The sequence below is a fragment of the Ceratotherium simum genome, chromosome 11, assembly GCF_057802395.1.
Source record: "Ceratotherium simum simum isolate JZ-2026a chromosome 11, ASM5780239v1, whole genome shotgun sequence".
In the NCBI taxonomy this organism is placed as follows: Eukaryota; Metazoa; Chordata; class Mammalia; order Perissodactyla; family Rhinocerotidae; genus Ceratotherium; species Ceratotherium simum.
Window position 1 is genome coordinate 75050017 of NC_141910.1, and position 576716 is coordinate 75626732.

The 576716-nt window shown below is 44.5% G+C and overlaps 2 protein-coding genes across 6 annotated transcripts; both read right to left on the reverse strand.

Moving 5' to 3' along the window:
* Window positions 1–1337: 1337 nt before the first annotated feature.
* Window positions 1338–53858, reverse strand: TPO (thyroid peroxidase). Its single transcript, XM_004436435.3, has 14 exons — window positions 53765–53858; window positions 48248–48332; window positions 40359–40528; window positions 37932–38064; window positions 30907–31036; window positions 27786–27992; window positions 26125–26643; window positions 18413–18671; window positions 16987–17157; window positions 12819–13056; window positions 10866–11074; window positions 8437–8607; window positions 3366–3497; window positions 1338–1441 (listed from the first exon to the last, which is right to left on the reverse strand). The coding sequence occupies exons 1-14, from the start codon at window positions 53856–53858 to the stop codon at window positions 1338–1340; spliced, it is 2622 nt and encodes an 873-aa protein (XP_004436492.2).
* A 43510-nt stretch (window positions 53859–97368) lies between these two features.
* Window positions 97369–425127, reverse strand: SNTG2 (syntrophin gamma 2). 5 transcript variants are annotated; one of them, XM_087437204.1, is made up of 17 exons: window positions 424855–425127; window positions 325985–326122; window positions 312063–312119; window positions 311919–311976; window positions 288174–288217; window positions 288030–288071; window positions 262465–262552; window positions 255948–256039; window positions 222667–222794; window positions 200852–200981; window positions 199091–199129; window positions 185113–185229; window positions 167222–167293; window positions 158102–158308; window positions 130860–130952; window positions 122928–123038; window positions 97369–97633 (listed from the first exon to the last, which is right to left on the reverse strand). In XM_087437204.1, exons 1-17 carry the CDS (start codon window positions 424924–424926, stop codon window positions 97502–97504), a joined length of 1620 nt encoding a protein of 539 aa, XP_087293330.1. In that variant the 5' UTR covers window positions 424927–425127; the 3' UTR covers window positions 97369–97501. The 5 variants fall into 5 exon arrangements, with proteins under 5 accessions (XP_087293330.1, XP_087293327.1, XP_087293326.1 ...); XM_087437201.1 differs by lacking the exon at window positions 424855–425127 and adding an exon at window positions 399748–400054 and having other exon boundaries at window positions 326045–326122; XM_087437200.1 differs by lacking the exon at window positions 424855–425127 and adding an exon at window positions 399748–400053.
* Between the last annotated feature and the right edge of the window lie 151589 nt (window positions 425128–576716).

Below are 576716 nucleotides of genomic sequence, written 5' to 3' on the forward strand. Positions count from 1 at the left end.
GATGGTGAACTCGTGTGTCAAATGAGGTCTGGGCAATGATGGCGGGTGGCAGAGAGGGTCTTGCAGGACTGAGGATGTGGGCCCTGGCTTTCTCCCCGTGTCTCAGCAGGTGGAGAAGTAGAACAGAGCGACACCACAGGCACAGAGACTTTCCCCCCCAGGTTCTCAGAATAAAAAAAGGCCGTGACGGGCAAGTACTGATGAGCCCCGTGGACACAGCAGTGATCTCAGAGTGGTGAGATCCAGTCGCTAAGGCTGAGTTTTGAATATTTAATAAAAACTCATTCCTGTAAGATGTGCAAAAACATGGAGAGAAATTCTTTTTCAGGGCAAGCAGCAGGCATTTCTGCATGTGCCAAGAAGCCCCTAGAAATGACAAAGGTTGCTGAAACGTGGAGTTCGCTGCATGACCAGGAAGATGAGAGGCGCACCTAAAGCAAGCTGGGAGCAGAGGATGCGGTCGCAGTGCTGGGATGAGCGGGCGGGGCTGCACTCGAAGGGCCGGAGAGCCGGGAATTCTGCAGACCAGCAGAAGTGGAAGCTCCGGGGGGTGTCGGCTCGGAAGAGAGATGCGAGGCTCTTCCAGGGGAGCCCAGCGGTCTGCGGAACGGCCAGGGGCAGGCATAAGAGTGGCCCAGACACTGCAGGTGTCGGGGTGGGCGGGGAGCGCTGTGGCCTGGGGTCAGACTGGCAGAGCACGACTGCTTATGGTGCGTGCTGTTACTTTTCTTAACACTTTCTATTTAAAATAAACAACCGTGTATTAGAAAATTAAGCAATAGTCGGAGTTCGAGTCTTAAGAGCCATGAGTTGAGAAGCAGCAGGGAGGGGGCCCCCCAGAGGCAGCCCCCAGCTTCCCCACAGAGAATGCTCTCCCAGCCACAAATGCTCAGATCTGGTCTCTGGAGGCCCCAAGGGCAGTGCCATTTTTAACATAAAAGTTCAACTCTCAATTTCCCAATTTCCTAGGAGTCTGCCCTTGAGGGAGAGGGTGACTGAAGAATAAGATTTCTACCTTTTGTCTCTGAGAAACCTCTGTAAGAATCTTGGCTTCTAACGAGTGTCTCAGTACAATCATTTAACGTTACCCAGAATCCAGCATCACTGAATCTCCTCCATCCACAGGTGTCTGACACCCCCAAAGTGTACAAACGATCACGCCACGTTCATTATTTAAAGCGTAGTGAAAGAACCAGAAAGTCTAAGACTTCGTATAAAACAGCTCTGGAGATAGGTGAGTTTGGGGTATCAGTAATCTACACTGGCTTCAGCGGCATCACCCCCAGCTTCACCCGCCCACAGGAGAGGAAATGGCCATGTCGGCTGGAGAGCGGGACTTACCACCTGCAGATCACCATCCAGGTGAGACCAGCCAGGCCGCCGACAAGCAGGGCGCCCAGCACCAGGGAGACCAAGGACGCCTTCGGGAGCCTCCCGGAGTCTGGGGCGAGAACGGAGCTGGTCAGCAAGCCTGCCAGGCCGAGGTCACTGGCCCGTGTGCATGGCCCGACCCCAAGCCCACCCTGACCCTGGGCCGGGCCACCTCCCGCATACGACAGCACGATGCACCAGGGGCACGGACCTGCCTGGAAGCATCCACGTACACAGACAAGGTCCCCAGGTGTGAGGTGAGGGGAGCCTGCAGAGAACAGGTGAGGTGTTTGCCCTTCTCCGGGTGACAGGCCTCACCGCTCAGCATCTCGGCCCTTTCTGAGGACAGCAAACATCTCTTCCTCTCGACCCCGGAAAGCACGCGTGAGCCCCACTGCAGAGCTCCTGGGGACCCCAAAAGGACTCCAGTGGGGGCAGAAAGTGGGTGCCGAGTGGGCTGTGACTAGTGGGCACGGAAGAAGACCACGCTATGATGTATGAATTTACATCCTCAGTGCCCTGCTTTCTGCAGAAGCAAGCCGGGAGGGAGACACGGGTCAAGGGAAGGAGCCATCTCAACCGTGTGGGGGTTGGAGCCCCGGGGGGAGCCGTGGGAACCAGACAGCAGCAGACTCCCCAGCTGCCCCTCGTCACGCCTTTCTCCAATGCCAGCTTCAAGTTCCAGCCCTTCACTGCCTGACTGCTCTCCACTGTGCTCAAATACACGCTGCGAACCCTCACTGGATGGGGTCCTGTCTGTCTGGTCAACCCATCGACCTGCCCTGGTTCCTGCTCCTCGGAGAACAGGGTCCATGCCTCTCCCTGGGGCCCCCACGGGCGGGCGCTCCACCAAAGGCCAAGGGCGTATGGCAGCACCAGGGCTGTTAGGTGCGGAGGCCTCGCCTTATGCTGTTTACTGCTCTGGTGTGAGCTCCGTACCCCACGTGCAGCCTGGAGCCCCGATGGCCAGGCCAGGGCTCACGGCCTGTAAGGGGCCAACACTTGGCTCATAACTTTCATAAGAGGTGGTTAAGAAATATTAGGTCTCTTTGAAAATGCCCTCTCCCACTCTCGTCCCCTTTAATCAGGCACAAAAGACAGGCCCACACAGTGACCCGGCAGAGGTAGCCCGGTGCAGAAACAGAGGGGGCAGAGGAGAGAAAGAAGCCTCAGTGCACACTGGGCCTTCACCTTGCTTCTAGCTTGTTGGGGAACATCCTTGTCTGCCCGAGACAGGCCCAGTCATCCTAAGTGACAGACGGCACCAGCCGTGTCCTCACCATCTTCCCCAGCCCCATCCCCATCGGGGAGGAGCCATGGAGACGCCAAAGTGGAATCAGGGGCTCCAGGGGGCCTACTGGTGAGCAGCTCTGCTGAGACTGCACAGGAGGCCCTGACGTCCACCCAAGTTCCCGGGGTGCTTTTCCTTCCCCGGACCCTCGCTCTGCCTGTTGGCTATAAACCCTCAGCTGTCTTTGCTGTATTTGGAGTTGAGCTCAGTTCTATACGGAGGTCTCCCTCCCCTACTGCAGTAGCACGAATTAAATCTGTCTTGACATTTCAACAAGTATCTGTGCATAATTTTTCTTTTACAGGATCTAGAAGCCAAATTACAATTCCCAGATCTACAACTGAGCAGCTGTGTGATCCTGAGCAAGTCACTTAACCTCTCTGTTCTGTATGCGGAGATTAAACATGGTGCTTAGCTCCCTGTGGTAATTCACCAGAGATGAAACTAGCTGACGGTTTGGGACAGTGCTGTGCGGTCGAGTATTTCACAGCAGTCTTGTGTCTTTCGGCACAATCTAGGCGTAGGAATGAGCCGGCTGGCTCCCTGCTCCCACGCAGCATCTGAGACCTAGCAGAGTGGACGTGCACAAGGCATCGCCGGCCACAACAAGCTAGAAGATGACCCTCAGTTGTCCCTAAGTGTGCTATCAGACGTGCCGTCCCCTCCCCTTCCCGGTCAGGACGCACGAGGAGTGTGGTCTCACCTACACAGGTTCTTCCGTCTTCTCCCAGCACGTAGGGGTCCGTGCACTCACACCGGAAGCCGCCCTTGGTGTTCTTGCAGCGGGCTGACGGGTGGCAGGGAGGGTGCCTCACATCTTGGCACTCGTTAATGTCTGCACACACAGGGCAGGTCAGGGTCCGCCTGAGGCACGGCCTGCGTCCCCACCTCTACCTCTGGCCCCGCCTTTCATGGAGCCACGTGGAGCCCCCAGCTCAGCGCACCACAGTGAATCGTGGAGCCCCCAGCTCAGCACACAACAGTGAATCGTGGAGCCCCCAGCTCAGCGCACTATAGTGAATCGGAGCTGTCGCTGGTCGTCCTTCTGTTGTAGAAGTCATTAGGAAGCATTCTACCTACAGTTAACCCCATCGGGGCCTCCTGCATGTGACGTCTTTTCTGGACGGCACCGTGCCTCAGGCCAGCCCCATCCGCATCCCGTCACGAGAACCAGGACGAGGGGTGCGGATGAGACGGTACACGCACCTGGGCTCAGCTTTGTCACGGTTGTGTGAGAATTACATCATTACCCCCGAAACATTACACTCATCCCACAGATGTGAGATATGATACATGGGTGGAGAAGGACCAGCACGCCCCTGCGGAGCAGCCCTGCCACGGGCTCTGTTCCCAGCAGCCAGGGCAGCCCCTTCCAGGCACGATTCCCTCTGAGCAGCATCCACTCTCTCCTCCTCCTCCCCACACAGTCCCCTGGCTCAGACTCACCGTGTAGAGCTCCCTGTGGCTGCCATAACAAAGTACACAGACCAGGTGCCCTAAAACAACACGGATTCCCCCTCTCGGGGTTCTGGAGGCCAGAAGTCCAGACAGGGCCGCTCTTGCTCCCTCCGAGGACTCTGTGGGAGGATCCTTCTTGGCCTCCTCCAGCTTCCGATGGCTGCTGGCCATCGCTGGGTCGCTTGGCCTGTAGTTGCATCTCCCCCATCCTCGGTCTTCACGTGGCCGTCTTCCCTCTGTGTCTCTCCTCTTCTTATAGGGACACCAGTCTATTGGATCAGGGCCCACCCTAAGGACCTCATTTTAACTTGACTGCACCCGCAAAGGCCCTATTTCCTAATAAGGCCACATTCTGAGGTGCAGGGGCCAGGACTCCAATATGCCTCACAGGGACACGACTCACCCCATTTCACTCTAGCCGTGGGCAGTTTCTCCAAGCAGAAGCCCACGTCAGGGACTGCACATTCTGGCCTCTTTCCCCGAGGACTACACCCCAGAATATGTGACAGACCTGCCCCGGTGGGGTGACGATGCTCCTCACGAGGAGGAGGAGTAGCCGTCTGAGGCCCGCGTGTCCCAGGTCCCCGTCAACCTGCACAAAGGCCGGGGCTCGCCTCTCTGGCCAGGTGTCTTTGTTTTCCAAGAAAAGCAGCAGACTGCATCCCCAGACCCCACCCCTGCCAGCTCACGGACGTGTGCACAGGTGTCCCTCCCTGAGCACATTTGTGCTGGCCGCGTGTCTCATTCTCCCTGACAGACACAGAAGCAGTTATTTGCAATCACTTATTACACAACCTCCCAGCAACAACTACAGCAAAAGCCACACGGACAGAGCTTTTTATCCATTCTGAATTCACGACTTTAAAGCCCTCAAAAGTGACTCACTACAATCCATTTGCTAGTTTTTTCTTTCCATCAGATTTTTAGGTGGATGGATTTTAGCTGGTAAGGAGGATTTGCATAGAGAAGAGAGGAGAGAATCTCATTTGGTTGTGTGTACTAAATATTCAGCTGAGCCGGTAGCCTTTCTTTCTGCAGCCGTGGACATGCTGATGCGTGACTTCTCTGAAGACCTTTGGCTGGAGCTCTTATGTTCACATTAATTCACCATAGAGGTAAAGAGTTCCCTCTCTGCTATACTTTCCAGTTTATTTTTTCTTTGTAATTCTTGATTTAGAAACTTCCAGTGTAGGGTATAGATCAGGTGAAAAATATTTGTGAACATGAATGAGTACATTTATACTCCGGGTTGTTCCTCAACAATCTTTTGCAGTTTTTAAATTTCGAGATATTATATCTTAATTATAACAAAATACAAAACAAAAACACAGGGTTGAATAAATAAAACCTTAATGCCCTTGCCTTCCTTGCCCCTTCTCACTGTGCTGAGGTATTGGATTAATGAGCTCACGTCTTCATGAAGACATTTATAAATAGGTTACAAATAAATAGGTTCCACTGTTTTAAAAAAAAATCTACATGGGTTCTCCTTATGCACATTACTCTGGAACTTGCATTTTTACTTAGTGGTATATTACGGACAGTATTCCAAGTCAATGGACATACTGCTAATTTATTCAGCGTAAGAGTTCACAGTGTGGACCTTCCAAAATTTAGACCATCTGCTTTTGACTTACTGTGTTAATAACGCTGGGTATTAAATATGGGCCTTGTTCTTCTTACTGTACATTTAATTAATTTAAATAGACAAGCAATGAGGTAGACCTTACCACCATCCTCAGTTCACATTTGAAAACACGGAGGCACACAGAAGCTAAGGAGTTGGGGAGACAGACAAAGGAGCCACTGAAACGGCCCAGGTGAGGAAGCATGGAGATGGGAACCAGTCGGGGCAAGAGAGAAGCTGGTGGATGGATGGCTTGTGAAAGGACTTCAGGGATACAGGAGGATTTTGGTGATATTCTTAGCATCGTCTAGAGGAGGCGGGGAGATATCACGGGCTGGAAGTCGGAGTGCATTCACAGAGTGCAGGTGGGTGAGCACGCTCAGAGGCTGGGACCCGTGGGGCTCTCTGTTACTTGCCTATTTCTAAGCTTTTGCTCCTCTTTTATTTGTACCTCACGGATCCCTGTGAATAAAGCTTTGGGGTCATAAACACCTAAAACAAATAGCCAAAATTAATGCACAAAACGTCCTGGCATTTAGGCAAAAACGATGCAAGGCGCACAAGTCACATCACAAGGCTTCTTAGACCAGAACACACGGCGTGCCACACCCTGAAGCTCACGACAAGGCCTCCTTGACTGAACTGACAACATGAAAACCAGGAGTCTGGGGAAAGTGGGCATTCCAGTTTCGCACAGGCACTAAGCAAAACAACACCAAACACTCCCGGTTTGTTATGCTTTTTGCTACTGAAGGCTGAGCGGCAGAACCTAATTGTGGGGCGTAATCAGAGAGGTAGTTGACGGTAATAATGAATGTGGACAGATGTCGCCACGTTCCAGTACAGCTGGGCTCCTGTGACGTGACATGTCAGGAAGGTGGGTCTCTGATTGGGCTCTCTGGCAGGAACGTCCGTGCCCGCAGTTCTCCTCGGCATCGTCTTGATTCTCTGGGTCACTCTCCTCGTCTGCCATCACTCGTGACAAAAACCTAACAGATGTGGGTGCATGCCCGCCTCGGCTCCCCAGCCCTGACCTGCTGGTGCAAGTCTGGGGGTGTAAGATTGCGTTAGTGTTTTCTGGCAATAAACTCCCTCCCTCCCAGCAGGTTTCTGCTCTGTTTCCCATCAGCTCCACGCGCCGTCAACTATTCGCAAGTCATTTCCTAGACATGGCTCTCGAGCCAGCTTTATTTCTTCGATTCTTTGTCCTTTCTCTCTCAGCAAAGGACCTGGACCTACCTGAGACAGTGACTCTTAATCTGACCGCTGACACGGGACTGAGTCTTAGTGGGTCTTTGGGGCTCAGAAGCCTCTCAGTGTTTTCTTCTGCTATTTGGGGTCTAGGAGCAGTTGGCCATGGCAACCCCTCCAGGACAAAACATTCTGGATCTCCAAAGTTAAAATGGAAATTTCTGTTACTGTCGTAAAAGATGCATAACATAAATTTACCAACTTAACCATTTTTAAGTGTACATTTCAGTGGCATTAAGTGCGTTCCCTATCGCCACCATCGTCTCCAGAATTTTTCCATCTTCACAAATTGAAACTCTGTAAAAACTGCAAAACTTGCACTCTGTTTTTATTTCTGCCCAATCCTTGCACGCTCATCTGTCTCTTCTCTGATGCCTTGCTAAAGGTTGCACGTAATGAGTAGCCATGCTAGGCTCTCTGCCTGCTGCCTGTCTCCTCTCCGAGGAGCCGTCTTGGTGGACAATCTGTCTGTCTTTCAAACGACTGCTGGAGAGAGTTTGAGCACCATCATAGCATGGATGCTCATGTTACCGGCTCCCAAAATCACTGCCACCGGCTGCTCACTGAGCCGCTGGCACACATTCAGGTTTTGTTGTGCAGTATTTCTGAGTGAGTCAGGTACCACAAGCTGCTCTAACAATGAGTCCCCAAGCCGTAGGGGACCGTGCAGAGGAGTTCCTTCTGTTTCCCAGGACATTCCGGGGGAGCATTCCATTTTGCTGGCTTCTCTGCAGGAGTGACTCCGGGACTCAGGCCCTTCACTCGCAGCTCTGCTCAGCATCTTCCACACCCGCCTCCCCACGCCCGCTCCCAGCAGCTGAAAGGGAAAAGCAAGAGGGAGGCGGCTCGGGGAGCTTCTCACGAGGAGGCGGGAAGGAGGCTACAGCTTCTGTTCCCATGCTGCTTGTCAGAAGGAGCGGAAGTCCACACCTGGATGTCGGGAAGGTGGGAATGGGGCCCAGCACAGAGGCGGACGAGCACATGGGCCTGGAAATAAGCTACCGCAGGGGTGGGGGTTCTTACTCTACCGATTCTTCCAGCAGAGACATCTCTGCTTCCTTTCACTGGGGAAATTGGCTCTGCCAGCTCTTTACGACAACCTTCCCGCCAAGTTGCTAACTTCTTTTCTTTCTCTTTCCCTGCCTCGGTCACCCTGGTGGGCATGTCTGATGTGGCTGTCTTGATGCTTCATTATCTGGAAATATGTCCACTTGGGAACATGGCTGACTACGGACAGAATACTTACTTCTATGCCAAAACAGTTCCTGGGAAGGTAGTTACGCTCAGAGGCACCTTTTGGTGAATGAAATTTATTCTTAACTCATATCCGAAAAATGCAGATGGCATGTGTGGGGGGATACACAACAATAATAAATGTAAAAACCTGTAGAAGAAAAAGAAAAACGCAGATTTGGGGGAAAGTCATTAAACGACTGACCTTTACACACAGGGGGCTGGAAATCCCACCCTTGGGGGGTGCAAGTGATGTGCTCTTGGCCTTGAAGCTCAAATCCGTGATGGCAGGAATACACCAGCACACGTTGTCCAGACTCCTCGCAGAGCACGAAGTCCCCGTCATCCACTCTGTCTGGGAAGCTGCACACGTCCTCTGTGCAGGTCGGAAGGCAGATACAGTCAAATGCGTTCATGCCTCACCCCTCCTGTACCCCGCCCTGTCCTGGCCTCAGGAGGATGTCACCTCAGCACACAGACAAAGCACAGCACTCCCTCAGTGCTGCCCTCCACCCACACCGCCTAGCGCTGGCCTCCAGCAGAGTCACTTTTCTCAGATTCTTCTCCTATTCGCTCGCTCTTAAATCAATTCTGATCTGGCAACACTCTCCACTCCAACAAGACTGCTTTTATGAAGGTCACCAATAGCTCCCTCGTTGCTAAAGGCACTGCTCAACCTCCAGCCCCATCCTACTCTGACCACCAGCAGCACTTACACGGCTGGTCACACCCCCGTAAAGCCGGCTCTGCAGCTGGATTCCCAGAAACCCCTCCTGTCTCACCACTAGCTGCTTCTCTGTGTCTTCATTCCCTCCCTCCAGTCTGAGCCAGTCTCTGGACGGTCTGAGGACTGCTGCTTTCCAGATGCACTCACCCTAGCTTGTGTCATCGGGTTTCTGGGCTTTGAGCACAATTTCTACAGATGATGCATACAGAGAAATGCCAGTTCATGCCGTCTTCCTTGACTGCCACTCTTCCATATCCAACTGCCTTCCGCTCACCTCCACTTAAACGTCTAGCGGGCAGCTCAAACTTGAGGTGTCCACAATGGAGCTGCTGACCTCCTGCCCACACTTGCCCCATTCAGTCCACACCCCCGAGTCCACCTTCCCCGGGGCCTGACCCTGGGAGCTTCCCATGATGCCTCTCCTTCGTCATCCTAGGATTAACCTGCCAGGAAATCACGCGGCTCTGTCTTCAGAATACATCTGCCCCCGGGACCCTCTAACAACTTGTACGGAAACCACCTGGGGTCGGGGCCACCTCCCCCCTTCCCGGGAAGACTCCCTCCCCACTGCTCTTCCTTGTTTGCACTGCTCCCCAACCCACCTACATCCCCGACAGGTGGCCGGAGGGATCCCCACACAAGGTGGATCAGACGTGTCCCCGCTTTGTAAAACCCTTGACACCTCGTATCTTGCTCAGAATAACAGATAGAAGTCGTGCAGGGCCCCGGGCCTGGTGCCATCTGACATCTTTATTTCTCTGGTCTCATCTCCTACTTCTCACCTCCTCACTCACCCCTCATACCGGTCTCCTGTGGACCCTTGAACACCCAGGCACAATTCAGCCCCTCGAGCTGGCAGGTGTTCTTTTCCTTTGAATCAAAACTCACTCGCCTCTCCATGGATCCTTCCCCTCGGCCCCATGTGCTTTATGCTGTGGGCTTCCCATTCATATAGGGATGTGCTATTCACATCATTATTTATTTGCTTGCTGTCTGTCTTCCTGTCCAGAACGTGGGTGCTGTGAAGGTGTCTATTCCTAGGCATGTGTCCCAGGCACCGGGAAAGTGCCCATCATGTAGGACGTAGCCATTAACACACCTGAAGCTCCTACCTGGAGCAGGCACTCTATACACAGAGCTGACGTCACATGTGACAACAGGAGAACAGGTGACAATTTATGTCGAGTGTAACTGAGGCTGGGGAGAGGTAACTTGACCTGTGTGAAGGTGTGTGTAGTATGAAAACTGAAGTCAGGAGACCTGCATTAAGTCTCAGCTCTGTCATTGATTAGAAGAGTAATTTGGGGGGTGTGACATTAAAACGGAAATCTGTGCTTTGTTAAACTAAATCCTGAATAACCTCTAGGTTCCTGGTGAATCTTAAGCCTTCCCAGAGCCTTCTTCCTACAGCCAAGTGTGGGCCACTCTGATCTTAAAAATACGTTATGGAATGTACTGCCTCTCCACCAGTGGCGCTTTTGCCCTCCCGCCAGGGGACAGTAGGCAATTCTGCATTAATTTTTCGTTGTCACAAATCGGCGAGTGCTACTGGAATCTAGCGGGTAGAGGTCAGGGGTACTGCTATGTCCTACAAGGGACAGGACAGACCCCACAACAGAGAGTGAGCGCCCGAGATGCCACAGTGCGAGGCTCAGTGCCGTGACGGAATCGTTCATGCAGCACTTAGCCACACGGGATGGTGTCTTTTTACGGGGGGGGCCCAGGCTGATACCTGTTTGTCAGACTTCCAGCTCCTTCCTCCCCAGAGGAAGCAATCCCAAAGACAGAGGGCACAGTCCTGTCGTTTTCTCCGACCGTGCCAATTTAAAACAGCCTCCTAAGAAGTCACACTTCCTGTCATGAAATCTCTGCACTTGAACACAATTTAAAAAGGGGCTTCAAGTTACCTTGAGGAAAGGCCTCCCTCCACACTTCCAGGTTCATGCCTGGGATGTTCTCACACGACTCGAAGTCCTGGGGGAAGCTTCCAACGCGGAAGGCGTCGGCTGGCACGCGGGGGAGGCCGGTGTTGTCGCAGATGACACGGGACAGAGAATGGCGCTCCAGCTCACGCCGCTGAGCTTCGGTGAACACGTGGTGGTTCTCCCACCAAAACCTGCACAGAGGAGAGAGTGATGAGGCCCGGAGGATGTGGCCCCCGGCCTCGCTTCCTGTTCAGCGCATCCTCCAAATCCCTTCCTGTCCATGGCTTTGTGACAATGTGCCGGAGGGCCAGACTTCCAGGGAGGGAGGGAGGGAGGAAGGAGAGACACCGGGATGGGCAGGCAGTGGCCAGCTGCAGGCCCGGCACTGGACCAGAGCCGCTCTCATAGACCATTCTTTCTATTATTGTGTCAATCGACTTCGCTGCATTCATCTCACCTGGGGTGGACTGCTGTTTTTCTGTTTACAACAGAATAATGACAACAAAACCCAGCTTTCAAGAAAGTGCCGCTGTCTGCCCTGAAGGCGACGTGCTGCTGAGGCTCTGTCCCTGGCCTTCCCTCCGGGCCGTGACCACAGGGAAACTGCGATACCGGGAAACACTCACCCCTTCCTCTCAAGATGTTACATCATGACAAAGCCCCAATAGCTCCTGGCCTGAATGCCATGAGGCATTTCTGTCTCTTTATCATAGGAAGCTTTTCTCCCTCCCTAGGCAGGAACACATTCCTCCCCACGTGTGAAACAGAGGCCTCGTCACATACGGATCAGCTCATCGGGTTCTGTATTTGGGAGACATTCAGTTATAAATAATCAGGCTGAGAAATGCACAGCGTCCCTCCGGAGTCTGTCTCCAGAGTCTGCAGGTGTGTTTCCAACTGAACCCACGGGGGTGGTGACACTCACAAAGGAGACGCTGAACAAAATGCCACCCTCTGAGTTAATGGCTTCCCACGTCCCAGAAGATCTCAAACCACACAAGTTTAGTAAAGATGCAGTTCCGAGTGAGACGGCTTCTAATCATTTCTCCTCAGGTACTCTTAGCTATGTGAAATGCCCCATCTCAGAAATTAAGGATAAAATTTGTAGCGGGGGAAGGACAGGAACCTTAGAGTGTGGTTAATGAAAGAATATGAATATTCTTGAAAAAAATCTGACCCAGGCACATGACTACAAAGAAAGAAAGAATTGGATGTGTAGGGATCATTAAAAGAAAAAGAAGACATTTTCCCCTTGCTGTCTGTAGTGTCCCCAGTTCCCACTTCATCCCAGGCTGTAGCACGTGGAGACCAGAGTCACACCCAGGAGCTGCGGCTCCTGGGAGTTCTCACTCCCTCTGCTCAGGGGGTTCACGACTCTGCGTTGACGTTGGGAAGGGAGCAAAATGTGTGCAAGCGAGTGAGCTGGACCCTCAGCTTTCTGCTGCGAACAAACCTTTGCTGGGGCTGGAGGTTGAGGGCTGGAAGGGGGGGCAGCATGTGTCCAAATGAAAGCCCACTCACTGCTCTCGCACAGCCCGGGGTCTTTGGCTCAGCCCCTCAGTCAGGCTCCATCACCCCAACCTCAGCACACGTGGTCAGGAACACCCAGAGACGGACGGACTTTCAGGGTGGTCACACAATTCATTCTTCACACCATGTCTGCTGATTTGCATGATTAGATAATGTGGAAAAATCGACAATAGTGCACAGTGTTGAGTGCTCAGAATGCGCTATGTGCTTTGAATTTATCTTCTTCTGTAACAGCCCAGTTTTATGTTTGAGAAAACTATGACTGAGAGAAATAACCTGCCTAGGACCACAGAGACCTCAGCAATAGAGCCAAGGTTGGAGCCCAGATCTGGCTGACTTCAGATGAACCCTACAGAGCGCCACTTTCTGTGTGGCCCATAGAAGTAACTGGTTACAGACACTTACCGGTCACCATCCCTCAGGGCCTTCATTTGTTTTCCAATGATGCATGCAAACAGGGGACCCGTTCGAGCCCTTGGGAGGAAGTTTTCAGCCAAGCCACCCAGCCAGACGTCAATGTTATCAGGGTGCTTGTACAAGTCCATTAACCTGTCAGCGACGCCCCGGTTGGCGATGGCGGTGCTCAAGTTGGCCCGCGTCTCCAGTCGGGGCAAGCCGCAGAACTCTCTCCATTCGTTGTAACCTGCACAGGGAAGAGAGGCCACATACAGGCTTCCTTTCACAGGGGTCCGGATATTCATTCCATCTCCCTCGTTGTGGAGCATAGTCCATTGAAAGTTGTGGCTGTGGCAACAGAGTCCTGCCCATAAAGTTCAGATACAGAGAAAAGCACTCCATCACCCTGTGCCTGGGAGAGTTCAACGTTTGGGAATACTTCAGCACAGACTTCAGGGGTCTTACTGGAGCGTCTGTTCATAAACAAGCTGGGAAGAGCAATAATGCCGTGTCCAAGACGCCCAGGGGGATTCGGCTCATTACCCAGCATACTCAGTGCTCGTCTTGACAGAGCAGCTGAGACAGGTCCTCACCTGCCGTTTGGAGTTCATCTTCCATAAAAACCGTGAGAGCGCGCAGATCACCAGCAGCACACTCGCTCACTCTCTCGCACACACACAGGGAAAGGGACACACAGGAGCATCTTTGTCTGTCTGACCAGCTGTCTCTTGTATTGAAGCTCTCTCCCCGTCTCCCGTTGCTTCAGGGTGCTCTCAGCCTCTGTCCCTGATGAACTCGGGCTTCTTCTATTCCTCCTCCCTTCCCCTCTGACCCTGAAGTGCCCACCACCCCAAACCCTCCGCTCCTGTCTCTGGCCAGGCTGAGCCGCTGCCTTTGCCCGAGATGCTCTCTCCTCGTCTTGTCTTGTGCCATTTGTGACCCACGCAGCTCCTTACACCTACCCCCTCATCCCACTGATCTTCCTTTAGGGGTCGCCTCCTCCAGAACCTTCCTTTCTCCTCAAGGTGAGGCGACATGAACTTCCTGCCTTAGCACACCGAGTCTGGGCAGAACCCTCATCAAGGTTCTGCATTATTTTCTCTTTGCTCATTCATTCCACTATCTGCGGCCCTGTTGTGAGACCTGTCTTGTTTTATTCCCAGTGCCTCTTGCATAGTATATGCTCAACAAAAGTGCCATATGCTCACATGCACACAAAGAAACGCATCTAGGACTGGGCCGAGTCTCTCAGGGATGCTGAGGCATTCATGGGACAGAGAACTGGGGGGCTCATGGTAAGGCTCCTGTTTAGATGATACAGAACTAGAAGAAATTATCACATATTTTCCAATTAGAGTGGGGGAAGATATGTAAATGATAAAGAGACTTGCTGAACCAAGGGAGGGAAACCCTCCAGGTATAGAGGACAAATTGGAAGAACATAAATTAGAAGAAAGAAGAGATAAATTGAAGAAAGAAAACATTAGTGAGAAATAAAATCTGAGGGCCGGCCCCGTGGCTTAGCGGTTAAGTGCGTGCTCTCCGCTGCCGGCGGCCTGGGTTCGGATCCCGGGTGCGCACCGAGGCACCACTCCTCCAGCCATGCTGAGGCCGCATCCCACATACAGCAACTAGAAGGATGTGCAGCTATGACAGACAACTATGTACTGGGGCTTTGGGGGAAAAATAAATAAATAAAATCTAAAAAAAAAAAAAAAAAAAGAAATAAAATCTGAGCTTTTAGAAAACCACTGTCAAATGTGCTGGGTCCATCTTTTAAAATGGCGGGACCCCCGATTCAAATTCATGAGGAGCAAGCGTGTGCGTGCACTTTGCTCTTGTGTTGGAGCATCGCCAGCCTTGGTCGGGACCTCGGCCCAAGAGCTGCTGCGTCTGGTGTAGGTTCCCCGGAGCTCCCCCGAGCGGCTGCTCTACTGCAGTTCAACACCTGCTGTTTGTAGATGGGCTCTTATGACTTGTGATTCTGTTTCCAGATGGGCCACCCTCAGCCCTCTGTCACAGACACCCGGGAGGACCACCGTCTCTCTCTTAGAGGTGCTCCTGTCTCCCTGCCTTGGCACCACCAATGGCATTTATCCTTCATCACATAGCCTGTGACATGGTCTATTTCAGGCCCAACCATCACAAACATACCCTCCAAATTTCCCATGATCCAGTAACTGATAGCGTAGAAGCGGTAAATTTGATTTACATAGAAAATGTACATTCCCAGTGCTTGCCATAGGGCTTGGGGAACACAGTAGTTATTTCATTGAATATCTGCTGAAAGAAAGCATTTATTTGTAGGATAGTCAAAACCCAAAATATTAAGTCAACCAAAGTTCCAAAGTCAGGAGGGAATGTTTCTGTCGTAACATAGACCATCTTTATTTAAGTGGTAAAAGGTAATAAAAATCTTTCAGTACCTGTGGGAGAATGGCATTTCAAGTTTTACATAGGAAAAAGGAATTAGAAAGATACTTTCCTCCCTACTGCTTTAAGAGAAACATGTTTACATTCTTCTCCAACTCCAGAGGGAAAATTTGTCTGGGAATGTGGCAGAGATAAGGGTCCCGGCGCCAGAGGTCAGAGGACTCCGGAGTGAGGAAGGTAAGAATACATTTCAGATGTCCCTGTCTATACGAGCCAGCGGGGGGGAAGGAATGGAAAAGACATCTTTTGGGGAACGTAAGTTGGATGTTTTTTTTTTTTTTCTTTTTTTTTTGTGAAGAGATCAGCCCTGGGCTAACGTCTGCCAATCCTCCTCTTTTTCTGCTGAGGAAGACTGGCCCTGGGTTAACATCCACGCCCATCCTCCTCCACTCTGTATGGGATGCCGCCACAGCATGGCTTAGCCAAGCAATGTGTTGGTGCACGCCCGGGATCCAAACCAGCGAACCCCGGGCCGCCGCAGCGGAGCACGCACACCCAACCGCTTGTGCCACCAGGCCGGCCCCTAAGTTGGATATTTTATGATCTGTGGAAAGTAAAACAAAAGAAGACTTCATAGTATAATGGAGGTCGTCGTCACATAGTTATAATGAGCATTTCTCAGTAAGCTTATTGTCTAATTTAGCCTCAGATCTAACTAATCAGGTCTAATTAAGTGTTCATTATGTATGCTGCCTTCGTGTTGCATCCAAATTCCTCCATTTGCTAAAACTGAGAATTGGGGCATTGCCTAAACTCTTTATGCTTCAGTCTCCTTAACGATTTTCTTAAGTGATCATAATTCACCCTCCTAGGGTTTTGGGGGGATATAAAGAGCTAATACATGTACAAGGTTTAGAGTGGTCCCTTAGAGCAGGTTCAGGAGGCCCTGAGCAGAGAGGGCTTTGCTCCCAGCGGTGGGTCTATAAAGAGTCACCAACGCACATCAGCAGAGCACCCAAGTCAGCAGGAAGAGACATCTGAGGCATGGTCCCTGTCCTGGAGGGCTCACAGGACACACAGAGAAGCACATCTGCACACGGAAACTGGGTGTCAGGCAACTAAGGCCTCCGGCCGGTAGGTCGACCAGATAGCTGAACCAGGAGCCCAAGGAGGGAAGGCCACAGTGGGCAGGGGGTCAGGGTTGGCCTCAGGGAAAGATGATATGGATTGGGACAGGTGAGGGGGGCTGGGGGGTCCAAGTAGGCATGAACAATGTGGGGATCAGGAGAGCACAGGGGCTGCTGCCTGGCCCGAGAATAGGGTCCCCACTCACGCCAGCGGCCAGGAGATTGGACCAGGTGGTTAGCGACAGCCTGATGTGCGCTGGCCAGAGGACAGTGCGAGAGGGAGAGACAGGGAGGAGAGCGGGCATTCTGACCTCCCCCATGAGCGCCGTGCTGCAAACGCCTTCCCCAGGAAGACAGACGCAGAATCACCCTCATCTGCCCAGGAAACTCTGCCTCCCTCTTCTGGGACGTGCTCTTTCTAAACGCCACAGCTCATTCCCTACCAGGAGGCTCTGGGCCCTCTGTGTGCTTCTATCATCTAAGAAAAGTTGAACGGCCTCCTCAGTCCAATGAATTAGAGCAGTGATTTAAAAGCCTGTTTCTTAGACGTTGGCAATAGATTTGCAGACACACTTTACTTCAAATCAGCCTCTCAAAGAACAGGGTGCTAACTTGGCAGACCATACAGCACACATGGGAGGCGAGCATTGGAAAGGCACCCAGGAGTGGTGGCAGACCTGGCAGGCCGTGGTCCCGGCCCCTCTGCAGGTTGAGTGACGCCAGATCCAGGGTCCCCGAGTTCCCCAGTACGAAGAGCCTCTCCGTCAGCTCCTCGTTCATCAGCTGGTCCTGCACCTGCAGCTTGGCTGGTCTTGCGAGAAGGCCCCTCAAGAGGGGGTCCAAGCCGCCTGGAAAACACCACGGGAAAGGCAATGAGATTTCTCTGATGCGATCCAGAGAAAGAGAATTGAAGCTCAGATCGTAAATCATGCTGGTTCTTAACAAACGCCTTTCTCAAGTGCAGGAATTCACTGTGTGTGATTCCAGCTCTGAGCACGCCCGGGTGCCCCTTATGGGGACTAGCACCCGACGGGACCCCAGAGGACTGACTACGTGGTGTGAGGTCGTGCCTCCAGGTCACAGGGGACCCAGAGATGAGCCCGTCAGTTCCTGAAGTTCCCTGTTCTGTTTTTCAGCAGCAGAAACGCCACAGTCAAGGGAGCATTTGCTGAATTCAGTGTCTACGAGTCACAGGAAGACGTGGCCTGGCTGATGGACCAGTCAGCGTGCCCAGGACCCCTGCTCCCCCCACCCCAGAAGCCCCAGCCTTGCCCACGGGACCCCATATGGAGAAGGATTAGACAACTCCCAGCTCCCTGCCAGCCCAGCCACAGAGAATCAGTCTTTTCTCGGGTCAGCCTGGCCTCATGGTGCCCCGACAGCACAGCCCAGGGAGTGCAACGTGCTGGTCTCTGGGGTGGCCTGGTCACCACCAATGCCGGGTCTCCTGGGGACCCGGATGACCCCCAGCCTCTCTCCCACAAGCTCTGCGTGGAGTGACGTGGGAGCAAACGCAGTACAGCGAGGTCGTCCCCACCGTCCCTCCAGCCCACATCCACCTGTAGCCAACCACATTTTGAGGCAGGTTAGAAGCTTCCAGACAGACACAGAGAGAACACACAGGCGAGCATAGGAATAACCCTTCCGAACACCTCACCCTGGAATTAAAATGGCTTTTCCGAACAACTCACTTCCGCGGGAAACCCAGCCATTACATTCTAGCCCTGTTTGGAGCCGAACACGACAGATGCGGTTAGAACAAACAGAACGTTCTTGATGAAAACGGCATTATTTGCAGCATGCAGGTATAAATGGCAGCTTCCACTTCAGTATTTTGAAATAATGGCTGGAGAGCTAACCCGCAACCAGGTAGTTTATCCTGTGAAATCTGAAGAACTTCAGAAACCTGAGAGAAGGAGTTTTTGATGAACACTTCAGCCTTTTAAAAAGCTTCAAGTACGGTTTATTTTCTCCATAAACCTGGATAGCAGGGCAGCATTCAGCCCACTGCCTCGGGGAAGAAGGGCGGAGCCCCCTGGCCTGCCGGGGTGGGGTCAGTCCCTCTGGGCCCAAGAAGAGGCCGGAGGGGCCTGGGGGACGCACCTTCCCCGAGGAGCCTCCAGGGACTGAAGAAGGCGTCCCGCAGCCACAGCCTGGGCAGCGCCGGGTGCTCCTGGAAACGCGCGTCCAGCCGCCGCACCAGCGGGTGGACCGTGGCGTGGCCGAAGCGGAAGGCGGCCGTGGAGAACACGTTGGACACGGTGGGGTCCACGGTGGGCTCATAGCCTGTGTAGGGGCCCACGTGCTGCCGGAAGGCCTCGGGGCCCAGGATGCGGGGCACGTAGTCCCGCATCGTGATGATCTGTGGAGAGAGGAAGACAGCGAGCTGCCGAGCCCAGGCCGGGTACAGACGGGGGCTACAGTCAGGGCGACGCGAAGGAGGGCTTCCCCCTGCACCCCGGGGTTCAGAGTTCTCCCAAGAGGGGCCCGGCATCCGGGTAAGGGAGCAGGTACAGCAGTACCGACCGTTCGTGATCGAGCCTGCCCAGCTCTCAGCAAGTATGGGGTTGGGCGGGCCACGTCAGAGATGCCCTCAGACACCCTCCAGGGCAGCTCTGGCTGGGCAGGCCACCCAAAACTCAGGGGACCAGAGCACTAACGGGGGGGCTGCCTCCTGCCACGCTCCTTCCAGGAACGCAAAAACATTTCCATCCAAACCGTCTTCTCCCTTCGCCCCTCTTCACCTGAGACCCGCCAGTGACACCTGAACTTGAAGCAAAAGTCAGAAATCTAGTGCCTTCAGGGAATCCTGGCCCCAGACGCTCAGGATTCAGACCCACGGGGGCTCTAATCCTCTAACCCTGCTTCTCGGCTGTGTGACTCCGGGAGGCTTGATCAGCCTCTCTGAGCCTGTTTCCTCATCTGAGAAAGCTCTTTCATAGAGTTCTTGTGAGAATAAAAAGGATGCGTTCTTCTGTACGTTAGGTAGGCTATGCAGTGTTATTTCGGATAGAGTATACAGCCGATGTATGTATTACGTACAGCAGATCCATGACGGTCAGATACGTCCCTCCCCCCAAAGTTTAAAGGAAATGATCCACACGCTAAGGATGACATACGATCTGATGGCTCTCACAGTTACAACTCAAGCAGGGACTAAGATCCCTGTCTCGCTCCTTCTTTTTCCCTTCTGAATTGTCTCCATGAATCACTTGTTGGTTCTTTGTCAGAGCCACAGGCACAGCCGTAAAGGGCCTCAGCAGTCCCAGCAGAGCCTGAATTTGCACCCTGGGTTTTACAGAGGAGACTAAATTCCTATTCCTGTCCCACCCCGCGGAGCTGCGTTGCCTCATCTAACACGAGAGGACAGACACAGTGCAGGAAACAGCGGAAGTGCCTTTTGTGACCAGGTAATGAGAACGGCAGGGACACACCTTGCTGATCTGACCTGGTCTCTGCTAACACAGTTTCTTGCCCCGAAATAAAGGCCTCAAACTGAGCTTCTCACAGAGTGTTGTTTTTTATGGATATTCAGGACGTGCATTAACAGGGCGCCATTCCAGGGCAGTGATGGGGCTGGTGGTGGCCCGGGGTGGCTCCTTGAGGGGAAGACCCGGTCAGTGGGCACCAACGTGGCCTCGGGCGCTGGCCGGCACAGAACGACTCCCTGCAGGCAGTCGACAGTGAGAGCAGCTTCCTCTCGTGTGAAACAACAATAATACCTGATTCCCAGAGCTTTTGCCAGGATTAAATCAAAGGAGAATGTATACAAAGTGCCCTGTCGACGGTAAATGATGGCGCAATCATAGGCCTTGTAATTTCTAGTTCACTCAAGGTCCCAGGAGAATTATGTACAAGGGTCTGCTTTTAGGTTTAACGGTATTTCTTTCAGCTGTGAAAATCAGTCAAATTGTTTTGGTATTTAAAGAGAATATTTTGGTCAATAAATTGCATTTAATGAGGTATAAACCAATAGGAAGGATTCTATCCTAGAATATAAGGGTCTTATATTTTGGCTTATGGGTTTAGGAAGGTAAGCTGTTAACATTCTCAGATTGCTTAAAAAAATAACAGATAGCCTTTCATGCTTGTAATAAGACATTGCTTCCAAACGATAATGCGTTCTCTGAATGCAAGATTTGGACTTCACGGCAGGGGGAGGTGAGCAGTGAGTCCTGGCGTGTGGCTTGCTGTCCCAGCTGAAGGGTGGACGGGGTATCGCCACACGGCCTGCGTGCTTTCACCTCCGAGACCTGGACAGACACAGACTGCAAGGCTCTGTCCAGTGCTTCTGAGCTGACGCGTCAACCCCTGAGGTGATGCACTGGTCAGTGAGACGCACCCACGTGTCCATCAGCATTCAGAGAGCGGTTCTGACTTCATCACGCAGAAACAGCCCCCAACCTCATCAGCAGCGTCTGGCGCCACAAACGTGTTGGGGGCTCCCACGAGTGTGGCCCTTAGCACTCTGAACGTGGGCGGCGGCTTCCCTTCTGCTGACCTTCTCTGGGTTCTTCTCCCCACAGTGAGGGAGAGGGCTACCCTCTTCTCCAGCAGGGCGCGAGACAGCTTCAGCCTCAGGCCAACTGTTTCCACGACGCCTCTTCCCCTCCGCCTTGCCTGGGTCTGGCTGATGATCCCCGAGGACGGCGGCAGGCATCCTGGGGCACCTGCTGACACAGGCTGACTGGCTCCTCTCACTCCCGGAGCAGCGACCCACGCAGAGCAGGAATCCGGCGGTTCAGGGACCCCACACGCCCTCAGCTTTGACCTTGTCCGACACGCCCCTCTTCACCACTTTCTCACCATCTGGTCTGAGACGCCACTCTCCCCAACGGGGGCAGCAGCACCCTTTGTTCTGGCCGACGGGGCCTTAAACATTTGAGTCACAGGTGCGGCTCTTGGACATTTCCATGGCAATTCTTCTGCAGACTCCTCCAGTGTCTTCCTCACTCAGTCACAGGGGGCCGGGACCTGTGTCTCCCACCGCATCTCCCTGGGTGGGCAGGGAGGTTTCTGTCTCCCGAGGGCGACCTCCGTCCAGCTCGTCCATCCTCATCCCGACTTCCCGGTTCCCTGCTGCTTCTCACAGAGGCTGTGGGCTCCGGCGTCTGGACCTCTGCTTGCCGTTGTGGCCCAGCACAGAGGAAGGATGGGAAGCAGTGGGCGTGGAGGGAGCCGGCCAGGAGGAAGGGCACCTGCCCAGGAGGACCAGGAGCAGAGATCTGCACCAAAGTCACCATAAATGAGCATTTGGGAGGCACTCACTCAGCCAAACGTGCGCCTCAGTGAGAACCTCTCAGGGCCAGCCTGCTCCCTGCGGAAGTCTCGCACTTTCTCTCCAGTTAGCCTGACTATAACCCGCGCAGTGTCGGTTCCCCAGAGACGGGATTCCCAAGTGTGTACTGAGGGCTGCTCTGGGGGCTGAGGAGGTGCACCACCAACCCACAACGGGGTCAGCCAGGGTCCAGGTTTGCTCCGTCCTGCAGGCCACTCTGCAGCAGGAACCAGCCGGACATGGTCCACCTTAAGGCAGGGCCTGGCAGCCTGGAAAGGTTGGCCTGGGGGCTGGAGCCGCTGCAGCTCATCTCTGGACAGAAGCACCTAGACCTCGTCCGTGGACATTCAGGTGCCAGGGGACGGGGCAGCAAAAGCTCCCACTGAGGGACAGTCCTTCCTCGAGTCTTTCCAGCCCCGGCCGAGGAGCCCACTGTTCGTCTTTATCCATCTCTCCCTCCGGGAAGAGTGACCGACCCGAAACAAGGCTGGGCAGGTGCAGCTGAGACCTGTTGCCGAGTTTCAGCTGCGAGCCCCTCTTCCTTGAGGACGGCTGCCTCCTGCAGACGGGCGTGCGTAGGGAGTCTGCTCCTCTGGGTCTGGCCTGGCCTAAATGACCTAATGGAAGTCTTTGCTCGTCCCTGTGGATCTGGGAAGGAAGGCTGTCCTGTGGAAACGCCTCTGCTCTCCAATACCCAGGAATATTCACAACCAAACCAAAAGCTTCTGTCCCCTGCAGGCCACCACTCCTCATCTCCCATCCTGTCTCTGCCCCACACCTGCACTGGCAGTCTCTCCTTCCCACCTCCTGCCGGTCTTTAGGACACAGGTCCTGTCGAGTGAGTACCAGATTCTGAGTTCTGTGTGTAACACCCGAGATTAACTCAGGGGTGGTTGTAAGTGTGAGAGCCTGACCTTGGTGGCAGGATGCAGGGCTTATGGAATTGGGGACCTGCAGGACCCGAGGCCACCAAGGGCAAATCTTCCTGAGCACTTCCTCTGTGCAAACCTCCTAAGATGATGCTGGCCTCTACGAGCTCGCACAGAGGAGACCCCGGGCTGGCATCCAAGCAGAAGGGCATCAGTCCAGGGCGCCGAGGGGACACTTCAGTCAGCTGTCCACAAACAAGTCCTGAGCAGAGCTCTTCATGGACAGTAGGGGTGGGGTTGGACCTTGAGAAATTTAGAGTGGGCGTGGGGCCGGACAGATGCAGGAGAGGGAGAAGGTGCTCCTTGCCCTGAAGTTGGGCCTCCTGCTTCGGGCTGGTTGAGCTGACCAGGAGCAGAGAGCCCCAGCCCTGGGTCAGCCCAGCCCTGGCTGGCTCTCAGGAAGAGGCGCTGGGGATGGGCAGACGCTATCTCTCTTTTTAAAATTTGTGCTGATATTTTTACTAATTACCTAATGCTTTTCAGGAGGAGAGAGATTCAGATCCTAGGTCACCAAACTGTGGGTCATAAAACCGGGGAAAGAGTGACAGTCTTCCCAGCCACTGTTGCTCTTTCAAATACAGCTCGAAGTCTCAGCTGTGGTTTTATCTAAACATTAAATACAGCTTCTCATCATTTTAAGGTTTCAAAGGTGTTCTCAAAAAACACTACAGAGAAGCTACTGACTGAAAAAATACAAAAAGAAAATTGAAAGTGAAATGTAAAACTAAGAAGAAAAGAATATCAACACTTTAAAAAAGCAGAAAACTGGGGCCTAGTGGTTCAAGTTCTGCACTCTCTGCTTTGTCGGCCCAGGTTCGCAGGTTTGGATCCAGGGGAGGGACCTACACCACTCGTCAGCCACACTGTGGCGGCGTCCCACATACAAAACAGAGGAAGACTGGCACAGATGTTAGCTCAGGGAAAATCTTCCTCACCAAAAAAAATAAAAAAGCAGAAAACAGAGCAAATGGACCGCAGAGGTGGAAACGCGATGCTGAAATGCACCTTTCTATTGATCGTTGTTCTTTACTTCCTGAGAGGAACAGGCAGACAAACGACAGTGTTTCCAGGCAGCTGGGGCTCTCAGAATTCCAGAATTCAACTCTCTCTAACTTACAAGTCCAGGGCCACGCGGTGCGTAAAGCACACCCTGAATAATACCAGAACTGTCCTGAGAAGAGGGACGGGGCCCCTGACAGTCGTGGCCCTTCCCTCTGTGAACAGCGGGCGCATCGGGAAGCCAGCCGCTCACCTCAGGCCCCGAGCTGCCCCAAGTTCTTCCTCCTGCAAACAGCGTTTGAACCAGATCCCGGCTCTGGGGAGACAGCCGGGCAGGGCGCCGGGATTGTTCTTGGGATCTCGGCTTCATTCATAGAGTCAACGTGTTTCCCGCAGTGCCTGCTTTGTGCCGACCCCTCCTAGGTGCTGGGAAGGAGTCAGACCCACGGAAACCTGCATCTCCCTGGAGCCCACATCCGGGAAGGGCACAGACGTGTCACGACAAAACGGCCAGAACACAATGCGTCCCGTGGTGGCGACCAGGAGAGGGAGAGTGGTCACCTGGGGTTGACCTCAGAGAGACGGCGTGCAGGAGGGACGACACCGAGAACATGGAACCTGTGTCTTCACGCTGCTGTCTCAGGATGGAGCTGGATCCCGCTCTGCTCAGGGAGGACGGCTGGCGGACGACCAGCCGCCTGACTTTGACCTAAAGCCTCGACGAGCTTCCCGGGCCCATGACACTGCCGTCAGTGTCACGTCCTCCACATCTGCCGAGCGCCCCTCACACACCCCTCGTGGGCTTCCCCGCCTCTGCAGTGACTGACACTGGCCATCCACACCCGCCTGGCCGGGCCTCGAGCCAGCGAGCCAGCTCAGACTCGGCGTCGGGGTGACAGCCTCAGTCAGACTGTTTGTGCACCTGGTTCCCTTCACATTTCAACACCTGAGCCACACTCCATTCTCACACTCACACCCCCCATACACACCCGACATACAGCACACACACCTGACATACACCACACACACACCTGACATACACCACACACACTCCACACTCACACACACCCTCCCCACACACACCTGATACACCACACACACCCAACATACACCACACACACCACAGACACACCACATACACACCACAGACACACTCACACACACCACACACACAGCAAACACTCCACACACACTCCATACACACACCACACACCCCCACACACACCCAACATATACCACACAGACACCTGTTATGCGCCACACAGCACACACACAGCACACACACTCCACACTCACACTCATCCCCCACACCCCCCCAACATAGACCAGACAGTGACACCACATACTCCACACAAACACTCCACACACACACCACACACCACATACACCACACAAACACTCCACACACACACCACACACCACATACACCACACAAACACTCCACACACACACCACACACATTCCACACTCACACACACAGCCCACATACCCCACACACCCCCCCCCGCATGCACACACACATCACACACACACTACACACCACACACATGCCTGCTCAGCCTTGGCTGATGCTCACCTAATGCACACAGGTGTTCAAATACGAAATCCTGCTGTGGCTGGTGAAGGATCACAAGCATCAGCCTGGGGACCAGCCTGTCCTGGAGCACGTCCGTGCCCCTTGCCACCCAGCATCTAAGGGGTGACGCTGGCACAGCAGGGCTCTGGGGCCGCTGGTCTGACCTTGGGTGCCCGGGCCACAGAGAAGCAGAGCGGGGAGGAAGCAGGCTGTGCCCAGGAGCGGCCCATTCCGTCAGGAGGTCACTGCGAGGACGTGGACAAGACCCCACTTCCTCCTTTGTAACACGGGACTAACAGGGTCCTTGAGAGGACGAAGGGGTCCCCAGGTGCCCACCGCAGGGCCTGGACACACACACAAGCGGGGACCAGCAACGTAAAACAGTGCCCTCCTTCCTCACGACAATGCTGTGAGACCAGTCACAGCAGTAACTGAATTCCACAGGTGTTTTCTCCAACACCACCCAATTAACAAAAGGCCACCTTGGAACCCCATCCAGGGTCCTCTGACTCAGTGTTAAAAATCATCATAATAGACTCTTAGTGTAACTTGCTAATTCCCAAATCTCACACAGATTATTTTCCTTTTCATTTTCCCCATTGTTTCCAAAATATAAAAATATCAAAATCATCGGTGGACACTCATCTCAAAGGGTTGCTATGATGATTAAACAAACAGCTAAAATCGGTAAAGCCCTTGGAATGGTCTGGGCACCGGCAGCCCTGGACGAACTGAACCTGTGCTCGGTGAGTAGCGGTGGTTGCTGCTGCTCTCCTGGCCGCATCCTCACTGCCAGCCCTGGAGCGGATGAGCAGCTCCCACAAAGGAGCCAGGGACCCAGTCGTCCAGCAGCGGGCTAAGTTAACGTCGGTGCAGGGCGCCCACCAGGGCTCCGAGCACCCAGGCAGGGCACCCGCGACAGCTCTGAGCACCCGCGCAGGGCGCGCAGGATAACCTTGCGCGCACCTGGTGCAGGGCGCCCACGAGGGCTCTGAGCACCCGCGCAGGGCGTCCGGGATAACCTTGCGCGCACCTGGTGCAGGGCGCCCACGACCTTGCGCGCCTCCTGGTAGGCCGTGTCGGCGCTCCAGTGCGCGTTGAGGGCCTTGAGCGCCGCGGCCAGGCGGTTGTGCTCTCGCAGCCACAGCGTGTGCACGGCTGCCAAGGAGGGGACCTCGCTGGCGCGTCCATCCCCCGCCAGGAAACAGGGCGCACGGGCCGCGGGGTCGGCGCCGGGCTCGGGCGCGCAGGCCCAGGGTGCGGGCGGAGACACGAAGGGCAGGTACGCACGGCCCGCGTCCTGGTGGCGCGTGTTGACCCGCAGCAGCCCCTCGGCGCTCGTCCAGTTCCGCAGCTGCTTCTCCGAGGCCGGGGAGCTGCCGTACACGGTGGACGCGTCGAGGAAAGAGGTAAACCCGTTCATCTGCTGTCGCGGGTTGGCCGTGGACAGGTTGCCAAAGAAGGCGCCTTGGGTCCCGGTGCCGCAGGCGGCGGACGAGCGGTAGAAGGGCAGACAGGCGGGGCCAGAGGTCAGCGAGGCGTCGGCGGGGAGCTGCCGGGAGAGGGGAGAGCAGGTCATCTCAGGTTCTTGGGCACCTTCATAAAGACACTAGAAGCTCTAGGCTGGCCACGACCCTCCAACACCGCGTGTCTCTGCTGGTGTCCAGTCCCACATTCTGCCGCCAGTTCAAGCCAGCCCTCTCCCTCCTCCCAGGGTCAGGGGGATGAGAGGAGGGTGGGGTTCCCTTTGCTGTCAGTGACGCAGCTGTGATGGTGCTCATTTCTCCCTTTCCCCAATTTCTTCCTTTTGCTATATTTTGTTTAGGTGCCTTGCCTGGTGGGGCCTCCTCTGCAGATACTCAAAGTACTGTAACCGCCGGTTCTCCTGTCTGGCTCACCCACCGGAAAGCTCTTCCCCGGGGGCTGCCTTCCTAGTCACAGCACAGCGGGGCCGGGAAACCTGCTCAGTGAGGGGTGATGAACGCTAGTGAGGATGAACGCTAGTGAGGACGGAGCCCCGAACAGTCTGCTCTTAGGTAGAAAACATCCTTTGCCAGCTTCAAAGATGTTTTCTAAAGAGAAGTGATTAAAAGTCCTGCCTGGACTGTCTCTTTGCCTGCTGGTAAGAGGGAAAATCAGAACCATATTAATGGAGAACAATTTTGCAATATCTATCAAAATTTCACTGCACCTGTTCCAGATCTGGCAGCTTTATCCCCAGCGACCTGTTAGCTACGCACACGTGCACCGAGATTTAGGTCCGAATGTGTTCTTTGCTCCATTATTCATGGCAGCATAGAATAAGAACAAAGCTGAAAACAACCTAGAAGCTCATTGATGAGTGAATCGGTCCAGTTATACTGCATACACACAGTGGGGTGTTAAGACGCGTAAAACAATCCAGTTTCTGTCCATTGCATGATATGAAGAGAAGTGTAAGAACTGTTGGCAGTGACTCAGGTTCAGAGCAATGCAGGACACAGTAGATGTAAGCAAAGCGCACCACACGTATCACATGCACAGATGTGCACAGGTAACTTCTGGCGGGGTGCCTAGGAAATTCATAAGTTGTTACCTGCCCCCCCATAACACCACGCAGGGGGACTTTGATGTTTCCGTTTATACTTTTCTGTTTGATTTTTTTAAACGGCATCTATTAGTTTCATCATAAAAGTAAAAGCTTGAAGCTCCTACCTGGATGGGAAAACACGGGCTTTGGTTCTGGCAGGTCAGCTGGCAATCGGCTCCTCCTCCGAATGCAGCTCTGCTGGTGCTCTGGGGCGTGAGCACAATGTCGTGGTCGATGTACTGCCCCCACACCACCAGGAGGTCAGAGTACTGGTCATCCTCTGTCACAGCCTCGTTGGAAACTTGAATAACTTGTCTTGTCACCTCCCGGACCTGTGAGAGAGACCAGCGTGTCACGGTGTGGGAAGTCCACACTGCAGAGAAAGGTGAGCTTGGAGAGCCTGCGTGGCATCCTGGGGTGCTGTGCACAGGACAGGGAGCCTGCGGGTCAGGGGGTGGTGTGTGGAAATTAACACAAGAAACCTTAACTGAACTGGATCAGGAGGCCTGCTGGGGAGCACTCAGGCCCCATCACATCCTCAGTGTCACCAAACAGGAAGAGAGGAGCCTGCATCTCCCACCAGAAATACAACTACTTTACTACTGAGGGAAGATTTCTCTGCCCACCCAGCAACAGCCCAGCCAATGAGAAACACCGCAGCTCAGCCAATGAGAAACACCACAGCTCAGCCAATGAGAAACACCACAGCTCAGCCAATGAGAAACACCACAGCTCAGCCAATCAGAAACACCGCAGCTCAGCCAATGAGAAGCCAGTTGCCACCCTAATCTGTTTCTCTCCCCCAGTGGACTTTCCTTTTGAACAGCCGTGCCCTCGCCCCCTTTTTCTCTGTAAAAGCAGCCCCCTCCTGTGTTCTCTGGGTTTGCCTATGGTTCACCACAGCATGCATATCCCAGATTGCAACTCTTTTTGCTATTCCCAAAAAACTCTTCTGGAGATTAAAATAACAGGCAATTTTGCTTTTTAAGTTAACAGGTGCTAGTTCACAGGAAGGCTGGCGCTCAGCGAAGGTTGAGTCACTGGGGTTATGGTGGGAAGACAGACACCCAGGATCTGTTGGTGTGATGCATTGGTTTGTGGTGATTTGGGGCCTGTCAGTTAACTGCTCTGAGCCTTAGTTTCCTCATCTGCAAATGGGGTATAAAAATGTTGATCTGTCGTGGGGATTAAATTCTGAGTCATTGATTAAACCACTAGCCATTAGTGCGATGTAGTCCATGACTCAGAGGGCGGAGCTTGGAGTCACAGAAGGTTGTTCCCAGGTCCTGAAACCTAATGGAGTTTGCTTGGCTTGATTTCAAAGTAGCTTGGGATCAGTGATTTCTTTTTTCTTTCCATTTCCTCCTCTCTGAACCAGGATGTCTGCAGCTATTACATTATGCCTGTCCTATCATTGTATTTTGGGAGCAAACAACTGTTTTCTAGTTTCACAGGTCCAAATGAGAGGAATTTTGCCCGAGGAGGAGTCTTATCAAGAGCCTCACCCATACTTTATGTAGATTATTTAGATGATGAGATTTGGGATTCTTAAAATGGTAAGATTTAGATCAGATTTTGGACTTTGAGTTGATGCTGTAATCGGCTGAGACTTTTGGGGACCTTGGGATGCAGTAAACGCATTTTGCATGCAGAATGGATATGAATCTTTTGGGGCTGGAGGGTGGACCGCAGTAGGCAGGATAATGGCCCTCCAAAGATGTCCATACCCTAATCCCTGGAAACTGAGAACATATTACTTTACATGGCAAAGGGGACTTTGTAGATGTGGTTCCTTTAAGGACCTCGAGATGGGGAGATTATCCTGGATCTCCAAGTGGACCCAATCTAATCACAGGGGTCCTTACAATTTGAGAACTTTCTTGACTGTAGTCACAGGAGATGTGGTTTTGGATGGGAGGCACAGAGAGATGCAATGCTGCTGGCTTTGGAGGAGGAGGTCATGAGCCCAGGAATGCGGGTGCCTCTAGAAGCTGGAAATGGCAAGGAAAGGGACTCTCCCCAGGAGCCTCCAGGCAGAACCGGCCCTGCTGATACCTCGACTTCAGCCCAGTGAGACCCACGTCAGACTCCTGATCTACAGAACTGGAAGATAATAAATTTGTGTAGTTTTAAGCCACTAAAATCATGGTAATTTGTTACAGCAGGAGTAAGAAACTAATATAGTCTACATTTAAAGATACTCGGGCTCTGATTTTTCTAAAAAATTATATAACTGAGCAAATATAGGTTTAAAGAATCATAGTCTCATAATACTTAGAGTTCAAAACACTTCAGGGGTTGAAGTGGTCCAGCATCTAGCACAGGATGGGTAAGATATTATCAGCCCATTTTAGAGATAGTTGAATTGAGGCTGAGAGGTTAAGTGACCTGCAGCAAGTTAGGGTGAAGAGAGAACCAAATATAGGTGGTGCTCTGCAGCTGGGAACACTGAGCCTTGCTCATGCCCCACAGCATCCAGCTCTGCCACTGGTGCTCCCAGCTTTGAGGAACACGTGGTCCTCTTACGACACGGCCATCTGGAAAAATTGCCCTGGCAAAGTTGTTTGTTTCCATGGGAGAACTTAGGGGTGGGGTATTATTGGTCCGCAGCTGATCTGCGTCAGATCCTGACTTCCCATACTGAGATCCTTTGGGCTGAACAGAGCATCACCGTCATAATCCTAAAGAGTTCTGTTGTCGAACGTGGTACAAGAGGAAACAGACCGGTTTATTCAGTGAAGAAAGTAGTCAAATTGGGGGCAAAATATCCCTTTTTTTTTTTACCAAATTGATCAGTAGATTGGGCATAAGTTTGCTTAGCAAATAAACCACCTCTGGGAGTAAAGTGGCAATCATCAGTTTGCATGAATGAGTGAATTAACAGGTGTCTTTGAGCATGCCTAGTCTTCTACCTCCAAGTAAAGGAATGTATTTGAAAACCCTGGAGTGATTGTGAAGAGCAGAGAGAGTCAGAGGAAAATAAATTTCAATCTGCATCGTCCCTGTCGCTGGCTCAGCGACTTGAATCATGCAGAGCCTCAGTTCCTAAGCTGTGAGGTGAGATGGTGATTCCCCAGCTCACAGGAGAGTGAGGGTCAAAAGCATTACATAAGCACCTGGCACAGAGCCCACCAGAGTGCCCAAGAGCTCAGTGAAAGGTGGGTCTCCTCCAAGGGCATGGGAGGTTTGTTAGCATTATGGGAACCTAATTCCAACTCCGTCTAAGCGGCGTTCTGAGGTACTGACCGGGGGCAGTGGAAACCCGTTGTACAGGAAGTGGGGGTTCCAGCCTCTGGGCTCACTGATGCCGTCTTCGTAGGTGGGAGGCAGCCACCTTGCCAGGGCTGTGTTGGAGGCTCCCCACCTGGGATGGTCTCTGGGGAAACAGAAGTGGGGGCGCATGTGAGATGGGGAGGAAGAAGGAAGGAAGCAGCATTCCAAATATAATAAACCATTCTCAAGGAACATAAAGGGAGCTGGCTTCCCAGAGACCCTTGGCTGAAAGAGGGGTCTCTAGGTGGGGTGCACGACCCAGTGGCACTGAGAGGTTTCCTGGGGGTATATGAACAGGGAGAGTCTCAAGGAAATTAACTTCCAAAGCCCCACATTTCAGAGCACTCTTTCCTAGGCCTGGAAATGCACCTGAATTTGAGGCGTCCTGCCCGCCGATGCTCTGTGCCCACCTTCCCTTTCCAATGACTAGTCTCTCAACCTGTGGGATGCCCCGTGGGACACCTCCCTGGAGGACAGAAACTTCTGGGGCCCCCAGCAAAGAGAAAATTTGAAATAGTGCTGTGTTAACATCCTTTATCAGGGTGCCATACAGCCATAGGGGGAGTTGTGCCTTTTCCTGTCATATGTATTTATCTTTAGGACCAACTTTCTGCTAGAAACAGAGCTCTTTGGAACTTTCTGAAATGTTCTAAATTCAGAAGTGAGATGGTTGTCAAGGGAGCATGTATTAACACATTTATTTGAATTAAAAATTAGTCAGGGGGGCTGGCCAGGTGGCATAGTGTTTAAGTCTGTGTGCTTTGCTTCGGCGGCCTGGAGTTCATGGGTTCGGACCCTGGGCGTGGACCTACACACATCCTTCATCAAGCCATGCTGTGGCAGCGTCCCACACACAAAACAGAAGAAGACTGGTGCAGATGTTAGCTCAGAGCTGATCTTCCTCACCAAAAATAATAATAATAATAATAATGTCAGGCTTTTTCTAAGAGAAGGTAAGTCATATTTGGTTGATGGATTTGACAATGAGAATGGACTCAGCAAATCAGGGTAAATGGGAATGTTTTCCATAAATAGACTCGTCTGCAGTTTTATTCTATTGGTTGAAATATATTTTGATAAACATATAAAGTGCATGACGAGGCAAAGCTGTGTTCAATAATATTTTGATTTTACAAACTACTTTTGAGCATATTGTGTTAAGGAAGGTGCCTCTAAGTAAAATGCACAGGTATAATAAAAAGTCATTTGATATGTCCTGGAAAATTTTCCAGAAATTGAGAAAATGAAAGACTTAATGATTGCTAACTAATCCTTGTGCCAATCAGGTGCTTTCCAATTTTTGTTAAAAAAAATTGAAGGGCAACCTGATTGAGTTGTTTGCTGCTGGATCAATGGAAGTAATTTCAATGATAGCTCATTATGTGTTCATTTTCTTATACACCTCAGAAGTGATCTTGAGAGCCAGGTTCCATCACTATAACAAAACTTCTGTTCCTGACTCCCTGTCCACACTGCAGGGTTTCTGACGCTGCACACCTGCAGAGCGGACAGCAGGCATGGGGTTGCTGTCGACCATGTAATTCATAATCCAGAGGGAAAGGGAGCGCTACTGATAATGAACCACGTTGTTGGGGTAACAGGTGTCCACGGAGACTGTCTCAGGCAACCAGGAAGCTTGGTCACTCGGCCCACAGGTAGCATCCACCCAACAGATCCATGAGCTAGCTGACATGTCTATCCATCTCATGAATACGTTAATTCCAATAAAAATGCACTTCTATGTTTAATAATTAATTATCAACATTTGTAATATATTTATGCTGATTTGGTTCGTTGTGTCCTAATAAGAATTGTAAAAAACTCTCAATCTTGAAGAAAACAGTTAACACTTGGACTCTTATGCTCTCTGGAATTTTTCTAAATATGAAATTTCAATTTATAAAATATAATATAAATATGTAAAATATATAAATAAATATGTAAATAATATAAATTAATATGCAACTATATAAATATTTGATAAAACATATAAACATAAAATAAATGAATACATAACATTTATATGATATAAGAATAAATCGTCTATAGAGCATATGTAAAAGTAAAGGAATATGTAAAAGGAGAAAATAAAAGACCTTCTATCATAAAATATCCTACATTTGAACAGATAGACAAATCAGAATGGGAATATCAGTTCAAAGAGCAAAAAAAAAAAGGGAATTTTCTGTTAGAGAAAAATTTGTTTTGTTTTTTTTGAATGGACTATTCTGGGTACAAAGTTGTTATGGTTCCACATTCCGTTGGCATTTGTCAACAAATCCACGTGGGAATAACCGCCACCTGGGCGTCTGTGTGGTGGCTGCATAGTCATCGCGACAGAAAGGACTGAGGCTGCGAGTCTAGCATGTGCGGTGCACACCAGGTGTGGGGTTCTCGAAGTCCCATGGCAAAATCATTTGAGTTGGAAAAGATGGGGACGCAGACTTTTAAAAATTCCTTCATGTATCTGATGTGCAGACTTAGAACAAGCCGGGAGTGAAGTCTGCAGGAATCGTGACAAGCTAAGCAATTTTAAAAACTTTTGGAGTGTTTGGAAATATAGATATTTAAAAATTAGTTGGTTTGTTTTGACACTAAATTATTATCCCCATCGTGGACGTAACGTGTATTGATCATTCTTATAGAAACGTGACTGACTTAGGTGCTCTGCAGAAGGACGAGAGGAGCCATGTGCTCCTGGGAGCTGTCTAATCTGGGCCACGGAGTCCATGCATTTAAAGGCTCAGTCCTGGTCCTGGCGATAGAAGGAATGGGGTGAGCTTCTTTCCATCTGCAAGTCTCCTAATGACACCAGAGGGTTTCTGACACCACAGAAAAGGGACTTTTTGCTGCTGTCACTTGCATCACTGCTACGTTACCCGGGAACCGTTCAAGGATGATTAGTGGCAGTAGGCAGTGATGTCTGTATGTCTGTAGGGACAGTACAGTGGGGAATAATTCTATTATTAATATCCTGCTGATCTCCGGTACATCAAAGTGGCTCAATTTGCAAAACTACGTGGGACAGTAATGCATTTAATTAGCCGCAGTAAGTCAGCGTGGGGAGATTGGAGAGCGCTTTCATAAAGTGTTCAGATGCGTTACAGTTGGTTTGTCTTTACTGAAATTCCATAAGTGCTGCTCGGAGGGGAGGTGCCATTTCATTCAATTAAAAATAATGGAATGCTAATTTCACTGCGTAGGCAATGATTTTTTTTTTTTTTTGCTGATTGACTTTTATGTTTTAGCAGCTCACTAGGATGTCACGCTAGCCCAGGAGCACTCACATGTTTCTGTGCACATCCAGCAACTCCGTGCACTTAACCCTCATAATCAGAGCCTCAGCCTGTTCAGCAGGACCCAGGAGAGAGTGCAGTAAATGTCCACGCTGCGTCTGGTGCCATCTGGGGTACTCGTGGCCACCATACATGGCCCTCCTCAAGGCTCTGAGGCATCGCTCTCGGATGTTGCTCACTTGTGTTAAAAGAATCTCTGCCCCCAGTGGGATCAACTTTTAGCACCCCATTATTCCTTCATTAGATTTGGATTAATGGCAGCATTGGAAAGGTGGCCGTAAAGCTGACAAAAATAAACGAATAGGAACATTTCTGGAGGAGAGTTTTATAAGGGAGACAGATGTCTGTGCTTCCACAGTGGCCCCGAGTTTCTGTGATTTATTTGTGACACTAACTCCTCTCTCCTAGGGACCAGTCACTACAGACTTGGTGATGCTCTGAATTCTAAAGAGAAAGGCAATTCTGCGCTCCAGCTTGAAGAGAGCTCGGAGGTCCAGCTCCAGACTGATGCAGGAGACTCCAGTCCACGTGGCCTTCCAGTTACTGTCGTGGGAACACTCAGAGCCAGGAGTTCACGCCCTCTCCCGAAGAGAAGCACAGTACCACACAGTTTATGTCCTAGAGAAAATTAATTATGTGCCAGGATACAATGGTTAAAGCTAGCTTCCGACTTCTGCCGTAACTGCCTCTTTTTCACGCTTTCTCCGCAGTGAGGGGATGTGAATGAGGACGGTGCTGCTTTGTATGGACGTGTGGCCCTCGAGGAGCGTCAGCCCTGCAGCAGCAGCTAGTCCCTGAGAGAAGCGTCCGCCCTGCGGCAGCAGATAGTCCGTGAGTGGCCTGAGGAATTAGTTTGGTTTCCCAAAGATGCCTAATGCCCTGTCAGGCAGCCTTGAAGTGCAAGAAAGCTCCACGCATTATCTGTCAGGTCTCCAGCTGGAGCCACTTGACTGGGAGCCATTCCAACCAGCCAGTCTGTGGTTCCTGGGCCTGGATCCCCGGCAGGGACCTACACACTCCTCATCAAGCCAGGCTAGTGTGGCAGGCGTCTCGTATACAAAATAGAGGGAGATTGGCACAGATGTTAGGTCAGGGCCAATCTTCTTTACACACACACACAAAAATCCTCTTTTCCACTATTCAATGAATAGTTGTATGTGATATATCCTAGGCAATTAGGAAAATCTCAATAAAGGGAAAACAAACTTCAGAAACCTCATCACACATATGTAACACATCTATCACACCATATGCAATAAAACTAGTAGAAATGAACAAATTTTTACAATACATCATTTAGAAATTTAGAGTTTTAAAAGTTAAATTCCAAATAACATTTGACTTAAAGATGTAATCACAGCCAACACCCACAGGTATTTGGGAACATAACATTGCTGTTGGTTCCAGAGCAGCAGTAACAGGATAACAAACAACTTACTAAGAAAGAAAAAGAAAATAAAAAACCCCACTATGCATCCAAGTTAGATTCTAGAAGAAAGACCATAATAGTGAAGTAAACCCAAAAGAAATAAGAAACATTGGTGAAATTTTAGGAAACATAAAATGGTGGTAATGATCAATAAATCCAAGATTTAATTCTTCAAAACCTTGAAAAGCCTTCTTACCACTGATGAATCTCGAACAAACAAACTCTAGCTTCCTGCTGACGACAAACGTTCCCTTTAAACTGAAATAAAAGGTACATAGTATAACCTGGCAATGACGTAGAAACTAAGCTTAATAACCAGAACTATTCAGAAGGAACATAAACTTTCTCAGTTGAAAAAAGGTGTATCAGAAAGAAATATCTGCCCTAATTCCTTAATCCCCATATATGAATAAAAAAGATGATGTTAAACATGCTGACTGGAGATTGCAACAAAACTTCTGAAACTTACTGGGACTTTTAGGGCCCGTGAAAGAAATCATGTGTTAGTATGTGCTCTATGGATGTGCACCGTGAAGACAGCCACAGAGCAATGTACTGAGAATATCGGCTGAGAACTTACTACACAGGATGTTATGCTGAGGAGCTCATCCCTCAGCAGCCTGTATTCCAGTCAGGAAAAGAAGAAATGTCAACACAACCACAACCAGCCACCTGGGGAGCCGGACACAGACTGCCCCGGAGGGACCTGGATGCAGACCAGCCCCTGAGGGAGCCTGAGGAGGGGGCAGACAGAGCTCCTGGTCGCTGATGCTACAAGAGCATCTCAGGCAGGGAGAGGGCCAGCAAAGCTGTGCAGAGGTACTGGTCACACCGCGGGGGCACCAGGGAGCCCAGGAGATATTGGAGAGCTACCCAAGCAACCTAGCAAGAGTCTGGAGGGAGCGGGGTTTGGGGCTGATGGAGGAAGAAGATTCGACCATGAGAGGAGAGGCAGCGACAACATACTTTGTAGGGTGGCACTCGCACAGGGCCACATGAGAGGGGACGGCCTGTACCACATAGCGTGAGACTGTCCCGAGGCTACGGCCAGGGGCCCACCCAGAGAGGGGAGGCCCGGGGAACTCTCAGGAAGGGGGCCAGAGTGGGGCTCGGTGTCCGGGGGACATTGCTCAGCGGCATGGAGAGGAGCTCTGGCACAGCACAGAAAGGCGTGTTGGCCACGTGGGAGATCCCTGCTTTTCCTGTGATTTGATCACTCACGTGTCAACGTCTCCAGAAAACTTTTCCTGATCCCTAGACTAAACCAAATGGCTCTGACTGTCTTACAGTAACACCCTGCGTGCATTCTTCCACTGCCTGACCGCACCACACAGTCATCACTGTTTTGTTTGTTTCATTTCGATATTTGTTCTGAGTTTTTTGTTAGTCCATGAGTAGAGTCATCACGTAATCTACTCTTTGAATCAGGAAATTTTTTGTAATAAAAAAGAGGCAACTATTAATATTTATGCGGGACCCACAGGTGTGAACCTGCACTCTCTCAGGTGAACTGGGGCCCACAGTCCCCCAATATCAGCTCCTTGACGACAGAGACCGTCGTATCTCCAGCACGTATGACTGTGCTGGCACCTAATGGTGCTCAAAATGTTTTGAATAAATACATAAATGAATAAATGAATGAATGGATGGCTGCCATTTTTTCCGGAGCCTCCCTCCCCCCACCCCAGCCAGAGCACTGACTCAACTTCCCCCGGACGTCTTCTCTGTGCCTCCACTATGTCTGTCCCTTTCAGCACCTGGTTTGGTCGTCATTCAAATTTGAGTCACAGCCTCTCCCACTGGGCCTGTCCTTACTCTATGAAACCCAGTCATGCCATCTTTGGCCTGAAAGAGCTCCCTCTCCTCGACTGTCATCCTTATAATGCTGGTCTCAGTTCCAACCCACAGCTCGGGAGACCTTCCCAGAACACTGAATCTCCAGCCCAATCCCTTTCTATCACATTACTCTGCTACATTTTCTTCACATTACTTGTCATCCTCTTAAATGTCTTATTTTTTGACTATCTCCATCCCACCCCATGGAACGGGCTGTCCCTGGGGCCATGTCATTTCCTCACACTGCATGACGGGCTGGGCGGTGCCAGACCAGGACAGTGTCCAGCAGACACTTGCAGATTGAGTGAGGTAATCCGAGGACGGAGGACTTGGGAGCTCAGAGGTGGGAAGAGATTCACAAATGGTCTGCGGAGTCCCCTCCAATCATGTTCAAATCCAGCTTACACAGGACGATTAAGACAATCTGAGGAGAGTACCTGTTGTTGCAGGCTCCTGTGATGAGCCTGTATTTGTTTGCCAGGCAAGTGTGTGGACATTTGGGGGGCAGCATGTAAGGCAGGCATCCAGACATATTCGCAATTGTGTTCAGGAGATCTTCTGATAAAATATCTGAGGAAAAAGTATCAAAGAATAAACTCTATTTGCAATAACAAATCTAGCTACTGAGATACACTTCCTATTGTGGTCTCAGAAGTGCTCCAGTGTCTGACTCTGGGATTCCTACATAACTGTCATTCTTTGCAGGAAGCTCTTCCTTCTCCTTTAAATCCATTGCACTCTCATTTAATCCCCTTGAGTCCCCTTATTGCAAGAATGTGAGTTTTTTAAATTTATTTTTGCTCTGTGATCTTTCAGAAAAGCAATTCTAAGAGCTCTGAGCCCCTAGAGATGAGCCATTTCTCCGAGTCACCAGCAGTCCCACTTGGCACATCTCCAAGTGTCAGTCTGTCACAACTGCACAGCTGAGGCAGTGTGTCCAGCCACGGGCCCAGTGCTTCAGAAGACAGTGAATATTGTAGTATTTAATTCTCCCCCCAAAACCAAACCTCGGTCAAGTTTGCTAACAGTATTCACATGTCCCTCTACAAAACCCTTCTTTTTCCCTTCATATTGAACTTTGGTTCTCTTGTAAATCTTTCTAGATTAGAGCCCCAGAAAACAGTCTTTTGTGTGTGTGAGCCAATTCTGTTGCTATTTACTCCAGAAATCAAAGCAAGTTCTGCTTTCTTGTCTGTTAGTAGAAGGAATCATTGGTCCTTTCTCCGGGATGGCTTGTATGAATCTTCAAAGATAATGCCATAAAACTGATTAACCAGATACTAATGAAATTGAGATATTCACTTGAAAAACACTGGAAGGAATGCATTCCATTTTCAAATTGGAGAGAAACAAAACTAGCCCCTTAATAATTCCTGTTCACTGAACGATCTCGATGGGATGACTCTATGCGAAAAGGTAAATAAACCTTAGACTACAATTTGCATTCAGTTAAAGGAGACCTGTGCATTCCTTAAACAGATGAGTACAGATACTTCATATCAGGAAATGCTCAAGCAGACTATAAAGTATAACAAAGTCCATTAAAAAGAACCACGCAGTCCTGGCTACATCAATAAACAAAACCAGTGTTGGGAAACAGCCTGGAAGGAAAGACACTGACATTTAACTGTAGATATTGCTTGATGATGAGGTGATTGGGAATCCTTTCACTTTTCTCACATTCTGAATTTTCTGGATTGGCTATGTTGGTAAAGGAAATAATAGAAAACATCCTAAATTATGGGGTTCGTCAATTCTACATCATGGTCTGGACCAAACCCATCAGCCTAATCTCCCTAAATACCCACACCCACAGACCTGAGCAGAGGCTGCTGTGACTCTACAGCATGAACCAGATGACCTGCAACACCTCCTAACAGCAGAGGTCATCTCTACTGGAGCGCTAGCTTGTACCAAGACAGGACAGTGGGACAGCAGTCCTTAGAAACTTTTTCAACTGTATGATTTGGAACAAAAACCATGTCAAATGAATCTTTGGTTTTTATAAAAATCAATTCAACTTAACTGTTAAGTATCAGAGAATTCTAGTTAATTCTGGTTAAGCTGAGTGTCTTATTCTAAAGGCTTAGTAAATCAGCATTAAGTTAATCTATAGCTGGTTAGGAGGAAGAACTCAGAGACCAAGTAGCTCATGGCACCACACTGAGAAAGTCTGAGTAAGTTCATTAAAAAAGAAATCCTGTTTCTAGTCCCCATCATAGGACTTACAAATATACCTTTTAATTGCAATTGTTATCATCTCAATATCTTATATCTATAGAGTGCTTTAGATCTAATGCAACTTGATCCTAGATTTTATTTTTGCCTGTCGATGGCCATCTGAGTGAGTGGCCAGTGTTATCATCCCCATTTTAGAGATGAGCAAACTAGTTCTCAAAGGCCTTGAATAAGTCCACTAACACAATGGCCACTCAGTGAGAAGCTGGGATTGCCGTCCTTCACTTGCTGTAACATGCCGCCTTCCACATGAATGTATTTCCTCAAAGGACCTCTATGAATGAGCCCCTCAAGTTTTAACTTGGTCGGCAGGGAGCCCATGGAAAAACTCCTAGCTTATTTCAAACCACAGAACAAGATGCTTAGATGATGGAGCTGATTCTCCATGTTTGATTTGAATACCAGAGAAACAGCTGTTTCCCAGACTAAGAAAAACAAAATATTGTGACTGTTTGATCCGCATTTTAAAGAACTGTGCATTTGTCCTATGATGAGCAGGGAATCCCACCATGTGTGGTGACAAGAAAGAAACACCCCTGCCCAACGCCCGCCGGCCCTGAACAGTCAACTGGTCTACCCAGTGGGGCTGTGGCTCCCAGGTGGAGAGGGACACCACGTGAGCTGACCTGTTGGAGGCTGTGCTCGTTTAAGTTTCAGGTAACCTCTCCTTTTCATCGCCTGCACTGAGGCTTCCATTATCTCCGCCGCTCGGGAAACAGCTTGGCTTGTTGGCTCAGGGAGCTTGGAAAAAGACAGAAGTTGCGATGGAGAAACGATCTCCCTTTTGTTGAGGTTTCTGCGGCACAAAGAGGAGATATAAAATAAATTATTCTTTTATGGTTATTTTGCAATTAATTGCTAATCAATTAAGCAGGCATCTATTGAGTACCTACCAGATCCCAGGCACTGTGGGGAGTTCAAGGCTGGAGCTTACACAGATCCTGTCCACAGGATGGCAGGATTCAGTAAAGGGACAGGATGTGAATATAGATAATCTATTAGTGTTCAATCATGAGGAGAATGGCCAATATTGGCACTTTAGAACCTTCTATATCTGAACTCATTTGATTCTCATAACAACTGGATAACATAAACCTTTTCATCAAAATCCAGTGGGACATAATTTGCTTGGGTTCCAGACGATGAGAAGGGGCTCTGAAAGCATGTAGCCCTGTTGAGGTCTCAGAGTTAATACATGCAGAGGCTGTGACACAGCTCAAAACCCTGCTCTTTCTCCTCCAATCAGAGAATCAACTTACCTCACAACAGAACACAGCAACAGAGCTGTCTGTAGTAGGAACTGAAAACACCCCGATAGAAAGTGCAATCTGGGAAGGCTGCCACTCGGGTCACCCTCACCGGCTGGCATCCCCTGTCCTCTTGTGTGGGTACCCGGGCCTTTCAGATTCCAGCAGCTCCAACCACAGGAGACCAATCAGGGGTTTTAAAGGCCCACCTGCCCACTGGCATTTCAGGTCCCAGGGGCCCTTGGAGGAGCAGGACTGAGGTGGCCTCTGCAACAAAGCTGGCATCACCTGGGTGGCACCTGCAGAGTGGCGTCACTGAGGCTCCAGGAGCCCCGTCTGAGAACTCAACCCTAATGCGAACCTGAGAACGGTCAGGGGCCAGGTAGAACCCAGGCGCTGGCAGGAAACCCCCTCCTGTTGACGGTTAGATTTGTGGTTCACAACGCTGGGACCGGGGGGGAAAACAACCTCATTGTGCTCTCAGCTGTTCTGCTGGCTGTGACTGAACGGATTATTTATATTTTTCATTTGTTAATAATAACCAAGGATATACAGTGCTTACTGAGGGGCAGTAATGTGCCAGGCGCTGAGCTGAGTGCTTGCCCATATTACTTCACATCTTAGGTGATTACTTAGAAAAACCTTAAGAGATAGATGCTATAATTTTGCCCATTTTACAGTTGAGGAAATTAATTCATTGAAAATTAAGGAGCTTGCATCAGGTTGACAGCCAGTGAGTGATGGAGGCAATATTAAGATATAAAAACTACACACGCTCACAACATGTGCATTAGAAATACACTAATGTTCACATAAATGCATATGGCATACAACTTAACATATAAAATAGCTGTATTTGAGACCACCAACTATTTTTTTAAATTGTATTGAGGTCATATTGGTTTATAACCCTGTGTAAATGTCAGGTGTACATTATTGTATTTCAGCTTCTGTATAGAGACTACATCGTGTTCACCACCAATAGTCTAGTTTCCATCTGTCACCATACATATGTGCCAACACATTTTTAAGGATACTGTGAAGTCATGAACTTTGAGGGGACTGACACTTTACACAACTGACAAGCTAACACGTGAGCCTGCCACAGGTTCATGGATGTGGGCCAAAGACATGAGACTCTTGGCTCAGAGACAAATGAAGTGATCACTCACACAGCAGTGCCAGTGTCGGCATTTGTGTGGTTCCGAGACTCTGTGGTAGACAGAATAATGGCCCCCAAAGATGTCCACATCCTAACTCCCAGAGCCTGTGAATATGTTTGGCTACATAGCAAAGGGAATTAAGGTTGCTAATTGGTTGATTGTCAGATGGGGATATTATCCCGGATTGTCCAAAAGGGCCCAATGCAACCACAGATGTCTTTAAAAGTGGAAGAGTGGGGCCAGCCTGGTGGCACATCGGTTAAGTGTACGCTTCGCTGCGATGGCCCGGGATTTGCAGGTTCGGATCCCAGGTGTGCACCAGCGCACCGCTTGTCAAGCCATGCTATGGTGGCGTCCCATATAAAGTGGAGGAAGATGGGCATGGATGTTGGCCCAGGGCCAGTCTTCCTCAGCAAAAAGAGGAGGATTGGCATCGGATATTAGCTCAGGGCTGATCTTCCTCACACGCAGACACAAAAAAAGTGGAAGAGGGAGACAGAAGAGGGAGATGTGACTGTGGAAGAAGGGTCGGAGAGATGCAAAGTTATGGCTTGAAGATGGAGGAAAGGGCCATGGGCCAAGGAACCCAGGTGGGCCCTGGAACCTGGAAAAGGCAAGGAAACAAATTTTTTCCTAAAACTTCAGAAGGAACGTAGTCCTGCCAACTGCACTGGACTGTCAGACTTCTCCACTTGGAACTGGATAGGGGATAATAATAAGATTTAAACCCTGACCTGTCTGATTCCATAGCCCACTCTGCTAGTCACTGCATTACCCTGACCTCCAGTGAGATGATAGATAGATGATAGATAGATAGATAGATACATAGATAGATAGACAGACAGACAGATAGATATTCTTCAAGACTGTTCTCCAGGCTTTCTTCAAACAAAATGTGACTTGGAAGACAATATATGAATGTGGCTCAGCTCTGACTGAGGCAGGCATGAGAAGCCCAGAGAACACACACACACACATCTGTCCGGCACTGGGCTAAAGGTGGCTGCATCTCAAAACGCCCTTCTCCCTGCCCCTCCACCTGGTTTCTAGGTGGAGGGCCCCTTGTCCTGGGGCCCCACATGCCAGGCTGGCTGTTCTTGTCCCAGGACAGGCTGATGACAACTGAGGGTTTGTGCCTCGGGTACGTGTCCTTCTCTGCACCGGGGCGTCTCTGGCAGCCCCATGGAGCCCCCACAGAGAGACGCCCTCGCTGGTGGTCCCCTTCCCTCCATAGCCACCTTGTGAGGACTCCAGCTCTCGCAGGTCGTGTGAGTTTGGCCAGGTGTCTTCTGTGACTGCTCAGTGGGCTGGAGTGTGCTCTGTTCTGCTGCTTCCCAGGGCGGGTCAGCAGTGGGTCATTCCACATGCACGTCAGCAACACGATCACCATCTACACCCCAGGCCACAGCTGCAGGTGTTTTAAGGCCTCAGCTTTAGAACGTGAGTAAGACATTAAGAAACGACAGATGCACATTCTTATTTTCGGCGAAAATATCTGATTTCGAACTCAAATTTGGAGAACTTCAGCTCTAGCTGTCCCAGCATTCCTACTGTGAAGAGCCAGGAGAAGAGCCATGCATCAAATTTATGTTCCCGTTCATCCTTTGGATCTCTCGGAAACGGAGGACACAGTCCAATGGTGTCGTCTTCATTAAATAGAAATGCTCCCTTAGCTTTCCAATCGGCCACCTGGGCACCGCCAGGAATGTTCTAACGCCAAGAGTAAACGGACTCAAATGCTGTCACCAACCTGAGTGCTGGTGCTCCGGGTGGGACACATTCTGGGACCGCCAGCAAGTTGTGGATATGGGAACTGCCGCTGAATGCTAAAGGAACAGGTTTATGGCTGGAGGGATGTGAGTCCCGGCAGATGGGAACACGGCTCCAGCACTGCGCTACCGAGCCTAATAAGGACATTTGGTTCCTTGTTCTCTGATTTCCCCAGACCCAGAGCCTGCTTGATGCAAGCGCTTCCACTTCCTGCAGAAATGAGGAGAGGAAGGAAGGAAGGGAATTGCTCCAGGTACTCGGGGCCGGATCTGGATATATAAACCGTGTGCACCTTTATCTTGGGAGAGTCAAAGAGTCATTAAGAGATTAGATTTTGCTTTAAAGGCAAGTAGGTGAACGTTTGCGGCATTTAGGATGCTTCCCTCATTAAGAGTGGCCTTGGCAGAAGCCCCTCTGGGAGGCGCTTGTTTCTCACAGGGGTTCTGGGGGGTGAGCCTGGCTCCTCTCTGCCCTGGTTGGGGTGGTTCACACCCCCCTGACACAGGGGCCCAGACTCCTGCCCACACCCGACACCCTAGACAAAGGCTGAGTCTGCTGTCACAGCTGAGCCCTCCCTTGCTCACCTTGTCTTAGAGCCGGTCGTCATGCAGCAATCAGCCTGCTGGCGCTTTCTGTCCTGCCCCACATCTTGAGGTTGGCTCTTGTCTGGGTCCAGAGAGACTCTTGTCCACACGCCCTCCCTGACCTGGCTGAGTCCTTCCTCGATGCAGGCCTCCAGGCGCCTCCCTGATGCTCCTTTGATTCTCCTTCTTTTCTTCCCTCTAATCTTCCTCCTCCTCCTTCTTCCTCTTCTTCCTCTCTGACTCTGTCTGTGTGTGCGCCTCCTCTCTCTCTCTCTCTCATCTCTGTCCCTATCTCTCTGTCTCTCTTTATGTCTCTGTCTCTCTTTCTGTGTGTGTCTCTCTCTATTCGTCTCTCTCTCTGTCTCCGTCTCCTTCTCTGTCTCTGCTTCTCTCTGTCTCTGTCTCTGCCTCTCTCTCTCTGTGTCTGTGTCTGTCTCTGTCTCTGCTTCTCTCTCTCTCTGTCTCTGCCTCTCTTTCTCTGTCTCCCTCTCTGTGTCTCTCCACTTCATGACAAACAAGATCAAGACTGCTGTCTTGTCCACCAGACTCTGGCTCCCCCCATGGCCAGGACTCTATCTTTTCATGCCCAGTATCAGGCTCATACACATGTCTGCAAAATGGAGTAATTTTGGAGAAAATGGAGAAAGGCCATTTGATATTCCTAATGATCACTGCGGATGCTACATGTTGGATTTTTTTCCTTGTTTCAGAATTTATGAAGGAAGCAGAAATCACATGATGTGTGAACCATAGTTTTTAGGATACAAAGTTACTTTAGAATTTTTTTAAGGATAAAATATACTGAGTAATTATCTTATTTAGATAACTCAGGTTTCATGTTTTATTATTTCACAAATAATAAATAAATGAGCATGCAATTATTTGGAGATTTTTGTCAATACTAATTCTTCATTAAAATTTAATGATTCATTCTATGATTAGTAAGCAAATAGCAAATTAAGGGCTTGTTTTAACCCTAAATGAGGAATAGTTACATGTAAGGAAAAAAACTTAGCATTTCTAGTCTAAAACATACCTGCTAATATTAAACAAATGAGTTTTTAAAGAAACTTCTAAAAACAACCTCAGATTGTTGTTGTTGATTATTGATTACACACCTAGAGAAATTTTCCCCCATCTTTACGTTTCCATTTAATTATCAACACAAAAAGATAAAACACACTTGGGGCCACATTTCGGTGTTGGGGGAGACTTTGTGAAATGGGATTTCTGTGCTCTGGGCCTGATAAGGAGTGAGATGTGAGCCTTCCTTCACCTGCCTTTGCTCCCTGCTCCTGGCCTATGGCTGAGTGACACTGAAAAAGTCACTGAAGCCTCATGCGCCTCCATTTCCTTCCTCAGGATGGATAATAAAACCTACCTTGGAGACTTGGATCAGCCTCAATTCACTAGTAGACTTGTCCTGGGTGAGAAATTGCCCAAGACACCCTCCCAAGGCCAGGGAGCAGTCTGAGAAATGGCGAACACTGTCTGGTCGTCCCAGAAGAACGCCTTGGCCAGCGTGAAGGGCATCAGAGACCTGAGGAGAGGGTCCCTTGACCCTCTAAGGTGGACCCTGCTGGGTTTGAGGCTCCTTCAGGTGGTGGAATCCAGGAGTCAACATGGTGAGAAGGTCTGGATAAATACGGCATGTTTGCCTCGTGCCGCAGCCTGGAGTCACGGAGACGGTGGCACCGACTGAATGCTTTGTGGGATAAAGAGATGTGGTCCCAGCGCCTGCCCGTCAGGTGCACCAGAGTGGTCACCGGAAGAACATAGAGGCGAAGATGGTGTACACACGAGGGGTGGAATTATCGGGGACAATTCTCCATGGGTCTTGGTTGTTTCTCCTCGTCTTGTGAAAAAACAGAGACTCATCACCTTTGCTCCAGTCTACCCTTACAGGGCTGTTTAGATAAGGAACAGCTTTGGAAGACAGAGGTAGTGTCCTCCTCCACAAAACACTGTTATTCTATCCAGTGTAACAAAGATGCATCCTCTCCAGGGCGAGAGCCAGGCACGCTTCCTCTCCGTTACAGAAGGTGTGGGCTCCTGAGCTCAGGGCCCCACCGTGTGGGCACTGCTCCAGGGGACCGGTCCTGGGGACCACACACGCTAAAGCTCTGCTGCTGTTCTGCTGCCAGCGAACTCCCTTGTCTCTGAGCCGGGAGCGTCGCATCCTCTGTGGGCACCGTGCAGCCGTGCTGGGCTAGTCGTCAGCTGTGAGAAGGGTGAGATTCCAGACACTTCACTGTTCTGGGTGCCTTTAGGGGCCTTGCTCTGCATCCATATTGCTTTCCAAAAATGTGGCGCCAGGCCACCACCAATGAGTGAGTGAAAGAACTGACCACAGCTTTAACTTTGGATATTATTAATTAGAAAAGTTTTTTTTTTCTTTTTCGTCTACAAAATAACTAGATTTGTTTTGAACTGTAAAAACATTTTATTATTAAAATTTTTACTCACAGCTAATTCTTTACCAGCCAATCAACCAAATATTTTTTGATAATCTGTCACGTACCTATCCCTAAATTAAGTGCACTATGTGTTTGTCTTTACAGCGGAATGTGAACTTCTTGAGAAATGAGGATATTTTAAATTTATCTTTGTATCCCCAGCATCCAGCACAGAGCCTGCTATATAATAGAAACAATATTTATTGAAGAAATAAATATATTTTGAGTAGGTAGATAGAGTATTATTTGAAAGCTATCAAACAGCAAACCTTTCCAATAAAATATCCCCAACCAGCTTACACAAGCTCCTACCAGCAGAAGCCACCTTTAGGATCAAGGCGCTGGCTTCAAAGGATTCTATTAACATAAAGCTCTTACCAAGAGAGGAACATAAGTTATGACTGCACCAGACGCCCACTCCCATTTCTTCACGGATAGGTGATGTCATAGTTTTAGACATGCTGAAACATGTATGAGGTCGTGAGAAATAGTTTTTCGCTTTCTTTCCCCCTTTGATGCAGGTTTTTAGAAAATAGGTAAAAATTAGTTTGCAGCCAATATGGACAATGGGGTATTTTCTAGCTGGAATGATAGAAATTTGGAATAAATCAACCACTGCCTTATGAGAGTTTGTATTTTGAGAGCTTATATAATTATTAGTCAACTTCTGACAAAATAATATGCTTGTGAGGAGAAAACCTGCTTCTTAGTTTCTTGTTTGTTTGTTTTACAAATATTTGATGTGAAAACATAATATCTTTAAGATTGGAATCAGTTATATATTTAAAATTCAGGTGTTTCTTAATTATTTAAAAGAGATGAAGGGCAAATTTAATCCCTCATCACATGTTCTAGGTAACGCTGCAGCCACATGATGATGACCTAACACCGAGGACGTGGCGTCTGGGTCACTCCCATCATCCCTCATCTGTGCCTAATTCTTGAGGACAGAGGCCCCCTTATCTGTCAGGACTTCAGTCTCTACTGTCTTTTAAACCGGGATATAGTGAATCCTGTCTGGCCCACTGTGCTTTGCTCTGTGTTTTGCTAGAGAAAGAATTTGAGACTGAATACTGGTTCTTTCAGTTGCTTGCACGTGATCCTGGAAAAGTGAATTAACCCATGGGAGCTCCAGCGCCTAATTTGTAAAATGAAGACACTGGGACCAATTGTGGAGGTAATCATGAAAATTAAAACAGGCAAATACGTGAAGACTCTCATACAGGATTTGGCACAATCTGGACAACGTGTGCTGTTTCCCTCCCTCCTCTCCTGGACCCTTTGGAATGTCATACCTTTTCATTGTATTGTAGATGGCATTGTCCACCATGAGCTTGCTCTCCTCCAAAATGCTGATAACATGAGATTTTTCAGTCTTCCCTATGGAGTAAGATACCACACAATCCAAATACGATTAAATCCAGCAATTCTCCATCGTTTCTAGCTCTCTCCACCCAGTCTAGCTTGATGTACTGATAACCACATGGCTTCTGGTGCCCTTAGCTCTGTGGGATCCTGGGTAGGTTTACCCTGAGCCTCAGTTCCCCACCTTAAATGGGTATTAGCTCCTCCCTCCCAGAGCGGCCTGTGGGATGGGAGGAGGAAAGGACCCAGCCCTTTCCCGACCTCACACAGGTTTAGTTTGGTGGCACTTATTTCCCACTTGTCCCAACCACCTCTCATGATTCTGAATAGCTTTTTTAATGAATATTTTTGTTACCTAAACCAGTAATATAGAAAGTTCATAGTAATATTTGCCCATTTTAATTTGTGCATTTACAAAAAATAAATTACTCAAATGTACCAGCACTTTCCAATGAAAAGACTCCCTTTTTATTTTATTTTTTTATTTTTTAGTGGTTGGAATGTTTAGTAAGTGCTGTAGTCTGAATGTCTGTGTCTCTCAAAGTTCATGTGTTGAAATCTAATGCCCTACGTGATGGTGTTAGGAGGGGAGGCCTTTGGGAGGCGATTAGGTCATGAGCGTGGGGCCCCCATGAAGGATTTGTACCCTACAATAGAGGTCCCAGACAAGGCCCTCACCCCCTCCACCGTCTATGAACCAGGAAGGGGCCCTCATCAGACACCTAATCTGCCAGTGCCTTGATCTTGGGCTTCCAGTCTCCAGAACCATGAGAAATAAATGTCTGTTGCTTGTAATTCTGCCAGTCTATGATATTCTGTTACAGCAGCCCAAACAGACTAAGACAGTAGGTTAAGAGTGCACTTCTGGGTTAAAATGTGAGGTTCCAAATGAATGACATGAAGTAGTCAAGTTCTTTCGGTAATGCACCCAAAAAAGTCTGTTACTAAATTATCTTTTGCATAAGCAATATTTTATCAAAGGAAATACATTTATTTCTAAAAATAAATAGACTATCAGAATGTTTTTGAACATTATACATCTATACAGAAGTAAAACTATTTTTTAAAAGGTAAATTTCAATATCTTTAGAATTAAGTAGGCATAGCATATTCCAGAAAATATATTAAATTCATGAGTAAGCTTAGCAGTATTAAGTTATCTGATAGCCTCTGTCCTAAAATTTAAGTAATTTTGTTGCACGAAGAAATAAAGCGACTGGAAACTATTAGAAATGTTTGAGGGACTTCAGACTGCAGGTTCCTGGAAGGCAGAGATCATACGGGATTCCCATCATCCGCCCTGGCGCCCAGCGTGGGGTCCCGCACATGGTGGCCCCATCAAACACGTTGAGGGACTGTCAGGGCTCTAGCCTTGAGTGCCTTCAACATCTTCCCCAACTGAACAACCAACATGCCACCATCACTTCTTCTGCTCCTGCTTATTTCCGCCCGACCCAGCCTGTCCTTCTGACCATCAAATTTCTTAGTGTGGTGTAACCAAGTGAAGAAAACTTCCACTGTGGATCATCCCCTGGGGCTCTGGGAGAAGTGCTCAGTCACCCAGGGCTGGACGGAGGGTGGCCCTCCCTGCATGGGGTCCCGTGAGAGCCCTGCGAGGCAGACGTGGTGAGCAGCGGGAGGCACCTGAGAGGAAGCGGAGGCAGGGACCTCCAGGGACCAAGGCCCCTGAGGGGATTTCACTCAGGTCTCAGGGGGCAGGGATCCCACAGAAGCTTGGGGTAAAGACACTTGTGCTTCTCATCCATTTTCCTCTCATTCCTCCTAAAGCGACTGCAGCCCTCACACCCTCACATTTTCCCCTCTGAAGTCAGCCACGGCCCCTCATTGGCCAAATGCAATAATCACCCACTCACTTGACTCTGGTGCCAGATTTTCTCCAATAAGATCAATGACTGGTTCTTCACAGGCACTTGGCAATTATTTAAGAATGAACTGATTAAGTATAAAGAAAAATGTATATTTGTTTCCACTATCCTTGGAATTAGCAGCTGCTAGAGAGGCCATTTCTTATTATCGAGTGATATTAATAAAATTTAAGCTTAATTAATCACATGTGGCTTACTCTCTAGTCTCTTTTCTTATTACAAAATAGTTTACTGAATTTCTAAAAATAGTCTTAGAGTCTTTCGGATTATTATTCTCTTCAAAATTTTAAGAAACGTATTTTTGTGTTGAAAATTTTCCCCCGTAAAAATGTAATTCTCATCTATGATGATCTCTGCTGGAACTGGATAGATGTGACTTGCTTAGTTTCTTCTTCGCTGCATGGGAGTGATGTGCTTATTCTTCACTGCTCCTTCATCACTGTCTTCACTCAGCGGTTCGGTCTGGTCCAGAGCCGGCAGCAGGGTAAGGCATGGTGTCCGGAGCAGTGGCGTCCAACCACAGGATCGCAGACTCAGAGACTGAACCCAACCTCCTCTTTTCAGATCTGAAAACTAAATTCTAGAGAGTTGCATGACTTGTCTGATCTGGAGACATCAGCCTTCTAAAGACGGTTACCACCCCGAGAGGGCGTGCTGCTCCCCAAAAGCTCCCCTCCATGCGTACTCATCTCATATGTAGAAGAGTTGGAGTTCAGGAGGCCTTTGTACAAGAAAATACTTTCTTTCAGAAAGAAGAGGGAAGTTACCTATTTCCAAAGAGTATTTACCTTTTAAAAAAAGGAGAAGAAAGCTGAAATCGTCCTTCTCTGCAGCCATAAACTGAGCGGGGCTCCTGAGTGTACCCTTGACTGGCTCTGAGGACTTGATTTTGCTCAGAGTTGTGTTTTGATTCTACGTTAATAATCCTTGCTTGCTGAAATCCAATGAACTGGAACAAAGTCTGCCAACTTTCCTTTTTAAACAAATTCACTCATTAGGCTGGCTTCCCAAATTTCCCAATCTGCTTTCTCTTATTCATTTGCATCTTATTTTCTTTTAGCTTTAACTTGTTGGAACATTTGCCGTAAAGATAATTGCACATAAATCTTGGCTTTGCACAAACACTAGAAACTCGTCCTGATCTGTGTGGTGATGAATACATACGGTTTCCACGATAACTCTCGTCAGGGTTTTTGAGAAGGGACTCATAGAGAACTTTTTCTTAGACTCACAATGGTTATGTACGTATTTTCTAGCAAAAATGAAATCTTTTCCTCTGTTGAATTATTTTTATTACAGAATTTTCAGGTGCTGAAGTTTATTTCTCTCTGATCTGACGGTCCTGGGATCCTACTCCAGAACGTTCACTGAGCCAGAATCTCTCTTGTGCTGCTCAGAAGTAGGAGGGCGTGCGAGGCCTCACTTTTGGTATTCAAACATTCTTACAATTCACAAACTAACTAAAATGTATGCCCAGGACTGACATTTGTTCTTGGGTGTTTATAAGCCAGATTCGGATACGTGGGTGTGTTGTTTCTATGTAAAGATCTGGAAAGTGAGAGTGAGTTTGACCACAGCTCTGCCACCTCCCGGGCCTCTGTTCTCTGATCTGTGAAATGGGTGACTGGACCACACTGGGATGAGCAACCCATACAGTAGAGAGCCCCGAGGAGCATCTCCACCTACAGACCGCCATCTGTGGTCCAGCAAAGACCCTGGTCCTCGTGCCCAGTGCCCTTAGCTGGTTCTCGACAGTGGAAAGGGAGCAATCCATCTGTTTGCATCACCAAGCCTGTAAGCACAAGTGATATCAGCCCAACTCACACGAAAAATCAAGTGGTACTGTCATTTAAATCTTGGCTATGGTGAAATGTGACTGATGAAATTATGTTTCAAAGGGAGTTTACCAGTGAGTAATTATTTTGTTTCAAAGCTACTGTTGTCTTGTTATCAATTGGGGAAAAAAAGATCTCCTATTAAAGAATGTAAAATTGAAACACTGTGACATAAATAATATTTTCTGAATAAGTAATTTACAAAGTAAACAAGTAATATGCCAGCTTCAAAAAATCCTGATGAACAATAAAATAGGCTGTGTTATCTGATGCTGCATTGCACATTATTTATATATTTACTGAAAGTTTAAGCCAAAAAAAAAAAATCAAACCTCTCAGAGATGGAGAAGTAATAAAAAATTGCTCTAGCGAAGTTATAGATACCACATTTCCCAATTTTTTAAAAACGTGATTTCTAAAACTAAAAACTGTGGTGCAGATATTTTTATATTCTGTTGACTAGCTCTCATACATTACAATTTTATCATAACTAGCCACACGACTACTAACTTTCGTTACTATGGTTTTATAGAATTAGGACTTTAATAAATATGAAATAAAATGATGAATTAATCAATTCACAAAACATTTGCTGAACACCTATCATACCAGGATGATTGAACCATAGTGGTGGAGGTGAAAACACTTTTTCCTCTAATGTGTGAATTGGGTTTTATTTTTTCTACTATTGGCCTGGCCCACTGCCCTCAATAGTTTAAATGGAGCGTCTCATTGATACCCACAAATAGTAACTAGGATGGGTAATTTTCCAGGTTCCTCCACTTTACAGAGAAGAAAGAGAAGTAACACACCCAGAGGGCCCCAGTTAGCAACCAGCAGGAAGAGGGGTGGACCTGCTTTCTCTGACCTCAGAGCTTGCCTCTGCCTTCCTGACGGCTTTGGATGGCCTGGGTGCTTTCTTAAAAAGCATATGAGTTGGTGAAGGACTTTGGTGCAACTTTCAATAAGATCACGTAGCTCCAATATTTAGTAACATTGGAAAAACTGTGGCTCCCAGCAGGAAGCACAGCATGGCGTGGACCTGGGCTGCAAGGCCCCAGCGTGCCCGCCCGTCCTGGAGACATCAAAGAGGCCCGTGATTCCCAGGGAGAGGCCGGTGAGAGCAAAGAGACCAGTGGGGCTTCGGGGACGGCCTGATGACTTCCAAAGAGCCACGAGCCTGCCCAGTGAGGGGAAGACGTTCCAGCGGCTGGCAGCTGGAGAGCATCCAAAAAATACCTTCCCATGTTCTGATGGAGTACAATCCCTTCCGCATGCTTGGGAAGTTTTCTTTCTTTTTTTTTTAGCAAAACAAAAGCAGAGTTTGAGCTGTGATTATTTTAGCCACTGTGTATCCGTAGCTTTCTTAACTGAATTTGACAATGCAAGCACTCAGATTCCAGAGAATACGTCACACAAGTTATTTAATGAAAAATGATTTTGTAGCAAAGGGACTAACAACTACTCCTAAAGAATTTTTTTTTTTTTCCAAATACATGCGCAGGTAAAAATGGAAAACTTCTATTGTGTAATCATAGGAAAACCAGTTACTTTTCAGAAAGAATTGTATTTTAATTCTTCTAAACTCAAGAATTATTATTCTTTTCTTGGAAAAGCTTAACAAAACTCCAAAGGGGTCCTAGCTGACTAGAAATATCACGATGCTTTCTGCTTTGTGAGCAATAACTTTGTAAGGTCAGAAGACCATATCTGAGTCGTTACTTACCCCAAAGGAGGTCCTTTCCTCTCAAGACGGAAGGGAAGAAAACCGCAGTGCAGACCACAGCCAGGGTGGCCCCCAGGACCACGAGTGCTCTCATCTTGGGGTGGGAAGGACACGTAGCATGCAGACATTGAAGGGCAAGGGCGAGGAGAACCACTGTTAGGGGTTTGTTAGTCAGAATCTCTGCCAACTGACCCTTTACTTACCAGTCTCTACACAGTGATGTATTCCCATGAGCCTGGGCCTTGAGCTCTAGAAGGTTCCGAATTGCTTCCCAAACCAGGAAGATTGTTCACTCAGGCTGTGGTGTTGAGCAGGCCATACCTGCCCTAATTATTTGAAAACGGATCCTGCCTATTTGGCAGCCATAGTCACCAAAATAGCTCGGTAACACAGTGATGTCAAACAGCATAAAATTTCTAGGAAAAAATAAATCTATTTCACAGAATACAACTGTGTAGAGGAACTGAGTAATACTAGAAATTTAGCCTTTATAAAAGTGGTAAATAAAATTCCTAAGTGCTTATGGAATTTCTTACAGCATTCTCTGCCTTGCTCATAAAGTGATTTCAGATTACAGAGTTGTTAGGACAAAGCAGAAAATTCAAAATCAATCATTCCTGCTTTCCAAATCTTTGTTTTCCTACTCTCAGGCTTTCTGTCCCTATTTTTGAACCACTAATTTTGTTAAACTGGACAGTGCTGACTAGGACTTTCTGACAGGAATGCGTCTGGACAGCTGATGATCCATGAACTGACCTGACTTCTGAGCCGGGGTCACTGAGAACGTAACAGTCATCGATCAGTCAGCTTTGCTCGGAGCCGCCACCCCCCTCTGCCATACAGCCCAGACAATGGCCTCTCTTGGACCACTTCACAAGTTTCAATGATGAACTTCTCTCAGAAAATGGAAAAATAAGAAGTTTTACACCCTGACCTTTTTCCTCTTCTCAGCCACGGAGGCGAGCAAGTGCGATGGGGACTTCCCGGCGGCTGTAACTCTTCCGAAACTGCTTCCAGGGCTTGGCCGCCCAGCACATAAACCTACGCCACGCTCCGGTACCCACTCAAGCGGTCAGGAGCTGCGTGGCCTCCGTTCTGGCTGTGTTTGCCCTGTACGGTGCCTTGTGGGGTCGGAAGCAAAGCGCTGCCTCATTTGCATCAAAACGAGGCGAGCCTCTGACCTGAGTTGGAAAGAAAGGGGAAGAAAATACATGTGCTGAGAAAGAGGGAACCAACTAAAATCAACCCTCATAACACTTGCATTTTCCTCTCTTTCTTTTCTGAGTTAAGTACCTGATGAAAAAGAGGATGTCAATCTTCAGAGGCCAGCTGAGTCGGGGGCTGCTCCAGGGACCCTGGCTGATGGCCCCGCAGCTCTGGGGCAGTTATGTCCCGCCCCTGAGCCTCAGTTTCCCTATCTCTGAAGGGAGAAATGAGCCCATTTCCCCAGTTGTGGGGTGAGTAACGGGTGCTGTCAGTGTACCAGACACGGCTCCTACTTCATCCTCATCATGTCCACGCAAGGAGGCACCACCACACCCGAGACACGGCAACAATGACTGTTCTCAAAGTTGAGAGAGGAAACGTTTTCAAGGTTAATCTCCTTTCAGACTATATTCCTCAGCATGAAAATGATAAAACTAACATGTGTTTTCAGTGATCCTTTCAGGCTAATGACGACATCATTATAACAACTTGCATTCCAGTTGTGTATTAATCTGGGACTTGGAACCTCTGCATTTCCCCTCTAAACCTTTGGGTTTAACTTTATGGCAATCCTCTTCCTCATTCTCCTTCTCTTTTTTCCTCTCTTCTTTAGGACATATTCAGACGTGGCTGATGCCTCCTCCTGGAAAGTTGAGATTAAATTCTAAAACATGGTGCAAAGAAAGGTGTCTGACTGTCAGCCTGCAGGTCAAGAGATATTCTGAAGCATGACGATGTCACGATGGGCATTGGAAAGATCCTTCTCCCTGCGGGGAGGGAGAACCAGGGCCCGGGAGGAGGAGCTTTCTCCTCAGTTAGGTTAGAAGGCTGGAAATGTTCCCCAAAGACTCTCCTACCAAAAATAAATATAGATTTCTCTCTAGCTCTGAAGCTACAACTGCATAAGGAAGAGGCTGGAGGTGGAGAGAAGACATGTGCATAAATCACCGTAATACAGAGCAGGAGGGGATGGACACCTCGAAGACAGAGAGCGGTGGAGCTCAGATGGGGGAGAGGAGCCCCCGCGCCTCTGCACTGAGGGTGCCACGGGATTTTCGTGAGAGCCAGGCAGGCTGCGAGGGACAGCTGAGTTTCAACCACAGAGGAAAGACTCTCGTGCAGGCCATTACAGGTACGGAGCCAAGAAGCCACAGCCTCCGCGGACGTGGATCTAGGAAGCGGGAAGGGTTCTGTGAAGAGGTGCTATTGTTTATTAATATTATTACCATTGCCAGTTAAAGAGGCTGGAACTGAGGTGGAGAGAGGCTCAGACACAAGGATCTGCACAGCCCGTCTGAACTCAGGGCCTGTACGTCTCAGCCCCCAGGAAGGACAGCCTGGTGGTGGTCCAGAGGGAGGCTGTTGGTGTTCAAACGGGGTCTGCTTTTGTCTCAGGGGAAATGAGAGAGAGCTCTGGAGAGGGAAGTGACACTGTGCTCCAGGACATCAGGTGACAGCTGGAGGGCGACCAGCCCACAGGAGGACCGTGCAGGAGGATTAAGAGGGGTCCAATGGGGCTGGAACACAGACCTGGGGACAGACAGGACATGAAATGGGGCCTAGTGGGGGGAATAGACCACGTCGAGAGGAAATCTCCCAGTTCAGAATTTATGGCTGTTTTTCCTCATCCCTTCTGCTGCTGGCGCACTGGCTGGCGCCGACTTCAACTCTGCCGCTGCCCGGGAAGCCTGGCTCCCCTCATCTCCTCCTGACAGAAGCTCCCAATGGCCTGCGTCCACCCCTGCTCCGCAGCCTGCACTTCTCATGGGGCTGGAGAGTCAGAGTGCGACCGAGGTGGTCTCCAGTCCTAGAGGCATGTCCTGCTAAGGGGGATCTCCGAGGTCGTTGCTGAAACTCAGCTTCCTCATTTCTAAATGCGTGACTGCCATGCGCGTTTGGTGCGATTGCCACACACGGACACACACATGCACGCACGCGCATGCACACAAAGGCGGCATGAAGCAGGCAGCCTTGTACCTGACACAGCACACACACTAAGTGAGGAAAACCGTGTCCGACTCCCTCTCTCACTATCTCCCGTGCTCCTCCGTCCTTCGTGAAGCCCCTGACCTTCCGGATTCAGCACGGCCTCCTGCCCAAGGCCTGTGTCCACGCCTGTCCCTCAAGCTGTCGTCACTGTGCCCAAAGCAAGGCGGTCTTCGCAGAGGCGTGTACACTTACGAAGTACACCTCAGTGGCTGTGGTCCTCTGAGAAGAAAGAGCCGTGGACTTGGTCTTCAAGGGACTCACGACGTAAGGAAAATCTTCACTTGTACTGGGACAACTGTTTGCTAAGCTGGGTGCCAACAGGCGACTCAGAGCGGGGAGTTCTGACTGACTGAGCGCTTTGATGAGCGAGGGTCCCCAGTCTTCACTGAATCAGGGCGCCGAGGGGCCTTGGTCACCACCCCAGAACCACAGAGCTCCCCACGCAGGCCCCTCGGACCGAACACAGACGAGAGGCCGGGGCCGAGGACCCCCGCGACCAGCGCAGACAGAGCCCCAGCTTGACTCTAATTCCGAGTGTGAGCAGACTCTATCGCCTGAGCCTAGAACCTCACCTAGTGGTGCGCCGCAATTCCTCGCGCTGACGTCACACGGCAGGCACCCGCGCTCTGACGTCATGTGGCAGGCCCTGCACTCTGACGTCACGCAGCAGAGCCCACCCTCTGACGTCATGCACAGCATATCCGTGCGAGGACGGCACGCGGCAGGCCCCCGAGCTGTGACGTCAGGCAGTGCAATTCCACGGGCTGACGTCATGTGGCAGGCCCCCTGACCGCACACTCAGCGTCTTCCTGGGGGTGTTTTATGTCCACCAAAGAGCCACGTTCTCTGTAAGGGGTCCACTCTCTTGCCCTTTAGACGTTTCAACCACGTTTTTCTAACAGTGGGCACATAGATCTAGTTTAGATGACACAAAGTCTGCACAACAAAGAAAAGGAGACAAACAAGGAATTTAATTGGAAATTTATGTATCATTGAAGAGTTTCTTTTCGCCAGATTCACATTTTCTCATGTCCCCCCCTCTAATAGATCATAAAGACTGTATGAATATAGTGATTGAACACTGGCAGCTTTTATGTTCTAAACGACTGTTCTGCCTGTGAATTGCTGTGGCTTCAAGCACCTCCCCCCGACACCAACCCACCGGTCCTGTTCCTGAGCTCAGCCATTGAGAGGAGGGGCGTCTGTGGCTCTTTGGCCCCCGGGATCAACAGCAGGGTGAGGGGGACACATCCCTGCCCACTGCCGGGATCATCCAACTTTAACCACATGGGCCTGTGGAGTTTCTTCATGAAACCCCTGCTGTGCTCTCCTCCGCGTTTCTGAGCCACTGGTCACTAACCCCTCTAACCGGCTCAGTTTTCTGACCAAGGGTTGGTCAAGAGCCCGCAGATAAGTCCTTTCAGATCAGTTCTGACACCACTTGCAGCTTCCTCCTCAGATGACCAAGCAGCAGATGAATTCAGTGGCCAGCACAGCGGGTGTCAGGCCGTCAACAGCTGGCTGCTTCACTGGAAGGGAAGACGGTCAAGGAGAGACTTGAGGCTCCTTGAAGTGATTCGTTAATTTAGTGAAAATGCCCAACAGATTATGTGCATCACACAGCCTCAGGCTCTGAAATATGGTGTGTTTCCACGGAGCATCTTGTGTCAGCGCTCTGCACACTGGAACAACCGGTTCTTGTGGTCAAGTGACACTCCACGATTCGGCAAAAGGACATTCTGTGCCTCTGGCGTCAGATGACTGGAGGGGTTTGCGTGGATGCCCTGTGGAGTGTGGAGAATTCTTGTTCCATTGAATCTTCTAGTGGTTTCCTTGAGTCACTCCACATCACCTTCATATAAAGGGATTCAGATTATCACCAGATTAAATAAAAAACATCAGGATAAAATGAAATCCTGGACCTTAACTCTTCCCGTTTGTGCAATTCATCTTCACAGCCCATCCTGGAAGTGAGGGTTTCAAACATCTTCCTTGACATAGAGGCATAAGAAGCTTGCATAATTATTCTTATTTTTAATGTATTTAAATTGCTACAAAGGATAATAGGAATATTAGTGGACTTGAAGAGGATATTGTGCTCTTCTGGTTTATTAAATGTTCTCATGACTCAGTTTTATATGGTGCATCAAGGACACTGATATTTGATGAGTAATGAACAAAAACCTAATGTCTTTCCTGAAATGCCTATATCATTTAGCTAACTGCTTAAAGACAATGTAGGAAAGGAAATAGTTTGGGAGGTTTTGTAAAAATAAATGTGCCATTTTAAAAAGAAGTAAAATACATTTTGTCTTCTGTTAAAGTAGCAAATACACAAAGGAACCCATCTGCCTGGTCAGTCTGTAGGAACAAGTCAGGAATGGCACTTCTGAAAGGCATTCGGCTCATTTTCAGCCATTTATGAAAGCCCCGGAGCAGGTGCCTGTCTCAATGTTCAGATAAAACATTCTATAACTTCGAATCATGAGACCTGACATCCCCACGTTCCTCAGATACAGATCCCAGTCAGTTTTGGGACTACGAGAGGACTATTGGAATTTCTAAAGGTATTTTGAAAGTTATGGTACACCTACATTCTGTCGATGTTAACATAAACAGAAATTAAAGCCCCAGAATGATACTTCCAGTAAAGATATGTGCGCTGAAGTTTCTGAAGGTCGCAGTATGTGTCGCGGCATCAGTAATTGCATTGTTCATCCTCTGTCTCTCCAGAACCCATTTCCCCTCAGTGCCGATGTGTATCTCTCAATCTCTGCTCCTGTAGCAGAGCCTATTTTTCTTTGTCATACACTCAGTGCATTTATGAAATGGGAGGTGATGACAATGAAATACATCCCAATGTTCCTTCCAGGTCCATGATCTCCCAGATGATGATCTGGTAAAAATGATTTACTTCCTTTGAAATGTCCTGTCCAGACATGAGATGCAGCCTCATCTCACTCCAGGGCTCTAGGGCTCTCGATGGCTTCACCTTCCCTCACTAATAGCAGGAAGGCGGCGTGTGGTTCTATTCTTGAAAGAAAAATGACTCTGGTCCTTGCCAGAGGATGCTGAGAGGGTGATGTACAAATGACATGGGAATTTGTTTCACAGTGGCATCTTGGCCCTCTATGACATCATAGGTAGAAGACATCATCGCATTGATAACTCTGTGAAACACATGGCAGTGCTATGATGAGTGGGAGCAGACCAGAGGTCCCTGTCATTGTCATTCTCGGGGGATGACGAGGGCTGCAGAGAAGATGTGGCGGATTCAAGCCGAATCATGTCTGAAGGCAGAGAAGGACACCAGTAGGAGACGTTATCAGGCGTGAATCGTTCCCTTGTTGAGCTAAGTCTTCACACGTCTTAAAACACGCGATCACAAAAAGACAATAAAATGTAACACACTTTCCCTGGAGAAAGAAAAGAAAAATATTGGAATCTTTTAAAGAGATATTATGTTGGTAAATTCAACACTTCAGCCAGGTTCAGAATTATTATTTTGTCTACAGGGCCCTGGAATCCATGCACGTTAAAATGGGTAGCTTCTCTCATCCAGCGTATTTCTCTAATCTGAGTGGTGAAGGTCAATAAATGCACTTGAATAACTTCTAGAGTAGGGTGTGAACATCACCAAATCACTGCTGATTTGCAAGTATGTACAGTTTTCTCAGGAGAAGTGATGAGGTGTTTGTTCCTATTGAATTAGAGGCATAGCCGACATGAGGGCAAAATAGTCAATTCAATCAATTTAGGGAAATAACAAAACAAAACAAAAATTGTATGTTCAATGCTGTCTTGACCAAATTTCCTATGTTCTGAGAGAATAAATGTTCTCTTTCTAGCTAGTTATGGGGTTGTTTTGTGATGACAGTAGAAAAAAATACAAAGTTCTAGAAAAACAAAGGCCTAATTTAGAATAAATCCAGTTGAACTTTTTTATAGTGACTAAGTAAAATAAATGACATGTGCTTATTCTTAGATTCAACAAATAGCTGTTGACTGCCTCTTTGTGACTAAGTCCTGCGCTTGACAGATATGAACTGGAGTAAGACGTACTCCCTGCACTCAGGGAAGGCGCAGTCTAGTTAGGAAGACAAATCAGTAAATCATTTCTGTGGAGTGTGATCCGCTCCCTGTTAGAATCCTGGACGTGGACCCTGGGGACACAGAAGAGGGTGCCTGACCACCTGCAGGATGAGGAAAACTTTCCAGGGGTGATTAAGTGTGAGTAGGAAGCAATCTGGGAGAGAGGAGAGACCTCTGGTTAAAGGGACAGCAGGCGGAAGGCTCCGAGGTAAGTGGATTGTGTTTCTTGTTCTGTCCATGGCGCTGAGACAGCAGGCGCATGTCAGCATCAATAAATGTCTGTGAGGGTGGATGGTTGGATGGTGGATGAGTGACTGAATGGAGGAAGAGAGGGATGGAGAGATGGATGAGTGGAATGAATGAATGAATGTGTGGATGAACAAATGAATGAAAGAAGGACACATTTGAAGAACTGATTGGATCATTGTGAGAATGGATTGTAGGGAATGAACAGGAGACTAATGGTGTAAAATTAATCTTGGAAAGTAAATAAGAACCAGATTACAAAGGACCTCGATGGCCAGCCTTACAGGAGGTTCCTGCGTCTTTGCTCTGGGTGAGGCTGGGTCGTCCACACAGGGCACTTGTGAGGCGAAGGCACTCAGTGTCCACTTAGCTGATGCAGGAATCCACAGATGCAGATTTGGCCTGAGGCGACTGTGGGCCCCACTTACGCTCAAGTCTATGTGGCGCTCTGTGACTCGGGCCAGGAGTCGAGGACGCCTGCATTTGGGGCCCTCCCCACCTGCCTGTTAACACAACCTGTGTGTGGCACTGCTCTCTCAGCAGGGTCTCTAGATAAACGATTGGCTTTGGGCTCCCAACTCCCTCTAACCCCTAACCCCAACCCTTGTACCCACAATTCCAAATCTCGAATTTATCCTAAAAGGCAAATGCTCAAAGGTATGTGTTTAAGACACCTATTGCAGAGTGGCTTTGTGGAGCTAGAAACTGTAATTACCTGAGTGTTGGTTGGTGGGACCCAGGTTAAAGGCAGGTGTCACAGCCCTGCCCTCTGGCAGCAGACTCCGAGGCAGGGTTTGGGCTGCAGGGTGTTCTTAGGGTCAACACTGGTGCCAGCAGGAAGAGAAGGAGGCGTTGGGCAGAGGGAGAGTGAACGGCCACGCCGGTCAACTCTTCTGGAGAGAGCAGTGCCATCTATGTCGCCATGATGTGGCAATGCTGGGCTGCCATGGGCTTCGACTCAGGTGGGCACACTGTCTGCAGCTGAGGCCCCCCAGGAGGTGCAGACACTGGCAGCCGCTGCTGACCATACACCTCAGCTTCTTGTAAGGGCACCTGGACGATGCCTCAGCCTTTCAAACAAGGCTGACGACAATCTTTCCCGATGGACAGGAGACGCTCCTACACACCGCCAGGAAGGACAGCTGGCACAGGAGTGTGCTACAGTGATTTCGAGACATGAGGAGGGGTAGGAAAAGGAATGCTTTTTAAAAGGTATCTTCTTTTTACTTCTATTGCTTGAAATTTTTGCCACAAGCATACACGATTAGAAAGCAATCTATTTACTTTTTGTAAAAGATAAAAGGCATTTTTTTAAAAAGTTCTCCTTTAGGCTTAGTCATTAATGATTGACTTGCCAAGACATGAAGAGGACTTGACATGGAATTATTATTCAATTCTTGCTGATAAAATCCTGAATAAACTCACACCTACAATAAAAGCATGCATCAGTTTCACTGAGATGTGAAGGAAATTTACATTTTCACTTACTCTGCTTGGGTGGTTTCACACATCATAATAGAGGTTCTTTTTCTAAGACATGTCCAAAGTAAATTTTCAAATATTTTTGGTTTTTAAGTAACAGCTTGCTACAACACTATGTGTTTTCTGTAACCCAGAAGTACCCCCGCCAATTTTTAATTACATTTCAAAAATCAGTTTTCTAAATGTGAGAAGTTTACTACACAAAGCAGACAACGTCAAGTGCCCCAAGAAGGACGAACATAAAAGTCAGCGAGTGTCTTGGCTGGAAAACGCCCTCCAGCCAGAAGCCCTGCATTTAGGTTTGTGTTTTCCTGTGGCAAAATGGGATAGTTTGATACAAATCGACAATAAAAAAGCAAACAACCCAATTAAAAAATAGGCAGAGGATCTGAACAGACATTTTTCCAAAGAAGATATATGGATGTCCAACGGGCACATGAAAAGATGTTCAACATCGCTAATCATTAGGGAAACGCAAATCAAAACCACAATGAGATCTCACCTCACACTGGTCAGAATGGCTATAATTAACCAGACAAAAATAACAAGTGTTAGAGAGGATGTGGAGAAAAGAGAACCCTCATACACTGCTGGTGAGAGTGCAAACTGGTGTAGCCACTATGGAAATCAGTATGGAGATTTCTCAAAAAACTAAAACTAAAATGAGAACTACCACATGATCTATCTATTCCACTTCTGGGTATTTATCCAAAGAACATGATAACACTAATTCAAAAAGATATATGCACCCCTATGTTCATTGCAGCATTATTCATAAGACCTGGAAGCAACCCAAGTGCCCATCAATGGATGAATGGATAAAGAAGATGTGGTATATATACACAATGGAATACTACTCAGCCATAAAAAAGACAAAACTGTGCCATTTGAGACAACATAGATGGAACTTGAGGGTATTATGCTAAGTGAAAAAAGTCAGACGGAGCGAGACAAGTACTGTATGATTTCACTCATAAGTGGAAGATAAACAAATAAAAACATAGATGAGGAGAACATATTGGTGGTTACCAGAGGGGAAAGGGTGGGGGGGCAAAAGGAGTAAAGGGGCTCATATGTATGGTGACGAATGGAAACTAGGCTTCTGGTGGTGAACACGATGCAGTCTATATAGAAGTCAAAATATAATGATGTACACCTGAAATTTATATAATGTTATAAACAAATGTGACCTCGACAAAAAAATGGGGTAACTTGCCTGGGAAGCAATAATGATCCCTTAATTGAGAGAATTTACAGAGACAATATCCTGCAGCAAATACGGGCAAAATGTTTTTCTTCCAGATGAGGCACCATCTATGTAAATGACAATTATCAACAGACATTGAAAACACATGATACTGGCACATATATGATCATATGCAGTCCTTATAACATCTTTATGAAGCACCTACCGTTATCCCTATTTTTCAGATGAGGAAAATGAGGCTCAGGAATGCTGAATTTCTGCCAATGGTCAGATGCCTAGTGAGTGTCGGGTCTTGAATGCACAAGCAAGTTTCAACTGGAAAGTATGCTTTATTTGAGTATACCATAAACAAATGTGCTAACATTTTATGTGCCATAGAAACACTTAGTTCAAGTTCTATGGCTAACTCCTGAATCATGTTTTAATTATTAATTTGTCTGTTTAACTTTTATGGCTTCATTTATTTTTAAATTACGTCGTGTTAGCCCAATCACAGTCAGGAAGTGTATGGATTTGTTTGCTTATACGTAACTTTCTAGAAGATGGTCTTGGGTCTTAGGTTAGCTGGCGGGACACACATAGCCTCAGGCTCCCTGTTTGATTGCAAAGATGGCATTTGGGATGACACTGCATCTGTCCACTTACTCAATGCCTGTGCTTGTGTATCTGCAGAAAACAATGGGTCTTACTGCAATTTCTCCCTATTTATGAGATGCTAGCAGTAATTACCCCCTCCGCACTAACGTACAAAATCAATGGCTCCCTCAGAGTGGAAGCCACTCTATTGCTGGACAAAAGCATATCTTAGTGCTGCAGAATCCATAGATGGCACATGTGTGCAGGCTCCCGTGGACCCCCTTTTAGCAGTGACAGAGATTGCTGGTAAACTGTGGGTCATTACCTATTGGAGCCCACTCCATCGCCCAGGCTGCCATCCTCAGACACGGGCACGGTCCTGAGACCCAAAGGTTTCCCGTCCCCGTGCAAATCCTTCCTGGGAGAGAGTGTTTGCTCTAGGCCTGGTGCCCATGCACTTCTCACTCCCAGAATTCTTGGGATCCCTTTGAGTTTTCCAGAATGTTAATTTTCAGCTCCTCATTCCTGGTGAATCCCCCACCAGCTGCTATCACTGCTTGGTTTTGGAGGATTCCATCCCAACCCTCCTTCCAGCTCTACAGCTCCAAGTCGGCCCGTTTCGGATTCACGGGCCGCTGGCTTTCCTCGCTCTCCCTCCTCCCTCACGCCTGCGTCTACTCTCTTCGCAGTGAGAGGTCTGGTCTGGTGAAGACTGACCATGCACACTCCTTGCAGGCTGGTTTTTTAGTGAAGACTCTGTTGTTTTTCTAATTAGTTAAAATATTTTCTATCAGGGAAGAATTTGAAGCAATTAACATAAAGCATTTGGATTATACATGGATTCCATCTCTTCTTACCTCTAATGATGCATGATTAATCCTGCTCAAAATCGTACTTCCCTCTTATCTTTTGTACTTCATTATAATGAAAATAGTCAAATTTATTTCTTGTCTATGAAAATACATATAGCATTATTTATTTAAAAATTTGTCATGCTAGACATGTTATAAGAAACTGTTTCCCAACGCCCTGCTTCTTTTCATTTTTGCCACTTGAGTTTTTCTCATAGTCTTTAAGTGCAGAACTTTTCTATAATCCCAAATAAACTTTATTCTTTTAAGAAAGAAAGAACATTACCTTCTAGAATGTTCCACATTGTCATATAGAAGATGTTTACGTCAAAGCATCCCTAAAGCTGTAGTGTTTGGATCGAAATTCTGTCCGGTGTTTGTGGAATTTAGTGACCAGTTCCTTTGTCTTCGCTTGGTCTTGCTCATTTGATCCTCTCCAACACCATGTGCCACCAGGTGAGGCAAACACTATACTTTTCTCCATTTTGTAGATGATAAAGCAACGCTCGGGGCCTCAGGAGCATCCCTCTAGAAACGTGTAACAAGCCTCTGGATGGGATGTTTGCTGCTTGGTGATCAAACAAAAAGCCCAGTGCAACCATCTGGCAGGGTGTTCAGAGATCACTCTTCACCATCCCTAATACGTGAGCATGATCATGCCGACCCAGGTTCTGAGGCCTCGACAGACGTGGGTGCTTCTGTTTGTGAAGGGAACATGAGAGCCCTGTTATTTATGCTCCATGCTAGTCAACAATTAAATCATTTGAAAGTTGATTTCCCATATCATGTTTTCCATTACACGGTATTACAGAAAAAACAGTTTTGATGCATGAGATCTTAAAGTTCTGTGTTTTTATGGAGGCGCTGTCCTGTCAGCTTCAGCTTTGCTATTCCTCCAGCATTCGCAGATTCTGACCAACGACCACAGCTGCCCAGCGGTGATTAACGTTTCAGGGTGAAAGGCGAGGCTCCTGGATACGAGAAAGGACTTGGGGGTGGATTAGGCGTATTTTGGCAATGTTTTCTAGGTAAAACCACAACTTTGGAAGTTTTGAAAACTGATAAAAGAGGTAAGCAAGCTTAAACTGAAAGCAATACCTGAAGGTTTTCTAAAGCAACTGTGACGCATAAAACAGACTAGCTGCTTCACAGCACGTGTACCCCTCCTGTGACCTAAGATTTCCACAGCAGATACTGAAGCACGGAGTGGCTGCACTTGTGAGATGCTCTCTTAACCCCTGCCAATGAGTGAGGAAAGTGAGTGTAGTATTTACAAACAGCACGGCAATTTAGCTAATTTTCCCTTAATTTACTCTAACATTTAATTTGAAACATTATTTATTTGGATTCTGTCATACATGGACAGGCATTTTTCTCTGTATGAAGTGTTGATGTTTCAAATTTGGGACTCTGTTCTCATCCCCTATGAATCTATATTGTTGAATTTCTATAGTTTCTGCTCGGTTTCTTCATCAGGATTTTCACACAATTTATACAGAAGAAGATTGAACAGACTTCAAGGTAGGGATGGTACTGGCTGGTACCCGGGGTGTTGCCGAGCAAACGAGTGTCCCAGCAGCCTCTCCCTGCCCCCACCTCCCCTCCTGTGGTCCAGGTCTGCAGGACCCTGACCCAGAGCTGCACCCCACCTCCCCTCCTGTGGTCCAGGTCTGTGGGCCCCTGACCAGAGCTGCATCCCACCTCCTCTCCTGTGGTCCAGGTCTGCAGGCCCCTGACCAGAGCTGCACCCCACCTCCCATCCTGTGGTCCAGGTCTGCGGGCCCCTGACAAGAGCTGCACCCCACCTCCCCTCCTGTGGTCCAGGTCTGCGGGCCCCTGACTAGAGCTGTGCCCCACTCCCCCTCCTGTGGTCCAGGTCTGCAGGACCCTGACCAGAGCTGCACCCCACCTCCCCTCCTGTGGTCCAGGTCTGCAGGCCCCTGACCCAGAGCTGCAGCTGGAGGTTGTTCTCAATGGGGCAGGGGGTATCCCTGAGTCACACTGCTTTTAAATATGCTGATGTCATCCCTGCTTTAAAGTAAAACCAGTGGCAATGAGGGCATTCAGTGTTGTCTTTACACACTCTAATAAATGTTAAACATTACACATAGTTTGTTTTTATCTTCAGGATTTGTGTAAGAAAAAATAGTTTAAACTACCATACACCAGAGGACACTGTGGTGAAAAAGCAGACACAGTCCTGGTTTTACCGGAAGAGGTGGATATGAAACAAAAGACACACAAATAGCAAACTGATCAAAGCACACTAATTAGTTAGACTAATTAGAAAGTTTTAAAAATAGAACATGAGAGCTGACCCAGTCTGCAGTCAGGTAGGTCTGAGAAGGTTTTATTGTGGAAACGGCACTTAATCTGCTGTAAAAAGATGAGCAGAAATGAGCAGTGGAGAAGGAGCGGCAGCCGTGAGGGCCCTGAGGTGGGAGGGAGGATTGGCCCAGGAGGGAGGCGAGGGTGGGTGGGACAGAGCGACGTTAGTGGAGAGCACCGTCTCAGTGGCACGTGCTCACATTTTCAAACATTTTCCATGTGCTAAGTACAGTTTAAGTGTATTGATTTATTTAGATAACAATTCTATGAGGAAAATACTGTTTTTTTCCCCGTGCTACAAAGAAGGAAATGGAAGCACAGAAATGTGGATTTGTAATGAAATCAAGAGACAACCAGGAAGTAGAACACACTGAACCCGGCGATTATTGGACGTGGGGTGAAAATTCAGGGAGTTTATCAGAGAGGTCTCCACCTGTTCAGGTCAAGGTGTTGTACACCTGGTTGCGCCGTTCACCAGCAGAGGAGCCCTGGAGAACGGGCTTCTGGGGGAGCAGTGACTCCCGACTTCTCAAATGCCAGGAGCCGTTCTGGTTTGCAATGTTTGCATAACCTGTGATGGAGGTGCATCCTTCACGTGAATGCTATATGTGTGTACACGATGTAAAGACCATAAACAGGCAGAGAAAAACAACTTCCCGGGAAGACACTCAGCATATTGATCACAGACAAAGGCCTACTACCTTGTTAGAACCTCCTTCCAATTTGTTCTCCTGTTAACCATCCTCTCCTGTCTTCTGCTCACCAGTCTATTATCCTAAAAGTTCTTCAGGACCGTGAGGAGTGCCCGCACATTAATCCACGTCTATTCTCTCCCATGCCCTCGTGAGCACATTTCCTCCACTCTCAGCTTAAATTCCGTGTTCCATCACTGTAACCACTCCTTTATGCCCACTCTCCATTCCCGTTCTCCTCTCTCTGTTGTTCCTGTCTAGCAAAACCTCGACCTTTGTTAAGCCCATGTGCTAAGTATTGTTTAAATGTTAGCACATCGCACACTCTGCACCCAGGCAAGTGGACGAGACTGCAGAGGAGCACACCGCCACGCCAAGCGCCCTTCACTCAGACATTTGTTCAAGGAGGCCCGTCGATGCCCAGCAACCACCCACGTTTCCTTGTGGGCTAATTCTCCCACTCTACCCACTCATATTTCATATTTTCCACTCTCTTCACAAACTTCTAACACTCCTCCCCCATCCTCCTCACAGTCAAGTCTCTTCTCCTATTTCACTTGGAAGTAAAACCAGTGAGGAGAGACTGTCATGTGTACCATGACTTGCATCTCTTCCTTTCGTCTCACTGTTGTGGTGGAGGGTCTGGGCTCCTATGGGAAGACCCGCCTGGCTGCTTGTGCATCGGATCTCATGTAAGGATAGGGTTGTTGTAGCTGGTCTATGATCCTTCTACACTTCTCTTCAGGGATGCCTGAACCCTTGTACTGACCCTGGCCAACATACGCAAGAAATGCACTAGCCAGTCATTTGAACTGTGTTCTGTAAGGTGCAAAACTCCCCTGGAGGCACCTGGTATCAGCCTGTCTACATTGTTTAGTGGAAATGCACATGCGCATAGTTTAGTCCTGGTTTAACCAGTTGCATTGCCTGGTTTAGCAATGTGACCACAGGGGCATAAAAGATCCCTCAGTAGACTGGTGCCTTGGCCCCCTAAGACTGAGGTATCTCCCCTGTTTCTTGCTGATTCAAATCCAAAGAAAAAACGTGTCCTCTGCAACTGGGAGACACACCTGAGGCTACACCTGGATGTCTGGGAAGTTTCTGATGTGTGTTCTTCCTCCTTCTGACCTGTCTCCTCTGCCTCTATTAAAGCTTTGCCTTGCCTTAAAGTCTGAGTTCATTCCAATGCCTGACCTGAGCTGCCCCAGATCCCTTCTGCTCTTGCCTACTCAAAGCAATTGTTCCTCTGTCTTTTGCATCAAAAATTCCCCTCTCTATACTGGATTACTTAAAACCATCTCTTTTCTGCATATCTCTCTCAATTTACTCACTTTTTCTGATCCCCTTTACAATCAAACTGTTTAAAACAATCAAAATTTGTTGAGAGCCATTGGAACCCTTGTGCACTGTTTGTGGCAATGTAAAATGGTGCAGCCACTATGGAAAACAGTGTGGTGATTTCTCAAAAATTTAAAAATAGAATGAATTACTATATGGTTCAGCAATTCCACTTCTGGGTATACACCGAAAAGAACTGAAATACTTACACACCCATGTCCATAATAGCATCATTCACAATAGCCAAATGGTGGAAGCAACCCAAGTGTCCATCAACAGACGAATGGCTAAAATAATCTGTATCCATACAACGGACTATTACTCAGCCTTAGAAAGAAAGGGAATTCTGACATATGTTCCAACATGGGTGAACCTCGAAGACATTATGTAACTGAAATAAGCCAGTCACACAAAGATAAATCCTGTGTGATTCCACTTATATGAGGTCCTGTGAAATAACAATAAATATACACACTGGTCTCTGCCCCTGCTCCTGCTAACATTCAGTCGTGGACCCTGGTTCCTGACACAGAGCTCTGATATCCCCTGGAATTCATGTGCCACAGAAGCTCCTGCACTCAGGGCCCTTGCAGATCTCATCCCATGTACCTCTTCATCTTGCTGTTCATCTGTATCCTTTAAAATATCCTTTGTAATAAGTCAGCAATCCTAAGGATACTGTATTCCTGGTCCTGTGAGCCACTTCAGGAAACCGTCAAACCTGAGGAGGGCTCATGGGAACCTCCGATCTGTAGTTAGACAGAAGTGTGGGTGACCTAGGGACCCTATACTTGTGAATGGCCTGTAACGAGGGGCAGTCCCGTGGACTTAACCTGTGGGGTCTGCACTAACTCCAGGCAGTTAGCGTCAGAATTGCCCGGTGTGGAAACCCACACGCCCGGTGTCAGAAGTGTTGTGAGCGGGAGAGTTTTTCCTAGACAGGTCCCTAGAGTCATCAAACTCATAGAGACAGAAAGTAGAATGTGGTGCCAGGGGCTGCGGGGGGATGGAGGTGGTTGTTTAGTGGGGACAGAGTTTCGGTTGAGATGATGAAAACAGTTCTGGAGCTGGATGGTGGTGATGGGTGCCCAGCAGTGTGAATACACCTGACATCACTGAATTGGACACTTAGAAAGGGTTAGGATGGTAAATTTTACGTCGTGTATATTTTACTACAATTTAAAGAAATCAATAGTCGTGGCTTCTGTTTCCTCCCTTGCCACTTGCCCTCATCCTGCTCCAGTCTGATTTCTTCCCCACCTCCCAGCGCACGTTTCTCAGTGGATATCACATCAGTTCTTGGTCAAGCTCACTCTGAGGCTTCACTTGTTCTGTCGGCAGCCTGGACAACCTTCCCGGAGCACTTTTCCACCTGCCTCTCTCATTTTCACGCTCTCTTGAGTCTCCTCCCACTCACGGGTCTCCTTTGTAGTCTCTCTTGCTGGTTTTTCTAACTTATAAACACCAGGGAGCCCCAGGGCATGGAGGCGTCATCACTTCTGTCCACAGTCACCCTCTGTGACAGCAATCCTATCCAGTCTTCTTGTTTTAGATGCCATCTGGAAGCCCACAGCTCCCGAGTCTATGTCCCCCCCGCACGCCGAACTTCTCCCTGGATCCTCAGACTTGTTCACTGACTGTTTTCTTTACATCTCCACTTGAGTGCTTAATGGGCAACTCAGAGTCACGGTCAAAATTACATCCTGATCTGCTTTCTGGGACCTGCTTCTCCCGCACTCTCTCCATGTCTGTGACAGCAACTTGGTACGTCCAGTAGCTCAGGCCAAATTCTGGGAGCCACCAGGACCCCTGTTTCTCTCACGTCCCACATCAAACCCGTTGGCAGAGGCTTTCTCAACACCTCCACAGCTTCGTTGGTCCACACGAGCTTCTCCTCCCATCTGCACCTTTGGAATAGCCCCCCGTGGGCCTCTCTTCTGTCTGCCTCACAGGTCACTCTCAGAAGAGCAGCCAGACTGAACGTTTTAAATCTCTCCCTGACTCAAAGCCCTCTAAGCAGCTCCCATTCCATGCGGAGTAACAGCAGATGTCCTGACAGCGTCTGCGAGACCTGGCCACTCAGACCTGCGCCTTGTGCCTGAGCTCGCCCCCGCTCGCATTTCCAAGGCGTCTTCATCTTCGTGACCATGTGGCTCTTCCCGGCCCCTGACACCTCATCATGGTCTGTCCTGACCACATGGCATAACGTGGCACCTGCCACCTCATCAAGATGTGCTATGTTACTGTTTTTCTTCAAGCGATTATCACCATCTGCCATATTGAGTGTTTCATTCTCTTCTGATAGTCTCTCTTAGTGGGTTAAAATGGCCACAGCGTCTTCATAGCTCCCCTCATCAAAGGGTTGGAGGTGGGGTAGAGTATTATCTTTATTTACCTCTTATTACTTAGCCCATTATAACGTACTTGAATTATTTAAAATGAACAATAAAATAATGAGTCAAATGTGCATTCCCTTTTATTCTATTTAATGAAAATGTACCCAGTACTTTCTGTGTGCTAAAAATATTTGAGTATAAAATAAACTCTCAGTTTTCAACATATCAAGGAAAAGAGTATTTTACCAGCATTCTCTCCTCACGTTGGTGAATGTGGTTGAGATGATACAGCTGGTAAGAGTACCATAGTGAACTAAGTAAACAGAGTTATCTTATTGGTCCTAATTTTAAATAGATTTATGCTGACACACTTAAGAGTCTTGTTTGCTGGGGTTCCTGGCTCCCATGAATCAAACAAATTTTCCAGGTGGAAGATGTGAATATTCTATTTTCTGCCAGTGGAGGTTGCACTCCAAAGTTTTATAGTTGAAGTGAAGCACACAGAAAATTTCTTTAAAGCGTCACTTGCCACATATTGGTTTAAAGTATGTCCTTCTAGAATATCCACCCAGTGGATGCTGGGGCATCAAAGGCTTCCCAGGGTGGGGGACCGTCTGTTGGCAGGGTGACAACACTCCCATGAAGGTGAGACTTGCCATAGCACAGCTATGAGCCACCTAGGAGCCAGCACCTCCTAAATCCATACAATCTATCAGATGTGCTGGAAGCTTCTGGAAGCAGCGAGAGCCACTCACAGGCTCACTGAGGCCAAGTGCCCCATGACCCCTAGAGTGTGGGTTTGATCTACTTGCAAAGTGACACACCCACAAAAAACACTTCTTTTCATACCATCACTGTGTTCCAGAACATTCTGTTTTTCCTAAGAAGACTTCTCAGACATAGGTCATTGACCTTTCCTTTGGCGTATTGCTTACGTCTGAGAGAGAAAAAATAACAGGTGAGGGTTTATGCGGACATTCCTTGTCACAGTGTTTTTCCCATTTCTCCCACAGCCCCTCACGACAGATGCTGCTGGTTCATTCTACAGGGGAGGCTACTGAGGCCCAAGGTGACGGGTGCGATTTCTCCAGATTCAGGCTGCCTCCTTCCCAGAGCACCATCTGTGTTCTCACTTTGTCAACAGGTCACATTCGGTGCAACGCTGTGGTTCACTCTGAGTGCACCGAGCAGTCTTCTATTTGCGTGTGAATTATGCTGCTTTATCTGCCTTTGTGATCTTCCCGAGGACAGAGACTGTCCCACGTCCATGCCCCAGGCATGCATAATTCACACTTAATAAGTTCCTATTTGAATTTATGATCTTTGATACTTTTCTTCAAGGTTTTGGCAAGCATTTAGAAAAATTGTCATCCTTTCTTTGAATTTCATAAGGAGATTTTTATTTTTACACCTTATGCATCACAGAGACACTTGTGATATTAGAATGAGCAAGGCTCTGGTTCTAGACAGTGCTAGGTTTCGATTCTGCCCTGCCTCTTATCGGCTGAATACACTTGGCCAAGTTATCAGCTGCTGCCCCTCCCTTTTCCCTCCAACCAGACGCACAGTTTCTCCTCCTGCGTGCTCCCAGTGGAAGGCACGATCAGGCCTGCAGCCCCGACCACAATTGCTGCATGCTTCCTGCAGGAAGGATTGTGGTCGGATTTTCTCCAGTTTCAAATCACCTCTTTTGTCCTATTATGCTGCCATGGCAACCTGTGAGTGACATGCAGCTGGCGTCAATCTGAAGACATTTAACGAAGTGTTTAGATTCTGATGACACAGAAGTAAGACCTAGGCCACCCAGGAAAGTCTTGCTTGGGATGATGAAGTTGCAAACACATTTGTTTGTTTCACGAATGTCGTAAAATCCACGTACCTGAACGATAGACCTCTTCAGCCCTTCTTCAGATTGCCCAACGGGCTCCTCAAACACTCTTCACTCTCCAAGACTCCCCTCCAAGTCCTCACCCACTGTGTCCACCAAACAGCAGCCAATCCCAGTGAGGCTTCCACACGAAGACCCACCCTGCACTGGACAGTCGCAGCACTCGTCCTGCCTGTGCCCACTTCCCGCCACGGCACCTCTAAGATGGAGACTCCACAGGCTCTGCCTTCCCTTCTGCAGAAGCCATCCCTCCCCTTTGCTTTATCAACAGGTTATTCTGGTGGTTTTTTCCTAGGCAATTTGCTGTCTGCAGAAAGAAGAGATAAATAAACTTCTGATTTATTCATTTATTTAGGGCAAGAATACATCCCAAATTGATTTTGTTCACTTACTTGGGGCAAGAATTTACACTAAAAATTTACCCTAAAATTTTATTTAGAGAATGTTGGGGCCTGTCAATGAAGGCACATGTTGAAACATTTCACTTGGATTAAAAAAAATTGCAAGCCTCCACTGGCAAATGGACACAGTGATGTCAGTCTCTGTGTGGTGAGCTTTCTGTAGGGAAAGTTGGCATTTATACAGCGAGATGGTTATGGGGGAAAAAGCACGGGTCCACAGAATAAAACTTCAACCACTATGTCATTACAAGTCCAGGTAATTATAGAATGACCCAATGTTCTCACTTTGTCAACTGTGAAGCACATAGAAAAATGAATAAAAAACAGGCATAAGGAACACCAGTGAATGAGAAAGATGCTAAAATGGCTGTATTTTGAGATCCTTGCCTCAGACTCCACAGAAGACGGGAAGAAGAGGAAGTCACTTGTAACGCAGACCTCAGCTTCTCTCTTATTTCCACATATTTGGTTCATAATTATGGGGAGTTTGTCTCCCATATGCTCCAGCTTCGGTCCATCTCTTGTACCCTGGGGGACCCAACCCTGCTGGCTGGTCCTCACGTCAGGGGCAGGAGGAGGGGGCTGTCACTTCTCCTCACCCCCTCCCCTAATTCTCAACCTCTCCCGTAACCATAGGACAATGAACATGAGAAACTGCTAGGAAATATAGTTGAAAACAACATCTTCTGCTGGTCGGAAAACCTCTCCATAAAGGTAGGAGAGAAAGAAAACAATTTTTTGTTGAATCAGCATTAAACCAGGATGTGATGTGCAGCACAGGAGATCAGCAAGACAGAGAGAATCTCTGCCGTAGACGGCCAGGCAGACAGCCCACTCCATGCGTGCTCTGAGATAAACATGACTGGTCCTCAGGGAAGCGGCCTGGATGGCAGCATGTTCACATGGCTCAGCCTGACTCCACATGGTGACTGGGGTGACCGTCTGCATTAGCTAGTGGCCTCTCTGCAGAGGAAAAATAAAATTCTATCTTGACGACAGGAGGGCGTTTTGCAACTTGGAGCCTAGTCCTCTGAAGTCAGGCTCCTGCCCTCCCAGGAGACTGGGAGATGGGCATCTCTCTTCCCTGATGGTTACATTTCAGAGCGACGTCCAGGCCCTCGAGAAAGACACTCCTGGCTGTAAAACTGGCAGGAAGCGTATTTATCTCTAAACAACAATGACGTACATTTCACAACGCAGAGTACTAACCAATATACCATCACTGCCTACATACATTTCAAAGAGGAGAAACACCTTTCAGTTACAAATTTTCTAAAATCCATACTCTAAGAAAAAGGATGGGGGAGAACTCTCTCCTCTTATTTTAACAGGGAGAACCAAGCCTCTTATTTTTATTTTTATTATTATTATTTTTATTCATGTATTTATTTTTATTGATTTCTTTATAGTTTATAACATTGTGAAATTTTGGTTGTACATTTTTGCTTGTCAATCACCATATACATGTCTCCTTTCACCCCTTGTGCCCACCCCCAACCCCCTTTGCCCCTGGTAACCACAATACAGTTTTCTCTGTCCATGTGTTGGTTTATATTCCATATATGAGTGAGATCATACGGTGTTTGTCTTTCCGTTTCTGGCTTATTTCACTTAACATAATACCCTCCAGGTCCATCCATATTGCTGCAAATGGGACGATTTTGTCTTTTCTTATGGCTGAGTAGTATTCCATTATGTATATATACACCACATTTTCTTGATCTAATCATCAGTCGAGGGACACTTGGGTTGCTTCCACTTGTTGCTATAGTGAATAATGCTGCAGTGAACATAGGGGTGCATAAGCCTCTTTGGATTGTTGATTTCAGGTTCGTTGCATAGATTCCCAGTAGTGGGATAGCTGGATCACAGGGTATTTCTATTTTTAATGTTTTGAGGAATCTCCATACTGTTTTCCATAGAGGCTGCACCAGTTTGCATCCCCACCAGCAGTGAATGAGGGTTCCCGTTTCTCCACATCTTCTCTAACATTTGTTGTTTTTTGTCTTGATGATTATAGCCATTCTAATGGGCGTGAGGCGATATCTTATTGTTGTTTTGATTTGCATTTCCCTGATGATTAGTCATATTGAACATCTTTTCATGTGCCTATTGGCAATCTGTATATCTTCTTTGGAGAAGTGTCTGTTCATTTCCTCTGCCCATTTTTTGATTGGGTTGTTTGTTTTTTTGTTGTTCAGTTGTGTGAGTTCTTTATGTATTATGGAGATTAACCCCTTGTCAGATATATGTTTTGCAAATATTTTCTTCCAGCTGGTGGGTTGTCTGTTCATCCTGATTCTGGTTTCATTTGTCTTGTAGAAGCCCTTTAATCTGATGAAGTCCCACTTGCTTATTTTTTCTTTAGTTTCCCTAGTCTGAGTAGGCATGGCATCCAAAAAGATTCCTTTATGACCAATGTCAAATAGTGTATTGCCTATATTTTCTTCTATGAGTTTTATAGTTTCAGGTCTCACCTTCAGGTCTTTGATCCATTTTGAGTTAATTTTTGTGAATGGCGATACCAGATGGTCCACTTTTCATTCTTTTGCATGTGGCTGTCCAGTTTTCCCAGCCACATTTATTGAAGAAACTTGCCTTTCTCCATTGTATGTTCTTAGCCCCTTTGTCGAAAATTAGCTGTCCGTATATGTGTGGTTTTATTTCTGGGCTTTCAATTCTGTTCCATTGATCTGTGTGTCTGTTTTTGTACCAGTACCATGCTGTTTTGATTACTATTGCTTTGTAGTATGTTTTGAAGTAAGAGAATGTGATGCCTCCTGCTTTATTCTTTTTCCTTAGGATTGCTTTAGCTATTCGGAGTCTTTTGCTGCCCCATATGAATTTTAGTATTCTTTTTTCTATTTCCATGAAGAATGTCATTGGGATTCTGATGGTGATTGCGTTGAATCTGTAGATTGCTTTAGGTAATATAGATATTTTAACTATGTTTATTCTTCCCATCCATGTGCATGGGATAACTTTCCATTTCTTTATGTCATTATCAATTTCTTTCAATAACGTCTTGTAGTTTTCATTGTATAGGTCTTTCACCTCCTTGGTAAGATTTATTCCTAGATATTTTATGCTTTTTGATGCAATTGTAAATGGTATTACCATTTTGAGCTCTCTATCTGTTAGTTCATTATTAGCATACAGAAATGCAACTGATTTTTGTAGGTTGATTTTGTACCCTGTGACTTTGCTGTAGTTGTTGATTATTTCTAATAGTTTTCCGATGGATTCTTTAGGGTTTTCTATATATAAAATCATGTCATCTGAAAATAGTGAGACTTTCACTTCTTTATTGTCGATTTGGATTCCTTTTATTCCTTTTTCTTGCCTAATTGCTCTGGCCAAAACCTCCAGTACTATGTTGAATAAGAGTGGCGAGAGTGGGCAACCTTGTCTCGTTCCTGTTCTCAGAGGAATGGCTTTCAGACTTTCTCCTTTGAGTATGATGTTGGCTGTGGGTGTGTCATAAATAGCCTTTATTATGTTGAGGAACTTTCCTTCTACCAATCCTCTTAATTTGTGTTTGCTTTCACCAAACATGCATGTTAAGCAGTACACTAACTAAATTTTGCAAAAAGGGAAGAGATTAAAAGATGCTGCTCTGTTGCAGGGCATGGCTTGGTTCCTGCCTTACTCCCAGTATCTGGCCCACCCTCCAGAATTTCAGTGACCCTAGTAGCCACTTACATCCCCCACAATGGAGTCCAGGGGCCCAATAACCCACCCGCCACCCATTTCTCCAAATCTGAGTGATCCCAAGGGGGCCTCAGGCCAAGAGTGTGGTTTGGGACCAGCCTCTTTGAGTCTGTCAGTGGCCCAGTCTGCTCAGAGCTCTTCCCCAGCCTCAGTTCCCACATTTAACCCTCTGGCTCCGGGTCCTCTGAACCGGAGGAAAGAGAAACGCTCCGTTCCTCATCACACCTCTTCGCATCTGCTCCTGTCTGCTGTGGTCTCATGAGGCCCCTCAGACCCTCTGGATCCCTGTCCTGCCTTCATTCAAATGGTGCCTGATGGGCAGGGTCTCCCTCAAAGGCGGATCTGGTCCTGGTCAGGAGAGACTGTTGAACGGTCCTCAGGGGCTGGGACACGCATGTGCTCACCACACATGGGGGCAACTCTTCTTCCACTGGGGACAGCCCAAGGAGTGCAGGAGAGGGGCTTGTCCTCGCAGTCCTGCCCTGGAGAACTGCTGGAGTTAATCTTTAAGTTTATTTTGTCCAGCACTGTGTTCTCCATAGAAGAACCTAATTCCCTATGGGACCTCATCCTTGTAGTTCAACCAATGCAGGTGTCCTATCAGCGCCCATCCTGTGACGACCCTAGACATCTAGAACATTCCATCCTCTAGGACACAACCAAGGGTTGGACAGGGACATGCGACACGCTCTCCGCGGAGTTTTCAGGAAGCGTGCCTTATACTCTTCATGTGGCCGAGCATCAGGCTATGGGGCGGATGCCTCCAGTGGGCACCTGCCTTCCATGTGGAGAGAGGAGAGCACGTCTGGAGACACAAGGCCCCCAGCAAGGACGAGATGAGACAAGAGGCAGGAAGGAGTACACCGTCCACACCATGCCAAGCTGGGCCTTCAGTCCTGGGAGCACCGACCTCTGGCACTGTCCCTGTCGACCCTCCTCCCTGTCCCACTGACCCTCCTATCTCTCCCCGCCGACCCCCCTCGCTGTCCCTGCCCACCCTCCTCCCTGTCCCCGCCGACCCTCCTCACTCTCCCCACTGACCCTCCTCGCTCTCCACGCCGACCCTCCCCGCTGTCCCCGATGACCCTCCTCCATGTCCCCGCCGACCCCCCTCACTGTCCTCGCCCACCCTCCTCCCTGTCCCCGCCGACGCTCCCCGCTCTCCACGCCGACCCTCCCCGCTGTCCCCGACAACCCTCCTCGCTCTCCCCACTGACCCTACTCGCTCTCCCCACTGACCCTCCCCGCTCTCCCCGCTGACACTCCTCACTGTCCCTGCTGACCCCCCTTACTGTCCCGCTGACCGTCATCATTGTCAGTGGTGACCAGTATCTGCTGACCCGGGAGGGGCTGGGGCCTGCACAGAGTTGCCGGAATAAAAGCCTAGGAAGGAAACGTTGAGCTTACTGCCCCAGAAGGGGTGAAGATCCACTCTCCTGGCTCCAGAGGTAGAATTTTAGGGCTGAGAGGGCCTTGGGGGCTTCGAAGCCCTGCCCTGCTCTCAGAGACTGGGAAGCTCAGAGGGAGAAGCACAGACTCATGGACCTGGCTCATCGGAACTGTGGCTGGGTGGGGACCGCCCTCCCCTCACACCAGCACCCTGCCCAGTGACCCCCACGGTTACCACGCCTGTGCCTGGCATGCATCTCACTGTGTCTCTGAATCAAGGGAGGACTTGGTGACTGTAAATCCCTCTGCGTCTGAGCTCCTCCATGTCCTTTGAACTGAGACTGAACAATAAACGTGATGGAGCGATTTGTTTTCATTTTTCAGTTTAGAATGAGATGCTCAGTCAAATGGAGAGAAAGTCTTTTCAGTGGGAGTCTAGCAGATATCTGCTGACTTTTCTCTAAAGCATTGTTTTTCTCTAAGTTCTGGAAACAGAATCCATATTTATTTCAGAAATTGCCTTCCTCCTCCTCCATACACACACGTGTATGCACACACACACACACACACACAGGCCTGCACATATGCATATGGCACACACATGCAGGGACACACATGCACATGTGCACACACACGAACACACATGCATTGGCACACATATGTAAGGATATTCATGCACACATGTGCACACGCAGGCAGACACATGCACACGTGCACACACAGGCAGATGCACACACATGGATGCACACACATGCACACACAGGCAGACACAAATGCACACGTGCACACACAGGCACACATACATGGATGCACACGTGCACACACAGGCAGACACACATGCACACATGGATGTACACGTGCACACAAAGGCAGACACACATACACACATGGATGCACACACATACACTCATGAGCATATAGGCATACACACTTCACGGAGTTTCTCCTGCGCACAGACCTAGGCTTGTCCCTGCACACTACCGCTCAGAACTCTGCGGGCATTCAATAAATATTTCTCAAGTTGCATTACTCTCTTAGCTGGGTGTGCAGATTGAATTCCTAAAGAGGAATGCATCTCCTCAGGGCCTCACAAAGCCAGCTTCCTGCGTGTTCTGCAGATTATCCTGCATGTGGTAACTGAGATCAGCCTCTTTTCATAAAACAAAGAGCAATTACCATCGTAATTGTCCTCTATTAAACTCAGAAGCAGAGAAGAAGCACTGGAAAACCCTTCCGAGGGAGAAATTGTTACATGACAGGTGCATAGGTTCCAGGTCCCTGGGAAGGTTCCGGGTCCTGCAGCCCCCACCGGTCAACACCACGTCCTGTTTGCTGTAACGAGCTGGCCATCGTACCTGCCTTTTCTCCATTCGTTTTTGTTCTGTCAAGACTGTCAATCTGCTGCCCTGACACGTGGAGTCAGATGGCTGGATTTCCACCAGGAGAGGCCACAGGTCCTGATCCCATTCCTCAAATGTACCACCTTCTGAAATTATTGGTTCATTCAGGAAATCAAACCAAGCCGGGGAAAGAGAAAGCTGTTTTCAGAGCCAGCTTGGAGATGCCCGTGGTAACCTCGCTCCCCTTTCTCAGGGCGTACAGCGTCCGGCCAGACTTACAGTGATGAGTCGGGAACCATTGGCTCAACTGCTTCAGATCACCTCTCTCTCACTCTCTCCACCAACCCAGGTTTCCTTGGCATGCCCTTCCTCAGTGATACGTTATAGTTTCCAAGTGATTTGGTCTTTCTGTCCATACATTTTTAAATCTTCATGGTTCTACAAAGCCACTAGGGTATTCAAAGAGTGGCTACTCTGAACAAGGACGTACAGGAAGGGCTGGTCTCAGGAAACGCACAGGTAAGAGGAACAGAGACTGATTCACCATCGTCTGAGAGAGAAGGGCCAGGAGAGGACATGACAAGGGGAGACTGACTGTGAATAGGGGAGAAGACGTGTAGACCGCATCCCACCGTCCCAACTTCATTCCGTGTTTTACGGATCCAGTGACGGTATATCCGTGTGTTTGGATGGATGGATACATCATGGGGAACTGCTGTCTTCTCCTCACAGGGCCCTGAAGGGGCCCCTAACAAATACTTTTTGATGTTGAAGATGACCACAGAACTGGAGACATTGTCAGAAAAATCGGTCAGGCAATCAGAGTTCTGGAACTAAAGACATCATTTCTGATAAGCTTATCTCATTCAGAAAGTCCAGCCAACGTTGAACTAGATTCTGAGTTAACTTGTCCACTCTCTCGTCTGTGTCCATTTCTCTTTCCATCCAGCACATGAGTCATTCCCTGTAATCAAGATGCATCCCAAGTTCTGCTCTGGCCCTGGCCCTGACCTGCTTCAACTTCCTCCAGGGAAATGCCTTCCCAACCGCCACCAATGCCCTTGACTTGCCCAAACCAAGAGTTCGCTCTCTCCGTTCTTTTTGGCTGTGATGCTTCATTTTGTGATGATGACCACCTCGTCTTTCTCCAGGCGTCTTCTCTCGGGCATGGAGCCTGAGTTGATGCACTGCCTGCCTTGATGCCCCTTCTTCCTCCTTCACTGCCTTCTCTTCTTCTTCCGATCTGTGAGTGGTCCCTGATGCCACCTGGATTTTGTAAACTTGCTCACTCAGTGGACATCCCTATTCTGGATTGTTCTGCTCTCACATTCTGCAAATGCAGTTTGGTAAAACCCCACGTTTACTCTCCAGCTCTGACCACCAGCTGTACTTGAAGATGTTTCAGTGTGATAGTCTTATGGCCCACACAGTATGTCCTAAGCTGAAGGAACCTCCTTCCCTCTCAGGCTCTTTCCCTACACCATTACCTCACTGCTCCTCAGGAATCCATTGCTTTCCCAATATCTCAGGCTGGAAAACTTACAGGAATTTAGTTTTTAATGTGGTTCTTGGGAAACACTCATCAGAACCCACAGAACGTTTCTTAATGGGCAGATTCCCCTGGAATCTGAAGGTGGGGCCTGGGAGTCTGCAATTTAATGGGCTCCCCATCTTTCTCACACTCAGCAAAGTTTAAGAAACTCTGCTGTAGGGTCATCATCGACTTGCTATCTAATCTGTCACAAAGACCTTTCTTCCTTTAAAATGCTTCTCACATCTCAGAATCTTGCTGAGATGGGTGCAATTTTCCTAGGACAGGGCCCTGCAGCACTGGTATTCCCCATCAATCATCACCTGAGGGGAAAGGGTTACGGGGAAACAGGGAGTGTTCACAGATGTCACAGCTCAAGAGAGGATGAGCAGCAGTCTGTTTTCTCAGTGCCTTGAAGAATGTGCTTCTATCCATTCACAATGGAGTGTGTCTACAAAACATTTAAATCAGTTCTTAGGGAACTTGGCAGTTACAAGATTATGGTTTGTTTGGAAATTGTAAAAACTCAAAGGAGAAGGGAGCTAGCCTTGTTGGTCCACCGATGGCGGCAGGCACTGACCAGACGTCTGGCTGGTCACCGGATCTCGGGGGGGAAGGACAGTGATGGGCATGACTTTGTGAATGTTACCTACTTCTTGTCTTGTTGACTTCACTTGTAATGGGCAGGCATGTCTGCTTGACATGAGCTCTGAGCCCCTCGGAGAAAGCACCTTATAAATGTTAGCTACTATGATTTGAGAGGATTCTACTCTCCGGTTCTTTAATAGCTGTCCTCACCACTAAAGGAAGAAGAGTGGGTTGAATCTGAGAACACATTTTCTGTTATTTGTAAGAGCAAACATATCACAGGGGGCATGGGAGTTATTTAGTTTTCAGGAAGGTTCATTCAAGTCTGATTTGGGAGAAGACCTATTTGCTCAAGTTGACAGACTGATGTGGGGCTGGTATTGCAAAATTATCCGTGGATCGCTGCACACTTCAGATAGTCAGACTGACTCCCCTCCATCTGGTGTTGGCTTCTGGCTCTGGGAAAGAGCAGACTGAAACACGGGGAGAACATATGCTGGTGGTTTGTGTGAAGGAGCGCCAGCGGGTTTGGATTCGAGGTGTCTTGTCGTGGCTGTACCTCCTGCAGGTCTGGCATCTTCAGCTTTCTGCTGCTAACATCACAGTTTCTCTGGAACTCCTCTTGGTTGGAAATAACTGAGCCACTGCTGTTCTTTTTGATGCTTTTAAGCCAATACACAGACTGCTGCATGTTTTCAGAGTCTCTCTTGGTTTGCAATTGCAGTTTTGAATGATCTTCCTACCTTGCCAGAATGGAAGCTGGCAAATTGCTGGGAATCAGGTCCTTCCACAGGCAAAGAATCGCCTTCTTTCTTTTAGGCTCCCTGCCATTTGTTAGGCTGTCAGCCCTTCCGGCTAAACGACACTCAGGAGATGAATGAGCCTCTTTTTCTTTATAGGTCTATATTTCTGGCTTCTTGAATTTCTATTCATACCAACCCTAGTAAGGTTCATTTATACATTTCAGAGCATTTTTTGCCGCCTACATCCCTGCAACTGATCAACTTCCACACTTTCGGTAACTGTGGCAGAGACAATGCTCTGATCTTCCAGAGTACTCTGTTTCTCTGATAGCACACAGAGAGGTGATATCTCCCCATCTTATGTTTAGATAGAGACAAGTGGGTGTTTCTGGCCAACAGGAGGTGAGAACGAGGAATGCATGCTCCCCTCTTCTCTCTCCTTCCATAATGACATCGCAGGTCCCGTGTTGAGATGCTGACACCTCAAGATGGAAGGAGCCCACATTTCCGAATCACCACCAGGAATATCCGTGTTGAGTCACTTACATTTGGGGGCTGTTTCTCCCAGAAGCCAGCTTACAATTTTTCTGAAAGATGGTACCATTTCTAGCTCAGTGGGACTGGAGAGATCCTGCTTCTGTGTGTACAACATTGGTGAGCCTCTCCTTAATAGGTTGTATAACTGATGTTGAAAATCTTTTCCAGAGGTTGACTGTGACACATGTGGGAGACTCAGGTCTTCTGGTCAGTGGTGGTTGGAGAACAACTCTTCTCTGCTAGGATCTCCTTCAAATTGAGGCAGGAAATCATTTTGCCTTGAATGACGTTGAGGTTTCCAATCTCTACTAAAGTGCACCAAATTTTTAGCTATATTTATTGTGCTCTCATGCTGAGCCAGGGGCAATTCCTCTAATCCTCTCAGTGATCCTGTGGGTAGAAACTATTGCTATTCCCATTTTGCAAATGAAGAAATTGAGGCTTAGACAACTCATCTACTCAAGGCTGTGCAACGAGTTAGTCATGGAAGTAGGACTCAGATTTTGTATGATTTTCCTACATAGTCAGTCAGCTCATCAAAGAATGTGGTTTTCCACATTAGACCCTTGGTTTATCCCATAGTGTGTCATCATATTGACATCAATGGGTTGAAACATTATTTGTCTAAAGAAATTAGTATACTGTGAAATTTTATTAGTGTACATAAAACTCTGATTTTAGTTTTCTATACCAAATAATTAACTTCTCAAAGAAGGTATCTTTTCTAGTATGTTTATCTTTTACCAGATGAGACCTACTCTTATAGAACCATGTACTCTACTGATTGAGTGTACTGATTGAGTGTGGACAGTCTATTATAACCCAGTTGGAGCCTGGTGGTTGTAATACTTGAAGTCTTAGGTAAATTGCTGAAAATTGGATGGTGTAAAACTGGAACAATCAGCCTTCTATTTTCCTTTAATGAGGAGCTCCGGCGTGTGGAGAGGCATCCTGATAATGACAACAGCTACAAATACAGGATGGTGGTTGGAGTATAGTGATGAACATGACCACTGGTTTTAGTCTAATGTCAGGCAGATGCCTTAAGGAAATCCTGGAACAAATTAGGCTTTATTGGAAAAGTTACTTTTCAGTGTTCTCAAATAAAACAAAGAACAAACAGATTTTCTACTTGACCTTTTGTAAAGTCACGTTTGACATCTCTTCAGAGTCAATGCCGTACTGAGACATTTTGTTGACATTTGTCAACAAACTGTGAACTATGCTGTTTATGCAACTCTTGACTCTGACCGCTCTGTCCTTGGAAAATGTGGTATCTTCAGCGTTACTGAATGTATGACTGCCCCAGAATTGAAGACTTTTGTCATATCTGGTGTTTCCACTTTTGAAGTTATTCTTGGGCCGGCCCCATGGCTTAGTGGTTAAGCGCGCGAGCTCCGCTACTGGCGGCCCGGGTTTGGATCCCGGGCGCGCACCGCCGCACCGCTTCTCTGGCCATGCTGAGGCCACATCCCATGTACAGCAACTAGAAGGATGTGCAACCATGACACACAACCATCTACTGGGGCTTTGGGGAAAAAAAAGGAGGAAGATTGGCAATAGATGTTAGCTCAGAGCCGGTCTTCCTCAGCAAAAAGAGGAGGATTAGCATGGATGTTAGCTCAGGGCTGATCTTCCTCACACACACACAAAAGTTATTCTTTTAGGTGGATTTAAGAGACTGTGGTCTGAGGATTCTTCATCAAATTCAAGTTTCTTCACAAGAAATTATAATATTAAGGCATTACCAGGATAAGATGTTTGGGGATAGGTGTGGGCAGGCATGTCCTGCCAGGAGGAGGAAGCCTGGTGATTACTGAGCTTTAGACAAAACACAGGAAAAGCACCACAGGGAAGATGGAGCAGAAGTGCAGCTCCCCCCATGCCCTCGACTTTACAATAAGGTCTGAGGCATAGAAGACATCACCCACAGCATCTGAGAAAGGCATTCGGAGTGTCCAGAGGTTGGGGGTAGACAGTAAATGCCTCCAAATCTCTCTTTTCTGGTTTGGATTTGTCTCACAATCAATCTGTTGATTGAGCACCTGTATCAGAACCACTCTGGTACTGGCCAAGCCCTCAGGTGAACTTCACGTGTACAAAGGAGCTGGGCTCATACCTACCAAGCTCAAAGCTCACTAGAGCTTGTGTTTAATCGCCTTGCCTTCACTCTTTGAATGAAATCAAATAAATCTAAGTTTATTTAGCTTGTTGCAGACATTTCAGATTTCCAAAGTCAATGCCAAGTGGCTGAATTGATTCACGCCAAGCGTGTTCAGCTTGTTGAATTTCAGTGTGCCACCCTCAGCAAGAGAAGACCCATTCCCACTTAAATTCCCAGAACAGGTAGGGGCAACATCATCAGTCTTGATCTGCCAAATGGGTTAAGATTCTCAGATCTTCCAGAAACTTCTGCTTTGCACAAAGATGCTCTTCACTCCATCAACAGATATGGGTTTACTACCCTCCCTTTGGGCACCCAGAATTCCAATGCATCTTCTTACTCTAATGTTGTTACCTCAGCATGGACTTTTGCACAATCCCATCTACTTGTCACCAATGTGCAAATCGCATTTTGGAAGAGGAGTTATATTCCTCCTTGGGCTTATGATGGTCAGTATGATTTATAAAGTCATGGAGGACTCCTTAGGAAGATCTCTGCTTTGTGCTTTTGGGCACCATGACTGCCCATGGTAGGGTTCTGCTCCTTCCTGCAGGATCACCCACTCTCCTCACTGTCTGTCTTTGTGGCTGAATGCTGAGCTCCCAGTGGGCAAGGACTTGTAATGGCGATTCTTGTAGTTCAGTATCTTGTAACTAGAATGGGGCCAAAATATGTGTTGAATGAAGAGGTGGATGAATGAGGGGAGCTTATGAGAACATGACACCCACATGCTCAGCTCCCAGAGCCTCCCATCTGACCCCTGGGAGCCCTTGCATTGCTCCCACTGCCAGTCTGGGATGCGTAGCCCAAGGACACTCCGCTGCCTGGAGCCTCCTACATGCGTCCTGCCCTTTCTCATCTCTTGACCTTTGCTCTCCTGGTGAGCTCTGCTCCGGGTGCTCTCTCCCATCCTCCTCATGCGCTGGCCACCCCTGTCCTTCAGGGTGCAGAACAGAGGGACCTCTGGCACCCTCATTGGGCTACAGGCCCCTCTGTGCTCCATGATGTCGTCTGCTGAGGTGTGTGGGGCACGAGCACATTTCTTCTAATGATCTATGTGCCCATTCTCTTCACAACTCTGGGACTTCCCTGAGGGTAGGAGCTGGGTTTTAGGTACCTCTGAATCCCCAGCCCCTAGCACCGTGTCTGCACACAGCAAATGCCCAGGAAATGTGTAATTAATGGAATATGAATGCTACATCTGGAAGGCAAATGACAGAATGTTTAAGACCTCAGTCAATGGTGCCAGGTTACCAAGGTCCCAATTCCTGGCTCCACTCTACGGTGGTTTATAACACCGTCCAAGTCACAGTATCTTCCTAAGCCTGGTGTTCTCATCTCTGAAACCTGGATAAGGGAAACTCATATCCATCTTACAGAGTTAGAGTGAAGACTGAATGTGGTAATCCACATAATGGACATAACACAGCACTTAAAAACCAAACAAATGAAATTTGGAAGCAGCAGAAACAAATTAATTGAAACAAATACTTAAATTTGCATTGAAGCACATATATATTTGTAAAAGTGAAATATACAAGCAGTAAATATATGGAAGCCAGTCTTCAAGATGGCTCCCAAGGATCCTTGCTGCCTCCTGTGTTCTCACCCATGTTGTCTCCACCCACACTAACCCAGGTTTGGTGAGTGGAACCAAAAGAACACGGCAAAAGTGGACGTCTGCCACTGCCAAGGCCAAGTCATAAAAGGCACTAAGACTCTGCCTCTCTTGGATGCTTCACTGGGGGCACGGAGAAGTGAGGGTCCACCAATCAAGAGCCAATCCGGGATTGAGCCATTGGAAGTGGGTCCTGCCCCAGTCAAGCTTCTGATGGTGCAGCCTGGACATGACTTGACCACAACCTCATAGAGACCCAAGTTCAGAAATGCTCTGGAATAGCGGGCCCACAACTGTGACAGACTAGATGACTCTGGTGTGGAAAGCCAGTAACCACAGGGCCATGCACGACGCAGCAATGGATGACCAGCACAGGGCTCTGGAAGGAGAGTCAGCAAACCTTCCCGGGCACACAGTCTGTGGGCTGCCCAGCTCTGCTGTTGCAGTGGGACAGCAGATACAGATGTGACGCAAACCAGTGACACAGCTGTGTTCCAGCGAAGCAATGTTTACAAAAACAGGCTGTGGAACGTGATTTGGTCTATGGGCTGTCGTGTCCTGACTTCTGCTCTCAAATAACTTAAAGGCACTTACCAACTTAAGAAAAATGCAGACAACCACTCAAATTCTTTACATCCTGAGTTTGAAATTAGACGGTAGAGGTCAAGAGTGACAATTATTTTCTGAATAAAATATACGTAAGTGGACACTGGCGCTCAACTTGAAATGCCGAACTGTGGGTCCAGCTCCACCTTCTGGGCACTTCCATAATTGTACTGACTTTCTAAACTTTTCCTCTGGGCAGGAGAAAGACTTTGGAGGCTAAGTTAACATTAATTTCATCAGTTCTGAGGACAAAGGATCTGAAACCAACACAGCAGTGCCGTGCCCAGCCCTGTGGCCTGTCCATTTTTAGCTCTTGTGAAGACACAGAAAATCCCTATTCATAAAGAAGAAGGCCACGTGACATTCCTACCATGCCATTCGCCAACCTCTCATCTCTGCTTCCAAGCTTCACTAAGAGAAGGGTTTTGCTTAGAAGCACAGAAACCCCCGGCATCCCCTTGAAGCTGACTTCTGGGAATGCCTTTCATAAACCGTGACAGGTCATCACAAAAAGCACGGTGGCTCCCACATACTAAACTTGTAGGGCTCACAAAATGTACCCTCAAGTCTATGAGATAAAGACTGCATTCCAGGTGTAAGTCCAGGTAAAGAATCACCAGACACGTCGGCCTAAAGGACAGCAAGGACGCTGGTTCCTCTGAAGGAAACGTTGTGGAGATTCTTTCCGTTCTATATGTGCTTTGAATTCCAGTCTTGAAGGAACAGTTTATTACAGGAGAAAAATTGTTCTCAGGAAAAATCTATATTATTTAGTATTCTTCTCTCTTATTGTGGTGTGAATTTACTGTTAGGTACCAATAAAATATATATCCCTTTTCCCAACCAAATTCTGTGTTATCTATCTATTTTGCCACTGCCAGAATAGAAAATGCATATTTTAGGAAAGCAGTCTTCAGTGTTTTTATGCTGCTGTGATGCTCAAAGCCCACGGAATTTTTTTTTAGAAATGTGAATTTGGTTTTCCTTTCATTGCTAGAAGCATTTAAGTTTGTTCAGCTTTTAAAATAATATCGTTAAGTTGACATGGGAATGTTATTTTTTGTTAAATGCCTTTACTCTTACTTCACGGGAGGCAGGCAGTGTGAGGAAAGGCTCAGCTGTGGGTTTGAGGGTCGGATGATGAAGCATCAGTCCATCATGGTCCCTTTTGCCTTGCCCATGCAGCTCAGTCTGAGCTCCTGAACCCTGAGCTGCACATGGAGATAAGGAGGGCTCAGGGCTGGGCACAGGCAGCTCCTGGAGACCTTACATCAGTCCCAACATCAGTCCCCATGGGGTGCATCTGTGGGTCTTCAGGGCTCTGAATGCCCAGGGAACAGCTGCGGGCTCTATGAAGACCATGTCTAGCTTCGTAAGGATTACTGTTCCATGATAAGTGAAAAGGTAGTCTGGGGTCAATTTCTAAGCAGTAATGGAATCTCTAAGGATACAACCGAATAGCTCCTTAACAACGTTTTGATCAAATCAACTAAACCTGTTAAGAGCCTCCCTGGTGGATTGTTTAAAAGAGCAAAATGACTGGCCAATCCAGTTTGCATTGATTTGTGTAGTAGCTTTCACTTAAAAGGAATAAAACGGAGGGGACATTTTTTTCTTAAAGTACTTAGCACTTGACCACTGGTTTGAAAATTAGAAACTGAGCTTTTCTCCATCTCGGTTTCAAAGGGAGGCCCCTCAGGTAGGACTGGCTCACAGGGCAGGCAGAGCAGGGAGGTGGAGCCTCCATCCACGACCTCTCCAGAGGAGCGTTAGTGTCGTGAAGCAGTTAAGTGGACTGTTAGCCCTTGAGGGAAGAGACGGTGCCTTGCTCATCTTCCCATTTCCAGGGGTTAGGACAACGTGTGAGCCGATCAACATCCCACACCCAACAAATGAAGGATGTATCCAGTGAGAACCATTCAACATCTAACTCAAGGGAGACACCCTCAGGCACACAAAGGTGTCCTGAATGAAAGGCTGTCCCAGCCTTACTTTCCCGAGTGAGGGAGACATTCACTATGCGTGACTGAAAAATCCTCCTGTTTTCTCATCTCTTTCTCAAAATGGCTACTTTTCCTTATCTTCTATTGCACAAAAAGTACAACAATTGGTCAAATCTTTTATATAATTTTAACTCATACTGCATTTTGGAGCTGTTAGGTGTATTTATTAAAATAAAGGCATCAGATAGAGTCGTGGTTAGCATGTAGCTTGAAAAACCAGAAATAGAATTTGGAGTCAGAGGCCTGAGGAATCTGCATGGGGTTGGAAATACTAATTCCCACTCTGAGTATGTTTTCATATGAATGACGCAGATGCTGCAAACCACGACAGATTATCGCTTTCATCATCAAGATACATTTCTTAATTCATCAATTTCCTATGCTAAAGTAGATCTAAGCTGAGAGTCTGATTTCTGTCTTCTATGGGTTTTATCGGCCTTAGGCAATGTGTGATCAAAGTAATTTAATGCAATTTTCTACATGATAATTTTTTCTTTTTAAAATTTTGAAAATTGGGGGGAAAAAGAATGAAAAAACTCACTAACCGACCTTTTTGTTAGAGTTTTTAAAATTCATAAACATCCATTTAAAAGGTACATGTACAAATTAAAGGGCCCACCTTTTTAAGGGTGATTCTTTCCAAAGAATTCCTTTGTTAACGTTTTTGCATAAATGTTTTCAAATTTTCTGGGTTAAAACTTAGAACCCTCAAAGGGCCAACACATGGTTTTACTAGATAGGAGAAACTAAACACAGCGGAAATTGTTTCCTTGATATATTGTGGGTTAATAAGTCTGTAACACAGTTGGAAAACTCATATCTACGTCTATGAAAACAAAAGAGTAACTCAGCCAAAAATTCAGCCAGCTTATTAAAAACAAAAAGCAAAAAAAACAACAACAAAAACATGGAGTGGGCAGGGAGCGTCACGTAACGGGAGTGACAGAGATGTCTGATTGGGGTGACCAGTTGTCTCACTGCCAGGTAGGAGCCAGGGACAGGACTTGAGCAAAGGGATCTGACCTGAGCTGGATGCACATTTTCCAGTTCATTACCTTAAATTTCACTGCATTTCCAACAGTTTGGGTGTAAAGAAGATTTCTGTGCAAACTTGTTCCTCCTAAGCTTGTGAGGATGAAACTGTTCCTGAAGGGAAGTTTGCCAAAAGAGGCGGCCTGCTGCTTTATCCGCCCCTAAGTCCTCCCTCGTCCGGTTCTGAGTGTCCAAAATACGTCCTCAGGATTCCCCATCCCAGTTGTTGCTCCAACTTGGGAAACACGGCGAAGATTTTTGTCTGTTTTGCTCCTGCTGCATTCCCAGTTCTAGAATGCTTGCTAATGGGGGAAAAATATTCCTCTCATGGTCCAGAGAGAAATCCATTTGGTCCCCCGCCCCACCGCCACCATGAACTGATCTGAAACGTTGGTCAGGGAGAAAAATGTTGATTCTGTTTCTGTTTTTTCTCAGTGTTGTTATACCTATGTGTCCTAAATACAAACAACGGGCAGATACAAGGGAAAGGGGGAGAAAAAAGTGCAAAGGGCAGACCACAAATGGATTTGTTTTTTCCATTAGCCTTACGAGTCTCCAAATGTTATTTTTCTTTCCAAGGAGAGAAGAGAGTTCTACAACTGACACAGGCATTTTTATATCTGTCAGCATAAAAACTATGCTAACTTAGAACACTCAGCATATAGTTATGAATTTGAAATGGATGGTGGAGACATATTGCAGGTAACAGCTTATCTTTTAGAACACCATTTATATTTTGCTTGAATATTTTGAGGCCATATACATTCATCTCACAATTGTTATGGATTTTTTTCAGCATCAAAAGTCATACATCCGTGCACATATGGGAATACATTTGGACCTGTGAACCTAAACTATCAGTTGACCTTTGAAATTAATGATAGAGAAAAGACAGTGAGGCTGGATGCTGTTATGATGAGAGGTTCGGGGATTCGATCGGAGACTCGAATTTACAGTGTGGATTCTTCTTTTTTAACTTAAGTGTAGTACTGTCTTCTAAAACATACATTGTGTTAGTTTTGTGGCAGGGTCGTAAACTGCTAAGAGCTGCACACAGCCTTACTGTGCATTTCACTCGATGACTTCTCTCTTCTTGACTTGGCTACGTCCCCATGTGTGGCTCGTGTACCCCCATCCCTGGCGATAAACCTGCAGTGTTGTCCAGCGCACGCTTGTCCAGCGTGGTCACAGGTGGTGCCGGAACCGCCTCTGGGAGTGAAGACTTTCTGTCTGGAGCACTCGCCATGTGTCTCGGGGCCTCTCCCTGAGCGGAGAAACGCTCCTCCCAGGCGAACCCATGGCAACCACCCTGCTCTTTGTCTGATGGCGTTTGTGGATCCCGCTCACGGACGAGCACGGCCCTGGAGCCCGTGGCTGGTCACTGAGGGCTGCCCCCAGAGGTCTCACGCGTGCTCGGAAGGAGGCTGCAAGGGGGCGAGGCCAGAGGTATCACTGCCCCGTTCCACACACGAGACAAAAACAAAGGCAAATTCTTCACACGGGTTTCAACCTCGCTCGAGTCAGAGCTGGGACGAGCTCTCCCTCCTCGACCAGTGTCCCACAGTGTCTGCTCTGCATTGACATCCCGGATGCACAAGCAACATTTAAAGGGCGTGCTGGGAACCAGGATGGATGCAATAAGAACTACTCACTGTCGGTTCTCCTGTCTCAAACTCTGAAAAAAGCAAAACACCACTACTACTAATCATAATAATAATAATAAAGACTGGCATAATCTTCCAGTCTTATGCCGGTTTCTAAAGAGCCTACTCTACTTTTTATGTGTCCGGGTAGACAATCAAATGGCCTTGCCGTCGCAGAGTACAGACAAGGAATTGACGGATGTATAGTCGCTAGAGATGGTCAGTAAATCCGAGGATTTAAGAGTCACTTCCCATAAATTGTCCACAGGGACGGAAGAATAAACACAGCACTTTTACCGAGTGTTTAGGATTTTATAGAGACTTCTGTGACAGGCTGAGCTTCCTAAAGGAAGAAGATAGCCATAAAGACACAATGTAGGCTGAGAATACAGATATTAGGTCTTGGGCAGTATCAGTAACTCGATGACTATAAAAGGCATGAGCTGCTAGAATCATATGTACACACAGAGACCTCAACACGGAGATTCTGAGAGTCTGGTTTGTGTTCTGAGGGTAATTTTTTTTTAACTCCTAAAATTAAATGCAGTTATATTTTTTTCCTTTGATAATGTAAATGTACTCTGATGTCACTAAAAGTCAGACTGTAAGAGGAGAAAAATGAAGTTTATGTGAATCATTTAAAATCATTCCTGATGTTCAAACAACCTGCCGTAGGTCTCATTCTCCTTAGAACTGGAGGCGCTCTGCTGTCTCGGCTCCGCCCACTGCCACGGCCCCCTCTCTCCTCTTCTAGTCAAGTTCTGCTCTCTGGCCGATGTTTGCACCCCTCTGGCCTAAGACCACGATTCTGGGCTGTGTTGAGTCTCACCTGATCTTTACTAAAGAGGTGTTTTTGCTTTTCCTCTTTTGTCCGAGTTTAACAATTTAAAGCCCACTGTGCTCTGTAAGCAGTCTGTGTCCGAGGCACAAACTCCAATAACAGACAGACTTGGCGTGCCATCCTCCACAACAAAGGTGAGGAAATATTGCAATTACATTTCCTCGCCTTTCAGGATCACCGACATTTCCCAGGCCTCCTCCTACAAGACTTAATAAAACTTCAAGATGACTATTCATCCACCAGTGTCATGAAGGAGTATGAGTACTCAAAACAATATTCTGCCAAATGCCCTTGTATAGAATCTAAATTAAATCAGGATCAATAATACGGATTAAGATACCTTCCAAAATAATATATTTTTCACTTTTACTAATACTTTGTCAGTGAGAAAGTCTTCTGTTATTATTGTTCAAATGGGATATAAAATGCATAAAAATGAGACAAAGGGAAAACGGGCCCATGTTTATGACATGAGGGTTACTATTTTCCAGGCAGGGGACAAAGACGAAGCCATCCTCGAAGTGTGGTTCCACGGACCCCGGGGCAGACGCGTGAGTTCTGAGTCAGTTTACTCTGACAGTTGTGGAACCCGTGCTGGGCGATGTGATGTTAGGACTCTCTGTTGGGGGGGGGGCGGGGGTGCTCAGCTGGTGTGTGTGTGGGTGTCTCTCTCTCCCCCCGGGGCCTTGGCTCATTGTCAGCTCCACAAACTGCCAGCCTCAGACCGTGCGAGGGCCCTTGTCAGCCTGCTTCCTCACCTGGAGCGGGAAAACCCCAGGAAGGTGCCTGCGCCCGGGTAGGGTGTGGGTGACAGGATGCTATGTGTACGTACCCCTGGCACAGCCTCCAGCACCGGTGAGTTTTCAGGACATGCCTGGGGATCTGCAGGTGATTCCAACTGCTGTCTAATTAGAAAACAGACAGAAGATCTGAGGACTAACTGCACATCCCAAATGAAAATAAAATAACTTCTGACGCAGGAAGCACCCATCCCTGTCAGAGAGCCTGGCGGGAGAAGAAGCCAATGCTCTTAACAAGTTTTGTTTTCAAAATGGGGCACTAATTGTTCTTTTTTTTCTTTTTTTTAAAGATTTTATTTATTTATTTTTCCCCCAAAGCCCCGGTAGATAGTTGTATGTTGTAGTTGCACATCCATTCTAGTTGCTGTATGTGGGACGCGGCCTCAGCATGGCCGGAGAAGCGGTGTGTCGGTGCTCGCCTGGGATCCGAACCCGGGCCGCCAGCAGCGGAGCACGCGCACTTAACCGCTAAGCCACGGGGCCGGCCCGCTCTAATTGTTCTTTTACCTCTCCCACCTCTGGGTCTACACTGGAGGAGCAAGGCTGGTGCCCTGAGAAATGTGGCTTCATGTGCACCGTCCGCAGCACGTTGGGAGCACTGCTTGGCGACTGTGGCAGGTAGGGTACTAACATGATGGGAGAGACCGGGGCACTGGGCTGCCTGACTCATTTCCATGAGAAAAGACTTTGCTGTTTTATAATAAAAGTGTGCATCTTTTCAAAAAATTGTATATTTATACAAATATGAAAATAAATTTTATTATCAAATTTTCCTGGGAAAATATTATTCTTTTCATTATTATCCAGTAAGAGTACATTTTTAAAACTCTGCATTTTTTCATGAAAACAACAGAAAGAATCTTCACAATTTCTTCACTTTTTAGTGCAGAACACCTATTTTTGAGTGAGTTTAGGCTCTTTGGCATAAGGGAAGAAAATGAGGATGCACTAAATGTGTAGACCAAAATATCCATACAGGAGAGAAACTGGAGAGAGGGAGATTTCTAGCTTTATCTTTTTCAGTTGGTGAATATTTTATAAAATTCTAACTCCTTTTGCTATTAATATTAATATTAATATTAATATTAATAGGAAGCTTGAGTTAAAACAAAAATGTACAGGAAAATCTTATTTGATGCTCTGTGTACCCCATTCTCTTAGAATATTATTTAAAATTCACTTTAAACACTCTGTTTGTGTTAGAGTCTTCCATGGAAGCCATTAAAATGTAGAAGGCAATTTTATATATAATAATACATATATATAGAGATTTTCTAAAAAGGATATATTTTCAAACACATAAAAGGCATTGATTATAAATATTTGACAAGTCACATAAATCAAAATAGTTCCTTCTTCCTAAATATCAGAGCGACAAGGGGCGGGTGGGCTGCAGGGAACTAGGAGTAGTTCCTGAGATCTTCACCACCTCGTGGGGCATTGGGCTGCTAGCATGGCACCTTGCTTCCCAATAGGGGCTGCAGGAAGCATCTACCTCTCTTCTTAGAATTGTTTTCTTGTACTTTATAGTCTGATGGTTTTATGTTCTTCCTGTACTTGCAACCTTGCGAAGTGAGTACCTGTTCTTGACTTTTTCTTTTTTTTTTTTTTTTTTTTTTTTGGTGAGGAGATCAGCCGTGTGCTAACATCCGCCAATCCTCCTCTTTTTTTTGCCGAGGAAGACGGCCCTGGGCTAACATCCGTGCCCATCCTCCTCCACTTTATATGGGTTGCCGCCACAGCATGGCTGGCCAAAGCAGTGCGTCGGTGCGCGCCCGGGATCCGAACCAGCGAACCGCGGGCCGCCACAGCGGAGCGCGCGCACCCAACTGCTTGCGCCACCAGGCCGGCCCCGACTTTTTCTGACTACAGTCTGTATCCCTAAAAGAAAATTCAAGAGTCCATTAAATTGCTTTTAATAACAAAAATAGAAAGTGGATCTTCTTAGAAGTGATAAACAAGGAAACTAAAATAGAGCTATATTTCATGAATTAGGCAAATAATTAAAATTAGCATTTAAATGACATATTATTTAATCATATAACAACTAATTTATAAACATTTAATATTAGAATTCTCTTTTCCCGTATACTTCTACTGCTCATTCCTCCAATAATCCCTTTACTCAGCCTCCTCCTTGAGAAAAAGGGAAAGTTAACAAACCAGATCCAAAGGAAACCCTTTCCTTCCAGAGGAAAATAAAAGTGGTGAGCTCTCAGTATTTTCCACGATATATTTTATGAAAATAAAATCTGGGTTTTACTGCTGTGGGAAGCGGAGTGTGTGGTGACAGTAACGCCACTTGCACGTGATTTGGAGAAATGCCGGTGGTGTGATTATTTCACATGGAAATTGAGTGTGTTAACTGTAGCTCTGCCAGACCAGAGCGCACTGACTCGTCAAACCGAAGGAGTACGACCAGGCTCTGGAAACTATGACCTATTTTATTGGTATCACAACTATAGGCTCATTATAAAACCAAACAAAGTTGCAATTTGTGCAGGAAATATTCATTTCTTAAGAAAATAATTTAATTTTCAGCACTCAGCAGAAGCACTTTTAGTTGCTATACATGTATTTTCTTGCGATACTCTGACTGTCTATAAAGACGGGGTCCACGGAGGCCACCTTCGCTGCTATGAAGGAGTGCACGCAGTGCAAAACGGCTGTCAGGTCCTGAAATTCGAGTTCCTGTAAGAAAAATAAAATAAAATGTGTGCACTATGAATATTAGTAAAATGCGTTACAAAAACATTTAACCAATTCTTTACTTTGTAAACTCCAAGCAAGTTAAACCGAGATTGAATTTCTTATTTTCTTGTAACTCACATAGGTTAATATGCATTTCCTCTATCCGGTGTCTTACTCTGACCCGTGCAGAGTCTTAAGTCTCCTGATCAACAGTGTCATGATTTCAGTCTTCACTAAAGCATGGCCTGCTCAGCGCCCACGGTGATGCTGTGACATGGATCTCAGTACAGCAGACCTCACAGTATTCGCAGTTCAGTGGAACTAATCAGTGTGCTTCAGCCCTGTGTGTGTGTGCATGTGTGCACGTGCATGTGTGTGCCTGTGTACATGTGTGGTTGTGCATGTGTGTGCCTGCATGTTTATGTGCATGCATGTGTGTGGGGGTGGGTGTGCATGCATGCATCCTTGCAAGTGCATTGTGTGTGTGCATGTATGTGCATGCGTGTGTACCTCATAACAAAGACCCTCCTTGGCGGGAACAGCCAACAGCTGTGTGGTGCTGATGAGCAGGGTGCACGGGGTGCGAGGACATGGGAGTGACTTTGGTGCCTCCTCAGCCTGTTGCCATGCCAACAGGAGAAATAAGAAGTGATGCTCAAGGAGGCAAGTGGTTTCCCCATCAGGAAAGAAGAGAATAAAAAATAATCAAAATAAACTCCTAGACCCCTCCTTCCCCATTTTAAAGACCCCAAACACTATTTAGAAGCAAAAATGAGCCACAAACTGATATCATTCCTGTTCCTGCAATGCCCCCTGACAAGTCCCCAGGCCAACAAGCAAGTCAGGAACGGACCCAGAGCTGAATGAGAAGCGAAACAAACTGCTTCAAAGTTAAGCTGTTATTGGGAAAAACAATCTTAACATCTTAAGGTTTTCGAGGGTGAAACAGGAATCCTCATCATTCTGCCACCCCATTTTAACTGTGGGGGAAGAGCTTTAAATGCCTTATTCTGATTTTTTCCCCTTCTATTTGGTGTAATAAAATTCCAAAATAATTAAGAACAGCAAAATTCCTTTTGAGGTGACTGCTAATTGATTGACATCCTAATAACTAAATTTTGTCGAAATTCTAGCATATTATAAACCATTGAGATGGCATCAGAAAGAAAGCTGTATCATTTTCAAGGAAAACAACAACCAACTCGGCTTGTCTATTCTATAAGCATGCTCCTTCAAGCACGTCTAAAGGCAGGACCTCTGATATTTTAATTTTGGGTCAAGAGGGAGGGACAGGAGGACAGACCCCGAGCACGAGAGAGGGCAGCACACACTGGGCAGGCGTCCCTCCCACCACCCATCTCGGCTTCTCTGAGCTGCTTCTCTTTGTAACCCAAGATCCGACACCTCAAAAATGACTTCACAGTTCCTTTAAATGTGAAGCCCACTTCGGTCCCTTTCTTGGTCTGCCGTGCAGGCCTTCCTTCTAGAAGCTGCTCCTTTCCTGGGATGGTTATAGGATGCAGGTGGGCGGCCAGAGTCCTGTGGGAGGTCGACATGGACAATGGGAGAGGAAGGCCAGGATTTCTAGTTTGGTGTGGCCGGGTGGGAAGCACATACCTGAAGCTTGCTGTGTTACCTCTGCTGCCAGTGGAGAGAGAGAGCCTGCAGTAGAGTGAATTCAGCACAGGGGGACCCCCTCTCAGAGAGGGACAGAGAAATGGGTGACACTGGGTGGCTGAGCTTGGAGGAGCCCGGACTGCCCAGTTACAGGAACCAAAGGAGTCCCCTTTTCTTCATTCTACTTTGAATTAAATCCCTCCTTTGCATGTGAACGATCTTAACTTTGATAGCTACACGATTGATTCCTGTTGATTGATTATTGTTTTTTTGACTTTTTCTGAGTGATACTGAAATGCTCAACCTCCTGCAAAAGCTTCATAATATTTAAGTAGTTTCATGAAGAATCACCACCTCACTTCTTACTCAGCACCCCTTGCCCCGGTCATTTGCAGAATCCAGAAGCTGCCCAGTGCCTGTGCCAAACTTGAATTCCAGCTGGAGCCACTAGCTATACCCACACCCTGAGATTTTACTCAGAATCTTTCATTCATTGTGATTCATCCCTGGAAAAGGGGAGAATCAAGTAATTTTCTAGAAGAAACACAATGTTCTTACAAACTTAACACACACTTAATTCAGTTTATGTATGTGTTTCCACGTACACAGTAATTACTGAGCTTTTGAAAAAAAGAGCCATAATGTGCACATCATTTATGCTTCAGGGTCTTAGTTTAATACATGCAAATTGGAAATTGCTTTTCAAGTTCCAAAAACACTTATCCAATGGTAGCACAACACTGAAACAAGGAGCCAACCACCACCAGCATTAATGCACAGATCCAAACGCTACATCAGTGACTTTTGGTCTCGTATGTTGAAGCCACACGGCAAGATCTCTGACAGCGCCAGCAGAACACAGTGAAATCACACCATGAATCTCCACGTCAGATCTCGGTCAACAGTGCTGAAATCCAGGAATCAATTAAAGCTCCAATTCTATCTTTTTTAGGACAGTGAATAAGCAGGCACCCTGTGAACATTTCACAGAACAGCTTTGATTCAGCCAGAGATCAAGGCATGGTATCTCTGGTCTGGCTGATTTCCTAACCAAATACTACCAGCAAGGCTGACCTGAATTACAGCTCTGCAACCAGAGCTGAGCAGAAACAGATTCTGACAAAATTCTGTTGGAAGTGAAAGCTCATGTTGAATTCTAAGTCTGCGTATCCATCACTCCCTCCTGTGCTCCTCAAGCACCTGTGCACGTCTGTCACAGGCTGTCACACCTGGACCCCGCAGAAGGACAGACAGTAAATGTATGTTTGTGAGACACTAAATGTGTAGTAACTTGTTATAGCACCAATAGAAAATAACACAGGTGACTTTAGATAATTTAATGTACATTTTTCTGTGGAGACGAGTGTGATAGTACATTTTCTGTGCTCACAAATGTGAAGGAGTGAAGATAAATGACCAATTTTGGTTGAAAGAATTGAGGTTTTCTTTTTTTATAGTATTGCTAAACAGAAAAAAGATATGGAAAAACTAAAATTCAATACCCATTCATGATTAAAAAAAAACCACTCAATCAACTAGAACTAGAAGGGAGATAATCTTAATATACTAAAGGCTATTTATGAAAAGCCCACAGATAACATCATACTCAAGGATGAGAGACTGAAAGTTTCTCCTCTAAGATCAGGAACAAGACAAGGATGCCCACTCTCGCCATTTCTATTCAACACAGTACGGGAAACTCTAGCCAGAGCAATTAGGCAAGAAAAAGAAACAAAAGGCATCCAAATCAGAAAGGAAGAAGTAAAATTGTCTTTATTTCCAGATGACATGATATTATATGTAGAAAATCAAATATTCCACAAAAAAACTGTTAGAACCAATAAATGAATTTAGTGAAATTGCACGATAAAAAATCAACAGCTGAAAATCAGTTGCATTTCTATACACTAACAATGAACAATCCAAAAAGGAAATTTAAAAAACTATCCCATTTGCAATAGCATCAAAAAGAATAAAATACTTAGGAATAAATTTAACCAAAGATGTGGAAGATCTGTACACTAAGAACTAAAACACATTGCTGAAAGAAATTAAAGAAGACAAATAAATGGAAAAACATTTCAAGTTCATGAATTAGAAGACTAAATATTGTTAAAATGTCCATACTACCCAAAGCAATCTACAGATTCAATGCAATCATTATCAAAATCCCAATGGCATTTTTTGTAGAAATAATAAAATCCATCCTAAAATTCATATGGAACCACAAAGGACTCTGTATAGCCAAAACAATTTTGACACAGAGGAACAAAGCTAGAGGCCTCATACTTCCTGACTCCAAAACATTACAAAGCTATAGTAATCAGAACAATGTGGTACTGGCATAAAAACAGAGATAGAGATCAATGGAACAGAATGGAGAGCCCAGAAATAAACTCACTCATATGTGGTCAACTTATCTTTGACAAGGGCACCAAAAATACACAATGGGGGAAGCAGCTAGTTTCTTCAATAAATGGTGCTGGGAAAACCGGACAGCCTCATGCAAAAGAATGAAATTGGACCCTTGTCTTACACCACTCACAAAAATCAACTCAAAATGGATTAAAGACTTAAAGGTAAAACCTAAAACTATAAAACTCCTAGAAGAAAACATAGGGGGCAAGCTTCATGACGATGGTCTTGGCAATGATTTCAATGATTTCATGGATATGACACCAAATACACAGGAAACAAAAGTAAAAATACACAATTGGGACCACATCAAACTAAAAACCTTCTGTGCAGCAAAGGAAACCATCAACAGCATGAAGAGGTAATCTATAGAAGAGGAGGAAATATCTGCAACTATATACCAAATTAAGGGTTAATATCCAAAATATATCAAGAACTCCTGTAGCCAAATAGCAAAAAACCCCAAATAACCTGATTTAAAATGGGCAAAGGGCTTGAATAAACATTTCTCCAAAGAGGACATACGAATGGTCAACAGGTATACGAAAAGATGCTCAACATCACTAATTATCAGGGAAATGAGTCATCGACTCACATCTGAGGTGTGGGACATCACCACAATGAGATATCATCTCATACCTGTTAGGATTGCCTTATCCAAAAAGAAACATAACAACATAAAACAAAACCGTAGAAAGTTACAAGTATTGTTGAGGATGTGGAGAAAAGGGAACCCTTCACAGTCTTGGTAAGAATTGAAATGGTGCACTATAAAAAATAAAAAACTGCTATAGAAAACAGAATAGATGTTCCTCAAAAAATTAAAAATAGAACTGCTATATGATCCAACAATCTCACTTTTGGATAAACATCCAAAATAATTGAAAGCAGAGACTCAAAGAGATATTTACACTCCCATGTTCATTGCAACATTATTCACAATAGCCAAGAGGTGGAAATAACCTAAGTGTCCATTTACTGAGGACTGGATAAAGAAAATGTGGTATATATACACATTGGAATATTATTCAGCCTTAAAAAAGATGGAAATTCTGACATGTGCTACAACACGGATGAACCTTGAGAACCCTATGCCAGTGAAATAAGCCAGTCACAAAAGGACAAATACTGTGTGATCCCCTTTATAGGAGGCCCCTAGAGGAGTCAAAATCAGAAGCAGAAAGCAGAGTGTGGTTGCCAGGGCCGGGGTGGACAGAAGTGGGGAGCCGAGGACAGAGCTTCAGTTATGCAGGACGCAAAAGTTCTAGAGATTGGCTGCACAACAGTGTGAATGTACCTGACACTACTGAACTGTACGCTCAAAAATTTAAGAGAGTAGATCTCATGTTACACGTTTTTTACCACAACAAAAAAAGACAGGATTCTGAGTCCTGGAAAGATTAAATGAGTTCCCAGGCACGTAAGATCGTTGAAACGCCAATAACTTGAGAAAGAAGGAAGAAAAACTAACTGGCGTGAGTGTTCTGTGTGGGCACTGGCCGGGCTGCTGCACGCGTGTCTTAACCTCAAACGACACTGCAGGAGGCACGCCTTTCCCCAGTCCACAGGTGAGAAACTGAGGCTTCCATACACCGTGGATGAAGGGAGAATCTACCAGGGTCTCTCTCATCCTGACACCCATGAGATTTCCACCTGGCCATGTTTGCCAACCATCAAAAATATGGTTTTAAACTGCTTCAAAGTTACAAAGTGTTTTCTTTTCATGCATCACCCAGGCCATCACATTTCCAACAGGCAACACCCTTTGGGTGGAAACTGTACCCATTTCATAGCCAAGAGCTGAGGGTCGGGGAACCCAGGCAGCATGGACCTGGAGGCTGCACACCGCCTTTCAGTTCCCCCACTGAACTCCTATCGTCCTCTGCAATGTACTCGTCCAAATGACCTAGATTGCTATCAAGTCTTCTAGCATTTCATGGTGGCTGAAATCCTGATTTTAAGTATGACCCACAACTTGGCACAATTATCAAATTGTGACTGTTTTAATATCTTGAACTTTTTAATATCTTGAACTTTTCCCTAATCAGGTAAAAGTTTTAGGAAGCCATAAGGATCTATACTGGGCTCATCAAAATATGAATAATGAGGTCACCCAACCTTGAGAAAACATTTCTCTTCTCACAATGCTTATGCCCAGGTCTGCTCCATCTATCAAAAGAGTGACACCTTCAATCAACATATCAATGTTAATACCACCTGCATGTCCTCAATACATCACCTCCACTAGAAATCACATTTCTTTGTCGCACTCTCCATATTTCCATCTCAGTGCACAAACTGCCAGACATTTGTCAAAAAATGTCTGTGAGATGACTGACACCCTTCTAAGGAACAGTAGCCATCCCAGGTTTTTAGTTTTCCCTACTTCTCACCTAATGACCCTATGCAAGAGGGGAACATTTAGTCTATAACAATTTAAGAGAGCAGTTTCCACTCAGCCGCAGCAATTCAAATATAGACTGCTTTTCAAAGTGAGCCTTAGCCGCCGTCCCTTCCCAATGAATCCACAGAGAGGCTTCCGGAACTTGGTGATCAGAGCTACACTTGAAGAAGATGATTATTAAATAGATCAATGATTTCTAGAATAAATGAATGTGCTTTGTAACTTCCCTTAGAAAAAGCCCCTCAAAAAATGTAGGATGTGATATGATAATCATGAGGAATAACCAAGCCCAGAACTCAATTTACCACAAATTGTTCTGCAAGGACTCCGGTTGGGACCTCAACACTTCCTGATTTTTGTGATATGATGGTCAATACTCCAGGAATGGAGGCTGACACACTGGGATTCAGATCTTGGTCTTTCACTTCATGACTCTGCAGCCCAGGCAGTGGTGTGATGGAGGGAGCTCTGATCCGTAGCATCTGTTGATTGCCGTGGTGTAAATACTTCCACCAAGGACGGTTTCAAGCTACCAAAGGCTTAATAACCGGCAGGTAAAATTCCTGAAAATACTCTTTGTGGCTCTCCCAGGAGGGTATGCCTAGACGCAGCACAGGACTGAGCCGGAGTAGCCGGAGTCTGGGGTGGCTCCCTCTCCCACACGCAGCGTGGCCGTGGTGAGTAAATGAGGCAGGCGGAGAAAAGTGTGGAGTTTCTGGTTCAACATCAGTGCCAACCAGCATTGGTCTTCTTCCCCAAGCTATCTGCATCAAATTTGTAATGTGTCCTCGTCTCCAAGGTGGAAGGTAAAGCAGGATGCCCAGAGTAAAGCACCAGCCCCATTGGCCAGATGAGGAAACGGAGGTTTCAGGGTTTGCAAATAAGTTTTGCAAGGTGACAAGGCTGATTAGTTACAGAACTGGCACCTGAAACTCAAACCTGACCCTGGGACCAGTGGGTCCTCGCTGTCTCCTTTACTGAAGATTGCAGAACTTTGACAGCACAAGGTCACCGAGTTACCAAATGTCCCAGAGGAAACTCTTACTGCACCAAGTTTTACACAGAGCAGTCCCGAAGTGTCAGCATTTCCTGGAAGCTTCTTGGAAATGCAGAATCTCACGTTCCACCTGACCTACCGAGTGGAAGTCTGCCTTCGTGCCTGGTGGTCTGTGTGCACGTTAAAGATTGAGAGGCACCACTGAGGGGACCCTGGAGAAATGGACGTCGTCCTTCCCGAGGAGCTCAGGGAGCAGAGGGCCTGCACCTAACACACAATCAGAAATGTACAGGTGCCAGGAGAACTGAGTGGAACACGGTTTTGATTGTAACTTGGGATTTGCATCAACTTTTGGACAAGTAATTGGATTTTTATAGGTAGGTAAGCGGTGGGGCTAGAGGGCTGGCACCAGGCCACAGAAACAAGAGTGAGCAACGAGCTCAGAGAGATGAGGAGTTGTTGGGGAGGGGTCTTGCTGGGGGCTAATGCTGCCCTGGACCTCACTCGGCAGGTACAGGGAGCCATGGACCGAGGGTGAGCAGGGGAGAGCATAATCACATCCTCGTGACAAAGAACGACCTGCCTTTAGATGGAAGGAAAATATAAGACGGAGCAGAAGCTCCATTTGCAGGGGAGGGAGAGGAAAGCCTGAACCTGCCTGGCAGAGCTAAGGAAAAGGTGATGGGCAGGAGGGGCCTTGAGAGGCCTACGTCAGTTCTTGGTGAGTCACTGGTCAGACCATGGAACAGTCAAGATGTGAAACACCCAAGGGGAGCGGGTTGTGGCTAGAAAGATGAAGAGTTTCACCGAGGCCGTGCTTTCCTGGGGATGGCGGACCACAGAGTGGGAGGCGATGCCGTCTGTGGAGAGCTGGGCTGGACGGAGACAGATTCAGCACGGCCTGCTGATACAGGTGGCTTGCCTGCCTATCCCCTTTGGAATTCCCCTGGGTCAACTGTTCCCTTTCTTCTGTCCAGTTCAGATTCATGTGGCTGGATTCAGACCTGCCTTCCTTCACGAAGTGTTCATCTGTAACCTTTAAAGTTTGCTCTATAATCCTCCTCTTCCGACACCATCTGCTCTGGGCCATAAAATCTCCTTGGTTGTTTCTCTGGCTCACATTTTAAACCACCTTTTCTCCTTTAGCAAATAATGGAATTATAACTTCATAAATCTTATTTATACTAAAGCGCAGCATTATTACCTTGCCAGGATGTTCAAAAAACCTGACTTCTCCAAACAGCTCTGAATCCATCACTTTGCCTGCTTCCGATTCCCCCAGAGACATACGTGGTAAAGATGAACGCCTGCTCTTTAAAGAGCTGTTTTTCACGAAATATAGTCCTTGCAATCTGTGGCAGCTCCAGACTAACTCAGAAATGTACTAAGGGGAGGCGGCAAGGACACGAAGAACCCCAGGGGCTTGTTTTTTTCTGCTCATGTAAATATTTTATTTGCAAATTTCCAAGTTCTGACAAAGACAAATAACTCCTACACTTATTGCCTAAACAAAGTCAATTTCTTAAAGAGATAACAAAGAATTTCACTATGCTGAAATTCATGCTAAAAAGTAAAAATGGAAATAAACATATTAGGATACTAGGGAAGACATTTTCAGATTACTGTGGGCTACCAATAATTAGGAAAATCCTGTAAGCCAGGAGTCAATGCATGTCAGTCGAGTGCCCAGCCACGTAAATGTCGCCTGCCTTAGTAAGGTGCTCCCTGCAGCCCATGAGGAACCCCGTGGGCATCTGAACTTCCATTTTCTGATTTAGGAAAATACATTACTTAGAATCACTTCTCCCTTTCTCTTGTCAATGTTAGTCATGTTTCTTTGAAATGAAGTTTTCAGTCTTCACTCAATCCATGAGAGCCGGAACGACAACTTCAGAAGCACGCACGCGGAGACAGCATCCTGCCTGCCCTGGCCGGTGAAATCCAGTCTGTCACAATGCTGTGTGTTTTGTTATTTATAGACTGCCAGACCTCGGCAGGAAGGACCATGGAGATGAGTAGAACGGCTGATAAAAAGAAGAGCAGTCTGTCTAGATAGCTTTGTTTAGGATGCAGGGGTGACCGTCTTCCCTGAACGTTTGCACACATGGCTGGGCCTACCCCGCTGCAAGGTGACCCGTATTGGCCTCCTTCCACCCACTGACACTGTCACTCATTATTCCAGAGGCTTCTGAAATTAACTCTTTGCCAAAGCTCCACAGTAACTAATGTGTCCACATGCAGATTCCCATTGTCTCCTTCCAGGCAGAACCACCGTCTCTTCCTGTAACATCTGCGCTGTGTTCTGTTCCGCGTGGAATCACCAGGTATTACAAAACTTTAATGTACACAAAGGGTCAAAGAGAACGCACCTCCAGCACTCCGCACGTCGCCTGGAGCATTAGCGGGTAATCCAGAAATGCAGACTTCTCGAAGCCTTATGATCATTTAAAAGGGCCACGCCTTTTTTCTTTATAAAATTTAAAAAATTTTCTTAACAAAATTTTTAGACAGATGCATGACTTATTATCCAAAAAATGCTCCTAACTCATTATTTTAGAAATAATCATTCCACATGCTGTGTCTGACATGTTTTAGGCTTCACAGACAGTGGACAATTAAAGATGCGAACGCCGGGCCCAGAGTTGTGTAAGCTCCTGTCACCCACCCTCACACAGAGTCCAGTGTCCAGCTGGACTCTCCGCCTTTCTTGGTCAGACTTCACTCATTCCCAGCACCAGACCAGGTTCTCAGCAGGATGGTGACTGATTTCAAGTTGGTGGCTCCCCTGCACCGCTGCAACCACGGAGGCCTCTCCAGGGCCTGCCAGTGCCCAGGTTTACAGCCCCTCAGCCTGGTTGTTTCTCAGCCAGCCCACCCTTGTTTTCAGGGCAGCTTGCTCCAAGTGTGGATGATGGTGGGCGGTCCCTGCTCCTGTCACCAGGCCTACTCAGGAGCTTTGGGGAACCCACGCTCACTCCCTTCTACCCAAGAAAATGCCTCCTGCTTCTGAGGCTTCCCAGTCCTAAATCAGGGTCATCAGCTGCCAGATGGTTTTGTTATTTTCCTTAAATTAGGAAGTGTAGGCCGTGTTATTCACAAACTTCACTGATCAGAGAATGTGGGGGAGCCCTTCTTCTTTTCTTTTCTTTTTTTTTGAGGGAAATTGGCCCTGAGTTAACATCTGTTGCCAATCCTCCCCTTTTTGCTTGAGGAAGATTTGCCCTGAGATAACATCTGTGTCTTTCTTCTATTTTGTATGTGGGACACCACCAGAGCATGGATGATAAGTGGTGTAGGTCTGCGCCTGGCATCTGAACTCACGAACCTGGGCCATGGAAGTGGAGCGCATGAACTTAACCACTAAGCCACTGGGCCAGCCCCATAGAGCCCTTTTACTTTCCAACACATCTGACTGAGTTCTTCACACAATGATGAACGTGGAAGAAGGCACAGTGTGCAGAAGAGGTTAGTCTCTGAAGTGGGACAGTCTGGGTTCTAATTCTGATTCCATATTTACTCATTCTGAGACCGTAAGCAAGTTACCCGCACTGATTTGCAGTCACACGATCAATAAACTGAGGGTGATTACAGCATTTATGTCCCGGGGTTGTTGTGATGATGAAGCGGTCCTGCACCTGAAGACGGCACAGCAACAGCAAGTGACGGCACGGAAGGCACATCAGTGTTATTTCTAAAGAATTAAGGTCCACCCAGAAAGTACCGAGTGAGACAGCTTGACGCACAAACACTGGGTAAGTTGGTTTCTGTTCACAACTTGACATTTATCCACTCAAGTCACCGCTTAGATAAAACCCGTCAGGAGAACACGGCTCACAGGCACTGTCCGGTGGCTGAGGTCACAGGGAACCCCAGGAGGCCACTGAACTTAGTAAAAGTCCACACGGACGGATGGATGGATGGATGTCGGTGGAAGCCAGACAGACCCTGAAGGCTCAGAGGGGGTACAGGGAGGCCCAGGCATGGTGACGTGACAAATGACATTGCACTGTCTGTGTATTTCAGGAAGAACCGATGGATGTGAATCTTGTTTTCAAAACCAGATTTATCCCAGTTGAATTATATTCCTGATACCTGAGCAGAAGCTGGTGACCTCAGGCTTTACCAAGACCCCTCACCTTTCCACACTTGACCTTTGCCCTCTAGGCCCGTCCCCAACCAGGGTGGGTTCCTGTTGCCCGCCCCTGCTCATTCATAGTTCTCTCTCATTCCCCCATTTCCTGGACTCACCAAGTGTCTGCTACGTGTGGGCCCAGGCTTGTGCTCGGGGACAGCAGCTGAAGAAACCCCGTCCTCACTGTCACCTCGTAAGGCGCTGACCCAGAGCAGGGGCCTGAAGGGGATGGGAGGCGAGGGCCACCCACCCCTCTATCTCATTTCCCTTTTCAGGCCAGGTGCACCGCTTCCCGGGGTGTCCTCCTGGGAACAGCCCTCCACCCCACCTCCTCCTCTAAGGCTCCTCTGCGATAACTGAGGCGGGGCTGGGCTGGCAGGAGAGCCGCCTCCAGCTCAGGCTGGGATGGTGGCGAGCACCGGCTGGAGTACACGACCCATTCTTTGTGGGTGGGAGTGTGTGACTGCTGGGAAGAGGGAGAGGCTTCCAGAAGCGATGGAGGCAATGTGCCCAGTGCAGGCACAGCTCACAGTGCTGGGTGTCTGCTTTCAGTGTCCGAATCCTCTACGAAGTTGTCCCAGTCGATCTGCTCCATCTCAGGCATTTACATCCCAGGTGTCACGTCTGCTCCTGCTCAGGCATTTACATCCCAGGTGTCACGTCTGCTCCATCCCAAGCATTCACATCCCAGGTGTCACGTGTGCTCTATCCCGGGCATTTACATTCCAGGTGTCAAGACCCCGGAGGAGATCCTCCCAGACTCTGCCCTCTAACATAAGTAGCTCTGTGGACGAGTTTTTGTTTGTTTGGGGGCAGTGGGGTTCCAGAAGGTCCCATGAGGGAATGAAGATGAGGCGGATGGTTCTCCTAGTGGGTTCTGGGGAGAAATGTCTTAAGAACATGTGTTCTGTGCTCCCCAGTGTTCCTGGTCATTTCAGAACAACTGTAGCTGTTCCTTCACACGTCATGATCTCTATCAGAGGAAGATCTGTGCGGACACAGGTATCTAGGTCTTGCAAGCTCTTTTATTAGTATTATGTTCTTAGTGTAATTTCCCCCAAATACACAATACTCTCTTGAGAATTTTCTTTTCTTTTTTGGTTCAACTACAAAAGGATCCATTTATAAGATTAAAATCTTAGCTGTCAAATTACCAAGTGTTACATAAAATTGAGAAAGGGAAAATCTTTTCAACAGCATCCTATTTTCCTGTCCGCGTGAAGTACTATGTCATCGACTCCTCACACTGAGCCAACGTGTCCGGTCCCACGGGCGACGCCCAGGGGCCTCACAAGGCCTGGCTGCCCCACTTCCTGTCGGCCTCTCTGTCCTGGATTTCTGGCCAACTCTCGGGCCCGGGCCTCTCTTCCCTGAGCCTGGAACATCCGGCTCCCTTCCTCTGAGTCTCCCTGGCTCCTGTCCCTAGAGACCAACGTGCTTCCTAGGGGACCATCCCTGAGCCCCAAGTCCCAGAGCCTCACTGCCGGGTCAGTCCAGGTGGCGCCCGGGCAGGGTTAGTGCTGGCATCGGGGAGAGAGCCTGTACCTCCTCGCTCCTCTCCACTCCTCCTCCAGCCTGGGAATGCTGCAGCCCGCCTCGGAGGGGTCTTTCTTTCATCCACGCATCCTTAGTGTGTCCGGAAGCTGCCATTGCAGAGCTGGGTCGGGCACGGAGCAAATGTTCCTCCTGCTGATGCACCGATGGGCGCTGGAGCCGATGACGGGGCCCCACATGGGGCAGCTCTCCCAGGGTCAGCAGGAGCCTGCCCTCCCCAGGCCAGGGAACTCCTCAGGCCAGGGGGCTCGTGGCCCTGGGGGTTCTCAGAGGGAGGGCCCGGCAGGGCAGGGGTGGGAGGAGGTAGTCGTGCGTGCGCCCGGAGAAGGAGGGACCCCAGTGACAGAGCCCACTCTTCTTACTCTCCTCCTGCTGCCCGTATTCTGTCCCCAGACAGAGACAGCTGCGACTGTCCCGAGAGCTGAGAGCTGCTGCACGTGAGAGACACTCCAGAGATGAATGTCACTCACAACAAGCTGGGAGCAAGACCCTGACCTCCTCTTGGCAAGTGTTTTCTCCTTCCCTGAGGAGCCCTTAAAAAAGACGCAGTATTAAATGCTTTGATTTGCATTGATTGGATCCTCAAGAAGGTTTCAGTCTTGAAGAGAATCTCTTTTCTAGAGTCTGAATTACTTAATCCAAGGCCTGTTGGTTGGTCAGAAGAACAGAACACGTGAGAAACCTGAATGAACTTAATCACCACCTGAGCCCACCGCAGGGCTTGTGTGTCCACCTAACCCGGCCTCTTACTCCCCAGAGGAGGAATCAGGAGACTCCTCAGCCCCTGGAGGACACTGGTGCTCAGGGAAGCACAGAACTCTGGGACAGAGCTGAAGGACCAGGGCCCAGTGGACAGAATGCAGGACGCGGACTCAGGACTCAAGACGCCTCGTGGGATTCTCTCCTTGGTTTAACTCCTTTGAGCCGTTGCAAACAGGGGGACTTTAGAGAGATGTTGTTATAAAATCTGGTATAATATAAACATTAAAAATGGCGGCTATTATTTAGGCAAATCATTTAGCCTCTTTGCACCAGGTACCTCACCTGTAAAATGGGGACATTTTGTTAGGGAAACATTGGGAAGAAAATTGGTTCAGTGCAAAAATTTCCATGTTAGTTCAATATATTATTAATAATAATAGATGAAAAAATTGTTTGCCCATTTAGGAAAGAATGTGAAATAATAGCAAAACGAGAGTGTTCTTATAATTAATGCAGGTGATACTGAAATATAGTCATGTTCAACGTTACGTAGACGTCATTTTACGGCAAACTTTTTATGTACTGCTTTCTCATGAACTGGATCATTTCCTGTGAGCATGTGCAATTACATGAGACACATTTCCTGTTGGACTCTTCTCGGCTGGAAGCACAGAGGTGATCACATCTCCTTGAAGAGGTGCCATGTACAACAGCATGTCATTTAATATTTATTAAATCCGAGCAGGAGAACAGCTGTACAGAACAGAGAGAACTAGGACCCGCTAGTCGGAGAATTTCTCCACCTCGATTAGGATGAAAAGTTTGCTCTTCACGTCCTGGAAAGGATTAATAATGGCATTTAGTAAACAGGCTGCTTGGGGAACACTCTCATTTACTCAAATGCCAGGCCAGTCACCTGTCTGCATAAACTACCCCCACATCCCCATTTCCAGGGTAAAATAAAAGCATCCACGGGCCTTTGAATTACGTCTCTGAGTTAACTGGGGTCAGCGGTGTAATTCCCTACATCAGTAAATTCGGATAGATGCGAGGTTTTGGTTTTAACTGTTACCTCCAGTTTCTTGGGAGTGGGAGAGAAGAGAACCAGGAACACCAGCAAATTGTCAGAGGCGACTGAGGGAGACGCGTGCCCTCTGCCCTGCGTGGGCTCACCTGCCAGAGAGCCTGGGAGCAGCCCAGGGAAATCGTAACACCATCCAGATCTGACATAGCGGGTCAGAGGATGGCGCGTGGCTTTAAGCAGTTTCCAATCTGTAAATTAGGGAGAAATACAGCGAATTCTCTGACTTATTCTCATGGTGTGTCTGCCCTTTGTCCCACCTCGCTGTCCTGTCCCCACCTGTGTAGGGGTCTGTCCTGGGTCTGCCCCACCAGTCCAGTCCCAGCTGAGCTCCTGTAGAGTTCTTTTTGCACTCCCTTAGCCTGCACACAGTAGGCCCCGATGGAAGGAATAGATGAGCAGAGAAGTCCATGTACAGGGCACTGGTGTCTGCTCTCTGTAACTCCTGCCCTCTCCCTTTTGTCTAGGAGCCGATGTGCAGTCGCCAGAAGAGAATGCTGTCTTTTTAAAGCTGGGAGCCATGGGCCACACCCCGGGAGAGGGAGAGGAGGGTCCCCACTCTTGCGGGCTGCAGCGCACGTGGGGCTGTGTGTTGCAGGGTGTCACCTGGTTTTCTTTATTTCTGTTAACCGTGCACGTGGGGACGACATACACAGCTGCACTGGTCACACGGAAATGTTCACCTTTCTGTAGATCGAGTGCTGGTGGCCCCAATCATCAGGAAAACAGCTCAGACCTCGGAGTCACCAAGTGACCCTGAAGAAGCACAAAAGGGCACCGCCCCCAAACTCATGTCACCTGCAGGCAGGCGGGCCCGTTCCCAGCACCTCCCATGATGAGGGGTGTGCGGGAGGGGCCCCGAGTGGAGCCTCACAGAGAACTCGGCACACATCTGCAGAACAGCGACAGTCTAAGTCCAGCCAGTGTTTCAAACGTGACTTGTAGGGGATAAAAGCCGGGCCTTAGCTCCTCCTCTGTCACTTACAACAGGCTCTCTTGTTCCTCTGAGTGACAGTGTGTATTTCAGGGTCAACCTGGGGATTAAATGAGATCCCACCCCTACGGCGGCGCTCACAGTGCCTGGAAAGCGATGCTCACGCAGGCACGCACTGCTTAAAGACGAGGTGGGTCCTGAGCAATGCGTCATTAGGCTAGGGTGTCGTGCCAACATCACAGAGTGTACTTCACAGACTTCGATGGTGCACTGGGCTCTTCTAGACACCTAGGCTCCACGGTACTAGTCTCACGGGACCCGCCCTAACTGTGGTCCATCGTTGACCGAAATGTTGTTACATGGCACATGACAATAGCTATAATCTTGAATCACAAGTGTGTCAGGCACAGTTTGCTTAGGGAAGTGGGGAAGGAAATCCTTCATTTCAGAAAACATCCAAGCAAAGGGCTCAGATGGAAAGCCTTTGCTCTCAGGACCACTCACCGTGGGGTCTATGCTGCCTCTGGACAACGGGAGACAAAGGAGGTGTTTACAATAACCGAACCACCTTTGTTTGACACTTTGTATCGTGTTCTACAGCATAGCTTTCCAAGTACAAAGCACTCGTTTTGGTTTTGCCAGTGTTCGTTTATGTAAGAAATGCTGGTGGGGAAGCAGAAATCTGTAAATCCTTCTTCTAGTCCCATAAACTCAGAAAAGCTCGGCTAGGTGAAATTCATTTTCCTCAAGTAATGGCTCCTTTGCATTTAGGATGGATACGGAAAACCTGAGCTTAAGGCAGATTTATTCCTTTCATTTTATTTATTTTTTACACCAAGCTCTTGCAAAGAAAGTGCTTTTGGAAATCTCGAAGGTGGCTGTTCGCTCCTGGCCATGATAACCTGGCAGCCTGTGCAGCTGTGGAGACCATGTGAGCCGTTGCCCACAGTCACAATTGGTCAACAATCTCACAGCACTTCAGATGCCATAGCTGTTTAGAAACTCACTTGGAATCTTAAAAAAAAGAAAAACAACCCAGCACTCACCGAGTTCTTCCTACAATGGCCTTTGGGTGGTGTTTGTCACTGTGGATTTAAGCCGCTCTCGCTAAGTGCAGCTGAGGTGTCACTGTGTGTGTGTACCTCGATATTCATCAGCTTAAAAATCAGAAATAAAAAAGAATAACCTACCCCTCACAAGGTGCACATCTTTTTACATGAGACATGCCAAATCCTCCACTCAGTTTGAAGGCAAGCTGGCAAGAAGCCCTTATGCTGCCATCTGGAATACACAAGACCAGCTAAAACCACTCCTCCCTCCACGCAGTGCTCAGGTGGTGCAGGTTGGGGGTGGGCCCAGGGAGGCTGCCACAGTGAGCTGTCGGCATATCATGAACTAGGGAGCTGAAAACTTGGTTGTCGGGCATCAGAAAAAAAAAGATAAATTGGATTTCATCAAAATTAAACACTTTTGTGCATTAAAGTACATTTTCAAGAGAATGAAAAGACAACCTTCAGAATGGAAGAAAATATTTGCAAATTGTATATCTGATAAGGGTTTAATATTCAGAATTTACAGAGAACTCCTAAAAGTCAATAACAGAAAGACAAACAATCCACTTAAAAAAACGGGCAAAAGACTTGAATTGACATTTCTGCAAAGAACATCAACTCAACATCACTGATCATTGGGGAAATGCAAATAAAAACCACAACGAGATACTACCTCACAACTACAAGGATGGCTATAATTTAAAAAAAAAGGAAAACAACAAATGTTGGTGAGGAGGTGTGTATGAGGCTGGAAACTCTTACATCACTGGTGGGAACGTAAACAGTGCAGCTGCAGTGGAAACCACTCTAACAGCTCCTCAGAAAGTTAAACATAGAGTTGCTTTATGACCCAGCAATTCCACTCCTAGGTATATACCCAAAATAACTGAGAAAAGGACTCCAACAGATACTTGTATGCCAATGTTCATTGCAGCATTATTCACGATAGCCCAAAGGTGAAACAACCCAAGTGCCCATCAACAGACGAATGGATAAATAAAACATGGGACATCCACACCATGGAACATTATTCAGCCAAAAAAAGAATGAAGTTCTGTTAAATGTTCCAACTTGGAACCTTAGAAACATGCTAAAGGAAAGAAGCCAGACACAAAAGGCCATATATTGCATGAATCCACTTATATGTGGTACCTGGAATAGGCAAATTCACAGAGATGGAAAGTAGATGGTGGGTGCCAGGGGCTGCGAGAGGGGAAACGGGGAGTTAGTGTTTAACGGGGATAGAGTTTCAGTTTGGGAAGATGAAAAGGTTATGGAAATAAATGGTAGTGATGGTTGCACAACAATGTGAATGCACCTAATACTACTGAACTGTACACTTAAAAATAGTTAAAATGGAAAATTTTATGCTATATATATTTACTACAATTTGAAAAAATGAAAAAGAAACACATGGCTGTCATCTTTGAGGCCAGCCAGGCTGTGCACATCCTTTCTTCCATCACATAGAAGCTGAGCGACAGCGGGCATTGCATTTAGCTCCCTGGGCCTCCGTTTCCCCATCTGTACGGGTTCTTCCTCAGAGAAAGTGCAGGGGAGAAATGGAATCTGCCTGACGCCAGCTGGCACAACAAAATGCCTTACGTTTTCGTTAAAAATAAACTTGATTGGTATTATCACGACTAGCATTTTTCTCTTGTTAAATCTACGTTGAAATAGGCATATTTTGTGTCTATTTCTTTACCAACATCTTGGAGTTGAAATATTATATTTTAATTACAAAACCAACATTACTCTGATGTCCAAAATATAGGGCCTCACAGAGATGGTCCCTTCAAAATAAAAAAAAATTAGGAAAAGTTACGAGAATATGATTTGGTTTATCGGGTGATATAAACTCTGACTATAATGTAACTGAAGAAAAAATAAAATGAACACACCTCTCTCTAGGGTCTCGAGCAGCCGGCTCACCAGTGGCATTTCTGTCTTACATGATAAATCATTCACCAAGAGGCAGGTCTCCCAGGGCAGCTCTCACTGCACAGACTTGAACTTTTCCCCTCAGAAAACTTTGCAAAATAAAATCACAAGATCCCCAAAGTCAGGACAGTGGGTTACTTAACTGCTCAGACAGAAACTGAGCACATCTGTTATGGTCCCTAAGTGTTCAGTAAATACCAAGTTTGTCTTAAAGGTGTGTCTGGGTTTTCTGCAACTCCTCCGGGAAAATGAAATTTACCTGTAGAACTCGAGGCTAGTTTTCAGTTTATCTTAAAAGTGCTGAGTGGTTGAAACTAAGGTGACTAGAGTTTTTCCTTGATTGACTGGCACACAATGACTTTTACTCACCCAACAGGCCGTTATTTGAAAGCATTAACTTTCCTTCCCACCTGTGAATAACCAAGACTGGTGGCCAGAGAGGAAGATGAACCACGCCTTCCGAAGAGGCCCATCTTGGTGCCTCTCTCCTGGGCCAACAACATTAAGGGGTTCCGAAGCCCCATGACACCTGAGAGCTTAGGCCCACGTGTCTGTCTTAAGCAGCTCCGGGGCAGCTCTGATGCTCAGGGAACCAGTAGGCGCATTCAGGAAGCCCACTCTATCAAGTCTCCTTGAAAAGAATGTACACATTAATAGTTTCAAGGCACCGTTAACGCAGGAGACAGTCATTGAATCTACCACATGGAAAGCCCTAGGCTGGTGCAGGGGAGAATGCACAATGGAAAGTCAGGATTCTCTACGCTAGGAACTCACGTCTGGTATTGTTATTGTGATACAGAAGTGGGAGACACACAATTACACAACATCTCTAAGAAAAGGGAGGTCACCATGACAGAACTACCACCGAGAAGACTCTAATCTGACTGAAGGCATTTAAGAAATAGTCGCTTAGCTTCTCTGTGGTCTGGGACCCTCTGTCCGTGGCTTTTGTTGCACGTGCTGTGCAGTATTACGGAAGGCTGTGTGTTTTTATCTCTTTCTCTAATCCCTAATTCATCCCACATCCCAATGTAACAGAGAGACCTGTGCTCTAGCAGAGAGACCCATGGACACGGCAAATTTCGATGAATGTTTTCCAAACGAAGGTCAAAACGAAGGCTATAGCTTCCAGGAAGAAAAGAGGAGGAAATTAAAGGCAGCGTCGGGGTGGCTGGGTGGGGACCAGGCTGGGTTACGTTGGTCTTACATGTGGTGCCAGGCAGGACAGGACCCGTGCACCTTCCTGGTAGCGGTGCCGAGGAGTGAGCATTTTACTGACGGCACAAGGCAGACGTGGAAGTCGCTGAGCCAGCTGGCTATGTTCTATTTGCTAGACTCGTCATGTTCTTTCTCCTCAAAATGAGAAACTGACGACTTCACAGCCAGAGAGATTCTAGGCCGAGCGAGAGCACCAAATGCTATTAATTGAGCTGCTGCCAGCCGCACAGTGGAATGCTGAGAGCGTTTCAGGCTGAGTCACCCAAAACCTGCGCCCCAGCGAGTGTCTAGACCTGGAATTCCAATGTGTGCACTGCCCAAACTTGCTAACCCCACAGGGCTTCTGTTCAAGCCACTGTTCGAGGTCACCAGGCAAGGAACAAAGAAGTCCATGGGTGAGTGGTCACTGCTGCAAGTTGTTCCCAGAAATCGCTTCTTATACTCTCCACCCCCCAAATGGTTGCAAAGTCATTAAGACCAAGCCAACTGATTCAGTTCAAGAACAACAATTCTCTATTTCTCCAGATCCCCTCCCGCCCCCACACAGCTGGAGCCTGGTTTCTGCATTTGGGGTTTGAGTCTCTAACACGGGCTAAACTGCGGACTGGGCCGCTTTGTGCCGGTGCGCGTGGATCTGGCTCGAGAGAGTGAAGGTCAAGTTTTCAGAAATCTCGCCAGCCAGTTGATGTTGTATCGGCAGCTGAGAATAAGCCATGGTGGGAATATTTTTACCACGTTAATAGACAAATGCTACGAGTCAGGGCTGCACCCCCAGCCCCCAGGCTGTTAACCATTCATCAGCCTCCACTGCGTTCAGAGTCTGTTGACAGTTTCACCTGTCTCCACCAGGGAGAGAAACTGTCGTTGTGCCTTTACTTCTGCTGCTTTCTGTTTTGACCAAATCCACTGAACTCAGAGCAAAGCAGATGCTGCTCTTGGCCGTGCAAGCATCCTCTCCACCTGTTGCAGAAGGGTTCTCTCCTGGGCCCCAACGCTTTGCTTTTCCCTGGCCTAAGGCGAGTCCACCACTGAGAACTTCTAGGAGGATTTCCAAGAGTGACCTCTACATCGCTTGCCCCCTACTGCACGGGGAGTTTATTTACAAAGCAGAGAGAAGAAGGGGCCCATTGAGGCACCAGTGACCTCGCAGACCTGCCAACGCCTCAGTGCTTCTCTGAGAGCTGGGCCACCACGCCAGAGGCCTGCCACCACGAGCTGTGTGACGGTAGGTACATTACGTATCATCTCTATCCTCAATTCTTCATCTTTGAAATGTCAGTGATTGAACGGTAAGGCGCCTGTTACTTGCCACTGCTCAGAGATTCAGTTCAACTATATCTTCCGTTAGTGTGAATATTGTAGATCTGTAGACAGGGTCACGATGGACTTAAAACCAAACCAAAGATGTCACTGAGACACCAGCAGCAAAAGCAGCTACCTAATTTCTGGAATGGACCCACTTACCAGCTGCGGCATAAGCTCATAAAACAAAAATGAAAGAAAGAGGAGAAGAGAAAAGAAAAAAGCAAAGAAATGAAAGCTTTGTTTTTGTTCTAGCCTCCTAGAGAACAGACCAAAAATAACTGCAGAGACACATTTGGGACGGCGCTGCACTTCACGTGTCCCTTACCGCTTCCTTGTTTAGCTCTTCCCCTTCACATCCACCTGCAGGAGGACATTTCACTGTCCCCAGCTCGTGTACACGGAGACGCAATGTCCTGTCTCTGACGACACTGCCCTGGTTGTGCCTCCCTCTCTCCACCGTCTGGCTTCCTGAAATAGCTTTTTCAGCTCCACCAACTCAGTCACATCAATAATGAACGCCGTGGGTGTCGGTGTCAATATTCTTTGCTGAGAAAGCGCAGCAGGCAAGCTTCTGTTTCAGAAACAGCAAACTCCTTTACCCGCTCAAGCCCCCAGACAGTCGTAAATATAAACGGGTGTCGGTGCTCAGTCTTCATCCGTCCATACCCAACATATCTGGCTGACCCACTGATGGCTCACGAATAATTTTCAGTGGAGTTGATCCTCACAGACCATTAGAGAGTGAAAAATACGTGCCACTGCTTCTCCAGAGTCATAATTATTCTTCATTACACCGCACTGCCATCAACGGCCAATGCCTGTTGCATGGATACATACATGGGAACATCAGAAACTTATGTTTGCAACTACATATAGTCATTAAAGTGTTTTATTTTAACGATAATAGGAACAATTTTCTCCTTAGAAACTGATAACGTTTTTGTGAGTGTATCTGGCAGTTCTTTTAATACTAATTTGCTCTTTCTTCATTAATTTATTCATTTAAAACATATTTATTAAGTGCTGAAGATAAAAAGCTAAAATAAAGCTGCCCTTTGGTGACCTGGCCTAGAGGCGGAAATGAAATCATGAGGAACCACGTAAAACACAAACAGCGCACGTAAGAGCGAGCTGGGGGAAAATGCAGGCGGAATAGGGAAGGGCACCATCTGCCCCTTGGCACGCTCCAAGTGTAGTCCTTGTAGTCTCACTGGAGTTCACCTAAGTAACACCTAGCCAACTAAGCAGGAGAGTAGGGGAGTAAATCCTTCACTTAGTAAAGCTAGTTTATGCTACTCTTTTTATTTTTTAGGAGAAACAGGTAAAAAGAGGAAAAACAAATGCTTTCTTTAAAAAATACCAACCCCCAAATCTTCAGCCATTGGAACTATTTTGGAGTCGGCCTAAATTCCTGAACCGTCTGCCACATTTATGAACAGTGGGTGGCAAGAATGCATGTTCCACTCTCTGCTCCCAAAACCCCAGAAGCCTCCCTCAGATCCCAGGAGAAACTCAGGAATTGTCATCATGTACTAATTACAGGGCAGGGCTCTGGTTAAATACCCCAGAAAGATTTTCAATAAATATTAAAAGAAAAGTCGTTCCCTGGTTATCACTCATTTAACTAGAAAATTCAACTAATGTAGTTTTCTCTGAAACTCTTGGATAATTGACGTATTGAGACAATAAAATGTTCTTGATTACTAAAAGAACATATTGCTCACTCCTAATATTTGTGATAGCTTTGATTCCCAGTTAGGAATTCACTCTGGAGGGCTCTTTGATTAAGTGGAGCATCAACCCCAAGGATTCTCAGGGATCTGGATTCCCCACTCACCATTTCCCAACTTTTTCTCTGTCTCATAAGCTGTAATAAATGCAGAACTTTAGCTTAGAGGTAGTTTCTTAAAACACTCGCTGCGATTCATGGACTGTTTATTGAGGCTCTCTGAAGCGTGTTTTCTAATCTGTGGGGTAACTGGCAAATTACTTTTATCTTCATTTGCCTTCTCACAGGCACAGACCCCCGCAAAGCCCTGGGAGGTGCCCGGGCGTTGGCCCACCTGGTCCTTATTTTACCTGCACTTAGCTAAGACCTCCGTCTCTCTGCCCGACATCCCTCCATCCCATGCCCCCTAGGGGAGCACAAGGAGGCTGTCGGCAGTTCTGGAACCTGGTGAAGGCGAGGAGAGGTGGAGGTGTACTTAGTTTGGGTTTGCTGGGATGTATTTATGTGTCTCACACTCATTTCTGAGGGTACTTAGGTTACTGTATTTGCAATTTTGTATTTTTTTTCATAAAATAGATCCCTGCAAACTGGTTAAGCTTCGAGCCCTGCAAATGCTGTGCCCATCCCCGTGGCTCTACAGCTTTCCAGGGCTCTCTCTCTTTTCCATCACCTGAAAGGGGAAACACGAACTCTGAACAAAGTGCCATGAAGAAACTGAGTCTGTTTCAAAACACATGCCTCCAACTTAACACAATGTACTCAAAACTGTCTGGTTTAGGGTATCAGTGTTTCTACTCCTTTCATTAACACAGATTACCAAAAGTTGACTGAACGATAAAAAATAAAAATAAAAATCTTCAAATCCAATGAAACAGGTATCGCCTGTCAAAAGGATATTCAGATATCACGTAAGCAGTGGGACATGACCCGGGACAGGAGGCGCTCTGGTGGGAGTCACTGGAAGACTGCAGGCATAAAGGTCTCAGGACGCCCTGGAGAACTCATTTTCCAAAGGCCTCCCAAGCTCTCCCGCAGTGGGTTCAGAAGTTTACAGGACTTAAGCACGAAAGAGGAGACGGCACACCTCCCACGCAGGAGCCCTCCTAGGTAAGTAGATAAACAAATAAACCAGAAGAAGAGGAAGGACAGGCCAATGTTACCCACGGCGGCCATACCAACGCAAATAAAATACCAAATACACAGTTAAAATTGTTTCAAGTCTCTCTCTCCCTCCCTGTCTCAGGATTCCTACTTTGCTGACGCTAACGTCCCCCGGACTCCGTCCAGGGAACGTGGTTGGTGGCTGGCTCTCCATCACAGCCCAGTGTCCCGAGTCTGTGCTACAACTGCTGTCTCATCGGCTGCCCCGTCCTATACCTCATGACCCAACAGCCTTGATAGCGTTAACATTCAGATCGTGATTTTATCCATTCTCAAAATATAAGAATGTCAAGCAATTCTGACAATTTCACTTGTACTTAAAAGGTAGTTATGGAACATTATTTCATTAAACTAAAAGAAGAGATATTAAAAATTCATGCAAAACATTCAGATGTAACAATCTCACATGTGATGTGTCCCTCTGATTAATTTTATCAGAAGACAATGTATGCAAAGTGTTGACAATCTGTTTCCAAACAATGTGTTCATGGGTCTCCCATTTCTGTATTTTCTTTCTTTTTCTTTGGTGTACTGAAATTATCCTTTAGTTTGTCTTTAGTTTACATTAAAATTGGGATGTTGACAATATACCTATACATAAAATATGGGAAAGAGCAGTACTTGTTGACAGCAGAATGACAGCTCAGTGCAAGGAATCTGTATGTTGTGTCTAAGATCCTTTCAATTAACAGAGTAGTTTTTTCTTGCTCTCGTAGGCAATTTATCACACACTTAATGCAGTTTGTAAAACTCTTCCTTTAGATTTTGGCTTCTTGTACATTTGTAAATATTGATTTCCTGCTAATATTTACTAAGAAACTTGTGATTTTTAGTAGAATCAAATAACGTGTTTCAATGGCTACAATTTCGGGATATAAAAGTCTCTAAGAGGAGGCATCATACAGGCTCTCTGCCGTGCTGGCTGTGCAATTTTGAGAAGAGTCCACACTTGAGGATTGACTTGTTTGTTTCCCTCGTGTAGTGTGAAATGGAATTTTCATTTAGGTTTTATATTATGTGTGGTTGGGTGGCAGGGTAAACTACATTCCTACCTTCATCTCGATTTGTTTGGTGTCTAGATTCTGAAAGAGCAGTTTTACTCGAGTTTTTCCATCATCTGAAGATCCTTTAAGCTGAGAGAATTTAAATCTCCAGAGCACATTCTGTAAAGGAATGAAATTAATTAGTGATTTAGAAGCAAGAGTTCACTTATTTAATTAACATATATTAATATATTAAATAACCTATTTAAATGCAGACATTTGCTTAATTATCTACACTGAGCATGTGATGATTTGTCAGAATCTCTACCTTCTTCTCATTGTTCATTCCACGGGAACTCAACTCCTCACACCACCCAGCTTTCTCTCTCCCACTCCAGTCAGCCTGGAGTTCCACCTGCCAGGAGAGCTCACCAGCATCCAGTCTTCTCTCCCCATTCCCACTCTACCCTTATCCACCCTCCTGGTTTTCTCATGGGTTTTCCTGTACACAGTCTAAAAGCATCACAAGATCATTACTCCTTTTTCTGCTTGTAAAACTTTAAAAAATCCACTACAAGGTCCACTTCTTGCTACAGTATATGAGACACAGTCTAGAGTCCAGATAAAATGAAAACCTTTAATCCCGTTTGACACGCCCCATCTGAGGCTATGTTCAAATCACTTAACATTAGTTTCTCCTGAAACAAGTTGAAAAATGTAGATAATATTACCTCTTCATACTAGTGCAAAAATTACTTAATGTTTGCTAAGGTACTTGAAAGATGAAATGTACTCTATGAATAAAGACTCTTACTCTTTAATAAAACAGAAGGCTGCAGCAAATAAAAATGTAATGGCTATCTTTTATAAAAGATAGTCTTTAATTATAGGCACTTCATTTTTTAGCAAGCTATAGATTTAGTTTCTATTAAAAGCATTTATTTTGAAATAACGAACATATTTTTCTCTAGGTATCAAACAAGCAAAGAGTTGGGGAGAAAGGGAGAGTTTCAAAGGCACTTTTACCCCATCTGCCCCTTGATCTGTTTATTCACCACCCACACTGACTTCCAGTTCTTGGCCACGGCTTTCTTTTATATAGAATCTTGCAGCTGAACACAGTCTCTGCATTTCATGGCAAAGTGTCAATGTTCCTTCTGGATTTTGAGAGACGTGGAGTGATGTAGGGTCTTAGGGAACAATTACCCCAGCTCTCTCGTTCTCACGATGAGGAAGCTGAGTCTATGCCTCCCACTAGGACAGGGCCAGGAGCCCTGACTCCAGGCATTAGGGACCTTTCAGACTAGAATTAGTAGAGTCTGTCCAGAATGAGAATATTCAGAATGGTGTAGGTTCCAGAAGTGTCACTGGGCAACTGGAATAAGCCAAAGAAACCACCACCAACAGCACAATTGGAAGATCTGTGAAGGGTGATGGGAACTGGCGCTGGGGCAGCCCCTCTCGCTCTGTAGGCCCCTGCACAGGGCCCTTCCCGGAGCTCCTCCTGTCTCCACGCAGCCCCGGACGCCCAGGGCATCACTCAGCCCCTCTGGGGGCTGGGGAAGACGGCTGTGATTTTAGCCTCCAAAATTTAGTTAAAACAGCCCCCATCTCACCTGCCTTTAAAGGTGCCCACTCCTAGCTTCCATGTGAGGAACCTGCAGTCACCTGAACGTGTCATCAGCAGAAACCGAGAAATCTTGGATATCATGGTTTTGCCTAATTCCTCATAAAATGATCAAGACTCAAACGGCTCTGTGAACAGCAATCACCCAGTCTTTGGTTCAAATTTGATTATGAAAAAGAGCTCAATAGTGGTAAAAGTCTAGGAATTACCTAAATAATTAACATTTACATAGCACTATAAACAGCTGTTAAAGTATTATATACAAAAAAACGTGTAAAAATACCTGTGCGAAAACTCCCTTATTGCTTAAAGAATTCAAAATGGTCCTCACAACTAAGTGCTTCAGGTATATCATTATTCTCTTTTGGGTACATTATTTTTATACTGAAACCATCCTAAGTGAGGGCTGGTTTGAGGAAAATGCTGCCTCAAGACACACAGACACAGTTCGCTGGCTTGAAGCCATGTGCTAATTTTATAACACAGCCCTTGCTCTAGGCGAAGTAAGTCAAGTCCTTTCACCAGCTTCTCAAGAGCACACGTTGCCATGAAGCACCGGGATTCAGTGCAAACGGTCCGGCACGTGCTGGGCAGGGACGGGCAGCAGGCGTGGTCCCCGCGCTTGTGCGTGGCCGTGGCCGTGGCCAACAGACTGCAGTGCAGCAGCGTGTCCTCCGCAGCCCGAACTTCCCAGATCATCAGTGGCGGCCTCTGGGAACTCCTTCTGAACTCTTCTTTCATGTACCTAAAACGGTCATTTTTCTAAAAAGAAAGAGTTTGCTACTTCCATCACGTATGACATTTCTGCACGTTTTATCTAGAAGTGGTTCTGGGTGATAGTTTAGTTTCAGGACGCCGGGCTCTTCTGCAAGACGTGACTGGACTTGCGAGGTCAGAATTCCGCCTTCTTCCACTCACGCGGCTCCAGAGACGCGTCTCTGCCGACCCTGATCCTAATAGCAGCCGTACCACCAACAACCTGGGACGCACGTAGGGGCCGAACCCCCACCCGCCGTCCAAAGGCTGGAGGGAATCCTGATTGTCGGGTCTCAATCTCCGAGGACAGAAACATTCTCCCACGGTTTTACTAATTAAAAACAGTTTTATAGTTAAGTGTATGTTATAGGAAACGTTAATGTTTATTTTTATGATTTCGGGTTGTTAATGATGATGAATCACTGTTCACTTCCTTTGTAGCAAATCTGAATTATTAAAATATTGACACTGGAAAGTATATTTTACTCCCTCATTGTAATAGCTCAACTAGCATTACCAGAAGACGTGAGGATAAAAGGATGAAGTGCCTTGTGGTGTCAGAGCGAAATTCATTTTTGGTATTTTCTTGAACAGCGATGAAGAAACTTTCTTCTCCTTCCCAGTCAGGCCAAAGCCAGATTTTCATTTCTTCTCCCACAAGAAAGTCAATTCCTTTTCAGTTTTTCTTCTTCTTCTTCTTTTTTTTTGTGAGGAAGATCAGCCCTGAGCTAACATCTGCCACTCCTTCTCTTTTTGCTGAGGAAGACTGGCCCTGAGCTAACATCTGTGCCCATCTTCCTCCACTTTATATGGGACCCCGCCACAGCATGCCTTGATAAGCAGTGCGTCGGTGCGCGCCCGGGATCCAAACCTATGAACCCCTGGCTGCCAAAGCCGAAAGGCAGCACTTAACCACTACGTCACCGGGCCGGCCCCACTTTTTCTTCTTTTTCAAAAACTGATCTCTCTGTTCTTCCACATTAGTCACACCTCGGCCCCACAAGATAGTCGGGCTTCAGCCTGAAGAACAGGCTCCTTGGGGCTCAGGCCCAGAACACTTTTATGAGCATCTCCACCGATCACCCCGAACAGAGAAGCATCGTTTTTTTGCTATGTGTGGGGAACATCCAGATGGTAGAACGGAAATTTGAAATGTAAGTTAACAGACAGAGACAAGGCCAGCTTTTCAATACGCCCCCAAGTAATGAGTAAATGTGGAGAAAGTTCACTTTGGTTCTAGATCTCAAACAACTCTGGATTGCACGAATGTGGGCTGCGTGCAGGCTCTGTGACTTGGGGAGGAGGGCTGCGGGGGCGGGGTCCCGCGGGGGCGGGGGTGGGGCGCTGTGGGGAGCTCTGCAGGGGCCTGGGCGCAGACTGGGGTCTCCTTCGAGGCTCTCGCGGCTTCCCCACTTGCGTTGCTCCTCTGTCGTCTACACTGTTTTCTCATTCTTGTTGCTGTTGTCCCCTGCTTCTGCTTCCTTACAACAGAAATAGGGCATCAGTTAGTGCTAAACCAGAGAGAGCAAGAAAAAAGAGGCGAACATAATCATCTTGACGCCCAGCTTGCCTTAATGCAAGTTTGGGAATGGGCAGTGACATGCTTCTGTCCGGGCAGAGGCCCCTCTCATTTCCGGAGTGAAGGTGGAGGGTGGGGGCAGCCAGGCCGGAGTTCTAGTTTATTCTAGTTTAAATATTTTTTTAAAAGTGTCTAGAAATTTAAAAATATCAGATAATGGTCTTCCCATTTATTTTGTAAGTGCAGAAAAATTTCCGTGGCCAAACATATTTCTTTACCCATGTCATTTCGGATCTTTTCAGCTTAACTGCTCTTTATCAGTGTTGAAAAAGGAGAGCTGAGGGCGAATGGATTCGTGCTGGGAAATAACTGCTCTCCCCCTCCCTGGCAAGTATAGAGTTGAGGAATTAGGAGATTTGACCACACCTGTGCTTCTGAGGTGGATGTCTGTGCACACGTCCAGCATTAAAATTTGGGCTGCTTTCAAAATTTAGAGTCCCTTTTCTCACAAGCATTTGGTTACTAAGTATTGCTGCCATGTTGTGGGTCTAGTTTTGACCCAGAAATAATACACAAATAGTCTGACCTAACAGGCTAATACAGTAGAGAAGTGCTAACTATCTTGTGAATAATAAGTGTGGTAAATTGCAATCTAAATATTTCTGGGCCAAAAAATCTACTTAGTTTTTCATAATGACTTATGTAAAGGGCATATGAAGAAAACATCATTTTCATAATTATTCATAATTATTTCATAATTAATTATTTTCAAAATTATTTCATATCCATCTAGAAATAATCAAAAACCTGTTTACACTGAACTTACAAGTGTCATCTTGAAATTATAAATAGTTTATAGATTTGCAACCTATTGGTATATTCTTCACAGTTAATCTGGAAAAGCTTTGCTTTTGAAAATTAATTCGAATATTGTAAATTCTAAAATAAAGTTTTAAGGAATACAAGAAACAAGCCCCTGGAACAGTTTTCTTTTTATACTGTCATATTTTGTTTTCATTTTCAGCTACTGTCTGAATACAAAATAAACACATAAGTATCAGGCCAGAACTTTCTGAAATAAAGAAGTAACCACATAAAAAATGTGAAGTCAGGCGTTCAACTCCAACGGGAAACAGGCGAGGAGAAGGTCCCGGTGTCTGAACCTGAGGTTCAGAGGAGCAAAAAGACGGCTTAACTGAGACTTTATGAAAACTTGACTTAAAGAGAGCAGACTGACACTGAGTGGGTGAAAGACTCAGCGGAGGAAGGTAAGAAGGTCTCCCTGAAAGGCGGAGGTGCTAAGAGGCTGAAAGCTCGGCCGGAGCAGGTTCCAGGGGAGGCTCAGCCCGTCTCCAGCCAGGAGCTCCTCTGTGCCAGGCCCTCCTCTCCCACCACACAGGACCCCAGGTCCCGCCGGAGGAGCCTGCAGGCTTGTTCTAACACAGTCGGGGGCGTGCTGGCTGAGCAACAGCCCCTTCGTTCAGCAGAGCGAGGTGGGTAAGGGCCACAGATAAATACATTTTAATTACAAGGGCTTAGTTTAGTTGTACAGTTCCGTTACAAGGGCATTTAAAACATTACAGCTTCACCCTGAAGGGTTCACAGCCCAGCTTTGCACAGCATTAAGAACGTATCATAGCCATTTAAAATTTCACTTGATCAGTTTTAGGGCTAACCAGGGAAGTGTGCTGAACACAATGGTGGGAAGCCCCTCTTCAGGCCCTGAGCACAAACCGGCCTGACCGTGTGGAAAAAGTACAGCAGGGAGACGGAGAGGGTGTGTCAACAAGGAAGCAGTGTCCTAAAGAGAGAAAGGCCTGGAGCAGCCCAGGAAGAAAGGAGATTCCCTGGATGGATTAAAGTAAGAAGATGTTGTTGGGGTGAGTATGTGGGCATCCTAAATCACCAACTTCTGCTCCCATCTCTGCTCCCCAGAGAGCCCCGGTCGCTCTGGGGGAACCAGGCCCCTCAGTCCAGATCAAACCACACGTGTGAAGGCTCGAGTCTGGGCAGGATGTTAGAGAGGTTGTGTCTTGTCGTTTGCTCCGTCTGAGTTGGCTCTTCCGATAGCACCCTCAGGAACACCAGCCTGGGGAACCAACTTCCTTTCACTCTGATGTCCATAGCTGGGGGGACTGCGGGGGTCCCCTGAAGGGATAGTGCCAGGCACTCCCTCTTACAATGCCTCGCAATCACTAACGCTCCCCCTGGCCTGGCTTGGCCAGTGAAAGAGGTGGGTGGGTACAGTATGGCCCCAAGAGAGCAAGAACATGCTGTGGGACCCACAGGAAGATAGTGAGACGCCAGCTTGCCCGGTGCTTGGCCTGTGTACACTAGGAACCAGACCTGCCGGTTGGGAATGAACCACCCACAGGGCGCTGACACAGGGTAAGTGTCCTGGTGAGCACCTTGCTCTTCAGATAGAGAGCCCGTGGGCTCCCTCTAGGGCGGCCTTGTCTCCAGCCCTTCAGACAAGGCTGGCACGTGCAGCCAGAGAAGTGAACACCGGACCCCCGGGCGGGAGTTAGGAGGGTGGTGAAAAACTGCTTTTCAGGTGAAATTTGGAGAGTCTCCGTTTAGATTTCCTGAAGCACAGGATTACTTGAAACATACGGCAAAAAACAGAAGTGACAAATCAGGCCTGATAGCTAACAAATTGTGCAGGTTTCTTCCTTACTCGAGGACAGCTGCTTTGTTATTTCACTTGTCTCAGAGGTTGCATCTGATAAGATTGTGCAGATCTAGCTTAAGACCAAATAGTACGAACAGCAGGTCAGGGAGCCTGTAGTGGGGGAGCAGAGTGGTGGACCAGGTACAGTGGGCAGGCCCCTGCATGGGGACGGGGAGCCGTTTGCCCTCTCTGTGACCTTGATGTTGGACGGAGACTCGAAATCCTTCTTAATATTAAGTATTTATGCAAATAGATCTTATTATCATTCTGAACACTATGTAGACCCCTACTAGAAAAATATCCTAACCATTTTCCTGGGAGGAAGAAAAATGACAAGGACCACGATGAGTTTCTGGGTCAGAATTCTGTCGAGGATGCTGACTCCTACTTAGACCAGGGTCCCAGCTCCACACTGTTGGCTGTCGAGCTGACAACACTCTTGGTGTGGGGCCATCCTGTGCACTGTAGGATGTTTAACATCATCTCTAATCTCTATCCACTAGATGCCAGTAGAAACTCCCCTCCAAGCCGAGACAATGTCTCCAGGCATTTCCAAATGTTCCTAGGGTGCAAATTCTGCCCCGATGGGAACCACTGCTCTAGAATAACGGAAAAGAAGTGAGGGCAAACTTCTAAAGAAGAGGCGCACAATTTCACACAGGCTCATGAGCTGACTGCCATGATTAAATCATTGGCGAGAGTATCCAAAGGCTTTAAAACACAGATGTTTGGAAATAAACAGCTGTGAGGAAATGAGCGACAACTTGTAGGAGCTGACATAGGGCTTCATGTGTTCTGTGCTGACCCGCTGCACAGGCTGGCTGAGCCATGGTGCGCAGAGCTGCGGGAGGGCAGGTACGGGGGGTCTGAAGCCCCCGTGCGTGCTGCAGTGACCATAGTAAAGGCAGCATCTATCACACTGATGCTTTCCCATCCGTTCATTCTGAATCAGCAGAGAGTGGATTTTTAAGAATATTATACGACAAAACATTGGCTTGATGTTTGCAAAACATTTTCTCAACGCTTAGCGAACACCCAGGTCTCTTAGAGAGGCTAACGGATGCGGGTCTAGTTCCCCATGGCTCACACATGGCGGGTCTAGTTTAATGCCCAGTAGAACCAAAACCACTGGCAGCTTTGCATTCGTGGGATCAGCACTCGACTTCACCCCCCAGGGACGGTGTTGTTTTACTTGTAACAAAAATGCCCAGGTTTTACCGCAGGCAGGAGTTCACGTTTTTTCTCAGTGTTTACCTTCCCTTGAGCAGGACCTAGGAAGCGCACACTGTGCTCCCTCTCCCTCCTCACCCCACGCCCACACAGACGGTGTTCACAGGCACCAGGAGGTCTGGTCAACAGTGCCTGGCTCTGGGGCTGGTGGAGATCGTGGGGCCTGAGCTACCTTACAGTGACTGCTCGGCATCTTACCTTCGTCTTGCTGTCGAAACAGGTGAATCCCACGGCAAAGTCCACTGTGAAGCAGCGCGCTTCTCCCTGCCAGCTGCACGTGTAAGTTTTGGACTAGAAAAAAGTGTTAATTTTGAGAAAACATTCTTTCATAACGCTGTTTAACATCAATCAGGTAGTGATAGTATTTTCCCCCACGGTCAGAAACTACTTTTTAAAAAGTCATAACATGCAAACCACGTGGAGCGACACTGGAGGCCCCGTCACAGGAAACCCGCAGAAACAGTCCGCACACAGCCACTACTGCCTCGCTTTTGGTCTGTGTGTAGAAGTTGGACAGTCTGTACAGGCATCGCTCTAACTGAAAATAAACACAACAGAGCCCAGCAAATCTCTACTTGGCAAAGTGTTTTTGAAAACAACCAGATTACTAAGTTTTTTGTTTGCTAACTCATTCAAAAAGACCTCCTCTGTCATACGCTCATTTTTTTTCTCTCGTTTAAGTTGCCTGGCGCGATGGAAGGTTAGGGCCGAAAGTGAGTTCCCGGAGCATCTAGACCCTGCTTTTCCTTGGGAAGCATTCTGAAGAGCAGTTCACCTTAAAACAACCAACGGCAGAAAAGCGGAAGCAGCGACAACACCCAACACCAAGGACGGAGGCCTGGGGCCCCTCCCAGGTGAGAGGCTGCAGTGGCTCCTGCGTCCACCGTCCACCCACCAGGGCCGGTGTGGGGGCTCTGCTGACACAAGACCTTTTATGGGGAGAAACCAAAGCTGTGAAGCACCTGGGCTCACGGTACCAATGCTGTTAGGCCTTGGGCACACACACTCACACACACACAGGGGCCAGCTCCCACACAGACACACACACACACACAGGGGCCATTTCTCTCTCTCATACACACACACACACAGGGGCCAGCTCTCACACAGACACACACACACAGCGGCCATTTCTCTCTCTCATACACACACTCATACACACACAGGGGCCAGCTCTCACACAGACACACACAGACACACAGGGGCCAGCTCTCACACAGACACACACACACACAGCAGCCATTTCTCTCTCTCATACACACACTCATACACACACAGGGGCGAGCTCTCACACAGACACACACACACACAGCGGCCATTTCTCTCTCTCATACACACACACACACAGGGGCCAGCTCTCACACAGACACACACACACACAGCAGCCATTTCTCTCTCTCATACACACACACACACACACACACACAGGGGCCAGCTCTCACACAGACACACACACACACAGCGCGGCCATTTCTCTCTCTCATACACACACACACACACACAGGGGCCAGCTCCCACACAGACACACACAGACACACAGGGGCCAGCTCTCACACAGACACACACACACACACAGCAGCCATTTCTCTCTCTCATACACACACACACACACACACACACAGGGGCCAGCTCTCACACAGACACACACACACACAGCGCGGCCATTTCTCTCTCTCATACACACACACACACACACACAGCAGCCAGCTCTCTACACACAGACACACACACACACAGGGGCCAGCTCCCACACAGACACACACACACACAGCGGCCATTTCTCTCTCTCATACACACACACACACACACACACACACAGGGGCCAGCTCTCACACAGACACACACACACACAGCGGCCATTTCTCTCTCTCATACACACACACACACACACACACACACACAGGAGCCAGCTCTCACACAAACACACACAGACACAGCAGCCATTTCTCTCTCTCATACACACACACACACACACACGCACAGGGGCCAGCTCTAACACAGACACACACACCCACAGCAGCCATTTCTCTCTCTCATACACACACACACACACACACACACACAGGGGCCAGCTCTCACACAGACACACACACAGCAGCCATTTCTCTCTCTCATACACACACACACACTCACACACACACACACACAGGGGCCAGCTCTCACACAGACACACACACACACACACACACGCACGCACGTAGGCAAAAGCACAGATGTGCAGAGATTCGAGTCATCTTCCTGTCGGCATTTATTCACTTCTCATTCAGCCCGGGTTCTTCCTGGTTCTTGGAACGAGGACTGACTCTGCACTGAAACCTGGACGTCGCGTATTATGAGGTCCATGATCTTACTTAAACCCTCTGTTTTAACTGACTTTCTCTGACGCATCTTCCGCAGGGGAAGGGGGCTGCCACGTCACCGACAGGTGAGGTGGAAGCCCAGGTTGCTCGCCTGGCCTCTGTGGGTACGGGGTCCCCGTTGCTACTGGGCCCCACACATCTCCACTGACAGCACGGGCGACGGTGCAATTCTAACCGTCCACTCCGCTCCTGACACCACCCACGGGGGCGGGGGGGTTCTCATTCCTGCTGGGCGGGGACCAAAGTCCTGGCCCCCCTCGGCTCTCTGACAGCACTGGTGGGTTTGGGCAGCCACGTCCCAGCCTGGGGGCGCTGCAGGTCTAGGCTCCTGCCTGGCTGTGGCTGAGGGGCTCGGGGGCCGTGGTGTTTTCTGTGGTGTTTGGTGGAGCAGAGCAGTCATTGTCTGGAAGCTTTCTGTCTTGCTGGGCTGCCCTTCCCAGTCCTCGGGCTGGAGGGAGCAGCGTTCGTGGGGCTTTTCGGGTCTGCACCCGCCCCTGTTTCCGGGTTGCAGCTTCTTCAGCCCAAGTCTGGGACATGCGGGAAAGAAGGCACAGGCCCTCCACCCTCAGCCCCGAGGGGCCTCGGGCCCCAGGGCCCCTCGCTGGTCGGCCTTCTCTCCACCTTCCAGAGACACCTCAGTCGTGCTTAGTGGGAGGGACAGAGAAAGCGCCTTTACTCCACCTTCCAATTAATTAATTTGTTAAAAAAGCTTATTTGCTGAGTTAGTGGCCACTACATGAGACACTAATTTAATAAAACCAACATTTAAAAATTAACTCGGGGCTGGCCCCGTGGCTTAGCGGTTAAGTGTGTGCACTCCGCTGCTGGCAGCCCGGGTTCAGATCCCGGGTGCGCACCGATGCACCGCTTCTCCGGCCATGCTGAGACCATGTGCAACTATGACATACAACTATCTACTGGGGCTTTGGGGGAAAAAAAGGAGGAGGATTGGCAATAGAGGTTAGCTCAGAGCCGGTCTTCCTCAGCAAAAGAGGAGGATTAGCATGGATGTTAGCTCAGGGCTGATCTTCCTCACAAAAAATAAAAATAAATAAATAAACAAAAATTAACTCGATTGCTATTGTGGGAGATCAAGATTTGGCCACCCTGAAATCTATCTCTTTACCTTGATTTTTTTCTCTGAGGGACATTTGACCTCCCCCACTAACTGCCTAAAGAATTTGACATGGTGGCTCCTTCCTGGAACAGATCTATCATGATGGCTGTAAAGATAATGTAGGATAGAGATTATAATAGGAAAGGCACCAACAAGCCCATCTTATCGGAAGTTCCGTCTCTCTGGCCACATTCTCTGGATGGCCCTGTGAGGAGTTGCCAGATAATCATTTACATTTATAAGGGAAATCTCCATTTGTAAAGGTATCTCCCTCTCTGTATTGGGAAGAGGGGGGATGATCTCCTTTCTAGAAACTTATCAATGTGGAAGGTGAGGCCTTAAATCTGCATAATAACCTTACTCTTGTTTACTGTGCTTTAGTGGTAATCTCCTGTAACTGACTCCCCCCACCCCCAACATCCTCCTTTGTTGTTGGCTGAACATGGTATTTAAGATGAGAATTTCTGCTCTTGTGTTGAGAAACGCAGTGTCCCTGCTTTCTCCCATGTATACATGTTATTAAACTTGGTATTATTTTCTCATGCTAACCTGTCTTGTTAATTATTTGGCCAGACATAAGAACCTTAAGAAAAAGGGCAGAAGGAGATTCTCCCTCTTCCCCTGACACTATTGAGAGTCCAGCTGGGCATCTCCTGTGGCGCCCGGCGCTGGTCTTGTGATTTAGTTCTTCACTCAGGGCAAACGTGAGCTGGCACCAGCAGAGTGTGACAGAGGCGAGGCTTTCTGTCACCACCCTGGCCCGCAGGCGCAGCGGGGCAGGTGGCACAGTGGGCACAGCCTGTGCCCCGGCGTGGGGTCCCGGCGTGGACAGCTGCTGCTCGGCACTGTGGCGGGCCTGCCTTGTGCCATCATCGCAGTCCCGGGGAGTGCGCAGGGTCCCCGCTGCAGGGAGTTCGTGGGGGGAAAGAGCCCAGAGGCGCCTCGAGCTGCCCGCAGCCCCTACGAGCCTCGCTCGCACGGGCCAGGCTGGTTGGGTTTGGTTGTGGTGTTTGAAGAAATCGAGGCTGGACTGAGCGTGGAGGGCCGGCTGTGGGTCTAACCTGCCCGGATGGCAGCGTTCCCGGCCCATTTGCTGACGCCCCTGTGCACGGTCAGCTGAATCACGGCCGGGGTCCCAGGCTGCAGCACAGCACCACCCTCCCCTTGGTCTTCCGACACTGTAGAAAGCTAAATGTGCTACGGTGGCGGAAAATCAGGACAATCAAGACTACAACAGCTTCTGATAGACAGTAGACTGTGAACTGAATCGGGCTGAGATAACAAACGGTGTTAAATAGCACATTCAAGTTTACTTTCGACGACGTTAAAAAATTCAGTCTGGTGCCGTTAATATATAAGGCATGGAGATTAGCCTTTTGAGTGTTGTGGGAACATGCACAACGTGTTTAAAAGAAGGGCTAGAATTAACAAAAGCGCTAAAGAAGGGATGTATTGATAAACCCAAACAAGGAGTGCAGAGCTGTTTGGAGAAGCCAGGCGCACAGGACAGGAGCCCACGGAGAGAGCCGTCCTGTGGGAACAAGCAGCTCCGGCTCTGCCTGGGCACTGCGGTGACGGTGAGAACCCGCAGTCCCATCCAGGTGAGATCCGGTGACTCGAGTCCTGGGTGCACACCTGCCGAAGTCCAGGGGCGGGGAGGGCGGGGGGGGTGAGTGACATGGGGGGGTGCTGAGTGACGTCCAGGCTGTGCTGAGGGGTTGACTTTCCATTTCTGTCTGGAGGTCGACGAGCCCCGGAGGCCAATGCTTTCTTCCGTCTACGCAGTCCGGGTTGTGGAGTGAACGCCGAACAAGAAGTGTCCAAGTGGACTCAAGGGCTTCTCCACAGCACTCAGAGCAGCTGTAACTCAAGGCACACGTCCGGGTCCTGAGGACTTTACACTGCAGTCTCCTGGGACCTCAGGAGGCAGGCGCTTTTCTCCTGTTTCACAGTGGGAGGCCAAGTTCTCCGAAGCACAGTGTGCCCCATGGCCCAGGGTCCCAGCTCCTGACTGCTGCACTCGCCACTGCAATGCCACACGAGCTTGTGCAGCCATGTGCCTCCACATTCCTCCTGGGTTGGTCCTGTGGGTTAAGTGTCTCCCCTCTAAAGACATGCTGAAGTCCTAACCCTGGTTCCTGTGAACGTGGCCCTATTGGAAACAGGGTTTCTGCAAGCGTGCCCATTCTAAGATGAGGTGAAACGGGACAAGGGTGGGCCCCAATCCAACAAGACTCGTGTCCTCGTGAGAAGACAGAGCCACAGGGAGGAGAACACCGTGTGACGAGGAGGCAGAGACCAGATGATGCAGCTGCAGCCCAGGAGACACCCAGATGGCCAGGAGCCACCAGGAGCTGGAAGACGAGAAGCATCCTCCTCCAGGGCCTTCAGAGGGAGCATGGCCCTGCCCACTCCTCATGTCGAACTTCTGGCCTCCAGAAATGAGAGAATCCATTTCTGCTGATTTAAGCCCCCCAGTTTGTGGTGTTTGTTAGGGAGCTCCAGGAAACTAATACAGTACTAGTTTAGCAAGGCCACGAACAGTCCCACAAGCAAGTACTTCAGAGGGATCCGGGAAAGCATCCATGTCGGACTTTTCCATCTATCTGACCCCCGTTCCCTGGCGCGTGCCTCATTAGACAGAAGTGTGTGGAGTGGGGTAGAGAGATGAAAAGGGATTGTGGGGGGGAGAGAGGGAGAGAGCCCAGAGGTAAGGGGTGGACAACCAGCACTGCCTGGTGGCCCAGAGGCACCGGTTGGTGATTAGGCTACACGGCTCCACAATGACTTCCCGTAGTGACTTTTGATTCTGCTTCTCTGCTTTAGAGTGGGTGCTGCTTCAGCCTGTCTTCTATTTACATTTTTATTATTTTAATGAAAGTTTGTTATAAAGTACATCACACATACTGACGTCTTCACATTGCTGCCCGTTCCCTTTCAGGCCGCATCCTGCACACGGTGCCCTACACAAATATGCCTTAGTGTTACATGTTTCTGAAATTCACATAAATGGAATGAAGACTGTGGTCCTAATCCATACCCTCTTCTGGCAGGGTCTACGAGTTCTGGTGGCCATTCCTTGTCAACACTTGGTGTTTTCACACGTGTAATCTTGCCCGTCTAGGAAGTGTAATGGTAGCTCACCGTGACACTAACTTACACTTTCTGCCACCTAACAAAGTGAAGCTCCCCTCTCTCCTTCTTCCCTTCTCTGCTCCGATCCTGAGAGCTCTTGGCCACGTCCCTGTGCCCTAGCGTCTCCAGGTAAAGGCTGGATTGTCTCCTGCTGGAGCTCGGAAGGACAGCTCTCAGAGAAGACGAGGCCCCAGGCGTCTTCCGTCTCTGAGATTTTGTTAGTCACATGTGGGTGATGTTTAAATATAGCGCACACAACAGCTGCATGGCCGCAGCAGGCATTTATCATCGCAGAGATGACCCAGTGCCAGATATCACGAGGCAGAGTAACCGATGCACGTTTTCCCTGGAACATAAATATTTACGTGACTTTATATTTTGCATCGCTCTTCCGGAACAAGCAGCAGCCTGTTCCCTCCACTTGCGTGCAGATGTGTTAGGAAGAGGGGCACCGGGTTGGGTGGACATTGGCTCACGGATCCTTGAGTGGTGGAATCATTTTCTGTTCTTTAAAGTAGAACAGAGCAAGCCAGAGCTCACTGTGCCACTTCCCCTCAGGGAAATATGGAGGAAAACAGGAGAAGCTGCCTTGGATTCCTCCAGAGCTGCTGCTGCTCCAGATCGCCGATCCCCGGGACGTGGCGCTGGCGTGACGGGCAGCGAGGACGTCACCCAGGAACCCCGTGAGGCCACACGCTCTGTCCTGCTACTTGGGGAGCGTCAAATCGTTTCTGTGTCCTGTGACTAGGATGGACACAGAAAGGGCAAAAATGGGCATCTCTCCTTACTCCAGGAACACAGTTTACTGTGAGTACAGCAGACTCTTCTAGAAGCCAGGCTTTGTGTTAATAGTGGAACTCCATGAAGACCACGATTTTCTTAGAAATGTGATGCCTCCAAATCTTGTGCTCAGAAGCACGCACTGTGCTGTCTTTCCGCGGAAGAGGGGCTCCCACAAACAGCAATGCGCAGGGAAGGTCATTTGGGGTAGAAAATCGAGAAACTGCAAAATGCAGGTGATTCAGAAACCTCTCGACTTTCCGTGAGACAGGAAAGGCGGGTCCAGTGTGGGTGGGGCTGCGGTCGCCTCCTTGTGCTGCTGTGGACAGTGAGCTCCTTTCTCCAGCTTTGCCAGTACAGGGAGGGAAGGTTCCTCCGATTTGTGAAACACTTGTGAGAGGGGGCCTAGCAGAGAGGTCACTGCCCAGGAGCTGCTGCCGGGGTCTTCCCTGCACACCTATGAGCAGGGTAACCCAGGGATGTTACCTAACCCTCCACCCCTCACTTTGTCACCTGAAGAATGGGGTGACAATGGTTCTGACGTGCATGGCGGCGATCAATACACAAGCTCTTACAACAGTGCCTGGCAGGCAATGAGAACCAGTGGGTTAGCGATTTTATGGTTATTCTGTCAAATTCTGTGATAAGTAAATCAAATATCAGCACAGTAGTGGGCAACGTTAAGAAGCACACAGTTCACTGAATAGAAGCTGAAAGTGAAGACATCTGTCTACCTGCCGTGGTCCTGACGGGTGACTCTGCCTTCTGTAATTGCCGTTTCTATTTCAGCTGAAAGTTCCTCAAGTCACGACATTTCTGGGCTTCGCTTTCCCACGTGGTTACCTAACGCCTTTGGGGACCAGGGTTAAAACGGAGGATACGTAAGGCAGGGGGTGGGTGACTTACTGGAGAGGATGCTGTCTATTCAGTCTCTCTCCCTGTAAGTGCTTCTGCACCTCTGGGAAAAGCTTTTCTGGGAAGGTGATGTTATTGAAGTAAATGAGGAGGAGACGGCCGCCTACCGTGTGCAGGCTCCATGCTGGCCCGTGTCACACCGACGTAAATACACCACCCATCTGATGTGTGGGCCATTTTAATCTTCATTTGAGAGTGGAAAACAGCAAGACTCAGCATCGTGGTCGCAGCTTATGAGCACACAGGAGGTGCAGGAACCGGGACCCGCAGGAGAGAGAGGGGCCTCCAGTTCACCCCACGTGGCCTCCATCCTTAGACACCCACTGAGATCGCGATCCTCCCAGCACTCCAGGTAGTGTGGGGGACGGACGCGGGGTTTGATCCTCCAAGCTCCAGTGAAACAGAGGGAACTAAAGAGACCCCAGGTCAAATCCACTCCTCCTTGAGAGCACCTAGAAAACAGGCTCATCTCATACCTGTTTGCTTCTTCAGGGCCTGGGACAGAAACCTACGAAGAGTGTCATCCTAGCGAGTGTTTTCATGGTATTCCAGCCTTGATTTCTACCTCCAGACGGTATGCAGTTTATAAAACAAGTGAGGGAATTCACTTCCCTCTCATACCCAAGGAATTAGACTTGTATTTCTTAAGATAATAAGATATTTTGTTCAATGATCCCTATTGGAACTTCTCACCTTATTTTAATATCCAATTCCTCAAATGACTGTTTATTGTTGATAGAAAGTGCTTATGTCCATACAGGCTTGAGGACCACTGCCTTGCTTAAAAGACTAATGACTAATCCATTTACACTTGGAATTAGCAGACTTTGGGGTTCCTTATTGCATTTCTGATTGGAGATGTCTTCAATCTGAAATTCTTTTCTAAACATAGGTCGGATCATCTGTTATTCTAGAAACTCTCATGATTTCTCCTAAGGGAGCTTAAGGTATTTCTACTTTGTACCTGAGGAAACTAAGCTTCTCTTACAAATTCACTCATCTGTCAACTATTTAGGTGCATAAAATATGCCACGTTTAGAGAAATTGGGTGAAATGCTCAAAGCCTCCTCCGCAGGGAGGGGCAGGACCAGGATCTGCATGGGGTCTGGCCCCAACATCTGGACACTCCTAGCTGTTCAGCGTATCACCCAGCTGTCTCCCCCAGGCAGAAGGACCACTGAAGACCACAGACAAGGTGACACGGGCCAGCGGTGTTTGAAGAGGACGAGACTGGCAGTGGTGTGTAGAATGGATAGTCAAGAATATAACGGTCAGCTACGAGGCTGTGACAGTGACTCAGTCTCAACACACTGAGGTCACCTGGACCTGGACCCCTGGATTTTGCTGCTCAGGGACATCTAGAATGTTCTTAGCTCACAAGTCTAGCTGGGTGTGGCTGAGCTCCAGTTTGGGATCGTCCAAGAAACAGAACAGTCCACCAGGCCGTCCTTTCTAACTCCCTGGTGAGTGACGAGAAGGAAGCCACCCTGTGGTGGCCTTGATGCCACACAAAGCCTTTCCCTAGAGACAAACTCCGTCAAGAGGCCTGCTCCACACGTCCGGACACAAATCAAGTCTGAATATATTTAAGAAGACGGAAATCACACAAATTATCCTTTCTGATCACATTGGACTGAAACTAGAAATCAATAGGAGAAGGAAAACTGGAAAATCCACAAATATGTGGAAATGAAATAACACAATCTTACACAACAAATGGGTAAAGAAGAAACCGCAGGGAAATGAGAGATATCTGAGACAAATGAAATGAAAACATAGCACAGCAAACCACGGGGCCCAGTGAGAGCAGCGCCAAAGGGAAGCTTTCTGCTGTAAGTGCTTTGAACTGCTTAAACTGCGTTAAGTCCAAAAGGAGAAAGACCTCAAATCAGGAACCTAACTCTACACCCTAGGGAACTAGAAAAAGAACAAACTAAACCCAGAGCCAGCAGAGGCAATGGCATACCAACAATAAAGCGGAGATAAAATAAAGGATAGAAAGACAAAGAGAAAATGGACTGAATGCACTGAATTGTACACTTCAAAGTGGTTAAAATGGTAAATTTCATGTTACATATATTATTATAGAGAAGGAAAAAATAGTGCAGAAAGGAGGATGAGCAGTGCCAGCTGCGTGCACGTGTGCCCAGACGCCCAGGAAGAACGCCCAGGCGCGAGCAGGAAGGAAGAGGGGAGAGCAGGACTCCGGGGGGGAGGGCGTGCCCCAGGCACCTGGAGACGCGGAACTCAGGTTCTGGCTTGATATGACATAAGATCCACGAACAGACTTGCCTGTTTTGTTCAAAGGGGATCCCCAAGCCCTAAACACAGGTGTTACCGGATAAGTATCTGTCGAGTGAGGAATGACAGCAAACACTTGTATGGCCCTTACCACGTGCCAGGTGACATCATAAGCTTCACAAGTTCCAAAACTACCCTAGGAAATTAATTCCCATTTTACAGATGAGGAAACTGAGGCAAATACACGTTTAATAACTTGCTCAGGGTCCTAGAGCTGTCAGGTGGGGAAGCTAGGACTCAACCTGGGCATCTGTTCTGGAGCCCACGCTCCTAGTCACTGTGCCACAAGGAATAACGCAGGGGAGGGTTATGGGTCATTGTTTTCAAAGTTACAACTATGAAGAACCCTCTTTTCTTCTAGTAAAGTAACCACAAAACCACGGACAGGAGACAACAGCTCTTGCCAGCTTTTATGTGGAAATGCTATGTGGGCCTGTTTTTGCTCTGTGGGACATCTGAGCCATGGCCCGCAGGGTCGGAACACCAGGCTGTGGGTGGCTTTGCTCCCAAGACCTTGATCTTCAAATAAGAATTTAAGCGCTCTCGGTAAGGATGGTGCTATTTATAGTTTCCTCATTCAGCTTTACAATCAAGAGTATTTCTCTGCTTAAATTTGCCACCTGTGCTGACTGCGTCGGCCAGCACCAAGGGAGCGGCTGCTCTCCACGCCGCCCACACCCAGCGAGACACCGTAAGGGACGCCCAGGACGGGGTCTGGATGTTGTGACTGCAGGTCAGTGTTCACAGTTTCCAGTTTCCCCATAAACAAGAGATGCGGCAGATGTATTTATAACCTCTGTCCAGGGAGAGCAACGCAGAAACGTGAGGAGCTGGGAAAGGCGTGTGTTACCAACACTGCCCACAACCTCTGCTGTCGTTGGCTCAGAACCAACGTCCCCTCCACAAGCAGAGTTCCTCACGCCCCGTGGACATGCTGTTTCTCTTCCCACCCCGTAGCTTTACTCTCAAGAAGTTAAATTGCTAAAGTTTTCCCAATTTTTAAATCTGTACAGTGTTCCATAAATGTGGAGAATAACAACTCCTCGTTTAGACGGGAGAACAGAGGGGGCAAGATTGACATGCTGTCACTCAGCGCAGAAGGCACATCGTAAGCTCAGATTCTCTCCTCTCCCAAGGGCAGGTTCCTTTCAGTCACATGAGCTTCCACGGCTGCATCACAAGCCCCTCTGTTGACCAGACTCACTTGTCCAGAGACCCTGGGCAGATCCACGGCAGAGCCCAGTGAGCAACCATATTTGCTGGGAGAATGACCAAATTCTGTGAGAACTGCTTACTTCTCTGCAATGTACGTTCTGAGCAATGACTGGATATGCAGCACATGTGACATGCCAGGCCTGGAAGGAGGAAGCTCTGCAATGCGAACAATCAATAAAAGCCAATCTGGCTGTGCTCTTCCCTGACAGGAATGCTAACTGAAGGATTGGATTAAGCCCTGAAATAAATTAAGGAGCAGAAATAGAAACATTACAAGCACTGCTCTTAGTTCCCATTTAATTAAATTAAGCAACAGTGGTTTTTAGAGGAATGAGTACCAAGCTGCAGCCCAGTCGGTACTCCAGTATCTCCCTGGGAAATATTCAGAAGGGCTCCTTTGTACCAAAAACAGCACTAAATAGCATTCCTCACAATTACGCTTACGTCAATGATTCACTCTGGAGACTTCCAAATATTCACCATGGAGATTGCTCAATTTAGTTTTAAAACAAAATTTCCACCAAGAGCAGAGCTCCAACGGTCCAGCCACGTTTTCTCATCAGCAGCTCTGTGTGTATTCAAACAGCTGGAGAAGACACCCTGGCTATTTAACTGTGTAATCCGCAAACAGGTATGCATGCCTAAGGTCACCTGAATGCACCAAACATTTCTCAGCAGTCATCTGCTCAGCACTGTCGGGATACAAAAACGACCAGCGTCCCTGCCGCCTGGGGGTTACACTACGTCCCTGAGGAAAGTCGATAAATAGGTCGTGGACAGACACAGACAAGGGCCACCTGCAGGCTGTATCGGGGGTGGGCTGGAGCTCAGGGTGCACGACGAGCCCCAGTGATGAAGGCCAGACAACGTGTTGGGGACAGTCTGTTGTGTCCCCAGGCCCTGGTGGGGACTGGACTCCAGCACCGTCCACAGCCGTGTCGATGCACTGCAGGAACACAAGGACGCGTGGTCTCTGCCATTGACAAGTTAGTGTATGGTCTGGGAGTTGACAGGAGACGAACAGGAGCCAAGGACAGCGCCCCACGTTGCACCCTCGGCCTAAGTGGACGCAGTCGCCCAGATGTGAGGATCTGCAGACGGGAGCCCAGGATGACTCAGAGGCCGGAGCCTGCCTAATCGAGGAACGCGCTGGAAGACCCTGGATTCAGGGCAGCAGTGCGGGGCGGGGTGTGGGGGGCAAGGAGGGGCACCGACACCCCCTCCTCCGGCACGGAGGCGTGTAGCAGCTTGGGCTGGCCGGGGCTCAGGAAGCGTTCTTGCACGGCCTAGAGGGTCTGCTTTCCTCCCATGCAGCCGCCTCCCTGGGCTGAGCTCAGAGGATCTGAGATGCAGGACCTGGTGCTCCGGAATGTTAGCTTAGCTGCCACCCTCCTGTGGCCACTCCCGTCTTAATCTCTGTATTGTATGCCTCTTGATTATATTTTAAACTTAATTTAGAAAGTAGCCGTGCAAGTTCTGGTGTCCTGGGAAAGCTTCCTGCAGGGCGCACTGCACTGAGCCTTACACACACACACACACACGGGCACAGACACACACACAGACACACACGCACACGGGCACAGACACACACACACACGGGCACACACACACAGACACACACGCGCACGGGCACAGACACACACACACACGGGCACAGACACACACACACATGCACACGGACACACACACACACACACACACTCCAGAGCTCTCCAGATCTGAGCTTCAGGTTCCGGAGTCTGACACTGGGCGGAAACCCTGGCTCTGACATTCTCTGACTGTGTGGCCTGGGCACACAGGGCACACAGGTACCTTCTTGCGTCACCTGTAATGGGAGTCCATGAACCTCCCAGGAAAGCCAGCTCGACTTACAAGAGAGGGTGCCCAGAAGGGCTGGAGCAGCTCCTGCACACAGCCTGTGCCCTGTCACTTCAGCCACTGTGACGATCGTGTGTGGACTGCTCCTGTGTGTTGTTAACCCACATGGTGTGTGTGCTCGTGTGTGTGTGTGCACACACCTGCGTGTAGAGGACAGATAAAGGGGTAGGCCTAATCTTCAGTCTGCATTGCAAGTTCAAGTCTGCGAATAATGAAAACCTGAGTAAAATATTGGCAAATCAGTTCATGAGAACAACATTTAGAATATTTAAAATTGGAATGTATGCTATTACATATTTTGGCCTTCGAGTCCGGTCTACATTCCTGATTAGGGCCCAGCCTCAATCAATACTTTAACACAGTAATTCTCCCCAAGGTCCAAAGTCTTCCTGAAACTACTCACTGCTCTTCTCTGCAAAGCTAGGAAGGCAGCCCTACTGAGCCAACAGTGGCTTCCTGTTTGTGAAATCTGACCTGGCCCTCCACATACTCTTCTACGCTGATATTCACCTCGTCTGCTTGTACAGATAAAGACTGGCTGTAGTCAAACTTAAAACCACACGACTATGCATTGTCTTACTCCTTAGAAAATACAACAAACACGGGATAGACACCCTGGTTAGCAGACCGATGGCCCCCAAGATGTCCACATCCTAATCCCAGAATGTATGAATATGTTTCTTTATTTGGCAAAAGGGATTTTGCAGAGTGATTAAGTTAAGCACCTAGAGGTGGGGAGATGATCCTGGATCACCCTAATGAAATTACGTGAGTCCTTAAAAGTAGAGAACTCTGTCCCCCTTGGTCAGGGAGATGTGATGATGGGAGAAGGGTGACAGAAATGAGGCTGCTGGCTCTGAGGATGGAGGAAGGTCCAGAGCCGAGGCATGTGGGGCTCCTTATGAGTTGGAAACGCATTCCACTAGGGCCTCCAGCAGGCAGTGGCTCTGCCAACAACCCCACTTTAGCCCCAAGGGACCCATGTTGGACTTCCAACCTGCAGGACTGTGAGATAAAACACATGTGTCGCTGTAATGCACTAAGACTGTGGTTCTTTGCTACGGCAGGACGTAGAGACTAATGCAGACACTACAGATGTTTGCCTCTATTTGACTTTATGCCTCTGGCACTAAATTTTTCTGTGACTTTTAGCAAATTCACTGCCTTCTTCCACTCTCAAGGTTAGCTGAAAACAAACTGTTTTCCTAGCCTAGTCCTTGAACAAACAACCTTTTCCTTTGCATTTCATTCCTGTCTTTTCCAAACAGTTTCAGAGCAGCTATTTACATGGGTAGCTATAACCACAACTCAAGTCATGAACTCACTTGTGCAAACTTCAGAGTGGCAGCCGTTGATAAGACAGCACTTCCATAGATGGGTATTCACATCACCCACATTACTCTGCCTCCCAGACAGGGGGAGCCCGTGTTGGCTTTACCCTCTCGTGCTCTCGCTGTTCCAGGACCCATCGGTGTTCATCCTGCTCAGCAATATGACACTGGGCTAGGAGGCAATTGAACTGAACAAAAGCCACTCACAAATGTCAAAGGTCAACACACCGTTCCCATCAAGGTCAGTGGTGTTGAGGCGTCTGAGCACACGTCAGGAGAGTGTAACTGTTACTAGGGAGCATCCATGCATGTGTCATGAGAGTGTAACTGTTACTAAGGAGCATCCATGTGTGTGTCAGGAGTGTGTAACTATTACCAGGGAGCATCCATGCGTGTGTCAGGAGAGTGTAACTGTTACTAAGGAGCATCCATGTGTGTGTCAGGAGAGTGTAACTGTTACTAAGGAGCATCCATGTGTGTGACAGGAGGGTGTAACTGTTACTAGGGAGCATCCATGCATGTGTCAGGAGAGTGTAACTGTTACTAAGGAGCATCCATGTGTGTGACAGGAGGGTGTAACTGTTACTAGGGAGCATCCACGCGTGTGTCAGGAGTGTGTAACTGTTACTAAGGAGCATCCATGCGTGTGTCAGGAGAGTGTAACTGTTACTAAGGAGCATCCATGCGTGTGTCAGGAGAGTGTAACTGTTACTAAGGAGCATCCATGTGTGTGACAGGAGGGTGTAACTGTTACTAGGGAGCATCCATGTGTGTGTCAGGAGTGTGTAACTGTTACCAGGGAGCATCCATGCGTGTGTCAGGAGAGTGTAACTGTTACTAAGGAGCATCCATGCGTGTGTCAGGAGAGTGTAACTGTTACTAAGGAGCATCCATGTGTGTGACAGGAGGGTGTAACTGTTACTAGGGAGCATCCATGCATGTGTCAGGAGAGTGTAACTGTTACTAAGGAGCATCCATGCGTGTGTCAGGAGGGTGTAACTGTTACTAGGGAGCATCCATGCGTGTGTCAGGAGAGTGTAACTGTTACTAAGGAGCATCCATGTGTGTGTCAGGAGGGTGTAACTGTTACTAGGGAGCATCCATGCGTGTGTCAGGAGGGTGTAACTGTTACTAAGGAGCATCCATGTGTGTGTCAGGAGAGTGTAACTGTTACTAAGGAGCATCCATGTGTGTGACAGGAGGGTGTAACTGTTACTAGGGAGCATCCATGCATGTGTCAGGAGAGTGTAACTGTTACTAGGGAGCATCCATGTGTGTGACAGGAGGGTGTAACTGTCACTAGGGAGCATCCATGCGTGTGTCAGGAGTGTGTAACTGTTACTAAGGAGCATCCATGCGTGTGTCAGGAGAGTGTAACTGTTACTAAGGAGCATCCATGCGTGTGTCAGGAGGGTGTAACTGTTACCAGGGAGCATCCATGTGTGTGTCAGGAGAGTGTAACTGTTACTAGGGAGCATCCATGCGTGTGTCAGGAGAGTGTAACTGTTACTAAGGAGCATCCGTGTGTGTCAGGAGTGTGTAACTGTTACTAGGGAGCATCCGTGTGTGTCAGGAGAGTGTAACTGTTACTAAGGAGCATCCATGTGTGTGACAGGAGGGTGTAACTGTTACTAAGGAGCATCCATGTGTGTGACAGGAGGGTGTAACTGTTACCAGGGAACATCCATGCGTGTGTCAGGAGGGTGTAACTGTTACTAAGGAGCATCCATGTGTGTGACAGGAGGGTGTAACTGTTACTAGGGAGCATCCATGCGTGTGTCAGGAGTGTGTAACTGTTACTAGGGAGCATCCATGCGCATGTCAGGAGGGTGTAACTGTTACTAAGGAGCATCCATGCGTGTGTCAGGAGTGTGTAACTGTTACTAGGGAGCATCCATGCATGTGTCAGGAGAGTGTAACTGTTACTAAGGAGCATCCATGTGTGTGTCAGGAGTGTGTAACTGTTACCAGGGAGCATCCATGCGTGTGTCAGGAGAGTGTAACTGTTACTAAGGAGCATCCATGCGTGTGTCAGGAGAGTGTAACTGTTACTAAGGAGCATCCATGTGTGTGACAGGAGGGTGTAACTGTTACTAGGGAGCATCCATGCATGTGTCAGGAGAGTGTAACTGTTACTAGGGAGCATCCATGCGTGTGTCAGGAGTGTGTAACTGTTACTAGGGAGCATCCATGCGTGTGTCAGGAGAGTGTAACTGTTACTAAGGAGCATCCATGTGTGTGACAGGAGGGTGTAACTGTTACTAAGGAGCATCCATGTGTGTGTCAGGAGTGTGTAACTGTTACTAGGGAGCATCCATGCGTGTGTCAGGAGGGTGTAACTGTTACTAAGGAGCATCCATGTGTGTGTCAGGAGAGTGTAACTATTACTAAGGAGCATCCATGTTAGTGACAGGAGGGTGTAACTGTTACTAGGGAGCATCCATGTGTGTGTCAGGAGAGTGTAACTGTTACTAAGGAGCATCCATGTGTGTGACAGGAGGGTGTAACTGTTACTAGGGAGCATCCATGCGTGTGTCAGGAGAGTGTAACTGTTACTAAGGAGCATCCATGTGTGTGTCAGGAGTGTGTAACTGTTACCAGGGAGCATCCATGCGTGTGTCAGGAGAGTGTAACTGTTACTAAGGAGCATCCATGTGTGTGACAGGAGGGTGTAACTGTTACTAAGGAGCATCCATGTGTGTGTCAGGAGTGTGTAACTGTTACCAGGGAGCATCCATGCGTGTGTCAGGAGGGTGTAACTGTTACTAGGGAGCATCCATGCATGTGTCAGGAGGGTGTAACTGTTACTAGGGAGCATTCATGCATGTGTCAGGAGGGTGTAACTGTTACTAGGGAGCACCCATATGTGTCAGGAGGGTATAACTGTTATTAGGGAGCATCCATGCATGTGTCAGGGGGGCGTAACTTACTAGGGAGCATCCATGTGCATGTCAGGAGGGTGTAACTAACACTTGGGAGCCCCTGAATTTGAATATACAAAGTGATAATCATCAGACTGGACAGAGTTTACATAAATGCCCCAATAAATTGAATGGGAACAAAATGCTAACATTAGAATAATAAGCATCAGTTAGATCTTTTTCAAAAGTGTGTAAATGAATGTATCGAATAACACTAATTATGAAGCCATCTGTGTATTTACTGAAATTTGTAATTTCCTTTGTTGGCTAAGAATGTACTACAGAGAGTGTTCAAGCAAATGGGAACAACGTAAAGGAAAAGTTCAATTTTAACATGAATTCAGATGAGGCTCCAAAACGGTGGTGAGGCCCACGTGACCACCCCTGGAGCTTCCTCTAAAGAGGGGCACAAAGATGCTCCTCAAGAGGAATAAAGGGGTCCCACCACAGGCCAATCACCCCGCAGGCCATTAGTGGAAGTGTGTGTATTTCAGGAAAATAACACATTTAAAGGGACTCAACATGAGCCACCAATTATATTGACGGTTTTAACTTAAAATAAACATGGCTGCAAAACCACCCCTGAAAATGACCAGGTAAATTAGAATGGCAACAAGCTTCCTGTATATAATGAAAACAATCTAAAACTTATTATGTAATTAAGCTGGTGCTTCTGGTAACAAACCAATAATTATCTTTTAATGATCTCATAAATCTACTCTAATCTAAGTGATATTTAATATTTCACTTGAATTTCTGTTAGGTCCTCTTGGTTTATTTTGTTCCAGGAGAAACAATAAAACATATTTGTAGTATTCCATGTGGTACTGCAAAACCTCTCACTAACATTAGTAGGTTTTTTTTAATAACTCAAGCCTGAGACTTCTAAAAGATTTATCTGGAAAATTAATTTAAGCATAAAGGAAATTATGTTTTGCATATTTCAATGTCAAGTGCTTTATAAACATCAATTAATTAAATTTTATAACACCTTTCAAAGAGATAAAATAATGATCATGTTAGAGATAAGTGAACCAATAATTAGGAAGGTTGAGTGACTTAGTCAAGGTTACTTCTCAGTCTCTCACAAACTCAAAAAAATTAAAAAGTCAGCAAATGTCTCTCTCTCTCTGTCTCTCTCTCACACACACACACACACACACACACACACACACACAAACACTTTTATGTGGTTATGGTTTAGTGACAATTTTTGCCTCCATAATTTTACATCATGTGGTGCCCAGAAAACAGCAGCTCTGAAAACCTGCATTGCTGCTGCCAGGACAGTGAGCAGGGAAGTCCTGGATGAGCCAGGGGTGCTGACTGACTGACTGCTGCAGGAAGCACCTTCCTGGACCACAGTTCCTCATCTGAAAACATCTAAAAAGGTGTGTAGCTAATCAGAGACGCTGCACAGGTGGAGAGGATGAAAGAACACTTCTCTGGTCACATGAAACATCGCAAACCACACCTGGAGACTCAATACAACCACCAAGCAGCCCAGACATTAAACCTGAAGTCTTATGCATCATGTTGATGTAAAGATCCTTACGTGGGTTTTGTTTGCTCTTGTTTTTGACAAAATCCTAACAAGCACTGGTTTTTGTTTTCTTGGCTACGGTATTCTAGAAACGGCATCTGATCAGGAAAAAGGGATCTACTAGAGGCTGAAGAATTGATTCTCTTAGAGGGTGTGAGGAGCTAGAAAACCTGAAAAAAGCAGATCAAACAGGGGGACCGTTTTGGGTTGGGGCCGACCTGCCTCCCCAGCACCTGCTGGTGCCGAGCAGGGCAGCATGGAAGGGACGTGGTAGAGGCCTGACTACGGCGCTGAGAGGCCAAAAAATGAGGCTATTTGAACACTCTGATTACGCAGGTGAAGTGCGTATGACATTCTGAAATTTATCCCCCAAAAGTAGCTCAGACTCAGTTGGAATGAGAAAACGTGTCTCCTAGTTTTCTCAAAAATCTGCTGACTGCTGCCATTTGATAAGTGAAATCACCCTAGTTTTAACAACATCATTTGTGAATTAAATCCGTGTCACTGAGAATGTTACTAATTGGAAAACCACAGTAGCAGCATTTTCACCCCCTTTCCAATCGAGCTGTCCTACACCGGGGACTCCCAGGCCTGGTCAGGCACTGTCCAACCAGGTCTCCTCTGAGTCTGCCTTGGGCTGCGCTCCCGCCTTCCCTGAGAACAGCTCCGGCCCCTTCCCCACTGCACTGCCCTGCCTGGCCCGCACAGACGCGCCTGCTGGAGCTGAACTTCAGCATCACCAGCTGTCCGTTTCCTGCATCACCTGTTAAGGCTTGGCCCACCTGCTGAGCCCAGTGAGCTGGGGTCCAACAGACTGGGTGGACCCACCCGCCAGGCACGTGGGCACTCCTGCACAGGTGACGAGTGTAGAAGTGAAACTAGAAAGCTTTTAGAAGAAAACTCAGGACAGAATCTTCCTGATCTAGAGTGACACGGTGCGTTCTTAGATGCAACTCCAAGAACACAATCCAAAAAGAAGAAGACAGTAAACTGGACCTCAGTGAAGTTAAAACTTTTGCTCTGTGAATCATACAGAATGTAGTCTTTCTTCCTTATTTTCAGTCTTCCACGTTGTTGTGTGTGCCTATAGTTCATCCTTATGGATGAAGAGCACTCCATTGTACAGGTATACAACAATTTGTTAATTGATCACAAGTTGATGGGCATTTGGTTTTTAGGTTCGGGATGCTACAGATAAAGCTGCTAGGAGTGTCCTGTGCACAACTGGGCAAGGAGTGGACGGTCTGGCCCTCACGGTGGGGGTGTATGTTTAAGAATCTGCCAACCTGGCTGTGCCATTCTGCATCCCCCCACAGTGTGTGCGAGCTCCAGTTCCTCCACATCCTCACCTACACGGTCACGGTCGGTCTTTTCAATTTTGGTCGTTCCAACAGGTGTGCTGCGGGATTTCACTGTTTCATCTGCTCTTCCCTAATGTCTGATGACTTGGAGCACATTTTCACACACTCACTTCTCATCTATGTATCTTCTTTCATGAAGTGTTTATTCAGATCTTTAGCCCAATTTTTTTGTTCTTTTTTTCCTTATTATTGAGCTTTCATATATCTTTCTATATTATAGATACGAATCTTTTATTAGATCTATGCCTTGAAAATACTTTCTCCCCGTCTTTGCCATCTTTTTTCATGTTTCTTAACAACTGTCTTTCAAATAACAGAAGTTACTTATTTGGATGAAGTCCAAGTTATCATTTTTTCTTTTATATGGATTGTGCCTTTGGTTTTGTATCTGGGAAATCTTTGCACAACTAAAGGTCACAAAGATTTTACCGTCTATTTTCTTCTAGAAGTTTTGTAGTTCTGCGTTTATACTTACACCTATGACCCATATTGAGTTAATATTTATATATGGTGTGAGGTATGGGTTGAAGTTCATTTTTTGGCATAAATATCCAATTATTCCAGCATGATTTGTTCCAGAGACTATCCATTCTCCATTGACTTGCTTTTGCATGTTTGTCAAACACCAGTTGTCTCTACACATGTAGACCTATTTCTGGATTCTTTATTCTGTTCCTTATTCTGTCTGTCCATCTTCATGCCAACAGCACACTGCCATGATTTACAATTATGTTTGAAATCAGGTAGCGTTAGTCATTCAATTTTGTTCTTCCTTCTCAAAGTTATTTAGGATATGTTAGGTCCATACGAATTTTAGAATCATCTTGTCAATTTCCACATATAAGCCTGCTGGGATTTTGGTTGGGATTGTGTTGAATCCATAGATTAATTGGAGGATCACCAACATTTTAACATTAATGTGTCTTCTGACCCATAAACATGGTCTACTTCACCATTTATTTATGTTTTCTTTAATTTCTCTCAATGTTTTGTAGTTTTCTGTTACAAGTATTTCACATTTCTTTTCAGATTTATCCAAATTATTTCATATTTTTGATGCTGTTATACTTATTATTTCTTTAAGTTTCAATTGTTTGTTCCATGGATCAAGAAATAAAATTGATTTTTTTATATTGACCTTGTATCTTGAACCTGATAAACTAATTTTTCTTGTAGATTCCATTTGATTTTCTGTTAGAGCATCATGAAATCTGTAGGTAAAGAGAGTTTTACTTTTTTTCTTTCCAATCTTGATGTCTTTTATTACTTTTTCTTGACTGATTGCACTGGCCAGAATCTTCAGTGCAACATTAACACAAGTGATGAGAATGGACATCTTTGCCTTATTCCTAGTCTTAGGGGAAAAGCACTCAGTCTTCACCATTAAGTACAATGTTAGCTGTAGGCACTTTTGAAAATGCCTTTTCATCAGGTTAAGGACGTTTTCTTCATTCCTACATTGCTGAGAGGTTTAAAAAAAATTTTTTTTAGATATAATGTTGGATTTTGTCAAATATTCTTGTGGGTATATTGAAATGAGCATATGGTTTTTCCCTTTTAATTTGTTAGCCTGAGAGATTAAACTGATCGATTTCAAATGGAGAACCAACCATATGTTCCTAGGATAACTTCATTTGGCATGATACATTACTCTTATAGAAAAATTTATCAGATTTTATGTAATAAAATTTTGTTTAGAATATTTATCTATGTTCATAAAAGATAATGATCTGTGGTTTCATTTTTTTTTTGTTTGTATATCTTTGTCCAATTTTGGTATCAGGGTAATACAGGCCTCACAGGAGTTTGAAAGCAACTGTCCTCTACCTTCAAGTTTCTGGATTAGTTAACAGAATTAGTTTGTTTTTTCTTTAAATATTCGGTACTGTTCACCAATGACTCTATCTGGGACTGGAGTTTCCTTTGTGGGAAGGTATTTTTAAGTATAAATTCATTTTTTAAATTAGATTTAGTGCTATTCAGGTTATTTATTTCTTCTTCAGTGAGCTTTGGCAGTTTGTATCTTACGAGGAATTTGTCCCTTTCATTTAAGTTGTCAAATTTAGTGTCAGCTTTAAAAAGTTTTTTATAACATTCCCTTATTGTCCTGTTAGCATCTATAGAATTGGTACAGACATTACTTCTCTTGTTCCTACTATTGGAAACTCGTATCCTCTCTCTTTTTTCTTGATCAGTCTAACAAGACTTTATTAATTTTTTTGATCTTATAGAATCAATTTTTAGTTTCATTGATTTTCTCACTACTCCCCAGACCAGTACATCCTACTTTTAAATAGCTCTGGTAGTCAGAACATTCTGGCCTTTTCCCCCTCATATTCTGTTTCCAGACTTAGCTTCACTCTCTAGAGCAACACAGAGGTGCCTCTTAGAATGATGGAAGAGGAGAAGGAGTCCTGAATCCACATCCTCTCACTCACTGTGACTTGGTCTTCTCTGCTTTGAGGGCTAAAAGAACCTGAGGTTTGCAGACATCTTGGCTTGAAGAGCAACCTTAAGTCTTTTCTCCTGGTTGTACCGTTTCCATCCAAGAGGAGCTCTGGCACCACGCAGCGAGTCAGGAGTGTTCTGAGAGAAGCTGAGACCTCGGTCGACCATCTCAGCTGGCTCCTCAGGCACGTCACCCACTCCGTGTGAAGGACAAATGTCTCAACACATCTCCCTGACGCAGTGCGGAGTCTGATGTTTTCACACTTCCCCATCTCCAGGTGATGGCCTGGGAGGATCATTCATAAGCACAGCTGACGTCGGAGAGATCGCTCCTCAGGACGATGATGATGTCTGGGAACAAGCGAGTACTGACCGTAGTGAATCTTCACAGATGATGGTGACACTCAGAAGTTTCTACACAATGGCCAGCTACATAGATTTTATTTCATTTCTATTTTCTGTGGGACCAGTGCAAACAGCCATCAATTTAAAATAAATGACCCAATAATCACATTGTCAGTGGTATGGAAATTCCTCTGAACATACTTTATAAATCAACCATCATATTCGGTAATAATTAGATAAAATGCTTGAGGTTTGGTAGATGGGGGCACATCATTGTTTTCTCTCCAGTTGACTCCCTTTTATTCCTAGTGTGTTATGAAATCAGGTTTTAAACGCATTGGGCTCCTTTCTTGATCAGACACAAGGATGAGGATTTCAATATATTTAAAAACAGTTGACTTTCCTGAGCCACATGCTCACTGCTTCGGGCTGTAAGTCTCAGCAGTACGGGGGCTGAGATTCCTCTCTAGACACTGAATAACTAAAAATAAATATTCACGAGACCTGAGTTCTTGTGAGTAATTTACTCTATTTTCCCCCCAGAGAAGAGGGGTCGGAGGAAAACACACCCGGTCTTGAGAAGGTTCTGATGGTTTTGTGTCCAGCAGGGACTCACCGAGGACGCCCCCCCACTGTCTCACACCAGGGGCCCTCAGCTGAACTACTGAAACAAGAAAGCCAGAGCTGGAGGGTGGAGTGAAGACAGGCAGGGCTGATCCGTGGAGAAGAGCGCTGGTTACAGAGAGTCTGGAGTTTGCCTGGGTGGTTCCAGGTCCTCTCGAGCTGTTTCATGTTTTGTCTCAGGTTTCAGTAGAAAGAACATGCCTTTCAGGGTAGACATTCTCGAGTAGGATTACACCAGGTGGTTAACCCCCAGGGGACCTTGGAGAGGTCACTTAGCCCTTTTGAACTCGAGTTTTCTCATTAGTGAAATGAAAGGAAAAAGAAAACAAATGCATCTTAGATGTATTTAAAAAGTTAGATAATGTGTGCAAAATGCATAAAGCTTGGCATAGAGTATGCATTTAAAGTAATATAATTTTTATAATGACTGTGATGTGTACATAATATAATCCTTAATTTACAGATTAAGTAATGGTGTTCTGGAGAAACATTTTATCAAAGTTCATGGAGAGAGAACCTGGTCAGGCCAGAAATTGAATCTGTCTGACTCATTCCAAAGTATATCCTCCTTCCTCTCCACCTCATGAGTCTAGAAAACCAAGAAATCAGGGACAGATTCTCGGTCACTACCTGGGGCGGGAGAGAGGAAAAGCCAGTGAGGTCATTTCTCAGAAACGGCGTCCTGAGTGAGAAGCACAGAGACGCAGATTCGGGAATCCAATACACTGAGAGATGTGGATGACCTTCTCATCTGCACAGAGGAGACCCCCAGGCTTCTCGGGGATACCCGCTTCAGGGAGCCGCTGCGAGGGTCCATCTGCCGACCCACATACAGTGCTGCAGGACACCTAGAAATCACTCAGTGAGCAGGAGCCCTCACTGTCCCCGCTCTATCCAGTCCCGGGAGAGAGGGGACGATGTCCGTCCACTGTCCTGACTCGTTACTGGTTTGTAATGCACACGCGTTTTTGCCTCCATCACCCATGAAAGAGCCTCATTATCTTAATCCTGGATTACTGAAAATACTTTCTCTAAAACTCACCTGGGCACACTTCTGCCTCCTGGTCCTAATTCAGATTTTAGACCTTTTGTTCTATCAAACTGCCTCATCAGCCTCATTTTCAATTCTCCTACTGGGGGTGCCTCCTCCCCCATTTCTGCTTGCCCAAATAGCAACGATTTTTCACAGGGGTAACCACTTCCTCCAGGAATGTTTCCTGACTCAGAGCTCCAGCTCCTTTCCCTAACCCGCCCTGTTTTGGACGCCAGAAACTCTGAGCACAGGGAAGGACTGTGTGCCTGTCGTCCTTTTGAGGGAGAAATTCTATTCTTTTTTGTGTGTGTGAGGAAGATCAGCCCTGAGCTAACATCCGTTGTCAATCCTCCTCTTTTTGCTGAGGAAGACTGGCCCTGAGCTGACATCCGTGCCCATCTTCCTCCACTTTATATGGGACCCTACCACAACATGGCCTGACAAGCGATGCATTGGTGCGCGCCTGGGATCCGAACCGGCGAACGGCTGCCCGGGCCGCCACAGCAGAACATGAGCACTTAACCGCTGTGCCACCGGGCGGCCCCGAGAAGTTCTATTCTTTGAGAATGCAAGGTGAAGTTGTATCCATCTAGGATGAGCAGACACTCATTTTGTTCTGTCTGGGGACCAGATGACACGACCTATCAGCTTCCTTTTGACATCAGGATTTTATGATTTATCTTAGTGAGGACATCTTCTCCTGCTTGTCTGTCACTGTCCTTTAAACAAGACGTAAATGTCACCCTGATTGCTCCCTTCGGGCAGCACAGTCGGGGACCCTATAGACATCAGCACAGCCCTGTACCCTCAAATCTATGAAGAATTCTCCCTTCTTCCCTTTTTCTAACGTTGAAAATATAATGATTACTGTTGGGATAAAAATAATTACACAAAAAGTTCACCTCCCCCAACAAGTGTCCTTCACTTCACCTTCTAACACCTTGAACTTTCTGTGTTGATAATTTCTAAGTGGCTAAAAGCCACTCAATGTTTGAGTAAGTCCCTGAGATGAGGGATTCTGTATCTAGGACTTCAGGACCCTGCCAACACCCACGTGGTTAAATGAATTGGAAGCCTCCAAGTTAAAGGTTATTATAAGCATCAGGAATCGATCATAATTCCTGTTGATGGTGTCCAACTAAAGGGGGAGGTCACTGTGGCCTGGAAGACACCTGACATTTGGCTTCCATGAACGTCTGACATAGCGTGACGTCACTATGAGGACCAGTACCTCTCATCGAGCAGTAAACAGTTGAACGACACTCCCAGCCCTGTAACAGCACATTGCATCAGGGGGATCTCACCCATCTGACATCCCGAGTGAGAGACAAATGATAACGCGACATCTTCCCACATTCAAAGCACACTTCTTAAATGAAGTAGCTATCTTTAGTCACGCAGTTCACACCCTTAGAACTGCTGACGCTAAGCCAGGAAGGAGCCCAGAACTCCGTGCGGAGTTAAATCTCCTCCTCCTCCATGCGTGGCTCCATTTATCTTCCGTCACTCCTATTTCTAGCCACGCACATCCCCGGCGAACGGGATCCCACTATTTATGATAACGAGGATTATAACACATTCTTTTTCACCCATTCAATTGATATATATTCAAATTTGTGAGTAATTTATGTGCTGTTGTGAGGAGGGAAAAGCAATTCAGGCACAGGAGCTGTTTTATATTCTCTTTTGGATCATTAAGTTTGAGAGGAAGGGCCATTAAGTGCCTTAAAATATTACAAACGTCCAGGTAATGTCATGACAAATTATTTTCACTTGTTCTGTCCCCTGTAAACAAGTCTACGAGAAGCCGTCATGTACCAGGAATATGGGTGTCTGCTGGCTGAGTCCCTCAGCTGGAAAGCGTCCTAGCCCCTTTCCCCACATTAAATATAAAACAGATGTAAGCGGACGTGCACAATACTCTGCCTCACCTTCCCCCTCACTGCAGAAGTATAATAACTCACGTTATTACAGCGCACTGAGCAGAAAGACCCCACTTGACATGGTGACTCAGACAAGCAATGTTCAACTTTAAAGACTGATTTTTTTCTGAAATAAATTGTGATACACGCTTTAATTACTATGCTTCAGGTATCCAGGTAAGTTTTCGCTGAGTAAAGTGTAGTCACTCACCCCAGTTCTCTGAACTTCCATGAAGGTAGCTCTTTGGAACGACTTCTCCCACACAGCTAGCTCACTCCCAAGTTCCACGTTGAAAAAGTGGCTCTTGCTGTGGCCGACCATGACGCTGAAGCAGTATGGCCTCTGGTCCTCAAAGTCCAAGTCGTGAAGGCCCAGGTAGAAGCTTGCCTGTAGCCAGCAGTCATCTGTAAGCCAGAACTGGGAAGCAAGCACGGAGTGGAAAGGGGTCAGAGCGGGAAGGTGGTTCCCAGAATGAGGGCCCCCAGGGGATGGGGGGACACAGGAGACGTCTGCTTAGCCTGGGGGACAGGGCCACGTTGGTTACCTCCCAGTCATACACCTGGAGGCAAATTCAGGACCAGAGTGTCCTTCTCCTGCAGAGCTGGTCTGGAAATGGGCCCCTAAATAAATATTTTTAGTAAATTATGTCCAACTCCTAATTTTATGTAAGCACCTTTCACTTAAAATACTGGTAATCGCAAGTTCTTTTTCTATGTTTAACTTTAAAGGTAAAAGCCATGAGACTTTCATGCTTCCATGAAGCACAAAACCAGCAAAGGCAGTACACAGGCACCCCCTCTGCCCCTCCGGAGCCATCGGCTCCTCCTCACGTTTGCCGTCCTGAGTAAAAGGACGTAATGCTCAGAATGTCTCGGAAGCACTGCAGGGCACTCAGCCATCTGGGATTTAATGAGGTGAACCCAAAGGTCCTGACCTACTAGAATAAGTATTTTAGAAATATTTTCAAAAGCAAAGGTTAAAACAACAAAAAAATGAACTGTTGTTCGGTTTCTGGTTAATGATTTAACCAGAAAATATAAATCAGCTCTAGCGTGTCTACTGACCACAGATTTACTTGGTGGATATCCAAGCCGCTCTGACCTCTGTGAGCCTGTGGTGCCAAAGCATCCAGGGGTCTCTGCCACTTCTCCACACTCATCGAAGGAGCAGCCCAACTTTACGGCTCATCTCAAAGATCAGCACAGCCGAAGTCTGGGTGCCTCAGAGGAGTCAGTGAGAGCAGGCCAGGGTCAGTGCCCAGCTGATACACTCTCGCTCTCTCCCTCTCTCCCCCTTTCTCTCCCTCTCCGTCTGTCCCCCGTCTAGATTCACATCAGCCTTCAGCTCACCCGTTCATTCACTCGTTCCACACACACAGAAGAGCCCCCACCAGGCACTGCACTGGGGCACTGTTCCTGGACGTGCATTTGCTTGCACAGCCGCCCCCAGTGAAGGGGAATGAGGTTAGGCCTCGTGCAGAGGTTGCCGAGTGGCCTGATGAGGCGTGACGTTTACCTCAGCTCAGCGTGTGGCAGCCAAAAGGAATGGAGGTGCCCACATGCTGGGTTTTCACATTGTGATTTTGAGATATTTCAATCCACTTGGGCCATCTAGCCAACCCAGACACACCTCATCCATACTTATGTTCAGAGGTTAATTTCCCAAATCCACATGAACTTGGTAGCTGGCCAAAAGGTTTTATTTGAAACATGCTTCTTAGGCTCTCTGGGCACAGGTTTGTAGGTAAAAGTGGCCACTAATGTGTGTAGGGTGGGCTCCTGAGCTCTCCATGGGCTCCACTGTCTCCTCTGCAGGCCTCGGGGACAGCTCTGCAGGATTCCACTCGGTGCTGCCTCCCTGCTCCTGGTCACCCAGTGAGATTTACCCTTGAGCATCCTGTAGACACCTAGTGCCTCGTGTTGGGTGTGTGTGTTTGTGCATGTGGGTGTGTGCGTGTGTTGTGGTGCAGTGTGTGCGTGTGTTCCTACGTTCCTAATCCTAAATGAATCCCGGGTACAGAGACTGCACCTTCATTTGGAGCCCCCAGATCCTCCACCTCAGACGGGGATACACGGAAACTATTCAGTCAATAGGATTTCATGTCACAAACCAAGAATAACAAGCTATTAGTCACTAACTTGACCTTTCAGAAATTATGTCTGTAACTACTGAACTTAAATGTCAAGACTGACAACCAAATAAGAACTCTTGGAAAGTGTTTCTATGGATGATGCCATTGACTGAACGGCTAACTATTCTCTTTCCTGTCACTGGATATAGTCGGGGAGCTGTGTATTGTAATAGAAGGAAGCAAGCTTCTGAGTCATGCAGACAAGACCTGAGACCTTCCTTTGCCAATTATTAGCTGTTGACCATGAGCTGTTTACTTCTCTCTGAGCCTCCATTTTTGAACTTGAAAACGGAGTCACAAGGAAAAGGCTGTCATTGGCTTTCCATGACAGCCCACATAAAGTGTATGGCACATGCACCCTCAGTTCATATTAGTTCATATTCTATGTACATGGAAACACAGTCTTTAAGGCCATACTGAGTCATGGTACAGATTTAAGATTGACTGTCTTCTGGACAAAGTCAGCTATCACACCGTCTAGCAACAACGTTTCCGGCTGACCCCACTGCTCCAGGGCCCTCTCCTGCCCAGGACTGTAAGAATATAGAAACCATCTGAGGTTCACTTTGAAAAAGACTATTTTTAAAAATTGCCTGGATTTTTTCCTGCTTCTATTTATTTATTTGGAAACAATTATAGCAATAATAAAGGAAATTTAAGAAAGAAATAATTCTATTATGACTACCTTCTGTCTTTTGATTTGTCTTTTTATATTCCCTTCCATGCATGTCTATTTGTAATTCTATAAATCTTAATATGATTTTAATAGAGTAAATGATCATATTAGATTTTTAACTATTTTTCAATGATCTTTTGATAATTCTTCCGATGTTCACTAACTTAAGAATATCATTAAATATTTTAAGGCACACAGCTGTTTGACTCTTGTGAATCACTTGTTAGACTCAGGTCTGAGGATTGGGGTCGATTGATCCAGCACTAACGTGTTTATGACTCTTCATTTGAATTGACAAACCAGTGAGTTGAGCTCCATATTCAAGAACAAAGAGGAAGAAATAAAAATAGCTTTTGAACAACCTGAGAAATCCAACAAAAGAGCTCTGAAGGATTTCACAGATGTTATTATTTTCCAGAGCACACACTGTTTAGCCTCACAAAAAATATGTGTAATAAATGCAGTATAAGTGAAATTAATGATCCATATGTAGCTCACTTCCTCAGTTATTTCCTGTAGCTCTTTTTGAAACAATAACTCAGTCCTTGTGGATTGCAATGTGTCAATATGACTCAAAAATCGGGAGTGATTACAGTTAAAGGTGGGTGACTTGCTGTAAAGAGACAGAGTGATGAGCAAACCTCATGGTCCCCTCAGCTCGCTAAACTTCACACAGGCCTCTTCCTGACACTAGGCCCCTGGCCTCCTATCCTTAGAGCATTCACCTTAGAAAGCTCATCACGGTAAAGCCTTTCTCTGCCCCTTTGAGACGTAAATCTTCTAAAAAGCCTCTTGCCAGTTCTACAACGCACGGCTATCTTCCTCAAGGACCTGGGAGCCATTCCCTTGCAATGAAAGCATCAAGGAATATGGCGCGCCGTCTCCCAGGCTCTGTGCCAGGGCAGGAGCCAAACTTCATGGGGCAACTCCAAGTTGTAAAACTGTATCTACAGTGAGGATACGAGAATACTGTTCCTTTGGGTGGGGCCACTTAGCACACGCAGACGGCCACGATCTGCCCCCACCCCAGCTCTTAGAGAGCCATGCCCTTCGCCTCAACGGAGCTGAGGTCCATCTCTCTCCTCTGTTGCAGCAGCCTAGGACAAAGTCTTCTTTGCTGGTCAACTCTGATTGGGGCGACTTTTGCTCTGACAGGACTTTGGGGGAAACAGGAACACTTTCCCTCAATATCCTAATTAAACAAACAGCACTGCTTGAAAGGCATCTGGAGAACATTAGAGACTTTCACTGTACGCTCCAGAGAGATTCCGGAACGCTTGTTTCTAACAAGTGAGACAGAATAGGATTTAAGATGAGCCAGAAGCCAGGCAAACCTGGGTCCCACCTGCCTCCCTCCAGTGAGGCTTCTGGAAGCTACTCTCCCACTTTGTGCTTGAGTCTTAGCTTAAGACGAGATAATACGCATCAGCTCCTCAGGTGGAGCGAGGATTCATCCATGGTGTAAATGAGTGCTTGGCAAAGATCCAGAGGAAGCACTCAACAAGCAGAGCTTTGATTACCCAGATCCTCTGCCAAACGTGTGAGTACATTTAATTTTACTGAAAAATTTAAATTGAATATTCCTACGCTGAGAGGGAATGTCCGTGTGCTTTCATGAAGGATGCTACTCACTGTTGAAGGGTGCTTCTAGTACACACTGTGTGGAGGCTGTTGCAATTTAAGTCATGATTGCAATCAAGGCCGATTGATGCGATTTTCTCATCTATTTCATGGTGAGTGTTGAAATATAGAACATATAATTTTAAAAATTGGAAAAATAAATTTTGGAAAGGAGAAAGTGTCATAGAAAAACAAAATCACACTACAAAATTTGATTTCTGGACTCAAAACATTAACGACTAGTTTGAAATGGTGATAATGAGAACAAATCATTAAAAAAAGTCTACACTAAAAGTGCTAGTTCTTATGATAATCATACATTCATTTCAATTTCTGAATAATGAATTAAATGTTTATAGATAATTCTAAACTCATGTACAAAATGATCAACATCAACACTTAAAGGTATGTTCAAAAGGGAGATATCACTTTATAAGGGCACTATTTCAAGTCTTCCGAATAGGATATTCAAATCACAGAATTCAATCTCCTTTTCAAAATGCTGAATGGTACAAATTTATTATTATTGTTATTAACCCCATATAGAGTTTAATACTTTTGCTGTAGCCATTCTCCTGGCTAATTTCATAATCACTTCATAGCACGTTTATTGATTAAAAATTTTTTTTCGATCTTCGTGGGAAAATAAGCTGGATAAAAAAGTAGCTCTATAGTTTATTAATGAAGCATATATATAAAATACGATGATCCTTCAAAGACATCCCAATACCAGAAGAACATCTCAGCTGTATGAAGAGCAGACACATAAACCAGGTGGAAAAGAAGCCAGGTGAGGATAAGGAGGAACTTACGTAAAATAAAGAAAAAAGATTTAAGAGTTTTCCTATGAAACTCATTCGTGAAATGTTGATGGATGAAATTCTATACATATTATATACTACTGTGAGACTAATTTTTTTTTTTTTTTTTTGTGAGGAAGGTTAGCCCTGAGCTAACATCTGTTGCCAATCCTCCTCTTTTTGCTGAGGAAGACTGGCCCTGGGCTAACATCCGTGCCCACATTCCTCCACTTTATATGGGATGCCGCCACAGCGTGGCTTGACAAACAGTGTGTTGGTCCAAGGCTGGGATCCGAACCTGCGAACCTCTGGCCACCGCAGTAGAGCTCGAGAACTTAACAGCTAGGCCACCAGGCTAGCCCCGAGACTAATTTTAACATAATAGTTTTTTTTTTTTATCATTTTGAAAATAATGCATTCATGCTATAGACAATTGAAAAAATATAGAAAAGTTAAAAAACAGAAAGCAAAAATAACCTGTAAAGCCATCACTGAGAGATAACCATAGTTAATATTTTATTCTATTTCTTTCTGATGTTTTCTCAAGGAATGTGCCTAGCACAGTGCAACTCACTTTATGATCATCCAGTGAGTTTGTTTTCACTATTGCTCATTACAACCTGTAATGCAGAGCTTCAATTTAAATTCATCAGGCCTTTTTCTTCACGTCTTTCATCATTGTATTCAATAAAACTAGCAAAATGTAGAAATTTATGGCCAAATGAATTTGTTTATAAAACTGGAAATAATTTATTTACCATTAATAATAATATTATTATGGGAATGTATTTCCCTTGTATGTACTTTCATTAAATGCAGCCTAAAATTCCACATCTCAATTTAAAATAAAGCAGCTACAAATTCGGTGAGATTTGAGGATATTTTCAACTCAAGGAAGCAAACCAAACTTTAAAACATAAGTCTTCATTTAAAACTTCTAACTTTTGATTAATGACTCTTTAGGGTCAAATTCTCAGACAAAACATACTGAAAACTTCGTATATTTTTAGCTTTCTATCTCTATACAGATTTCCTGCTTTGATTTGCATACTCCCACATGAAAAAGACAAAGGAGATTTATATGGTGCATGGCTCTCCTACACCAGGCCACAGAGTCTAACGATTGTGAACCAATGCCTCCTCCCTTCAAGGCTGTGCCTATCACCCCTTATATGTCTCCTTTACCCCACCCAGTCAATACTTTCCATCTAGGCTGTTTCGCTGTTGGAAGAAGTCATTTTTTGATGGGTATTTTCCCAGAATGAAGGAAAGCTCCTGGTTGGTAGGACACAGCCCCCAAACTCATCCCCCTGATGATATGGTCAGGGCTTGCTGTTTGTCTTGTTAGGGGAAGTCTGGAGAAGGCATTACTCCAGAGCATATAACTTACTTCTGATACACCACTGAAGGGTGCAGGTTGACCAGATGTCTGCACTTACCCCACCCAACCTGGGCTCCCAGTACCTCTGCTCCCCTTTCCTGCTGTAGCCAACACTGTCTGGTGAGCTTCCTTTGGCCTCATCCTGAATGGATATGGATATAGATAAATATAGATATAGATATAGCTATAGATAAATATATAGATAGATATAGATATATAGATAGAGATATAGATAGGTAGATAGAGGTATATAGATCTGTCTACCTATGTATCTATCATCTATCTATCTACCTACCTACCTACCTACCTATCTAAATGTTTAGTGACTTGTGTTTAACCAATGGAATATGGCAAAAGTGATGGGTTGTCTCTGATGGAGCGGGTGGCCTGGCCAGGATACGAGGGCAGCCTCTGGCTAACTCAGCAAGGAGCCAAGCATCTCAGTCCAACATCCTCCAGCAACTGAATTCTACTGACACTATGTGAGTGAGCTTGGAAGCGGACCCTTCCCCGGTGCAGTGCTGGTTGGGACCACGGACTCTGGGCTGAAACCTTGATTCAGTGTGAGCGACTGTGGGATAGATAACTCCTGACCCACAGGAACTGTGAGACAATGTGTGTTGTTTTAAGCCCCTAAGTTTTGGAGTATTTGCTTCTCAGCAATAGATCACGAACATAGAGACAAAAGCTCTCTCTCTCTTTCTCTCCCAGGCTTTAGGTTTTAGTGCCCGAGTTAATAATTGAACGAATGAGTTTCCATCACTGTGGGAAGGGAGATGAAAAGGCAGCATTTAAAGAAGAAACAAATAAGGGAGGTATAATTAAAGACAATTGTTACCATCTCTACTGGCATTGTCACAGCAAATGAATATCCTCACGTTTTTGTTAATAGTGCTGATATAACAACACTTCTGATCACTAAGGCTCTATCTCACTTAACATCTAATGATTCCAAGGAATTTATCAGTGCAATAAAATGTTATTTATTCACAAGGAATTGCTTCACAACAGATATGACATGGTGCATAGTAGTAGTTTTCAGATTCAGCTACATATTAACATTACCAGGAAGCTTAAAAAAAATACAGCTATCTGGGCTGCATCTCTAACAAAATGACATCTTTAGTTTTTTCTTTTTAAAGCTCCCTCCAGATGAGGCACAGACAAGGTTGAGAACCACCCGCACATGTGTCACCCGGACTTGAGGTGCTAGAGAGAGAACAGCGAGGTCAGGAACCTCAAAAATGACCTCAAGAGGCTGCATTCAGTAAGCACTTGACTATGGCGAGGGTGTGTAGTCATTATCCCGCCTAAGTAACACAACACCTGCAAAGAGTATCCTAAAATACAGAATATAAACGGGTTATTACTGCCCCCATTTTACAGATGAGGAAACTGAGGCTTAAAGAAACAAAGTAAATTGTCAAGTGATGGAGTCAGGGCTTACACTCAAGTCTCATTCAGAGCCTGTGTGGTCAGCCAGTGCATCAGTGTTTCCTGCTTCCCAGACAACCACAAAACCTCCGTGGCCTTCAGCAGTGGCATTTGTTTCCTGCCGCTGCACTTGTGGTCAGCTAGACCTCAGCTGACCCAGGCTGGATGGTCTGGGTCCTGAGGTGGTGCAGCTCTACCCATGTGTCTCCCATCCTCCATGGTCGGGTGGTACAACCTGTCATCTTTCACAGCAGCAGCGGGAGAACAAGAGACGAAACCTCATCACAAGCCTAGGCTCAAGTCACAGCTGGGAACACCCAGGGGAGGAGAGAAATCCCGAGGTCAGGCCTGACCTCCATGGGGTGGGAAGTGAACCCCTTCAGGGTGGTGATGGCAGGCTGAATACTTGGCAAATAATAATCTACTCCTCCCGTAAGTTCCCTTAGTGACAATTTCTTTCCCACATTTTTCCACCTCAGATTCAACATCTTTGTATAATTTAGTGTTATTATGAGTTCTCTCCAAGCCTGAGGTTTGCTAAGAGTCTTTATCAGTGAAATAACTGAGTTGCCATGTTTGCTCAAATTGGTGGATCTGCACTTAAATATCCAGTTATCTTTATCTCTAAGATGTTGACACACGGCAATAGCCAGCAAGCATGAGTGACAGGGACGCTCCCCAGGAAACCCTGACCTCCTCCCACACCGAGAGTCCTTGTTAGAACAGAGCGGTCAATACATGATGAGGGGTCATCCCAGCAGAAACAGGAAAATTGACTTGTGGCCATGGATTAACTACTTTGGAAATGTCCAACTAAATTGGATTATTCTGAAAGCACGATACTAACACTAAGGATAAAACTTTGCCCTTTCTTAGCCAATGAGCACTTTCCCTCTGACAGGAGTAGAATTATTTGATTAATTATTCTGGTCAGCTCAGGCCAGGGTTAAATAAAAAAGCTTTCAGCACACAGATTTGTATCTGATTTGTTAAAATCAACAGCAGCAACAATAGCAAACTGAAGTTCCTGGAATACATTATTGTAATTGGAAGTGTCTAAAACACAGTCTCCCCAGTGTGCACACACACCATCCATCCATCCATCCATCCATCCATCCACCCAATGAGCAATAGGATATCAACTTCTAGGATAGGATGGTGGGATGAATCTAGATTTTCACATTATTTTACTTCAATGGGTGGTGGTAAACAAATCTTTTTCTCACTCGTTAAACCTAAAGGGACATCTCATTTATATGAAATTGTCTAAAGTGCAAAGGATACCTACCTTGTGAACTTTAAATCGTACCTCACAGAGGTTATAGATTTTTTCTGCTCGTACCCAGTCTAATGTGCTCACCTGCAAGAAATATAAAACATATACATAAAACAATCATTCTCATACACACACACACACAAGGTAACTATGTGAGATGACGGATGTGGTAGTTAACTTGATAGTGGGAGTCATTTTACAATGTGTAAGTACATCAAATCATCACGTTGTACACTTTACATATGTTACAATTTTATTTGTCAATTATACCTCAATAAAGCTGGAATTTTTAAAAAATATACACGAAAAGAAACATATTACTTTTAGTTGGAGAATTTAAAAATTTACAAAAATGGAGTGATTCAATGTGAGCTGTGAGGACAGCTGGAACGCCAAACCACATGCTGCTGAGGACGCTGATGAGCAATCCATGCTCACCTCTGTTGGTGTGTGGGATGAATATATTTAGATACATTATTGTTACAAGAACTTGGGATGTAGGAACTCATCTATTATACACAATTGGGCATGATTTTAGGAATTCATTTTGGATTCCTGTTACATTAAATTAAGGACTAATTTTAGGTTAAATTTAGAGAATTTAAGAGGGTAATGAGTTTGCATGTGAAACTGATATATTTGCTGGAGTGTGACCCTGGGACAAAAACCTTGTGTTTATAGTCCTGCTCTTTAGGAATAAACCCACTAGTCAACTCTATTTCAGAAATGAACAGAAAATTTATTAGCTTATCAATTCAATTGAACATGTTTTTGATTGGTCTGATATTATAGTTCACCACTATTTTAACAACAATAATGATCAAAATCATCCAACTTTTTTTTTTTTTTTGGTGAGGAAGACTGGCCCTGAGCTAACATCTGTTGCCAATCTTCCTCCTTTTGCTTGAGGAAGATTGTCTCTGGGCTAACATCCATGCCCATCTTCCTCTATTTTGTATATGGGATGCTGCCACAGCATGGCTTGAATGAGCAGTGTATAGGTCCGAGCCTGGGATCTGAACCAGTGAACCCCGGCTGCCAAAGCAGAGTGCAGAAACATAACCACTACGCCATGGGGCCGGCCCCCAAAATTATCCAACTTTTGAACGATGTTTTAAGGTTTACAATTCATGTTCACATATATGATCTCTAAATCAAAATATTTCATGTAGAAAAATCTGAAATAGCAGTGTAACAAATTCGGACTTTTTGTTGTTTGCCTTGCACTTACTTTTCAACTATTAAAAATAAAAATAAAAAATAAATAAGAAAATCCAATGTTCACTGTACTGTGTCTTTGAAATACTGAAATGACCACGTATTTAGTCAATTGGTGACCTTCTGGTAACCACGCCACCAAATAAAATACCCAAGACACAGTCACTTTAAAGCCACCACAATCAGAATGCTTCACCAAATAGTCAGCTAATGATGTGAAAATTACACTAATAACTTGCCATTTAATGTTTAATGCTCCAGAGTTAACTCACTGCTACTGTGATTTATAAGATAAAAAATAGGGGCCAGGTGGTGGCATAGCACTTAAGTTCATGCATTCCGCTTCGGCAGCCTGAGTTCCCCAGTTCGGATCCTGGGCGCAGAGCTACTCTATGTGCCGCGTCCCACATAGAAGAGCTACAGCTCTACAACTATGACACACAACTACGTGCTGGGGCTTTGGGGAGAAAAAAGAAACTGGAAGATTGGCAACAGATGTCAGCGCAGGGCCAGTCTTCCTCAAAATAAATAAATAAACAAGTAAAATAAAAAGAGGAGAAGAAGATTAAAAATAGGAAAAAGGTAAGACATAAAAGCGAGAAGGGTCAATTAGAGGGATAACTTGAAGGTTATTTTTGGATCTAGAGTTAGCCGAGGCTTCCCAGGTACTAATTTCGGAGTAGAAGTGAAGGGGTCGAGCCTCTTCCTTGAGGGCAGTGGGAACCGGGCAGCAGTGCTGTGTGACGCCTGAAATAAGAGTGTCGCTCCTGGACTTTCATGACCCCATGACTCCCTACAGCTGACCCCTCTCTCTCTTCAAGGTCCCCCCGCCGGCTGAGTTTCACAGCACACGGGCTGTCAGAGCTAAGGTACCTTTGTAGGATTAGAAAGTGAACACGTAGACACAATTTTTAACTTTCCCAGTTATGAAAATGCTGCTTATTTGGGGGGAATCTGGAAAACACAAAGAAAAAGAATCACTAAGCACACTATTCAGACACATCCTCCCCAACAGTTGACTGGTTGCTGTAAATATACGTTATGCATATTCATGATGTGATGCTTTCCAGATACAGTTTGTAATACCAGTGTTTTCCACTTCTTTAGATACCTTTCAGAAATGTGACTGTCATGACTGTTTAGAATTTCAGTGTGTGGATTCACCTGTCTGTAAGCCTTACCTCTGTGATGGGCATTGCGGACTGCTCTAGGGTTTTCCACTATAACAGTGCAGTGATGCATGCACTTTGTGTACACTGTATTTTAGTGCTGTATTACACTGAACGCGTCTCTCCTTATCAGTATCTGGCGGAACAGCCTCCAGAGTCAGATCCTATGAAAGAGGCTGTGCTTTTCACTGTTTGCAGACTTCAGCCCTATCTCCTCCTCAGTCTACGTTTATACCATTCTTATTAAGCACCTGCCTTCTATAAGTCTGTGGTGGCCACCTGTGGTTTGCGCCACCCCCTTCCATTTCATCTTTCTTGCCAATGGCCACTTCTCTTTCCCCCCGGGGGACTGCCCTTCTCTACCCCCAGCTCACGAGCTCCGGAGGAGTCTGACTGTTCTAGCTGGGGGGGGGATCCGTGCATCTCATCCTCTGAGCCCGAGGACTGACTCAGGAGGAGAACGTGCCCCATCAGAGACACAGGTGAGACTGAGGAGATGCTCGGCTCCTAGGATGGGACCGTCTGTTCTGCAGACTGAGGAAAATGCTTCCACCCTGAGGGCTGCTGGGAGCCGCGCTGGGACCACGTGGACTTTAGTTACTAACCATGTGTGGATACTGGTTATCGATTGTGACACATGCTCTCCCCTACTGAGGATGATAATAATGGGAGGGTGAGGGGGTATAGAGAACTCCCTACTTTCCACTCATTTTTCTGTAAACCTAAAGCTGATCTAAAAGACAAAGTCTATTAATTAAAAAGAAAGTGGATCTTTCTCTTCCTTGCCCTCTGTCTAGTTTACCTGAAGTCCACATCTTCTCAAAGACTCGGCTCAACCAACCATCCTCAGATGCCTTTTCCGATGGCCGGGGCAGGTGTGCCTCCCTCTGCCGAGTCCCAGCAGCTCCACCATCTATTCTCCCTCATGTGACACTTGGGCAAGGCTGTTTTCCTGTTAGTTATCACTTGTGGAGCAGACCCTCCGAGTATGGAGCGGAGCCCTGTGCACAGCAGGCACGTGGGGGGTGAGCGCAGACGGGCGCGCCCCAGGGGGAAGAACGCTTAGTTAACGCAACCAGATAACGCAGAAGTGGAGGGTGCAAAATCAGATTGGCAGGGCACAGCTCCACCTCTTCACAAATATGAAACCCTTCCCTTTCCCTATGTGGATGCAATGTGCACACTTCTTTAATTTAGCAAAAGCACACCATGAAGTACTTCTGAGTTTCTTCTTGAAGCAAATTATCTCAAAAATATTAACTATGTCCTTCAGAGCTCTTTTCACTTTTTATTTTTATTAGTTATAGCTCTAGAAACCTTCTAGGATATAACAACCCAACGCTAAATACAACAATCTCACAGATAGGGATGATTTAGGATAAGACCATTTCCAAGATAACTAAGATAAGAATCTAACGAGCTGGTTAAGGAACTAGTCCAAATGGGAGACCAGCTGCTACAATAAAGTGAAGAAATGTGTGTATATGTTTATCTCTATCTGCGTATGTGCACATATAATATACACAGTTAATGCATATATACATTATACACATAATGTATATTATAATACATTGTATACATAATATATAATGTGTATATATAGAATTAGAAGGTAAAGTTCAAAATTATAAGTAATGTATATATAATAATGTACACTATATATAGTTTATTTTATGTATAATTTATATTATAATGTGTATATATTGTATATAATGTGTATGTATATATACAATTAGAAGGTAAATGAAAAGTTCAGAATTGGAGGTTTGATAGACAGTGGTGTAGTGACAAAACTAAAGTTGTGAAGTCCGACATTCCTAGAGTTTTGTACTAAACCTGAGCACAGCCAGGTGTCACCTGGAAGCTCATTATGATGCAGAGTCCTGGCCCCAATCATTTGAATTGTTCAGATTTAACAAGTTTGGTGTGGGGCTCAGAGATCTTGATTTTTGCTTTTAAGTAAATTTACCATTGATGTAATAAAAGGGAATCTCAAACTGTGAAATCATGTGAGCCAGCAGCCTCAGCATCTCCTGGGAGCTTGTCAGAAATGTAGAATCTCAGGTCCACCCCAGACCAACCAGATTAGAATCTGTGTTTTAAAACATTCCTGGGTGATTCCTATGTGCATTAGTGTTCTTGGTAACTCTGTTGTGCTGGTCTTTTAAGAAAACGATCTGAGGGTAAAAAGCCTGACTCATACCTTTTAACAAGAAAAGAAGAAAAACTGATGGTGAAAGAGAGGAAGGATGGATTGTGAATTAAGAAAACTATATTTACAAAGCAGATGCATAGTCATTATTCACGCTACAAAAGAATTCCTTGGGGCTGGCCCAGTGGCGCAAGTGGTTAAGTGCGCGCGCTCCACTGCGGCGGCCCGGGGTTCGCCGGTTTGGATCCCGGGCGCGCACAGACGCACCGCTTGTCAAGCCATGCTGTGGAGGTGTCCCATATAAAGTAGAGGAAGATAGGGACGGATGTTAGCCCAGGGCCAGTCTTCCTCAGCAAAAAAACCAGGAGGATTGGCAGATGTTAGCTCAGGGCCGATCTTCCTCTCACACACACACACAAAGAATTTCCTTATTTTGCTAACTAGATGCTCCATGAGGTGAGATTTCTTTAAATCAAGGGATCTCTAATGCAGCAAACGTGATTTGTTTTACTCTCTAGTTTTCAGGACCGCATTTCTTTTGTGGAAAGGAGTAAAAACTCCTAGTAGTAAGAGAGAAATGTGGAGAGAAGCACTCTGTGCCATTACAGTACCTTCCTGTCCTCAGAGAAACGATTTTATGTGACTGGAATGGGATGCAACCCACTGTATCCGTACATCCTTACTGGTGACTCAGAAACCAGGATAAGGAAAATGATCCGAGCTGACACCTCGATCTCCAACTAGGACATGACAAAAAGGAAATTACCAGACTCCGTGATGTAAAAGCTAAGACCAATGGTTTTGTAACCACATACCATTGATATTTTTTCCAAATAATGACAGTTGATAATTTTCTATTTTATCTGACCACATTTGACTTGAAATGTAGCAGAAATTTTTGACTATAAGATGCAATATCTTGGCATCTTTTAATATTATTGTGGAACCCTTAATATGTAGTCCCAGGGGTGATCTAGAGTAATGCCGTATTAGAAAAACAATTGTCTAATATTTCTTCAGTCTACAAATCTTCACTTAAATTATTTCTTTCCAGGTAAAAATTTTTTAAATGATAGAAGATACTTGCCTAATTGACACTCTTAAAATTGCTTCTAATATTTCTTGCATATTCATAGGCAACTGCTATATAATTTATATGTTAATGCTATAAAATGCTGTAAAATTGATTTTATAACTGTTTTTTAACACATTTGAATGATGTTTGAAAACATGGAGAGCTGAAACATTATTCTTCTGACTCCAATCTGCAAATCAGAAATAACTCTTCTGGGTAACAGAGGAGAGTGAGAGGGCCCGGGGAGTCCTGGCTGAAACCCCCCTTTCCAGCATCTGTTAGTGGACTGGAAAGAGCCAGGGTGAGCGCCCACCTCACCTGTCTCCCCTTCACAGGATAACTCAGCTGGAAAACACAGGCTTCCTGCTCCTCCCATGGCTCCTTTGCTTTCTTCCATCCCTTTCCCTCGTCTTGAAGGAGCTCAGAAGCCATCCTTGAATACAGCACTTTATCTTGTAGGTTTTCCTAAATTATGTGCCACAGAATATTTGAGCCTTTTAAGAATTCATTTAAATATTCTGACACAAAGTGTTGAGAAACAAGGCTCTGTGAATGCAGTCAAGCTTTCTGAGTGAAATCCCTGCTCCTGGGGGAGGATGACTGAGTGGTGACCAAGCAGATAAAGACTCCGAGGACAGAGACAGTGAGCCATCAGGCCGTCTGCAGAGGTACATCTTTTGGAGCCACTGGTTCACGTTCCAAAGGGAAACGGACCAGAGACCCTCCTCTCCCAGGAGAGCTCGTTTCCATTAGTAAGACAAAGTGTCCCTCCTTCTGAGCCAGGCACCTGTCTAAGCTCCGGGGGGCAAGACTCCGGAGTTCCTCCTCTGGCTCAACCCTCTGTCTGTGCATCTGTGGGGCATCAGAATTTGCCATCCCAAAACGTGTGTCTTGGCTTGATTATTTTTAAGAACAAAAGACTCAGAAAGAAACTTTGACCTTTCACCTAACTGCCTTAAAAGAATTTAAGATAGAAGGCCGGTCCCAGGAAGGAGCTATCACTATAGATAACTATAGTATAATATGAACTAGGTGTGGTGGACAGGAAGTCACCTAGCAAGGCCCATTTTTATCAAAGTTCTCTCCGGTCCCATTGTCTATAGATGGCCCAGCAAACATTTGTTTACCAAACATTTGCTTTTCTATCTCCATGTGATTTGCTTTCTTCCCCTTTGAAGTCCCAAACCACTACCCCCAACATCCTCCTCTGTCTTTAATTAAGGTGGTATTTAAGGTGGTGGCTTTGGCCATTTTGGTGAGTTACTCAGTTTTCCTGGGTTTCTCCCATATATATGTTATTAAATTTCATTTTCTCCTGTTAATCTGTCTCATGTCAATTTAATTCTTGGACCAGCCAGAAGAACCTAGAGGGTAAAGGAATATTCCTCCTCCTCTATGTTGGCAAATTGCCACCAGCTTCAGGATACAAAATCCAAGACCAGACAAAAATATATATAAATATATAGGTATAAATTCACTCACTATATTTTAACCACGGGCACTCTAGGACCAGTTCAACTGACCCCATCTTATCAACAGAGTGATTAAGAGTTGTTTTTCACAAACTAAGAGTTGACCCCTTGTCCAGTTCAGGCTGGTTGAGACCACCAACCCATCAACTGGGCCTGTACAAAAGCCTGATAAGTGATCCTTTTGATGTCAAAGAGCTGAAAACTCCACCCTCAGGTCATACTAAGGCCACCATTTTGTAAACATGGGTCCTATGAAGAGCCATGAAGCTTGACTACGGTTGTGCAGATCATCAATTACTTCACTTCTCCCTACCTCCTATCATCTATCTCCACACTTCAGACGGCCCTGCCCTTCATCTCATAAATTTTGCCCCAAGCCCTGGATCGGGGAGACAGACCTGAGAGCATTGCCTCCTGTCTCCTTGCTGGTTGACCTCACAATAAAGCTTTTTCTTTTCTCAAAAGCTGATGCCGTAATAATTTCTTTTATGCACATCAGGCAGAGAACCCCCACTTTGTGCAGTATAATATTTGGTGTATTGCTTTTACAATGAGAAGTTGCTGAATATTAATAGTAAAATTTCATCTGTTAGATTCAAATGCATTAGAATTTTCAAACACATTAATAAATATATAAATTAAGTCAGTGTTCACCATGGCCTGTGGGGCATTCCAGCTGGCATTTATTATCCCTGACAAAGAATGGAAGAAACTGTTGAAGAGGGTAAATAATGTGCCTATAGTCCCAGCTGGTAAACAGAAAGATGTGTTTAGAACCCATAGTTTGTATTATTAATTTACAACCTATTCTACTAAGCCACTATTTCCCTAATGTTTTGTGGAGTAAGTCTTTTCCTTTGTCTTACAAAATCTTCCCAGCTCCCCTTTCAAAATATGCTTTTTTGTGTGTGTGAGGAAGACCAGCCCTGAGCTAACATCCGATGCCAATCCTCCTCTTTTCTGCTGAGGAAGACTGGCCCTGGGCTAACATCTGTGCCCATCTTCCTCCACTTTATATGGGATGCTGTCACAGCATGGCTTGACAAGCGGTGTGTCGGTGCACGCCCGGGATCCAAACCGGCGAACCTTGGGCTGTTGCAGCAGAGCACGTGCACTTAACTGCTTGCACCACCAGGCTGGCCCCTAAAATATGCTTTTGTTATTTTGGATAATATATGAAAAATTATTTAAAACATTTTATTTTAAACTAGCATGATACCATTATGCAATGGTAAAATTCAATTTTTTTCTATTTAAAAAGTTATCATGTTTCCAGTTCTGCATGTAAGGAGCTTGGAAGTCACCACTCCTACCTAACAACGAGTAAAAAGCTGAACAGACTGAAAACTCAACAACTCTTCTTGGGTCCACAAGAGAGGGGAGGACACAGGGCAAACTGCTGCCCCCAAGACTGGGGAGACAACAGATCAACACAGGTCAGCACGTCCTCCCAGAGCAGAGGCCCAGAGTGGACTGCTGCGGAACGGTAGTCAGTGAATTGTGGGAGGCTCAGGACAGACAAGTCTGAGAGATAAAAACTCCAGGGGACCCAGTCACAGGGTGACAATACGGTGAGGTTTACCTCCAGGAGCTCGACCAGGTTTCCATAGTAAATATGGAAGAAAAACCTCCACCATGCTTCCAGCTGGGAAATGAGGAAAGGAACCCTTCTGAAACAGCTCACAGCACTCTGTTCTTAACAAGGTTGCCCTCAGGGGAAACTAGTTAAAGGAGTGTAAGCTGCTGGGGTATTATCAGAGCCTAACTGACCTGGGGGAGGGAAATACCCAATGCCAGCCCCTCTAGTCATCCTTGCCCACCGAAGAGGGAAGAAAAAAACTAAGACACACTTGTGAAACTCACAGTCCAGAGGCACAGGCTCACGAAAGCCTGAGGCGTAATCACGGGACCGTGGAAGGCGTCCCCCCTGCTCACCACACCTTTAAGGACGAGATACAGCTGCTGTTGCTTTTACCCAGTACGTCGTGTCCCGCTGTTAAGAAAATTAAATTCCAAAAGAAGCATCCCTTGGCATAGCAAATTCTCAGGAAGTTATTTTGTGGATACTGACAAGCTGATTCTAAAGTTTAGGAGTAGAAGCAAAAGACCGAGAATAAGCAACACAATATTGAAGGAGAAGACAAAGTCAGAACACTAATGCTACCCGACTCGAAGACTTACTATACACTATAGTAATCAACACGGTGTGGTATTGGTGAAAGAAACAACAAATAGATTAAGGGAACAATCGATAGAGAGCCCAGATACAGACCCCATAAATATAGTCAACTGCTGCTTGACAAAGGAGCAAAGGCGATACAACGGAGCAAAGACGTTCTCTTCAACAAACGGTGCTGGAACTACTGGACATCCACATGCAAAACCAGGAGTCTAGACACAGACCTTACACCCTTCACAAAAATGAACTCAAAATGGGTCACAGACCTAAATGTAAAATGCAAAACTATAAAACTTCTAGAAGAGAACATAACAAGAAAGCCTAGATGACCTCGGTTATGGCAATGACTTCTCAAACACAACACCAAAGGCATGATCCCTGAAAGAATAATTGATAAGCTGGACTTCACTAAAATTAAACACTTCTGCTCTGTGAAAGACGCTGTAAAGAGAATGAGAAGACAGACTGGAGAAAAATATGTGCAAGACACATCTGATAAAGGACTGTTAATCAAAATACACAAAGAACTCTTAAAACTCAACCATTAGAAAACAAACAAGCTGAGTAAAAAATGGGTGAAAGACCTTCCCAGACACCTCCCCCAAAAGGATATGCAGATGGAAAATAAGCATATGAACAGATGCTCCACATTGAGTCTTCAGGGAAATGCAAATTAAAACAACAATGTGATAGGACTACACACCCATTAGAATGGCCAAAATCAAAAACTCTGACAACACCAAACGCTATGAGGATGTGGAACAACAGGAACTCTCATACCTTGCTGGTGGGAATGCAAAATGGTGCAGCCACTTTGGAAGACAGTTTGGCGGTTTCTTAGAAAATTAACCGTAGGCTTGCCACATGATCCAACGATTATGCTCGTTGGTATTTACTCAAAGGGACTGAAAACTTACGTCCACACAAAAACCTGCACATGGATGTTTACAGCAATTTTATTTATAATCGCCAAAACTTGGAAGCAACCAAGATGTCCTTCAGTAGATGAATGGATAAATAAACTGGGACTTCCAGACAGTGGAATATTATTCACCAATAAAAAGAAATGAGCTATCAAGCCATGAAAAGACTTGGAGGACCCTGAAATGCATACCACTAAGTGAAAGAAGCCAATCTGAAAAGGCTCCATACTATATGATTCCAACTATACGACACTCTGGAAAAGGCAAAACTATGGAGCCAGGAAAAAGATCAGAGGTTGCCAGGGGATGGGGGAAGGAGGGATGGATAGGCAGAGCACAGAGGATTTTTAGGGCAGTGAAACTATTCTGTATGATACTATAGTGATAGATACATGTCATTACACATTTGTCCAAACCCATAGAATGTACAACAGCAAGAGTGAACCCAAATGTAAACTACGGACGCTGGGTAATTATGATGTGTCAATGTGGGTTCATCCTTGGTAAAAAATGTACCATCTTGTGGGGGACGTTGATAGTGGGAGAGGCTGCAGATGTGTAGGGACTGGGAGTAGATGGGAAATCTCTGTGCCCCTCTAATTTACTGTAATCCTAAAACTGCTCTGTTTTCCTTATTTAATTAAAATAGAAATGGAACAGCTGCCATTTCTACCTTTAAAGATGTGAATGAACTCTTGGAAATCTTTCCAGAAGTCTGGGAGATGGAGTGTCAACATCACACTGAAAATGATTTCCTAGACTCATCCAAGGTCTTGCTGTTCCTTTACCAGAAACAGCACAGACCAAAGCACATCAAAATGGCCTCACTCTTTTCTTTTCTTTATGTCCATAAAGAAACAGAAGTTGCTGCTGACGACTCTGAGAAGAGAATGGGGATGGTGGGAAGTCGTCTTCCGCAGAAATTGTTAGGAGTGAGAACTGAACAAAGGAACCACCTGCTGGGAAGCACCTTAATCTGGAAGGAGAACGAGACACCAGATAGCTTACAGAAAAGACGAGGAGGCCGGTGTTTCATTATGAGGAGGTAAGGCACAGGTCTGTCTCCATATCAAAGATGCAACTCTGTCTCTGAGGAACTGGAAATTAGGTAAAGGAGGAGGTGAAGAGCTAGAGACAGAGCAAGACAGACAGACAGACAGACAGAAAGAAAGAGATATAGAGAGTATGACAAGAGAGGCTGCCCTGTCTGGAACGGGTAGTGCCAAGCTGCCAGAGGGAACACACAGGGTTGTTTATTTGTTCGTTTGTTTTCATACAGTTCAAATGACGAAGAAACCACAACACACCAGGGCAAAATCCTCTAGTGACTGCAGAAGCGGAGGGTGTGTGGGCAGCAGTTGGCCAGGTGGGCGTGGGGACGCATCGTGAACCGAGCAGGCCACCGTGTGGACAGTTCCTATACTCTTGTGATAGTTTGTGAGTCCTAAAACAAAGAGAAATGTGACTTGCCTCACAATATAGTAGCTGCTTCTGTGGCTTTCAACACGTTCCAGCCCCCCACCCAGTTCTCGCTGCCTCCTGCCCTGTTTTCAACCCCAGGAACAGGATGCTCGCCTTGGGGCTGACGCACCAGCATCTGGATCTGAGCACCAGCGATCCCAGCATGCTGTGGCTAAGTTCATCTACATTTTCACAAAGGAGAAGTACGTTTAAATTAAGAAGCCAATTCTATAGCCACAACCGAGCGCTGTAAACCAACGTATGAAGAGGAAGCAGTTTTAAATTTAGATTCAGATGCATCAGGATTTCTTTAAATGAATGATTTCAAAATCAAATGTAAAGAGGGACTCAGTTTACAACCAAGAAGCCCCAAATGAACACCGAGGACAGTTGTTCAGTTGTTTCACTTTTTTCCAGATAAGCAGGCAAATTCACCACAAATTATGGGAGCAAGTTCCCGGAGGAACCACAGGAGGCAGCAGATGCCAGCACATTCTTCACGCTGAGTTCCCTGAGATGTGACGACAGGTGGGGTCTACTTGGAATTTCGGGTCCGCCTGGGGCTGGCTCTGTGAATGGCTCAAGCTTTCCTGGGCTGAAAGAGGACGTACAGTTCCCTGCAAGCATCAGTGACCTGGCACCTCCTCCAGATTCCTCCAGAAATAACTTGCAGACTTGAAAGCGCCGTGCGGGAACAGAATGACTAGGAGACTGAATTTTAGTTCAATTCAGCTTGGTTAATTCGAGATCCCCCCTTGAGGCTTTCTCCCTGCAGAGGAGCACGTGCACGCACGGGGGGCACTCACCCAGCCTTGTGTCCGTGGGGGAGCCGTGTCTGAGGACGGGACATGAGGTTGCGCTCACGGAGGGCTCACCCTGACAGGCGGGGTGTGCAGAGCGCCCTGCGTGCTGGCTCTCCTTCTCTCTCCACACACCCTCCGGCAGGGGCTGCTTTATAAACACCACTCTGCAAGTGGGGCACCTGAGGCTCAGGGAGGCCAACAACCCCCCAGACGACTGGGCGTGACACCCGCCTGCCGTGACTCCAGACTCGCCTCTGGGTCTTGGAACAACTGTCACTCCATTATCTGTGCGTGGGGGGTCAGGTCATGGCGCCCACACACAAATCTCATGAACGAGGGGTGGCCTGGGGGCAACGAGCAAAAGCAGGAAACACAAGGGGAGCCTTGTTTGCCGCAGTGACCTTGAACTCTCCCACAAACCCTCAGACCCACATTTCCAGGGCGTTGCCCAGCCGTGGGTGACGAGGAACCGGAGTGGCAGACCTCTGATCCGACGCCACTCAGGCATTTTAGAGAAAGAAGCAATTACATGTGGCTGGAAAGGATCCGATCTTTTAATTAGAAGAACTGAGGGAGCGGCAGGGTGCCTCCTCCCCGTGCGGGGAACTTCTGCAGCTCAAACGCTGGAGAGCCGAGGCCTCGGCCCCACTGCTCAGGAAGGGAACCATCTCTGATTCATGCATGATTCCCGTCTCAAATAATTCCTACAGTTCCTGCAAATTATGTGACTTGTTACTAGTGAAATAAAGTTTGAACGCGCCTTTTGGTGAATGTGTTCATAAGCTCTTCCTGTCCTTCCATTTTCCAGGCCCAGCAGCTGGCTGACAGGGCGCCACAGACTATCAGAGCCACTGTGGGCAGGGTGGCCTCGCTAACGTGCCCTTCATGGGTCCTCGAACCTCAGAGAGAGCAGTGTGCTTTGCATTTAGTGGAAAAAGAGGTGAGTCCATATTAATCTTTTACAGCCATATCTGCATGTGCGAATCACTGCTGGCAAATGAACACGAGGATACACCCATGGTCGGCCCCCTTTGGGAGGACACGACATTCAAGGTCTGAACTGGGACCCTTTTGAAACTGAAGTGACTTCTAATAATAATTATTTTGAGACAACAGTGAAATCCTGTGCCCACGGGACAGCGATGGCCTAGGGTCCCTCCATCCCGCAGGACCCACAGTTAGATCACAACAACCCTTTGTTGGTAACTCTGCTTTAATTTATCAAAATCAAATGACAGCTGTTAAATTGCACATTTTCCAAACACATATTAGCTGCCCAGGTGAAAATTAGCTCTTCTTTTTACTTTCATACTTGATTTTTTCCTATTCCTATGAAGTGACATTGGGAAAATAAGTGTCCCATTTTAGAAAAGTGTATTTCTCACCACCTTCCCTTTTGATCCACGAAGTGCCCATGCATCTGTCCTCAGTCAAAACTTTTAAAACAACAAAGCAGAGCAGGTCTAAGTTTATGAACTTTAATATAATTTAAATGCTGAGACATGACACCTAATATTTTAGAGGATTTAAATATTCTGCAGATGAAAATAAAAATAAAGCCAAAGTCATACCATATCAGGGCAACAGGCTGTGGTAAACTGAAGTCACTATTACTTTTCTTTGAAAAATGAAAATCCACCTACGCCAGAAATCATTTGTATAAAAACCTGATAAAGGGGCCGGCCCTGTGGCGTAGCGGTTAAGTGCGCGCGCTCCGCTGCTGGCGGCCGGGGTTTGGATCCCGGGGGCGCACTGACGCACCGCTTGTCCGGCCATGCTGTGGCTCCCACAAAAAGCGGAGGAAGATGGGCACGGATGTTAGCTCAGGGCCAATCTTCCTCAGCAAAAAGAGGAGGACTGACATGGATGTTAGCTCAGGGCTGATCTTCCTCACACACACACACAAAAACCTGATAAAGCAGGTTTCTTCCAACTGTGCCTGGAGCCAACGCTCGGGATTCGTCACACCTGAAGGGAAAGCTGCTTCTGAGCACTCAGGAGCTTCCTGCAAAGCGCCTGGCTTTCCGAAAACAATCCGAGTAGGCCCCGGCGGGAGAGCGACTGTGCTGCCCGTCCCAAGTCACTAAGAAGATGCAATTCCTGGAGTTTCTGGAGCACTAGCCACACGGGGCTCCAACCCTCAGATGGAATTATCAGCTCATACGGGACTTTAATGGCCCCTTGTAAGGAAGCTAAATCGCTTTACTGGGGTTATGTACAGAGTAAGCGAAAGCTCTCAAGGTGCAGATGGCTCCTGGGCACAAAGTCACAGATTCGCTGCAGCAGCAAGGAGCAGCTTCCAGTCCCGAAAAAGAATCACCAAAACCTTCATTTATTGGCAACAGAACTGGGAAAGCTCACCTGGTTCCACTGAGGAAATCAAGGCTTGGAGAGCGAATGAGGGGTGAGCAGGGGCCAGACCCGAGTCAGCAGACCCCTCATGTGCCCCTTCTGCTCCCCCAGGTCAGCTGAGCACTCAGGCCTGCAGACGCCATCAGCGTCACTCAGCACCAGGCAGGCGTGAGGTATCCGTGAAAAGATGTGGAGTGTTCTAGCGATCCCTAAAACATCCGTAATTTAGAAGATGTAGCTAAATATGAGAAAAGAAAGGAGCAGAATATAGAGGCTGGCTTGTCAGTGCTAACGAAGACGGGGCGGGACAGCAAAGCCACGTGTGTCCCAGGGACCTGGGCACTTGCCGAGGGTGTGCACCGCGAGGGCGCAGCGTCCACTCCACCTCCATTTACCACTCAGTCCTTTTCCTCAGAGCAGAGACCTGAACAGATTTCAGATTTCTAAGCACAATATTTATGGTAGTAAAAGGCGAGGTTTGCTTCAGGCAAATCTGAGCAGCTGAGGTCAGGGAACATACTCCATGATGTGGTGTGTGTGTCGTGCGTCAATGCCGAGAAAATCGGCCGTGGGGCTTCAAAATAAACAAGCAAAATCTGGTAGTAATAAAAATCACATCATCCATCTCGTGATTGTGGAGATCTCCTGCACCCCCACCCCCCAAAAAATTAGAATTTCTGTCCATGAAGTTTAAACTGCCATGGGAGGTGAATTAAATTGCCGTTTGCTCCAACAGCTATAGAAATTTGATTAAATACTTAAAGCATTTCTCACAATTTAGAATTTTGTACGTGGGGAAAAATTACACCTTGAGACTCTTTAACAGTTAACAAGAAAAGAAAAATGCAAAGGACTTTGGGTGTGTGGTGTGGGACGTGCAGTCACATCCCCTCCCTGTTCAGAGGGGGCGGGGCCTCCCGCGTCAGGTGCTGAGCGGGAGGTAGGAACCACATGGCGGGGAGCTGAGACACTCTCCCTCCTCATGAGGTCAGGCGAGGGCAGAGCCGCCCGGTGGCGATTTTCCTTCTGTGACCGGACGTGGGAGACACCTCTGCTGGGAGCCTAACAAGTACTGACTGTTGATGGCCCCGTCTGGGATTCACCAATCATACTCAGAGTCGGCTGCTGCCTCACTGCACAGCCCGAACTGAGGCCGTTATCTGTGTTTATTTTTGTTTTACTTTGTTAGATGAAACCATATAAAATTATATTTAGCAACAAATGTTAAAGTACATTATTACATTTGTTTTGAGGAGAAGTCAGTGATTACTTATGCAAATATTTAGAGACCTTTTCAGCATCAGTAAATTCACAGCACTGGCTTATCAAAGACCCATGCCCCTACATGCAACGTGGTCTCCTGGATTGGGTCCTGGGACAGAAGAGGTACCTTAGTGGAAAACCTGGTTTGACAGAGTCTGTGGTTTAGTTACAGTGCTGCACCACTGGTAATTTTCCAGTTTTAACAAACATCCCACAGACATGTAAGGGGTTGACATCTGGGGAGACCAGGAGGAGGGCTTCTCCATACCGGTATGTGCAACTTTTCTATAAGTCCAAAATTACTCCAAAATGAAAAGCTTATTTAAAAAAACTAAACTTATCAATGAGAAGAAAACGTGCATTATTGTCCTGATGTCTGAAGGTGAAGACTGATTTGTCCTTTTATTGTCTTTTATTTTTTTAAACCACTCTATTGAGGTATGATTGACATGCAAAAAGCTGTACAAATTTAAAATATACAACTTGATGAGTTTGAAGATGAGGATACACCCATGAAACCATCACCTCAATCTATGCCATAAACATATCCATCGCCTCCAAAAGTGAAAGATAAGTATTGGCGAGAGCATGGAGAAAAGAGAACCCTTGTGCCCTCCTGGTGGGAATGTAAAATGGTGCAGCCACTATGGCAAACAGTATAGAAGTTCCTAAAAAAGAGTTAAAAAGAGAACTATCATATGGTTCAGCAATTCCACTTCTGGGCATTTATCCAAAGAAAATCAATCTGGATCTCAAGATATCTGCACTCCCACCTTCACTGATCGCAGTATTATTCACAATAGCCAGGATGTGAACACACCTAAATGTCCACTGATGGGTGAATGGACAAAGAAAATGTAGTTTATGCATACATGGAATATTATTCAGCCTTAAAAAGAAGGAAATCCTTTTATTTATTTATTTATTTGGTGAGGCAGGTTAGCCCTGAGCTATCATCTATTGCCAATCCTCCTCTTTTTGCTGAGGAAGATTGGCCCTGGGCTAACATCTGTGCCCAACTTCCTCTACTTTTTATGTGGGACACTGCCACAGCATGGCCTGATAAGTGGTATGTATGTCCGCACCGGGGATCCACACCTGTGAACCCAGGGCCGCCGAACCCAGAGCCTGCGAACTTAACCACTACGCCACTGGGCCGGCCCTCCTTTTATTTATTTTTAATGGCAGAAAGTTCCATCAACAGTATACGTAACTTGCATCCAACTTTTTAGACACCTGAAGCTCTCAGGTTTTCTTGTTTGTTTGTAGTTCTCACGGAGAGTGAAATTGCTTTAATTGATAAACTAGGCAGGGCACTCACAGTAGATTTGGTCAGTTTTGGGAGAACGGTGTTGGTGAGAACTGGAAAATAGAATTCTAAATGATAGCATTCAGGACCCTACTATCTCAGGCTGTTTGTTGATTCAATAAAACTTGGAAGCTATGAAGGAAAGAAGAGCTTTTTAAATTTCATTATTTGGCCATTAGATTAGAAATGTCTGAAGAGAAGGCTTTTGCCTGTTTTTTGGATTTTTCTATCATATAACTGATGCTCTAAGACATACAGCCTTCTGCATCCCCACCTCCGTATCAGCTGATGTTCTAAGCAGGAAAACTCTATACCATTTTAACGGCTGTTTGACTTGAAAGAAAGAAATGGCTTAGTTAACTTATGAATGCATTAGCCAGCAGATCCACAGGCAGGACCGCTTCCAGCCATGCAGGGCCAGCAGAGAACGGCAGGGCCTCCTCCCAACACCAGATGTGACCACTGCTCTCCTACACGAATGACCGGTCAGCAACCCCCTCCCCAGGGAACCTCAAAGGCGCCCTTACCGGAGGCGAGCTGAAAACGTAGAAGGACGAGCCCTTCAGGGCCAGGAACTTGGGTCTGAAGGTTTGAGAGGAGTCGGTGCCTTCCAGTCGCTCGTTGACCCACCCCATATGCACAACCTGCAGAGGGAAACCTTTACAATTAAAAACCAAGCCTTACTAAGAGCACACTGTTGCAGGGGTAGACAGAACAAGCAAGCAAGTTGTCCCCCACTAAATCAGCACCCTCAAAATCAGGAGACTGGGGGACCTGGGAAAGTTGAGATCAATTTCCAAATCTCCAATCAAGTAGACACGATACGAAACTGACGTATCTTGAATTAAACGTCCACAGTTCTGTATTGGGCCAGGTTCCAGATGTGAGTTTCTACATGCTTTTAGTTTTGACTTCTCAATTGCATTAGAATTATTCATTCCATATAGATTTAAACACAGTATTTAATTACATTCTATTGTTGTTAGTGCAATCGAGTGGATTCAGACTCCTAGAGACCCTGTGCATAGCAGCAGAGCAGAATCCTGCCCAGTCTTTCTGTGCCATCCTCTCACCTTCCAGTGCTATATCAGATGATGCTCCACCACCATTCACAGGGTGTTTCTGGCCAATTTTTTTGGAAGTGGGTGGCCAGTCCTTCTTCCTGGTCTGTCTAGTCTGGAAGCTCTACTGAAACCTGCCCACCATGGGTGACCCTGCCGGTACTGGAAATCCCAGTGGCAGAGCTTTCAACATCACAGCAACACGCAGCCACCACAGTATGACAACCTACAGATGGTGGTGGGGTTCCCTGACCAGGAAAGGAACCCGGGCCGCGGCGGTGAGAGCATTGAATCTTAACCACTAGATCACCAGGCTGGCTACATTCTATTAGAGTTACTATTTCAGATTTGTCTATGATGTTGCAAAAATAGCTAATATATTTTCCATGTCTATAGTAAACATAGAGTTGACATGTGGAAAAAATGATTGTTTCTTTATAGTTCAACATCCTAATAACAGTGAGTATAAATACAAAAATATTAGATACTTATAACTGGCATCAAATACTTTCGATTTTGTGACAAAATATAAACTATAACTAATCAGAATATGAATCAAAAAGTTAATGGAAACAGTATTACAATTTAACAATTCAGTGCATGCATTCAAACTAATATTAAGCTAAAATCCCTGTGTCTTACCTAAAATTTTAATGTAACATATATTTTGTAGTAAGTGGTAAGAGTAATTTCATATTAATTTTCTCATTTCCTTATTTTGCCACTTTAAGAAAAACCAAATAATTAACATTTTTTTTAAATAATTTTATTTATTTATTTATTTTTTCCCCCAAAGCCCCAGTAGATAGTTGTATGTCATAGTTGCACATCCTTCTAGTTGCTGTATGTGGGACGCAGCCTCAGCATGGCCAGAGAAGCGGTACATTGGTGTGTGCCCGGGATCTGAACCCGGGCCACCAGCAGCAGAGCGCAAGCACTTAACCGCTAAGCCACCGGGCCGGCCCAATAATTAACATTTTTATGGAGTAAATATTTAAAACAACTTGCACATTTAAACAAAATTAAATATAAATTATCATAAACATGCCAACCACTTTATGAAATCAAACTATCCCATGAGCTGTTTCAAGGTGGGGCATCCTTCAGGTATGAGCCACCCTGGTGCTCCCTGAAGCGCCCTTGATGGAAACTGAGTGAGTGCCAGGATAGCTAGCTCGGGCTCAAGGCAGATCATTCCCGTCTCCAGTTGTTACTTCAGAAATCACTGACAGCTTTCACTCTTAGGTCTAGCGAGAGACTTCCTAGGTCAAGGACCCAGATGAAATTGTACAAAAATCAGACTTCCACAAGCAGGGTTCCTAGTGATGGAAAAACATGCAGGAGTGTGGTTCTATGGAGAGTGGAGGCATAGCTACACAGTCAACATTATCCTGGTCTGATGTTGAATACAAATAATCTAATGCTTTCAAAGTTGTAATTCGTCTTATCAGGCCGTCCTAGATATACAGAGCTTTTTAAAGTAACCCAAGTATTTCACTGGTTCATGGACTCGTAAGTTCCTTACAGTCGAGCAGGAAGACTTAGGAACCACATCAATGTGATAAGATGTTAACATTATAATAGACAGTTTTTTTAATTGAGGTCATAATAGCTTATAATATTATGAAATCTTAGTTGTACATTATTATTTGTCAGTCACCACATAAACTCACCCCTCCACCCTTTGTGCCCACCCCCAACTCCCTTCCCCCTGGTAACCACTAAACTGTTCTCTCTGTCTGTGCGTTAGTTTATCTTCCACGTATGAGTGAAATCATACAGTGTTTGTCTTTGTCTTTGGCTTATTTCACTTAAAATAATACCCTCAAGGTCCATCCATGTTGTTGTGAATGGGACAAATTTGTCTTTTTTTATGGCTGAGTAATATTCCATTGTGTATATATATATACACCACATCTTCTTTATCTAATCTTCAGTCGATGGGCACTTGGGTTGCTTCCACTTCTTGGCTATCGCGAATAATGCTGCAATGAACACAGGGATGCCTTAAGTCTCTTAGAATTATTGATTTCAAGTTCTTTGCAAAAATACCCAGTAGTGGGATAGCTGGGTCATAGGGTATTTCTATTTTTAACTTCTTGAGAAATCTCCATACTGTTTTCCATAGAGGCTGCACCAGTTTGCACTCCCACCAGCAGAGTATGTTGGTTCCCTTTTCTCCACATCCTCTCCAACATCCAGGGTCTTTTGTTGCCCATATGAATTTTAGGATTCGTTGTTCTATTTCTATGAAGAATGTCATTGGGATTCTGATTGGGATTACATTGAATCTGTAGATTGCTTTAGGTAGCATGGACATTTTAATTATGTTTATTCTTCCAATCCATGTGCATGGAATATCTTTACATTTCTTTATGTCATCATTGATTTCATTCAATAATGTCATAATTTTAATTGTATAGGTCTTTCACTTCCTTGGTTAAAATTTATTCCTAGATATTTTATTCTTTTCCTCGCGATTGTAAATGGGATTGTATTCTTGAGTTCTCTTTCTGTCAGTTCATTATTAGTGTATAGAAATGCAATTGATTTTTGTAAGTTCATTTTGTACCCTGCAACTTTGCTGTAGTTGTTGATTATTTCTAATAATTTTCTGATGGATTCTTTAGGGTTTTCTATATACAAAATCATGTCATCTGAAAACAGCGAGAGTTTCACTTCTTCACTGCGTATTTGGATTCCTTTTATTTCTTTTTCTTGCCTAATCACTCTGTCCAAAACCTCCAGTACTATGTTGAATAAGAGTGGCAAGAGTGGGCACCCTTGTCTTCTTCCTGTTCTCAGAGGGATGGCTTTCAGTTTTTCCCTGTTGAGTATGATGTTGGCTGTGGGTTTGTCATATATGGCTTTTACTATTTTGAGGTACTTTCCTTCTATACCCATTTTATTGGGAGTTTTTTTTTTTTATCATAAATGGATGTTGTATCTTGTCAAATGCTTTCTCTGCATCTATTTTTGAGATGATTATGTGGTTTTTATTCCTAGTTTTGTTAATGTGCTGTATCACAGTAATTGATTTGTGGATGTTGAACCATCCCTATGTCCTCGGTATAAATCCCACTTGATCATTGTATATGACCTTTTTAATGTATTGCTGTATTTGGTTTGCCAATATTTTCTTGAGGATTTTTGCATCTATGTTCATCAGCGATATTGGCCTGTAATTTTCCTTCTTTGTGTTGTCCTTGTCTGGCTTTGGTATCAGGGTGATGTTGGGCCTTGTAGAATGTGTTAGGAAGTGTTCCATCTTTCTCAACTTTTTGGAATAGTCTTCTTTGAATGTTTGGTAGAATTCTCCAGAGAAGCCATCTGGTCCTGGATTTTTATTTTTTGGGAGGTTTTTGATTATTGTTTCAATCTCTTTACTTGTGATTGGTATATTCAGATCCTCTATTTCTTCTTGATTCAGTTTTGGGAGGATTTGAGTCTAAGAATTTATCCATTTCTTCTAGATTGTCCAATTTGTTGGCATATAGTTTCTCATTGTATTCTCTTATAATCCTTTGTATTTCTGTGGTATCCGTTGTAATTTCTACTCTTTCATTTCTAATTTTATTTAATTGAGCCTTCTCTCTTTTTTTCTTAGTGAGTCTTGCTAAGGGTTTGACAATTTTGTTTATCTTCTCAAAGAACTAGCTCTTAGTTTCATTGATCCTTTCTACTGTTTTTCTGGTTTCAATTCATTTACTTCTGCTCTAATTTTTATCATTTCTCTCCTTCTGCTGATTTTGGGCTTATTTTTTCTTTTTCTAATTCTGTTAGGTGTAGTGTAGTTTGAAATTGCTTATTTGAGATTTTTCTTGTTTGTTAAGGTGGGCCTATATTGCTATGACTTTCCCTCTTAGGACTACTTTTGCTGCATCCCATATGAATTGGTATGGTATATCTTCATTTGTCTCTAGATATTTTTTTATTTCTCCTTTAATTTCTTCAATGATCCATTGGTTGTTCAGTAGCAAGTTGTTTAGTCACCACATCTCTGTCACTTTCCCAGCTTTTTTCTAGTAGTTGATTTCTAGTTTCATAGCATTATGGTTGGAAATGATGCTTGATATGATTTCAATCTTCTTAAATTTATTGAGCCTTGCCTTGTTTCCCAACATATGGTCTATCTTGATAAGGTTCCATGTGCACTTGAGAAGAATGTGTATTCTGCTGTTTTTGGATGTAGTATTCTATATATATCTATTAAGTCCATCTGGTCTAGTTTTTCATTTAAATCTACTATTTTCTTGTTGACTTTCTGTCTGGATGATCTATCCATTGATGTAAGTGGGGTGCTAAGGTCTCCTACTATTATTGTGTTGTTTAGTTAATATCTCCTTTTAGGTTTGTTAATAGTTGCTTTATGTACTTTGGTGCTCCTGTGTTGGGTGCATATATATTCATAAGTATTATGTCCTCTTGATGGAAAATCCCTTTTATCATTATATACTGCCCCTTTTTGTCTCTCATTACCTGTTTTATCTTGAAGTCTACTTTGTCTGATATAAATATGGCAACACATGCTTTCTTTTGTTTGCCATTAGCTTAGAGTATCATCTTCCATCCCTTCACTCTGAGCCTGTGTTTGTATTTAGAGCTGAGATTTGTTTCCTAGAAGCAGCATATTGTTGGGTCTTGTTTTGTTTTTTTTGGAGGGGAGGAAGATCGGCCCTGAGCTAACATCTGCCAATCCTCCTGTTTTTGCTGAGGAAGACTGGCCCGGGTCTAGCATCCATGCCCATCTTCCTCTACTTTATATGGGACCCGCCACAGCATGGCTTGACAAGCGGTGCGTCGGTGTGTGCCCAGGATCCTAACCAGTGAACCCTGGACCACCGCAGCAGAGTGCAAGCACTTAACCGCTTACACCACCGGGCGGGCCTCTGGGTCTTGTTTTTTAATCCATCCCACCGCTCTGTGTCTTTTGATTGGAGAATTCAATCCATTTACATTTAAAGTGATTATTGATGTATGAGGGCTTACTGCTGCTATTTTATCGCTCATTTTCTGGTTCTTCTGCATTTCTTTTGTTTCTCGCCCCATGTATTTCAGACTACCAATTCAGTTTGGTAGTTCTCTATGACAATTTTCTTAGTTTTCTCTTTATTTATCATGTGTGTCTCTGTTCTGATTAGTTTTTTAGTGGTTACCATGAGGTTTGTATAAAAAATGTCATAGATGAGATATTCCATTTTCTGATAGCTTCTTATTTCCTTAGACTAAGCTGATTCCATCCCTCTCCCTATCCCCTTCTAAGTTATTACTGTCACAACTTATTCCATCTTGTGTTGTGAGTTTTTGGTTAAAATGACAAGATTATATTTACTTTTGGTGTTTTCATTCCCTTTATCTTTAATGTTATAATTGTTTGCTAACCTGTTCTGATAGAGGGCTGCAATTTTCTGATTTTGTCTACCTACTTATCTCCTTGCTCAAGGCTTTGTAACACCTTTGTTTTTTTTTTTTAGGTATGAGGGCCTTCTTGAGCATTCCTGGGGGGGGTCTTATGGTGATGAACTCTCTTAGCTTTTGTTTATCTGGGCAAGTTTTTATTTCTCCATCATATCTGAAGGATACTTTTGCTGGACAGAGTATTCTTGGCTGTAAGTTTTTGTCTTTCAGAATTTTGTGTATATCATTCCACTCTCTCCTCGCCTGTAAGGGTTCTACTGAGAAATCTCCTGAAAGCCTGATAGAGGTTACTTTGTAAGTTTTTTTCTTCTGCCTTGCTGCCCTTAATATTTTTTGTCATTGACTTTTGCCAGCTTTACTACTATATGCCTTGGAGAAGGACTTTTTATATTGATATAGTTAAGAGATCTATTGGCTTCTTTCACTTGTATTTCCAGCTCCCTCCCCAGATCTGGGAAGTTCTCAGCTATTATTTCTTTGAACAAGCTTTCTGCCCCCTTCTCCTTCTCTCCTCCCTCTGGAATACCTATAATCCTTATGTTGCATTTCCTAATTGAGTTGGATATTTCTCAGAGAATTTCTTCATTTACTTTTAGTCTTAGTTCTCTCTCCTCCTCCATCTGAAGCATATCTATATTTCTGTTCTCCAGACTGCTGACCCTCTACTCCATAATACCAGCTCTGTTATTCAGGGAGTCCAGATTTTTCTTTATCTCATCCATTGTGTTTTCATTTCCAACATTTCTGATTTGTTTTGCTTTACAGTTTCAATCTCTTTCATGAAGAAGTTCCTTATTTCATTGAACTGTCTATTTTCTTGTAACTTGTTGAGTTTTTTTTATGATAGCTATTTTGAATTCTCTGTCACTTAGATTATACATTTCTGTGCCTTCAGGATAGATTTCTGGGTGCTTGTCACTTTCCTTCCGGTCTGGAGATTCAGTATATTTTTTCATACTGTTTGACACATGGATTTGTGCTCCCACACAGTGATAGCACCTGGCCGCAGCTTCCACCTGCCGCCACTGGGTGGGGGTCAGGAGTCGCGTATTCTGAGCCTGCCGCTACCCTGCGTGCTCACTCTCAGCTGCTTTGCTACCATATGCGCGGGCTCTCTGGCCAACCGGCCGAGCTGGAGTGCTGAGCAGGGGAGGGCGCTTTCTTTTGCCTGCACAATCCCGGGACCTTCTTGCTCTGCCCTTGCTGTCTGCTCTCCTGGGGTGCTAGCTTGATGAAGACACTCCCATAATAGCTTAGTCGCCCCTGTGTGGGGCTTTCCCATGGGCCGTGAGGGAACGCGGAGAGCCAAGGTGTTCCTGCAGAGGGCTGCCCTTGCCCCCTCTCCTCTCAGAGCATGTGCGGTCTGGAGCTCAGGGCTGCTGTCGGGGAAGGAGAGGAGATCCCCTCACCTCCTTCCACTCCCTCCGGGGGGTCCAGCTCCTCCACCTTCAGAGGCATGGCTGTGTGGGTCTCTCAGACGTCTTTTGTGTGGTGTGAATGTCCTCTGTTGGTACAAGAAGGTCCTTTTCATTGTATCTTGGGGCAGAGTCTACAGGGAGAGCTCACTCCACCATGATGCTAATGTCACCCATCGACTGTTATTATTAGTAGACAAGACAGTTTTATTTCATACATGTCCTTTGACACACATTACATTTCTATGTTTCTGTTTTACCTCATAAAATGGGACTAGAATTACCTCACATGATGCTTGTGAGGATTTGATGCTGCACCATAGGAAGCCCCCTCACGGAGTGCTAGGAGGCAAGTAACAGGCTGTTCAGATGGCATCACGACTCTGTGCAAACCACTCAATATAATCCACTCCTTGAATGTCTTGTGGACTTGAAACCAAATACACAGATTACTTAAAAATTTCTCATTGACTTTTTCCATTTTTGTCCAGTTGGATCATACATATACACTTTTTTTTTTTTTTTTTTTTTTTTTTTGTGAGGAGGACCAGCCCTGAGCTAACATCCAATGCCAATCCTCCTCTTTTTTGCTGAGGAAGACTGGCCCTGGGCTAACATCCATGCCCATCTTCCTCTACTTTATATGGGACGCCACCACAGCATGGCTTAACAAGCGGTGCGTTGGTGCGCACCCGGGATCCGAACCGGCGAACCCCAGGCCGCCGCAGCGGAATGTGCGCACTTAACCGCTTGCGCCACCGGGCTGGCCCCCATATACACTTTTATTGGTATAACACTAGCATTAATACTGCTTTAAATCATAAGATGTGCTCAATTTCTATTGTTAAAAAATGTTTTATTTAATTGGCTCGTTTGTTTTCTTACCATTGAGTTTTAAGAGTTCTTCGTATATTTTGGATAAGAAACATTTCATTTTCTCTTGCAAATTTAGCAGATCCTTGATGTTTCTAAAATTGACATGAATTCAATGGGTAGTTACTGAATTCACGCTCAATACTGCATGAGTGTAATGATCTGTATAGTTTATTTATGGTAGGATTAATTGTAAACATCAGTTCTAACGCAGGTGTTCACGTCCTTCTCTTCTGAATGGCAGTGATACAGCGCCCCGCGCAGGTCTCCCGGAGGAGCACATGAAGCAGGGGGGGACATTACTCTGCCCCACACAGGCCGCCACGTGAACAGCAGGTCCTCTCATGTGAAGCAGGACTTCTGGAGTCTATTCTCGGTGCCCCTACAGCGCTTCCCTCTGGGTCCACATGAGCCCACACGCTCTTTATCTGTAACCTACCCTCCATCCTCAGGATGGGCAGAGAATGCCTGTTCTCTATTTCTGGAAAGGAGTGTGTGACTCTTCATCTGTTCACTAGCCGTATCTTTATGAGCAGTTACAGAATTACAGCAGGGAAGCTATACTTATTGTATTTATCAGCATGGCTGAGCAGAAGACCTTTTTTTTAATGATTAGCATCAAAGCGTGGAACTGGAATTTCTAGATAACACAGGAAATTGTTTAAATTTTAAATTATTGCAAGCCTTAAGTCAGCAGCAAGCATAAAAATCTGCTTTGATACCATAATTGTTACCAAGGATCTAACTGTCTTAACATGAGTACAGCCATGTTTGGCCGCTCTATTAACCTACAGCCACCAGCACACACAGAAATATAAAGCTGCTTTCTGTGTGGTGGGAACTGGCCTTTTTCCTGGGAACTGGCCTCTATCCCACGGAGATAGCTGCAATTTGTAAGAATTTCAAGGTCCTTTGGGCATCATGGCCTGCGGCAGACTGGCCTTCTGTGGTGGGCTGGGACAATAACCAGGGAAAACAGTGCACGTACACAACTGCCGGGCTGGGACAATAGCCAGGAGGCTCAGTGCACGTATGCCACTGATAACCACTTGTGCATGGGAACACTGAATGCTTGCTCTGTAAACTCTGTAACTGCTTATATAAACTACTGGAAACTGAGGCCTGGTGACAGTCTCACCTGTGGAAGGGACACCTTGGCCAGGACGTGTGATTCCTGCCCAGCCGTGTCAATTGAAGGGACTATCCCAGCAGTGGGGCATGGATGTTGTGAGTAACCGATCTGATGTGTTCTCTTTTTGGTCAACTTGGTGTTTCTCTTTCTGGTTGATTTGTGTCATTTCCCTTCAGTCGATCTGGTGTTTCCCTTTCCAATCGATCTGATGTTTTTCCCTCTTATTATATGACCTATTCGAATCTGCCACTATCTCAGTTGATCTGGTGTTTCCCTTTCCAATCGAGCTGGTGTTTTTCCCTCTTAATATTTGACCTATTTGGATCTGTTTGCAGACTATCTCCTTTACTATCCTCTATACAATAAAATATACCTTCAGTCCATTTGTTTGGAGTGGAAAGTTTCTTTTACATCTCTGATCAAATCCCCGAACCTCTCATAACACTAACCAAGATCTTTTTCATACTGCTGAGTTAGAGAGGGCTGGTGGGGATAGGAAATAATGACAATCCAAAAGAAAACACTAAGGAATGGAGACAAGACACCCTTGGCAGGTCTCTAGCCATGTGAGGAGGTCCCTCAAACCTGTAAAACCAGTATTTCCTCTGGTGGGAACTCCTAACAATGCAGCCTTCAGCTTTATGTCTGATTAGACTCATATGTGGTGTGGGGGGTGGTTACAGCTATGCTTTTGCTGTGGGGGAGGACACACCTTGCTGGGTTTTTCCTTTATTTTTTAAATCATATATTCAAAAGCTGCCAAGTCTCCCCCATCCTCCTCGTTCTTTTCATGAACTACTTACTCATATCCTGCAATTTAGATTTCACAGGGGATGAATGATGAAATGGAACTCGATATGTAGGAACTTAAGACAGGGTTGTAATATCCACAGACATATAAATATAGATAGATAGATGATAGATGATAGATAGATAGATAGATAGATCGATCAAGGGTAAGTACAAAGTAGAAAGAGTCAATTCCAGCTGACATGGAGACCTGGGATTCTTTCTCCAGCAGAGTAGTACCAAGCATCCTTTCAGTGAGGAGAACTCGCCGAGAGATGGATTTACGTCTAATTCCCACTCAGCATGAGAGTGACTCAATTTCTCTGGAGCCCCAGGTACTGGCTGTGGAATTTGAGAACAAGCTTCGGGAAGCCGTGGACCGAGCACTCTGTTTTCTCCATCCTCTCCTCTAACTCTGCTGCCTTCCTCCTCCAGGGCTGGGGCAATTTTTTGTTGTTGTTGTTTTTTCTTCTCGTATCTGGTTAATACAGTGCTGGGCAAAGCATTCAACAGGAATTATATATTGAGAAGTGGATGAGGATCTCCTTTTCTGACAAAGATGGTGATGTACCAACTGTTAATAATCTGAAATGTCTATAAACTGGATGTGAATTTAATTAAATTCCATATGTAATTTAATTCTGCTCAGATTAATTAGCAAAGAAATAAGTTATAGCTTAGCTATTATTGGAAACATTGGCTGCATTATGAATCTTTTTTAGGTATACGCAGTTCATAAATAATTTTAAGGGAAGCTAATTTTATCTTTTACATTATGAATTTTGTAATGACTTACTACATGTTCCAAGAAACCTATATTATAATTTTATGAACAGCTACCTGATTGTATCACCGTAATTAAATTAAGAGGACATAACCATTTTAATAAAGGAGCATATTTTCATTTATCTTTTCTGATGCCATTTCTATAGGAAAGCCCTTTTTCTTTTTTTTTTTCACTTGGATGAGTCAAGATAATTAGTTAAGCATCTTTCAGATGATAACTGTTTAGCCGGTCTTTTCCTTTACATAGAAAAAGCCAGAATTACCTGAGCTATTTAGGTTTCTTTCCGATTTAGTGATTAAGGCATCCATATTTGCCTTTAATTCAGGTTTTCCAGATGAAATTTATTTTGGAAATGTACAGAATTACTTCTATTTTGGCAGGGTGAGCATATGTTCTGGTTTGCCTGAGACAATTCTAAATTTATGCCTGTTGTCTTAGTGTTGCTTTTAGGTTGGTCTTTATCCCAGAAAGAAGTGCCCCAGTTTGGATGACAAATTACATAGTCATGCTATTTACCAGATATGAGTCTACAAGTCTATAATCCATGCCTTTTGTATTACCCTTCTAATTCTTCTTTTTGTTGTTGCTGGCCAATTTCAGTGGTTGTCAAATATTTTTATTTTTTTCATATTTATTCGAATAATATTTCTTTGCTACATACCAAAATCAAGAATTAATTGTTCAGAATGAGAAAAAAAATTCCTTCCTGTTTTTAAAGGGCCCAACATCATAAAACTAAACTCCTATAATACATACAAAATGTTTAGATTTGGAGAAAATGTAAAATAATCCTCTACCAAAAGCACATCAAGACATGTCAGGGGTGCGTTCTTTAATAATCCTACATAGGGAGGCTCATCTCATATTTCTTTCTAAATAAACTAATTCAAGCTCCCAAGAAAATTCAAAGTAATACTAGAAATTTTAAGGTTAAAAAAAAGACTTGAAATGACCCATTACAGCTTTCTTATTTTATAGATGAAGAAACTGGGGCTCAGATGTTAATTTGTCCAAATTATACCATCAGAGAAGGGGTTAGTTGGGATTAGAATCCAGGTTTTAGTCAAGTAAGGCTACCAAGATAGACTCCACACAAACAAGTTGACTACATGACAAAATTTAACTAAGACAGAACAAAAGCAAGATGACCCCACTGCCTCGGAGGTCTTTGAACCATGATTCATTTAATGTTCCCTGAAGTGAGAGATCTGCCCCTCAATTTTAAGTTTCTCTGACCCTTATTTCATGATTCTCTCTTGTGACATGAGAATAAAGAAGAGTTAAATTTAAAAGTGAAACAAAGCAAGTTTGATTTCCCAACACGCCAGGTGATTCAAGTTCCGCCACACAAACCCAAGGTCCTCCTCCAAATCCATTAGGGTCAAGTCCTGTGAAGGCTCCACGTCATGAGGCATGCTCTCCACAGGGCGGGCACTCACATTTGCACTGTATGGAACTGACCACGAGTGACCTGTCTGCCTAGTCACAGGTCACAGGGGAGAACCATTTCCCCACTATGGACGAGCAGAAGCTGACATGAGGAGCACCACCCGGAGCCACTTCCCCCTGTGGTCTCGATGAAGCTCCATGTACCACAAAAAGACTCTCATGGGCCACTTTGCCAATTTGATTGTACCAGTAGAAGCCCAATTTCAAAATGGTAAATTCCTGTGGAGACAGATTTTGTCTACTCTCCCACCAGCCTTGGTCAATAAATCCAGGGAAGACACGCTTTTTGTGTGGATATGGAGAGGTATGTCCTCAGGGAAAAAGTCTATGAGAAACCTCTGCTTTAGAAATACAAAGTACAGCAGGAAACTAGTATTTTATGTATAAGGATATGAAATTAATCCTATATTAATTTGAAGACATTTACGGAATTATTACTCATTAAATAGCTAACTGCCCTCATTTAACTATGTGAAACAAAAATAGTTGATCATAAATTTAGAAAAATATTACACGAAATAAAAGTTACATTTACAGTAACTTTTCTTAGAGTTTCTTTTCTAATTTAAAAATGTTGACTAGAGGGGTTTAATTTAAAACATGGCCCTAATTTCTTATCTTTTTCAATAAAATTTGATTGGCAGAGACTTATTCTCCTGAATATCCTCACTTTGAATTCATAATCAGTGAGCACTATTTAAAGAGTGTTTATAAGCACTATTTAAAGCAAACTGAACACACTCTTTTTGGTTTTTTTAACTTGAGGCTACAATGCATACTTCCTCAAACCTATGAAAGATATAATCAGAAAGCCAATGAGCTATAAGTAAAAAAAGTTTGTACTTGCATTATAGGTTAAATTACGACTTTATGGGAAAGGAAAGAGAAGAACAACACAGTGGCTTCAAAGTTTACTTACCTGATACTCAAACTACTTGATTATTAACAGGTCATGATTCCTAATTACTTACAGACCCAGGAAATGAGCAGTCCCTGAATTAAGAAGTCGGGCGTAATGAAAGTTGGCCTTTGCTCTGAGAAGGAGCGAGCTGAGGGTTCCTGAAGAGGTAGCTATTCTGGTGAATCTGAGTCAATGTAAGAACGCAGCCTCGAGGGGAACACACTGCCTGTGTTGGGGTGATGGGGCCCTGCCCACCTGCAATAATAGCTGCTGGGTCAAAGCCCTCCCAAGAGCGAAGCTTTCCAAGTGAGGAATTTATCTAAGAAAATTACAGGATGCTTAAGATTCTAATTACACAGCGCGTCTCCTTTATAAAACCCCTTTCAGCTTAAACAATCATGTCTACATTATTGTTTAATCCTGTTTCCTTGTAAAACATAACTGCTGATAGATAACTCGTTTATAATGTGGCACACCCAGGAGACCAGAACAACCCCTCTTATACTATTTCCATGACAAATGAGTAGTTTTATGGAGTTAACACTGAGGGCCAGGACCCCCAACTTCAGTCTGGTGTGCTAATATCTTCCTATCAAAATTTCCAAATCAAATTTCAAAAACAGAAAGAGGCTACTTTTGGAGATTTGTTACATGGTGGACACGAAAAGCACAAATCCTACCTGGTCACAAGGAGAACAGCATTTGTTTGCCATTTTCATCTGCAGAGAGAGGGAAACAGGAGTGATCACGACAAGCATATTAAAGCCATAATTTTTCAACCTGTCTAACTGAAAACTGAAATTAATTAGCCACAGGAAGCGTCCTTGGGAATAAATTTATTTTATGATTCATTTCTTACCTGAAAATGAAACCAGAGTAAATACAAATGTAATAGAAAAAACAATATTAGCATACTTAAATTATTATTTTTCAAATATCAGCACTTTATGAAGTGAAGCTATGGGACGAGTAGATGCTTAAATTTCAACATCTGAGAAAAGTGAGGAAAAAGATTTCTGCTCTTCACAATCTTGGGTAATTATAGCTTTCACAACTGTTTCTTCGCTTAATTCTCCCAGCAATCCTGCAAGGTAGATATTATTTTCCAAAATTTTACGAGTGAGGAAATGGTGGTCCAGAAAGGTAACATGCCCAAGACTACACAGTTGGAAAGTCGATTCAAATCCACAGTTCTGGTTCTAAAGTGTTTGAGCATCCTTCTCTCTGCTCTGCCTGCTAGCCAGCATGTGTGAGGATAGTCTAGAACGGAAGGGCTCTCATTGTCACAGGCATTTCTGCAAATATCAATCTACCATCACTTGTTTGTTTGTTTTCTTTTCATTTTGTCCATCCAGATACTTTTGGAATTCAAAATGTCAAGTTTGAAAACTAAGATCTTAGAGAGGGTCTGGTATCTCCTTATGTAATTGCAGAAAGCAAGCAAACCTTCGAGGTTTGTAGAATAGAAATCTAACACACTGCTGCTTCCCTGAATATTTTAACGTGCTCAGTCACCCTCCGTTTAGCAGCCTCCAGGACAAGGACCACGGTAGGCACATGGAAGAAGAGGGCCAGCGGGGTGGGGAATGGTGGCTGGCTGCACAGTGTGAGCCAAAGACCCCAGGGCTCTTCCTGTCACCAGCTGGTAAGCAGGGATGAGATGCAAACACGGTCAAGGGGCAAGTCAACTGGAGGGAATAAGAACAAGAAAACTGGTCAAAGGCCACCTGTGGCCAAGGGTGAATCCTTCCTTGCCTTCCCACAGCTGTGGCTCTTAAGTTAGTGCCACAGACAGCGGTTGCTTTAGGGAACTTATTACTTTATTGATTTTTTACTCCCACCCCATCTCTTTTTATTCTTTTTTTTTTTTTCTTTTTAATTTCCTATTGACTTTGAACATGAAACAGATCGCTCAAGGAGAAAGAGCACTTTTTCTTTCCTGGAGGCCTGCAGTGAAAATCTGAGATGTAATATTTTTGATTGGATGTGCCTCTTTATAAGTTTTCATAATGTTTCGGGGAATTACATCTTTAACCCCATTAGGTTCCCCAAATGAAAATGCCACATTACATCGATGCATTTGGATGAAGTACATATAAGATAATATGCACACAAATATTTCTGTGTTTATGCCTGGAAAGGAAGAGAGAGAGGAAAGGACAGGGAGGGAGGGAGAGAGGGAGGGAGAGAGGGGAGAGAACTAGCTGTAAGCTTTCCAAATGTTTGATTTATCCCACAGTCTTATATTAGGAAACATCTAGATGACTTAATGTTTAACTTTTCTCAGTCAGAGATTTGGTATGTTGAAAATAAAGGTACAATACTCTTCTGTTTAACATTAAAACCAATCATTTTAGTGTTAATCATAAATAACAAAATATCTCAGTTATTTTCGCAGACTACAGAGCAAGAGCAGTAAGCCGCGATGTCTCTGTGCTCACGTTTTGTAGCGTCAGATCTCTGATGTTTGCTGACACTGCTCTTAGCCAGTCGACGCTCTCCTGGGCGGTGTAAAACTGAAGGATTCCCGTGCTGACCCCGTCCAGGGCCAGCACCTCGAATGTACTGGACCTGCAGGAAGAGGAGACAGCGACACTGTGCAAGGAGGCCCCTCAGATCCGTTTCCTCACCACAGGGAGCGGGGCACAGGACCAACGTTGTCCTCAAACCTCACGCCCACATGCCCCCAGTAAGGGCCTCTCTCCAGCTTTGCCCAGGATCGATCTGTTGGTTACCACAGGGAAACACAACAGACAACCGTCATATAACTAACCCGTTTCCATAGGTTTACTGAAATTAAGTTCAAAACTTTGAAATCTCTCATTAAATAGCTATTTCTAATTCAATAAAAATACGAAAGGCAATTCATATAGGAAATAACTCACTTTTATAGAAATTTAGGAGTTATTTTTTTATGGGGTCCTTAGTAATAATACTTTCAAGACCATTTATTTTGTATTTAAAGCTCTTGACACAACGACGAGGGGGCAAGTCAAGCATCATCATTGCTCAGCATTGATGGTATTTTACGACCACACACTTATTTTTGAAGTTGGTTCTCCTTCCTTTTTTCCAAGAAAACCACCTTGCCACAAACGCTACCATGACAAACGATTCATAAAAGCAAAATAATTGTTTCTAATTTAGTAGTTCTTCTCTATCTTGCAAAGTCTTTTTTTCAAAGATAATTTACACATAACTATTGTTATGGACTGAATTTTGTCCCCCAAATTCATATGTTGAAGCCCTAATCCCCAGTGTGGATGTGTTTGGAGATGCAGCCTCTAAGAAAAGAATTAAGGTTAAGTGAGGTCAGAGGGTCGGGCCCTGATCCAGCAGGACTAGCGCCTTATAAGAGACACCAGAGAGCTCTCTCCACCATGTGAGGACGCAGTGAGAGGGCGGCTGTCGGCTCTGACCAGAAACTGAACCTTGGTCTTGGACTTCTGGCCTCCAGAACCGTGAGAAAATAAATTTCTGTTGTTTAAGCCCCCCAGTCTGTGGTATTTTGCTATGGCAGCCCAAGAGGACTAATACAACCATTACACAAAAGGAATATCATTTACACTTCTGTTCATTCTTTCTTAAGAAAACAATGCATATCAATCCATGTAGCCTATACCTTCACGTCCTTAAGCACATAAATGAAAGGATAAAAAAATGACAAAACAAATCAAACATACTTTTTTAAAAACAAGGTCCACACTAAATTATGTTTTAATAATCTTTCAGAGGTGAGTTTAATCATGCTTTTGTTAAGCAGGGAGAAGGATACAATCGAAGGAGAAGGAACCAGAGACATTATAAAGCAGTTCTGCATGTTCTTGAGCTGAATCTACTAGACCAGAGTTCCTTCGATTAAACAATCCTTCTCTCTTTTCATAAGCAGATTCCCCTGACTAGACATCATTCCCACCTTGATTACCATTGCTTCCATCAGAACATGAGGTTCATTTACAGACAAGGGTGTCCCCATCCCTGCTCCAGAGTCCTGGCTCAGAGACTTTACCTGGGAGAAAATAGGCCATAAAACCTATAATTCCTGATCTATTTCCAAAGTGCAATAGAGCACGGAGAAGTTCAGGGTTACTGGCACACTCAAAAACAGTGGGAGTCGTGACGAAAGGCAAGTGGAAGGAGATCCACAGATTGAATGAATACGGGCTAAACTGTTAGCCGGCTAGTTTTCAGGAGAAAATCTGGGAATCAGGCAGTTGGAAGGAGTTCTCCTGGTGTCAGAACAAATCTCAAACACTGACCCCAGGAGCTATTTCTTCAAGGGAACCCAGATTTGACTGGATTACTCTGTAGAGCCATTTACGCCACAAAGCATTGTTGAAAACAACAGACTGATCAGCTGGAAATTAGTGATGTTTAGCAGCTGGCTGGTCAGGGAAGGAGACAAAGGGATCCTGTCAAACACCACCATCATCCCAGGGTGGCTGCGGGCACACCCCAACTGCACCTCCATGAGCCCACCATCAGAGGCTCAACACTCCTGAGGGGGAGGGCAGGGGAGAGACCTCACTAAAACAATCCACCCAGTCACTAAATGACAAGCGAACAAATAACAATAAAGCCCAGGTGGGGGTGGGGGTTGGGACCAGTACCCAGAGTTGCTGGAAACATGAGAGCATGATGTGTACACTGGGTCTGAGGTGACCAGATGTCACATTAAACAGAAAGAGTTACACATGTGTTCAAGGAACTAAAGGAAACAGTGTTTAAAGAAATAAAGGTATGTGACTGTGTCACAACAAATAGAGAATACAACAGAGATAGAAACTGCAAGAAAGATCCAAATGGATATACTGGAGTTAAAAAGTACAATAACTAAAATGAAAAATTTGCTAGGGAGGTTCAATAGTAGATTCCAACCGACGTAAGAATCAGCAAACTTGAAGATAGATTGATAGAGTACATGCAGCCCAAAGAATAGAAAAAGAGTGAGGAAAAATCATCAGAGCCTCTGAGGACCATGAGGTACTGTCAAGTGCAACAACACAGGCAAAATGGCAGAACCAGAGGAGAGGAGAGGGAAAGGAGCAGAAAAAATATTCCAAGTAACAATGGCTGAAAACTCTCCAAATTTATTGAAAAACACTAACCTACACATCCAGGAAGCTCCAATAACTCCAAACAGGAAAAACACAAGTAGATCCACAAATAACTTACAATGTTAATAAAGCTGAAAATGAAAGATAAGGGAGAAATCTCACAGCAGCAGGAGAAAAACAACTCCTCAGTTACAAGGGATCCCCCAAAGTTAGCAGTTGACTTCTCAGCAGAAACAGAGGAGGCCAGAAGACAGCAGGACAATATATTCAAAGTAAAAATCTGTCAACCAGGTAAAAATAAAGAAACCAGCACAGCTCTGTCCACCAAAGCTATCTTTCAAAAATGAAGGTGAGATAAAGACATTCCCAGGTAAACAAAACCGAGAGAATTTGTTTCTAGTAAAACCTCCTTACAAAAAATGCTGATGGAAACTCTTTAGGCTGAAAGCATATGACTCCTGACCGCAATCTGAATCCACACGAAAAAGCAAAGACCGCCAGTGAAGGTAATAATGTAATTACAAAAGATGGGGTACACAGTTTTCTCCCTTCTTATTGTAAACGGTGTAAAGATCACCGTATAAAATAATACACCTATGATGTATCGCCGGGCCTATAAAATGCAGAAATGTAGAAATGTAATATGTGTGCATATATGTAATATACATAATTCGTGTGTGATATATTTCTTAATAACAGCACAAGGAGGTGGGTGGGAGCAAGGCTGTAACGGGCTAAGGAATTGAAAACAAATGGTAAATTAATAACTAATTAGATTGACTGTGGTAATCATTTCACAATGTATATGTACATCAAAACATCGTGTTGTACATGTTATATACAATTTTTATTTGCCAATCACACCTCAATAAAGCTGCAAAAAAGACAATTTAAAGCCAAAAAATTATATCTTTGTTGGATCTGTAATATCAATAGATGTAATATGTACAACAATAACACTGCAAAAAGAGGAAAGCAGGTAGAGCTGTATAGGAGTAACAGTTCTACGTGTTACTGGAATTAAACTAGTGTAAATCTGAAGCTGATTCTGATAAGTTAAGATGTCTGTATATGCTAAGTCCTAGAGCAACCACTAAAATGTAAATACATAAATATTTAGAAAAAATCATTAAAGAAATTTAAATGTCTAATTAGAAAATATTCACATAATATAAGAGAAAGCAGGAAAAGAGGAACAGAGGAACAAAAAAGACATGGAACCCACAGAAAATAAAAAGCAAAATGGCAGACATCAATCCAACTATTACAAGAATAATATATACTTGAATGGTTAAATAATCCAATCAAAAAGTAGAGATTTTCAAGGGCTGGACTAGTCGTGTAGTGGTTAAGTTCATGTGCTCTGCTTCGGCAGCCCTGAGGTTTGCAGGTCCAGATCCCAGGCACGGAACCTATGCACCGCTTATCAAGCCATGCTGTGGTGGCTTCCCACATATAAAGTAGAGGAAGATGGGCAGGGATGTTAGCCCAGGGCCAATCTTCCTCAGCAAAAAGAGGAGGATTGGCAACAGACATTAGCTCAGGGCTAATCTTCCTCAGCAAAAAATAAAGGAAAAAAAAAAGTAGAGCTTTTCAGACTGAAAAGAAAAAATAAGATCCAAGTATATTCTGTCTTCAAGAGACACACTTTAGATTCAAAGATACAAACAAATGGAAACAAAAGATGGAAAAAAGATGTATCATACAAACAGCAAACACAAGAAAGCTGGAGTTCCTGTGCTAGTATCACAGAAAATAGAATTTAAAACTAAAATGTTACTAGAAATAAAAAGGGACAGTTTAAAAATATAAATGGTCGATCCATTGGGAAGCTATAACAATGATAATCATATATGCACCTAAAAATAGAACATCAAAATACAAGAAGCAAAAACTAACAGTAAGGAAAGGAGAAATAGACGATTCAACAACAATAGTTGGAGGCTTCAATACCCCACTTTTAATAATGAATAGAAAAACTAGGCAGAAGATCAACAAGAAAATAGAAGATCTGAACAACACCAAAATCCAACCACATCTAGCGACATTTGTAGAACCCTCCATGCAATAACAACACACTATACGTTCTTTTCAAGTACACACAGAACATTCTCCAGGACAGACCATATGCTAGGCCACAACAAAAATCTCAATATATTTAAAAGGACACAAATAATGCAAAATATGTTTTCTGATCACAATGGAATAAAATTTGAAATCAATAGCAGAAAAAAAATTGGAAACTCATAAATGTATGGAAATTAAACAATATAATCTAAATAACCAATGGCTCAAAGTAGAAATAAAAAGGGAAATGAGAAAATAATTTGAGATGAATGAAGATGAACACATGACATTCCAAAACTTATGGAATGCAGCTAAGGCAGTGCTTAGAGGGACCCTTGTAAATGCCTGTATAATGAAAGCAAAAGATCTCACATCAATTACCTTCCATCTTGAGAAACTAGAAAATGAGCAAACTAAACATAAAGCAAGCAGAAAAAGGAAATAATAAGATTAGACCTGGGATTAATCAAACAGAGAATAGGAAAAATAGAGAAAACCAATGTAACCCAAGTCTGGTTCTTTGAAAAGAACAGCAAAATTGACAAACTTTTAGCTACATTTACCAAGAAAATAAGAAAAAAGTCTCAAAATACCAGAATAAGAAACGAAAGAGGAACTATTACTATCAATAATAGAGAAACAAAAAGGATTATAAAGGAATTCTATGAACAACTGTATGCCAATAAACGAGATAACGTAGATGAAATGGAAAAATGCTAGAAAGAGTCAAACTACCAAAAATAACTCAAGAAGAAACCTGAATAGACAATATTTCAAGCGAAGAGATTGAATTATTAAAAAACTAACTACAAAGAAACAAAAAACTAACCACAAAGAAAAGCTGAGGCCCAGATGGCTTCACTGCTGAACTCTATCAAACATTCAAAGGAGAATTAATAGCAATTATTCACACACTCTGCCCAAAATAGAAGAAAACATTTCCCAACTTATGTTATAAGGCCAATACTACCCTGATACCAAAACCACAAGACATCACAAGAAAACTACAGACCAGTAACTGTTTTAAATATGGATGCAAAAATCCTCCATGAAATACTAGCAAACTGAATCCAGCAACATGTATTAAGAATTATATACCATATGTATACACAATGGAATACTACTCAGCCACAACAAATGATGAAATCCAGCCATTTGTGACAACATGGATGGACACTGAGGGTATTATGCTAAGTGAAATAAGTCAGAGGGAGAAGTTCAAATACCATATGATCTCACTCATAAGTAGAAGATAAAAACAACAACAAACAAACACATAGAGACAGAGATTGGATTGGTGGTTACCAGAGGGGAAGGGGGGAGGGAGGAGGGTGAAAGGGATGATCAGGCACATGTGTGTGGTGATGGATTGTAATTAGTATTTGGGCAGTGAACATGATGTAATCTACACAGAAATAGAAGTATAATGATGTAAACCTGAAATTTATACAATGTTATAAATCAGTGTGACCACAATAACAAAAAAATAATTATATACCATAATCAATTAGATTTATCCCAGGAATTCAAGGTTGGTTTGATATCTGAAAATAAATTAATATTATACATTATAGCAACAGAATAAAAAAACACAAATCATATGATCATCTAAATAGTCACAGAAAATACACTTGACAAAATACAACACCCTTTCATGATAGAAAACACTCAACAAACTAAGACCAGAAGAGAGTGTCCTCAGCCTGATGAAGGGCTTCTATGCAAGTCCAGGCAGATGGTACAGACTGTTGGTTCTACAAGGAATAGGGATGAGTTTCGAGTCCCAGTACATTCATACTTTTGCTGTATGAGACAAGCCAGACACCTAACTTCTGAGATTCATTTTCCTTGTCTACATGATGGGCTTCAGAAAGCCAGTTGTACCATAGAATGGAAATATTGTGAGAAACAAATGGGATAACATAGATTAGGTTTCTGTAAACCCACAGGTACTATAAAAACACTGTTACTCAGGAATTTGTCAAAGAAAGAAATACAAATTAAATATTATAAAAATAGAAATGGTGAAAGTTGTTCACATTAATGCTGATGATAGATACCAACATATTAATAAAGTATGAAAAAAATTTATATTTTTCTTATTGTTATAAAAGTCATATTAATTAGAGTCAATTATACAAACTATTTCATGTATGCCTGAATGATAGATTACCATTCTTATCCTCCAGATAGACTCTGAGGATTTATTTTCTCAGCATGTCACGTGCACAGAGTTTAGGCTCACCTGTGACATCGCTTCCCACTGCTAACAGGTGGAACCCGGCCTCATGGCTCTGTAGTCACAGCATCTGCTCAGGCTTTTCACGATTTTATCCATATGGTCAAAGTCATTGTCAGAGCTAAAAATCACAGTGTACCTACTGCTCAGGATTCAGCATGCTCTGTGATGGTCACACGTCAGATTTTAGGAATCAGCAGTAAAAGCTACATCAAGAGAAGCCACGGTGCTTGGTGCCTCTGAGCTCCCCAGGGAGACACCAAGCCAAGTCCCAGACACCGTGATCAATGGGGCAGTCAGGAACTGACAATGCCAAGGCTTTTGGAAAGCCTACCTCCTTCCCAGGATTCCTGTAAGCCCTTCGAGAATTTTTGAATTTCAAAAAGGAAATTGGGAACCTAGTTTCATACTATAGGAAGTGAATCAATTCACAGTTTTGGACTAAGGGAAAGAAATCTATTCCAGTAAGTTCAAAGCACACATTTCTTCATTTATTAGAACATTAAGGAACTGAAAGCTACATGTTTAGGCCTGAACTGTGTTTGGAGGAGAAGTCTGGGTCTTTCCCCTCGAGCTTCTTCAGATCCACGCTTTGCACTTCTACGAGAACTCAAAATTTACAAATCGTCTTTTTAATAAGTTCTATCATTTTTAAAGAACTAATACATTCAACCTTCCAAAATTATCCAAAGAACCTCTTCTCCACGGATTATGGTTCATGACCATCCATCACTCTCTGGGTCGCTGCCAACACCTCTCCCTCTACACCTGGACAGTAACTGGGAGGAAAGGGAGACTGCACACTTGCGTCTGTTTTCTTTATTTAACTTGGAGGCTCTGTGCTTTGGACACTGAGGGATAGTGTGTTTATTTTAGCTCACGATTGAGAGTTATGAGCATTCACCACACAAAATGAGAGAAAAAATGTGTATTTTTCTCAGAATTTGAAAACTCTTCAAATTTTCTTTCAAATATTACATTTCAAGACTGTGTCTGTAGCATGGGTATTATTTTTTAGTGTAAGTCAGAGAAATATCTTCTTTCTCCTTTCGCCACCACACAGCAGCATTTCTAAGTACTCCATATCAAATATTAACAAAGACAGCCAATTTAAATTCAGGCACCATTCTCCCTGTATCTTTGTTTATTAAAAAGTCATTATTACTGGAAAATTAAGGGCACAAATAAAGTGTTCACTCAAGACAGACAGAAGTATAGGTCCAGAAAAAAAAGATAATTTTTCCTCTGTGGTGCCTAAAAGAACAACTTGTCATCCTCCTCTGTCACCTCCTGTCCCCTTCAGGAGACCAGCTCTGTGTCCTCCTGGCCCCTCGCCCTTCCCGGAGCAGGGATGTCAGAGCTGTGAGAGGCGGAGGCCCCACATGGGCAGAGCCAGCGCCAGATGGTTGAGCACCTGGAAGGGATCCCGCTGAAAGGAACGGAGATAAAGCGGAACCTCATTCATGACTCTGCTCCTTTGGCTTTTACGTGGTGTGTTTGCTGCATTTGCTATGGAGGGGGACTTCCCAAGGGCGTGGACGTCCAGGGCTCATTCACTTCACCTCCTCCAGCCTCCACAACAGCACCTGCACGTATCGCCTGCAAGGATGCTTGCTGCACAAACACACGCCTGAGAACACCCAGCATGAGGTGAAATGCGCTGCCAGTGACGCAGAATCCCTCTCCCCAGGCCCAGCCTCGCTGTGCGGGTTCCTCTTCCAACGCAGGCACATGGGGCCACCCGCCTGGGTGGTGAGGATGACCTCAAGGAGGTGGATGAGTGACTGCACTTGCCCGGCGTATGTTAAGCGTGTATTATTGTAATTATCCTCCCTCGTAGGGAAAGTCTGTGAGCGAGGGCACCGACACCGCACTGAATGGGGTGTGCTCCTTTCAACACATCTGCTACCTGGCAAGTCACCTTGTGTGCAAGAGGGAAGGCATCTGTGTTACGAGAACTGCTCACACCCAGAAATAACAACTAACTAGAATAGCAGCAACGATAATAAGACCTAAAGGTTATCATTTATTCAGAGGTTGCTTGGCACCAGGCGCTATTCTAAGTAATTTACATTTTAAATTATTTCACCTCAGGCCCGGCCCGGCCCCTCAGCTGAGTGGTTCAAGTTCCCCACGCTCCGCTTTGGGGGCCTGGGTTTGTGGGTTTGTATCCCAGGTGTGGACCTACTCCACTCACCAGCCATGCTGTGGCAGTGACCCACATACAAAAATATAGAGGAACCCTGGCACAGATGTTAGCTCAGGGCTAATCTTCCTCAAGCAAAAAAAAAAAAAAAAAAGAGGAGGATTAACAGCAGATGTTAGCTTAAGGGAAATCTTCCTCAGCAAAAAAAAAAAATAAAAATTATTCCACCTCACAGCAATCTGATGAAGCAGGTGTCATTATTTCAGTTTCTCAGAGTGAAGGCAGTGGCAGTGAGGGACAGTGTCACCTGCCCAGGTGGGCAGCCGACAGGGTGGAGGCTGGACTGTGCACAGGTAAGCTCTCTCCAGCTCTCAGACTCTGAGCAGTTACCTATCTACCTACAAGAATGAAATTATTACCCAGATTTTAGTGCATAAACACAAGCAGCTGCATCACGGGTTTCTGTCCTGCTTCTCAATTTTCCCGCCAACCGGTGCCCCACCGCTTGACCCTGACCACCTGAGGAGGCACTGCCAGTCACCAGGCAGGACGTGTGACCGTCACCATACAGAGCCTCGCACCCCACCCACACGGTCCCTCTCGCACACAGTCGCCCGAGTCTGCTCAGCGTCAGCACGAGCCTTTTCTCTGTGAAGCTCCCGTGCATCCTCCCGCTCTGCAAGGCCGGGGGCGGCCATCACTCCCCTACGAATTGCTGTGCTTGTGCCGGACATGGTAGATGCCCAATTCCTGCTCTGCAAATAAATGCAGTCGTTTTTTTTAAGAGCTATTTCATCATTGCTAATAGATATTTTGTGCGTTTTTGTTGTTGTTGTTTTTAAGGGCAAACGTAGAGAGTTGAGTGTATTAACTTGAAAAACACACACAAGACCTCTTCTATTGATGACTAACCAGCTCCTTATAAAAACATCCATATTTATTAAACGCACCCTTAAGGACGGTGTTTGAGGCATAAGGACAGCGACAAGGGACGGCAGCCCACCTCCTGTGTTTCGGGCAGCAGGCAGGCCTGGGATCAAGCTTCTGTAGTTGCTAAAGGTGTTTGCACAGTATGTCTAACGATCTTGACTGTTCTCAAATTCTTCATGTTTGAACAAATAAACATTTTAAAAGTTCACTTTACCTAATGATTAAAGTTACTTTGAACAAACTCAAAATACTACAAATTGAGAGCAGATAAATATTTATCATCTATAAAAATAAAACAAAACACATTTTTTTTTTATAGTGTTTATTTATTTTTTGTGAGGAAGACTGGCCCTGAGCTAACATCTATTGCCAACCCTCCTCCCTTTTTTTTTTTCCCCCCTTTTTCTCCCCAAAGCCCCAGTAGATAGTTGTATGTCATAGATGCACATCCTTCTAGTTGCTGTATGTGGGACGCGGCCTCAGCATGGCCGGACAAGCGGTGCGTCGGTGCACGCCCGGGATCCGAACCTGGGCTGCCAGTAGCGGAGCGCACGCACTTAACCGCTAAGCCACGGGGCCGGCCCCCAAAACACATTCTAAAAGATTCGTAGATGGCTAAATCCCCTGGCACTTCTAAGTCTCGAAGTTTTGTTGTTATAACCATTTTGAATAAGGGAACCCTCGACTTCATCCTGTAGCCAAGGAAATTAAGAATAAGAAACATCACGTCTCTCCACATTTTCTTTCAGCCTTTGGTTAGAAGCGTCCTCAGGATTTCCCTCGGTGTACATGTGTCGGCGTGTGACGCCAGGAGGGCATGACTCTGTCCTGGAGGCTTTCGCTTCCATGAAGCAGATCTTGTGAGTCCCAGACATCTCTTCAACATTAATGACGGGTCATCTCTAATGGGAGCAACTGCTGAACCAGCATAAAATTTTACTGGTGCCACGAGGAAGGAAACATTCCATCCAGTTCCACTTCTGTGTCTTCTTCTGATTTAACTACTGTGAAAATCTGAACTACTGGCTGAATATACAGATTTGCTGAAATGGTGCCATCTGCCCTGGGGATGCTGAGTAATGATTCCTTCCTTGGAAAATACACATTTTACCCACACAGCCCTCTTTTCTGTTATGCTGATTACCCTTTATTTCTAAATTCAAATCCATATATTTTAACTACTTAATTCATGTGGATTTCATCTAACTGAATAACCTCTTAGACTCTCTTAAAGCCAACTGAATCAAAGGAATTGCGGTAAAACAGAGTTTGGTATTGGGTGATGGCTTTATTGGTCAGTAGAATTTTTCACTTTTCAACTTGCACTTTTTGTGCATAACAAATTGGTTTTTAGAAATATTTTTTCATTTATTCCATAGGAAGCTAATTTAAGAAATTATTCAAGAGAAACAGACACGTGCACACTTCCGAGGGGACAAACTTTCTGGTGGAGAATGGGATGCCTGACAAACCATTCCAAAGGCCTTAAAATGTTTTAACCCTTTCGTCCCATAATCCAAGTATGTTATTTATTCTAATGAAATGATCACTAATGTGGACAGAAATTTATATATAAAAACATTATAACATTCCATAAAATATTTTTAAAAAGAAAAATAACTTACTGCTCCTGAAACCGAGCATGAAGAGGTTAAAAAAATCTTCCCTGGGCTAGAAGAAGTTAGCAAAAACTTTGAGATAAGCTTTGAGAACTACAGCTGTGCATATTCAGCATAATCAACCGTTGTTTAAAACTAACCAGGTCTTTCTGTCCCTCCTAAGTATACAGTGAGCTGTCTTCCCAGGAAGTCAAGGTCCAGACGTCAAGATTCAGCCTCACAAGGCCAAATGCAGGCTGAAGCTGAAAACTAACTGGAAAAGTCCAGACAGTCAAGGGAAAGAAATTCAGTCTTCAAGGCGAAAGGCAAGCTGATGGGAAGGTGCCAACCAGCACGTCCACATGCTCCCCTCCCCCACCTAAAACCCCAGCATGTGCTCCCCTCCCCTATCTAAATCCCAGAACCTGCTCCCCCTCCCCCACCTAAACCCCAGAACCTGCTCCCCCTCCCCCACCTAAACCCCCAGCACACACTCACCCTCCCCTACCTAAACCCCAGCACCTGCTCCACCTCCCCACCTAAAACCCCAGCACCTGCTCCCCTCCCCCACCTAAAACCCCAGCACCTGCTCCCCCTCCCCTACCTCAACCCCAGCCCATGCTGGGGTAACAAGACTACACTAAACACACAGCTGACACTAACGGGCCTCAGCGTGCCCGTGGAGGTGGACGGTCCAGGGGCATCCATACCCGGCTCGCATCCTCGGCTGTAGTCCTGAGTTGTACAGTCCAAAGATTACCAAGACCAGCACAATTCTTAAGATCAGAAAAATATCATCCTCTGATCAACTGTGCTTTTCCACTTCACTGGGGCATTTGGCAGTGAACAGTCTTTGCAATAATTTCTTAGTCGATATGGTGCTTAAATTCTACCCTCAAAGAGCCTTTTGCCAATGTTCTCTGGCCAATAGTATGCTATCGAGTCTATGGAAGCAGAAAAATGAGTAAAAGAAGAATCTCAAGAGAGAATAACACATAAGGATACAAAATTCCATATCTGTCTCCTACTAGTTCTGTTTTGTTGACTGCTGATTTTAAAACAGGCCAATGATGTGCAATGAATTTTCATCCTTTTAACAAAAGTATACTGATTCCTTTTATGCTCTTACGTAAATTTTTAAAGTTAAATCATTAATAAATTTTGGAGAGGCAAAAAAGGATAACACATATCCTTACTAGCAATGACATTTATAATAAATGATAGCAATAGCCAGCTGGCATTTATTGATACTTTGTAATAAGCACTGTGTGAAATACTTCACAAATTGTGCTGGTTTTAGTCTTCACAATAATCCTGTGCAGAAGGTCCTGTTATTATTCCCCTTTCAGAGATGAGGACACTGAGGCTTATGTAGATGAATCAATTTACCCGAGGTCACAAGGCCAGAAATTGGGAAGGCACAAGAACACATACACACACACACAGACACACACACACACGCGCACAGACACATGAAAACCAGAAGAACTCAGTGTCTGATTCCCCACCCTCAGTTCTCAACTGCAACAGCACACTGCCTCGTGAAAATTGTAAAACCACAGGGACTGCTCCCTTTGTGACTGTGCAGCTCACTCTTCCCACACCTGACAATCTATTTGAAACACGTATTTGTTTTGGTATTTAATATAATTAAATCTGCTGCAACGGTTCCATGGCTCCAGTAACATAACCATTCTTTTGCATGTTGAGTTAGCGCTTACATTCTTCTCCTGGGAAAGAAACACTGCATCTGAAAGCCAGCTGTTGAAAAAGGCAAACAGCTCACCTGGAATATCCAACAAAAGCTTTGGAACCAGGTTGAGTCCTGGTAAAGGTAAAATCTACGCCAGTAAATTACTCAGCCAGCAGAGTATGTTACCTTCTTAGACAGGCCTCAATATAAAACGAGGAGAAAGTTGAATGCATTCTGCAAGGCTCCCCTTGAGGATTCTGTTACCAACTTCTCCACAAACTGGCAGACACTTCGCATCAGGCAGCACTTAGGACAGCTTCGATCATGGGTCTGGGAGAGAAGACATGCTTTGGAGAGACGTGGTCTCTGGGGTAAGAACAGAGTGCGCAGTGAGGAGGAGAAGGGGACAGGTGTGTAGCAGAGATCAGAGCACGTGGACTGATGGACCCAGGAAGGCATGGGGTCAAGGGTCAAGGGTCACGGTGTATGCCCAGAACTGCCCGCCAGGCAGAAGCAGAAATGAAAACGCAAATAAACTACATAATTAGAAAGTTGGCCAAATTCACCAAAAGTGGAGTTCCCCTGCAACCCCTGTCCCCAATCTTAGGGTCCGTATCTAAGCAGCGAGATGAAGGTCTGAGGTCTCCCCACTGTAGAGATTCAGGGGCCTCCTGGGAGCTTTCTCCATCCGCCTGCTCAGCCAAGATGTTCACGTCTGCTCCTCCCTGTGCTGGGAGTAATTTGGTCAGATAAGAATTATGTTACTGAGGGCTCTCTCCTGTTAGCAGTTATGAAAATTCTGTCACTTTAGTTCATTTGTTGTGTTGTAATGATGAGGATGCTGGTAAGACGAGGACAGAGGTGCGAGAGAAAATGACTCCTAACCACAGCTGCGAGCGGTGGAGAGGGGAGCATGAAGAGGCACAGCGTCGCGAGCTGAGGGATCAGATGTGTTGGCAGAAGGATCTGTAAGAGGGCAACAGCCAACCCAGCCAGACGCTCTTAGGAAATAGGGCGTGCACACGACGACGGTTCTTTCATCTATAACGATTCCACACTTCCCACTGTCAAATCTCTTCCTATTTATTTTCATTTCAAACTTTGAGAGCCTATTAAATTTCCACACACAAAGGGAAGGAAAATCAACTTAATGCTCAAAAGGGAAGACCTGTGATGAATTTATCTTGCTTGGATAAGAAGAAAAGACATTAATGTTTGAAAGCTGAGACTTTGCCATATCCAACAACAGACAGGGCACTAAACCCTTATAGTCACAATGAATAATCCTCAGAAGTAGAAATGAAAGATACTACATTGAGAAATTGCCATCCGATGCACTGAGAGAGAGAGAGGAGAGGAAAAGACAAACAAATGTTTTCGGAGGCAGCATATACAGGAGAGATAAGGAGCGTGCCCCCAGAACACTGCATTGGCATGTATGAAAGGGAGCCGGCTGATGAGTGAAATGTTGCCACTGACACTGTTTACATCAATTACTGCTCAAGAGCTGTTCTGAATTCCCAGAAGAGAGAAAAAAAAGAGCCCTACAATTTCCACCGAAGACAGCTCCTGAGTTGCTTTCTACCTTTGTTGAATGGGGAAGGGACTAATTAACGTGTATTCGTAAATCAGCAACATTTGTTCTACAGCAGCACCGGCGTGGGAGAGAGAGACAGAAGCAGTCATTCGTCAAGCTGGCGGTGGATACCAGGAAACCATGGCGGCAACTCTGCTTGGTTCTCACACGGTATGTGGGCACCAGACAGACGTTGGCACCTGCTTCACCCAAGTGCCTGCGGAGAGGAAAGCCCTGTGGGAGGCCTCGCCAGGACCCAGACTGAGAGCTGAGCAGCAACGTGAGACAGTCACTGCTCCCCTGAGGAACGCTCGAGACCCCATCGCACCTTCCGGCCGTGACACTGTCCCAGGGCCACTGGGGAGGGGACAGCACGTCTATGCAGGGGTGAGTTTCCTGGTCCAAGGTTTGGAAAAGCATACAGAGAAAGCATGACAGAGTTAGAGTTAAAGCCAGTAATTACAGACCAAGAAGACATGATGAAGATTTAAAAAGTCAACTATCTACACAGGGTAACTGTGGGTCGACGTCCTCATTTCCGTACTAAGAGTGGGGACAGTCACTCAGAGACAAGCTCTTCTCACCCAAGACTATGCTCGTGGCATCTGGAATTCGGGCGGAGTCCTGACCTGTGGTCCATCAGGACCTCTGCTTTCTGATGACTCTACCTACGTGGCCATCTCGGCAGTTCTCAGCATCTAAGAAGCGTGGATTCTAGGAGTGGGCTCACACACTCTGTGCTCCTAGACACATCCATGATCCTTTATGGGAGCATCACATGGCAGAGTAGAGCCAAGTGCTTGATGCTTTTAGGAACACTTGTAGAATGTCATTATCCTCCTTCAGTAAACATGAACATCTTAAACTTCTATCCCCACAATGTAATTTTCAGGAAAATGTGAAGACACAGAGCGTTGAGAAAGACAACAGCAGCCTGACATACGCCAGCTGGCAGCCAGGCTGTGGGATTCTTTCGATGAACATAAACAGGTCCACAGATCATGGACATCAGACAAGGGCTCTCTGTGATCCTGCCCGAGTAGACAGACACAAAGACACCATCCAACCGCAAAGACCCCACACGGATCCCACCCCAGCTAACCCACTGACGATGATGCTGCAACATCACAAGCCTGGCCCGGCTCTGTCCCACTTTCTGTTTTTACCCTTCCAGATAAAAATTAAGGTGAATGATGACCACATGGCCCGAATCTCTGAGCACCCAGTGCAGATCAGACCCTGAGTTCCTGACGGTCCCTAATGCCACCCAACAGAATCCCTAGTCCTATGTATGCCATTCCTCTTACTGAGATGGTCATGGCCCCTCAGGACGCTGTCTCCCCAACTCTGCTGGACCACACCAGGCCAACAGGCATCAACACGGCTGCACTTCTGGGATTTCTCAACTACAGAAAATTTACTACACAAGAGTCTTTTTTTGGGCATGGATATTGAAACATGAAACCATCCTTTGCAAAACAAATCACAGTATTTAACAGGATAATTTTGACTTGTAGTATCACTTTTCAAAATGTGCTTATCTGCAATCTGCCTGTCTCTAGGATGACTACCGTTAAGGCCATCTGGCCCGTACACTCTCTTTCCTCTAAAATAAGGTGAGCTCCTGCAAAGCAAAGGGATCTTACTGAAAGTAAAGAGACATGATTTCACTGTTATCATCAAAAACAAGACAGACATGGAACAAAAGGACCCAAAATTGTAGTTTAGTTCCCTCCCTCCCTCCCTCCTCCCCACTTCCCGCCTTCCCTCCCTCCTCTCCCTCTTCTTTCCTTACTCCATTCCCTCCTTCCTTCCTTCCGTCCCTCCCTCCCCTCCCTCTTTCTTCCACCCTTCCCCCTCTCGCCCTCCTCCGCCCTTCCCTCCTTCCTTACCCCTCCTTCCCCACTTGCTTCCTTCCTTCCTCCCCCCCTTCCACCCTTGCTTCCTTCCTTAATGCCCCTTACCACCTTTCTTCCTTCCTTCCTTCGCCCCTTCCTTCCTTCCTTCCTTCCTTCCTTCCTTCCTTCCATGCCGTAGGAAAAGAAACAAGGTAAAAAACTCTTTACTCATTTTGAGGCCAGCATAAAACAAAAGACATAGAAAGGGCTCATTTGAACAGGAAAAGAAGCAGTGCCCTGTGGAAGAGTCCACGATGCAGAGAGAGTGTGTGGACACAGGCTCTGGAAACATCTGATGCTCGTCATGCCCCGTGGAAGAGTCCACGATGCACAGAGAGTGTGTGGGACAGACTCTGGAAATGTCTGATGCTCGTCATGCCCCGTGGAAGAGTCCACGATGCAGAGTGAGTATGTGGACACAGACTCTGGAAACGTCTGATGCTCTTCATGCCCCGTGGAAGAGTCCAGGACGCAGAGTGAGTGTGCGGACACAGGCTCTGGAAACGTCTGATGCTCTTCATGCCCCGTGGAAGACTCCACGATGCAGAGTGAGTGTGTGGACACAGGCTCTGGAAACGTCTGATGCTCATCATGCCCCGTGGAAGACTCCACGAGGCAGAGTGAGTGCGTGGACACAGGCTCTGGAAATGTCTGAGGCTCGTCATGCCCCGTGGAAGACTCCACGAGGCAGAGTGAGTGTGTGGACACAGACTCTGGAAATGTCTGATACTTTTCTTTGGTGAGAATAACTCATATCTGCATTTCCCTCTTTCTGGGTAGGCATTCCTAATGCCACAAACAATTAAAACTTGCTGCAATCCTGCACCTGTTCATTATACTTCAAAGGTCCTTAAACCTACAGTTTTATTTTATGTTATCTTCATAAAGGTATCTTAGGAAGCAGTAAATTTCTAATATCATCTCCTACCCTACTTGTTTAAACAGACGAGGAAGCAATCAAAAGAGCCTGGATGAGTTATGCAAGTCACAAGGCCTTGAAAAGGCAAAGTGGGATTAGAAACCTTTTAGTTCCAAATCGGTGCTCTTTCTCTTATACCACCCGCCACACCAGAGGTAAAGTGGTTTGTCTACGCCCCAGAGAGTTCCACACTTCATAACGTCTTGTTTGAAGCTATTTCATAAAGCTTCCTTGTTGTTGAAACGATTATGGATGTTTTGCAAGCACACAAAATTTCTTTTGTTCTTAAGGATGCTTCCTCTTCCTTTGCTTCTAAAACACACACATACACACACCGGCAGGCACTTTGGCTCCAATCCAGGTCCTGGAATCCCAAACCAGCATGCTTTCAATGGTACCATGTGGAAGCACAAGCAACCACAGACCATCTTCAAAGGATAAATTTCTAAGACGCGTCTGAACGTGTTATGCGCTTGCCAGAGGGAGACGCTGGTTGGGTAACTGCAGTAGGCAGAATTCTAAGAGCCCCCAAACTTCCCACCCCTTGGTGTACACACAGTTTCTCCCAGTTATTCCATCAGATACAAATCTAGGTGTTACTGGAAGGGATTGTGCAAATGTAATTAAGATCTGAAATCAGCTGGCCCTAAATTACAGAGATTACCAAGTGGCCCGACCTGGCCTCATGAGCTCTTTATATCTGGTTCTGGAGGTCAGAGACAAGGAAGTCAGGATTCAATGCACAGAAGCCACCTGTTGCTGCCTTACAGATGGGGGGACCTGTGGCATGGAAGGTGGACAGGATCCAGCAGTGGAGAGTGGGACCCGGTTGACAGCCAGCAAGAAGACAGGGAACCCAGTCCTATAAACTCGAGGACCTGAATTCTGCCAAGAACCTGAGTGAGCCTTGAAGACGACTCCAGCCTCGGATGGGAATGCAGCAGGGTGACATCTTGATTTCAACCCGGTGAGACCCCGAGCACATGACCAGCCTGCCAGACTCCTGACACACTGAAACTGTGAGATAATAGACCTGTGTTGTTAAGCTGCTAAGTCTGCACTGATTGTCTGCACAGCAATGGAAACTGCTAAGTCACACTACACAAAACGCTCGCCCCTTCTAGCCATCGATCCCACAATAACCGTGCTGTCCTCCACCTAAGGCCAGAGACGTGTGCTGATGACAAGCACCGTGGCCAGAACTGCACGGCTATGTGAGGAACCCGTGATGTGCAGAGACCACTGTCCAAGTGTCTGCAGACCTGGTCTATTTTCCTACACACGCACTGCAGGAAAGCCTGGCTTCCTTTAGAGTCTGCTGCTCTGCTAACTGAACGGACATGCTGTTTTTATGTCTGTTTAGTTTCATCTCAAGACGTTCTCCCCCACATTCTTACTGAACCATCTTTTTCTGTACTGTGTAGCCAATGACTTAGTCTTTATTAACAGCTATGTATAATTTACCTAAAAGCACAGTTCCCATTTTCCCCAAGAACCACGTGAGACTAAACTCCACCTGAGAGTGAACAGAGAGCTTCTGGCAGGAGACGGTCGTGGAGCATCCGGGGCAAATGGACATGCAGACAGCTGTCCTCAGTACAACTGACTATAGTTTTGATGCGTATGTCAAATGAGTTACGTTCAAATGTGCATCTAGTCTGTGTAGAGTTTTTTTTTTTTTTTAATTTCAGAAAACTAAGGAACCTCAACCATCATTGGTCCAATTACTTTCAAGAAAAGGAAGACCCAGAAGAGGTGGCTATCAATGTGAGGTCCTACGACAGACAGTGACAGTCCAGGCCCCGAGGAGGCTGACTTCTGAACTGCCCACCCGATTTGCTTTTATCTACTCTAAGACATCTCCTATGAGCTCTTCCCAGGCTATAGTTCACAGCTTTTGTTGTAAAATTTTAAAAACTTTGATTTAAAATTGGCAATTTCTAAACGTGTTTCTTGCGCTCCCCAGACCACAGGTCCCTCGGGAGAAAACCCACAGGAGCCACAGAATTCCGTCTGTTTGCGTGGAAACGCTCACACCTCCTCCGCTTCTCCTCCACTTCAGCATGGACCAGAGGGGCTTCAGGGAAGATGGAGCTGAGAGCATCCTCAGCCTCCAACCCTGGACTTGAACACCAATATGTGTCAGAAAAGCACATTTTATAAAATGCAGAGTGTGAGTCCTTATTCATTTTGCTTTCTGCATCTTCCTGCCCATATTAAAAGCTTGCTTAAAATCATGAAAACAACTCAGCAAAACTAATAGGATATTTTTGGCTTCACAAAACAGCATACCCTTGTCTCATAAAAAAATAGAAGTCTTTGAGTTTGCTGTTAGTACCTGATACACTTATAAGGGAAGAAGAATGAGAGGAGCCGTGAGTGGTGCACGCCTGCTTGGGTTCCCTCTCACCCTGTGGACTCGCTATACTCATCCTAGTGAGAGCTCGATGGGGGCTCGATGGGCGGGACTCCTGTTGCCAAGAATAACACACGTCTCTAAATATTCTCAGGCAGCCAGAAAGGTGGCAAAATCCAGTTTGTTAATGATCACTGGAGATTCCATCCTGCGCTCAGCGCAGGAGGCATTTCCTCACGTGCCCTGCAGGTGTGGTGTCAGTGGAGGACAAGCCACAGCCTATGACAATTGAGCGCATTGACCCTCCACCCACAGGCTGGACATCACGTCTTCTCTTCATCTGTTAGGTGGCAGACGGCCTAGGAGGTGCTCGATGAAGTTCAGAGGCTCTAGTTTTCCAAGAACCGTTGAATTCAAACACACTGACAGACAGAGATCAGACAGCACAGTATTTCCTCCTCTGTCAAGACAGGCATGTGCCCCAACCCCTGCTCGGTTCCTGAATAAATCAACCCCAAACCAAGAAACAACCTGCAACAAAACCACACGCACGGGTGCACACACACACACAACACTTTAACAGGGATTTGTGGCAGTGAGAACATCGACTGCTTATACATTTTTCTATCTTATTAAATTTACAAATGGCTATCTATCAATCTATCTCTATCTACCTATCTGTCTATCTATCTATCTATCTATCCATCCATCCATCCATCCATCTATCTTTCCACCTCTCTAGCTTACCAGGTCTATCTACACATATCCTATCGGGCCTATCTACCTTTTCCAAAGAAGACCACACCTTTAAAAATGAAACTTAGAGTTCCTGTTAGTGCTATGGTATCATAAGTACTCTTTCACAGATATGCACATTCATTGTAAGAGGTGGTGCAACTAATATCAGTTGATACTGAGAATCAGGTTATAACCACTCATCAGAAGCATGATTGGCTAGACTTTCCTCTGCACTGAAGGACGAGTGGAGAGAACCTCAGGGTCCAGTCCCCGCCCCACACACACGCGCACACAAGCAAGCGTGCACACGTTCATCAAGGACAACGCTCCACTTCAGAACAACACACGCTCTTCCTTTGCTGACCTAAGCAGACGCAGGGCTCCCACAGTTTTCTCCACACTTGTCTTAAGACTGAAAGGAAATTCACCAACTAATTCCTTCTTGGCCTTTCCACAGCGATCCACTAGCATAGTTAGCCACAGATGACTGTACTAATTAGCAGTGAAAAATGCTATCTTACTTCACAAAACTGTTATGAACACACAACCTTCACAGACAAATGTTTGAAATTATTTAACCAACCAAGCTTAAAAAGGAGCGAGCATTCATTTAACACCGGTGCTGGCCCCGTGTTTTTATTTTGTTTTCTCCATTTTATTAACGAAGAGTTTAAACGACTTTTCTGTAATCGTTTGCAAACTGGACAAGAGTGCAGTCCCATTTCCAATCTAATTCTGATAACATTTAACACTGAAAATACGATTTCTTCTTCTAATGACTAAGTTTCAAAAGAACTAACAAACTTACCACTACTTTGAGCTATTCCTAATAACACATCAGCTGCTGTTCTCATTGTTGTTTTCTTTCGGTGTTTAACTTTTTTTTCTCTTTTTGCAAACGCTATGTCTATGAGAAGACAGTGACACGCACTTGCCCGAGGACTCCGCGGAACACCCTGGAGCAGTCGACGGACTGTTAGGAACTGGGGAAAGTACGTGGAGTTTATGAGCTTTTCCACTTCAGACAAGGGTCACACACCTTAGTTTTTCCGTTCCAGCTTTGTACCTTGAGATTCGAGCCAGAGACAGAGGAACTGACAGGGTGTCTAGCCAGCGCTTCTCATACTTGGGTTCATTAGCTATGGGCGAGGAAGGTGATGACGGAGCCTGCGCAAAATAAACGAGAGTCAGTAGTCACAGAATCAGCCAGAAAGCACCGAACGCAGGAGAGGCACCCGCAGACACCCAAAACATCGCGTCACATAAAATTCAAGTTAAACACATTTTAACTGTTAAAAAAGTACGTGATGATTTTCTCAAATATCTAGAAAGAAATAAGTGCTCTCCTATTTGAATTTACACTATTTTCTCTGTCTTTATCTTTTTAACAAAATATTGCACAAAACAGAAACGTCAAAGGGAAGGAGATGGAGAGAGACTTAAATTGGAAGGAAAGTTGGAGACATGATGGAGGCGCTGAGTCCAGGAGGGACCCCGTGTGAGAGGACCACACCAGGTCCAAATGTGAATTCAGAGCCAGTTTAGGTCCCAGACACAATATATAACAACACTCACATCATTCTAGTGGGTGCCCAGGTCACAAGGTCATACTTATTAATGAGTGGCAAAGACCCCACTGTCTATCCGATGGATGTGAGCAGAGTGTGAAGCCAGCAGGGATGGAGGAGCGGGCTCACCCTCAGCGGGGCCTGCAGGCGAGAGGATGATGCCCGAAAGGCTGAATGAAGCCATGCAAACCGTTACGTTACACACACAACCTACCACAGGTGTCCAACAAACACCCGGGTCAGAAACGGGCTCTGGGCAAGAGATCATCCCCGTGTCCTCTTCCAGGGTTCTAAAGGACAGGCCATCAGCTGCCTGACCCACCTTTACTGTAGCGCCCCCGGCCCCCCACGAAGGCAACAGGCATGGATGGAGCCCGAGTTCACATTCACACGGAAGCATCCTGACTCTCAGCAGTAGTGGCTTCAAAGGCCAATGACAAATTTTCCAGAACATTCCAGTTTCACATATGAAATTTCAGTCGAAGAATAGACGTCAGGTGCCTGCGGCACTCACGTTATAGATCGGGGGGTTTCTGTGAGGTTCAGGGGCCCTGCTAGACCGGGCTGGGGGATAGCGGGAAGGAGAGGAGGGAGCGTGGCTGGGACCGTCCTCTGGAGCCCACGCCCCGCCTGCCCTCTGCTCCGGACGCACAGCTACCTGCCCTCCATGGTCTCAAGGCCTGAGGTCGCAGAGGAACGTCTCAGGGACGCGGAGGCCCCAGCGCTGCAGGACACCTGAGCTTCCTCTCCTTTTGAGAACAACGCCCACAGTGTGCCCAACAGACCTTCCCCAGCCTCTGATCACCTCTCGGCGGCTCAAGGGCTCACTGTAGGGTGCACGCTTCTGAGCAAGCCCCAGTCTGAGGGAAATTCACAGAACTCCTGCAGAAAGCAGGACTTCTCGATTCTAACTTCAGCCCCCAATTTTGTATCTGCTTAATAGCTTGCAGAAGTAAGGAGGCGCGCTCCTACCAGCTGGACCGTGGCGCTGCAGGTGTACCTGCCAGCTCTTCGCGATCGTGCGACACAGTGAGTGCAGCGCTCAGGTAAGTCAGGTGGCACAACAGCATCTACTGCTGTCCCTGCAGGAGACACCGATTTCAGGGGAGGGAAGGAACAAAACGTGTTGTCCTCCATCTGATGTATGACGCGGTCAAAAGATCCCAAAGCAGTAAAGAGGAAAAGGCCTTTCTGAAACTCTCCCACGTGACTGGCCAACTCCCAGGACCTTGACTGCGAAACGCCTTAGTTACTGCGAGATAAAAGTTCTGAACTGAGATGGAACAGCGGAGGTTCCGGACTTGGCCCGAGACGCAGAGACTGAGGGAAGACGCAGCCATGTGGCACAGCGCTGGGGGTGGGGGGCGAGGGAGGCTGCATCTGCCTCCAGAAGTGAGTCCCCACACTCGAGGCTACACAGATCCTCCTTACAGCAATTGCTTCCCTGTCTCCACAAACGCTGTGTGATGGGGACATTGTTGAAACTCAAGGAAAATTAAGTACTGGTAATATACTCTTTATAAAATTTTTGGAAACGAATAAAAATAGATGAATGGAAATATCTCCAAAGATCTCCACCACTCACAGGCACCGAGGTTAACGTACATGCCCTCCATTTCCGTGATTTTGCTTTCTTAAGGCATGCATGTGCTCGTGCACCCAGTAGCATGATGAATACAACCTTAAGTCTACATTCTCTGATTGTAATAGAAATATGACCACACTCTGGAAAGTTTGGAAAGTATAAAAAAGTAAAAAGAGAAAAAAATTGGTCCAAAACTCGCCACCATTTTGTATATTTCTTGATCTTTTTTCTATTGACTTTTTAAAACTTGGTTAAGATCATACTGCATATAATAATTATTACAGATATATAAGAAAATAATATTTATAGGTCATAGATGATAAAAAGTGGGACTTGAAGACAGATATCTGCTTTCAGAGACTCACAGGACTTCCTGCTTTAATAATAACCCTGTTTCTTGAATCTGAGAGTGATTATGATTTTGCTCTATTTAGCTATTCTTTGTGTGGGGACAATTTTTTCTTGCTCAGTAATTCTCTTGGAATGATGTCTAGATTTAAATATTACTCAGCGATTGCTAGTGTTTGCTGGAAGAGAACACACGGTTCGTTGTTTATAGGATTACCTAACACCACTGGAAGCTTCCTCTGAAACAGAATAAGGGGTGGCCCTGGAAACGGACTGCTTACTGAGAACTAAGCGACAACAGCAGAGGAAACAAGAAGGAAAGTTCCATAGGAGTGAGCGTTAGCAGAGGTTGCTGCATAAAAGCGAGAATCCACAATTGGCCTGGACTCATGGCTATGAGCTACAGAAAAGGGAAGGTGGACTTCCGGCTGGTCTCTGCTCCAGCTTCTCTGTCCTCCCCTTCCTTGTCCAGGTTTATTTCTTGTGGGCTAGATGGGCTGGAATATGTCCTTAGAATACTTCATGTTTAAATAAGAGACTTGGCGCCAGCCCCAGTGGCTCAGTGGTTAAGTTTGGTGCGCTCCGCTTTGGCAGCCTGGGTCGGGTTCCCGGACGTGGACCTACACCACCCATCTGTCAGTGGCCACGCTGTGGTGGCGGCTCACACACAAAAAGAGGAAGATTGGCAACAGATGTTAGCTCAGGGCGAATCTTCCTCAGCAAATTAAATAAATAAATTGAAGCCAACTTCTTAGGTTTGCCGTGTTACTACTACTTTGGATGATTGTGGGTTTTCTGCTTCATTTTTTATGTTTAACTGAACTTTACTGAGGCATAAATTACACACAATGCCATGTACTGATTTAAGTGCACAGCATGATGAGTTTTGACAAATGTATACACCCTGTGCAACAAAAACCCAAATTATGTTACAGTGTAATTCCACCCCATCCACACACCCTTCCCCCCAAGAAAAGTCCCCTCTGTCTGTAGGCATTTCCCCCTCCAGCCCCAGGCAGTCACTGGTCTGATTCCTGTCACTACAGATTAGTTTGACTCCTTTATCATGCAGGATGTACTTCTGTGTGAAGTACCTCACCCTCTCAGCAAGGAGTCTGTGAGACAGATCCATGTTAATGCATGTGTCAGCAGATTATCATCCATGAGTGGTATTCCATTGTTTGCATTTACCAACATTTCTTTATCCATTCACCTGTTGAAGGGGATCTGGGCTGGCTCCAGTGTGAGGATATTATAAATAAAGTTGTCATGTTGTCAGTTAAATTTGGGTTTTGAATATTGGCCAAGTTTGCACTCCTGGGATAAAAATCCGTTGCACATGATGAATTAATCTTCTTTTGATTTTTTTATAAGTTAATGAAGATTTTTTTCATCTATGTTCACAATGGCTGTTGGTCTGTAATGTTCTTTACTTGTAACACCATTGAAAGGTTCCGGTGTCAGTATTATTCTGCCCTCACAGAATTAGCTGGAGTGCATTTCACCTTCCTCTATTTTCTGAAAGACTTTGTGAAGTTTACATATTATTTCTTTGATAGAATTCACCAATTACAGAATAGCTGAGTTTTCTACAAACCCTTACATCCTAAACAGTCTCTCATAGGCCCCCACGTGATCTATTTTGGTGAACGTTCCAGGTTCACTTGAAAGGAAAGTTTATTCTACAGACTTTGGATGCAGTACTCTGTAAAAGTCAATTCGTTGACTCATAAGGTTGGTTATGTCCTCTATATCCTTACTGATGTTTGTCTACTTGTTCTACTGTCACCAGCCATGGACTCTGACCTATTTCTCATCTTGTTGAAGAGTGCAGCTGTTCTGTTCACTAACGTCCTTTGGTTTCATCCATGTTCCAGGAAGGAGATCTAAACACCAACCACCCTGAACCAGTCTAGACCACCACCACAGGAGGGACGCCTATGCAAATGGGTGGAGACTTGTACAAAAGTAAACTTTGCCTCATTATAATGCTAAGATCACCACCCCAGGAGGAGCTTACGCCTTATAAGCATAACATGCAACGCACCTGAAGGCACGTTGTCAAACTACACATAAACAAGCTCATACCCACCTCTATATGTGATGATGAAACTTCCCTTTTTGATATTCATTCCCTACCCCAAATGAAAGGCACGCACCTCCTCTTGCTCAGGGGGCCACAGCTTTGTGAAAGTGTTCCCTGTGGTCTCCTTCTGTTTGCTACATGCAGCAAATAAAATTTTGCTTTGTGTGACATCTACATCTGGTGAAGGATTTCGACTCACTAAGGAGTGGACCCACTTTGGTCCAGTAACACCATGAACTTCTGAGCAGAGAGTATTAAAATCTCTATGATTGTGAGTTTGTCTATTTCTGCCATTTCTGCCAGATTTTGGTCCATGTGTTGGAAGCTCTGTTACAAAGTGCATACCATATTTAGGATTGTTATGTTTTCCTGATGAATTGATCCTTTAATCATAATTCAATGGCTCTCTTTGTCTTTTGTACACTCCTTGCCTTGAAGACTACTTTGTCAGATATTAATATAGCCACTTTTAATGGTTATGTTTTATAAATTACATTCTCCACTCTTTTAACCCTACCTATCTGTATCTGTATACTTCAGTTATATTTTCAGCAGGAAGCATACAGTTGTATCTTTTTTTTTTTAAGTCCAGTCTGAAAATGTCTACCTTTTAATTGGAATGTTTAGTTCCTCTACATTTAATATAATTCTTATGTCCCCGATTTTAATTACATATTGCTAATTTGTTTGTTATTTGTTCCTCTTGATTTTTTCCTGCTCTTTCCTGGGTGGTGCCAGGGAGTGTTAATGATTTTTTTTTTTCCATTATTCTCTCTTACCTCCTCATTGGCTGTAGGGATCATAATATACATTCTTAATTTATCAATGTTTGTTTTGAGTCAATATTGTATCACTTCAAACTTCGTATCTGACACGTCACTCTTGCTACATCTCACTTCAGAAATATAAGAACTTTACAACAGAACAATGCAATTTATCCGAACTCTATCCTTTGTGCTGTTCTTGCTGCCTCTTTTACTACTACATACATTATCAGCTCTACTTCAGTGTGTTATTATTTTGTCCTCTAAACTATCATTTACCTTCAGAGAAGGAAAATAGATATTTTGTACACATACCCACATATTTACCATTTACCATGCCCATCACTCCTTCCTGTATAGCCAGGTCTCCATCTAGCATCTTGTCCTTTCAGCTTGAAGAGCATCTTTTAGTATTACCTTTAGTGCAGGTCTCCTTGTGACATTTCCTTTCAGCTTAAATTTACTGTAACATATCTAAATCCCCTTATTTTTGAAGAATATTTTTCTCTGGATATAGAATTGTGAATAAACATTCATTCATATTATTGTTCTTATGTAGGAATATGTCTCTTTTTAATCTGGCTGCCGCCTAAATTTTCTCTTCCTCTTTGCTTTTCGAGAGTTTGCAATATGCCTATGAGTAGTTTTCTTTGTATTCATCCGGCTTTGAGTTCATTCCCCTTCTTCTTCTGGGACTCCAAATACATGTAGCTTAGTCCACTTGACATGTCCCACAAGTCACTGATGTTCATTTGTTTTTTTCTCAGTTTTTTTCCTCTCTGTTCTTCAGATCGGCAGATTTCTATCCGTGTGTCTTCAAGTTACTGGCCAGTTCTTCTGGCCATCTTTAATCTGTATGAAGCCTATCTTGTGGATCTTTTGTTTTATTTTGTTTTAGTTATTGCAGTTTCAGGTCTACAACTACATTTTGTTTCTTTTTTGAAGTTTCATTTTCTTTACTGAGAGTCCCAATCTGTTTAATCATTAAGACGATTTTCCTTTTAGGTCTTGAACATATCTGTAATCGCTGCATTAAGATCTTTGTTAAATCCAACATTTTCATATGGAGTCTATTTCTACTGATTGCATTTTTTCTTAGCTTTAGATCACGTTTCCTTGTTTCTTTGCATCACTAGTAATTTTTGATTGCATACTGGACACTGTTGGTGACACAAGGTAGGGACTATGGATTATACTATCTTCTTCTAAAGAGCTGATTTTTGTTCAGCAGGCAGTTCAGTTACTATAATTACCTTAAATTTAGGGAATTTTAAACCTTGTTGAGGCCATTCTTTGGAAAACTATGGTGTTTACTGAGCCCCAGTAAGTTAGAGTGATTTGGCTTCAGACTCTGCATCCTCTGCGGAGGCTTTCAGAGCTGGATTTAGACTTTGTTGGGGCAGGTCTAGAGTCGCCCCAGTGCCTTGGGAGTAGCCTTACTGGAGCCCCAGCCGCATGTCAGGGAGTTGACGGTTTCTCCACTCCAGGTGGGTGGAGTGCAGTGTCCTCAGCACCGCCTGACTGCTGGCATCTTCATTTGCTCCTCCCCTCAGCAGCCTTTCCTGGGTGGGCACTGAGTAGTCTTTCCCTGTGCATTGGTGCCTTAGCATTCAGCCAAGGACCTGTGGGGGACCCCCCAGACTTCTGACTGTCCCTCTGCCACCTCCTCAGGTTACGACTCTCTGGTGCCTCGCCCCGATTCCCGCTGAACTAGAAGTCCTGCATCCCTATCTTTGCCTTCTCAGTGCAGCAGGACCACACACTGTGCTTGAGTTCTGATGTCCCCAGGTGGTGCTTACCTGCAACATCCCCTCTGTCAGGGCTCACAGTCCTGACCTGCCCACTGCCCAGCACCTGAGAACAAGTGCCTTGTGCTTTTGAATGTAGTAGTTCTTTCCTGCAAGAGACGCACTGTGTTGGTTTTTCTTGGTGCACCTTATCCTTGGGTGCTCACTAATCTCAGGACCCAGGAGACAGGAGATTTGTGCAAACAGCCACTTAGTCTTATTTCCTATGTTCAGCAGCATCTAGTGTAATGACTTGAAAATTTTACTGTGCATATAAATTATAAGGAGAATTTATACAATATAAATTTATAAATATTTTATAAATAAATATTTATAAATATAAATATAAATTTATATTTATAAAATATAAATTCTCAGTCCTCTTTCTTTGAGATTCATATTTTATACTATATGGATATGATTTTGGAATCTCCATTATTAAGTATCTCAGATAACTTTCATACTGAACATTTTTTGATCAGCATCATGAAACACTGCTCTCATGCATTTGGGACATTCTATATGGGATTTTCTATTACCCCTATGGACTTGGTCTGTTACTAGAAAGAAGTGTGTTCCAAATTTCCACATCTGTAGATTGTTTAGTATCATTCTGTGAATAATCTGAGTACAATCTTTTAAACAAAAATATTAATTATAGTTTTTAAATCCTTAGAATGAAATACAATGCTTAAAAATGATTATCAATAATAGTTTCATATCAGAGAGCAATATTATATAAGCTGTGTCTGTTCATGCACTATCCACCTCCAGCTTGATAATACCCACCTTGAGCTCATAGGTTAGGCTCCACAGCCAGTCAGTTTCTTTCCATAATGTTTATTTCTGTGAAGTTACCTAATAAGTCATGAGAATGGGCAGCTGGTATTGGGTGGCATTACTGAAGCTCTGGGTGTTGGATATTCTGACCTAATGTGGAGCCAAAATTATGAAGCAGCTCCTCACTGGGGAATGATTACCTTGAAGGTGATATGCAAAGTTTCAATTACGCCAACCACAGAGGACAATTCCAAACCCAAACCATTACTTGACATGGATCTTTAGAACACGCTTCTTCGTGGTAAGCTGTAATATCTCAATATTGTTTTTAGAGGAGCTCAATAACATAACTTTAATTTGTTTTTATTTTGATCAATAAAGTTAATTACTAAACCTAGGAAAAGACTCAAACACTAGCAAGCAGCCTCGTATTCACCGCTTTAAGTTCAATCAAAAGGAAGCGTGCCTGCCCAGCAGTCAATCTCCCCTATGGGTGACACCTTTGTTATTTCTACCTTTATAAATCCCTCTGGAGATATGGGCCAGTTTTACGTAATTTGAGACTACAGTACCACACAACCATAATGGCACGTAACTGCAAACAGAAACACCAAACACTGTGCGGAGGCCTCAGCTGAAAGTGGCCCAAACTGTAAAACACTGGCCAAGATGTGTGGACCAAGGCCATCTCTACAGGGCCTTCAGAACTTAGAGGGAATCTGAAATTTCTAGCGGCTAGTAAGTCTTAAGAAAGAAGGATTTCTGTGAAAAGTCCCAGCTGTCCCTTTGCTTTAAACTTGTGAAATTTATGTGACTTTCATGGCCTCATGTGTCACAGGGTGAAACCGCCTGAGAGTGTTGCCGGGGTCTGTGTGCAACACCTGGAAGCCCACAGCGGGCGGGACACAGCGAGGGACGGCCCTGGATGGCGTCCCCATGGCTCTGCTCCATTTACTGGGCGCTGCGAGGTCAACTCCCTGGGTCCCGGGAAGAGCCCAGGTTTCTCCCACTGTGGAGTTTCTGGGCGTTCAGCTTCCAAGAAAGGGAGGATAACAGGTGATGTAAAGTGAAAGGCGGAAACACCACCTTCTGCTGCTTCACAAAACGGTCGTTGACCAGGTGAGAGACAGTGCTGGGTCTTCCAGCCTGCGCACACCCGGCCGGCCACATGAACCATGCAGACCAGCAGGAGGGGGGTCCAGGGCCCTGCAGAGCTCAGATCCCCAGGCTGTGGTCGGCCCGAGCTCCCTGAACACAGAGCAGCCAACTGCATGTTCCAGCTTCCATGACGGTGTGGGGTCGTTGTTTTTCTCTTTTGCTTTCACGTCCAGTTATTTTCGTGGACTTTACAGAAAGTCTGGTCAGGAGTTTACACTGTACACCATGCTTAACTGGAAACATGCTGTGGACAGTGGATTCTTTACAGGCTTTGTAAAAATAAATTTTTACCACCCTCTGCTGTCAAATGCGAGTCTAACACACTTGCTGGGGATATTCTTCCTAATATCTGGAAAGAATCTGGAAACCTCTGTCTACAATGTAATAAATAAGCACCACTTTCCTTTTTACTTTCACCCAGGAGATGATAATCTGTAATTCTGAGGCAAATCCACCGCAGCTCCGCAGGGGCAATTAGTGACGAGCGTTTTAATCGATGTACTTTCGTTACTGAGACCTGACTTCTAAAGAACCGGACATCTGCATCCACGGTGTGCTGTCATTCCATCTCAGAAAAATGAGCAGCAGGCAGGTCCTTCCTGAGGAGAAGCAATGACGCCCCAGGGTGTCACCTGATCCTTTCCACAGACGGTGACAGGGTGCCTGCTGCGCTTCTAGCAGGGTCTCCTCCGGGTTTTCCCAACGGTCCAGGTGCCTCCTGAGAAAACTCAGAGGAGCTGGAAGGCTACAGCAGCCTTATGATGGAACTGGGAACTGCTCCAAAATAATTTCGTCCCATGTGTTCATTTGAGAAACGAGAAAACGGGGAACTCCGAGAACTGAAGTGCGTTCTCGCAGAGTAAACCCTGGACTTGGATGGCGTGGTCTCCGTGCATGCAGCGCGCTCGCACCTCTCACTGTGTGCAGATGGGAATCCGAGCTCGGCTGCTTGAAATAGTCCCTTCTGTCCGTCTTCCCCTTGGAGTAACGCTGCTGATGTTTCTGCAGGCCGAGGCTTCCAGCACTAAAGAAGCCAGCTTTATGTGTTCAGACCAGGCTTATTGTAGCAGGGTACCCGCTCTCCCCATACTACCCTTTAGTATCTGGGAGAAATGATCCAGGCCAACACAAGGTGATAATATTGACAAAGACCATCATAAGCACCATCATAAGTGCATTTCCATAGTGCTTTTAAAAGTGAAATTGATTAGAACAAAATTATTTATATAAGACTTTTATAATATTTCTTTTTTTGTGGAAAACGAGATGCACTCACCTATACTTCTAAAATTTTTGGAAAAAAAAGCAATCTAACATAGTCCGAAAAAACAGATATTTCTTACAGAAAGACCTAAAATTGGATATGAAGCGAACAGTCACACTACATTTTGGATCTTGGCCGCTAAGTACAAGATGGAATTTTAAACCCATTTCTTATTTCTTAAAAATAAGAAACACGAAAAACCACTTTTTCAGGATTCAAAGATTCGGAATGAAAGACAGGCTGAGCTGAAAAGTTAACTTAGTTTTCCAGCACTATTCTTCAGAGAAAAGTTTTTCTTTAAGGGAAGGATTTTTTATAATTATATAATTAACTTTACTGTCAGTGTCTAATTTAAGACAAGTACATAATGTCTCTGATGATGGATTATTTTGACTGCAATATTACAGCCCCTTTTAAGCACTATTCATATTCAATGCTTTCCTCTTTCTTGTTTTAAAAAACTGTAATCACCTTGACATATGGCGGGCTTCATGCTCATTTCGGGGAGATAGTTGGTGATTATGCTGTGTCTATATCGTAATTTTTCCTTCGGCTTTCTTTAGCGACTTTGATGTGGTAATTTTCACTTCAGAAGTTATTCTCCTATAGTTTTGTCTCCGTTGTGTGTGGCAGCCCAGGCTCCTCATGGCTCACCCTCCCCACTTTCTAAACTCCTGCTTCTGCCCCTCTGTCACCGTCCCCACAGGCACATGTGTGACAGTTCAGCGTTGAGTGCCACCCTCGAGGGGCTGTACTCCATCCTCATGGGAACCCCCTGAGGAAGAATGCTGGCTGTCCGACTCTGCAGGTTCCGAGAGCGAGAGCAGAGGGGTCACCTGGTGAGATGGGGCTCACGCCAGGCTCTCGGGGCACAGCTCCAGAGCACACAAGCACTAGACAGCAGTCCCCCCTTGTCCTTGGTTTCACCTTCTGTGGTTTCAGTTATGTGCGGTGAACTGTGGGCAGAAAATATTAAATGGAAAATTCCAGAAATAAACAATTCATAAGTTTTAAATTGCCGATGTTCTGAGTAGTGTGATGAAGTCTTGAGCCTTCTAGCTCTGCCCCACCTGGGATATGACCCATTTCTTTGTCCAGCGGACCCACACTGTATAGACTACCTGCCCATTAGTCACTTAGTATCCGTCTCAGTTATCAGATTGACTGTCTGGGTATCGCAGTGCTTGTGTTCAAGGAACTCTTATTTTACTCAATAATGGCCCCAATGCACGTGAGTAGTGATGCTGGCGATTCGGATATGCCAAAGAGAAGTCGTAAAGTGCTTCCTTTCAGTGAAAAGGTGCAAGTTCTCAACTTAATAAGGATAGAAAAAAGAATCATATGCTGAGTTTGCTAAGATCTATGGCACCTTTTACTACAGTATATTGTTAGAATTGTTCTATTTTATTATCAGTTATTATTGTTAATCTCTTACTGTGCCTAATGTATAAATTAAACTTTATCATAGGTATGTATGTGTAGGGAAAAATATTGTGTATATATAGGGTCCGGTACTATCTACGGTTTCAAGCATCCACTGGGGGTCTTGGAACGTGTCCCCCGGGACAAAGGAGGTTGACTATGCCACGTGACACACACATATTGGAATTTCTAACAGGCCTCACACTTCTCAGAAAAAACTGACTGTTCTACAGCCAGGGTGAAAGCAAGAGCCAGAACGGACTTTACGGACGTGTATCGGTGAGCCCCATACCCAGGGTAACACCACGACAACACCCCCACGGTGGAGAGGGACCCCCTGCGTCCCCCACCTACAGCTCCCCTCAGTGAACACACGTCTAGAGGAGCAGAGCTTCCCAGGAGCTCCCACCGAGGAGCACATGGCCCCAGCAGCCTTGCCTTGGGACCGCTGCCTAACGAGACATCACTGCCCCACCTCCAAAGGTTCCCCAGTCACTGAGCCGCACCGCTCCAAAGACCCTCTGAGAGATCAACTCCCCACTGTGCTCAAGGAGACTGTGCCTGATTAGCACGTGGTCGCTCTCTGAGGTAAGGAGTGAGCTCTGCTTTTAGCTCTGGTCTCAGGTATGAGTTCAGACTCCTCCGTTGAAACACCAAATAAACAAAATAAATGTTCATTTAATATAACAACATTTTAAGACAGCGGCCAAAGTGTTTTTAGCCACTTTATACATGAAAAGAACCTAGGATTAAAACAGACTAAGGGAATGGAACGAGGACCCATGTATGATTGACTTTTAGTCCAGAACTCTTATAACTTCCTAAATTAAATAAACTATTGGTCAATATTTTTATAGGATTTTTTTTAAAAAATTCTAAAATCTACATACTTTATAATTTTAAATCTGTATGTCACTTAATTTCCTTTAATGGTCTTACTTATCAGTCAACATTTGCTGTTGAACAAACGCATCTGAAGATCTTTGAAATGAAGCAAATGGTGTTTTGTGCATGGAGGGCTTTCTTCTACAGAGTCCTCTGAGATCGTCACTGGAACGGAAACCAGACTCTCACAGATATAGTTATCACACTGCTTAAAACACTGTCACAGAACCAAAATTACATAAAGAACGCAGCACCTGTAAGACACATGACCATCTTCCTTGTCATTCACGCTTAATGACATGCCAAAAATATTTTAAAAGAAATCATGGATCCTATCTTTACACATGACATACCTTGCTGAGTCATTTTGTGCTTTTGATATCAAAACAAACCTATTGTATGAGATACAAAAAGCAGAAATATTGAATATAAATTATGTTTAATGTAAGGATAGTAAGTAATTTATCAGTTCCACATTTTCAATACAAAAGGATTATAATTTTTAGTTGTTGCTCATACAAAAAATGTATGCTTAGAATAATATATTATTGTTAAAATGTAATTTTAGTAAAAATATAGACAAAAAAGGTTTCACTGAAATGTCAGGTGTCGGAGAGAATCCTAATCGGTACAGTGTTGATGAGAGCCTTACGAAGCAGGCGGTGGTGTAGGAAAGGCTCGCCCCTTGAGTTCTCTCGTCTCCACCTCTCACAGCAGCACCGGCCCCACCTCGTCTCCTCCTAAGAGCACGCTCACCTTTGTTGGCAGCCCGTTCGCTCTGCCTCCAGCTGCTCTGGGGACCAGTCTCGCCGAGGGTGGATTCGTGGGTGCGGGAGGCACCTGATAACTCTGAGACCCTCCCTCCTTCCTTACCTCACCTGGAAACAAGCGCTCCTGGGCATCTCCTCAGCCCCTTCCTTCTTCATCTGACCACTCTGCAGGTCCCTCCTCACACGTGGGGACACCAGAACCACTTCTGTTCCCAGGTGCTTGCTGCTGAGGTAAGCTCCCCGGGGAGCCCCTACAAGGCGGGTCCCGTCTGTGCAGGGCCCCGTTTGCACACGTTTCCAGCATAGTGTGGTGTGCAGCCAGTGGTCGGTCACCTGTGCTGACAGCGTGAGTGCGGGCACACATGCATCTCCACTGTGAGGTGCCTAGTCCTCCAGATTCAAAACAGCAGAGCACGCCTTCATCTCCGGTTCCTGCTCACTCGAGGTCCCGGATACAAAGGAGTCGATAACACAGACCACAGTGTGGCGTCTATGTATGCAGTCACCTCATTTGACCCTAAAAACATCCATTTAGGGCCACTCGGCAAGCACATACATGATTGCCAGGTGTGGAACCTGAGGCTCAGCGACTGAACGGGGGCCACGGTATTAAGACCGCAGATCCTGAGGTTTTTCCAAACCCCATGGGGTCAGGTCCGCCTGTGCCAACCAGCACACACGCTGAGGCCCAGCTTGGGAGGAAGGATTCGTTTAGTTAGAATTGACTAGTACTAGATGCTCTGAGTTCTCTGAATTTAAATCAGCAAACTTACCAACGAACCTGTCATATTAACACACTCAGTAAAACTCTGGATGAGACAATATACGGAATATGTTGAGCCAGAAGAAAACTCTGTGCATCCTTAAGTTAGCTGTCTCAGATTGAGTGTCTGAATACAACTGCCTGTAGAGCCAGCATGTCACATGGTGGAGAAATCCAGACCATGCAGTGGCTTGGGAGGCTTGGGTCTCACATACTTCTAGGGCCTGGACTTTGTCTCTGAGGGTCACCCCCTCTGCTGGGTACTGGACACCTGCTGCTGGCTCCATCCTCCTGACTCACTCATCACCGCTCTGCTCTCTGGGTCACCTCGGCCTTTCAGTTAAATGTTCATATTATTGTATAAATGCATATTTAATACACACAATATATTATAAATAAAAGATAAATATTATGCTATTATAAGTGTATATATAACTATATATAAACTTGTCAATATTTTATATACATATGTTAAGGATGTATATTTATATCTCCTTAATGAGAAGGCTGTTTAACTCAAATACAGACTTGGGCTCAAATCTTGCTACTTATTTTTGCTACTTTTATTTGGGAACTTAGGATGAAACCCCTCTGAACCCCAATTTCCTCAGCTACAAATAAAGTTAATGATGTCTCCTTTGTGGACTGTGGAAAGGGTTATATGTAATAATATAGCACTGAACCTAGAACACAGAAGGTCCTGAATTAGTGTTCAATACAACAAAACGTGAAAAGTTACTTTTCTGTAGCTTTTCTGTAACAAGTTTAACATTCACTCTAGCATCTGTTGATACTTCAATTTTCTCGTGTGAACTCATTTTCCATGCCTGTTGAATGTACGTTTAGGTTGAGCTCATTTCTACATCATCACAAATACCAATTTGGGGCAATACATCCATATTCGTGTTCCTTTGCAATTTTTATTAATATCTGAGAAGCATGAAAAGAAGACGAGACCTCTATTCTTATGCAGCATGGTAAAAATGATCTATTTACTCAGTCATTTACTCTGAAATTCCTGCAAAGCACACACCTGTATGGTCAAGTTTCTGCTGATGCTTAACCTCAGAACGGCACAATTTTCACAACTGACACCCAGTACGGGAAGTGGCTTTCTTATTAAGTATTTTTCAGGAAAGATAAGCAATGTCTAATGAATCAAGACCTAATAGATTACCCTTAGAAGGTTCCCTACATGTTTCCCAAACAGCAAAACATCCATCTCCATGAGGCAGTGTGCAAAGGGAAGGCACAGGCCTGATGACGTCAGAGAAACAAGAGCTGGACCCAGGTCCCCTCTGATCGGCCTTCCTGCCCGAGGTAGGTCCCCAGGCCCCAGAGTCCCGCCTGCTTCCTCTCTGTGGAATGGAGATAATCGCACCCAAGTCACAGGGGGCTGCAGGGTTCAAGTGGGAGGGCAAATGGAAGGCAGCACACCTGCCCTTGGGTGCACTACCCTGCTCCGCTCACTCTCCTCCCATCTCTTCTCTCTTCACTTTTCAAGAAGGCTTTTTCGTCAATGAGAGAGAGAAGGAGATCTCCCTCCCGCTGTGCCTAGGCCAACTTCCCCTATGATCCACACTCCGACAGGCTCACCACCTGGGCACACACCCGGAGGTGCCGACTCCACCGGTCTTACCATGGGGCGAGCAGGCACGGCCCATACAGACCAAGGGATACAGGTCAGACGAACGCCGGGGTCTGGAGGAGCACCCATCAATGGTCTCAGGGATTACGGATTGATTTTTCTTTTCAAGTCAATCGCTTTACTGGGAAAACAATGGCTTTAACACATTCAGACAGGAAGTAACGAAAATGCTGGAATCTTACTGACAATCTTCAGGGAGTAAGAGCTCACAAACAGATCCTCCCACAAGGATGCTGAAAGTGTGGGCTTCCCGAAAATGAATCTAGCTTAGTTTGTGTCTTAGTCCTGGGGAGGCCCCAAGAGCAGAACTAACAGACACCAGAGCACAGGCGCTGGGCGCCAGACCGCAGACCCACTGCTGGGGTTCCTCGCTCATCGTCCACAAGGAGAGCGTGAGACATAAATTAAGGACCCTCAGAGAGAGTATGGAGAGTGAGGGTTCTGGGGAGAGCACTGGCGCTTTCTTCCTGCTCCCAAGGAGACAGGAGCGGGTGGTGCCCCTGCATTCGGTGGGGTCCCGTGGGGGCACTGGGGAAATGCCGGGAGCTTCGTGTCCTCAGGCGTTCAGGACACGCTGGCGGGGTCATAGGCTCAGACAAGAAGTGTAAGAAAAAGGCTGTGTGCAGCACCCAGCCGGCCACAGAGTGAGGGTGCTTCGCAGGGGTCCCCAACAAGGAGCAGCCCGCTCACATCTAGGGAGCTCGGTTGGCAGGAGGAGCTTCCCCGGGGAGATCTCCAAGGAAACCACAAAGCTCCTTAGAGAGAAAGTGCCAGCAATCGCACTTCTGTCACACAGAAGGCCTTGAAGCAGTGACAGCTGGCCGGCCCTGCGACCCCGATAAACCAGCTGCACGGCCATGATGCGTCTGCTTGGGCGTCAGTCATGAACTCTGCTTCTGCCTTTCCTTCTCACTGGTGACCTGACAGCTGCATTATCCCTCAGAGAAGGAAAAGAAGCGCCCCAGGCACTGGGGAGCTCTGCGAGTCCTCCTCTCTTTCCTAATTCTTTTAAATACACCCAGAATTAAGATATTTCATAACAGGGCTTCAGCTCTTACTGCATTTCCAGTTCTATTTTCTTTCCAAGTGCCAGACGGCTGGCATTAAGTTCGTCTGTATTTGAACATGCAGAACAGCTGGAGGGGCTGCCGTCCACGGATGGTCCGAGGGTCACCTACTTTTGTTAACCCTGGCAGGGCCGTCAGGTGGATCTGGACACCTGGGGAGAGCTCAGCACACACGGCAAGGAGGGTTCCGTGGTTGCTTTCTGAGGGGACTTAGCGGACAAGGCCACCAGGGTTACTCAGGGACCAACCACAAGCGAATTTTAGGAAAGTAACTTAAGAAAATACACGCAGCTTTGTACCGACTACGTCTACATATTTCCACAAAAGTGTCACGTCTGTCGGTGTTTAATCCAGTGTGTTTCTCACTGAAACAATTTTCTGTTTTCTCTCCAAAGAGCAGCTCTTAAAGGCTCAATTAGCCATCAAATATTAATTATTATTGAGGAAAAAGGTTCATTCTATTTTTCTGCAGCTAACTTAAGATATGTGTCTCAGGGGTGAAGCAGCAAGTGCTACATGGTCTGAGCATCTCATAAGAAATAGGTAAATAACTTTTCTATTTGAATTTGACATATTTTGAGTGGAAATGCTTAGTTTACTTTAAAGCATAAATATCGACTTCCTAATTTTGTGAAGACAGCCAACTATCTAAATTATTTAAGTTGAATAAATTTTTTAATACAGCAGTACCATTACTAAAAGCAACTGAACTTATCTGACAACATATTATTGTCATATTCTTCAAACTGAAATCACTATTATGATGATAAGATTAGAACTATCTTTGGAAACATGAATGAAGGAGGAAAAATAGGGCCTGATTCTTCCGGAACTCGCCATTGGGTGGTTATAAATCAGGCCTATTTAGAAGCCGAGTGAAGTTGCCAGTTTCCGAAGTCTGTGTGAAACAGAGCAGTCAAATGTGGAATACACGAGGAGGAAGAGAGGAAAGAGCAAGTATTGTTTTTAGAAAACACAATATTACTGGGTAGGACTTGGGGGCCTCAAAGACGAAGCGGCAGCCTAAGGTGAGCTCAGAGTCAACACTGCTGACGCATGAGCGAGAGCAGGGTGACCTCAGCATTGCTTGCAAGAAGCTGATCGGATATGGGCTTGGTTCATGTGAAAAAGGTGGCATGAAGAACATCACATAAGAGAAAAATTATTTCTGATTTACAAGAGAAAAGAAATCAACATTTTGTGAAATAATAATACTGGGGAAGGAAGCAGATCCATTTCAAAATCAGACATGCGAGCTGTTCCGTCAGGTTTGAGCCACCCCATGATTGTATAAGCGATGTGGTTTTCAGTTCTGAATTCTGTATTGGTTTCCTAATTGCTGTGTAACAAATTAACCATGAACACGAATTTATTACATTAACATTGCGGAGGTCGGGGTCTGAGGTCAAGGTGTGGGCAGGGCTGGATCCTCCTGGGGCTCCAGGGTAGAGTCCGCTTGTGCCTTTCCCAGCTCTGTGGCCCCTCCAGCGACGGTGTCCCTACCACCTCCATGCCACCCTCACATTTGCTCCATCGCTCTCCTGCCTCCCTCCCTTCTCTTTCGAGGACCCTGTGATTACACCGGCGACTCGGATAACCCAGCAGCAGCTCCACATCTCAAATCTCCACCACACCTGCAAAGTCCCTTCTGCAAGTAGGTAACGTATGTAGCCACAGGTTCTGGGGATCAGCCATAGGCATCCTTGGGGTCATTTCTCTACTACAATCTCCAGTGCCTAGAAAATATACTGACAGATAGTAAATATTCAATCATGATTGTTGAACAAATGAGTCAATGAATGACTGTAAAAGTATTTTCATAGCACAGAATCATCCAGTCTCTTTTTTCCCTAAGCCTCTGCAGCTGGCCTGCCTGGGTCCACATCCTGGCCCCATCACTTAGGGGCATTCACACCGCGGTGAGTTAATTTCCCAAGCCTCAGTATACTCATCCGTAAAACGGCAGGAATAAAGGATGTGTCTGAAAGGGATGATGTGAGGACTATATGAATTAATATATGTCAAGTGCACATATATTTGCTCACAGCACAAGTAAACACATTTAGTACACAGCAAATGCTACAAAGCTGTTGATGACGAGAGGCAGGGTTCCAGGCCCAGATCGTGTGGTTCAAAGTCTGACTCGAGTATGTGCTACTAGTTTCCTTGGCCTGTACTAGCATGCACTAGCTGTGTCTCCTTGGCATGTACTAGCATGCGCTAGCTGTGTTTCCTTGGCATGTACTAGCATGCAGTACCCGTGTCTCCTTGTCATGTACTAGCATGCACTAGCTGTGTCTCCTTGGCATGCACTAACATGCACTAGCTGTGTTTCCTTGGTCTGTATGAGCACACACTAGCTGTGCCTCCTTGGTACATGAATTACCTTCTTGTGCCTCAGGGTTTTACCCTCTTCTGTACAAAGAAGGTAATCATGGTAAATATATAACATTTAGAAGGATTCTTGCTATATAATAACTTCGATGTAAATTTGTGGTTCTTATTACTATTAGTATTAAATAGATCTATACATATAAAGAAGAAAATTAAAATCATCCACATTCTCACCTTCTGGATAATCATTATAGCATTTGGCACATAGCATAAATTTTTCCATGCCTTTGTAACTGATTGTGTTTCTACAATATATACACTTTTGAAAATTAACATCATGTAAGTTTTTTCCAGTCATTAACAAATCTTGGTAAAACATTTTAAAACACTGGAAAATCTCATCACATGACTGTATTACCATATACTTAATCTCCTATTCTTTGAGAAGTTAGGCTGAAATCACCTTTTCTTAACTACTTACTGCACGTACTATGGAACACCTCTTGTCATAAATTCCTGAGTGTGGAATTGCTATGTCCAAGACGTGACCATCCACAATGGTGTTAGCACCTCCTGCCAGGCGGCTCTGAGAAATAGTGCTACCCCTCCTCTAGACCTTGTCAAAGTCACCTCCAGAGAGAACACAACCGTGACACAACCCTCTGTGGAAACCACATTTCCAGAGACCTCTGCAGAGCCCCCAGATGAGAATCACTGGCACCACCCTGGCTCTGACTCATCTGTTTGAGCTCGGGTACACAGCTTTACCAGTTCTGACTTAAGCACCTCCCGGAGAGACCACTCGTTCTGCCTTCCGAGCCCATCTGTGGTTTGTAACAGTTACTGCTTGTATATAACTATTTTATTTTTATCTAAATTCCTTAGTAATAGAGAAGGTAGACATTTACTGTCTTCTGCCAAATAACCCTTTTCAAGTTTTAGGATGATTCTAAGCTATTCATTTAAATGTCTTTCTAGCACCTTTTCTCCTTCCACCTGCTACATTAAAACTTTTATCGTATATTTGATATGCACAAGTAATACATACACATCTATTTTTACGTGTGTATATCATATGTGAAGTTATGAAGCTCCCGTGGGTGGGGCTCGCGAATTAGAGCATTATTGATGCCACTGCAGCCCTCTGGCTCCTCCTTTCTTATTCCATAGCCACAGCCAGCCCCTATCTCCCCCATAACCAAGATCCTGAATTCTGGAGCGGATTCAGTTTTTGTGAGGCACAGAGATGATAAAATTTGGGAGGCCCTCTTTAAGGGAAGTATACAAAATTAAGGCATACACAAGAGCAATCCACGTACACCAAAAGCTGCTGCTAAATCTAACCCAACAAGACTTCCTCAGCTGGAACACAACATGCCGACAGTCACCCCAACACCGTTTGACATGACAAGAAGGATGACGAAGGGGAAATCACAACTTTACAAAAACCTTGAGACCATGTGAAGACATTGCCAAGGTTCCTCCCAGGCTCCGCGTAACTCCTCAATCCCTTATTCCTCTCTTCCATTTTAATCTTGATGAACATTTTTGGTTGTTTTCAGGTTTTTGCTTCTGTAAACCTTCTTTTGTATTTCTCCTAAGCAAATAAGTAGAGCTCTGGCGTATGTATCCAGAAGTGCAATTTCTGCCTCCTAAAGTTTTAAAGGTGGTACCAAATTGTTTTCCAAAAAAGTGATTACACCAATTTACAACCCTATCATCCACGTGTAAGTATTCCCATTAATCCACATGTGGGCAGCTTTTGGATATATAACTCTCCGATAGAGAATGGATACTTCATTGTGACATGTGCACTTCCTTTATAATTAATGAATTTGAGAATCTCTTCATATGATTATTAGTTTTGTTTCCTTTTACAGAAATATCTAATGAAATATTTGTATATATTTCTTTTTTTTTTTTTTTTTGGTGAGGGAGATCAGCCCTGAGCTAACATCCGTGCTAATCGTCCTCTTTTTGCTGAGGAAGACCAGCTCTGAGCTAACATCTATTGCCAATCCTCCTCCTTTTTTTTCCCCCAAAGCCCCGGTAGATAGTTGTATGTCATAGTTGCACATCCTTCTAGTTGCTGTACGTGGGACACGGCCTCAGCATGGCCGGAGAAGCGGTGCATCGGTGCGCGCCCGGGACCAAACCCGGGGCCGCCAGTAGCGGAGCGCGCGCCCTGAACCGCTAAGCCACGGGGCCGGCCCTGTATATATTTCTATTGTGTTATTTGTCTTTATTTCAATTTGTAAACGTTCTTATATTTTGAATAGTAATAATTAAACCAAGTCTTGGGATGTCTTTTGACATTATTACAATGTTTGATGAACAGAAACCCTTTTAAGGTTGTCAAATTTAACATTTTTAAAAGACGAAGATTTCCCCCTATGCTGAGATCATAAAAATATTCTGATTTACTTTCTAGAGTTTTTACAGATTTGGCTTCATATGTAAATATTTAATCCATCTGAAATTGATTTGTAGTTCAGGCTTCCATCTGGATAACATATTTTTACAGCGCTACTCTTTGAAGGGCCCATTTTTTCCCAGTGATCTCAAAGGCAACCCCTGGGACGTCAAGTTTTGCACATGTTTGGGCCCATTTATAGTCCCTCTACTGTGTTGAGCTCGTCATTTCATGGATCCTTGAAATTACAGCACACTATCTTAACTGTCATATCATTATAATAAATCTTGTTCTGCAAATCTGATCTGGGAGGAGAAAAACCCAACTTTTTCAAGTCGGGGACCTTCATCATCCAAAAATGTGAATTTTCTTGTTAACTTCAAATGTATCTGGTATGATATATATTGAAATTACTTGGAATATATACATACATTTAGGGAGAATAATCATATTTATCATATTGAGTTTTTTTCTCCATGAATATGGGATATCTTTCTATTTTATAATTTTCCCCATAAAGGCCTTACAAATATTTTATGAAATATATTCTTAGGTACCTTATGTTTTGTTAATATTTTAACGTATCTTTTTCATTATGCTTTCTGTTTATGAATAGAATAGCAGTTTACTTTTTGTTATTCATATATCTGGCCACATTGTTAATCTCTCTTATTACTTCCATATTCCACCTGTATATTTGGTGGCATTTTCTAGACCATCTAGGAATAATGACAGTCCTATTATTCTTGTCATAGTGTGCTCGTCAGAACTTCTAGTTTAACATTTAGTTCAAAATAAATATCAACAGGTATCTAACTTTAAGGGGAATTTATCTAAAGATCTGCCATTATAAATGATATTTACTACAATTTGTTAATAGATTGAGAAATTATCACATCCATGTGATCTAGTTTGTTAATTTTACTGTTCAAATCTACTCTATTATTACTGAATTTTTGTCTATCTGGTTTTTCAATACTTGAGAGAGGTGTACTGAAATACCACATTGTGAGTGTGGATTGGGCAAGTTCTCAGAATTCTACACTTTTGTAAAATATGTATTTTAAGGCTATTTAAGACGAGACCTTTTATATCTTTCTGGCAAATTGAAATTTATCCTTTTTATCCTGAATAATGCACTTTGCCTTAAAGTTTATTTTCCAATATAAATAGTTAATATTTTGCACATATTTTATTCCAATCTTGCTTGTTAAAATTTTTTTGGGGTATGTTTGTTTTAAATAGAAAAAGCTGAATTTCTTGTTTTTGATATTGTTTTATCTAATAGATCTATGGCTGTAAACAAGTAAATTCAGCTTATTTACATTTATTTTATTACTGCTATATTTTTTTTCAATTTTATTGAGATATAATTGACATATAACATTGTATAAGTTTAAGGTATACAATATAATGATTTTATATGTGTATATATTATAAAATGATTATCACAATAGGTTAACATCCATAACCTCACATAGTTACGATTTTTTTTCTTGTGATGAGAATTTTTAAGACCTACTCTCTTAATGACTTCCAAATAAACAATCCATAAACTATAATCACCATACACTATAAATTATAGTCACCATGCTGTACATTACATGCCCAGAACTTATCTTATAACTGCAAGTTTCTACTTTTTGACCACTTTCACCTGTTTCTCCCAGCCCCCAACCCCACCTCTGGCAAACACCAATCTGTTCTCTGTTTCTTTGAGTTCTTTTTTCTAATACCCTCAAGGTCCATCCATGTTGTTGCAAATGGCAGGATTTCTTTCCTTTTATGGCTGTATAATATTCCATTGTATATGTAGATATAGATAAAGATATAGACATAGATATATCACACTTTATTGATCCATTCATCCATCAGTGGACACTTAGGTTGTTTCCATGTCTTGGCTGTTGTAAACAATGCTTCAACAAACATGGGGGTGCAGATATCTTTTCAAGATAGTGTTTTCATTTCCTTCAGATACACACCCAGAAGTGGAATTACTGGATCATATAGTAGTTTTTTGAGGAATTTCCATGCTGTTTTCCATAGTGGCTTGATGAATTTACTATCCTACCAACTGTGCACAAGGGTTCCCCTTTCCCCACATCCTCTACAAAATGTGTTATCTCTTGTCTTTTTGATGATAGCAATTCTAACAGGTGTGGGGTGACATCTCATTGTGGTTTTGATTTGCATTTCCCTGATGATTAGTGATGCTGAGCATCTTTTCACGTGTCTGTTGCTCATTTGCATCTCTTCTTTGAAAAAATATCTATTCAGTTCCTCTGCTTTTAATTTTTAATCAAATTGTTGGTTTTTTGCTATTGAGTTGTATGTGTTCCTTGTGTATTTTGGATATTAACCCCTTATCAGACATACGATTTGCAAATATTTTCTCCATTTTCATTGTGTTGATGGTTTCCTTTGCCATGCAGAAGCTCTTTAGTTTGATACAGTCCCACTTGTTTATTTTTGCTTTTGTTACCTTTGATGTGGGAGTCAAATTTAAAAAATTATTGGTAAGACCAATGTCAAGGAGCTTACCCCCTATGTTTTCTCCTAGGAGTTTTATAGTTTCAGGTCTTACGTTCACATCTTTAATCCATTTTGAGTTAATTTTTGTGAGTGGTGTAAGATAGGGGTCTAGTTTCATTCTTTTGAAGTGACTATCCAGTTTTCCAACACTATTTAAGGGACTATCCTTTCCTCCATTGTATATTCTTCACTCCTTTGTCATAAATTAATTAACCCTACATGCATGGGTTTATTTCTGGGCTCTCTATTCTGTTCCATTGATCTATGTGTCTGTTTTTATGCCCATACCATACTGTTTTGACTACTATAGTTTTGTAATACAGCATGAAATGAGGAAGTGTGAGGACTCCAGCTTTGTTATTCTTTCTCAAGATTGCTCTGGCAATTTGGGATCTTTTGTGGTTCCAAACAAATTTTAGGATCGTTTGTTCTAATTCTGTGAAAAATGCCATCGAAAGTTTGATAGGGATGGCACTGAATTTGAAAGGGATTGCTTTGGGTAGTGTGTACATTTTGACAATATTGATTCTTCTAATCCATGAGCAAGGAATATCTTTCCATTTATTTGTGTCTGCTTCAATTTCATTCATTAACACCTTTAGTTTTCAGTGTTTAGATCTTTCATGTCCTTGGTTAAATTTATTCCTAGGTACTTTATTCTTTTTTATGCAACTGTAAAGGATATTATTTTCCTAATATCTCTTTCTGATAGTTTGTTATTAGTGTATAAAAATGTAACTGATTTTTGTACATTGATTTTGTATCCTGCAAATATACTGAATTTGTTTATTAGTTCTAACAGTTTTTGGTGGAGTCCTTAGGGTTTTCTACATGTAATATCGTATAATCTGCAAATAGTGACAGTTTACTTCTTCTTTTCCAGTTTGGATGCCTTTAATTTCCTTTTCTTCCCTAACTGCTCTGGGTAGGACTTCCAGTACTATGTGAATAGGAGTGGTGAGAGTGGGCAGCCCTGTCTTGTTCCTGACCTTAGAGGAAAAGTTTTCAGCTTTTCAACATTGAGTGTGATGTTATCTATGGGCTTGTCCTACAGAGCCTTTATTATGTTGAGGTATGTTCTCTCTATATGTAGTTTGTTGACAGTTTTTATCATTCAACATAATAGATGTTGAAATTTATCTAATGATTTTTCTGCATCTACTGAGAGGATCATATCATTTTTATTCTTCATTTTGTTGATGGGGTATATAACATTGATTGATTTGTGGATATAAACCATCCTTGCATTGCTGGAATAAATCCCACTTGATCATGGAGTATGATCCTTTTAATGTACTGTTGAATTTTGTTTGCTAATATTTCATTGAAGATTTTGCATCTATGTTCATCAGCGATATTCTCCTGTAATTTTTTTTTCTTGTAGTGCCCTTGTCTGGTTTTGGTATCAGGGTAATGCTGGCTTTGTAAAATGAATTCTTCCCTTCTCTTCAATTTTTTGGCAGAGTTTAAGAATTACTGTTATTAATTCTTCTTTAAATGTTTGATAGAGGCTGGCCCGGTGTCGCAAGCAGTTAAGTGAGCGCGCTCCACTGTGGCGGCCCGGGGTTCACCGGTTCGGATCCCGGGCGCGCACCGACGCACCACTGGTCAAGCCATGCTGTGGCGGCATACCATATAAAGTGAGGAAGATGGGCTTAGATGTTAGCCCAGGGCCAGGCTTCCTCAGGAAAAAGAGGAGGATTGGCAGATGTTAGCTCAGGGCCAATCTACCTCACAAAAAAAAAAAAAAATGTTTGATAGAATTCACCACTGATCTGGTCCTGGACTTTTCTTTGTTGGGAGATTTTTGATTACTGATTCAATCTCGTTACTAGTAATAGGTGTGTTCAGATTTTCTATTTCTTCATAATTCAGTCATGTTAGGTTGTATGTTTCTAGGAATTTATCCTTTTCTACTCGATTGTCTAATTTTTTGCCATATTACTGTTCACAGTAGTCTCTTATGATCCTTTGTATTTGTGTATTAGTTTTGATGTCTCTTCTTACATTTCTAATGTTATTTGAGTCCTCTTTTTTTCTTGGTAAGACTAGCTAAAGTTTTGTCTATTTTGTTTCTCTTTTAAAAAAAACCAGCTCTTAGTTTCATTGATTTTTTTTCTACTGTCTGTTTAGTCTCTATTTAGCTTATTTCCACTTTGATCTTTGTTATTTCCTTCCTTCTACTGACTATGGGATTAGTTTGTTCTTCTTTTTCTAGTTCCTTGAGTTATAATATATATGTATATTATATAGGTTGTTTATTTATTTTCTTTATTTTCTTAATGTGTTCATTTATCATTATGAACGGCCTTCTTAGAACTGCTTTGACTGTATCCCATAAATTTTGGTATGTTGTATTTCCATTTTCATTAGTCTCAAAATATTTTTTGATTTCTCTTTCGACTTCTTTGACCCACTGGTTGTTCAGTAGAATGTTGTTTAATCTCCACATATTTGTGATTTTTTTCAGTTTTCCTCATGTAATTTATTTTTAGGTTCAAACCACTATGGTCGGAAAAGATGCTTGATATGATTTCAATCTTAAAAATTGAAATAAATCTGTGGCTCTTATCTAGTAAATTCAGTCTATTTGCATTTATTTTATTACTGTTATGTTTGTATTCATATCTACCTTCCTACTTCTGGCTTTTTTATTGTCTTATTTTTCTATTAATTTTTCTTAATGCACATTTAATTAAGAGTTTTTTGTTACCCATTTGCTTTTTTTCATTTGACTTTTATTTCCACTAGTGTTGTGTTACTTTGTGGAGTGCTTTAACAGCAGGAGGACTGTAGAACGCTTTACATCTAGTCCTCTCACCATGAGTCATATGCATTGTTTTCAGTATTCTCTATCTGTTCTCCTTCTTAACCTAAGATACCAGACATTAACATCAGTGGTGTTATTACTTCATACAGAGAACATCTGTTTAGATTCACATACATATCTACCTCCTTTGATTTCCAACTGCCCTTCTGAGGCCATTTTTATTTTTCTTCCTTAAATGTGGTCTTAAGAAATTCTGTTAGTCAAAGTCTGTTGATGATATCAGATTCTCTTCAAATGAACAAGTCTTTATTTTACCTTGTTCTGTAAAGATAGCTTTGTGAGGAACACAAAGATAGACCAACAGTTCTTTTTCTTGTCTCCATAATTTTGAAAATATTATTGGGCTGTTATCTAGCTTCCACTGTTACTATTGAAAAATCTGCTGTTAGTAAAACTGTCATTCTTCATAAGTGATCTGCGCTTTCTCTAGTTGATTTTAAGATTGACTTTTGGGAACAAAGCCAGACAAAAGAGTATGACTTTGTCCATGTGAAACTCAAAAGCAGGCAAAATTAATCTACGGTGATTGAGGTCAAAATAAAGATTACTTTTTTGGGAGGATGGTAGCTTGAGATTCTGGTGATGTGCTATAGTTTGGCCATGGTACCATGAACTTTTGGAGCTGTTACTTCAGAGCTATATATTTCCCTGTATGTATCTTATACTTCAGTTAAAACAGTTAAATGTCATTCATTATCTCTGCCTGAGAGTCCATCCTTACTTTCATTCACAAGATTCAATTCACTGTTTTACTTATGTCTTTGTTTGTTTAATATTTTGTTAAAATTTTTGTTTAATTATTTTCTTATTGTATCTTCTTTTTATTTTTTGCAACTACTATTTATAAGTTTCTTATCTGTTCCCTTATAATTTCTATAAAATTTTGTTTTGTGTTTTGATATATTTTTCCTATACAATTCTTGAGTCATTCAGTTATTTGCAATGACTCTAGTCTTTTTGAGTTAATCTTTTTAAATTTTTAAGTAAGAAAATCAGGTATTTACTATCAGAAATTTTTTGTTCTTTAATTGTATCTCCTTATTCATTTTTGGTGAGGTCTTCTTACAAAGGGAAATTAATCAAACCAGCATTAGTCGTGTATCTGCCACAGGTAAAGCAGAAGACATCAGCAAGCATCTAAGGTCTTTCTGAGGATCAGGTTGGCACCCAAGAACCCAAGAACGCCCAGTGAATGCACCAGGTGTCTCTCAGGAACAAGGGAAACATTTTTGGACATGCAAGCAATCAAGGAGGATCCCTCTGAACCCTCTGTAAAGGAAAGCATAAACACTAACCAACAAACAAGGAGCCAGAACAGAATTTGTAGGAGAGTGGAAGGAGAGGTAGAAGGAGCCATGAATTTTGCAATATACATTCTCAAATCTAAATAGATGATATTAATGTGAAGGAGATTGTTTTGGTTGTTGTTATAAATATTCAGTAAGGATTTTTGAAACAAAATAGTGTAGTATAAATGATGGACTTAGAGTCTTACACTATGTGAGCCATACCCAAGTATAATAAGAGAACGTGTGGAAACAGGGAGTAAAATCCATGAACAGACATCATCTTATTGGGGGAGGGGAGGAAAGTGAGAAAACACAGCATCTGGAAAGCGAGCCATTAACAATTGAGTTTCAAATGCAAACATAGAAAAGTTGTCAAATACACAAGGTAGGACAGGGAATCACTCCAGCCACCATGGACAGAGAGAAGACGGATGCTCCACGCTCACCCCACTCCAAATGCATGAAGGTCAGCAGTGGGCACTCGTGAAAGACGGAAAAGCAGCCCTCTGGGCTCCTGTGATTATACAGCTGCTCTGAACACAGCAAGCTCTGTCTCTCAGTCAGGTCGGTTCCCGGGACAATGAAAGTGATGTGAGCAAGTCTGAAGATACAGCCACGGAAAACAGGTAAATCCTTGGAGTCTGAGGAAGTTTCCAACTCACTTCTCTTGATAAAAAGAATTGTGGAGCAGAGCCTATTTTATTCTCCAATCCACAGATACTATTAGTTCTAGCATATCATTTTGCTGCATACCATATAATCCACTGCTGAGCACAAAGAATGACTATGAGGCTTTAAAAAGTCTTTAAAAGAGAAAGCCCAGTGGTTAAGAATGTAGAGCAAACGGGCTGTTAGATTATTGATGTAACTGTGGGTAAACCAGGCAGGCCACCTTTAACATTTTTGAGGACATTGAGTCTTGATATCTTTTAAAAATAACATATTAAAACTATTTTTTAACTCTCTGAAATTCAGATTCTCTGTAATGAATTTAAACAATGTGGTGGCATTTTGTTTTGAAGGTGAACTAATCATTTGAATAATTATGCAATATTTATAAGTTCTACATTTCTCTTTCTTTCTTTTTTGATAAGGATGATGACTGAAGATAACGTATTAAAAGTATTACACTGTCACTTTACCCACACCACCTCTGTATCTCCACAAGAACCTTCGGCAGGACCATGTCATCCAACGAAGCCCTGAGGACAGGTATTAATAACCTGAGGCCGTCAAAGCGCCAAGTTGGGAGGGAACTGAGGTGGCTTCTCTACAGTACCGTCATCTGGTTACTTTTTCAGTGATGCACACCATCTCACATAGACTGGCCATCTTTCCAGAAATGATTACTGGCTATATGTCCCATGCTCTGTAGGATCCTCTCATTTGAGAGGAATCATATTTAGGTTGATCCTTGTCGAAAATCAAAAAAACGAAACACACTCAATGGATGGTTTAACCATGATACTGCACAAAGTTGAAAAACAATAATGAAATAAAAATCTTAAGAAATTTCCCAGAATACAGCCCAAAGACAAGGAAAAGAAAATGTGAAAAAGAAATCAGGATGTAACTGACAGAATGAGGAGTTCTAACACACATCCAATCCGCGTCCCAGGGGAGAGACTGGAGAGAAGATAGGCGAGGGCACACCCGCCAAGATAAAGGTCGAGAATTTTCTATAACTAACTCCGAGACAGAAAACATGAGGCGTCAAAAGTAGCAGAAATACAGAAGGATCTGTATCCAGTCCCCACGTAGGAAGCTGCACACACCACCAGCAGAGGTCAACAAGCAGCCCGAGAAGAGCCCTCCCCGGGAACAGCAGCCATGTTGAGAGCAAACACTAGAAACCAAAGGGTGGAAACCATGTTCAAAGTTTCAGAGAAAATAACCCGTGTTAATATAAGCTGAATAGAGTTTGCCACCAACAAGCCTGAAGTTCTAGTGAGAGTCCTTGGGAAAAAAGAAAACCGATGGCATATGGAGCATTAAATGCAGTAAGTCATGATGAGAAATGAGGCTGTAAACATTTCCGTAGACAGCAAGCTTAAGAATCATGACTTATGTGGGGTGAAGAGTGGCTTCATAGCCAACAGCACATAGTCAGGACAGGACAATCCAGTGTTATAAGGTCCTTGTATTATTCTAGCAGGAGGTTAAGATATTGTATCTTTACATCTTACAATCAAAGTATAGATGGTAAAATTTCAAAGGCAACCTCTAAATAAATGGAAATGAAGTCCATAAATTTCAAACCTGTAGAGGAGAATTGTTTTAAAAGACACAATAAATAGTAAGAAAATAACTAAAAATCAAGAAGGAAAAGTAGCATAGTAAAGGGACAAATGAAAATCAAAAGGCACAGATCAGAAACGAGGGGAACACATCAGCGATCACCATAGCCTTGAATGGAAGTCTATGGATTGTCAGCCCAGAGTGTGGAAAATAAGAAAAAGGGTGCAAAAATGCAAAGAAAGTGAAAGGAAAGAGACCACAGAAATGAGTAAAAAACATGGTGCATGGATCCATGGAGCCAGAAGTTGGTTTTTTGAAAAAATGAGTAAAATGTGCAGTCTCCTGTTGAAATTCATTAAAATAGAAAAAACCTTATGGAAAAATATTAAAGAGGACCTAAAAAAGGGAGCAGTATATGCTTTTCACAAGCAAGAAAGATGATTTGTCCAGTAGATCTAAATTTCATGCAATTACAATCAAAACCTCAACAGACTTTTTGTGGGATCTGATCAGAGGCTTTTAAAATTCACAAAAAAGAACAAAAGAAGAGAGAAGATGGAAAAAAGAAAGTGAATTAGGAGGTGGGGAGAGGGCTTAGCCTACAGATCACAAAGTTTAAGATAATAGTTAGTAATGAAGTAGTGCGGTGCTGGTACTATGTGGACACATGGGATCCAGCAAGGCCTCAACAATAAACGCGGCGGCCAGGCTGTATGGAGCTGTACGACCGCATGGCATTGAGGGTCACTGAGGAAAGCGGTGGGGACAGCTGGTTTCCCATGAAAGTGGGTCTGGACCCCAGCCTTTCACATGTTTTCCAACAACACATCTCACCTGCCTTAGAGACCTGAAGTGAAAAACAACCTTAAAAATATTCAGAAGAAAATATAAGCAGATACCTTTATGAGCTTAGGGTAAGAAAGGATTTATTGAACAAGATCCTAAAACCACAAACTCTTAACAGGAAGAAATGGACACCTTTGGCTACAGTGAATTAACTTCTTTTTATCAATAGATAGCGTAAATAAAATGAAAACTCTGTGAGAACAGATCTGTGACCCATAACCAACAAAATATGAACTCCAGGCATATATGAAGAGCCCCAAAGGATCAGCTGGGAAACGACAAACAACTCACGTAAATGGGCAAAAGCGAGGAAGAGCATTTCACAGAAGAGGAGAAACCAAAGGTAAATGGGAACAGGAAAGGCAGATAGACCCCCTCAGTGATGACAAAAATGAGAACAAACCCTGGGAGACAGCAGACATTTTACACCCATCGAGCTTGGAAATACTAAGTCCAAAAACACCCAGCCCTGGAGAGGCTGGGGGTCGCCCGGAATTCCCGGTGCTGGAGGGAAGGTTGATCGGCAGCCATGTGTAGAGAGAAGTTGTCATTATTTTGAAAATCAAACACTGGCATCACTTCGTACCCAGAAATTCTAGCTCTGTGTCTACAGCCAAGAGATATTTGTGAGTATGTTTATGGCAGCCCTGATTTTAATGACAACAAATTGGGGAAAAAACCCAGGAAACAAAAGCCAAATGTCCAGTGATGATTGACAATCGATAAATAAATTGTAGTATATTCACACAATTAAATACCATATGGCAACAAACAAACAAAAACACACTAGGCCCGCACACATTTGTGCATCTTAAAAACATAACAGTAGGTAAAACTGTAAATCCCAGAGACCTATGACAGAACAATATTCTATAAGGCTCAACGTAAGATGAAACGGTCTATTTTTCGGGATATATACATATGGATAAAGCTATTTTTTTATCAAGGGGATGACAAACTCAAGATTCAGGATGCTGTTTATTTCGGGGCAGGCCGGGAACGGTACACAGGAGTGACACATCGATAGAGGTACAAGCTAGTGACAATATTCTAGTTACTGATCTGAGTGGTGAGTTGTTGGGCATTTGTTTTCTGAGTTTGCTTCATGACTCACACAGACGCTAAGTGCAATTTTTAAGTATCAAGAACTGTATTAGAAGATTAAAAATGAAAAGGTGTGCTGTTTCAGAAATGTACTGTGCGCACGTGAATCTTTCTCTCTAGGCTCTGCCTGTAGGTCAAGCAGCTGGTCCTTCTGACGGTGGGACTGGATCTGATTTCCAAGGAAACATTGTTTCAAACTGTCACAGGAGTCTAATTGGTATCACTAACAGCTCAGTGGTGGGAGTCAGTGGAGGGAGGAAGGCTCCGCACCGGCCGGCAGGGGCAGGTCTGGGCCCAGGTCTCTGAGGGAGGAGGCCCTGCAGCGGAGCCCAGAGCCACACCTCCCCCTTCTGTCGCTCAGCTCTGGTTTTCTGGGGACGGTGGAGGCTGGGAACACGACAAATACTCGTTGGCAATACACAGCGTCGGACTTCCTAGGTGACTTCTACTAATTCAGGAATGAAGCCCCTGCAGTGTCCCTTGCATGTGAGTCTGATGGAAGCCTCCTGAAAACAACCTGCACAGGTCCTGTGGTCAGTGTTCCACGGTAAGTCAGAGGCAGGACCCTGAATTCCACCCCGAAACTAAGCCCTCCTGCCTGCTCACTGAGGTATTACGAATTACGACAAACTATCCTTAAAACACTGCATTAGAAAATACAATGACAAGGCGTCCCACCTGGGAACAAATGCATCCCAAAGCCATGTTTTCAGTCTTCCCCCTGAAACTGTCACCGTGACCTCTGCTGGGCAGTGGACTGGCCTTTTAATTCTGCCCGGGGAGCGTCTGGTGAACGGACGGCCCGTTAGGTTAAACGGAGGGAAAGCCATGCTTACTGTGTTGCTGGAGTTGCCGTTCAAATGCAGACCGCTGTCGAAGAGGGGAGAGGACGCCCCGCTGCTGTGGTCGCTGGATGGTCCCGGGGACCCTGGAAACAAGCAGAGACGTTCATTCCAAATGGGGCTCCAGGGCGGGTCCCCCGAGATTACAAACGCCTTCACTGCCACCTGGGGAAGTCGACAGGACAAACGCCCGGTCCCCAGTGGAGGAGTGGGAGGCCGGGCACAGGCTGTGTTTCCATGCTGGCCCCGCACCCCTGCACGGTCATGCGGCCACCTCAAGTGGAAAGCAAGGTGGGGGAACGCGTGCCCAGCTCGCCGTGAGGCTGCGCAGGGCCCAGAGAGACAGCAGCTCCTGCATAGGCGCCTCACCCCCTACGTCACCCGGGGGGCCGTCAGTGCTGGTCCACGGGGGACTGTGTATATTTGTGCTTTCTACCGCTAGGATGCTGTTGGCTAATTTCCTAAAAGTTACTCCTGACTTCCTGATCTTAATTTTGTTATTATTTGTTTGGCATTTTCTGATTACCTTTGCTCTACAGATTGCTTCAGCGGAAAATCTAAAGATAAACCAGGAAAGTTTGTGGACAGCGGTATTTAAGCAGCAGCAGCAGCTAGAGCCTCAGCAGGGAGCCGAGGTCGGGGGCCTGGAATGCTGGCCCCAGTCAACTGAGGATCCAGGACGAGCATCTCATCTCCAGCATGTCAATACCTTTCTGAGCCACGGTCTTCTTCTCCAGAAGTAGACACTGGTCTAAGTGGTCCCCATCACTCCCCTCTGACGGGAGGCCCCCAGCACTGGGGGGCCGGGGACACCTGTCCCCACACTCGCTCCCCACTGTCCTGTGATAACTTTCGTGCTGGCCCGCCGTTCCCCGTTCCTTCTCTGGACTGTGGCCCTGGGAGCACCGGGCGAGGCCCGGTGTGGGCGAGGCAGAGCCTCTGTCTCCACTCTGCTCTCAGCGTGAGAGAGCAGTGTTCCCGCATCTCACAAATGCACCAACAGACAGGACGAGGGGCAGGGAGCGCATCAGCTTATGTCAGTACTGATTGTGGGCCAGCGACCATGCTCGGCAGCACGGGGGAGCCACCGGACCCCGCGCCTGGACAGGCCACCAGAGCCATGGGCGGCGAGGAAAAGACAGCAGAGCGCAGCCCCGGCCTGCTGAGCGGTAGGCGCCTTCTCCTGAAAATGATGCAGAAGCAGGACTCGGACTCCGCGGGCCCAGGACGGACCGCGGCTGCACTCAGGCTGCACGCCTCACTGCCCTCCGGACCCAGTCGGCAGCTTCAGAGGAGCCAGGGACCCACTCCTCTCCCATCAGCACGGGCGACTGGACTCCTCGGATGGGCCGGCCTGGGTTCAGCGTGTGGCCTGGACAAGGCTCAGTGGCCAACCTGGCACACAGGCTCATTGGTTTTCTTTTAGCTTGAAAATTTTCAAAGCCAACATTAGCCCTTCAGCAGCCAATTATTGGGGGAATAAATGACATTAGGCAGAGGTACCAAACTGGCAATTTGACCTACAAATTGTTTTGTTTAACAAAAACCAAGACATTTCACTTAAAAATCCAGATTTCTGACTTTCTTGGAAAAACGGGAAAAATCTGACACCAGTGGGGTACAGTTCTCCAAAGATAACAAACGGCCGGAGCTGAGCAGGACTGGCCCCTTCAGCAGGGACTGCAAACTGTGCCCAACCCCACAGTCTGTGAGGCCACCTGCCTGGCCCCGTAGCACCCGTCGTCCTCGCCCTCCAGAGAATGGTATAAAAGTGGGCCAGACTCAGACAGACAAAGATGAGCACCGTCAGTCACGTCACCATAGCATCCTTGTAACTTGACGAGAACTGAACTAAAAGCCTTGTGTACGTCATTTATTACTTCAAAATGCAACCCTCTGACGTGGTATTTTTAATTAGCACCACTTCACAGATGAGGAAACTTAGTGGGATACTGTGCAATTACTGTTTGTCATCAGTTTTCTCCTTTGAAAACAGGGGATCATACCAAACACCCCAGCGGTGGTTCGAGGGAGCATCTGAAGGCTCACACGCACAGCACCTGGCACAGTTCAGGTAAGGCAGGGGCTCAGGCGACCCAGTTTCCCTTACACACTGGACAGCACAACCAGAGCTTACAGACTGCTCCACAAAATCCAGATAAATTCAGGGGTCTTCACACTGATGGTGAGTTATCAAGGGAAAGCAGAATGATTTCATGCCATTTCCAAAGCCTGGGAATAGTGTCAAGAAGAAAGGCTGTGTTCTCTGACACCCCCTATCCCCCACAATATTTTCTGGCCAGAATATGAGGGTGGGCAGCTCCCTGTGCAACATTCACTTTGTGCTGATGGCACACAAGAACAAATACTTGATCCTGCAGCCTGACCACGCGCAACTCCCCTGCCCCGAAAGTCAGGGGCATCTGGGGGTTACAGTCACGGAGCCCTTATCGATCCCTGAGCAAAGTCCAGGGCCTGTTGTGAGCCCATCTGAGCACCTGACTCGAGGACAGAAGTGCCGAGAATGGCACAGAAACAGGATCTGTCATCGACTGGCCATAAATCGTCGCAACTACGCGTGCTGCCAGCAGAATGGAGCCTTGAGCTTCCCGCCCCCAGCGCCTGTGGGAAAGGGGTGTGTGAGGCTGGAATGGAACGCCTGACTGATACAGACAGACACTGACGGAACTGACACATATCTAACCCGGATGCCTTACCGCTTGATCTGTATCCACGTCCCAGGATTAAAATGAAGGCCAGACGACATCACACACGCAAAGTCGTTCGGAAACCACCAGCCTCTCTCACTGCAGATGGAGCGTGGTGCAGCCTGGCGATGTGGGGGCTCTGTGGCCACTCTTACCCCTCAAATCCACCCCTGCACCTTTCGAGGTGCAGGGTCAGCCAGCTAATACACTCTCTTGTATCCTTTTCCCATCTAAAATATCTGAAGACCTCAAATTTCTGTAAGACACTCCACATCATATGCCTACATGCAAAGTCATGTACTAAAAGGCTCTGAGAATCTGGACGTGAGAACTACTTAACTTTGCTTAAACGGTCATTCTCAATTTTATTTGACCACCAAACTTTCTTTTCTGTTTTCGTTTATAACCGTAAACCTGCTACCCATGTAGCGCTGTGTGAAGCCCCCACCGCGCAGCGCAGTTTCTGCTCCAGCACTGTCTTCTTTCCACCCGCTTCCTGCTACTCTTTCTATCTGCAGCTCTTCTCCAAGGCCACGCGTTTTAGCTCCGTAACTAGATCATCAGTGACTTGAGAGCAAAATCAAAATCTTTCTAGTTTTCTTCATTCTCTAAAACCCCCAAGGACAACGCTGTAGATAGACGCCACACATAACTAAAAGTTCCAAATAAATAATGATTGAATGAGTGAATGAATGAATGAGTGAATGAATGAATACATTTTAATTTGACACTTGTTTGTAGGCTCTTGGTTTCTATTAACTTAATTCTGATGAATATTTTTTCATCTATTATCCCAAAAGAGAAATTTGAGCAGTTGTAATAGATTTTTTTATCACCAACAAAATCCACTACTTAAAAAATGATCAGTATTAATAATTACTAATGATAAAAATAGACTTAGTTGGCGTCAAAAACCAAGCAGTTTGGCGGAGGCAGAGCCTTGACCTACCCCGGAGTCCACTTTTGGCAAACAGGGCCAGACCACCGCTTCCAAAGAAGGGAAGCGGCCAGCTAACTGAGCGGAAGCTGAGTGGGAGGGGGATGGGAGACACAGCAGAAGCCAATGGGAACCCAGTGCACCCTCTTCACCTGCACCGACCTTGGCGAGAGAGCGCCCCACCCTGTCAGAGCCCCGAGGGCGGCCCGTAACTGAGGCCCTGAGGCCCCGGGGGCCACGCAGGCACCATTGGCCATGTGCCGACTCCTGAGAGACACCCCAGGTGCCTTCCGTGCAACACCGTAAAGTGAACCCCCCTCTCTATCCGTGCACACAGACGCCTACAGGACAGAAGTGCAGGTGGGCAGACTGACACACCCCTGGTAGTGTGAGGCTGTGATCCAGCCGCCCTCCACGTCTACAACGCCAAACACTCGAGGTTGTCACCAACGCTCAACCTTGACTGTCAGGGCCTTTTACACGCTTCTGGAAGGAACCCCAGTGAAACCAGAGAAACATGTTGCTCACGCCGTCTTATACGAGAACCCCGAGTGCAGCCGACAGCAGCTCACTCTGCACAGTGGACTTCTTACATCATCCTTCTTTTAGACATTCCTTCTGAGATTCAGAGAAACTGAGAGACCATGTGCTCTGTCTCTGCTCTACTGTCAAGGTGCTCAGACATCCGGGAGGGCCGTGCCCCAGCTCTATTACATTTCCTTAGTTTAATCTCTGCGTTTCACCCGAACTGCAAACCCTTCCTCCACCTCAGTTATGAGCCGAATGTGTGTGTCCCCCAAAATTCAAAAGTTGAAATCCTAACCTAGAGTGATGGTATTTAGAGGTGGGGTCTTTGGGAGGTGACTAGGTCATGAGGGTAGAGCCCCCATGATGGCATTAGGGTCCTTATAACAGAGACCCTGAAGAGTCCCCTCGCCCCTTCCTCCATGCGAGGACACAGCGAAAGACGGTGTCTGTGAAACGGGAGGAGGCTCTCACCAGACACGGAATCTGCTGACATCTTCATCTGGAAGGTCCAGCCTCCAGAACTGTGAGAAACACGTCTGTGGTTTAAGTCTGTGGTGGTAAGTCAGCCCCTAGCAGATTGAGAGCCTCCACGTCAGCCTGACTCCCTCTGCTCTCTCCATTCAAACTGCTCAGCCATGCTCGTTGGCTTCATTCAGTGGTCCCCAAGGACTGGGCGTAATTGGCCATGAGGAGAACAGGAGAGGGATGTGAAATTCTCTTTGGGATACACAAGTCAAATGTGCTATTGCCTTCTCATTTTTTAAATATATGCATTCTTCTCCTTTTCAATCTACTATGTTCCTCTTCTTTTCCAAAAACCTATGAAATACTGTAGGTTAGTGTCATCCTCCTCAATCCTGAGGGTTACATCTGCTTCAGAACATCAAATGCTAGTCTTGCCCGTCTCTGGTCCTCTCACCCTCATGAGGACCTTCAGAGAGGCCAGTGCTCAAGGCCCCATGGGATGTGACACAGTGCTACGTGTATTGTTTCTCTGAACTTTTGGACTAATCTCTTAGGTTTTTCACTTTCCACTACTTTGCTCTGGAGTACTTGCCTTTCTGCACACACAACCCCTCGGTGTCCCTTCTTTTCATCCTGGACCCTCTGGGAACTCTCTGTCAACCTATCCTACTACAGACGTGTTCGTCTTGTAAGAAGACAGGACATGTGGTGAATCTTACTGATGTATTTTCACAGCAATGGGAAGAATATCAATTTTTCTAAGAAGAGTGAAGAGCATAGTTATCCCCTTATTGTCTGGTGGGAAAATAAATGGAGTTGCTGAAATTGATTTGCTCAGAGTTACTCAGGAAGATGTAAGTAGAAACAGGACTACGAGTTCATTGACCCTTTTGTCAAATGCAGACCTTAACGCAAGATTGGGTTTCAGCAACTCTGGGGGACACGTCCCCCAGAGAGGTGTACCGGGGCCTAGGTCTGGCAGCCAAAGAAGAGAGGCATTGACAACGGGGGAAAATGAGAGAAGAGAGAGAAAATACAGAGAAGATAAGGTTAGACCAGGGCAGGGAACTACTTTTCCACACTAGAGAAAGAACAGAAGAAAGGAAGGAAAAACAGTCTAGAGGAGAAGGGGCTGCTGCTGGTGAGACGGCGGGGGCACCAGTTCTCCATCCGTCAGGTGGGAGGTCAAGCTTCTATGTCCGATTTGACCCTGTTGAGTCACCAGCAGAACTTCAGCTCCTGGGGAGTCTGAACTGTGCCTAACGCCTTATCTGACTGCCAAGGACGGCACCAGAGAGAAGGGCCCCTGGCCTATGATGCTAAATCAGAGGAATGATGATAACTTTATAAATTTTATAAAGACATGACAGCTGATAGAATAAGTAAAATTCATAATAACTATTTTGATTAAAATATTTTTATGGATTTGTGATTTATCACTTCCACACTGGATCAAAATTCATGTACAAGAGAGAATGACAAGCTCTGCATGAAAATATGGGAGGCACTTTATAGTACAGAATTACTGTTATTTTCTCTTTTACATTAAAACTTTCTTGTCAACATAGATATTTTAAATTCAAACTTTGTTTCTGTGTATGTGCATATATGTGTGTACAGGTAAACATAACCACAGCAAGTTGAAGAAGGAGACTTATAGTTAATTAATCAACAATTAATCAAGGTGTCTGTTGATGCATTCTCTTCAAAAGGGTGTGGATGTGTTAAAATGAAGAAACTCTCAGGAACACAGAACACTAAGGCGCCTCTCCGTGTCTTTACTCTGTCTGAATACGTGCTCAGGCCAGTGCGATTTGGACACAGAACGTGGTGGAGGAGGGAATCCCAGCCCCTGATACCTGCCCCCCCTTACCTAACGGGAGCTTCAGAAATGATGGTGCTTCCCTGAGATACTCAACAGTGATGGTCACTTCATCGCCAGCATTTCTCAAAAGATGCACCTGTCAACATGACAAAAAATAGCTGCTTTACCATCACAGAAGGACCAGACACGGAACTGAAAGACAAAATCCCTACACACCTCCCGTTTGTCAGGAATTCAGGGTTCACGATTATCTCCGAAACACGGAAAGTCCTGCAGGCTTACACTGGGACGGCAAAGGAGTGGCTCTGCCCCCCACAGGTCATCACTCCTGTGCTCTGTCCACAGGGGGCTGCCACGGTTTAACCACAAGACCAGGCCCTCTGCACACTCTAGGAGTGTAGTCTACCAAAGAGGGAAAATCACATGAGAAATCACTTGATTAGTACAACAGCCAATTTTCAGACATTGGCAAAACACATGCCAACTGGATTAACAGTCACAGCAAACCATAAATATTAGCTTCGAAGTTTAAATGAGATTTTAATTCTCAAGAAATGAGTGGGCATCACTGCAATGTGACGGAACACTTCTCTGCTGGAATGTCAAATCATCGTCACGGTTTCAGAACTTCACACGCAGTCGCGAATGTTTCATCACTTACAGCATCTCAAGTCAGCTTCAGCGCCTGGTATGTTCACTGCTGTTGAAGTAAATGTGATTTAGACAGTAAGAAACCTAGAAGTCATGAAGCTGGACTTTTAGGGTCAGCGCAGGCCCACTCATGTGCGTCTGCAATGCCTTCTCTTCATCCTCATCACGGGGCAGGGGCGTCCAGCCCTCGCCCTCACCTCCACGTGCACCCGTCCCTACCCAGCTCTCCCCTCCCTCTGTCCTTGCCTCCCCTCCCGTTTTTTCTGTGACCCCCAAGTCCACATTCTTACTTGGACGCCGACAGTGTGGACAGCCTTCCAAAGCACTTGGTGGAGTGGGGGTGTGGTCAGAACCTGGATTACAAATATCTGAGGGCCTCCACGGCCTTGAGATCCACGAGTGCCCTTTTCCGTCATTCACGGACATTCCCCTTCGGGGAACCAGCCTCCTGTGCAGCTCTGTCGCCTGCTTTCTCCTCCCAGTTCCTCGGAGCTGCCCACCTGGACCCAGGCCGCCCCAAGGACGGTGCTGGCCTCAGGGCAGCTTCACCAGGCCTTGACCTCAAGGCCTTGACCTTCACTTTCACCTAGTCCTGTGAAATCCCACTAAACACCCAGGCCCGCGTCAGAGAAAGTGCTGAAGCGCCGTCCCCAGCCCCGTCCAGGGTCTCCAGTGTGCTCCCTCCTGCTTCCCTCTCATGACGGGTCCCTGAGGCCCTGTGCTGACAGCCTCCTGCATCCAGGCGCTGTCGTGTCTTTTTCGCGTATTAAGTCGCGCCATCCTGTGGCACCGTCTCCATTCGACACTCCTGAGGCTGGTGCCCAGGCATGGGGCTGAGGCAGGCCTTCCCCGGGCGTCCCCTCCCTGAAGGCACCTCTTTCCCCTGCTGTCTAGACATAGTGTATTCACAGGCACACTGGATAAAACACCCCCGGCAGCCGTTCACCCGCTGTCTGGTGCCGCCCGTGTCCTGGGGAGGACCCACACCCTGCCCTCAAACATCCAGTAGACCAGTGACTACGACATGGAAGCCGTCTCAGACCACCTCACGGGGGTGCTAAAGCCCAATGACGAGAGACTTGTCTGGGACCATCCTCCACACCTGCAGAGGCCAGGGGAGGAAATAACCAGTCCCCATCAGCTTCTCCTCGCTGACAAGCAGCAGACCCTCAAGTTCTCCCTTGATGAATGGAATCCAGCATGAGTCTGAGGACAGCTCAAGGTCACTGCGTCCTCTCCTTCTGCCTCAAGAGGACCCAAGTCCTGCCATGCCCGTCCTGAGGAGCCCCCTGCTCTGGATATGGGAGGACATGGCGGGTCACAGAGACTCCAGGTGTCCTGGGAGCTCATGTAGTTTTAAACTTAAAAGACCAGAGCGTCACCTGGACAGCAGAGCCTGAGATTTTGAATCTCACTGCGATCACATTCATCCACTGTTTCCACCACGCGGATCTGCTCCCCAGTCAGTGTGCTTTAAGTTCTTCTTGGAATGAGCCAGGGTGTGCGTGTGTGTGTAAACACATGCGTGTGCACACACACACCTACCTACCGAAATAACGGAAGCAATTGTGTCTATTAAATAACTTTCACAAGGCTTTCTGAAGATGAAATGCAGTTTGAAGCATTAAAATCTCCTATTTAATAAAGGCTAATTAACCCAAAAAAGACCCACTCACATATTTACCTGAATCTGTCCTTCAGGGTAGTTCGCTGGGCCCTTGGAGAGATATCACTTTGGACAAGCTAATTTTATCTGGGAGGGACAGTAAAGCACGTGGCAGAGTGGTCTGAAAAATGAGGCACTTTTAATTAAAGAATGGGCTCAGCTTCAACTTATCATTATTTTTCAAATCCCAAATGCTTGCCCTGCCTTGATGTTTTGGACTTCAAAATGCCTGAATGAGGCAAAGCTTCTTGCTTCATCGTCAAACTTCTTTTTTATTTAGTTCAAAGCGTATATGTGGTGTTTGAAAACACAGTTGAGTGTTGACCATTAATGCCATCAAATTTTTTAATTTTTTTTTTTTGTGTGAGGAAGATCAGCCCTGAGCTAACATCCATGCCAATCCTCCTCTCTTTGCTGAGGAAGACCATCTCTGAGCTAACATCTGTTGCCAATCCTCCTCCTTTTTTCCCCCAAAGCCCCAGTAGATAGTTGTATGTCATAGTTGCACATCCTTCTAGTTGCTGTATGTGGGACGTGGCCTCAGCATGGCCGGAGAAGCGGTGGGTCAGTGCGTGCCCGGGATCCGAACCCGGGCCGCCAGCAGCTGAGCGTGCACACCTAACCGCTAAGCCACGGGGCCGGCCCCAAATGCCATCAAATTTAATGAATGACTTCAAAACCATTTCTCCATCCTCAAATCATTACCCTAAGACTGATAGGTGTCAGGAAGAGACAACCTGATTTTGTGGCTTGAGTGTCGACGACAGTGCTCCTTTTCTACCACACAGCAGCACGATTGCTTTCTGCATCTAATTAAGATCAGGAACTACGGCGCCCTTCTGCCTGCACCCTGACCTCTGGGGCACGTCTGCTCTGTCCTCACAGAACGAGCACGGGTGCGGGTCTCCAACCTCCGACTCACCAGCTGTGCCGTCACGTTCTCACAGGTAAGTTGGGTGTATTTCTTTTTTAGAGAGGATTCGACTTCCACATGAATTTTTCCCCAGCTTTTAAAATGCCACTCAAGCCATTTAAACTAGAGGGCATCTCAGTCAGCTCCAGCCGCCATAACAACACACCACGGACGGGGGGCTTCCACAGCAGACATTCATCTGTCACAGCTCTGGAGGCTGGAAGTTTAAGATCCAGGTGCGGTCGGGCTCGACTTCTGGTGGGGACTCTCTTCCTGGCTTTCTGACAGCCGCCTTCTCACCATGCCCTCATGCATCCTCATGAGGCAGGGAGAGAGAGAGCACTCATCCCATCGTGGGGGCCCCACCCTCATGATCTCTTCACCTCCCAAAGGCCCCACCTCCTCACGCCATCACACTGGGGGTTAGGGCTTCAACATAGGAATTTAGTGGGGGGCACAAGCATTCGGTCCATATCAAGGGGCAGGCAATTAGCCCAAGGCAAGGACTTTGTGACGTGAGCAGTTTCTCCCCATAGCCTTGCTGTGGGAGGCGTTCCAGGGAGCAGAGAAGTACACCTGGTACGGTTCTATATGCAGAGGCCATAGAGTTTTAACTGAAAGTATAACACATTTGATATTTTAGAATATGAAATATATAAAAATATACGATGAAAGAATAAATGTCTTTCACATACCAGATTCCTGGTTTCACCCCTCAGAGACAACTGTTACTAGCATATTTCGTGTGTCCTTCCAGAAATTGTCTATGCATTATCTAGAAGGCCTTCTTTTTTGAGGGCATTTTTGGTCATATCTATCAGAATTCACAATTTGTGTGCCTTTTGGCCCAGCGCCCACAGGTGCAGATGCATCAGCACGGGGGAATGAAGAGGCCCATACAGGAATGTTTATTGTAATACTGATCCCACTTATTTGCCGTGTTTTCACTTAGATGGAACTATGGCCTGGACTCCATCAGACACATTGCTTTCTTCACCTAAAACATACATCTTGCAGCTTATCCTGTCTCAGTTCACACAGCTCTATCCCGCTCTCTTCCACGGACGCACAGTGCTGCGTTTTATGAATGCTCCATGACCTATTCAGTGAATCCTCCATTTTCAAATCTCTGTTGAGTAGGTTCATCACCCCCTTCATTCACAACCTTATTTGTTTCTTCACTAATGTTTCCTCCCAGTTCTCATCGGAGCCTCCGTATCTTGAATTACCACAAGAAACTTGGGAAAAACTCTTGGTATTATTAATTTCTCTTCTTTTACTTGTCCTCTGTGTTTTCTGATTTTGTTTAAATTTGCACCTTCATCTTTATTACTTCCTCTTTTTATTCCTGTGGGCTGTTCTGTTGCTCTTTCCCCAAACTCTTGAGGTAAAAAATGTCTCTTTTTTGTCTGTTTACTTCCTTGCTTTCTAATAAACATATTTAAAAACTGCTAATCTTTCCCTAAGCATTACTTGGTTGTAGCCCATAAATTCAACATGAAGTGTTTCAATGCTGATCATTTCAGTATTTTGTATTTTTCCTTTTAGCTTTTCTTTTCACAGAAGCAGAACTATTTTTAAAGTTTCTAGATATCTGGAAAATTTTTAAAAGCAATTTTCATTTCATTTAGAGGCTATAATCTGTATTATGGTTCCTCTTGGCTTCCTCTGTGGCCTGAGCAATTGTTGTGAATGTTCCACGTGTTCCTGAAAGAATGTGAGTTTTCTGTTGGGTAAATATGCGTGCTTACAGGCAAGCCGTTAGAAACATGCAATTTGGAGATGGCATCGATGTTTATTAAGTTGTCATCAGTGTTTATCTTTCTGTCTCGGCACTTTTCCCTCATGGAAAAGAGAAGGCAGTTTGCCTTCAGCGGTTTTCTCTAGAATCTCATTGCTCTCTGCAGAACAGGAGTTGGGTGAGTGTCCTTCTGACCCCCTCCTGTCACGGAGACAGAGAATGGTGGTGTGCACTCGAGAATCCCACCAGTCAATCCTAATCCCACTGCTTCTCCGGGTGAACTCACAGACAGGCAAATATTTTTTTCAAGTAATTTGTTATACGAATTTTTAAATGCTTCATTCATATGAATTTAAGTGAATAAAAGGAAGGTTTAGTTTACGAATGCTCCCTTACATTTAAAAACAGGACACTTTGAACAAAGAAGCTATTTTATTGTAAACGACGACAATGTCCTTCCTTAGGGCCACAGTCAGCGGTGGGTCTTCTAAGGCAAAAAATAGCAGTTTATGCAATGGAGCCACCTGAGCTGCATCACGTCCACTCGTTGCTCTGACCCCTCGGGACGTGTGCGGTGGCGTCTGATGGACAAGGGACGGCGCTGTGCTGGCTGGGCAAGGTAACTTTGAAGCACTGACTTGTGCAGAGAGCAATGAGATTCTAGAGAAAACCGCTGAAGGCAAACTGCGTTCTCTTTTCTCAAATGACGCATGAAATCTCTCTCCTTGGAGCCGTGACTTCAGCATCCTCCCTGACCCCCAGGGCCCTGCCCTCGGGTCCACGCTGCCCTTGGACGAGGCCAGGCCATCCGCACCTGACGCACCTGGTGTGAGTGAGTGACCGAGCCACTTCAAGAGTCTGGGAGCTTTTCCTTTATTTCCCTGAACAGAGACAAAACTGCGCTGTACTTCCCTGTGGAAAATGGCTTGGCTCACTTCTACGTAAATACACCACAATATTAGAGAAACAGGACTTCACATAGTAAATTCTTCATTCCTCACATTTCTTCTCATCGCCAGCGCTCTCAATACGGAGCCCCGTGTTTGCATTCACAGGATGCACTTACGGAAGTGAGAGAATCGTGTCAGAGCTGGAATGGCTCTAACTGTAAAAGCCTCTGTGAAAATCTTTACTCTTACCTGGTATCCTTCCAACGTTCTGCGTGTATGTGAGGAGTATGCTAACCATCCACTAGCCAGCGTGTCATCGAAACCATCCACCAGCCCAGGACAATCTGGACATCTTAATCTCTCTCCTTTAATACCAACAAAAACAAAGCATTCCCACATCTATTTATGTATTACACCCTCAGGTGTAATCGGTGCACACACGTCACTATTTACCAAAACAGAGAAAGCTCCACTCCCCCCCTCACCTGGCCCCATCAGCACCATTCACTCACTGACCCAGTCACTCATTCGTCCATGGCCAGTAATTTATTGAGTGACAGCCGAGTGCTGGGCAGAGACTCAGGCAGTGGCCCCCAGCCCCTTTCACGCGATCGAGATGTCCCTCTGAGACTGCATTTAAAGGAGGCGCTTACGATACAGTAAGTTTACAGGAAACACTGGCTTCAACCCGGACCCTGGCAGAACACAGAGGGACAACCACAGCACTCCCCAGCACAACCGCTGGCCTAGCATCTGCCCCCGAAGGAGGCCACGATTAGAAACGATTACGCACCTTCTCCAGAGTTCTGTCACCAGAGTGGCCTCACCTGTCCGACATTCCTGAGAACTGGGTCACCACAAGGTGTCCCCGCCCTCCAGATCAGCTCCCCATCCCTAAGCTAGCCCCTCGATCTCCCCTTCCCAAGCCCTCCAGCTCCTGGCTTTAGTCACCAGGTTTGTTTTTGTCAGTAAAACCCGCAATGTGCTGGAATCCTCTAGACGCCTCGTACACCTTCTTGCTCGGATCACACCAGGTTGTGTCCTGAGAGGCTTGTGTCTCTCATGGGCCTGCTCGGGCTGCCGCTCTTGTCTCACGTGAGGGGCTTTCCCCCGGGGGTGGGCAGACCTCGTCCTTTCTCCTCCTCAACCTCCAGCTCCCCAAACACGCCTACCAGAGGAAACACCTCCCCCGTCCAGCGGGCCCCTCCTCGGCCTCTGCCACGACCAGGGATCTCAGGGTCCACTGCTGTATCTTCAGCGTCCACCCTTCTGTGGGCTTCTGCTCTCCCAGGATCTCACCGTCCACCCCACCTCAGCCCCACACTCCCCAAACTGAAAATATCTCCCTGTTCACCAACAACGCCCCCTCTGGATCTTAATTTTGAGCATCCCAGACCCTGTATCACTCTATTATCATCCCCCACTAAGTACGTCTCTACCACCCCACAGCCACCAGGCCGTGGCCCCCACCACATTCTCACATCATCACTGCTGCCCAGTCATCCCAAACTCACAGTCAACGGGCCGCTACTGTTTTCCCCTGCACCACAGTACTTGAAACTACTGTTCAAAACCACAACTTGCTTGTATTCAACACTTCTCCTCTCCACAACTGCATCCCGGCTACACGACTCGGCTGGAGGAAAACACAATTTCGGGTTGATCAATCTCATTGTAAATTCACGGCCATGGTTCTCAAGTGGGCTGTGAGAGCATCACAGGGCAGCTACCTACACACTCTCTTCACCCACGATGACTGCTTCACACCTTCTCCTCGAAACTGAACCTCTAACACCACTTCCTTCCCCCCCACTTGCAGCTGCTGATCATAGATCTTATTTCAGGGAAAAAGAAAAGAAAATGTCTCTGTGTTCCCACCACCAGATCTATCAACATACCCACATCTGAGCCCATATTCTGTCTTCCCTTCCCTTCAACAAAGGCATTGCCAGTGCCCCCTCTAAAGCCACGTGACTCCACTGCTCTAACCTCCTAAAACGCTTGCGCCTACAATGACTCCCGCCTCCTCCGTCATCACCGTTTCTTCCACACTGAACTGTTCCCTCTGAACAGTAACAGACCATAGTACCTTCTACACAAAACCTTCCCTCAATGCAACATCCGCACGCGCCCCTGCGCATTTCACCATTCCCCTTTACAGCAAGATGCTTCCTCCACCTCCCCTCTCGCTCATTCCTTCCTGAGCCCTCTCAGATCTCCCACTAAACCGGCCTCTGCCTTGCCCAGCTGAACGGCCAGTTCTCAGTCTTTTATCTAAACCAGCCCCTCAGAAGCCTGGACACAGTTGGCCACTCCGTATTTCTGTACGGGTTTCTTCCCTCTGGCTTCCAGTATCTGACACCACCCTGATCTCCCTCCTCTTCTTCTGTCTCACTGACCTTGCTCCGCTCCCCGCATTCTGAACGTGGGTGTCCTCCCAGGAGCAGTCCTCCGACACCATCTTCCTGCACCCCGACTTCCACCCCCCGGCTCTCAAACCCCGAATACACTCACAACTCCCAATTCTGTATCTACAGCCATGTTCCTCATCTCAAAGACTGGGCCTGCCGTGAAACTCATTTCTCAGACCTAAACTTGGAGTCACTGTGGAAGCCTCACTTTCTCTCAGAACCCACACTCAGTCCAAGAGCAGGTCCTTCCGATCTAACATAGTCTGACCATTTGCTCCACTTGCACACTGCTATCAAAGCAACATAAGTAGCGTGCGCTGGGTACTCGAGTCCACCTGTGCTTGGAGCTGAGCCACTGAATATGCACTGACTCTGAAATCTGTGCCTCTCCTTTCACTTTTAACTCTCTGCGCTCAGTGTTTTAAGCATTTCTCTGGTAGACGTCTCGTGTGCCTGTGTGTATGTGTACGCGTGTGTATGTGCACGTGTGTGCATGTGTGTACGTGTGTGTGCCTGTGCATATGTGTACGTGCACGTAGGCCTGTGTGCATGTGTACATGTGTACGTGTGTGCGTGTACGTGTGTGCGTGTACGTGCATGTGTGTACGTGTGCGTGTATGTGTGTGTGTGCATGTGTTGGCAGGGAGACAGAATGGGAGGGCTGAGTTTCTGAGCCAAGAGGAGAGTTCATCTTTCTAAACAGGGACACTTCATCACATTTACAGTATGTTACAATATTCTAATTTATGTAGTTTGATGAGACACTGGATCCCGCTGGTCCTTGACCACAGCTGTGTGAACTCCTGGGCTAATTTGAGGCAGGTGGTTAACTTCTCAGACTGCTCGTGCTCTTAGTATCTCGCTCTCTATTCCTATTTTACGACCTTTCGCTGTTTATTTACTTTATATGGTCGATATCATCTTTGACCCCTCTTTCCATTCACCTTTCTTTATCACCAATATTTCTCAACATATATGTACAACTTCATATTTTATAAATTGTTAACATTTTAACTTCAGACCATATGCTTAATCTTATTAAACATCCTAGAAAGAAACCGTGTGTTTTGGGGTCGTGCCCTATCCACCCCTAAAAGAAGAAGGAAAGTCTGTGTTTGCTCCTGCACCCTCTGGCAGGAAGCTGTCCCCACGTCTCGGCGCACCTCCTCATCTGTTCTGTGGTGATCAGCTACGGTCCTTGCTCCCAGCCGTTGTGGTCAGCTGGGTGATGTCAATAGACCTTCCCATCTCCTCCTCTGCACTCACAATCTGTGAGGATCCTGTTGCCCCAATGCCTTGTTCACACCGGCCCAACACACCTTGCATCTGGCCAGGATTCTTGGAAACTTTTAGGATTTCATGGGTTTTTTGCATAAGTAAAGTTACTTTTTTATTTTAATTATTTTGAGTGATTTCTCTCAGAATTGAGCAGATGCCCTATTATTTTAGGCTTGTTCCTAAAAGTCCTCTTTGATCTGAAATACCTAGAAGCGACATCTGCACTCGACATAACTAAGTCCCTATTTTAGTGCCTACAACTGCGTGTTGGCTCCCACAGGCACTGAACCCAACTTCCTTTATCGTGATTTTTGTTTGAAGTTAAGAAAATGAGTGTAGTCTTCAATCATTTGCATTGAGATATGGCTACGATTTTCAGCATCAACCATCTTTACTTCCTTAAATAACTTGCATTGTTCTCCTCTGTGCTATTAGTTATTGTCCACTCGGCCTTGTGGAGATCTAGCGTGAAACACAAACCACTGATGGCAGAGGAAATTAAACGCCCTCCTCCCCACTGACAATTAGACACTCTCAAGCAGTTCTCAACCACTGTGGATTTCCCTAATTTTTCATCATTCAATTTTAGTTATTCTATATACTCAGACAAGTGAATTTAAGGTTTTCCATAAAGTGATCCTGTTGTATAAATAACCATCATTCTTAGGCCTGAGATAACTTTACTTGTGCTTCTTTTATATTTTTATTTATATTTATAATCATATTTTCTTTATAACTCAAAGAAGCAGATCCTTTTCACGTATCATTCAAAGATAATACAATTTTTAAAATGTGGAAATTTTCCTTTGCATATTTTAAAATAACCATCATATAGCAATATGTCCTAGTTTATCACCGTCTGTAATAGTTGGTTTCATGTGTCTACTTGGCTAGGCTATAGTACTGAGTTAGTGAATCAAACATTAATCTAGGTGTTGCTGCAAAGGTATTTTGTGGATGTGGTTAAGAGTACATCTGTGGGCTTTGAGTAAAGCAGGTTACCCTTGATAGTGTGGGTGGACCTCACCCAGCCAGTTGAAGGTCTTAAGATCAAAAACTTCAGGTTTTTCTGAGGAAGAAGAAATTCCCCCTACTGGCTGAAGCACCAAATTCTGCCTGAGAGTTTCCAGGCTGAAGTTCTGACCTGTAGGTTTCACACATGCACACACACACACAATTACATACTCACATGTGTGCACACATTCGCATCCGTAAACAACACACACACACACACCCCCAATCTCTCTCCCTCTGGCTCTGTCTCTCTGGAAGAACCCTGACTGATACATCAACTATCGTTAAAATAATCCTTGAAGTAATAGTGGTAGATGGTATGAAATTTGGCAAAAAGATTTCCATCTCTCCCCTCTATTTGTATACAATCCCAGAGCAGGAGTCACGCTGAAAGCAGGTAACTAATCAGAATCAGATGAGCATACACTGTGTGAAGCATATCGACAATCCCTAATGTCCCTGTATAAATTACGCCGGAATTACACACGAAGTGTAAAAGGAAACAAAAGACCCCACTATGCGGTTGACAAATGAGGGACAACCGATGAAGGTTATATACGTACGGTATAAATAATTACTTCACAGGTACATTTAAGAGTTTAGTATACTGGGTAGACTAAAATAGAAATGACAGAATTGATGAAATCTGGTTTTCCTTCTTAGTTCTGATGCTTAAACAGCTGTGTGCTCTTGCGAGCCCAGCTTCTGCGCCTGTAAGCTGGGGCTCGTCACCGATTCTCCTGGAGCTGTTAGGAGGATTAGACAAAGTAATAATGCGTGCGGTGCCTTGCAGAAGGTGAATGGCTATGCTCATCCATGCATACTCAGCAGGTGGGTGAGAGTAACAGAGTAATGAAAAATACAACATCAGCAGGCAAGGGGCAGCAGGAATCTTGTAAGTAAGGGCGTTCAAAGCAGTCTAGAGAAGAATTTAGAATTCTTGATCTACATGTGAACAGAAAGGCATGTGAAGGTCCCTAGAACAGAAGGAGCACGTAGAGGTTACACTCCGGGAGGAAAACTTGAGCATCCCAGAGCAGAAGGTCCCATCTTGGCTCTAGTGAGGACAGGCAGCTTGGGGCTCCTGCAGAGGAACAAGGCTGGGTTTGGAAACAAATCAAATCAAGGACCATGAGTCGAAGTGTCCCAAAGTCTGCTATCAGGAGGCAGCACAGGGAGAAAGGCTGTTGAGCCAAAGCAGAGACAACAAAGCCTCTGAAGTGCCCTGTCCTGGAGGGATGGGGTCACCCACACCGCAACCCCCAGAGCAGAGGGCGGTGCAGGTGGGATTCCAGGCGGACCTCAGCTTTCAGCACCCTACATTTGGACGGAAGATAGAGCAATCGCTCGTTTTCTATGACGTGAAATGACCCGAGGGAAGCTGCAACCGTCCTGTCAAGGGCTGGTTTCTCCCATGATGACGGACAATGGCAGGTATTTTCTATTGTGTTTCACAGAACATATTCCTTAATGTTCTAACTCAGAAGGAATTGGAGGTTTTCATCAAAAACCTCCTCATTTTACACATGAAACTAATGAGGCCCCACATCAATTACCTCAAACCACGACTCACCAGTGACAGCACTTTATAATTTTTTTTTTTTTTATTTTCTTCCCCCAAAGCCCCAGTAGATAGTTGTACGTCATAGCTGCACATCCTTCTAGTTGCTGCATGTGGGACGTGGCCTCAGCATGGCCGGAGAAGCAGTGTGTCGGTGCGCGCCCGGGATCCGAACCCGGGCCGCCAGCAGCAGAGCCCGCGCACTTAACCGCTAAGCCATGGGGCTGGCCCAGCACTTTATGATTTAATCGTGCCATGTGCCACCCATCAGGCGTATTTAGAAAGTACGACCTGCTCGTACTTTTTAAGTTAAGTAAACCCACATTATGCTCCCTTACTTTCATCAGCTAAATTCCGTAAGGTACAGCTTTCCGTCTCAGACAACAGCAGAAGACGTCTTCCCCAGTTCTCGGTTGACAGCGCCCCCACTCTGGCTGCTTCTCCTCCCCCCGACAGACTGTTAGGTTCACACCCAGCAGCTCAGCGACGTTCTCACGACCACACACAATTAGAGCACTTTCCGGGGAGTAAATGAAGTGCTTTACATGACATGACACGAGGAAGCTGTGGCAACAAGGCCCGCTGCCTGGGTCACAAGCTGATAACCCTTCTCCACCTGCTGCTCACTGGCACGTGCCAGACAGACACAGCCCTTGGATTCCCAGTGGACACAGGAATGGCTCCCTCGTTTCACAAAGCAAGAGAGCAAGCTGCTCATTAGCATTCCTTGAGGATCTTCTCTGAGGCAAGCAGAGGTCGAGGGACACGTTTGCTTGGTAAGGCATTAGAAATAGGAAAATGGACGTCACACTGACTTCTTCTGATTGTTTCCTGAAATCCCTCTACTTTAAAATATCGTCTCAAAATAGTTCTCTAAACTTTCAAATGCTGTGAAATGTGATTTACTATTTATTAAGGGATTTGTGATGATGAAATCTTCTTCAAAAGGACATTACATCAGTGAATAAAATTTTAATAATGGAGAAATGTCAGATAAGAAGTCAAGAGTAGACTTTATCCATATGTTCAGCATGGGCACGAGTAATTTTGCCACCTGAACCTAGGAAAGACACGATAGATAGGTTTTTCCAGCCCGCTGGTGCTCAGAATCTCAACACCGTGAATCTGTAAAGGGACATCAGAGTGGTGGGACCATCGACTAGACCGGCCACTTTACAGATTGGCAGATCGAGGTCTTGAGAATGTTGTAATTTCTCATGGACAGAAACAAGTGGCAAAGCCCTGAACAGAGTTTTAGTCCTAGATACTGTCTCAGGTTTTCTTTCTACCTGTGTTGATTCATTTGGAGTAACTGTTTCCGATCCTGTTAACGTACCTATCAACGCCTGGATACCTCCTACTTTCTGCAACACAGAACAGAGTCAGCTCAACGGTGGGGTAACACTCCACAGCCGCGCGGCCAAACCCTCCCCCTCCCGCCCCAACCTCACTTCTCCCCAGCACACACATCTACCCTCACATGTCTGCACACACACGTGAGAAGAAGAACATGCATGCTTTCAGCTCAATTCATCACTGACTGGTCCAGCGATCTCTAAAGGAGGAATCATGGAACTGGTCGTTTACTTCCCTTTCCAGGACACGTTTTTAATACCTTACACGTTTCCGTGGGGAATAACTTTGAAAACAGGGACACACTCACGTGCGAGGGACACGCCAGGGACGTGCCTGATAACAGGTACCACCAGGAACTTGTGGGGAAGGAGCAGCACCCAGACGTCTCCAGCCCACTGCGGACCTGCAACCTGTGACGCGGATAAGGGACGGCACAGGCAGAGGCAGGCTTGGGCAGGGACTGTCCCATCTTGTCCCCACGCTCCTCCCCCTTCCTTCTCCCTCTCCCTTCCCTCCTCACGTCCTTTTCCGCTCCTTCACTCCAGACAGCCCACTGTGTGCAAAGATGCGTGGAATCAGCCATAAGGAACGTCAGACAACTTCCGAGAGCAGCCAGCCCTGCACCGTGTTTGCTCCTGTTTCAATGTCTTCCTCCTCTCTGATTTGATCACACAAAGAGCCAAGAAGTCCTCCCCCGAACCACGTGTGTCTTGTTGCAAGCCACTGCTCCTCAGTAGCCGCTAACCAGACCGAGTCAGGACTTCACGAAGGAGACGCCGCCACCAGTCTGAGGAGCTAACAAACGTGACCTTCACACCGAGTGTTGCTTAGCCTGTGCCCAGCTGGACAGTGAAACAAACCACGCACAGCACGGATTCCCAGCTGCAGCTCCCACTTCCGAATGCGTGGAGAAACACACTCGCACTCGGCCCCGAAACTCGCCTCAACCTCAGTTCCTCCACATTTTGTCCACACAAATACTAACACATTATCTGGCCCCATTTGCCTCAAAATCCTTGCGTATGGAATGAGGAGCTGGACCCACACGTAATCACTAAGGTCTCTCCGTGTTCTCATGGTTTTACACACTGATTGATCATGGAGCTCACACCTGGAAGAGTACTCGCTCCCACAATTATTTTTTGAGTAGCTAATATTATACCATGTATTTAAAAAAAAAAAAAAAACAGAACAAAGAGCCAAAGAAAATGCACGTGACCAGTTTATTCATTTTAATACCCCCTTTTTAAACCATGGTTACTATTTCAGTTCCTTCTAGTGTATAATTAAAATACAAGATCACAATCAGGCCTGTATTATCTTCAATTGCCTCTGAAAATTTCATATTCTTAAAATATAATGAATAATTGTCAGCAGGGACTTTCTCAGAATAATATTTGTGAAGATGAAATCACTTTCACATGGTAGCATCATATCTGAGCAACGCAGGATTTTCTGCCATGTAGTTAAAACTAAGAGTTATCTTTTGCGTTAACTTCCACTCTTTTGGGTGGATCATCTAAGATGTCCTTCGCTGAATGCCGTCGTTGACACTATTCTTTGCCAATTGCTTGGTGACCCTTGCGCTCAAAATCCTAGCATACTGGGGAAAACACCATGTATTACCATTTAAAAATGTTGTCATATTCTGTTCAAACCTGGTTTCAAAAGTAACACATGACTCAGGCTGAGGATGTGCTCACTTGTCAGGATATTGGTCTACTAGTAGTGGCCTTTGGATAAGGAATCGTCTTACGGAGGTTGTGAACTTACTGCATGAACTGAAATGCAAGAAGATAAACCAATTTCAAAGGATAAAGAAGGAAAATACTCTTCAGTGTTCCTGCTACTGAGTCTGAAAGGGCAGAGAGGCTTACAGGAAAACAGAGGTCAAGGTTCAGGTCATGACACCTGGGCACGAGTGTTGACTCCACCCTATAATGACTTCAAGGACTCATTTAACATCCCGGAGACACAATTTCCTGTCCTTTGACCATGGGCCTGTGAAAGTAATGTCTATATCACAGGAGGACACACTCACAGGAGGTCCACCAAAGGTTCTCCCACAGCTGGTAGGCATCAACGAGGTTTGTAACAACCACCTCTGGGGCACATTGCGCTTGAACCAGATGACGGCAGGACGGTTAGTCCAGAAAGACTGGAGTGACACGTGTGGCCACGCACAAGCCTCAGCAAACTTGTGGCTCTGGTGCGATGACCACTCCTTGTTCCTTGCACTTTAACATGTGTTTATGTCTTTATGTCATCAGATAGCCTAAGTCTGGGGATCACAGGCTACGAAGCCCACCTGTCACCTCTGTAGCATGAATGCACATGCACACACACCCACGAATACAGTCATGCACAACTCCACACATGCACACAACCACACGTTTAACAACCATTTAACTGAATGTCTTAAGTAGGTCACATCCTCTTGTGCAGACTCAATGTCTGTCTCTATTGTTTACTTAATTGTACTTAAAAAAATAACTTATTTTGGGGAGGGCCGTTTTAGGTTCACAGCAAAATTGAGAAGAAAGTACAGAGATTTCTCATATCTGCCCCTCCACAGCCTCCCCCACTACCAAGAATACCCACCAGATAGTACATTTATTACCACTGATGAACCTACACTGACACGTCATCATCACCCAGATCTCTAGTTTACGTCAGGGCTCACTTTTGGTGTTGTACATTCTGTGGGTGTGGACAAATGTATAATTATGTGTTCACCATTACAGTATTGTTCAGAGTAGTCTCACCATCCTAAAAATGCGCTGTGCCCCACCTGTTCATCCCTCCCCACCCCTAAACTCCTGGCAACCACTGATCATTCTATTGTCTCCATAGTTCTGCCTTTTCCAGAATGTTGTATAGTTGGAATCATACAGTATGTGGCCTTTTCAGATCGGCTTCTTTCACTTAGTGATACGCATTTAAGATTCCTCCATGACTTTTCATGACTTGACAGTGCATTTCCTTTTAGCACTGAACACTATTCCATTGTCTGGATGTACCACAGTTTACTTATCCATTCACCTACTGAAGGACATATTGGTTGCTTTCAAGTTTTGGCAATTATGAATAAAGTTGCTATAAATAGCTGTCTGCTCACTTTTTACGTGGACATAAGTTTTCAACTCCTTCGGGTAAACACCAAGGAGTGGGATTGCTGGATCACATGGTAAGGGTACGTTTAGTTTTGTAAGAAACTTCCAAACTGTCTTCTGCAGTGGCTGAACCGTGGTGCATTCCCACCAGCAATGAGCAAGCGTTCCTGATGCTCCATATCTTCACCAGCATGAGGTGCTGTCACGCTCTGGATTCGGCCATTCTAATAAGCGTGCAGTGGTATCCCACTGTTGCTTTAATTCGCATTTCCCTGATGACGTATGACGTGGAGCAGCTTTTCATGTGCTTATCTGACATCTGAATATTTTCTTTGGTGAGGTGTCTGTTAAGATCTTTGGCCCATTTTTAATCAGTTTGTTTGCCTTCTTATCATTGAGTTTTTAGAGTTCTTTGTGTATTTTGGGTTAGCCATCCTTTACCAGACATGGCTTTTACAAATATGTTTCTCCTTAAGTGTGGCTTGTTTTTTCATTTTCTTAAGTATCTCTTGCAAAAAAATTTTTGTTTTTTGCTGAGGAAGATTCACCCTGAGCTAACATCTGCGCCAATCTTCCTCTATTTTGTATGTGGGTCCCCCCCACAGCATGGCCACTGATGAGTGGTGTATGTCCACGACTGGGAACCAAACCCAGGCTGCTGAGGCGGAGTGCACTGAACCTAACCACTAGGCCACAGGGCTGGCCCCAGAAATCTTTAATTTTAATCAATTCCACCTTATTGATTCTTTCATGGATTGTCCCTTTGATATTGTGTCAACTAAGTTATTGTCAAACCTAAAACTATCTAGATTTTTCTCCTATGTTATCTTCTAGGAGTTTTATATTTATGTTTATATTTAGGCATTTTACATTTATGACTGTGGTCTATTTTGAGTTAATCTTTGTGAAGGGTTAAGGTTGTGTCTGTATTCAACTTTTTGCATGTGGATGTCCAGTAATTCCAGCACCATTTGTTGAAAAGACTGTTTTTGCACCATTGTATTGCTTTTGCTCCTTTGTCAAAGATCAATTGACTGTATTCATGAATGTCTATTTCTGGGCTTTCTCTTCTATTCCATTGATCTATTTGTCTGTTTTTTCACCAATACCACACTATCTTTATTACTGCAGCTTTACAGTAACTCTTGAAGTGGGGTGGTGTCAGTCCTCAACTCTGTTCTTCTCCTTCAATGTTGTGTTGACATTCTGGGTCTTCTGCCTCTCCATATAAAATTTGTAGATACCCAGAAATTAACTTGCTGGGACTTTGATTGGGATTGCATTTAACCTATAGATCAAATTGAGAAGAGCTGTGATTTGGCAATACTGAGTCTTTTTACACATAAACATGGAACATACCTTCATTTATTTAGTTCTTCTTTGATTTATTTCATCAGAGTTTTGCAGTTTTCCTCATATGGCTCTTGTACATACTTTGTTCACTTATACCTAAGTAATTCATTTTTGGGGGTGATAACATATATGGTATTATGTTTTAAGTTTTAAATTCTACTTGTTCATTGCTGGTATATAGAAAAGTGATTGATTTTTGTATATTAACCTGGTATCCTGAAACCTTGCTGTAACCACTCATTAGATCTGGAATTTTTTTTGTCAATTTTTTCAGATTTTCTGCACAGACAATGATGTCATCTGTAAACAAGGACATTTTAATTTCTTTCTTCCCAGTCTATATAGCTTATATTTCCTTTTCTTGTCTTATTGCATTAGCAAGCACTTCCAGAATGATGTTGAAAAGCAGTGCTGAGAGGGACATCCTTGCCTTGTTCCTGATCTTAGTGAGAAAGCTTTGAGTTTCCCACCATTAAGTATGATGTTAGCTGTACGATTTTTGTAGATATCCTTTATCAAGTTGAGGAAGTTCTTCTCTATTCCTAGTTTACTGAGAGTTTTTAGCATAAATGAGTGTTAGATTTGTCTAATGCTTTTTCTGCATCTATTGATATGATCGTGTAATTTTTCTTCTTTGGCTTGTTGATGTGATAATTACATTAACTGACTTTCCAGTGTTGAACCAACCTTGCATACATGGGATAAATCTCACTTGGTGTGGTGTACAATTCTTTTTATATATTGTTGGATTTGATTTGCTAATATTTTGTTGAGGATTTTTGCATTTATGGTCATGAGAGATATTGGTTTATAGTTTTCTTATAATTTCTTTATCTGGTTTTGGTATTAGGGTGAATCTGGCCTCATATAATGGGTTAGGAAGTATTCCCTCTGCTTCTATCCTCTGAAAGAGACTGTTGAAAATTGGTACAATTTTTTTCCTTAAATGTTTGTTAGAATTTACCAGTGAATCCACTGGAATTGCTGCTTTCTTATTTAGAATGTTGTTAATTATTGGTCCAATTAATTTAATAGATTTAAGCCTATTCCAATTATCTATGTCTTCTTGTATGAGGTCTGGAAAATTATATCTTTCAAGGAATTATTCAATTTCATCTAGTTTATCAAATTTGTGAGCATAGAGTTGTTCATAAAATTCTTTTAGTATCCTTTTAATGTCCATACGATCAGTAATGATGCCCCCTCAGTCATTCCAATATTAGCAAATTGTGTCTTCTCACTTCTTTTTTATAGTTAGTCTGGCTAGATTTTATTAATATTATTGATCTTTTAAAAGAACCAGTTGTTGGTTTCATTGATTTTCTCTATTTCTTGTTTTCAATTTTATTGATTTCTCTTTTAATTCTTATTATCTCTTTTCTTCTGCTTACTTTGGATTTAATTTGCTATTCTTTTTCCAGTTTCCTAAGGTAGAAAGTTAAATGATTGCTTTTTAATCTTTTTGCTATTCTAATTTATGCTCTCAATGCTCTAAATTTCCCTCCAAGCACTGCTTTCACTGCACCCCATAAATTTTGACAAATTGTATTTTTGTTTTCCTTTCATTTCTCTTGAGATTTCTTCTTTGCCCCATGTATTATTTAGAAATGTCTTGTTTAATCCCCCAAATATTTTGGGATTTTTATAGCTATCTTTCTGTTATTGATTTCTAGTTTAATTTTATTGTGGTTTGAGAGCAGACTTTGCACGATTTCTGTTGTTTTAAATTTGTTAAGGTATATTTTTGTGGCCTAGAAAGTGGTCTATCTTGGTGAGTGTCCACGTGAGCTTGAGAAGGATGTATATTCTACTGGTTGCTGGATGAAGTAGTCTATAGATGTTTATGGTATCCAGTTGACTGACGATTTGGTTGAGTTCAGCTATGTCCTTACTGATTTTCTGCCTGCTGGATCTGTCCATTTATGATCAACTGTACTTTTGTGTTTGTGCTGGCTCAACTGGCATTCACTTGGCAATCCTTCAATTCCCTTCTCAAAGCTCATCTGTATCATAAAAGAGATGATACAGGTATTATGTTTCCCCAGATTCTTTCCTGTGTGTCTCAGGGTTAGAGTTTGCTGAGAGAAACTCATGAAAGATTTGGAAGTTGAAAGAAGAGAAGCCAATGGTCTCTCAAGTCAAATAAGCAGACCATTGGGCAGACAGCTCTTCAGGGGCTGCCTAATAGCTCTGAGCACTATGGCTTCACCACTGCAGACAACAGGAGTTATATAAGTATGCTAGAGTTTGTGAGGATTGCAGCAGATTCCTAGCTTCTTCTTGAGATCCAACTACTTTAGTTCTTGATGTTCAGATTTTTGATGGCACATTCCCTGCCCTTTGCCCTCCCAGAGATTCCAATGTGCTGTGAGTAACTACACCCCCATTTTCAGACTATTATAGCTAGAATTCCTGGAGTTGCTCCTGGTTTCCTGATGGAATCCTCGTGGGTAGTGTTTAGATGTGGGGATAGGGTGCGATGGATGCTTATGTTGCACTAGAAAACTTGAGACAGAAAACAAGAAAGCTCAGGGGTTAATATTTACATCGTAAGCCATGGGTAGAGAGCTAGAAAACTCCATGGTCCTCTTGAAATGATTCCTTATTTCTTTAACTACAGAATCGAGGTTTATGAAAACAACTCAAAATCTGATACAGCAGGTGGCAGAATGATAGAACTTGTGGGCTCGACAGGCCTGTCGTGTTATAGTTAAGGCACTGACTGGCAAAGAGTGGGAATGGGAACGGATTCCAATGTATCTGTGTTCTCTGCATTCTCATCTCCCACTGGACTCTTCTCCCCCTTCCTCTTCTATCTGTGGGTAGTTTCCTTTTCTCTGAAGATCCTGGAATGATCGTCCTGAGGCAACAGCCTGAGAGGGAAAGGCTGATGCTTGAGATCCAGTGCCTCCAATTTCCATTATTTCCACACCCATAACTAGTCTCAGATCTTGGTCTAAAGTAAGACTTCAGAAGAGTTATTCCATGTACATCAAATCAACTGCAATATTTTGTCAAATTATCATGGCAGAAACCTTTGAGTGTACATGGGAATGTGTGCTGAGGGTGTTAAATCTTCTGCTGGATTGGGCAAAATGTACTGATATGGGTGCACTGACCGAAGAATTGGATTCAGTCTGTTGGTTCAAGCAGCTGAGAAGGACTCTAATGGGTCCCATTGTTTGTTGACTGAAATCAGGACTCACAGTGGCCAAATTAAGTGAGCTTGAGATGCCAGAGCTTCCTTGATATGCTGCTCAAGAAGTAATGCAGAGGGTTATAGAGACACAGTGCCTTGCTCAACCACTCCCTTGCTGAAACCACACCCAGTCCTCCAGGGAGGGTCCAGAGGACACTCCCTTCTCCAACAGATTGAGAAAAGCCTGGGTGAGGGAAGCACTGGCACCTTGTAGAGGCTCTGTTGTGGTAGTTTTCTCCTGAGGAGGGATGGTAAGGGGCTATGGCTCCATTTAAATTGGTTCCCTGAATCCCAAAAGATGATGGGATCCTCAAATGGCAGAGCCTAGGTGGCAGCCCTTAACCCCAGAAAAGGTGGTTTGGTTCCCTTGATGGGCGGGAGGGTTGATGGTTTGACTGCAGAGATATTTGGCCATGACTAATTGATTATGCAGCCCTTAGGATTGATAGATGGGGACTATATTACAGTTGTAATTGAGCTGTATAAGCGATAAATCTCTAGATCTGGTGAACAGAGACTTGACTTGTTATCACAATATAGAGCCATAAAGTCTCAATCAATTCTGATAACTAAGTCAACTCATAGACCCACAGTCCCTTGAATAAAGGATAGTCTAAGTCCACTTGAGGAAACACTGCCAAACATTTTTACTGCAAATCTTCCTCTTAGCTTCCATGAAAGGACTTGTGGTACCAGTGACCATGCATTGTGAAAGCAAAGCTCCCAGATGCTAGCTCTGAACTGATGCTATCTCCCAGAGACCCAGTACCCACTATGGTCCACCAGTCAGAGCAGAGTCTTAATGTATCCCAGTTGATAACTGTCCATCGAGGCTTGAGTGTCACCTGTCCCACAAAGCCACAGAAGTTGGACATTTGCATCTCCATTACCAGGGGGGAGTGGTTTATACAAGGCTGGGCTTGACCAGGTCCTAACAGAGGAAGTGAGTGCATGAACAACGGTCTAGACGACTACTACCACACTAACACCTCTCCTGCAAACCACACCCATGGCTTTATTAGGAGTTTTGTTTCCCATTCCTATGACTTTTAACTCTGCCAATTTAGAGGTCTGGGAATTGAGCAAAAGTGGTGCTGAACCAAAGGTATCTACTGAAATCTCCGTGGGGTATCAGGTAATTCTAATGTGCCCTGGGGTTGAGAATCACCTCTCTAAACAGCTTTCCAACTCATGAATAAGAAAATATTGTTGATTGGTTATCTCGCTCTCTGTCATCTATCTGTCATTTATCTATGTATCTATCTATCCATCTATCTTTCATCTGTCTAATCTATTTATCTTAGCCTGTTTCTCTATCTGGCACTAATGCTCCTTATAACAAGATGGAAAGGCTGCTAGAATCTCCTACCAGTTCATGATGATGGGGCTTCTGGAGACTTTCTCATATGAGCAGAGACTAAGAGAACTGTGACAATTAACCCCGAGAAGAGATGTGAGGAAGCAGTGGGAGGAGGCAGAGAGTAACTACTTGAGCAGGCTGAGAGGCTGCCCGAGGCAGAGAAGTCCCAATTAACCCATGATTCGAGAGCAGAGGCAGAACCAGGTGAAGGAGCGAGTCCTCCTTCAAGTCCAACAGTGATTTCGTTATAATTTCTAGAATACAGCTTTTCATTCCCTCATTAGACCACACTCATCCTTGTGGGCAGAGGCGTTGCTTATATATGATGTGATGCCCTGCTTTAGGATTAAGCGTAAGAGAACCTGGAGCAACAGGAAAGTGAGCCTCAGCTCTTATCAGGAAACCCTTCTAACAAACGCCACTGCTACACATGGAATAAACCGCCCTGTGAGCCAGTGAGTGAACTGTCACATTCCTGTGCAGGGCGGACAGCCCAGAGCTGCTGCTTGGAATGGATGATCTGGAAGGTTCTGTTTTGCTCTGAGTGTCCACATCATTTTTTGTTTTACTAACACAAGTGATGGACCTTATTTCTAAGGGTTCTTGAGTTCAAGATCACCTGAACTTAGAATCTGTCCTGAGACCTTAGTGACAACAAAAGCTGCTATAGATGACTCGAGCACGTATAAAAAAGGACAAATTTCAACAAAAAAGGAGGCTCCCTGAATTGAGTTAGTGAATTTTAATCAATTAGGGCAGTTTTTATTAATGGTTTTCACAGGACCTAAGAACTTAGACTATATTAGATTAGAAGTAATTTTCTATTACAATATCCTAATTTAACAGTTGAGATTTTTTAAAATTTCTGACCATATTGCAGAGAAATGAAATCCCGTAACATTTCTCATTCTGACATCCCTCAAGACAGAGCACTGAGCCCGCTCTGGCCCTCACTGGACTCTCAGCCTGGGTTCTGCCTGTGGGGAGCTGCAGGGGCCGGATCACGGCAGCCATCACTCCCCAGAGAGCACATGGCAGTGGGGTTCCCCCAGGGGACAGCTGCTCCTGCGTCACCTCCTCCCCAGGTATCGCTAACCTCTGCACCCAGACGTCAGACCCAGTGATTTTCCCACCATCAGTGTCTCAGAAGTTGCCCCATACCCTGATGGACAGTGTACTCTCTGCCACGGCTGCTAGGATGTTATTTACCACAGTGTGTTAAAAAGAGGGAAATGATGTGTTTATTCTCATATTATATCTTATATTTATATACTATGGGAATAAACATATTTTTGTGGTCCTAAAGTAGTAAAACTTGTCCAAAGCGGGAGATAGCATGTAGACTGATTAAGATTCATTTTATGGATCTTTTGTGTTGAGCAGAGCTGACATTTTTTTTGCTTTTAGAATTAATTGAAGCTAGAATTTACTGTGAAAAATGAGGGTATGAAACTGTGTGATTTATGAAGTCTCTTATAAATTTAATATTCTTATGAACTTTATGAATCTGAAAAATTGAGATGATACGTCTCATTAACAGTGCTCCAATCATGTCTTTTGTGTCACATAAGAATGCAGACATATAATTTGATAATTTGGTTCAAAAATATGTTTGTATCAGTCAAATACTGGAATAGCTCTGTTTATAAGATTTACACATCATTTATTCAAAAATCTGCTTCTTGGATGAAAGCTTTTCACTTTCCCTGGGCTGGGATGAAAGTTATCAAGGTGTGCACTGTCTCTCTGAATTATTATCAGTTTTCTCACCTTAATAAAGCAAGCTCTTGCAGAAATTGGAAAACCAACACAAATGTTCAGTTTAGAAAGTAAATAGATGAGAACATTTATTTGTTTGAACATAAACCTAAAACTGTAAGTCCCTTGAGATCAAGCAACGTGTTCATCCCCTTGGTGAGTCTTTTCTCTGCGCCTGGCACATGTTGGAGGTCAATCAACAGGTCTTGAATGAAGAAATGGATGAATGCACCAGCAGCACATGCTGCGTGATTCTCCACTTAGTAAGAAATTACTAACAGACTGTGTACTGGTTTCATGGAAATTTAGTGTTATGCAGGTCAGACGACTTCCTGCCCCTACTTGGAACTAAAAGTTGGCTTACTGAAGAAACACTGATGAACGCAGGCATGGATGAAGGTGTGCACACCTATCCCTACAGAGGGGATGGTAACAAATTGAAATGTTGCCCGATTTTGCTGTATGAGGCAGAATAAACGCCTTGCAAGGGACTCTCAAGCTAGCGTCTTTTGTTCCAGGTGGCTTTCCCCCTTTGGCCCCTCCCCTCTCCCCCTTCCCGTGGCCACCCCGTGCTCAGGCCACTGCATGTGGACTGCTCCACCTGGCCTTCTGTCTCCCTCTCCCTTCCTCCCATTTTTCGAGATCCAGCTTTATCACCATCTGCAGCTCTGTGCCCACCCCAGGCACCGTGCGTTACTCTGTGCCCCCGCTGCCCCTGGTCATACGCGCCAGGGCATGCAGCCACATCACATGGATGTACCGCAGGGCTTCTCTGTCCCCAAATGCCGGAACTAATGCGTCAGACTGGATGTTTAATCCATCTTTCCTTGTATGGTGGAGTGTGACCTGACACTGGCCAAAGTTCATCTCCAGGAGGAGCGCTGGGCAAATGCCACCATTCCAGACAGCTACTGGAGGTGTGCACCACGCCGCATCCTCCAAGGCGAGGGTGCTGCGTACAAATGTGCGCGTGGGGGCCGGCAGGAGGAAATCCTGACAGACACCACTCAGCACGGCCAGTGACCCCAGAGCCACCCAGGTGGAGTCCCCCACTCCTTGACTCTCAATCTTCCCATCTTTAAAAAGAGGAGCAACGAGATTTACCTTTGTAGTGTCTGTGAAGACCCCTTGCACTTGTTTGTGATGTGCCTCTTGGCACACAACACAGCAGGCATTTCGTAAAGGTCCCTTTGGAACATGACTTTCTAAACCTTTTAAGCTTTTCTTCCCAATTCTAAAACTCTATGTCTATGAACACACTCAGTGAAATACAAATTTAGAGAAAAAATAACTAGAATGAAAGAATACCCAATACACAGAACAAAAACTATAAAATGTAATACACTTACCACTTCTTCATGGGTTGCATTTTCTACATTAATGCCATTAACCTGAAAAAATGACAAATTAAGAATTTTGATGATAATAATTGATTACTATATATTTAAAATTAAATTGCAACAAAGCTAAGGATTAATGTTTAAAATACTGACCTGCAGAACGGCATCTCCTATGAACAGCATCCCTGTTTGGTCAGCTGCAGGGTCACAAAAGTGGTAACAGTGTTAACAGAAGTTCAGGGACTGTGTAACCTTTGTTACAGTGGCTGCTTAAGCTTAATGTTCACAGCAACTGGAATGGGTGGTGTGTGTCTGCGTGTGCGTGCACGTGTGCATGTGGGTGAATGTGCGTGTGTGTGCATGTGCACATACAAATGAGTGTGCATGTGAAAATGTGAACAGATGTGTCAATGTGCATGTTTGTGTTAATGTGGGTGTGCATGTGTGCACATGTGTGAGAACATGAGCACACATGTCACTGGCACATGGGTGTGAATGTGCATGTGTGTGTACACGTACGTGAATGTAAGAATGTGAGCATGTGTGTGTCAATGTGCCTGTAGGTATGAATGTGCATGTGTGTAAATGTGGGAATGTGAGCACGTGTGTGTCAATGTGTGTGTGTGTGTGGGGTGTGCATAAATGTGCATGAGTGTGGGAAAACGCCAACAGCACAGCCCAGGCAGCCCCCCAAAAGCTAAACAGATGGCTAATTTTAAGCACATTAAGAGAGTTACTTTCCAAACACAGAGGCTTGTTTGCTGTGGGATGCAAATGGCACTCCCCCAGTGAAGGATTTCACTCCACACGGAAAGTCTGATTCCCATTTTCATTAAGTCGACACAGACAATAAAACAGGAATCCCAGAAGCCACTCAGCCTCTTCCTCTCTTTCTCAGGAACAAATTTACACAAACTGCTTTAATTAAACAGACTGTGCTGAGAATATTAAAGTAAAAGAAAAACTTTGTAAAGTTTGAATAAAATCTCTACAGTATTATTTCTGCTTAACCTTTCTACCCTCACAGTGGCCGAGGGAGAGCTCCTTTCAGTGAGGCTGAGCACACTCGCACAAAATGTAAAGCATTCTTATAGATTTTTGTGTTTTCATGTGGATTTGTTTTCATTTATGTCTTTAACTAAATATTGGAAACCAACTAATAAGCTATTCTTTTAACACTGGAATTCTCTTTAAATTCCATGTACATATTTAATGTCAATTGTTAATATTATTTCTAGTTATTGACAAGTATTAAATTTTGTTGAAAATAAGATATAGCCTTTCTATTACTGAATGTAATGGCACTGATTTTAGTAACTAATAAAGTTCTCATTGACACTGAGCCTTTGCCCAGAAAACCTTCCACGACCCATCTGGTGTGACCCACTCTCCCTTGGGCTCCCTCAGTCCTGTCAGAGTCTCTCCCTCCCTCCTTCTCTCCCCCTTCTTCTGTCTCTGTCTCTCTTTGTCTCTTTCCTTCTGTGTCTCTGTCTCTCTCTCTCCCTCTCTCTGTCTCTGTCTCTCTCTGTGTCTGTCTTTCTCTCTGTCTCTCTCCCTCTCTATATCTCTGTCTCTCTCCCTCCCCATTCTCTCCCTTCCATTTTGACGGAACACCCTCTCTGGCTCTGAGCTGAGTCCAGGAAACCTTGCGACACCGACTTCAGGGGCTCAAGGTCTATCAGGTGAAGTGGAGAGGTGAGATTCCACACGACGTCACACCGGTATTATTGATGACAGATGATACACATATTCTGTGAAATTACAGATGGTAGAATCTGCATCCAAGTAGCTATCACACAACACGACAGGCGTGAACGGGGTCCTGACAAACCGCAGAGGCAGGACACTTAGTGCCATCAGGTGCGGTGGGGACGTCAGGAAAACCAAAAACACAGACGTCAGAGTCCCACCTTGAAGAAGATGAACAGGAAAGAGGGGACACCACTGGGCACGGTCAGGCTGGGACAGGGAGAGGCATGCGGTGGGGTGCATGGTGAGAAGTGGGGTGAGATGTGGGGTGAGGTATGAAGTAAGGTGTGGACTGAGTGTGGGCTGAGGTATGGGGTAAGGTACGAGGTGAGGTGTGGGGTGAAGTGTGGGGTGAGGTACGAGGTGAGGTGAGGAGTGAGGTGGGGGTGAGGTGTAGGGTGAGGTGTGAGGTGTGGGGTGAGGTATGAGGTGTGGGGTGAGGTATGGGGTGAGTTATGGGGTGAGGTGTGCAGTGAGGTACGAGGTGAGGGGATGGGTGAGGTGTGAGGTGAGGTACGGGGTGAGGTATGGGGTGAGGTGTGCAGTGAGGTGCGTGGTGAGGTGGGGGTGGGGTGGGGGTGAGGTGTTTGGTGAGGTGTGGGGTGAGGTGTGGGGCATGGGGTGAGGTGTGGGGTGAGTTGTGGGATGAGATGTGGGGTAAGGTGTGAGGTGTGGGGTGAGGTGTGGGGTGAGATAGGAAGTGAGGTGTGGGGTGAGGTACGGAGTAAGATGTGAGGTGAGGTGTGGGGTGAGGAGTGGGGTGAGGTGTGGGGTGAGGTGTGGGGTGTGGGGTGAGGCATGAGGTGAGGTGTGGGGTGAGGTGTGGGGTGAGGTGCAGGGTAAGATGTGTGGTGAGATGTGGGGTGAGGTGTGGGGCGAGGTGTGGGGTGAGGTATGGGGTGAAGTGTGGGGTGAGGGGTGGGGTGTGGGGTGAGGTGTGGGGTGAGGTGTGAGGTGAGGTGTGGGGTGAGGTGTGGGGTGTGGGGTGAGGTGTGGGGTGTGGGGTGGGGTGTGGGGTGAGGTGTGGGGTGAGGTACGGAGTGAGGTGTGGGGTGAGGTATGTGGTGTGGTGTGGGGTGAGGTGTACAGTGAGGCAGGACGGGCAGGAGTGGAGTTGTCAGGGACCAGGGCCCAAGGTGTCTTGGTGTGAGGCCCTGGACTTCAAGTTAAAAGTGGGGAATTCATTTCACTAGTAAGGTGCACACTCAGAGTCATGTAACCATCTCCAATCCTCCCTTAGTGACCCGCATGCACTAGCCATGCAAAGAATTTTAGCTGAATGATGATTTTATCCTCTGAGTTACTCTGGAAAAACGGCACCTATGTGAACAGTGAACTCAGGTAGTGAGGAATTCCATAATCAGAGTGAAGTCAAGTGCTTAGACAGTGAGGTTTTTATTTGCAAAATTATGCAAATGTATTAAATAAATATGAATATATATCTGTATATGTAATTATTTCAAGTTTATATATGATCTTATCTAGTTAAAAAATGTGTCTCCAGGTCTCTGCCCTTGACAGGTCCACGCCTAGAACCTTCTTACTCCCAGACCTACGTGGCCTGTCTGAACCCCCAGTTCTCTATCCTTAGTACAGATAGCATCTCCATGGTGCCTAGAACTCTCTCTAGGCTGTGGGACCTCCCTCTCTCCAGCTGTAGGACCACCCCCCTCCAGCTGTAAGACCACTCTCTCTCTAGGCCGTGGTACCACCCCTTCCCCAGCTGTGAGACCACCCCTCTCCAGGCCATGAGACCACCCTGTCTCTAGGCTGTGGGTCCACTCTGTCTCCAGCTGTGGGACCACCCCTCTCCAGCTGTGGGACCAACCTCCTAACTGAGCCATCCACTTGAGTCTTCACCTCGTGCGCTTTTCTCCAAGGTGAGGTCAAACTGACTTCTTAAACTGCACACCACATCATACGATTCCCACACTGAGCCCACCGGTGGCTCCCACCTATCTCAAAATCTGAACACCTTAGCATGGCCCTGAAGCCCACATGATGGGTCCAGCCCGACTCCACCGCTCACCGCGCTCCAAGCTGCTGGGCCTTGGGCTCTTCAGAAGCCCTGCTAGTCCCTGCAGCCAACGGCCTTCCCCACATGGGACCTTCCCCAGTCTGAGCCTGGTGACCCGAGCACGCCTCAGCCCACACCCAGAGTTTCTGCTGTGTTTTTGTATCCTGCAGTGCCAGCCATAGGGCCATGGAGAGGTCAATCTGTACTTGTTAACGACACGTGAATTCAGAGTCTAGATTAAGCTCAGTGGAATCTCTGTAAACACAACTGAGCAGAAAGGAATTCTAGACACAGGCATGCAGCAGTCTCTAACCACACCGTTTCTTCAAGCATAAAGGAAAATCAGTTTGTCACCCAGCTTAAACATCTATATAGATCAGAAACATTGTATTCTTTCCAAATATGTATTTCCCTATTTTAGCCACAGTAACAAGCCAAGGTCTAAAATCAGGCTTTCAGGCTACTGACAACTAGCTTAAGATGCCAGAGAGTGGCCTGATGGATGATAATAATTATCACTACTAAGAAGAGGAAGCACTGCCATTATTATATACCTTAGTGATGTGTCAGAGAATAAGCTTCGATTTTTTAATGATATAATATAGAGATAAGGTTTTTCTTATTGTCAAATTGTTTTACCTCACAGTCTGTACTGATCTAGGAAATCAAATCTGTGGTTTTAGATGCATTAACTTTTGCAAAACAAAACAGATAATTGTGGAAGGTCACTATGTCTAGTGAAGGAGATAATGATGGTTTAAAATTACACATATCATTAATCACTCAGGAAAACAGCACCTAACCTCTCACTTAAGGAGTGTAATGAAGCTTTTCTGACCCTAAACCTAAAATGGAACAGAGTTTTGCTCTGTCAGCAGGTGATGCGTGTGCCTGGGATCCTACAGAACAGTGGGAAACACACCACCAGGGAGCTGACTTCCCTCCTTCCAGGGGAAGATAATATGATCCAGATGAGAGTTTTCAAAGGAGCTCTGTCTTCCCTCCGGCGCCAAGGTAGTCAGAAGGATGTCTGGCTCCTGAGGTGGTCAGAAGCCACCAGGAGGCAGTGGGGGACATGCCACTGGGCAGGACTGAGCAGAGCGGGTGCAGACCCTGCGTGTGCACCCCAGGGAGCCGCCAGGATGGGGGAACTGGCTCCAGCTCTAGCCGTGGGGGGTGTCTCTAGGACGTGAGGTTTAACTAGATGAAAATGAAGTGGGATTCTGGGTCTGCATGCAATGTCCACGTCCTGCATGGAGGAGTGTCTGATTAGAGGGAAGTTAAAACTTTTCTCAGACCATGGAAGAGTCTTGAATGGCTCAGCCGACACATTTTCTGTTTTGAGCTTAAAGCCACTAAGGGACCCGAGTCTCGGAAAAGCAAGACCCAGGCCTGGATCCTCATGCTGTGCTTCCAGACTGGGCGTCCTGCGTTCTGAAGGCTGTGCTTGGTGGGGAGCCCGTGAGAGCTGAGCCCACAGGAAGAACGGGCCCAAGGCTCCTGCGTGATGTTGGTGTGCGCACAGTACGTGGAATTAGCGTGCCAGCAGCAATCCAGTAAACAGCAAAACATTCGCATAGGATTTCTGAAGTTTTTGAGAAAAATCAAAATCCCCAAAGAAAAGGTACAAATCCTCAGTTGACTACAAGTCAGGAGTCTGAACAGCAGAAAATATTTTTAATTTTAAATTCGGTGAGAAAATGCTTGCTGACTTATTCTTCATTTCTTCCCCCCCAACTCTCTCTCTCCTGTTTGTGTGAGAAACAAAAGTTCCCTCAGTTCCTGGGCTGATGATACTTTGCGAGTTCACCGTTTAAACAACAGACAAAAGGAAGCCCATCTTTCCTCAGCCTGGTCCCGGGTCCTCCGGGTAGAAAACTCTGCTGCAACAGCTCCTCTTCTCCTCTGTGGCAACAGCCTGGCTTCCTAGAACTGCTCACATTTTGATTTAAACCATCAGTTTGCCATTTCCAGAATGATCCGGGTTCTTAAACAGAATGACTTGAAATGATCTTGAGACAAATTTTGTACAAGAGTTATCAAAAATTTCACAGAACTTTAAATAACTTTCTTGTGGTTCAGATCTAATTATAGCTTAAGAAATAAAAAGAGACCAGAGAAATGGATGCACGCCATGTAGTTACATGCAGTCACTACTGAAAAGGCATCAACGGCTGAAGTGTGAACGCGTTGTAAGAGGAAACAAGGGTGAACCCCGGAACGCGTGGGCTTAAAGCCAGTGTTGGAGCCCGAGCCGGCTCAGTGGAGGATCGAGAAGCAGATCCACCCCAGATGTTGCATGAAGGTCATTTAAAGACGTTCCCATTAAATCTTTGAAATATTTTTCATCTGAGGGACCATTTTAGTCCTAAAAGAACAAATTAAAAAGTGGTAAAATGGGCGATAAAATAAAATCCTGAAAATTTGATTTTAATTTAAAATTTTAATTAATGCTTCTAAATAAAATAAACTCGTTGGTCAGATTAAGCTTGGCTTGTGGATTTTAGCCGAAAAGTGATTCTAGTTTATTTCTATGGTAATCCTGCCATTACATCATAATATAAAATTGAAATACAGCATGATGTATTTTAATCCATATAAACATTCAAACATGCAAAAAAGCTACAATGAGGTAATGTTTTCTATTTCTGTTATACTTGCTTTTTCAAGTCAAATTAATCACTATCATCTATACTGTTATTTGAGGTTATGTAAATGTAATTGTTGTTTGCAACACAATAGTGTTATAATAGAAATAATTTGTTCCTTCTTGTAAATTAATTAGTCTTTGTAAAATTAGACACTTTTGTTAAAAACTGATTCACATAAACATCTGGGTAATATTATACAATGATAATACTTCTTAACAAGTCTTAATATTAACTGCACTGAATTTTATGGTTTTGATTAATAATGACTAGAAATCACTGAGCATTTCTGTGTGTCAGACCCTCGTCAGAGTCCTTTGTAAGCACCGACTCGGCTCAGCCACATGACAACCCCACTCGTGAGGCGTAATTGTCACCCTACCAGGCTGAGTCACATGTACGGACGGCAGACCCAGGTTTGCCCCGGAACCTCGGGCTCCAGAGCCCTCTGCTCCTCTCCCGCCTCCACGCCTCCACTGCAGATAACCTGCAAGTGGAATCGCGGCCCGTTTATGACACACACGTGGTCAAAGAGAATTTGATAAAATTTAGAAGACTGCCTACATTCTCCCTATTACTAACTATATACATCTCCACATAAAAATGTAACTTCTCTGATGACACTATCAACAGGGAACTGTTTTCTTCATAGATAATTTACATCGTGTTGAAACAACAGTGGTGGAGGGATCTGAAAATTACACACTTGGTGACTCAGTCTCCAAGGTGAACGGGAAGGAGTGTGTGTTTACACAGCTGTCTCCTGGCTCCAACTGCATCTGTATTCCTGCGTAACTGAGGACATACTGACCTGGCCTAAACCGCAAAAACAGATTGTCAAAGTATATATTATACTAGGATATTAGCCTAGCAAATAAATTTAAATTTTGTTTAAATAAATTTTAAATTTTGATTACAATTTTAGTGCTATTTTAAATAAATTTTAATTTTGTTTTAAGATTAAGGTTTCTGAAACTTTAAATAATTTTTCAATTTAATTTATCATTTGGTAAAACAATGTCAAACCGATTATGTTAAAATTAGTAAGAGAATTTGTATATGACAGTTTAGAGAAAAACAGCCTAGAAAATAGGTGAAAACAAATGGAAAAGTTGTCCTAAGACGTGAAAAGTTAAAAAGAAAAGTATTTTGTAAGTTGCTTAAAGTGATTGTCATAAATGTTCGAACTTGAATAATATGGTCACTGTTGCATTCTCCTTGAACTTCACCAACTCCTGAAGTCTCCCAAATTTACGGCCATTTTCAAAAGCGCTCACTGCAAAGATGCGTAGATTCTAATGGTACCACAAGGTGTCCGTTCTGATAGGGCGGAAGGCGGGTGGACTTGCCCACGAGGTCTGCAGCCTGCGCACACACCACAGCTCCGTCTCCACAGCAGGCAGCTCGGTCCCCATGGCAGGCCTGGCTGAGGCCAAATGTGAGGGCTGGCCTTCTCTAGGGCTGAAACTGCTTTTTTCTACCATCCTGCTGACACCAGAGGGGTGAGCACCAACACAATGGGAATACAGTCACTGAGAGCCACCAGTCAAACACTGTCTTCTGATGAAAACTGACTAAAGAATACACCAGACAGGTGCTGATATAACCTCAGCAGCCACTACACAGGGGCCACCGCACCTGGACGCCCCTGGAGGCTGGTCTGACACTGTTGTCTAGGCTGGAGCTCTTGTTTGTATTAACATTATTATTATTAATAATTATTATTTGAATTTACTCTGTGTTACTAGATAAAGCAAAGAAAATAGTTAGCGAAAAATGTAGAAAACCTATTACAGTATTGATGATGGGTTGCAAGATTTATCCATTTGTGGAAAATGAAAGATCTCAATTGGCATTCTCTATGTGACTCCCACCCTTCCAACAGGCTCTCTTCAGGCCTGCAGGAGGACCAGTGGGGACCGACCCAGGAAGAGCAACGTGGAGGCCTCGCTAACAGGGAGATTCTAATCTCCAGAACAAGGACCGAGCTTCTGGGGAGAAACATCTGCTTCATGACTTGCATACAAGACTTTACCAGGTAGCTCAAAAGAGCTCAGCCCACAACATGTTTTTACATAAAGTAAAATATTTCAGGAGTTCTTGGTGGGGGGCATGTTGAAAGGACAGAGGAACCAACTTAAATGGGGTTCCCACTGGCCCAACAGTGACAACCTGAGCATCAGAAAGAAACTGTAGTTATCGCTTCTTAAATGATTTCATTCTGCAAAATATCATTAGTCCAAAAGGAAAAATTAAAATTTCCTTTCTTATCTAATTATATAGTACCATACTTGGATTCGTTTCATTAAACTGAAAAAAATATACTGTTCTTTTCAAATTGTGAGTTTATTCTCAGAACGTGCAGAAACATAACCATCCAAAAGATTATGCTGTCATTTCAACAAATGGCTCTCAAAGAGTTTTATCCATGGACTTGGGACATCCATCACACGGTGAGTGACAGCCTCCTTACCCGAGAGAAACAGGGAAGCCTTCCAGGCTCAGCAGAGTCACTGCCCACACTGTTTGAACCCAGTGAGGCCAATCAGACACCCATGTGTAATTTTTAAATTACCTGGCCAAGACTTTGAGACCTGCAGGTTCATTTGCCTGTAAGTCTACTAACAGGGGCTCTACAATCATTAATCAGTAGACATGTTCCCCATAAATGTAAGGGGGTGGCCCAAAAGACTTTCTATTACAAGCGGTGGCCACCCATTTTCAAGAAATTTATATATTAAATGCTATGAGATAATTTGTTATAAGATATTAAAGAGATGCATCAAGGCATTCTCTTGACAAAAACAAGAGGCTCCATCGGCTGGTCTTAATTAGTTTTGCAATGAGCCATTGTTGACTCCAGGACCCACGTCACAACTCATCAGGGGACCTGTCATGCCAGCCCCACGCAGGCCAACACAACCAGGAGTCTGGGTTTCCAGTTGACTTACAAGCCCCAGCCTTCCAAGAGGTGAATTATCATACGTAATATGCACATAATGATAAAATTGCTAAATTAAAAAACAGAACATTAATAACTGTTTAGAATGACAATACATACAAAGCTAAGCTAATGCAGTTAATGTAGCCGACCTTTATATTCAGCTCAATGTTTTGGCAGACAGGTGAAAGGGAAGCATGATGAAGTCATTAATTTTCAATTCTTAATTTACCCCCAATTTTATATATGTCTATTTACTGGAAGAGACATGTTTCTTTGGCAAATAATTCCCAGATAATGATGTAGATCCTTATATAAACAAAACAACAGAGCATAATGGACAATAAGTTAAAAAATATTTCTGCAGAGCATCCAGATACAAACCTCATCTCATCATGTCTCATAAAGACTTTTGACGAATGTCAATGATTTACTATAAAATAGCTGTCAAAGAAAGTATTCTGCAAAGGAGCTAAATAATTAGAACCATGCATAGAGCTTTCGTGGAAAGTCATTTGTTAAAAAATTCAGAAAAACGAAAGGATGACTAGTAACTCTTTATCTTCTCTCAAGAATCAACTGTCTGGGCCGGCCCCATGGCTTAGTCGTTAAGTGTGAGCACTCCACTACTGGTGGCCCAGGTTCAGATCCTGGGCGAGCACCAAGGCACCGCTTGTCCGGCCATGCTGAGGCCGTGTCCCACATACAGCAACTAGAAGGATGTGCAACTATGACATACAACTATCTACTGGGGCTTTGGGGAGAAAAAGGGGGAAAAATAAAGGAGGAGGATTGGCAATAGATGTTAGCTCAGGGCTGATCTTCCTCACAAAAAAGAAAAAAAGAATCAACTGTCTTACCTCACATTCAGAACTCTCTGGAAATGGCCAGCATAGTCTCCACGTTGTTTATTAAAGATAGACTCCCTTACTGGATAAGTTAAAGGCAAAGAGGGAAAAGGTAGCATCTTTCTTTGAAATGGAAGACTAGACACATATTCTTACCTGTGCGTGCTCCCCTCACTTCTGGAGGTGGATGACCAACGCAATTTCCTAATCACAGCCAAAGTTATTTCCCAGGAGTCCCCAGGTCAAAACACAGAATTCATTTTTAAAAAATTGATGAGATTTGTGGAGTAACATTAAGCGGACCTGAAGGGGACATAAAGCAAGCATGGTCCAGCTGACGTCCAGCAGCAGTGACCAGGAAGAGGGGCAGTGTCCAGGCAGGATCTGCCTTCAGCTCGACCCCCACCCACCCATCCTCGTACTTCCTAACACATTTTTCATCCTTCACCACATCACAGCGATGGATTTTGTTTACAGTGAAAGATGGGATACAATATTCAGTTACAAACAAGAGTTTGAGAGAAGCGGGGAAAACCAAAGCATTTACTCACGGCCCACACTTACTATTTCTGCACTGTGCACTGTGTGTAGATGTGGACATCCCTGAAATGAGGCAGAAATAGTGAAACAACTGTGGATCAATGTATGAACAGATGTTCAGCATGTCGCAAAGCCCAAGCTTAAACTCAGATCAAAGGCGTATATTATTCAAATTGTTATATATATCCACACCTAAGTAAAAATGTATGTTGTTCTTTTGCTCACCTTTTTAAAAAGCCCTTTTGTCTTTATAAAGTCCAGAATCGGGTATCGTGTAGCTCTGATTTTATAGTCGTGATCCCATTACTCAGAGTAGGCAAAAATAAAGAACACCCCTTACAGAATGGCAAGTTACATCTTCACTCTGTGTGTGCCACACCATCCTGTCTATCTGTTCTGTTATTTACTACACCATCTTGTCCTGTTCTGAAATTTACTATCAGATCTGATGTGTTAGTTACCTCTTGTTCCAGGAGAAAAAAAGTTTCTCAATTAAGAATGAATTAAGCAGAAGATACATCAATTTTAAACCCTTTGAAGGTTATATATTGTAAATTTGCAAGAAAACAAAGGTGGTAGACTGTACATCTAAAGTGTTCCAGATGAGTCTTTCCTTCAATAATTTAGATTCAAGATAACTCATCCAGAAAGATTTCCCCTGTGGGGTGTGGAAGGTTATTAGGGGCCCTGAATGAGTGACACCAACATATGAGAGGAAAACGGAAGCCTGACGAGAATGCAGATGTGCACAAAGGGGACGGGTGCCGGGGTGGGGGGCGGAGGAGAGGGAGGAGGGGAGATGCAACCAGAACCCGAAAGGGAGCCGAAAGCTCCATTATGTGTTTTTAAAACTTAAATATTCTCGTCTTCACTTTTACGAGAAAGAAAGCAGAAGGATGATAATAAATTATTTCTATTAAACAATAAATAATGGGCTGATGTCAGGCATTTGTTAAAATTTGCAGCTCTCTCTGATACCTTCTATTGCTGTATAATCTGTGATAATGTCTCAAAAACAAGCCACCCAGGGCTCTGTACAATCCTAGTGACTGGAATTATCAGAGAAAGATCCAATTACCCTCAGTGGCCTTTATCTAATTTTCTGAAAATAAGCCCACATGACTTACTATCCAGAATATCCCCCTCGATACTTCTGTGTCAACCAGAGGCTCATGGCAGCACCACGGCTTCACATGCTACAATATGTGCTAGTTCACATACTGGCAAGAGGTCCAGATGTGCTCTCACTGTTGCAGAGAATGAGGGAAATACTACAAGAGCTGACACAATCTTTTCAGTTACATAACACTCAGGAGCCCTGATCCTCAACAAGAAAACCCTAAAACCCCATTATCACCAAGCTCATTGAGGACACCTACCCCTGAGCTCCAAGAGACACCTGGTCCGACCATCTGAGCCGGCTGCCTCGTGTTTCAGTCCTGCATGTTAATCAGCATCTTAGTTCAATTCTGTATCCATTTAAAGCAAAACCAACATTTCCACCAGCCAGTCAGGAGTGGGATGAGTTGGACTCCAACCTGCGAAGATCCCCATGGGACCAGCGCAGCCCCAGAGGGACCAGCCGCTTCTTCAGACACAGGACTAGACCCGGGGCCCTGTGGGGTTGGAACACTGCACAAGTTCACTCAACAAGTCTGCCCTCGTAAACTTCTCCCCCTCCCAAGCTTCAGGGATTCCATCTGCACGAGGGAGGTTTATTCCATCCCCCTCAGAGGACTGCAAGGATTGCATGTCAGTCCTTGAAAGTGGTGACAGGGTTCTCTTCCCTCCTTCCAAGGGGCCCTGGGAGACGAGGTGTTATTGATAACCATATATATTTCGTGTATTTATCATATCATATATGTTTAGATATTGATGTCTAGGTTCTCAAAGTAATTTAAGGGATTTCAGACATTTGAAAGTATCATGTAAAGTTAAACAAAAAAGTATTTCCATCTTCCGGGACAGCCCCCAACAGAAGCTGACATCAGGAGAATTTAAGGAGCAATGACACAGCAGGTCCCAGGACAGCGCCTCTCAGGCCAGAAAGGATTTGTGAGGAGAGTGTCTCAGACACTTCCTGCGGCCGTAACAACGGGCTCCTCTGCTGCACATCTGCTTCCCTCTGATCTGAACATCAAGTGGTCCCGCAGAGGTAAGGACTCTGACAGCCTGCCCACTCGCTTCTCGGCCTCCACTGCGCTCTTAGCAATGGGCTCCTGGGGAGGCAGGCTCTTCTACACAGAATTCAAATAAACCTGCAACATATAACACGTACCTCAGAGCTTCTGAAGTACCTAGTATTTCTTTTTGAGGTTTCAACATTTCCCATTCAGCTACGAAGTCATTTTATTATCCGTTTCAATTCTATTTATTTCCATAGCTTTAAAAGCATGCCTTCACTGATTCATTAACAATGAAGAGGAAAGAAATGTTCAGACTTCCTTCATTCAATTTGCTATCGCTCTAATGAGATCTGGAGATTGGAAAATGGGACTCCTTTCCCTCCTACGAAAGCTAACTTGAGAGGAGAGGCAGATTTTCGTTTATTATAAGCAGCAGAGGAAGGAGAGTTTGACCGAAAAATTCCAAATCTGACTCCCCACTCCCCCACCCCCAGGCGAGGGAGTTTCTCAGAGTATTTCTACACGAACTCCGTGGGGTCCAGGACAGATCATCTAAGACAGACGGAGGCCATCAAATATTGAGAGACCTCCGGAGGAAAGTTAGCAACTGACGGACTCATCAGGGTGGGTTCGCTGGCCCAGTACTTGCACCACGTTTTACATTTGGAAAGCCATTTCCCTTACAGAACAGAAGGGAAGATGGGGCCATCCTCCCGGCCCTGCTGCTGGGCTCAGTGGCGGCATGATTAACGCCCGAGGCACAAGCCCGCTGGTCTGAACGGCGAGACGCCCCTGGGACGGCACTGTGAAATATTTAAGTTCTATAAAATGCAGTTCAGACTCTTCAGTCTTTGCTCCCTGCTCTCCGGGCACCTATCAATATTTACACGCGCCTGCAAGAGGGCAGGGGTCACGAGGACCTCCCCACTAACAGGTAGATACAGGAGCAAGGTTTGGATGGAAGGGAGGGCATCAGGGGAAATACGAGGAGTAAGGGGAACAGCTTTAATCTGAATCCCACAAAATTAATAAAATATCACGGACGTGAATACAAATTCATCACAAATCTCATATAACGATGGCGTATTCACGGCAGTAAGGCACCAAATACAGGTGAAAATCCCAGAGAAAAACGAAAAGCCCAGGCTCAGGCGACCTCACACCCACAGCCCACGAGCTCAGGCGTCCCGGGACATCGGGTTGTTGCCGTTTCCACAGCTCTCGAGGCTGCAGCTTCAGAGGTCAACTGGCTCAGATGGCCATTCCAGGCGCTGCACTGTGGGGAGCTGAGCGAGCAGCTCTTGTACACGCACTTGGTTTTCCTTTATTTTCCCCCTTGATGTGACATATGTATTTGGACTACAAGATGGTTATTCTGTGTAATGTGTGAGCATCCTCATGAATAATACAGTGTGTCTGTTTCCCATCCGACACTCAGCTGTAATTTAAGCGCTCTTATGAGAACCCATCATCTAGCTGAGGATATTTACTTACACTTAACAATGCAAGTTCCATGTAAAAGACACTAAACAATTCTAATTCTTTGTGCCCTCCTAATGGGACAAGCTCCTCCCTCTCTCTCTCCTTTTGGTTGTAATTTTCTGGGTATTTCCTAATTGTCCCGTTTGTCTCCTGAAGACAGGCATCAACCTAGCCACAGGGTCCAGGCCCATCCAAATTCTTATTGAACCATTATGATGATGATTGAATTAAACTGTACCATGAATGAATTTTATGAGTGCGTAATGAGATAATATGTTGTAGGAAGAACCTGATTTTGAGACACAAGAAAACTAAGTTTATAACTAAAGCACCTTTTACTAGCAGTTAAAAGTGGGCCAGCCATTCTCTCTCTATTTCCTGACTCATAAAAAGTGAGGAGACTCACCTGCCTTGTCCATTTCACAGGGTTTTCATGAAGATTCAGTGAACATGAATGTTCTTTTCATATGACAGAAGCATTATACCAATGTAACGAATTCCTAGTAAGATGATAATTTCCAACTCTCAAGTCTTTTGCCTTCCATATTTCACTTCATTCATTCTTTATATGTTGTATATAGCTTGTTTAGGGTTTCTTAGTTTTTGCCATATTAGAAATACTACATTTAAATTTCATTCAATTATAGAAGAACTCTCAGTTCTTCCTTATTTTTATCAAGTATGAACGGGGTAATCACTAATAGCAAGCTACTGAGATCAACAATAAAAAGGGGTATGGGAGAAATATAGAATACTGCTTTGTTTTCCAAAAACATAAATGTCATTAAGAAGATATGAGTTTAACTCAAGATACCTCACACCTTTGAAACCAAGAACGGAGTTAAAAAATCTTCCCTGGGCTAGAAGAAGAGAAAAAAAAAAACTTTTGAGATAAGCTTTGCTAACTGCAGCTGTGCATACTCGGCATAATCAACTGTTGTTCAAAACTAACCAGGTCTTTCTGTCCCTCCTAAGTATAAGAGTGAGCTGTCTTTCTCAGGAAGTCAAGGTCCAGACGTCAAGATTCAGCCTCACAAGGCCAAATGCAGGCAGAAGATGAAAACTCACCAGAAAAGTCCAGACAGTCAAGGGAAAGAAATTCAGTCTTCAAGGCCAAACACAGACTGGTGGGAAGGTGTCAACCAGCACGTCCACGTGCTCCCCTCCCCTACCTAAAACCCAGCACACGCTCCCCCTCCCCCACCTAAACCCCCAGCACATGCTCCCCCTCCCCTACCTAAAACCCCAGCACATGCTCCCCCTCCCTACCTAAAACCCTGGCACGTGCTCCCCCTCCCTACCTAAAACCCCAGCACACCCTCCCCTCCCTACCTAAAACCCAGCACACGCTCCCCTCCCCACCTAAACCCCCAGCAGTGCTCCCTCCCCACCTAAACCCCAGCACATGCTCCCTCCCCACCTAAACCCCCAGCAACACTCCCCCTCCCCCACCTAAACCCCAGATAAAAAGCCGCACCTTTTTCCCTTCGAGGAGGTGGATCTGAGTTCTAGCTCCCATCTCTCTGTCCGGCTGCTGTTCAAAAACAAACCTCTTTCCTTGCCACAAGTCTGGCATTTCCAGTTTTTGGCTCTCCTATGCGGTGGGTAAACAGACCTGTGTTTGTGTTCGGTAACACCTTCACGTTGTGTGTACACGTGTGTGCACCCGTGTGCATGTGTAAAACCTATGTAGTAACCTTCATACAATGGCATTAAATCCTATTGCCTACTGTGGGTTTAGGTTTTTCGATGGAATTCTCAGTGACTGGCATCGCTCATCAGTCACTGGCATCACTTGGTGTCCCGGCACGGCACCCTGGTGGGCACGTGCATGTATCTCCTGAGCAGATGGGCCTCAGCAGGTGCACTCAACACCTCGCAGGAGCAGGGAACCAACGAGTGAAGGACAAAAACTCTAAGAATGTAAACGCCTAAGTGGCTAAGCTTGATCTCACACAGAATCAAATGCTCACATTAAGGGCTGGCTTGGTTCAAAACACACGACACAATACAACAACCTTTCCATTATGTTGTAGGAGGAAAACCAAATGTGCGCTTTTCAGTTCTAAGCAATATCTCCTCGTACAACCATTTGTCTGGGGCCACTCATCCCATGAGGTGTTGGCAAGAATGACAAAGATTTCTTCACTGATTTAAACACTGCACCCCGGTTGCTAAAATTAACTGATCCATCTTCCTTCTTCGGCCTGGTCAGACACTCCAGCTAGATGAGGCGACGCAAGCAACAAGGTCTGCACGTCCTCAAGTCCTCACAGAAACAAGTGAGGAGCCTGACCAGCAGCCTCGCACAGCCTGGACGGGGCAGAGGCCATTGGTCAGAGCCCAGCCCAGCATGCCCAGCTTCTGAAGAAATGCGGTGTTCTCATCAAGAGAAGAGAAGACAGAACTCGCTGGGTAGAAGACCTACAATGCTCCTGAGAGCTTCTGTGACGCCTGGAGGACCAAGAACGTCCAGCTCCCTGCCCAGCGTGTGAAATCGCAGTGCAGTCACTGAGAGAAGCACAGACCTCCACAGCTGAAGGGGGACTCTGAGCTCATCTAATCCCAAACTTTGTTTTACAGTGAGGAGAGTGAAGCCAGAATAGGGTAAATGAGTTCCTTGGGATTATTCTTGAAGACCCCAAGGTCAGTTCTTTGGCTAGCCACCACTTCCTTGTGTGGCTCTAGCTCCCAGATGTTGTCCACTAGCAGGAAAGGGCTCCCTGGCAGGTACTCATTCCCCTCCTGAGGAATGGGAGCTCAGGACCATTTCCCACTAGACCTCTAGTCTATTCTTGGCACAAAAGTACACATGTTGAGAAGACTGTTACAAGCTTTGTTAACAGAATAATGAAGAAGAAAGACCATAAGGATGTGGGATAGCTGAAAAGGGCAGGATCCCAGTAGGCACTTCGTCACAATGTGGAGAGTGGTCATAAATATTAAACCAGAAGAAGGGCTCAGTGATGTGCCCTGAATAAGGATCGGTCCAAGTTTTAAAGATCAGAGCTAAATGAATGGACCAGATCCTTTGTCTCCGAGGAAATGAAGCTACTGAGGGCATAGCTGTGATGATAAAATTGAACTAAGCTCCTTCCCAGGCACTCCCAAGTCATCCCCCTGACAACAGACCCAGTCTGCTCAGATGGTGCTGGTAAAGGGGAAGTCTCAGTGAAAGGAGGCAAGACACTGCCCTAAACTCAGAGGGTGGGTGCTGTCTGAACAACTCATGGTGAGTTCATTCCCTCAGCCTTTCTGGTGGTGGATTTGAGGTCCGGTGCTCGTGAATGGGGTGGAGAGGAAAGAATGCTATGAGGGTTTCCTTCCTGAACTAAAAGATGGAGCCCCTTGGGGAGTGGTCTCCCCCATTTCTCTTTTGTTCTACCTGGAGAGAAGACCATTGTCTTAAAACGTAGCCACCATTTTGCAAACATGAGACAACATACTTGAGAATAAAACTCCCCAAGCCAAGGATGGCTCAGCAGAAGGATGGAGGGATCCTGGGGCAATGAGAACACCATCAAACACTAGACTTCTTGTTAAGTGAGACAAACAAACCTCTATTCTTTCACCGTCAATTGAGATTATTTCATAGCCAAACACATCCCCCCTGGGAACCACATTCACAGGTTTTCATGATGCTAATGTATCAGGGCAACGTATAATGATGAAGTAACAATGACACGGTAGGCTGCTCAACCAGGGATTAAGAAGTAGGTCTTTTCTTTTCCCTTTTCCCAGGGTTACATACATGCAAAAACCTAAAATCTTAGGTAAATGTGTGGACATTAAAAGTCTATTGACTTAATAAAGGAAGTTTACCTGTTAAAAGAAAGCTTGATATGAAGGGCTTATCTTTAAATTAATGTGAGAGAACCAATCAAATGCCACATACAGGTGAATAATCAATAATAAAATAATCCATACATTGATAAGCCAGATCCTATAACCCAGCTGATCTGAAAAGATACTTTTTTTTTTTTCTGTTTTGGCTGACTAATTTCACTATTACTCCTCCAGAAAGTTATCAAAATAGTATTACTTAACCCTCAGCAATATCAACAGAGGCAGAGCAACAACCCAAGAAATGCACAGTAATAAGTGCAGAAGTCAGGAAGAGATGTTTTCAATCCACTGCCCTGATTCTTTACAAACTTTAAAGAGGGGTGTGCGGTGTCACAGATGAGCCGTGTTGGTCACATCCTGGCTTTGCCACGTGCCAGGTGTCAGTTGTGTGTCCATGGGCCATCTTTTTAATGCATCTCTGCCTCAGTGTCCTCATCTGTAAATTGAAGGTGGTAACAATAATCCTCATCTCCCAGGGTCAGAAAAGGTCATTGATTAATGCCTGGAAAGTAGAAAGTATTGGCTAAATTCAATGTACTTTCCTTCACGGTACTATCCACGCCTGACATAATGTCACTTGGGTCTTTGTCTGTCCTCTGTCTCCCCTCACTGTACCGCATGCTCCCTGAGAGCAGGGAGTCAGCCTCCCTTCACGATGCCAGTCTCGGCAGCAAGGACAGGGGTGAGCACACAGGGCTCTGTAAGCCTCTGCACCTGAATGAACGAGCCGGTGTCTGTATTACACTATTCGTGGATGTTCTGTCTAATCTTTATTAAGTTTGAAGTGATCAAATGAATCGGTTATAGAAATTTATAATAATTTGAAGCATTTAGGAATTGAAGAAACTGAAATTTATGATCAATGTTGAATGTCCAAGAAAAAATATTTTCAAGATTCTGCCTATTAGATATACGATATTAACAAATTGTCCGTTAAGCAAAATAGTAACAGTTGTAGATTTTCCTCATAATATAAACGTCTCACCAGATATTAAAGGATCAATAGATCTGTACATTCAGAACCTGTATGTGCATTGGAGGGTGCGGGTCTCAGATTTGTCTCGACCTCGCTTCCGTGGACCTTCTGCGATGAGTCCGGGCCGAGGTGCCCTGTGGTCTGTGTGGATCTCCAGAGGAGGCCTAGGGAGGGGCCTGGAGTTCGTGAAGTCATAAACTCTGGGCTGCACCTGAAGGGCGCTGTCAGAGCCTCTGGATGTGTCTGCTCAGCAAGCCCCACAGGTAATTCACATGCTCACGGGAGCCAAAAACCACGTCCTGAGGAATTAGGGGACCAGCGGGCATCGCCGGCCTCCGTGGCTTCACTCCTGGTCACTGGTCACCTTGTCAGGCTCCTTGCTGGCTTCCACAACTCTTCACACCCTGGGTGGGCTGGCATCTTCTCTTGTCCGTCTACGTGAAGTCCCTAGGAAATCAGCTCAAGTCCATTGACTCAAATGCCTCTTTTCTTTTAACCCCTCCACCCCAACTCCTCCTGCTGACTTGACACACGGAACTGCACTGCCCAGCATGCAGGTGCTGAGAGTGCTCATGGACTCCCCACCCTCTACCCCTGTTTCCAACACTCACCTGACCCCCAGCACCTGCCCAGGCCATTTCATTAGATGCGTCCCCATCCCCCCGCTGCTGAGGCTGGAAGAACTGTGGACCGAGGCGTGACTTCTCCCCTTCTCCCACGTAACACACCTGACCTTCAGCCAAGCTTGAGGGTCACTTTCAGAGTATATCCAGAGTCCAACCACTTGTCCCCTCTTCACCACATCCTCTCGTGCAAGGCACACCCCTCTGTACGCTGCCCTGCCTTCCTAACTCGCCCCCGCTTCCCAGAATCTGCTTTCCTTACTGCAGCCCGGGTGACAAAATGTACAACAGATCTTTCGTCCTACTTCCGAAAAGTCCTCAAATGACCCCTCTCCTCATAAATAAAATGCAAGTTCTCTGCCAGGACTTCAGGCCCTGAATGGCTTGCCCCCTGACCTCACTCCCCAGACTCTGCTCCTCCCAACCTATCCCACTTTCCATCTCTCCTTCCCACTGGCTTTCGTTTTGTTCCTGAAGGAAACAAGCTCGGTTCTGCATCAATGCCTTTGCACTTCCTCTGCTCGGTGTCCAGGATGCTCCCATCAAGACCTGCTCATGGCTTACTCCATTTCACTCAAGTATTTGCTTTAAACGTCACCAGAGAAAGATTTTCACTGACCACGTTATAAAAAATAGTGAGCTGCCGTCACTCTCCATCCCCTAACACTGCTTAATGATCTTCGCAGCGGTTATCATCATCTGAACAGAGACTAGATATTCACTCACTGCCTGTTTTCTGCAATGGAACACACCCTCCACGATGGTGATGTTCACCCCTCAAACCCAGAACAGTGTCTTCTCTGTAGCAGTTATTCATTGAACATGGTGGATAAACTCGTGAATGAAGAATTTACTCTGCTCTGACCTCACAGCCAGCAGCGCCTCGTTCCTACAGGCAACGCCAGGTGACCACAGGGAAGAGACCGAGCTGCAGAGGACCCCTCGACATCTAGGCCTTTCTTCTGGGGACAATCATACACCGACCCGTATCGAGAGAGTGCACGGCAGGTGCAGACGGTCTCTCGTGGGATCCGTAGAGTCCTAGTTCCCATCACTCACCCCGAGCTTTTGATCTCCCTGAATAAACCCTGACTCCCTGGGTTGCTGGACCGGGTAACTGTTATCAACAACATATGCCTGCTGCCTCACACGTATCCCCAGCCTCCTGGACCTCGGGGCACTAAGCTCCCACACTGTCTTTCTCCTTACACTAGACGCATGTGGTAGTTTCGCACAGAGACGCATGGCAGCCAAGGGCCTCCCCTGCCATAAAACACTCGTCCTGCGCCCAACGCTGAAGACACAAGCTCAGGCGACCAAGCCCCTGGTCTCTAGAGCTCACGTCTCACGGAGCGTTTTGTCAGACTTTGCAGAGTTTAGGGTGTAGAATACGCACACCATGAAGAAATGAGGAGAGGCCTCTGACACACACTTGCAGTCTGGCAGCAGCGTGGAAGCGACCCAGCGGGAGGTAGGGACCAGGAGGACCGTGGGCCGTGGTCTCCGAGTCGAGTGCCTGAGTGCTTGGGCCTAACCGAGGCAGGACAGGGGTGCTGGAGAGGAGGGACAGGCCGACAGGGCGAGGTGATCAGCTGGACAGGGAGACAGACCCGGCTTCCAGGATCACAGGTTGTCAATGGCGGTAAAAGGAGGAGGTGGCAGAGGAGACGAGGCTTCATTTCAAGACTTGCTGGGTCTGAGCTACTTGTGACGCTTCCTGGCAGCTGGAGACAAGACTCTCTGGTTCAGAAGAGAGTTGCATCTGCACCTTTTGACTCGAGAGCCTGGTAAGAGTCTGGGATCCTACTGGGCCCCATTACTTCTGAGCGTCTGCCCGCTGGCTACCCCAGGCTGGGGGCTGCACTCAGCTCATGGACGAGATGCATCCAGGTGACTTGGTACCTTTCTTACAACCGCAGCCTCGTTTTCATGGTCGAGCTGTATCATATGTGGCCTCCTAACCTGTTCACCCCTCTACAGACCAAGATTTTTCTCTCTGAATTGAGCATAAAATCCTTCTCTGCTTTTTATCTGTTGGCTAATCTTACTCCCTTGTTCCCATCCTTTTCTGAGACATATTCATATCCACAAATAAAAAAATATACTAGTGAAAAAACTGGGAATGTTCACAAAGATTACAGAAGCAGAAAGGCACTTGAGCAATCCTCCTTTCAATTATTAATCAGTCAACCAGAATGTTTACAGTGGTGCAGAAGTAATTATACATGAGTAATTCAATAACAAATTGATTTATTTCGTCCTTGTGGAACCTCACTTTAAATGCACCGGAGCACAGAGCTTCTGCAAAGCTTTCCAGTTCCACAATCAATACACTTGATATGTAAAACAGAAATACTTTATATTTAGTCCAGTGGAATCATAGTCTTTGTTTTGAAAGGCTTTACAAACCTCAAAAAAATTTATCATTTGATTCAGATACCTGTGTAGCTCTTTCCTGTTATCTATGGGTACAATCAAAACTGTATTTTCCTATAAAACTGAACTTTTTGTGTGTTACCAGAAGGGACATTATCAAGGAGTGCCCTGCTCTCCTGTTTCCTTTCCTGACTGGGGATGGTGCCGATCTCCTTGGAAGCCCCTCCCTCCCACCCTGAGGCTGAGGACGGAGCTGTGCCGGGTTCATGGCCCTCCATCCCTGATCAAACACAGCCCGCCTGCTGCAGACTGTGAGGCAGGTCCTGCAGCCCTCGCTCAAAAAGGGGCAAGTGTGTCGCTGAGCAGACTCCTCAATGTCATCTCGGTAGAAATGAGTCTTTACGCAGAGGCAAATCCAGTGGTGAGTCATTTTGTTAAAGTCTCTCTTTTCCCCATGAATGAAGTCAAAGTCACTGTGAGGAGACTCACATTCCACGTAAACAGTCTCGACAGCACAATGTGATCTCCACAGACTTCTGCCCCAGGGTCTGGTGATTCTGAGGGACTCGCACCCACAACTACCCTGCCATTACTGCGTGCATGCCGCCGAGGACGGTGGTGGGATCCCCAGGCCGAGACCCCTGCCCCCCAGCAATCGCACGACTGTGGCGGCCGCGTGCTCTATCTGACGTAGGGCTTACTGCTTGTGTAAAATCAGAGAAATGAGCACAAACGTTCTGAGAAAAAGTACGAGCTTATTCCACACTTCACCCCAAACCTGCCTATTTCCAGCCCAGAGCGGGCATCATCGTCCAAGAACCCGGTCTGTGTGGGTTACCACACCCCTTGTTTTCTTCTCAGTTTCAGGCTCACGAGCTCCCTGAGCCAACCTGCCCCCTCGGAGCCCTTCCTCCCTTCCTTTCCAACTCAGGGACAGAGGTGAATCCCCCTACACACAGATGTGCACTTTCAGGGTGGCACGCCCCCCTCCACCTGGATTCCCCAGAAGTCATTCTGGAGCCACAGGGAGAGGGGAGGAGCTGGCAGAAAGGGCAGAGGAGCCCCTGGGGAGCGAGACTCCATTAACAGCTGGAGCGGGCCTGCCACCTAACGGGGCAATTTCACTACATCAGAACATCTCCCTCTTTCATGGAAAACAACCTGCCCCATCCTGGAGTGTGTGGCCAGAAATGCTGTCTTCGCTTTCCACGTCTAAACACAGGAACCTCTTAGAAAAGGCAGCTGTTTGATGGTTATGATTCCCAAAGCCGGTGTTTCATTCGGTGAACAACTAACGAACGCCAGCACCAACCATGGGCCAGGATGCATTCTCAGCCTCACTCAGAAGCCATTCTTGGATGGGTGTAATGTAATTTTATATCAGAAAGCTAATGAACACCACTGACTTCTTCTTCTACATTTAATTCTCCTCAGCTTTTTAACATGCCTTAGAAAACCCAGTGTTCAAACCTCTGCACGGTCCGTCCCTCTAAAGGATCTCCTACCACATCCCCCCATGAGTAAGTAGCTCTCTTAAGGGCTTGCAGGATCAGAGGAAATGAAAAAGGGCAGGGTGACATCAGGGATAAAATGAGACACAGGACAAAACTAAAATGGCAGCATGAATAATCAAGCAAAATAACAGTCGCTCATCTTTACCACTTTAAATAACACATTATCCTCCAGGCTGTTGCGATACATGCACAGGTCGTTTGGCTGTTTTTACCTGCGTGGTCCTTGAATATTTTTGATATGACGACAGGGACTCTGTGCTCGGCGCCTCCCTGGAAGACAGGCAACGGGAGAGGGTCACGATCGACACAGGAACGCTCCCTGAAAAGGAACGTGGCTGGAAAACACGAGTTCATACCTTGATGCTCAGGCCCAAGCCGCCAACAGGCCGTCTGCGAAGGGTAACAGTTCTGTGCTTTAAAAAATTTCGGAAAAGAAACCAAGTTTAGGTTAAAACGCACTATCGGAAAGTGAATGCAAAATGTACATGTAACTTCCTAGGTTAAACCTAAGTAACTGTTTAAAGCAACATTGCTTAAGTACTGCAGTAATGACACAATTTCAAACCTTCAATCTGTGGTAGTGAGTACAGAAACAAAGATACTGACAAAAACAGGCCACACTCGATGCATTACTTAAGATCCATGCAACATCTCTGCAGAGCCGGCCATCTTACCCCCACTTCGTCTCTGGGAACGGAGCCCCGAGAGGAACATGACGGCCCACGTTCCCCAGGTCGTAAACAGTGAGGCTGTAACACATACTCAATCCTGTTTTAAATCTGTTCTCGTCCCCTAATCCCAAAACTGGCTCCTTTTCCCCGATACTTCTCTGCAGAGTTCAATGATTTTTAGGTCAACGTTTAAGTCATCAATATGAATTCATGAATGATCGATTATTTTCCTGTACTCTGAGCACAGGTGCCCGACCACGTTTACAGGTGTCGGTGGGGACCGAAAGCTGACAGCATAACACGCCTTAGGCGGCCAGTGACGGCCAACATCGTACACATTACATCTCGCACACATTAGATCGTGTACACACGCTCTGTTGTGATCCAAGCTAAGTGTTAACCAAGCCCAACTGGACATGAGGTTGAGAGGGTGTGAAACAGGGTAGCCTGGGATTCCATGAAGGGCTGTAGCAAAGTGTGTTTTTACCTCAGAAAGGTACTATAACAACAAAAATAACACGCATCGCTTTCAGTGAACATGTAAGCACTTTCAGACTGAAAGACTCGAAAAAGAGTCTGTGTTTGCAAAGCAAGGTCAGAGGAGTGAGACCCACAATCGGGGAGCTGAGGCCTGGGAGGGACACCCCTGGGCTCCCGCACTAAAGACACAGAGACTGAACCGGCCGATGAAAAACTGGCTACAGCCCTTATAATGTGTCTATCCCACAACCTGTAAAACCCAGCTGTAATTTCATTCTTAGGAATGAACATATTACAAGCTGAAAGTAAAGAAACCAAAAATTATAGCAAATATACCTCTTAAAAATGTACATACAGAAACACATAAAACAACATTTTAATCAAAATTTTACTATTTTGAGTTTTTTTCCAACAGCACACGCAGATGGGACTGTAAACCCCATTGTGGGGGACAGGGAGATGCTGCTGCTGTGAGAAGCACACCCTCTCCCGCCTGCAAATATAGAAAGTTGACTTTCCAAGTTAGTGAGTGTCTCAGTGAGAGTGAACTGGCAAAGGAGGAGGAGGCATGTCACTCATTCACTCTCCCACTCATTCATTCAGTCAATAAGCCTCAAGTTCCTGCGATGTTCAAAGCGTAGTGTGGGGATGGGGGCATCAGCCCTGTGTGACATGTCACACATCTTAAGCTTCTAGGATAAATTTTCTGAGCAACAGAAGATTAGAATATTGGATTATCCATTGTCATATCAACCAGGAATCTACTTCATGGAATTTCTCAAATTGTTCAACAATGTTTTTCAATTTCAGCCATTAATAAAAGCACAGGAACCTCACTGACAACAAGCAAACGTATATTAGAGAAAATATATTTCCAGAAGAAACAACTAGGTTTCTGCCTCGACAGACTTTGCCAAATAATAATAACAACTTTTAAATCTGTCATCTTATTCACGTATAGATCTCAGGAAGATAACTCAGAGGCAATATTAAGAAACGATCACTTGCAGAAAAATGAGTTAATGCCTACCAAAGTCTGGACTAATATTTCTAACAGGTGGGGAAGGAAAATTAGTTCATAAACGTCTCTAATATTTGTTTAATGGAACTTGAAGAGTCTATTATCTATTATTCTGGCTAAGCCAGAATACTCTTTATTCAAATATTTGCTCTATGCAATCTGCTAAAATTGCCTTTCTGAGCAAATTTGGCCTAGTCATTGAAATCTCTGTAAAACTGAGTTTCTGCATCTGGGGAATGAGGTTATAATATGTGTGCCTTAGGAAGTGTTATGGACTGAACAGTGTTCCCCCCAAATTCCTATGTTGAAGCCCTAACCCCCATGAGCGTGTATCTGGAGATCCGACCTTCAGGAGGGAATTAAGGTTAAATGAGGTCATAGGGGCCCTGGTCCTACAGGACTGGCGTCCTCACAGGAAGAAAAAGAGACTCCCGGGCTCGCTCCCGGGCTCGCTCGCTGTCAGCACACACAGAGGAAAGGCCAGGGAGGACCCAGCGAGAAGACGGTAGTCTGGAGAGGGCGCCCAGGGACCAGACCAAAAACCAAACCCTGTCAACACCTTGATCTTGAACTTCCGGTCTCCAGAATGGTGAAAAAAAGATTTCTGGTGTTTAAGTCGCCCAGTCTATGGTATTCTGAGCTAAGACAGAAGTCAAGAAAGATAATTATGGGAAATAAGGTAGTAAACCATCAAGTTTCATTAAAATATCAGATGTTTAGTCTCTTCTGCGAAAAGTTGTTCTTTCCTGTCTTTTAAAACTCCCTGGTTCAAGCATCAAGGAATTCTAGCATTTCTATCTCAGGAGGAAAGGTTCAGCTAATCCACGCTTTCATGAAGGAAGACTAGGTAACTATAGCGGTCCTAACACGATTTTAACACGATCACATCTAAGAACTTTACATTTCAAAACACATTTGTAAAAACTGGACAGTGAAAAAAATAAATAAAAAACAAGACTTTTTTTTTTTTTTTTTTGTGAGGAGATTGGCCCTGAGCTAACATCTGCCAATCCTCCTCTTTTTTTTGCTGAGGAAGACTGGCCCTGGGCTAACATCCATGCCCATCTTCCTCCACTTTATATGGGACGCCGCCCCAGCATGGCTTGCCAAGCAGTGCGTCGGTGCGCACCCGGGATCCGAACCGGCGAACCCCGGGCCGCAGCAGAAGAGCGTGCGCACCTAACCGCTTGCGCCACCGGGCCAGCCTCACAGCTTTCAATTGACTCCATCCACACGGCAGCCCAGCAAAGTCACGGGTCCTTCTCTGCCCTGATTGGTTGGGCCCCACGGCCACATAGGGCTGACCGTCTTAATTTACAGTCCTGGTAGAATTCTCCACAGTGTTTCTGATAGCAGACGTCTAGAGAGAACTAATGTTATCAAAAGGTATTTTTAAATTTAAACCAAACAGTCATTCCTCAATTAGCTGCTCAATACACACTCTGCAGAGTCAACTCTGTAAAAGATCAGGTGCCAGACGATGATCTGACACGAGGCTCAGCTGGAAAGAGAAACTAAGGCCGGCCGGAGGGACCAGCTCTATTTAGATGCATTTTCTCCACAAACATGACTTCTTCCCTTTCCACACTCGGGGTCCTCACTCACCAATCAAAGGAATGAATCCAGAAGACAATCAAAATCTATAATGAGACTTCTGCAGAATGAAGTTTGGAATCAAGGTAACTATTCGATAAATTCATTTCAAATTCAATCCATTTCGTTTGTTCACAAACATAAGAGATAAGGTCCTTCAGGAAATATTGTTCTGCATTTTATCATTTAATCCCAAACTATGTTTTGACATTTAATTCACGTTCACATCTTGGTAGCTGGCATCACTATAGTAGGACCCAGCTACCTCCACATCATCTTCTGACTATAAATATTTTGAGAGAGAGCTGTTTTCAAAGATAGAGATAATTTTTACCCATTATATATTTATCATCATCAAACAGAAGAAGTGACTTTGGGATATTAAAGTTAGATCTCCTATTCTGGCCCTCTAAAATATTGTTGTTCAAGTTACTGCTGCATGATCTGTACGATCTGGCCACACATTTTTACTTCAGGCATTTAAACTGTGGACTTAACACTAACTTCAAATTTGTGATGGCTGCAAATTGATGTTCCGATTTGAATACTGCAATTTCCAGAAAGTGGGATTTCAGCCAGTTATAAAGTATGACATTATGCTGCCAGGCCTGATACCCCCTCTCCCTATCCCCTCAATTTGTTCACTGAAAACCCTTCTTGTCACAGGACGATTGGAAGTGTTGGCGCCTCCCTCCTGCTCCCTGGTCGCCCCAACTCCACCCGCTCTCAGGATGTGACTGCTCAGGACTGTCTGAGCCGACCTTCCTCATCAAGAACAAAACGGACAGCGGGAGAGGCCAGTGACAGGGCCACGGGTGTTAGTTTCTGATGACAAAATGGAAAGGCCTGAAAGACAAGTGTTTACAAATTAGCAATTTAGAGAAAGAACTTTCTGAAGTATTTCATTTCACACATAAAAAAATACTTTCAAAAATTCTTCCAGTACTTTTTTTTTCAGAAAACAATACGTTGATGGATTTTAATGTTGGGGATAGTATGGGAGGAGGCTGGTGTCAGATCACTAACGTCTTTCCTCCGCAGAACTGGAGATTCTCTCTGCATCAGCAAACGCCCTGTAAGGCATCTTTTAGAATGGGGCAGTTTATCTCTCTCCACTCTTTGTAAATAATTCACTCAAGAAAAACGTCTTTAATCTGATGAGAAGCCTGGTTTACCACTCAAAATAAAGAAATTATTCCTCAGTGGATTGAGGTAACGATTTCAAAATAAGGGTTACTTGAAAACTCTTGTGCATATTTGTTCATTTCGGATGTTAAATCCATATTAGAAGGAGTTAAAAATCAATATACTGGGCTCAGAGTTTCTAAAAGTATACTACAACTGGTAAATTTTAAAAATATAGAACACATCCCTATAGTATTCCAACTTCCTGAGGAGCTGGTGTCCAGCCCCCGGCCACAGTCCTCTGTGTGATCTTTCAGACCCGACCACAGGTGACAGGAGGAGGCTGCCCTCCCACTCAGACCGGGCACAGAGAGCATGCTGCGGTCAGGGACCCGGGGGCCACGCTCTTCACATCTGCACCCCTAAACCAGCACCTGCCCTGGGGGCCTCTTCATCTGGGGCCTCTGGTCCAGCCTTCCGAGGGGCGGTGGGTAGAGCCTGGGGGGACCTTGAGGACACTCTACCCACTCTGACCAGCACTCAGCACTCAGCACCTCCCCACCCTTAGTCCTCCCCCTCTCCCTGGGCCCGTAAGTCACAGGAGCCTTACGGCCGGGGCCCGTCGGCAGGCAGTGAGAGGACCCACGCCCGTGCTGATCCACCTGGCCCTCAGCCAGAGCCGTCCACGGGTAGGACGGGATGGGGAGCTGGCATTTTCTCCGGGTCAGCCCTGCTCTTACTATCCGAGGAAGTGACTAAAGGCTCGACTTGCGTGTTGGGCTCGCTGTCCTAGCTGGCTATTCCAACGCCTGGCAGCTGCTCTCTCTCCAGCTCCCCCGAGCGCCTGACAATTACTGTTCACGTGAAGCTGCTGCGCAATCAGCAGACATACATTAGCTTCCTCCCACCTCACCGTTCAAAACCGTGACAGAATTCGCCACACACGGGTTAAAAACGAATTTTGAGAGAATTTATGCATCATTGGAAAGTAAGGCTTACTGAAATAAATATACTGGCAATGTTCAAAATACACATCCTTCCTGGGCAGCTTAAATCCAAACAAGAGTGTGCAGGAAAGGCATCCATCAACTTTGGGTTATTCACATCGCAATTTACAACAACTAAAGGAAAGCACTAAATAGATCTACATGGAGCAGACTGTATCTACCCACATATGGATAATTTTAAAAAGCATAATATTTGCAAAATGAAGGTTCAATGTCATTCTACTCATTTGAAAAACAGTTAGACTGTGGAAAAATCCATAGTCTAAATAAAGTAAGAATTTAAAAATTTAAATACAACCATTAGTACACTGTGGCTTTGGCTATATCTGCACATCTTTTAAAAAATGGAGAGATCTGAAGCAAATATGTTTGGCATATAATAAATATGGATGATAATTACATGGTATTCTGCTGAATTACTTTTCAACTTTTTCTAATGTTTGAAAAATTATATGATTAAAGGAAAACATAATAAAAATGTTTAGCAGATTATGCAAAATATCTTTGCTATTATGATTTTTAGTTATTTAAAGTTGCATTTGAATGACATTTTTGTATTTGATTTCTTTATAAAGTGTGTGTGTGAAAACACATATAAACTATTATTTTATCCTTAAACTAAATTTTGGTGTAAACTTTTATAACAAATATGGCCAAACTATTCACTATTTCAAGGTTTTCATATTTTTTAAGCCAGAACTTTCTTTATTAAAGTGAACGATAGTATGAGTACCATCAAATAGCATTTTAATGAGCTAACTGGATAGTGCTGAAGGTTAAGGCAAAGGAGAATTTTGCAAGAGTCAGCCACTGTGCGGATGATGAGGAAATGTCTCGATTTTGCTAACGATTGCATTTACTTGTTCTGGAAGTCTTTTCAAAGAGACTGCCCACTTTTCTCCTGAAAGGATGAATTCACAAGCACTGGTTCAACCTTGCAGCTTCCTGCCTTCAGTCCCTGGGATGTTTCACGAACCACTTTTTCAGGGTTCACCTGGACTTCTCAGGCACCTTTGGGGTCTTTCCATTTGTTTGTGCACAGGGTCACCCTCCTTCCCCACGTGATCCCTTGCTATGGAAACAATTCTTTTGGAAATGAATTATCCAAGAAAAAGGGCCATGGCCATTCTGAGACAAATTCTAAATAGGAATTGATCCTTAACTTGAACACATCCAGAAGGGTGCTTAGTGATTTTCATAAGCAGGATTTCTTCCTATTTAAAGTAAGCCAGTCAATCAGGAGGAATATATAGATTTCCCCTGAGACAAAACAGTACCATAATAATTCATATTAAACATGTTTATATGGGCCTACCCTGAAGAGCTCAGTTCTTCAACCGGTGGGCTCATCACGGAAGACGAAAGCTCAGGACACACTTATTCTGGTCTTAGTTTGCTAGTGTCTAGGAATAAGAGCCAACCCTGCCTGAGGCACTGCACTCTGCAAATATGAACATTTGTCCTACATCGATGAGCTTGTTGGAGGAAGGGCCACGGGACCCAGTGCACCTGCCTCTAACAGACCTAATGGGGGTTCACTCTTCACGAGCAGATGAGCTGAGCTGTGGGAGAACACAGAAATCTTCTGAACCAACAACTCAAGTGAACAGGACCCATGAGGTGGTGTTTAAAGAGACCAAAGCCAATAAGCTGTGTGAATACACACAAATAAATGAATTTTCAGAAACAGAAAAGAAATGAATTTTCAGTTGGGATCTTGGGGAAATGGAAAAAATATTAAGAAACTAATAAATATCTATCAATAAACAGATACCAAGAATAGGAAAATATATAATGTTGACGAAATATGTCCAAGTAGTTCAGAAGGGCAGTTTTGTTACTAAGTTACTTGTAGTTTGACTGAATGATAAAATACCTTGTGGGAGATCAATCGTTACTCCAAGTGCAAGGAAATAAAAGAAGATTAAGGGGAACAATAAAAACTAAAACAAATCAAAGTGGTACCTACTCCTGATTTACAGACCCAAAGAATAGGAAGCAAACAGGGACTAAAGAAATGATATAAATTTAGGTGGAAAAAAGTAGTAATAATGCATTTATTTTATCACAAACAAGCAATTATAGAATTGTGTGTATTTTGTATTATGCATAGAATTTATCAGAAACTGCGACTACTCTGGCAAGTGTCATGATAACAAATTCATCTATCTTGGAGAGTTTAATCCAATTTTAACTCTTTAATCCAAACTAAAGTAACAGTTAATTGATATTCTTCACAGTACTTGTTATGTAAGCACCAAACCTAATTTTTGAAAATGATTTAACAAGTTCAATGGACCATTGTCATACATCTGAGACAACCTGTAACTGCCTCTTGAAGGTTCAGGACCACACAACTGCCAATTAGTACATCAGTAGATGTTATTTAGTGATCTTAATTTACACGTTCTAAAATGCATCTATTTCTGCAAGCGTTAACTCATTTCCATAGTCATTCAAAAATCATTCACTCGCCCACTCGTGAGGATGCACATGGGAAACAAAGGTGGAAGCAAACACGGCCTGGGTGTGGGGGTGTGCACAGCCTCACAGAGGGCGGAGCCAGTGTGCAAACATCTGCAACATCCACAGAGGACGGGCCATGACCCACCTTATCTTGACGAGAGGAGTGAGCTAGAAAGCTGGAAGGTTAGGGAGGGCCAGCCTAGGATGCGCCTCGAATGCAGAGCTGAAGTATCCTGGACCGGATTCTAATACCTCACATCAGTATACGGATTTGTGATATTAGGAGGAAGATGGACACTAACACTACACACTCTCTTCCCGAGAAGAGAGAAAAGGGGCGACACTGCAAACTCTGCAGGAGGCCAGCACGACTCGGCAGGGGGCCAGCCCGACTCTGCAGGGGGCCAGCACAACTCTGCGGGAGGCCAGCGTGACTTGATGACACCACCAGATGAGCACAGGACAAGAAAAGAAGTGCAGGTGTCTCTGTACTTCTCCCTCTCAGAATCTGCTGGGCTCCTAGATCCAAGGACTGATGTCCTTCATCAATTATGTGAAATTATCAGCCATTCTGCCCCTGACTTCTGCCTTGTCCACCTCCACTCTCCTTTCTGGAGTCTCTGCTCCATCCAGTGACCAGCACTCTCACTACCCTCCACGTCTCCTCACTGCTCTGTCATATTTTCCAACTCCTGGTGTTTCATCGTGTGATTTCTTCAGATCTATTTCATAGCTCATATTTATCATTTCTAATGTGTTATTTAATGGTACATTGAGATTCCGATTGCCTTTATTGCTTTTATTTTTATTTCTAGATCTCTTTGCTCTGTTGTCACATCTGCTGGGCCACTTTTTATACCCATTCTTCCTTTGTCATACACTTATAACCACTTTCATGTCTTTAGACACGATAAACACACGTATTTTATGTTGTGAACCTGATCACCGCAGAACCTGAAGTCTTGGTGGGTCATTTCTAGGCAATTATTTTATTTCTGCTCTCTCCTCCTGATGGTGGCTTTCCTCCTTGTGCTTTTATCATTTGGGTCAGGATCTCCGCAGGTTCCCTCGAAGCTTATACTTGGGAATCTCTGGGGCTTGACTTCATCATGAGCTTGGCCTTCCACTGAGAATAGAGTTTGAAACGTAAAAGTTTGTGATCCTCGAGAGCGGGTGAGCATTTTGCTTCTGCATGGACCTGGGGAGCCTGCAAACCTGACATCCCCTTAAACTTCATTTTCAGCTTGAGGTTTCCCACGCCACACAGGAAGCATAAATCCCAGCCAAATGAGGGTAGATTTGGGGTTAGGAGTCTTCAGGGACATTTGTTTGTTCTTGTCCCTCTTCCTTCTGGAGCCAACGCCAGACAGGTAAGCATTGCTCTTGTGACCCTTCTATGGGGTGGATTTGTTTTCAGGTTCACTCATGAAAGACGTGACTCTTCAGAATTTGTCCTCTGCGTAGTGGAGAGAGTGGGTCTATCCCTTTATCTGGCTCAGCCCCGGCACTGTCTCCTGATGGCCACGTTGAAACGCTGTATCCAGGCCATTTTGATTGGCAAACACCAGTTTCAGTGACTGGGGACCTCGCTGAACTTACACTATTTCAGTATTCATCCAGTATTTTTAGTGTTTGGTACTGCTTATGCTTCTCTGAACATTCCACACATCTTATGGCCTTTTGTGCTATCTTTGCAAATTCACCAGAGAGCATCCCCTAGATTATAAATCAGCAGAGGAGTCGCTAAGATACAGCCTTAACTCTGTAATTAACTCCGTGAGCTTAAATCAATAACTTCCTCTTCCTGAATCTTAATTTCCTAAAGAGTAAAATGAGGCTGTGGAATTCTACATTCCAACCATAAATTTGCCATGACTTAAAGTACCAAATACAACACAGAAATCTATTAAATTTTTCTCTTCATAATTTAGAAAAATATATGTCAAATGTACAGTGATTACTATAAAAATAAAGCAATCTAAACAAAAACTCTTAAGTGAGAAAAAGCTAGCTCCTTCATACTGCAAAGCACACACTCTCTTTAGGAGATAATTAGAAAATCCTGAGATTTTAAGTATTCAAAATGCCATGCTGATCTGAAGGGATAGGAATGTAAATGAAATATGAAGTCACAGATTCTGAATGCTGATGCTGAACTGGCAGATTTTAAAAATCTACTGGTTTTATTAAAGAGTAAATTTAGTTTTGCTCTCCCTTTTGTGATAAGAATAACATCTATCATTAACTGATATTGTGTTTATTTTTTCAGCAGGTTCAAGAAACCAAAACACACACCTCGATTGTGTCTTCTGAAGGAGCGATCAAGAACACAAGTGGAACTAAAGAGATAAAGTTCAGTGTAGACTTCGCTTAGGTTTCCAGAGAACCGAATCCCTACAGGCTCATCCACTGAGTAAGTGCTGAATCATAAACGATGTTCATTTTGAAGCAAGGATGGACTTTCCTCTGAGAATAGAGCTTTAATTAGCAAAAATTAATTATCAGTATTATTTCCTATTAAGAAAACTGACCTTGAAAATGAAAACACCCCTCTGCGCTGGACCTACGACTTCAGTGAGGACAAGTGAGCTAAGGGTAGACCTGGTGGACGGGAGCCTGCCCCAGCACTCGGGGCGAGTGCCGACGGACACGTCAGCACAGAGCAGGCTGATGAGTGGGTGCTGACTTCAGCGCCCCTACATCTTGTCCCCTGTAACATGGGCATCCTGCATGACGACGCTGGGAGTGTTAAGTGAATCGAGTAATGTAACATGCTCCCAAAAGTACTGTACCTAGTAATGGAATAACACATACCAGCAATTGTTTTTAGTGGTAGTTTTATTATCTAAGTCTTGGGGTTCCAATGATAAACCAATTTCTGCTTGACTTTAATATCTTTACTGTGTACTCAGTAAATACGTGTTGAACTGAATCTGATGCTTAATTTTTCATCTCCTAGGATCCACACAGGGACTCAAGGTTCGGTGAAATGTAAAATTTCCATTCATTTCTTCTGTTGATCAACCGTGGAATCATTTCCGCCCTTCAGAATAACCTTAAATGGAAAATAATTGTTCTCAGCCAGGTTCTCCAGTGGAAGTTAACTTGGAAACATTCAATACAATGAATACAATGAGAATTGCTATGTTCCAAGAACCCCATAGAGGTGTTCTGACTCCAATTCTAAAAACAGCCATGACCTTTGTTAAAAATAGTCCTTCTTGTTCTCCAAATACATGATAAATTCTTATGGCAAGATTGGTTTTATTTTTACAATCAACTGAAGAATACAAGGTTTCATCTGTCCTTCAAACTAATGGGGTTGAACCCAATCTGATTCTGTAATTGGGATACAGCAGAAATTCTGAGCTATTAGATGCAGGTCAAACTTGTCATCTTACTCAGAAACCTTATGAGGCCTTCATACATGATAGCTTTATGGAGATATAATGCACATAGCATACAAGTCACACATTTAAAGTGTACAATTCAATGGTTATTTTAAAAAATACAGTTGTGCGACCTCACCATAATCAATTTTAGAACATTTTTATCACCTCAGGAAGAAACCCCATGCCCATTAACAGCATTCCACGCTCTCTCTTTCCCACAAAGCCCTGGCAATCACTAATCTGTGTTCTGTCTCTGTGGGTTTGCCTGTTCTGGACATTTCATAAATACAGAATCATAGAACATGTGGTTTTTTGTGTCTGGCTTCTTTAACTTAGCAAAATGTTTTTGAGGTTCATCCTTGTTTTCCTAGGTACAAAAATTTCCTCTGAACCTCCACCTCCCCGTAACAATTATCCAACTGAGGTATGTATGTTTATTCTCAAACATGTTCACTGTTTTTCTAGAAAGGAGGGAGGGCTTTCACATGGAACCAGCAGAGATCATTAGGGAAGGGAGCTGGCAGAGCCTGGATACAAATCCACGTGAACTGTGTGTTCTCACCCACCCACTGATTTTAGAGCAGGGGATCTTAATATCAAGCTTTAGGTATCAATAAATCACTTGAAATTATCAACAGACATTTATAGGTGTGAATATACACCCATTTTTCTTAGGATGGAGTCAATAATTTTCATGAAGAACTTAACCTTGGGGAGAGAACCTGACATTAGAATTTTAAAAAGTGTAATTTATTTTTTCCTGGACAATATAGCATAGAAACACAAAGTGTTTTTACTACAACTTGTCAGAGATTTTCTATAGATTATAAAATCACTATTAAGAAGGGTAATTTTTTTTAAATGGTTACAAAGTCTTGCCAAATTAATTCCTCCTTTCCCAATCCCACCCGTGTTTGGTGTTCAGAGCAAGTGCAGGAAAATCAGTCCAACTAATGTCTGGTGACTGGGCACAGGAAGGGGCACGAGACGTACCTGCATTGTAGATAGAAACGTACATTTTAGACAGATAGCTCCATTTTGGAAAGAAAAAAGACTTGGGTGGGTGGGATTTATAAGAGCTGTGGAGTCCACAGGGGTCTCCAGAGTGCAGAGGGGACAGGGCAGGACAAGATCCAGGACCTGGGTCTGAGGGTCGAGGAAGAACGGCAGGAGGGACAGCACCTCGTCTTCACCCTCCGTCGTGTGGCTTCGCCCGTCCAGGACCCACAGCAAGCGCCCTAGACGGACGCAGGAGCCAGAACTGGGGAGCAGCAGACAGGCGACGGGGTAGGAGGGGTAGACGTGGGTTCTAGGCGGCAGAAGGAGGGGATTTCAAGTGGAAGACACAAGCCTGCTGTTCACAAAGAGGGCATCGTGCACAAGACGCCCACGCAGGCCTGGCGGTGCTTCCAGGTGGGACACGTCAGGCTGTCTCAGCAGACACCGTGCTCTGTGGCCGGCACCTGCGCCTGCTGAGGAGATACGATCGGAGGAGTGCAGATGGGGATGGAAACATCCTGTTCACTTCAATTCCAAGGCAAAGGTCATGAGGACGCAGAAACAAGTAAAGAAGAAACAAGTAAAGAGCCTGTGGCCTCCAAAACAGCCAGCCGTGGACTGGGAAATGGGAATGCCTTGGAATATTTTCAAAAGCACACCGAAAAGAACTTCACTTCAACTATATGATCTCTTGAATATCAGTTTTTGTAGCTAATGGTGGGTGTATTCAGACAGTAATGAAAGGCCCCTGACTAATGCTGAATATATATATGTACATATATTTTCTATATCTTTACCTATCTCCACAATTAATTAAGTCTACTAGAAGAAAACAGGAAATTTACTATAGTTTTAATATAGTATATTTAATATAGTATATTGTATATTTAATATCTCATTTGTAGCAGTTCTGTTTGAATTAAAAGTTGCAAAAAAATTTTTCCCTGATCTTTATTCAATATTCTATTACATCTAATAAATAAATTTCTTACCCTTAAGAAAATTTCATTTGTAAGTCAGGAGTATGATTGAAGCCAAGAAGGACCATGATTTAGCATGAAAATTCACATTTATATCCACAGATGCCAGCGATGAAGTTGATACCTAACACTGAAAACGCCTGCTTTATCTTTCATGGCCCGTCATTCTAGATGGAAACGCTCGAGTCATTATTATTCTTTCAGTAAGAGATTATCTGTGCTATTATGTCTTTTCAGTTTCCATGAGAATAGGTCGTGTTTCATATTGTGATGTTTGGGGCTATTTTTATGTAAAGCTCCTCCAGTAAAATATATCAACAAAGAAATTAAGAAAATCAGGGAAAGAGTTAATGCTACAACCTTGAAAATGATAGTTTGTTTTGTGATAATCAAAGCCAGTAGCTGGGACGTTTAAATAATGCAGAGTGGCTTCCCATTAGCAAACGATCTGAAAGATAACATTTAAGTGGCTTCCATCTGAGTGAGGCCTTCTTGGCTCAAGAGACACAGTGTGAGACAGACCACTGGGCCTGAGGGCACTTACATTTGCAGTGGGATTGCTTCCACTAACACAGACGACATCTTGTTTTTGAATTGTCAGTACCTCTTTTGTTAGCTTCAACCGGATGTCATAGGCATTTCCAGACCCTTCGTCGTGCAACAAAGCAATACCAGTTTTAGTCTGCAGAAACAAAGAGGAACAGACAAAGCAGTGTGAGGTGAGGACCAGCGGTGAGCTGCTCCCTTGTCAACAGCTGCCTAAAACACGCATGGACATTTACCGAATATGTACAGGAGACCTGCCCTCCTCTGAGAAGGACTCCACTCATTTAACACAAAATAATGGAATTGTAAATAACTTTTTCTGAGCAGTTTTCATAGGATTTACATAAAAGATGTTTTTAACAGAAAATTAGCCAGGATGTTTTTTTAAAGCTTGAAAATTCTATTAGTATTTTATTTTAATCATTTTTTCTGCTTCTAGAAAGGTTTTATTTTTCACTTTAACCAAAGCTATTTGAAAGAAAATAATAACTTTAAAAAGATTAAAACAGGGCCGGCCCCGTGGCTTAGCGGTTAAGTGCACACGCTCCGCTACTGGCGGCCCAGGTTCGGATCCCAGGCGTGCACCCACGCACCACTTCTCCGGCCATGCTGAGGCCGCATCCCACATACAGCAACTAGAAGGATGTGCAACTATGACATACAGCTATCTACTGGGGGTTTGGAAGAAAATAATAACTTTAAAAAGATTAAAACAGGGCCGGCCCCGTGGCTTAGCGGTTAAGTGCACACGCTCCGCTACTGGCGGCCCAGGTTCGGATCCCAGGCGTGCACCCACGCACCACTTCTCCGGCCATGCTGAGGCCGCATCCCACATACAGCAACTAGAAGGATGTGCAACTATGACATACAGCTATCTACTGGGGGTTTGGGGGAAAAAAAATAAATAAATAAAGTTTAAAAAAAAGATTAAAATAATATTTGTTGGTATGGAGCACGAAAGTGACACACTGAAATTAAGCAAAACCTTTCTGTCAGAGCCGCACTCATTAGACAAAGTCACCTTTATCAGAACCGCCTGCGCACGCTCTGAGGTCCTGCCACGTGGCCTCCGCTTCCCATGGAGGTGGGGACCTGCTGGGCTTTTGTCCCCCCACTCCCACCAGTATCACCGGGCTTGTCAGGAAGCACTGGTCAGGAGGGACATTTCAATAATTAAGGAAGACGATGCCCCAGGTTTTCTCAGCAGGCAGGAATGGATGCGTCAGAAAGACACCTCTGCATAAATGAAAAGTTGCCTCCTCCGGTGGGAATGTTACAGAAAGTGCTTCTTGGCGACCAGCTCTCCCAGGCGCCCTGCCCGCTCGGCCTGGCCACGTACTGGGCGGCACAGGTCTTGTGTGGAGGAAGACCGCGTTTCTGTCTCTCGTGAGCGCCAGGACAGCAGAAGGAGGGAGTCAGGATGCTCAGAAGGGTTCTAGAGGTCTGCGTCCTCAGGCCAGGACACGAGGAGCGGCCCCATGGCGTGCTGGCACCACAGCTCAGGTCCCAGAAGGGAGGGCTGAGCCCAGTGGTGCTGCTCTCCCCGCACCGTCCCCGCAGAGGCCACTCTGGTGCTCACGACACCGGCACACTCATGGCCTTACCAGGCAGGCCATGCTTGTGAGCAGAAGGAAAGTGGGGCAGCCAGCTCCACCCAGAGAGAGGTCTGGGAGAGGAGGTCCAGCTTTAGTGGACGGCAGAGCTGCGATCTCAGGGCGACGTCTAGGGCTAGAAACGTGGGAGCGACAGGGTGTCTAAAGAACGCCGGCGCCTGCCTCTCCCCGAGACCTGGATTTAATCGACATGGGACGCAGTCCAAGCATCAGCAGTTTTGGAAACTCATCAGATGTTTCTGTTAAGCAGAAGAGTTTGGCAAGGAACCTCCTGTGCACTCCCTGGAAACGGAGACCCGGCCCCACCAACTCCACCTGCCGAGCCAGAACCTGCCTTTTCCCAATGCAGGCGACCAGAATGCACCCTAGCGTTCAAGAGGCCTGGAAGTAGTTTCCTACTGTAAACCACATAACTGTGTGAAAACATGAGTGTTCTCCCCCAACAGATGGTGTTTATTTACTGAACAACTGTACAGGCGCACGACCATACTGACGTACACTACCACACGGTGACCATCAACACAGAGGCCAGAGAATTTGCCACTGCACTCCACATGTGACCTTTTACAAAGCTGTGATTTAAAAACATACACAAACAGGAGTTCTAATGGCCTCTCCAAGCCCCTGGAGCATCTGTGCACCACGGGCTGCACGCCCCCACTCCGTCAGCCGCTGGGGCTAAGAGTGGGGTGATCCCCCAAGGTGGGGATGGCGAGAACTCGGAGCGCTGTGCTGGCTGTATCTCCAGGAGCCGGTTGAGGGGCCTGTGACTTCCTCGTCATAGCCTTTCTAACGAAGCAATGGCTGCGCAGGCTTTGGGTGACCCCAGCCATGTCTGGGCGCCTGGGATGCCTGGACCTGACTTTCCCTCTCTGCTGTCACAGAGGGCCCACCCTGCCAGAGTGACATACAAAATGGAAGAGTTGGAGCAGGATCCAGCCAGAATCCTCCAGGAGCGTAACTCCCATCGCTAACACTTGATTGGGAAAAGCAGACTCCTAACTACTGGGACGAAATCCACGCAACGCCCCGCCTTTCCCTTCACCTGTGCTCCCACGGCACCTTGTTCAAGCCCCACCTCCACACTCCGCGTGCCTCTAACACCCATACCTAATGACGGGTCTGCACCCCTCCCCGCCGACCAGCCTAGAAACAGCTGGAAAGCAAGAGCCGGTGCGTGTTTGTCTTTGTGCCTGGAGCAGAGAGCACAAAGTCCCCGCAGGACAGGCCATCGGTCCACGTGTGTGGACTTGAAGATGGAGGACTTGAACGTGCTCTCAAATGTGTCACACTTATTCCTTATTCACACTGCCTGTAGGATCAGAAAAGCAGGTGTGTCTGTGCGAAAGGAGAAGACCTGAGAGAAGACACCTAGACCGCACGTCCCGGCAGATCCATTACAGGCAAGCCCAGGCTCCCCTTCGGGGTTCACCCTCCCCGTTGACAGAGGCACACAGCAGCCAGGCCTAACTTCCCGAGGCAGCAGCTGCAGGGATGCCCGGCCTGCAGGGCCCCCCGGCCCCACGGCCCTCACGGCCCCACGGCCCGCACTCCCCCACGGCCCCCAGAGCCCCACAGCCCCACGGCCCTCACAGCCCCATGGCCCACACTCCCCCCACGGCCCCATGGTCCCCACTCTCCCATGGCCTCCACAGCCCCACAGGCCCCACGGCCCCATAGCCCCCACTCCCCCCAAGGCCCCATGGAACCCTTGGCCTGCAGGAGGACGCTGTCAGCAGCACCTTTACATCCCGTCTCCGCTCGCACTTCTCCGTCCCCACAGAGCTCATGCTCTCCCCTGTGACCCCACCCACCAGGCACGGAAACAGACCCGCTCCCGGCACTGCCAAAGTCAGGGCAGGCGAGATGACTGACCTTTCCTGCAGAACGGGGCTGCGAGTGCCTCCCATGACTGTCACCAGCAGCCCCAACACAAACCTCTGCTGCTGCCTTGGTGGGTCCAGACCCTTTCCTGCCATCCAGGACACCAGCTGTATCCTTCCCACTTCCTGGCATCCTTTCCCGTGTCCCAGAAACCATCTACATGCACACGCACACTCGCATACACCCACGCACACACGTGCATACACATGCACACATGTGCACAAAGCAACGCACACACTAGTGCACACATGCACACTCATACTACTGTGCACAAACACACGTGCACAAATGCACACACTACCGCACACACGTGTGCACACATGTGCATACACATGCACACACACTCATGCACAGCAGATATAGCAACATGCTATGGTTGGGGTGAGGCTACCAGTTTTGTCTCATACAGACCAAGCCTGAAGTTGTAAAGTTGGAAGCCAAAACTCAAAGTAAAAGGCAACGTCCAATAAAAAATAAACTTAGAGGCAGTGTTGCAGAGAGAGGTTTATTCGGAGTGTGGTGTCAGAGGTCATTACACATCCTGTTTATAAACACAGGCTTTAGTCAGCATGATGTGGCATCTTTGAGGCAATGTGGGCAATGTGGGCTGGCTTCCTGCACTCCTGTCCCAGACTTATGACTCACGTGTGGATACACCCGTAGGCAGACTTTATTGAGCATCATTCAGTGAGGGGCGACCTCTGTAGGCAGGATCGCTGCCTCCGTTCAGTGAGACTGGGGGACGCTCAGGAGAGGGCCTGGGGGCGGCTGCTGGTGAGGAGCGTTCTCAGACACAGGGTCAGGCCCCAGGACAGCAGATTGAGAGGCCGAGACCAGGACCAGGACCACAGCCCACAGCTCCAGGGACCCGTCACTAAAGGCAAGCCTGAGGCCGGGGCAGCTCCTTCTGAGAAAGGGGCTTATCCTGAACTTGGTTTTTAGAACAAGAACTGTTTCAGTTTACATAAAAAAAGTGCAATATTGACCCATTTACATCAATATGTAAAACTCACGTACAATATCACTTTTCAGCTAATTCATCACGCCAACCACCTTGCCGTGTCTGCCAGTTATGTGTCTTGGAGACAAAACTGTCTGCCCAGGGACTCCCATGACGAGAAAACAGCTGAACTAAGTTTCCAAGAGGATACGAGCTTGCCAGGATAAAGGCCAAGGAAAGGATGGTCAGAGCTTTAACAAATTAAACATAGTAATTAAACTATATTAAACATTTAAAATGTTAGCTAATGAAAGCAAATAGCATTCAATAGCGATCTAAAACGAGTCATCTGTTGCTTTATTATGCCATCTGAGCCAGATGACGCCATCTGAAATAAACCCAACTTCTGCTCAAAATATTAAAAAAAAATAGGAACACAACCAAACCGGAGATAATTAAGCATTCCAACTAAAAATTATAATTTTATTCTACTCACTTTCTTCTATAACAACACTCCTTTTATGTCAAATTGACACACGTGTGCAGAGATAACTATCGCCGTAGCATCAACATAACGGACGTTCAGCGAATGCCGGGCCCTGAGCTGTTGGACGCTGTCTGCTGTCCTCCGAGAAACGCCGAGCACAGGTGCAGAGACGGAGCAGGTAACGGCCGACGGAGCACAGGCTGAGCCGGCCAAGCGAGGGGCGAGCCCAGCGCCTCCCTGACCCCAGTGCTCGCAGACGGCGCAGCGGTTCTGGTCCTTTATCTAACTGAATACGTTTTCTTCACACATTACTTGGAAATAAAGTAGTTAACTCAACTTCTTCAAGACTAAATGTGGGCCTTTGCCATTCAAAAACAAAACGATTAAAAACAAAACAAGAACAGAAACAAACCCCCGCCCACCCCAGGATCTCCCCGAAGAGGTTGGTGGCAGTGCCCTCGCCCTGGTGTCTCAGTCCCAGCCAGGCCGGTCCAACGGGAATCCTGCGCTGCCCGGGAAATCCGTCTGGATCCCAACCTCTCACCACCTCAGCTGCCACCACTTGGGCCACGCGCCGGACTAGCCACCGGTTCACCTGTAACTGGCCTCCCACTTCCACCCTTGTCCTCAACACTGGCTCTGGAAGTCACAGCCGGGGGAGCCTCTCAAAGCAGAGCCCACATAACGCCGTTCCTCCGAACAAGAGCTCCCTGGAGCTTCCACTCTCTCGTCCGCACGTGAGGCCCGCACCCCTAGAACTCTGTGTCCTCTGGTCTCCTGGCTCCCTGCTCAGGCGTGTGTGGCCCGAGAGCCTGGCCCAGGGTCTTTCCACAAACTCCTTCCCCTCGTGGTCCCGCAGAGTCCCACGTGGCCCCTCCTCATCTCCTCTGGGTCATGACTGAAGTGTGGCCTCAACAGGCCATGCTAACAGCCTGGCTCAGGGCTCCTGGACCCTCTTCTCTGTGTTGTTTTCCTCCCTGGAACCCACCAGAACCCGCGCCTCTTGCCAACAAAGTGGACACCCCATGACAGAGGATCGTGTCTACTCTGCTCACTGCCAAACTCCTAGCCCCTACAGCAGACCCCATATAAACTCAAGGCACAGGACACATTTTTCAAACAAATGAAACAGGAATGCTACCCCCCCATAAATTTATCTACACACTCATGAAATTCCAATAAAAATCCAATAAAGAAGATTTTGAAATTTAGCATGATAATTCTAAAGTTGTATTTTGTGAAATAAGATCAGTACTGAGAGGGGGACTGATACACAACATACTAAACCGATAGCAGTGCTGCAGCACCACTGCTGAACAGGCAGGGCCATGAGCCAAAAGGGAGGGTCCAGACAGAGTCTCCATTATATAGGGGATTTATTACATCATCAGAGAAAAGAATAGTTCAAAAAAAAAAAATCTAAGACCATTGCTTAGTGATTTTGGTAACTATAAACATGGTTCCCATATTCACAACTTATTTCAAGAACAATCACAGAGCGATCAACGAGTGTAAAATGTAGAAAAACAAAATAACTAAAAGCGTGTGAAGAAAATATTAGTGTGTGTGTGTAAACAGTACTGGTTAGCTTAACTCAAAAGCCAGAAATTCTTGAGAAAAGGATTCATGGAATTCACTATATGTAAATATAGAGCTTTTATATGACAAGAATCCCATATATGAAAATATGTGCATACAGCAGACAGAGGTTAACAGAAATAGGCTTACAAATAAAAAGGGAAAAGTAAACATCCTCTAACACCCAAGAACATGAAAAGTAATTCCCAAAAGAAGGAATAAAATGAACAACAGATTTAAAAAGCTATGCAACCTCACTAGCCACCCGAAGTCCCACAGTTCCTACAACAGTCATGGATGGTTTTTATACTATTAGGTAGGGAAAGAATACCCATGCCTAGTGTCGCCAAGGACACGCAGGAATAGACAGAACCGTGCATGTGGACGGTGGGGGTGCTGCCACCAACGTCCTGGGAATGTTCAGGAACAGAGTGGAACATCTGTTGTGCCTGGTCTCTAATGTGACATTTCTACTTCTAGGGATTCATCCCAAAAGTACAATCAGACGGGTGCCCTGAAGGTTACGGGCAACCTTGTTCCTCTCACTCTTTTTACATCTAACGTCCATTATAATTTAATGTCATACTGAGAGCTACTTAGAATACTTACTTCTGCATCTGTTCACAAGAAAAGTGCCCAAAGACATCAATACTTGCAGAGCGGGAGAGCACAATAGCACCTAACACACAAAACATTAAGTTTGTGTACAGGGGCCGGCCCCGTGGCTTAGTGGTTAAGTGCGCGGGCTCCGCTGCTGGCTGCTGGGGTTCGGATCCCGGGCGCGCACCGACGCACTGCTTCTCCGGCCACGCTGAGGCCGCGTCCCACATACAGCAACTAGAAGGATGTGCAACTATGACATACAACTATCTACTGGGGCTTTGGGGAAAAAAAAGGAGGAGGATTGGCAATAGATGTTAGCTCAGAGCTGGTCTTCCTCAGCAAAAAGAGGAGGATTGGCATGGATGTTAGCTCAGGGCTGATCTTCCTCACACACACAAATAAATAAATAAATAAATAAATAAATAAATAAATAAATAAGTTTGTGTACAAATACAAATGTAAAGAAACGCACAGAGAAAATTTAAAATGATAGGATTTAAAAATAATATTTTATATAAATGTCTACAATTTTTAATCATGAGGCTGCATCATTTATTACTGATTATTTAAATCTGTCAAGTGGCTCTGCTTTCATTCAGTCCAGACACTCACTGCTGAAACGGATTTCCCTTAATACGATCTAAGGTGGCATGCAGCAGTCTTCTTACTAATTAAAAAAAAAATCATAAATACTAAATTTAACTATTTCATAGCTTTTAAATTTAATTATTTTACGACTACATCTCTGCTCAAGTCATTCACTTAAAGTATTTGTTGGAAGTATCCACACTGATGTTTCTAATGGAGTCAAACAAAATGGGAACCTATTCTACAACAGAATATACTTGATAGAAATATCACATACTCTTACACTCACCAAATATTCACAGCTATTCTACTAGTCGAAGAAGGTGAAAAAATGTATGCAGGGAATTATGATGCATTTCCCTTGTTTATTCAGATATACGCATGTTTTCTTCACTGAATTGTTGACCTAAATTAATTGATGAATGAATATCAAGTGCTTAAAGAAATTTAAAAATAAAAGTCTATGAAAAAGCACAGAGGAGGGAAAAATTCTAGCTGCATAACTGACTAGTCTATTCCAGATTATAGGGAGAAGAAGAACGGACAGAGTTGTAATTTAGTTCAGTTTCTAGCAATAGCACTTTGTAACGAGGAATTCTCAACTGCTAATATTGTCTCTTTTATCTTGGGTTACCAGATCTACCACATACGTGAAAACTCCCTGAAAGACTGTAGGCAGCCTCTACACTTATGGTGTAACTGCCACTGTGAGGCTTGTCAAGATCCTGCAAAGCAGAGTGATGTCACAGAAAAAGCGTCAGATGACATCAAAATTAATTCCAGTCCTGTAACACGCTGGCTGTACACATTTGGAAAATCCATCTTACTTCTTTGAGTCTCTATTCCTGATCTGTGAAATTAGATAATTCCAACTTGACTTGGATGACAGAATGAGTAAATGAGACGGTATTTGCGAAAGTTCTAACAGATAACCTGTCACAAACGGCAGAAGGTGAAGGCAATGGGGTGATTTTTCTGGTAGCTTATCTTTTTGCACTATTTACATATCAATAAAAATCAAGAGTTTGATGTTTAAAGTCATAAAAGGGCATTCTCATGAAAGTGGGATCTTCCGCTGAGACCTGCTGGCGGGTGACACCTCAGTCCCGTCATCACGGTGCCTTCATAACTCAGGATCATGTCCTAGTCACTGCGTCCCGAGCCATTCCAGGGCTGAGGACAGGCTTGGTGTTTAACGAGCGCTTTTAATTTAAAAGCATACACATATAAAATACATCTGTTTAATCAGAAATGCTCATCTGACCTATTTTTCTTAGTTATATGACTTTTGGTAAGTTATCACTCTTCTCTGGACATTAGTTTTGGCATCTATATTTGGAGATAATTGGATCTCTTTGGTCCAGTCTGTATATTAATACAGGATTCCATGATTATTTTATTCATTTTGATTTAAAATGACATTATCTGATTCTTTGACCAAAATGGCAATGCAATAATGCATGGAGTAAGATCATATACATAAAAGTGATTGAGAAACTTCAAACTGCCATATAAATTAAAGGGATATATTTTCAACATTGTTTCTCTTAGGACAGTCTTGCCTAAATAGACTTTTTTAAAAAAACAGTACCTATTATAGTAATTACTTTAAGTTCTGCTAAATCAGGATCTGCAATCATTTCACCTGAGCCGCTTTAAAGTTTACACTTCACTTATTCTTAGAACAAAGTTTCCTAAGAAATTAAAATGTGCATAAAACTGTAGGGACATGTTTGACATTAGATATAGAGTAAGCTTCAAATTCTTTAGGGATGTTCATAGGTTAAATGCAATTAATTACAAACAGCCTTATCTAGTCAGTTCCAAAGAACCAGAATGTCCATTACTTGACAATACTTTTATCAAATTTCTCAAAGTTTAGGGAACTTCTCCCCAAATATAAAGACCATGGTTTATTCCACCTCCACTTCACCTTCTTCTTTCAAGTTTCTCAGCACCATGTCCTTTAACAGACTGAACTTCGCCTACTTAGGCCAAAAGCAATGTCAGCGGGAAAAAAATCCATCATCAACGCCAACCCAGTCCCAGTGCTTTACAGTTTATAAAGCACTATTGGGCGTGTGTTGTTCCCTCTGGTGCCCCGCCCTAAATGGCAGTGCCCGCCCCTTCTGCAGATGACACCCGTGTAACAACTACCCCCCAGAGAAAGTGCGGACAAGTACGGCATGTCCGACGTGCTGTGTGTGACGAGAAGTCCTGGGGCACCACGGCTGCCCCTGTGTGTTAAATCCAATCTGGACTCCACCTACCCACCCGAGATGGACAGTCTCTTCGTTCGCCTAGAAGAGAAGCTCGCAGAGAGAGTTCCGTAAACGTAGTCTCTACAGCCTCGGTTCCTACTTTTGCAAACCAGGCTTTCCCCGATGCCTGAATCAGACTGCTCTTTCCGAGCTCACAGAGCTCCACATTGGCACAACTCCACGCCCAGTTCAATCCCCTGACCCTCGCAGCCCAGGCTTTGCCCCTCACTCCCTCCCCTTCAGAAGCCCCTGAGCATCCAGGGCTCCACTCCCCTCCTCCCACTCCTCAGCCTCTGCCTCGACTCCCCCACGTCTTGCATCTCATTGTCAGGATCCAACAGGGCTCAGAACTCGGCCCTCTCCTCCCCTCTCCCTAAAATCACCCCTCAGTGATCTCACCCAATCTCCTGGCTTTAAATACGACGAATGGGCTCATGACCTGCAGATCTGCATCTCCAGCTAAGATCTCTCTCTCAATCTGGATATTTGCATCCAACCCCCTCCTCAATGTCTCCACTTGGATACCCCACAGACATCTCCAGCTGCATGTGGTCCACAGTGAACTCCCACATCTCCCCCCTCAAACCTGCTCCGTCTTCAGCCTTCCTCATCACATTTGAGGGCAACTTCATCCTCCCAGCTGTCCGGGTCAACAGCCACACAGTCAGGCGGATTCCTTTATTTCTCTCACAGTGCGCACTCGACCCACAGGAAGTCCCGCCTGATTTACATCAAATTGTACGCAGATTTCCCCCACAGCAACCACGCCAGCCTGAGCCACAGTCATCTCCCAGCTGGAGAGAGAAAAAGCCCCGTAAACTCTCCCTGCTTCTACCTTCCATCCTTCTGTTCTCAACAAAGACGCCCGTGACCTTTTCTTAGGCACTATGTCAGATCCTGTCACGTCTCTGCTTACAATCTCCCACTAGCTCACAAATTCACCAAGAGCAGAAGCTAAATGTCCGAAACGCCCCTCCAGCACCCACAGCCCCCGCCCCCGCCCCCTGCATGTTCTCTGACTTCACCCTCTCCTCTCATCCAGCTCACTGATGGCTCCCCATAGCTCCAGCCACAGCCGGAACTCTAACACCCCTGCCCATCCCCCCAGATGTCCACTTAGCTGGATCCCTCACCCCCAATTCTTCCCTCAGATTCTGCCTCTCAGTGAGTTGGCCACACCGTTAGGCCAAGGGCTCGTCCTCCAGACTGCCCAGTCTGCCCAGGTCTTCTGAGCCCAACTGCAAGGAGTTAGCGTCCAGCTGAAAGTTAGGGAACAGTCCACAAAGGACCACCCTCACTTCTGACACTAAGGGTAAGTCCAGGGTTTCCCAAAGCCACCCTCAGGTTTGATCAATTGCTGGAAGGACACAGGACTCACTGAAGGCTGTTGTACTCACGGTTATGGGTTATGACAGGGAAAGATTCAGATCAAAATCAGCCAGAGGAAGAGACGCTTGGGGCGTCTCGGCGGGTCCCCAACGTGGAGCTTCTGTGTTCTCAGGGTGCACCACCCCCGGCACTGGTGCGTGAAGCACACAGGGGGAGCTCACCCAAGCCTCGGCGTCCAGGGGTTTTATGGGGGCCCCATTACGCAGGCATGATTGATTATCAGACCACGTGCCCGAGGGCCCACCACGGGTCACCTCATTGGGACAAACTATCAGGTCTGGTCCACCATGAGTGACAAAGGCGTTCCTGTCACTCAGGAAAACTAGAGTTTAGAGGCCACCTCCCAGGGGCAGGGGACGAGGGCCAGGCCTCTCTTTGGGCAAGGCCAAATTATTCACTGCCCACCTCCCCAAACACTCTTTAAAGCGTCATACTGCCCCAGCTCCACCCCACTCCTCAGATGCCCTGTGTGACTCTGGTTTTTATTTTTCCAGGGCACTTTTCAGGGTTTATATATTATGCAATTTACTTATTTAATAGGCTATTGTTTATTGTCTGTCTTGCCACACTAGACTGTGGGCTACAAAACACGGATCTTTACTGTGATCACATATGAACTCCTGATGCCTAGAACAGGCTCAGCACGTGGTCGAGGCACAAAAAATATCTGTAAGTAAAGTCACCTGTGAAGAATATGAAAATGTCACTATTGAAATCACACGACGGCAGAAGAAAAGCCAATTATCCAGAGATATGCTTTTTTACTCAGCCACTTTTAACGTGCTTTTTACAATATAAATACCTTGGAAAATGTGGTAAATGATTTAGATTCAGTAGAGCTAATGACAGTTTGTTTTACAGACTTTGAGTGTGAATGTGGTCCATTAATTGGCAATATGGTGTTGGTTTTATGAAAGAATTTTGGTGTCAAGAAGAATATAAACCCCTGCTATGTCACCATCTAACCTGCTGAATGTAGGTGAGATATTTTGCTTTTGTGAGCCTGGGTTTCCTCTTGGAAAATGAGGCTAATATTGAAATAATAATAATAATAACAGTAGCAGATATTATGTCAGAAACTCTGCTGAGAAGTTTACAAATGTTACTCCATTTAAGATTCACCACAAGCCAACAAGTGACGTTTTCTTAAAAAATCCCCATTTTGCAGAGGAGTGAATTAAAGCTTCAAGACGTCACAGGACTTGATGAAGTTCTGAATAAGAAGTGAATTAGGATCTGGGCTACACCCGTTTGCTGAAGAGCTGTACTTAACCATTGAATCCTCTGGTCTACCTGTCAGAACTGTTGTCAAGATTACACGGGTGCAACAGGAAAACCATCCGCACGGCCCGCTCAACCTGTCAGGTGGTCTCAGAGCAGTTCCCACACGTGATGCTCTGTTTTCACGAGGTCCTTCCGCCTCCAATCCTGCACTAATCACCAACATCACTTCATCGGTACTGACTTGAACACAGCAAGTCCCGTACTTGCAACTGGCTTTCCTCAAAGGTCCACACCACCTCTCAGCTCGGTGACAATTGCAGGGGCCTGTGTGTGTGTGTGCATGCACGTGTGTGCGTGAATGTGCCTGTGTAAGCATGTGCATGCGTGTGTGTGTGTGTAATAATGTCGGGAGGAACCAAGAAGTAAGAGGCTAGTGGAAAATCAGCCGAAAGGAGTGCGTTCCCGGATTCTGGGTCAAGGTGCAGGAGCCAGACTTCCCAGGGAAATATCTGGGAGCTGGGTGATCAGTAAACCATCTCTTCTCAGCCTCAGTGATGGACCTTATTTTTTCTTTTTCATAGTCAGCGCCCATTGCTTTAGACCAGGATTTCATTGAGGATATAGGTCTGTTTCACAGACAGGCCAGATGATTTGGGGACATAAATGAGAAGACAAGACAATGGTTTTTCCACTTATATGAAAAGATGCTCAGGCTATTTTAATGCTCATCTCATATATTTGGGTGTATCTGTCTGTGTTCAGCTTGTGATAAAGTAATGCAGTCTTGCTGCAGGGATGGGCCATTATGGCATTACTTTTGGTCAAGATATTTAGCATTTTATAAAATATGGACTATAAGTTCAAGCATAGATATGTTTTTTATGATTAGCTAACAAGTATTTCCCACCTTAGAGCTTTTACAGCACATTCCTCACTGCAATTATAAAACAGATGTAGTGATGCTGATAAAGGCTTTAAGGATATTATTATAAACTCTGTCTTTTAAAATACACATTTTGGTTCAGTCTTCTAACTAGAAGCTTTTTTCTAAGCAGCCCCAAGATTAAACACGGGCGTTCTCCAGTGTGTGTAATGGCCGTGCAGTGGTGAAGCTACAGGGATAAACACCTGTTCTCCAGCTACACGATCCTAATGACTAGAAAGTGGGCTGATTGTCTTGTCTAATTACTGTAAACACGGCATGTCATGAGCTAACCAGATATGACTGACTATCGTCATCTATATGCAGCTCTGATCGTGTAAAATAAAATCATTAAATTTCTGTGTCATACGATTCGTCGTTACTTCTGGCATAAGAATTTAAAGTAAATGGTGTGTATTTTTAAGCAATTGTCAAAATAGCTTTTGTTACGAATATTGGAACTAAAATGTGGTAGTAGATAAATGTATAAAAAATGACAAAATATAAAATGGCTAAGAAAAATAGAACATCTGTCTAATTGTTATTGTTTTTAACGTGTTTCTGACTTTTACAGCATTTTATCACTAATATTATCTAGACGAATCACATGAGGAAGAAATGACGCAGTGATGGATCCAGGGATCGAAAATACACTAACGTATCATACCACTTGCCTACTCAGCTCCCCCACTGGCTGCAATGTCCTGGATGTGGAAACGTGTTAATTTGCGTTGTGTTTCTATGCCCTGTTGAGTGTGTCGAACATGAAGAGCCCTCAAAAGTGAGTAAAGAATATCTTATTCTTTCTATACTGACATGAAAACTCAACTTGCAGGAAATTTATCTTTAAAAATAAGGCCTACCAAATAAACAATGGGCTCGCTGCTGCTTGGGGATTGCGGGAACGCTGACTCTGCCTCCCTGGTTTACTCCCTTCATCCCTGGTGCCCCAGCGCTCCGGGAAGAGTCACAGTGGGATTACTGTCAGCTGGAGTCGGGTAATATTACTCCTGAGCAGGAGCAAGGACGAGCCAGGTCTATAGAGCAGTCTTACCCACCCAAGGACAGACTCACTCAGGACCCTGAGGTGCAGGTGCTGCGTCCTCTGTTTGGGGGTCAGGGCCTCACCGGTGGAAGCTGCCTCCTCCACCAGGGGCTCCAGCCCTGCTCGGGGGTTGTGATCAGAAAGCCTGGCGGGAGCCTGCGTGGTCTGATAACGCTCAGTGTCTTATATGCTCAGAGCTGACATGGGAAGTCTTTCTAAAACTCTTTTTCTCTCATTCTGTCTCTCTCTCAAGTGTGTTCCTTGTAAACAGTGCAAAGTTGGGTCTTGCCATGTATCCAGCTTTTTAACTGAAGTCATCCTGCCTCCCACCTGGGAGGCAACCATCCACATGGTTTGATCTCTTTCTACCACATTGAGGATTTTTTTCTGTTTGGCCATCTGCTCTTTCTTTTCTGCTTTCTTCAGACAAATTCAGTATTTCTTACTATCCATTTCATGACTTTTAAAAAAAAAGTTTTAACCCTCCAGCTGTGTTTTATTTTTAAGTGTCTTCTCCAGGATGAGAGTGCACATCTTTACTATCACCATCTGCCATCAAATAGCATCACCTCACGAACATGAATAACAAACTAGCCGCAACTGCATGGACACTGGCAGAGACAGGAGACACTCCGCTGTGAAGGCGCTTCTCCCACTGGCTAACAATGTAAATTAGCACGATTACATGACTATTGCTGTCAACCATCACTGGCAATATTATTTTTTTAACTGTTAAAACGGCTAATTTTCATCTCACATATTTCAGGCACTTAATGTGAACCTTAATTTCAATTACATGATTCTGTTTTTCCCTGTTTGTTTTCCTAATTTAGTTCTTCAACTGAAAATGTACCTTCTGTGAAAATCAATAAAATACATCAATTCCACCTCGCATGACATAAGAAATGTGATATTACTGCCTGCTTGTCTGGGTAAACACTTCTTCAGTGTGTGGGGTCAGCTAACGCATCGCCTCCAGGCGCTCAGAGTCACCAACTGTGGGGAACGCGGCCGGGCGCCACAGGCTCCTGTCCAGACACACGGTCAGCGTCATGACCCCAGCACCCAGGACTGCACCTCAGATCCTGCAGGAAGACAGAGGGAACCACATGGGGACAGGGTTTCCCTCACGAATCCTTCAACACTCGTCAAGATGAAGTCTGCCCTCAGAATTCCCAACGCCCTCTGCTTATAATCATAACTGGAGTTAGATAACTAAAAATGCTGGGCCCTAGAAGAATTAGGCATTTCCTCGGCATCAGGTGGGAAGTTACTTACAGTGAAAAAGCCTCAAAGGGCACAGGTCGGGGCACTAAGGCTGAGTCAACTTCAACGAGACGGTGGCTTCCAAGGAGCCTCAGCAGCAAGGCTGGAGCCTGGAGACACTGCCCACGAGGGCACAGGCTCCAGGCAGCCCCCACTCGACCAGCGGGCACGGCCACCGTGTGACTTAGGGAGAGACAGGGGGAGGGCACCAACGTCCTACCATTCAACAAGGTGGCAGAGCATGCCCAAGTCAGCCACAAGGTCAGGCCTGGAGGGTCAGGGACCACATCATCTAAACCACTGGCCTCCACAGTATCACTGCCAGAGCGTCACAGGAGATGGGTGTACCGCACGTTCCTGGTTACTAATAGTGGTGCAGCATTTGCAGATGACACATGTGTATATGCACATGTGTGTATGTGTGCATACATACAGATACGTTATATACACATAATATTTTGTAAACTGGGCAAGTATTATTCAAAGAAGTCTTTTTTCAGGTTAATTATAAAAATGTATGTATCTATCTGGCTTAAATAAGTCTGTTAATATGAACAACTAATGAGAGAAGAATGACGGGCATTAGAGTCCACTAAATATCCTCCAGAAGGAAGGCGAGACTTCACTACAGAAGATTCAGTCAATTACCTTCTTCCACGCCTTCCCCTCAGAACCAACAACAACAAATACGTAGATGAGGACTTTCCGTCTTCAACAACATGAAGAAATGGGACTAGCTTCAGATCACAGCACAGGACGCTGAGCAAAAATGAGGCAAGGCCCTGACACTGGTCCACAATTCCTCCAACTTGAAGAAGGACATTTCTCTAAATTTAAGCTCATGTTCCTGAAAGGCAACCTCATGACCCTATGATTAGAACAACGGTCTAGGGATTGTAGGCCAAGGAGAAGGCAGTGAAATCCCTGTAGAGACGCTTCCATAGGAGGCGCAGAGGAGGAAGGCTAGGGATGCAAATAACAGGTGCTGGGACAATGGGTTAACACGTGAGGAAAAAGGAGAGTGGCTCCTTACCTAATTCCAGAGGAACTGAAGATTAAGTCGAAAACTTGAAAATAAATATTTTCCTGATTTCTGAGTTTAGAAATGCTTTCCTAACAGCACACAGAAAGCCAAACCATGCAGGTAAAGATGGGCACGTACAATGACCATCACATGTTCTATCTGTCCCAGGAGCCAGAGGATCCACCCAACGAGACCCTGGAGGAGGGGCCTGTGACAACAGGGGCAGTGGGAGGTCGTGTCTGGACACTGGACATGTGTAGGCCTGTGTGCACGGTAAACACAGAAAGCTCACTTCCCCTACAGGGGCCTAAGTGCTACATTTTAGGATTTGCCTAACAAACGATCTTTTTTCTGCAGGGCTCTACATTTAAATCAACACTAGCTTCCACTGAAAATCCACGCACTTCACTTGATTGAGAGTTCAGAAAAAGTGAAGTGAACACGGAGCAAACGCAGAGATCAAACAGCTCCTTTGAGGGCACACTCCACGCTCCGACACTCGGGGTGTTTCTTTCTGAAGCATAATCAGGATCAAGTCAAGCTGGAAGGACGAGGAGAACCTGGTTACCCTGCTACCGTCACTACGGTCTCAGCCTCGCTAGAAACGAGGTTTTCCCATCACATCTTTTGACATGTTTCCTGTCATCAGGGATGACATTAGTTTTAAAGAAAAGTATCCAATTATTTTAATTTGGAACACAAACAAGGGAAATTCGTACTTTAGGAAACGTTTCCGCATCACCCGTAGATTAGTGTGATGGAGGGATCAATGTGGATTTTGGCAACAGCAGAGAGAACTCTGTACCCACAGGGATTCCCTGAACTTCTCTAAGCTGTGGGACCAGGAGGCCAGAAAAATGCACAAAGGTTTCAAGGAGCCACAGGGGGAGGCTGGAGTAATGGCGGGAGGGTGAAGAAGGGAAAAGAGGCAGAAAAACGTTGAGGCCAGACTCTCAGGAGAGGACAGGGCTTCTCAAACTGGCTGCCCATTGGAACCACCTGCTAAGCTTCAGAGACCACTGCCGGCTGGGCCCCCGAAAGAGAGTCTGGCCTCACAGGAAAGGGGTGAGAGATTTTACAAACTCCTTGGGTGAGCCTACTGGTCAGAAAGGTTTGAGAACACGGGGGGCAGGACTGGAAATGGGAGAATGCAGAAGCCGGAGAGGCCTGAGGAGGGTGTTGGAAATGAAATCTGGGGGAAAGGGAGGCCCAGAGTGGTCACGTGATCCCCACAAGGCCAAGCCCTGCAGAGCAGGTTTGGGGTAGGAATCAGGGCCGCCTGATGAAAACGGCCTTGCCACTGGAGGGTTCAGTCCAGAATGTCCCGTCCATTTGAGCCAGAAGGCACTAAGAAATTAAGACTCTGTGCCAAAGCACAGGCACTCGCCAAGTGTCTACGGAAAGAGGTGTAGGCTGAAACTGTACCCACGCTTCCCCAGGAAGACTGGCGACTTCAGCCTGGACTCCCAGAGGCACCACTGCCGGGTGAAGACACGTTGCAGGCCTCTTCTCACCAAGCCCGGTGGTGAATTACATACTAAATTGCAATACGATGTTAAGAAGCACGGCTTATATTTTCCCGTAATCTGGGAAAATGCCATAGGTTAAGTCTTTTAAACTTCTGTTTTAAAGTTTGATTAGAGGCAAACTTTAATCAGTAACACTGACTATGTAACTGCCCTTCAGATGTCTGATATAAAGTGATTGATTCTGCCATTCCAATAAATTTATACCTGTCAAAGAAAACAAGCAAGATCTGTCAATAATGACCTACTTATGATGCATTTTTTAAGGGAAAAAAGATACGACATCAAGTTGTTGAATGATTTCTATTTCTGCAAAAATAGACGGCTATAATGTGTCACAAAGATCAAAAGACTCTCAACAAAATAGCATAGCATTTGAATGATTTGGATTTGACACAAAGAAAGCATTTCAACGTTATTTAAAATAGATATCTACCTGCTTAAACTGCATTTTAAAATGCAATCTAATTGTGAGAAAAATGTTGGGAAAAAAGACATTGTACACACATTTAAAAGTCATAAAAGTCGTTAAAACAATCAAAACAAAATAAATGAACTACCATTTATCATTACCAGAATTCAACTGTCAGTCACACAGATATTACTGCTGGAGTTGTCAAAACAATTCTTTATATATTTCAAGTGAGAATTTATCACTGCTTTCAAAAAGCAAAATTAAAGACAAGCCCTCATTACTGTGTAAGTGATACTACTGCTTTTAGAAATGAGTCTGCCTGAGCTTTGTACATACTCTCCATGAACTTATGGTTTGCAAAGAGGAATGGACTGTCGAGGTGTGTATTTCTGGGCCAAGACGTCATTCTGCAAAAAGGCAGGGGCATAAAAACATGAGCTCTCTTGGGAAGAACAAATTGCAGGTGCAAAGCGGATGAAGAATAAACTTCGTGTATCTAAACTTTTCAAATGTGCCACATATTTCAGTGGAGATGTATGTCACATTTGACTCTGAAATTAAATTAGGCATAAGCTTCCAGCTTTTTTTAATAACAAAAGTGACTGAATTTAGCAGGTTTCCTGGCATCAAGTTGAACGTTCTTCAACCTTGTCAGAAGTTGAACTTGAGTCGCGTGTATCAAAACACCCATACAGGCAACGACATTTTACAACCAAGTTCCTTAGAAGATCCTCTTGTATCATAGCTAAGATCCATCTTTGCTATGCTGGATTTCTTTAATTTTAACTCATAACATTAAAAGAGAAAATGGCACAAACGGCTAATTTTGATGCTATTAAACATGAGTAGGAGGAGAATGACTGACGAAGCCACAACTCCAAGACCCAGCTTGTAAGGTCAGTGGCACAGCAGCGCACCCACCTGCTCGGCTGGAAGCCTTTTCAAGAAGATACTGTAAGCCACCATTTACTTCCTGTGCAGAATTAGCTATGCCACCGTTGCAAACTTTCCCACAATTGCCTGTTTGTTTTATTTTTTCCAATCTGGTAATAGAAACTTACAGATTCATTCTGTGAGAATGTGGTTAGAAGAAGCAATCTTGCCTAAAAATTATTACAGAAATAAATAATGCACAAAGATCCTTACAATAGAAGATGACAAAACTCACTTTTAAAAGACTTTGACCACTGAACTGATCCCGATTTATACATATATAAATAACATATATATATAAATAAAATCTATCCTTAGGCACTGAATATTTTTTTGTCAAGATGATAAAGTAGCATGAGCGTAAGGTACAAACTCTGACCAAAAATAAGGAAGGATTCTGACCACTGACACACGATTCCTCAGACCTGGGGAAGGACAGATATTTCTCTAACATCCAGTATGTGTGCACACTGTACACACTTCACAGACTCCTCTGACACCAGGTATGAAAACTTCAAATGGTCACAAATGTTGACTATAATTCAATCACCTGAATTTATTTTAAAGGACTAATAATCATTATATTCAAAAATATTTATCAAATAAGTGTGTTGCAAAATTATTTACAATGGTGAGAAACATAAAACCACCTAAGTGCTCAGTATTAATTAAATAAATAATGACACAAACACCAAGAAAGAACAACCAGCAGCCAATAACTTCACGTTTTAGAAGAATATAAGTGACACAGTAAATGCTCACTAAGTGCTCAATGGCAACACAGAGAACAGCTGTCAATAAATTATGAGTCATTTTTTGGGAAAGAAAATTATAAACACACACACCTATAAATAGAAAAAAAGACTGGAGAGTTATACCCTAGAATGTTACAGTAGTTTTTTTGTCTTAATAACAGGGAAGTTTTATTTTCTCCATTAGGCTTTTCATTCATCCAAATTTTCGGCATTTTCAACCACAAAAAGTATTTCTGAAATGTGAAGGCTTCTCACTGCTTCACACCCACTAGGATGGCTGTCATCAAGAGAAAAGGAAAGAACAAGAGCTGGCAACCACGGCAGGAGCCAGACCCTCCTGCCCTGCTGGTGGCAACGCAACATGGCGCAGCCCCTTTGGAAAAGTCCGCCATTTCCTGAAGTTAAATACAGAGTGACCACATGACCCACCAAGTTCACTCCTAGGTGTACGACCAAGAAACGGAAACACAAGTCCACACAAAAACTCGGACATGAGTGTTCACAGCAGGGTTATTCAAAATAGTCAAAAAGCAAAACCAACCCAAATGTCCCTCAGGTGATGAAGGATACATAAAATGTGGTATATCCATAAAACGCAACAGTATTCAGTAAACAAATGAAGTACTGACGCAAGCCACAGCAGGCCCAAACCTTAGAAACACTTTGTAAGTTCAAGAAGCTGGACACAAAAGACCACATGTTCTATGATGCTGTATAGGTGAAGCGTCCAGGAACAGGCAAATCCACAGACAGAACACAGATTAGTGGTTGCCAGGGGCTGAGGGGAAAGGCAAGTGTGGAATGACCGCTAACGGGCATGGGGTTTCTTTCTGGGGTGACAAAAATGTTCTAAAATTGATTGTGGTGAAGGTTGTACAATGCTGTAAATATAATAAAAACCACTGAATTGTACACTTGCAATGTGTGACTTGTATGGTATGCGAATTATATCTCCATAAAGCTATCATGTATAAAACATATTTTAAAGTTTCTGAGTAAGATGGTAAGTTTGATCTGCATCTGATGGCTCCGAACTCACTAAATTAATAAAACATACTGAGGAGAAAACTCTATTAACAAGAGAATGGAGACATTCATATACCAGAAACTGTGTGAAATATCTTCTAAACACAGTCATGTGGGTGACACAGCCAGTCATCATCCTGGTTTGGGAGGGAGGTGGGAGATGCCTCACCAGAAGCAGTCTAATACACATACACGACTGAGAAGCGCATGGCAAGAGGGCAGGGCGCGGGCACAGGCGGATGCCACTTGTCACAGATCAGAGATGGAAGGACCGGGAAAGGCGCCTGCTGAGGGGCACCCCAGGGTCCCGGGTGCTGACCGCACCGTGTGGGCACACAGAAGGACAGATACGGCCGCGCTGGGGCAGGCTGTCCTGGGTGAGAGCTCCCTGATGCAGAAACAGAAGGCAGAGTCGTGTAGAACCTCGAGGGCCAGCAGGGACTGTCACCAGCGTGATGATGGGAAGGCATGGCCACACGAAGCCAAGGGCAGCTCTGACTGGGCAGGGTTCTTATTCTGCCTGTGCCCCGAGGACCAGAGAACTTGAGGCAGGTGGGCGACTCCAGCAGCTGCACCCACACAGGAGCGGGCACATCTCACCTCGGCCTTTACCGTGCGGTTCTCTGTCGGCAGCGTGTTGAGGCAGACGCGAGCCTGAATGAAGCCTGAGGGTCCTTCTCTCTCCTTAGCCATCAAGGGGGCCTGGAAGGCCTCCTGCATGTGCGTACTTATATAAACCCCACCACCACTGCCCGCAGCGCTGGTTCTCCATGAAATTCTGTGCTCCTGAGCCTCTGACATGGTAACATAGAACTACAGGACATCTGGCCTCTTCCTACAGGCTAATAAGATTCAGACAGAGAAACACAGCATCTCTGAGGGAATTAAGTCAAACCAATTAATGGACAAGTAGTGCCCGCATCTGACAAGGGGAAAAGTCACAGGGAAGATGAGGATGAAATCAGCGCATATTTAAAAACAACATAGTTGCTAAAAGTACAGGGATCAGCTGGAAACACCAGAGAAAATTATACCAAATAAAATTACTACAGGAAACAAGAAATAATTTGTTAAATTTATAATTCAATGTTTGTAACACCACGTAAGAAAATATAAATTCTATAAACCAAAGTAGAAGAGAATATGACTAAAATAACCTGATACAGAAAACAAGGCCAAATTGAAACCACAGTGGGGAGAATGACTAGGAGTTTACAATTTTACTTAACATGATAATCTTCTGTGAAAAATTAAATTATCAAAACTCAAGTAAGTTTTGAAACAATGGAAGATCTTAAAAGTTCATCAGTTCCTTCTTTATAAAGACTCACAGCTAGGACTGTTTATGGGTAAATTCTTTTAAACTTTCAAGGAATAAAATATTATGCTGCATAAAAGATCTCAAAGTATAGAAAAGAGGGGATTATTCCCACTATATCTGACAGAAAAATAAAAAATATGGCAAATTTAGAAAAAGAACAAAAATAAATGAATAACAAGTCTCACTTCTGAATATAAATGGACTGTCCTTAGCCCTCTAATAACAGAATTCAGAAGTAGAATAAAGAATAACAAACCAAATTTAAGGAGACAGTTATGTGTCAGCAGAAGAATGTACTAATAATCCATAAGAAATAAATCACCTACATAAATCAAAAGAAAAAAATTTTATGATCCTATTAACAGATGTCAAAAAGTTATTATAAAATATTTCAACTATCACCACTACCATTTAATATTGTTCTGAAAAATCCTAGCTGAATTAATAAGGCAGGAAACAGAAATATGATGTTTAATGATTGTAAAAGAAGAGAAAAAAATTGTCATTATTGGAAGACAATGTAATTGTTTATCTTGAAAAATAACAGATTTTCCACAGAAAGAAGAGAAACAGTCCTTTTCAAGCTCAACAGCCCTTCACAGGAGATATGCAGAACACAAAATAAAGACTCACAAAAATATACAAAACAGTTGAAAAAGGAAAGAATGACAGTACATAAACCAGGCAAATACAAACTCCCAAAGGGAATAAATACAAACTCCCAAGGGGATCATACCAGTTTAAACCCATTTATGACAAGCAACTAAGAAAAAATAGATTTTCCAGCAACAACAAGAAAACATGAGAACAAAACGCTGATAAAAGAAGCAATAAATCAAGAAGATATAACAACCAACACCACATACGTATCCAACAAACATTCAAAATATAAAACCAATAACTGAATCATGCAGATAAACATAACTAAACTGTAGTTGGAGATTTGGGTACAATTTTTTTAGCCCATCTGCTGTTAATAAAAGCAGAGGAAAATAAGCAAAGATACAGAAGATTTGAACATAATTATGAATCTTGAAAGTAACATTTATGAATTTTAAAAATACTTATTTTAGAGCACAAATGGAACATCGCCCCAAATCAACCACAAAGCATCCTTGTCAGTCAGACTATATTCTCTGGCCACAATGGAATGGAATTCCAAATGGTTGACAAAGAGTCCTCCCCAAAATCCCTCAAAATATAATACTGAATACACCTTGACTTATAGAGAAAATAGGAAGTTATGAACTTAATGAAAATAAAGATTTTATGTCAAAATTTTTATGAAGTTTCTTAGTATACCCAACAGGTTGGTAAAAACAATAAAACCAAAAGTGTGTGGTGAAGATGTGTAGAACTTGGAAAGAGTCTTGTATTACTGCAGGGTGTGCATACTGGAGCAGTAACTCTGCTCAGCAATCGGGAATTGCTTAGTGAAAATATGCACACATACATCCTATAACCCAATAATCCTGATCTCAGGTACATCATACCTGAGAAGCTTGTTCACAGGTCCACAGAGAACATCCACACAGAACTGGATCTCAAAGAAACACTTCTGGAATGGCTGGCCAAGAACCTCTGAAAATCCAGACCTGCACAGAGGCAGGAAGAATACTGGCAAAAGCCCTCAAGCTCAACTTCTTCACACTCTGAACATTAAGCAATCAAAGGAGCATTTATTCAAGCAAGTGACCAGATCTTGGTAAGAGGAGTGAGCTTTGTGTTTTTTTATTTACACTATTCCTAATCTCATCTCTGTAGCTCCTCAGAAGCCTTGAAAACCAACAGCCATACAACTACAGTAGGTGTGAAAACAAGCAACTGAGCAGCCAGTGACGGGGAAGAGCAGGTTTGGAGTTCCTCCAAAAGCACCATTTCCAATGAGCTGCCCCCGTGTGATCTGTCCAGAAACTCCCTGAAAAGCCTGTCTTCGTCTGACCCAATGCAGAGCTCCTTCTGTGTGACAGCCCCATCCCCAGGGTGTTGGCAAAAACCATCAGCAGTCACTGTGTAGCATCATAGTTGTCTGAGGCGACAATACCAATTGGGACTAAAAAGACACTGACGAGAAAACTTAAAAGGTAAGACTAGTGAAAGTAATGTCTACAGGAGGCTGTGAAAAACTCCAATATGTTCCTGAGACTGCAGAAGGCAGTGTGCATACCCAGAGCTGTGCATGTGCCCAGGAAAGACAAGAGAAGGCCCTAAGCTCTCACCTCCATCTGACCTTGAAGCTCTACTCAAGCAGAAAGTGAAGCCTAAGGAGGAGGTGTCAGCTCCTTCCCAGCAAAGCAGGTGTCCCCAACACACAGACCCTCTCCCTCAGCACAGCCTGGGAGACTCATAAATACATGTAAGGAAATGACCCAATCATTAGCTGACCACTAAACTAACCGAGTAGGAACTTCAGTACCACACAGAACAATAATACAGATATTACAGAACTATTTCAGAAAATCCAATAAACAAAGAGCAACAACCAACAGCCAACAGCAACAACACACACCCTGTGGAGGCGAAGAAATATGATTTCCAGTATTGCTACATTGTATTATTTTAAATGTCTAGTTTTCGACAACAAGAAATATATGAGATGTACAAAGGCATAAGAAAATATGCCTATACACAGGAAAAAAAACAATCAATAAAATCTGTCTCTGAGGAAGACCGGATGTTGGACTTATTGGACGTTGATTTAAATTAGCTATGATAAATATGTTCAAAGAGCCAAAGGAAAACATGTCTAAAGCATTAAAGGAAAATATGAGAATGATGTCTTACCAAATGGAGAATTTTAATAAACAGGTAGAAATTATTTTTAAAAAGAACCAAACAGAAATTATGGAGTTGACAATAACAGTAAATGAAACGAAAAATATATTAGAGGAGCAAAATGGCAGATTAGAAGTGTCAGAGAAAAGAATCAGTAAACTTCAAGATAGATCAACTGACACCACCCAGTTTGAGGAGCAGAAAGGAAAATGCAAGAAGAAAAATAAAAAACACTTGAAAAAACGGGGGCACCAACACGTGACGACAGTTGGAAGAGAAAGGGGCAGAGAGAAAACTTGAGGAAATAATGGCAAAAATTTTCCCAAATTTAACATAAAATACATTCATCTCCATATTCAAGAAACTCAATAAACTCAAAAAAGATCCACACCGAAACACATCATAATCCAAGTGATGAAAGAAAAAGACAAAGAGGGATCTTGAAATCAGCAGGAAAAAGCTGACCCATCAGAAACAGAGACACCTCAGAAAGATTTACAATGAATTTCTCATCAGAAACCATATAAGCTAGAAGGCAAAAAAAGAATCGAGGGACTGGCCCGGTGGTGCAAGCAGTTAAGTGCGCGCGCTCCACTGCAGTGGCCCGGGGTTCGCTGGTTGGGATCCCGGGCACCCACCGATGCACCGCTTGTCAAGCAATGCTGTGGAGGCGTCCCATATAAAGTGGAGGAAGATGGGCATTGATGTTAGCCCAGGGCCAGTCTTCCTCAGGAAAAAGAGGAGGATTGGCAACAGACGTCAACTCAGGACTAATCTTCCTCATCAATAACAATAAATAGATAAAAATAAAGATGCATATTACAGAATGAATGCCACCATTATTACAAGGAAACTACAGTCAAAGTATACCAGTCAGACACTCTGAACAGTGTTCTTCGGGATGGGAGGGAATAGGCGTGTGGAAGGAGAAGACAGGGGCATCAACAGATAACTGGAGAGAAGGAACCTGCCCAGACCAGTGAGGGTGACGGTCCTCCAGTGGAGGAGCAGGAGAGGGCAGTCTTCTGCCCTTGGGGTCAAAGGCACAAATGGAAACAAGGACCTTCAAAAGTCAGATGGCTAAAGTACAGCTTTCAAAATGCATTAAGTCTCACACAATTTCAAACACTATCGGAGCCTGCAGATGTATTAATTTAGGATCTCTCTCAAGAACCACTTTGTTTGCACAGATGCCGCCATGCAAGACTTGAAAAGGAGTATCTCTTGGTATTTCTGACTTGGGAACTTGTGTACAATAACTAACGAGCAACCACTTGTTTAAATAATAATCTTTATAACGTGTTAGTATCTCGAGTTTGGCAACTCTAGCTTACAAATATCCCTAAAACGGTAAATAGGTAAACTAGGAATCAACATCGTTAGTCGTTAATGCACATGACTCTTCTGTGACTTGACTACATATCTTTCTCCACTTAAATATTCAACAGAAAAAAAGGAAATCCTGATGTGCATACTTTTATGGTACTTTCCTTAAAGTCCCAGTGGGTGCCTATACTGTAATACATGTAATATGTTGCCAACACACTGTTTTGACTTTTTATTTTGAAATAATTATAGATTTACAGGACGTTGAAAACACAGTGCAGAGAGGTGCTGTGTAGCCTGGCCGGGTCCCCCAGTGATTACCTCTGTCATAACTCAGGCACAGTATCAACTCCAGGAAGAGGTCGCTGGTTAAGGTGTGTGGATAGCTGTGTGTCATTTTGTCACACGTGCACATTCCTGTAACCATCACTGCGATCGGGAGATGGACCTTCCCGTCATGCATTTATTTGCCATCCATACATCCTCTTGGGTGAAACGTCTCCTCATGTTCTTTGTCCATTGTAATTGGATTGTTGGGTTTTTGTTGTTGTTATTGTTGTTTGACCAACACAACATTTTTAAATTAAGTTTACGGGGCCCAGTGAGTGAATTTTCTCTGAAATCATTCTTTCTAAGCACGTTGTGTCTCAACTATAAGCACTTGGGAGAGTGACATGCACCTCGCTTTTCAAGAAGTTTACGGCATAATAAAGAAAATAGAGTAAAATGCAAATAAGTGAAATTTAAAAAGTAGAAAGTGGTAAGTACACAGAGAGGAATACACCATTTACTTTAGAAGGACAAAAGGAGAAGCTACTCCTGGGAGGGTAGGGAAGCGTTCTAAAGCATCCAAAATCCCTTAGGATTTAGACAGAAGAAACGAAGGAAACAGGATTCCAGGAAGAGAAGGTTGCGGGTGAGCCACGGAGCATCTCTTCTCTGCATGAGAAGGGAGCTCTGGAAACGGTACGTGAGTCCGTGATTTGCAAGGTGAGGTGGTGTCTGACTGTGAGATAACCTGACTTATAGGTCTGCGTTTCGTTCACCTGTCCGTTACCCGGCAGCCAGTGAAGGTCAATGACAGACAGCAGCAAGATTGGGGGCAGCTTTAGGATCACTCTTGCTGGCAATTCCTGGTGTGCATAGAGAGGAGGCATCTGGGCATCAGCCGCACACACAATCTCTCATGCACTCATGCACTCTCACGCACGCACGCACTCATCAAGGCTGGGCTGGTGGTTTAGTTGAAGTTTCTACAATGACTAAACTCTACTTCTGAATTCCTCTTAAAAAGAACTCAAGCTTAGCCAATCGCTATTAGACATGATTGTCAGCCTCCAGGATGTGATCAACCCCACTCACACACGGGCAGTGATGTGGACATGTCATGTCCTGTCTGGTCAGGTTCAGAGATCACACCTCTGAGACCCCTGCAGTGTCTATCCAGGGCCCCTCCCCTGAAAAAAATCAATCAAGGTCGTCTTGGACACTCGCCCCCTCAGTCACTTGGAAGCTTTTCTGTGACTCCAATTAGCCTCATTTAGCTGAGACTTTTAATCACATGCCAATTCTGAACTGGACTACAAAAGATCAACACAAAATGATCTCAGTAGTCAGCGGTTTCTGATTTGTGGTTTGGGGAAATAAAGTGAAGCTGAGCTGACCCATAAGATCCTTGAGTGTGTGGACGGGCACCTCTGATCTGCCTGCTCCAGGGGTACCTGAGCCACCTCCTGCAACGCCCAGGGACCCAGCGCCCGGAAGCTTGGTGAGGCAAACGTAAGGACCGGAAGGCAGCGCTCCTTCCCCTGGAGGGAGGTCATTGCCCAATGACAGCAACGCTTGCTTCACCTTCACTAACAGATGTTGACACACGTCTTTGCCCTTAGAGAGGAAAATGGAGACCACGGTATCGAAAATCTTAGGCTCTAGCAGCCTGCAATCATTCTTTTATCAAGTAGGTATAAATTGATTGTAAAAGTCCGTAATATAGCAAAATGCACACGAATAGAACAGCATGCATGTCCCTCAGCAGCTGAGGGACAGGAGAATCCCTTGGTTTCATGGAAAGGGAATTCATATTTAAAAAAAAAGAACACCTAGAAACAGAGGTGCAGACATGAAGATGTTGGGGAACTTGGCTGCGGTTCTAACTTCCCAGAAGCATCAAGAGAATGAGAAGGTATCTCAGTAAAAAGAAAGAAAAAGCCGAGGATACAAAGGAACCTTGGAAATGCCTGAACTCTGTAGAGAAGGAGAGGTCGAGGTGTCGGACATCTAAGTAACCGACACCAGGCCAACATCTCGATGGAAATGGACGGATGTGAAGGACGGCGGCTCTCAACAGGGTCCAGGGCCACCACTGGGGATTTTTGAAGATTACAGATGCCCATCCAGCTCTGCCTTATCAGATATGTGGGGTCAGTTCCTACCTGAATGTTTTTAAAAGTTGTACACCTATTTCTGAAATGCAGCCAGAGCTTAGGGTCTCTGGACCAAACACCCTGTACTAATTCACCCGTTCTTCCACGTCTTGAACAACACACGCTGTCTGCTTGCTAAGTACCAGGCTCCACTGCAGACACTGGGAATCATCAGGGCACGAAACGGACAGAGACCCCTGTTCAGCCAAGAGGGACAGCAACAAGTAATAAAAGTAATCAACAGCTTTGCGTTCTGTATGCTGGGAGCTAACTAGCACCACGGGAGCCCACGAGCAGCAAGCAGAGCGGGCAGGAGAGGCGAGGGTGGGCATTCCCAGCACGACACACGGCGGGAAGGGCAGGGTTTATTGAGGGGTGGGCCGAGGTATTGCAGAACAGCCTGGCTGCAGTGCAGAGACCAAACAGAGGGGGTCACGGGCAGGAGGAGGTCAAGGATAATAGGAGGCGGGGGGGAGGAGGGGGCCACTGCCTTCACCCAGTGACAGAGGATGGGCTAAGACCATTTCAGGTGGGAGATGTGGGTGGAATCTGGATATTTTTAAAAGGCAGAGCCAGCAGGATTTTCTGATGGGCTGGGTGCCGTGGACTGTTCGGGCACTGGGCTATGTCAGAAGGAAAAGGAGAGGGGTGTGTCAGTGCAGGGCTGTGGAAAACGTAATGCCCAGAAAACATAAAGGGTGTCTACAATTATTCTCTCAGAAGACAGCGCCTAAAATAGTCTCCCTCACTCATTTCTCTGGCAGTTTTATTTATTTGTATTTTCGGATGTTGGCAAATGCCGATTCACAGTTTCCTAGGCCTGTTGTCAGAGGGGCATGCCCTGTCCTGTGAGCCCTAACTCGTTCCTTGTTCATCAAACTGCAGATTCTGAACCAACGCCAAAGAGTACCTCAAATCTGGGAGGAGGAGAACTAATTCCCCGTCCCACACTTTACTATGGACTCAAGTTTAGCGCCTGGAGAGGAACGCCACTGGAGGGTCTGGTTAATAATCCTGAACTACCATGAAACAATGCTGGAGTGGTTTTCAATTAAAAGCTGCGTGTCTGCATCTGGTGTCTGAACACGGGCAAGAACTTTTAAAAATTAACTGTCCAGTAACAGCGGATAGCTGTTTGCTCTTCCAGACACGGATTAACAAGTCATATTGAGATTATTTATTACTTTTGGACTGGTTTTAAAAGGTACATTTTAAATTCTATAAAAATGTAGCAAAACAAAATAAAAATAAATTGGTTTGTTGAGCCAACTTGGAAGTCAGAACTTCTGGGTTTCAGACCTAGTCTAGTAAATGAATTCTCTTACAGGCCCCAAACCCTCCAGTCTCTCAGATGTGGCTGATAAGTCCTAGGGTTTCATGAATGAATGCACACATGAACGATTGATACTGCCCAGGGTAAGCACACGAATGGCCCCCAAAGACGTCCATGTCCTAATCCTGGAGCCTGTCAATGTCACCTTACACGGTCAAGGGGGCTCTGCAGATGTGATTAAGGCTTCAGAGGTGAGCAGATTATCCTGGACTATCCACTGGGCCCAATGTAATCACAAGGATCTTTGTAAATCAAGGAGGGAGGAGGAGGATGGGCGTCCTCCCATCCCCATCATAGGGATTCCAGCACACCCTCTCCAGTCCACCCCACCCGGCCCCGGTCGTGACACTGCCACCCAGAACAACGATGTAAGAATCGATCATTGCAGCGGCCTTACAGCTCCACCGATCCCACTACGCTGTGTAATTTCCTCAAAGTTGCCTAGACTCCCGAGTGTGTCTTATTCCGTCTGGTCACAGAAGGAGGGTCACGGAGCAGAGCTGCAGCCACACCTGGAGCACGCAGACGTGGGCAATAAACAAACGACTCTCCTTGGAGACCTCGAAGACTCCGGATCCTCTTGAACTTGCAACATAACTTACCTAAAGCTGACTGCAGACCCATGCCGTGGCTGTCCTGGCAGGTGTGACGGTCACTGGGCCTGGGCCTGTCAGTCTGAGAGCCCATCCTGTGAGGCTGACCCTCAGCTCTGAGTGGGCCACAAGAGCAGGGAACTGACTCGGCCCACAGCACAAGAACGTTCAGATTTATGATACCACAAACATTCTTCTAATAGCGACAGTCTACTACCCAGCTTAAGCATAACAAAACACTGCATGTAACAAAAAAAAATTAAAGCCTTTTTATCTTTGCCATCCAAAACAAAGACTCAACACCATCTATCTGCACACTCTGACTGGAGAGAATTGCTTCAAAAATAGATTTCCCACCATCAAGCCTCAAATCCAACCCAATTATCTGGACACTAACCTCACACCACTACATCAATGGAGAAAAACATTCCAGGAGCTACATGCGTCCACTACGACCACGGCAGGAAGACGCCACATGAGCCAAGCAACTGTCCAGGCCAGCCTCTGAGACGTTCATTCAAATTCCTTCACGTTAAAGGATAAATAATGTGGACCAGGCCAATTCTCACCTTCTTCAAACAGTCCAGGGGCCAAAATTAAACAAAAACCTCTTAGGTCGTTACTGGTAGCAGCTTAAATATAAAGTCAAACAGGATTCATTTCAACCTGTAACAACAACGTAAAGAACCCTCCTTCCTCATTCCTCTCCCTCGCCGGCTCACATGCCATACCTGCCGGATGACCCCTCTGCTCACCCCTCGCCCTCCTGGACATCTGTGTCCCTGGTGTCATCCTTGGACTCCTCCTTTTTCTCTCGATTCTTCTCTTCCTAAAGTAAATCTTAACGCTTCACATGGCAGTCCTTAACCCTTGTGTCTCAAGGTCTACAGGTTTATTTCCACCACCAAGGAACTGTTAACCCCAGAGACTCCGCCACCCAAGGAGACTCTCCCAGAAGACGGGAAAGTGAAAGCCAGCAGGGAAGTGCTGATTCTCTTCCTCGGCATGTGGTTTGGACAAGGCATATGTATTTCTCACACATCGAGAATATCGCCTATCCCACATGCACACATCATGTACTAATTTAAAAACATGCTCGTGCATGTCCCATGTACCAGGCACATGACTGGATACGCACGACCAAAAACAGCCTGCTGGTGTGAACACCTTTGAAGCTCCTTCCCTCCCATGAGCCGAGGCCAGGGGGACACGCCCTTCCTCCTCTGTTCTGTTGTTTAGTTTGAACCCTCAGTGCAGGAAGAATGCACCACAATGATTAAATCAGACCACATTTAGGTGAGTCCCCTTTGTCCCTGACTGAGGGTTCTGTGACACTCATGTGTATTTCCCTTGAGCCAGTGGAGACCTGAGATACATCTACGGGGCACCAGAATTACCGCTTGAAAAACACTTTCTGTCAACTCCCTACTTGCATTGACTCAACAGCGTGTAAGTGATATTTTCCCACTGAACAGACAGGTTGCTTCAGCACCCTGCAAACAAAAACTCTGTCTATTCATTTGTAAAGTCAGAACTGAGAAAGAAAAATAAAATGTGTGTTTTTTCTTAGTTAAATGAAAGAAATAACATTTTCCTAATTAATGGCTTTATAATTCCTGACTTGAAGAGCTAAAATTTAAGCTAACATAATATCATGAAAAATAGCCTTCTTTCTTTTGGAGGCAATGTTATATTTAAGAACGTTTTCTATATTTAGGAGCAAGTACTTGACACTGAATTTGTATATGGTTTCTTTAAGATCTTTGGGAAAATTTAGATGTCAAAATTCAGCTAATTTTCAAGCCTAATTTTATGGTACTTCTCATAGCCTGTATTTGAAAACTGCATGTTAGACATTTTTTCCCTTAAGTTTCAATAATCTCTTCAAACATTTCAGTATGCCCATTGTGGTGCTAACCACAGGTACTTCATTCCATTGAGTTACGTTAAGGAACAACATTCAATACTCCAGTGTATTCAACGTGACTCTCACAGTCTTGGAAGTTTTCTTCACATATACCACGTTCTTACCAGAGAATGCCTTCTTGACAAAAATTATGGGCACAAACTGAATGAAAGATATGAGATGAACATGGCTTTTCTCCCCACAGAGGAAGGGGCCAAAACTATTTCATTATGGTAGCCAATTTTTTATACTAAAATCATCCTTATATAAATGCAGGGGAGAGGAGATTTGGATGTTCCCAAACTCCCTATGTTCTAGAAATGGTTGTCCAAACCATCCCAACATCCAGAAAGGCTGTTTTGTGTGACATAAATAAAACTCCTATGCATTAATTATGCACACAGTATAAAATGAAACTCCTATCCTTTACAGTATAAAATGCACTCCTATGCATACAGTATAAAATGAAACAATCATATGGTCAAAATTTAAAGGAATTTACTAATTATGTATGAATATGAGTCAGCAAATCATCATAATTTTGAATTATAAAAATGGTCATTGCCCTATTCTTCATCATTTAGTATTAAAAACAGTGATTTAGAAAGGAGTCAAGATGGCGGCGTAGGCAGACTCTGAACTCACCTCCTCTCGTGGACACAGCCAATTTACAACTACGCGTGGAAAAATTACCCCTGAGACAGAACTGAAAACTGGATAAGAGGAACTCCTGCAACAACGGACAATCCTAACTGAGGTGGAGGAGGCAGAAACCCCCTTCTGGAGAGGAAAAACGCCGCCTTCACAAGCCGCCAGCTTCACGGCCGCCGGGAGCAGCTCACAGGTACGCACCCTCCCTGGAGGCGCGGGGCCCTGAGCCGGGGAGCGCCCCCGCTGTGGGCATTTTGTGGACCCAGCACAATCGAGACCAGCGGCATAATATCTGACTGTGCCTGCTACTAAAACACTGGGTAGCACCCCCAGAAAACCCGGTTCACAAAGAAACTAAAACTGGCTCTTAAAGGGCCCGCGCACAAACTCACCCGTTCCAGAAAGCATCCTAAAATCACCAGAAAGAAAGGTGCACAGTGCTTCGGTGACAAGAGACTCACCTAATAGGCCCTGAGTGCATCTCCGTGAGGGGTGAGACCTCTCCAGGGACTGGGACATTGGCGGCGGCCATTGTTGTGGCCTGGTGTGAGCGTGCTGACACAGACGCCATTGGAGTTCTCCCTGAGGCCTGCTAGCCCAGGGTCTGCTCCACCCGCTAGAGCACCGATTTAATCCAGCTCAGCCAGGGCAGGTAGCCCACCCTAGAGACTGGCCCCACCCAACAACAAGCCCTCAGGCAACGTGTGGGCCTGCATAGATTGGTGACTGGATTCTCTGCAGCCTGGCAACTGAGCTGACTTGAGCGGGGCAGGGTGTGCACAAGGAGCGGGTGGAGAGTGTGGGGTGGTGGCGGAGTGTGTGGGGCTCCCGCCGTGGAGAGACTGGGTCCGCTTGGGGAGGTCGGGGCCGCCCCACGGGGCAGGACTGTGTTGACTGTGTGTGTGGACCTGTGGGCAACAGGGCTTGTCAGCTGCAGAAGACTTGTGCTTCTCAAAGACCCACATAGGAGGTTTGCCCCACCTTCCAAAGCCTGAAACAATTGGGTGCTCCTGTGCCTAAGGGCAGCCCCACCCAGCTGCAATCCTCAGAGAGCTGACAAGAGACCTAATAGGCTAGAGGTTTACAGCAATTGTAAGGCCCTGAGCCTAACAACCTGCCACACTGGGGGCCTACTCACTTAAAAGAAATACTGCAACACAGATGTGGTATTAGAACTTGCAGCCAACTGTGCTGGGGCTCCCCACACCTGATAAAGAGACTGAAGGGCCCACAACAACTACAAGCAGCTGAGCATTACAACAGCTGGCCAGGAGCATAACTCAGCCTCCCTGGGCGCCTATAGGGAGAGCTAACAGGCCACAATAGAAGGACACACGTAGCCCACATAGGGGCCACCCCTGGAACATTGAGAACTGAGGGAAGCACACTGGAAGCCTCCTAAGCCATCACTTACATAAGGTCACCTATCCAAGAGCAGGAGACGTAGCTGACCTACCTAATACATAGACACAAGCACAGGGAAAGAGGCAAAATGAGGAGGCAAAAGAATACATTCCAAGTAAGGGAACAGGACAAAACCCCAGAAAAGGAACTAAGTGAAACAGAAATGAGCAACCTACCCGACAGAGAGTTCAAACTAAGAGTGTTAAGGATGCTCACTGATCTGGGGAGAAGAATAGATGAACTCAGTGAGAATGTCAACAAAGAAATGGAAGATATAAAAAAGAACCAATCAGAAATGAAGAATACAATACTGGAAATGAAAAATTCATTAGAGGGACTCAAAAGCAGAGTAGAGGATACAGAAGAACGGATCTGTGAGCTGGAAGAAAGACTAGAAGAAATTACCCAAGCTGAACAGGTAAAAGAGAAAAGAATTAAAAAGAGTGAGGACAGTCTAAGGGACCTTTGGGACAACATCAAGCGCACTAACATCCGTGTTATAGGTGTCCCGGAAGGAGAAGAGCGAGACAAGGGGGCAGAGAATCTATTTCAAGAAATAATAGATGAAAACTTCCCCAACCTAAGGAAGGAAACAGACATCCAGGTACAGGAGGCACAGAGAGCCCCAAACAAGATAAACCCAAAGAGGCCCACACCAAGACACATCATAATCAAAATGTCCAGAATTAAAGATAAAGAGAGAATCCTAAAAGCCGCAAGAGAATGTCAAGTTACATACAAAGGAAACCCCATAAGGCTATCAGCTGACTTCTCAGCAGAAACCTTACAGGCTAGAAGAGAATGGCACAATATATTTAAAGTGCTAAAAGGAAAAAACTTACAGCCAAGAATACTCTACCCAGCAAGGTTATCATTCAAAATGGAAGGAGAGATCAAAATTTTCCCAGATAAGCAAAAATTAAAGGAGTTTGTCACCAAGAAACCAGTGTTACAAGAAATGTTAAAGGGACTGATTTAAGGGGAAAAGAGAAGACCACAAATAGGAAAAATTATCTATTTCCACGATTAGAACGTAATGGATACAAATGCACAAAAAAGAAGTTGGATATGATATCAAAAACATAAAAGGAGGGAGGAGGGTAGTTAAAGAGTACAGCTTTCAGACAGAGGTCAAACTAAAGTGACCATCAATTCTGTATAGAAGAAGTAAGGAACAGAGAAGGACTACTAAAACACTGAGGGAAAAAAAAAAAAAAAGTTAAAAAATGGCAGTAAGTACATACTTATCAATAGCTACTTTAAACGTCAATGGACTAAATGCTCCAATTAAAAGGCATAGGGTGGCTGACTGGATAAAAAAACAAGACCCATATATATGCTGCATACAAGAGACACACTTCAGACCTAAAGACACTCACAAACTGAAAGTGAAGGGATGGAAAAAGATACTCCACGCAAATGGCAATGAAAAGAAAGCTGGGGTAGCAGTACTCATATCAGACAAAATAGACTTTAAAACAAAAACTGTAAAACGAGACAAAGAAGGGCATTACATAATGATCAAGGGAACAATCCAACAAGAGGATATAACACTTGTAAATATCTACGCACCCAATGTAGGTGCACCTAAATATATAAAGCAATTATTAACAGACATAAAAACAGAAATAGACAGTAACACAATAATAGTAGGGGACTTTAACACTCCACTTACACCAACGGATAGATCATCCAAACAGAAGATCAATAAGGAAACATTGGCCTTAAACGACACACTAGAACAGATGGACCTAGTAGATATATACAGAGCATTCTATCCAAAAACCGAAGAATACACGTTCTTTTCAAATGCACATGGAACATTCTCCAGGATAGATCACATATTAGGCCACAAAACAAGTCTCCATAAATTTAAGAAGATTGAAATAATACCAACCATCTTTTCTGACCACAACGGTATGAAACTAGAAATCAACTATAGGAAGAAAATCAGAAAAGCCACAAATAGATGGAGATTAAACAAAATGCTACTGAACAACGATTGGGTTAACGAAGAAATCAAAGAAGAAATCAAAAAATACCTGGAGACAAATGAAAATGAAAATACGACATGCCAGAATTTATGGGATACAGCAAAAGCGGTTCTAAGAGGGAAGTTTATAGCAATACAGGCCTATCTCAACAAACAAGAAAAATCTCAAATAAACAATCTAACAATGCACCTAAAGGAACTGGAAAAAGAAGAACAAACAAAGCCCAAAATCAGTAGAAGAAGGGAAATCATAAAAATCAGAGCAGAAATAAATGAAATAGAGACCAAAAAAACAATAGAAAAAATTAATAAAACCAAGAGCTGGTTCTTTGAAAAGATAAACAAAATTGACAAACCTTTAGCTAGACTCACCAAGAAATAAAGAGAGAAGGCACAAATAAGTAAAATCAGAAATGAAAGAGGAGAGGTTACAACAGACACCTCAGAAATACAAAAGATTATAAGAGAATACTATGAAAAACTATATGCCAACCAATTCGACAATCTGGAAGAAATGGATAAATTCTTAGAATCATACAACCTTCCAAAACTGGATCAAGAAGAAGTAGAGAATTTGAATAGACCAATCACCAGTAAGGAGATTGAAACAGTAATCAAAAACCTCCCCAAAAATAAAAGTCCAGGACCAGACGGCTTCCCTGGTGAATTCTACCAAACATTCAAAGAAGACTTAATACCTATCCTTCTCAAACTCTTCCAAAAATTGAGGAGGGGGAAGCTCCTAACTCATTCTACGAAGCTGACATTACCCTGATACCAAAACCAGACAAGGACAACACAAAAAAGAAAATTACAGGCCAATATCACTGATGAACATCGATGCAAAAATCCTCAACAAAATACTAGCAAATCGCATACAACAATACGTTAAAAGATTATACACCATGATCAAGTGGGATTTATTCCAGGTATGCAGGGATGGTTTAACATTCGCAAATCAATCAACGTAATACACCACATTAATAAAATGAAGAATAAAAATCACATGATCATCTCAATAGATGCAGAGAAAGCATTTGACAAGATACAGCATCCATTTATGATAAAAACTCTGAATAAAATGGGTATAGAAGGAAAGTACCTCAACATAATAAAGACCATATATGACAAACCCACAGCTAATATCATCCTCAATGGTGAAAAACTGAAAGCTATCCCTCTAAGAACAGGAACCAGACAAGGATGCCCACTGTCACCACTCCTATTTAACATAGTACTGGAAGTCCTAGCCAGAGCAATCAGGCAAGAGAAAGAAATAAAAGGGATCCAAATTGGAAAGGAAGAAGTGAAACTGTCACTATTTGCAGATGACATGATTTTATATATAGAAAACCCTAAAGAATCCACCAGAAAACTTTCAGAAGTAATAAACGAGTATGGTAAAGTTGCAGGATACAAAATCAACATACAAAAATCAGTTGCATTTCTGTACACTAACAACGAAGTAGCAGAAAGAGAAATTAAGAATACCATCCCATTTACAATTGCAACAAAAAGAATAAAATACCTAGGAATAAACTTAACCAAAGAGGTGAAAGATCTGTACACCGAAAACTATAAAACATTGCTGAAAGAAATTGAAGAAGACACAAAGAAATGGAAAGATATTCCGTGCTCTTGGATTGGAAGAATTAACATAGTTAAGATGTCCATACTTCCTAAAGCCATCTATAGATTCAATGCAATCCCTATCAAAGTTCCAACAACATTTTTCACAGAAATAGAACAAAGAATCCTAAAATTTATATGGAACAACAAAAGACCCGAATAGCTAAAGGAATCCTGAGAAAAAGAACAAAGCTGGAGGTATCACACTCCCTGATTTCAAAATATACTACAAAGCTATAGTAACCAAAACAGCATGGTACTGGCACAAAAACAGACACACAGATCAATGGAATAGAATCGAAAGCCCAGAAATAAACCCACACATCTATGGACAGCTAATCTTCGACAAAGGAGCCAAGAACATACAATGGGGAAAAGAAAGTCTCTTCAACAAATGGTGTTGGGAAAATTGGATAGCCATATGCAAAAATGAAAGTAGACCCTTACCTTACACCATACACAAAAATTAACTCCAAAAGGATTAAAGACTTGAAAGTAAGACCTGAAACTGTGAAACTTCTAGAAGAAAACATAGGCAGTACGCTTCTTCCACATCAGTCTTAGCAACATCTTTTCAAACACCACATCTGACCAGGCAAGAGAAACAATAGAAAAAATAAACAAATGGGACTACATCAAACTAAAAAGCTTCTGCACAGCAAAGGAAACCATCAACAAAACGAAAAGACAACCTAACAATTGGGAGAAGATATTTGCAAACCATACATCTGATAAGGGCTTAATCTCCAAAATATATAAAGAACTCATGCATCTCAACAACAAAAACTACCAACCCAATTAAAAAATGGGCAAAAGACCTGAACAGACATTTCTCCAAAGAAGATATACAGATGGCCAACAGACACATGAAAAGATGTTCAAAATCACTAACTATCAGGGAAATGCAAATCAAAACTACAATGAGATATCACCTCATGCCCGTCACAATGGCTATAATTAACAAGACAGGAAACAACATGTGTTGGAGAGGATGTGGAGAGAAGGGAACTCTCATAGACTGCTGGTGGGAGTGCAAACTGGTGCAGCCACTATGGAAAACAGTATGGAGATTCCTCAAAAAATCAACGATAGAACTACCATATGATCCAGCTATTCCACTGTTGGGTATTTATCCAAAGAACTTGAAAACACCAATTTGCAAAGGTACATGCACCCCTGCGTTCATTGCAGCCTTATTCACGATAGCCAAGACTTGGAAGCAGCCTAAGTGCCCATCAAGGGACGAATGGATAAAGAAGCTGTGGTATATATACACAATGGAATACTACTCAGCCATAAGAAACGACGAAATCCAGCCATTTGTGACAACATGGATGGACATTGAGGGTATAATGCAAAGTGAAATAAGTCAGAGGGAGAAGGTCAAATACCGTATGATTTCCTTCATTAAGTAGTAGATAATAACAACAATAAACAAACACATAGCGACAGAGATTGGATTGGTGGTTACCAGAGGGGAAGGCGGGAGGGAGGAGGGTGAAAGGGATAATTCGGTACATGTGTGTGGTGATGGGTTGTAATTAGTATTTTGGTGGTGAACATGATGTAGTCCATGCATAAATAGAAGTACAATGATGTACACCTGAAATTTTTACAATGTTATAAACCAATGTTACTGCAATAAACAAAAAATTAAAAAAAATAAAAACAGTGATTTAGTAGAATTCGAAAGATAGCAACCTTTGGACACTTTTTTGAGTACAGACAAATAGCTACCCAATGAAATTGCAGTCTAAATGGAAAGTCTGGAACCATTTCACTGCACCTGAGTATGTTCAGTGGTTATAATGTCATGACAATAAATTAATCAAATGGTTGCTCAATTAATCTACAAATAACACTGTAAATGAAATATCTTAATTTCTTAATTGTACACTAAATATAATAACCAGTTCAGACATGTGCACTGTGATTTGGTAGCATGGATGAAACTTTTTACACGTGAGACCATACTTGGCAGAGAACGTAGGCTGACAGCAAAATGGCAGCCACGTTGGGGAAACTCCTTTAGAGATTCCCTGGAAGGCAGACTGATTTCCATCATCCTGCAGTCCATGCTGCCACATGCCAGCCTCACCCAGAGCAGGTGTGCCCTGAGGTCTAACTGACCTGAAGTGAATTAGCCATCGGACTCCTCAGTGTATACTTTTACATAATGCCACTTATGATCAAGGCCATGTTTGGCCAATATTTAATTAAATGAGAGTATCACAGCAATGCTACTATAGATAAAGGAAAAACACTTTGCACAAGTTACAGCATTAATTTCAGGTTCCCATTGGAAAACTGTAGCTTTTAAATTTAAATTGCTAGATTTCTTTCAGAAAATCTTAGAGATCAACAAGGAGAGCAGATAAAATTACCCGCACCTCATACCTGAAGGATAGCTAGGCGACAGACAATACTATGAACTTACATTTGCAGGGAAAGGCAAAAAGACACGTGTTCAACCAAAAGCACAGCCCTGCACCCTCGCCTGAGAAGCCATTTATCAAAGATCTGACTCAGAATATATAAACACACGACAAAACCCCCCACTGGTGAACCTCGCAAGGGAATAGTGGTCTCATAAATTGTTCAACTAAGTGCAAAACAGTCCTACTCTAGGGAGAGAAATGGGCATCACCTAACAAGTCATTGCATTTATTTTTTGACCCTGCAGTACCGCTTCTAAGATTCCAACTTCAAGCTACCGTCACAGAGAGCAAGCGACATATGCACAGAGATATTAATCACAGCACTATTCCTGTTTGCAAAGGCCTGGAAGGATATAAAGGTCTATTAGTAGGGGATTAGTTGACCATACACTGCTGTACATTCGTGCAATGGATACGATGCAGGCATGAGTATAAATGAGGGAGATATCAACATATTAATATGAAGTCAATTTCAAGATACATCAGGTACAGGACTGTGTACACAGTAAGATAATTTTGCATCGGAAGAAGAGGATATTACATAGAGAGGAATACATAAGGAGAGGAAGAAAATATTTACATTTTTTCAAAAATAAACATCATAAGTATAAATCAGAAAATGCCTGAAATGATTACCAGCAGGTACAGGAAGTGTCAGGTTGAGAGACTAGTGACTAAAGTGAGAATCCTCTGAGTATTATTTTTATGTAGCTTTCATTTTCTTCATTGCAAATTTTTACATATTCAAAAATTAAATTGTCAAAAGAAAAATATTAAAGCCCAAATATTAGAAACATTTAAATATTCAAGCCATTTGTACAGTAAGTAAATAACAAAACTGCAGAGAGAAAATAACTACCCCCAAAAATTTTGAAAATGGTACTGGTCTATACATTCATAATTGATTACATTCTAAAGACCAAAGGTAAGCAATAAATAAATCTTCAATCAATAATTTTAGTGCTGATAATATTTTGATATTATAATTTTGAAGATATTTAATGTACCCACAGGATTAATAAGTAAGGAAGGATGATAGGGTTATTAGGATTCAAGATTTTCATTGAAGAAATAAAAGACAGAAAATGAAAATCAAGTCTAGGCAAAAACTTGTAATGTGAAATTTAAGTAAACAACATTAATATAAAGTCACGACAATTTAAAAATATTTTTTCTTGCTCTGCCCAGCAAATGGTCTTAGAAGATTTGATTTCTAAATACTAGATTAAAAGTAAAAACAGAGCAACTCTAACTCCTAGGAATGGGAGACAACATCTCTGGATTCAGCAGAGAAGCTGTAGGGCGAGCCTGGGGTCCCTTTCACTGTCAGAACAGAAGGAGCCACCAACCCAGAGACTAAAGGATACATGCCCATGAGACATAGAAATCAGCTTGCAGAACCTCCTGACCAATGACATTTGGGAAAATCTCATCATCAAAGGTAAGAATGACTGTAATTGCTACGCACTGAATCAATGTGACTGTGTGTATATAATGATATTCAAAAAATTAGAGAGAAGGGGGACTGAGAGGCAGAGAGACAAGGGTATCTTAATTGCCACCATTGGAAGGTATGAGAACACTACTCCTTCCTGTGAAAACTAGTGGTTCAGGAGACAGAAATCATCATTGGCTTTGTCTTTTTAAGAGGAACTGTAGTACATCTCCAGTTGAGGGGGGAAAGTCATTCTTTACAGAAGAAAGGCCATTAATAAATGGAATAGAAAATCACCATTTTGCCAGATTCAATGAATTAATTGATTCAGAAGGGTCATCAATATATGCTAAACCCATCAGGTGAAAAACTGCTGGTAAAAAGTGCCAACCACTTTTTCACACACACACAAAAAAATACTGTTAAAAATAGAGAAATCTGTGAGTTACCCCTTACCCAAGTGAGAAACTTAGATCATGAGTAATGGGACTGCCTGATGTGATGGACAGGCTGATGTGTCTGTGGTTGAAATTCACCACATATGCAAATGACTTTTAAGTAGGTCAGCAAAAACAAAACAAAACAAACACACCTAGATGAAGAAAATATATATAAACATTAATTACGGAATCTGGGTGATGAGTATATGGGCACTTACCTGATATATTTTAAAATTTTCTGAAAGTATTTATTGTTACAAATTTGGAAAAGAACTGCAGGGATCAGTACTCAAATTTAGCACCCTCAGACCCCATCTGGACGCTGTGGATGATGAACGATTTCGTGGATAGCACTCCTGTGAAAACAAGTCGCCCTGGGAGCGCCGGCCTCCCGGAGGTACCGCTCTGAGGCTCTGCTGCTGTTGGGCTGCTTCAGTTTGTTCTCTCTGTGCCACCTGGCGGATCCAGGGTGCCGGGCGTACTAGAAAACGCAGACACGCTGGAGTTGGGAAGAGCCAGGCCCAAACCCCAGACCTGCCAGTTGTTGACTGTGCCTTGTAGACTGGCCCTGCCACCCACCAACCTCGCCAAGACGCAACGCCAGGCATCACCCTCACCTCCTCCGCCCATGTTTCCACGCAACCAGCAGGTCCTGGGCAGCCTCTTACCTGGCGGTCCTTCCCGTCTTTCCACTTTCTTCCATATCCATGGCTACATCCCCAATTCAAAGCATCATCTCTCACCTAAATTGCTCTCATCAACACCTAATCCATCTCTCAGGTTCTGGTATCAGAACTACTATAACCACCTTTCTCATTCAATGGTGCTGCTGCATTTAGATGCGTTGAGAGAGACAGTCTTAGTGCATTCATTTTAACGCTATATATAGCATTTCATTGCGTGAAATTAACACAATGTGCACAACGCCGTAGTGTAAGATTTGAGTTGTTTCTATTACAAACTATACAACCCTGATCATTCATAAACGAGCACTGTCTGGTACACTGGCCATTCGCCGTGTTTTTCTATCAGAATCATGTGATCATAGACAAGTCGACATGTATCCTTGTCGAAAGTTAGCGACTTCTAGGATACCTACCTGGAAATGCAATTTCTGAGTCCCAGGCAGGAGTACTTACAATTCCTCTAGCCAAATTATTCCTCACAACAGTTATAAGTATTTATAGAGTTCCATGTGAGTTTCTGGCAATCCACGGACTAGACAACATTTGGGATTAACCCAATTTTATTTTTCAATCTCCTAGCTGTGAAACAATATCTCCTTGATGGGAATTTACATTCCCCTGATCACTAGTGAGTCTGGGCATCATTCACGTTTATTGGTCTTAACAATTTTCACCTGTTGAATTGCCTGTTTATACCACTGGACTTTCTTTGTTTAGGTGTTTCCTTATTAATTTTTAATTCTTTGCATAATATAGAAGTAAACACTTTGTAAGTTGTAGTAACTGAAAACACACTCTTCCAGCCTGTGCTCTACCCGTCAACCCGAGGTATGCTGTCCTTTTAGAAAAAAACAGATCTATATGTATGCAGATATTTTCATTGAAATGTGGTCAAATTTTCAATCTGATTCTTTACTTTCCATTTTTTAATCTGATCTAAAAATCTATTCTACTGAGCCTTTGTATAAATATAATCCTTTTTATTTTTCTTCTGAAAATTTTTTCGAAAGCTTGAGTGTGATAGAGATGTAACACCTTAAATTGTGCACACACAAAACCAATTATTCAAGCATAATCCATTGCGCAGCAATGTCAGAGCTAATGGCCAGCTTTGTTCTCAGTGTGTCTCCTTTGCCCCTTGTCTTGATGAGCAAGAAGCTGTAACCTAGACCTTGTCACCTCTCTTACCACCACCTCCAATATTGCCAATGCCTGCATATGTCATCTCCTAAATGTCTCTTGATTCCGTCTACTTCTTGGCAGCTGAATGGCCACCGCCCTGGTCCGAGCTGCCCACATCTCTGGCCTGCATGAGTCTGTGGAGCTGGCTGCCTGGTCCCTCTGCATCTAGCTGAGTCTTCTCTTGTCTCTTCTCCACAGGCAACCACATGATTTTAAAATGCAAATCTGATCACTTCCTGCCTCCACTCCCGCAGAGTAAACCTTCCAGAGCTTTCCCTTCTTCTCAGGCTCCAGGCTTCGTGGCCACACGCAGCCTCCACTGCCTCTGCTGCCTTCTCCCCTCCTCACCCAAGTCGCTGGCTGGCTCCTTTGTTCCTCAAGCTCCCCCTGCCCTCTCCCACCAGGGCCTCTCTGCCTCTGCACTTCATCTACTCCGTTCCTCCTTCAACCATGTCACAGGCATCAAGTCCTCAAGGGGGGATGCTGGCTAGAGGGGAATCTGTGTCCTTAAGTTCTTGTAAACCACTTTCCTGGCCCCCTAGGCACCTTTCTCAGTTTTCACTTAAGATTTTTAGTGTGATTATTTATCATGCCTGTCTGTTTCAGTGGTCCCAGCCCCCACACCCAACCAGGAGCTCCCTGGGAGCAGAGACCACGTCAGGCTCCACTCACCGCTGGCTAGTGCAGCACCAGTCGCCAGCACACAACCCTTTTGCACAAAGAATGAGTGAACCTGTAAAGTATGGACAGAAACTAACAATGCATTTCAAAATTTAGTTTTATGGCTCTAACGAAACAACATTCCATGTAGAGACCCCAGCACACAGCAGGCTTCCATAAACGACAGCGCCATATTTTCTTATTCTTATTGTTACTATTGTTATTGCTTCTGCCTCCTGTACGGTTATAGTCATTGTTTTTATTGATTTTCGAGAAGAAGGAGCAATGCTATTATTGATAGCAATAAAAATTTGCTCATGATTTAGAGATTGCTTGATTTAGGGAAAGACCCAGAAATCTTAATATTTGGTATTCACTGGAGCAAAAGCTTCTGAAATCAATGCTTGAAATATACCATCTTCGTCTCTATTCAGTTTCTTAGAAAATATGAAATATATATGAAAAACTGTATGCCTACATACGTAATGTACTTCAAAACTATTTTTAATGCATGTTATATGGAGTTTAGATAATAGCTATGCCTACAATAATGTGTACAGATAAACAACTAAAATGTGATCTCTTTTTTTAATACTTGTTTTAAGTTGATAATGAGCATATATCTCTCACTTAACTGATGAAAGTTAAAAGTGAAAATGATAATTAATGCTTCATATCAGATTTTAGGACCACATATGAAATTTGAAGTTATGTCTAGAGAAAAATAACCCTGTGATTATATTAACATACAGAAAATTAAACTATAAGAAACTCCTCAAAGTTTGAAATAGCAACATTACAGTAACATTTTTCATTTGCTTTGCACAACCATGGCTACCAGAAACTGAAAAGAAATAATAATAGAACTGAAATGCAAATATAGTATGATTAGAAATCTCAGTCATAGCTCAATCATCTAAGACAATTTATGACACTCACCTCCATATACAAATCTAATAAATTACCTGCATTTTAATGGTATAATCAGGTTTCAAATTTAGTGTGTTTTTTTTTGAACAAGCTAAAGGAGAATGGCACATTGTGCTCATCTATTAAAAGCATGTCTTTAACTGTGTTTACTATTTCACCAAAGCTTATTTCATATAACTAAAAATTAGCTCTGCCAGCTGAGAAAATTCTGAGGCCTGCGTCTCTCAAGGCAAAGTTTGTTTCAAGCTTTATGGCCCCCGAGCCTCAAGTCCTGCTGGCCGCACCCTCCTCGTCTGTGCGTCCTCAGGGTCTCTCACTTCTCCTTGTTATAAACTACATCATGAAGTCTTCCCGAGACTTCAGACGTGAATGTCTCTCTCACACAACAAACTGAAAGAAAATCTATCCCAGCCCCGGAAGGGACCTCACGAGGCTCTGCAGTGAGTTAGGACATTTTCACTAACATGTTTCCATCCTGCTGTAAGGTTAACTCAGTTCTGCTTCTCCACTTTCTGTCCAGAGTAGAAGGACCTGGCATCCTGGACAAACACCTTCTTATTCAGCTTTCTAGCTTGGAGCTCGTCAGGTCCAGCCAGTGGGTCAGTCCTTCCCTGGTGCCCAGACTCCTACGATCACCGTGGTGAGCAAAGCCGGGTTATTTCCCATCCGGTCAGTAGGTGCAGGGTCACAAAGACCAGGACTCATGGGCGTGACAAGTGCTGCAGTTCTGGACCGGTTTTAAATCACCTTTCTACCAACCCTTTCTTCCCGACACCTGCACCTGCAGAAAAGAAGTGTGACTGTTCGCTCTCCCATACAATGAGAGTCTGTTTCTTGCAATGGATGCTCTGCAGGCATTTAATTATTCTGTGCATTCCCTGGACTTACTCCAAATTCTCCAATCATGATTTGGCTCTGATGCCTACAGACAAAATGCTCAGATAAATTCCTGATTGACTTTGAGCAGAGGGGCAGATTCATCCACAATCCTACACACCACGTTTACAAATGCATATTGTCACGTTATGCCCAAGTCACACCTCCATTTTCCCTTCCTTTACAATAACCACAATTCTACATTTGTGGTTCAAGTTCAGCTTGAAGACCAGGTTCAGATCTGAATACTTATGGCTGTTTATCTTACTCTATTCCTTCAGTACATACAAGTGGGTTGATTTTTTCCTTTTAAGTTTCCACTCACCATCTTCACTCTGGCACCCTGAATTTCTGGGTCCCATCATCACGGTGCATCTCACACCACGTGTTGACTTACTCAATGGGCATCTCATTGTGTATTATTTTCCAGCATCTCATAATGTCCATCTAGTTTGTTGCGGCTATTTTGAATCATGTACCGTCACCCTCCATCCCACCATCAGAGGTAAACAGCATAATTTAATAGGGCGTCACCTTTTACTACAGACATAAACGGCGCTGGTAAAAGCACTGCCTTTTCAACAGGCAGCTCACTTCAACATCAGTCATGGCAGTAGCATACAGAGACACCATCTTAATAGGATATCTTTTCCACTCTTCAGAGCACCTAATTTGCATTAAAACTGAAATGATGAGAAGAGAGATGGGGAGAGACTCTTATTCCCTACGATAAATCTGAGAGTAGGCACATTTAAAGGAAAACAAAGTTAATTTGTTTGTATGTGGCTGAGCGACTTAACAATATCAGAGCCAGCCGTGTCTTCCTGTTGCTCACGAACGTGGCTCAGATATGCCTGTCTCCAGGACCAGATGTGACTGTCACAGGGCGGGCTGCCCACACAACAGCAGTAATGGTGACACCAGCAGTTTCTCTGTAAAGATAGATTTTCATAGGTGCTTTTTTTCCCTAAACAGAGTGAAGTGTCCCTCTTAAGGATGGTAATTTGGAAAACAATCATGTAATTTCATATTGTCATAAACGCAATTCTTTCCTGCCACACTAACATTTAATAATTTGAAAGACCACTTTCTGCCAAATGCAATATTGTATCACCTAACGTCTGTCACAAAGACTGAGCTGAAAATTATGTTGAGTAGGAAACCTTAAAAAATCAACTTTAATAACAGTTTTAAATATACACAATTTATAACCTTGTATTTATTTTCATGTAAAAGTAGGAATTACTAACCAAATCTTCTCCAGACTAGATGTCCTTTTTCATCACTGTATTTTATTTTTTCACAATGAAAATGTAACTAAAAAATTAAATAAGGATTTATTTCATCTATCATCAGTTCTGTGACATCACAGGTTTCTGTGAAGCTTACAAATATAATTAAGTAAAAACTGTTTGACCCCCAGGCATTTAGTCTGTAATTCATGCACTTTACTCAGTATAGTTTCTTTTTTGTTGAAATATAGTTGACATACAGTATTGTATTAGTTCTAAGTGTACAACATAGTGATTCCACATTTATATACACCACAAAATGATTGCCAGGATGTGTCTAGTTACCATCTGTCACCATACAAAGTTATTACAATATTAGTGACTGTCTTCCCTATACTGTACATTACCTCTCCATGACATTTATTTCATAACTGGAAGTTTATAGCTCTTAACCCCCTTCACCTATTTCAACCACCCCCTCAACCCCTCCCGGCTCTGGTAACCACCAGTTTGTTCTCTGTATCAATGAGTCTGTTTCTATTTTGTTTTGTTTGCTCATTTGTTGTTTTTTAGATTCCGCATATAAGTCAAGTCATATGGTATTTGTCTTTCTCTGTCTGACTTATGTCACTTAGCATAATACCCTCTAGATCCACTCATGTTGCCACAAATGGAAAATTTCATTCTTTTTTATGGCCAAATAATATTCCATTGTATATATATACCACATCTTCTTTATCCATTCACCTATTGAAGGGCACGATGTGTTTGTTTATCTTCCAGAAAAAGTGAGATCATATGGTATTTGTCTCTGTCTGACTGATTTCACTCAGCATAATGCCCTCCAGGTCCACTCATGTTGTCATAAATGGGACAACTTTGTCTTTTTTTATGGCTTAGTGTTGTTTTTTTGATAACAGCCACTCTGACATGTGTGAGGTAATATGGCACTGTGGTCTTGATTTGCATTTCCCTGATGATTAGCGTTGCTGAGCATCTTTTCATGTGTCTGTTGGCCATCTGTATGTCTTCTTGGGAAAAATATCTATTTAGGTCCTCTACCCATTTTTTAATCAAATTGTTTGTTTTTTTTGATATTGAGTTAGGTGAATTCTTTACACATTTTAGATATTAGCCCCTTATTGAATATGTCATTTGCAAATATCTTCTCCCTTTCAGAAGGTTGCCATTTCATTTTGTTAATGGTTTCTTTTGCTGTGCAGAAACTTTTCAGTTTGATGTAGCCCCACTTGTTTATTTTTGCTTTTGTTGCCTTTGCTTGAGGAGACACATCCATAAATATATTGCGAAGACCGATGACAAAAAGCTGAATGTCTATGTTTTTTCCTAGGGATTTTATGGCTTCAGGTCTTACATTTAAGTCTTTAACCCATTATGAGTTTATTTTTGTGTATGGTGTAAGAAATTGGTGCAGTTTCATTCTTTCACATGTAGCTGTCCAGTTTTCCCAGCACAATTTATTGAAGAGACTGTCATTTCCCCAACGTATATTCTTGCCTACTTTGTCATAGATTAATGGACCATATGAGTGTGGGTTTACTTCTGGGTTCTCTATTCCGTTCCATTGATCAATGTGTCTATTTTTATGCTAGTACCATACAGGTTTTATTACTATAGCTTTGCAGTAAGGTTTGACATCAGGGAGTATGATACCTCCAGCATTGTTCTTCTTTTTCAAGATTGCTTTGGCTATTTGAAGTCTTTTGTCATTCCATACGAATTCTAGGATTATTTGTTTCAGTTCTGTGAAAAACACCATTGGTATTTTGATAGAGATTGCACTGAATCTGTAGATTGCTTTGGGTAGTATAGACATTTTAATAATATTAATTCTTCCAATCCATGAGCACAGTATATCTTTCCATTTATTTGTGTCGTCTTCAATTCTTTCATCAACGTCTTATTGTTTTCAGAGTATAGGTCTTTCACTTCCTTGGTTAAATTTATCTCTAGGTATTTAATTCTTTTTGATGCAATTGTAAGTGGGATTGTTTTCTTAATTTCTCTTTCTGATCATTATTAGTGTATAGAAAAATATTTCTATATATTGGTTTTGTATCCTTCAACTTTATTAAATTCATTTATTGGTTCTAATATTGTTTTGGTGGAAACTGTAGGGTTTTCTATATATAGTATTATTTCATCTGCAAATAATGCCAGTTTTACTTCTTCTTTTCCAATTTGGATGTCTCTTATTTCTTTTTCTTGTCTGATTGTTGTGGCTAGGACTTCCAATATTATGTTAAATAAAAGTGGCAGGAGCGGGCATCCTTGTTTTGTTCCTGATCATAGAGGAAATACTTTCAGCTTTAAACATTGAGTATGATGTTAGCTGTGGGTTTGTCACATATGGCCTTTATTATGTTGAGGTATGCTCCCTCTATACCCACTTTGTTGAGAGTTTTTATCATAAATGGATGCTGAATTTTGTTAAATGCTTTTTCTGAATCTAATGAGATGATCATATGATTTTCACCCTTCATTTTTTAACGTGGTATATCATGTTGATCAATTTGCGAATACTGAACCATCCTTCCATCCCTGGGATAAATTCCACTTGATCTTGGTGTATGATTCTTTTAATGTATTGTTGAATCCGGTTTGCTAGTATTTTGTTGAGGACTTTTCCATCTATATTCACCAGGGACACTGGCCTGTAATTTTCTTTTTTTGTAGTGTCTGTGTCTGATTTTGATATCAATGTAACGCTGGCCTTGCAGTAGAAGTTTGGAAGACTTCCTTCCTCTTCAATTTTTTGGAATAGTTTGAAAAGGACAGGTATTGATTGTTCTTTAAATTTTTGGTACAATTTCCCTGTGAAGCCATCTGGCCCTGCAATTTTGTTTGTTCGGAGTTTTTTGATTAACGATTCAATTTCATTACTAGTAATTGGTCTGTTCAGGTTTTCTATTTCTTCTTTTCAGTCTTGGAAGATTGTAGGTTACTAAGTATTTATCCATTCTTCTATATTGTCTAATGTGTGGGTGTATAATTGCTCATAGTAGTCTATTATGATCCTTTGTATTTCTGTGGTATCAGCTGTAACTCCTCTTCTTTCATTTATGATTTTATTTGAGACTTCTCTCTTTTTTTCTTCATAAGTCTAATTAAAGTTTTATCAATTTATTTATCTTTTCAAAGAACCAGTACTTAGTTTCAATGATCTTTTTTATTTTTTATTTTTTTAGTTTCTATTTCATTTATTTCTGCTCTGATCTTTATTATTTCCTCCCTTCTATTAAATTTGGGCTTTGTCTGTTCTTCTTTTTCTAATTCCTTTAGGTGTAATGTTAGATTGTTTATTTGAGATTTTTCTTATTTCTACAGATAGGTCTGTATTGCTATGAACATCCCTCTTAGAACTGCTTTTGCTGCATCCCATAGATTTTGGACAGTTGTGTTTCTGTCTTCATTTGTCTCAAGGTATTTTTTTATTTCCTCTTTGATTTATTCATTGACCCACTGGTTGTTTAGTAGCATACTGTTCGGCCTCCGTGTATCTGTGTTTTCTTCCTGTAATTGATGTCTAGTTTCATACTGTTGTGGTCAGAAAAGATGCTTGATATGATTTCAAACTTCTTAAATTTATTAAGACTTGTTCTGTGGCCTAACATGTGATCTACCCTGGAAAATGTCCCATGTGCATTTGAAGAGAGTGTGTAGTCTGTGGTTTTTGGATGGAATGTTCTGTATATATCTCATAAGTCCATCTGATCTAATGTGTCATTTAAGGCCAATGTTTCCTTATTGATTTCCTGTCTGAATGATCTCTCCAGTGATGTAAGTGGGGTGTTCAAGTCCCCTACTATTATTGTATTACTGTCAATTTCTTCCTTTATGTTTGTTAATATTTGCTTTATATATTTAGGCACTCCTATATTGTGTGCATAGATATTTACAGCTATTACATCCTCTTGTTGGATTGATTCATTTATCATTATGTAGTGACCTTCTTTGCCTCTTGTTACAGTCTTTGTTTTAAAGTCTGTTTTGTTCAATATAAGTATTGCTACCCCAGCTTTCTCTTCAATTCCGTTTGCATGGAATATCTTTTTCTGTCACTTCACTTTCAGTCTGTGTGTGTCTTTAGATCTGAAGTGAGTCTCTTGTAGGCAGCATAAATATGGGTGCTGTTTTTTATCCATTCAGCTATCCTATGTCTTTTGATTGGAGCATTTAGTCCATTTTCATTTAAAGTAATTATTGATAGGTACGTAACTGCCATTTTGTTAATTGTTTACTGGTTGCCCTTGTAGTTCTTCTCTACTCCTTTCTCCTTCTCTCGCTCTCTTCCCTGGTGATTTGATGACTTTCTTTACTGTTATGTTTGTATTCCTATCTCTTTATTTTTTGTGTATCTACCATAGGTTTTTGGTTTGTGGTTACCATGTGGTTCATATATAACAAGCTGTGTATAGAGCAGTCTATTTTAAGTTGAGGGTCGCTAAGTTCAAGGGCATTCCAAAAGCACTACATTTTTACTCCCCCCAACGTTTTATGTTTTTGATGTCATGTTTTACATCTTTTTATTTGTGCATCCCTGAACTAATTATTGTAGATATAGATGGTTTTATTACTTTTGTCTTTCAACCTTCAAACTAGATGTATTGGTTGCTGATCCACTACCTTTACTATATGTTTGCCATTACTAGTGAGATTTTTTCTTTCATAGTTTCCTTATTTCTAGTTACAGGCTTTTCCTTTCAGCTTAAAGAAGTCCCTTTAACACTTCTTGTAAAGGAGATTTAGTGGTGGTGAACCCCTTTAGCTTTTGCTTATCTGGGAAACTCTTTCCCTCTCCTTCAATTCTGAATGATAACATGCCAGGGAGAGTATTCTTGGTTCTAAGTTTTCTCCTTTCAGCACTTTGAAAAGATCATGCCAGTTCCTTGTGGCCGGTAAAGTTTCTTCTGAAAAATCAACTCATAGTCTTATGAGGTTCCCTTGTGCATAAATAAGTGTTTTTCTCTTGCTGTTAAGATTCTCCCTTTGTCGTTAACTTTTGACATTTTAATTATAATCTGTGTTGGTGTGCATCTCTTTGAGTTCATCTTGTTTGGGAATCTCTGTGCTTCCTGGATGTGGATGTCTGTTTCCTTCATCAGTCTGGGCAAGTTCTCAGCCATTACTTCTTCAAATAGGTTTTCTGCTCCTTTCTGCCTCTATTCTCCTTCTGGGACCCCTATAATGCAAATGTTAGTATGCTTGATGTTGTCCCAGAGGTCCCTCAAAGTATGTTGTTTTTTTTAAATTCTTTTTTCTCTTTGCTCCTCCATTTGGGTGATTTCCACTGCCTTGTCTTCCAGATAACTGACCTATTCTTCTGCATCATCTAACCTGCTGTTTATTCCCTCTAATGTATTTCTCATTTCAGTTATTGTATTCTTCAGGTCTGACTGGTTCTGTTTCATATTTCCTATCTCGTTGGTGAAGTTCTCACTGTGTTCATCCATTCTTCTGCTGAGTTCAGTGAGCATCTTTACGACCATTACTTTGAACTCTTTATCTGGTAGATTGCTTGTCTCCATTTTGTTCAGTTCTTTTTCTGAGGTTTTTGTCTTGTTCTTTTGTTTGGAACATATTCCTTGGTCTCCTTATTTTGCCTAACTCTCTGTGCTTGTTTCTACGTATTAGGTAGATCAGCTATGTCTCACGGTCTTGAAGGAGTGGCCTTATGTAGAAGGTATCCTGTGGGGCCTAGTAGTGCAGTGCCCCCTGGTCACCAGAGCCAGGTGCTCCAGGTGTGTTCCCTGTGTTGGCTGTGTGTGCCCTCCTGTTGGGCCAGGCCACAATTGCTGGGGGGGCACTCTGGTGTGCAGGGCTGGCCCCTGGGGCAGGAGGTGCTTTGGGGGGGTGTTTGCTGGGGGAAGTCCACAGGAGAACTCCAAAGTGGGGTGAGCCATGCTAGCAAGGTAGATGGAGAAGGCTGGAAACGGTGCCTGCCAGTGCGGGCCAGCTAAGCAGAAGGCAAGCAAAAAAATGGTGCCCTCCAACACTTGCATCCCCAGAGAAAGTTCCACCTGTGCTCCTCCAGCACATGCCCTAAAATAAGTCAATGAATCTCCTTCATTTATATCCGAGGCATTTTTCAAACTGTTGCCTCTGCACTGGGACTTGAAACAAGTGAGTTTGTGTGCACGCTCTTTAAGAGCAGAATCTCAGTTTCTTATAGCTCTTCACTCTCCTGGATGTCAGCCCTGCTGGTTTCCAATGCCAGATGTTATGGGGGCTCCTCTTTCTAGTGCAGGTCCCCCAGGCTGGGGAGCCTGATCTGGGGCTCAGCCCCTTGCTCATCCAGGAGGATTCCATGGTTGTGACATCCCTCCTGCTTGTGTGTCACCGTGCTGGGGGTGTGCGCCCTGACCAGACCGCGTCTCCGCTCCTCCTACCCATCCCAACGTAGCTTTTCTTCTCATCTTTAGTTGTGGAAACTCTGTTCCGCTAGTCTTCAGGTCCTTCTCAGTGATCGTTGCTCTGGACACAGCTGCAGTTTTGGCGTGTCCATGGGAGGAGACGAGCTCAGGATCTTCCTACTCCGCCCTCTTGATCCACTTAAGCCCAGGGTTTGCTTTTTAAATTGAAAATATTCACAGTACTGGAGCCACATATTAGTATGTGATGATTTTTACGTGGTGGTTACCTGAACATTCTTTTTTGCACATCTCAAAAAAATGATAAAGTTATTATAGATATGACTATAGTTCTGTGAAGCACTTTATAAATAATCAAGAATCGCTATAAGTACTCAATACTAGTCTGTCCATGTAAAATAAAATAAATATATAAGATTACTAGAATCTACTTATAAACTGTGAAGGTTATAGACATACTTAATTCCAAATAACTAAACAGAGATAAATTTATTTACATAAAAACAGATAAAATACTATTTTGAGAGACAGATATAGAATAGAAAACAATCACTGTCTATTTTTACGTGGGAAAAAAGTGCTCTAAACTTAATAAATTATTATCAAGCCATTTAAATACCAAGATCTGTAGGGGGAAGAACTACTGTGCCCCAAATACACTGTAAGATACCTGCCCTTACTGAGTTTATAAACTATTACAGAAAATACACATATTATTAATAGAAATCAAAGCTTACTGAGTGCTTCATGTATATCACCTCATTTTATGGCGATTTTAGGAAATCACTTAGGAAAAGCAGCATTAGAGGGTAATGTTCACATTTCCTTAGATAATTTACTGCATCAGAGTCACTCAACTTTCTATGCAATGTTAGGTCATCTAAGGAATCATCACGCGCGCGCGCACACACACACACACAGCACACGCTGTGTAAAACTTTAGACTGTATTTATATTTTAAAAGAGGTGCATTCTTCAATCATTTTTTAGCCTATTTGTCAGGTGTCTCTGGTTCCCAAGTCGGTCTGCGTGTTGAGATGAGCAGTGTCAAGTCTTGTGATGGTTCACATGTTCCTAAGTATAACGAAGATGAAAAAATAGTCGTACGTACAAACAGTCACAACAGCTTCCAGGTCCCGTCTTCTGTGTGCCAGGGTCTCATGTTCTTGGTCACACCTGAGTCGTGGGCACTGTCTGAGCGAGGTATCATTCTCGCTTACAAATGACAGCCCTGGACTCAGTGAGGTCACCCAGCTCATGAGCAGCAGAGTTGAGACTCAAACCCACCTCTGTCCGTAACCAAGAGCAGGCACTTGGACCAAAGCAGCTCAAAACAAAGAGCAATCCCTTAGCTTGCAAGCTTTCAGAAGGCTTCACAAAGGAAACAGAGCACAGAGGGGAGGGGAAGGAAAGTGGACACCATTTCTAGAGGTGCTAAAGGTACACATCTTTAAATAAAACTTAAGTACAGGTGTTGTCTAAATGTGTAAGAAACATGATTTCCTATATGAGCAATTTTCTCATCCTTTAAGCACCTCAGAGAGAGACACTTCTAATGCTTTAAGCTCATTATGATAAATATATATGAAATCATCTACTAGACTGCTCGCATGAAAAATAAACTATAAATCCTAAGTATTGCTGGCATCTCCATTTAGAAAGTTAAAGAAATATCTGAAACATTCCATAGCTTGGAAAGTTACTAGTGAATTAAATGACACTTATTCTTTTGGAATCCATTGTAAATGTTTGTGAGCTATGTCAACTATATCACCGCTTGTTTTCAATTTGGTAACTGTAATTTATGCCATGAAGTCGTTACAACCAATTCATACATACAATTACCTCAGAAAATCAGACTAATAAGCTGAGATCCTACTTTTCAGCCAGTGTGTATTAATAGTTAACAAAGTAACCAAATACCAGCAGCTCTGTAATTGTTGGCAATACTAAATATTGACCCATGACCCAATATGCAAATGGACTTTAAAGAAAAAACACTGCAAGGAATCTTCTCCAGTTAAATTAAGTGACACATACGCTCAAACAGATGTACTTTATGAAAAGTGAGATATTAAAAGGCTGGAAGACGAGACAGAAGTGGATTCCCATTTCCTAGACCAGGACACATGAGGCTGGTGTTGTTATCCCTACTTTACAGATGTGGAATCTACACCGGCAGTATTTAAACAGCTTGGAAAGGTTACACAACCCACGTGTAGCAGGATTCAAGCTGGAGCCCAGCTGCATGAAAACATGTGCTCTTGAAACAATTCTGCACAAAGTGGGAAGAAATGCTACAGATGTAACTGTTAAATAATTATTCAGCAGAAAATGGAAAAAGAACCCTACCTACAAATACAAGCAAGACAAACACCCGACAGGAAAACGAGAAAACATCTGGACAGACGTGACATAGATTGAAAAAAATCCACTTTAGCAGAATTAAGAAAATATGAAAATCAAAGCCACGAGGAGATGCCACTTTGCACCGATGAGAACTGACAAAATAAAGTGTGACAGCACTGAGTGTGTGTGAGGCTGCAGGGCAGTGGGTGTGATGACACACTGCCAGCAGGTGTGGAAACAGGGCAGCATCACCACGTGAAGTTCAGTGTATGCAGTACCAACAATTCGGGAAGTAAAATCAGAGATCCCCCTACAGTTCAAACCACACAGAAGGCGATGGACTGTTCTCTGTTCTTCCAAGAAGAGAACATTACTGTCATTCCAGATGCAAGAAGTTAATTCCTCAGACACAATAAATGCCTTAGAGCAGGGTTGGCAAACTCTTTTGTAAAGGGAGACAGTAAACGTTATAGACCTCCAGATCATGGTCTCTGTCACAACTACGCCAGCCCTGTCGCTGTCCTGTGAATGTAGACAGACACACGCAGGTGAGTGAGGGCAGCTGCACCCCAGTAAGACTTCACTAGGGCACTGAAATCTGAATTTCATACAATTTCCACTCGTCATGAAACGTGATTCTTCTTTTGATTATGTTTCAGTCATACAGAAATGTAACAACCGTTCTTGGCTCGTGGACTATACAAGGCAGGCGGCCGGCCAGGAGCAGCCCACGAGTGGTTTGCTGAGAAGCCCGGGGCACGCGGACGTGAGGCCACGAGGATCCAAGTCCCTGGGGGCCCTGTGGAGAAGCACCTGCACCTGTGTCGGGGTGTCACAGACAGAACGTTCCAGCAGCGCCCATGACAGCAGCAAATATTTCAGAGAACTGAAATCTCCCCAATAGAAGATGGATGACTGTGTGGTCATGTATTCACACACTGGAGGACTGTTCAGCCTCGAAATGAATACACTGCATCTGAGATCGTATCTGGAGTTCCAACGATAAAGGTTCTGTCCAAAGTCCTGATATTCTAATAAATTTATAATGCAGTGGATTACGTGAAAGATATCTCAGGAATCTGTTAATATTTTAAACTTGTTCAGCATTTGGATACTTTTTTTTTAATATTTTAGGTATTTAGACTGAAGAAAGGGCATATTTCCTTCTCTATAGATTGTTAATATTTAACACAATGATCTTAAATGTTTTCATTGTCATTATGACAAACCTAGTTCCAAAAAAGACAGATAATTCAACAGCTTAAAATGTTTTTAATCTGAAGTTTTTCCTCTTGTTATTTATAGTTGTAAAGTACATCCCTGGCAGTAATCATATCCTTAAATTGCAATGTAAATTCCATGTCTGAATACGAGTGTTGCTGTTCCAAATTATCGACCTTGTGATCTGACGGGAAGTGATAATTATGTGCTAAAATCTATGCAGCCTAATGCATTCTGTAGTCAGTTACAGAGGCTGTAAGCTGTACGGTTCATTCATGTTCTAACAAATGTTTCCACCTAGAGATACCACTTTTTAGCTATAAAAATATATCTATTACATCACAGCACCCACTTATTTAAAAATCCAAATTCGTGTTAACCCTCACTCCTCTGAGCGCTGTGACCCGTCCCTGAAGCAGCCCTGTAGCCACCGGTGCGCGCCCATGCGTGAGCACGCTGCAGGTGCGCGTCTCCGGCCTACCTGCTCAGGAAGGCGACTCGTGGACCCTGCATCACATCTTAAGTGACAACACAAGGCAGAGCGGGGCTTGCTGCTGTTGTTTTGTTTTTGTTTTATTTTCGGGTGGGGACAGGCCTAAAGAAATACAGGGTCTTCTTGTGGAGAATGACGAGTAGACAGGAAACAGACCATTAAGACAGAAACAAGTCAGTCCCGCTTCTGGGCTCCAGGTCACCTCAAAGGCTGCCTGACACGCTCTGATGAGAAAGCAACTCATCCACAGAACCGATGCAGAGCCCACCAGTGCGTCAAGATTCCTACGATTATGCCAAGGTCTACACACGGCAAACTGCCAACGTCAAAATGCCCACCTCAGAACTTCAGGTTTTCCACAAACTAAGGAGCATTACTCACTCTTAGGCAGTTTTTACTTATTTTATTCCCTTCTGAATGCATTTTAATAAGCAAAAACCCCCAATCACCAATTCACAATAATCATTCTTCCTCATACTTATTACATTATTTTAAATAAACATATACTTCATTCCTAACTACAGTACACTAATAGGGTGAACACGGAGAACCTATTTCAGTAGCATAAGCCATTGCTTTTCCATTTCAAAAAGAGATCTCACCCAAACAATGCTTATTGTATAAACTGCACTGTTATATAAATACCAAATGCAAATGGAATTGACACTGTAATTCTTTTAACATTTGCTTATTAAGTGTTTCCCATCAAACAGAAATATATACTTGACTTTTGGCATCAGGCAATGACACAGATATCTCATTCGACGTGGTAACGCGATTTCTTTTTATTCATTATTTTAAGGTTGATCTCAGTCGCAATGACCTGGCTCACACCCTCCTGTCTAACTTGTGGTTAGTCAACCTCTGTGATATCCTGTGTAGCCCCAATTTGTCATACACAAGTGGCAGAGGATAGTGGAGAAACCAAGGAAGTTTACTTTCTAAAGATCAGTTATGCTCTATCTAAAAATATGGCCAATGGGAAGCCAGTTAACCCTCCGTGCCTCAGTTTCCTCAACTGTAAACACAGGGAGTCAGGCTAGAATCCTCCAAAAGTTCACAATGCTCTAAAATTCACAAGTCAGCTTTCAGATGACATTATAGAGATGAACTCAACCGGAAATGGAAATGTCTGCTATTACCATGCAAGCAAGATAAACACATCTTCTGTCTTTTATTTCTAAAATCATAAAGTCAAATCAGGCCTAATAAGATACACTTAATTTCAGAAATACTCCTGATAGTTTCTATGCCTTTAAGAAAGATTATACTTGAAATCCAAAACTCAGATCTCATTTGAATTCACTAGACATTGCTGTGAGCCTTCCATAATACATCTACTGGAAAATCTTCTGAAACAGGAAATCTTTTTTATCAAATATTTACCTTGAAATAAGTAACCGGATCACCAAACACAGTGCCCTCAATCTTTGAAGAAAAAAGAAAATCACAGAAAGTTCCTGAAACTGGGCACACAGCTAGATATATGAAAGGACATTCTCTAAATGAAGTTTAAAAGTGTAAAATATGAAAGTGATTTTAAAAAATTCACAATGGCCTTTGAAATGCCCTGATAGTAATTATGTTAAGGAAAAAAATGTATTTAGGAAAACTTTGACATAGTCCTGGTATCTTTATGACCGCAAGAATCCTTTGATCTGAAGCAAACTCGTATCGACATCCCATTCCAGACTATCTGAGAATTGAAGGGCCCTACTGTCCTGGGAATAGTTAGTGACACAGTGACATGCTATTACCACACTATTGTGACATAATAGGGGTTAGAAAGAACCTCCCTTGGAAATCACTGTAAGACAAACTTAACGTCAAATACCATCAGTTCTCATTTGTTGTGAATTTAATAAATAGCACTGAGGGTCTGCTCTGTGCCAGGCCTGTGCTGGGGACCCTGCAGCGAAGAAGGCAGACCAATCGCCTTCTCAAGGAGCTTCTACTCTGGTGGAGAGACTAACAAACCTGAGCTCCCTCGAGACAGACAGGCGCTTTGACGGAAAAGCCAGCAGCGGAAGGGAGCAGAAGGTGGGGGATGTCAGCACTGGGCAGGGTCCCGTGGGCGAGCCAGGCCTCCACCTGTGCAGACACTGAGGAAGGGAGGCAGAAGGGAGACCGGTTGAGGAAGAGCATCGTGGCTGCACCTGCTGAAGCCACCGTCACCCCGTAACTGAGGCCACGACGGGAACGGCCGTGCACCAGGCTTACTAAGAACACGGTTCAGATCCCAACAGACGTGTGTACAACACAGACTACCCACAGTCTAACCATAGATTCCATAATTCTCAAAACCAAGTTTCATGCCTACGACCCAGTAATGTAGGAGACAAGTTAATAACTTTGATATCTGTTTTTTAAAAACTTATGTTGTCCACTATGACTAATAAAACTTTTTAAAAAAATAACTTTTGTAGGATCAATGTAATTCTAACCGGGTTTCAACTTTTAGACAAGTAATCTCATGTAATCAAGATACTTTGCAAAAGGAGTTATCTTTTAATAGAGATCTCAAGCCTGTTATGAAATAATTCATCTTTATGTTTAAAAGGATAACAAGACTTGGGTTTAGTGTTAATTTATGATACACCCCCCTAGGGCATTTCAGAACTACAATAATCATAGCACATCAGCCTTTAATTGTTTTAACCAGAGAGACCAAGTGGCAGACACAGTAAACTGTGTTCACAGATGTGAAACACCATACAGCTTGTCCGCAGAGAAAAACTGATCAAAAATCAGTTTAAAAGTATAATGCAAGCTTATTATCACCCAAACTTTGTTGACTGAGAAAATTTTCTGTTTTACGGAAAGAGCAGGGATTATTTGAGTTCGTTATAAAATGCTAAAAGAAAACTAAAGTGCATTGAAAACTAAAATGTAAATCCTATGAACACCCGGCTCCCGGCTATAGAGACTGATGACAACTTCTGTAACGTGACAGCACTGTCAGCCACTACTACTAAAAACAAAACAAGGTGTAACTTAAAAATAAATTTTAATATATGTTGCATCATCTAGGGAATCTAGAATGAGCACAACCATTCAGCAAAGTTCTGTTTCTAACAACATCTGCTTTGCAATAACTCTTTTCTTAGAGAAAGTAATTTGGGTCATGATAGGTATTAAAATTAAGCGTTGGGTCTGCACTGGGAACTTAGAAGACCGCAATACGGTACACATTAAGGAGTAAATAAAAGCAAGAAGCATAACCATTTACAATTACTTATTTAGAAATATTAAAAAGGCTATGTCAAGGGCCAGCCCCGTGGCTTAGCGGTTAAGTGCACGCGCTCCGCTACTGGCAGCCCAGGTTTGGATCCCGGGCGCGCACCGACGCACCGCTTCTCCGGCCACGCTGAGGCTGTGTCCCACATACAGCAACTAGAAGACTGTGCAACTATGACATACAACTATCTACTGGGGCTTTGGGGGAAAAAATAAATGAATAAAAAAATTAAAAAAAAGGCTATGTCAAGGAAAAAATGATGTTTCAACAAAGTGACATTAAGTGCAGGTCTTGAGTAATAAAGTTTTCAAAATGAAAATAATAGCAAGCACTTACAGACAGATGTTTAAAAGGGCCTTAGAACAGAGGACATCTATTAATAGATCACAACAGCAGCCTCCCTCAGGAGCTGAAACCACTTGCAACATCATCTGGAAATGCTCTGACAGGTTTGGTTTTACCTGCCAAACCACCCAAATTAAGATACAAGAAAGGAAAGCTGTCCAAATGTGTACAGAAATCCTGGACATGTCTTTCTACTTCACTAAAATTGAAATAGAAATCATAATATCACCTAATGTCATAAGATCCAGAGATCATGGACTCCTGGCTAACGTGCTGATGCCCACCACTGACCACAGAGCCTCGGAACGGATTGGCAGTTGCATCTCATGCCCCGGCTCCCACACTCAGGACGCCCGAGTTCACGATCACTCTCTCTCACCTCGGCTACCCCAGGAACCTCCCACTCCAGGAGCCTTTCTCGAACCTCGTCTCACCTAACGCCAGTCTGTATTCTCAACTATCGACTTCCTAGAAATTCTTTGTTACTCGTACAAGTGCTATTATTTACTCAGCCAGTGTGTACTGAGCGCTCGCCGAATGATAGGCAGACGAGCATCAACGGTGAGTGAAAGAAAAACACCACCGTGTTCCCCACGAGGCTCAAGTCCAGTGCCTAGAATAACCACAGAGACGCAGGCCACCTGTGAACGGCCTCTGCTGCAGGGTCTGGGGAAGAGAATGACCTAGTCGGAGAGATCAGGAGACGCTATCTAAGGAAGTGGCGTGAGCTGGAATCTGAGAGAAAATGAGGAGAGCAAAGAGAATTCCAGGCAGAGTAGGAGTCCATGCAGAGGCCCAGGGGCAGGGTGAGGGCATGGTGAGAGTGAGGGACCACAGACGGGTCAGTGTCGATTGGGAGAATGAGGGGCAGGGGCAGGGGCAGGGTGTAGAGTCAAAGAGGGAGGCAGGTCCACAGCCCAGCATGCTGAACCTCACTGCCACCTCAGAACTCCCTCACCAGAGGAGCAGCCGGGGCCTCTGGAGGTTTTTCAGCTGGGAAGAGATGAGCAGGCTGACCTTTTAAGAGCTCAGTCTGTCTGCAATGGAGAATGGGTTGAAGGAAGTCTGCAGAGACCTAGGTAGAGGAATAGGAAGGATACTGCACTAACTCACCAGGGAGACAGGGAGATGATGACACCCTGAATTAGCATGGTTGCTGGTAAAGATGGAGAGAAACAGAAAAACCTCAGCACTCATTCATGATAAAATCTGTCAAAAACTAGGAATAATGGCAAATTTCCTCAACATGATAAAGAATATCTACAAAAGACCTACAGCCTATCTCATACTTACCGGGAGAAACTCGAGCTTTCCCACCAAGCTAGGCAAGGATGTCCCTCTCAACACTCCCTTTCAACATCATACTGGAAGTTCCAGCTAATGCAATAAGACAAGAAAGGGAAACAAAAGCTACGCAGATTGGGAAGGAAGAAATAGAACTGGCTTCTATGTAGAAGATCATAGATCATCTATGTAGAAAATACTAAATTAACCAAAACAAAACAAAACAAAAAAATTTCTGGGACTAATAAGCAGTATAGAAAGGTTCAGGATACAAGATTAATACACAAAAGTCCTTCCTATATTCCAGCAACGAACAAGTGGAATTTTAAATTAAACAAAAAAATACCATTTACATTACCACCTCCAAAAATCAAATACTTAGGTTTAAATCCAACAAAACTAAATAATGGAGAGATATTCCATGTTCATGGATAGGAAGATTGGATCTTGTTGAGTGGTCAGTTGTTCCCAAATTGATCTATAGATTCAGTGCAATCCCAATCAAAATCCCAGCAAGTTATTTTATGGATATCAACAAAGGCCCAGAATAGACAACACGTAGTGAAGGAGAAGGACAGGGTTGGAGGTCTGACACTATCTGACATCAAGACTTACTGTAAAGCTATGGTAATCAAGGCAACTCAAGGGATTTCTACGCAGAATTTTTTTTTAAAAAAAAACATCTTACAAATTAAAAAAGCAAATAACCTAATTTAAAAAATGGGTAAAGGATTCTAATATGCAACTCTCCTAAGAAAATATACAAAAGGCCAATAAACACATGAAAAGATATTTAAAATTTTTTTAATAGTTATGGAAATGCAAATCAAAATGACTTAAAATACTTCCTCATATCCACTGATGTGACTATAATTTCTTCAATAGGCATCAATTTTTAGCAAGAATATGCAGAGACTGGAACTCTTACACACTGCTGGTGGGAATGTAAAGTAGTGCGACTTCCAGGGTACATTGCTTATTAGTGGTACACTCAGAGATACGTTATTGACACTAGGAATTTCAAAAATAATGAAATACACTTGAAAATCTTTGGAAAACCGTTTGGCAGTTCCTCAAAAAGGTTAAACACAGAGTTTCCAGATGACCCAGCAATTCCACTCCTAGGTATATAGCCAAGAGAATCGAAACTACAGGTCCACTCAAAACTTCTCCACAGATGTTCACAGCAGCACCATTCATAACAGCCAAACAGTGGAGCAACCCAAATGTCCATGAACTGAGGAGTGGGTAAACAAAAACAAAACGTGATACAATGGAATATATTTTGCAATAACAAAAAATATAGTCTGGAACATGCTACAATGTGGATAAACCTTGAAGTCCTTATGCTAAGTGAAAGAAGTCAGTCACAAAAGACAACTGTATGAGTCTACTCAAGTAAAATGTCCAGAATAGGTAAACCAATATATAAAGTAGCTCAGTGGTTGCCATGGGGCTGGGGAGAGGGATAACGAGGAGTGACTGCTGAATGGGCTTGGGGTTTTATTTCGGGGCTGTGAAAAATTTCTTAAAGTAGATTGTAGCGATGATCGCACAACTCTGGAATATATGAAAAACCACTGACCTGTACATTTTGGGTGAACAGTATGCTATGTGAATTATATATCAACAAAGCTATAAAGAAAATGCAAGAGCTTTGGGAACAAAGACATGGGTAGGCTCTGCCTGAGGGCCACAGTGCAGTGGACGTGCTGGCTGCTGCTTTCTAATGTGAACCTCAACGTCTGACAATTTCTCCCTGCGCCTCGACAACTGAAATATGATTTGTCTGGGCAGAGCATTCCTGGTCACAATTGCTTTCCTTTAAATCGGGCAGATGATCCAGAGTCTCTGTCATTTGGTGCATCAGAGGTGAATTCAGAGGGAAGGTTAATTGTGTTCAGTTGATGATAATCTATTTCCTTTTTTATTTTATTGATTTATTTATTTTGCCCTGCAGGAATTCCTGAAGTCTCCTATTTCATTTACTTCTCAAATTCCTAATGGCAATAGTGTATCTTTGAGGGTGCCAGACATAAATACTGTATCAAGAACATTTTGTAATTTGATTATTGATTCTGTTCCATTTCTTTAATTTCTTCAATAGGAATATTGCTGGTGGGAATGTAAAGTAGTGCGACTTCCAGGGTATCATTTGTTCTGTTTTCCACATCTTTCACCCTCTTTGTAATATTTTCATATATCTTTTTCCTCTGTATCCTTAGATTTTCTCGATTTTATCAGTATCACTAATTTCATTTCTAAGTGTCTGTTTTCTGCTTCTTATTTATTTCTGCTAATGCATTTTAAGTTTTTTTGTTTTATAAAATAGTCAAGTGCTTGCTTGTCAGTTTGGTACCTCGTGTTGGTAATTTATATAAACACAAGTTGTGTTCTACAGGAAATCCTATTGAATGTTCTTTTCTTCGTCCACATGGCATGCCTTACACCATGGTCCTCTCCCCGACAGGCTGTCTCAGGACAAAATTAACTCCCCTCTCAGATTAGCTTCAGGGCAATGTGACATGTACAGTCTCTCAGGAATTTCTTATCAAAATGAACCAAGGGGGGATACATTCTTACAGTTGCTGCCTGGTCACACGATGAAAAGCAAGGAAATTCACCCCTCGGACAAGTGAAGCAGCCTGCACTCCTCCCTTTGCTAGAAGGAATCCACCGGATGCAAGCAGCCCTGGGGGACATCACTCCCGGGGATTTTGTTGTTTTTGACATTACATACGGTAGACACATTTTCTAAGCTACGCAGAATCATTCACATTACTGGGCATTATTTGGGGGGAAAAAATTGCCTCACATCCCGACACATGATTACTAAGTCAAAAGCCATAAGAGGATTATGGAAAATAAACTAAACCAGAAGAACTCCAGTGGGTTACTGAATATAAATATCCCCATACAGGAAGATACTTTGGAGAAGCAAAAATAATTAGTGTGCCTTGTCAATTTGGAATTAAAGCCACAGTTTTGTTTTTCAAATGTTACAGAAATTATAACTTCCCTCCTCCATCCCCACTTCCCTCAAGACTTCAATTAACATACTGACTACATTTAACAGTTATGTATGACCTAGGACATTGAATCACTTCTCTGAGGTATTGGCATTCATCCTTGAAACTCATTAGATATTAATACTTAAAACAGACTTTTGGGGAGACGAAGCTATAATCCCTAAAGTTATGAAACAGTACAGTCACCGTCTGGGTTTCTCTGTCTTAGGTATTAAATTTTCTGATTACTAGCAGAAACATGCAATTTAAGAGCAAGTTTTCTCTATCCTATGGCAAGAGACATGTATCATCAGCATGTCTGCAGGTTTTTGCTGGTCTTTGGATGTAACTATTTAAAGAGTAAATGGGAGAGACAGAAAAAAGCCAGTGAATTGTGATAAAATGGAAAAGCATCTAAAATCCACCTATGAAATAATCGAGACCCTCCTTTCAGCCCGCAAAAATAGAAGGAGTTGATGAATTTTCTTTAAAAGAAGATTTCCTCATTAGTAAGTTATACACTGGAAAATAAGCTCAATTGACATGATGTCTCTAAGGGATACACAAAATTTACGAAGTTCACTTTTAGGAAAAAGGAATGTTTTCCTCTGACTTACGATGAAATTTCCAAAACAATAACACTATAAATCGAGTTACTGTACACCAATTTTATTTGTTTTATTTTAGTTATCTGCTCTCTCTTCAATTTCAATAAAAACATGCACATCAAAGTCAATAATGTATAGGGGCCAGCCCCGTGGCGTAGCGGTTAAGTGTGTGCACTCCGCTGCTGGTGGCACAGGTTGGGATCCCCGGGATGCACCAAGGCACCGCTCGTCAGGCCATGCTGTGGCGGCGTCCCACATAAAGTGGAGGAAGATGGGCACGGATGTTAGCCCAGGGCCAGTCTTCCTCAGCAAAAAGAGGAGGATTGGCATGGATGTTATTTAGCTCAGGGCTGATCTTCCTCACACACACATGAAAAAAAGTCAATAATGTATAGAACCGACAGAGGAAAGATGTTCACAATTTATAATTAAGGTAAGTGTGATGGAGCTCCATCCTGGTCAGGATGTAGGAGGCTGCGGGAAGAAAATTTTATGACAGTAGGCTAGGCAAATATTTCCCAAATAGGACACAAAAATAGAGGAGCCAGAGCAGTAAAAAAGAGAAGAAGGAAGGAAGGAAGAAAGAAAATTGGTAAACTGTATTTCATCAAAATTAACAATATGTGCTCCGTGAAAGGCCTAATTAAGGAAATGAAAAGACAAGATTGAGACTGGAATAAAATTTTGTAAAATACATCAGATATAAGAGTTGCATCCAGAATATAGAGACAACCTTTGCAACTCAATATAACGAGGAAAAACAACCCAGTAAACACTGGGTAAAAGATAAATAAAGGGCTTGCATCCAGAACATAAAAAAAAAATCCTTACAACTAAATTTATAAAAAGACAACCCAAAAAAGGGCAAACACTTGAACATGTTTCATGAAAGAAGCTATCACGGAAGGTTCACATATGAAAAGATGCTCAAAGTCATCATTCATTAGGGAAAAGCAAGTCAAAACCACAGTGACCGACCAGGTACACCAGGTAGAGGAGCTAAAATAGAAGACTGGAAATTCCAAGTACCCCAAAAGATCCAGAGCAACAGGGACGGTCATACAAAACAGTACTTTATAGGAAAACTATAAAGTTACAAATATACTCAACCTGAGCCCCAGGAATCATGCTCCTGTATCTACTCAAGAAAAATGAAAATGTACGTCTACAGAAAGTGTAGTTGAATTTCAAAAGCATCAAGTTAAATGAAAGAAGTGTGACCAAAAAAATGACAAGTACATTCTATAAAATTGCACGTACATGACGTTCTGAAAGCCACAAGGGCAGAGACAGAAAGCAGGTCAGCAGTGTCCAGGAAGTGGGGGAGGGGCTGACTGAAAAGGAGGACAGGAGGATTTGTGGGATTATGAAAGTGTTCAACATCTTGATTATGGCAGTGGTTCTATGATTATATTTGTCAAAACTTATAAAACTACACAATTATTGAGTGCAAATGTTATATTGCATAAATTATACCTGAGTAAGCCTGCCCCCCCAAAAGATAAGAGTACGTTCACCTCCACTAGTGTGTTCTAAAGAAAAATGATGAAGTGAGGAGCAGTGAGTCAGAGTCCAGATCAACCGAGAGTCAAACTCAGTTTCTCCACTTTACCCTTTCCTTTGCTCTCCCCTCTGGAGACCTGTGAGGTTTCGGGCTCCAGGGACAGAAGAGTGACTCCCAAGGGCAGGTGAGCTGACAGAAGGATGGCGCCTCTCAGGATGAGGTCCCCATGCTCACTTTAGGAGACGTGGGCGGAACATCAGTCACATGACTTCAAATTGAAAGTACTTCAAGAAGACCAAGAGTTTCTCAACATTCCTCGTGGGGCAGCGGGGGGACACTGGGTGGGCAGCGCAGTGACCCTGGTTTGGATGGACGCCAGTCCTCTGCTTTTCTTCTGCGCCCTCGCACTCTGCTCGGTACTCCCAGATGGCAAGGCCCTGACCAACTCCTTTCCACACCACTTCTCAGGGTTGTCTGTACCGCTGCCGCCTTGGGGATGAGGTACCATTGCCCCGACAAGGAGCGGCGGCTTAGCGCCTCTCTAACACCAGCCTCTGTGCCCACCACCCAAGTCCTATAATCAAAGTGTCAGAAGGGCTGAGTTCCTCCCACACACTCGAGGGGACAATCCTTCCTGGGCTCCTCCAGATTCTGGAGGCTGCCTGTGTTCCCTGGCTGGCGACTGCTTCACCCCAGCCCTCCTTCCACATCACCTCTCCTCCAACTCTGACCCTGCTGCCTCCCCTTACGGGGACCCTGGGATGGCTTTGGGCCCACGAGATGACTCTGAATGATCTCCCATCTCAAGATCCCTAACTTAATCACAACTGCAAATGCTCTTTTGCTACTTAAAGTAACATATTCACAGATTCCAGACTTAGGACGTGGACGTGCCCACCACACCTGCAGTAACCGACTCTCTTGCTGGCTTTAAACATTTACAATCTGGCTGCCCCTCCCTTCTCAGACAATCCTTACACAACCACTCCAGGCTTCAAAATTCTCATCTCCTCTCAGCTCCCACAGCACCTCCAGGCCCTTCCAACTGAGCACCTAACTCTTCTGTCTGTATCACCTGCCGTCATTCCAGACATGCCTTCCCCGCCCAGGCAGATGCAACCTCCTGGAAGATGCAGAACATATTTTCTGTAATGCGTGCATTCTCTGAAGCACCTGGCACAATGTTAAGTACATAATCAACATTTCAAAAATTTATCAGAAAATTATTTGTTAAATAAATACATAAAAATAATATAATGCATTACTCATTGATGGAGTAATGACAAAGTAACATTTAATTTTAATTTAAAGTTATTAATGAGAGAAAAGCTATGGTATTTTAGGAATACTCTGTAAAATTTACCCCCTAGTTATGCACTCTACAAATGCTAAGCATTTATTGGTTTTTCTAACATTTTGTCTTCAAGAATGCCAAGGACATTTTCTTTAGACAACACAATCTGTGCTCTAATTAGAACGGCACCGCTTCATTGTGTCTTCTTGACTAAAAGAACAAATTCTCTGTTTAAGGAAGAAAAAAAAGTCCCACTCGCTAATGAAGCCATCTTCCCTGATCTTTCACAGAATTATTGATAGTCTGTATGGATGTATAGGCTACTTAAAAAGATGTCCACGTTAGGTACCACCCCGGGCAAAGGGATCCCTCCCCACCTCATCCTGAGCCGACCACGTCTCCCTGTGTGTTTCATCCAGTCTCCTTCCTTTCGACCAACCAAGGCAATCTCAACCAGCATTTGCTGAAGGCAGCTTCTCTCAGAAAGCACTACCTAATTATTTAAATTTACACTCTCTGTAAATTTAAATAATTGAGTCTAGGTCAACTCACGTAAGGGGGCCCTTTACAAACATCGAAAATGAAAACAGAAAGCCAATCCCATGCGAGATTTTCTCTTGTTCAAAAGGTAAAAGTTATTTTGCCCCTCTGTCCAAAACAGCCCAGTTAGCGCCTGTGAGAAGAACAGTGGGGAGACCCCAGAGGGGCCACGGCTGTGCTCACACCCGTGAGGGGCGCGCGTGCAGACGCTGTCCCGCCAACAGCTACAGGTGCCCCTTTCTCTCTTCTTTCCTGAGCTGTGCTTCTCAGAAGAAGAATAAACAGATTGGCTCTCTGAACATAATTCCTTCCTTTACCTCTCTCCTATGGATGAAACTGTGATACGTGCCTGCCTCGATGTTCATAATTCTCGTGAGAAATTAAGGTCAAGAGTTATGAGGACTCACAATAAGTAGCAACACATATGTCCATTCAAAGGCTGGCCAGGCAGGCAGTCAGCCCGGGATGCCTTCAGGTGGAAGCGTCCCTGGTCCTACATAGGACATCATTCGATTTGTGGGGAGCAAGCATTCCTACAAAATCAGCCATAGAAAAAGCCAAATTTCTGACTAGAGACCTAAGAGACCAATTTACCTGAAGTCAGTTTCTCTCTTAAAATAGAATTATGCTACAGCCATCATCCCAAGTTAAAAAACAAAATGGCCTTGGCTGGCAGATTTTAACTCCTTGGGATGTCTCTGCATGGACCAGTGCCATGAGGGCAGGAGGCACGCTTCCGAGACAGGTGGATAATGGTTGTTACCAGCACTGGCCGCAAAATTCCAGTCGAGAGCCTGGTTTTCTCTCTTCCTAAAAAAGAAAAGGCCAACTGTGAGAAAAAGTAAAACCCATCCATCAGCGAACAGAAACCACTCTATTTTGGAGGAAGGAAATCTCTTAATTACAGAAGTTGCTCTAGCATGAAATGCTTTCTCGCCAGTGTCTACATTTGCCGAAAAGAAAAAACAACTAGTCTTTATGTTTAATGAAAACAGGCACATATGTCTTGGTAGATTTCCTTTTATGGAATCTGATATATACTAACTGAGGAAAAGGCAATTACTCCAGGGGAGTAGGACTTGGTTTCCGTAGGAGAGATTTTTTTTCTTTAGAAACCAGATTGTGTCTAGGATGAATGTAATTTATACGTATTTGGTTCTCTGGCAACGCTTGATGATTCGATTTTGTATCTTCACAAATTGAGGTGACCGCTTTCGGAAAAAAATGAACAAAAGTTTCCTGGGAAGTAAAACGACATATAATACACTTCTGCAGAGAAAATCTCCCCCAGCAAATTGTGTAGCCTATAACATCTCTTTTCTAGCGTTACTGAAGAAAACTCTGTAAAAGGAACAAATAGGTTCATGTCAATCCTTATTAAATTCTGATGACAAAATTCCGGCTCTGCTGTCACAGAATAAGCTTTGGACTTGCAGACTGAAGACTTGGATTCAGGAACTGAAAACTGGATGTTTTGTTTCCTGTCAAGCAACGTAGCATCTTTGGGTGATCTGTTACCACAACCTCAACTTTAACAGTGTAGTACTACCCACCCCCTCCCCTTGCTCAGAATATATTTATACATTCAGCACTGTCCTTCGTAGGGATAAGGCAGTGCCCTCCTAACGTTGCACAGTATTGCAGGACGCCCACAACAGAGGCAATGCCGACAGGATGAAATGCACGATGCAAGCACGGTGCTTAGCAGAAGCACACAGAGCAGCACAGAATAGCCCAGAGATGCAGGGAGAGACGGAGCTGGGAATGGGAGAAGGGTGGGATTATGCTGATCAGAGAGGAAGGAAGCACCGATTATGGGCTCAGCAAGGAAGAGCACAGAATTCCTGCTTGAACTGTGGAGACAGGAGCTGGAAAGGGAAGGGCCGCACCCCCTCCCCTCAGTGAAGGCCCCTGTGCTTGACAATTCCATCACTAATCAAAGATGAGTGTTTTTGCCTTTTTTTTTTCCATTAAATGCATGAGTGAATGCTCTTAGCATAAAAAGGAAAAGAAAAAGTTTTGTTTTCCCTAAAAGCATGAATTTGGTAAGCTTTACCTTTAAAATGCCAAACAGCGAATGAGAATGTAGCTCACAGGAAACGTGTGCCACCTGGCCACAAGCAAGGATGGGGACAAGAACCTGCTGTCACCCACGATGGGGCAGCCCTTCGTGTCACCTCCCAAGGCACACTGAGAAGTCTCCTGGGTCACCCACAGTCCACACCGTGAGGCTTCACCCCTTTTGCAGGCTCCAGGGCGGGAGGTGTCCTGGTGGTCAGAGGACGTCTAGATCTTTCAGTCCCCTCCATCTCTCGATACAGTCTGGACCAACTTCTAAGTAAAACTGACACACGCCATATTCTAAACGCAAGGACGTAAGCAGGACTAAGGACCTCGGAACCCACAGGGGCACCGGGCACAAGTGCTTAGGACTCAAGCTTCATCCTGGGATGCTGCTGAAGAGCAGCGAGAGGGACAGCGCCGGGTCAGGCTGGGCTGGAAAGAGCATTCAGCCTCGGCGCTAAAACGGCGTCTGGAGGGTGAGACGGGGTAGCGGCGATGCCGGCTTCCTGAGCCAAAGGGAAGCAGCCATGGCAGGAACAGAGGCAGTCCTGCGGGAAGGATTAACTCAGAGCACAATAACAACGCAGCCCGCCCTCACCCACCCCGCGCCTACCCAACGGGGAACAGACCCTCTGCTTCCTCGGGCAAGTTTGCTCACAGATCCCCTCTGCTCAGGGGAAGAACTTTCCACGTCTGCTGGCCTTCTCACCATCGCCGACTGAACAGGCAGAAGCACCGGGGCCTCCGGCTCCTCAGCGACCCGGTTTCTTCTTCGTGTTCTCACCCTGGAGGGTCCTGCACCGCCACGCTGGGGAGGCTCGTGGAATTTAAAACACCAACTTCTGAGGCTACACAAAGGGAATGAGTCTGCATATCCTACTCCCCTGTCTCCCGCTGCTCTCATAGGGCGTTCAGTTAATCTGATCAACAGATCAACTACTCTGCGTGCTGCCTGAGTCTCTGGGAAGAGAGCTGCAGATCTGGAAACACAGCTCCTGCCCCCATGGGGCTTCTGTTCCAGGTAGGAGCCAGTTACCAAGTCCACACTTAACTGAATTACAGTCACGGTCAGCGCTAAGCAGGAGAGGTGCAGAGCACGCACTACCAGAACAAGGCTGCCATTTAGTCAGAGCAATCAGGGTGCCTGCATGGAGGAAGCGCCTCTCCCATACTGAAATGTACCAATAAAGCTGAAATGGACGAACTGTGGACTTAAATATAAAACTGTGTTTAAGGGACAAATTTCACAATTTCAAGATGTTTTGACTGGACTGACATTTTATATCGTACATCAGTGCATTCCTTCCTCCTCACTTTTACTCACAACCCCCAGGAACAGGACCAGGGACGATCTAGAAAAGCAGACTGTAGATCCACAGGTGTTTTCCTATGTGTTACAGATGCATAGGCAGCGGCTAGATGAGCGCCGAGGACAGTTCAAATCATCTCCATACCCAGGCGGACAGGAAACATCCACATCGGTGGGGCAATCTTTGAAACACCAATTATTCTCAAAGAAAAGTGGGAACTAATTCTTTTAACTGGCACATAACTCTAAATCTTGTTTTATTTTAAAACAATCTTATGTGTTGTGAAGTTATAACTTTTGCGTGACTTTTAAAAATAAAACTTAAGGAAATGAGGAGACTGGGGCTCTAAGCAGTGCTGTGCCCACACAGGCCAGAAGCCTTGCTAGACTCACAGGATGGCTGGATTCAGGTTCCGAGGTGGCTGTTCAGTGAGGAGTGAAGAGCCCAAGGACCAGCCTGGGGACGTGTGCGTGCATGCATGCATGTGAGTGCTCGTGTCTGTGTACACATGTGTGTGAGTGCTCTCGTGTAAGTGCTCATGTGTACACGTGTGTGAGTGCTCATGTACGTGTGTGCATGTGTGTACACGTGAGTGCTCGTGTGTGCACACGTGTGAGTGCTCACGTATGTGCGTGCACACATGTTGCTCATGTGTACGTGTGTACATGTGAGTACTCGTGTATTTGTGTGAACACGTGTGAGTGCTTTTGTATGTGCATGTACACGTGAGTGCTCATGTATGTGTGTGCACATGTGTGTACAAATGTGAGCGCTCATGTGTGCATTCATGTATGTGCATTGTGTGCACGTGTGTACACGTGTGTGAGTGCTCGTGTGTGTACATGTGTGTCAGTGCTCGTGTGTATGTGCATGTGTATATGTGTGAGTGCTGGTGTGTATGCATGAGTGCACGTGTGTGAGTGCTCATGCGTGTATGTATATGCATGTGTGTGCACGTGTGTGTGTGCCTGCACACCTGTGGCACTGCAGGGCACAGACAGGAGGCAAGTGGAGAAGAGCAACTGCAGGGAGGAGTCAGGCCTCCACTTACCCTCCTGTCCTGCCACGCCACGCCCTTCACTCCTAGATGCTGCCTGTCCTCGAGGAGCTCGCACGGTTGTTTTGTTCACGTCACTTGTTGATGTGACTTGTCCAGGGTCACACTCCCCAGTTGGACCTGAGCACTTTGGTCACAGAAAGCTGAGCTGCAGAATGGGGCAGCTGAGGAGCAGCCAGAGGCGCTGAGACGGCAGCCTCGGGAGGGAGCGGCCAGCGCCTCGCGTGCAGCCTGCGGGCGACCGGCTCCAACCGGGGGCAAGTCTGTGAACTGCAAGAGAGAAAACGTGCTACCTGACCGGGCTGCCGCGATGACCAGAAAGTTAGTAACTGTGAGGTCTTTCTAGTATGCGGAGCATAGTGAGCAGGACACGGATTTGGTAACAATGTAATACCTTTCAATACCTCGTTTGTTAATGCCTTTCAAGGAAAATAACAGTATTTCATTTTCATGATGTCCGATATTAAAATAAGGTTTCATTCACTACATCCCTTTATCTACCTTCTATTTACTAAAAAGTAAATAATACTAGATCTATCCATTCATTACACTTTTATCAGATATTTCACAGAGCTAAAATTTCAGATAAAATCCGGTAGAAAATATGAGCTCCGGTAGAAACCATTGTTTTCTTGGTAAAATAGATGATAAACCAAAAATTCACTTTCTCTTCAATTTAAATATGAAACAGAGGATGAAAGTATGGGTATTACCAACCAAAATCAGTTGTTTTCTCTATTTTGGCAGAGTCCCTACGACTCAGGAACACTATTTTTCCGTGTGGCCATACCTCCCACCCAGATCTGTAGGAAATAGAAACTTTTCCATGAATTATTCATCATCAGATGTTTTTTAGTTTACTCAAAGAGGCTTTCTCTTCTTTTCAGTGTTTACTATTAAAACCATCTTCTCTCATCTGTTCACCTCTAGAAAGGAACCCTAAGACTGAGTTGTAACTAAAAACTTGATCCGACACATTTAACACAGTAACACTGGGTTACACTGGTGTGTGTGAGATTAAGAATTAACTATAAATAAAAAAGAGGCTAACCTGATTATTCTGGATTTGAGATAGGTTTTGATTCAAACACACAAATCCCATGGAAGTCACAGATGCTCCAAAAAAGGCATAAAATTATAAAATAATCTAACTTCTAAAGGATTTCTTCCATCAGAAATTTTGAATGACAATATATCTTACTTAATTCTTAAGACAAAAAGTGGCACAATACTTTCATAAAATTATTTAATCTAATATAATTTAAATAAAATTTTGACTTTCTGTAAATTTCAGCAATAACTTTGTTAGCACCCTGTGGGCATTCAATGGATTAGAAAATTGCAGATATGACATTAAGAGTTAACTTAGAAGATCTTTAAGCTGAAAATCACTCCAGCAGATATCTGAAAGAAACCCTCACATCTGCATAATAAGGAGCCTGATTTGTTCCTAGTTTTGCAGTTTTGAAAAGCGGAAATATCTTTTAAAAGGAGAACAGAGAAAGATCACAGAATTGGAGTGGTTTTCCTACAACCATTTTTTGAGGAAGATATTCCTTAGCAACAAAACCGCTGGGCATGTTCACCTTCCCTCTTTCCAAAAGGCAGCTTGGCAGACAACAAAGACGGGATGTTTAACACAGAGCCGCAAAGACACAACGGTCACCCAGAGGCCAACGGAACAAGGTGGTGGGAGACAGCACGGCTAAGTTCCCACGCGTCCTTCAGACCCAGCGAGACCCCCACCAGCTCGGCTTCTCCCAGTTATTCCGGCGTCTGTGCTGAGTCCAAGCCTTGAGTTTGCAGCTCTTCGTTAACTGATTTTCTCACTGAATCCATCCTGGTACCAGCACAGGAGAGCAGACTGTTAATATTCAGGAATGTTGCCAACCAGTAATTAAACCATTGGCAGCTTGAAACCAGCCATCCTGGGAGTATTTACTGCACAGGAATCAGCTCATACTAGAAATCCGGCCTATTTCCCTCCCGCCCACCTCCCCCAGAGAGCCAGTGTAGCAGCGGACCACCACACTTGTGGTCCACTTTGATTACATTTCCATTTTTCCTCTGAGACTCTGAGTTAATGAGAGCAGGGTGCTTCGCGCATTTTGAATCCTCGGTGCCTGCACTGAGCCTACAACACGCCAAGCGCTCAATCTTCAACAATGAAGACTTAATGTTAAACAATCTAACTGAACATCATCGACTGGATGATGGATCCTCATGCGCAGCTGCACAGACGAGGAAACTGGTCCAAATAAGATAAGAGATTTACTGAAGCTCATGTGATTGACAGCGAGAGGCCAGGAGTGAGATTCAGGGTCCTGCCTGCCCAATGCTCTGTCCACTGTGCTTCGTAGATGTGTTCAGAACCTCAGGATCATTTTATTGGTAAATATTACATGTGTTGCACACATAAAAACATCCACGTGAGTCAAAGTATCTATATTTTAAAAGTTGTTTTAAACAGCGCCACTGATCACAGGGAGGGGCCAAGAGTGGGGTAGAAGCATCAGGAACAGATAGGCATCTTATTATTCAACGGGTGGAAAATTAAAGAAAAGTCAGACTACACTTAGACTTCATTAAGTTTACGGCATCCACCAAAACTCCCCTGTTCACATAACTGGTGAGGCACGCTCCCTACTGGACAGAAGTTAAAGTTCTGGACAATGTCCCCGAAAAATATCTGATGACTTTTACTTACTAAACTGGAATGAAAAAGTAATAATTTCGCAGTTCCGGAAAAAGGAACTTTTAATAATGCCTGACCATTTTATTAATGTGTTTTCTGTTTATTGAGGTATGACAGTGTACAAGCTGAGGGAATGAAACGGCAACAACCAGCACGACAAGGGCTGATCCAGGATGCTCTTCCCCCGGGGGACTGTGGCCCACAGAGAAACCTGAATCACACCAGCCAATGAGGAATAACAAAAAGGAAGGAAGAACATGTTTTTTCTTCTTATTTGCTATAAAAACTACTGATTCCTTCAATCAAACATAGAAACAATGAATTGTGTGATTCCTAAAAATATAGAAGCAAAATATCTGGTAACTGTAGCATAAAGAATCAGGGTAGGAAATGCATGTAAGCTTGTCAGAGCCTCACACTCTACCCAAAATGGCGCACTGTCCTGTAAAGGGAGATGCTGGCAAGTTTAAGATGGGTATTATAAAGCGTGAATAAACAATACAAAATTACGAGGAAGTATACTTAATAATGCAACAATGGAGTTAAAATAAAATCATAAACTACTCAGTTAATCAAAAAGAGGGCAAGAAAATTTGGGGAAAGGAGAAGAGCACACAGATGGAACAAATGGAAAACTGGTAAGATGATAAATTTACACTAAATCCTACAAAAATCACATCATACATAAAACGTCTAAACACCTCAGTTAAAAAGCAGAGATTATCAGATTAAGCAAAAAAATAAAACAAGAATCAACCATACTATATCTGTAGGAGGCCCACTTTAAATATAGTGAATGGATTTCATTTCATAATTTTCATTTAATATAATGAATAAAACGAAAAAATATATACATACAAATACTAATAGAAAGAAAGTGGGACTGTCTATATTAATATCAAAAAAGTAGACCACAATAAAAAATATTTCCAGATGAATAAGTAAATAATAGAACAAGTAGACAATTAATAAAGAAACTGGAGATATGAACTGCACTACCAAACAACTTCATCTATCTGACATCTATAGAACCATCAACAAACAACAGCAGGATACACATTTTTCCAAGTGCACATGGATCACTCAACCAGGATAAACTATATCCTGGACCATAAAACAAACCTGCATAAACGTAAAGTATTGATATAGTACAAACTATGTGCCCATTCACAACAGAATTAAACTAAAAATGAGTATCTAGAAATCCCCACATATTTGGAAATTAAACTACACACTTCTATGGTAACCATGGTCACTGAAAGAATCAAAAAGGCACTTAGAACATACTTTGGCTGAGCCACACATGTTGGGCATCCTGGTTGGGAGACTCACTAGAAGCACCGACACAGTCGTGTTCACGTCTGAGTGGCATGCAGCGGGCCTGAAAGGACACTCGGCTGGGTCCCAGGGAGGACACAGGTGCACCCTGCAGCAATCATCAGGCTCTAACCCTCCCATGGAGGTCACACAGTACACGCTCTCCCAGCAAAAAACACGCAGCTCCCCGTGTGACGTTTCTGCCTCAGAAACACGTTAGAGAATGGGGCCCAAGGTTTCTATAGGGGCTGGTCACACAGGGCATGTACCAAAATTCCAGATTCCTAGAAGGAAGGCAGGTGCTGGGCAGAAACCCTGTTGTTTGCACCAGCAGTCCAGGAAGAGTGAGTGACCCTTACTAGTCAGAGAAGGATGGGGACACTCCTGAAATCCGAATCCCAGATGCCGGCCAAGGGCCAACCTTGCAAGCAGACCTTGCTAAGGAACAGCTCTGCTAATTCTCTTTTGTAAAACATAAAAGCACAAAACATAAAAACTTGCGGAAAGCAACTAAAACAGTGCTTACTGTGAAATGTGTAGTATTCATGCTCATAATGGGAAGTAAGAAATGTCTCAACTCAACAGTCTAAGATTCCACCTCAGGACCAAGAAAAAATAAGCAAAGTAAGCTGAAAAGCAAGTACCAGGAAGAAATAACAATAAGAGAAAAACTCAATGAAATTAAACACAACATAAAAAATAAATGAAATTTAAAATGTGTCCTTTGTAAAGAACATTAAAATTGATAAAACATGGGAAGACTGATCAATAAAAATCAGAGCAGTCACAAATTACCAGTGTTACCTCCAAAGTGAGGTGCATATTCAAATCAACAACCTTGATACGGTACTGGAAGAAGCCATACGTCCATGAAGACGTGAGCGGCCCTGCTTAAGGGAAGTCTCAGTGACCCACGCGGGGAGTTTGTACTGACTGTCCCGGAAACTCTGGGCTCTGCAGATTGAAAGACCCTGGTCCTCACGGGGAGGCTCCAGCTGGGGCACAGCAAATACCCGACTGACCCGTCAGCTGAGGCTGCAGTCCAGGCTCTTCAGGCTCCTGCAGTCCTGGTGCTAGCAGGAGAGATGAGGAGCCACCTTCTTGGTGGGTAAATGACCCTGATCATCAAGGGGAAGTAGGGTTGAGGTTACGCAAGGGGGCTGAGAAGGACTCCTCAGAGCTAATGGAGAGGAGGGCCGTCTAGGATGCAGCACACAGGAGCAGACCATGTGGGTCAACAGCAACCCAAGACCAGCAGGAGCAGTGGGGCCCAGACCTTAACCCCTAGTCTTCCTTCTAGACTTTCCTAATGAAGGGAGCCCCCACCCCAGGAGGAGCTATTCCCAGAACGCAGACACATAAGTGAGTCTGAGTGTCACAAAGAGTGGACTGCTCAGACCCCCTGACCAGGGAAGGACCGACTGCCCAGCTGCTGGAGGTGTTGCTGACAGCCCACCTCAGCCATCAGCCCCTTTCAGGGATGCCTCTGCCGAGGAGCCACCTTTCCCAGGATAACGCTCAGTTCCAGGGGAGTCACACACAGTGCCTGACCAAAATGCATTTCTGAGGACCCAGTATCCCTTCCCCAGCTGGGGAGACCTCGGGAAGCTGATCCCCAGCTCAGACCTCCCTGTAGGATCAATGAGGCAATGCGTGGTGATGGCCTTCCCCTCAATGGTCCTCTTGGTCCATCTTGCTCCCTTCCCATGCTTCTCACACGGGTTGGTTCTAAGAGCCTCCTAAGAAACTTCCTTCCATCCTGGAGCCTATTTCCCAAAATTAAACAGCATGGAGAAGAATGATTTGTTCAAGAGTGAAATGTTAAATGTTGACTCCTTTGTTTCTTTCCTTTCTTGCTGCAGAAATCCTAAAGATTCCTAAAGCCAATAAATAACACAGGAAGACAGAGGGGGAGGGGAGAGGAAACTTCTTGTAATGGAAAAGAGCACATTCTTTCACTTCAGCTGCATCATCCCCACCACAGTCACTACTGTGACTCGTGAAAACATCTAACAGAAGACACTTCAGCAAGCTTTCCACGCAACTGTAAGATGACGCGTTTTAACAAGGGATTTCCTTCACAAATTGATTTCTTTCTGAAAAGTTATAGGCACGTTTGAGCTCAATTATTCCAGTTTCACTAGGAGACACTGATGACTGGATTTCACAACTAAGACTAGTACCTGAAAAGCAACAGGAGATGAACCCGATTATGAAAGCCATCCAGGTAAGCTGCCCTGCGACCACGAGGGCTGCGGCCCAGCAATCAAAACCCAAGAAACTCAGGCAACAGAGACTTGTTACAGTTGAAACGAGAGACAGTCACTTTGGGCACAACATGAAGGAAATGCAGTGAGATTTACAGAAGGCAGTGGATTCCCCCAGACACTTCATTTTCACAGGGTACTCTCCGACGGTTCACACTTCATACCTTATGGAGCTACATCTCTGCAACTTAAATTGTTAAAGTTTGTTTGAAATGAAAATATTTCGATTTTGGGTTCATTTATTCAACAAATATTGGGTGGGCATCTGCTGTGTGCCCAATGCTATTTCAGGAACTAAAAATATCGTGGGAAAGAGAAACCAAGGTTCACATGTTAGTGAAGTTAATATAACAACCAGTGTATTCAATACATTTACGTCTTCAAATGTGTAAACATTAGGCATTGGTCCCAAGGCATAAGTACTTAACAATTAACATTATAATTCTTTTATGTAGACTTCTGCCAATCTCGGGAGAACACTGCCAGGTCAACGTACATAGACAAGCGTGCAAACACCCCAGGAGTAGATCCTGCCTGTCCCCCTCGGTACTTTCACCAAAAGTGCTGATGTGTAGGAAACTGTGTACCATGTAAACAAAGTTACCTCTTTGAGCATGTTGCATTTCTTATTGGCTTGAAGTACATTTTCCAACAGAGTTTTATGCAATTTAGATTTTCTTGGATCATTCCATTTCAGTTTATATATAGCATATTTTTATTTTCAAAAATAAATGCTTAATTTGAAATGCTTCTGAAAAAAAGCCTTTATATTTATATGTAAATGTTAATTACTTCTCAAATAATGAAGTAGATTTATTTATTTTTTAAAATCTCAAACCAGAGTCTGATGATTGATGAAGGATAACTTAAGAAATATAGTTTTAAAATCTACTCTCATAAAATTGAAACAAAGCAGGCACTCAACCAGTTTTAAATACAGAAGTAGCATGAGAAATTGTTACAATGCCAATAATAATTAACATTTACCTATTTTCTGTTTGAAATACTCATGATCCCCTCCAAATCCCCAGCTGCTGGAGGAGTGTGTTAGTATGGGGATTAGTTTCCTATTTCGACTTGTTGAAGGGATGTGCTCATTCTCCAATTTAGGAGGTAACACCAAGTTTTCTTATTTTTTGTTTTAAAAACCACAGTTTTTCCAATTTACTTCTCCTCAATCAAATTAGAAGTTAGGACATGGCATGTCATGTGTCTGCTGCATAGTTATCTAAGATTTTCTCAGTTTTCTTCATTTGGCTCCATTACTTAATGTCATGAGGTTGAATAAAGCATCTATTTTTCCATTTGTTTCAAAGAGAAATTAAAGTGAAAACTCAGCATAACCTATTCATCCAAAGGGAGGAATGATAAAGAAATATGTTTTATTCTATTTTTGTGTTGTTGATAAAATTCTCATCTCATCTAATCATTTTTTCCATTGCAGAGGCTCACATGGTTTCAAATAATTCAGCTACTTGAGCTTTGCCTTTTTACAAATGAAGAAATTAAGGGTTGATGTGTTTAAACAGAATGTGGTTAAACAGAGTGTTCAGTGCAGAGATGGATCTGGAACCTTCACCTCAAAATTCATGCTCCTTATTTAAAGGTAAAGAAATTACCCTAAGTTACTAGCATTTCCACATTTCACTGAGGAATCAATGAAGACAGGTTGAATGGTAAGGTTCACCTTTCTCAATTGGAAATTTAGAAAGTTATTTTTTTTCATCTGTTCATCTCATAGGGAGTTTAGAAGTACTGCTGTGATAAAAAAGTAAATTCTCTCCAGCAGCTTCAATGAGAGTACATACCAATGTGATTTATATAAATACCAGCCCGTTTGCAATTAGCTCCTTTCTCTGTTAAAAGAAGCACTCATGTATTCAATTCACTACTGAGACAAACATGTTGTCATTATCTCAGACTTATTCACTGGAAATGTACTCATATTTCAGAATAGGGAGAAAAACTGAATTCAAAATAACATGACAGCTCTCAGGAAACAAAACAGCTAGTGAAATATTAGCCTAAAAATTTCGTAAAATAGGGAAATGCTAAATTAGAAGCTATTGCAGGAAAACCAACAATTCAGAATTCCATTTGCTAACCCCACCATCCCACGAGTTTCTGTTTCTCTGCAATGTGATCCTAGACATTGCCTTAAACAAGAAAAAAACTCAAGTTTTTTGCCTTACAGACTAATGAGAAGATTCAAAACAAAAGTTTATGATAAATAGATGAAATGAGCTATCAAAATTAATGATGATAGATTTAAAGATAAGACATTTAAAAAATTATCCATTTCGAAACATATTGACTATTCCACGTGGCTCCTGAGGGCAGAATAAAGACCAGCGAAGAGACACAGTAAGAAAATACATTTTTATAATATAAAATAAACTACATTTTAATAATATAAAAAACATAATATAATAATATGAAAGAAAATAATATAAAACAATATGACAGAAAAACAGAAAATAATATGAAAGATAATATTAATAACATAAAAGAAAAAATAACAAAGAAGCTAATATAAAGAAAATAAAAATGAAACAAATTTCCTGGGGATGTGGAAGTGTGCTCCCTTTCACCGGTTGTACTGATGTAGAGGCTACATTTCAGAAAAGTTCATCAACAGGTTTCATCCCCCGGGTAGGAGAAGCCCTCAGAGGAGAGACGGAACAGCTCTTGGATCCGACAGCTGTCTCACCCCCTAAAGGCACTTTCAGAAAGTGTTACACCACAGGCTCTCCCTGCCCACCTTGTCTGCCTAAACACTATTTCAGAACAAGCATTCTTTCATATGCTTCTGTACTTGAATCAATAGATAGGGCTGGACGGCCCTTAAGGCTACACCAGTTGTGTTTCACTGAACAGCATTTTAAAGGCTCCGTCCTAGGCATCGAGGGCTGATCTGTGGTGATGTGCGAATAGGTGGGTGTGGGCATGCATGGAGGACTGTGGTCTGGAAATAGAACATTCACTCAGGAATTGTTTTTTTCAGTCTCATGGCTTGTATGTTCATCTTTAAATCTGAGGTGAGTTTTTCATTCTGTTCTAAAACATATAAATGTATTTTGATATGATAAAAATGGTCTAAATTATGGCTCTGTTAAATTACTTATTTTCCATCCATCTAGTCTCCAAGTACAATTAACCCCCCATATTCATTCTGTGTCTTCAAATACCTCCTGCTCTGCTCAGGTCTGAGACACAGAGTCAGCTGTCCGTCATTTCCTGGTAATGGCGGCACGCAGTCCTGTCGATCACTGCACGTCAGCCTCAGCACCACACCAGGCCCCCTTGGGGCGAGGAAAAGACTCAAGTGCACACTTACAAGACAAGATCAATCACCACCAATCTACCGGCACTGAGGACCCACCTCTACTAAGCTGCAGCCTTATGGAAGCCAGAATTAATGTGAGGGGGGATACAATTCAGCATAGACGATGTCTTAGATATGTTCACCCGTTTAAAAATACTGATAAAATGGGAATTTTTCTCTAATCAAGTTATTAAAATTGACTATGGAAAAGGAAAAGAAATCTAAAAATATCAATAATTACAGAATAAACTATTCGTCCAAGAATTATCTACAAAAAAGGATACCTGATCCATATAAGTTTAGCGTTAAAATAATCAAATTAAAAAAAATAATTGTTCTCTCTGAAGTATTCAGGTTGTGAAAAAAAAGTTACCATTTATTGATAAAGTAAGTACATCCCTGGTATCAAAACCTGAAGAACTGAACCCAAAAATGATCATGCAAGATTAATGCAACAGACTTATAAATTCCAAACTGAATAGGAGTGAACATTGTTCAAACTTGTCAACCGATATTCATCTCAAGATAAGAAGGAGGACGCGCTGTGTGTGGATCACAGGACACAGGTCAGCCACACAGAGCACAGAAGAAACACCACATAATCGTCTCAGAAGCTAAAGACAACTAAAATGTCTTCACCGTCCTCATGTCCAAAAAAACTATTTAAGAAGTAACAGGAGGATTTCCTGTAATAGATCAACAGAACATCTGGCTCAAACCAACAGCCTCCAAGAGGTGTTTTCTTAACGTATGAAACAAAATAAGGTGCCTGTTTACACTGTCACTGTCACCACTCTGGAGATGCTGTTGATAAAAGATACATCCACAGAAAGTAAGGACACTAAAATCATTGTGAACACAGTTGTTGTGGTCAACTCTATTTAAAATAACTGCCGGGATTAACGAGAGCCGACTGTGGAGGCAGGAAGGATGTGAACTCACACAGCAGGCCTCTTGCTCAGGAGCAGCAAGAACCGGGCAGAAGACCTGGTGGAAAACCGCACGGCTGCCCCAAGGCCTGGCGGCAGCCCTCCTCCAAAACCAATGGTAATCACCCTCTGAGGTCAGATGCCCCATGCCTCTCTGATCCCACCAGAGTTCTGTTCCTGCACCCGACTGAACACGGGGAGGCCCAGGGCCCGCCTGAGAGTGAAGCGTGCTGTCTTGAAGGGCCAAGGTCCCCACAAACAAAGAGATACAGGCTGCACAGCACTTTTTACCGAGCGTAATTACTCCTACATCCCATCTGAACAGCATCGGCATCCAGAATAAATAAGGAGGCTCCCGTCCCCGTCTCAGGACTACAGGAATCGGAGGCCAAGGGCCCTCATGGAACGTGCGCGTCACAGGTGACGCCTAGGCACCGGTGTCTCGTTCACAGGTAAAGACACCGGAACGAGCCTCAGGCATATAAGAATCAGAGAATGAGCCCCACACGAACCCACTCTGGAAAACATAATTTATGGACACATTCCCGACAAACGAGAGCAATCAAGCTGAGAACTCAGAGAACGGTGGGATTTAGAAACGGGCATTTTCTTCCCAGAGGTGATAAACAAGGATTGAACACAACCGCTAACAGGAATTCCTAAGGAGCTCGTCACCTGGGTCAAGGATACGTGAGCCAACAAGGAGAGTCTGGAAGGACTGGGGTCAGCTCCACACACGAAGGCCAACCATTTCCTCATCAGATCCCTTCTCAGGGAAATAACTGTGTGAAGCCGCTATACTGATAACAGTAGGATATTAAGCAGAAATTTGATAACAATTGATGAATTTTTCTTAATAAACTGTGAAAATTATTTTATAATGAGAGATTTGAAAAAGCAAGGTAAACATTGTATCTAGAGGGTGAGTTTAGCTAACAGAATACACTCGGGGAAAAGCCAGAAGGAAGCATCAGCCGTGTGATTACCAGGCAGCAGGGCCTCTTTTCTCTCTCCCACTGGTCAATGTTCCACACGCTTCCTACACCGACACACGGACACTGTGTTACTCTTCACACAAATGCCAAATGCACGAAGGAGCCGTATGTCAACCAAAGGAGGGAACAGAAAGATCCAGAACCCCAGCAAGGAAGGGTGGGGGGGCTCCACGGCACCTGGGGCCAGGCGCTCCCAACGCAGGACCTCGTGAGTGCTTCTGCCACCCAGCGTCACCTGTGCCACCTTGTTCCTCTTCCTCCTCCTTCCAACCCAACTCCACTCAGGAGAGGGCAGCCCCCAGGCTTTCACACAAACTGTGGTAAACGGACCCGCCCCCTCGGGGTCTTCCCCAGCTGAGCCCATGCCGTCCTGTTTCTTGTTTATCCCAGGACCTTCCTAGTTATTTCAGAAGCAGGTGTGTGGACACCCCCAGCCCTTCACAGGGACATTAATAATATCCAATTAAGAAACTGATTTTTTAAAATATAATGAAATCTTATCTACTCATTGTACATCCCACTGTATATCATCAGACACTTTTTCCTATTTCACTTTTATTTTCAGAACAAATGTATTTTATATACAGAGGAGGAGTTTTATGTGTGTGTATATCATCATTTATCTTTTATTATCTTTTGTTATTAGCAGTTTCAGAAGTAGATTCTAATTTCTTAAATCTTAGATAAACACAATGGTTTTAGGTGAATATTATTCCAAAATCCTGAATGTCAATTAAGAATGTTTTACATCATAACTACATTAAATGTAAAATATATAAAAATATATAAATATAAAAATACATATATTTCACTTGTATTACATCTAGAAAGTTAAAATAGAAAAATTTTTGTAAGCTCAAGTTATTTTTTTAATCTCTCTCTGGATTTTAAATGAACAATCTCTTTTTTTAAATGTCATTTATTTAGATTATAACAGATTTTAGTTGTAAATCCCTGTTCCTGTTGCATTTCAAATCCTGAACACCAATTTAGATAATGATGACGTTTTTTTTCTAAAGCAATTATAGCACAGTCACAAAGCGTCAGCTAGTTCAGCCTCACTAAAATGTCATATCTTTGCAGTATTAAAAATCAAACCATGTTTGACACACAAATCTTGCATCTGGTATTTACACAGTTACTACTGCAATGAAATGCAGAGTAAAAATTAAACAACAAAAATATTTTATCTACAAATAGATCTTTAATATAGAATAATAAAGGAAACTCTCCATAATTTTAAAGTGAAATTTAAAAATGTTTATATTTGAATTTGAAATAAAGATACCTTAGAAATACAGTTCTGAGGGGAAAGGGAAAAATTCTTTAAAAACTTTAGTCTTCAGGAATTAATCGATAATCATCCTAGAGGTGAGTATCTTTCCCATTTTTGTAAACTCAGTTTACATGTTTACATTTTTAGAGCAAAATCTAGCTTGAGGTACCAACAATTGGAGAATTTAACATAATGCTTTGCTTACATTATCTCAACATCATTTCATCACAGTGTGTGTGCGCGCACGACCGTGTGTATGCGCGTGCACACACAGGCACTGCTGCCTTCTATATGAGCTATGACCTTGTTCCCCAATCTCTATGGTGACCCAAATTTAAAGCGGGTAACTTGAGGAGATATGTCTCGCTCCTGATTTCTAATTGTCAGATTCCTGTTTTTATCCTTTTGTTTAACGGCCGTGATCACTTCAAGGTCGTGCATTTAGGACCATTTCTCCTTGGTGCTCACAGGATGGAGAAGCAGACGCTGGAGGCATTGAGAGTGTGGATCTGTCTCAGACCTCCAGGGGCCAGGGCAGGACGACGGGGCCAGAGCTGCCCTCTGCCTCCATCGTCTTCACTGAGAGCAGAGTCGGGGGGCATTAAGAGCACCCGCCTCGGGGGTTGCTGAGGCTGACTGTGAACAGGGGCGAAGCCCTGCCAGGAGTCCACAGCTCACAGCACTCAGGAAACGTAAGCAATCATGTCAATGTTTCCAATCTGGGGAAGGTCTGCGCTCAAATTCCCTGTATTTTAAGGGAAGCACCCCTTGAAAACGATTCGTTACTTAAGGAAACGCATGAGCTTCCCAGGGCTGCTGTAAGAAAATTTTCACAAACTTGGTATCTGAGAACAGAAATTTCTTCTCTCACAATTCTGGAGGCCAGAAGTCTGGGACCGAGGTCTGGGCAGGGCCGTGCTCCCTCCGGAGGCCCTAGGTGGGGGATCCTTCCTGCCTCTTCCAGCGGCTGGTGGCTCTGGGCTGGGGCCACATCACCTGTCTCTGCCTCTGGGTTAACACCCCCCCCCGCTCAGCGTGTCTCCACATTCCCTCTTCGCTCGTGAAAGAATATTTAGACTTGTATTTAGGGTCACTCAAATAACTCAGGACAAGCTCCTCCTCTCTAGACCCTTAACTTAATCCCATCTTTGCCACATAAATTTCCAGGGACTCTTAGGATGTGGGTGTATCTTTTTGAGGACCAGCATTCAATCAACTACAGAAGACATTTGACAATTGGAAAATTACAGGCAAAAACCTCCCTAAATATGTTGAGTATCTTCCTAAGGAAACTCTCTTAGTGTTAAAATCCACTGTAATTAGTCACGACACAGCTGACCCCTGAGGCAAAATTCGAACAGAAACAGTGACTGTTATAAATATACTTTTACAGAATCACATGGCATTGGATTTTTTTTCTAGCTGATGAAGTATGTTCCATACCATTAATGGCAAATGATGCCCACACAAATTCCACATGTCACAATGCATCCCGTATTTAAATGTTCCCATTAAGACAAAACCCTACAAACCACACAAGATCAAAGTCTGGAACCTGTGTTCTTAGGATGGTGATTTATTAGGAATAACAAATGTAGAAGATATCACAGTAGTACTAGTGATAATGATTCACCTTGAATAAAACGTGTTTAATGATGGTAGTGAGAATATACCGGTGCCAGCCATTATAAATATCCCCGTATCACATGTTTATTAACACAGCCATTTATTAATAGTCACCACTAGAACCCTGTAATGCAGGCTCCACGACTCTGCTGACCGTGAGAGTAACCTGCCCACAGTCACACAGGGGTCCACACATGAGCATCCAAGCTCCAGACGTGGGGTCCTGAGTCCCTCCACTGTGCCGGCCAAAGACACAACATCGGGCAGAACAAGAAGACCAGCAGAGGCTCAGAGGAGAAGCACGCAAAGAGAAGTCAGCACCTAGAACCACCCAAGCCAGACCTGCTGAGCTGAGCACAAACTGGGTGCAGCCATGACGACGAGGATCCCGAAACGTCGGGACTGTGACTCACACACACACAGCTGGGAGGGGTGAACAGTGTCTGCAGTCCACCGACCTCAGCTCCACAGAGCCCAAGGATCAGACATTAGAGAAAAGTTCATATCTAAACTTAAAGTTACTTAGACTTGATCTCTTTTGTGCTCCCCAGGAAGGAGCACAGAGCTTGCTGAGGGGTCCGGGGTCTTTACTGCGCCTCTTATCACACAGTTCTTCCTTCTGTCTAATGCTGAAGAGAGAGCTTCAGTGTGACCACCCTGGACCGAATATTTTGCCTCCATCTTGTGAAAGGTCATCTCACTCATTTAATCCATAACATAGACCGCTCCAGAAAGGGACTCTGCTCTCTAGGCAGTGAAAACAAACGGGCTGGTCAGACCCATGTGACACAAACCACGGCTACTGCTCTAGAAGTAGGAAAATCTTCAGACCCCTTGGTCTGAGTTTTTTCTCTCCACTCTGGCTCTGCAAGTAAAACAGAAATGTTAGCTCTAGCAGACTCGTCCCTGAAGAGCCCTGAAGCCTGCTGTGTGTGTGTCTGTGGGGTGTCTGCGTGCACACTCCAGTCAAACTCCTGTCTTCCTTCAAGATGCCCCACAGGCGTGACTTCCTCTGCACATCCGGCCCTGAATCCACAGATGCTCGCTGCTCTGTCTCTGCTGATTCACCCTCCAGGCTCAGCCGCGCTCACTCAGAAGGCTCCTCCCAGACAGGCAATCTAAAGTAGTTGTTCCGCTGCTCTGCAACTCCCCTGTGAACACTGGTACCGCTGAAGTCCCTTAATACATGTCATTCTCCATAACAGCACATTTCTCCTTCCCTTACAACACTCATAAAAACTTGCAATCATGAGTTATGTGTGTTTACTCTGCACAAACCCTGACCCCTCTAACAGCCTGTGAGCACATTCATAATCTCGTCCCCGGGAAGAAGCAGCTGCAATTACACGGTGCAGGAGGGAACGCACTGTGGCACCCTCGCACAGCTGTTCCTCTGCTTTCTCAGAACCCACCTCCCGGGCGTCACCGGCCCTCGCCTGTGCAGGGCTTCACGTCTGGACCACATCCTGCTCTGCCTCTGTCGTCTCTCATTCCCAGCACAGCGTACAGCGCCTAACAGCGTCTGTAAACGACCTGTACACACGTGCTTGTATGTGTACACTTATAACCGCAAAGCGCTCTTCCAAACAACACTGAATTTTACCCTCACAAAGTCCCCATCTTCAGGAAAACCCGTGAGGCTGAGGAAACCCCAGCCTGCTGTATTCCCTTCCCACCCCTCCCCGCTTCCTCGAGGTGTAGGCAGGCAGTGAAATCTCTAATGTTTCTAACGACATAAAGGCAGAAGCTGGTATTTTTCTACCTCGTTACACAAACCATGATGATTTCAGGAATAAAACCACCTGGATTCCTTCCATCAAGACAACGTGAACCCATGCGGACGACGCATCGCTGGCCTTTCGGAAGGGACTGCTCCTGATGCATCAGGGGTCTGAGTGGCCCTAGGTTTAAGGCATGAGGAGTAATTTCATATTTCTTGTACATAATGAAAACTTAAGATAATTACATGTGAAAATTCAAACCGATGGAGTCATTTGGTAAAGTATAATCATCTGAAAAGAAATCATTAAGGATAATATCCAGCAAGATAGAGATGAGAAACAGAATAAATTATATTTTACCATTAACAGAGATGCTGACTTGTAAAACTGACATTAAAATGTACCTGTTATAAAAATGTAAAGGCACAATTTTATTCAAATCCAAAATAGCTAATCATAAATATAAAATAAATTCTCAGTACAAAAGCCAGAAATAGAACTTCCTCCCTCTTACTCAGAGCATTACATGCCTTTAATTCAGCTAACACTTATTCAAACAACTGGTAAGTGTGTTCCAGCTCTTACGTACCAGGCATATAACTGATTCACCCCATCCGGTGTCTCCTTGTAAAAGAAAGGGAGCTATTCCCATCCGCTCACAAGCAGTAGCGTCGGCAGAGCTGCAACCATGCCCCTTCTGGCTTAGATGAGTCTGCATTTAAACCTGAGGGTGGGAACAGGGCCCGTGAGCACACGGGCACCAAACACCTGACAAAGCTGGGGTTCCGGGAGCAGGAGTGAAGGGGTGTGTGGATGTCGGGGAGGCACCGGGCTGCAACAGGCACTGGAAATCAGCTGAGTAATGGGAGGCTGGAACAGAGGGGAGGGCTGGATGAATGTCGAGGGAGAAAACAGCATGAGCAAAGGCCCTGAGGCAGACAGCAGGAATACCAGTGGCCAGAGGTTTAAAAAAGCCACGATCCGGGTAATGACATGAGCTATGTGTGTGATGCTGTTATTCTCTGACATACAAACGTGGAAAGAAAACCAGACTTCTGGATTAAGATTATGAGACGGGTTTTGGAAATGAGAACTGAACAGCCAAGCAGGATCTGAGCAGCTGAAGGCACAGCCTTGGGGGCCAGGGGCGAACGACGGCAATTTAAACCACAGAGGAGGGGAGGTTACCTGGAAATATAAAGCACAGCCTACGACAGGACCTCTATACAGCCCACCTTTGAAAGGCATAACTGAGGCTTACTTACCCAAAGAGCCCGAGGAGTACGGGGAAAAGGCAGAGGGCCTGACGTCACGCAGAGGTCAGCCAGCGGCCGAAGGGGGCAGTCAGAGGCTCTGGCTGCTGAGATGTGAAGCCAGACGGAGACAGGCAGCTCTGGGGGCTGGGGACCTGGGTGCTTCAGGGCTTCGGGGACAGAGGCTAAGGGTGGCTGCAGCCTACAGGGCGGCGACCAGGCAGAGACAGAGCTCCAGGCACAGCAAACTCGGAGGGAAAGATTCGGGGACAGGGTTCAGCCTCCCCTTCCATCGCTTAGGTTTTGCTTTGGAAAGGGAAGCTGGTTTCCCCTTTAAAGAATACGTGAGGGCCACTGTATTTAGTTTCTGAAGGTTCTGGATGGCAAAATGTTTGTGAACACTGCTCAATGTAAAATATTTATTTTCAATGGAAAATGTTATGTTTTTGCTAGGAATAACTGACAGTTATCTCACACTTTAAAAATACAGATTATTTTCCTAAACACCAGCTCAATGAATGAAAATGTCCTAAAATAGAATTTGGGTGCGTTCACATGGTTATATTTTTCCTATAATAATTCATAAAATAGACAATAAAATATCTGCCTGCTGAAAGCATTCACTCTAGAAATGGAATTGAATTCTTACATACGATCTGTCATTTAAACTATTTTGATTAAAATATAAATAATTACAGTTACTTCTCATTAGTCAATGCGTAATGCAATTACCACTAACCGGTACCAGATGGGAGCCTTCCTTCCAGAGCTGGGGTCTAACTAAAAATGGCATGAAAGATAAACTAGTGAAGTGAATGATAATAAGCACAATGATATTTACGATACTAAATTTTAATATTTGACGTGACTGTATTTATAATAGTACAATTCAGTGCTATAATAAAATGATATTCATCCAAATTTCCAATAAATTTTGGTGCCTATCAAAATTAAGTAGAGTTGTTATCAAACTGTCAACAGTATAGAGTCAAATTTATTCACTCACTGTAAGAAATATGTTTGTAAATAACGTGGCTACACATTGCTAGGTTCGAGTGCAGAGAGAGATGAAGGAGATACAGTTGCTCTAGAAACTGAAACAGCTCAACAGGCACAGCTCAGTAGTTCAGGACTGCAGCTCTCTCTGAGGCTGAATTCTTCCGCACTAAAATATAACTTTACATTTTCTAATTGTTTCCCACAGCATCCTCTAAATAAGAGGCATATTTGGGTTCTTTTTATCCTAAATCTTTGCTTAATTAAAACATAGCTAATTAATAATAATATGTATAGGATCTTCAACTTCAGACTCTTTAGAAACAGAAATTTTTGTACCTAACAATTTTAATTGAAAAATCACGTCATAGCATTCCCAGCACTTTGAAGAGCACTGAAGACAAAAGAGAAGGACGTCCAGGTTAGGGCTGATGGGTGAGGTCCCAGGAAGGCGAGGGAGCAGGTGGGATTTCTGGTGGGGGGAGGGGTCAGGCCTCAGGGAGGGATTGGCAGAGAGGCTTAGCATTTGGTACAGAAATAGAAGGGATAAACCGGCCTCCTCTGCTCTAAAGGATGGACTGGGGAAAAGTGACATCTAGTGTTCACTGAAATAATCCACAATCTTCTATCCCAAACACAATCACAGTGACAACATGCAGTAACCAGCTGGATAACCACAAGTACTCGCCAGTTTAAAATGCAAGTACATTTTTCCAAGAAATTCTCCTGCATTTTTCCTCCTAAGGCATTTTTTTTTTTTTTTTTGGTGAGGAAGATTCGCCCTGAGCTAACACCTGTGCCAATGTTCCTCTATTTTGTATGTGGGTCACCAGCACAGCATGACAAGTGGTGTAGGTCCCCACCCAGGATCCAAACCCATGAACCTGGGCCGCTGAAGTGGAGGGTGCCAAACTTAACAACTGCACTATGGGGCCGGCCTCCAAAGGCATTTTTTTAACTGCCTTGTTTGGTCTCAAAAAAATACCTGTATATTCTAATTAAATAGCAAGCTTCTAAGGGTGCTAAAATCAGAGATTCAAAGTGGCCCTAAAACGCACACGGCATGCTCTCTGGCAGAGAAACTAGAGTAGACCACACCCAGTTCCAGTCGGTGTGAGGAGTCTGAGTTCTCTCCAGCTGGATCCCGCCACTTCCTCATTTCCATGAACAATCGGAGCGACCCGAGTGGAAATGACTCGAGCAACCCTGCTCGGGGCCCACACGACGCAGGGGCCAGGGATGCAGACACGAACCCAAACACCGAGACTTCCTTCTCTTCCAGAGCTCCCATTACGGGCCTGATGTACAGAATGCTGCCCGTGTGACAGGTAACCCACGACACCACACCATTTTAATAATTCTGTAGGGGATACACCCATCTAACAGATGAGGGAACTGGGACGTAAACCGATTCTTCCTCTCTCAACACAGGCTCTCCTCCCGCCATCCCGATTACAAAGCAGCCTAATGCCTTAATTCTAACTCACTCCTTTGATGGAATGCTGGAGGCCTCACGTCAGCCTCTCTCAAAGTGCGTGTCGTGGAACTAAACTAAAGTGAAACTTAGAAAGCCACATCGATACTTATGTATCTTCACAGACATAGAGATATAAAAGGCTATTGTTGCACATATATTGTTTGGAGAAATAAGGCGACTTTTACATCTGACTTTTACATCTGACGGTTTCAATAAATAAGCATACTTTTCTAACTTGGATCTTGTGAAAACGTTCACTAGGAAACATATCTCCAGGTAAAATCAGATAATTCTCCATTTTAAAACATGTGCATCTTGCTTCTGATGTCATAGACGTCACCAGAAATTCCACAACTGATCAAAGATGAGTCAGCAAGGATGGGAAACAGGTAACAAGAGTATAAAGTAAATGGACGGCCACCCTAGGAGGTCACACGCTGAAATTATGTCACGGAGCAACTCACATCTCTCAAGGGACGACTCAGTGGTTCCAGCACAAAACGCACATTTAAAATGCCCTGGCATGTTCTCGTTTCACGGGAAGTTCCCCACATGAAACTGCACGCTGCTGGCTGATGCTATTTCATGCTTCCAGCCCGTCAGACTGGAGTAGTGCTGCTCTTTAAAGACAGAAAACGTGCTGACAGCACAAACCAACAGCAGCGTCTGAACACAAGAGCAGCACACACTTAGCACACTGTATGGATGGCTCTCTATCAGTGCACTTCACCAGGGGACACGGGAGCGGTCGGGGACACAGCTGCATGAACTGGCTTCACTTAGGAAATATACACAATGGGGAGGAGCTACCTAAAAGGGAAGAGAAAAAAGAAGCTCCAATACCGAGCAGGAGACATTCAAATCTGGCCAAATTCCCATGATTCAAAGAAGCAGTTATTATAAATAAAGTGTTGTATTTTTGACTTCAGAAAAAAATGTTTACAACTAGAAATATAATGGGCTTAAAATAACTTTCTTTTTGTCATTATTTTTCTAATTAGAAGCACTAAGTTCTCTTGCTTAACTGAAATGATTAAATTATGCAAAGTCAATGATATTATGGTTATTTATAGGAAAATTAATAATTCTGCATGGTTGTCTGGACCCTAATGATTCAAGTAAAAATTAGTGGCCATCAAAGGTTCATAGTGCACCTATGTATAGTGCCATTTTCCATCAAATCTTTAACCCATGATTGTATGCTATTAATGTTCAAGGTTTTAAAGACAAATGTGTAAGCAGGACACTTAGATCTATTGTAAATGAGTAAGAATCTGACCCTTCCCTTACACTGGAGCACAGCACAGCATTCGAGCACACCTTGTCATTTGTGAAGCCAAAGTTGTTGTTCTTGTTCTTAACAGGCTATTTTTATTCTAATATTTGGTCTCCAATGCTGACAAAAACTTGCTTACAAGTGCAGTTTAAATAGGCTGTATCATAGAATCAAGGCTTTTATCACAAAGAAAGCACTAATCACATCTGGTAGCAAACTGGAGAAGAGCCTGCACCTTGACTGTGCACCCCAAACTTAGTGCCTTAAAGGAATCAGCACTTGCACACTGCAGAGTATTGACCTGAGGACTCGCAGTTGATATTTTTTTAAAAACTGAAGCTACTGCCAATAATTTATCAACTGGGTCAGTTATGCAGATGGTAAATCCACTCCAATTCTTCCACTATAATTACAAGGGTTATAAACAAGACTTGTTGCAAGAACTCCTTAAACAAAACTCGCAATTCCTAATGCCGGGAGGGCGTCGTTGAAAATTCAAAGCAGGAACAAGACAGAAAGCCCGGCACGCCCCAGCTTCCCTACTTCCTTAAGCAATTTACTCCCCGTCACTGAGGCACATCTCTAAGGCTTAATTACCAACTGCAAGAGCTGGAAAACTATTCACATCACAAAGTACTTTAAAAAATAAACACGCAACTGCACACGAAATTTAAAGATTTTGTGGTAATATCCCAGAATGGTGTAACTTGACGGATGAGGCAAGTTTGAGCCAACATTTCTGTTTTCTGTCAATCCGTAGCTTAGTTATTTAAAAATAACCAAAATAACCGGGTGGTGAGGGAGTTGTTTGGGGTAGGGACTAGAATACATGTCACACGCAAAAAAGAATCAGTATTAGGAATTCTGCGCAGAAATGGTCCCCTGAGTTACCGGGCACTCAGCCGGGAGACCCCAGAACCGGCCGAGGCCCCTGAGGACCGGGCCCAGCTGGGCTCAGGGAGGCTCCGCTGTGACCTCCAGGTGGGCAACTCGGCCACCTGGATTAACTCCACACAGATTAAAAATAAGAATTATGCAGAAGTTACGACTACTACCTTAGTTTGGAAGCATTACGACAAATAAGAATTTACATAAGCCTTCCTCCTATTGTTTTTTGGAGCATTTCTCAGTTACCCTAAGAGGACAGCTAAACAATCCCCGGTTTCTGCTGGTTGTTCACGGGGCTGGGGAGTTTGTGGGGCACAAACCCTACAGAAGTGGCGATCACTGCATTTGCAGGAACAACCATATTAATCTATTAGCTGGAGAGCCTCGCAAGGCTCAGGATAATCTACTGTTTTCTTACACGGTTTCCAGAACCCTCGGTTATGCTGTGGGCTGCAACTTGAAGGTTTCCAAGAACTTCAAGTTTTTGTTTGAGCCAACATTTCTGTTTTCTGTCAATCCGTAGCTTAGTTATTTAAAAATAACCAAAATAACCGGGTGGTGAGGGAGTTGTTTGGGGTAGGGACTAGAATACATGTCACACGCAAAAAAGAATCAGTATTAGGAATTCTGCGCAGAAATGGTCCCCTGAGTTACCGGGCACTCAGCCGGGAGACCCCAGAACCGGCCGAGGCCCCTGAGGACCGGGCCCAGCTGGGCTCAGGGAGGCTCCGCTGTGACCTCCAGGTGGGCAACTCGGCCAGACCCGGAGCCGGCGCCCACGGGGGCTCCCCTCAGCACAACCACCTGACCACAGGCAGAAATGCGGAGCAAATCAATCCCAGTCCCCAATTCTGGAAAACCCTGGTTCTCACAGAATACGAAGCCCCTGCGCCTTCCCACTCAGCCCTTCAACACATTAAGAAGGCAAACCTCGTAAGTTTCCATTCAAGATCTCGGGGTAGGGGGAGAACAAGCGGTCAGGGGCTGGATGTCCACTGTGCCCCGGGTCCCAGTGTCCACCTGCCCGAACGAGCCGCCTCGGGAGAGAGGGAAGGGGACGCCGGGTGAAGAGGGGGCGCAGAGAGATGAGGGGGCCCAGGGAGAAGAGGGGACGCCAGGTGAGGAGGGGGAGCCTGGAGGGAAGGGAGCAAGGGGAGGAAAAGCAGGCGCAGGCGAGGAGGAGGTCTGGGGAGGGAAGGGGGCACGGGGAGAGGCGGGGCTTTGGGAGGCAAGGGGGCAAGGAGGGGGAGTCAGGGGCGCGCTGAGGGAGTAAAAGGTGGAGAGAGGAAGGGGGCGCGCAGAGTGGAAGGGCGCGAGGAGTGAAGGGGGCACGGAGGGGGAGAGGGGGGCACGGGGGGAAAGGAAGGAGCGCGCAGAGAAAAGAGGGGCGCAAAGGGGTCGTACTCACCCGCACCGGCACCAGCAGGCAGCCCGGGCGCCCGCGGGGGGCGGCCGGGGGCAAGGGTCCCTCGGCGCTCATCGCTGCGCACGCGGCTGGGCCCGCGCTCCGGGCCGGGCGAGCTCAGTGCCCGGGCCCTGCGCGCGCATCCGAGGGCCCCGCGGGCGCCGCGTCCGCGCCCCTCTCCTGCTAGGGCTCCGGCTCCGCGGGCAGCGGCGGGGTGGGGAGGCCTGAGCTCCGCCCGCTGCCCACGAGCGCCGCCCACGCGGGCCCGCCTCCGGGAGAGGAGGGGCGCTCGCTCCCACGGGGGTGGGGACCCGCGCGCAGAGCGGGGAGGGCGGGCACGGCGCGCTCCACTGTGGGGACCGGGTGGGAACGCTTGGGTGGCGCGGCTGCCTGTAATTCCCACTGGCTGGGGACCCGCGCCCAGAACCAGGGCGGGCGGGGGTCTCCCCACCGGGCGGAGGCCGAGCGCACACAGGTTGGCCGGGGGGCATGGGGCGGGTCCCACGGTGGGCGGGTGGGAGCTCTCCGATGGGGTCTAGGGGAGTGGGGGAAGATGCAGTTCCCACAGGGCGGAGATTGATCGCTTCCGGAGCTCGGCGCCCTCTCCCCGTCCCCACTTCACGGTTGATCTGATTGGGGGGCGGGCCCCGATCCACAGCCGGGCGCCCAACGGCCCTCCCTGCCCTAGGACGGTCCCGGCCCAGCCGCCTTTCGGGTCCCTGGGGACCCTCCTCGGGGGTCACCTGGTCACTCCGGAGCTGACGCGGGACCCTGTGGACTGCCCGGCAGAGGAAGGCACGCCGAAGCCTCAACTCTTTCCCGCCCACCGCCCCAAGCGCGGTGGCTCGGCTCCTGCGTCCCTCTAGAGGCAGACCAAACCTACAGGGACCCACCTCCGGGGCGCGGGGCTGGGCCCGGACCCCACCGGCCTCCACACCCTCCCGGTGGAGTCGGGCACCAGCTGGTCGCCTGGTCCCCTTGCTCATTCAGGTTTGCCCCAAAATGACTCTCAGGACAGCAATACAGGGTTGTGTGGACTCAAATCATCGTAATCTAAATGTAGATGAAACCAGTTTGGGATAAATCTCAGGAAAAATACACAAAGCACAAGGCGACCACCCTTTTAAAAAGAAGCGAGCGTGTCCTTTCCTCCCTTTCCGAATCCTGTCCCCCTCGGCCCCCACACTCGCACCGACGCCAACGTGCGACAATTCCAGCTCAGGAAGCCCACTCCATTATTGCCCCAAGGCCGGGGAAGCCGAGCTGAGGTTCTGAGACACGGCGGAATGCCTGAGGAGGAATGTGTATTGAACACAACATTAAGGACACTGCTTTTTCTGACTTCAACCAGTTTTATTACCCCGCAGCTTTGAGATGTGAGTGACATGTAATGTTGTGTAAATTTAAGGTGTACAATGTGTTGATCTGATGCACTTATATATCGCAAATTGGTTAGCGCTGTAGGGTTAGCTAACACCTCCATCAGGTCATGGAATTCCATTTCCTTGCTGTGGTGAGAACATTTAAGACCTACTCTCTTAGCAACTTTCAAGTCTATAATACAGTATTGATGATATACACCCCTAGGACTCATTCATCCTATAGCTGCGCGTTTGTACCCTCTGATCCACATTTCTGCATCCTCTGCAACAGCCCTGGCAACCACCACTTTATTCTTGTCTCTCTGAGTTGGGCTTCTTTAGATCCCACATATAAGTGAGGTCATACAGTATTTGTGTTTCTCTGTGGGACTTAGCTCACTTAGCAGAATGCCCTCGAAGTTCATCCATGTTGTCACAATGGCAGGATGTCCTTCTTTCTTGTGGCTGAAAAATATTCCACTATATGTATATATATACTCACAGATGCATACATATATATGTGTATATATCACATATATGCATATACACACACACCCCACATCTACTTTATCCAATCATCCATTGCTGGACACTTAAGTTGTTTCCATATCTTGGCTATTGTGAATAAGGCTACAGCAAGCATGGGAGTGCAGATGCCTCTTTGAGATCCTGTTTTCACTTCCTTTAGATAAACACCCAGAAGTGGGACTGCTGGGTCCCTCACTGGTCCTATTTTCAATCCTTTGAGGACTGTCCATACCGTGCTCCATAGCTGCTGCACCAGTTTACAACCTGCTCCGACTGCTGAGCTGGGTTTCTAACCCGACTTCCCAGATTCCTCCCCACCTGTTCCCCCCATCCTGTACAGACATCTATGGGAGCTTCTGAACACTCATTGTTTACTAGAGTGTACGCTCTTGAAACGCAAAGATCAGGCCTTCCTTTCATCCTTGGCAGGGTGCCCTGGAGGAAATAAGTGTCTTGGATGAATTGCTAAGGAATATTGTACTATTTTTTATTTACAGCAAAACCTAAAATAAGAAAAAGTATGAGAGATCATTACTTGAAGTTGCATTAAAAAAGAAAAAAAAGAGTGCCTGGCTATAATCTGAGAAATTAAAGGTCTGCAAGATACACAAACATTTTCTTATTAATTTTCAGAGGGAAGATCTATTCCAGGATCCAAAGAGGCAGATACAGCTGTGTTAGATTTGGGGGACCGGAGTTTTGTTCAAATTTTATCATCAAATTGTTGAAATAATATGGGCATATTTTTGTTTTTCAGACCAAAGTTAGTTCATTTGTGAAATACGTGGTTTTACCTGACAATTTCTGGAATCCTTTCTACAGTAAAACTTTATGATTCCAGATCCAGGACGTCTCAGGTGCCCTGGGGCTGCCTTTGAAAAGCTCATGAATTCAGGCCTTCGCTGTAGCATCTCTGCTTCTATGCACTTGGCATTAGGACTGCACATAAGGGGCTTTTGTTTTGTTTCATTTTGTTTTGAATGGGGCTCTGACACAATAATCATAAGGATAACAAATTGTGAAACACTGGATATGCTGAAACCCTGAGAGGGAACAACCTGGATTGATGAATTTCTCATCTGAAACCCAACTCTAAAATTTTCATGATGAATATAGAGTTCTTTCAGAGGTGTGTTTAAAACCTGAGTGTAAACAGTGTCTTCTTAATATATTAATTTTTAATTTTGAAATAATTCCAAATTTTTCTGGAAAAGTTGCAAATGTAGTAAAAACAAAAACAAACACTTATCCTTCATCCAGTTTCCCAACACCACTCATATTGATCACTTTTGCTATATGTTCTGTTTGTCTCTACTTATACATATACAGGTTTCCTTTCTGAAGCACTTGGAAAGAAATTTGCAGACATGATGTGCCGTCATCCCTGAGTATTTCACATGCATTTCCTAAAAATCAAGGACACTATGCTTCACGTTCAGAGTATACACGTCAAAATCTGAAAATTATCGTTGACCAAGTAATGACTGGCCTCTTTCAAATTGCACCAATTTCCCAATAATATCCTTTCATAGCAATGACACACGAGTAATTAGCTACCTTCTCCCTGTGCCAGCTCTCCCTTCTGCTCCAAGACCCACTTCAGGATCCCGACCTGCCTCCTTGATTCCTCCATCTCAGTCTCGACATTTTGAAGAGTGTGGGATGCCCCTCAGTCTGAGGTTGTCCAAGGTTTCGTCACTCTGTTCCTTCTGCCTTTTTGGCCAGAATATCACAGACGGTGTGTCACATCAGAAGACACACGATGCTAATTTGTCCCGGTTCTCATGATATTAACTCTATCATTTGGTTAAAAGTATCTGACAGGTGTCTTCACCCTAAAATTAATTAATAAATATGAGCATTCATTAGTAAGTAACTGATTAATAAACTTATTGGTTAGCCATTAGTATGAATTTGTGTTTGGGTTATCTAATTCTACATGACAAATCATCCTATCATCCGGCAGCTGACACCACCACTCATGACTGGTTGTCTCACCGGTTCCTGTGGGTCAGACACTTGGGATTGACCCACCTCGTGGTTCCCGCTTGGGTGTCTCAGGAGCTGCAGGTGGATATCCACCAGGACTGCGGTCCGAGGATGGTTGGCCTGAGCCTCCGGGACCGTTTTCCAAGGTGGCTCACCCAGCTGGCCAGCAACTAGGCCCGGGGTGCTGTCCTCGGGCCTCAGGCCTCCACCAGGTCCTCTCCACAGGGCAGTGCATGTGTCCTCGTGGCATGGCGGCCGGCTTCCCCCAGAGCAAGAGGTTAAAGAGATCGCGCTGTGACGTCTGGTATGGCCTGGCCTCAGAGGGCACACGTCATTACTTCCACTGCACAGCTACTGTGGGTCACGCAAAGCCACCTGAGTCAGGGTGGGAGGGGCAAAGCCACGAACGCCAGCAGGCACCTCTGGGTCTCCGGGGGTCATGGTGGAGGCTGGGTTGCCATAATAAGTTATAAATGGATATTTAAATAATCCATTGATGATTTTTGGTTGAATTGGTTATTACTGTAGTTGCTGCCAAAAGATGATTTTATAATTTCATCTTTCTCCATTCATTACTTGGTATTCTATACTAATGTATTTATTTATATCCATATGAACACATGGTCTATTTCATTCAGTGGGTTATATGCGTTACTATGTTGATGCTCAGACTGCACCAGATTTGGCCAATTAGAGCCCCTTTGAGCTGACTCCTGCGTCCTCTGCATGTCCCCATCATCCTCTGAGGACTCTTTATTTCCTAGTCCAGGCTCCGCTTATTGTTTTCTACTCTATTCCCAGAATCAACCTTCTCTCCCAGGAGCCTGAGTCCTTTCAGTGGAGAATGGTATTAGAAACTGGAATCTGAATGCTGAGTGGGCTCAGTGATACTAGTGTGTACCTGACTCCCAGCTCCTCCTAGCAGATAGAGCTATGTACACCCACATTCTATACTTAGCCGTCTATAGATTTTTACAAGTTCATGTTATTCCTTCATTTCCAGAGCAACACTGCAGAGTTTATTCCAGCTACCCTCTCTCCGGAGCTCTATCTCCCTTCTCCGTCAGTGGCTCCTGTTATCCTCAATCTTATTCATTTTTTTACTCAGCCCCCTTGTATCTAACCAAGGTCTCAAAGTGGTGGCTTTTCTACTGGACATCGGCTCAGCTGGCCCCAAACACACAGACTCCTCTCAGCCCACCTCCCCTCACACACAGCCAGCGCCAGCCAGGTCCAGTCGTCCGCCCTTCTGCACACTGCCGAGTTTCTCTTAGCACCTCCGCCCAACTGGTGGCTTTGAAAGCAAGGCACACGGGACTCCTCCATCTCCTCCTCTGCTATGGTGTCATTGCTGCCTGGCCTCCGTCCCTCAGTCCTGGTTGCTTTGTTAGCTTGGAACTCCAATTTTCATTTCCCCAGATCTATGGGGCTGCAGAAATTTCTGAGCTGAAGTTTCTGCTGAGTTTCTTGGCCCTGCACTGTTTATGAATGAGCAGAGTCCTTGATCAGAAACTACAGAGAATGAGAGGACCACCTCAGAATTTCCCCTTCTCTCCAGTGTCTTCACCCCACAAATTCTAGTGGCATTGGTTCTTCTCTCATACAGTCAGAATTTATGCTGTAGTACCGCCAGCTTTTATACTGCTCTTGTTCAGAGGCGTGGCCAACTACAGGTTTCCCCACCTTAGCTGCAAGCAGAGAACTCTTGTGTGTTTTTAAAACTATATTTGCTACAAAAGAAGTATGTTTGTGTGTCACATAATTTCTTGGTGTTGTCTAAACTGTGGAAATTCAATAAAGAGTAAAAAATCTATTAATTATTAAGAAAAAGAACATAATTTGTGATCATTAACCATATTTCTAGTGTTTTTAAACTGATATTTCTAAGAATTATATCTAAAACTCACAAGAACTGTTACACGGCAGGTATCACTTTCTGCATTCTTCATATAATAAATTTGACTACTAAGATTAATATTGTCTTGGAAATTTGTTGATATTTATATGCTAAGGAGCAGAAGTGAATGCTATTTTTGAGACTTTTTCTGAAAGATGACATTGTCACATTATAAAGGACGGTGTGATGTAATGCAAAATAACATGCTACTAAGGAACAGGAAAAAAGAAGGAGAGAGGACATGAAAGATTCCACAGCAACGGAGCGGGATTATTGTAAGAAAATCTCTCCCCGGGGAGCATGGCTGTCAGCGGCATTTGGGAATTGGCTCAGAGGACTTAGCAACTGGCTAGTGTTGGCCTGAGTGTCCTTGGGCCTGGGCGACTATACCACCTGCAAGGGCTGTAAGTCTTGGCCCAAGAGTGGGTTTTAGGCAAGTGATCACTGAATGCCTAAAACTGTATACAAATATTTACATCTTTTACTACTTTTAATTTTCAATTCTTTTTCAATCATTCACGCATCCAATGACTATGGATTGATTGCTGACCAACGTCCAGATGCTTTAGCAGATGCTGGGGATATGATTAATACAAGTCTGCCTGGTCCTCATGGAGCTAGGAGTCTAGTGGACCCCTTTCATAAAATTCCTGTCTCCCTTATTCGATGGGTTACTGACATTTTATTACCCATGGAATAAAAATGTCCTTCACCAATTAGGTTGTCAACATACATGTGTTAAACAGTCTTGAGAATGAACAAATGAACTTGTAACTGGTTGTGTCCCTATACCCTTACCTGAGGAGGAATGTTTGGAGAAGATATTGAATATTTCTAGGAGGCACTGGGACGTGCACATAAGCACCTGGATTTTTAGAATGGTCTCCAATAGAAATTAGACCTGACTCATAACCAAGCCCTCAAATCTTATTTTCAGTTATGTAAGTGCACAGAGGCGCTGAGGAGAGCACTGGTTTCTGAACACAAAGATATTTAGATTCTCAAAGGCTTAAGGAAGATGAATAGAAATATTTGAGCAACACTATATGACTCTCCTCAACTTTTGCTGTGATAAAAATAATTATAAAGTTATCTTCTCATTTAATGCTTTCCTTTTCTTAATAAGTACATTAGAAATGTATAAAGTATATGAATTTCAAGAAGTCTAAATTTCTGATTTATTTATTTTTATGGAAAATTACTTGTAATCTACAGATTACTATTTGTAAGAATGTGCTTTCATAAAACACTCAGCTTCAACCAAGACATATGGGGTTCATTTCCTTCATAACTTAATAAGGTGGTCATTTCATTTAGCTCGTCACTCACTGTTTATTCAACAACGTGCACTGAGCTCATGTGTTGTATCAGACACTGTGCCATAGGGGAGAGACGCGCTGGTGAGACCAAGTCCATGTTCCTCAGTCAATGTGCAGGGTACCACATAGGACTCGTAAGCACAAATAAGGGAGTCCAGGAGATTTGGCATTAATTAGAAAATGCACATGGGATGCCTTAATGTTCCTTCCCCTCCCCTCTGTTTTGAGAGGTTCAGGGGATTCGATCGGAGACGTAAAAGAAACTTTCCACTCTAAACAAACGAACTGAAGGTATATTTTATTATATAGAGGAGAGTAAAGGTGATAATCCAAAAACAGATCTGAATAGGTCAAATAATAAGAGGGAAAAACACCAGCTCTATCGGAAAGGGAAACACCAGATCCACTGAGATAGCAGCAGATTCAAATAGGTCATATAATAAGAGGGAAAAACATCAGACCGATCGGAAAGGGAAACACCAGATGGACTGAAGGGAAATGACACAAATCAATCGGAAAGAGAAAGAGATCTCGCTCCCTAATTTGAAGAGAAAGTAGAGATGACAGGATAAGAACGACCTCATTTGTCTCTCACCCTACAATCAAATCCCCCCACTTTCCTGCCTCCACAGGTCGTCTCAGCCCCTTCTCTGGGGGACGTCCCCTTGCTCTATGGGAGATTGTCCCAGTTGTACTACAGAACCTGTCACTTCTGCCTTTTCCACACTGATCCCTTCTCTCTCCTTCTTTGGCATCTTTCATGCTCTGCTAGAATATTCTCGTTCACTTACGAATGTATCCTAATCTCTCTTATATTAACAAGAGTAAACTATCCCTTCCCCTCACCCCCAGGAGGTGTCACCGTGTCAGCTCCGTCTCAGATCAGATTTCCGGAAGAGCGGGCTTTGACCTCCCATTCCTCTTAATCCTCCCCAACTGCCTTTGTCCACTGCCCCTGGGGTCCGCCTTGTGGAGGTCTTGGATGAAATCCCTATCACCTAATATTAAGCTTCCTGCATATATCAGGCCAACCCTAAGTGATTATCAGATTGAATAATTAATTAATGAGAATGACTAGGTCCTCTGCAATTGCAAGCTGATCCTCAAAAAAATTAAAACCATAACTGTTTTTCCTGGAAAATTTAAGACAGGGCCCAATGGTCATTCAGGAGTAATCTAGACAAAGGTAAAGGTGTATTTTCAGTTCTGTGGACCTTACACCAGGTCTGTGGGATGTCCCTGTTCCCCTTGGAAGATGAAAGCAGCACCTGTGGGTCTTTAGAAAGCACAGCCGACACAGTGCAATTTTCATGTCAGCTCACACAGCACAGTTCCTGAGGGCAGCTTTCCCTCGTCCAATCAGCCCGATCACTCAAACACTGATATCAGCTCCCAATTTGAGGATAAGAAAAATGGAGTCTGAGAGGTTAATATGGAAGCTTTGTGACTCAGCAATACCGCATCTTGAATTTATCATCATACACAGTTAAAACAATTGTGGGCACACACACACTTTCAAGGATGTTTGTTAAAGCCTTATAATAACAGAAGAACGTTGAAAGTACCATCTTTGTGCATGAAAAGGGATGAATTAAATAAAAGGCAGCTCACACACGTTGCTTATGCAGCTATTACCAAGACTGAGCTGGATCTACATTTACGTATATTAGACAAGTTCTGCAATACGTAAAGAGAAAAAACAAAGTTATAAAATGTGCACATTAAATATATTCTTTACGAAAAACATAAAAGTTGATTAACACTACTTATGTAAAAATGTATCATACAAATGGCGTGTGTTCTGGGACAGGCTCGTGAGAGCCAATTGTTTACACCTCTTCCACACTGCAGGGGGTGAGGGGTGTCACGTTATTTCATCCTCAACAAAATTTGTATTTTTCACTTTTCAAAGCAAGAAAGTAATATCTATATTATCAATATAGTTTTGTGATATCAATACCATATAGCATATGTATAGTATATACGATATACTATATCATCAATACTATATAGAAACAAGTTTTTTCTTTTGAAAAAACACATACTAATTTGTGTTCATTGAAACTCTATAGCAAATTTCCAAAAATGGCTTGGTCTGTATAGTTGTTTCAACCGGGGATTACTACTTACAATTCCTATGAAGTTTTATGTAAAATAGAGATTTTTTATTTCAAATAAATCTATTTTCCTTTGAATTTAATTAAATATTATTTTGTAAGTCAGTATAACAAATGTATATATTATTTATTATAGTATATGGAAACAATTGTAAGTTTCTAACAAATCATGAATGTTTTTGCACAGAGAGTGTTTGAACATCAAGGGGAATCTTCTCCAAATATAAAGATTTTGGAGCATGCGGGAAACCTTGAACTCGCTGATCTACAGCGAATGTCCACTCACTATCTATAAGTGTTGATTCCCCTGTGAACCTCTGAAGGTAAATTTACCCCTAAATCCACTCACTCAAATAAATATTCTTGAGACTGTTACACAAAATAGAGTATTCATTACCGCAGGACTAAAACAGTCTCCCCACCTCAAACGTAGGGAAGAATCTGGGCCATATTACTCATTCCCAGCGTGGCCGGTGAGCTGGTCGCCTGTATTTCCAGCTCACTGATGAGGAGCCTTAGGAACAGGGATCCCGGTAGTCAGGGGGTCACCGGGTTTGGGGGCAGAGCGGATTCACGGCCAGCAGACCACGTCAGAGTCCAACTCCAACAGCCTCAGGCTTTACCCTCCAGGACACAGATTTTAAACAAGGTTTGAAAGAGGCAATTCTCTTTCTTTTTTGAAATGATGGTGAGAGTAGATTTATTTTTCTTTTAAAAGTCCTATTGATAAAAACAAAGTGATATTATTTTCATTTACTGTCATAAAATGTTTGTCCAAATACACAAATGCAAATACTCAGTTGTTTTGCTCTCCCTAAAAAAAAAACATTTTTAGCATCTTCTTTCCCATTTTACACACTTTTACTGCTTTAGACATTTTCCAGCATTTTTCCAGATGCCCCTTTGGTGAGATTAGAATTTTAACTTCTCCACCCTTTATTCCCCTTTACTTGTCTTCTTTCTGCCTTAAACTCCTCTCAGGGATTTCTTGTTTTTAATTTGACAGAAGTAAGTTGTCGCCATTGACAATCTGACCAGTCTTCCACGCTTTGTCTGTCAGTTGATTTGAAAATTGATTGTTCTTATTATTATTCTGATTAACTGCATAATTGTCGGTCCTGTGGGTCCAGTGGTTTGCTGGGATCACACTTGCTTCCTGTAAGGATCAGCGCTATGGTCCGCTGTTTAAGGATACTATTTCTACGGTCAACAGTCATGGGATCCACTTATTCTTTTAACTTGCTTCGTCTTTTAGCTGTGGCTTCCTCATCAGGCTCTTCCCCGCAGTTTCTGGTCACCTTTACTGTTTTCTCCTGTTATTCATCTACATCCTAATGATTTTTCCTTCTCACCTTTCCATCGTCCTCCATGGAGACCTCCTCCCTCCTGTACTTTCTGAGTCTAAAATACTTGAATACTTCTTTATTCTCTTCTTCTTCTTCTTCTTCTTCTTCTTCTGCTTTTTTTTTTTTTGAGGAAGATTGGCCCTGAGATAACATCTGTTGCCAATCTTCCTCTTTTTCTCTTTCTCTCCAAAGCCCCAGTACATAGTTGGATATCCCAGTTGTAGGTCCTTCTAGTTCTTCTATGTGCTCTATGCTGGTCTTAGCCCATTTTACAGGTGATGACGTGGAGGCCTGTTTAGGTGATGGAGCTGCTGAGTGGGACCTGGGCTTGAACACAGAGTCTGGACCTAGCACGAGCCCTGCTCCCCATCTGTGTGCCCGACTGAAAGGAAGCAACTTGCTTTATTCGCTGAGCTTCAGATTTCAAAGCCAAAATCATAACGCCTACTTTTGAAAGTTGTTATAATGACTGATTTTCAAAATGCCTAGTGTTGTCTGGAACACACAAAAAAATCAGTAAATGTAGTGATTCACCATAATTATCAAAAATTCATAAATCGCTATGAAATTATTTATATTATAGACTTAACAGCTGACATCACAGATGGACTCAGAAGTCCTGACACGGCTGCAAGATGCTGTAACTCTCACATGCCTCCCCCATTAAAACAAATGCTTCCTCCATTAGAAAGAGCACCGTAAATTTTTTTAAAAAATTAATCTACAGTGTTGCTCAAGATCCTACTTTGCTTTTAATGGCCTATTCATTTAATCGTGTAATATGATAATTCTGCTAATTTGCACTTTCAAAAACTACGATACGAAAACTCAGGAGAAGAAAGTGACATTTGCTTCATAAGAATTAGCCTCTGGCACACAACTAGACACTAGAAATATCCATTTGGCAGGAGATTTACAAGCAAATTTTCGTAATGAGAATTCTTGGATTCTGTATTACAGCCACTTTATGGAGAGGGATTCTGACTCCCTGTAAGTATAAAGCCTACTTCGTTATTGTTGGAGATCACAAATACACCCTGTTCTATGAGAACTGATAAGCTTATAAACAGATACCTCCCCCCACGCACAAGATTTTGCTAATTTGGAGGTCTTTAATGTTATTTAATTGCCTAGTAATATTTTTGATCCTATTTTAAGTATTACCTTTTAAAAACCATTTTTTCCATTTCCTTGGTTTAGATGATGGAACAAATAGAATGGACTGAGTGATATTTTTCTTGAGCTAGAACTTGCCAAACAGCTTGATTTTTCACATTTTGGATTACTCTGAGGCACGACTATTTTTTAACATGCTTTTTCACGCTGAGCTTGAAAAGGCTGAGATGAGAGCATGGAGGAGGGCTCCTTTACTGCCCTTAATATTTTCGGTTTGTTTGCTTGGTTTTGTATTTTTTATATAATGGCCTGGGACCAGCTGAATGAGCATAAACTGTGTGGTTGTAGATTATAACATCCAGCTCTGTCCTACAGGCGAATATCTCACAAATTACAAACAAATGAGAAGAAGAGATCTTTTACTTGAAAAAATATGTAAATATAAAATGTCCAATTCATTTGTTCTGTAAATCGAGAGTAGAAAGTGTAGAATAAATACAGGCTAGTTTCAAGAAATCCGTCTCCCAGACTTGGTAGTTCCAGCTCTTTCCCTCATTCTGTGGCCATTTGTAAATACCTGCAGGCTGGTGCTTATTAAAAATGATGCTACATTAGTGTAAATTACACACATGCACACACGCACACACGCACACAGCTCTGTCTTCCTCTCTGGATTTCAAACTTGAGGGACACCAGTGCTGTGTTCTGGGTGGACCTGTTATTCGGGGCCCCTCACTCCCGAGGGGTCCAGGGATGCTGAACCGGTCAGCTGGCACTGAGACCAGCCAGGCCTTCGACAGCCGCCAAGCCAGGGGGGCAAAATTTTATTCCAGGGTCTGCCAGGGCCCCGAGGCTCTGTGCTGGACCCTAGAAATAGACGAAGGCTCCCAAGCTCAGATGACCTTAGACCTTTATTAGGTGACTTGAGATTTCTGAGATGAGCCACAAGTCAAAAGGAAAAGTTGATCTCTCTGGAGGAATTGGTCCCCTTACTGGCAAGATTAATGCTGACCGCTGATCAAGCTGGTATCCATTAGGTTTCTCTACTGTGCGGTCACTTCTTTTTTCTTTGTAAATAATATTTTGTGGGGAGATACTTTCAGGCTATGTAAAATTAGTTATTTATCAAATTTAAACCCAATAATTTTAGATTTCATGAACACTAAAGATAATGTCAAAATGAATAATTTTATGTAACTTTCTATCTTAATTTTGAATTCTTACAGCAAGACTTCTGAAAATGAATCTGGGTAAGAGGCTTTCAAGACTTTATGTGAAAATTAAATCTCGTTTTGGGAGGTTTTACAATGTTTTTATCTCTGCTAAGCTGCAATCGAGAGGTGAGCTCTCCCCTCCATTTACACTTTCTGGGTCACAGGTGGGCCGAGGGTTCTCCTCCTGTGACCTCCTCTGCACCTCATGTTGGGGCCCACTCCCCCACCGCAGGTTGGTTCCCTGCGAGGCTGCCTCTCCCCCGTTTCTGTTGGTTTGCCTGCCATCGCTGGTGTCCTTGGCTTGTGGAAGCATTGCCCAGCCTCTGGCTAGTTTTCACATGGTGTTGTCCCCGCGTGAGGGTCTGTGTCCAAATTTCCTCTTTTTATAAGGACATTGATCATATTGGGTTAGGGCCCATCCTAATGGCTTCCATTTAAGTAAACTAATTATGTCTACAACAACCTAATTTCCAAAGAAAGTCACATTCTGAGGACCTCGGTCTATGAATTTGGAGGGAACACAATTGCACCCATAACACAGTGTGACTTGCTTATGCCAACTGGACGGCAGCCAGCCTGGAGCAAGTGGGAGTCTGAGGGAGGCTGTACACTGGTGCTTTCTATCCTGGAGGCAGAAAGCTGACCCCCTCCCCCGTGAAGAACCAGGGCACTGTGCAGAGAGGCCCACGTCTCGAGGTGTCTTGTTACATAGCGGGAGATAACGGGCACAATCTGTTTTCCTTGTTAGTTCTCCGCTTGTGACTTCTGCCCCTGTCTCTGCTGAAGTCTTTGGGGCCACTGCTGAGGTGACCGTAAGGAGGGAGGGAGTGTGCCCAGGAAATGCACAGAGGCCAGGCTGGGCATCACACGTGGGCCTGGGTCTCTTCACCTGAGAGGAGTCAAGCCCCAAACGTAGAGGAAGACCCTGGTGCTTGCAGGTGGAGGTGGGTGGTGAGGGGTGTGAGGTGGTTGTGGAGTCCCCTCGACCCTCTGCAGTGAGGTTTTCTGCCTCTAGAAACAGAAGACTATCGTGCCTAAAGAAACAAGCACTTGGAACCTCGTCTTAAGGAAAGTAGAGGCCCGTGTTTGGTTGATTTCACGGAGAAAGACAGTGGGGGTGGCGTGGCGTGGTAGACAGGACAGGCTGGGTCAAGCTGGAGTCCCAGACGCCCTCGAAGTTGCAGTGACGTAAACAGCATTCTGTCTTCCCCTGGCTAGTGTGCCTGTCCTCGTGGCTGACCGGGCTCCCCCGCTGCTCACTCAGACTTCCCTGGGAGGGCACTTTCCACCTCAAATGTTGCAGGCCTGAAGGTACAGACAGCCCTCGGGGATCTGGCCTTGTCATTAAACACTCAGCCTGAAGGAACACCCACCACTTCTGCTCACGACTCATTTGACCAAAGTCAATCATGTGGCCCCACCGTACACAGGTGGGCAAGCCCTGGTCCCATCGACTGTGAGCCCTGACAGAGGAAGGAGCCTATCGGTGGAGAGCAATGTAGACCCAGAGTCCACCTGGTGAGCATTCATTGGATCACCTCCTTCACAAATGCCAACTAGGCTCACTGATGCCCCCAGGGCCAGCACCAGGCAGCCCCACGGACCCCGAGATGGAAGCCGTGTCTGTCCCTCTTCCTCAGGTGCAGCTGCGACACCTCTTGATCGTAGACCCAGATCCACATGTTAAAGAGAAAGGTTGTCTTCCCCTTGATCCATCCAGAGGAGCAGGAGCAAATTAACTGCGCTGAACAACCGCCTCCCGGAGACGGAGAGACAGGTAGGCACGGAGCAGAATCCTGACTCTGCCAGGCGCTGGTGTCAGGGCCCGATGCCCTGCAGAAACTGTCCTTAATTAGTCCCGTTTGGTTTCCTGGCAGACGTGGTCCTTTTTCGATGTTCTCTGCGACCTTTGGCTGCACCTCTGGGAGACCTTCTGTTACATATCATCCCCCTCGCCGCCCACGACACGACAAGGGGCCTCCCGGGGCTGAGACGTGCTCTCCGCCTGCTCTGCTGGGAGGCTGAGGCTCGAGGGCCATTTAAATCCACAGACTTTCTCCAGGCTCACAGTTCCCTCTGCATTTAACTGTTTCAAACACTCAGCAGGCTTCCTGTTTTTGGGCTTCTCGTGCCAGTGTCCACAGTCCTGTTTCTTTTTGTGGTGGTGTTCTTTCCTTTTCATTAGCTGCACGCACTTTAAGCCTATCAAGTAGACGTGGGGAATCACATCCTTAGCCCTTTTTTTGTGAGAAATCTTGTGTAATTGAAGCAGTTCACTGGGTACCATTCTAACCCATTGAGTTAACCAACACCCCCTCTCCCTCCATGGCTGTAAAAGCCGTAGGTTGGCTACTTAGATTACCTACGTTCTAACTTCTGTAAGTGCTGGTTTTCCTCAGTTTTCATCACTGCAGGACACGGATCTCTGTAATAATTTCCCGTGGCTTCTCTAATAAATTACCACAGATTTAGTGGCCTTCAAGCAATGCAAATTAATTTTCTTATAGTTCTGGAGGTCAAAAGTGCAAAGGGGGTTTTGCTGATCTAAAATCAAGGTGTCAGCAAGGTGGTGTTCCTTCTGGAGGCTCCAGGGAGAATCGATCTCCTAGCCTGTTCCAGCTTCTGGAAGCACCCACATTCTTTGATTCCTGGACGCCTCTCCCACCAGTGGCTGGTCGAGTCTGTCTCACACTGCAGCACTGGGACCCTGACATCTTCCATATGGACCCTTGTGATTGCATTGGGCCTACCCAGATAATCTGGGATAATCTCCCCTCTCAAGGGCAGCTGATTAGCAACTGTAATTCCCACTGCCATGTTACTTGACATACCCACAGGCCTCAGTGAGCAGGATATGGACATGTTGGGGACCCATTATTCTGCCTATGGCATGCTTTTTTCCTCTATGTTTTTAAATAATTTAATCCACTTCCTTGACCACCCTAAACCGACATCCCACTTTTGGCACCATTTTTCATTTCAGTCAGGATAAGTCTATGGTACCAACAACCACCCCCAAATCTCCACCACTTACACAACAAAGATTTAACTCTTGATCAGGTTACATGTACATGCATGGGTGGGCCAGGGACCTGCAGACAAAAGCCACACCAGAAGAGAAAGAGCCTGAACACCACTAACACTGTAACCCAGCAAAAAGGTGCTTGTTCTACTCATCACAATCCAGCGCCAATTGACTGCAAACCAGTGGTGGTTGAGAAAGGAAAGTTTATACAATTAGCTAGCATAATCAGAAGATGGCAGACTAGTGTCCTAAAGAACCATCTTAAAGTCATACAGAATCTTGAGGCATTTATATAGGGGAAATGGGCAGGGAAGTAGGGGGTTTAGGGATGTCAGTTATCCAGTGTGACAAACTTCAAAGCACCTCATTATCTTTTTCTTCTGTCATTTGTGACAGGTACCAACACAGAGTTTTTCTTTCTGGAGGTCATCATGTTCCTGGCGTATTCAGAGAACAAAATTATCCTTATCACAGCTGGGAGATATACGTAAGCCAGAGACATAGAATTAGCAGATCGTGTAATTTGCAAAAGCGAGAGGTGCTTAATCACCTAGGCTACGTGCAGACTAGAATGTATTCACAGAGACTGGTGAGTCAGGGTCACAGTTACAATACTGCCTCCTTTCCCTAAGACGGCTTCCCTCATGCTAACCTAAGATCTAGCTGTTACAACACCAGCACCGAACATTCATCCCTGGGACAGAATTGGTGACAGGCCCCTCCCCCACAACCTGGTTTAGACACTAATGGTTACCACACTGGACACCTTGGTTTCGCTAAGAAAATATTTTGAGTTCTTCGAGTAATCTTTGAAACTGCCATTTTACTCTTGTTGCAGACTGTGTTGTCAGCCTACACTATTATAATATAGTTTCATAATATGATTTCATGATATATCCGTCTCTCTGATCTCCAAATGCCATTTTCTATTTTCTTTTGGACATGTTTTCCTTAATCTTCCTTAGTCTTAAGGTTCTAAACTCCCGTTTTTAACCTTCAATTCTATCCACTCTTCTCATTTTAATTTTTACCTCTCTTATTAATATTTTTTCTATTTAATTATATTATAACTTTTATTTATTGAGTTCCTAGGTTTTTATCTTGAACATGATTTACTTTAGATCTCATTATGATTTTTCTTTTACTCAACCATTAGTCTTTACTAGGATCTTAATTCTCTTATTTTTAAATTGTGGTAATTACTTTTTCTTTGAATTTTCTTTTAAATAGCCCTTTTTTTATATGTGAATATAGAAAACTTAGTCAATGGGCATTACTTCTCTCCGTCACAGCCTGCACTTTCTTTATGGAAGGAGCTAAACGTTCCATAATGTGGTTCATGGTCACTCATACAAATTCCAACTGCAGGCAGGAGGCCCTGGGCGGTGGGAGTTCACTGCTCCAAGTTTATATGACAAATGCAAGGAACAGAGAAGAGGAGATCCCTAGAGACACTGCAGACATTACAAATAAAGGTGAAAGTTGTTTACTAGAAATTTTCATTGGCAATGAGCCCTGGACTGAATCTCTCCCAAGGCTCTTTCCCACTACCTTTTAGAGAACTCAGAAAACTTCATATTCTGAATCCTGGGAAGGAGAGTTTTGATTAAAGTCATTTGATTTTCAGTGGCTATTTTCAGGCTTATGTGTTGCATTAGTGTCCTCAGGCTGCTGTGACAAAGTACCACAAACAGAAACGTAGCTTAAACCAACAGAACTGTTATCTCACAGTGCTGGAAGCCACAAGTCTGAACTAAGGTGTTGGCAAGGCCATGCTCCCCCTGAGACCTGTGGGGCTCCTTCCTTGCCTCCTCAGAGCTTCTGGTGGCTCAGCAACCTTCTCCAGTGTTTCCTTGGCTTGTGGACGCCTCACTCCAATCTTTGTCTCTGTCTTCACTTGGCATTCTCCCTGTGTCTCTGTCTTCACACAGCCTTCTTATAAGGTCACCAGTCATAGTGGGGTAGGGCTCACCCTACTCCAGAATGACCTCGTCTTAACTGATTATATTTGCATTGACCCTATTTCCAAATAAGGTCACATTATTAGGTAGTGGAGTGAGGATTTCAACATATCTTTTATGGAGGTCACAATTTAACCCATAACATGTCAAGGAAGTGATTTCCACACACCAAATTAACACTGGCATCAAGTATACTTGCAGTGAGAAACATGTTGAAGAGAACTCCTCTTGAAGCACAGAGACGCTGGCAAATTATCCACGGCAAATGCCAGATCCCATATGATTGGTTCGCAGTTTTATTGTTTGTTTTTAATTAATTTATTTTTATTTTTTATTGCGGTAACATTGGTTTATAACATTATATAAATTTCATGTGTGCATCATTATATTTCAATTTCTGTGCAGATTACATCATGTTCACCACCCAAAGACTAAGTACCATCCATCACCACACACATTTGCGAATCACCTCTTTCACCCTCCTCCCTTCCTCATTCCCGTCTTGTAACCACCAATCCAATCTCTGTCTCTATGTGATTGTTTGTTGATGTTTTTATCTTCTACTTAAGAGTGAGATCACACAGTATTTGACTTTCTCCTTCTGACTTATTTCGCTTAGGATAATACCCTCAATGTCCATCCATGTTGTCACAAATGGCTGGATTTCATAATTTCTTATGGTTGAGTAGTGTTCCATTGTGTATATATACCACATTGTCTTTATCCATTCATCCCTTGATGGGCACTTAGGTTGCTTCCAAGTCTTGGCTATTGTGAATAATGCTGCAATGAACATAGGGGTGTATGTATCTCTACGCATTTGTGTCTTCATATTCTTTGGATAAACACCCAGCAGTGGAATAGCTGGATTGTATGGTAGTTCTAGTTTTAATTTTTTGAGGAATCTCCATACTGTTTTCCATACTGGCTGCACCAGTTTGCACTCCCACCAGCAGTGTACGAGAGCTCCCTTTTCTCCACATCCTCTCCAACACTTGTTGTTTCCTGTCTTGTTAATTATAGCCATTCTGACTGGCCTGAGGTGATATCTCATTGTAGTTTTGATTTGCATTTCCCTAATAGTCAATGATGTGAACATCTTCTCATGTGCCTGTTGGCCATCTGTATATCTTCTTTGGGGAAATGTCTGTTCAGATCTTTTGCCCGTTTTTTAATTGAGTTGTTAGTTTTTTTGTTGTTGAGATGTATGTGTTCTTTATATATTTTAGATATTAACCCCTTATCAGATATATGGTTTGCTAATATCTTCTCCCAATTGTTAGGGTGTCTTTTTGTTTTGTTGATGGTTTCCTTTGTTGTGAAGAAGCTTTGTAGTTTGATGTAGCCCCATTTGTTTATTTTTTCTATTGTTTCTCTTGCCCGGTCAGACATGGTACTTTAAAATATATTGGTAAGACCGATGTCTAAGATCGTACTGCCTATGTTTTCTTTTAGAAGTTTCATGGTTTGAGGTCTTACATTCAAGTCTTTAATCTATTTTGAGTTAAGTTTTGTGTATGGTGTAAGGTAATGGTCTACTTTCATTTTTTTGCATGTGGCTGTCCAGTTTTCCCAACACCATTTATTGAAGAGACTTTCCTTTCTCCATTGTATGTACTTGGCTCCTTTGTTGAAGATTAGCTGTTCATAGATGTGTGGGTTTATTTCTGGGGTCTCAATTCTATTCCATTGATCTGTGTGTCTGTTTTTGTGTGAGTACCATGCTGTTTTGATTACTACGGCTTTGTAGTATATCTTGAAATCAGGGAGTGTGATACCTCCAGCTTTATTCTTTTTTCTCAGGATTCCTTTGGCTATTCAGGATATTTTGTTGTTCCATATAAATTTTAGGAATCTTTGGTTAGTGTGTTCCCAATTTTAATTTGTATGCCACAACTAGCTGACAAGAAGGCAAGCAGAGTCTTGGCAACATTCCACATGACTGTCATATTTTGAAAGCTATGGATAGCTTTCGATGTGGAAATGGCAAGATCAGCAAAAAGATCATAACTGGAGTGTGGGCAATCCTGATAAATCTGAGGGTTTTAAAAGGAGCACACACTAAAGATTTTAATTAATGCCTTAATGAGGTAATAAGCAAGACGCTAAGGCTAGTTCATAAAGAATGGATAGAACAAGGAATTTACATAAGGAATGCTGGTACAGCATTGCAAATACAGTTTCAAATAGATTAGTGCCCCACAGACCAAGGCGACTGTAACTTTTGAGATTTTCTTTTCTACCTACAGAAATGATGTGCAACAGCTCTATTGGGCAAAACATTTCCATTGCTGTAGGTCAAGAGTCCTTTGCATCACCACTAGTTTCCTACACGGTAATATCTATCCATATAGTGTTCTAGGATATCCTAGAAGAATATCATGTAGAAAGTCAAATAAAGGTGCACACCCCTAAGATTCAGGGCCCTCGTGGGAGGTTCTGCCAGGCAACACTCAGCACGCACTGACAGACAATGATCCCTTCTACTTATTTTAAAGTTTTGAATATTTCTCTTTAACTGTCCCTCTTGTTATCATAGATATCCTCCAAAGATCATGCTTGATCACACAAAATCTGCTCTCCTTGTGTTTTGGTTTCATTTACATAGGTCCAGGAAGAAATGTGAATCAACATATATAAGCCTACATGTATGTTATCAACAATAAAGTACTAAGTAGTGTTGAAGGCCAGAAAGTTAACTTCTTTCTGGAGATTTTGTAAGGAATCTAAAATTGTATTTTCCACATCCTCTATAATTTTAGAGACTAATTTATTGTTTTTACTTTCTCTTGTATTCTAAGGGTAGGAAATGAAATTCAAGAAAATCATCGAAAAACTTACCAGTTTTGCCTGCAGTGCCTAGAAATTTGGGTGAGTTCCTCTCTCCTTGAGGTTGCTCAATGGGGTAGGGTTCCTGATCTTCCTGGAAGACACCTTCCTCACGCTTTTGAGGCTGGGACCCTGAATCATGGAATCTGCCCCAGATCGGTTCCTAGGCCAGCTTTGAAGGCATTGGTCCCCCCAGTAAACTAACTCCTTGTTTTTAACGATTAGCTTTTCCAACTTGGTTAAATGACGTTTATTCTCAGAAATAACACTCCATTAGTACATGATTTGCACAACTGATTTGGGTAATTACATCCAGGTAAAAAAGGAGAATGACTTATTTTTGAACCTACGAAAGTAATTACTTTGCCATTAAAAGTAAGATGATTAAGTCAAAATATTTGTTCCTGAATATTTTATTTCTATTTCTAAAAGCTTGGTCTCCTGAGTCAAACAGTAGAGGGAGACGGAAGAGAAAGGGAAAGGGCTTCATGCACACCCACATACCCATCCGATAACAGAGGCTAAAACAACATCAACATTACCCTAAAACAAATAACCATGACTAGTCAGACATGATTGATTCTCACTGTGCTGGATCTTGGGTCATCTGTCTGTTCTTATGAAGCTGTTTGCTACTAAGCTGAAAACAGCTCAGGAAATGCGGAGCCCATTTTCTGGGATGTCCATCAGTTGTCCAGTCAGGACTGACTCTGAAGCCTGTGCCTGTGGGTCTGTTTCTGCAGCGTCGATGGTGAAGGGCACCGGGTCCAGGCTTTCCCGTGCAGCTCAGGAGGCTGCCGTTCTTAACCGAGACCTAATTTCTAGCTTTCTGGCAGGAGTGGGAGCAAACCCAAAGCCCGTTGTTGATGATAATGGGACGTGTAATTAATTTATTACGAAAACCACAAGACCAGGAGAGAGGAGAGTTCACCTCCTATTTTCCGGTTAGACACATAGCTGTTTCAGTAGGACTGGACCCGGGTTGTCCCCTGGGGTGAGCACTTACCACTCACAGTGAGGGCACTAGGGGTCACCAGCATCCTCTGTCACACAGAACAGCCCCGAGACCTCCCTGCCTTCAGTGTCCTCCTGACCAATCCACGTGAGGGGCTGCGTCCTCCTTTGGGGTGACGTCTCTTCCACGCCCTGTCACAGGAGTGTGAGGCCACTGACGGATGTGCAGCATTTCAGGTACACATGACTGTCGTCAGCACGCATCTCTCGATGAGGTGAAAGAACACGTCTTGGAGGCGTTTCTGTGGCCCTGTGGGAAATCTCAAAGACGACCTAAGTGTAGAAGTCATTCTGAAGACTTCATCTTTTGGGATTGAGGTTGTAATTCTGGGAATCAAACCATTTCTCAGAAGGATTTTGTCTCTTCATTAAGATGTGATCACAGGTGCCTGAGAAGAGTGAGGGACTTGAGTCTGGTTGCCTGTTAATCAAGGCGAAAATTTGTACTTTAAATAGAACATAAAAGAAAGCATTGGCGTTTTAAAGAAATCTCGTTCCCTCGGAGGTGAAAATCCTTTTTTTCTTTTTAAATAATGAAATAAATGACACACCCAACACATAGAACCGGAAGTTACTGTGGTAAGATGCAAAACCTCTGCTATCCGGGTGGATTACACAGAAGGTGAGCAAGAACCTACTTCCTGTTACTAAAAACAGAATGAATATTCCAAGGCTGGGTTCTCATTTTTACAGAGAGAAAACCAGTTTGCATTAAGATAGTGTTTGGCTGTAATGGATTCCAAAATCCTTTTAAAAAATATGATGAATAAATCTATCAAAATTGGGCCAAATTTGCCAAGATATTAACACATTTCGAGGCTTCTTTAGAGACTTGTTATTTGCAGGCATTAGAACCCAAGGCAAACGCAATTTCCTTTCATGAGTTCTCCTCCTCCTTACACAGGATTCACCAGCAGCTTTAAAGGAAAACGGTTCTCTCTTTTTTCCTTAATAAACAGACTTTTCATCTTCACTTGCTGTATGCTGTCACTTCTCCACCACTACTGCTCCCGTTATAGTCTGAACCACCCGTAACTGAAAACTTTTAACCAAATAAGATGCATTTCACAGAGAGAACCAAGAGCTGGGCAATGGAGAATTCTCATCTTAGAAAAGCGTTTTGCAGACCAGCAAAGCTATGAGTCACATGCTCTGACTCTTTAGTGCTACACATTTTTTATACTTACTTAAAATAGAAACGTGAACACATTCATTAACATGACCCAAAGCTATCGCCGCTTTACAACATATAAAAACAAGAGCAAATTAAACTCTATTATTCCGAGATCTTCATTTAACTAATGATCTTGACAATGATTTTTAAGGTCACACGCTTCAACGCATAATTACTGTTGCCATAAAATGCATGTCAGAGTCACAATTACATTTAGTAAATATATAATTATACATATTTTTATAATCTTAAAGATGATATAGATGTATTGTTAGTTTATCCAAACAGTAAATCAGTATAAGAAATTTAGGAAATTTAAACTAACTAGACTGGTCACGAGAAATCGCAGCCCTTATCAAAGCTTAAATGAAGAATTATAATACATTGCATACTGATTTTTAAATCAAAATTATCAAACCAGATTGATTTGTCCAAGGTTTATCTTAGAATTTTGTTTCTTATCGAAAAAATACTTTTGCATTAACAATTTCTCTGAAAAGATTGTTCCTTATTTCTTAAAATTCTAGTACATTTCAAGTATTAGGAGTTCAGTTTTTTTATTTTCTTGGAATTTAAAGAATATTAAATTTATGTAAACACTTAGTCTATAAACCAATCAGAAAAGTGCTCCTTTATTTCAAGGGGCTTCATGATCCAATTTATTAATACCCTCTGGAGCTAGGAATGTATTTAATATCACACAGTGACAGGTAAGGCTTTTTCCAATTACCGATATGCAGACTCATAGAGATGTTGAGCTTCAGTTTTTCAAGTCCAGCCTGGAGCAAACACAGGAACACAAAGACAAACAGGTGTGCACCTCCAGGAGCTGGACCCTTCCTAGCGGAGGTGTCACGTACTCTGGCACAGACAGACAAATGAAAAGATGAACCAACCAAACTCTCTGTCACCTCTATCAGATGGACATCACCATAAACCCAGTTCTCATTCATCCCTGCCACCAACTGAGGTTAACTCGCCAGCCACACTCAACCCAGCACCACACTCATCCAGGAACCAGAATGGAGACCGTGACAGTCAGCCTTAGCATCCACTCAGCTGGGCTAAGTGCCCAGTTGTCCAAGCAAGCACTCAGATCGGTGCTGCTGGGAAGGCATTTTGTAGATGTGGTCAGCGTTTACAACCAGCCAATTCTGAGCGGAGGAGATTTTCCTCCATAATGTGGGTGGGCCTCATCTAATCAGTTGAGGACTTGAGAGCAAAACCTGAGGTTTCCTGGAGAAGAAGAAATTCTGCCTGAAGACAGAAGTATCCAGCCCTGCCCGAGTTTCCAGGCTGCTGGCCTGCCCTATGGATTCCAGATGTGCCAGCCCCGACAGCTGAGCCAGCTATTCCTTAAAATAAATCTCTGTCTGGGGCCGGCCCGGTGGCATAGTGGTTAAGTTCATGTGCTCTGCTTGGGCGGGCTGGGATTCACAGGTTTGGATCCCAGGCATGGACTGACGCAGCACTTAGCAAGCAAGTCATGCTATGGCAGGCGTCCTACATATAAAGTAGAGGAGGATAGGCACAGATGTTAGGCCAGGGCCAATCTTCCTCAGTAAAAAGAGGAGGATTGGCAACAGATGTTAGCTCAGGGCTCATCTTCCTCACCAAAATCAATCAATCAATCAATCAATCAATCAATCAATCTCTGTCTCTCCCTCTCTCTGTCTCTCTTGATATATATAGGAGAAATATAGGATACATAGAGATACGTATGTATATATGTGGATGCACATATCCTATTGGTTCTGTTTCTCTGGAGGACCCTGACTAATACAGACAAAAACCCAGAGTTTGGGAAACGCCAGCCCAGGTGAAGTTCTCGGGTGCCTGGGACCCCCTCCGGAGCTTCCACGCCCCCCCCCCCAGGTGTGCTTCTCAGGCAACGAGTCTGTCTCTGGCAGGCAAGTTTACCTGGACATTTTGGTGGGACCTCCAGAACAGTGAAAAACATGACTTTTATCCAAATATAAATCCAGCCTGAGTCAAAGTGTAAATGAACATGAGTTAGGAACCAGAGAGAAGGCAAGTCTAACATGAATCTGAATTATAGGTTTTGTCTTAGAGATGAAACCATTCCTTTCTCGGTGGGGGAGCAGTGACATCCCTGAACCTGCTCTAATATGCTGTAATTTTGTGCCCTCCACTGCTCTAATAATTTCAGTTCCATATTCCCACTTTTTATGATTCTGAAGTTAAAAATAAACTACTAAACATGAAAATAAAAGAGCAGATATTATGAACAATTTTATGTCAATACATAAAAAAGTTAGGTGATATGGAAAAATTTCTAATACATACAACTTACCAAGCAGGGACAAGATAAATTAGGAAGCACGAGTATTCTGGAACCACTAAATAAATTAAATCTTATAAATGATTCCTTACCACAAAGAAAATTCTAGATCAAGGAGGTTCACCATTGAATCCTACAAAAATCGTAACCAGAGAATAGAAAAAGAGGGAAAACTCCTCAATTCATTCTTTTATGGGAAGACACGATACCAACAACTGACAAGGGTATCATGAGAAGGAAAATTATGACCACGTTCAGTTGTATTCATAGACCCAGAAATCCAGACAGAAGCGTCAGCTGATCTGGCAGGACTTCTGCAAGGTTGGTTTGAGGGGCTCCGGGAACTTCCTCCAGGGACATCTGCTCGGCTGGTCAAAATTAGCAAAAGTAGCAAAGACCATCCTTCAGGGTCTCTCGAGAGTGACCGGGGTGCCTACACCAGATGGAGACGCCTTTATCCAACACTATCTACGGAACTTGGGTGAGAACAGTGGAAGGCAGACACACTTGACCTGAGGCGGCATCCGCTCTGCGCAGCCCTGCCTTCAGGAGGAAGCGAGTGTCAGCTCCCGTCTCGCCAGCCTTCTGGGGTGGAGGGGCTCCCCAGGCTAGTTTCCGAAGGAGAAGATTGGCAGATGGCGTGTTCCTTAGATCTGTGTTGCCAAAGGCCTATGTTGCGCGGATGACACCAGGCAGCAGCACGCAGTCCCCATCCCCACGCCTGCTACAGAGGGAGGTCCAGTGGGGACAGCTGGTGACGAGTGCTGCCCCCGTCACAGCGCTGCCATGTGAGAGAGCTACTCAGGCGTCCACACAGAAATCTGTACACGCAGATTCAGAGCTGCGCTATTCACAACAGCCAAAAGCGGGGAACAGCCCAGCGTCCGTCAACAGGTGAATGAAATAATGTTACTATCCATACAACGGAACGTTATTCAGCCATAAAAGGGACGAAGTACTGGTTTATGCCACAGTGTGGATGCACCCGGAAAACATCATGGAAACCAGTCACAAAAGGACAAATATTGTATGACTTCATTTATGTGAAATGTCTAGAACATGCAGATCTGTAGGAATGGAAAATAGACCAGTGTTTGCAGGGGCTGGAGGAGGAGGAATCAGGAGTTAGTGTTTAATGCGTGCAGGGTTTTCTTTTAGGTGATGGAATTGTAAAGTTAGACTGTGGTTCTAGTTCTACAATTTCTGCGGATAGACAAAAAAACCCACTACACTGTATACTTTAAATGGGTAAATTTTATGGCAAGTGAATTATTTCTATAAAGCTAGTAAAAATAATAGCAAACCACATCTACCAACATATATCAAAGATAGCATATTATGGGTTTGTTTTAGGAATGAAAAGTTGGTTTAATGTTAAACAAGTAATCAATAAAATTTGCCACATTAACAAATTAAAGGAGAAATGATCAAATGATTACTTCATTAGATAAAGAAAAAACTTTAGATATAATAAATATTCATTCACGATAAAAATTCTTAGCATACTAGGAGCAGAAAGGTCCTACTTTAATCAGATAAAGATATTTACCAAAAACCCGCCCTACTGCAGACGTTAACTTAATAGCAAGTGATTGACCATTTTCTCTTGGAGATGAGGGATGTGGTGTGGATGTGGGGCTAACCAGGGGAATAACGCACCAGACAGGAGGCAGCAACCACTGTGACAGCAACACGGTCAACCCGAGGTGCCTGGAATCACTGCGACCCCGGTGTCACGTGGACCGAAGCACCGGTGAAGTCTGCATGCCCAGAGCTTGCTCCCTCCTGCTTCCTGCTGCCGTGAAGTGGGTTCCCAGACTCGGTGCCTGCCTCCCCTAACACCCCTGATGGAAGAGCCGCCGCAGGGGTTTCTGTCGCCAGCCATTCACCCCACGTCCGTTGGCGCGGCTTTGCAGGCTTTACTCCGGACCTGGGGGCCTCTGGGGCTGGAGCAGAGCACAGAATGTGCGGCTCCTACCTGCAGGGCCACAACTTCCCCACGGACCCTCCTCCTCGGCCACCTCCCTTCATCCTCCAGGAACAGGGCACCAACCCTCCGGGGCTCCTGAGAGACATCCTGTCCTGTACTTGTGGGTGCCTGTGTGTGAGTGTGTTGTGGGTGCCTGTGTGTGAGTGTGTGTGTTGTGGGTGCCTGTGTGTGAGTGTGTTGTGGGTGCCTGTGTGTGAGTGTGTGTGTTGTGGGTGCCTGTGTGTGAGTGTGTGTGTTGTGGGTGCCTGTGTGTGTGCCCTAAACGCTTCACATCTCACAGATGAAGACAGAGCAAGGCGGAAAGGGACAGATCAGAGGAGGCTGTCTCCTCCAGGACGCTGGGACTCTCAACCAGCAGCTGGACCGCCTGTCTGTGGAAACGTTCTTCCCACTTTCAATATCACACTCCTCTCCTCTTCCAGATCTGCTGGTCACGACTGCTCAGCCGCCTCTCAGAGAGCGCTCATTGTCACCATCTGTTGGTTCACGACCTGAGTCTCCCGAGGATGGAGGAAGGATCCTCGGGCTGTTCTTCTGAGACACCCGAGGTCCAGCACAGACGGTTGTGTAGGAGCCAGGATCAGGGCTCAGCCAGGGGACGCCGAACTGACAGCCTTTGAGGGGCCGGAGGGGAGTCACCCTCAGGGTCCTCAGTAAAACGAGGAACATTTTCTCTACCTCCTCAGGCTGTTCTGAGGATTAAATGAGGTAATATGAAAAGTGCTTAATCCACACTGGGCTTGTGGTAACTATTCCATAAACATCAGCTGGAAATGTTAGAACAGACGCTGTAATTAGACACAGTGCTCATCTGGTGATGGGATTCACTTGAATTAAGTACTTCAAGGGAGCAAGTTTAAGAGTCCTGAGAATTATTAATTTTGATGGATATAGCTCACAAATATTAAGTTTTTAATCAATCCTGATATAGCTCACAAATATTAAGTTTTTAATCAATCCTGTATCTTAAAGGATATCCAAAAATTTAAACAGGACAACTTAATTGTCTTAAATTATACAATGTGTCAGGCAGAGAGATTAACATATAATTTAGGCTATAATGGTGAAGAGACATTTTATTAATCTTTCTCTCATTTAATTTGAAATTATTTAATTCCCTGAAATGTACTTTTATTTGGTGGTGGGCCTGGAGTCTAAACATTCTAAGTTTACGGGATTTAAGTATTAGCTGGAAGTGAATTCACTATCAGAAAATACTCTATTAGTATTCTATAAAAGCTCATGAAGTGAGCAATGTATATAAGAAATCCCATTTTGAAACCTAACATTTTCTCAATAATCAGCTGAACACCGTGAGTGCCCCCTTAACCCTGACGGCAAACCCTGCGTGTCGTGAACACGCGAGTGAGGTGAGGACGTGTCGCGGACGGGTCACTAAGGACGAGAGAGCGGGGTGCGCTGCCGGCCGGTCCGGAGCAGGAGACGCCAGCTCCCCCGGAAAACCACAGGTGGGAAGAGACATCCCCACATCACGGCAGGAGAGTCTGGAGTTTTGTGTGACTCCCCAGGGAGCTGACACTCGGTCTGTGCCCTGTCGGAAGGGACCCCGAGATAAGAATGGGGGTGCAAGGAGTTCACTGGGAGGCGAGGCCAGGAAACCCTTGCTGGGGGGCGGGGAGAGCGGAGGGGCGGACGAGTCAATGCTGGCCGCAGTGAAGGGGCTTCCGGGGGGGCAAGTAGGACTCCGTCCCCACGGGACCCCGCCACCAAGGGCACCGCCCTGGGGCGCCCCCCAACGCCGAGGGGCACCGACCGGGGTCCGACACGCGATCCAGGGAACTAACTTCTCTGGCGTCCAGAGCGGGGGCCGCACGTGCCCCGGTCAGAAGCCGTGTCCAGGCGGAGTCGAGGGTGTGGGGCGCGCAGCCCCCCGTGCGCAGGGCCTGGAGGACGCCGCCTCGGTCCCGAGTCAGAGGAGAGTGGCCGTCACCACGTGTGCACGAGGCGCAGGCCGTCCCTTACACACGTTGGTGAATTCCCTGCTCTCCGGGTCTGCCCAGACCCACTGGCGTCTCCGTCCTCCCGCCTGGAACTCGGATACCGCTTGACCGCTCTTTTAAGAATTTCCACGTTCTGAAGTAATTTTCTTGTGACCTCTGAATGGACACATTTTGGTCCTCAAACTCTGGTGTCCTAATACCAATAGAGAGGGAGTTTCCATTTTTATTAAAGCCTAAATAATGGGGTAGATAACCTAATTTTTGGAGAGTGTACAATTTTAAATAACATAATTATTTAATATGTAGGAAAAAGTCGTAGAGATTGTTTTGTCGTCTTACTTTATCTGTGAACTGAACCTGGAGATAGGCGATGAGAGAGGGGTATCTGTCTTCCCGTGTCACACAGAAGGCTCTCTAAGATATTGAAACTGTAAGATGCCACTTTTTTCAAAAAGGGCCACATTCAGGAAGCTGAGTGATAGGCACGGTGACTGCACAAGATGATCTCGGCTTAGATCACATTCAAATCCATCATTTATGTGTGAACATGACGTCACAGAGGGGGCGCAGGCCCCTTCATGGCCACACAGGCAGAACTGCTGAAGCCAGACTAGTGGAGACAAACCCAGCTGCTGATCCGATCTTGCCTGTAGTTCCCCTGCAACCTGTATTCTTACCAATATTTTAGATTTTATATCTAGTAAAAAACATCTGGTATGGAGACCGACAGGCAAGAGTTTGCATCCGAGATTTACTATCTGCCGTGTGCTCATAATCCATGTATTTAACGTCTCTCTGCTTTAGTTTTATCACCTGGAAAATGGAGTAAAATCAACTTCATAGAGATTTTCCAATATTTACACGAAATAATGCCTGCAAAGTGCTTAGCCATCAATGAGTGTAACACGTGGCGAGTGTAAGTGTTAGCGAGCATTAACACACCTCACTGTGGCTGTTGATCCATTTACAAACATAATATATACGTATTTACTAAAGCTTAGATTTCTTGAAAATATTTTGATAAGGTAAATGTCCAATATTACATTTTTATACAATTTAATAAGGTGCAGCAGAGCCTCACTCGAAAGAATCTGATGGATTTGTTATTTTTTATTCCTAAAATCGTTGTGTCTTTTCTCTCCCTGCGTTTTATGATAAAATCACTGATTTATTCACACAGAAATTCTTTGCAAATCAGACTGGCAGAAATGGATGTTCTTTTGCTGGGCAAAGCGTGATCATAGGAAGGAAGTTTAATTCTTTTTTTTTTTTTTGGCCGTTTTATCTTTGGGGAGGAAAAAATGTGCCTGTTCTTGGTAGAGTTGAGTCTGTATTTGCATCCACATTTGCTTGGCCTGGCTGGCTCCATCTCCCAGGCTCAGAGGCAGGAAGAGAGAGGAGAGTCCAACCCTCTCATCCTTGAAAGGTCTCACTGATCCTGATGATGTGACATGATGCTCTGGACGGACAAAAGCCAGATTTAAGGACCAAGAGAGTCCTTTGACTTTGCAAAAATTATCCTGACTTACTACTTCATCCTCTAGAACAACCAGTGCTTTGCCCTGGAGAGTGAGGACATCACTGGACTGCCAGCATCCCGACCTTGCTGATGAGGGTGAACCCATTTCTTTTCCTGTCACGTAGACCAGTCTAGTGAAGCATCTTGTAGAAGGACATGCCCCTCCATGTTGTCCTCCAAGTGCAGGGTGTCAACCCATTCTTCTGTTCTTCACCCTGGTGTTAGGGTTCTGTTCCAGCTTAGCTATCACCGAGCTGTTCCACTGAAAGGCAAGCTGGTCAGTTGTCAGACTAGAAGTTAATCTTTGAAATCCTGAAATGGTGTAAGTGGGCTCTGGACCTTGGTCTTCACTGCAGCATGAACAGCTTTCTTGATTAGAACATACAATGAGCACGATATTCCAAATCGCTGGGATGGATTTTCCAGCTCGGTGGTTACAATTTTTCAAATGATTGAATTTGGAGTAGAATTTACCCAGAACTAACATCAATTTTCAGGCTTTTTGATAACAGTTGACCTTCCCAATTTGGGACATATTTTATTTTTTTGGAAAGGATTATCGAGTGCTGGTCTAGTTTATTTTATTTAGTAGCAAGAGAAGAAGCTCAAGGCCTGTGCTGGTTAGTTATTATTCCTGGATTAGGGGTTCAGAGGGGAGAGACAGGGTCGTGGTTGGGGTTTGCGGGGTGTTTGGTTGTGCTTTCTTTGTTCTCCGAGGGGCGAGTTACAGACTGTGCTGATTTCACACGAGTGTCTTTAAGAGCACTTCGCTGGAGCCAAGCAATTCTACAGGGGAGGACAGTCCCCTAACCCTTTGTTTGCTTGCCTGATGTTCTCATGTGTATTTTTTATTTAGATCATCACAAACATTTTGACCTTTTCCATTTAACAAGCAAGTCTTTGTGTTTTTATTATTGTATTCCAACACCAGATATTTTATTTCAACAGAATATTCCTTCCTGAGCCTTGAGTATCATTGTTGCAACCAGTTTCTTAGTTTTCCCTTTCCAGGGAAGGAAGGAAACTGTGTCAAAGAGAGAGTTTTGTCTCTATTTTGCTGCTATAGAATGTAGAGTCAAATTATTAGGAGAATATTCCCAAAGCCAAAAGGAGTTCTGCAAATTTTAGACAACTGACGTGAAATTTGTCTGGATTTATGGAAATGTCAACAATTCTCCATCAGCCTAACCTCAGGGAGATAGAAGTTTGATCTCATTACTAGGTATGACTTTACTACAAGTTCTTTGTATCACTTTATTTGAAAATTACCAACACTTAAATAGAGGAATCAATGTGAATTTTTCACTTTGACTTAATGTAAATGTCAACAAAAAAATACAAATATCAAATCTGTACTGTTGGAAACTGTCGAACTTACGAACACACACACATACAAAACCACTTCCATATATATTATTTCACTACATATTTCCAGCAGCTTTCAGGTGTAGGTAGAAAGGCGTATAGGAAGCAAATGGTATGTTAAGAACACAAGCCCTTAGGGATGAGAGATCAGGGCAATTTACCAGCAAACACTGAATTATAAATTTAACATGTTTATTACCTTCTAAAGTTCCATCTGAAATAGAGCCATCAATTTCCTTTCTTCTAGTCTAATGCTTTACTAGGACCAGGTGGCTGGAATGAGGTTGGAGAGACAGCTACACTGGAAGTGGTGGCTGAGGGGGTTAATCTACTTCTCATGGAAGGTGGAGTGGGACTCTTACATGCAAACACACGTGTTTCAGGAGTGGAGAGATCAAGGCGCTCCAGAAGTACCATTGGCCTAGGACTGCACTCGTTATAACTTGTCTCAGTATTCCTCTTCAGGTCCCCGGGACACACGCAGAAAACCAGCAGGTGTACAGCTTCTCAGAACCGAGTACCATATTTTGGCTGTGCTTTGATTGTTCATTTATGTGTAGATTTCCTCAGGAAACTAAGCCTTTGGATCTTTTAACCCAGGAATTCATCTTTATAGACTCATTAATTAGCTCATACCTAGTATAGAAAAAAAAATCACAGTGAATGTTTGTTAAATAAGTAAATGCACAGTGAATGCTTGTTAAGTAAATGGATAGGATTTCCTTCTTCATACTCTTATAAGGCAAGTTGTTACATCTTAACTGTGATAATTGAAATAAAAGTAAATAAAATGTTTAAAACATCCAGAACTTAAATGGCAATACTAAAAAAAAATTGTACTAATTCATCACGTATTTTCTGTGTTCTGGGAACTGTTTTAGGTGGTATAGATTCAATGGAAGCAGGATTGATTTGATTTGTATCGCCACCCTTAGAGAGCTTACGCTGTAGCCACAGTGCTATTTTATTAGGATGATTTATCTTTACCAGACGGAGGGGAGATCAGCACCATAGAAATGAGCAATATATTATTTGCAGTGTTTTAATGCTTTGGAGAAGACTCTATGCCCTTGCAAACTCACACTAGGATATCTTTTCAAAACATTTGGATGCTCAATAGGTGTCTGGAATACATTTCCACAAAAATAAGCCCTTAACACAGGAATAGTTACAAGGGTTGCATACAGAGCTAAGCATAGAAAATCGATGATGAAGATGGTTTGGTAAAAAGCTTCCTCCAGGATGCAATTAATTCTCCTGTTGTCTGGACCAAGATCTTGGTCTCTTCATTATTCCCAACTTTCCTTAGATGTCCCTAGCAATTCAGTATTCCAAGCCCTCATGGAAACATTATCTGTCCTCTATTTTCATCAAATCTTGATGCCAGGGGGATTTTTCTGAAAGCTTCCTGTCCCTCAATGTCTGTAGAGGATGTTGGCTCATCTTTACCTAATCAGAGTTAGTCATGGCTGGAGAGGGTCTTCATATTTTAGTTTGTTATTCAGACATTTTTGGGAGAGCACATTTGAATTCATTTATAACTTATTTCAGTCTTTACAAAAAGCTTGCTTTTACTGACAATGATAAACTCACTTCCTATTTTTTAAAATAATTAGTCTAAGATATTTGAGGGAATATTAGCAAATTCAGATATTCAAAAATACAGAAAAATGTTATCTAAAATTCCGTTACGTAGCTATAATCCTTGGTATAAATACTCTCAAGTATTTTTCCTCCTTTGTGTGTAAGTATAATACTTTAATTAAATATAATATATATTATTATATTACAGGTGTGCTGTTATACATTGAAGTCTACTTTCTATTATGCTTTCCCAGCTAAAATATATTTAAACATTTGTCTGTGTAATTTTAAGTTTACACCATTTTAATTGCTACATAAAATTCCCTTTTTCAGATGTAGCATAAGATATTTAACTCATTTTATATTGTTGAATGCTGTGATGGTTAATTTTATGTGTTGACTTGATGGGGATGTGGGGTGCCCAGATATTTGGTCAAACATTATTCTGGGTGTTTCTGTGAGAGTGTTTTTGGATGAGATTAACATTTACAATGGTTAACTAAGTAGAGCAGATTGCCCTCCCCATTGTGGGCGGGCCACGTCCAGTGAGCTAAAGACGTGAGTACAGCAAAATGCTGGTGCTTTCCCAACTAAGAGGGAATTCCTTCTGCCTGACTACCTTCACACGGAGTATTGGGCTTTTTTCTGCCTCTGGCTCAAACTGAAACATTGGCTCATCCTGGGTCTCCAACTTGATGACTCGCCCTGCAGATCTTGGGACTTGTCAGCCTGCATAACCACGTGAGCCAATTTCTTATAATATAGCTCTTCATATAGCATGTATGTGTACACGTATCAGATATTTAATTGGTTCTGTTTCTCTGGAGAACTCTGACTAATACAGACACTTTAGATGTTCCCAGCCCCTTGCAATTTTAAAGAGTGCTACAGAGAGAAACCCTACACATACTCCTTTGAACATTTGTTTGTTTGAAGTCGATAGTCTCAGGTGAAATTTGGTTGGAATGTCCATCCACAGTATGCATGTCCAGGAGCTGCTCACACTTTGAATTCTTTGTTCGGGGCATTTCATCCAGGAAGAGATTTTCTTATCTGCCCTCCTTTAAGCTGATCCCACTTTCTCTGAATTTATTTATCAGTTTGTATCTGGTTTGACAGTTACTTATATATGTACATCTGTTCTGCATGAAACCTGAGTGAAGAACGTCTGCATTTTTGTTATCGGTACACTTACGAAATCAAGGGCTCTGTGCGTGGTTTGTGCTCGGGGGTGTCTGCTGAGTGGTTGAAGGAATAAGGCGAACTCCAGAATTCGGGGAAGGTGACTTTACTTATACAACTGCAGATAAGTCAAAAAGTTACTTATTTTTGGAAAGCTGTCTCTAGAGGTATGGCTGCATTTTAAAGTGGACTTGTTTAAGTCACATCGAATAAATTCATCCTTGACAGAACTGTGGCTTATTTGCTACCACATCTTAGGTAACTTGTGAACTAAAAATATAGCTCTCCAGGGGGTTATACACAAAATATCGAATGTAGGCACCAGGGCGAACTTTCAGTAAGTCCTTTCTGGTGTGACTTCTACGTTGCTTGTGACTGAGCTAAAGTAGAACAGTTTATTTATCACGAAAGGATTTTTTTTCATTTGTTTCTTGTTATAGTGTTTTCCCCCTAGAAAATGCCACTATGGCGGTTGGAATATATTTGCTCTTCAGATTTGCATGGCTGTATATCAGTGTTTCTCGGTTGATGCTGCCTTATTTCGTGGGTCTTCCTGGTCTAAGACCTCTGAGCGTTACACCGCCAGATGAATTTTCAAAGTAGCCAACATGCCAGCCAGAACGGCATGAAAACCTCCGGAATCGAAGACTGGCCTCTTACAGGAGGGTTTCCTGACAGTGTCCTGTCCTCATGGCTCTAGGGAGATCTACCCTAAGGTCCGTCAGTTTAAGTCCTGGAGGGAGATCATTTAATATGCGACATTTTTCTGCGGGCTCTTATCTGTTCTCATGTTCTGCCCTGTACGAAGTCAGCTCTGATTCTGGGCTTCGGTGCTTTGTGAGCCCTCGCACTTTGCTATTTTCAAGAAAGCTCCTGCTGTTCATCTCCTTCGCTTATTGTCACTGGTGTTTATGTCTCCAGTCTTGCTGCAGAACTAAAGCCACAGCACTGTTGAGGGTGGTTACTGAGGTGTAGTCATTGGCAAATGGGCAGAGGGAACGAGGGAGTTCTTGAGGTGGGAGTGTAGGGAAGCTTTTGTCCAGAGTTTCTGAAGGTGGCTCTTCACTAGGATTGTGACTAGCTTATTGGAAACGTGAGACAGAAAAAGGCCTCCCTCCGGGCAGGTGCTGCCCTGCAGGCGCAGGGCGCAGTCAGGAGAAGACTCTTCCTCTGGGCGGAGCCCAGGCTGGGGCTCCGGACTCAAGGGCAGATCTGGGTGGGACTGCAGACAAAACAGAGGGCAGCTCTTTGTGGTCCCCTTGTTCAATCAAATAGCATGTGGTTGGTTCAGAGAACACTTGCAAGTGCACACGCACTCACACTCCACATGGGCACACACACACACTTGTGCACATGCACACACATGCACACACACACGTGCATGTACACACACGCACTCACACCCCACTTGGGCACACACACACTTGCGCACATGCACACACATGCAGACACAGGCACACACACGTGCATGTGCACACACACACACACTCACACCCCACATGGGCACACACATACACTTGTGCACACACACACATGTGCACACACTTTCACACGCATGCAGACACACACACATGCACAGACACACACATGCATGTGCACACACACTTTCACACATGCATACACACACGTGCACACACACATATTCACTTTCTCTGTGCCTAACGCCTTGCTGTGAGTTGCAGACACAGCAATAAACAGCAAAGACCTAATTCTTGCCTGTTTTTGGTGTTTTCAGCCCAGAGAGGGAGAGGGAGAATAAGGACACATTACACAACCATGCAGCTTATAGGAAAGCAGAGCAGCTGCAGGGGCCACAGGAGGCATCTCACCCAGGCTTTGGGGGCTCAGGGGAAGTTTCCGGAAGGAAGTAAAATCTCAGCCACATGGAATTCAGACCAGCTATTGAAGGGCGGGTGTGTGGCTGACCTGTTGGGCCATCTGGACACGAGACTGCACAGGGTGTTGGCAAAGGGAGTTAGTTCAGCACGAGGAGAACACCGGTTTGGAGAGGGAAACGGGGGACGGAACGGTGAGGAGTAGTGATGCACTGCAGACCAGGTGTGGAGGAAATGCAGCTGCTGTCCTCTCTCCTCCTGGAGCCAGCAAGCACACCAGGGGCCTGTCAGAGCCCTGCCCCTGCTCTGTGGCCGGGAAGGCCCCAGGGCCATGCTCTCATTTTGAGGAGCCGGTGCTAGTTGAGGTCAGGGGCCCTTGTCCTGAGCTCCAGCCTGTTGGGCGCGGAGTGTGAGTGGGGAAGCTCGACTCAGCCTGTGGCTCATTTTCTCTGGGTGTTCCCTCTTCACTCGGGGTCAGGGAAAGAGTCAGAATCAGTTCTCGGAGATATTTTCCTGAAAGTCCAATTATTTGATAAAAGTAGGGGCCTGTGAAAGGAAGCAACATTTTCTTTTATATCAATAAAAGCACATCACTTTTTGCTCTACGAAGTTGAGGTTCCTTTGTGTAGACACTCGGCTGGCAGCGCATGCTCTTCTCTGAAGCACAGAGGCATGGTTTATGTCACAGAGACTGAAAGTACTGTGTGTGATGGATCCGTCTGTGCCAGGTACCACCATCCATTCTTGCATCAAGGCCCCAGTACTTGCTAATCTCACTCTTCTAGGCCCTTCCTTCTAGAGCAGTGGGGGATGGATCCTGCCAACACCCCAGCACTTGGAGGTGGACCCCCCACCCTAGCTGAGCCTGCAGATGAGAATGCAGCCCAGCCAACCTTGGTGGAAGCCATGCAAGATCCTGAGCTCGCTAAGCCTGGACTCCTGCCCCGCGGAAGCTGTGTGACAATAATGTGTATTGTTCTAAGCCTCTGTGCAGCAAGAGATAACTAATACAAAACATGCTTAGCTTGAAGGTCATACAAAAACAGGCCGAGGGCCAGATTTGCCCAGCAAGTTGTAGTTTGCAGACCTCCAACCATAGACCATGTCAACTAAATATCCGATGATAAATATCCTAAATACAATAAAATATCCTACTAATATACATAAAACATACAGTGAATCCTGTTAATATGAAATTATAAAAGTGATTAAAGTTAGCTTATGCTAATTAACCCTAAGGTAGATACGTAATGTGAATTAAAGTACGTGAAAAGTTTATAAGAAAAATCTTAAAACCCCTCATCAGAAATGTAAATGGAATTTTCCCGAGAGGGACTCCAAATCTGAAGTGTAGAATGCACCATATTCTAAGACACTGACTTTTGAAGGTCCCAGTGTTTAGTTAATGTAACTGCATGCGTGTCTTGTTCATGAACACTTTCTGTCCTCAGCTGTGGTCTCCTTCCTAAATCTGGCGTGTGATGAAGATGCAGCAAGTGCATAAAGCAGCATACGTTATTTAGTTATTCTCAAAAGAAGAAACGTTCTTTTAGGAAATCTTTTCAGTAATACCCGTAGCATATTTTGCAACAGATCTGATTTACATACTGGAATATTGGCTGCGTCTCATGCCCCATTGATTGTTCTTTTGCGTGCCATACATATTTTGAAATTGCACATTAAACAACCTATATCAATTGAGTTTTAGTGCCTGGCTGATAGAATCTAGTCTACTAATGTTTAAAGTGTTAGTTGTAATAAGAGACAAACTGAATTTAAGGACACCCATTCCAGTGAGAGGGCTGTAACCTGGGCTGTCAGCAGCGGAAGGTGCTTGTGCAATCTGAGGGGGGTGTGTTGACAAAGGGAGTGTCACGTAGAAGCCATAGCAATTTCCATGGAAGCTTTGGGAATAGGGAGCACGGAAGAGCATTAGTGGGGGCTGGGTGGGCTACAGGTCAGTACAAGGACCAACCACTGGATGTGTTGAAATCTGCAGAGGGCGCTGAGAGTGGGGTTGCCCAGGCAAAGAGCGACTGGGATGGGAGCTTCTTGGATCAGCCAGCCTGCGTCTCCAGGTGTGGATGGCTGAGGACCAGGCACTGTCCTTGCTGATTAGAGGGATTGTGACCCCTCGCCATCCATGACAAGTTCCGGAGATGTGTAACAGAGTGGAACCTCTGAAAGGAGGTAAGACTGAGCCACCGGGCAGTGTTGACTGGCAAGTGTCAGGTCTAATTCCAATGTGACTCTGTAGTACTAGTTGGTTCTAGTACTAGTTGAGTTCTCAGGGGTGCTCTGAATATGTGGGAATGATGCTCGTCATCTCTCTCTTTCTTGTTTTAATGAAAGGATTCACTTCAAGCACCACTTTGCTGAGTAGTGTCCATCTATCCTCGGTCTGTGCTGCCTGCTGTCTGTGTTTCTGTCCCTAAGAGTCTGGGGGCTGTGAGCGCAGGGTCACCGGGAATTTATTTCTCAATTAGCACCACGTGGCACCTGGATGGGGCATGAATGGAGGGATGTGTAATCCCTGCACAAGAGAATAAGTAAGTGAAGGAAGTCTGCTCCCTCCACCAGCACCTTCTCTAGGTGGTGGTGGTGTTGGAGACAGAGCCTCTGCTAAGTGGGAAACTTCAGGAATAAACTCGCTCAGGCTCTTCTGAGGCCCTGGCAACAGTGCCGAGGAATCAGCATGTGGAAGCGCTTTTGCATCTGCTGATAAGTAAAATAAATAAAGATGCTTTTGATCAATGTCTTAAGCCAGTAGCTTAACGAAGACATAGTATTATCCTTTAAAATGACCTAAAGAACATTAATAAATATAGGGCGTTTCTAAGTATGAAAATTAAGTTTTTTCTGCTTATTTAGGAAACAATTCTCATCATTTTAGAATAAGGAGGGAAACATCTCTTTAAGTCTTGCAAGCAGAATTTGAGTAAATGATGCAACCAAAATCTGTACAACAGAAGTCACCATTCACTATTTCCCCATATTTTCCAACAATGTCTAAGAACCATGATTTAGTGATCGTGTGCTGAGGAGATAATCTCGTGCAGTCTCGTGACTGCTGCGAAGTCGACAGCTGTGTGCTCTGCTGAGGTCAGAGGGGTCTGTGGGGGAGACTTCATCATTAGAATCCTTTCCCGCGCCTCTCCCTGCCCAGCGCCCCCCATTCAAGCTCTGCTATGTAGACCGCCCAGAACCAGCCGCGACTCCTGATGTCGTGCTGGTTGGTGCTGATCTGTGGAGAGCTGGGGAAGTTCAACACCAGGCGGCTGTGCTTTACTTTGTTTGGTCTTCGCGACTCTGTGAAGTAGACGGAAACAGCCATCACCTTTAAAAGACAAGAAAGGCAAGACTCAGAGCTGCCAGGTGATTTGCACCAGTTAACCCAGCTCCGTAATGATGGGACTCGACAAACCCAAGCCCCTTTACTACTGCGTGGTGGGCCTCCTTGTACATCACATACGTCTCAGGCCACACTGAGAGAAGAAAGAAGAGTCACTTTTCTTCCAGTGACCTGACATCAAGGACAATTCCCAATGTGCAGACAGGGTGCAGACAGGGAGCTGCATCCAGACTCGATCCTTCTGCATTTTCATCTTTATATTTAAGTTTCTCAATCTGTCTGATTCTAGATCACGTACAAGTTGAATCAATTCAATTTCAAACCGCACGGTTCCTGGCATAGAATCAGGTTAAAAGGTATTTGTTGTTCAATGGATGGGCAGATGAATGAAATGAGCATTGTCTTCACTTTCTTCGTGGTCCTCCCTGGCTTTGATGAGAACCAAGAAATCACATAAAAGGATATTCAGACCAGAGCTATGAATTTTTGACCAGTTTGATACAGCAGAGTGAGAAATCACTTGTTTGATTCTCAGAAAGAGCAGCATTCAGTTGATGTCTCAAAAGTGTAGAGTTTAGTGTCATGAAATGCAACGGGATTTGGCTAGGATTACCTGAGCCCTGCCCCAAAGCACTGACACCTTTGGGTGGGTTTCTAGGGGAAGTAGACAATGAACAATAGAGGGGAAATTGGAGTGTCCCGTAATTACAGCTGGATCAGGCAACACCTCCATGTGGCCAGAGCTGGAGAACCAGCCTGTGTGACCTGGGTCAGAGCTGACATTTGGCTTCTCCCTCCATTTATCTTCTGCGACTCAACGTGAGTCTAAGATACTCAAAATTCAAGTCATGGGCACTTTCTCCTGTTTTCAAATTCCCAAAAAGGAATTAAAATTTAAAATAAATTCTTCTCTTTGGATAAATTAGAGTCCCCTAAATATTCAATTCTCAAATCTTCTGTCCTTGGCTTTTATCCTGCTCAGGCCAGCCAGAGGAAGCTGGCCCAGATCCCGAGGTGTGTCTGGGTTCCTTCTCAGATGCTGCAGTCTGGGTGTCTCTGGCGGGTCTGCTGGAGCACCCTGTTAGGGCTCCTTCCAAGAGAAGGAGGACTGCACCGTTCCCCTCACATCCAGTCCTGTGGTCCTGATGGGAGAGTCGGGCGTCCAGCCCCGTGCACCTCACTGACTCCCGCTCTTAATCTGCAGACTGTCAGCCGTGTGTGGTGACGGTTAGACAGCACCCCGTGCAGCAGGACACAACCCAGCACGCTCGACACCACCTCACACCTGGAGGAGCAGGCACATGTGAACTGGGGTCACACAGGAGCTGCTGGCTGCAGCGCTTCAGCCCCAGACCGGAGTGTTGGGAACTCCAGGCTCTGGCCGCGTGACGGCTCTGTTCTCACTTTATGGGCTGCTGGGCATCAACCTTTGCATTTTCACTAATGGGAGAGAAATGCCATACAACTAAGGACTCTAAAGTGTAAATTGTTCTCACTCGTGCACAGGTCGACAAGCAAACTCTACACCACCATCATCTACAAAGAACCACTCCTGTACCCAAATCGCACCTCCCCTGAGATATTCAATTACTGCCTTATACACAAATAAAATAATTACTTCAAAAGACTCTATGTATGATTTTCAGAAATATGTATGATTTTAGAATTACTAAGATAATTCTAAAACTAATCATCTGTGTAGTTTTCTCCAGACCCTTGTCAGGGTAAATGGCTCTTTAAATTTGATCTCTTTTGTCACTCCTACAATTCTTTATCATCTCCAGAGTTAGTTAATCTAACTGTAAATGTCCTACTTTGCCAAACATTCAAAAGTGAATTTGTAACAAAAAGTCATTTGACACAAGTGAATATCACAGCACTAGCCTGATACTCATGATTTAGAAACAAAGAAATAATCCAAAAGATAATAATCTCTTATCTGAGTACATCTGTTTCCACCGAGACCTATCTTGCTTTTGTCAATAATATCATTTGGGTAAATCAGGTAGAAAGAGAAAATAGGATCGAGAGGAGGAAGTCCCAGATGCAGCTTCTCCAGCACACACCATCTCCCCCGGGGGCAGAGTTCCCTGCTCTGTAATTGCAACTCCCCAAGACGCCAAAGGAGTTACTGTGCCTCCAATACACTTAGGAAAGAAGTCCAGATTACTTTTCCTTTTTAAACAAGTGGCATGTGAAACATATCTATTTTCTTGGTGCAAAATTTAGAAATATCCGATGGGGGCTTTCCCTGTATGTGCTGGGCTTCCTTGTCCCACGTGGGGGATGGTGTGCCCTCTCTTACCTTTGAGCAGCTGCCACAGTGATCCCTGTGCAGCCACATGGAAGGATCATAGTTGAGCTGGTCTGGAGGCATAGATTTTACACCCTTCTGTGAGGAGGGAGCCATGTCACACATTTTTAGCAAGAAACTCTTCAAAGAATTTGCATAATTTTTAATTTCCTGCAGTTATAATCTCTTGTTTATGTTCTATGAGGACTGTGGTAACCAGTATTATCCTGTGATATATTGTAGATCCTGGACCACCCTACCTTCAGCTTGTGAATTTTCCAAGTTTACCTTATGAGTAGTCTAAATTCTTCCTGCCCTAACAGTCTTAAATCAAAATCATTAGCAAAATTGACTATTAATATGGATATAAAATTTTTATGTCAACAATCTATGTGAGATTAGGTAGGCTTTAAAAAAAATTAATCTTCAGATTAACTAGAATTTGAGCAGTGCACCCCTAAATACACATTTATGAGGCACTGAGAACACTAGCCCTCAGAACTGCCTTGAGGAAAGCTAGTTGCTTTCTGCCGTCCACTCTCTTGGCTTCTTCTCAGCAATACGCCTGCTGCCTCGTGGTCCACGTGGAGTTTGCTCCCTGTTTCTGCAGCCCTGTGAAGCCGGCCCCTTCCGCAGTAGAACGCATCCAGATTCTTTTTCTTGAACTGACCGTGTGGTTTGACACTGACTCACGCTGGGCAGTTTGGGCGTCTTTTCTGTCTTGCTGTGCGGCCGAGAGGAGACAGGCAGAGACAGCTCCAGAGGAGGGACGGATGTGGAGCATCCTGTGGAGCAGTGAGAAACCATTCGCATAGGTTGTTCACTTAGTAAAATGAAGCCAGGGAGGGACGAGAGCTTGAAAAAGTGGAGCTGTGCAAAAGTATTATTGTTTTGATAAAATTGATGAGAGGTGATATGAATAGAGAAGAGAGATGACGGGAAGAACAGGTGTTCCTGGTTCAGACCATGAAAACTGACCTTAATATCGCGGAGACAGTCCAGGTGCAGAGAGTGGGCAGATTTGGGGAGTGTCCATGAAGTAAACAGTTAAAGTGGAGATTTACAGAGTGGATCCAACAGTTTTCATGTGAACCCTGATGTCGCCCAGGATGATAAGATAAGATAAGAAAGACTTCCTGATTCCTGATTCATTCTTCCAATGGTTTGGACCTCCCAATGGTTTCTACTTCCACACTTCACCAACACTGCTCTTTTCATCTTAAGTGGGTTCCAGGCTGCCAACATCTGTAGATACACTTAGAATTCGTTTTACCTTTCCCCCAACATCGTTCCACACATTGGGCCATGCTGTCCTTGAAACGCCTTTTCCCCTTGATTTTCAACAGACCCCTAAGCCAGGTTTCTCTTCCTCCTTCCCTAAGCACTTCCCAGTCTCCTTTCTCATAGAAAGGACTTTCCTGACTTTGAGATGTGAGAGCTGCCCGGTGTCCTCTCCTTCACCTTCCATGCATGGATGTCCTCCATTCCCCAGGCTTTAAGTACCATGGATAGTCTGCAAATCCCAAGTTCATATCTCATGTTCAGCTCAACTTCTGGGCTCCAGGCTGCCTGCTCGACAAACGCACTTGAGTGTCTCAATAATACCTTTGTTAATATAGTCAAAACTAAAGTTTTGGTTTATCCATCCAGGCCCGTTTCTTCCCCATCTTGTTAAATGGCAGCACCTTTTGTGGCGCTGTTTGGCCAGAAACTTGAGAGCCATTATCGAGTTTATCAACACCTTCCTTTCTCTCACCACCTGCTGGTCAATTTGTCGTGGTCCTGCCTTCTATCCTTGGAAGAAAGAGCTACTGGACCACGGGGACTGTGCTGAGTTGTTTTCAACATGTGAAGCCCCATATTCTCTGGGATATTTGGTTAGAGACATCTTCCAGAGAATTCAAACTTTCAGCCTCTCATAAACAGAAAGTACATAATTTCCTAGTGACTAGACATACAATTTCCAGTGAATATTATGATCTTCTCACACGAAAGTGACCATCCAGTTTCCACTTTTGCTAAAGACGGTGTCATTGTCTATTAATATGTTCTCCGATTAATGTCTTTATAATTTAATGTCTATTGCATATACAGTCATGCATCATTTAATGATAGGGGTCCGTTTGAAGAAATGTGTGGTTAGGAAATTTCATCACTGTGCTAACGTCATAGAGTGTACCTACATAAACCTGGGTGGTATAGCCTACTACACACCCAAGCTTTGTGGTACTCATCTTTTGGGACCACAGTCGTACGTGTGGTCTGTTATTGACAGAAACATCATTATGTGGTGTGTGACTGTACTGCTTATTTTTCAAAGTGTGAGAAAACACACAATGTTAAAATCTTGCCTCCTATCCCATACTTTGCTTTATCAGTTATAATGGTTTCCTGAGATATTAAAGGGTAGCCACTTTTAATCTTCTTGTTTTATTAAGTGGCATACTTGTTTGCTTAAAAGATTTCATTCAATTTTATTTTAAAATTTTCAGATTTTATAATTGATATTCCCTCTCAAAACAACTCAGCAATGAATAAAGAACTTCTAATACAAATATGTGAAGTGTAAGTATCTTATAACTTCAAATTGATGGCTCTCTTGATTTCCAATGCTTTACACCATCCTAGGTTTTCTAGATAATTTTTATATAGTGTTTCACATTTAATTCTTTTTTTCCCTTTTTTTTGTGAGGAGATCAGCCCTGTGCTAACATCTGCCAATCCTCCTCTTTTTGCTGAGGAAGACTGGCCCTGAGCTAACATCCATGCCCATCTTCCTCCACTTTATATGGGACGCCGCCACAGCATGGCTTGCCAAGCGGTGCATCCGAACCCGCGAATCCCAGGCCGCCGCAGCGTAACATGTACACTTAACCGCTTGCGCCACCGGGCCGGCCCTCACATTTAATTCTTATAATCATTCTGTGAGGCAATGATTTACTCCACTTTCTAATTAAGAAAATTCAAACTCAAGTTGGTCCAATTACTTGCTAGAGGCCATGCTTGCTCTTCCAATGTTTGTAAGAGTAAGCCCTCCAAGGATTCGAAATCCAAAACGTGTTTTCTGAGTGCAGAAACTCTGTTTATTCCGCTGAAATGTTCTGACACATTGTGAAAACCACCTGTCCCCACAGGATATAAAAATTTCCAGCAGCCTGTCACACTAAGACATTACCTGGGAAAAGTCTCCAGAGTTCAATCACACCCTTCGGATCAGAGGGAACCCCTCTGCCCACAGGTTAGTAGAAGATTAGCATGTTTGTCCAGACGGATATCCATCCACACCAAGCTGCTATGAAAGAACCAGAGATAGTTTTGCAAGTCCACTAGTTTTATTGAACTAACTTTGAAGATTTCAATAAGACTGGTGTAAATCAATTGACTAGAAGTAGGAGACGCCATCATACATAAGACTTAAAAGTTCATTAAAGACATCTTTTAATATAAGCAATCTGCTAAGTAGATGAATCCATAAACAAATAAAAGATGATTAAAAACCTAGAACACCAAATACTAAACGGCTCGGTAAGCATTCATCAGCTACCATAAAACAGTTCTAAAGCAATGTTGGGAACATTAGAGATAAAAAAGTGATGGAATTCTGTTTGTTTTCTCAAAGAAAATGGCACTGGACTCACTGCCCTGGTGGTAGAGGGGAGCAGAAGAAATATGTTTTCAGACATAATACGACTCAATTGGACTTGGCAAGACTCAATAAACATGACTGTAAAAGGATTATATGGACCAAACATTTATAAATGGGCACTTCTAAGCCTTTATATACCCCCAGGAGACCCGGTGTCACTCTTTTCAACGTTCTCCGTCAAGGCTCCTCATCTGACCCTCTTGTCTGCTTGGATCAGCTTTTACAGACAGCCCCTTAAAGCCCTACACGCCATCCTGCTCTCTAATAGAGTTGAAAGTATCTAATGATACCTAACTCTCAAATCCTTTGAAGTAAACTCTATGGAAGTACAAATTTACTAAAATACATAAGAGGATGCTGAATCAAAGAATCATTGATGCTCTTTTTAGAAGAAGATTTAAAAGTTGTACAGTTTCTCCTACAACTTCTCTCCCAGGTGGTCCTGCAGCCAGGTGTCAAATCCTTCCAGGTGCGTGGGGCTCACCATACCCTCATAGTCATTCCCGCATAAGTTCCCGTAGAAAGAGAGTGTATCCTTCCTTGCCTTGTGTTACAGTGTATCACTTTAACTTGCCCAGCTCTGCCTTTTGGAGCAACACAGCCATCAATACCTATTTCCCCTGACACTCCTTCAAGTATTTAAAGACAAGCATGATCTTTTCCTTTCCATGAAAAAGTATTCACAACACAAGGATGTGAAATGTAAAAATGTGATCATTTCAAGTTGATGCCTGAAATGGTTGTCTAATGCTCTGACTGTGCTGAGTACTTTTCGTAGTGCTTTTACCTGTGTCTCTGTTCAGTTATTTTGCCAGTGATGTCACTGACCAGTTTTGAGGATCACGACCCCCTTGGTTTTTCTCTCCACATATCTTTCATGTGACCCTGAGATGGGTTGGACAGCATTGTCCTTTTCCAGCACAAAATTGGTTATTTCTATTGGTCCTAATAAAAAAATACAAATCCTTTTAGTTGAAGTCTGAGTTAACGCAGTTTTCATTCTCTGCTTGCCTATTTCTCACTGTCGATGTGGGATTTTACATTTTCTGTTGTTATTTCATCTTATTCATTTGGTCCCATTGTTCTAACCTGCCACAATATTCATGAATGATGACTGTCATTTAACTTGTTGACTAGGCTTCCCAGTTTTGTCTACTGAAAATTAGATAAATGTACTGTCCATGTCTTAAAAGGAAATTATTCACAAAAGTGCGTGAACAAGCTTTGCAGGTTCTCCAAGGGAATCTCAGAAATGATCGTAATTCTGCACAATGATCTCTGGGGACGGTTGTTCAAACACGTGTAAATTGACCAAACTGTATTATCATTGAGCCCAAATGGAAAAAATGCAGACCTATCAGTAGGAAGATGTAGCCAAAAATGTAAGTTAATTATTGGAGTTCTGTGATTTGGAGCAATTTAGCAGTAACAGGTTAGTCTATGAATGTGAAAAGATAGGAAGGTTATATAGGTAAATACACAATAAATGACAATGCCTTGAAACACTAAACACGATGACATTTACCCTGACCTGGTCCAAGAGTCTTGCACTCACATGACAATGTCCTGTGAAACGGCAGGATTGGGGTCAGCTGTGTCGTAATATCTGGGAAGAGAGCATCTGGATACGGCCAGGCGCTGGACTGGCTGAGGGGGCGGGGAGAGGGTGAGGACTGGGGTTTCTGCAGGAAATGTATCAAATGAGAAAAGAATAGGGAACACACGAAAAAATCCCATTTTTCAATATCTTGTACACAGACAATTTGTTGAGTACTGTGTTTTTTAGAGCTCCTTTAGTTGAACCCTTCGTTTCACAAATAATAAACTGAATCAGGAAAGATCTTATTACGTTTCTCGAGCCTCACAGTCTGTGGAGACTCCCAAAGCCTACTCAGGTGCATTTGCCACCACACTGTGTTGCTGACTCTGCCGCAGGTGTTTGCTGAGCACTTCCTACAGGAAATACCTGCTGTCTGCTGCACACGCGGAGTAAGAGGTGGCCCCTGGATTCAGGATTTAATGTTAAGTAGGATGAGACATGTATCCAACAACTACAATGCAAAGCAGAGTGTGAAGAATATTATAAAAATTACAGAAAAACAATAAAAACGTAAAGGGTGCAGCTGTAAGTTCAGGTTTGAGACACGGGTTAGGAAAGGCCTAGGGCTGAAGGTGGAGGAGCCCCTCAGGTGGGAGGAGAAAGGGCATCGCCCACCGACCCAAGGAAGAGCCGGGTCAATGCTGGGAGCAGAGCACGTGCGCTGGTCTTTCCTGGGGTGAGGCGACCTGGAGAAGGGTTCACAGTCGGGGAGCTTGAGCCCTGGGCGTCACTCTCTCGGCAGTGGGAGGACTAAGCTGACACCTGGGCTTCGTTCTCTTGAGGGCACGGGACGTCCAAGTCCCCCGAGTGGGGGGACAATGAGGCCACATGAGGCCACAGTTTTTGCCAGGGTGCACCCACACGAATTTTAGATTATGGGAACTTGATCAATAGTCTAACCTATAGGTATGTCCGAGAGTGGCCCATAGATTTCCTCTTCTGAAAGTAAAAGGAAATGTCAAAATTGTCCCCATCAAAGACCAGACATCTTCTACTAGAAGCACATGTTCTGATTTCTGCCGGGGAGCGCGTGAAGGTCTCTGCAGGTGAGATTTCCTCCAGAGCTGGGGTCTGGAGGCCTTTCTTTGCAGCTTTGAGCCCAGCCGCCTCCCCTGAGCTGGGAGACTGCACATGGAAGGACGTGTGGTGAGGGGATGGCCTGGGTCCGGGCTTCCTGGGGGTCCAGGCCTCCCGCTCTGGAGGCCGGAGGCTGCTGTGTCTGGGGATGGTACTCCCTCAGCAGGCTTGTGGGAGGGGCCCTGAGCAGATACATGCTCCTTTCCTGTGCTCTTTCACGGCTTTCTGCGGTGACAGTGTCCTCTCTCCTGCTCCTCTGCCTGGCTCCAGGTGCCTCCAGAATCCACCCAAAGGCCACACCCATCATCTCACACTCTTTCCTCCACGGCCGATCTTGATGTCCTTTCTGCGTGGCCAGCCCTCCCCTGAGCCCTTGCTGCAGGCGTGTGATTTGCACACACTGACCTTTTCATCTGGGATGCTCCCTCCTTCCCATCTGTGAAACCACATCCCACTCACCCTAAAAGCCCAGCCGACATCCTACCCACGGGCTCCTTCTGTCAGAATCCCCTCAACACTGCTCTCCCCACAATGGGCTGGATAGTGTCCTCAAAATTCCTATGTTCAAGTCCTAACCCCCCGGACCTCAGAATGCAACCTCATTTGGAAACCGGGTCTGTAAGAGAGCTAATTTAGCCAAGGTGAGGTCATCAGGGTGGGGCCTAATCCAATATGACTGGTGTCCTCATGAAAAGGGGCACTTTGGACACAAAGACCCACAGATAGAGGGGACGCCGTGTGAGGACACAGGGAGAAGACGGCCGTCTCCACGCCAAGGACACAGGCCTTGGACAGACCCTCCCTCACGGCCTCGGAAGGAACCAGCACCTCTGGATCCAACACCGTGAGACAGTGAATTCCACGGTGAGGACGCCAGCCTGCGGTGTGTCGGGGCCGCTGGCAGGCTGGTGCACTCCGTCCTGAGCTGTCCTGCCCCGCGTTTTGGGTTTAGCTGCACTCTGATTATTCTACGTAAGGAACTCTTCTCTGCCCTCTGGATGGACCCTCTTGGGGACAGGGCTCACTCCAGCCTGCAGACGCATCCATCCAGGAACTGATGGAGGAGAGGGGCCTTGAGCAGCTGTGTGTGGGTGTGGGGAAGGGCTGCCAGAAGGTTCCTGTCTGCCCGGTTCCTGCCCCCGCCTCACCCCAGCCTCTCAAAGAGCAGATGAGAGGTGATTCAGCAGCTTGTCCTCCGAGTGGACGCCAGGAGAGTGGGGAGCTGCATCCACACTCCCAGTGCCTCAGCCGCATTAACCCCAACACAGCGCTTCCAGCCTCAATCCCGGCGTGGGAAACGTCGCTGATAATTGTCTGGAAAAGTATCTCCTTACCCGGCTGGTGTTTGGCCCCTGGTGGACATTTAGTCTGGAGGATTGAGACAAAGTCCGCGTGAATCTTCTGTTGGAAGAACGGCCAGTGGCCTCCCTGGATCTGACCGGTACCAGACACAGCACAAAGGCTTCATTTCACACCCGGTGACTGTCTCCAAGTGCAGAAACGGCCCATCTCGAGACCTTGGCTTGGTGGCTCTTGGATGGGTATGTTCTCTGGAATAAATGTGGGGTTTCTCTCTCGAGGGCACTTCTACAAGGGAGCATCTTAATATCAGTCACACGGAAGGGAGATGAACTGATCCAGCACACTGACTTCTGGTCCAAAAACATTGTAAAACTGTCTGTGGATTGATTGTAACTATAAATCGATGGCTCTGAGCCTGGGTTCTTCAAAAATGAGGGGCCACTGGAGAAAAAAGAGTAGGAAGGTGAAAAGCAAGCATCAAAGCCAATGATCCGACTAGCCTCTGTGGTTCAGCGTCGCCTCGTATCACACACACAGACCAGGCACACGCCAGCCCTCGGCACAGCCCAGAGCGGGGTCCTGGCGTCAGTCATAGGAGTAAAGACTGCAGAATAGAGGCTTTACGGCTGATTTTACAGGATGTGCAATGGTAGGTCACCTCCTCAGTTTGCTCTGCACGGAGCTCTCCCAGACTGTCCTCTTACCTGACGGGCTCCTGGCTTGGTGTACTGAAGACAGTGAGGGTATGCTGACTGGTTAAGTGACATAATGTTTGAAAATTAGAGCTGCAGGAAGAGGAGGCAGGAAGAGGGAGACAGGTGGGAAGCAGGGAAAAAGATGAGCAAGGAAAGGGAGAGATTGAACACGGAGGGGAGAGGGAGGGGGGGCCAAGGAGGAGGAAAGCTGGAGGGAAGGAGATGGGATCTGAGGGGCAGAGTGGAATGAAGGGGCCATCAGGGCAAGGGGGCAGGGAGGGGGGCAGGGAGAGGGTAAGGAAGGGGAGGAACAGGCGAAGGGGAGAGAGGAGGTGGTAGGATGGGCAGAAGTTTCTCCTTACTTCCCAGTCCTAGAACTCTGCAGAGCAGTGTTAGGACTGGGAGTGGGATTCAGAGTTAGGAGGCCTGGGCTAAAATCCCAGCCAATATGCTGACTAGCAGTGCGGCTACTGAAGGCACAGAAACAGCTGAGCTTCAGACCCAACATCTGTAAGGTCGTAGTCCAGATGTCTACGTCTGTCTGCGCCTGAGTCTGTCTACCTATCCATCTATCTTATCTACCTATCTATCTACCTATCTATCTACCTATCTATCATCTATCTATCTCTCTATCATCTATCTATCTATCTATCTATCTATCTATCTATCTATCTATCTATCTATCTACCTATCTATCTATCTATCATCTATCTATCATCTATCTATCTCTCTATCTATCTATCTATCTATCTATCTATCTATCTATCTATCTATCTATCTATCTATCTATCTATCTATCTATCTATCTATCTATCTATCTATCTATCTATCTATCTATCTATCTATCTATCTATCTATCTATCTATCTCTATCATCTATCTATATCTAGCATCCATCTATCTATCTGCCATATCTATCATCTATCTATCAGTGACTTTGAGTTACTTCTATAGAGTTCGTAACGTCTATATGGCCAGTAAAACTTTCAGTGAAAATCATAGATGATTCTAATTTGTAGAGTTGAGTAGAACCCTCCTTCTTTATTTCATCTTGTCCTATAATCCTCTGTGTGTGAACATTTTATTTCTCCATAAGAATTGTGAATCTTTACCGTCAAGAACCAGGCTTTATTCTCCTTATGCCTCTGACAGGTACACTGTATGCATGTAATGCTTTTTGGTTGAAGAGTTGTTTAAAATATATCCAAGCCCAGTTGCAGGAAAAGTATCTACAACCGCAAGGCCCCAAACAATACTTGACCCTACAAAGACTAGTTTTGAATATCAGAAGATATTTTCCTTCTCAAGTGGAGAAAGCATTACCATTTAATACTCATTTTGCATAAATAGCCTAAAAAACCTCGCCCCAGTGCCAAGAAGGACATTTAACAGCTATCATCACTTATTGTTGTTTTGATAGGTGAAGTGGAATGGGTAAATATATCACAATAAGGATCTTCTCAGATGCTCTGCACCAGAAGAGAATGCAAGTCCTGTGTCCTGTCACTGGCCGTGCCGACTGAGTTGCCTGTGCTAAAATCCAGCTAAAGACATTGGAATAGAATGGCTGCAATCTTGCCTGAGAGATACGTTGCCAGCTGATTCACTTTTTTAATCTACAAAGATAAATGTCAAGCCACACTAATGGAAAAAGCGATTATTCATATTTATGAGATTTTTTTTCCCAGAGAGACAGAACTTTTTAGAATGCTTTCAAGAGCCATATTGAATTCACTATATTTTTCTGTGAGTAGAAATCAAGGCCAAAAATAGACATTCACTGATTGCACTGCATATTTTCCATGAAATATTGCTGGTTGCATAGGACAAAAGAAGTTCAAGAGTATGTTTTGAAATATGCATCCTCCACAGTTACAGATAAATGGAAAGGTTAATCCTATTGATTTTTTATGAAGAATTGGTAGAATAAAGTAACCTTCTGGGTGGTTTCAAGGAAAATTAATTCCATGATTGTCAAAATCTATGCACTTCAGCATTGTGTGAGTGTTCATTAGAATAACTAAAAGCAGACTCTAAGCTAGAACACCCAAAGGTTCAGGAATTTAATCCCTGAGCTCCTGAAATCCTGCTTATGTTTCATAACCAGATGACACACTCCAGTGACTTCCAGGAATTCTAATCTTCTGTGAAAGTACTAATAGAGTAGTCAATAAAATATTCACTTGTATTTTCATTATCAAGTAGTAAAAGACATATTTTTACAAATCATAAGATTTCTTCCAAAATTAAACTCATCACAAATTAGATTAAAAAAGAAAACTACTTGGCAGTGTCCATTGAGTAATCATCTATTTCTTTGTACATTTTTCCTTGCAGAAAGATGGCATAGCATCCTGCTTTGGGACAATTTTGAACAATATCTTAAGATGACAGAATATTTAATGTTTTTTCAGGGAGGGAGAACAATGTCATTCCCCTTTCAAATCACACTTTGGAAATACTTACAACATTGTAAACAAGGAAAACAGAAGAAAATACGACCCACTCAGGGTCTTCATGGACATTGAACAAGTCATTGATAATATATGAAAGTGTTAATGGAAAAGGAGTCTAGACAGATTAGATGTTCCTAATAGAAGTAACCAGATCCTTATCATTTGTGAATGCTTGCTCTGTGCTAGACACTTGCATCCTTCATCCACACGTTACCTTCACGCAGTCCTGCAGGTAAGTGAGTGTCAGTGTGTACGTGCTGCACGATGAGGGACTGAAGATGAATGGCCAAAAGGCTTAAAGTTAACTGAGTAGTTAGTGGTAAAAGATTAATTGGGTAACATTAGTTACTGTAATAGACTAATCCACAAATTTCAGGGGCTTAAGGTCATAAAACTGTATTTCTCACCAGTGTGTCTGTGCAGCAAGGCTGCACCTGTTCAGGGGGGTGAATGCTGGGAACAGCCTGACTCTGCCTGCTGGGTGAAGAAGGGTTGGACTTGGTAACTAACTAGTCTCCTCACTGTCCACTGGAAGGTCACCAACGTCTTTTTCTTCTTCTCCTCACAAAGGGAAATCTTTTTCCCTCTTCTCTAAGGGAGAAAAGCTAAAATCCCAGCCAGTGGCTGCATCCAGCTCAAAGTCCAGAATCTCTGGGCCACAAGCCACCTTCTTTGTCAGCCCAGGATGAAGCTCTCTGCTCACCAACCTGTGAATTCAAAAGACAACATTTCTGTTCCTCAAAAGGCAGAGGAAGGAGAGGAAAACTGCAATAAAAACTCTCATTATTGAAAAAGAGCAGGGTTATGGGCCTCATCCACAACAATGAAAACCCTACTGGATGGGGACGTAAAGGCCCTACACCATGGCTTCTGGAATTAGAGGTTCCCCGATTGGACTCTGCTTGTTGCAAGACTCTTCCTTATCCACCAAAGCCGTCACTGTTTGGTGTGCCTTTCTGGAGAGTTGTGGAGCTTGAACATAATTAACGCTTGTATAAATCGGTGAATTTCCACCAACCCACACAACCATGTAACCACACCCACATCAAGAGAGGCACCAGGACAGCCCCTCACAATTCCCCTTCTTGTGTGCTTTCCATCACTGCCCCCAAGGATAACCACTTTCCTGACTTCTAAGAACTTAGACTAGTTGTGCTGTTTTGTACTTTATGTGAACAGAATTATGCAGCGCATTTTCTCTGTGTCTGTTTTCTCTGCTTGACATTTTGCATCCACACTGCTCTGTGTTGGTTGTAGAGGCTCATGCTCACAGCTGTGCGGTGTCCCATGGCGTGAAGGTACCATACTCTAATTATCCATTCCACTGCAGAAGGTCATGTAGACAGTTTCCAGTTGTTTGTGTTTTGTTTTGGTTTGTTTTTGCCGTTTGCTAGTGGGGTACTGCTTCTATAAGCATGTTTTTTGGTGATCTTAAGAACACACCTCCAAAGCTGTGGTGAACTATAGGTTCAGTTTTGGTAGATATTGTCACACATTCCTCCAAGTGGTCTTACTAATTTACACTCTCCCCAGTATGTTTGAGAATTCTGATTGCTCCAAGTCCTTGCCTACACTTAGAATTTTCTGCCTTTTTTTCCTTCTTATTTTGTCCATTCTGGTGGGTGCCTGTAATATTTTATTGTGTTTTTACTTTGCAATTTTTCATGTTTTGTTCCTGGATTCTGATTCTGCCAGCCTGGATCATGGGAGGAAATAAAAGGTCTTTTAATTGTGTTATAAATCAAGAAATACAACTTCAAAAAGGGTGTTTTATCTCTCTTCGAAAACTGAGAAAATAGAATATGGTTGGGTTTGAGGTTTGCATAAAGCATTTGACAGCAAAAAGTTGCTTTATTTATATCCAGTCAGCACACAACTTCTGTCACAACCAGAGTGCTCGGGGGCAGGGGTTTGCTTACTTGTATGACATTCAGTTTCCTTCCACTCCGCGCTGCTCTCTGGGTCACGGATGCAGTGATAGCATCAGCAGTAAGGACCGAGTCCTCAGGGTTCTCCTTCAGAGAGTTTAGGCAAAAGATCACCAGCCATCATCTCAAGACCCAGCAAGCGTGTTTCAAGAGACAGGGCTAGATGCCAGGTGTGTTCAGAACTAAATCTTGATAACAGGCTCAAACCTTTCTGCTATTTTCGTCTGAAACACAATGGGCACAATTCCGTCTCAGATCAATTGAACTGGATATAAGAGAGCAGACTCTCCTTGAAATTATTTCCAGAATGAAACCTCTGCCCTACTCCAGACTCGTCAGAAGCTCCTAGGTTCCTGAAATACACCCATTACTATGGTTGATAGAAATCTCTCTGCCCAGCGCTGACCACACCATCCTTGTTCATTCACAACAATAATTTATTCTTTATCATTTCTAGTATTTGGACGAGATCTCACCTTGTCAAAACTCAACTTGATTGTTATTTTCTTACTTTTTCCAAAATCTCTCCTAATCCGGCATGTTTCTGTACGGTAAGGGGGTTTATTTTTCCTACCTCATCTCATTATGTATAGATTTTGAAATTAGGCAGGCTGAGGCATGGTGTAGAAGTGATTATAGACACAAAAGGAATTTGTAATTTTTCAGAAAAATTATGACTACAAAAACAAAATGTTTTAACATGAAGATATTTAAGCCATGTGATCAAAAGTAAGTAGAAAGGCCTTTCAGAAAATATGGTAGATTATTTTATAACACAAGAATTCTAATTCTAAAACAACTTAAGTGACGTGTCATTTAGCCAAGTTTAGCACTCAATACCTTTAATAGGACGACTATTTAGAGAAATACCTTCTTTCAGATTTTTTGGGATTTCTGGATTTTGATAAAAGTCTTTTTGGTGCTCATTTAGTCCTTAGACAGATGCTGACTTAGGATTTGCCTACATGAGACAATTAGACATTCTCGGTCCCGTGGCTTACAATCCAGAAATGACTTGGGGTTCGTTGAAGTAGATACACTGTACAGCAAATTTAATAAGGTTTTTCTTGGCATTAAATGTCTGTAAGTCAAACACAATTTAAGAAAAGGGATAATCTTGGTAATCCACATAGGTGTACTGATGACTTACGATGTGAACTTGGAAATTACTGCACCTGCTTAAAGAGTCCATAGAGATTCCTCATCACCAGAGTGAAACGTTACTTTTCAATATGCTGATAAAAGTAAATATTTTCTGAACGAAGCAGAAACATATAATTACAAGTAAATATCGTCATAAGGCGCATGATTGAATGAGGTAGAGAAGATAACTGTGCTGGAGAAGGCAATCCATATGTGGAAAACTGCAGCAGACTCATTAAGGAGACGATTCATAATAGACTAGTGAGGAAGGCATCCTCATTAGGTGGCATTTGAAGTTGGCCAGAAATCATGGATGGAGATTTGGCTAGACAAGACTAGACAAGAAACTATAGTGACTATTTTGGCATCTGGTCTCATGGGCTCACGAACGCTTTTCATTTTTTTTTTTCTGATAAGTGTACACACTTCTTGTATATTTCCAGTTTCCCCAGATCTCTTTCTTCCTTCAGAAAATGGCATTTCCCCTTGTATGTTAGGAGCTCTGTGTCTATAAGGGCTTCAAATTGTCCAATTTGATTTAAAATTTTGGCTAAATATTATCAGAATAGGTCTGCCAATTTTGACCTTGAAGGGAAGAAAGATTATTTATTTACAGTCACATTTTTTTACTATCTTTTCCTAACATTATCTATTCTTAGTTCAATGGAAGTATAAAAATATGTATGAAGTTTATCTGAGTGGGATAATGATGGTACTTATTGGGGATTGGCTCTTAAATTTTAAGATACCTGTCACTTGATAAACTTCCGTTATAAGGATAAAAACAAGTAAATTTTTCCTTTTTAAGTGAATTGATGAATAGATACCCAGTTAAAACAAGCACGTATCTATTGTGCATCCACCATGGGCAATTATTTGTTCTAGGATCCTAGAGAGCACAACAGCACAAATCTGCTCAAGATGTCGTCCTGGCCAGGCAAAGAGCTCAACCCAAGGGAGCAAACACCTACAAGAGTTATTGCAAAATATGTAAAACTACAGCAAAGCTTTTGTTAGTAAAACAAAAGTTCTGTGAAAGAATAATAAAAGAAGAAATGGAATCTGACTGCATAAAACCACATGAAAAATGTCGTTTTATCTGCACATTGGAAGATGGCCAGGATGTTACCAGGTGGAAATAACTGAGAGGGATCTCAATGGTAAAGGAGACCCCAGGGGCAGAGTGCATCAGAGCAGAGTGCCAAACAAAAGCACATGGAAAGCTGTGGATTGCAGATAAGTTTCAGAAATTTTGATTTATATAAACTCCCCCTTTTTTCATTCTGTTTTGTACAACAATACCTTATCAACCAACCCTCCACTATTGCTTTGGTATGCTTCTTCCCCGCTCAAAACCCTCCATAGATCACCACTGATTATAGGGAAAGAATCCATATTCCTCCAACTGGAATTTAAAGCCTCCTGCATTCTCCCTCCCCATATATTCAGTCTGATTTCTGCTCTTCCCAGCAGAGATCTGCTCTGCCCACGTCAGGCCTCCATCATGTTGCTTATACTGTCCTTCCTGCCTGAAAACCTTCCTGTAAACCCAACGCAAATTAAAGAGAGGAGAGACAGGGGGCAGGAAGTCTTTATATTTGTCCAAAGAAAGGGAAATGAATATTTTAATTAGAGAGTGGTAATTGACAGAGGATTGGAGCCTGTTATTTTTGACAAATGAGAGCAAATCATGGGATCTCAGAGCTGAAAGGGACTTTGGTGGCAATCTAATTTAAATACTGTAGGATATTTGAATCCACTGTATAATATGATAAAGAAAAGCTAATTTACTATAAATTTAACTCCCCTTATATGGAATTTGTTGCCTTGCAAATCATTGGATTCACTTGTTTTCTGATGTGAATTGACAAACTCACTCCATTGTACAAATTTATGAATTTTGTATGGAGTCATATTATTCAAACAGACTAGTAAATTCTGAGTGATCTATTTATTTCAGCATTTCCAATTACATAGAATGTACCTTAAAACAGTACCAACTTAACAATATTATATTTCAACGAAATTCAATTTGGGCAAATTAGTGTATATAAAAGTGATATATTTGAAGTAGATAGATTGGAAAAGGGCTATGATATGATTGATATATTCTTGTCTTCTTATGAGGTGGTCTACTCCATGTGTCATTGTGAAGAGTCCATCTTCTCATGAGGTGGTCTACTCTACGTGACATTGTAAAGAGTCCATCTTCCCATGAGGTGGTCTACTCCCTGTGACATTGTGAAGAGTCCATGGAGTTCTTCACATTTTCTGCTATGGCAGACCTGAGAGAGAAAATGTACTCCATTACTAACTGATCATACTTAGTGTGCTTTAATTTTAAAAAAATCATTCATTCAGTATAAACGGAAAATTGATAAATGATGAATGATGGGGAGCTAAATAACTAGCTCCATGGTTATCATTATTCCCAAATGTATAAAACCAATTTCTTCATAATAATTTTATATTTAATAAAAATGTTAATTTGACTTTGGGTAGCCTGAAATTATTAGCAGCCACCTAAATCTGGATCTCTCCAAACATCTCCAAAAAACTGCAAATAAACATGAGGCACAATTAAAACTACATAAAACTCTTTTCTTAGCATAACCATAAGCGAGAGATACTATGGATTTTAAATTACCTATAACTAGAAAAATAAACAATGTATTCCAACCCAGTGATCAATGCATCCCACTGAAGGCCTTGGTGGAGACTGAGGGAATTCCAGGAAAATGTATGGGGAGAGAGTGGAGAGCAGTGGACGGCCCACAGTTAAGCTAACACCACTCACAGAAGGGGGACCACTGGAAGAGGCCAGGTGGACCAAGACTGTGATGGGGGAAGGGCCCTGAGTATATTGGGGGTCAGGCAGCACTTCCAGACAGGCTGTGCTTCTCGGGAGGGAGAGGGCGAGCCAGAAAGGAGAGGTGCCCTTTGGAGGCAGGTGGTGAAGGATAAAGAGAAGAAAAGAGGGAACATCAAGGTCCCACAAGACCAAGGAGGAGACTGGAATCAGAGCACAGAACTACTTCTCCCAGGACAGCCACGAGAAATCTGATCTTGCTGGACTGACAGAAGAGAGAGCTCTTGAACAAGGAATCTCAACAACCACAACTAATTGCCATCTGTAGTGGGGAAATGAATAAACAAAGGCAGCTGGGAGTTAGAAAAAGCTATTATCAGAAGAAAATGCAAAATGAGAATCAAAAGATTTCAGTTGAAGAAAATGCACTGCCAAAAAATCACCACAAAGCAGAAGAAAACTGAGCACAATGTTAAATATCCTCACCTAGCATTTGGTTGTAAGAAAAGAACAACTTTTATTCAATACATAAATATGGAAAAAAAACAGGAGTAGTTGAATTAAGTGAAAATTAAGTCATTGAACAAAGACAAGAAAACAACCCCCAAAATTAAATTAAAAATTAGATAAATAAAGAAGGATCAGAGTGAAAACGGTGAAACGGAAGAGAGACAATGAAGAACCAACACATATATGACTACATTCCCCAACAAACCAACAGGCCAAACCTAATGAAGCTGTAATTAAAGACATCTCTGTAAACGAGGGGATTGAAACTACATATTAGAAGGACCTGCTGGAAAGTACCTGGATAGTTAATCCTGAGACACAATGGAGTAAAACTATTAAACTTTAAAACAAAGAAAAAAATCGGAAGGACTTAAAGGCAAAAATATCAGATAATTTCTGTGGGCAAAAGAATGAAGCTGACGTCACTCTTCTCAAGAGCTCACAACGGGAGAGCACAACGGAGCAGCATTCCTGGAAACCCAAGCAACGAAGACTGAACCTGGGCTTCTGGAACCAGCCAAGCTCTCTTTCCAGTATCAAGGCCTTAGAGAAAATAGTCTTAGGTGTGCAAAGAAACACTCAGGGAACACTGCACTTTAAGCCTTCCATGAGGAGTTACTCCCTGCACAGCCACGCTGGGCAGTTGCAGGAATCAGCGAGTCTGTTCCTTGTTTTATCAAGGATCACAGCCCTCAGTGCTGCCTGCGTTCCAATGTCTGAAAACAGTTGTTTTGCATATTCTGCCCAGTTTTCTAGTTGTTTATGTCCGAAAATCAATCTTGGCCCAATTACTTCATCATAGCTGGTAACAGAAGTCAATATCTATTACTTTTTAGATTAGAACAAAAGCCCCAATGTTTTAGTTTCTTCTTGTGAAAGATATTTTTGGACAAATCTTGTTTAATTGAAGAAATAAATGAATGAACAATCGGGTCTTTCTATTTACAAAACTATATACAACTAGCAGATTATGAAGTTTTCCTTTGTCATTTATTTCATGCTAAGCACAGATGGGTTCTTGGAGACAGAGTAACATGCCTGCGCAATCATAATGCTCCAGGCAAGGGAACACTTTTTACTGTGTTTATCTGGAATTAGGGATAGTAAATTTTTCTCCCCTGCTTTTTCCTTTTTTTTTTTTTTTTGAAGGAGGTGGAGAGGGATGGGGAGTGATGCAGGTAATTTCTTAGCTAAGTTTTAAGTGGACCTATAATACAGCCCCCGACCCCCAAGAAAACATGTGTGGGTGGTTTTAGTTGGTTTTCACTTGTTTGTTTTTACTTTTTTCTCCATTACCAAACTCTATTGTGGAAACATGCTGTGGTTTGAATGGTTGTGTTCCCCCAAATTCCCATGTTGAAATCATAACGCCCAAGGTGAGGGCATCACGAGGTGGGCCTTAGGGAGGGGCATAGGTCATGAGGGTGGAGACCTCTAATGATGGGATTAGTGCCTTTATAATAGAGGCCCCACAGAGCTCCCCAGCCCCTTCCATCATGTGAGGACAGAGAAAAGTCTGTGCCATGCCAGCACCCTGATCTCGGACCTCCAGCCTCCAGACTGGGAGAAATACATTTCTGTTGTTTATAAACCACCCAGTCTGTGGTATTTTGTTATAGCAGCCCAAATGGACTGAGAAAAAACAAATGATTTCATTTCAGCCTTAAAATTCTAGATAATTCTATTAGCAGAAATGAAACTTCTTAAAACGGCACACAATTTATCACTGGGCAGCTCCCTGGGTTCTTTGTCCTTATCACGTGCAAGTTTCTCATACTGCCTCACAGAATTTCTTGCAGCCAATGGGTAACTCAGATTCTACAAGGTTGGATTAACAAAAGATGGTAGAGCTGCTCCAAAACCTTCAGCCGTGTGTCGTTGTCACTGCATTGGGTGCAGAGCCAAAGGCAAACCAGAGAGCTGGATGCCCCACCTTCTCTCTGGCACCATTAATGAGGACTTCTCTGATTGGGTCATGAGATGCACTGCTGTAACTGTCAAGAAGAGAGAATATCACAATTATTACCTGCATATAATACACATTTTAAATTCTAAATGAAATGTCTAGGTTATATGTGTGAATAGAGATATATGAAGATGAATGTTCTTCCATTTCAACTTACATTTTTCTCAAAACAGAAAATCCTAAATTACTTCTACTATGAGTCATAGAAATATACACTGCATGATAAATGACAGATCTGTATCTAAATATGGTTTCATCAGAAACATAATGTAAAACATTTTTGGCTTAAATTTTCACATCATATTTTAATAATAAACATCTATCAATATCACTTTAAAATTTTTATATGATTATTTTGAAGATGGAGTTGGGTTTCAAATAAAGGTATTTTTAGACAAATGAACCAAGTTCAACTGAAAATTTAATATAAGAACATAATTATTGTAGTTACTATGTAGTTAAAGTACATTTTAAAAGCATTTTATTATATTACACAAAGTATTTAAAGTTCTGTTTGAATCTATTAGAAATTGTTCTTTTAAATGTTCTGACTACCAATATTACAGCACACCTTTGTGGGTTACCTTTTGTGCACTGAAATTATTTCTATTGTTCTGTTATGAGTATCCAACACTAGATCTGCTTCAAGAAACAGACTTTGCTCTCCCTGTTTAGTCTCATTGAAATCCTTGGGTCACTCTACCCCAAACCCCTGGTGTTAGCTGACAATTAGATATTTTCCTTCTCCTTCTATTCAATACACAAAACACTAGGAGTGGGCTGACATGGTTCCTAATCTAATCAAGACGTTAGTGTCTGTGACTTCAAGGCACTTATTAAAATCCATCTATAGGATGGATATGTAAAGAGCTAAGCACGGTGCAAATGAGAATATGAGGAGGGGGTGTGTAACGAATAGCCCCCTTCTATGTGGCAGAAACTTCTTAGGGCTCACTCGTAGCTGACCCGTCTCTCCTGGACATGTGGAAAGATAACACCTCCTCCTCTCTCCCCTTGCAATCAGGAGGAACCATATGCTTTAATTGTTAAGTGTTTATCTCTGCTAGATGGTATGTTTTATGAGGGTAGGAAAATGCTCGTATCTCTCACTGCTGTACCCCCAGCACCAGGACCTGTGCCTCACACACGGTGGGTACTAAAGGAGGATTGTCCATCAGAGGGATTTCTGTAATTTTCCTATTGATTAGCATTTACATGGACTCACATTTCTCTGTCACACATGGTACTGCAACGAGCGTCTGTGTTCTGTCCCTGTGATGCGTGAGTGTAATGGTCTCGTGGGGTTTACCGCCCCAGGAGAGACTGCGGGTTCTCAAAGTCAGGGCTTCTGCACGTTTATTCTCCTGTCAAGTTGACCAAGTTACTTCGACCAATTTATGCATCTTCCGCAGGGTATGATAGCTTCCATTTCTGCACGTCCCGACACCTATGAATGCTTTCAAGTGCCATGACCTTTAAACATCACCCTGTTCTTTTGATCTTCATTTAGCTGAATTCGAGCAGTGCTGATCACCTTTTCAGAAGATTAACTTTCCATTTCCTATCTGTAAATGACCTTTTCACATGTGTTGCCCATGTTTCAGCTGGTTGACTGTTTCCTGTTGTTATTGTTATGGGCTGAACTGTGACCCCCTAAAGGTCACATGTTGAAGTCCTCCTCCCCAGTACCTCAGAATGTCACAGTATTTGGAGATAGGGTCTGTAAAGAGGTAATTAGGTTAAATGAGGCTGTTAGGGTGGGCCCTAATCAATATGACTGGTGTCCTTATGAGAAGAGGAGACAGGACACAGACACACAGAGAGACATGTGTCTCCACCTGAGGATGCTGGGGGAAGACCCCATCTACAAGCCAAGAAGGGAAGTCTCAGGAGGACCAGACCCTGCCAGCACCTTGATCTCGGACTTCAGCCTCGGGGACTGGGAGACAATGAATGTCTGTTGTTTGAGCCCCTGGTCTGTAGTGCTGTTTTACAGTGGCCGAGCTGACTAGCGCAGCTGTCCAGTGGTCTTTAGCACAAGCTGACAATACTGTGATATACGTTGCAGATATTTTCTCTCCATCATTTCTGTGTTTACTTTGGTAGTATCTTTGGAATTTATGGAATAGTTCACTTTATCCCACTGTTTTGTAGTGACAGCTCCATCATACGTCTCTATACTATTTTTGTCTCTTGCTAGGTTGTCTGTTTTGTTTTGCTGATCATTTATTTTCCTTTTGAATCCAGGATATATTGTGTAAATTGATATAGTATTTATAATTCTCGCTGTTGTGTTAGGAATCTTCCATCTTATTCTTGATCTTCAGAATGTCTTGGCCAACCTTGACCTATGTCCTTCCATATAAATATTAAATTTAACTTGGAATATTCTTCAATTTCTCATTGGAATTTTGATGGAAAATGCATCGTGTCATTAGGTCAATTTAGGGGTCATTGATATATGTACTGTATTGTACCTCCTCATCCAGACATGTGGAGTATTTCCCCAATGATTCAATTTTTTGTCTTTCAAAAGCTTTAAACTTTTTTCTCCCTAAAGATTTTATACATCTTATATTAATAGCACCATTTGATGACTCAGTTTTTATTCTAGTATAAGTGGGATCTTTTCTCCATAAATATTCTAATTATTATTGTTGAAAATGAATATAATAGCTTTAAAAAAAAGTTGGTCTTGTACATAATTAGTAAAGCCCACCTAGAATCAGGAAATCATGTTACATTTTTATTTTAATTTAAAAAATGTAATTGTTAGCTTTTCAAACATGTAGAAGATTATGGAAAATAATATAAAAGACCCTCTTGGTAACAGATTTTTAATTGTGGAAGAATACTTAACATGAGATTATCCTCTTAACAACTTTCCATCTGCACAATGCAGTAATGTTAGCTATGGGCACAATGGGGTACAGCAGGTCTCTAGAATTGTTCACCGTGCATGACTGAAACCTCGTACCCATCATTATCACCCCCCTACCCGGCCCCTGGTGACCACCATTCTGCTCTCTGTTTCTACGAGTTTGACTTTTTAAATATCTCATATAAGTGGAATCATGTGGTTTTTGTCCTTTCGTGACGGTCTATTTCACTTAGCACAATGTCCTTCAGGTTCACCCACTTTGCTGTATATGGCAGGATTTCCTTCATTTTTAAGGCTGAGTAATAGTCCAGTGTAGTATATACCACATCTTCTTCATCCACTCATCCATCCACAGACACCTCGGTTGTCTCCATGTACATTGTGAAGATGCCGCAGTGAACGTTGGTACAGGTGTCTCGTCTGGATCTTGATTTCAGTTCCTTTGGATATATTATACAAGTATGGACTTTGTGTGCTAAACTGGCCTTGGATTATATTATGAATAGTCGCTCATATGGTATTTGTCGTAAACTTCTTTTTAGTTTAAAATTTTTCTTCAAAAACTTGATTATAATGACAAGAATAAAAATTAATACAGTTTGAAGTACTGCAACCTAACAATGTTTGCCTCCTCAATACTGATTTTATTTTATGCCGTGATCATTTCTGCGTTTCATTTGTTTTTACCCATTTTATTTCTGTGACTCCATCCCTGTCTTTTTAAGCCAGCTTTCTCTGTTACCATTTAATTCGGTTGTATCATTAATTTGTATTTTATCTTTTCTCTGAAACATCATTTTATATTTACTATTAGGAGAGTACAAAAGGCATTGTTGGCTAAAATTCATTATTATCTCTACAGCAAAAATCTCAGAATTTGTAAAATAATGGGATGTCACTCCCTGAAATTCAGTCATGTGAATTTTTGCAAATTTAAATCCTGATAATGTCTTTTCATTCTGTGTGGTCAGGTGTTGGACAAACACCACTTGAATTTAGTCACAGCAGCAAAAACGTACATTTTATCCCTATAGCTTTCTCCTCACGTCCTTTCTTTTTTTTGTCAGGAAGATTAGCCCTGAGCTAACATCTGATGCCAATCCTCCTCTTTTTTGCTGAGGAAGACTGGTCCTGGGCTAACATCTGTGCCCTTCTTCCTCCACTTTATATGGGACCCCCGCTACAGCATGGCTTGACAAGCTTTGCGTAGGTCCGAGCCCGGGATCCGAACCTGTGAACCCCGGGCTGCCACAGTGGAGTGCTCACACTTAACCATTACACCATCAGGCCAGCCCCTGTCCTTTCTTTGTTATATGACATTCTCTGTGCTAATGTCACTGTGACCAAAAATACATTGTTTGAATATTTAAATTGTTTTTGGTTTTAGTTTATTCCTTGTGATTATAGCTAACATTTTGAGTGACTACTTCGTGGCACACATGGTTCTAAGTGTTTCATCAGTTGACTAATTTAATCCTGATGTCAGCATCCCCATTTTTTGAACGAGAAAGGAAACGCAGGGAGGTCAGGTACTTTGCCCAAAGTAACTCAGCTAACTTCTAGAGGTAGGATTTGAACACAGGCATTTTGAGAGCAAAGCCTGCAATTTAACTGATATGTTTTAAGATGCTTTTATTTGTGAGAAGTGGCTAGAAAATGAAAAATAAAACACAGAGGTAAATGAATGTGGCCAAAAAAAAAAGGAAATGAAAAATGATGGTAAAGACATTATTATTGAGAAGTATTTTTGGAAATGCTGCTTTGATTTGGTAGAGAAATAAAATTTCAATATTCAATGTGTCATGGGAATGAGTCTATGGTTTTATAGGCACTATTCAGTTCACAAAGATATACAATTGTCTCATTAATCTGCATGCCTGTAGTGTTAGAATTCTTTCAAATGAAAATGAAGTATTAACTAAAAATGAAAAGAAATCAGTGTCTTTCTCTATAAGCAGGGATAGTTCAAGCCTTTAAAGAATATTATTTTGTGTGTTTTCTGATAAAAAACGCCATTCTTAGGAACTCAGTGCTGATGTAACATTTGACTGAAAAATCTCATAGATGACTAGTCAGTGCTTACTGCGTGCTGAACCTGTTACTGGACTTTACATCTGTTTTCAATTAAAAAACCTCAAAGCTCAGGAATTTCAAGTCCAACTGCCAAGGTCAACAGCCTGTCGTCGATGGAACCAGCTCTCAGACCAGCCTGGCCGGTTCCAAGGTGAACATCACCTTGCTTTTCCTGGATCCTAAGCTCTAGAATATGCTAAGGCTCTGCTTTCTGTGGCCATTGGCGAAGCGGCTGCTTTGGTGAATTGAGATGATTTTGAAATAGGGTCCTGAGACTGACCCCAGACACACGGATCAGCGTCTGTGGGGCAGAGCCAGGCGTTCCTCCAGCCGTTGGTGATTTTCATGTGATACCAGGCTTAACATGATGGAAACTCTCTACGATGGGGACATTAATAAGCACAACGGCTCCCAGAGAACAAGGGCAGGAAGGTGAAAAGGCTCAATCCTTTCTGATTGCAGTGGAGAGGCCACTGGCCAGAGAATCATGAAAGGGCCAGATCCAAATGAGCAGCTCCCAATAAAGCAGGTTTGTGGTGTGAGAGCCGGTCCCGGCCGGTGTGTCTGGACCACCTTACACTGGCTGTCCTGGGCAGGACCGCTGTGGACTGGTGTGGGCTGAGCCTGAGTTTCGGAAACGGAAGTTTCTAGGAGCAATGACTGATCTTGAAAGATGCTGCAGCTATACTGTAAATGCGCTTTAGGTCATAACACATTTTCTCAGAGGAAGATGTATGTGTGTGTGTGTTGTTAGACTAGTCAGAATCTGAGAACCACATTATGAAAGCAGAACAACTGTTCTGTTCAAAAAACACAGAGTGAAGACAGCTGTTAAAGTTAAAAGCAAACATTAACTTTGGGTTTCCTGCAAGACGAGCAGACGAAAGCCACGGCTCACACATCTTTTATTTTCTAATTAGCCGTCAAACATCCAAGTTCTTCCATGGAGAGAAATAATCTCCTAAATTAGATATTTTGTAATAAGTTGAAACACAAAACATTAAAATTTATAATTAATAAAGATATTGTGAGCTGATTTTCTAGAAAGGCATTGACTCCACTTCTAGGGTATAAATTAGGAGGCTTTTCATGAATTAAACTCCAAGGGAGGAATGTGACATTGGGACTGGAGATTTCAGAACTGTTTATATCGCCTAAATGTTTACCATTTCCAAATGCTACTGAAAAATTAGTCTGTCAGATATGATTACTGGGGAAACCCGAAGCGACTTCATTTTCTTCCCCCGAATGCTCTCTCCAGCCAGCGGGAGCTGAGAATAGCTCTCACAAGGCAGTGCTTCTGACTTGTCTGCAAGCTGGGGTTGGTTTCAAGTCATGAAGTTTCCAATATAAATCTTCTCAAATATTTCTTATCCTTTAAACAGTGGAGTTGTTCTTTGAACCGAAACAATTAGCATATAAAGGGCAAGCTTTCCATTTAAAGGAATTTGACGCACTTCAGATAAAGTCCCCTGGAATTGACCTTGGTTTCATGGTGCCTTCATCTCAGACTGTCTCTGGAGATTAAAGGCAAGACGTGGTTCAGATGTAAGGAGCTCTCCTGCCGATCCTCCTTAAAGACTTAGGAGTGTTTTTTCAATCTAGATCACGAGGACACTGTGTTTGTTGGAAGCACACTTAACTTGTTTAACTGTATTGATCTGCCAAACTCCTAATAATTACCCCCAAATAATGTCATTAAACTTTCAGTTTTCAATTTCATTTCTGTGTTTCAAAACACTCTTGTTTACCTTTCCTCTGGAGGCAAAAACCGCAGTGTTGATGGTTTTGTGGTGCCCAGCTCCAAGAGCTGTGCAGGCCCAGGGCCACCCCTCACCGGCCCTGGGGCCTTGGACACGTTACGTTCCATCGCTGGGCCCCAGGGTGAAGTGGACATTCATTAAAAGTCATGTCCACAAAAATTATGTGTTTGTGAGGTTTAAACGAGTGAAGGATTGTTGCAAATAAGCAAAGTAATAAAATTAATAACAGGCAAATTCTAACCCATGCCTGTGTTTTTGTCCTCAGGTTATGTAGCTTAGACTATTAGGCAAGCTGAGTGCATCTTCCTTGGAAACCACAGAATAGTCACATTCACGAATGCTTGGCTTTCTAGATGCAGAATATCATGTAATCAGTCCTTCGTGCTGATTAGAGACAGGGCAGACACTGCGAGGTGGTGGGGATACAGTCATGTTCTCTGAGCCCCCTGGATCTGTGGGGTGCTGTCTGTCACGGAGTTTGGAAAGTTCCGGCCATTCTTACTTGAAATATTGCTTTGGCCCTCTTTTCTCTTCCTTCCCCAGTTACATGTATGTTACACTTTTTGATACTGTCCCACATTACTTAGATGTTCTGTTTTGGGTTTTTTTTGTAATTCTTTTTTCTCTTTTCATGTCCACTGGGAAAGTTTCTGTTGACCTGTCATCAAGTGCACCGATTCTCTCCTCAGAGGCGTTGAGTCAACTGACAAGCTGGTCAAGGCATTTTCTTCATTTCTGTTCCCGCATTTTTTAATTCCACTATTCCCTTCTCTTTTCTTTTTTCTTTTTATAGTCTCCATCTGTCTGCTGACACTACCCATTTGGACCTGCATGCTGTCCATCCTTCCCATTAGAGCTCTTAACATATGAATCACAGTTGTACCAAATTATACTGAATAAGTCCTCACATGGGGACTTATTTTGGTGATGCTGGTATAAGCTGAATTGTGTCCCCCAAAATTCATCTGCTGAAGCCCCCAGTAGGTCAGAATGTGATGTGTTTGGAGACAGGGTCTTTAAAGAGGGGGTTAAGGTTAAATGAGGTCATTAGGATGGGCCCTACTCCAATCTGACAGTGTTCTTGTAAGAAGAAATCTGGACACAGCCGTGCACAGAGGGCAGGCACCAGGTGAAGGTGAAGACGGCCGTCCACAGGCACGGAGAGAGGCCTCAGAGGAAACCCGGCCTGCCCACACTGTGGTCCTGGCCTCCCAGCCTCCAGAACTGTGAGGAAATGAATGTCTGTTGTTTAGCTGCCCGTGATACTTCCTGATGGTGGCCCATGCTGAGTAACACAGATGTGGACTCATTCACGTTGTATTAGCAAGGTGGCAGGAGTGGAGTCTGACTGCCCAGTAAGTAACTCAGCTCCAGATCAAGGCTGATCTCCAACATTCCCTGTGCTTTGGACGCTGAATCTGGCTCTTTTGAGAGAATGATGAAGGAGGCAGCGTGAGCTTCGAGAAGAGGGAAGAAACATGTGGTGCAGGTACCTGTGTGGGATGTAAAGGGACCAGCCTGTTGTGAGGATGGCAGTGAGGTTTGGGGGAGGGACAGAGACCCACCCCGTCACTCCCCTGTATCTACAGTTGCGATTATTCAGAAAACTGAAGGAGGAGAGGTCCCACCTGCATTTTTGCTGGCATAGTGAAATAGACCTCAAACTATAAACCATTTCAGAATTTTATAGTTCTTCATCCTACTATAAAAGATTGACCTTTTTTTTAGTGTGTATGAGGAAGATTAGCCCTGAGCTAACATCTGTTGCCAATCCTCCACTTTTTGCTGAGGAAGATTGGCCCTGGGCTAACATCTGTGCCTATATTCCTCTACTTTATATGTGGGACACCACCACGGCATGGCTTGAGAAGCGGTGTGTAGGTCCGAGCCTGGGGTATGAACCCGAGAACCCCAGCCGCCGAAGTGGCGCAAGTGAACTTAACCACTACACCACAAGGCCAGCTCCAAGATTGACCTTCTTTATTAAAAAGAGTACTTTATGCTAGTCTTACAAAATTTGGTAATATTAACTATGAGTTTCCTTTTGAAATAAAGTTATTTATTTTCAGGAAGAGGCAATATTGCTTTCCAACAAAAACATATTGAAGAATGTCTGAGAGTCAGGGCCCCTACAGTGTATTTGATGGCTCTGCAGGGGCCGAGAGAAAATCATTTCCTTCTATTAAATTGGTGGGCTTCACCCAGGATAATTATGCCCTGAACAGGTTATCTGCTGCTGACAGTGTTAATTTACTGCATGAGTTGGCATCGAAATTATTAAGACCAACAGGTGTTACAAAGACGGTCCCTCAATAGAGGAGCCTTATGTCACCCACCCCAGACGAGGAGCAGACTGGTCTCAGCAGAATCCAGAGTTCCGTGGAGAGAACCTCTTCTCTCTCTCAGGGAAGCAGGAGAGAAGGGTGTGGGCCAGTGTGTGTCTCTCCCCAGCTACACAGCTTCTCCGTGGTGAACACAGGGGCCTCCTTCTGGTTCCTGACTCGGAATCCAGAAAGGTGTTTCCACAGGGGAGGCCTCCTGTGACTCCGGGGACACTGGGCTCCTTGACGTGGGCGTGCTTTCCAGCAGGCATCCCGTGGTAATGCTCACTGCTCTGTTCCTCTGTTTCTACTGAAATTAGGGTTTTTCTCAACTCAAAAAAGTATAAAAGACAACATAGAATATGCTACGAAAGCCAAAAATATTCACTGGGCTAGGTGTCAAAAACTTGAAGTTCACGAATTGTCTTGGGTGCCCTTGTTTTCCTCATTTTGGGTGTTCTTTCCCAACTCAGGGGAGAACTAGAAGCTTCCGGTGTGGTCTCTGGAGGGTGATGTGACTGCTCTGGGGTCTGGATCACAGTCTAGGAGGTTAAAACGCAGTGTACTTCCTGTGGGATTATTGTCAGGATTAAACAGCACAGTGTGCATGAGGCACGTCACACCACACATGTTCTGTGTTGATCTGTGTTGCTGTCATTTTCTTCTCTAGGTATTTTAATCATTCCCAGATTTCAAGATTCTTCCATCCGTCTTCCCGGATAATTGCAGCTCTCTTAAATTTCTCTTTCCCTCGGAATACTACAGCATCTGTTCACCAGTCTGATCTTAATTATAGAGAAAGTTACATGTTTGCTATTCAGTGCTTTTCTTGGCTCCTAACCTAAATAGACAAAATTAAACAGATGGAACGTTCCCACTGGAGAGTTAATCCAGTCAATTCTTCCCTTTCCCAAGTGAGGAACCTGAGCCAGGGAAGGCAGGTAACTTGCCCAAGGTCACAAGAACAATGATGTCTCGGGCGTGCAGACGTGGGCTGAGATGCCTTCTGTGCCTCGTCTCCTAGTGTCAGGCTCAGCCAGGTCCACGGATCCCTCAGCGGGTATGAGCTCACTGGTTGCCTTGGGTCAGCCTGAAATCTCCCCGAAGGGCAGTCCCGGGAGTGGGGACTGTGATGTTTCGTCACTGGGCCGTGGGGGCAGCCTGGTTCTCTGACCAATAGCGCCTTCCTGCACAGCCAGTGTGGACTGGACGGGCCTGTGAGGACACAGACCCCAGTTTACAGAGAGAGCTCCTGTCCACAGGGGAACCAGCCCCATGAGTCAGCAGTCTCATGAAAACAAAGAGAAAATTTAAATCAACAAGGGCGGCCTGAAGTCCAGCCCTGAGCCCTTTCAAGGGCTTCACCATCTGATGATGCTTCAAACAGCATCACATTACTTGAGCAGACGCCCAGACAGTCTCCAGGCTCTGGGAGGGTACTGATGTGACGTTTACTTAATGGTCAATGAGAAGGGAGCGACAAGAGGGGTGGCTTGCTCAATTATGGAATTCCAGAGGCTTCACTTAAAATACATGAGTGCCGGTAGATTTTCAATGGAAGATAAACAAATCTTCCTTGTGAGACTTTGATATGCTGAATTATTTGCATTATGAAAATGGAGAAAAACGTGAGCAGTAACTTATAAAGAGAAGTCCAACTTCATTGTGTGGTTGCTCTCAGCTTCTCTCATCATAAAAGCAGATTTTAAAGTTTTCCAAGTCCTTATTTATTTATTTTTTATTGCCTTTCTCCTTCACATAAAAAGGTTTCTAAATTCCTTGGGGCTCCCTTGACAGAATATAGATGTATTTCATCTCTCAAAATAAAACAAAAACAATAAAGAATAAGAAAGTACAGAGAAATGAGAGAAATGTGGCTGCTTACACAGCACAGGAATTATGCACAAACATCTCCCTCATTTTTAAACTGAATGTCCCGTCAGTGTTGGGCAGCAGCTACACTGACAGAGTCGGATGATGAATGAGACTTCGTCAATGTTCTCTGTGCTGGCCAAGGAAAGATTTGGGCAGATGTTCATTTACTTTCCTTTAGAGATGTATCTACCAGGAAGCGAGATGTCGGCCTGGGTCCTCTGCTGACCGGGGGTGGTTAGATGGGGCTGTGGGGAGGCCTGACCACATGAAGTAGAATGAAGATTGGTACTGTAACTGTTTGCAAAGAAATCTCTAAATTGACCTAAAATAGTAAAATTTGTTGAGTACAGAGTATGGGTCCAGTATTTGTGAGGTTGTTGCTTGAGTCATCACGACCGTGGGGGGAGCCCCGCTGGGCGGACGACATTGGGGAGGGAGATGCCAAAGTCATGAGCTAAGTCAGCCTTGACTTTCAAAGGGGTGGCCCGAACATGGCTATATTTCAGTTGTTGATCCATTTCTATCTCCCTGGAAAGCTGACCCCTGGCCCCCCAGACCAGCCAGGTCCTTGCTGCTCTCAGCACATGGTGTGTGCACAGGGGCAAAGGGTCTGTGAGGGGAGTGGGAATGGATGGGCTCTGCTGCCAGCAGTCAGTGCTCAACACAAGTTGAACCAAGCCATTGAACATTGGTTGAGCTCCTACTATATTCCAGGCCCTATGTTAGACACCAGTATACAGAGGTCAACAGCACGATGTCTGCCCAATGGAATTGGGGTAGTGAGTGGACAGTGGTTAAGTAAAGTCAGCTATTGATAAGGATTCTAGATGGAAGAGGGCCTCTCATCCAGCACCACCTCTTTGGCTGCAGGCTGTGGACACCCAATCAGAGGTGAGGTGCGGGTGACACGATCAGCCTCTGACCGCCCCCAACACTGCAGTGCAAACCTGCTTTGCAACCACAGAAGCGATACTGGGATGTGGGCCCAATGCAGCAATGGCACCAAGAGCTCCTAAGGTGGACAGACACTCCCCAGTTCTAGTCGGCACCCAGTGTTTCAGAAGTTCATGAGAGTAGAATAGAGAATCCTGAACGTCTCCACCATCGTGCAGGACACATGTAACTTAGATGGACCACAAACAGCTCAACTTTGTATCCACATGGAAATTATCATGAAGTATAGGCAAAAACATTAATGGAAAATCAACACTGAAATTAAGTCATTCAAATCCCAGTGCACAGGCGTACTTAATTACGTTGAAATTTGTGTCTGATGAGCACAGAGAATTGTGGTGCATGTGAAGTCAGACGGTAGGAGCATATCAGCAGATGAGAAATAGAAAAAACGATTTCTTTAAAGAATTGCTAAAACACCAAAAAATCAACATTACAAGGAAAGAGATTTTATCTAAGAAATTTTCAGACATTTAAGCTGCTTGTGGTGTTTGTATAAATAAAGAATTACTTTGACTAACTCCCAGAGCTGACATTTTCAGTAATATGCTCACATATCTTCCAGGAGTTGTTGCTAATGAAAGTCAAGATGCATTTATGAATATAAATTATTCACATTGGCCTATTGATACATAAGAGCTATTTTCAAGGTACTGTGGGTAAACACCATAAAGTTATGTTAAATATTCATATAATCATTGTGATAATTAATCCCTAAAGCAATTATAATTAAAATGAAACTATCTTGTCTTATAAATAACCAAATAAAATAGAACTTTAAAAGACAAGAAAGCATCACTGCACATTTATAGCTAACAAAGGAGAAGTAAAATTGCAGCCACATGTATTAGCTGGGCTGCTGAGAGTTAAACGTCCTGTCCCTACTGTACTCACATGTACAGTCAGTGTCACTTAACAACAGGGACACATTCTGAGAAATGTGTCGTTAGGCGATTTCGTCAACTTGTGAACATCACAGAGTGTCCTTACACAAACCTAGGCTACTGCACACCTGGGCTCTATGGTGCTAATCTTATGGGACCCCCATTGTCGTATATGTGGTCCCTCGTTGCCCAAACGTCCTTATGCAGCGCATGAGTATTATTGCTTTGCAACAAGCAAAGTGAGAGGATGTTTCTCCAGGAGAGAAGATTTTATGAAAAGAAAATGAGGTGAGAAGAAGTGATGCCTCTGTGTGCATGCGCTGGCTCTTGTCACCACTTAGTTTTGGAGGATTTTGTCTTTGTTGCCGTCCAGGTTAGAAAACGAGGTAGTCACAGAGTCAAGCTTCGAGGCAACATACCCAGGGCTCGTGTCCCAGCGGAAGATGCATGGGGGCGGCTCCCCTTACATCTGGCCAAGACCAGGCAGTGGCTGTCCAAAGGGGTCTCAGGGTTAAAGTAGGAGTTGGGTGGCTCTGATCTTGGCCTGGCGGGTCAACTTCTGGAAAGTAAGATGTGACTGCAGGAAGCAAGGGACAGAAGATAAATCTGAGAGTGCAGTGGGGGTCTGAGATGCCCCAGGGCAGCAGTGGGAGCCATGTCTTCCGGAGGCGCCTGCCCTGAGCTCCCTACACTGCACACCGTGGTTGGCCTGCTGGGAGCCCTGGAGAGGGCTGCAGAACTCCCAGGGTTTGGGGCTGGCTTCCATGCCCTGATTCACCAATGCTGAGAGAGAAGAACTGGCCGCAGAGAGCCCGGTGCCCTCTCGCTTGCCCCAAATTAGGGAACTATGAAATCGGGGGTCCAGGATCTACCCTGTGGTCCTTGACACTGATTCCTGCTTCCACTGACTGTTTCCGGACTCTTGGTTAGTTATGATCATTCTAGCAAAGATCATACGACTCTACCCTCCGGTACCCAGACGGCTCACCGGTGTCCTTCGGAAGTGGCCTTTTTTGGGCAGCTCCATTGCTGCCAGGTTGAGAGAGAGTGTCTGAAATGCACAGGCTTTCTGATGACATCCCAGGACCGTTCCTGAGAGCTCGGTGCCCGCTGATGTCTGCACTGCACGTGGGACCAACACTGAAGCCCGTGTTTGCTGGCTACGGCCACTGCTGCTGTGCCCATCCCTGCAAACGCTGTGGTCAGCAGAGACCTCAGGACATGGGGTGATCTTAGTGCAAGGGACGGATAAGAATTATTGTGGCTCCCCAGAGTAGGACTAAACCAGATCGGACAGGGGACTGTCTCTCTGGCAAACACCATACCTGTAACACACAGGCCCCCTCTTCCTGTGAGACCTGAGCATCACCTGCTGCACGTGTGTCACCACGTGGGCGCTCAGCACCGCTGGTTTCCTTAAAGTTTCTTGTCGCTCTCATCCTTGGATGGTGTGGGGCTGCTCCGCTCCGCCCTCCTGAGCCCCCGCCAGCCTCTTCTAGGGTATATATGGCCTGGGTTCCTCTGGGGCTGCGTCGTCGGTGGTCCAGGTTGAAAACAAACAAGAGAAGGAGAGAAATGTCCTTCAGATGGTGCCGTTCACCTCAACACGACAGCAGGGTGGTGCTTATCTTGTCCTTCCTGTTGTCCCCTCATTCTCTCTCCCTTGTAGAATCTCTCAAGGCCGGAATCCTGGAGGATTGGGCTTACAATGCTGGGGTTGGAATTCTCATAAAGTGAGAACAGTGTCCTGGCACCCGACCCCACACAGGGCGCTGTTGGCGTATAACTCGTGTCTACACATTCTCCTTCTTAACCCTTGTCTGTGGATGAGTGACTGTGGTCTCCTGGAGAGCAGATCCCCGAGAAGGCTGTACTGCCACCTCCTTGTTTCCTGTCTCCCAGCAAATCAGGGGTCACGAGAAGGTATCGGGACAGACAGAAGGTGGAAACAGAAGCTGTATTTAATTCCAGGCAACAGAAACTACTCCGATTAGTCTACACAGCTAAGGTTGTACTTCAAGCATCAGATGGAGGAACAAGTTGGAGGCAGAGGATCCCGGCGACCCCGTTCCCAGCCGCAGATGCTGTGTGGCAGGTAGGTCGCCGTCCTGCGGGATCGCGACTTCTTCCTCCAGACACGTCCCCCAGAGAGCAGGCAGGCGGGCGGGCGATGTGCACCGCGGACGGTGGATGCTGCAGGAGTCACGGGGCAGCACGACGCGGCCGCCATGATAGAACCCCGAGTGCACGGCACGCCCACCACCACTGCTGGTTTCAGAAGAGGACTGGAGGGCCGGCCCCGTGGCTTGGCGGTTAAGTGCGTGCGCTCCGCTGCCGGCGGCCCGGGTTCGGATCCCGGGTGCGCACCGAGGCACCACTCCTCCAGCCATGCTGAGGCCGCGTCCCACATACAGCAACTAGAAGGATGTGCAGCTATGACAGACAACTATGTACTGGGGCTTTGGGGGAAAAATAAATAAATAAAATCTTTAAAAAAAAAAAAAAAAAAAAAAAAGAAGAGGCCTGGAGGTGGACAGGCGTAGATCACACCTGTGAAGGAGGGTTCTCTGAGGAACACGCATCCCTGCATCTTGTCATCAGTGCAGACTCTTTCAAGACTTCAGACATAGTTCTCAGTGGAATCCAACTGCCGGTCATTTACTAACTTATTTTGGGCATTTCTAGAACTGACTAATTTCTAGACCTCACCACCATTTAAACTCGAATTTTTTATGTGTTTGTTTTCAGCTAAATGTTCTTACTGTGGCGATCAGTACATGTGTATTTAGCACCCACCCCAGGCTGTAGGCGCTGCTGCAGACAGCTGTCGAGCACCCGACAGCTCAGCTGGGAAGGCAGGGTCTCTGCACGTGGAGCAGGGACAGAGTCAAGCCGTAGCCGTGAGCCAAGCCTCAGGGTGTGTAGCCGACGTCCTTCCGACAGACAGAACCTAAAGGAAGGGGTCCCGCTAATTAGTATCAGTTACTCTTAGGGTCAGTCCTGAAGTGGAAGCAGAAGCCTTTCCACACTCAAGTAGCTGAAACGGTCACTGCCCGGATAGCTGCCGATTTCATTTCTACTGAACACGATGTAATTGTGAGTCCAAGACAAAGGCGAGATTGTAAAAAAGAAATAGCATAAAACGTTTAATCTGGTTAATAGGTTAGCGGGAAACACAGGCTCAAATTAAATTAGAATGTGTTTTTCTCTTCAATTTTAAAGTTGCACAACGCCCGTTATGCAGTGTTAGCAACCAGAACCACTTCACACAAAAATATTTTGTGCTTGAAAATAAAAGACTACATTTTAGAATGCAAATGGAAAAAAATAATTTCATGTCCGCATATAAGAAATGAGTTTGTAAGCCATTTAACTGGTTATGAAGTGGTATCCATAAAAGCTGGTTCAAAGCCGTATTGTAACCATTTTTTCTTCGATTAAACATTTTTCTTTAATGTCTTTCGAGAACGTCAGTGAATGGCTGGCCGTATTTCTGAGCCACAGATGAAAGCCTCGCCACATAAAGAAGGAAATCAATCTGTGTCTCTCCATGTGGTTGTAGGTTAGGCACAGACTGGAATAAAATGCCCTTTCTTCCTTGACTTCCTGAAATAGAACTTCAGCCTGGAACAGAAATTGCCTTATGAGTACCTCAGACTGTGCCATATTTAACTGATGCAGGCACAGACTTAAGACGCCTTTCCATCACTGTGTTTGCAAACCCTTCCTCTCAGTGTTCGACACACACTCGTGCAGAAGCAGAGCAGGTCCCAGGTCGAACCCAGCTGCACCAGAGGAAGGAGACGTTGAGGATGATGGAGGGAAACGTGCTGTTGGATCAATCCAGCGAGATGGACGTGGGACGTGGGAGGCACAGAGCGCTCGTGTCTGGTTAGTCCCACCATGTCCTTATTGGCTCTTCGTGTCTCTTGGGTTCTCTGTAATGCTTAAGTATCCACGTTTTCAAAAACCTGTGTATTCATATAATGTCTGGTGAAGGAACTTAAAATAAAGGGAAATGTTCATTTGAACCTCCTAAAAGAGTCTCAGGGAGCAGAGGTGGGGCTCTTGTCAAAGTGAGAGCAGGGCAGATCTGTGAACTGACTGTTCAGAGTTGGATGGGAAGGCTGAGGATCCATATACTTCCCCATTTTTTTCCTCCCTGATTGGCACCATCGTTCACCAAGCTGCTGGGAGCTGCTAACCTGGAGTTGCGCTCGGGCCTTCCCTGCCCTCCCCACACCCACTTAAACTGTGTATTTGCTGACAGCTCCACTTCTCCACTCTCTCCAGACTGGGTCCTGCTGCAAGCCTGGGACAAGACACCACGTCCCTCACCTGAGCATGACACCACGTCCCTCACCTGGGCAAGACGCCGCGTCCCTCACCTGGGCGTGATGCCGCATCTGTCACCTAGACACAACACCATGTGCATCCCTCACCTGGACACCCTTGCAGGCTTTTATCTTGTCCTGCTTCTCACTGCTTCCCCGTCTGTGACCAGAGAAATCCTCAGAAAACGAACATCTGCTCATGTGGCTTGGAGGTTATCGACTTTCCGTGCCTTCCTGTTGCCGTGCAGACCTTCACAGATGAGGTTCTTCGTCTGCTGAGCTCCCCACGTGGCTTCCACGCAGCCCGGCCTCAACGTCAGCTCCACCGAAAACCTCTCAGGCCCGCAGCCCAGTCCTGCTACCTCAGCCCAGGACTTTCACACAGGCCCGTCCCTTCTCAGCAAAGACTCCTTGCATCCTTGTGTTCTCATCTTAACTGCTGTTCTCCCTGAAAGCTTCTCCTCACAGCTCCCTGTCCAGTCACTTCAGGTGCCCCTCCTACATAGATTCAGACACCTCTCTGCACTGCCGGGCCCACAGCCCTCATCCTACGCTGAGCAGTCGTTTACGCGTCTGTCCTCCCCTTTCTATAGAAGTGTCAGGCTCACTAGCTCAGTGCAGTGCTGCTTCAGGCTGACACAGCAATAATGACCGTCTCCTTGGCTGATTACAAGAGGCCTTTCCTGCTCACAGTGCACGTGGCTATGGTTCCCGGGGACTGTGCTAGCGTTGAAGGAGCAACACTGTTTTGAACGTAGTGCTCTTGTGACAGATGTCAGAGCCAGGGAGCCATCGCCACGGCTGGGAAAGCTTCTGCTAAGCCGGGGGTGCGTCCCTTCTGCTCCTTTCTCCTGGGCCAAAGTCAAGGCCTGGGTCAGCGGGGAAGGGAAATACGGCCCTCTCCCCTCAGGTCAGACGGCCGGGGGAGGAGGATGTATGATCCTTTCCCAAAGGATGGGGAACACTGAGGCACCCTCACACACGCCACCGCGCACCCTCTGGTGCCGGAGCAGGAGCTCGAGCATGTTTGTTGAGTATTGGACACTGTTAGTTCAGGGAAAATATCACCTTAAAAACTGAAGTAAAAAATGCCATCAGAGGTATTGCTGAACGATCCTGGTTTTTATGAAGAAAAATACAAATATACAGAAAAAGTCAGGGGAATGCCTCACATTACAACAAATAAAGTAGCCAGCGAGTCAATGACTTACACATTTAAGACGGCTTTTTAAAAGGCTAGGAAATGTGTGCAATTCCTTCTCAACATCCTCACGTGGGAGAAGAGGAGGCCTGTCTGGACGCCTGCGGTGAGAGCCTTGCGGGCGCCCCGGGGGAGGGGCCGCGGCCCCGTCCTCCATCGTCTCAGGGTGTGGACTCCACCCGCCCTGCTGCTCATCCCTGCCCGGAACAGTGAGATGCCGAGGGGCTGCTCGTGGTGTCGGTGGGGAGGAAAGTGAGTGAGGGTCCCACAGAGGAAAGGACAGCAGTGAGCCGGGGAGCGCCGTATCTGAGCTGTCCCCACAGCTCTGACGGGAAGTTCTGCATCGACACCGCACCGCACGGGGTCTAGTGTGGATGCTTAGTTATCGGGGTGGATCCATGTGATTGCGGCCGCTCACTCAGAGTCCAGCTGTCAGCCCATGCCCCCGAGAACCATCCGCCTCCTCCGAGGGTCTCAAACCGGGCTGACTTCATGATTTCTGGTCGCAGAAGAGAGCTTAGCTATTGAACTTCCAGAGATAGACTTCTTACTACCTTACAGGTTGTTAAACGTCTCTCCTTGTTGGAGAGAGAAAGAGACAGACAGAGAGTGAGGGAGAGAGGAGAGACAGGCAGAGAGATACAGAGACTGCGAAAGAGACAAAAAGAGAGACAAAGAGAGGGAGAGACAGAGAAGAGAGAGAGACGGAGACAGAGAGAAAGGAAAACGAAGAGAGAGATATTTATTGAGAAAGAGAGATAAAGAGAGACAGAGCAGGAGCCCAGAGGCTGTTGTACGTGGAGATCAGAGTTGGGACCTGGTGACGACCGCTAACATTTCTGGAGCACCTGCTGTGGGGTAAATACTATGCAGGCACCCCCCCTTTCAATACTAATTACTTCTCTCCACAATCCACCGGGATGTATGGGGCCATTTCATTTTCTCCACAAGGAAACGCGTCTGGAAGTGGTGCTGTTGGGGCTGAATAAAGAGCGTTGACTTCTACACCCACGTTTTGCTGCTGGGGTGTGGACAGTGGGCTCACGGATGCACTGTGGAGGCTTCGCCAGCTCGACCAAGCGCAATTTATCAACGCCTAACCTAAAAGAACATATACTGCTAAAATTTTGCCGCAGTTGTCAAATTTCTTCTTTCTTCTTAGAAGTAGAGCTCGACTCACAGTCGCTTCTGGAATGTGTTTGGCATTTGACGTGAAGTGGCTGTGTGGGCTGAGAACTAATGGTCCACACCCTGGGAGGCGGCCACGTCTCTCACAGCTGCTTTGGGAGGCTGTGATTGGGGTACCTGATTTCACAATTCCATTTCCCACGTGGAAATAAAATGAGGTGAGTTCCCTTCTTTTTAAAGTAAAATCAGTGTCTAAGGAAATTGGTTTTATATAATTTTAAATTGTAGACACTCCGTACCATATGTTGTGAGTTTAATGAAAACCTTAGGAAAGATGCTTTTGAACCTCATGTTAACAGCCACTAATCTCTTGCTCATTGAAACAGGAAAAAGAAGCTGTGGAAAAAGTGGCAATAAACGGATAAATAAAACTCAGCACAGTTATGGCTCCGATTTGGAGACAATTCCCATAAACGCCTGTAGATCTGTAGTTAACAGACTCACACACTGACAATTTTGTGTGTGACACACTTTGAAACCCTAAGCTAGACCACGTCATGTGCTGTGAGAACAAGAGTGTTCTCAGAACCGTCCCGTGAAGTAGGTATGGGATGGCAAGAACTCCACAGGTGGCAAAAGTACAAACTCCTCAATATTCCGTGTCTCTGTTCAATCATCCACGTCATATTTTATGTCATGTTTCAGTGTTCATTGAACAGTCATGGCCAATAAAATGCGAGAGTAATTCTGGTGAGAGAATTTGACAAACTCGCTCTTAAAGCCTGAAGGGAAATTTATTATAGCAATTTGGAATGTACGACCTGCATATCCACCAACCTCCTGTCTTAGCGCAAGCGTTCCTGTGCATAGTTGTTCGCTCACACGTTAAAAAAGCCTGTTATTCACTAACTGTTTTGCTAAGTGTCTCAGATCTAGACGTGTGTAATCTCGGTTCTTACCCTCAAGTGTCTGGGTCTACGTGCGAGAGCACTGCAGTCACGTAGCAGCACAGCCTGGCGAGTGCTGGGGAAGCCACGTGCTCAGGTCTTTAAGGAGGTATCGAGAGTTGAGGGAGGTGTTTCTGGAGGAGGGAACACTCACGGAAGAGTCTTCTGTGGCTATTCCAGAGAGGAGACGCAGGGTGAGGCGAGGACTGGAGGCGTGGTGAGGGCGCCAGGCCTCCACCGCTGCTGGTGTGGGGTTGTTCCAGGAGTGACGGGAGAGCCAGGTGCAGAGGTGGCCGAGGTCAGGGCTGGACGGTGGGGTGCAGTGCAGGAAAGGGCTCGGCCTTCATCACCTCAACTCACCTGTCAGCCGCATGGTCTGCGTTGCAGCTGCAGGAGGTGGGGAGTTGACCAACTCCATCCCCGACCTTCCTCCTAGCGCCCCAGCTTCAACCAGACCTTCTCTGGTTTAATTCATTAGGATACTGAGTAAGATTCATTAAAAATCAATGATGTTTTGCTGAAAGCAAATAATCAAAAACTTAGAAATCATTGACGAAGGTAGGAAGCTCCCTGGAGGACGTGTATGCGACTGCATGGTTTCCGGAGTTCCTGCAGTGTGGGGAGAGATGAGGCAGCCGTAGGAGAAGATGGGGTGCTGGCCATGGGAGGAAGGACGCGATATTGTCTGGACTAATATGGAGGAGAGAGAAGGGAAAGGAGCAGAGGCCACGGAGATTTCCTGCCTTTGTGACAGAGAACATACTCGTGCCATCGACGGAGGAAAAAAAACTAGAACTATTCACTAGAAATCAACTACACACAACAACATCCCAAATGATTTAGAACTGTTGCAGCATTTGTGACGTGGAGGGGAGCGCTTGATCTAAAGTAAATACCGTTCCTTCAGTGGATTTAACTTAGGGCCCTCATGCCCTGGCAGAGAGAACTCATTGACTGTTGATACTGAAAGGTAAAGGAAATGTTTGAACAGGTCTGAAGGAAGGGTCACTTTAAGACGTGTCTGAGTGCATGCGTGTGTGTGTGTGTATTGAGCAAGCATTTTAGCACACAGCATGTGTGGTATACCACACTCTGCTTCAGGAGGATCCAAAAGAAGAGGAGACACAGCTCCCGGTCTTACTGAGATTATGACACATTCAGGGAAGCAATATATTGCACATGAAGCAATATTTGCATAATTTGCAGGAAGTATAAGCAATCCAACATTGACTAGATAGAGCAATTACTCAAAATATTACACTTTATAAAATAAATTTCGATAAATACATTTACTAAAATTTATCAACCAAAGTGACTACTCCTTTTAACTGGCACATGATTTTTCCTCTTTGTCACAGTCTACTAGTTTTCTTTTTGCTGCTGTAACAGATAACCACAGACTTAGTGGCTTAAACAACACGAACGTGTTATGTTATAGGTCTTGAGTTCAGAAGTCCGACAGGGTCACTGGGCTAAAATCAAGCTGTCAGCAGGTCTGTGCTCCTGCTGGAGGTTCGGGGGGGTCTCTTCCTGGCCTCATCTGGGTTCTAGAGGTGCCCCATTCCTTGGCTCAGGTCCCTTCCTGCATCTTCCCAGTCAGCCGTGTCCCATGTCTCTGGCCTTTCTCTGACACCACATCTCTCTCACCTCCGCTTTTAAGGACCCCTGTGCTTCCACTGACCCGCCCACCAGGATGATCCAGGATAGTCTCCTCATCTCCAGGCCATAATCTTAATCACATTGGAAATTCCCTTTTTCTATGTTATGTGACAGTTGTAGGTTCAGGGACCACTCTGCCCCCTGCACACAGGCTGGCAGACCTGTTTTACCCGACCCTGTCACCTACTCGGCCCGGGTGGTAGCTTGCGCTGGCAGCGCCTGTGTTCCTGCCCTGAGGCTGTGGGCGCCTCGTGCCTCACCTGTAGACCCACCGGATATTCAGCGAGGCCCGCGACTGGCACGGTCAGGACGGGCCAACATTAGAAAGCCCTCCCCACCGTGCGTCTCAGGTTTTAACCCACTTCCGTGTGCAAAGCAGACTCAGACCCAGTGTGCCCTCTTCTCTCTGCACTGTACCATCTCTTTCCTTCCTTGGAAGTGGGATATCGAGACCAGTTTCAAAAGTCAACCAATAAATTTAGCAAGGACAAGGAATACAAATGCTAAAGTATTTAGGGGCAAGCTGAGGCTCCACGCAAGGCCATGGGAGAACCCCAGAGCTCGGGGACCAGGGCTCTCCAGGCCGAGGGTCAGCCTGGGCATCCAGCAGGACTGATGTGGAAGATCAGTGCTGTTCTGAGCTCTGCCGCCCTGGACAGCATGTGCTGGTGTCACACGGCTCCACAGCTGACCCAGGGGGCACCCAGGCACTCGGACCACGGCAGGAAACTGGGGTGGAGGAGGGTCAGAACCGGCACCAGCACCAGTCTCCTGCCCTGGGAGCTGGCAGCCCCTGGCAGGCTGGTGGAGACGCTCAGATCCGCCATGGCCTGATGTGCCGCACCAGCAGAGGCTGTTTCAGCACACACTGGGTGTTGTGGCACCCTTTCCTCCTTCTAGAACATTCTACTAAGGGAAGTATAGTAGCAGAGTCATCATCATCAAGTAATAAGTAAACTAATATTCAGAAAGCCAGCCCTGGCGGTCTAGTGGTTAAGAGTCAACACTCTCATCACCACAGCCCGGGTTGGTTTCCCCATCAGAAAACCACACCACCCGTCTGTCAGTTGTCACACTGTGGCAGCTGCGTGTTGCTGTGATGCTGAAAGCTATGCCACCAGGATTTCAAATACCAGCAGGGTCAGCCATGGTGGACAGGTGTCAGCAGAGCTTCCAGATTAAGATAGAGTAGGAAAAAGGACCTGGCCACCCACTTCTGGAAGAATTGGCCATGGAAACCCTGTGAACAGCAGTGGAGCACTGTCTGATACAGAGCTGGAAGGTGAGAGGATGGTGCATAAAGACTGGGCGGGGTTCCCTCTGCTGTGCACAGGGGTGCTGGGAGTCAAATCTACTCGATGGAACAAACAACACAATACTCAGAAGAAACTCTTTCATATCAGGCATTGGTCATTGTTGCTGGGTGCTGTAGAAACAGACTCACAAGCTATTCACACTCAGGAATTCGTAGTCTAACAAGTGAGCTGCTTACTCATTTTTATTTTACAAACACGCAGTGATTATCACATGATGGTGCATGGACCCTCCGACCCAAATTCAGTCCGCTCCGCTGGGCCCTCTTTTCAACAAGGCCTGAACCTTGGCCTGTCCTTGGCCTGCAAAGCCCAGTTCTGACAAGAATCCTGCTGGACTAGGTTTGGGATCCCTCACCTTGGTGTCTGGTCACGCTCCTCTCAACAGGTTTCCATCCACTCCTCATCCACTCTTGGCTGCACATCCGCCCCATCCCTGTTGTACTGGGAGTTGAGTTATGTGTGAGGTGTTGAGTGGGGCCTCCTTAGCACAGTCAGCGCTCCAGCCTGCCTCCCTTGTGAGAGACCGGGGGCCTGAATGATGCTCAGATGAGGTTCCCTCTGATCCAGGCTTTCAGAGATAAATGGACGCAGACAGACAGAGAGTTACACCATTCCAGAAGGACATTAGTGATTTTGTGACAAATTCTACAGCAGAAGAAATACTGAGTGTACCTTCAAGGAGAGCAAAATAATTTCATCAATGTATTACTCTTCTGTATTGAAATTTCAAGCAATTCGAGTTCTTCCTGGTTAGGGTGAAATTTGGCAGACTTTAAATGTTAACAATTTCTGATTCATGCAAACCCTTTTTATAAAAGCCCATTCAATAGAGCACCATGAAACACAGCTGCTGTGTGTGTGCAGAAAGCTACACTGAAAACTGCATTACAGGAGAAAGAAAGCACAAAATACTTTCCTAGAGGAAGTGTTACTCGCAGGCCGGCAGGCAAACAGCATCGGGATGTGGTGCTTCAGTCATCGTGAGAGAACCACGGGCCGGCTCCGGCCTCCCGCCACCCCATCCGTGTGATGATCACCTTCATCCACACATCCCTGTGCTTGTTGGCACCGTGGGGATTTCAGAACGCCCCAGGGAGTCTACCGCAGAGAAAAATGCCAGCATTTTCTTGTCACGTTTCTGTGACTTTGGCCGGTGTCTTTGCTGACTTCCTTGCTTTTGTCGCTTGTGTGAACTGTGTGGGTGAAAAAGGAAGCCGCTGGCATACGGTTTTGAAAGCACGTATGTGTTCCAATCTCCCGCTTCATCCCCAGATCTTTGGAGGAGGTCAACTTTGGGGAGCCAGGGAGCTAACCGCTAGATGATCGGGAGGAAGAGCAGCCTAGGCAGAGGGGTGGCGAACACACAGCCTCAGAGCGGAGCAGGTCGATGAGGTCACTCGTGCATCAGCAAGAAATCTGGTGAAGCAGAAGGTGGGGTGTTGGGCTGGGCAGGCAGGCGGGGAGCTCAGGCTGTCTGCTGTCTCGGGAAATGACGTGAGGACGCGGCACCCAGGAGTGGCATAACGTGGTCACATTTGATGTGCATTCTCATTAGCGTGTCCCCCATCTGCGTGTGGGGGCAGGTGGAGAGCTCCATCCAGGACCTGAGGAAGGCGTGTGGGGTGCAAGATCGGGAGATGGGCTGGACCGGGTGTTTTCGGATGAAGTGATTGATGGGACGTGTGTGGGGGGGCATGTGGAGAAAGGGAACTCTTATTTTCGCTCTGAGTAACTGGACCCACAACGATGCCATTCCCTGGGAAAACGAGCCAATTTTTCCAGACTTTCCTGGGGAGGAGAAAAGTGTCGGTGGTTGCATATAAGATGATAGAGGAGCCTCTGGAATTCTCTGAGTCAAAAGGCCTAAACTTGTCTGTGTCTTTTATGTGCACCATGTTAACTCCTACGTTTAAAACCCTTTAATCCCCTCGGCCCGCAGGCATCCCTGCGACTGGAAACGTGAGTGTGCAAACCTGGCGCGAATCTATGACACTAATTATGGGGGAGAATTTGTGCAAAATCAGCAGTGATACATGGAGAGCGGAATGTTCGAGGGTCTGGGATTGAGTGGGGGAGGGGTTGAAAGTCTCTAATTGCGTTTAAATCATGCCGTAGAATCTATTATTATGATCAACATGATAACAAAAAGGGATACTCGAGAACAGAACGTTCTCCTGCTGCCGTGAGTGGTGGGATTAAACCACGCAATGGGTGAGATTCTTAGAATCAGGCATTCACATCAGTGTGTCCCCTGCTGGGGGGATTTAATAAGAGTTATTTTTCAGTGGATCCTTTCAAGTCCCAAGGGGTGGACATTCAGCAGATATTTGGGGACCACTAAGTATTGGATGTGGTGCTGTGTTCCAGATACATCATAGAAAAAAATGTAGCTCCTGTCCCCAGAGAACCGATGGCTTGTGGATGAGAGGCAGACTAGATGATAGTGATAGCTAGATTGAGGAGCGCTGGGCGGCCCTGGATCTTGGAGAAAGGGGACTGAGTGCAGGTGTGGGAGGTGGCAACTGCGGGAAGGAGTCATTTCACTGGCAGAGAGTGCAAGGGGTGAGCAGACATCAGAGGCATCCGTGGAGAAGTCTAGAACATGTCAGGGTTGCTGGAGTGTACGTTGTGAGGCCAGGAGGCGTGGGGTATGCTGTCAGAGAGCCCACAGGGCCAGCTTTGATGATGGGTAAACAACTGTATTTTGTTCTGTTCTCATGAAGAGTCGGCTTCAGTCAACTGAGCATCAGGAGGCAGGACCACATGATCTCCCCTCATCTCGGGGCTTATCCCACTGCAAGACACATGCTAAGACCTTAGTGAATATTTGCTAGACAAATGAATGAACCAGTGAGGACATTTAAGGAAGAGGGTGACAGATTTCTACCCTAGAAGCATCTTTTGCTGCAGGGTGAAACGTGTATTTAAGAAGTTGAAGTGACAGACAGGAGAAGTTCGAAGCCTCGTATTCCAGGACTGAGACGATGAGAAGAATTGCAGTGACAGGGATGGAGAAATAGGCTGCTGCCTACTGAGTGGAAGCCAAGCTTTGGACCACAGCATGTGGTCTTCAGCAAGCTACCCAAGGACATTGGGGTCCGTCTCCAGCAGTAGTGTTCTGTACCTTTAAGGATTCGAATGTTATCAACCACAAGTGCTGTAGAATTGCAGAGGACGACGTGTGCTTTCATTTTGCATCTATAGTTTCTCTAAAGAGGACCAAACATTCACTTATCTTTCGTGATATACAAACAACACTGGGCATTGTCAAAAACCAAGAAAAGAATCTCCTAATTTTGGGAGCACTGACTCCTGGTATTTGTGGTCCACCGGGTGTGTAGAAACCGGTAACGGCTTCAGTATCCACCAAATGAAGGTGGCAAATGCAAGCTGCTCCCGCCGAGCGTGGCTGAGAACCACACGGAGGCCTGAGGCGTCATGGCAGAGTCGACGTGAGCTCGCTGAGACAAAGGAGATGGGGTCCCCACCTCAGTGGGGGCGGGCCGGATCAGTGACCCCCACACCCTAGGAATCACGAAAACAGCGGGAAGGAGGAAGCGTTTCTAAATACACAAATTCCTGCACTCGTCACTTCATGCCGTTTCCTGTCATTTCAGATGTTGAGGTTTTGGGTTGTAGGACCTTCAAATTCCTCCCGACATTCAGATTCTAGACTTCTTTTCTCCTTGTAACACATTCTCATCTAACTAATGCTTCCCGTTGACTTCGAAAGGCCTCAGGGTTTAGGGATTCCTGTTAGAATTAACACCAGGAATTCCGTTACTCAGTTTCATTCCCACAACATCTGAAGACAATATTCATGACAAAAGGCATGGGGGGTGGTGGTCTTTTTCTTCCTCTTGGGGAAGATGTTCCTCAACAGAAGTTTATAGTTCTCTCTGGAAGGATCTCTCCAATTCAGCTCTTCAGGCGATTTTTCCTTCCTGCTGATGCATTTCTAGGCAGTGCACAGATTCTCCACGGCAGGAGGTCGTAAGCAGCCTCTACTCAGGTCTAGAGCAAACGCACAGTAAAATTACCAGCCATGCAGAAACGGATGTTTTAAAAAGAGTATCTTCTAAATATAGAAGTTTTGTTTCCCGAACTGTTCCTCTGAGCACTGGATTTTGGAATTTGAGAATTTTTCCTCCCAAATGTATCAGAATTCAGCCCAACTTAAAGTGGAAATAGAAGGATATCGTCTCAAATACTTTTGTGCTTTGTGGGGAAACATGTAAATGTAGAGGACAGGCTTGCGGGTACTTTTACACATTCTGCCATTATGGGATGGTAGGTGATGGTAGGTAATCTCTAAAGAGTGAGAAATGTGAGGACATCTTCACAGGCATCTGGTGGACTTCTGTAACAAGTCTGAAAACCTGCACATATATTCATTTATTTTTTAAAGGGAAATATGATTTTGTTAGAAAAGGGTAAAGAATATCAACTAATTTGGAAATTGACACTTTATTAAGTCCGTTTGTCTATATGCTAGAATTGTGTTTAATGTAAACACATGTGTATGTGTCCAAAAAGTAAAATAAAAGATTACTTTTAGCTCTTAATGAATGTGTGCAGCATTAAAGTATCCTTTTATGTTTTTTACTGTGATTTAGGGGGCGGTATTGCTAAGAGAAAATAGTAGTCTACCTGTCATCCTGCTATTGTTTGCTCTTCAATTCTTTCTTCTATTTGCTTCTAAATAAACCCACTTCCAGAAGGAAGGAGCCAGCAACACAAACAGACTTTATTTCCAGAAGGAACCAGAAGTTATACTTTGCATGTGAAATGTCTGTGTTCAGAATGATATAACATTTTGGTTTTAGTTTTAAATATTTAGTGGGAACTGTGACTTAGCTGTGATGTTTGTGTTTGAAGCAATAAACACGAGTGTCAACGTGTGGACCATGTGGTAAGGCACATTTTAGAAAGTGAATTCTCAGCCTTAATTTGAGATCCAGCGAGTATTGGGCTGAAATGGCTCCCCCGGAAGTGTGTGTGTTCAGGTCCTGACCCCAGAATGTGACTGTGTTTGGAGACAGGGCCTTTAAGGGTTAAGTTTAGACAAGCTGGTAGGGTGGGCCCCTAATCCAATGAAACTGTTGTCCTCATAAGCTCACACACTGAGGGGACCACGGGAGGGACTGCCCTCTGTCCTCTCCAACTGTAAAGGGAGTCTTTTTTTAATTCATCAGAGTGATTGACTCATTTTTCGAAGAATGGACCTCTTGATGCTCCTTCTAAACCCTGGGAGATATGAGGGCACGTCTGTAAAGGAAGAAATACCACATGCAGTGGGCATTTGTGGGCGTAAACACACATGCATGCAAACACATTCCACTTAGACTTTCTGGAAATTTCCTTCTCTTTGTTCAGCTATTAGCTTGCAGAGGAGAGAGAAATTATTTTAATTCAAGAAATCTAATGAATTTTAACCTAGTGATAAAATATAAGAGCAAAGATCACAGAAGACTGTAACCTAGGCCACTCTGCTAGTCACTGGCTGGGCCGAGGGGCTGAAATGCCCGTGGAGGGAAAGAGATGTGAGCTAACGTGGGGGCTACTCTGCAGGGATTCTGACAGTTGTCTGCTGTGAAGACTGAAAGCCGCTGTGCCTTAGAAAGTCCATATATTTGACTTAGAAAAAAGCAACAGCTTTATTGCTGTAACACTTATGCTATTAATTTAGATTGCTTAAACGCATTTCTCATGCATTAGTTATAAAGCTAGACTAAATTACAATCTTTAATTTTTTGCTGATGTTTTTATTGCTTGGTGATGTACAGAAAATTACAGATCTACAAAAGTTTTAATTCATCTTTTTTCCTTGTCAGCCTCTGGAGACAGGAAAAGTAACAGCAAAATGAAATTCAACCAGTGCATTAAAAAGATAAACTTGAAGAAAGCTTACCACCAATCCATTTGCAATTTTATAGCAAAAACAAACAATAAAGGATTACAAACTCGATATCAATTTATAATGGGCTGTATGGTACTTTACATTTGTAAAGTCTTTTATGTCATAAAGCACTTTTGAAAATAAACTTTTTAAAATTTTAGAACAGTTTTGGATTTTCAGAAAAGTTTCAAAGATAGTAAGTAGATTTCTGTGTAGTGGATTTCTATCCCCCCCCCCCCAGTCCCTCCTGTTATTAACATCTGACGTTAGCAGTGTACATACGCTACAGTAATGAACCAGCACTGGCACTTGTGATGAACTAAAGCCCGTACTTTATTCAGATTTCTTTAGTTTTTACCTAAAGTCCTCCTCTGTTTCCAGGATCCCACACTGCATTTAGATGTCATATCTCTTTGGGATCCTCTTGGCTGCGACAGTTTCTCGGAGCTTCCTTGTTTTTGACAACCTGGATGGTCTGGGGAGTGATGGTGGGGAACTTTACGTGGTGTCCCTCCTTAGGATTTTCCTGGTGTTTTTCTCATGATGAGACTGAGATTCCAGGTTGTGGAGAGGAAGAGCCTGGAGAAGTGTGGTTTCGTCACCTGTGTGTGTCACGGGGCTGTGCTGTCCACCTGACCTGTCACTGTGGATGTCGGCCTGGCTGCCTGGCTGAGGCGTGTGTGTGGGTCTCCCCTCCGTGAGTCCCCCACAGTGCCTGCCCCCACGGTGCTCCGTCCGTGGAAGGAGGTCGCCGTGCACAGCCCACACTCAGGGGTGGGAGCTGTCTTCCGCTCTCCTGAGGGCAGAGTATCTACAGAAGTTGTTTGGAATCCTTCTTTAAAACACATTTTTACACTGTCTGACTTACTCTTTATATATCTATGGGCAGTCAGTTATTTTAAATTTTTTGTGTTCTGAAGATCATATCTAAAGTAGCTATCCAGAGTTTAGGATACATTTTCTCAGAAAAACAAACTTCAGACTCTGCAACGTCTCTGAAAACAAGACAGAAACAGGTGACCCGAGGGTCTCCTGGAGCTCCTTCTCTGCAAGACAGCCCCGCTCTCCACGGCACTCCAATTGCTGGCTCTTATTTCTGTGAGGGGCAGTGTTTACCCAGAATCCTGTCCTCTGAGAGCCCACAGGCTCGCACGCGCCCTTGTCTACACTGAGTGGTGGTGATCCACACCCAGCTGACACTTCCCTTTAAGGATATAGACCCCTCCTGGTTTGCTCTCCTCCCTTCAAATGAGGCAAGTTCTTCCCTTTGCTTGGAGACCCATCCTCCAGGCCCACTGCGGCACCAGGCCAAAAGTTAAGGCCCGATGTTGCATGAGCCCTGGCGTCTGGGGAAACCGGGAGGTGTCAGACGGCCTCACCACAAGTCCCCTCCACCTCTGCCCGCCGGTGAGGCCCCCAGACAAACAGCCCCCCTATCACGGGGACCAGGCGCACTGCCTGCTTCTCCCCGGGTAAGGGCTTCAGCTCCCTGCCCCTCTCCAGAATCATTCGAACAAGCCAACCTCGTCCTCCCATGGGACCAGAGGCAGAGCCCTCCTCTTGTTACTATGAAGCCAGCCTCCTACAGCCCTGCTGGTTCACTCTGTCCCCAGTGCACCTCGAGTGGCCCTGCAGCGTCCCCCTTCCTAGGTGCGAGTACATGTGACGAATAAACTACTGTCCATCTCAGCTGGCCAGGGTCAGTGTCCTGTGTTCAGCCATCCCCATAACGCTAGGGTGGGACTCCCTCCCTCACCAGCAGGGTGAAGAGGAGACTAAAACACCCCTTCAGTTCACCCTTTAGTTCTCAGCTCGAATATCGTTTATTAGGGCAAGACTTCCTGACCATCCTTGCAAACCTTGTCCTGGCACCTGCATGTCCCCCTCAAGGTGCATACAAAAGTTTTAAAGGACATTTCAGCCTATGCAATTGCCACTAGAAATTAAAATCCCTAAGCAATGGGACATTGTTTGGCTTGTCAATGATCCCGGGTTAACACAGAGCCTGGCGTTTAAAAGATCCACCACAAATATTTGTTAATGAAGAAATAAGCATCTAAAAGAATGGAGAAATGAGTGAAAAGTTATGTGAAGTTTATGTGACAGAGCTCGACTGGAGATGGAGACTGGCTATTTGACTGTATATTAGGGTCAGCTGGTAATCTAATCGTGGAAATGTTATTTCAGGTATAATTAATAATGAAAGGAAAGAGGAATTCCAACATAAAACCACGGCTGAGCTGATATGTAAAGGGCCTGGGAGGAAAAAGAGCCCATTTAAGGAGAAAAGAAGGAAAGATGAAAAACACGGGAGAAAAACCTGAAGAGATGGCATAGTAAAGGCGTGAGAGGAGGGAATTTTAAGAATTAGAGGATGAACTGCCTGTGTTGATCAGAATGTTTCTGTGGACTCAGGATTTTTCCCATTTCTGTTTAAAAATTCATCCAAAAACAGTAAGGAGAAACGCATGAGTTTTCTGCTGAACTAGGAGAAAGATATACCCTATAGAATCCAAAATGCATTGATGAGCTGCCAAAAGCAGCTGTGATCTAGCAGAAGCCGTTTGTGAGGAAGTGAAGATACAAAGTATTATGAAGGGAGAGGAAAACCCCATTACCCCAAGCAAACAAGCAGAGAACAGACACAACCTTGAGAAATGAGGGCTCCGGGAGAAGGCACGCCATGTGGAGCTGAGAGCGAGGTGCTGGTTGGGAGAAACAGAGATGTGGCTACAGGAGGAATCCCACTGCCAGGGACCTGCTCAGGGAGCGTGTGTCCCGAGTCTGCAGCAAAGGCGGGCTTGGGAGCCCGGCTGTCCCAGGTTAACTCTGGACTCCATCTCCTCCACTGGAGCCTCTACAGATATTTGGGCAGGAAAATTCAAACGGGTCATAATGAGTGACAAAAATAGAATTTGTGCACATCAATATAAAGATACTATAAGAATAAATGAGGGAATAAAGCAGCTAAAATTATTAACGGAGTTGCTACAGACCAGATAAAATACTTACACCAACACTGTAATGAATTTAAACGTGAATGTAATGAATGACTCTCCTTCTATGAACGACCACAGGAAAGACGGGTCAAGTCTCCTGAAGACGTGTGGAGACAGCAGGGACTGAGAAAGTTCAGCAGAGGCCTGATGCTCCTGGGGAGAGTCAGCATCTCACATGTGGTCCCCCAGCCTGGAACGAGGGAACCGACCTGTTAGACGCTCAGGGACGTTTGACCAGTGGAATTGCTGTCCCGCAGGGCGTCCACAGACGCAAATGTCCACACAGACACTGCAGGCCTCCCTGCATGGACACCTCAGCTCCACGGGACTGGACGTGTGCGTCTAGAGGTGAGCACCGACTTTCACCTTAATTTTACTGTCGGTCACTTCAGTCAATGTAAGAGAATGGTAACCTCCTTGATTAACCCGTTTGGCCCACTGTTTTCCCGACATTCACCTCCAGTCACACCTCTCTCCACCACGTGCCGCAGGAGCACGCTGGTCGCACTCTGACTGAGAGCCCAGGGCGCCATCAGCAAACGGCCCAGGAGAGAAGAGAAACCTCCAGGGAGAGAACGATTCAGCAAAAACTTACCGTTTACTTTGTCTGAAAGGTTGAGCTTTGGTACAAATTATATTACTTTGCTTCATGTTTTTTTCCAGTTAGAATAAACCAAGGAGTGTATTCAGATACGGGTAGTCTTCCTAAGGGGCTTAACTTGAATGTGCTTCAGACAACTCAGCCCAGCAGACTGCTGCTATACTGGGGGAAAATTGAATTCTGACCTTATTTATTTACATTAAATGCTCAATTTTCTTTGTCAGTTTTGGGAAAAAGCCTTAATTATTAAAGAGAATTCGTATCTTTTTCAGTGAAATATGGAACTCTATCTGACATTTTGCTAAATTGTGTAGACTTTTGAGTTTCAACTCTCCATCCAATAAGTAATAGACGGCGTTTATCGAGTGCGTTATGTATGACACAGCCTTGTAAGCACCTTACATATATTAAATTTAACTATCAAAGCAACCCTCTGAGATAACTCACCCCATTCTGGAGGTGAGGGATGTGGGGCACGGCAGGTCAAGTTCGGTCCCCCCAGTGTAGGGGGCTGACTTCTGACCCGGCCACACCGCCAGCACCTGAGCCGTTAGCGTGGGAGTTTGCAGGTCAGAGTTGACACGGACCTTTATATTTCACCTCACCTGTCCCTTTATTTCATAGATGAGAACAGTTGGCCAAGAGTGGATAACCAATTCTTCCAGAGTAACCCCTGATTTGTAGACTGGTCCCTAACCCTCCATCTCACGAGTCCCAACTTCATGAACTTTCAGGTAAAAGGGCTGCAGGCTATGTTTGTTGACACTGATTATGTCTGGGATTTAAAATGAGTCTACTTCCATTATCATACACCCGGTGCAAATATTGGATTAACTGATTCTTTCATTTTAAGTTTCATAATCTCCCTCATATATCAAGATACGCACATCTATCCACATATATGCATTACTTTTATGATGAAATGTTAAATGCTTACTTTTTTTTGTCTTAAATGATTAAAAAGTCCACGTAGTCATGAGAAATTGGGAAGAGAGGTAAATATTTCCTCACTCTTCAGACTTCTCAGTGCTGAGGATTGCTTATAAACAAGTGCAAACCTTGGGAGAGATCCAGAGTATGAGAGAGAACATCCTCTCAAATCACAGTGAAGAGTTCAGGCTGAAATGTGAAGCCTTATAAAGGAGCGGGGACCGTGCTGGGACGGAAAATGACCCAGACCCAGCCATGGGGTAAAGACTGGGCAGCACTCAGGAGTGGTGTCACCTGAGCCTTCTCTGGGTTTAGTCCCAGGCGCTGTGTGGCCCCATCCAATAGGAGGGAGCTTCGGGACGCTCAGCTCTGCTCTGAGTCGTGAAAGTGCGGAAAGCTGCCCCGTTGTTCTCTTGCTCTGGTTTCCTGCTCTCTTCTCTTAAGCACCTCACCCTTCATGCCGTCTCTCATTTTGAGACCCACCCACGGATGCTGTGGATTCGGCTCTTCTGATACAGACTTCTTGCTCTTTCCATATCGAGATGCATCAAGGAATTGCATCTGCTCTGAGATTTAGGCGTGCCACGCACTGGGCTTGTGCAAACCCTCCGGCACCATGGGAGTGCAGTTATGTGCCATCACATGCCTTCCACGACTCATGCATTCAGCCCCAGGGATGTGCATCCAGGACTGGGATTTAGAAGAGGAGATGCTCCCATGTAAACACCAGGCTGACTCCCCTCTAGGGGCACTCCTGGGAGGGGGGCTCCTGAAGGAAGAGCAGGATGCTACCTGTAAAATGGCGTCGGGCTGAAAGGACAGCTTGGGTAAGGCACCCGAGCTGGATGAAGGCGTCCTGTGCAAAGAGATGGAGAGGGCTGGAAAGTGGACTTGGAGAAGGACATGCGCACCAACGGAGGACAAAGAAGGCAGAACCCACCTGTAGGTTTTCCTGCAAACCAGCTTTTTAGCATTTTTCCCTAATGGTGTTCCTTTTCCATGAGAGAAGGGTTCTGTGGTCAGATGACTTTGGAAAGACAGAGTGCTATAATTCTCTCTTGGATAATCTCCACGTGTATTAGGATTACGTATTCTTTAAAAGTGTCTCTTGAATGCATTGATAGAGAGAGAAGCTTATAGCAATCCACTGTCTATGCTCCACCATATCCCCTGGGGAAACGCGTCCACAAGCAGTGGAAAGTACTGGAGACTTGGAGTATGTGGTTGCACACGTTTTATTTCTGGAGACCACTGGCAGCAATTTGTGTAGAATGGATCAGCGGAGAGAAATTGGGGCTGGAAGACTGGCTGGCAAGGCATGGTATCAGTTTAGGTGAGCTAAGGTACCTGGACCATCCTTAGAAGAAAGGAAACAGGTAGACAGAGAAGGAATCGGATGCTAATGGAAGCCCCTGCACACTCAGGAAAGGAAGAAGAAGGATGGAGATGCCAAGATGTGAGGGTTGCAGGAACCCTGGACTATGTTCTTCTCTCTAAACGCTTACACTGGAATCATAGTCTTCACGCAGCCCTCCTGCCGTGTGGAAAAGATGCCTCTATGGTCTCGATACCCCACGATGATTGAGAGCTTCAATGTTCTTTGAAAAATTCTCGGTCCAGCAGCCACAAGATATTTGACCTTGGATAGACAAATGAAGATCTCCTGGGCTTGGTTTCCTCATCAGCAAAACAAAGCTGCCCTTTCCTGAGAGGGTAGAATAGAATAATGCTTCACAAAGTGTGGGCAGCTGGGAATGTGGGTTTCTTTTGCAGAGGAACCTCTGGTGTCTTTTCAGGTACCAGCTACTGTTCTCTCCATGGACCCCCCTCACCCATGATTCACCTCCACACTGAACTTTCTCTTGGTTGAGCAGAATGTATTCACCAAGACACCAATGTTCTCACGTATTTTAAACCTGTTCAACTGCAGCATTTTCTCTGTTTTCAAAGGTGCATCGTCCCCTCAGGCAAGACAACCCAGTGGAGTTTCTGCACCACAGAGGGAGTTGATACTTGACCCTCCCCCTGCCCACACTGGCTCCTTCCCTTGCTGAGAATCCTTGCTGTGGACATTGAGTTCCCTGGGGCCACCTGTCCCTCCCTCCACATCCTTCAACAGCTGACACTGTGTTGTGAGTGTGTGTCAAATCACCCAGCGAGACTTCGTAGCAGGCACTCCATGGACCTCACTGTACTTCACACTCGGGAGTCGGAGCTGGCGGCACCTAACCTGTCTTATCTGGTTATACAGTGTCTGATAGAGACAGACAGTTACCCAGCTCTCTCTGGGACCCCACGTAAGCTACCAAGCACGCTGCTGAAGATGCCACCTCAGCCCACCAGCTTCACATGGAGGAGGCTCTGGACGCTCCATGCAAGCGGAACTCGTCCAGCTCAGGGAGTGTTTCCCCTGAGACCCGAATTCAATTGGGTGAGCTGCAGGAAATATGCCGCAGCCGAGCCTCTGTGCACACTGGTGACACTAGTCAAATACTGAATTCTAAAGTCGTTTTGGGTGGTTTTGACTATGGGCCTAGTGTAGAGGGTAAGGGAGACAGTTCTGGAACTGTAGTGATTTTGGTTAAATCCCAGTTCTGAGCTGTGGTCTTGGGCTAAGCTGCTAACAGTGTGGTCACCTAATCTGTGAGAAGGGGGATCCTCAGAATGAAGACGGACAATTAAATAAAATAATCCATGTCCAGAGCTCGATGCAGTGTCGGAAATTCAGTACAGACTCATTAAATGTCAACTGTTTTACTTATTCTTCTCTCAAAATTGCTTAGAACTAAAGAGTGATTAAATGTGTGATTTTTCTGAAAACTCACGGAAGAAGAGAGGACGTTATTTTCATGGAAACTTGTACTCAAACAGAATAAAAACAGTGGCAAAATAGTGCTGAAGTGCTGGCTTCCTCACAAGGCAGTGTGTTCCCTCAGCTCTGCCAGGGCCGATGCAAACACTGCGGGCAGGAAAACTAAGTAGGCTTTTTAATTAACAAATGATGGTGTAAGATAGAAATATAATAAATTTATAACAGAAGAGCACTACTCTGACATAATCCCAAGCAAAATAACACTGTTTTTATAACTGCTAATGTTTTTAGACATAATTAAACAAAATAAGACATGCAATAAATTAAAGATAATCCAATTCTGATTTATTTTTTCCCATTAAAACAAACCTCAACTATTTTCCATTTAGATAGTTTTTCTAAAAGTGTCATTTGGGAGAAGTGTTTAAAACAAACAATGTATTGATTTCTAATAAACACTTAGGACCCCTCAGCTACGTGTTATTTTCAGTTTTTCCAATATCTTTTGGAGATCTGAAGGTCAAGCAAATGCTAAAGACAATATTTACTTAGTGCTGGTTTGTGGAGAGAGAATATGAGAGCAATCTGTGCGTTCCCAGAGTTGACAAATGACTTGGGTTCCAACAAGGATAAAGTTCTGGCCCAGGCAGTGCTAGTCAGGGGAGGTAGAGGGACCGGTGGTGGCTGGAGGAGCTAAAGCAGGGACAACCAGAGCCAGCCCACGGGAGCTGGTGCAGCACGCCTGACACCGCCATCTCTGCAGCAGCACAAGCCCAAATCCAGACCCCAGCCTTACTGTCACTCTCGCTCCCTTTCCAATTCTAAGCCCTCGTCAGGCGCTTCAGATGCCCTTCCAGAAGACGTTCGTTAGGTATGCACCCTTTTATTCTGTCTCCATTGACACCAGTCTGGCACAAGGACTCTTGATTTCTCACTGGGACCGATGTCATCCCTCTAACTCATCTCTTGCTCCTGCTTTCAGCTGTGTTACCCACTCTCCACACAGCAGCCCTGGCTCAGGGCCACTTCGGGGGCAGATGACACAGAGCCTTTGACAGCCACGCGCTTCTGATCCACCAAGCTTGGAGACTTGAGACTGAAAAGCAGGGAAGGAATTTATACAGACTCTCTGTGCTGAGAGGACTAGCCAGGCACGTAACTGAGAGCCCTAGTAATGGAGTGAAATAGAGATTGAATTTTACCAAAACTTCAACCCAGTCTTAACCCAGAACAGCCCCTGCTTGAATTCTGGCCATCAGAGTCCCACTATATCTACATACCAGAACAAAAGGGGAATTCTCTGTTGGAAGATAAAATCATCTGGTATCTCTATGGTTTCTTATACACAATGTTATCATTTGATCAAAAATTACTAGTCTTGCAAGGATACAGGATCACATGACTAAGAGAAAAAATAGACAATAGAAGCTAACCTACAGATAGAGTTGTTAGATTTAGCAAATAAAAACATGGCATGGCTAGTTAAATTTGAATTATTTCTAATTGTCTATCCATATACACATTGAAATAAGAGAAAACTTATGTCATTTACCTGTAATAAATGATAAATATACAAATTTCATATCTCCTTATTTATATTTCCCTGATAATTTGGTTTTCCTCCACAGCTTCTTGTTTTGCAGAATTTGCTTATAAAATTCCTTGCGGTCATTGTCTGTGACCCACGTACAGTGGAACATAGCTGCTGCAGGGGTCACACACAAGGCTTTGTGCTCTTTCACACACTGGTCATCATTGCTGAGAACATGTGCTCCCCCTGTCGTGATGAGCCGGATGCTGACAGAGCCTCAAAGTGTTATCACTGAGAACACACCTCAAACCCAAAGTGTGGAAGCACAAGGCATCGTCCACGGCATAGCTCACTCTCTCCATCTTCAGGACTGTGTGCATATTTTGATCAGTGATTTATAAAAATGTTGTTCACCGACAAAAAAGAGCGTTGTCATCAAGTTTTGCTTCTTTCTTCTTCCACAGTGCACCTGTTGTTTCCACTGCGGTCCTCACAGGGAGAGGGTCTGGTAACATCGTGTAAAGGAACTTAATTCTTCAAAGGATGAAGTCCATTCCAAAAGATAGCCATGGCCAGTGCTGTAAAAATCACCTTATTCAAGTCAGAATTTCTTTTCCTGATCATAAGTAATGTTGTCACATTTACGAACATCCCTCAGGCTTAAAGGCATACATTTTCCATCAGTTATTTCTTCAACACATTCAACTTGTTTCTTTAGGTGGTACAGCTCTTCAATAACACTGTTTGCCCTCTCCATTCAACTTGTACAATCCTATTTCTAAAGCAATAAATAAAAATATAAAAGAAAAATAAGTACGTTTCACCCAAAGGATTATTTAAAAAGTCAACAAGAGTTTCTGGAGCCTGTTCTTCAGAATTAAAGTATGGTTTTAGGGCTTCAAATAAAATGAAGACACACTCAGCTGCATTTCTTGAGAGGTCCATTGGATTTTTGAATGCAAAATGTTTGAAAAACACTGAACACCAACAAAATTACAAAAATCCATGAACAGCCCAGTTTAAACAGTGTACATGCTGAAGGGAGAAGCGACTCATGACAATTACTTCAAAGTCTGTAACAAGGATATCGGATGTTGTCCGAGCAGCGCTGAGGAAGACGGGCGGGACCGCCAACACCTTCTAGAGCATCACTCACGCCTCGCTACAACTTTAGTAAACACTGCACCTGTGCACACACATCTGCCACAATTTGTATTTGTATTATCAGGACCCTTATGATACTTTATAATGATATGCGGCTCACAATGATAATATCTTGCCTCTCATAGCGGGTCACTGGTTACCTGGTGGCAGTCGTTAATTATCAAATCTAAAGAAGACCCAGTCTTTTGTTGTTAACAAAACAGTACACAGATGAGTAAGCATTTTTAAATGAACAAACAGTCTGTCTCTTCAGAATAAAAGTAATGTTTTAATAATGAAGGAGAGAAGGAATGCTTTCTGAAAGAAGTTCGGGCTTTAGAGGGATCTTATTAAAGATGGAAACTTGCAAGAGTTTCCATATGAGCATGTAATGAGCTGTGGGGTCTACGTCAGGTCAAGTCAGACGGCCATGTTGCCTTCAACCGGTTTTAACTGGTGTCGACTATACATCTCAGTCATCTACACCTTCTTCTCGTTGTGGTTTCTGTAAGCTAAAAAGAATATGTTAGCTTGTTCTGAGCAGGGCTGTGGTTAATGTCTTATGGGGGCAGGGGCTGGGGTAACAATTTTACAGCTAAAATCAATTATGTTTGGCATTGATCAACCTTCTATACCTGCACCCTGAAATTTTGGAGACATTATCTGCTCACCTATTTAAAATCTTTCAGGTAAAGTTATTCAATAGATTGAGAATTCATTTATTAAAATATTTAAAAATCATGTTTATTAACATAAAAGTTCACTGATATTAGGAAAGATGGAAACCTAAGAGCTAATTTGAACAAAAACTTTTGAGTTGGCAGATGAGACTGAAGAGTGTCATGGCTTACAAGTGCACCATGAACGTCTTCCATGTGGCTTAAACATTTTCTAAAACTGCAAGTATGTTTTAGCTATAACTGCCGTAAAACCAGTAACAGAAATACTGACCATAGAATTTTCTCTGATTTACTTTATTCTGTCACATGTTTTGAACCAATATATTCAACATATTCATTCACTTTATAAAAGTATCAGCCCTACTGATAACATTTTAGTAAGAACAGGAAGGTATCTGCTATGATAATAAATAAAAATATAAAAATTGTCTTGAACATATTATTCATTCTAAATTTATCTCATTACATTTAAAAAATCTGCTCCTGTGTATATTTTGTAATGCAGCTGAAAGCTTGGTGCGGTTGGTCCTGTCTGTAACACACCTGCATTTATTCATAAATTTATTTGTAACACCTTCCCACGAATATAAATACCACTCCTTCAATTCTGACCTTGCATCACTGAGCATCTTTCTTATTCTGTAGGGTATTAGAAGTCGAATTTGTGGCCAAATAGTACCCTGGAGGAATCTGGGCACTTATCTCCTACCACATACCAGTGAGGACAGGTTTCATTGTGGAAGGAAATAAGAGATTTTTATCTTTCTCTTCTGTCCAAGCCGCACACTCGCAGAGGCACATCATATAGTTGGCCTTTGGAGAGAAACAGCTAGGCTCAATGGATGACAGAATTTATAGGACATTAGAAATCTTATGGACAAGGTTTATCTTATAATTCACTTCAGTGGATTTTGTAACGTGGTTTTCCAAGCAGAGATAAAGCCAACTGGAAATGCTCAATAAATTCCAGGGTATTGCTTTATTACTGATGTGACCTAACACGTTTATTCACTGATGAGAAGATTTTCTTTTTCTGGAAGTATTTTTTTTCCTTCAAAAACAGTAGCACTTGAAGTTGAGACCTAACTCCCTCCCACCCTAGCAGCCCTGCTACTCATAAGCACGTGGGATAGCTTTGCATTTTCTAAAAAGGATGCCCTGAGATTGGATTACCGAACCTGAATAGCTTCAAAATTTAAGTTCCAAATTTACCTTCCTCCCTCGGCCCAAAGCCAAGCTGGGAACGCCTCTGTCTCAGGATGGTTCTCTTCCTTCCAGATAGCTGTTTATCCAAAATTGTATAATCCTTTACATCAGTGAAGAGAACTTGGCTTGAAAACCATACTTTATGGCTGAACCAAAAATCATTCACTATGTGAAGATCTGAAGGTGATAATTTTTATCATGCTGAAGTTGTACGCTTCCTTTGGGGCAACTGGCATGGCACACACCTTACTGAAAGAATACCGGATAATTTGGGTTGCTCCAGAACAAGACATGTGGCGTCTTAGGCGGCTTCTTCAGGGCATAAGCGGTGTGGGTTTCTCTAAGGTGACTCAGGCAGTTGTCTTCATTATGATAAGGAGAAGGAGACCAGAATTAGAAACAATAGGGGGGATTTAATAGCTCTGAAAATGTTCATTTATCTTCTCAACGGTTGTTTCTCCTGTAAATGGGCATTCTATGTACTTCAGAGTGTTAACCACTGCAAATTCATTATTTACCAAAGATACAGATGAGAATACTTGATGTGTATTTATTGTAAATTATAACACACAGAGAGAGAATAAAAAATCCTAAATGTACAGTCCAAAAGTTTGCCGTCAATCGAAGACTTTGGTCAAGAAACAGAACATGGACAGTAGTTCATAGTACTCCCTCGTACCCTTCAGTCATTGCTCCTCTTTCCCTCAAAAAAGAAACAACTAAACTGACCATTTATAGTGATCGCTTCCTCATTGTTCTTTATTCTTTCCCTGCCTAAACACCTTTAAATACTATAGTCTGACCTTGATTAACTGTCACGCATGGGATCCTGTGATCTATGCTCTCATGTCTGCCTGTTTTCACTCAGCATTTCGTTGGTGGGGTTTGCCCACGTTGTCGAATGAGGCTGCGGTCAATTGAGTGTTATTGCTCTAGACTGGGGGCCAACCAACTATAGCCCAGGGGACGAATCCAGCCCCCAGTGTCTATCTTTAAAACAAGGTTTTATTGGCACACAGCTGTGCACACTGGTTTACTATTGTCTGTGGCTGCGTTGACACCGCCGCAGCAGAGGGGAGTAATTGTGAACAAGACCACATGGCTTGCAGAGCCTGAAATACGACTTACCACCTGCAGACCGTGCTGTAGGCTAGTCCACTGAATGAATGTCCGCATATGTTAGTCCATTCTGCAACCACTGATGGACACGGTCTTTTTTCTAAACTTTAGCTGCCACAATTATTCCTCCATGTGTCTCTTGTGTACACGTTCACATTATACGGCTAAGAGAAAAATTGCTGGGTCATGAATGAGTGCCTTTACCATCCTCAGATAATGCCAATATTGCTTCCTTTGGTTTTGCCATTCTTGTGGACGTGTGGTGGTTTTTCACTGTGGCTTTAAGTGCATCTCCTGATTACAGGAAACTGTTTACCAACGAGGTTGGACACATCTTACATGGTCACTGGCCAGTTGGGTACCCTCTTTTGTGAAGTTAACTGTTAAAGTCTCCTACGCGCTCATTGTATTGGGTAGTCTTTGTATCCATATTGATTTAGAGGAGTGATGTTCACGTGCAGGCTACCAGCTCTCAGCCAGCGTGTGCAGTGAAGGTGTCCCTGCTGTCTGCCGCTCTGCTTGTCATTCTCTCGTGGGTGTCTCTGCAGGGACAGATATTGCTAACATTAATGCAGCCCAGTTCATCCGTTTATCTTTTACACTTAATGTTCCTGCAGTCCCTTTTAAGAAGTCATTTCCTACTGAAAATAATGTAGACGCTCTCTTAGAGTTCCATTTAGGATTTTTCCTTTAGGCCTTGCACATTTAGATCTAAAATCCACTTGCATTTATTTTGTGTATGGTGTAAATGGGATGTCAAGTTTCATGTATTGTTTTATTGATATCTACTTGACCAGACACTAGATATTGAAGAACAGAACCCTGCTCTCTAGTGCAGACTTAGTAGTGAGTGGATCAAGTGTCCTCATCCATGTGGGTCAGAGTCCCAGGTCTTGATTCTGCTCTGTCGTTCTGTCTGCTTGCGCTGGCAGCAATGTCACTTTGTCCCCATGCAGGACAAACACAGCACCACCACAGGTCACAGAACTTGTTACGTGCTGTCCTCCCACACTTTTTATTTGAAGATTGTCCAGGTTACCTTAGCGTTCTGCATTTCCACATATCTTTTAGACTCAGCTTGTCAATTTCCACAAAAGCATAAGCCTACAGCTATTTTAACTGAGATTACATTGATTCTGTAGATTATTTTTCCACAAAGTGTTATCTTTAAATTATTGAATTTTCCAGTATACAAACATGATTCATCTCTTTAAGTCTGCTGTAATTTCTCTCAAAAACATTTCATAAATGTGAGCATATTGGTCTTGTACAGATTTTGTTTTTTTTGTTGCAGTCATAGTAAAATGTATTTTAAGTACATATATAAATTTAACATCTCTGAATAAAAGTTTAATGAACCTCAACTCCTCTCTCTCTCCCTCTCTCTCTATATATATATAAATAAACAAAGCTTTTATTAAACTTTTATTCAGAGACATTAACTTTATTTATAAACTTGAATAATTATTCTGGATTTTCTACATCACAAAGATACAATTTGCAAACTATTACAATCTATTGCTTTTTATCTAATTACATAAATTTTCTAATTAATTGGCACAGCGTTGTTTATCACACACGCTCATGAGTTTTCTACTGGACGAAGGATCTCAGGGATAGCCTCTTTTCAAGTTATTCTGTCTTTTCTCTTCTTACCTTGAACATGTCAATTTTATGAATCTTTTCAAAGAATCGAATATGGATTTTATTGAACTTCTCTATTGTAGCTTTACTTTATATGTAACTACTTACTGATATTTATTTCTTATCTCTCTTTTCTTTCTTTTCAACCTGCAACTATTTTCCTGTTTTCTTAAAGTGGACGCACAGCTTATTAATTTTCAGCCTTTCTAAATTCCTAATATATAGATTTAAAACTATAAATTGCCCCTGTGTTATGCTTTACCACACTTTATGTCATTTTTTTCATTTTTATTCAGTCCAAAATATTTTATAATTTCATTTATGATTTCTTCTTTGAGCCATGGATTATTTAGAAGTTTATTATGTAATTTCCAAACACACAGGGACCATTTTAGTTGGCTTTTTGTTAGCTGTTTCAAGATTAACTGAATTATAGTTAGAGAACAAACACTACATGATGGCTACCCTTTGGCGTATTGAAATCTGCTCTATGGACAATTTTGGTCAATGTTCCTTGTGAGTCCTATAAGAAAGTGCATATTTAAGTTGTTGAGTGACTTGCTCTATATATGTTCTTTAGGCAAAGTTTGCTGATTGTGTTACCCAAAATAATCTCTGACCATTTTGATTTTTCGGTCTTTCTGTTCAATAAGTTACTGCAAGAGATGTGTTAAAAATACCACTGTGTTGATTTGTCTATTTCCTCTTGTAATTATATCAGCTTCAAAAAATTGAGATATCATTTATTTATTGAGATATCATTCACATACCATAACATTCACACATTTAAATTGTACAATCCAATGATTTTTAGTATATTCAAAAATACTACAAAAATCACCACAGTCAACTGTAGATTTTTTTTTATCACCTCCAGAAGAAACCGCATATCCTTTAGCTATCAGGCCCATCCTTCCCCCTCTCTCACCAACCCTCAGCAACCACTAATCTAATCTCTGTCTGCGTAGATGCTCTCTTCTAGCTTTCATACAAATGAAATCACATAATATGTGGTCTTTGTGTCTGGCTTCTTTCACTTAGCATCATGTTTTCAAGGTTATGGTGGAAGAACATTCCATTGTATAGGTTTTGTTTAATCTTTTGTCCTCTTGTTTAACATTTTGTTTAACCATTTGTCCACTGATGGATATTTGGATTGTTGCCACCTGTTTGCTATTATGAATAATATTTTTATGAACATTCATCTATGAGTTTCTGTGTAGACATATGTTTTCAATCTCTTGGGTACGTATTTGGGTGTGGAATTGCTGGGTCATATGGTAACTCTATGCTTAGCAGTTTGAGGAACTACCAGATTGGTTTCCAAAGTGACTGCACCATTCTACATTCCCACCAGCAGTGAATGAGAGTTCTGATTTCTCTAGATCTTTGACAACATTTATTATCATCCAACTTTTTGATTCTAGCTATCCTAGTGGATGTGAAGTGGTATCTTGTGGTTTTTGCTTTGCATTTTCCTGATGATCCATCAGCTTTTGCCTTATATATTTTGAGGCATTGTTATTAGGTACAAACAAATTTAGAATTGTTATATATTCCTGGTGAATTTCACATTTTATCATATGAAATGTCCCTAGTTAGCACTAGTAATTATTTTTCTTTTCTTTTATTTTCTTTTATTTTATCTGACATTAATATTATTATTAATGTATTAATAATTTTAAATTAATGTTTGATATATGTTTTTCTTTCCCCTTTTGCTTTTAATCTCTCTATATCCATTTATTTTGATGTACCTCTTGTAAAGAGTATTTTTACATCATATATGACAATATATGCCTTTAAATTGGATCCTATTTTTATCTACAATTAATATAATTACTGATATATTTGGGTTTTCTTTGATTTCTTGCCTTATTCTGGAGTTTTTTTTTTTAACTACTTCTTTTTATTGCCCTATATCCCCGTTTAATATTCGTGAAGTGATTGATTACTTTAGCTTTCAGCAACAAGCATCTTTGACTTAGCAAAGCCTGTTGTGGTACTTTCACCTTCTTCCCCATGAAAAGTTTTAGTGAATTTAAACTTCATTTATCTTCCACTCCTCACTTATGTCCCATTGTTGTATTCTCAGTGGGAGAGATGATCTGAATTACCTATTCCCTATTACTGGAGACAGAAATCCTCTACAATACGTTTATAAATTCCATAAAGCTCTGAGCATTCATTTACATAGATTACATAGAAGATAAATGTCAATTGTGTTTGTGGTTATTAGTCTTTTATTAAATTCTGACTACTTTTATTTTTAAAATGCCACTTCTCCACAAGCCATTTTGACATTCTAGATTGGACTGAACCCTCTTTCCTTGTGGTGTCGTGAGCGTCTGTCGTGGTGGGGTTCGTATCCGTGTGTTTTCTCTCCTACTAAGTTGTGAGTTCCTCAGGTCGAGAGCCACCTCTTATTCTTCTCTGTAAACCCAGACCCAGCAAAGAAGCTACAGGGTAGGTGGTAAATACATAAATTTACTTGGTGAATTCATTCGCCCATTCCTTAGACTCACTGAGTGCGTACTCTCTGTGAGGAGAGTCACCGAGGACGTGACAGTAAATACAACCACCCGATGTCCCGGCCTGAGCTGGATCCTACAGTAGAGTGGATTCACGATGTGCGCCGTTAGGAGGAAGAAATGCAATCCCTGCTACAAATAACGGAAGAAAGAATGTGAGAGAGCAGCACGGGAAGAATTTGTATTTAGAGAAATCTGGAGGAGTGTGTAAGAAAGAAAGGAACAGAGAGAAGAGAAAGGGTCTATTCCACGACTTTGTCCAAGGCCCTCTCTGGCTGTGAATTTCAGATACTTCTCTTCAGTCACAAACTTTGTAGAAAGCCAACTTACAAGCATTGACTACATGTGTGACGCTGTTTATCTTGTTATCTAGGATGATGGTGGGCAAAGTCTTTCTGTAAAGAGCCAGAGAGTAAATATTTTAGGCTTTGCAGCCCACACTGTTGAAAGTACTTAACTCTGCAGAAGCAGTACTAAACACTATGTATACCAATGTACGTGGCTGCGTCCCATAAAACTTTATTTACAAATGCAGGCAGAGGGCCAGATTCAGCAATGGGCACATCTACTGACCTCTGATCTAGAAGACAGCTACACTCATTTGTTGAATACTGCAAAATTCACCACTTAGAGCATCACACTTCTGTTTAGTTTTAACGAGAAACATTGTAGTCTCCCTGAGAAGAAACAATTAGTTTTTGAACACACATGACTTGGTGAAGAAAGTACCAGATTTGGTGTCAGGAGACTTGGGTTCCAGTCTCAATTGGCTAATAATGAGCTGTGCTCATTATTACTACTACATTTGCTGTTTCTTAATCAATTCAGAAATGACAGACTTGAGCAACACAATCTAAGGTCATTTTCATCTCTCAGAAAAAAATACAATGAAATGTATAGTCAGCAAAAATAAAGTTTTCATATACATATGTATCACATGTGTGATGTATGTATGTGTATAAATGCACATGTGTATATATTATAAATATATTCATATATATAAATATACATAATATAAAATTATGAAGGGAAGGGAAAACAGACTCAAAGCTACTGATGCTAAGGCATAACACAGGGAGACAGATATTTGAAGGGAGGATGGTGCGATAGGGGTGCTGAGCAGCTGAAGATAAATTTTCTACCTCACAATTTTGGGGGAGGGAGTCAGATTGTCTACGTTGGGAGAGATTTCTTTCTGAGATCCTGTCCACTTTCTGGCCAACCACTTACCCTCCAAGGCTTGTGTTTATTCCCAGAAGGGTGATGTTGAATTAGGTGACTGCGAGAACTCAGGAAACCATTAGGAGTATCCATGATCATTTGAAATCAACTGCAGTTCAATTCAACCTGCCGCGAAGGTGTGGTGAGGATCCCGGAGGCAGAGTTGGGGGTCTCCTGCGTGGGATTTAGGGAGGGCGGGCTCTCAGGTGAGACCTGCAGGGGAGAACTTGAGGGCAGGACAATGCTGGCCCAGGTGTGGGTGCAGCTGTCTAAGCTCTGCCTGACTCCACAGGGGCTGTGGGCATGGAGACCACCAGGGCTGGGTGGCCCTGGGGGCACAGCCATGGAAGGGTGGGTGGGGATGGGCTTAACCTCTGCATCCTTGGAGGGACTATCTCCACTCCGTGAGGGGTGCAGTGTGGGTTGGTGGCAGCTGGGGGCTGGGACACAGGCCACGAAAGCCAGCGTGTCACCTGCAGTCAGTGCATGCTGACCTGTTCCTTTTCCTGATGCAGAGTGGAATGCAGGGGTCCCTCTGCTTCCTGCATGTTACACCTGAGAAGCTCCAGAGTTTATAGGGTTGTAGTACGTATTCAAATTTTTGAAATGGTTTCCTTACTGGTATAACGAGCATCAGGATAATTTTTTCTTTAACGTGGGCAATTGCACAGTGGGGACCCCACGTTGTTCAGCATGGTTGGAGAGTTAAGTTTAGTGAGAAATGAGAGACGGCTCTTAACTAGTCTAGAAGGAGTGGGATTTGCAGGGTGTTTTATTTCACGGTGGAGTGTGTTTCAGTTCTATCACCTCTGATGACAAGTGAAGAGGCCGGGTGACACTTTTCAAAGACCGCCCCACAGCAGGGGGAAGAATGGCTTGAAAAGGGGCAGGACTGGGGAGAGACAGCTGGATTCTGGTCCTGTGGTCTCCTGCAGATGGCTTAGGGGCCATCTGAGCTGGTGCCCTGAGCAGGGAGGGAAGGGCGCGGGTGCCGCAGTTGTGGAAAGAAGGCAGGAGAAAGGAGCTGGAGGGGCCCCTGATTCGTGCCGTGATACAGAGACAGTGAAGGCGTATTTCATGGGAATGTGAGGCCGAGAAGAGAAACAGCTGGGCAGGAGTGGGCACAGGAGACGGGAGGGCAGGAGCTGCATGGCCCGGGGTGTCACTCAGCGTGTCTCCGAGCAGTCTGACGCAGGCGTGCAGAACGGTTCACGAGGAAGACCACCACCCGCTTGCTGAGGCGGCTTCCTGTGTTACCTCTTTCAGCCTCAGGACAAGGTGGCTTCAGCATGAGGAACGCCTCACTTCTCACGAGGAGCAGGAAGCCTGTGAAGGCCCTCAGGGTCTTGCGGCAGTGGGATCTGAGCCCTGTGTGTCCAGAGCTGCTCATCTAACATCTGGAGAGGAGCTCTGCGTGGACAGATGGGGAGAAAAGTGGGGACATCTAGGTGAGGCGACGAGGCGGCTCAGAGAGATGTGGACAAGGGCGGTCACCGCGGACCAGCTGAGAGGACCCAGAGCTGAACACTTAAAACATTTCTAATCGATGCTGCTTTCTCAGCCCCATTTCTCAGACAGGACTCTGCTCTGACTCAGACTTGCAGACGCCACTGAAACACAGGTGTTCTGACAACCTCCTTGGGGGTCCCAAACGTCTGCAAAGGGAATCATGCTTGAGTCTCTGGAACCACAAACCATGTGTGCTGAGTCCAGAGCTAACCCTACCTCTACAGAGGAGGACTGTGGGATCCTCGTCGCAAATTATTCTGATTCAAATAATTGAATCCATAAACTGATTAAAATACAAAAGAAGAGATTAACAAAGGATATGATGGAATCTACATGTTTTTAGAAGATGGAAAATATCTGTAAGATTATCTCACATGAGAATATTGCCATTGCAACAGGAGAGACACTAGTTAGGGTTAATGAAAAGTATTAGCTATAAGGGAGAAAAAAATAGTGCAAAATAGTATCCTGTACCTGCTTATTTTATTCTACCATGCTACACCAACACGGCATTCGAATGTTGCAAATGGCATCTCAGCATAGAGACTATAGCATTTTCCATCTCCTATTACTAAAATCTAAATAGATCATTTTCTTAATTAATATCATAGTTAATATAATCTTTTTAAATGAAAATCAATGTTTCTTTAATATCTAAAGGTAGTTGGGTTACCTCTAACTTTGATTTATTCAAGGAACTTTATTTTTCTGTTTTTTATTTTTTCTGTTGTTAGAGTTTGGCACTTTATCTCCCATATCTGACTTAAAGCAGCCAAAACTAGCTATAGAACTCCAGGAAATATATCCCAGGAGAAAGGAGTGGAAGAAATCGGGAATTTTCCAGCATGTTTAATAGAGGGAGTGTCTAGTCACGAACGCCTGCTCACAGATCGTCTGCCAGGGGAGCTAGAGATTTGCACAGGAACCCTGCAAAGAAAGCTGAGTCTTATGAATTTCTATGTTCAATCCATGACTCCCATTGAGACATGCCATTCTGTGAAAACTTAAGTTTTTATTCTAATTAACAGAAAAGGTAATTCAAAATCGTATCAATCTTAATCATTTTGCGTTAGCTATATTATAAATTTAATAGTCTTTTGTGGACTTGTGTGTAAAAATTGTAACATTGATTCTCCAAAAAATTACATTCTGGCCTCCAAACTATTACTGGTTAATTAATAGTCAACAAAGAGTTATTGAGCAACGTCCACGTGCAGACATTGTGCTCGGGGCTGGAGGCAGGTGGATAGGACCGGCGAGTCCTGGGGGCCTGTGGTTTATGTTCTATGGATGAGGATTAAGCCAATAATCCAGTCCACACACAAAGCTGATAGTTTCAAATAATGATCAATGCTTGGCTGAAAACACTGCAGCGCGACATGCAGAGGATTGGGCAGCGGAGAACGCCTGAGAAAGGGGCAGAGGAGAAAACTCATGAACAACTCTTAAGTAAACGAGAAACCAATGCCGCGTCTGCAATCCCTGTCTATTTAGAGAGAAATTTCCACATCGACACCCTGGAACGCCTATGTCACTCTGAGGAAAGTGCCACTTTTGGTCTGATTGGTGCCCGGAGGGGCCTGGAAACAGAGGAGGGCTTGCTGGGTGTGCAGGACGGAAGGCTAAAATGAGTGTGCACACATGAGCCCTTTGGGAGGACGTGCCATGTGGTGTGTGCTCAGCCCACCTGGCCACAGGAGCCTCTTACACCAAGGGCCATTCTGCAGTGTGTGGGGAGATGGTAGGACCTGGGGTATGCACGTGGCTTCCACAAAGGCGGACAATGAAAAGCAGCACGCCCCACTCATCAGAGCCCTGGGGCCCCGAGCCAAAATGACGGCATCTGGAGCCCGAGTCCTCTGGGTCCCTCCGTGGGTCACCTCAGCATCACCTGCTGGCTCATCTCCTCCATCAGCACTGCCTCCCCACTCATCTCCTCCATCAGCTCAATCAGCACTGCGTCCTGGCTCATCTCCTACACCAGCACCACCTCCCGGCTCATCTCCTCAATCAGCATCACCTCCCAATTCATCTCCTCCGTCAGGGTCGCCTCCCAGCTCATCTCCTCCATCAGCATCGCCCCCTGGCTCATCTCCTCCATCAGCACCACCTCCCGGCTCATCTCCTCCATCAGTTCCATCAGCACCATGTCCTGGCTCATCTCCTCCATCAGCATCGCCTCCCAGCTCATCTCATGCATGAGCTCTATCAGCACTGCCTCCAGGCTCATCTGCACCATCAGCACGACCTCCCCACTCATCTCCTCTGTCAGCACCGCCTCCAGGCTCATCTCCTACATCAGCATCACCTCCAGCTCATCTCCTCTGTAACCTCCATCAGCACAACCTCCCAGCTCTTCTCCTCCATCACTGTCACCTCCAGGCTCATCTCCTCCATCAGCGTTGCCTCCTAGCTCATCTCCTCCATCAGCACCACCTCCTGGCTCATCTCTTCCATCAGCACTGCCTCCCAGCTCATCTCCATCAGCCTTGCCTCTCAGCTCATCTCCTCCATCAGCGTTGCCTCCCAGCTCATCTCCTCCATCAGCGTTGCCTCCTTCTCAACCTGCTGGAGCTACACACAGGGATAGGACACGCCTGTGAATATCAAGGCTTTGATGTAGGGACTGGAGGCAGCCCCTTGATCACAGTTCTGTGAATCGATAACAAAAGAAAAAATGTAGGATATTGATTAACTAAGGTTAATTATGAGCTGAATATGCAAATTGACACCATTTTTGAAACCAACATATCCGTCTTCTCTCATATTTCCTCTTTTTTAGAAAGGTGGGTTGGATGGGTTGAAGTGTTTACATAACATGTGCAAGGATGAGCACTTTCCATGATGATAGAGTAGAGAGGGTTTTATTTCCTTCCCACTAGCTTGCAGCCTAACCTTGTGAAAAGAAAGTGAGCTCAGGATTCACTGGGACCTGCATTCAAGCCTAGGCTTCACCATTTCCTCACTCTAAGAACATGAGTAGCCACTCTAAGCCTCCATGAGCCGTTACATACAAGGACAACACCTTCTGCTGAGAGCAGTAAGAGGATTAAATGAAACGATGCCCTGAGCCACTAGTGCAGAATCCATCCCCGGGGAGACGTCAGGTATGACTTCTCCAACTTTGATGCTCGCATTTGGACTGTCATGCATTAGCATCCAATCATGTCGCTTTAATGTGTCCTAGTGAATGAACTACGGTTTCTGTAATAACGTCCAGATGTTTTCTCCTGGGGACAAGGAGCAGTTCCCACACTGGCTTAAGCATCCCACAGCACCTCTTGTGACACCATGAGGACGAGCTAGCTCGTGGCCGCAGGTTGCATTAGGGATTCAATGAGCCAATGTGGTCAGTTACTTGCACTTTATAATGACCATGTTCACCTTGGTATTTTAATATTTTAGTCAGGGGAAAAAAGCCTTGATTGCTTCTCTTGGAATATTAAAATGACATTGAAGACCAAGTGCTGAAACATGATAGCAATGGGCACATTTGGAAAACATCTTCAATGCTTAATCCTGATCAGAATTTGGGGAGGATTGATTTCTGAGGCTGAGGTCAGAGCAAGCTTCTGGAACTCTGGGAGGCACACCTGTCCAGGGTCCAAGAAACTGGGACAATCTTTCCCATCTACCAGCGGGACCCTGGGGTGACCAGTTCTCTGTCATGGCCTGGGCTGCAGGGCAAGAACCACCTTCCAGGACCCCCCGGACAGTTTTCAGGGCTTCCCCTGCCCCCAATAAGGGGCAAACTTAGCTTCTAACAAGTCTCTAGTTCCTTCATCTCCAGATCTGTTTTCTGCAGAGCAGAGTTTCTCAGGAGAGGCAGGGAAGGCACTAGAGTGCTGTTTTCCTGTAATGATGGTCTTGTTCAAGGCTTGAGTCCAACCTGAAGAAGTGAGGCACCCGGAGGCAGCAGTTTCAAAGAGTTTAAGCTTAATGAGACTTTCAGCCAAGGAAGCAGCTGTGTGGGAGTGACATGATCTCTGAGAGCAGCAGGCAGGCCAAGCCCAGCCCTGGCACCTGCCAGCAGGCGTGTCCTCCCCCTCTCTGAGCCTGTCCCCTCAGTCGTAGGATCAAAACATGAGCACACAGCCCACAGAGGGGCTTAATCAAGTATTTAATATAAGGTGTCCACCTATAAAATAAATGCTAATAATGAGGGGCAGTGTATGATAATTGCAAACAATCAGTAATTTCAATGCTTAAGGCAGAGGAGAGGTCAGATGGAGGATAATGGAAGAGACAGAGTTGGCCTTTAAAGAATTGGAGGGATTTGCATGGACAGAGGAGGTGTTGGGACACGTTGGGTAGGAGGAAACACACTGTTGACACCACAGAAGCAGACACGCTTATGTTGTGTTTGGGGCCGTGTGTAACCCAGAGAAAGAAATAAGAATTTCAAAGAACGAAAAGAAGTATTTTGGAAAAAAGTTAATTTGTATTAACTTGCAGAGAAATGAATTAGTTAAGATAAACAGACTGAGTTAAGGGAGTGAATGCAAGCCAACGTGTGGAGGCCAGCAAGACATTGCGGAAAAGCCACCAGATGAATGGGGTGCTTGCTCTCGGGGTTCCCAGAGAGCAGCTTTCCTGAGGGGCTAAGAAGCATGAACTTCAGAGCCCCTCATTTGCACAGTCCCCTTCTCAAACCCAGGAAGGGCTCGGGAATGTGCTCAATCACCATCTATTGCTGTAAAATTTGCAAATGAAGGTATTTTTATGCTTTTTTTTCCTTAGAGAGGATCTCCCAAGTTGTATAAGCTTCAGTCCTCACGAAACCCTCATCAGCCCTTAGAGGTGTGCACGAACCCAGCTGGTGTCTGCAAGGGGAGCAGAGGGGCGGAGGTAAGCGAGGCTGGACTGCACAAGCCCACTCAGCTGCATCCCTTGTAGGGCTTCACCCCTTCTGCTAGCATTATCAGAACAAGCAAAGCCACGTTTCAGCTGAAGCCACCACGCAAAGGGCGGAGCAATGACTGGTCTGACTGGTTCCAGCTTTGGGAAGGTCTGGGAGGTGATTTGGCCAGATCTGTGCCTGGAGCAAGAGGACCACCACAGGGCACGTGCCACTGGCTTATGTAGGTACAGGCTATCGTCCACACCAGCGATCTGGTAAATTAAGCCTGTCCAGCCTCCTGCCCTGGCTGGTATCCCTCAGCATGACGGGAAAGGTCGGATTTGAGTCTGGAGTCCTGTGCTCCTTGCACACCTGTCCTAGACTGTGGCAACACAGAGGCTCTGACCCCTGGCTGCGGCCCACACCACGTCTCCTCTTTGTTCCTCTCTCCTAACATCTCATGTGACGAGGGGTCTTGTCTGCAGGTGTGGACGTCCACGTCCAGTTATTCCAGCTCCGCCCACACCCCTTAAGCAGATGCGCCCGGCCAGCCCTCCAGCTCACCTGTGAGCATGGGGCCAGGTGCCCGTACTTCTCCTCCAGCACCTTGTTGCCCACGTGAGTATGAGTCCATCCAGAGGACTGACTGCACCTGTGCACAGGTGCAGCGGGGAGCCTGCCTATTGGCTCCACACCTGGACATTGCCTGTGGGCTGATCACCTTTTTGTCCTGTCATCCTACACATTCACCTTCAAGAGAAAGACTGCCAGGCTACAGTGCCAGGGGTCGGGCTTCTGGTCTGTCTCCACCATGGGCCAGTCACAAAGCTTCTCTAAAGTTCCGCTTTTTCAGCTGAAAATGAGGCAAGAAATTATGTCTCCATTTCCTCCTAGCTTTAAAACCTTACAATCAATGACACCCTCTGTTTCAAGGTAGATTCCAGTAATTAACTTCAATCCAAGAATTAAAACTGTGGATAGAAATAAAGGCCATCTTCTAATTGGAATGGACAAGTTAACACATACATCGTAGTTCGGAGTCCAAACTTTGAAACGTATTGCCGTGTGAACATTAGGAATGTCCTAATAAAGACATTCCCTAGTTTGGACATACAGAATCTCCTTTGTTCAAAGTCAAAACAACACGTGAATAAGTCAAGTTAGAGATTTAGTCAAGATTTAGTCAATTGACAAGTTAGAGTTTTTCAATTGCAATTGACAGTTGAAATAGAAAATTAGTGTTTCTTTCTCCCAACCAACTCGCACAGAGGCACACAGGTCTGTGAAGTGCTTCAGAGACAGCCAAGATGCAAGGACACCCCGAGTACCAGACTTCTGGGTAATTAAGAATGGGATGCATTTGGTTATAAAAATTTGACTTTAATAGTGTGTGATAAATAAAGCTTAGAAATCTGAATTAGGAATGAGTAATCTTTAAACATAAAAAGCCAAATATTTGCATTATTTATTTCAAGAAAACATGTACATAAATTATGAATATTTAATTTCATTCCCTTTGGTGTTTGAGAATTTGTTCATCAATATAGTACAAATAATCAGTTAATTTTTTAAAATTAGAAAAAGTTATGAGATTCTATTAAATGACCACATACTTTGAGTGAAAATCCAGGCTGTTCTATGTAAAAGAGAAAAAGAATGTAATCCAAATGAGAAGAGGGAAAAAAGTGCTTAAAACGTATGCTATTGAGGAAACAAGAAAGCCGTGTCTTCAGAACCTACTGGGGACCGCATGAGCACTCATCATACCCAGGGCCCAAGGACCTTCAGTTCCTGGTGACAGACAGTCCCAGCAGCACAGGGTGTGAAAATGGTGTTCAACTTTCCACATCACAGCATGCAGTTTGTAACTGCTGTTCGTGATGAATAACTGAGAAATCTTTCGCCATCATCTTTCAGGTATCTCTGAGCAGCAGCTTTCTAACTGGAGGGCAAGTCCACGGCTTCTAGCTGTTCAACAGTGTTTTTTGTTTTGTTTTGTTTTGTTTTAATTACAAAGAGAAAAAAACTATTTTGGAATGCACATATAAAATTTACTTCCCAATCAACATTAATAAGTGACCCCAGTAAATTATCCCGAGTCAAATTGCAAGGTACAATTACCAGAAATGTTGTCCAGGGTCTCTCTTTGACATTCAACCTGCAGAGTATGTGAGCTCGGCCCACAAGATGGAAAGGGCCACGCACCCTCCATTGTCCTCTGGTGCCCCGGTCACCCTGACTTCACACAGCACAACAGCTTAAAGAAGTCCCAGGAATTTGCCTTTCTCCTTCAGGGAGGGGAAATGCATTTACCTGTCACAGTTTAGGGGAGGTCTACGTAATATCCCGAAAACCATAGGAAAAATCCTCTACCTCCCTGGCGGTCCCCGTTATGTGCTCGCGTGGGTCCTCAGCAGTGGGAAGCCCACGCTCCCCGTTCCACACATCTCTCGGGTCCCGTGTCCACTCCTGGCTTTCCTTTTTGGCTCAGAGTGGACCAGACAGGTGGGAGCTGGAACAGCTCAGGGCTGATCGAGGTTGTGACTGCCCTGGACGTTTAAGTCCTTGACGGGAAAATTTAAGGCAGATAACCTTTCTTTACTTAAAAACACGTTAGTCTCTGGACCCCGTGCAGCCAGCAGTGTTCCTGCTTTCCTTCCACTTCACTGTGTGGATTCAGGAGGCCTCACCCACAGCTGGTGGGGACCCCATCGTCCTCCTCTCCCCACAGGCTCTATCTGAGTGGCCTCCTCAATTTCCACTGTATTAATGACCCCTAAATGCTGTCCACTCCTACATACAGCCTCCTCCAGGGGCCTCTTCACAGAGTTTGGCCCCACGTTCAACTGTCTGAAGGACAGGTCCGCTCGGCCCCTCCATGGTGTACCCAAGCTGGGTTCCTCATAACCTCACCTTCCCACTCAAGGGCTGAAATTGCCCTTGTCCCACGCCTCCCACGTCTCAGTATGTAAATCCAGGAAGTTCTCATTCTAGTCTTGCCCAAGTGTCTGCAGGAAGACCAAGGTTTTGCTAAGACAACTAGAAAATTTGGATAAAATAGGAAAAAAAATCCCTGCATATGCAAGTTAAGGGTCCTTAAGGTTCAAGATAACAAGAAAAACAAGACTCAGATGCGTGAGGGTTGCACTCCAGGTTTTTTCTCTTGAGGCGGTTTCAAAACTTGTAAATGCTCCTTGAAACAAGAAGCTAGGAAGCGAGAGAGAAAACTGCTATACATCAGAATGGCTCTCGGCAGTGCTGAGAGACGGATGTTGGGTGCAGGATTTATGGAGGATAAGAGGCCCCAGTAATAGCTTCCAGCTTCTGATATGGCCCTGGAGGTCCCTACTCTCAGGGTGGGAGAGCTAGATTTTGCATGCCAACCTGGAGACAACTTAGTTCCTGACTGAGTTAAGGCGAGATCCTCACACTCTCGATGGAGTGAATATCTGGCCCAAATATTTATTGAAATTATCATTTGGTTATTTAAATAACTGTTATACACACATACACACAAAATAGATGAGACATTATGGGTAACTTTACCACAAGTTTGGAATCATATAAAAGAAGCAAATAGAAATTCTAGACATGAGGAAACAGTAGCTGTAATTAAGACCTCAGTAGATGTAAACAGCAGATTAAACAGAGCAAATGAGAATCGAGGAACTGGAAGTTATGCCATTACAAAATACTCATGCTGAAGAACAGAGAGAAAAAATGCAGAAATAACATGAGACAGAGCGGACACAGTGACGTGTCTAACATATACGTAACTGGAGTCTCAGAAAGGAAGGAGAGGAAGAAGGTGTAGCAGCAATATTTGAAAATATAATGATTACTAATTCTCTAAAACTGATTTAAAAATATCAAGCAACAGACTCAGGATACTCAGTAAGCTCTGAAGATTTTAAACACAATGAAAACCACACTTAAGCACATCTTAGTCAAACATCTGAAAACCAAAGATGAGGAAAAATTGTAAGAGTAGCCAGAGCAAGATGACACGTGAACAGCAAAGGAGCCCTAGTAAGACCAACGACAGCTCACTACTGGACAGGCAGGGCGGATGCCAGACAACAATGGAATCACACCTTTAGGGCAACGCAATAAAATCGCTGCCCATCTAGAATGCTTTCTCCAGAAACAGAGTCCTTAAAACTGAAGACACAATAACCATTAGAGGAAAACATTCTGAGAAAATTCATCACCAGCAGAATTACACTAAAGAGAGCATGTCAGACAGAAATTAGAAAAGAGCTAGAAAGAATTAAACTCCTCTAAGTTTCTAGCATTTTACTCTGTTAGAAATGTAACACATAAGGTGAGCAGGTAAATGTATAGTAAAATAAAGTTTATAATCTATTTAACAAGATAAGAGAGGAAAATTGGAAATAAAATGAATAATCCTATCTTTAACCAAGCGCTTAAGCAAGAAAACTGAGTGATTCCTGATTTTTCCTTTTCCCTCAAATCCCAAATCCAAATCCATTAATAATTTTGCTTGATTATCTCAGCTCTGCTGGTGTGCCCTCATCTGGCCATGAGGATGCTGTGTAGCCCCTGAATGGCCTCTCTGCATTTGTTCCATCTGCTTTTCTCTCTTTTAATTCACTTCCACAGGACGGGAAATCTGAACTCCTAAACACCTCTGTAAGTTCAACAAACCTCCACTCCCTCACCCTCAACAGAATCCAGCCTTTGTGATTTCCTGTTTACTTAGAGTAAGCTCAAAGGTTTACACCCGCCTGTAAGAATTACAGAGTTTGGCGGTAGATGTTCCCTTCCTGGTGCACGCGATGCTGGAGGTAAAGCCGTTGCCCTCAGCTCTGGAGGCAGTCATGCTCGCACCCTCTCCTAGACAGGCCCCTCTCCCACATGGCACCCCTGGCACGACCATCTCCGTTTCCGTGTAGGCGCTCATCTTAAACACCACGTCTTCCCGAAGCTCTTCCCCAAGAGGAAATTACTTGTGGATGTTGCTGCATAACAAAGTATCCTAAAAGTTAGCTTGAATCAACCATTTTATTATGCTCATGGAATTGGCGTGTCAGACGTTCGGCCAGGGCGTGGTGGGAAGAGTCTCTTCTCCAGGATGTCTGGAGCCTCAGCTGGGAAGAGTCGACCTCTGGAGCCGGCTCTACCTGGAAGTTCATCAGCTCAGCCTGACTGAGCGCACGCACAGCTGCCTCTCCTGGGGCTTGGCTCCTCGCAGCATGGCAACCTACTATTAGTGAGACTTCTTCGTGGACCGCTGGGGTTCTGGGCTCCTGTCCTAGTGAACAAGGCAATTTCATCCCCTTTGATGACCCCACCTCAGAAGCCATAGTTACACTCTGCTTTCTTGGACTGTTTAAGGCAAGTCAAGATGGACCAGATTCAAGGGGAGGGGACAAAGCCCCTGCCTCCAGACGCTGAGGACTCTTGTGGCAATGTTTTAGAGAGTCACTGGTCTAAGCTAAAACACCGACTTATCCCCATCTGCATTCATTCTGTGCTGTTGTCTACGAAGCGTGTGGAGGACAGACGACACACTGGATGGTCTTCTATTGAAGACAGACGGGATCACCCACCTCACCACACGTTTTCGTTTTACTCTTACAATTTTCTCTAGCACCTTTTCAAAACCTTATACCTTCTCCCTGATGCTCACTTTAGATGATGGTCTTGCCTTCTGTTTCACTGAGAAAATTGACGTACAGAAAGAGAATTTCCACGGCCTCCTTCCACTGCAACGATGCAGGTATGTGCACCTGTGTCCATGCTGTCTATCTTCCCTCTTGTAGCCAGGAGTGGATTCTCTGTGTGAGACCAGCCTCTCCAGGTTCAGGAGACCCCTCCTCTCGCTCGGAGCTCTCACCTTCCTTGCTGCTCCTTCGTCATCTGTGTCCCTTCCTACTTGCTGCTATTTATATCAGCTTAAAAACTGAAATCAACGAAACAACCAAACAAAACAGCCCTCTCCTGATTCTAGCCCCTCATCCAGCTGTACTCCCAATGTCTCTTTCCTTTTATAACAAAGACTCTTCAAATAGCTGAGTGTCCTCATGGTATCCAATTTTCCCATTCCCACTCTTTCTTAAATCCCTCCCCAGTCGAATGGTTGAGTGGTCACCTGTAACTGCTCTCCTGAGCTATCTGAAAGCCTGAACTCCACGGTAGGTTTACAACACTCTTTCTTAGCTTCCCATCAGCGTTTGGCCAGGTCCACCATACTTCAGGGGCATCACACTCCTCTGCTCTTTCTGTTATCCCACTGGTGCTCTTCTCAGCTTGCTTTGTGGGATCCCCCTCATCGTCCTGGTCTCTAAGCTTTGGAGTGCCTGGTGATTGGTCCCTGGATCTCATCACTTTGTGGTCTGATGCTCTGACGGAGTGTTCGGGGATCAATACCGACACTTGTATTTCGAACAAGGGGCCGCTGGTCGGGTCCATGTTGAGTCTGGTAGCTAGAATTGGTGCCCTGTTCTCCACAGACTCAGATGCCTTTCCTGGTGACAGAAGACTGGGTCCCCACAGAGTCTTTATGAGAATGGGATGAATCAGGATCGTCAGGTAAAGAGACCTTCTTGCCTTTTCAGCTAAGTGTGAGGATTTTGTAAGCTTTTTCTCAGTATTATGATTTCAACCAGAATTATCCAAGGAAGCACTTGTCCTGTTCAAGAATCACTCAGAAGCTGCGACAGTGTGGAGTGGAGCACAGCCGTGACGCCTGTGGGCCTTACTCTGCAGCTGTTTCTCCTGCCTCCTCATCTTTGGATGAAGGCTGTCTTGCCCGTTCCTCCACGTGCTCGCCCTTCTTCAGTTATTCTGACACTGCTCTTTGCTCCACTTCTGGAAATTTCATCACGTCCTTTCCCTGGTCAAACTACAAACCTGAGATCACAAAATGCACTACTTAACATCTAAAGGCTCAATAAATCGTTCTCTTTTAAACGTGTAATCAGATAGCTATCGAGGTGAAGGACCGTGGAGCTGGAGAGAGTAACGTCCTAACGTTAGGGAGGTCTGGATTCAGTCAAGAGCCTTGAGCACTCGCCAGGTACGCGTGCTTCACAAGTCACTTAACCTCTCCGCGCTTCATCTCTCTCACCGTACCGTGACGGCGTGATATAGGATCATCTGTGTCATGATATCATATACAGGATCAACGTATCAGAACCTTGGTCTTAAAAGATGATATTTCTATATTACCAAGGCAGAGAAATGTACTTACTGATATTCTTTAATGTGGAAAGAAAGCATATTTTTTTCTCAAATGAGTTTTGTTGGAAAGATGAGAGAAAGGCACGTCCATTCGGGATGGTCCTGTCAGTTCCCTCCTTACAGCACCTCCAGGTGCATTCAGGAACAGTGGAGTGTCTCTGAGGGGATGGAACCACAAGGACACTCCAGGCAGCGAGTGTGGGTGAAAATGTGGCCTGTTGGCCTCGGGGTCTGCAAGTACACAGAGGTGTCTGGGGTCCTTCACCCCAGCGACTGAATGTGGCTTCCTTGTGGGCAAGGAAAAGAGAGGCTTCACGGATGCTCGCTCCTGGGAATTAGCCCCAAAACCTGAGGATGGCCTTCTGCTGCTCCTCCGAGGGGTTGTGCCAGCACGGGCCGGAGCAGGTCTCAGGACTGGGGATGTCCTCACAATCACCATAACAACAGGAAATGCTGAATACTGGGGTGAAAGATAGGAAATTTCAGGTGAATTTGGAAACTTAAAAAGAACCAAATTGAATTTCTAGAAGTGAAAAATAAAGTATCAGATATCAAAAATTCATTGGACGGAATTAAAAGCAGTTTGGGAAGGAGAAGAAAGAATTGGTAAAATATCAAGGTCTGTCAGTATTCATTATCCAACACATTGGTAATTTGAACCCCTGAAGGAAACTATCAACAAAAAGAATGAGACAGAAAACATATGTGAAGAAATATTTGCACAAAATGACCCAAATTCATCTGAAACCGTATCCACAGAGCCAGAAAGCACAGCAGGGTAATCACAAAGAAGCCACTTGAGGCCATCACAGCCAGGGCTCTGAAAACCAAAGACAAAAAAGCAGCCAGACGATAAAAGAGACTTATTCCATGTAGGGGACAACGATAGGATGGACGGGTGACAGCTTGTCACAAAAATAATGGAGTCTACAAGAAAATGTCACTGAAGAAAAAGGCTGTCAAATTAAAGCTATCTCTGGCAAAACTATCTTTCAAAGATGAAGGGTAAATAGAGGCATTTGAAGATGAATTAAAGTTGGATGACTGTTCCCAGCACCTTAAGAAATGTGGAAGGAAGTTCTTCAAGCTGAAGAGAAATTATACTGGAGACTTGGTGCACGGAAGTGATAAAGAACACCAGAAACAGTAAAAATGAGGATAAGTAAAAACAGTTATTTTCCTTTCTTCTGTTAAATTCTTCAAAAGTTAATTGACTATTTAAAACAAAAATAACAACAAAACATAGTGAGTTTTGTAACATAAAAGTTAAGTTGAAGATAACAGCCAGTAGGGAAGGAGAGACTGTAAGGGGATCAACAGCATCCTAGGGTCTCATACTACAGAGAAGTCGTATCTTATCACATCAGGGAGGATCTCAAACAGATGAAGATGAATATTGTGATTCCAAGAGAAACCGCTGGAAAAAAATGCAAACAATCAACAGAGGGACAGAATGGATAATAAAACTTAGTCATTTAAGCCAAAATGGGCAGAAAAAGAAGAAAAAAGGGACAAATTGAAAAGGACTAGCAAGATGGTAGACCTAAATTCAACTCATAAAGTGCATTAAATGTAAATGGATTAGACATCCCAGTTGTAAGCCAGTGATTGTCAGACAGGAGCCAATTTTACGCTGTTTGCAAGTGTCTCAGCTACACTGAAAGGAAAAGATAGAAACTATTCCATTAAAACACTAAGAATAAGAAATCAGCATGGCCATATTAACATGAGACCATCAGAACTGAAGACTCTGTGTATCCCAGAAATGGAGCCATTCCATATTGATAAAATAGTGTATTCATCTTCAAATCATTAGCCAAAAATTAATCATCATCATCAGTCAAAAAATCCTAAATTCACATGATTTTATCAGAGAGCTTCAAAATATATGAAGTGAAAATCGCTAAGATTAAAGGAAGAAATAAACAAAATCATAATCATACTGGAGATTTTAATACAATACATAGACAAAATTAATACAGATAAAAATACTTTGAGCTACCAAACACCCTAATTGAAATTTATAGAAATTATATCCCAAACCTTTAGAATATAAATTATTTTTCATGTCAAATGGAACTTTCACTTGGATAGATCATATGCTGGGTTAATTTTTAAAAAGTCTCAGTAATTTCAGAGTATTGAAATCATGCAGATTAACCATAATAGATCTAAATTAAAGACTAAAATGAAGAAGTTATCTATAAAGTTTCCAAATATTTTGAAATTAATTGACAGATTACTAAGATACCCATGAGTCAAAAAAAAATCTCAAGAGAAATTAGAATATTGCAAACGGAGCAATAATGAAAACGAAATAAATCAAGCTCTAGGGAGACAACTGAGGCTTTATGTGGAGGAAATTATCACTTTAAATGCCACTTTTAGCCAAGAGCAGGGGTAATAATGTCAGTGACCCATTGACCTAGTCATCTAGTGACCTAGAGAGAAGAACAAAGAAAACTCAGGTAGAAGTAAGAATATAACCAAGCTGAGAACAGTAATAAATGAACCACAAAACTGATGCACATTGGGGAAAACCATTAGATACAAAATTTGTGTTTTAAAAGGATCAGTAAATTGATAAGCCCTTAGGTAAATCGGCTAAGAAACCCAAATTACCAAAAACAGCCATTATAAAAAGGAGACATCACAGAGATCTGGGAGACATTAAAATTATGATAAGCGGATATGATGAACAACAACCTGGATGAAATACTCAAACTCACTGGAAACGATATTTATAAAAGTGATGGACAAATAATATAAAATTAGTGTAGCCCACAAATTGAATTTATAATGAAAACTTTCCCACAAAGAAACTCCATCCATTTGGCTGTACTGATGTGTCTGGTTTCTATACCTCTTCAGTGAACAGAGCAAGAAAAATCTGCTTGAAATTGTTATCTGGGGACAGAGATAATGCTACCATGAAGGGTCACACTGCTTAGTGATGAAAATGTCATATCATGAGGAGGTGGGGCCTGCGCAGGGGAACTACTGTCAGATGAGGGTTCACGGCAGTGTGAGATGTTGCAGATTTTTGATAGTCGATAAACTCCAGTTGTTCAGGGGCGTTTCCCTGAAAACCCAGTGTTGAGATGCTCAGGGAAGTTTGTAATTACCTGCTGGAGAGCCGGGAGGAGCATTTGAGGGGACACCCGGCTCCACCAGCACCCCTGAGGGTGGTGTCCCTGCTTGCATCACTCACCATCAAATATACCACATACGAAGAGGTCTTTAGAAGTGTGTTTTTGAGCTAATTAGAGCATGACTTCCAACGATAATGCCTCTTTGATATCACAGCTGCATCTCCTTTCTCCTGTGCCCACACGCCAGTTCCAAGCGAAACCACACAATTCCTCAATCACTTGTCCCACAGTACGCACGCAGCTGTGTCGGGTTAACACCAACACGACTACTGTGCAACCTGCTTTATGATTTACACACACCAGTCATGATGTACACCAATGAAATGCAGAAGTGTTAAGTACATTTGATGAGTGTTGACAAATGGACACGACCGTGAGAATGCCCCAGTCGAGACGTGGAGCATCTCCTTCATCCCAGGGTTTCCATACGCTCTTTTCTGGTCAAATCTCTTGCACCAACAGTTCCTCTTCTACACCACACCAGTTAATTTGTCCCTGTCTTACTTTTTGTCTGTGTCTTACAATGTGGATATTTGGATTTTTTTCCAGTTTCCCTCTCTGACAAATTATGCTGCAGTGAACATTCTCTGTATATTTCCTTACTTGATTCTGCTAGCATTGTTCTAAGGAATTTGCATAGAACTGGGATTGCTATATTTTAGCAGATGCACACTAAAATTTTAATAGACACTGTAAAATGGCTCTACACACTGGTTGTATAAATTTATACTCCAACAGCCTGTTTCTAAGAGTTCTTTTTCTCCACATACTTGATAATTCTTCTGTGTTCAGATTTAATTTTTACAAAATGATGGCCTATGAAATTATGTCTTTGATGTATATTTTCCTAATTAATAGTAATGCTGATTTTTTTCATAACGTCATTAACTATATGGTTTTTCTCCTGTATGAATTATCTGTTCTCAGTCTGTCCCACTTTTTCTCTTATAGATCTCTTTACCTTTTTATACTTTGCTATTGGATTGTAAATGGTCTTTTTGTAATCCTGATGCTGTTACACCCTGTTACATGTGTTACAAATAACTTCTCAAACTAAAACTTATCTACACAAGTTCTATGGTGTTTTGTTAAAATTCAGATTTTCTATTTAGATAACATCGTGCTCACAAATACTGAATATTTTCCCCCTCCTCCTGCTTATTGCTTTTCTTTACTTCATTGGCTGACATGCTAGTACAATTTTGAAAATCATGATAGACATCTTTGTATTATTACCCTTGACTAAAATGGGAATGCAATAATATTGCACTATGAAGGTGTTGATGTAGAGTTTTGATGGGTACTGTTTAAAAAAAATCCAATTTGGGAAGACCTCTTCTATTACTGTTTTTTAAATGTTTTTATTATAATTGGTTGATTGAATTTTATCAGATCTGTGCTTTTTTGTTTTGTTTTTCTTCTTTTGGGATGGCTTTTATTTTTTACCCCTTCAATTTGATAAGGTAATGAATTAAGTGATAAATTATTCAGCTCTTGAATAAGTATATTTCTGAGATAAATGTTACTTATTCAAGATGGATTTATGCTTCCTTATACATGGCTAAGTATGATTTACCAATATTTTATTTAAGATTTTTGTATCTATGTTCATAAATAAGGCTGAGCAATAATTATTGTTTTATTCTGCCTTTTTAAACAGAAATTATTATGATTTTCAATAAAAAATATAATTAAATTCCACAACGTCTTATTTTGTTGCTGGCCTCTAGGCTCACCAGCCTGTGGGACCTGATTCCTTTCCTGGTTGAAGATTCCCTTCTGGCTGAAGTGACCTTTTAGATTGTTTTTAAGATGATGGGCTGAAGCTTGTAATCCTCTATTGTCTGAAAAAATATTTTGCTGCATTCTTACATTTTTATATAATTTCTTATTATGGAAGATTTCAAATATATACACAGAGGAGAATGTAGTTTAATTCCCTCTAATCTTTAGCTTGTATCAGCTCCCGGCCAGTCTCGTTTCTTCTATTTCCCCCCTCCCCACCCTCAACAGATGACCTTGCCCAATGCCCTGACCGAGAGCCGGCCTTACTTATGTCACCACACCCGTCTATTTGTCCAGTCTTGCTATGTGGATATTTAGATTGTTTCCAGCTTTTCACTGTGACAAATAATCCCTCAGTGAAATCCTCGTGTATATTCCCTTATGCCATTGTTCTTATGTTTCACTTCTCTAAGTATTTCCCATGTATCTCTAAAAGACATATGAACATTTTTAAAACATACCAACGATACATTATCAAACTTGAAATTAATCAACAATAATCTCTTAATATCATGAAATATCCACTCATTCCTCACATTTCTGTAATCGTTTTCTTGTATTTAAAATACATTTTTAAGTACTTGGTGTATTTGAAATAGAACCAAAACAAACTCCATGAATTATTATTGGTTAATGTATGTCTTAAAACTCCGGTAGTCTAGATAGTCCTCCCTCATTTCTTTTGTTCCCCTTCAACAAATTTATTTGTTGAAGAAACTGGGTCGTTTGTCTCATTGCGGTCCTATCAGTGGGCGTTGGTGATAATTTTCCTGATGTTTAAATTTTTAACTATTTTCATCTTCCTGTATTTCCTGCAAATTGATAGTTAGATCAAGATGCTTGACCAAATTCATGCTGCATGTTTTTGGCAAGACTCCACTGGTGATACTGTGTACTGCCATGGAGACGAGCAGAGTCCCTGGTCTCTCTCTGTTCTTGTTAACAGGCATTGATAATCACTACCTGATCCATTAATTCACTAGGGGTAGCAAAATCAGGATATTTTAGTATTATCTTTCTTATTTATTAGCTGAAATATTTCTATAGAGATGCCTCCCTTTATCAACTATTTGGTTACTCTGAGGTGCAGTTTTTATATAAAAGATAGGATAAATGCTTTATTCTTTCCATTTTCAAAATTATGAGTTGTTTCTCTAGTATTTCCCAAAAGTGATCACAGATTCTTTTGATTTTACTTGATGTTGAGAATTATTAATAATTCGTGGCATTTTATATAATAGATGTGTTTGTGTCCCGAGGTTACTATCATTCTTGATGCTAAAACTGTCCCATACTTTTCTGGGGAAGCCTATTTATGTTGCATCGTGAGTACTTTTCAAGAAAGTTTTAATAAGTGAAAAAAATATCACACAGAAAGGTGCACGTATCAGCTCAATGAATTTTCACAAACTGAGCACGCTCTTGGATGAGCCATAAGATCCACAGAGAGAACGGAAACAGCGTTCCAGAAGCCCTTCCCTCCGTCCCTTCCACTAAATGCTGGAGCCCAACCTTGGGGCACCATGGTCCCTCCTGTCTGTTCTTGTTGTTTATAGAAACGGGATCTTACGTAAGTGGACTTTTCTGTCTGACTTCTTTTGTCAATAGTGTGCTTGTGCAATCAAGCTGTGTTACCATTATAGTCATACACGACTCCTTCTCGGTGCCCTACAATAATCCGTTGTGAGAATAAACAGCAATTTGTCCATTTTACTCTTAATGGGACTTTGTGCAGTTTCCCTTTTTGCTCCTATCAGATAGTTCTGCCATGACTATTCTCTGTGCGTCCTCAGTGCTCTAAGATAAGAGGAGTCGACCTTGTCAGCTCTTTTTTCTGGTTTCACAGGTTGTTCCAGGCCCATCTGGACCATTTCTTTCCCCAGAAACCGAATCAGCCGCTTTTCCAAGGAACAGAGATCCTTTCAGTGGGAAATGGTACCAGAGACCACAATACTGTTTATTTTTTTGGCTAATATTTATAAACAATGCCAATCAACTAAATAATTTATAAGAATCAGAAAAGAGCAAAATAAATTGCTTTAACTTTCACCATGCTTCAGTTTACCTTTCCGTTCTTTGAGCACGTGAGTAACGAAACGATTTGCAATGGGAGGAAAAGGAGGATAAGCTGTGGTTCTGAGGAGGTCCTGGCTGGAATTTCTAACTTCAAGGACAAGCATAGTATTATGAAAATCCGATATTTGTAGTAAAATACATGGTTGTTTTCCTAATAGAAATTAAGTATAATTCTTCACACTAATGCCATAATAAATTCTTTTTTGGATCAAAGATTTAAATGTAAAAACTAAAACTGTATAAACACCAGAAGAAAACTTGGGAGACATTTTCTTGTGATATCAGAATGGGAGATGCTTCCAAGCACGACTAAAAGTGGGGAAAAAAGTTAAACATTGATAAGTTTATTAATATCTCAAATGTATGTCTGGAAGAAAATGGATGAACCAGGGAATATGCAACTCAATAATAAAAAGACCAATAATCCAACTGAAAAATAGCCAAAAAAGATACAGAATCAATTCACTAATAACTGAAATGCAAATACTTTAAAAGATACTTAACTCCATTATAAATGTGAGAAAGGAAGATTGAAATCATGAATTATGATTTTTTCCTCTTAGTTTGTGAATTATTGGATTAAACCAAATGTGGTGAGCTATGTACCATCCCATATATTCTTGGTGGAATTGTAAACCGGCTGAGATTTTACTAAAGGCAGTTAAGAAATACACACTCAATAGAGAAAGCTGGTACTTTGGGCCTGAAGGGTAGTGCTGTCTGGTCTCTGCACTGTGGAAGTTCCCGGCCCACCTTGGGGACAAATCCACTCCTAACTATTGTGTCTGTTTCTTTTCAGTAGCCGCAGGAAGGAGTTGTTGGCCTACATGGATCTTCTTTCCTTCTATGGATTAAAAACTGGCGTAGGGGATATGTAGAAAATACAGTAATTTAACTCAGAACTTTTTCAATAGCAGAGCCTTGTGAAACATAGAATCAACCAAAATAAAATATTTCATGCTATTAAAAGTCATGAGAGACCTGCTCAAGATTCCCAGGCCTCAGGATATTGAGGTTTGTAGGATTCCTGCAAGGCAGTCAGTTATCATTAGGAGCTAATTCATTTTGTCTAAAGAACTGACTTTTCTGAGTAATAAGACAAGAACAAGGTTGGTTTGCTTGTTTGTTTTCAGATCATATGACTCTGTGGGAATCTGTGGGAAATTATATGACAACTCCACGTGTTAGCTCCAGGATTGGGAACTGGTTCCAACAACTCTGTTTCCTTCCCTGTGGCTCATTCCCTGCCTCTTGGCTGGTCGGTGGAGCTCAGAGAGGAGGTCAGTGTGTGCCAAGAGCTCAGGGTCCTGCATCTCGGCACACTTGCCTGAGTCCCAGTCACCCCCAGGTCACCTCACTGCCGCCTTGAGGCCCTGTCTTTCCAGCTGCCCTGGGAAGGAGCACAGAAGTCCCACCTTACATTTGCTCCTCTGTTCTTGTGCAATTCAAATCTTGAATAGCTTAATCAATCAGAGATTTGAATCACCAAGAATGTCCGCATTCTCATACATGCTTTGCAAAAGTGTTAAATCACTCAAGAATTTTCTCTTTCAAAGTTTAAATCCTTGTATTAGCAAATGAATAATTATTCTCAAAAGTGGACCCTTCTTGTATGAAAGTCATTAAGATTGTTAAATCCATTAAAAATAAATAGTCCATTAAAAGTAAATTTGTGTTACTTGATATGTCACAAGTAGCCTTTGTCAAAGCATTTAAAATAGAAGGGCCAGTGACTAAATTTCTCTGGAGGTGCAGTCTACTGTGAACATTTATCATTGAGTCATTAAAATATATAAATCATGCTAATATTTCCGTATATTTATGGAAACACATACACACACAAGGGACATTAAATTGCCTACTGTTTAAAGTATCAAATTTTATAATTAGACTCAATTGAAAAAATGGCTATTATTCCTGGGTCGGCCCCGTGGCTTAGTGGTTAAGTGCGCGTGCTCCACTGCTGGCCGCCCGGGTTCGGAACCCCTGGCGCACACGGACGCACACCGACGCACCGCTTCTCTGGCCATGCTGAGGCCGCGTCCCACGTACAGCAACTAGAAGGATGTGCAGCTATGACACACAACTATCTACTGGGGTTTTGGGGGGAAAAAATGGCTATTATTCACTTTTAAATTTGATCATATACATGATGGATTACAAATTTAATATCCAACATCTTTTTTGTTGTATCAGATTCTCAAAAGACATTCTTAATTTTGAAATTTGTTAATGATGTTAAAAGGCTATTACTGAGGTGGCAAAATATCCTTTTAGGAAAAAAAATAACAGAAGTATCTGCTAATTTAAACATATGCATCACGTAAAACGAGCACACTAATTTGTACTTTCAGGCAGCAGGGGAGGAAATAAAATACACAACCTGCGTAGTAAATAGATTCGCAACACTTAATAATGTCCAATAATTTAGAAGCTGGAAGATTGTCTAACCTTTCAATTAATAGGTCAGGAACTTAAGAATCAGAAAAATTAGGAAGCCAGTTTCAGAAAATGACTGGGCTCCAGCATAACTCACCAGGCCTTGATCCTCGAGATTAGCTACACGACAGCCTGTACCTTTCTTTCCACACTTATTCCTAGATGTTCAGTCAAATCACAAAGGACTTGGAAAACAAGTCAAACCTGTTTTCGTGGATCAATGGCCCCTGGACAACCGTCTTTCTGGGGCCATGACCCGGCTTTGCCTGTACACCTGGTGTTCTCTCCTTTAATTGTTTTTTAAATATTTTCTTTGCTTCTTTCCCTCTTAGGCCTCAGTCTGTCTACTTTCTGTTGGACATATAATCCAGTTTACTGACCCCTTTTGCACTGTAGCTAATCAATTCTAAATCCATATATCAAGTACTTAATTTCAGTTATTTTATTTTTCAGTTGTAGAATTTCCATTTGTTGCATTTTTTTTGAAAAATGTCTACATTCTAATTGCATTCTCGGTTTCATCACCTGTCTCCTTAAACAACACCTGTATTTTAATCTGTGTCTCATTGTCCTCCTGTCTGATCCCCTGGTGTTGCCTTCTGTTGTCTTTTTTTCTTTAGTTTTTTAAAATTTTCTTTTGTTTGGTCCTGTCCCTGGCTGGCCTAGTGATTTCTGACCTAATGCTGTGTTGTGGGTTGAACTGCGTCCAGCTCACATGCTGGAGTCCTAACCCCTGGACATCAGAACCTACCCAGCACCTTTGTTACATTGTGGTGGGACAATGCATTCTGTTGCAGGTTAGGGTCCCCAGAGAAGCAGGCCTCTGGGGACACTAGTGTGCAGGGTGTTTATTTGGGGCTCAGGGCTCTGGGATCCACATGCTGGGAGGGAGAGGGCAAATGGGGGACCTCACAGGGGTTCAGAGCAGGCTCCCAGAAGGTGGTCACATGTGACCCTGAGTGAGTGAGACAGTTTATTCCACTGAGGCCACCCGGACACCGTCAACTCTGAGGGCTTCTTACTTTGCAGCGTAACTTGGTCACTTTCAGTGAATGTTTCATATGAGCTCGAAAATTACTAGTTTCTTTTTCTTGGGTGTTTTAAGTATAGACACACATGAGATAATTAATTGTGTTTAGATTTTCTGTATCTTTGCACATTTTTGCATTAGTATGCTGGATAAATTGACTAGTTTTATTTTTAATATATTAATTTAGTAGAATGCATTCATGTATCATTCATTGGTAATTAAATAAATAAAACATTTTTATGTATCGCATTGTTTACACCCAAATTGTTGAGCTAGTTATATTTTTATACTGAAGAAAAATAATTTATGAAAAATAGTAATGCTAGTTTTCCATCCGTGGAGTCATTCAATTTCATTAGTTTTACAAAGGTCATTTTAATGAAGACTAAAGTGTAAATGAGAAAAATATAAATGAAAGAAATTTGTAAATCAGGGAAAACTCTCTGCATGTTCTTTACCATTTTTGTTTTTCTGATGAAAAGAGAATTTATATATCTTGTAATTCTTATTTTTTATCTTGTAATCGTTGCAATATATCTTGCAATTCTTATTTGCCATGTTCGAGCACACACACACACACATGCACACACACACGACCCACATTGGTTTCAAATTATACTTCACATAAGCTTTCTTTTTTTGTGTGGGTGAGGAAGATGAGCCCTGAGCTAATATCTGCTGCCAATCCTCCTCTTTTGCTGAGGAAGATTGGCCCTGGGCCAACATCCGTGCCCATCTTCCTTTACTTTATATGTGGGATGCTGCCACAGCATGGCTTGATAATTGGTGCGTAGGTCCACACCCAGGATCCGAACCTGTAAACCCCAGGTTGCTGAAGTGGAAACTTAACCACTATGCCACCGAGCCGGCCTCTCTCATAAGCTTTTTTTGAAACAGTGACACACACTTTTACATGTTGGGGATGGCAGCTTTCTCATCCCAATGACAGAGTTGAGTGGTTGTGAAAGAGACTGTGTGGCCCGCAAAGGCTAAAATATTTACTATCTGGCCCTTTACAGAAAAGCTGTGCTGACCGACCTTGAATGGAGCCTGTATGTTCTGACTGGATCGTGCAATGACTTCCAGAAACCCATTGCCCGGATTCTCAGCTGCCATGCCAAGGTGAACTCTAAATGCTAACGGTGAGCAGTCCATTCATTTCGGCCTCCAGCACTCACTCCACAAACCTCCTGAACTCTCCAGAACCTTCCAGAACTCTCCAGAACGCTGGCCTCCTTTCCTTTCAATGACACTAAAGAGTGAAGCAACATTCTTGGGTTTGTCTCTTTTCTTTGAATACTGGATAATTACAAACAAGTAATTATTCCAGGACCTAAAGCCCTTTGTTTAACTCATCCTCACCCAACTCGCCACAACCCTGGATCTGTGGCTTTCATTTGACATTTATAGTCGCCTTATGTATGTTCATAAATAATATGTGTTGTTAAAAATGTTTTTGAACTTTAAATAAATGGAATGATTCTGCATGTTTTCTTCTGTGTCTTACGTTTCATCCCAAGTGGTGTCGTTGCTACTTATCTTGTTGACTAATGCGACAGTTCTGTACTTCCCACAGCTGGATACATTCATTCTGTGGCATTACATCACAGATATTATATCACAGATACTCCCAGATGTTATGAATTACGAGGTGAACCACATTTAGGCATCAAACAGGACTCTGCTAATGACATAAGACTAGTCCTGTCCATGGAGTTCAGAGCCTGGCTGGGATGAAGACCTCAACACTTACAAGGGACAAGCTGCTGCAGAGACTGGGGGACAGCAGCTGGTATAGCAGAGCCCGGATGGCTTTGTGTGGGGCCTCCCTGGACGGCATTCCACTTGAGCGACAGATTCGGGGTGAGGAAGAGCATGAAGAGGAGGAGGCAGCTCAGACACCCCCGTCACTCTCAGAGGACCCGCTATGCAGAACGTTGGAGACAGGCCAGGGGAAATGCTTTAAGAAAACTGTTTTCAAGTCATAGAAGCCTCGCTGGCAAGGCTATTAGTGTGGTTTTGATCTTGCCGAGAAAGGAAGTGTTTTTAAGAAAACGGTGGCAACTTTTAGAGCCGAGCATTAAGAAAGCGACTGGGGACTTCCATTGGGCCGAGGTGGGGACAAGTGGTGTGGACCTGGCTGCCGCTCAGGCAGGGGTGCAGGGACCAGGCTGATGGGAGATTTGCTTGAACAGGTGGAGCAGCACTTGGTGGGTGTGGGCGATGGGTGGGCTTTTGTAGAGAGGAGTGGGGAGAGGCTGATGGCGCTGCCCGGGCAGAATGACCAGACAAAGCATCTGCTCATGTGTCTATCAGGTCCAGGAGGAGAGTGTGAGGTTAGATCTCACTTTATTTGAGCTGAGTTTGCAGTAAAATTTGTACGTGCAGACATTTCTATGCAATTGTCCTAAAAGCTTGAGTCTTGACCGCGGGAGACGTCAGGCTGGGGACGTCGGCTGGTGACTCGTCTTCAACAGGATCTTTGCACTGAGGCGAGTTCTTCACTCCCCTGGCCGTGCACTTTCACAACATTTCTTCAGATTGGATTTGGACTCTGGATTCTGTAAACCCTGCATTTCATCAGCATCTACGCCATCTGGGAGGGCTACAGCTGCACATCCTTGATTTAAGAAATGAATTTCTTATTGTCAGACTGGATATTGTGATTTTTTAATCTTTGTTTAGAATGTGGAAAAAGTTAACTTTCACAATAGGATGAAGGAGGGAGAGGACGAAGGAGGAGGATGATGAAGGAGGGGGATGATGAAGGAGGGGGATGATGAAGGAGGAGGATGATGAAGGAGGGAGAGGATGAAGGATGGAGAGGATGGAGGAGGGGGAGGATGGAGGAGGGGGAGGATGGAGGAGGGGGAGGATAGAGGAGGGGAGGATGAAGGGGGGAGAGGATGAGGGAGGGGGTGATGAAGGAGGGGGATGATGAAGGAGGGAGAACTCTCCCGAGATGGGGACCAAGTCCTGGTAACTGGCCTCTCCCTCCTGCAGAATATGAATGGTCCCGTCTGCACAGTGAAGCAAGGAGAGAAAAAGAGGACACCAACCCACACATCAGATAACGTGATTGTCTACGTAGAAAATGACAGGGAACTATGGAAAAAGTTCCTAAAATAAATAACGAGATTAGCAGGTTTGCAGGATTGGCAATCAATACACAGAAATAAGTTGAATTTGTATATGATGGCAGCAAACAACTGGAAATTGAAATAACAGCTGTACACTTGTGAGAGCACCCAGATGCGAAAGGCTCAGGGTCAGCCCTGCATTGCTCAGTGGGGTGCCCCGTGGCCACCACTGGCCCAGGGTTGCCCACATGTTTCTTTGCATCTCAGGGGGTCCTGTTTTACATGAAGCAGTGTTGACCTCAACCCCACTTGAGGGCAGGTCTCTGCTTATGAATTCACAGCAGACAAATGTGTCTCCCCACCTATGCACAGCCAACCTCTTTGATGTCTTCCTTTCCACCAGGTGGATTATTTTTTTAATCTGCACTGTCACTGAGAAACCTCTAGAATCTGACTGTAAGTGTGCTGCTGTTTCCAGCTCCTCCTGTGAGGTTGCAAGGCCTTGATTTCTCAGATGGGTGGCCATCAAAATCTCAACCCTCTCTGTTCCTGAAACCAGGAACACGTTCGTGTTACAGGTGGAGAGTGCCCTCTTTAGTATTCTTGTGTTGTAAGTGGCTTTTGGATATTTACTCTTTGTAGATCTTAATATTCCCCCAAATCCTTGCTGTTATTTGTAGCTATGTAAAACACATATTTACATAGCATTACAAAACTGTTTAGAGACATCTGGTGTTTATTTAAGAAAAATCTATTAGTTTAGAATTAAAAAATAAAAATAATAAAGCAATTTAAAACCTGGACACAGTTCTCAGTTTGGGGGTGAAAAGATCCACAGTAAATGGTAAAATAAAATAAGTTTATGAATTTCTTTACTTCATTCACTATGTTGGGTTTAGTAAGTTATTTGAACGAGAATACAGTTTAATTCCTTAACATTTAAGAACTAAAAATATGGGAAACTTTGTCATCCTGAAAATGACTTATTTTAAGTGCTTTTATAAGCATCTCCACATTTAATAATTAAGTAGGAAAGGTTACCTGAAACTAAAGTGTATTTTTGCCTCTTATTATTAAGATGATAATGCTGCTGTGTATTTCCACGGAAGATCAAGAAACCCATGGCACCTTATTAGAGTTAAGGTGCTGATTTAGAAACTGTTAATTAAAGCTTACTGGGTGTTACAATAATTGTCTTTCATAGATTTTTTTTTAAAATCCACTATGCCATTTCTGAATAATGAAAGGGTTTTAAAGCTAGTGAGTAATCAGACATTGTGAAATCAGGAGTGAGCACAAGAGAAAAAAATCTTGGTTTGATTCACGCTAAGTATTCGTTCCAGATCATTTAGATTCCTAAGACATATGCATTTGCTGTCAGAATTTTCAGGAACAACAACAAAAAGAGATTTTCACTTCCTCTAAATGCGCTGGCTTTTCCCAGGTACAGTGAAGGTAAGAGAATTCTTTACCTATTAATTAGCTAATTAAGGCAAAATGTCTTCTTTTGAGAAGAAAATGCCTGTGGCAGAAAATGGCTGTGGAACATCAATTCACTCCCTGGAAATTTTGTACATTCCATCTTCATTTTCCCTCGGTGTCAAGCGACAATAAGGTCATTTTATTTTATTTTATACTGGGGAATCAGAAGGGGAAATGTGACTGGCTAGAGGCTGTAATGGATTATTAGGTTTAATCAGTGTTCACGGTTGCGGATTCCTAAATATCTCTGAGATACCTTACTGTTTTTTTTTAAATATACCTACCAGCAAGGCATCTCCGTCCTCCAGACTTAATAATAACATCTCCGCGGTAGCTGCCCATGCTGGATCTTTTCCACAGTGTGAACAATCATCTTTCTGCAGCACAAACTCTCTGCGCCCCTGCCCAGACCCCAGCATCTTGGGAAGCCGGCGGGGCGCAATGCACTCTGTGGAGGGTGGGGTGGGCGGGGCTCCTGGGTGGCCTTCTCTGGGCGCCCTGTGCACCCCACAACGATGCACACCCTCCTAGTGCCATGACCTTCGTCACCTGAGCTTCTGTCCCGCAGTAAGTGGTTACTGAGCTCAGTCAGCTCTAGTGAACACCGATTCAGGTGTTGGGGACATGGAGGGACACCAGACCCAGGAAGACCCATCTTTACATTCAGTGCATTAGTGAGCAAATCATAGCCTGCCTTCATCCAGTGACAAGTGCCACCTACAAATCGGTTCCTCTGTGACCAAAACTATGCTGAGGGCATGAATTTTTCAAATTAGAAAAGGTAGCATCTTTATGCTTCACTTGATTGTGGCAAAATATTTAGAACATTTTGAGTTAAACCCTTAAAATGTGTACCTTTGGCCTGCTGTTGAACAAGAAAAATTTCAACCAGTAAATAAAATAAAATATTACACACATACATATTTTAAAAAATTGAAAATGAGAGAACATGTGATTAGATTGAAGCTAATTCGTGCATTTGGGTTCAGATTTCCCCAGGCGTGAGTTAAAACTCTAGATGCTGGAAGGATTTATTCAGTGCTCCCTTTGTGGGTTGCACGTGGAAAATTAGTGAGATAATAGGATTTAAAGGGGAGTGGACGCAAACCTGGGTAACAGAGAGCCGTAAAATGCGTGCCTCCCTGTTTGCTGGAATTTTGCTTATTTCATAGGGACACAGATTTAACGTGGACCTCTTGTATTCTTTTGTTTTTGAAAAAAAAGTTAAAAGTTCAATCTAAGACAAAAATTTGTATGTGAACCAAAGTTTAAGGAACTAAGAAATTCATACTTACATTTGTAGCTGCTACATTGCTTGAACCACATAACTAATTGGAGCGTCACCAGCACAGCGAGACAGAGCCTGTTCTTGTGGGGTCATCACAGAAATGCATCTGACCTGCTTCCTGGTGAATCTTCCTCAACCATTGAGGGAAGCTGGGGGAAATGCTGAGAAGCGTTTACATGTAATATAACTAAACTGAATTTGTTAGTAAAAACAGAATAAAATCGTCAATTTATTGGACATTGAACTGATATTTAACATTATTTTCCCAGTACTTCCAAGAAAATATAAAAACAGTCTTATCTAGGAAAATGTATTTTTAACAGTTATTGAACTGAAGTTGGTGTTAGATACTCTCCCCTATGAAAGATTTAGTTGAATTGTGTTTCTTGATCCCAGCTGAGAGATCTTGCCCTTGAATTAGGCTATTTTAAACTATTCAAGTTAATGACATAAAAAGCTTGTCTTTCTTCTGTCAGCTCTTTGATTTTGTGTTCTGTGCTTCTTTTTTCTTTTATATATTTCTGTTTTTTGCCAAGGAGATTGTATTTGGTTTGCATTTATTTTCTTTGTGATTGAAAGTCTGCTTAAATTTACTTAAGTAATATTTCATTCATTATCAAAACAAAGAAAAAGATAACATCATATATTTCCCTTGTGTGTAAAACAAAACATTTCACACTATTTTCCTGCCTCCGCCATGACCCTCTCCCAGCATTTGGTCAATATACTCTGAGGTGTGAATGCCGATATTTGTTACAAAATAATTTTGGATGATGTATCGTCTACAGCATATTTGCGGCATTTTCTTTCAGCTTTATAATTATATTTAGTCTAATATTCTATATTTAATTCAATTTTTAACTTAGAGCTCATTGTCTTTCCTTTTATAATGTGAATATTAATGTATTCTCACACAATCTTCAACGCCTGTGTTCTAGATTATATCTTAAAGCATTTTTTCCTAAAATAACCACACAGATTTAGCATAATTTTGAAAACTTCCCAAAACTGAGAGTCTTTCTATTATATTTCCACAGGAATGATGCCAAAGGCTTGCTAATAAACATCTCAGACTCTAATCTGCAGAAGAACGATTTGAGGACATTGGTGTAAGCGCGGGCCTGCACTTCCCTCTGAGATGCTCGTGGGCTTGCTGTGCTGGGTAGGAAAGTCGGCAGGTTTGGGAAATACCCCTGGCACTTTAATGCAAAGTGTCTGTTCCTTAGAAAATGTGCCTTCAGTAGTCTCTTTGTAGCTATATGGTCCAAACATCAGGTAGATTCTGACTGGAATCTTTAAAATTTTATCTATATGATTGTCACTGAAGGGATCCCCGTCTCTTGTGGTACAGCAGAGTCTGGAATCTGAATTCTGAAGCCACCGTTCACCAGCCATGACAACCTGGGGAAATCACGACCACGTGCCAGACTTGAGGAGTGAGAAGAGTAGTGCCTGTCGAGTAAGGTGCTGTGGGTGCAAAGAGGATGATCCACTCCACCAGCTCAGCCGCTTTTCTGGCGTGTAGCAGCTATTCATTGGATTGCGGTGCTTTTGATGAGCTCTGTTATCATGGAGTCAAAAGGACTGATGAACCAATTGCATGAGAAACAGCAAGACGATGGAGTGGGAGTTGGAGTCAGGAACAGCATGAACGGGCACACTTGGAGAGGAATAGGTTTTGAGACAAAGACACTTGGCTTTCTTCCATTCTGCTGCTAAAATCTCTCAGTAACCCATCACTCCTTCCTCCTTCAGCTTTTTTTTTTTTTTTTTTTTTTTTTTTAAAGATTTTATTTATTTATTTTTTCCCCCCAAAGCCCCAGTAGATAGTTGTGTGTCATAGCTGCACGTCCTTCTAGTTGCTGTATGTGGGACGCGGCCTCAGCATGGCCAGAGAAGCAGCGCGTCGGTGCGAGCCCGGGATCCGAACCCGGGTCGCCAGCAGTGGAGCGCGCTCACTTAACCACCAAGCCACGGGGCCGGCCCAACTCCTTCAGCTTTGATGAGGGTTAAAACTCCTTCTTGGCATGTTACTCGTTAGTTCCCATCCATTGGAGCTGGCATCAACACAGAAATCCATTTGGCATGCCCTGGCTAGTCGCTGGGTTTGGCTTTCTTGATGCTAAATTTGAGTATCTGAAAGGTATTTCTACAGTGGTGCCTACTAAGAAACTAGAAATATGCAGTCACTTATTTAATTTAAATATATTCATACTTACATAGTCACCCATTGAGAAATAATTGTACAGTAAATGCCTCATAATATGTATTCAAAAATAATTGTTCAGCGAGTGAAAAAAATAGAACAGTTTTTTTGTACTAAGCAAACAAGTTTCTGTAGAATATCTTTTATCTACTTTGCAATATAATGCTGTCTACACTTCTGTCTCTTCCCTGTTGAATTTCATGATGACGTGTAACACTTCCCTTTGTATATTTCCATTGAATCCTCTCCTGATTCTGGAAGGGGACCCTTCTTACACTTCTGCCCCTCTCTTAGGCTTCTATTTCAGAGGATGATCAAGATCTCATACAGATTTAACTAAAATAAATCCCTTTTCTTCTCAGAATGGTGATACACAAAAAAATGAAATTTTAGGGCATATCACTCCTGAAATATTCTCTTTCTCAAAATATTTGCCACCATATAGGTTAATGAAGTAAAAATGGCACAAATTAGCTTCTGAGAAACCGCTGGGCAGCTGGCTGGAAAGTGAGATGATGCCAGACCCCAGCCCCGTTGGTGTTCAGGGAAGAGGAGTATCCTGTGTTTCTTGGATCCAGCCTTTGGGCTGCACACTCCTCTTTCTCTGCAAGTCTCCGCTGGGTCTTCTCAACACCTGTTTCTTCTCTCTCCCACTCTGCTTCTTAGTTCCTTTGCTGATGAAGGTCACTGCTGCTCTTCAGGGAACGTGTGGATAATTTGTGCTCTGGGTTCACTCAACTGCTTTTCTCTACTGCGAGTGGCTGTGTCGTGGGCCTTGGATAAGTTCTGCAGAGTCCTTGAGTCACTCTCATGCTTTTCACTGGTTCCTCTTCAAATGATTTTCCCTGCTATTCCCCATACGTTATGTGGAGATATCTTCTCACATGAACTTTCAAAACCTTACCCTCCATCTCAGACACTCTCTCAATTTTCATGCATAATCCTGTCTTTCAGTTAGACTTCCTAACTGTTCCAGAAATATAAATTAGTGTTGACTTACCATTAAATTAAATATTTAAATAGCAGACCCACAATTTTCATGGATAATTTTGTTTTTAGTATGAGGCTATTAAATAGTCAATCAAATTAATTCAATCAAAAGACAAATATTGTGCACCTAGTAATAGATGAGGCATATAAATATGACAACATGGAAAAGTATCTGAAGTCTGAAAATCACTGAGCAGCAGATATTTCAAAGAGCGTGGCTACTGGCTTGCTAGCAGTCACGGCCTCCTGGAAGGTCAGGCCTGACATTCAGGTCACAGAAGTGATTTTTCTAGCTCACCCAGAGCTGAAGCATCTGTGGTAGACTGACTTGTGCGGATGAAACCGCGCTCCTTGGCGAGCCAGCGGTCAGTTGCTGACTGTACCAAGGCGTTACACAGCACTGGGGGGTGCTCTGCGCAGAGGACCCTCTCTGAGACCCCGACTGTGTTTGTCATGAGTCATTGCTCTATGCTTTCATCAAGCGTTTACAGCAGAGCCGCACTGCCTTGAGGGCTAAGCTGGACTCGGTTAGTGGGCGTGTTTGGTGAACAGACAGAGGAACCGCCCTGAATGGGTCCCATAGGAGAGAGAACCCCGGGACAAGGAAGGTATCCACCGATGTTCTGGGGCGATGCCTTGGGAGGAAGGATGGTCCATTCCCCAGGATCAGGAAAGTCCTTGAGGTTGCTGTGCGCCAGAGGGAGCTGAGGGGCCGAGGGGACTGAAACAGGCGGGGACCGGAGGGAAGGTGGGTGACGGGCACGTCTGAGGTCTGAAGGTCGAGGGAAAGGGGGTCTGGAGCTCAGCCCCACATGCCGTGCTGACTGCTTTGACACCTTCCCAGGACAGTGGAAGGTGTGAACGATGGGGAGGGACAGGCTCAGATCCACTTAGCAGATCAAATCTTCATTGTAAGTTTGTGTGTGAGGCTCATGGTTTGAACAAAAGAAATATTCTGAAGAGATAAACTGTGACAATCTGTTCTATTTCCCCGCCCCACGTAGGGAGAACTCTGCGTGAAGAATCAGGGTGGCTTGTCTGAATCAGAGCTCTCCTTCTGCAGACTCTTTCCCTCTCTCTCAACACCACCCACTGCATACATCTGGTATCGGTGTATCAGATCTTAATGGAAAATATCAGATAAAACAACACTATTTTACTCAGAATACAATAAAAAACAATGAAATTGATTAAATAAAAATAATTGAAATTACGCAAATAAAAATTTTGTATACAATTTATTTAAAGTAATCTCAGGAGTAAGTTCAGAGCTATGAATGATAATCATAATCACAAAAGGAAAAAAATGTTACTAGAGCTGAAATTCAAATCCAGGTCTCTCCAGAGCTGAAGCTCCTGCTTCCCCTGACCATCTCGGGACTTGAATTCCTCCTCCAAAGACACACTGCTTTGTATCTTAAAGGCCATATCCATTTATCAGTCCAACTATCTACTATCTCTCTATCTATCATCTATCATCTGTCTACCCTCTCTCTATCATCTATCATCATCTCTATTTGCCTGTCAATCTTCTATTTTTATCTGTCTATTATATATCTATCTATCATCTATCTCTCTATCTACATATCATCTATCTGTCTACCTATCATCTATCTATCTATCTCTCTATCTATCTACCATCTCTCTGTCTATCATCTACCATCTCTCTATCATCTATCGTCTCTATCTCTATTTACCTGTCAGTCACCTATTTTTATCTATCTATTATCTATCTATCTATCATCTGTCTATCTACCCACCCATCATCATCCATCTGTTCTATCTATCTATCTATCTATCTATCTGTCTATCTATCTATCACCTATCATCTGTCTATCTGACATAGACATTTTCTATCCCTCCAGAATGTGAACAGAGAGTCTTTTGCTCCTTTTGTTTTCTGGTGGATAAGGAGTGCCAGAAAGGCTCAGGGTGGACTCTCAATAAGTAATTTTGGAATAAAGACATAAATGATTATTTTTTCTGCTAGAGTTTGACAAGATAATATGGTTGATAGGCAGGTGCAGTAGATGAAGTGGAAATAGATTTTTGAGTCTTTTCATGGAAGGCCTGCTTTAATCTCCTCTTCACCCGGCTGGTGAGGGAGGAAGTCCCACCCTAGTGTTATGTGGATGGCTGAACACAGGACAGTGACCCTGGTCAGCTGAGATGAACAGCAGTTTATTCGTCACATGTACTCACACCCAGGGAGGGGGACACTGCAGAACCACTTGGGGTGCACTGGGGACAGAGTGAACCAGCAGGGCTGTGGGAGGCTGGCTTCATAGTAACAAGAGGTGAGCTTCCCCTGGTCCCACAAGAGGATGAGGTTGGCTTGTTCGAATGATTCTGGAGAGGGGCAGGGAGCTGAAGCCCCTACTCAGGGAGAAGCAGGCAGTGCGCCTGGTCCCCGTGATAGGGGGGCTGTTTATCTGGGGGGCCTTGCTGGGGGTGAGAAGGGGAGCAGACTTGTGGTGAGGCCGTCTGACACCTCCCGGTTTCCCCAGACACCAGGGCTCACATAATATTGAACCTTAATTTTAGGTCTTAAACCACAAAGCACATACCTAAAGCAACAGAAATTAGTTTGTGTGGTTGTCATCCTGAGATTTGCTTCTAGACCCACGAGTTCCACCTATCTGGTATTTTGGAGCCCTTCTGATCAAGGCTGGAGCTCTAGAAACTTGGGGTCGGAGGGACCATTTGTTATTTTACAAGGGGTGCTCAGAGGAGGCCTCATCCACGCTATTGCCTCATGCTATTGGAGTGGGGACCTGAGGGGTCCCTGCATCTCTTTGGGGGAAGGGGGACTGGGAAGAAGGAAGGACGGGTGGAAAGGCCCCGAGAAGGACACGTGCCTGTGGTGTCTGAGGAGCAGAGGCAGGCCGTGGGGCCGGCCCAGCGACAGGAGGAAGGAGAGCAGGAGGGCGTGGGGCCGAGGAGCCCGCATCGCCATGGAAGCCACTAGCTGGGGAAGCAAAAGGAGACGATGTTTTATAAACATTCACTTTCATTTTCCTTATTTTGCTCACCCATAAAAAACTCTTTTCCTATTTCTTTGCCTTTGAAAAGTGCTTTTTTCCTTCAAAGCCAAGCTAAACATCAAATCACCAAAAATCTCCCTTGCAATCCAATTTAAGCGTTCATATGACAAAATAAAAATTTCCTAACATCTAGAAGCCCTGGTGTGCCTGCTGTCTGGCGGCACCTCGTTCACCTTGGTGTGCTAGCTGAGTGCACGACTTCCCGCCTAACAGTCTGGAGGCAGCAGGTCCGCTGGACGACGATGATGACAATAACGTTGATGATGGTGCAGCAGTTATGATAGGCAAACGGCATAAGGAAAATGATCAATTGTTGTGCGTGTTCAGTTGAAAAGTTCTCATCTTAGTCTCTGTCACGTGGAAATAGTCACTCTTCGTAATTGGCACTGAGCCGAGGAATCCCGCCAGTGGCAGTGGTTTCTCCGTCTTCCTCCTCTGGCGGACACTGTCCAGTGGCAGGGTTCTCTCTCACCACGGCTCTAACTCTTTGCTGCCCACCCCGCCCTCTCCTTCCCAAACACCCACGGCCTGTGGACAAGGTCTGTGGGAGTCTGAAAGTCCTTGGGCGTGGGTTCACTACTTCATTTACATACGAACACCTGTGGTGGCAAATTGCAGCCTGGCTTACTATCACAGCACTGCAACAGTCAGAAAGCAATTAGGAAGAAGACCATAAAGACTGTGGCATTAGGTGAATTCAAAACACTCCCGATAGAAATGTGAATTTCTGCATTTACTGTCTATCAGACCCTGAGGTACCATTAAACAAAACAAAAACCGGAAAGCACAGCATGACCCTCAGTGCTAAAGATCAACAGGAATTAGCCTTATGAGTGTAACTTGATTCACTCCCAATTGTAACCTAAGTAATCAGCCACAGTGCAATTTTAAATTTTACATCTGGGACTCATAATTCAGTAATATCCATTACAGTTGACTCTAATTTTAAAAAAATCTATTTAGGGGGCCAGCCTAGTGGCGCAAGCAGTTAAGTGCGTGCGCTCCGCTGCAGTGGTTCGGATCCCGGGCGCGAACCGACGCAGCGTTTGGCAAGCCATGCTGTGGCGGCGTCCCATATAAAGTAGAGGACGATGGGCATGGATGTTAGCCCAGGGCCAGTCTCCCTCAGCAAAAAAAGAGGAGGGCTGGCAGATGTTAGCACAGGGCTGATCTTCCTCACACAAAAAAAAACTATTTCAGCCTAAGATATACGAGGCTAAAAATAGATTGCTCTTTTGCTCCAGATTCATCGGATTGTGGATCGTGGGAGAGCAGCGCCCCAGAAGTGAAGCGCTGGGAGTCCCGTGTGTGCCACTGTCAGGCATCTGTCCCAGCCCCCCCCCCCCCCACCACACACACACAAACCCAGGCAACTCTCCTGCCGTGGAGAAGTTTTTCCCCCGGAAGATATGATCTTGTGGGAGGAAAGACCTGCCACACTCCCTCACTCTACCTACGCAGGCCACGAGGGCCGTACGCTTGGTGTCCTGGGATCCTGCAATGATGTCCCCTTTCTGGGCTGGGTGACACAGGAGGGAGGCGTGTGTGGCAGGAGCCGCAGGTTCCTCACTGCACGGTTCCTGCGGGAGCCCACTGACACATTTCTGCTCCTACCCTTCCTCCTTCAGCCTTTTCTTACCTTCCTTCCAGGCCAAGTCTGTTTCCTTACCTTCTGTTGATTCTACGAGCTCTCAATAAATCATATTTTATTTAAGTAATTTAAGTAATCAGTTACTTAAAATATTGAGTCAGTTTAATCTACGTCTCTAAGCCGTATTGAACAAGAGACACACACACACATCCAGATCACGGGCCTTATGAACTTCAGTTTGTTTGGTGTGGAGTGAATCCCTGCCGTTCTGAGTCACATGTGGTCATTTTCTTCATAGGTCATTTATGGCCAATGCTCCGGGACAATGACCCCCTGGAAATGTGGGGCATCTCTCTCTCCTCATTCCTGCCACATCTTCTCTCTTCTCTTCAGACTCCCGACCTCTGCCAAACCCTCCAATCTAAAGAGATAACAGCAAGAAGATCCAGGCAAACCCTACAAAGGGTGGGGAGGGGCAATGGAAATAGAGTTTTATAAATTGGAAACAATTTTAATTAGAAACACATTTGCATATGTGTATTCATTTTGGGAAAAAGTTCTGGAAGTCTCTATGCTAAAATGTAAACTGTGATTATATCGGGCTGTCAGAATTCGGTAACACTGTTGTTCTTTTCACTTACTATATTTAATACCTTTTTTTCTACAACGGATAGGTATTTTATCTGTAAATTTATTCAATGAAATGTGTTAAAGTGTAGTATTAAAATTCTGCCTTCAACACTACTTTACAGGGGACTTTTGTGCCCTGAACTTGTGGTGCATGACTGTTACCTGCTCACAGGAGCTGTGTCTCCAGCCATTACATTAAAATATCATGAAAAGTTGAGAAAACATGCGTCCACTTTCTGAAATCTGTTATCCAATCCCCAAAAGCCAATGAGTGAAGTTCCAGTACGTCTGGTGCCAAAGTTAAAAGAGGCTTTGGTTTAATGAATATAATTTGTATGAGGCTGAGAAATGGCTTATCAGTAGATCGCATGTCAAACTTAAATATACTTTATTGGGAAAAGCGTTAGTGGATTGGGTATAACTCCATTTGTCACATCACGGTTGAAATCAAACCATAGGTGGGCTAAGGACAAGAGAGTTCAGTGAAAACCCACGAAAGCTTCCTGTGGGAATCAATTCCATATTGGAAGCTACAGTGATTATTTACACAGACAGTTTATTATTTGTAAACTGTGTACTACACATACTTTACCTTATACACATACACACACACATACATGTAACTGGTTCTCAACAAAACTGCAAATAAATTTGAAACATTTGACAGCAAACCACGGCCCTGACTCCAGAGGTGACTGTTGAGTGAAGGAGAAAGCGGAGAAGAGCCCCAGAGTTGTGGGGTGTGGGTGGGGCTGCTGACCCCTCACCCTGGGAACACGGCGCTGGAGACCCCATGGCACTGGCTTGGATGTGTGCAGAATCAGAGGATTTCAGGCTGTGAATAGACTAGAATTTTCTTCTGGTTAAACCAAAGATGCTCTAAGGTCTCTCCGTAGTCACTGAGCTAAGGTTGCAAGAACCGGTGGGAAAGGAGAGGTCTCGCAGAGCTGCGCCCCCCCGGCAGGCGGTTATGGCATCACCGTCTCAGAGGCGAGGGCGCGGTGCGCAGAGCCGGCAGGTAACTCGCCCCAGGTCACTCAGTGTGGACTGGGACTTGGGCGACGACTCCTGGGCTTTTCCTCCAATGCTGTACCTCCCTTCGTCTGAGGTTCCTCCTTCGTGGGCAGAGGACCGAGAGGGCAGCTACCTCCGAGGTAGAACTTTTGGGAGAAATAATGCAGAGGCGGTGCCACAGCTGTAGAGAAAGCGCTTCCCTGTTACCGCGTGGTTAGGACTTCCTGAGCACAGAAATCTGAAACCTGGGTTAGAAGACAAACGCTGGAAGTTAGAAGTAGATAGACGGTGAGAAACTGTCCAGAGAGGTTTACTCCATGGCGGTGTGCTTACACTTCCTCGGAGGACGAAATCCTGGGTCCTGAACGTGGAGGCGTTGGTTTGCACTCCAAAGGATAAGAACTGGGGGACCTACAGCATCTCTTCTCCGGAGGACACGTGTCCTTGGGGAGATTGAGTCTCTCTCCCGTCTCAGGAGGGAGGGGCAATGCCTTGTGGACCACCAGGCCCACATTTTCTGAGTTCCTCTCCTACATACAGATGCCAGTGTGTGCAGTGTGACACGTGCCCCTTATTGCATCACCCCAGAGAGGGCAGACTTGGGGTGAAGGGGAACAATGTGGCTATTGCCATGAGTAGTAATAACTCTGGTCTCTGCTCCAGAAACCTCATATTTGCATTAAGGATAATGTAAATAAATATGGAAATCAAAAACTTATCACTGACCCCATAGGATGGATGTGAGGAATAAATGAAATAATCTATAAAAATCACTGAACGGCTCATGGAAGAGAATAATGCTGAATAAATTTTAGAGAATATTATTTTTTTATATGAAAAAGCAATGGTTCTTCCACATTCTTCTCGAATTACAGTAGGTCCCGGGTCCTAAGAAGTCTGAGGTCCCGGGATTGGCCAATGCATGCAATCAGACCACATTCCCCATCCTTCCTTGCAGGTAAATGTGGCCGTATAGCTGTGTTCAGGCTCCTGGCAGGAGAGAAGCTCTGATGGATTCTGCTCCCAGAACTGGCCTGAAAGGGTCTTCTTGCTATTTTCCCATTTGTTGTTCTGGTGCAGATGATGAACCAGAGGATTTGAAGTCCCAGGCAGCAGCAGTTCCAAGACGGACTGAGCCTGGGCCCCTGAGTGATCACACGGAAGGACCCCCACCCCACTCCTACCAAAGTCTTCAAACAGATTCTTAGGCTTTGCTTGAAAAAGAAATAGACTTCTATTGTGTTGATCCAGTGACATTTAGTAGCCATAAGAGCAAATACTATTTCTATAACACGTTCATCTTTCTTCCAAGGTCCGTAGCCCACCTTCCGCACACCTCTCCTCTCTGCTAGCCAGTCAACAGTCACAACAGCAATCCAAACAAAATGTACCCTAAATACAAAGTCTCGGTGGTGGTGTGAGGGAGCTGGACATCGTGAGGGAGAAAGAGCTGCGTCCTGGGCGCTCTTTCAAGAACCGTCACTTGTCCACACTGGGCCCCAAATGGGATTTATGATACAACTTTTATAAGAGATCAACAGTGAATGGAAACCTGCCTCGACTACTGCAGGCAGGCCACAGGTGCTTCGTCATTACTTATTCTAGTTTTTATCTCTCTGGTCGTTGTCGTCATCATCACCATCATCATACATAGTGTATTCTGAGTGCTCAGTTTATGCCAGGCGCTCTACTAAGGCTCTGTGGGATATATCTCAGTTATTTATATGGAAACTTTTAGTGAAGTGCTTTCAGTATGCTCACTGTTCAGCTGATGGGTTATAAAATTGAAGTAACTTGGCCAAAGTCGCACGCCTAACCTGGCAGAAAGCAAGCCTGCAACCTGAGGCCAGCTGGGTGGTGTGAATCTACAGCCTGAATCTTTACACTAAATACCTCCTATCCTGCTTTTCCATGTCTTGATACTAACTAATGACAAAAATGGGTCAATTTAGAACAATGGGGTAGATGCTGGGCGCTGGGCATTCAGCACTTTCTCCAGATATCATCACCTGTCAGTTCCTCTTCTTCCTGTTTCTTCAGGCAACTGGAGATAACAATCCCTGCCTTAAAGTCTTCATTGGAATACTGTGAGAAACCAAATAAAATGGCGGATGTGAAAGTGCCCTGAAGGCGACAAACGTGAGGGAATGTGAGCATCTAGTGTTGTACTTACTTCCTGAACGCAGCACCTACATCAGAACCTCGAGCCGGGCCACACCGACCAGCCTTGTGGGGGTGAGTAAGGTCCCAGCGGCGGAGTTTAAAGTCTCCAACGCGCACTTCTCCCTCGGCATGTCAGAGGCAGACAATCATGTGCACACTAATATTTTCGTTTTGAAAACTATTGTCTCCAGTTTGAACACATTATTTGTATTTGCTCATTGAATTCTGAGACTCCTGGTTTCAGCTTTGGATGTGGACAGAAGAGACGAGCTAAGATTGAGGTGTCATTTCCATTATGTCTGTGCCAAGGAAAGGCGTTTTCTAAGGTTATGCTGTTATTTGGAGAGATTCTGCAAAAGAATAATTCTGAAATGGTTAAGGACTACACGCCTCCTGATTATGTTTCCTCAGTTATTTTAAGAACATGGTTTTAAAAATACCTTTCTATATACTCATATATCATCTGGGGACAGTGAGCGCCTTTGATAGCTCTTCAAAAGATAGGATGGCCCACCAGGCACCTGCCCTGTGTGGAACCACAAGAGATGTGTCTGTAATCCTGATGCATAATCTGTAAAATTGTGCTGGTTACAGCAGTGGGCTGCATGAGGGAGCCTGGTCACCCATGAAAACAAAGGGATGATGTTTGTCAAATGCTTGGACTAGATGCTGACAGGAGTTCTACATTTGTTGACTTATTCTCTCCTCACAACAATCCTGTGGGTTAGGTGTGGTTTCCTCTATTCGAAATTCAGTAAAACTTAGATGAGAAACGTTAATTTGCAAAGTCTTTCAGCCGGAAATTGGCTGTGAGTGAACCTGCATTTACTTTCTCTCTACAAGATGAAATGCTTTATATATACATACACACACACACACACACACACACACACATATATATATACACATAATAGAAGAAAGTTTAAATTTAGTTAGCCAAAATACTGACCTTCTGAAGGAAAAACATCTTGTTTACAGATGGCAAGATTTTTGCTTAAAAACATGACTCAATCAAGTAACCAAAGATCCTGAGAATAGAGCAGGGATGTTGACTGAAAGAGAGGAAATACAACTCAAAATCAGAAAGCTCCACTTGCTGAGACTGACTACGATTCCCTTTAGCAAATATTAATATCTGTTTAGGGGGACGGATACAGTAAGGTAAGGCAGAGAAACAGAGCTGCTGGCTTCATTTATAACCAAATAAATCAATTTACTGTGGTCACCCCATCCTATATAATTGGAAATATTTCCACATACATTAAAACTGTCACTGAGGATGTC

Excerpts from the sequence above, each read along its gene's own strand:
- TPO (XM_004436435.3), bottom strand. The coding sequence starts at position 53,858 with ATGAGAGCACTCGTGGTCCTGGGGGCCACCCTGGCTGTGGTCTGCACT. Across the intron at positions 27,993-30,906 it reads ACGGGTTTCCACTGCCCCCG|GTCCGGGAGGTGACAAGACA; the intron begins GTCAGTACCTCA and ends TCTCTCTCACAG. Across the intron at positions 18,672-26,124 it reads TCGTGGGCGCCCTGCACCAG|ATCATCACGATGCGGGACTA; the intron begins GTGCGCGCAAGG and ends CTCTCTCCACAG.
- SNTG2 (XM_087437200.1), bottom strand. The coding sequence starts at position 399,942 with ATGAGAGCAGCGGGAGACAGGGGAGTAGGATATGCAGACTCATTCCCT. Across the intron at positions 288,218-311,918 it reads AATATTCAAGGACCACGCAG|CTGACCAAACAGGGATGCTG; the intron begins GTAAAAACAGCC and ends GTGACCCTGCAG. Across the intron at positions 97,634-122,927 it reads CCAAACAAATCGAGATGAAG|GAACTCGAATTTCAGGACCT; the intron begins GTAGGAATGTAG and ends TTTTTCTTACAG.